General features: G+C 40.2%; 1 protein-coding gene, 1 long non-coding RNA gene and 1 pseudogene across 16 annotated transcripts; all 3 read left to right on the forward strand.

Moving 5' to 3' along the window:
• The first annotated feature begins 112,848 nt into the window (after window positions 1-112,848).
• On the forward strand, window positions 112,849-119,545 carry LOC118915127 (uncharacterized). The gene is made up of 3 exons (XR_005025969.2): window positions 112,849-113,083; window positions 116,821-116,925; window positions 119,070-119,545. It is a non-coding gene; the product is annotated as an uncharacterized LOC118915127 (long non-coding RNA).
• A 9,089-nt stretch (window positions 119,546-128,634) lies between these two features.
• Window positions 128,635-391,722, forward strand: LRATD2 (LRAT domain containing 2). 15 transcript variants are annotated; one of them, XR_005025881.2, is made up of 7 exons: window positions 128,636-129,722; window positions 130,251-131,475; window positions 153,750-153,828; window positions 154,959-155,084; window positions 246,158-246,342; window positions 328,782-328,850; window positions 391,564-391,722. XR_005025881.2 is itself a non-coding variant. In XM_036890508.2 (3 exons), exon 3 carries the CDS (start codon window positions 130,347-130,349, stop codon window positions 131,277-131,279), a length of 933 nt encoding a protein of 310 aa, XP_036746403.1. In that variant the 5' UTR covers window positions 128,635-129,796; window positions 129,976-130,043; window positions 130,251-130,346; the 3' UTR covers window positions 131,280-135,015. The 15 variants fall into 15 exon arrangements, 5 of the variants coding, with proteins under 5 accessions (XP_036746403.1, XP_036746407.1, XP_036746402.1 ...); XR_008996157.1 differs by lacking the exon at window positions 391,564-391,722 and having other exon boundaries at window positions 328,782-328,923; XR_005025883.2 differs by lacking the exons at window positions 328,782-328,850; window positions 391,564-391,722 and adding an exon at window positions 315,168-315,274.
• Window positions 391,723-478,702: 86,980 nt separating this feature from the next.
• LOC118915112 (protein C3orf33-like) lies at window positions 478,703-479,486 on the forward strand (annotated as a pseudogene).
• The last annotated feature ends 97,230 nt before the right edge of the window (window positions 479,487-576,716 follow it).

Raw genomic sequence — 576,716 nt, forward strand, 5'->3', positions numbered from 1 at the left:
TAAAAATACATTTAGTGATAAAAAAAAATGTGTGTGCATGTACCACTTACATGTTAGCTACATAGCTCTAAACTCAACAGTTATTTATAAAAAATTAAGTAAATATATATATGAGTATCATAAAATATTAAATACTATATAATTATAAATATGTATTAAATTTAAGTAATTTTCATATTTTTATATAGTGGTGTTAATGTGAATTTATGTTTACAAATGTGAACTATTTCTGGCTCATAATAAATGCTGCATATATATACTGTTGAATAAATGAGTGAATAAATGTATGAATGAAAATTACAGTGTAGTATAAAAAATTTGCATAGTATGTTTGTTTCTTCTGATCCTGTGCATACTTTTAAGTCCCTCATAGACTTGAAGGGCAGAGAGTGGCATACTGTTTTTTTATTTTGGATGCTAGCAATGATTAACTGTTGAGAAAGAAATATACACAGTTTATTCTTCTACTTAGGCTTATAAGTGCATGTCTCCTGTGTCCCCCTACAAAACCACTGACCTGGATTTTCTGAGTACAGCTTCATAACCTAGTCTAGATGCTTTGGTGTGTTTACTATAAAAGGAAAAAAATCACCAGGTGTATCTACATGAGTGCACGACTCTACAACAGAGAGCTAGTCTTGGGGGATCCCGTTACTCTGGGCAGCCCGAAGTGATGGAAAGGTCATTGTTCTTTATACCAAACAGACCCAGTTTCTAATTTCAGTGCTCCAGCTCTCACAAACATTTGCTGTTGATGCTGTACAACATGCATTCCCCTTCTTTTAACAAAAGAGCTGCAAAGTGGTCTTGGAGGAAATCTTTCCTTGCTGCCAATTTCAGCAGAAATTGAATGTGTCACTGACTATAGGGAGAGGTGTTTGAAGATCTCTATCTATTGAGTGGGTCTGGGGGCAGCAATACCCTGAAGCAATGAGCACACACAAAGCTTGCTTGTTAAATGAACTAGGGATGCCTGGACAAATATGGCTGGGGGGAGGATAAAGTACACGATGGGCCTGAAATACTTTGTACCAAAAAGTATGGAAGAACTCAGAGAATAATGGGGACATGTCAAAAGGAAGCCAGCTTAACAGAGCTCCCATTGGACAAATTAGATGCAACTGGAGCATCAAAACAAATGATAGTAACAGATTTGGTCCACTAAATAAAACAAGAATCATGAGTCTATACATACATAAATAAATACAAAACATAAATAAACAACTGAACACATAAATGAATAAAATCTGTTGAGCAATGGGATATGTACTTAGTTCAAACAACCTCCTCACAAAACAATTATGAACAACAAATAAAAACAGAGAACTCTACAGTGAGCAGCTTGGCAAATGATCAAAGTTAACATAAACAGTAATGGGACAAATCAATATTGGGTGCCTCCTAAGATTTCAATGAGAAAAATACATCACTTCTGCAATATTCCTGCCATAGATGCATAACCTGAATCTAATCATGAGGAAACATCAGACAGACCAAAACTGAAGGACACTCTACAAAGTTGCTGGCCTGTAATGTTTGGAAGTGTCAACTTATTAAATGTCAAGGAGGGGCTGAAGAACTGTTCCAGACTGAAGGACAGCAAACAGATATAACAACTGAACACGACACAGAATTATGGCCTGGATCCTTTGAATATGAAGATGTTATTGGGACAATTGGAGAAGTTAGAATGAAGTCTGAGATTTAGATGGCTGCTGTGTGTCAATATTAACTCTGATTTTGATGGTTGTAGGTTGGTTATGTAGAAGAATACCCTCTGGGTAAGAAATGCACATTAAAAATTTCAGGAATGATGGGGAACTGGATTGGAAACTCTTAGTTGGTTTAGGAAGAAAATCTGTGCTCTGTACTTGCGTATTTGCTATATGTTTGAGGTCGTTTCAAAATAAAAATGTGGATAATACACATGTGGAGCACACCAGAATTATCACTGTTTGTGGGAAGAGGATTGGTGTCCAACATGAAAGAGAGACTCATGTTACCCTGTTTTACCTTTCCGAATATTGAGATATTTTATGTTGTAAATTAAAAACTACGTTGCTAAAATGGTATATGGAAACACTTTTATGGAAATTAAAAAATAAAATGTATGTGTGATCATTTTAGAAATTTCTTAAATTAAAAAATTTTTAAGGTATTAACCAGATCTTTCAGGGGTAGTGTTTAGATGTTTTTTTTTTATGTGATACATCATTTTTTCCCCTTTAGTATTACAACATTGTGATTTGTGGTCCTAGGCTCTATATGATTTCCTATTTTTAAAATTAATATTTTCCATGCTACTTAAAACTCTTTGACATATCGCTAGTCATCAGAGAAATGCAAATTAAAACCACAATGAGATATCACCTCACCCCAGTAAGGATGGCTACCATCCAAAAGACAAACAACAACAAATGTTGGTGAGGTTGCAGAGAAAGGGGAACCCTCCTACACTGCTGGTGGGAATGTAAATTAGTTCAACCATTGTGGAAAGCAGTATGGAGGTTCCTCAAAAAGCTCAAAATAGAAATACCATTTGACCCAGGAATTCCACTTCTAGGAATTTACCCTAAGAATGCAGCAGCCCAGTTTGAAAAAGACAGATGCACCCCTATGTTTATCACAGCACTGTTTACAATAGCTATGAAATGGAAGCAACCTAAGTGTCCATCAGTAGATGAATGGATAAAGGAGATGTGGTACATATACACAATGGAATATTATTCAGCCTTAAGAATAAAACAAATCCTACCATTTGAACAACATGGATGGAGCTAGAGGGTATTATGCTCAGTGAAATAAGCCAGGCGGAGAAAGACAAGTATCAAACAATTTCACTCATCTGTGGAGTATAAGAACAAAGAAAAACTGAAGGAACAAAACAGCAGCAGAATCACAGAACCCAAGAATGGACTAACAGGTACCAAAGGGAAAGGGACTGTGTAGGATGGGTGGGAAGGGAGGGATAAGGGCAGGGAAAAAGAAAGGGGGCATTACGATTAGTATGTATAATGTGTGGTGGAGGCATGGGGAGGGCTGTACAATACAGAGAAGACAAGTAGTGATTCTACAGCATCTTACTACGCTGATGGACAGTGACTGTAATGGGGATTGCGGGGGGGACTTGGTGAAGGGGAGATCCTAGTAAACATAATGTTGTAGATTAATGATAAAAAAAAAACTAACATAAAAAAATGAATAAATAAAATGAACCCCATTCTTTAATCTATGCTGTTAGTCTACTTAACTATGATTGCTAGCACTTACCATTACACGAGGAAATATATGATTATGATTATTGTTACTGTTGCTGTTTACTTTTATGTTTCAGAACCTGTTACGTAGAAATTATTTTCTGGGCTGATATTGACTCCCAAGGTTTCTCTAGCCTCCCTCCAGTCTATTCTCTAAACTGTAGTTATAATGACATAAACAAAAATCTAAATCTGATGTTTTTAAAATGTAATTCCTTCCTTAAAACGCTTTCATGGATTTCCAAGACCCTTAATTCATCAGTTTCCAATGGCCCCTGTGGTCTGACGACAGCCGATCTCGCCATTTTCAGTGAGTGCATCTCCTCATCCATCTGTGGACCTCGGCTCTTCCAGGCACTTTCTCAAGAGCACCCATGCTCCTTTCTCGCTCCAGGGTGTGCCTGCACTTCACCTAGCAAAGTCTTCAGAACCTTCGAGGCTCAGCCTCAATACCACTTCCTGGGGAAGACTTCCCTCATCCTGCTGCCTCTCATGGAATAATATCAAATACTCAATCTCTATCATGGAAGTTAAGACCATTTAGTTTAATTTATTAAGTTCTGCAACAATTTGTTCAGTCTTTGTGGCCCCAGATAACCTCAATGGAGGAAGAAATAAAAGGGGAGTAAAGCAAAGAAAAGGAGTTAGATGGAGAGGCAGAAGATGCCACGTGGGCTTTTTTGGCCTCAAAGCCTCTTGGGGTCTGGGTTCCAAAGAAAAATAAAAAAGGCAAAAGTCGTGCATGATTTTTGTGGGTTTATCTGAGCTATTGTTAAGGGAAATAGGAATTTCAGAATTAAAACTAGATCATTTGATAAATGAGGATGATCACCTAGACCTCAAATAGAAATACCCTTCTCCACCCCATACACAGCTCTTTGGTCCCAGGCCCTTCCACTAAGAATATCTTAGGGGATTAATTCCTCTGCAAGATGTGATGGAAGAGGTCCTGAACTAAGTGTGTGCACTTGGCTTCTTGTCCTGTCTCTGCCACCTACAAATCAGTCATTAACTTCATTTCATTTATCAGTTTTTGAAGACCTACATTGTGCCAGGATCTCTTTGGAGGGTAAGGTTTCCAGTGTCATGGTCTCTTCCCTCAGCGTGGTCATAGTCTGATAAAGACCTACAGAAATTAAACATGCATGAGGTGTAAGCAGTCTCTGAGAGGTGGCCTATTTGCTCATGTCCCCACCACTGCACTGTCGTACCTCCATCTGCTCATACTTTATGACCAGCTGGAAGAGGAGGAAGAGGACTAAGCTTCGTTCAATGATGGGTTGGCTGGGAAAATGCTTTGAAGCTGAAAATGAGCTACTGCTGAGCTGAAGACACACAGAGGGTACCCCTGAAGAGAGTGGGGAAGTCCATTCCTAGGGAGCAGAACTTTGGTTAATATACCTAGTCACCCACTTTGTGTTAGAAGAGAGGTGGCCAAGGTCAGGAAATATATGGGCACATGGGCAGAATGTGTGAGATAAATGGAAGTTTGCACCCAGAATTTCCCATCCTATTTGCATATCAATAGAACAGGATAGGGCCGCAGCCTGGGCAAGGCATGGAGAGGAAACAGTCCATTCCTGGTACGTAATTGGTCTTGTGCCTGCCAGTCACCAGGTACCTCCCCATGAAGTTCCTCCTGGAAGGGGTGGGCTGGGGAGGGAAGCAATAAAAACCCTTTCTCCCAAACTGCCCTTTCCCTTGTCCTCCTTAGGTTTTAGCAGAGTCATAGAGAACTTGCCCCAGTGGGAAAGACCCTTTCCCCTGGTGCTACAAATGGCATGGCTGGTCTGTCAGGGGTCTGAAGGAGAAAGAACAGGAGATCAGGCCCAGAGAAGAGACATGAAGATGAGGCCTACACCAGCAGCCGGGAGGTGGGGCCATCTTTAATTGCAGGTGAATACCCATGAGAACACTCATCATGGAAGTCTGGCCCTTCAATAACCCAGCATTCAGAGTGACTTGACCAGTTGACATCACACAAAAGAAAATGAGAGTATAGTTAGTATCTAGATCCTCCTATATGAGCAAGTGGTTTTTCAACTTACATTGGACTCCTTATAGTGCCTTGTATCTAGACTCCATGTTATAATTCCCTAGGCCCTGCTCCCATTAATTCCTTACTCCAGACAGAAGAGGTCAACAAACTCCAGCCCTCATATTTAGAACATTTTTGGATCTTGTGAAAATATGCAAGTTCTGAAACTATACGGGCCTATCCTTTGTTCTGTTAATTAATAGCTAAAAGGCTTTAAAGGCATTGGTTTACCTCTCTGAAACTTATAATGCCTATTTGTAGGGTAGTTATAAAGACTAAATGGAACAGTATTTTAAAACACTTCCCACAGTGCCTGAACATGATAATCCTAAATACAGATGAGTGCTGTCCCCTGTGGTCAGAACTCTGCAGCCAGCCCTCTAGCCCTTGTTAACCACTAGACCTCTCTCTCATGCCTTCTACCAGACTCCCAGATACCATTTAAAGATGATTTTATATCCAGAATAGCAGAGAGACTTCATTGCCCTCTAATCCCCTTATAATCACTCTCAGAAGAGCTGTTTTGAGACATGTCCTAGGGATGCAACCAACAGCCAGCCTCCCCCCAATTTTGATTCTCTCCCAACTGCCATTTTAGTCTATGACTTTAAAGCACTTCTGAAGTTCCCTAGAGGAAAGGCAGTTTGAAATCTCCTGGCCTAGACCAACTGTAAGCAAGCAACAAAGGGAATTTACTTAATGAAGGGTCTAAAGACATATATCATTTAACAAAGCAATTAAACACATTACCCAAGACTACGCCACCTGGGGTCCTATGGAAGGCCTAAGAAACCTAACAACATTGTTTCAATTACACATCCACAGTTAGCCCCAAGATGTGGGTTAATAAAGAAATGCTAATGCAAAAATAGACAACAGCTCAATACAGACAATGAGAGAATTATAATGGCAGATTAACATATCCTGGCCAAGAAGCTGTACATTCTGAAAATTAATAAAACCAGCAATAGTTTATTGCTATAGCTGTGTCACAGCATTGAACTATTTTAAGAACCCACAGATGGTTCTTAAAAAAAAACAAAAGCAGACCAAAATTAGTGGTGGTGGTGGTGGGGGGGGGTTTGAGCTGGATTCTAGTTTTAACTCTGCTGCTAATTAGTGATGCTAAATGAAAATATTCTCACCTATAAGAAATGAAATATGGAAACTATCTTCTCATATGACTAGAAGTTCTTCTACTAGACCCTGGAAAAATCAACCTCTCTTTTCTAGTTTTCTATCTTATTTCAAAGATGGGAGAAAACCCAGAAGAGGCTTAGGAAGTAAAATTGTTCAGATCTAAAAGCCCATGCTAATACTGCAGCTCTCTAATCTGGTAAAAGTATTTATTTAGGCAAATGTAGAAACAAAGAGAAAACCAAAACAGAGTCAGTGAGCAGTTGGCAAATGGAGCAGGTTTCATATAAACTGTGAATCAACAAATATGATGAAGTATCTATTATTTGGTCCCAGAACTACACTATTTACTAAAAGGAATATAAATGAGTACTTGCTAAATTAATTGAACACTTACACTCAGCCACTTCTCACAAGGACCCTATGAGGTGGATACTTAGAGAATAGTGAGCTTAGTTTTATGGACACTTAAACATCCACTGGAATGACTTGGTTGCAACAGAAAAGCCTATTCAAACTTGACCATCAAGGAACTGTATTATGGCCTGAAACTGAGAGAGCAGCACAGGTGTTACCTGGAATCATGCAAGGACCTGAATTCTCTGTCATCAGTGTAAGCGTTGTCCTGTATCTGCACCATCTGAGCACCATCTGAGGTTCACACAAGATGGCCTCAGTGACAATTTGAGCTATACATTTCCTTCCTTCTGTCCAGCAGAAGGAACAACCTCCTCCTCCCTGGTATGGACTATCTATTCTTCCTCTCAAGCTGATGGAAACAACTTAGATCATATGATAACTCCCGAATAAGTACCTGTTGCTAAAGGATGGCATGTGCTGGAATGCTGAAACTAACAAGGACCATTCCTAGAGCTGGGAATGCAATCCCTTTCCTCTTGGTCATGAATGTGGGAAGTGCATATGTGAACAAAAATAGGGAGCCTTCGCCTACTTAAAGAAGAAAGGACAATCCCAAATGAATAGCCTAAAGTCACAATTATTGAAACTGGAGAAAAAAGAAAAAATGAGGCCCAAAGTCAGCAGAAGGAGGGACATATTAAAGATCAGAGAAGAAATACATAAAATTGAGAAGAATAAAACAATAGAAAAAAATCAATGAAACCAACAGCGGGTTTTTTGAGAAAATAAAGAAAATAGACAAACCCCTAGCCAAACTTATTAAGGGAAAAAGAGAATCTACACACATAAACAGAATCAGAAATGAGAAAGGAAAAATCATGATGGACACCGCAGAAATACAAAGAATTATTAGAGAATACTATGAAAATCTATATGCTAACAAGCTGGATAACCTAGAAGAAATGGATAACTTTCTAGAAAAATACAACCTTCTAAGACTGACCAAGGAAGAAACAGAAAATCTAAACAGACCAATTACCAGCAACAAAATTGAATCGGTAATCAAAAAACTACCCAAGAACAAGACTTCCAGGCCAGATGGATTCACCGCTGAATTTTATCAGACATTTAGAGAAGACATAATACCCATTCTCCTTAAAGTCTTCCAAATAATATGAGGGAATACTTCCAAACTCATTCTATGAAGCCAGTTTCACTCTAATACCAAAACCAGGCAAAGACACCACAAAAATAAAATTACAAACCAGTATCCTTGATGAACGTAGATGCAAAAATACTCAACAAAATATTAGCAAAACGAATTCAAAAATATATCAAGAGGATCATACACCATGATCAAGTGAGATTCATCTCAGGGATGCAAGGATGGTACAACATTCAAAAATCCATCAACATCATCCACCACATCAACAAAAAGAAAGACAAAAGCCACATGATCATCTCCATAGATGCTGAAAAAGCATTCGACAAAATTCAACATCCATTCATGATAAAAACTCTCAACAAAATTGGTATTGAGGGCAAGTACCTCAACATAACAAAGGCCATATATGACAAACCCACAGCCAACATCATACTTAACAGCGAGAAGCTGAAAGCTTTTCATCTAAGATTGGGAACAAGACAAGGAGGCCCACTCTCCCTACTTTTATTCAACATAGTATTGGAGGGTCCTAGCCATAGCAATCAGACAAAACAAAGAAATAAAAGGAATCCAGATTGGTAAGGAAAAAGTCAAACTGTCACTATTTGCAGATGACATGATATTGTACATAAAAAACCCTAAAGACTCCACTCCAAAACTACTAGAATTAATATCTGAATTCAGCAAAGTTGCACGATACAAAATTAATACACAGAAATCTGTTGTATTCCTATATACTAAAGATGAGCTAGCAGAAAGACAAATCAGAAAAACAATTCCATTCACAATGGCATCAAAAAGAATAAAATACCTAGGAATAAACATAACCAAGGAAGTGAAAGACCTATACCCTAAAAACTACAAGACACTCTTAAGAAAAATTAAAGAGGACACTAACAAATGTAAATTCATCCCATATTCTTGGGTAGGAAGAATTAATATAGTCAAAATGGCCATGCTGCCTAAAGCAATCTACAGATTCAATAAAATCCCTATCAAAATACCAACAACATTCTTCAACAAACTGAAACAAAGAGTTTTAAAATTCATATGAAACCACAAAAGACCCCGAATAGCCAAAGCAATCCTGAGAAGGAAGAATAAAGCAGGGGGGATCTTGCTTCCCAACTTCAAGCTCTACTACAAAGCCACAGTAATTAAGACAATTTGGTACTGGCACAAGAACAGACCCATAGACCAGTGGAACAGAATAGAGTCCAGATATTTACCCAAACATATATGGTCAATTAATATATGATAAAGGAGCCATGGATATACAATGCGGAAATAATAGCCTCTTCAACAGCTGGTGTTGGCAAAACTGGACAGCTACATTTAAGAAAATGAAACTGGATTACTGTCTAACTCCATACGCAAAAGTAAACTCAAAATGGATCAAAGACCTGAATGTAAGTCATGAAACAATAAAACTCTTAAAAGGAAACATAGGCAAAACTCTCTTGAATATAAACTCTCTTGAATAGTTGTTCATGAACAACTGCTTCATGAACATATCTCCCAGGGCAAGGGAAACAAAAGCAAAAATGAACAAGTGGGACTATATCAAGCTGAAAAGCTTCTGTACAGCAAAGGACACCATCAGTAGAACAAAAAGGTATCCTACAATATGGGAGAATATATTCATAAATAACATATCTGATAAAGTGTTGACATCAAAGATATATAGAGCTCATGCACCTCAACAAACAAAAAGCAAATTATCCAATTAAGAAATGGGCAGAGGAGCTGAACAGACACTTCTCCAAAGAAGAAATTCAGATGGCCAACAGACACATGAAAAGATGCTCCACATCGCTAATCATCAGAGAAATGCAAATTAAAACCACAATGAGATATCACCTCATACCAGTTAGGATGGCCACCATCCAAAAGACAAACAACAACAAATGTTGGTGAGGATGTGGAGAAAGGAGAACCCTCCTACACTGTTGGTGGGAATGTAAATTAGTTCAACCATTGTGGAAAGCAGTATGGAGGTTCCTCAAAAAACTCAAAATAAAAATACCATTTGACCCAGGAATTCCACTTCTAGGAATTTACCCTAAGAATGCAGCAGCCCACTTTGAAAAAGACATATGCACCCCTATGTTTATCGCAGCACTAGTTACAACAGCCAAGAAATGGAAGTAAAACAACCTAAGTGTCCATCAGTAGATGAATGGATAAAGAAGATGTGGTACATATATACAATGGAATATTATTCAGCCATAAGAAGAAGACAAATCCTACCATTTGAACAACATAGATGGAGCTAGAGGGTATTATGCTCAGTGAAATAAGCCAGGTGGAGAAAGACAAATACCAAATGATTTCACTCCTCTGTGGAGTATAAGAGCAAAGAAAAAAGTGAAGGAACTAATCAGTAGCAGACTCACAGAACCCAAGGATGGACTAACAGTTACCAAAAGGAAAGGGATTGGGGAGGATGGGTAGGAAGGGAGGTATAGGGAAGAAAAAGGGACATTATAATTAGCACACACAATGTGGGGGGAGCACGGGGAGGGCTGTACAACACAGAGAAGACAAGTAGTGACTCTATAGCATCTTACTATGCTAATGGACAGTGACTGTAAGGGGGTATGTGGTGGGGACTTGATAATGGGGGGAGTCTAATAACCATAATGTTACTCATGTAATTGTACATTAATGATACCAAAAATAAAAATAGGGAGCCTATGGGATAGGCAACCAGTGGATCCAATGAATCTGCCCAAAGTCCAATGCCTAGCAAAGTGGCAGAGCCAGCATTTAATTAGTTAAATATCTTAGAGAACCACAGACCAATTCCTGCAACTTCGAAAACCATGTCACCAGGCAATTTTTTTACCATCCAATAAATCCATTTTGACAACTACACCTCTAGAGATGCATGACGACCATAATTTCCCAACAGAAAGAGTCAGGTCACTTGATGTAAAGAATAGCAAACTTATCAAGACAACTGAATTCAACATTTGAAATCCAGAAGTCACAGAATATCCAAGACATATGAAAGCCACACTGGTAGAAGCCATTTGCTTTGAATGAGAGTCAACTGTGTCATAAATATATAATAACAATATCTGCACCATAATAAACATTCATGTGCCATTAGGCCATCTTATTATTATCGATATTTATTCATGGTAAAGCAACACTGTGTATTTAAAAACTGCAAAAGGTATAGAAAGCCTTCATGCAATTATGATTTTTTTTAATGACTAGTCATAAACAAAACACCTCGGCCTGATAAGCCTCCTCTAATTTCTTCTGGCTGCTACTGATAGTGGTCTGTAAATAATGCTGGGCCAGTGTCTGGTGTCTCTAAAATATTTAACACCAGAATAGAGATGAGCTGGCTACGTGCTGGCCTTTTTTTATTTGGGATCTGATCCCATAATATTCCCTCTTCATCTAGGGTTATGCCAGTGGCATAAATATCCTCCTTCACAAAGGGTTCTTGTCCCATTGGGAGAAAAGATGAGCAATCACAGCCCATGACACCACATCTGCTGAGAAGACTAGTTCCAATTTGCTGTGTAGATGGAAGTAAGACAGATAATCCTGCATCTGGAACATCTCCCACTCTCTCCCTATGCTTGGGGTCATCACTGTCTACCTGGTTCTCCCAGCTGTGTCCATGAGCCCATCAGGGTCCTGGGTAAACAGAACTCCTTTTTATTTTCTTCCTCTGAGTGGATGCTCAGTTAGGGGTGAATAAAAAATTCTTAATATAGTCTTTTTAATTGAACTGAAATGTCAAAATGAGACGCTTAGAAATAGGGAGGGATCAGACACATAGTTGTCTTTATTATTTCTCTGATATTTCCTTTCCTTTTTATTCTCCTGCTCCTACTCTTGGCCAGCCCTATCACCTTTGTCTGAAGTATCATGGGCTCTCTCCCTTCCCATCTCAAATTCATTTGCAAAATTAGTTTCATAAGCATGTCTTTGCTTCATACCTCACTGTTCAAAAACCTTCACTGTAGTCCCATTGTCTAGGGAAGACACACTCAACCAGAGTTTGTGGCACTTTCCCCATAACGAGTCAGATAATAAATATTCTTTGTTTGGGTGGGTCAGATGATCTCAGCTGCAACTTCTCAACCCTGTCCTGTGCCATGATAGGGCAGAATCAGCCACAGACCTTGTGTAAATAAATGGGCTAGACTATATTCTAATAAAACTTTATGAAGATTGAAATTTGATTTGGATATAAATCCTCATATTATAGTTTCAGGTTTTTTTCCCAACCATTTAAACATGTACAAACCATTCTTAGGACATGGGCCATATTAAAACAAGTGATTTGACCTGTGGGCTATAATTTCCTGCCTCCCTGGTTTTAGGCCCTTATGTCCAGCATCCACATGAATCCAGCCATCTTGTCCGCATTAGTTTTCACCATCAGCAGAGTACCACTCCTCCTGCATGAAGCAACATTTTATTCTCCAACTGTGCCCTTCCACCTCTGCTCTTTTGATGATGTCATTCCTTCCATCCAGCTCCCAAGACCCAAAGTGTCACTCTTTTCATGACACTTCTCTTCAAGATCCTAGCTTGAAATAACCTTTATATCCTGTATAATAGCAATTTCTGCCTAGTTCTGTGTAAGTAATTTGCATATGCCCTTTAACCCTTCGAGCTGTTATTGGAACTATTCTGCAAACAGGAACTTGAGACGCAGCATGATTATGTACCTGGTGTCAGGACAAATACCCAAGGCAGGATTCTAAGCCAGATATTTTGGACCCCAAAGCCCATGCCCTGCCTTTTGATCTCTAAGTACACCCCACACATGAACATTCTATTTATACTTCTTTCATGCTGCTGATTTTATTTCTAACCACTATTAGAGCTTTTTTGTGAATTCCTTCATCTCCTTTTCTAAAGTCTCAAATTCTGGAAGGCACAGTCCATGTCTTATTCTTATTTGTATCCTCAGGGGATTTGCATAGAATAAGTGCTTAATACATCTTTGTTGAGAGAATGAGCACCATTCAATACATACTGTGGCAATGAATTGCCATTATTAACTTTTGGATCTGATTTCCTGTAATCATCACTCTTGATAATAGAAAATTAATCTTTTTTTTTTTTTCCCCAGAAAGCAAGCCCAGAGATAAACAGGTTTGCTTTCTGAATCAAAAAACTGGTTTCCATCAGTAGGTATGGAAAGATGTTGTGCTCAAGTGAAAGCTCAGCAGATATAAACATGAAATGCATTTGGACATTTGTTTAGGATTTTAGCACTTTTTTTCAGGGGAAAAAAAAAGCTCAGAATTGGTGTAAGCCTTTGACATCAACAACCAGTGGCACTGTTGGTCAAGGGCACAGACCCTACTCCCAGCCTCATTCATGACAGCGTCATCCTCTATCTCTCCTGGACACTTGGGTCATAGAAGGTGACACTTCTGTCTAGCTGTGGTATTTGGCAACAATGAAGAGCAATCAACAACTGCCACCCCACTCACAATATGACTTGACAAAATCTAAAAAGTGACACGGTCATGTCTTCTGAGGTTAAGTTTCATAAATTCTTTCCTCCTCGGATGGGATGCCTGTTAGATTATTAAGTAAAGAACTTAATACACGGAGCAGCAGCATGATATAATGGCTCAAGGGCTGAGTTCCCCCAAGAACTACCATTCACTTGCCTGTGTTGCTTTCTATGTTTCACACGATCTTTCTGACTTCGGTTTTCATTGTTGCAAAATGGAGAAAAATAATATCCTCTTCCTAGCATTTTAAATGAGGGAGAGGGCATTTACATTATCCTTAGTACAGTGTCTGTCATATAAGATTTGCTTGGTTACTTCAATCACTGTTCCGTCCTCTCTTATAATATCATTTTTGGAAACAAGTACTAACCGTAATTTAGTTGCGTAACTAAAGAGTTGCATTGTTTTGTTTTGCATTGCTTAGTGGCTACCTCAGCAACATAACATTTGATGGTATTGAATCATGAATTATATCAGTTAGAACCTATTTTAAATAAGCAGAGAGCCTAAAAGCTAAGACCCCAGATTTAAAATGGATGTTTTCAAAGCATAGAGTAAGTCTTGCTGCTTACGAACCCAATATGTATACATGGAAAGTCTCAGGCTTACAAACCCAAGCAATAAAAACGGAGATTCGAGGGGAGAGCCTCAGCGCGTGTAGCTACCGAGGGCTCAGAGACCCGGACGTCCCTGTGTCTCCAGGTACTTGTGCTCTGCTGATGAGTGGAGATCGATTCCTTCTGCCACAATCCCTTCTTCCCTTTCCCCTTCAGGGTGAATCATCCAAGCCATGCTGTCCCTTGTTCCTCTCTGCCTTCTACCTCTAGTCATAGCTAAACTACTATCATCCCAAATCACTTTTTGATTCCAAAACTGTAGGTGTTCCCCTTACTGAATTTTTTTCTCTCCTCTTGGCTTCATAATTTATTCAATCATTTTAAGAACTTCTATCTTCTTTCCCACCTACTTACTGTGGTGAACATCCAAGGAGTCCTAACTTCCTGGGCTTTCTACAGGTGTAGGTATATCAAAGAAGAGGAAACTTCTAATTTGTGGAGTAAAAGAAGTATAATTTTTGGTGTCCTCAACATGTAAAACTTACAAATAAGCCCAGGACTCCCTTCAGAAATTGCATCCTCCATAGTTTTCTAAGTTCATTATTCAAATAAATGAAACTATACTTCTTCATCAAGACTGACATATTTGGGGATGATTTAGTTGCTAGAATAATTTACGGATTTTTAAATACTATTTGTCTTTGCAGCTACAGTATTTCTGTTAAATTATATTTAGGCAGGTTTATGGCCTAAATAGGATACCTAATCACCATTCACAATAATATTTATATGGATATTGATGATAAATTTCAAATGACTGCTCACAATTACATTTTTGGGACGTAATTCATTTTTATGATAGTTTCTACTTGGATGTAAACTATTAGTAGATTTTAGAATCCACAGCTCACTGGGTATAGTACATACCATATAATTTGTTATTTTGCTTATTTCTTTGAAAATGTGTGTGATTGCTCTCATATACTTAAAAATTCCAGAGTTTTTAACCTCCTGAAATCCTCAGTGAGCATGAAGGGCATACCTTCCTGGGCATCAGCCAACGTGGTGCTGACAAGCAGCAGGCTTTTCGTTAGGCATGAGTGGCTTCCATGGTTGAAGTTTGGTGTGATCCCTTGACAGTCTTTCTTCCAGTTGGCATGTTCCCACAAAAGCTAGTCTCGCAGGAAATTTGGTCAGGTATTCAGATGTTTATTAGTAAAGCTATGACAAAATAGTCATTTAACAAATATCTCCACTCTCTATCCTTTTATATACTCAGACAAACGCATTTGATGGAATGTTTTCTTAAGAGAAGTTCACAGTAGTCTAGCAGCTGACTTCAGCTAACCCTCCAGGAGGGATGACATAGCAGAATCCTGCATAAGGAGCTACACACAGACCTGGATGGAATCCCAGGGCCAAGGCTTTACTCTGGAGTAAATACATCAGGATGTTTTCATGGCATGTGCATGTGAGGGCAGGAGGCCATACATCCCCTCTGGCCAATCTATGTATCCTGAACCCAGTGATTTCATCAATTTCAAAATCACATCTACCATCCATTATACTAACAAACGCTCTGGTGTTGCTCAGTGACGAAGGAAGTTGAATCCTTCTAATAGCACTGCTAATCTGCAGGTTCCTCATTAGTCTTTCAAAGGCTACCTAAGAGTCTGTAGGGCCAGTTACGGTGCTTCACGTGTTAAACTATTCAAATGAGATTAAAATATATACAATACACACAACAATGGTAATTACAGATAACATAAAAAACTTGAAGATTCCAGAACCCAAAATATTAAAATTCTATAGATTCTTGTTTTTGTACACAAGGGGTTGTATGAAGATTCACATGTGAGAGATGGGAGTGAGGTAGGTACAGTGTAAGGAAGATGAAAAAAACTCACAAAAGATAGTTGTCATTTTATAGTAGGGAAATGCTGGAGGTTTAAAATTGGGAGAGATTCAAAAATGCTCATGACAGTATGTCTGGAAAGGCATAAAAGAAAGGGCGAAGAATTCGAGCCATAGCAAGCATAGGAAAAGAAGGCTTAATTTAAATGGTCTGAAATTAAGAAAAAGATATGATTAAATAACTTATTTTCTTGCCATATGATGCTCTTTTAAAACTGAATATGGCCTCCCCATTAAGAAAATCATATATATAAAAGAATGGCTATGTAGAACACACACAATCCAGGTTGATATATTTGTTTTTATTTTGCCAGTGGAATTTATATTTCTCATTTTCAAGATGCCAGTTTAACATTGGGCCACGCAATTAAGGCAAAAATGCCACCAGGAGTGAGTAGTGGCTACGTTAGCTCATATGACCCTAAAGACTGGGCTTAAGATGGTGCGAGTTATCTGAAGGCAAAGCAGCATGACTTAATTATTTAATTTTTAAAAAAGTATTTGATTAGTAAAATTATTTAGCCATTAAACAAAATTTAATAATTAACATGCATTGAAATAAATTATAAATATTTAACAATGGCTAATTATTTTTAAATCTAACCAATAGAGCAATTAGGTACCTTTCTGCTGGCAGCACAATTTGAGATCCGGACACAAAGAACATCACTCTTTTAAAATATGGTGCCAGGTACCCTTCATCCAGTTATAAACAAGGCACTGTGCTTCACAAGAACCAAGTACATTTAATTACCAACCATTTCTCAAATGCCCCCCACAGGATCACTGCCAAGGTTTGTCTGGCCCAAGCTGAAGCCCTCCAGTGATAGGGAGTTCTTACTTCAACCAACGCTTCCAATTCAATCTTTCAAGAGTTCATTTTCATGTGCTTTCATTCAAAAAATATGTACTGAGGGTCCCCTACTATTGGGTATTGTCATTGGCTCAGGGACCCAGCATTAAACAAACTACATGAATATCTTTGCCCCTTGACACTTACATTTTAGGAAGAAAAGACACACAATGGAGGTGTGTGAAGTAGCTAGTCCAGGCCGGAAGAGATGGGATCCATAGAGAGAAAACACACTGGAGTGGACAGTAAGGAGGCTTCTTCTATGGAGTAAGTTCCTAAAGTAAGTGGGCAAACAGATGACTGGGGACAGGGCACAAGGAACAGAAAGTGCCAAGAACCTAAGCAGGAAACGTTCCTGGAGTACGTAAGGAATAGCAACGTGCCCCATGTGGCCAGGGTAGTGGAAGTGAGGAATACAGAAAAGGCTGGAGAGGTTAGCAGGGTGGGATGGGGACAGTGCAGGGAGGGAGGGCCCTGGTAAGACCAGTCGCCCAAAACTGCTGCATGTGAGGAGGGCAAGTGGGGCCCAAACCCAGAAACCTTCAAATGATGGGCCTTTGGATAATGAAAATCTGTGTGTCCAGAACTTTTTTACCTGAAGTTCAACAATTCTCCCTAATTCATTCCCTCGCTCTTCCTGCCACCTGATTCCACTCCCCTTCACCATGCTTCTGACTCTCCATTGAATGTGTTTCAGGTTGACTAGTCCCTCTTTCTGTATGGGACCTACAGAAATTCATTAACAAAAAAGCAGTGTGTACGTTTGCCTAGTGATGTGTCCCGCACAGCCCTTAAGAAGGGGCCCTTGAGAGCACTGTTCAGCATCACAGGACCACCTACTCACTCGTGCATCTCCCCCAGTAAGAGGGGGACTCCCTGAGAACAAAGACTTTATTCCATTACAATTACACCCCAGACCTCTTTATCATTGATTCACATGTAGTTGAATGGCCTCACACATCGGTGTTCGTTGATAATAAATGATAAACCCAAAGCTGAGAAGTTAAGCAACTTGCCCAAAGTCACAAAACTAGAAAACAGAAGAGCTAAGATATGACCAAAGCAAGCTACCTAATGCCTGTTCTCCTGACTCTACTGCAGTATATCCCCCTGAAATTGTTACTGGATTCTCTTGTCTGTCTTCCCCACTAGACTCTGAATTTCCTCAGGCCCACAGCTATCCTGTGTTCATTACTACATCGCTCATCCCTAGCATACTGTCTAGCAAATGAGTTCAATTGTTAAATGAGTGGAAATTTGAAGAAGTTTCATTTGGATTTTGCTCCCGTTGAATTAATCTAGCTGAAGCCATCATTGATAGCTTTCAAGGAAAGATTAGATTTCATATCTGTTGATCAGCATTACAGTAGATGTGACAGAATTAGCCCCCACTCTATGTGTTTATGGTTAAAAACACACACAGGCTGCCACCAGGGCTTCTCTGGGTCTATAAGATCAAGAGTGCAAGCTCTATTCTCTTATGAGCCAGTTTGCTCCAACGTCATTACTTCAAGCAGGGAAGATGACCTGGCCCAAACAAAGCCCTAGATAGGATATATGTATCTTAAAGGACACATGTCTAATGAACATGGACAGAGAGTCCATAGAGCAATAAATTCATTTTATTTTTAGGTAACAGAGCTATCAATTTCTGGTTGATCCCATCACTTTACATTAAGCAACAAAGTCAATGAGGCAAAGTGGAAAAAGTACAAATCCTGGAGGCAGAGTCTAACCCCAATATTTAACTCAACCCTAATCACTGTAGAACTTGGGAAAGTCTCTTTAGCTCTTATCTACTTGGGTTTCCTGTTTGTAAAGCCCTTCCTATTTCCATGGGTACTATGAGAATTCAATAGAATAATGTGTGTGACATCAACATGCTGAATAAGCCTGCTTCATAGGATACAATCACAATGCAATTTTATTTTTGTTTTCCACTACCTCATTAAACTTGCTAATAGGGCTGGTTGTTCTATGAGCGCATGAGAACTTGACAGGCCTCATAGTATTTCTGCCTATTTTAAGCCAAACTACAGTGCCAGTTCAGTCACTCAAGTGCTTCATCTGGGTAATAATCAGAGTTTCTAGTTTCTTCGAAAAGTAAATTTCACTCTATCTCCACATCCAGGGCCTTGTGTAAGGATGTCCTCAAGACCACCTCTGGTTTGAAGCCTTCCTGGAAATACTCACAGGATTCGCATATAGTTGTGGCTCTGATTCATTATGCTGAGAACACAAAGCAAAATCAGCACAGGGAAAAAGCACACGGAGCCAAGTCTGAGGGACGTCGGATGTGAGCTTCCACAGTCGGCTCCCCATGGGATCACACAGGAGGAGCTCAATTCCACAGCAATGAGTTGTGATGACACACGTGAAAGGTTGTCAACCAAGAAAGCTCATTAGAGACACAGTGTGGATAAAACTGCAATATTTCCAGAATCTCTTGCCTGGCCTTAGTGCATCTCCATATCAATAGGTGTTTCCAAGGGGTGGAGAGAAGAGGTCCATCTCCATATCAATAGGTGATTACAAGGGGTGTGGGGAGCAAGGGTGCACAGGACTGGAGAGGTTTGGTGGGGTGCTTTTGCATCCAGGTCACAAGAGACACGGGTGAGCATTAGTAGACTGTTTGTAAGCAATGAATGGGTTTCTCCTACTTTATTTCTCCCTTTGACTGATTTTGGCTTCAAAGGTAACTTGCGCCTGGCTGGGAACATAGTTTCCCCTGAGAGTTACATACAGTCCCCAGGATTTTTACTGGGGGTTTATCACATAGGTACCGCCTAGTCCAGACTCCCAGAAGAAATGCAGGGGTTCAGCACAGAACATATGCATGAACAGCTTAGGCCAAGTGAGCTACTCTGATCAGTTAGAGGGATGGGAACCCTACCAAAATCCAAGTTCCCCAACACCAGAGCCACAGGCCAATCATGTAAGTGGGCCTTTTTAACATTAAGCAGTCAGGCTTGCTTATCAACCTGGAAGCTAGTTGCCTTCAGCATGGAAGGGAGCTTGTTCTTGTATTTCCTTACCTCCCCGCCAGCTGAGGTTGGCACAGTGTCTTATTGGCACACCTAGAGGTTCTTCACAGATTTCCCTGAAGGACGATTGGCCGGGCTTTCTGTGACACTCCAGCATGTTCTCCTTGGCTCTGGACAGCCCCTCAGTCCCTGGTCTTACAACAGACCACTCCACATGGACTGTCCCAGAGCCCATCACGCCTTGAGTGGACCCCACTGGGCAGGATTTAAGAGCGTTGCAGGCAGTCTCTTTCTGGCTCATTGGAAATATCCAGACAATTTTTGCCCTAGTAAATTCTGTGAGTGTAGATGGCCAGGTGCAGCCAGCCCTCCTTGGTGCTGGTGCCTGGACAGCAAGCCTGACTCTCTCTTTTAGGTTTCCAGCTAGTAGTCTGATTCCAGCCCTGCTGCCACTCCAGCTGCAGTAGGTGAACATCAGGCTTTCTGAGTGGCCCTGTCGAAGCACTTCTCTTTGTTAGATGGAAAAAGCAGACCATCCTTCTCCCTTACCTCAGTGACTGGCTGAGTGGGAGGGCGGGGGGCAGGACTCACAGCAGCTCTTTCCAGAATTACTTTCATAAATACTCTGTGGATTTCTATCTCACAACTCACTTTGGTATCTAAAATCAAGGTGAAAACCAGGTTGTAAGGGGCCTGAAGTTTATGTAATTTGAAGGAGATATACCTTTTTTACAAAAAAAATCAATAAAACTATGAATGCACAAGTAGGTGCTAAATGAATATTTATTTGGAATGAGGCAATAAATCACAACAAAATAAAAAATTTAAAAAGCTGACAAATACGACAAACATAAAACCTGAGGAAAAAAATCATTATTAATTAATTACCTGACCCTGTTCTATAATGCTTTTTCCTGTATTTTTGAGTTGTATTTTTAGCTACAGACTCTGATCCCCTCTATTTAAGGCAACTTTCTAATACTTTCAATAGTGTGGAAAAAAAAAGATAATCCAGTCTTTCTTCTAGCATGGTTGTTTGGAATTTATTTTTATTGTTGATAGGTTTAATAATTTTCTTTCAAAGTCACAATACATCATTGGTAAAGTCACATTCATTTGTAGGGTGGTTGTTGTCAGAATTGGGAATGTATCAAGTTTCTTTAATATGTGAGTTATAAGCTTTGTAAGATACTTCTAGACTTGCCTCTGGCTCCAACATTTCCACCTTCTCTTTCACTTCATCCATGTGCTGGCATGGTGAGATCTATGGTCCTGATCCTGCACCTTCATGGCATGGGGCTGGGTACACCAGCCTGAAAGGCAGGCTAAGTGTTTGTGGAGGCCATGCCCACTCTGGGACTGTGTGTGACAATGTAAACTGACACAAAGGTGACCTTAAGCCACATGATTATATTCCAACCCAAGCAAAATGTGTCCACAAATCAACTTCCCATTAGTTCAGTGGTTCTCAATAGATGGGAGTTGAATTTTCCCTGCTCAGGGGACTTTGTCACAGTGGTGGTGCCAAAACAGAGATGGCATGCAGAGTCCCAGGTTAACAGCCTGTTACATGTTGAACAGAAACAAACATCTTTTGAGTGTTTGTATAAAACAGACTAGTACGTTATCTCAATTTTGTAAAGTGTAAAACAGAGGAAGGCTGCAAACTGGCCATTGGCAGGCTGGGATCTGGCCAGCAGTAATCATATGTTGATTCTCATAGGATTCCCACACACAATTTGCCAGCCCTTAAAATGATATTTTTATATAGAACCCCAGATTTCAGGCTTTGATTGAAAACTCCAGCAGCACGGGACTCCCACTCCCACCTGGCAACAAGGAAGTTTATCTTAGCTTAGCAGTTGCTTTTTCAGTTTGCCAAAAACCCCACCCAGCCGGTGTCACTGCTCCCTGCCGAGCCCTCTGGGTGTTTGACTCTGCAAGCCTGCCCTGTGGCCTTCGGTCATTACAAAGAGCTGTGCAAATGTTCAGTAGGCTATTGGTGTTTACACTTTTTCTCTTCTAGCCACTTCTGAATGCTGGATGAACACTCCCTTATTTGTCATGGGTCATTTTTCTTTCCTTGGAGAGTCACGAGGTCCATTATTTTTAATTTTTTTATTGAAATGTAATTGACACACAATATCCTACTAGTTTCAGGTGATTGGATATTTTTATATAATATGATCCCAATCATAAATCTGGTTACCATCATAACTATACAAAGTTATTACTATATTATTGACCATATTCTGTTTGCTCTATGTTATACATCCCATCCCCATGACTTACTTATTTTATAACTGGAAGTTTGTACCTCTTAATCCCCTTCAACTATTTCTCTAGCACCCCCAACCTCCCCATCCTCGAGTAACCAAGTTTGTTCCCTGTATCTATGAGTCTGTTTCTGCTTGGTTTTGTTTGTTCATTTGTTTTGCTTTTAAGATTCCACATATAAACAAAATCATGTGATATTTGTGTTTGTCTATCTGACTTATTTCACTTAGCATAATACCCTCTTGGTCCATCCACGTTGTCACAAATGGCAAGATTTCATTCTTTTTATGGCTGAGTAATATTCCACTGTGTGTATATACTGCTTCTTCTTCATCCATTCATCTAGCAATGGGCACTTAGGTTGCCTGCATGGCTACTGTAAATAATGCTGCAACAAACACAGGAGTGTGTGTAGATCTCTTGGAATTGACCTTTTAATTTTCTCTAGATAAATACTCAAGAAATGGAATAGCTAGATCATATGGTATTTCTGTTTTTAATTTTCTGAGGAACCTCTATACAGTTTCCAGTTTAGTGGCTGCACCAATTTACCTTTACACTCCAAAGTCCACCTTTTAATAGAAGTCATATAGCCTCTACAATTTGCCCACATGCCGGACTCCTATGAAACTGCAAAGGGCCAAGGAAAAAGCATCCTCTGTGCCAAATGCAGCAGGGATGACCAAAAGATTGCAGCCCTAAGGGGGAGATCTGCAGTCAATTGCTCCAGGAAAACCACTTCTTGAAGAGGCCAAAGTACAGAAGGCTGAATTGGTTTCTAAGCCCAAAAGGCCTATTTAAATTATGTGAAAATTATGAGTAAAACAAAAGGCAAGAGGTAATAATGGCAATCAAAAAATTACAGTGTTTCCAAAATTAAAATTAGGATGCATTTCTCATTTGATACAGGAATATGTCCCCCACTGACATTTAGCAACAGACGTGAGTGGGATTCTTCTCAAGCCAGGCCTCGGGTCCCAACCACAGGCCATTAGTGATTCCCAGCTAGGAACCAGGTAGCATTTCAGAGGTCAGCATCAAAAGAGGTAGAAACATTTGAACATCTTTTTGTCCTTGAATCCTGGAGTCTGTTCTATTAGTTTTGTTCCTAAATACAGAATTCATTATTTTAGTTAAAAGACATAAAATCCCACTTTCTTATTTTTTCAGTGAAGGAACTGAGACCGAGGTTTACTTGGAGACTGCCTGTGATGGATAATTTTGTAAGTCAGCTTGGCTAGGCCATAGTGCTCAGATATATGGTCAAACATTAGTCTGGATGTTTCTGTGAGAGCGCTTTTAGATGAAATTAACATTTAAATCTGCAGAGCTTGAGAAAGTGATTGTCTTCTGTCATGTGGATGGGCCTCCCACCGGTTGAAGGTATGGAAAATAAAAAGGCTGACCAAGCAGCAGGAGGCCTTTGGACTTGAACTGCATCAGCTCATCCCTGGTTTCTGGCCTGCTGGCCTACACTGCAGATCTTAGACTTCCCAGCTTCCATAAGTGCATGAGCCAATTCCTTAGAAGAGTGCTTTCTGTATATGCACATGTCCCACTGGTTTGTTTCCCCAGAGAACCCTGATAAATATACTTTCAGACAAGGATTCAAGTCCTGGGCCTTCCTATCCAGTCTCCTTTCAACATCTAACAGGCTGACTGCAAATGCCACTAAAGGCAGTTGTTAAGTAGGCACATGGTCACCCACTTTGGGAAGATATCACTTGCATGTATTGTTCAGCTCCATCAGCATGAATATTTTCCAGATCTCCTACCTCAGGGAAAAATGGTTGACAATGAGACTTAGAGAAAAAGTCAAAAGATAGGATCAGATACCAATTATAGGAAAACAGGGAGTCCTCTCCCAAGATTATGGTAGATACGAAGCCCCTACAGACAGATGGAGTAAATGACAGGCAAGAGCACTGAGGCATAAACAGACAAGAAAGACAGAAAGATGAGAGTCAAATCATACAGATCCAGGGACAGGGGCTAAGGTTCACAGCCAAGAACTCAAACCAAACCAATGAAAGCAGGTACAAATATAAATGATCGACAGGAGATGCAACGATTCACCCAGAAAATATTTACTCTGCATCTGCCATGTGTCAGGCCCCATTCTAAACACCAAGAATGAAATAGTTAGCAAAGGCAGCATGACCCCTGCCCTTAAGGAGTCTGGAAGGCTTTAGCATCACCTGGAAGAGCGATTCTCAGCTGAGTAAAGGAGAGAGTGTACCTGCCATGAGTTTGCTTTTTTATCTCCAGGAAAGAGGTGTGTAGTTAAGTTATTTTTAACGGGCATATTCCAAATGATTCCACACATTCCTACCAGAAAACAATTTTAAAAATCTATTTTTTTTACAACATAAACTACAGAAAGTAAAGCTTGGGGAGTTCTTACAGGAAGGCAGTTTGAGAAATATTTGCCAAGAATATGAGCAAGCAATTGTCAGCTGCTTGCTTTTATGAACTGGCAGGATTGGGGTGAAGAAGTTTGTTGATTTGCATTAAAGGACCAGCATGGAGCAGATACATGTACATTCACATGCACACATCACCTATGCATTCGATTCCATGTTCCCATCTCCCACTCCAAATGAATACACACACCTTGACACATACATACATATGCATACACATGCTCTCTGAACAGGGTCTTTTATCCATTGCTTCATTTAGCAAAGTGTGCTGCCCACATGGCAGACTCAGTGTCAATGCCAGGTACTGGGAATGTGGCCCCTACCCTCACAGAACTTACTGTGCACTGGAAGAGAACAGCAATAGCAAATGCATGCACTGATAATGCACATTGCAAACTGGATGTGTAGCCAGAAAGGAGAGGCATGCAGCTTTATGAGAGTATAACTGAGCAAGACAGCCCAGCCTGGGTGACAGGAGGAAGGTGTGATCAAATGACTTGACATCTTTAGGTAAGAGACATATTCCTCTTTTCAGAACCATGGAAACATCTTATTATTCTTTCACATCCCATACTTTATCTACATATCAGACATGACAGTAGCAAGACGGGGTTGGAGGCCATTAAACTCGGTGTCAGAGTGATTGACTGAAGTTCCATAATCTTCTGAAAATGTTACCTGACTGTCACTCACACAATAAGTATGACACTTCCATAGTCCTGTAAGATTTTCATAAATCCTACTTGTAAGAAAGAGTGCTGCTAACACTCACAACCCAGAAGTTATTTGCGGCCTTTTGATTTTCACCAAGTGATGTGCAGACATTCCAAACAATCAAATAGCTCAGCTTCAATAAGTCATTGGTCCCAGCACTTTGGAACACAAAAACAAAAATGAAAGACAAAAAGTAAATCTTGGGCCTTGTCCATGACCCAAATTTTTGACACTTACTGATGCTACTTCACAAGTTTTTTTTTTTTTTTTACAGAACCAATATGTTAATTTTTTAACCTCCTCCTTTTCACTTAAATAAGAAAACAATTCAGTTCATCCTATAGCTCAGAAGCACTAATTTATCAATAAATATTTTGACTATCCACTAGGAAAAGGCCCCTGAGTTTCCAACAAGCTAGCAGGGAGGCAAATAAATAAAAACAATAAACCAGGGGAAGTGTGAAAACAGAGGCAGAGATTAAACATTTGAGAGAGGAGAAGGTGAGAGATTGTTCCATAGGCGAGGTGCTATTTTAGCTGCAATGAAAGATGGATAGGGTTTGTCAGGCCAGTAGGGAGGAGTAGGGTGGAAAGGAGGAAATATGGCTCAAGCAGAGGCAACTGCGTGTTCGGTGGTACAGAGGTGAGGGACAGCCTAGCTGATTAATAAGCAGAAAGCTGTTCAGTATGTCCTGCAAGCAAGAGAGATGAGGGGTGGGGCAATGACAATGGTGATGGGGGCCTTGTAGCTTTGAACACAAGGTTAAGAAGTTTGGGCTTTTCCTGGAGGCAAAAGCAATCCCTGAAGATTTTTTAGCAGACATGATGTAGTAATCATATTTGAGTTTTAGCAACATCACCCTGGTAACCGTAAGGGCTAAACTGGAATGGAGTGATCCATAGTGATGATCTACACCAGGAGGCACCAGTGACATGGCTCTGGGCTGAGAAAGGCGTTCAGTCTGGTTTTGTTACTCCCAAAGCCTGTTTCCTCTACCTCAGTGCCTGCTGCAGGGGCATGCTTTTAGCCTAAAATTGCATTTCTTTCAACCTTCTCTCCTGGGATCCTGTACCAGGCATATCAAGATGGGTGAGGGCTGGGAGGGAGGCTTGCAAAGCTTGAAAAAACCAAATAGTCCAGATTCCTTTTTGTGTCTCCTCCATACTCCCAGCCCTGGAGACTGTCATGCCTGAACACTGGTATCCCGGGTTCAGATTCTGATCTTTGCTCGACCTTATATACTCTTTCATATTTCATGCCCATGGGAACTTGCACTTGGAGACAGGTGGCATCTAATCTACACACGTCATTTTACAGAGCAAATAGAGGCCAGGTAGGTGAAGTGACTTGACCCAGGTTATCACATGTAAGTAGTGGCAGGGTCTTAACCATGATTGCCACGGCATAGTGGCTTATCTTGATCAGTTGTGGGATGCTTAAAAAGCAATGTGGCATGAATAATAGCAATTGTCTTATGTTCTAAAATGTGTCACTGGGTTGGTGAGAAATGGACAGAGATAGTTGGGAAAAGGGATCAAGCATAACCAGTCCTCAATGGGCAGCAATACATTTAGCAACTGCATTATCAGGACACTTGATGGCAAGTGACAGAAACCAAGGTCTACCTTAAACCCAAACAGGCAAATGCCTGGAAACTATTTAAATGGAAGAAAGGCTGAACTGCAGCAGGTCTCAGGAGCAGCCGGAGGCACCCAAGCATTCCAAGCTGCCTTCTAGTCCTGGTTTCCACTTCTCTCTCTCTCCCAGGAGAGCTATCTTCCGTCTTTCAAACTAGCTTCATTCTCTTGGCAGAGGTAACATGCATTATCTATGGTGGCTGGAGACTCTCAGACCTTACCTCTTACAACTTTTCTCAGGAAGAGCAACTGATTTTCCTCCCTTGGAAATTTAAAATACTCTCAGGGGAAAAATTTGATTGGTTTTGCCTACAATACCTTCCCCAAACCCATCAACTAACTCAGAAACCGTCACCAGATAGTGGCAGCTGGGGGCGATCCCAGGAAAATGACCCAGGAAAATGACCCAGGAGGTGGATGCTTTCTATTACAAACAGTTTCCTAAATGCAGCAAATGCAAATAACTGTAGAACTTTATTCTCTTGCAAATACTTTTTTAAAGTTTTACTATTATAAGGGTGGTAATACTTCTTCCTCCATAGGAATATCATCTATCGTATGCTTCTCTTTACTGCTTGTATTGATTTCTGTTTAATATATGCAAAGACTTTTCCCCAAATGAAAATTTTAAAGTTTAAGAAAATGCAAACTTTGAGGTACATCTTTCTTATTTCCCCACAGGGCCTAGCATTCATTCACAGCCTGAGCTGAGCACTTGAACTATGCTAATCCCAGCGTTAGGCGTGGTCATTCTAAGGTGGATAAGAACAGAACAGCTCACTGCGGACAGGAGAGAGCACGTGGGCTGGATGTGAAATCCGACCAATGGGAACTAGTCCATAATCATCAGCCAGGTTCCTTCAGGGGAGAGCATGCAGGAAAAGGGCCGCGGGCTGGGAACTGTGGGAGACTGCAATGCAGAGCAGCATTCTAATAGAAGCAAGATGGGATGGCTTACCCTGCTGAGGAGAGCTCTGCAGGACTGACATGGGAGCAGATTCTTCAAGGGTTTTCCAGGTGACAAAGGACAGACAGGAATCTCAAAGGGAACTGCCACATGCAATGATATACACACGGAAGTATGTGACAGGTCTGCTTGTAGACTACTGTAATTGTAAGGAAAATAAACCTACTTTACCCACTTAAAAGAAAAAGGAAGGAAGGAATGAAAGGGGGAAGGAGGAAAAGAAGGGAGAGGAGGAGAGAGGATGGGGGAGAAGGGGAGGGGAAGAAAAAGGCAGAGAGATTTTAAGTGTAGAGTTTAAGTCCTGGGCACCGAGCAGGCTATGCACTCATGGGAAATATTCTCTCTCTGTCCTGGACAAGGGGAAGCTCTCCCCAGTCTTCCCCTTTATGTCATCTCTGCCTTTCTACATATTCTGCTCTTTCCTAGTTTTGCTCAAAAGTATCGGTCCACTTGCTCATCAGCTACCCATGGCTTAAAATGACCAGCCCCAGCCCCAGGGCCCTTACTCCATATAACCTTTCTTGGCAAGTCTCTACTCTCTGGGGCAAATGAACAAACAAACAAAAAGTCTGTTTCATTCTGCAAGTTCTTAGACTGAGATGCATCCTTGGTCTGCTTAGTGGAGCTCCTGGAAAAGGCCTACCTGGCCCCCTTTCAAGTAGAAAGGATAGTAGCTGGTGGATGAAGGAAAGACAACACACTTGGTGAACGGTGACAAGCATGGGGAGCCTGAGCACAGAACACTACTCCCCTTGCCCCGTCGTGGAAGTGAGAGGAATCAAACCACAACAGAGCGACATTGATACCGGCACCCACAGGAGAGCAGTAGGCCGGTGCCCCATCCACGCAGCAGTGTTCCTACGGACAGTCAAGGTCCACATGACAGAATAAAGGAAGATGCCAGGACCCAAGCACAGGTGATGCCAAAGCCAGAGGACTAAGTGCCCCTGAGTTCAGCCAGCTTAGCAATGGCAACGTGACTGCAGGCTATTTATCCTGGATGCCGTCTCTCTCTTCCGGGGTCACACTGAATGTGCATGTGAGTCAGTTACTGCTCCACAGTGTTTTTCAGGTTCCAGGTGGAAATTCATTATCACAGCCTAAGTGCCATCACTGGTCATTCCGACACTTTGTGATGCCTATCCAAATGACCATAATTTCATGATGTAAGATAGTGCCCTCCCTTTCTGTGTTGTGTGAGAGTAAATTTTCTTTTAAAACATGGAGAGCCAGAAACAGGAATTTTATGGGAGAAAAATAAAATTGCCACATGACTATGTTATCCTAGGAACCAAAAAGCCCCCAGGAATCAGCTCACCTGGAAGCTGCAAAGCTCAAGCCCCTCATGTCTGTGGGCATTGCTCAAAGCGGATACACAGAGGACCAGAACAAAGTCAGAAATGGGAAGAGAATGAGGGAAGGAGAAAAGCCAGTTAGTCTCTCTTCAGTAGTTTTTCTAATGCAGGAGCTAAACATCAGCCCTGTTAGACTGGAGGTTACTAGCAGCACATTAACATTTAACAAGTTTAAATGCAGTCAATTTCTATCTATTCAAGAGTTAGAACCACCTTTTTCTAGCCAACTGTTGTAATTTGGGGGTCGTTTTTAAATTGTTTGGGCCATATTTAGTAATGGCCAAGTCTTAGGTTAGAGAAGATGGGCGTGTACCCTTTTATCCAAGGGTGAGAGGCACTCCTGCCATCATTAAAACCGTCTCTGACGGCAGCGCCGCCACCATCATCATTGCTACAGAGCCCTGGCTGTGAAGCCAGGCCCTCGTGCAGACTTCTCATGTGCATCACCGTATAAGAGATGAACCTACTCAGGAGGTAGTATACTATAACTATAAAGCTCCTATTTTGCAAATGAGTAAATTGAGGCTCTTAGAGGTCATATAAATTAACCAAAGTCACTGAGATTTTAAATGGTGGGTGGGGGGAGGTCGGACTGTAATCCAGGTTTTTCTGATTCCAAATTCTCTGTACTTAACTAAGATACTGCACATATCCTAAGAATCTGAGTTCTCGGACTTTTCAACTTCTGAATAGAAAATCAGCTCCCAGAGTGAGCAGTGGACTCAGAGACCTGAGGTCTCTGTCGCAGTCCAGCTCATCAATAAAATTGTTTGGCCTTGGCAAGGTTACTTATCAGTTGGTCCTCAGTTTCCTCACGTGTACCATGAGGAGTTTGTACAAGTTGATCTCATAGTTCCCTTCCAGTCCTGAAATTCTGGGACACAGTAATTTTAGGAATGACCCACCCATATTAGATTTCCTCAAGAAAAAGAGTAAGTGTTCTCAGTTTCCTCATCTGTAAGTGAAAAGATGGTAATGCCAAGTCTTTATTAAGAGAACTCAAAATTCTGTCTGGTAAAATTTGTAAAAATATACTACTCAGGCTAATGATCAGACCTTGTGTTTAATCTTCCCCCAAGTCCAGCAAGAACTGCTCTGCCCCCTCCCCTCAGCCTTAAGAGGACGCAAGGAAGCCCCTGAGGCTCTGCTGGCTCCAGGAGCCTTCGGCTGCAGAGGGATAAGCAATGCTTACTCTCATAATCACATTCTTTGCTTCATGAAAAGATCTACTAAATGGATCCTTTAAATAGCCATCTCTTTTAGAACATTTAAAAGTAATTCAATTTACTTCTTCAGAAAACACATTTACCATACCGAGCAAGGCCCATCTTTATCTCCAACCACAGTTTTGAATAGTTACCAGTTCTAATGGAAGCAAGGACATTTAATGCTCATAAGGGAAAATATACAGACCTACTGGTTGAAAGCATATTCATTGCCAGCCTATTTACCAGGTACTGAATGTTGAGCTACATCCTGGGAAAATAAGTGTGAACAGGATTTTTCCTTATAGATCTATGTGCCAGCTACAAAATTAGGGATATATGTTAGATGCCGAAGAGGTGGTCATTAAACAAATAATTATATAGTCAAATTTTGTGAAGGAAAATAAGGTTCAGATCAAGGATATCTACCACAAACCTACAGAAGGCATCATACTGCATGATAAAACACTAGGACTGTGTCAGCCAACTTCACCACTACCGTTCAATACCACATATAAATCCTGGCCAGCGAAATAAAATGAGAAAAAATAAAAAGTATAAAGATCAGAAAGGAAGAGAAAAAAACTGCTACTTTCAGTGGCCAAGAAGATAATCTAAGTATAAAAATCTCAGAACATTGCAAACCTTTGGAATTAGTAAGAAAGCTTATCGAAGTTGAAGGAAAATCATGTAAAAATAATCAATTATGATGTTATACAATTTTTACATCAGAAACTGAATGCTTAAAATGTACTTAAAATACCATTTCTGGTATAAAATCTGCAAGATCTATAAGGAAAAATTTATAAAACTTTTAAAGGATATTTTAAAAGATCTAAGTAAATTGATGATAACCAGATCGATGGCAGGAGCCCAATATTACAGCAATGTCAATCCTCCCCAAATTGATTTATAGATTAAATGCAACTCCAATCAAAATCACAGAAAGCTATTCGTGAAATGTAAGCTATATCTATCATTTATTTATTTGTAAAAGGAAAGTGTCAGGGATATACAAGATAAATATGACTTAGATATCAAAATTTATGATAAATCTATAGCAATTAGGACAGTGTGGCAACTGCCTAGTAATAAATAGAACTGACCAATAGAGAGTTCAGAAACAGATCCATGACTGCTGGACACTTGACTATGATCAATCAGTGGGGAAAGAATGGACTATAGATACACAGTGCTGGGGAAATGAGTCATCTATTTAAAAGCTGAAATTAGATCTCTACATCAGAACTTACTCCAAAAAACTAAACATGGAATAAAAGCCTAAATGTGAGCTATCAAACCAACACATTGTAGATCTTAAACTAACACAATGTTATATACCAATTATAGTTCAATCATGACAGGGAAAAAAACTACCTAAATGTGAAGAAGTAAAACTTATGTACACAAAAATGAATAACAATATTTTTCATGCTAAGAGTATATAATTCCTCAAACTGGACACAAAATGCCTAACCTGTAAGAGATTTTACATTTGCTTACATTAAATGTTTATATTTCTGCTGAATAAAAGACACCATAGTTTTAAAAAAACCAAATCTCAGACAAGCTATGCATTTAAGAAAATATTAGTATACAGAATATGTAAATAATTCTTATTAACCAATCCAAAAGATGCAAATGATCCAAAACAAAAATAGGCAAAATGTATAAACAAATCACAGGTTAAAAAAATGGAAGTTTCCAAGAAACACAAAATGAATGATTAAATAAAACTTTAAGTTACATCAGTTTCAAAGGAAGGAGGGAGGGAAGAGAAAAAAAAGGAAAGCAAGCCTTGTATTATAAAATGTTGGTGAGAATGTGAAGAAATGGGACTTTCTGTATCCATTAGATGTAAGCATAATTACAACCATTTTAGAGAATACTTTGATATTATTTAGAATATTAAAGATGAATAAGCACCCTAGAGAAATCTTATATAGACAGTTAAGGATTCATCCACAAGAATGATAAAACAGTAATATTAATAAGAATGAAAAGGTGGAAAACACCTAAATGCCCTCAAAGAAGAACTTATAAATAAATTATGACATGAATGCTCTAGTGCATGTGTTAACATAGATAAATCTAAACAACATAATGCTATGCTAACAAAAAACAGGCTCCAGAAAGGTATCATGATTACCTCTGGGGAGGTAAGAAGGAGAATGGATTAATGGAACACTTGAATTTCATACCAGAAATATTTTATAGTAACTTGTAAAAGAGATCAAAGGCATATTCTACTTCTGTGCTGCATGCTAGTAAGCTGAATATAAGTGAAATAAAGACTAAAAAGTGTCCATAGGATACTGCTGCTTTGTCATGGGGACAGTCAAGCAGGCCATGGAGAAGCCCACGTGGTTAGAAACTGAGGCCTCCCACCAACCATAAGAACTAATTTGCCAGTCATGTGAGTGGGCCACGCTGGAAGTAGTTCTTCCAGCCCAACTCAAAGTTTTCAGATGACAGCAGCCTGAGCTGTTACCTTGACTGCAACCCCATGAACAACCTTAAGACAGACCACCCAGCTAAGTGATTCCTGGATTCTTAGCCCTCAGGAATCACTGAGATTAAAAATGCTTGTTATTTTAAGATATTAAATACAGGGGTAATTTACTCCATAGTAATAGATTACTAATTCCCAAGACATATGCATACTTGCTCTACAAAGGAAGAAAACACTTCTTAGACCACCAATGGCATCCATCTTGCTAAATTCCAAGCAAGGAACAGCATCAATGAATGCTTGAGATCACAAAAAGTATGCATTCAAAGTATATATTATTTACCTTTATTACAGAAACTACAGCCTGTGTTAGAATAGTTGCTCACGGAGAGTCTGCAGGTAGACGGAAGTTCCTGTCTATCTTCAGAGCCTTTGCATTCCCTCAGGGCTAGGATTGTGTATTTTTCATTTCTGTGTTCTCAGGAGCTAATACAACACCTGACATAGGGTAACTTGTTCAAAATAGCTTGCTGAATAAAATATGTGTTGAAAAAATAGAATGAACAACTGAGAAATTGAGTGAGTGAATGAATGAAACCTCTGCTATACTAGTCCAGACTCCATGTTGTGAAAAGAAATATAATAAAAACACAGGAAAGGTAAAGCACTAAGATTTCATGGTCTATGCAAAGGGCAAAGCACAGTCAGAATGAATGCCAGCCTCCACTATCTTAGGGGGACTTCCCAGCACAGAGGGTCCAAAAGCCAAACAACTCCTAACCTCTGTCTCCAAGTAAATAGATAAGCAGACATATGAGCTGCTTTCCCTGTCCCCACATTACTCAGAAATTATAATCTTATCCTGTTCCTCAGTCTCCCAACTCCAACCACACATTGTTGTCAGCTTCTGAGCCAAACCTTCACTTTGCCCCCAGATCAGCACTGATAGAAGTGGGACCCACAAGATCACAGGATAAACCGAAAGTAATGGTGCAGGTCTGGTCTCTGCTTGAAGACACTGGAAAAGCACTATACACTTTACAGCCACTCGTCCTCAGAGATGTATAACGTATATTGGAAGCAATGAAAATTCTGCCAGTAAAAAACCTATTTAACATTTTTTAAAATTTTGCTGTCCAAACTTACTTGACCTTAGGATGATTTTTATTCTACGAACAATCACATCCATAATCATACTCATCATAATAATGGACCGACTGCTTTTTGTGTGAGGCCCTTTGCTAAGAACCTCATGCGCCTTACCTATTAACCTCTCAAACCTTTTGACGTGGGTGTTCTAACTATTCCCTTTTATAGATGAGAAAAACAAGGCACAGAGAGGTTAAATAAGTAACCCCAAGGACAAAAATTAGGAAATGGCCAAGACAGGATCTGAATCTAAGTGGGCTTGGTTCCAGAGTCTATGATTTGACACCAAATGAGCCATTCTATGCCAGAAAATATTTTCTGGAAATGTTGCCCTAGCTTCTCTTTGACTACCTCTTCCCTCCTCCCCACCTTGTCCCCTGTTGACGTGTACCCTCCTAGTCATCTTTAGTGATGACCTTCTAGTCACCTTTCCAAGTTTTCCCAGCTCATGGTAAGCTCTCAACAAATACTCCATGAATGGTGCACCCTTTCCAACTCTGACCTCACAACTGACAATTCTACCATGAGCAAAATCATACAAGCATATATGTGTATATCTTGCCAATTCGATACTTGTAGAGGGGTTGCTATTAAAGAATATTTTATATTTCTACATAAAAAAATTTAAAAGGCCCTGCTGAGCTTCCTGACTGCCTCCACTGTCTTCTTCAATGTTCTGCATTCCAGAAGGATCCCAGTAAAAGCTGTTGATTAATCCCCACTCTCAGCATAATCAAAAATAAGACACAGCCCCCTGACTGAGCAGCTCTCAACTGGATAGGAATTCACATACACATAAACACATACACGCAGGTATCATAATGTTGGAAGGACCATCAGGAAAACTTCAACACCCTCTCTTTCAGTTCACAATAAGCAAGTAAACATCAAATGAATCTGGGTTGGCATGCAGTACTGAAATGGCAGGTGCTCATAAGCACACTAATTATAATCTAGCCATCACTAGCTACTCATCATACCTGGCTACCTGCAAGACATCTTCTAATGCACCTTGGGAATCCCCAATGTCTATTCTCCAAATAAAGACTGTCAAACTGGTAACCTGAAAAATCTCTCCAAATGACCTCCCGGTGTGCAGACTAATAAAGGAATTAGATGTGAAACATTAATGTCCCTCCTTGGATGTGAACCTTTGACTGTGTCAAAGCCCTCACCAGCCTTCTCCACATGGTCCCAGCTTTCTCTGTTTTATTGCTATTGTTATTGATATTAGTCATCCACAATTTAGACTGCCCTCTCAAAGCACTGCTACTCCTCCCTGGAAAATCATTTGTGCGCCTCTTATGGTCTTGGAGATGATCAAAGGATGATTTCTATTCCCCTTTAGTCATTTGTCATTTTGCCCAGGGTCATAAAAGTCTAGGGTAAGTTTCCAGGGAGATTGAATCAAGTGATTAGAGTAGAATTTTACAAGAAGTCTCTTGAGAGATAAGGGAATGGAAAATGGATGAGACTGAGCTAGACCTGAGTCCCCACCAGTCCCCGGGTATGCAGTGACGTCCAGGCCCCTTACACCTCCGCATCTCGGTTCTCTCATCTGTCAAATGTTCTGATTAATGAGCTGTGTTTATAAACACCCATAGCAGGTGCTCCACAAGTGAGAGTTTCCTTCCTTCCTCACTTCTAAAGAGGGGCTCCAAGTATTGTCATTACAGGAGTGACTGAGTCTCAGGTGAAAGTCTGATACCTGCAGAAACATAGCCAAACAGACTAGGAAGCCTGTGGGGAGGACATATCACTGCTGACAGTGGAGCTTTCCAGCATCTCTTTGGGGGATGTTGGTTGCTGTGTATTGCAGGGGAGTTTATATCCAGATGGGGTACAGTGTTCTGTCTCTTGGAATTGCACACTCCCAAAAGTCCCCAAATCCTTAGAGCCATTGCAAGAGGAGAATGGTCAACCTAATTCAAACCACAGCCAGCTTCACTTTGGTTCATTGTTCTGAGACCAAAATGAGGCTTACGGGGCTGTCTACTGAAGGGAAAGATGTTTAGTGGTTTCAACAGTGCAAGGAGGGAACTAACATTGTGAGTAGCAGTCTTGTGCAAGGGGCTGGGGATTGGAGAGATAAATAAGACATAAGACCCAGTTCCTATATGTACACAGATTTTCTGTCACAGTATGAAAGCAGCTGCCCCAGGACTGGATATGGTACAGGGAGAGGGATTCCTTCTACCAGGAATGCAAGGTAGGGAAGGTCTACCAAAGATGTGAATCAGGGCACAGGATTTGAAAAATGTTCAAGAGTATGCTGGACAGAGAGGCCACCTAGCCTGAGGGAAGGGGCTGAGCAAGAAGCCAAAGGAATAAGGTGGGAGGAAGGGATGGGGTAATTCTGGAACAATAATTAAGGTGTCACATACAATGCTAGGGTGTCCTGCAAAAGGCTGCTGTTGAAGAGTTCCTGAAGGCCCACTTTTCTTTATAATCAGTAAGTTTATGCTCTCAGGAAAACTTCCGCTAAACATTTATATTTTTCTTTAGAGTTTGTGAAGTATTTTCCCTTACATTATTGTATTTATTATTTAATGTGAGTAATCATGTAACCATATAATAAAATGATGTATCAGCTAGTAACCTCTGAGTGGAAATTAAAGAAACCGATTCTGCCGAGAACTGAGGAGATACCTGAGAAACTAGCTACCAAAAAGCAGGGAATACAAGAATACACAGTCTTTGGAGGATACAAACACAGAGTGAGACAACCTCAACCATTTTCTTTTCCTTTCTTTCCCACACTTTAAAGCTTTTAAGACATAAAGACAATCAGATAAAACAATATAATAAACAACCATGCTCCTACCATCCAGCATTACCAAATCCTTACATATTGCCATGTTTGTTTTAATAAAATATTAAAGATGCAATTAAGGATGCTATGGACTCCTTCTCCAAGCTCATTCATTGTATGTCTCTGTCCTAAAGGTCATGGCTCTTTTCATCCTTTCCATGCTTGTTTTTATTATTTTATACTTGGATATAAAAATAATGCATAGTATTCTTTTGTGACTTGCCTTTTTCTTGCTCAGCATTTTGAGTTTGAGTTTGAGCCACATTGATTTAAGTAGTTTTAGTTCATCCATTTTCACAAAAGCATCATAGTCCACTATCTAAACATGCCCCTGTCTTTCTTGTCCTCTCTTTCTTGTTCTGTTTTTTCATTCTTTCTGATTTGGTTTCTGAGATTGGTTTCTCTGGGAGCAGACTGAACTGGAGAGCGGTAAGGCTTATGAGGAGGAATTCCTGGGTGATGCACAAAAGAAAATGAGGAAAGAAGGATGAGGCAGAGAGCAAAGCTGAACTGGGAAATGGCTGCAGCAGAGGCCTTAGCCTGTCCCACGGAAAGGTCTGGAACTGAGATGGCCTTCACTGTTGTCCCAGAAGGAGATCAGGTGGCCTGGCCTGGGATCCTCTGATTACCCAATCACTAGTGAGTCAGTTCTCAGTATGCAAAGGCATGTGGCACCCAGGGATCCAGTCAATGGGGAATGGGTATCAGCTTGAGGAGAGGATCGGGGCGGAGCACCTGAGCATCCACAGCTGACTGATGCAGTGGTTTGACATGAAACATTTACTCTAGACTTCTTCCAGAGTGACTTTTCAGGACTGAAAGCCCAGAAAGCCAGGATTAAATTCTCAGCCAGTAGTGCTATGCATGTGTCCAGGTGTGGCCAAACAGATGCACTTGCACAAGGTTGGAAAGGTTTGAGTGGGCTGGGAGCTGTGCTTCTGCTCTTTCTGCATTTTGCTGGCAATCAGAGGCTGGGAGGACTTTGGTGTTTCTGCATCAATGATGGAATTTTAGTGTCCAGGCACTGGCTTTGTGGCTATAAGGAAACAACCAGTGGGGTTGCCAATCTGCTGGGGCAGGTCATGGCAGGGGCACATTGTTTTGGAATCAGCAGCTGCAGCTTCTGATTCATAGCAGGGTGGTTCTAGAGCCTGAGGTTCCCGGATCTGAGAAGACACAGCAGTTCTTTGGAGGACCTGGTTCTGGGGTGTGACTCTGGAGCCTGTCCCTGTAATCTCTGATCTGTTTCTCCAGTGCTTTCCCCAAAGACTCTCTAAGCCACTTCATACCTTTAACCATTTTCCTTCCTGCTTACATCACCCTGGGGTGCTTAAAGGTCCTGCATCTGGAACTTGACTGATTCATATCAGTTATTTATAGTTTTATTTAGTAATTTATATAAGGTATTTAGAGTTTTTTTCCTATAAATAGATTTACCCATGCCTCCTGTTGAATTTATGCAAGAGCTTCTCTGGCTATAAAGGTATATGTGCCTTCATTACGAGATAGCACCAATTAGCTTTTTTATCACCTTATGCTCCCTTGTATAAGAGAGTATGATTTCTCCCCATCTTCACCAGCTCTTGGAATTGTTATACATTGTTATTTTTGCCAATCAGCATGGACTGGCAGCTCTTTGTTGTTTTACTTTATTTCCACTAAAAAAATAATCGAGATCAAGCACTTTTCATAAGCTTCCTTGTCATTCATGTTTCCTCTTTTATGGATTCCATGCTCATATCTTCTGTTTTTTTAAGATCATTTTACTTAGTTGTTCTTCTTTGCCTTATTGATTTGTAGAATTTATGTATTCTAGACTGTAATCCTTTGTTGGTTATGTGTGTTGTAAATATGGTCTCCCAATCTGTGGCTTGTCTTTTAACTTCCTCTGGCATTTTTCAGTTATACAGAAGTTTATAAAATTACGAGGTGACTTAGAATTATTGTCCCATGGTGATATTTCTGTGATAAATCACAGAAGTCATGGCGTCAAACTCTAAACTCTCAGCCACTAGTGTCCATGGTTTCATCCACTCTTATTCAAAAGGAATGTATATATTTTTGAGTCAGTTTGTGTAATTATGTTCATCTTTTCTCTTAACATTTAATCTAATTTGCCATTTGTTTGTACCCAGGGGATACATGAAAGTATAAATAACCATTTTCATTTCTTGTGTCACTCAAGATTCACATTTTAGGGAAAACACACTATCTAATTAGTCTAGTTTGAATTGTATGCTTAATTTTGGCCAGGGATGATAGGTCATCTTGATTGACAGTTCCAACAAGACTATGTCAACAGAAGAAGAGCAGGTCCCTAATCAGAGCCTCAGTGCAGCCTTCAGATACAGGCAGAATGGGCACTAGACAGGCAAAAATGATAGCTGTGCGCTACAAGTTTTTGGCAGGATATTGAATAAAGGAGACAGATTTCTCCACTATAGTAATAGAGCTTTGTTTTGCAAACTAGTAAAATAAACAAACAAAAATTCTTTATAACATATTTGCAGATACTACAATGGGAGCATAAAAAAATGAACCCTTAAGTAAATCTGGGGCATTAGAGGAGGATCCAGAGTAAGAAATGTTTCAACTAAAGAAAAGGTTCCATGCAGAGGAAACAGCAGCACAAAGAAAGGGAACTGCAATTAGCAAGTTGTGTTTGGAGGTCTTCCAGGAGTTTAGTATGGCAGGCATGTGGATGGTGATAGGAGAAATGCAAAAAGGATGGTTGCAGGTAAAGCCAGATGGGGAATAAAGCGTCTTATAACTGTTGACTACTATTAGATGTCTTCAGAAAGAAATTAAAGAGTGTAGAGAGGTATTTTTAATGATGAAAAACAAATAAGAAATAAGAAAAAAACAAAGTATTGAAATTTAGGTGTTAAAAATATCTCAGCCTTCATGGAAATGACTACCTGGTCTCACAGCCTCTTCCAGGGGCCACTGTCAGAGAAAAACACCAGCCAAGGTGGACTTGGGTCATATCTCATCTTCTGTTCTTAGACTGAATTTTGAGTTCCCCAGCTGCAGTGATATACCAACAAGCTCTAAAGTAGAAAAGCATATCAGAGTCACAGGCAGGATTTTTTTTTTAACTTATTTTTATTAAGGTGTGATTGATGTACACTCTTATGAAGGTTTCACATGAAAAACAATGTGGTTACTACATTTTACCCATATTATCAAGTCCCCACCCATACCCCAATGCAGTCACTGTCCATCAGTGTAGTAAGATGCCACAGATTCACTATGTGCCTTCTCTGTGCTACACTGTTTTCCCCGTGACCCCCCACACCATGTGTACTAAACATAATACCCCTCAATCCCCTTCTCCCTCCCTCCCCGCCCGCCCTCCCACACCCCTCCCCTTTGGTAACCACTAGTTCATTCTTGGAGTCTCCGAGTCTGTTGCTGTTTTGCTCCTTCGGTTTTGCTTCATCAGCCTGGATCTTTTTATACAGTCTTTATTTATTCAAATGTGTTTTGATTGTCCAAAACACATCCTGATTTTTGTTTCAGGACACATGACTATCTAGACCTAGGCATGCCTGCAGCATGGAAAAATAGGGTATAAAACACAGTGTCGATTGACCTTGGTTCCAAACCAGACTCTGCCGCTTGCTAGTTTTGTATAACTTTAGACTCCTCCAAACTTGAATTTTCATACCTGTGAGTGAAACAGTAATTAAAATAGCCACAGACTCCTCTCACCCCGCAAAAACAACCAAATGAACCAAAACCTAGCTCTAGACACCTATGTGGAGAAGCTGTTCATAAGCATCTTCATACATACCACTCTTCTAAAACAGCACATACAAATAAACTTCATATATTTGATCTTTGTTTTGAAGTTGTACAGTATTTCCAATCTGTAAGTTGAAAATCAGCTAAAGTGATTTTAACTAGCATTTTAAAAATAATAAAAGCAGTATAATGTAGGCTGAAGCACCATGGAATGGAGTAGACTCAAATAGAAGTAAAAAATACCAAAGTAATACATTGTTAGAAATATTATTATTTCAGATACATATATTTGTATGTCAGTGTGTGTGTATCACATCATGGTGTAAATAATTGGCTTAAATGAAAAAAAATTTAATAAGATAACATAGGATTTAAACTAAGACTTTGGGCTTCGAGTCCAATTCTCTTGCTGTAATAGAGACCTGTTCAATATAGGAGTGGGTCAGGAGTCCTGTGGGGCCTTAATGAATATTAATTGCTAGCCATAGAATGAGTGATGGAAATCACCTACTGGGTGCTAAGGCATTCCTAAGAGTCAATGTCCTGTTGAGAAGGATTACATCCTAGTAAATAACAAAGGGCTTTAGCACCAGCTCAGCTGCATTTCTGGGGAACACCTAAATCAGAAGTCAACATTAGATTCTCAAGAACTGCAAATGAAGATTCACAGGCCTATCAATTTCCTCTTTTCTGGACTCTGGACTTGCATGACTCAGTTCAAAGGCAGGTTTCATTAATAAATATCCTATTTAGTAAACCAAGAGGATAGGGGCAGAAATATTTATCATTATACAACATCCAGTCGAGAGTGCATCAACAGGAATATCCCTGAGGAAACTGGCTTTGAAGGAACCTGTTTGCTCATGTGGAATTGGACTATGTGATCTCTGAGTTTTCATTCAGTTTAACATACTACGAGCTGAGGTGAAATTTTTACTAACAGAGCCCATTTAGTGAATCTTGACGAGAGAATACATTGGTCTTGGAGCCACACTTTAATTCATCAATTTACACAATTATATTTTAAACAAAAGTATATTCTACTCCTACCATGTTTTTGGTACCAGCTAAACTGAGAAAATGGAGCAAACAGGAGAGACACATTGAGTACAAGGGTGTTGAGTTTGTGAAGTGAATGTGAAGTGCCACAGGAGAACAATGGAGATGCATGCGGTATATACCAGCTTATCGGTCTGAGGTTTCATGGAAGACCCTTTTAAGGAAGTAACATTTAAATTAAGAACTACTGGAAGGATGATTAGAAACTAGTTTGGCAAAATCTTGGAGTGGAGGGGTGTTTTAGGTAGATGGTTAGCATATTTGAAGCCCACAAGAAAGAGAGAAAGAAAGGGGGAAGTTGGGAAGGAGAGAGAGACTGAGAGAGTCATAAACAGAGACAGACACAGCCTGAGGTACTGAGACTAAGACTACATTACAAGTAAAAGCACGAAGGACTATGGCAAGAGGTGAAGCTGGAGAGGAAGTCATGCTGCAAGTAAGACCTTAAAAGTCATGTCCAGGAACTTGGAATTCATCCAAAGTGCAATAAAGAGCCAAGGGGAAGATCTCACATGGTGTTTTGATGGAGCTGGTGGCTGACACAGAGGAGTCAAACAGAAATGACTGCTGAAGGGTCAATTTTTAGTCTGTGATGGACAAAGCAGTGAGGGACATTTATGAGACCCTCGATGATCGTGATTAAGCATATCTGCACTAGAGGAGAACTGGCTGGCCATTGGCAAAATTACAAGGTCAAAAATATCGACCTTTTAAGGACTTTCTCTTCCACACCCCAACTCTTGCCCCAAAATATTGGTTTGTAACAACTACTCCAAATATCAGGGGCTTCAACAAAAATCATTAACCTCATGAAATCACGTGTGGATTGCCAGGAGTTGGCAGGGCTCATTTACATCAAACTGTGGATGCAGAGATCCTGCCTCTAGCTGAGGTTTTAATTCAGGCATGATCCACATGTGTTTATCCACTCTAGGGCTCAGTCTGAATGGGCATCAACTACCCTGGGGAGGGCCCTCCCATGGCCAGGGTAGTGGTTCAAGGATGAAGGTAGAAGCACAGAGGGTCTCTCAAAGCCTAGGCTGAGCCTTGGCTTATTATCACTTCTCTGGCTGGTCCTATCTCCTTTTGGTGATAAACTATACATAGCACAAAATTTACCTTTTGAAGTGTGCAGTTCTGTGGCTGGCTTATATCACCAGAGTATCTTCAAGGTTCATCCACATTGTAGCATGTGTCGGAATTTCTGCCTTTTGTAAGGCTGAATAATACACCATTTATACCACAGTTTGTTTATCCATTCATCCTTCAATAAACATTTGGGTTCCTTCCACATTTCGGCAATTTTAAATGATGCTACTGTGCACATAAGTGTATAAATATGGTTTTCAGTCCCTGATTTCAATTATTTGGGGTATACATCCAGAGGAAGAATTGTCGGACCGTATGGTGAGTCTCTTTTAATTTTTTGAGGAACTGTCATCCCTTTTTCAGAGTGGCTACACCATTTTACATTTCTACCAGCAAAGCACAAGGGTTCCACTTTTGCAATTTTGCCACATCCTCATCAACATTTGTTATTTTCTTTTTTTTTTATAATAGTGATCCTCATGGGTATGAAGTAGGACCTCATTATGGCTTTGATTTACATTTTCCTAATGATTCATGATTTTAAGCATCTTTTCATGTGCTTAATAGGTATTCCTTATATATTCTGTATGTTAATCCTTTATCAGATATGTGATTTGAAAATAATCTCCCTCATTTGAAAGGTTGCCTTTTCACTCTTTGGATAGTATCCTTTGATACACAAAAGATTTTAGTCTTGATGAAATCTTATCTATTTTGCTTTTATTGCCTGTACTTGTGGTGTCATATCCAAGAAATCATTGCCAAATCCAGTGTCATGAAGCTTTTCCCCCATCCTCATCCTTTTTAAGAAAAGAACTATTAAGTTATGTGGCAAAGGGTATGATACAAGAAACAGAGAAGTGTTGAGGCTAAAAATCAATCTGGATACCTCCCTTCCCTCTTTCAATAGCTCACTGTCCTAACACCCTCTCCTTCTTCTGCTCACATGCTTTCATTCTCAGTAAGAAACCCAGTCAACTCTAAGGTGACAGTGATGAAGACTCGTCTAAAAGAACTACAGCTCCCAGGGACACTGTCATTTCAACCATGGCCAACAAATCTTAGACCAAGGGAAACAAGACATGGATTTGACACCGTGGTAATTTCTAAGTGTGTGATTAAAAACCTTCTTACATGCAAATCAGAAAACTGATTCAGTGCCCCACTTGCCACCCTTTCTGGTATTCTAGCCTTTAGTATCCAACCGCCTTGCTACTAAAACTTATCTGGTTTCCACTACAAACAGTATATGGTGGAGGGGTAACCCATTAGCTGATCAGACACCATTAGCGGAATAAACAAACAAAATTCTTATCTCCCACATAAAGTTGATCCCATCCTCAAGGAAGTGTGGCCCACCCCCTGCAATGGTAGTTAACGACTTTTCCTTCCTTTTCTAAGTCATATTTACACTGTGTAATTTGTTTCATAAAACAAGATGTTTTCTAGGAGTCTTCCAGGATACTTCTCAAGTCTTTTTTACATTGAGTAATACAGATAATAAAACAAGGGTACTTTTCCCCCTATCTTCTAAATGTAAAATCACAATGCTGAAATGGTCTTTCAAGTTATAATTTCTCATTACAGATTCTGATTTCATTTCTCCACTATCATCCTAAGCTACCCACACACATATACATGTGCACACAAACATGCACACACGTACATTCAACCACAAATCAGTGGTTCAGAAGGCAGAGGGACTGGAAGGGGTTTTGTCGTCATTAACTGGTATTTTGTTTTGGTTTGGTTTTTGTCACAGAGAGTGGCAAAGGCTGATGTAAATCAAGGTATGTGTGTGATGGACGGAGGAAGGGATTAGAGAGGAGAGCAGTGGACCAAGCTGGCCGTGTGAGATCACTGGGGATCTAGACGGGATGGATGTGATAGGCATGGGTGCGTTTATTGCTGACACAACCTTAGGGAGAAGGTGGGTGAAAGGGACAGAGCTGCAAAATAAGTTCCATCTACCACTCAGTTGTGAGCCCTGGTAAGTCCATTTCAGCCACCCATTGAAGTCCACTGTGAACACACACATGGAGGAAAACAAGCTGAATGGCCCCTCCTGTGGCCTTTATAGTAACAGTCCCAGAGAGGTTTAGGGATAATGTAGAGCAGCAATAAATGAACAGACAAATAAATAAATAAGTGCAAGGCTGAGGTTAGAGAAAAAGCTTTCTATGCCTAATTTGTTGCAGAAATTATTCGAGAATAAGTCAACTGTGAAAATATGGCCACTGAGAGCCTGCCCAGGTTAATACGAGCCATTAGGGTCTGCGGAGCAAATGCTAGCTACATCATCAAAAGCTGCTTGGTTGAAGCTTTAACTTAAGTACCGATTGTTCTTACCCCCAGCTTTCATAAGGGAATGGTGTGGGGGACAAGCTGAGGTGACCGTGTTGCAGGTAATCGCACTGAGCCAGATAAAGTAGCTCCTGGTGTCTCTGTGAGAGAAATATATATTTTTTTCATTCCCTCTCCCTCAGGACCTGGATATTCACCTTAGATCCTACACAAAAATGACACAGACTCCGGTTCTGCTGAGGTTTTACCAGAGAGCTAGGAGTAGTCTCTTTTCCCTTCAAATTGGCCAATTCTTGGCTAGCTGCAGGGGCATAAATAAGAGCTAAACAAAGCCTGAAAAGCAGAAATAAGGAGGAGGGGGAGCTTAATGGTCTCACGTGGGCTATGAATTAATTGGTGTCACTGGAAGAAAACTGTTTGCTAACCCAGTGAATATTCTAGCAAGGGCATATTTCACATTGTCCCCAGATTTGTAATTATGCTCACTACACTCCAGTGGAAACCCCTCCCGAGGTTTTACTCTCTAACGGCCATGTAATAAAAGATAACATATACCCTTATACGAAGCGATAAATAGGGAGCACTCGGCAGCACTGTCTTCCTGAGGAGCTCTCAGGGCTTCTGGATGCATATTCATTCACACAACAAGGAGACACAAATCAACATGGTGGCCGAGCAGGCAGAGGGTGAGTGACGGCCTCGGCCACTAATGAAACCAAAACCGTGAAAGGCATTAGAAAGATTGATTGGCATTAGGTTAGCTGCCAGTGTTAGCCGGGGTACCCCGGGCTGTAATGAAACTGCCAGGGGTTATTTATGGAGACGGAGGGTTTGGGGTGTAAGTTATGTCCTGCAGGCTGGTCTTACAAGCAGACAGACACACACATGAGCATCCACAATGAATGGAGTAGACACAGGTCCCAGGGGGCTCCTCTCCCAGTGGCTGGGATGGCATACTCTCGCAAGCACTGGCACCGGGGTGTGTGATGGCAGGCTCCCAACCGGCAGGAAAATGGGCCAACATTAATGTATAGCTTGAAAATGTTGACTTTCGGTAAGACAAGAAAAGGTGTCAAACTCAACAGAATAATTGTGCTCAAACAAAACCAAACAAATGCATCTGCACATAAAAGCAATAGCGTTGTCTGAGGGAACAAGATACCTGCTTATTTTCAATGTTTGTTATCCCTGTTGCACATGGCTCCTTTTGTGAGAGGCAGAGAGGGAGAAGAGAGGAGGAAAACCAGCATGGATTCTGGGTAATCCCCTCGTGTGCTCGGGCTCTAGGGGCACAGAGCAGGCGGACAAGAGTGGAGGATGGATCTGGCTGGGGAAGCAGTATAATCAGGATGCTGGCACATTCTCCAAACCAGGTCTCTCTGCTGCATATTGTTCAGCTTTAAGGTGAATGTGGAGAAAGAGATGGAAGCAAGTTGAAATATAGGACTTGTAAAGAGCCACTAGGAGCGTGATTACATGAAATGTAGCATGGCCAAGAGGCTGGAAATGTCGCCCATTCAGAAAGACTCCTGCATTTCCTGCTTGCCTGGCTCCAGCAGAAGGCAAAGGGGAAATGGTGCGTGGATTTTGTGATCCAGGTATGATCCCTCAGAAGCCACATCTCTCTTAATTTATTGCCTCCAATTCTGCACATCTGTAAAATGATGTGGAGGGGCTGGGCCATCAGATGGACAGGCCACCAGGTGCAGCAACAGCCGGAATTGGGGCCACAGCAGCTCGTATCTCCAGAGAGAAGTCATAGGGGCCAAGGAAAGAATGAGGGGTGGACCCAGCAGAGTACAAGGCTGCATGTTCCTTTTGGGGCTCCCTCAAATGTAGACCCTGGGATGGGGAATGGGGGTGGGTAGCCTACTTGAAAGGCAATAACTAGAAGCATGAATGAGAAGTGGGGAATACAAAGAAGGGAATAAAGGAGAGCCCAAAATGTGAGAAACTATACTGTGTACATTTGAGAATTAACCCACTAGAAGACAAAGAGGTTGGGGCATTGACCACAACTCTTATTCTCCATTAGTTGAGAGTTGTTTCCACAAGACATTCTAGGTTGCTGCTACTTACAGCAGAACAAACTCTGAAATGCCACAGAAGCCAGCAGACAAGAAGAGCGGCAAAGGGCCTGGGGTGACAAGCTGTCTGCAGGCCAGGAACAGCCCACCAGAGCTGCAGGTGAATTCAGGTGGGCTGAGGGGTTGTGGGCCAAACATAGTATGACTCCTCATCCTGGCTCACCATCTGAGAAGGCTGGACCTGGTAAGTGGGGCCAAGGTGGCCTTCATATATATTCTGCACGAGGCTGGTGAGACCCAAAACCAGCCTTACAGATGCCAGATCAAAAATCAAAAGTCTTAATTAACGTGCCTTGACTTTTCCACTAACCGTTGCCCAGGGAGATGAAATTGATCTCAGGAATGTGATAAACTTGGAAATGGACTATGGTGTTAACTTTCTCCGGCTGCTATAACCAGTTACCACAAACTGGGTGGCTTACAAACCAGAAATTTATTTTTCATAGTTTCAGAGGCTAGAAGTCCAGAATTAAGGTGTCTGCAGGGCCCTGCTCTCCTCTTAGTTTCTATGCCTTTCTCTCAGTTCCTAGTTGTTGCAACAATGCTTGGCACTCCTTGGCATGTAGACATATCGCTCTGAACTCTGCCTCCACCATCACAGGTATGTTTCCCTGTCTTTGTTTCTCCTCTTGCAGGGACACCAATCTTTCGATTAGGGCCGCCCCAACCCAGTATGACCTCATCTTTATTAATTATATCTGCTAAAACCTTATTTCCAGACAAGGTCAATTTTTGAGGCTCCGGGCGGACATGAATTGGGGGATGTAGGTGACATTATTCAACCAATACGCTCCCCCCAAAAGATAGCCATGTCAAATTTCCTGAACATATCAAAATTACCCTGTATGGCAAAAAAATAGGTATTACCTTATATAGTAAAAGATGTGACTGAACAGAGATTATGAGGAGTGTATCCTGGATTGTGGTGGTGGACATAATTGCAATGACATGTATCTTTGTAAGAGAGAGGCAGAGAGAGCTTTGAGAGACACACTCAGAGAGGAGGTGGCCACCTGAGGACGGGGCAGAGGAAGATGCGGCCCCAGGCAGCGCCAACAGCCATCAGAAGCCAAAGAGGCAGGGAAAGGATTCTCCATCATGGCCTCTGGAAGGAGCACGCCCTTCTGAACAATGAAAGACTCCCAGGTTTCAGACTTCTGGCCTTCGGAACTGTGAGAGAATACATTTATATTGTTTTAAGCCACCCAGTTTATGGTAGTTTGTTACAACAGGCTTAAGAAACTAATATAAAGAACTTGCTGAAAACCTTCGGACTCTAGAGTATCCAGTTTCCTCTTATTAAAGAGCCCCTTCTTGGTGTAATAAATAACTTCAAGATTTACTTTGAGGCCACCAGCCCACCTAGCTCTGGCCACTAATCTTGAAAGATTCTGTCACCCATTTGACCAACCCCATAAAATCCCTGCATTAAACCAGACCCCAAAAATCACTTCCTATACCTTCTCTCCCCCAATAAATCTATTATTAAGATGCTATCAAAGGAGTAATCTCCCTCACTTCAGTATTTTCAGGAAGCCAGCGTTAAATACTGGTGACTGCAGTGTGGTTCTTGGGTGCACTAACAGGCCGCTAGTGGCTTGGGAGACTGCCTTAGCAGTTGACAGGGGCCAAGTCTCTTGGCTCCTGCCCAAAGATTGAGTCTCAGTAGAGGTGGAAAACTATGATTGTCATCCTCTGGAGCAGTGGTCTTTGAATGTTGTGACAGCACATCTTCATGGATGAATGACTTTTTAAATTACAAATATCTAATATGTGTATTTGTATTTATTTTTTTATAAATTATTTATATGTTCTGCCCTTTTGTATACATTTAAAAACACAGAGAAAATATAAAATGGAAAGGTTTGAAATAGAAACAAAATGAAAACAGCCTTAAAATAATTTATGAAAATTATGGAAGACTTTGAAATGTGCAAAAGAAAACTAAGTATCCCTTCAGTGGAATGCTGGGCAATATCTAGCAAACCCTTCAGGGTTATCTGATTCTACAGAGCTTGTACGTTTGACAGTCTTGGAAGAGGCTATTTTACAACTCTGTAAATTGTAAGAAACTGATGATAATGCAAAATATTTTTGTCTGTCAAAAATTAAATGAATTGTGGCCAGTAGAGATACAATTGATTTCTGCCCTGTAGAAAAATACAGTTTGCTGTGCTTAAAGATATTAAGCATTTTTGTAACTATTAGCAAAATCATTTTAGCATTCCTGCTGGCTTGTAAATGCCTGCTCTCCAGATTTTCCTTTGAACTGTATTAATTGATGGGTTCTCTCAGTAGTAAACTAGATAAAAATCTTTGACACATGTTCACTTCATATATGTATTACAGTCATGATTTTATCATTTTTGAAAAGTATCATTTAACAAATGAAAACAATAAGTTTTTTTGAAAACATCTTGGTTTAATCCTTTGTGATACAGTAATTTAAGTGTCTGGTTCTGCATTCAGTTAATTTTGATACTTAGGTTTAATGGATGCTATAGCTGCAAAAATAAACTTCACAGAGAGATGTTGGTCCAAATGTGAAATTAAAATGGTCATTTTTCAATCCCATTCCCATTACTCAATTATGAAAATGTCTTCAGAAAACATACACACACACACACACACACACACACACTGTCTGCCCTGATGTTAATGTTATTATTGTAAGCTAAAAAGAATGTGTCATGTTTTCAGGTATAAATGTGTATGTGTAATCAAATGGGTTCATATCTCACTGAAAGTTTTCATTTAAAAGATTTTTAAATGGATTAAAATTTCTGTTTTCCAGTTTTATAAATGCAGATGTGAGACTCACCCATAGTTCTCACATGTAATCATGTAATTCAATCTTGGAAAAATAATTTATATAATATTGAAAATGTGTGCAGACATCCATTTTCCACACTCTCTCCATAGTACAAGCTTTGTTTGAAACAGTGATTTTTGTACACTCACTGTTAAACCACCATCTTTTACCTTGAAGGAATAGGATAAGTGTATTAGGTTCTTTTTTCAACCATGCCAGGTAGTATAATTTTGATCACCACTCTTCATCACAAGAAGACCAGACATTTTGCAAAAATAAGAATGTTTTGGCTGAACTGTATTCCCCTGAAATTCCTATGTTGAAGATTTGAATCCCAGTACCTCAGAATGTGCCTATATTGAGAGATAGAGCCTTTAAACAGGTGATTAAGCTAAAATGAGGCTATTAGAGAGGCGTATTTATCCAGTACAACCAGTATCCTCATCAGAAGATGAAAAGACACCAGGGTTGTGCATACACAGAGGAAAAAACCATTAAGAACACAAGGGGAAGGCAGCCAGCAGAGGCCAAGGAGAGAGGCCTCCGGAGAGCGCTGACCCACCAGCACCTTGATCTCGGATTTACACCTTCTACAACCGTGAGAAAATTAATTTCTGTTGTTTAAGCTGACCAGTCTGTGGCATTTTGTTATGGCATTCTAGGCAAATGATTTCAATGTGTAACTCGTCTTTACATCTGACAATTCTTTTCAATAATTTGCTGAGCAAACCAGCAAACATCTTGTTTACAAAAGATGCTCATCTCTCTATATAATATCAGAGATCAATCATACTGTTCAGAGTCATTCATATAATTTATAAATCCCCTTAACAAGGGGATATAAACTATAGAACATCACACATAATGTGCTGAATGTAGTACAGCAGAAAAACAGAGAACAAGTAGGTCACTCCTGTGAAGACTTCTATGTTGTGGAATTCCAGTTATTTCATCCCTGATGTGGGTGCCTATCTGACCTGCTTTCTGGGTGAGGGCTCTGGATGTTCAGGGTCAAAGCCATAAATTAAGTAATGTGCCATTTCTTTTTCTTAAAAATAAAAACAAAGTACAAATAAAACTTCCAGTATTTTCCTCCCAAACCCCAAAGGATCATTTTTGGCATGCCTGGAATGACCATCCTCTGTCCTGGAGACCATTACTATTGGCAATGGGAGGCTTTGAAAAGTTTGAGTGAGGAGCATATGATTTAAAATGATTACATTGGTAGCTCTGCAGAGAATGAATTATGAGCGGATGTGGATAAGTGCAGCGATGCCAGTTAAGAAAGAGGCTGATGCAATTTTCTGAGTGAGAAATGATAAGAGTGTAAAATGAAGAGTTGTTATAAGGATAGAGAGGAGACAGATTCCCAACATACTAGAAGGCCAGGTTGACTGGAGAAGCAGATCAACTGTGAGACAGGGAGGAAAAATGATGAATGAAATGTGAAAGTGAGGATTAAGGATTTTTGGATTTGGGGAATAGGGCGGATAGTGAGACCATTGAGAAGAAAAGGAATGTGGTACAGGAAATATATTTTGGAGAAGTAGAAGATCACGATTTTCATTTTATTCATGTTGAGTTTAAGGTACTTTAGAACATCTCAGAGAAATTGTCCACCACAGAGTGGGATATTTGCGTCTGGAGCTCACAAAGGGGAGATACCATTAATTTTCTATTAATTTTTGGTAATGATGGGGTACAGAGGGAAGAGACTATCACATAAAACTTAAGATCGTTAAAAAAACTTGGAGTCAATTCTCAATATTCTAGTGTCCATTTTATCTTGTTCTTAATTATACCCTGTACACAGAGGCAGAATCCTGTTATTGCACAGGACCTGACTAGTCTGCAAAAGATCTTCCCTCTAAGCAAGAAATGAATGAACTAGGACTACAAGAAAAGGAGACAGGACTGCCTTTGAGAAGGGGGCTCAGGGTCTGAGTGGGTTCTGTGCCCCAGCACTGAATCAACCAGGGCACCTACGGGCAGTTTGTTGCACAGCCCCTCCTTCCAAGGGACTAGTCCCACCCTCCATCCCTAGGGTGCCTTAACCAGTGTTAACCTGCCCCTCAGTAAGAAAAAGTTGACTTTTTATATTTAGAGTCATCAGGATACTGGTGACAGCAAAAGCCAATGGAGTGGATAAACTAATGGAGGAAGAGTATAGTAGGAATTGTAAATAGTACTTATTCTGTCTCATGTCAGCTGAAATCCAGAGAAAAGAGACAGAAACTTTTTTCATATTCCAAAGCAAATGATAAGTCACAGAGGCAGCATTTGAAAAGAAGTTTCCAAAAGATGGCTTTCAACCCCTGATCTAATAATCCTCTTCAGGTAACAGGGTTGACATTAAAAAGCCTCTGAGAATTTCCTGGATGTAGTTGTTTGAGTGTATGACACCTGTCTACTACAAAAGAGGAATAAAGGAGGGTGAGCCCTCTCCCATTCAAATAGTGGAAGGATCTTCATGAAGCCATTCAGCAAGTTTTACTGGTGCCCTCTGGAGTCTGGGGGACATACTGGACTGGTGTCTGACAGAGACCCCAGGAATCTAAAGGTCAGAGACTGTGCAATTAGCCTGAGGCCCCAGGGCAGAGAGAGACCGAGCTCCTAGGGAGTCAATCAGCTATACTTCCCCCAAGTGAGAACAAGGGTGCCTGAGTGTTTCTTGTGAACCAAAACAGGGCCTCATGGCCAAAAGGCATCCCACTCTGTATCCATTTTAAACCCTCTCCCAGGTCACACCCAGAGGGGTGACGTTTTCATTCAGAGAGAAAGACCAGCGTACACCTCAGGGAGAAAGTGTAGGTGGCCATCCAGAAATTATCTTCCTGCTGCAGGAAGTGCAGTGCACAGTCCCAGTGGTGCAATCTATGAGGAACTCAAGAATATGCCCAGGAGAAAAATCAACACTGGACAGAGATCCAACTCGAAGAATGCTGATGCTAAGCTGTGCGTCAGTATTGCACAAGTTAGACTTATCCCATCTCTTGATTCCTTTCTCCCACAGCTCTGGAGGAGGGGGATGGGCAAATGAGTGGTGGGGAGAGAGATTTGAGTGAGAGCTTGATGAGGAGCAAAGTCTTCAGTAAGGACTCAGAGAATAGGGTAACTCTTTCCCAGGGTGGACTCCACTCTGAAGGAGGAGTTTGTGGAGGGATGGGAGAATTTTAGCTTCAAATGATCTATGGAGTTCTAATTATAAAATGCGACTGGCTGTGTTAATGATTCACATGGGACTGTTTTGTGACTAAAAATGACCAAAAGATTATCTGAGAGTGATCAAGAATCATGGGACTGGCCCTGGATTTCATTTAAGGACAGGAAGAACAAGTCCTACAGAGCAGGTATGAAAGGACAGTGGGGATAAAGAAAGTCCCCTTCTCTCGTACTGCGCAGAGGTCTACCCTTCCAAGGTAATGGCTGTATGAAGCTGGAATAAAAACAGAAAAGGGCCAAGAATGGGGTTGCCCAGAGGCGCAACATCTTAGGTGTGGGCAGGAAAAGAGAAGCATGAGACTGAGAAACAGAGGTCAGAAAGTAGGAAGAAAACCAGGAGATGGTGGTGCCATGGAAGTGGTTGCCTTTTTCTTTTAAATGCTACCCTGTTTTTCCTGTATCTTCACATACTTCGCCCCCCTGACCCACCCCCATCCCCTCCCCCCACCCCAGGACATACTGAGTGCAATCCTGGGACATCTGGCAGGCTACTGACAGCAAACTTGTGAACAGAACTGACAGAACAATTCTGCAAATAGTTTCCATCCAACTGCCTCAGCTTTAAAGATTGCAGGACTCTGTATTCCAAAGAGGCCCTTCTTTTACAGCCGTGGGAATGGTGAAATCACAGACCTGGTCTCATACTGCCAATAAAGAGCCAGAGCTGATGAGCCACATCAGAAGAATGCTTTCTGCTTTTTGTCACACTTCCACCCTCTGTCATGGGAGTTGTTGGGCACAGCCCATCATGCCCTAGGGAGGGGAGAGCAGGGGTGTCCTCGACATTGGACAGATGGAAGTGTGGGATCCAAAATGAAATGGAAGCTTTGCTAACTATGACTAGGTAGGACAAGACACCAGGACTCCTGAATCTTGGGGGCTTTTGGTAGACCCTTTTGCACTCTCCCTGAGACACTGTGTTATTTATGGTGCCCTTTATTTGCATGGCCCTATAGGTCTCACTTTACTCAAAGGTTCTCCATCCCTCTTAGCATGCCAACTCCTAGTTATCCTCCAAAATCCAGCCTTTGTCAGCAGGTCTTAAGTCTTTACTTAACCTCTCTGCTACAAACCATCTTAGGCTATTTTGGATGCCCTTAGCTCATTTAAATAGAAGAGGCATAATGCTATTTGTACTACATAGGAATTGTGACAGGATTAGGAAGATAGAGTGAATGCCAAGCACATAGAAGGGCATCTGTGAGTGATTATTAATTAAAGGACACAGTCATGAAAGTTCAATGGACAGTGAGTAGGGAAAAGGCATTGCAAGGAGTTCAGCTCATGCTTTGGGAATATTCTTGTTGTCTCCTTCCTATCATCTAATGGAAACTCTTGCTGTACCCAAGATCAGCAGGGAAACATAATGCTTGTGCTCAGTTCCTGCAACATAAAAACACGGTTCACAACAAGGCAATTCCTTGACCAAAGCCATTCCAGATGCCTCTCATTTAATTGCAGTAATAAAAGCCATGGCAGTGATAAATCCCATGCAAGGAGTTAAGGCTAAATGCCAAATGTATGAACCAGCTGGATCATACTAAAAACATGAGCTATTAGGCCCCTCTCTCTAATGCCCAGGGGAGCTTATCTGTTTCTTTTTTTCAACAGGCACCACAATTGGAGTACTGGTTGATGTGTTTCCTAAGTCAGCATAGCAACAGCAGGGATATATATATTTGAGGCATCCTGCATCCAAGCATCTCTCTGAGTACTTTTAATACCAGGCTGTACCATACAGACCAGCAGGAGTTGATATTTAGTAAGACAGCTAGTAAGAGGTACAGTGTCCCAGAAAGTCCCACCTATTTCCAGTGTTGACCAAGGGCAAGGCCCTGTACAAGGCATTTCCATGAACATCTGCTCCATGACCTCTAGAGCACCCAGGAAAAGTGGGTATTATAGTCCCATCATAGACACTGGGGAAAGCAAGGCCAAGAGATGCCAACAATGAGACTGGATAGTCAACAGCAAAGCAGCGCCTGGTCCCAATCCATGACCGTGGTGCTACGGCATGGCTGTCTCGGGCTCCTGCACAACTCCTGTGGGTCTCCCTGATTCAATCACTAGCATCCTGGGGACTCCAGTGGAGTGTGCTAAGCCTCCATGGGGACTCAGCCCCCACTCAGTACAGTGACTTTCATTTTTTAAAAGATCATCTACAAAATAAATTTCACTGAGAACCCCCCATTACCTAAAATATATTCAAGTGGGACTCAGCTTCCAGGATCATACGTCTTGAGAGGAGCAGCCTCTTACCTCTGCAGCAGCTGAGGTTCCTCCTCAGCTGGAGCCTGGTGTGGCCCCCTACCTGGAGCACAGTTTGAAACCCACTAATTGGAACCAATCCCAACATTTATAATTGAGGAAACTGGGTCCTAGAGAGAGGAAAGGGACCCACCAAAAGACAACTTTTAAAAAGTCTTCGTTCTCTCACATATAACTCTGTTTGCCAGGTGTTATGGTAACATCATAGTAAGAGGAAACACTCTCTGATTTCCCTAGCTTTAGCCAGACAGCAAGAATTGGAGCTAGGATTCTAAGCCAGGTCCTCGACTCCAGCCCACATCTTCCTACCATTCCATAGCTGTACCCTGGGCTTCGCATGAGAAAGTAATCATTGGGCCTCATCAAAACAAAAGTTCACAAAGATCCAGACTATTCTGTATGTGCTGAGCCCCTGATTCCAACACCTGCCAGATCTTAATATTTATTAAACAGGTATCACTTCATTCGTTCAGATTCCAGGTCACGTTCTCAGGGTTTAATGCAAACATGCCTTGTATTTGTCCCACCATATTTCACGTAGTCAATTTGTGCCTGCAACTGCTCAGCAAGCTTATCCTTTCCATGCAGCCTAGAGGAAGGGTGTTTGGGGGCTGGGGGCAGGGCACAGAAGGGAAAAGCGAGTTTCCGGTTAACCAGGGAGTTAGCAATGCCGCAAGAGAACAAAGTGAGTGCAAAGACCAGAGCGAGGAAGGATGAATCCAAGTGCCTCCTAGCCCAGTTCTTTGTAGACGTGGTCCCTGTGCAGTCTCCTGGCACTGCATCTGAGCACCTAAGTCACTGTCATCTTGGCTGAAACAGAGCAAAAAGAGGTGTGGTGCAAGCCCGGCCATCCTTTGGCAATTTATCACATAAACACTGACACGCTTAAATTTAAAGAGCAGTGACGTTTTTATAGAAATGTGAATTGAGTCTGTCAGGGAGCAAGTCAGCCTCTATCTATTTCTCCAGCCATTCTTTTTTTTTTTTCTTTTTGTAGATAATTATTTTTTATTGAAGGGTAATTGACACACAGTATTACATTAGTTTCAGGTGTACAACACAGTGATTCAACGTTTATATACATGATAATTCTAGCTACCAGCTATCACCATACAAAGTTGTTACAATATTTTGACTATATTCCTTATGCTATACATTACATCCCGGTTATTTATTTTACAATTGGAAGTGTGTACTTTTTTTTTTTGTGTGTGAGGGCATCTCTCATATTTATTGATCAAATGGTTGTTAACAACAATAAAATTCTGTATAGGGGAGTCAGTGCTCAATGCACAATCATTAATCCACCCCAAGCCTAATTTTCGTCAGTCTCCAATCTTCTGAGGCATAACAAACAAGTTCTTACACGGAGAACAAATTCTTACATAATGAATAAGTTACATAGTGAACAGTACAAGGGCAGTCATCACAGAAACTTTCGGTTTTGCTCATGCATTATGAACTCTAAACAGTCAGTTCAAATATGAATACTCATTTGGTTTTTATACTTGATTTATATGTGGATACCACATTTCTCTATTTCCAGCCATTCTTTAAATCACTCATTCACCCATCCATCCCTTGCTCCCTTTCAATATGTGCTCAGTGCTTCTGAACACATGCACTGTGCCAAGTGTTGCAAATCCCATAGTGATTTCAGCTAAACATGAGCGTTAATGCTGACTATTTATTACAGCACAAGCAATACACCGAGCATTGTGCATGGACTACTACACTTATACCCTGACCACCTATTAAATTATTATCCCCAGTTTACAGATTAGAAAACTGAGGTATGTTGTTCAAAGTCATGCAGCTAGTAAGTAGCAGAACCTGCATTGAGTCCCAGATCTCAAGTGGCTCATCATCCTGCTAATCAGATAGACCTTACAGCCAAATCCAGGAGCTGCAACAGCTGAGCCCAGTGCTGACCTTTCCACCCTGCATTCGTTTGATAGAGCTGTGTAACAGATTATCACAAAATGAGCTGCTTACAACTATACACATCTTGTATTTCACAGTTTCCATGGGTCAGGGGTCAGGTCATGGCTTGGTGGTTCCTCTGCTCAGGCTCTCACAAGGCTGACATCAAGGTGCTGGCCAGAGCTCACCCATCTCTGGGAGCACTACGAGCCTATGAAAAGTTCCACATCGTCTGCACTAATCACGTGATCACCCTTCGGGACCATGTCATTATTTCAGCAGAATTTTCCACTGTTCTGACCACGCTCTCTTTTCTAGGTTGAAAATAATATAAGCCTGGAATAGCCACTAACTATGCACTTTCTCCCCCGCCGTGTGAAGAAGCTTCTGCATCCCAGAACACAAGGACACCAGTGCCAAAGAGGACAAAGTTTCAGTTATCCAAGAAGAATCTAATGTACAGCCATGTGAATATATAACAACACTCTACTGTACACTTGAAATTTGCTAAGATGGCAGATCTTAAGTGTTCTCAGTGCACACACACAAAGGAATGAGACCAACATAAAAGAAAAAGAAAATCTAAGGAATGAGGAGATTGTTGAGTACTGAGGCCAGCAGACAAGTCCCTTGTCACATTCCTGTAGAAGGCGAGCTCTGTGGTAGCTTGTGTGTGCTTTGGTTTAGTAACATGGTATAAAGAGCTAAGACAGAGATTCTTTCCATTTTCCATGAATTATGATAGAACCAACAGCTGAAGAACCAGAGGGAAAACACATTAAGTTCCCCCACAGCCACCTGGAAGGACTGGGGTAGAACACCCCTCTTTTATAGTATCTTACACTTTTTTAAAGATGTCAGAGAGAAGCCAGTGATAGGAAAGAACTTTACCTTTAGAAAGAAGAGAGAGTTTGTGGAAAATCAACCATGCCTTATTTCTTTCCCCCAACCCCTCAGGCAATAGACAGAACCTTCAGCTTGGGTCAGACTCTGACTTTCTTCCTATAAGATGGAGTTACACAACACGTGATGGCCCCCCCACCACCAGCACTCAGGAGCTGGTAGCCACCTGTTTCATGAAAGTATCTGAACCGCTGAACTGGCAAAGAGAACCGTGCTCTGGGAGGTGAAGGAAGGAGAAAGTCCATGATGCCAAGAAAGGAAAGCCAAGGGGACCCCACACTACCTCCACTGGGCAGGGACAGATGACATGTCCACGGGTAGATGTATACAAGGGAATTGTCTGGGGCTTGCACCATCTTGACAGTGTCCCCTCAAAGGGCTGCACACCAGCCTAGAGAAGCCCAGCATCAAGGGCTGTGGGGGTGACACCCACGAAGTGGTGGAAGTGGGAAGAGGTCAAACGTCAACCACACCTCTCTCACGAAAGCTAAGCAGGCTAGGTAGGTGAAGGCCCCCTGGAATCTTTCCAAAAGTATAATCCAGATGTGTGCCCACAAGAGAGCTGGTGTTTGGATTCCTGTGACATATAGGGGACTTCAGGTAAAAATAATGGCAATAATCTAGAGAAAAGGGCCATAAAAGAACAGCCATTTAAGGAAAAAAAGGAAATATCCTTTTTCTCTTTTCTTCCCATTCCTAAAACCAGAGACACAGAAGCAGGGCAGAGGAATGAGCATTTGAAAGAGAAATGTGTGAACCTCATTCTCCTTCCTGTTCATGCCAATGGGGCCACGGACTCACCTGTGCTTCGAGGCTGGGGTGAAATAAAAGGCAAGCATTGTAGAATGGGGATGACTAAATCTTAGTTTTTGAAAGTCAAGAAGTTATTAAATCTGACTAGGGTATCATTAAGTAGGTGACTATATAATTCATTGCAAATTCCAGGGCACTAATGAGAGTCAGAGGGGACGCTATTTATAATTACTTGAGGACAAAAGGTGTAAACCAGAATAATCCTAAGCAAACCAGGACATATGTCACTGTGCTCATAAGGAAAGGGCTTCCATAGAGCATAATTGTTACTTTAGAAAAATAACAGTGCTTCAGGTTTAAATTTGAAAATGAATTATGGAACCAACTAATGTCTACTCTAAAAAATTTTAATTTGCACTGAAGCTACTTTGACAGCTTTTTGTCACAGCTGAAAGCCCCTCACTAAATAACATATATAAACTTAAAAATAGTCAGTGAAGGCATAAGTATTCAGACAGAGGTTAAGTACAGAGGGTACCAGAGCAGCATGGGTCAGAGCCCCTAACCCAGCCTGGAGGGTCAAGGAAGAATTTCCAGAGGAAGAAACCCTGAGCCGCTTCTTTTAGTACAAGCAAAACACACAGATGTGTGAGAAGGATGGACAGAATGGAGTGGGGAAAGCAGAGAAAGAAGCATGTGAAAATAAGTAAAGGCAAGGAGAATTACACAGAGATGAAAGTGGTTGGACTAAAACAGGAGCAGGCAAACTGTAGTCCATAGGTCAAATCTGGCCCCCTGCCTGTTTCAGTCAATAAAGTTTTACTAGTATATAACCACAGCCATTATTTTGGCTGTCTATAGCTTGTTTTGTTGTTGTTTATATCATCTATAGCTACTTTTCATAGTGTCAGAATTGAGTACTGCAACAAAGACAATCTGGCTGGCAGAACCTAAAATATTTACTAGCTGGTCCTTGATAGAAAGTGTTTGCTGATCCTCTTATCTAAAGCACTAAATGATCAACCTGTTGCTTCCTCCAGGTCACTGCCAGTTCTAAGATAGTACACGAAAGGGTGATGGACCTTATTACTACTTCTTTATTCCTTTATCAGTTTAGTAGCTTATTAAAACAACTAATATAGGTCTTCGATTTCATATTTCTATTTGGTGTCCTACCTAGTGAGCTTGGCTGGTTCCTGCAATAACAGAGAAGACCTATTTTGTGTATGTCAGAGGCAGGTCTACAGAGATGCCTCTAACATCCTAACCACTCCGGCCCATTTTTTTAAGTAGGATCCCTACAGAAGCAAGCCCTGAGAAAGTATCTGAGAACATGTAGCTTATTTTGGAGGTGCAGAGGTCCTGGCAGGCCTATAGGCAGGTGATGCAGGAAGATGAAGGCAAACAATAAGGAGTGTGTTACTCATTTAGCAACCACTGTGGACAAACAGAGCTTTATCCCTTTGGAGATATATGGGAAATGGTGTACACCACCTGCCTCAAAAGCAACCCAGTCAAGGGATGAGGGGGCTGGACTACTTATGCCCAATACCCAGCTGTCATTGTTGAGATCCGCCACCCCCAGATATCAATTCCCAGTCATGGGCTGGGCACAATGAGCTCCAACAGCCTGAGGACAGATGCAGATGCCTCATTACTGAGATGAATAAGAGTATCTTAATTTTATTTGAATAATGCCATCTCAATTACATATAGATGTACTTTGACAAAGTAAACACGTGTTAAATAAGAATTGTATATATTTCATAAAAATATATATTTATTAGAATTAACTTAATCTCAAAAACACCTTTGTGAGATATGTGTGTATATGCACATATATACATGTACATATATACATGCATGTGTATATGTACATCGTTCCCATTTCATAGTCAGAAAGAGAATGAAGTGCAGAGAGGTAGCATATAAAGAGCACAGGTTTCAGAATAGGGCAGGTGGAGACTTCAACCCTGACTTAGACTGAAACTAGCAGTGACCTTGGAGAAGTTACTTATCTGAGCCCATAAATTGAGGATTACAATGCCCCTTATTAAGGTTTTTAGGAGGACTAAGTAAAGTACTGTTGAGATAATAATAGCTACCATTTTGGGGAATATACCCTGCACCAGGCACTAAGTTAAATGTTTTACATACTTTATTTCATTGTCCCAATCTTAGGTGATATGTTTACTACTACAGCGCTATAGGACTGAGGAAATTGAGCATCTGATGTCAACTGTACAGAACACTATCAGCACGTGATGGAAAGACAGCAAAGAATGGCTGGTCTTATTGAAGAGGCTGAGCAAGAAACACTGCCCAGGAAAAGCAGGAAAAGGAAAAGAAGCAGCAGAGGGATGAATATGATGTGGTTTCTCCATCCCTACAGGAGAAGCTGCCCTGCCGGAGTGAGGGGCACAGCCAATTGCTTGACCGATTGCAGCTTTTAAGCAATGTTCTTGTCTGTTTCTATCGCTGCAATAAATCAGGCTGGTAACAGTAAAAAATTTATTTCCTGCAAGAAAAAAAATTCTGTTTACTTACAGGGCCAGAGTAACACCACTGTGGTCTAAATATACACTTATAATAGCAAAGGTGGAAAACCAACAGGAAAGCAAGCCAAGCAGGCCCTCACGCACGGGGCCATGTCAGTAAGCACCAGCGCATGGCTCTTCCCGGCCCCTGAAATACACAGTTATTTGGCAAGGCTACGCCTCAGAAGTGAACTCCAGTGGAAATGCCTGCAGGTGGAAAAGCTATACAGGCTTTGTTCCTGTTCCTTGAGCCCAGGGAACACAATCTTGGCATTTGCTCTCCGCCAACCTGGAATGGATTTCCCTCAGACGGCAATAACAACCTCCCCTCCTGAACTCTCTCTCCCCAACCGTTCTGTATCTGTTTTGGAGCATTTATCACTACCTGATCCTTCAAATGCTGCTTCCTCACTTTATTCTTGTAATCTTACAGATCCATGTAGTTATTTATTTTTTATTTATTCGCGTATTTATAATTTCATTTCTGTGCACTCTCTATATGAGAATGTAAACTGCACAGGCATTGAACTTTCTGTTCATTGAAGCACCTTAAAAATCTACAGTGGAGCCAGGCATACAGTAGGGGTCAATCAATCGTTTCCTAAATAAAAACGTATACTTATACTTGTTTGGAGGTTTGCTTTATTTCAATGAGTTACAAGCAAGGGGCAAAACTGATTAAATAGTCTTGCTGTCTGTCCCTTCCCTTGGGTCTCTTGGGTTGTCTAAATGTTCCACCGGCTGAGGAAAAGAAGCCAGAACACATATTAACAGTGTCTATTTTTAAACTAAGTTTCTATACAGTAATTTGAAACTGATTGCCCTATTGTGGTCTCACGCTACACTAGAAGGACTCAGTTGGTGTCACTGTTCCCATTGGAAAGACAGAGAAGCTCTGGTTCAGAGCAGTTAAAGGGCTTGCTTAATTAGTCACACAGCAACTTAGTCACTGGGAGAACAAGTGGCTGAGTTAGAACACAGAAGTCTGGATTTCAATCAAGTGAGTTTTTTCATTTGGCACAAAACAGGGAACTGATCATATGCACATCCCCACCACCTGCCACAGCACCTCCATGACCGTGGATGACGTTAATCATCTGCCATCATCCAATGCCACACCTTCCCCTGGACCCAGGCCTGGCTCCAGGGTCTTCAACACAGCATTCCAGCCAGCCTCCATCAAGCAATGGATGCTGAGAGAGGTTAACATGCCTACTTGCTGAAAACCTATTGACTCTTGCCCTCTTCCCGTCCCCTGTCAATGGAACGGAGCCAATGCATGACCCGGTCTCTACAAAGGGTCTTTCAGGGATTAGTTACTAGAAGACTTTACCAGTTGCTTAGCCCCATTTCATAAGATGTACAAATACACTACTGTTATTTTGATATACTGCACTGGAATGAACTTGTATTTTAAACATACACACACACATAGAGTCATAAAATAGTATTGTAAATTATGTGTAAGGACAGGAGTAGATGCTTTAAAATATTTATTTTTTCATTGCCATTATAGATATGTCTCATATTTATTCCTTACAAAAACTAGAAAGAATGAATCTAATCTTTTGGTACTAGATGATAACATGTTTCAAATGGTCCTAAATCTTACATGGCTGCAGTATCAGATTGAGGAAACTGGTTTTGATCAGGCATGTGTTTATTTATTTATTTTGAACAGGCCAAGACCAAAGAATGGTCTTCTTTTTAAGGAATATCCCCAAAGAATCTGGTTTATATATAAGCAATAATTGTAATGCAGAATTATTTTGCAACTAGGCAGTAGAGGCAAAATTTCTTTATTCCTGATTTCTCATAACCACCTGGGGTTCTAATTAAAATTCACTCTTGGTATATGTAATAGCACCAGATAATGTTATCCTTACCTCATTATGTAATAATTACATCTGTGGCTTTTGGTTTTGCTTCTAATTAACTTCCATAGTTCTCTACAAATGACATGGGGCAACTTACATAATTCATTTTGTGTGTGTGTGTGGTAGGAAAAAGTTTAGAGGACAAGGAAAGCATGCAAAGGTAATTTGGACATTATGACTAAAATGTCAATGATTTGAAATAAATGGATTTTATTTCATCCATCCTTTTCTCTTACTTATCAGTTCCTATGACAAGGCTGCACCCCCATGGAGGGGACCTCGCAGACAGTTTGTAAAGACAGCAGTGCAAGAAAAAGACTGAAAGTCACATACTTTGGGTTTAAAAAAAAATGAAAGTCATTTTACATTAAAAAGCTGGGGAAGCCAGATGACATCTGGGCTACAGCAATTTTATATTCAACATGAAAATTCAGCAGGCATATGTTGAGAACACGAGGCTCTATGCCAGGGGATTGTTCTTGAGTTGAATCTAATAATGCTTTAGTTGTAGATAATAACTATCTTGTTTCCTAACTAGTTTGCTAGTTAGGAAATTACTTAATTTCCTCCCATGCTTGAGACCCATCACTACCTCAAGAGCCTTCGATGGCTCCCACTACCTATAAGATCAGTTCTAAATGCCTGGACTGGCTTCAAAGCTTACAGTTAAGACCTCAAAGTAAGGTTCTGCTTTAGAGAACATTCTACTCCTGTCTTCCTGGCCCTAAAATTATGTCTTATACATTTTTACTTCTGCGCCATTCTCTCTCTCTCCCCTTTGTCCTTTACCTCCTTCCTTGCACAAACACAAAGCCTAAGCAAGGTGTTCCCCTCTCACTTCCCCTACCCAAGCCTGACATAACCCTGTGTTCCCACTTTAAGCCCCATGTGTCACTGTAGACGGTACAATGTCCCTGAGCACAAGAGAGACCTACTTCAGGACAATGGAGAACTGTCTGTGGGCTACAACTCTGATGAAACTAGTGCTCCCACTCTAGGACCATACTAGTTAGTAGGCTTGTTTTCAGCCCTAAGACACATTCTCACCCACTGTGGGTAAAATTGCAATATTTCTAGAATCTCTTGCCTGGCCTTAGTCCATCTCCATATCAATAGGTGTTTCCAAGTGGCTAAGAGAAGCTGTTCTCTCCTCAGTCCATCTCCACACACCCACATGCTGCAATCCCATCCACCATCATGATCCAGGTAGGCCTTCTAAGAGATGTACACAGCAAGCATTTCTGAGCCCTGGCTGAGTGAGGCACCTTGCTGGGGACTTCATACAGATCAGCTCACAGTGACCCTCACATCTCCTGGAAGGCGGGGCTAGGTATATCCTTAGGGAGACAGGTGACTCAGGCTCAGTGAGGTTCACCTGTCCGAGGTCACATAACTAGAGTGCCAGCAGGAAGGAACCTGGTGAGGGAAGCACACTGCTTCACACCTCTTGCTACTGCTGAAAGGGGACCGCTCTCCGAGTCGTGGCAGACCATCCCAACAGAGGGTCGGTTCTGAGAAAGCCCCCCAGAAGCTTGCATGGCTCCATCCCTGTAGTGGCTACCAGACCCACAGATCCAGAGAAATGAGGAGGCTTGTTTATTCCCAGGGCAGGTTGGACTGTGTGGCTTTATGTCAAAATTCCTGTTAGAATATTGAACAACAGTTTGTTCCACTCAGGGGGGCTACTGTTTTCCCCATATCCTATCTTCCCAGGACAGTGAAGGCTGTAATGATGACCTCAAGCAAGATGCCCTTGCAGGCCTCACACATCAATCAAACTGATGGTTGTTATCTCCCCCATTCACAGAGCTCTCTGTCACTTAACAAGCACAATAGTAGCATTTCCCATGACATCTGCACAAGTGCATTATGAAACGGGGGATCACAATGGCATTATGATTTTCAGTGTCCCCAGTTGACAGGTAAGGAAACAGAGGCCCTAAATGACAGAAAGCATACCTCAACTTTAGGTAAAAACATGTCACTCTGCCATTCTTTGTCATAGCTGTATAGTATCTCACCTTGTAGATTTATTTAACAATCTCCTCCTGATGGAGTTGTTGTTAATCTTTGGCATTGCATACTGCAAAAACCTTCTGTATACATACTTCTTGGCTTATATGTGCATGTGTATCAGTAAGATAAATTATTTAAAATGTATTTAAAATATTAGTCCTTGACCAAGCATGTTCATTAAAGCTTTGATAATTATTGCCAAACTGCCCTCCAAAACTTTGCACCAATCCTTGATGAACACTTATTTCTTCACATCTTGCCAATATGACAATCATCAAACTGATATTTGCCAATCCAACCTGAGCAAACCTCTTGGTGGTGTCATGTTCATTTCTCTAATTATAAGTGGTATTGAGCATTTTTTTCATTAACTCATAAGCCAATTTTATCTTTTTCATTAACCAGCCTAGTGATGTTTCTGCCTATTCATGTTCCTATTGGCCAAGTGGTCTCTTATTGATTTGTAAAAGCTCTTTATTGACAAATGAAGAGTTAATTTATTCATTCTTCACACTGTTTTTCTTGGTCAGATATGTTTCATTTTTATGTAGCCAAATTTGTCAGTCTTTATTCTTATACCTTCTGGGTTTTGTCTTGTTTAGAAGAGCCTTCTCCATTCCAAGATTACTTAAGGAAATATTTTCTCTAATGCAGCCTTCTTAAGGTTTTTCTCTCTTTGGACGACATAATATTGGCAACAATATGCAGGCAGAGTCTGTCCATGTTAGAGTCTGTTAATCCCTAAAGGATTCTTCAATGTGAAAGTCTACAAACATGATCAAAAGAAATACTGGAACAATACTAAAGTCACTGTATAGGTTGGCAAATAGGGTTTATTAGGCAATTAACTTAAGTTTTATGCACAGCAGACTGTAGATATTATTTGGTGGGCTTCTGCTATCCACCCACAATTCCTCATCATGAAGGAAATGATGAAAACGTGTAGCCAGATATAATCTAAGTCCTCTTCTTTTTGCCTTTACAAAGTTCATTTCATTTAATGCCACGCCTCCTGTTCCCATTTCTCCTTCAGGCTGGAATATTTCTTCATGTGTCAAAGATCTTTATTGCTTTGCGGGACTAGATCCTCAGCTTCTACTTGTCCAAAAGGATCGACATTCACTAAACTGTGAGAGGCTTTATCCATCGTATTCCAAGGAAGCATGCTCCCCTCTGCAGAGTCTGCAATCTCTCTGCTGCTAGTAACATAGCACCCTAAGATTTTTCCATTTGCTGTCGTTCCCCCAACATGCAGCTTTTGCTGTCTCTGGGGTGGGGAAGAGAAAGAGAGCAGGCTCTAACATTCAAACCACCGGCCACCGTTGTTAGGTCCTATACACAAACTACTTCCTCACTTACTACTACTTAAAATGACTTAAGAAAGAAGAAACAGAGGACCCCACAGGCAGCATAGCATGCCCAACATGGCACTGGCCAGAGAGAGATGCAGAAGGACTTTAAATCTAGGTCAAACTGCAAAGACTGAGCTCTTAAGCATCAGACAATATATCCATGTGAGAAATTAAAAGGTACAAAAAGACCTGGATATAGAGGCTAAGGCAACTTTGCCTGCAGAGGTCCATGAAAAGGACACCTTGGGAGGGGTCTCACTAATATCAGGCACCCCGGTTTAGCACAACAAAAGCCCTTTACAGAAAATATCCTATACCCACTAATTGGAACAAACAAGGCACTGGGGGGGCTTCCCTTGCCCTTGCTGGCTTGTTCTCTGATGGTTGCAGATGGCAGCGTGGCTGGCTGGCTTTTTGTCTAGACAGAACCTACTCCCCACCGCTCACGTAATTTCTCAGATGCTGCCAGGCCACCTCCACCTCCTCACTTCCCTCCTCCTCGCTATTATGTATTCTCCGCGCTGCTCCTGTCCTGTGGAAAGGAACACATCAAAGCCATATGGAGTCATTCTTTCTGGGCGCCTGTGTCCTTTCTCTCTTCTCCCTTTCCTGGAACATTAATATTAATAGCTTGTTGCTTCGCAGCTGCTTTCTTCTCCAACCTCAAGGGACCGGAACCTTTTCTTGGTCTTTGTGCCACACGCAGGCCTTGTTTGAAGGTGCGGGGAGGCGCTCTGGGAAGTGCAAGCGAGGAGGCTGTCTCTGATGTAATCCCGGGCCATGCAGTGCAAGCATGTGACGCTGCTCCCCTGCCAGCCCAGTCAAACCAAATAGTCTTTGTAATATGTGTCCTTTCGGAAGAGGCCAGAGATAGGAAACGACCTAGCAGACACCCAGTGAAATCATCCCTAATTAGTAATCACTGGGTTGACGCCAGGCTCTGCACTGATTTTGCATGCCTCATTTCATAATTACATTATCACAATTCTACTAGGTTAATATCGATATCCCCATTTTATAGATGTGGAAACTCAGGCTCAGAGAGAGTCAGCCACTTGCCTAATGACACACAGCTTGTAAGTCTGAAATGGAAATTCAAATCTTCTCACTAACTCCAAAACCCAAATTTTCAAACTTCACCATCAACTATTGCCTGTCGTATAATCTCTATTCAGGCTGATTTCCCAGAAAATGGAGACAGGAAGAAAGGCTTCTTTTGTGCTCAGTCAGCAGACCCCGGCAGCTTCAGAGCATGAGACCTGGCAGGACCCGACCTTTGTGGGGCTGTGTTCTCCGTTCTCCTCACTCATGCCCACTCCAAGCAGGCTTGGCACACTTCCGAGGCTGAGAGAAGCTCTGGCATGAGACAGCCAGGAAGCCAGAGGCCACCGGCCAGATCTGCACTGGCCAGCCCTCGAGGAGGTCCAATTCTTGCGCTGTGCCTTCCCACCATGGGCCAGAGAGCAGCAGGAACAACAGGGGAGGGGTGTCAGGCGGACGGGGTGAATCCCGAAGGGTCAGTGGTCATTCTGGAATGGGGAGAGGTGACTGAGCTCCAAGTTCATAAAGATAACAAGATGTGAAATGGTAAAGACACCACCCACTAGTTTTTTGTTTTAATTTTTAATTCATTCCCGGGACATTGAAAGTCTACAATGGTCAGAAATCTAGAAGCTTCGCCACAGTTTACAAGGCTTTGTGTGATAGGGCGTTGGTGGGCTTTTCAGTCTGGCCATGAACAACTGAACAAAAGAACATCTTTCCGACTTCTTCTTAGCTCTGATCAAGGCAGCCTCCTTCGGACAGGCTTTCCAGCCTCAGGGCTGCTCCCTCTGCCATTTGCCTAGCTCATTCCCACTCATCTGTTGAGCTCCACTGTTCCTGCCATGCCCCATTAGGTGAGTTTGCCAGACGGGGCAGCCCCCGGAGCTTGCATTTATCCAGAGCACTAGAATGGTGAGCACCTATTTTCCTGCGAAGGGCCATATTTTCAGCTCTGTGGGCCATACAATTTCTGTCACATCTACTCAACCCTGCTGTTAGTGTGAATGCTATCACAGATAACACATAAGTGAATTATATGGCTGTGTCCCAGTACAACATTATTTACAAAAACAGCTGGTGGGAGGGACTTGGCCATAGGCAATAGTTTGCTGACCTTTGCTCTAGAACATCATTGAAATAGGAGACTGGGGAAGCAGTTAACTCAGGTTTCTACAGTAAACTAACAAAACTGGCAATGTGCAAATTGGTTGTGATGCCAGAAATCACACCCTTGAGCGTAAACTGAAACAAATATTTCTTGCTGGGCTGAGCCCACTTGTAATGTGTGTTTTTTTTGAGATACATCTTGTTGTCAGTCAGCTGAGATCCAGAATCCATGGGGTAAAATGAGGGCAAATTATTTATTTTAATAAATACCTTTTGGGTCCCTTAACCTCCTAAGATGCTGCCTGGCTTGGGAAATTGTGAACAAAGCCTCAAGTGTGAACGAGAACTACAGAAACATAGAAGACATTTTGCCAGAAATATGCAGAATATCAATTCTGTTTCAGCCAGTGGAAGTGAATTTACGGGTGGAACTATTCTGGTCTACAATTTTAATTAATTCAAAGTAAGATTTTCGGAAGTCTGGCTATATGCAGGCTGTGGGCTCTGTGACTGTGAACCTCCGTTTGTACTAGCCACCTCTCCCAGCCCAATCCAGTCACAGGCTCCACTGGGATCGTGTCTTCTTTGGGGATAAAAAGACTTCCCACCAGCTTCCAGTGTCTGGAGCCCAGCAAGAGCCAGCCAGAGGAAGGTTTTTTTTTTATTCATCAACCATTTATTGGACACCTATTATGAGCCACAGGACATGTGAGGGAAACACAGACCTTATCTTCAGAGCTCCTTGATCAGGTGAGCAGGTAGTGGTCATACATGGAACACAATGCGAAGGATTGAAATGACGTGCAACATCAAAGGATGTACCGTATCTGAGCAGCTCAGCCACCTGCGCTGTGCGCCCCCCAGCCACACACACCCTTGTGCCCAGCTTGCTAAGCCAGAGCATTGGGCTGCCTAGGTTCAGACTGTTAGAAGACATCAAGGCTACAAAGTAACCGTGCTGCTAGAGAACATGGGTGTCCAAAGCCAGAAGAGGAGGTGCTTAGACTCCACATGAGTCCAGGCACCTCAGGACTCTTCCACAAATGCCCACCCACTGGTTAGCTGAGAATTTCACAACTCTCCCCCAGCTCATGAGTTATGGATGGGGAGACATTGCCAGTAACAGAATGCATTTCTTTAGTTCTTTCCTCTTCTCTCCTACCTCTGCTTCAGGGTGAACCAGCTCCAAATGTCTCACTCAGTTATTGCTAGGAGTCCTTGGCAATGCCATATGGGGCCACAAGGCCATGGAGACCCAGTGAGCACAGCAAGAAATGAAAGAGAAAAGCCATCGGGTTATGTGAGATGCCTGGGAGCATTCTAGAACCTTCCCGGCTCTGGCATAGGGAGAAACTGTGCACCCAGAATCCAAATGTTAGGACTGCATCACCATCTCAAACAAAGATGAAAGGTAGGTAGCCAGAAGGCCTGCACTCCTCTGACCCTTGGATCTGTCACTCCACACAGGCTGCTGAGACTACACCCCCGCCCAAAAAAAAGCATGTCCATAAAATAGACCTGTCCACGTCAAAATGTATTCTCACTCTCATAGGTGTCCTTCAAATAGTTTGCTGTTTCCTTAGTAAACAGGAGTGAGTTTTTTAAAATCTTCCTGCCTGCATTAAATAAAAAGTAAGCATAATTTTTCTTAAATCTGTTTGAAAACATACCAGATTATTAGTCTGTGTGGGGCACCCACGTTTTTGAGTTCCTGAGACATGCCTTCTCATTGCTTCTTATAATTGTCTTTCATAGCACTCTTCAAAATTATAATTAACTCATGTTTTGCTAATTATTTCTTTACTGTCTCTCTCTTTGGACTGTCCACCTAATGAGGACAGGGGCTGTGTCTGCTGTGCCATTTCAGGTCCCTTCAATACTCCAAGGGATGGAAGCAACTCTCCATGGCCCGTTTCATCACACCTCTTCTGGGAATGCCTACGTTTGGGCTGACTATCGCCAGCTCCAATTATAAGCCTCTCGGTATCAGCTGCTCCAGCTAGAAAGCCCCCTCCCTGTATGCGTGACGGAGGCATCCCCATGGATCCTTGTGGTTGGAAAACAAGATGAGAAGAAAAAAGAGAAAAGACTGGCTGGGAGGAAGGGCACTTGCCCCCCCACCCTCAGCAAGTCAGATTATTGACATTCTGTGGAAAATAAGAAACCTATTTAATATTCTATGGCAAATAGGAAACGCAACATGATAGCAAATAACTTTTTGCTGGACATTTCAAGTAATCCAGCCTCTAATTCTGCTGCATGAAAAACTGTGTGAGTCCTGCAGCCAGAGAGCCAAGGCTGAGTTACAGTTTACATGGTTTAAGGCCAACATATTTCTGAGATTGCTCCAGGAGACCTAATGGGAAAATTCAAATGAGGCCACCTGCTTTATTGCATGTCAAAAGGAGCTTCCCACCCCTCCTCCTGAATGCAATTTATTTTCTAACCTTACAGCATGGGAAATGGGATTTTTCAGTGGATTTTTTCCTTCAAAAGGCATCGTCCTTACCAAGCCACCAAGTTTTGCATTGAAAATGGATTTAGATAATTTGGGGTTTGGTGTGTCAAGCTTTTATTTATTCATTTTTCTTTTCAATTTTCTTTTTCTGTTCAGGAAGAGACCCATTCTGGTATAGTCATGCCCCATTGAACAGAGCCAAACCTGGATATAATTATTTCCTCTGAGATGAAAGCAGCCTAATAAGGAAGAAGCTATTGAAACTAAAATCGCAGAAAACCACCAACCCAAGGCAGGGGTATTTTTATCAATGATGCATTCTCCCAAGAGGCACGTTATTAAAATTTCAATTTTAAATATGTGTGTGTATATATACATATATATATGCACATACATATGTTCACACATATAGGCATGTGTGCATATAAATACATATAGCTTATATATATATATATATAAAATGTTCAGAAGGAAGATACATGGTAATTAGCAGCAGAGAGCAGAATCACTAACATCTAATTAGAATGGAAAGAGAAATCATTTTTAAAACCATCGTATATTTAATTAAGAAAAATTAGCATTTGGATGTATGTCTACCAGTTGGTAATGAGGTGATGAGGATCAGGTTTCAGGGAAACTAGGACAGCTTCTAAATGTACTTTCTGCCCCACCTCCCAATAACTACAAATGCCCCCTCCAACTGGAACGACCACGCGATAAGTTCAAACTCCCAGGCTATGGCATCTCTAATTTCATTCAAGAGCCATTGGAAGCACATCCGGCCCCACACCTTGGCTTTAAGAGGTTTCTGGTCTCTAGAAGTCTGCACAGGGATGTCAAGTGGGTATGGCACTGTACCCCACTTCCTTTCCAGAGATTAAGAGAGACCATTCGATTTTTAGGGTCTGAACAAAAAGTTCAAGCAGAAGCTTGTAGCTCCATGTGACCCTATCAGGCAGGATTCCCAAGAAATAACAGAGTGTTCCTTCTCCCAGCTATACATGGTTTGCTGCTGGTTGTTTCCATTTTATTTCTACCCTTTTTTTTAGCCCTGATTTTGGCTTTAACAGGAAATCCACCAGAACATTGTCTTAGTCCATTCAGGCTGCTATAACTGAAGTTCATAAACCGGTGGGCTGGTAGACAGCAGCTCTGTAGGCTGGCCAGTCCAAGGTCAGGGCACCAGAAGAGTCAGCGGTGGGTGAGAACCCTTCCTGGTTCATGGGCAGCCACCTTCTCACTGTAACCTCACACGGCAAAAGGGGTGAGGGAGCTCTCTGGAGTCCCTCTTAGAGGGGCACTAACTCCATACAAGGGCTCCTCCCCTGCCTCCAAATATCATTACACCAGGATTAGGTTTCAACATGTGCATTCAGAGGGAGACACAAACACAGTCTATAGCAACAGTAGACTCTAAAATCTATACCTGTGCTCTATGCTCTAAAATTTCTTGGTGTAGAAAAACGTCACACTTTATAGACCTCACAAGAAAAAGTGCTGCTGCCAGATGAAGGCAGAACTTTATCTCCTTATTGTGTTCCTCCTGCTCCTTTCATTGCTGGAATATTCTTTCCTATCTTGTAAACCTGGTTTTCTTCTATTCTTCTATCCAGAATCAGTTTTGGCCTCCTTCACCTTCCATACCCTTCTTGGCTGAAATACCTGTCTTTTCTGGGCTCCCATAAGACCTCCTGCTTTGTCTGCTTACTGACCTCATGGCATTCAATTGGTCTGGCCATGAGTTGTCTCCCCTGTGATCTCTAAGCTCTTGGTGAGCAGAGAACCTGTCTCTCTAGCCTTTATATCCACAGCACCTAACAGAATGGGAAAATTTTACATTATTATTAATTTGATTTAAAGTTTAGTTTTCAATTTTGTATCTGTCACAGTGGACCAGGTTATGATGCTCTAACAAATAACCCCCACATCTCAGTGAAGAACAAAAAATTACCTTAAAACAAAAAAAAAATTACTTATCACTCCTACTACATGCCACTCCTGTGCCAGTTGGGGCCTCTGTTCCATGCTGACCTCACTCTGAGCCCCAGGACATTGCAGCAGACACTGTATAGAACCCTGCTGGGTTGTCATGACCAAAGAAAGCTCTGGAGGATCTTATACTGGCAAGTAAATACTCTGACCTACAAGTGACACACATGCCTTCCATTCACAACTCACTGGCAGTAAATAGTAATAAAGCCCCACCCAACTACAAATGAACCAGGAATTTCACTTCTGGTCCTGGAAAGCAGAGTGCAGAATATTTTTAAATTAACACTAACGATTTTAGATTAAGCTGTTGAATAGCTTTGCTCTAAACTTCTCGTGTGAGGAGGTGGGGGGTGGCCTGTTACAAAGAAACAGGACTCACATCTCATTTGTCTTTAGAACTTTAACCTAGCACCATACCTAGCTCTGAGTGTCTATGTACCTTACTGGCCTCTAACTTACTATGCCCTGACTTCTGTGTTTCATCTAAGCTGTTCCTTGTATCTTGAGCTGTCTGCTTCCATCTGACGATGTCCCACTCATCTTTCAGAATATGTGACTTCCTCCAAGAAGCCCTCACTGCAAACCCCATTCACACACACACCACCTTATTGTGGTTAAGCACACTTTGTCTTTTTCTAGAATCTAGAACTTTATTTCAATTGGCTATTATCTCCCACTAGAGAGAATGTTCCATGAGAGTATGAATCCTTTCTTATCCAATAAAAAGCAACCAATCACCAACCACTGTATCCCCAATGCTAAATACATATGAGTTGCTCAAGAAATATCTTTGAAGGAGTAAGTCAATGAATGAACGTATGACCGAACAATGAAATCTCAACCACCTCTATATTGTTTCAAGGTGGTTTATTCCCGTGCTCTGACTCCTTGGCTGCCTCCTAAGAGAGGATGAAATCCATTTCCTTTCTCATCCTTGTACTCAATCCAGACTCTAGCCAGTTCATCTTCAGATATGCTTCTCTATGGCCAAAATTCTAACCTGCCATTTTGTTCTATTTCTACAGTGTAAATACCCCGTTTATTTAGTAGACCTTTTCAGTTTATAAACTCATCACACACACACTCAGGAATACTTGCTCTCCTACATTTAAAATGGAAGATATGACCAGGACCACTTCCAGAGTGGTTCTCACACCCTGATTTTATTGTCTGAAATTCCATTATTCATTGATTCTATTTTTTGACATCTGGGTACCAAATTCTGTGCTAGATTTTCTCCCACAGGTAAGTCATAAGTCAAAGGCAAACCTCTTCTCTTCCTCTCACACCCCACTTCCTAGGGATGTAATCTCTGCATAGGACATGACGCAGTCTCCTCCCCGCCCATGGAGTGTGTTTCACTCCAACTCATTCTCCTTTGGGGAGGCTTGCTGTGACCCTTAGACTAAGATATCCATCCTGGCAATCTGTTCCCCATAGCACACTGAACTCCCCAAAATAGAACCATCCTCACCACTTGTTTCAACTACTTATTATGGGTCTGTCTTCCCAGAACAGAGGAAACTTGACTGAGTGCGGTTTATAACTCTTGCTCAAAATCTACTTCCTGGTGCCCAGTATATTAGTCAAGTGCTTTCTTAACAGGCATGTAATAAATATTTACTGAATGAATGAAAGAGAACTTTCTGGTCTGGTAGATACTGAACCAGGAGTTAAATTCTACCATCAGGACTAGATTATCCAGTTCTCAGGCTAAGCATGTGCCAGGGCACTAGGTGGCAAAAAAATGAATGCTAAAAAGGATTATAAAAACTCCTTTCACAAACCTACCCAGAATTTTACTCTTAAACCATCCTATAAGTAGCTACTAAAATGCTAGGGTACATAAACCCTATGTATTATTTCAGAAAAGTAAAATTCTATTTCTAGTAATTATTTTCTCTAGAGTAAGAAGGCCACCATTATATTTATTAAAGATAAATTAATGGTCCCTAAGTGTTGATCTAGTCCATACATTCAAATGTCTTAAGATATCCTGACTTGGTCTTTTATTTGCACTCTATCTATAACTTCCCCACTAAACGACTTTCCGATGGCAAGCTAAATGTTGGAAGTAAAAATGGAAAACCATGAGTTGTGTGCCTGACAAACATAAGGAGAAAAGAAGAAACTGGATCTAGACTTAAGCAATCCTGGCTGGGTTCTGAAGCCGCTGGAGTGTCGTGTACAGTATTGCTGAGAAAATGTTCCCGTAAATCTCATCTGTTACTTCAGATTGTAAACCTCAGTGCATTTAGCAGTTCCCCATTTTCAAATGTGTTTAATTCCAAAAGTACATTTCTTTGTCAGAATCTTTTAAGAATTCAAAGCCATTTTCCCACACACACAAAAAAACAATATTGTAAGTAGTTGTAAGTTTTCCAGACTAGCTCACCAAAACCCATTTATTCCATAATTTAGCTGATATATATTTTTTATTACAAAAGGAGAAAACAACATTGGGAAGGGGCTGTTTTCTTTTAAATGCCATAAAACATACCTAAACATGGAATTAGAACAAAATACATGTGAAAGTCACAATAATTGCTCTCAAGGTCTGTGAGAATTCCAAACTTAAAGGAAAATGAGCAAGAACATGGTTTATGTCGCTTATTAGTATTTGCAAAAGCAGCATGGGACATGTGACTACCCATTTCCTAACATCCAGTCTCTCCTTCTTTTAGAAAAAGAAACACTAACTTGTAGCTGGATACAAAGCCAAGCAGAATGAAAAGCATATGCCATGGCTTCTGTGCAGCCAAGATGGCCATCTGATTAATTGTGCCAGTGGAATGCACCCAGAAGTGAGGTGTATGACTTCCAGGTTATAATGTTAAAGTTCTGTGGCCCTCATCACCCAGCTAGAACACAGAAATACTTGGGAGCCCTCTTAGTGCAGCTGAAGGCAATGCTCTGGGGAATAATGAAGCACAGGAGAGATTTCTCAGTCTTGTAGAGCAAGCTTCCCCATCAATCCTGAACCATCTACTTAGCTATTCTGATGTCAGAAAAATTAATCCCTGACTTGTTTTATTAGGAATCCCTCTGTAACAGTGAACAAATATATATCTTAACTGATACAAAAAACGAGGACATAACTCTGTGAGGATTATAAAGGAAAGATGTCAGAAATTCCAGGATGGGCTAGCTCAAACAAATTTCTGTTCAAAACTCATGACTTTTCTCTTCCTCAAAGAAAACACTATTTTTTGCCTCACAGATATCTGGCAAAATAGGTCATAGGAATATCTTCTTCGGAGCATATTCTACAAACCAAAAGACTAAACCAAAAAGCTCTGTTGATGACTGTTTTTCTTCCTACCCCTTCTTTCCTTCCTTTCTTTCTGCATTACTTGAACCCCAAGATATACCAGGCATTAGGCTGACAGTATAAAGTTCAATGAGTCACAGTGCTTTGTCCTCAAGGAAGTCTCAGATACATAGTAGAGACAGGAAAATAAATGAATAACAGCCCTGCTATGTGCTAAGTGCTATAATGTCGTTATTTCCCAAACTCTGGGGAAGCAAAGAAATAGAAACGTCTTTTGAAAATTATCAGAAATACTGCCTAAACCAAGAAAATGGGGCTTGGGGAGTTTCAGCTAAAGATATGGGCTTCTTTTTGAGTTGATAAAAAATGTTTTAGAATTCACTACGATAATAGTTGTATAACTGTGAATATAACTAAAAGCCATTGAATTACACACTTTAAATGGGTAAATTGTATGGCATATAAATTGTATCTCAATCAAGATGTTACCAAGAAAAAAAAACACTGAGGAAAGAGTCAGCTCTTCTTTGGAAAGATATTTCAGTTATCCTGACTTTTCCAAGGTAACTGGATACATGCACATAAATGCATTTTCATATATTTTATTACATCAAAATAAGGCTCAGAATATTTTTATTTTAGATCCAAATTAACTTGATGATAAGAGCCAGAGGCATCTCCCATAGAGATCCTGATTCACAATGCTATAGTTAACATATTTCACAGAAGACCTAGGCTAGAGCACATTGATGGCTGCAGGTCCAATCCCTTCCCTGTATCACTGCTCTTTGCATGCGGCATCAGTGGACATGATATGATCAAAGTTTGGAAAGTACTGTGTAACTTAGACTTATTCTTGGACTTTTGACACTAATGAAGAAAATGTGCCCTGGCTAACCACTGGCCCAGGAGAAGGATGAGACACACATGGACCAGCTGAGCCCAACTCAGAATTCACATATCAGCCCAGCTGAGAAAGAAAGCCAAAGACACTACCATCCATGTTCAGTCTAGAACAGCTGACCCATTCCAACTGACATAAGACACATGAGCTAAAAAATTTCATTGACATGTGTTGTTACATAATAAAATTATGGACATAGTTAAACTATGCAAGGCCCAAGTAGTGTTTATGATGAGGCCAGTAGACCCCCTTTTCTGGTCTTTACTCCTACCTTCTCTCTTTGCTCAAATGCCAGCAACTGATATTGACACTCTACATATACCTGTCACTTCTGAAAGGCTCACTGTTCAAGGTACTACCTGTACAATTGCTCTAAACTCTGAGGTTGGAGGAACAGAGATAAATCAAAGTCTTCCTGTTGGTAGACAGAGAAACTTCAAGTCATTTTCTCTCATTACCACAGCTGTTATCCTTGGCCTTTTACTGCTGGTCAACATCCACATCTCAAAGCCACGGCTCTTCCATGACATAGAGCAAAATCGATAGCTTCGATCTCAGGAAATAATAGAGGCTTTTGCCCACGGAAACAAACTCATTTTTCTCTCTAAAAGCCATGATTTATTTTCAAGTTCATGTGACTTACTCACTGAATAGTGATTACGCGCTCAGGAGAAGCAGATGCAGGTAGTTGCCGTCCCATTCATGATTTTCCTTTATATGTGTCTTATCTACACCCCCAATCCACAGTGATCTCCGTAAGGGCTGACATAGGATTTAAAAGCTCATGTTGCTCTACAGGGTCTCCCAGGATTAATAGAAGTTGGATTTATCTTTTACAGTGATCACAGGATTACAATTATTTAATTTGATTTTGTAATTGTTTCATTAGATTGCTGCCATATTCTCAATTTTAGGTCCTCGAGAATTTATATTAGAGATTCAAAATCAGATGTTCTCTAGTCCTGAAATCCAGATAATGAACAACTACTTCCAATACCATATATATATTTTGATCATATATATATAATCAAAACAGATAGTGTAGAGATTTTTGGTTTTTTATTTGTAGGCTTGAGAATTAGACAAACTTGAGTTTGAATCCTGATTCTGTTATTTGCTATGTGTCCTCTTGGCAAACTAGTCCAACTATCTGTGTCTCTATTTCCCCACTTATAAAAGGAGATAATAAAGACTTCACAGCATTATAAAATTAAAATCACTTAGGTAAAACACAGTATATTTCTCATGCACAGAAATGAAATAAATGGTAATAAACTGAATGATTTGTAAAGACCTTCCAGATTATTTTCAGTGTTTTATTAAAGAAATAGAAATAAGCATACCAATTTTAAAGAAAGAGCATATCAGTTAAGGGATATTATTCCATTAGGCTTGAGGAACTTACTTTTGATGAATTAGTCACTCTTTTCACATATTTATGGAAACAGCATTAATGTGGCTAGATTGGAAGCTCCCAGCCCCACTGTATGGGAGCAATGGAGACTGGATTAATAGCCAAGCATTAATAGCCGATAGCTATTCCTTGGAGAACAGGGGACCTGGAAGAAGGGTCTACTCCTAGGGCACCCTCACATTTAAGGAACACTTTGTAAACAATGGGGCTAGAGAATAGAATACAAACTCTAATAATGGCAGAGGAGCCTTAAACTTGAACGTATGTCTCCAACTAAATTCAAAGCTTCAGTGGTCCATACAGACCTTTATCAACTCTAAATCCCTATAATGAATTTAGTACAGTACCTGGAATGTAGTAGGTGCTAACTATTTGTTGATGGAATGAATGAATATCTTCTACAATAATCCGTCTACAGTAATGGTGGCAAAGAGTGTCCTTTTTAGGTGAACAATTACAGCCCTGAACATAGAGCAAAGAACTTCACCCTTCATGGTGCACTTCCTCTGTGTAATCCAAGGGGGGCCCAAGAGACCCCCTCACACTGGGACATATCAAATGTCACCAAGATTACCATGGCTCAAAAAATCAACTCTTTAGAAACAATTCCTGAAAACACTGTGTGAGCGAGCATGCTTACACACTTTCACACACACACACACACACACACACACACACACACACACACACACACTTTCCTCACAGGAATAGTGAGCATCTTAACTAAACATTAATCCTAGGATTGGAAACAGACATTTAATTTCCCAAAGAGAAACAGTCTTTAAAGTATTCTGACTTGGTTCCAGGAATCATAAATTTACATAAATTAAAATATTTAAACCATGACTTTTTCTACGGAATATTCCAGAAGTGATAACTATATTTAAAATAATGAACAGAATGATGGCATCTACCACAAGAGGCTTGACTGGCTCATACTTGCCCATGGACTTCCTTACATGGGCTTAGTGTCAATGTTTTAAAGTATGCAGATTACCAATCCTTATTTTTTTAGATTGTCCTAATTCTGTCTCAGTAAATCTGTGTTCTGAGTTTTTCTATTTTTACAGGCTTCCAGATGATTCCCGTTCCAAGTATGAGAACCACTAGCTTTAATCTACTCTTGGACCTTTCCATTACTAAGACTCAATGAATCCATTAAGTAAGAAGGCTACAACATCTTTCACCCCCCAAATCTTGAGGTGCCTGGCTCAGCTACTTAGTAAGGTGCATCTTACTTCCTTAGCCCTTTTTATATGTCGATCTGAAAGCTAGATATTACAGGATATCCATCCCCTTAAATATCAGCTCTTCAGTCAAGAGTGTCCTTTTACTGTGATCCTGCACGTGCTTCAAAGATTTTATAAGAATCTGATGAGCGTAGGTGTCAATTGCTCTCCATTCTCTGAGTTTCTCTGATCCCCAGGAGCTAAGCCAGTCACTCAGAGGCTTCTGGCCCACTGATCCCCCTCGGTTTCCTTGCTGCACTCCCCATCTCCATTTCATCTAGGTCTTGTGATCTGAACCTCCTCCTGCCCTAAGAATCCAGAATCAGGAAACAAGGCCGCAGCTCTGTCAAGTGGATGTAAGGTCTTATTACCTAACAAGTCTCCCCCAAGAGACCACATCACAGTGATAGAGACCCAGACTGTCACTCACTCACATCCACAGCACCTAGCACACAGCCTGGCATACAAAAAGTGCTCAGGAAATTGTCCCTCATTAATACAGGGTTATGGGTCTGCTTGTTGTTGCACAAGGATGTCAGTTTCCTGCCCTCTTTCAGAACCAGTCAATGCATGAAGATTTATTGCTAATATCAACCATGGGAATTCTGAGTCCCTCAGCTGGGATCTAAGAGGATTAAGTAACCATAAGATACATAAGAAAACTCAGAAAGCTCAGATAGTTAGCATGACATGTTTAAGCCACAAATCAACAATCAAGAGAGATGGACTGTCTGTACTAGTTGAGGAAAAACTGGATAGGCAAGTTTAAAAGACCCCTGATTCTGCTCCTCCGGTAACTACCTCATTCTGGACACTGCAGACAGTGCAAACTGAAAGTCCTGAGTCTGGCAGAAGAGAAGCGTCCAGAAAAATATCTGTACCCTGAAGGATATTGACTGGCACTTGAGGAGTCAGGGGAGGAAGGGAAATAGAGGAAAAAGGATCAAAGGAGAGAAAAATCTTAAGGGAAAAAGAAAAGTGAGTCCAAGAGTGTTTAACCAATCAATCAAGGTATATTTTTATCCTGACTTAAAAAGCACCCCCCTCAATAAGCTAAGGCATCCTTCTTAAATCCTCACCTAATATTTGAGCAGTAGAGTGGGGATGAGATCAATTTTTCATAATCCATAGAGCCAAAGAAGTTAACAAGAACTTGTAAGAATCCAGAATAATTCAAAACAAGAGGTTTTAGAGCTCGGATGGATTTTCCAGAAATCTTCTGGTTCAAATGCCTGACCTTGAGTAAATAATGTTTATTTTTACCCATTTTATAGATAACATAACACAACTGCTTCTTGGCCCTGTGCTTATGTTGGAAGGATGTGAAGGGGCTAACAGAGCATAACCTGGTTCACTAATCACAGTGCTTTGCAAAAATATGCTTATAACCTTAATAAGCCAGGACCTTATCCAAGTGACTTGGTGATTCTCAGACTGATGGGAATTTCTTTCAAAAATGTAATGAGGGGTTTCCACCCACCATTACACTCCCCTCAATAAGCTAAGGCATCCTTCTTAAATCCTCACCTAATATTTGAGCAGTTTAGTGGGGATGAGATCAAGTCTTTTGAAAGTCTTTTAATCCTTACAACAACTTTGGGAGATACATATTATCAGTATTTCCATTTTACTAGTGAAACAAACAAAAGCACAGAGAGGTCAAGTAACTTGCTTGAAATGACAGAGCTAATAAGTTTCTGAGTCAGAACCATGAACCCAAATATTCCACCCCATGAGACTAGACTCTAATCTCCATGCTACCATGCCTATCAATTTAGTATCCTACCAATACATTCCTTTTAAGAAAGAAACCACTTTCTAATAGTACCTTATTTTTTTCTCTCAAAGAAAACTGTGTATAGACTGTCCTGATAATCCCATTATGATACAAAGTCCCCCGAGGCGTGTGGAAATTGAGGGCTAAGAAGAAGGGACCCTGGACACCAGGTATTGCTCACTCCACTGCATTCTTCTCATGAGCATGGCAGTTGAGAGGGGAAAGCATGCCAGAGATGGATGAGAATTAAGCACTAGGAATCACTTTATTCTGCTCTGGTGCTCATTTTAACTCATTCTTCATTCCCCCATCTATGTGTGAGCTTGTGTTGCACTAGTTTTCTATCCCCAAATGGGGACGTTCATTTTCCCCACTTGCCTTGGGGGGTACAGGTCAAATCACAGCATTTATTAAGAGGTGACTGAGTCCATCAGGGCTTATATGTTCCCAGAATAACAGGTCCAGAGGATCCCCAACTCCTGCATGTGTCCGACAACACTTGTCCCAGTGTCTCCCAACAGTGAGAAGATGCCCCTTCCCCACAAGATTGAAGACCCACAAAGACAGGAGGACATTTACTCTTGCCCCCCTGTGTCCCTGGTGCACACCCCAGAGCCTTCCCAATCAGGTTCTCAATAAACACTCGGTGAATGTAAAAATGCTTCTAGCCAGTGGGTCTCAAGTGGGGGTGATTTTGACATCATTTGACAATGTCTGAAGACATTTCTGGTTGTCACAGCTAGGCATGGGCAGGGGAGGATGCTGCTGGCATCTGGTGGGCGGAAGGAAGCCAGGTGCTACACTGGAAGACGCACAGGACAGGCACCCCCCAGCAACACAGAATTCCCTGGGCCGAAGTGTCCATACCACTGAGGTAGAGAAACCCTGTTCTGACCCAATGTAGTCTTTTGATAAATGAAAACAACTGAAACGGAAGCAATGGAACTCCTGGCCCAATCTTGCCCACCAGACGCCCAGCCCCGGGTTTCTTGCCTCATGGATAGATACTCCCCAAATCAGGAGCAGTCTCTGCAGAGCATTCATATGGCTTCTCAGGCCAAACAGGCTCACTCTAAAAAGAGAATCATAGATTATAGTATGATTTCCTGCTGTCTATTTTTACTTAGAAAAAAAGCCCTGCATAGCTTGGCATATATATAAGACAAATGTTGCATACATACGTATCTTTAACTGTTTTTTCCCTTTCATTTCCCACATTTCCTTTGATCATTCAACTTTCTAAAGATGGGTTAATGGTTAGAGAGAAACTGGGGACATGAAGGTGACTCCTTAGGGTTTGCTTGCTCTCTCCCTCCTTTAAGGAGAATGAGCTGAAACAAGTATGGGGGAGTTAAAAGTTAAATCTGCTAACTTTGAGTCATAGTTACATTATTAATTTTTGTATTTTTTTTTTAACTCCAGGCAAGGTGACCTTGGCTTGGGCAAACCCCTGACCTTTCCCCAAGACAACGTGTTCCCACAATATTTGCAGGTGGCAGAGCGAAATATGAGGACAAGCAAAATCCAGTCTAGAGTCGACACGGTTCCTCTGTTTAGTTGGGTAAGTTAATTAACCTCTCTGGAATGAAATTTTCCTTTCAAAATGGCAATTTTGAAAAGGAAATGATTATAGGGATGTTAAAAAAAGTTAAGATGAATTAAGTTCCTTCTAAGAAGGCTGAGCATCCACTTGGCGAAGATAAAAGATGTCTGCTTTTTATTGTCGACGAAGCTTTCACTTCTTTCATTCTTTTATCCTTCATAAGAAGACTAAAAATACCTAGGTGAGAATTAACAGGTAAAATATATTCCTCCTTCTGCTCTTCCTTCCCAGTCGGTAACCCCCAAATCCTTCAGACACTACTACATGTTATACTGGTTTGCCCTGGGAGTTAAGTTGGTGACTCAGTTCTTTCCCAGCTCCACAGATCCCAGCAAGTACTTATCACCTGGTGTGCATTGGGTACCACCTTGGGCCCCTGAGGGGACACAGCTGGGGGCAGACAGGAGACTCTGATGCAGGTCCTCCTGCCCTCAGGAAGCCTACAATTTGGTGAGCAGACAAGACGGGCACACACAATCTCGAAACCCACACAGAGGGAGGTGCACGCTGTAAAGTGGATACAACATATTCATCCCACAGCTTCTAAGGACAGATTTCACTTCCAACTGGGCAACGGAGACAAGCCTGATGGGACAGGTGACATCAGAGGTGACCCTTCAAGGAGGGAAAGGATTTGAGTAGAGCTGTCAGGGAGGAGCACATTTCAGCAGGAGGGAACAGCCTGGTTATAGACAGCAGAGCCTTGGAACACAAAAAGAATGGTTTCCCAGGAGGGCAGGCTCTGTGACAGGACAAAGGCAGCTGAAAATAAAAGGAAGACAGCTTTGAACAGGGAAATGTACTGTGTAGGTATGCACGTATTCTGTAGACAAGTGGCGGCTGCTAAAGGTTTTGGAGCAGCGGGGGATATGGGCTGAGATGCTCTCCAGAAGGTTATTCTGCAGCACTGGGGAGAACAGATGTGCTGGCTGGTGCAGGGCAGGGAGGAGACTATGAGAATAACATGCAGCTCCTAAACTGCGACCTGTTGGAGTTGGCATCAGGGTCTCATATTTGGAAGGGGCCTTAGAGGTCATCTGGTGAATCCTGTGCCCAGTGCAGAAGTTTCTGGGGTTACCTAGTCTGCCCACATGCCTCCCCTGATGAGAGGGTCCCTGGGGCACAGAATGACACAGGGCATTTGTGGCCAGCTCAGCCCCACGAGTTCAGGAGACAGATGTGGGGAAAGACCACAGGCCTGGGCTTACACCCACCTCAACATCCAACCTTAGTCAGCTTACTCTCTGTGTTTTGGTTTCCTTAAATGTGAAAGATGAATGATAACTGCTAAACTACAGAGGTGTAGTGATAGAAAATGAGATACACTACCCACTGTAGCCAAGCACGGTAGACACATACTCTCCTTCTTGGTCTGAACCAAAATTTTCCTTCTTGTCTCACTATTCATAGGACCTATTTCACTTTCTAGAAGCACATAGAACACTTTTGCTACCAATTTCATTAGATAAATATTAGAAGAAAGAAACATGTGGCCACAGGTCTCTTTGCTAAGTTAAGCACCACCTTCCTCACATATCATATCTTCCAAAGCACTTCTTTTTGCAATCCTAATATATGCACTGTGATAATGTGTAAATTCTTGATCTTTAACATAAAACCGTATTTCTATGTAGGACAAGGGGTAGAAGGAGGCTTTCTCAAAAGCAGTCCTCATGATCTCACTCCTGCTAATGAGTGAGTTGGCTAGGCTAAGAGGGAGAGGGGGGCCGTGCTGGGGATCTCTAGAGACTTCTGACCCCTTTTCCTTCCGACCCCCTTTTTATTCCTCCAGGCTCTGGTCTGGCAACTTCTCAAATGTAGCCTAGGACAAGGAGAGGGGAAAAAAAATTGAGAACCACTGGTGTAAGACACATGGATCAGTGTTTGTCTGACTACCCAAAATAAACTAAGACTAACAAGACTAAAATAACTCCGACACTTCATGTTAAAGAGGCACCAATGAGCTCCCATTAAGGCAGCGCATAAAACAGCACTGCCGTTTTCAGTACAATTAGCCTGGCCTGGGGAACCAAGTACAGCCTTGCACATGAGGCAAGAAATAAAACCGATGGGAGACCCATTGCTCGTCCCACCAGTGCAGATAACAAGCTCTTCCTGCCTTTAGCAAACTGGAGCCTCTCTTTCACCTGACCAGAGGCCTAACAAACACACAACAAAGGCGCTTAGCAACCTGCGCTGACCCCTTCCTAGGGGCCAGGCTCTGTTTGAGGTCTTGGGGATAACAAGGTGATTAACACAGCATTGCTGATCTCAAGTGGCTGCAAGTCTAAGCGAGGAGACTAATAGAGACCAGGAAAATCATGGCAGCACAACTGCGAGAGGAACAAGGAAAATCGAAACCCAGATTTCTAACTTCATATCTAAGCAGGGGGCTGGCACAGAAGAGACAGGCACAGCCAAAGCTAAGTTTAATACAGTGTCCTAAGAGCTGGGATGGAGATTTAGTCAAAGTGCCTTTTGGGGTGGGAAGTGGTGTCAAGGAGGCTTTCTCAAAGTTGGAGGCAACACAGTTAAAATTTCACAGAGATTTCACCAGCCTGAAACATACAGAAGGAATTCCAGGCCAGTGGGATAACAGGCCCAAAGGAGTATGCAGAACAAAAAGGCAGAGGTGGGAGGTGTGAGAGGCTTTAAAACCCATAAGCAATGTAGAAGCATAGAAAGGGTTTTAAGCATGGAAATTACATGACACAGATTCCAGTTGTGGTGTAGAACATGAGTTGAAAGAGAGAGAGCAGAGGCAGGGCAGTGAGTTGGAAGAATGCCCCTAAACCCAGATAAGGGATGAGGCCCTGGATTAGAAGAGACAGTGAGTTTGATAACATTTGGACTCTGCTAAATTGAGATGTATCATATCCCCATCTAAGTATCCGAGCAATGGTGTTGTGCCATAATTGGAGGAACAATTAAAGGATGGTTCCTGATATCCCCCAGCATAGAACCACCATGAAAAAGGGCCACTTTCATATAGGCATTTGTATGCTGCAGAGATGCAAGGAGAAAATTACTTTATTTCACTAGGTATTTATTAAGCATTTAATTCATCCCACACTCTCACTCATTGCCAGGCACAATACTGTGCTCACTACATATGTCATCTCATTTACTACTAAAATAGTTTTTGAAGGGTAAGTTTTATTGTTTTATATATTTGTAAGTGACAGAACTAAATTTGAATGAGTTGAAGTACCTTGCCCAAGGTCACTGTTTATAAACTGCCTGCTTTTACATACAGGGGAACAAAGCAATAAAGCATTTTAACAAACAAGAAATTGAAGGAAAAAATGTCTGTGTCCTAGGAGCTCATGTGGCCCAGTCTCTGCCCATTAAATAAATCCCCAAAGGAACAGTTTCTCTCACACTTTGCTGATGGAAATACAAATTGGTATGACCCTTGTGGAAGGGAAATTGGCAATACGTAATAAAATTTCATACACACTTAACTTTCCACCCAGCAATTTCACTTTTAGGAATTTACCCAGGAGTTATACCACCAATAATATAAAAACACATATGCACATGTTTACTTATTACAGCATTGCTTGCATATGCAAAATATTGGAAACAACCTAAATGCCCATGCATTGAATAAACTGTAGTCCATCTGTAGATTGGATGTTATGAAGCCATAAAAAAAGGAATATTTCCCTGGATTGGATATGGAATGACTGGAAGGGTCTACTTCTAAGTTAAAAAATAAAAGTATAAAGTGTTTTCTATAGAGTGTGCTACCCTTTACTTAAGACAGAAGGGAATATAAGAAATAAAACATGTATCTGCACATTTGTGAAGGGAGAATACAGGAAGAAAACCCAGAAATACATGAGATTGGTTGCTTAGAGGGGTGGGCGGGAAACGGATGGGAAGAAATGGGGTGGGAGGGATTGGAGGGTGGCAGGAAGTGACACTTGTCTGAATATACTTTGCATTTGACTCTGACTCTTCAACCCTGGTAAAGTTTTCCTATACTCAGAAAGTCACTAAATAATTAAAGTCAACCAGGAGGTAGCAGGGAGGGAACCTAAATGGAATGCGAATAGATGAACCTAACTGCCTTACAAAGGAATAATATAACCACATTGAGGCACGTAGAGAAGAAAAGAACCAACCTATGTAACCTTGGAGAACAGCATTTTCACTCTACACAAAAGGCTACAGATCATTGTAACCATATACAGATACTATTTATACTCTATTAGTGACAAAATTTCTTTGCTCAGTGGAATTTTAGTCAGGCTCCTGAACCTTCTTGTGGGCCCATCGGTGCACTTCTGTGTAAAATCTAACTTTAACAAGCACCCTGCACAGTCAGTTTAACCAGAACCTCTGACCCTCAAAACCTGATCACGCTTGTATCTGAATCAGTTCCTCACCCCACACCATCCTCCCAAGTGATGTCTGGTCACCCTGGCCCATCTTCAGCAAGTATCCATTAGAATAGTTTAGCCAGACCCCCGTCCTAATATCTAACAATTTCTCTTAGTAATTTTCTATCCACTGGCCCCACTTTGCTTCTTGGCTATAAATTCCCACTGGCTCAGGCTGTATTCAGGGTTGAGCCCAATCTCTGTCCCCCACTGTCAGAGCCCATTGCAGTCATCCCTCTATCTACAGCAGTGGCTCTAAATAAAGTCTGCTTTACCATCTTTAACAGTGTCACTGATTTCTTTTTTCTTTAACATTAGTACATTTGTTTTTGACACAGGGATAGGAGTTAGAAATTCTGAAAGTTCTTTATAAGTATACTTGGATTGAGTAAAGAAGTGAATCTGTGGTAGATAACGAAGGCCAGATTTCTCCCTGTCAAAGAAAGGAATTACAAATCAGGAAAGAAGGACAATGAGAATAAGCCCTATGGTATTGGACTGGAATCAGAAGTGAACTCACAGCTTTTAATATGTGTGTGTTAATATGCATAAATATACTTACACACAGATATATGTCACACATACAGATATATACAGATATGTAGAGTGGACATGGATTTCCAAATATATACAGTTGACAGAGTTCTGTTCTATAGATTGGTAAATATACAAATAGCTACAGAAATAAAAATAAATGTATGTTTTGTATAGTAAGTAAATCTACATATACTCCATAGCTCTCTCTGCTGAGAAGTTTTTGGAGCAATAACATCTCAATGGCAACAAGCATACCTAGTGCCCATATTATGGTTTCTAAATACCATTCTTTGAAAAAAGGAAACAGAGATCCTTGAGAAATAGATGATGAAGGGCAGGAGCATGAAAAACTATAAGCCTGGAATATCTTATGATACAAAAAAATACAGAAATGTTCAGTAAATGATATGGACGTATTGAACAGACACAGGAGCCAACTTGAATAAGCTCCGCTGACTAAACCCAGGGCAATCTGAGTAACAAAATTAATAATTTGAGGAACAAAATAAATGATGGATTATAACCTCATAGACTTAAATAAAAATCCATGAGTCCATACTAACATAGATAAGTAATTGAATAAATAAATGGAGATGAAGGGACAGCTCCTCCCTACAATAGAATTAATAATTTTATAAGGAATGATGGAAATAAAAAATGACCATTAGTAAACACCCAAATAAGTATTGTTGCAGGGAAGAATCAGTGATGGGTGCTAAAACTAATGGGCAAAATTATGATGAGAAACAGGATATTTGCATAGTCTCAAAGAATCTCCCCTCAATATACTTATTAATTTAAAGAGGGAAATAACATGTTTATAGTAGAGGAACCTAGCTACAGCCTCTTAACCAAATGATCCAATTAACATTGTCAGGGTGGAGACAAACTGACCTCATGCCCCTTCTGATATGATGCACACAGAGAAAGCTAAAGCTCATGACCTCACTTCTGTGGTAATCTTGGCAAAAATGCTTAATTCATGTAATCAGACAAATCCAGATTAAGGGACAGTCTACAAAATAACTACTGGAAAGTATTCTTCAAAAGTGTCAGGACCATGAAACAAAAACAAAAAAAGAGACAAACCAAGGACCTGTCACTGATGAAAGACACTAAGGAGACACAGCAACTAAATTAGTGTGGGATACTGGGGTGGATACTGGAGAAAAAGGAATGGTCTGGCCTTTGTTTTTTTTAAACCAGTTTTTGAACTTTTTTTTACCAGTGAAAGAACTGGTAAAGTTGAAATATGGTTTGTAGATGAGTTAATAATACTGCATCAGTGTTGATTTTCTAACTTTAATAATTATGTTGTGTAAGATGTCAACATTAGAGGAAGCTGGCTGGAGAGCAAATGGGAATTTTGTGCTATTTTTCAAGTTTTCTGTAAATCCTAAATCATTTCAAAATAAAAAATTAAATACACACACATACATACATAAACTCCCAAATGGTACACAAGGTTATTAGGCTTTTTGGGGGGCAGGTGGGGAAGAGGCTTGCTACTTAAATCTTAGCTCTTTATTGTGTATATTGACAGTATCACTGACATCTTTTTTTCTTTCCTTCTCTACCAAGATTCTCCAGCAAAGGAGAGCCCAGGAACTGATCCAGTGCTCAGGGGTCCTTCCCCCTTCCTCCCATTCCCTCATCCCTTTCTCTCAATTTATTCCTACAATTCTGTATCCAAGAAAAGCCATGAGCCACCATAGTGAAAGCAGAACCCTCATTACAGAGTGGGAAAAGAAGTGGCAGGCCAACCATAGTTACTTTTAATGAATAGAACAAGGGGGAAACTTGAATGAATTCTGTCTCTGTAACACAAACATAAAGGCCAACAAACTACGGCCAGATGATAAACTCTCAGGGTGGTCAGGAAGCAGGAAAGCAAAATGAGGTGAGGAAATGGACTAGGCTCGTGGTTGTCCCAATCCTAATACTAAATTCTCAGAGAAAATGGCTCACGTGAAGGCTATCACAGATAACAGATTTTTGGGTTAGTCAATGATAAAATCACTTTCAGCCATTAATTTATCTGATACACGCTATTTCTATGCACATAGCTACATGTGTCCATATTCTATGTTTCCTGAACACCAACTCAACTCACTGATTTGCCTAACATCTGAGTATCTCCCTACAAGATGCTTATTTATTACAAAGGCAAAACTTAAATCTTTACTGTGCAGCAACCTGGCAGGCACCACCTTAACCAAATGAGCAAAGTTCACCTCACCAGAAACAAAATGTTTCAACACCACTGTACCTCCTGACAGGATGCTCTGAGAAGGGCATAATATCCTTATATGGAGAGATCCGACCATCTCATCCACACCACTGCAGTGGGCACTGGGACCATCTTTTCCATACAACTGACTTCTTGGAAAAATCTACTTGGATGCCCATGCTCCTTAGTCATAGCTGGGATTCCTGTAGCTCTGGAAACTGAAATACCTTTAATTTAGCTGACTTTATCAACAATCATCATAAAATAGAATTGTGTTCATGCAAAAGAATCTCTTATTCTACCTGGGGAAAAAATTCAATTAATAAAATCATGTAGAGCCACCCTGAGATTTAGTGACTCACTGCAATTGAAAATTGCCTGTAGTGGTGGTGGTGCTATTTCCTCTGTCTTCTAGCTTTGTCAGCCCCCAGCAGCATGCCTGGTTTCCACCCACCCCAAAACAAAGTAAAACAAAAATCACCGGGAGTTAAGAGACCTAAATTGGATTATAGTCACACCATTTAGAGAACAAAGTTATACCAGTAATTGCATTCAGCTGAATAAATATCCTGACATTAGCTTATGGCCCATTAACATTCTGATGGTGATTATTTTTACTCAAACGTGTCTGCCTCTGAATAGATGGGAAAAGGGAAGAATGACATGAGGTTTTGAGATGAAATGGATATTCTGTTCAGTAAACCAGTTTGGGGCATGAACCTAGGATTGTGGGAGAAATTGAAATTACACCAAGATTTATTTAACATTATTTCTTTGCAAGGGTATCTATGGAAGCCATACACTTATGCCTTTCAAACTTTGTTGTGTGCATCAGAACCAGGAGCCCAAAACACAGATGCTGAGGCTCTTCCCCAGACATTTGTGCACCAAAATCTCTAGGGGTGGGACTCAGGAATCTACATTTCTAATACAGTTCCTCAGTATTCCAAGTAAACAATCAGTTTGAGGAATACTGTTCTAAATGTATATCAGTCCTGTTGCAAATTATCAATGATGATCAAGCATAGATTGATCTACAAGGACAAAGTCCACCACTGTTGGTAGGAATGTAAACTGGTATAGCCACTATGGAGAACAGTATGGCAGCAGTTCCTCAAATAATTAAAAATAAAACTACCATATGATCCACCATACCCATATCTAGGTATATAGTCAAAACAGGTTTCCAGGATCTAGTGGGAAGGAGACATGGCAAGTTATTGTTTAATGGGTATATAGTTTCAGTTTTGCAAGATGAGAAAGTTCTGGAAATGGATTGCACAACAATGTGGGAATATTCTTAATGCTACTGAACCATACACTTAAAAATGGTCAAGGTGAACACCAAAGACCCCAAATAGCCAAGGCAATCCTGAGAAAGAAGAATAAAGTAGGGGGGATCTCACTCCCCAACTTCAAGCTCTACTACAAAGCCATAGTAATCAAGACAATTTGGTACTGGCACAAGAACAGAGCCACAGACCAGTGGAACAGATTAGAGACTCCAGACATTAACCCAAACATATATGGTCAATTAATATTTGATAAAGGAGCCATGGACATACAATGGCGAAATGACAGTCTCTTCAACAGATGGTGCTGGCAAAACTGGACAGCTACATGTAGGAGAATGAAACTGGACCATTGTCTAACCCCATATACAAAAGTAAACTCAAAATGGATCAAAGACCTGAATGTAAATCATGAAACCATTAAACTCTTGGAAAAAAACATAGGCAAAAACCTCTTAGACATAAACATGAGTGACCTCTTCTTGAACATATCTCCTCAGGCAAGGAAAACAACAGCAAAAATGAACAAGTGGGACTATATTAAGCTGAAAAGCTTCTGTACAGCAAAAGACACCATCAATAGGACAAAAAGGTACCCTACAGTATGGGACAATATATTTGTAAATGACAGATCCGATAAAGGCTTGACATCCAAAATATATAAAGAGCTCACCCACCTCGACAAACAAAAAACAAATAATCCAATTAAAAAATGGGCAGAGGAACTGAACAGACAGTTCTCCGAAAAAGAAATACAGATGGCCAACAGACACATGAAAAGATGCTCCACATTGCTAATTATCAGAGAAATGCAAATTAAAACCACAATGAGGTATCACCTCATACCAGTAAGGATGGCTACCATCCAAAAGACAAACAACAACAAATGTTGGCGAGGTTGTGGAGAAAGGGGAACCTTCCTACACTGCTGGTGGGAATGTAAATTAGTTCAACCATTGTGGAAAGCAGTATGGAGGTTCCTCAAAACGCTCAAAATAGACTTACCATTTGACCCAGGAATTGCACTCCTAGGAATTTACCCTAAGAACGCAGCACTCCAGTTTGAAAAAGACAGATGCACCCCTATGTTTATCGCAGCACTATTTACAATAGCCAAGAATTGGAAGCAACCTAAGTGTCCATCAGTAGATGAATGGATAAAAAAGATGTGGTACATATACACAATGAAATATTACTCAGCCATAAGAAGAAAACAAATTCTACCATTTGCAACAACATGGATGAAGCCAGAGGGTATTATGCTCAGTGAAATAAGCCAAGCAGAGAAAGAGAAATACCAAATGATTTCACTCATCTGTGGAGTATAAGAACAAAGGAAAAACTGAAGGAACAAAACAGCAGCAGAATCACAGAACCCAAGAATGGACTAACAGGTACCAAAGGGAAAGGGACTGGGGAGGATGGGTGGGTAGGTAGGGATAAGGGGGGTTAAGAAGAAAGGGGGTATTATGATTAACATGCATAATGGGGGGGTGGGAGAAAGGGGAGGGCGGTACAACACAGAGTAGACAAGTAGTGATTATACAACATTTTGCTATGCTGATGGACAGTGACTGTAAAGGGGTTTGTGGGGGGGGACCTGGTATAAGGGAGAGCCTAGTAAACATAATATTCTTCATGCAATTGTAGATTAATGATAACAAAAAAAAAAAAGAAAGAAAAGGGGGATTACTCCCTGATAGGATAAAACTAACTGTAAATCAACGATTAATGCATGCTTTAAATATCCTTAATTTTGATCATTTAAAGGATCAGCTATGGAAGTACATTTTTCTGATAATATTCCTTTCTCTTAAATAAAAAAAAAAGCAGTTCCTGTGTGGTGATCTCCAATAAGTTCTTCACAATGGTATAAAGGGCATATCAAAGTGTGGGCAAAGGGTTTGTTTGTGTTTATACAGAGGATCAAAGCATAATTTGGCTACCCAGAAAATGAATTAAGATACGATATGAAGAAGAACTTCCAACATCAACATTCTCTGGAAGAGTCATTCCAGAAGATGATCATTAAAAAACTTTCAACAAAGACCCTGGCGCTGTTGCAGTTGTAGCTGCATTCATCCCACCAGTTTTCTTCCGTCTGCTACTTCTATAGCTTTTCTTCTTCCTTCCTAATTACAACCCTTAAATAGAATTCGTGCCACATGTCGAATTTACCGAGTATCATAATTCTTCCAAGTGGTAAAGACACCTCAAGACAAATGCTGGGCATAGAAGCCACAGGGCATAAATATGCAAAGAAGTAAAAAGCTAACCTTTTCAAACAATAAGGCTTCCCTCTCACTTACCAACTTTACACTTCCCTGTATGGCCCTGGAAGATGACTGGTTAGCCAGAGATGGGTAAGATTCCTCAAGGGAGGAACAACCTAAGACAGGCACAGTCGCAGGGGGGCCATCAGGTGAGAAATTGGGGATCAACAGAGGTGAGGCTTAGAATCTCACCCCCCGTTTTGAGAGAAATCTTCTGCATCCGTGGATGTTTTGTTGCCCTTGTCTAGCTTGGATTAATACTTAGTCTACAGGCACACACCTGATCATCTACATTTGCCCTCTTATAGCACTCAACTGTTTTCTACCTTTATCTTGCATCTACCTACCACTTCAGCATTTTATTTAAAAAAATAACAATAATAATAAGGGAGAAATGTGGGATTCATATATAAATCAAGTATAAAAATCAAACAAATATTCATATTTGACCTGATTGTTTATAGTTCATAATGCATGATCAAAACCGAAAGTTTCTGTGATGACTGCCCTTGCACTGTTCACCATGTAAGAACCTATTCACTGTGTAAGAATTTGTTCACCATGTAAGAACTTGTTCGTTATGCTTCAGAAGATTGGAGACTGTTGAGAATTAGGCTTGGGGTTGATTAATGATTGTGCATTGAATCCCCTATACAGAATTTTATTGTTGTTAACAACCATTTGATCAATAAATATGAGAGATGCCCTCTCAAAAAAAAGGTGGTCAAGGTGGTAGATTTCACGTTATGTGTATTTTACCACAATTTAAAAAACAATTTTTTTTAAGTTCTGGGGAAACTATCATAAAAATCTAAAAGGATATTGCACTCTGATTATTTGTCAAATAAGTCTTTCAATTTTGACTCCACATTAAAAAGGCGAAGATTGTCTCCATTACTATATGTGAGAAAAACCAGACAAACTAACCAAAACGCCAATGATTTATTAAAAAAGAAAAGACTTCAGGATGACAAAAAGGACAGAAAATAAATATGCACTGATATTTTTTCAAGTAGAAGATTCTCATAACTGGTGTACAAATGTATTGGGTGTATGGCAACAATAGCAAAACAATTTGTTCATTCTAAGAATTAGTAGACAGTTAGACTTACAATATGAATTGTTTTTAAATACAAGACACAAATAATTGTTTGAAATGGTTTGTTTTTAAGTCCCAAGCTAAATAGTTTTTCACTGTTATTGTTAGGTTATTGTTAGAGAATACTCATCTTGCTCTCTATGGACTTACTTAATTGATCTTTTTCCAATATAAATCTTCTATGGATAATAGAGACCTCTTTCAATCTGTCCTGTATGTAGATAACTTCAGACTCTATCTTTGGACCTGCACAATCTAAGTTTTATGAATGCCCCAAGACATTTTTACTTAATATTTTTCCCATTAATTCAACTATAAACAGTCAAAGCTATCATTGCTCCTGTAAATATTACTTTCTGTTTCTCAATAACATCGCCTATGCCACACCAAGGCTACTCCACTTGCTCATCTGTCATTTAATCAGTCTCCAAGCCCTGCTGACTTTGCCTTAGGAAGATAGTTTCATCTGTCTTCCCTTTTCTATTCTCTTCGGTCTGGTCCTTCCCACTCATGTCTGAATGAGGACAATAAACTTCTCTTTGTCTCCTCACTTCTTGGGGGCTTTTCCTATTCTAATTCTACCCAAATGACATCACGAGGTTACTCTTTCCAAACTGTAGCTCTGCTGCAGACAAAACATTTTCCTCACTCACCCTGGAACATGCTTCTCCTGCCCCATGGCCTTTGCATCAGTCCCCCACCCTGGCATTCCCTCCTCAAGGTCTACTACCTCTTCAAAACCTACTCAAATCCCAGTGCCGTCTTTCTTGATGAGCTCTTCCTAAGTGCTCTCTCCCCAGGAGCATATTTTGCCTACATCCCTCAGCTGACAAATTCCCAAGCGTGTGAACTCTAGCTGTTCACTGCATGGAACCCAGATGTAGAAGACCTGGCTGCTTCTTCATTGCATGATCTTGAATAAAGTTCTCAATGGGTATAATGATTGCAAAGAGTTGTTATTTATTGAATGCCTATCATTTATTTATTTATTTTTTTAAATCATTTATCATTTATTTATTTATTTTTTCCTGGGTGCTGGGTCCTAAATATGTTATTACATGAATCAGTTCCACAGAAATAGTTCTATAAGGAAGGTAGTATTATAAGCCCCATTTTTCACATGGGAAATTAAAGTAGAGAGAAAATGTAAAAGAAAGCAGAAACTAAGTGGCAGAGCTAGATTCAAACCCAGATAGTCAAGCATCTTAACATATGTTCTTAAATATTAGCCTATATTATATTATAACATGCCATTTAATCCTATAATTACCCTAAAGGTATGTATTATTTTGCCCACTTTGAAAATGAGGGAAATGAAATTCAAAGAAGATAGACAATATCCTAAGATGTGGCGAGTGGTAATGCTAGACTTTATACACAGATCTGTCATACACATAAAACACTGTCTTTTATTATGCTTGTTGTTGAGATTAATACAATTACTTCAAAAGGTTATTGAGGGAATTAAATAGGATCATGCATGTGCTTTATCAATGCTGATACACTGTAATGAAGGCTGGGTTGAGCACCCTGTGAGCACATTATGTTGCACCATGCCTATTAGCTTTAGGCAAATAGTCTCCAAACTTTAATCCCATACATCTTTTGGTCTTTTTGGTTTAAAATGTAATCAAGTTATGGATAAATAAAATACATGCATTACTGTACTAATAAATCTTAATTCTGTCCTTTAGCTAATTGGTCTTAATGCTAGTTCCTTAACCTATCTGTGCTTCACCTTCCTGACCCTTTACATGGGGATACTAATACAGACATTGGCTGTTGTGAAAGTTAAAATAATTAATATATATAAAGCATTTAAAATAGTACCTGGTACACAGTAAGTTGAATCAAGTGTCAGATATAATTATTATGATGGTGTCTATTATAAAACAAAAATGAAATTTTAAAAAAAGAGAAATGAGTTAAATAAATGTTATCTGAGTTTATTGATTAATGATATAAACCTTTTTGCCTTACCTAAAAATATTACTAATATGATTAGCTTTAGCAAGAGAAAAATGATTGAATATGCTCCACTGCTTTTGAAAGTATGGATACAACATTTTGTGTTACAGTGATTTGATGATCTGGTTCTACATTTATTTTGATTCTTGATTTTAATGACTGCCTCAATAAAAAGTAAACTTCACAAGGAAACAGTGGTCCTTATGGAAAAAGAATATTCATGTAAGCAATCATATTAGCTTTAATTATTAAGTCCTTGTCTCTAGTTTTGGTCCCAATCACTAGCAATTCTAAGTTCTATATTGATATTTGATCAATGAATTTCTATCTTTCATAATGTCAATCCCTTTTTTTTGCAAACTAATGGAAGGTATTTCATATTTATATTTTCTACAAATGGCTTAAAACCTACCAAAAATCTTCATTTGGAAGATTTTTTAACAGATTAGAAAATTAGTTTCAAAGTCTTATTAATACTGAAATATGAGAGTTTTACAGGTGAAATACATCAGTCTTAGTCTCAGGAACAAAAATCACACATTGCTGGAAATATTTTCAAACATATTTTCAAAATTATTCCACCAAAACATAAGTTTCCTTCAAAAAGTTGTTATTTTCTCATTTGTTGACAAAAGCATTACTTTAAACTCAAAGGAATCGATTATGTGGATATATTTTCTCCAAAAATCACTGCTAGATACCTACCACCAATAACCATTGTTTTTACAAAAAAATGTCTGAAAGAGTCTAAACCAAGAGGAGGGGGTATGCTGTTCTATTTCCTTGTTGTTATTTTTGGCTTGAATTATTAATACCATTTTGACCTGCAGTTGCTTTGCAGGAAATATTTTAAGTCACTTGTACATTTTAGTAAAACCAGTAATATAGTGCATAAATGCATTTTGCCAAGAACATGTAAACTGTAGTATGTCAGCACATGTTCAGAGAGAATGAATGAATGGGGTAGCCACCACCAACTTCTGTGTTACAGAGTGCCCATTCTTCTTGCAGTATTCCTGCAGAATATGTCATGCAGATCATCTAACTTAGTAATTAAGGGACGGAGCCAATATCAACACATATATTAAACATTAGTAAAGCTTAGTATACTTCTATTTTCTTAAGATAGAAACCTAAATAGAAATTGAATATTTTCTTCAGCACCATAAGGGAAATTCTTGCACATCCCTAGAATGTGTGTGCCCTGTTTTGTCAGGATAGCCCTAAGCTGTAACATCCCCACAGTGCCACCAGGTGGTCACCAAAGACCAACGTGAGGCATGCTTTTTTCCTCAAACCTCCCTTCTTCCCATTGAGGGACCCACGCACTCACAGCCTTCCTTTCTTCTCTCCTTCACTGTCTTTAACTGTCAAACTCAAACATATTAATACACATGTATCATTTTAAACATTAAACTCTCTCATTTCATTCTTATATTCTCTGTAAATGTTTTTCTCCCCCTCCCCCTTTTCTCTGTCAACTGGAAAAACTACTCTAATCGTTGCTTATAAGCATAAGATAGTATTGTCAGCATTCAAGAAGACAGAAATTATCCATTTCCATCTAAAATTAAACATTAAGAACCAGTATTCTCAACCTCAAAAGCCTTCATAGATTTTTAGACATCCCCTTCAGAATTACTATTTTTCACTTCAACATCTTCCCATATCTTCGTCTTCTCCTAATTGTACATGTTCGTTCACCTTAAGCATTGGCATTCAAAAGACATTTCCATCTTTTTCTTACTCAATTTTAATATTGCTCTGTTGCAGGAGCTTCCAGTTCCTGGTAAGAAGGAGTAAGCACAATCTACTCTCCTACAAAACCTGGACAGAATGCAGGGAACAGCTATTCTGACACCCTTAGAAGTAAACAGTAGTAGGAATATTGGGAAAGAAGACCAAAATTCGAAGTATCACCAAACCAGTGTGATTTTTTTCATTTACCCCCCCACCTGGCATCCTTTAGCCTGAGCACAACACAGCCTGAACCCAGAAAACAAGTATCAGAACGGAGAGTTCCAGAAGAAGCCTTAAATCAGCCTCCACAGTGAAAAGACAAATACAACACTGATGTAAGAGAGTATCAATTTCCTTTGTTTCTTTCTTCCTTCTGTTTTGTCACACCCCAGTCCTCATGGGGAGTGGCCCCCTGGGGAACTGCTTGGGGAGAGGACCCCAGTGAAAGCCCAATGTATAGGAAGAGTACTGGGGGGCTCTTCCTCTCTGATCAGTGGAGCTGTAAATCCAAGAAGGTGGCATGACTCCCCCTTGGATTTTTCCCCCTCTCTGCCCTCCCAGCAGTTAGCCCAAGGACATTGACATCGTCACACACAGACACACACACACAAATGTGTGGCAGGGCAGGATTACTTAAAGCCACAGCTTTCTAGCTAAAGCAGAAAAGGGGGAGACCCAGGGAACAAGCACCAGCAGAGGAAGGAGATCAAGAACATGACCTCATAAGTTACTTATGAACTCCTAGGTGTCCACCCAACCTGTGCAGGGATAGATGTTAGCCTAATCAGCATATCAAAAAATTCAAGAACTGAACATACAGACAGGCCAGTACCCACGTCTTTGCAGTTCCAATTAGGTGTGTCACATGTGTGCACCACCCAGGAGTCAGCCTGCAGCACGGGGAATACAAACACTCAGTCCACAGTATGACCCCTTGGCATCCGGAGTTATAGGGGGTGCCAGAGCAAGATTAGATAAATTAGATAAATTCTAGAAATAACATTTTTAAAAAATCTTTAACCACTACAGATATATACAATAAGTGTGCCGGGTGGATGTGGATAAAGTGAAGGTTCCTGTGGCCAGGATTTTCACCTGGCCCTGGTTGGCTAGCTCACTACACATGTGTGGGCAATACGTTGCTATTGACTCTATATGAAGAGTTCTGCCCAGTGGTGCTCTGCGTGACAGGGTGGCTTGGCCGCACAGCTGCAGGAAAGGAGAGACTGGAGTGGTGGCAGCACGGAGGACAGAGACTGAGATGGCTGCAAGGGCAGAAAGGCCCAGAGGCAGAGACCAGCTTGCTGCATGCAGACTTGCTCTGAGTGGACAGGATTCTAGTGATTGACCTGCCACCGTGGAAATAAAGTTGGGTAAAACCCTTTCATCCCAAGAACGTTCCACTGTCGTTCCTCAGTCTCACTGAATTCACAGTGAACTTGCACGGGGCTGACAGTGGGTGAGGACTGCAAGAAGCCTGGCGCTAGCCACGAGCAGAAGCGTGAGGTGCAAGGAAGGCCTACCTGCAGTGGTGATCGCGGGGGCCCGCAGTGGTGGTCCGCACGGGAGAGGCCTGTGGCTGCGGCTGTTTCAGGTGTTTTACATCCACTAGATCAGAGCCAGGCTTGGGAAGAACCAGCTGATCTTTCTGGGAGAGAAGGTTCTCCTGGCATGCAGGGCCCTGAGGGCCTGCGTGGAGATCCTGCCAGAAGGCTGCTGTGTGCCAGGGGCTGTCCGTATCACAGAGGGAGGTGGCCAGAGCTTGGAGGACAGACCAAAATCCCCTGGCCGCAAGGAGGCTGAGCTTACAGACCCCCAGCTTCCCTCGGCACATAGTTGGAGGTACTCAGAGGGTGCAAGCTGGCTCTAGGTGGCCTTGTCCCCGCCTTCTCTGCTCCATACACTTTTCCTGCAATAGAAGTCACTTCAAGGATGCAGCCTCGAGAAAGTAAGGTGTTGCTGAGACCACCTGACTGCTTCATGGAACTGAACCCTGTCAGAACCTCCATACAGACTGTGAAGATTCTGGCGGGCCGGGCGGAGATCTACTCCGCTTGCGCCGCCCAAGATAAGACCTTGCCCGAAAGTTTCCCAATTTGTCGACACCGCCACCTACCGATCTGGAGTGGTCGGCCCTGCCTTTCTTGCGCTCTGTGTGTGGACGCCCGTCTCAAGTTTCATCCAGGAAATTCTCAAGGTTTCCATCCAACACAACCAACAACACACGTCATCGCTGCCTTAGAGACGGTGATCAGCCTGCCCTCCAGGCTGCACTGCTTTGCGTGGGAGTGAGTGAGCCCTGAGGGGGCCTACAAGGCGCCAGACAGTTTCCTCAGGCAGCTGCAGAAGCTGAAGGCCAGGAGCCAGGGACGGACCCATCCAGGCCCAGGCGGAGATCTGCTGAGCAGGCCCACACCCAGGGCCCCCAGAGCCCAGGCCACCTACAGCTGCCCAGACCAAGTCCAGTGTCACAGCCACCCCACTAGGACCCACAATGCATCACACCAAAGCAGGAAGGCAAGGACAGGAATGGGCACATGGCATATGACCATCTGTGTATATAAATAAAAACATTTTTAGTTAACAATAACAAATATATATATAGACTACTAAAATTATAATAAAAGTTGATATGTATTATGAGCCTGCCATGGTTTCAAAATATGTAAGTGCATTAACACTTCCATTCAAATAGCAGAGTCTAAATTTTTCATCTTGAATGTGGGGTGACTTAGTGACTTTACTGACTTATTTTCAACAAATGGGGTATAGGTGATAGGATGTGACTTCAGAGGTTAAGTCATAAAAAAAAATACATCTTTGTGCCTCTCTCTCTGCCTGCATTGCTCTGACTGGGGAAGACAGTCATCCTGCCCTGAGGCTAATCAAGCTGCCTTGCAGAGGCGTCTGCATGGAAAGGCACTGAGGCTTCCCATCAACTGCCAGCACCAGTATGAGAAGGCCAGCCTCAAAGGGGGGTTCTCCAGCCATGGCCAAGCCTTCAGATGACTTCAGGTGCACCCAACATCTCACTGCAACCTCATAAGAAACCCCAGGCCAAGCTGCTCCTGAAGCCCTGAGCCACAGAAACAGTGAGGGATCATGAGAGATGGCTGCAGCTCTAAGCCACTAAGCTATGCAACACTGGATAACAAATACACAGTGTATGTGTACTAGCAAAGCATCAGCCTTCACATACATTATCTTAATTAATTCTTATAAAGTAGAACACCTCATGTTACAGGTGAGCAACCTGATGCCTGGAATTATCAAGGAGTTTATCTCATGGGCATGGAGCTAATTCACAGCTGAGCTAGAATTCACACTCAGGACATGTCATAATATGACATGGCGTCAGGCCCTGGGGATGCAGTCATGGAAACTGGTGAGTAGAGTGTTAATCAGAGAGAGGCTACTGAACAGGAGAGGAAGCATCATCAAGTCTAGCTGGAAGAAATGAAAGAGCTAAAATAGCAAACTCGGGGAAGGAGTGAGATCTGGCAAAGAGAAAAGCAAAACATGGTAGAAAAGGCAGAAGTATGGAATGGTTTGTGTTCTTTTAATGGCAAATGAGAGGGTAGCTATGAACACAGCAGGAAATCCGTCAAAGTGGAGGAAGAGGCTCTGGCAGAGCTACATGCTCACTTTCTATTACTCGTTGCCCTGGCAATAGGCCCCCCACCTATGGTAATGAGATTTAAATGACAAAAGTATATGCAAATGAAGTAAGTTGTGATTTTATTGATGCTGATGTTCATATTTGTCTAGTTAAATTATCAAGAGGTCTGAGTATGGATTTGGGAGGGATTTTGTCCCAGAAAAAGGATACTATAAAAGGGATCTCAAAGAATATAATTCATGGGCTTCATCTTGGCCTCCCAGGAAGGTCTTCCAGAGACCACTGATCTGTTTCTTTCCCCCATAACCCTGGTAGTATTAAATCTTGCAATTTTTCTTGCTTGATGCATTCTGGCTTTAATGCCGAAGGAACTCCCGTAAATTAGGGCCCTAGCCTGGCTCTTCACTCACTCCGGTCCTGTGTAAGGGGTCAGAACCCTGTAGGTGTCCTGCTGCTGGGACAGTTGTGCCTGCTTTGGCCATTTCCACAGAGACTTAGGCTGCCCAGAAAGAGTGTATTCATTTCCTAGGGCGATCTTTACCAAATGCCACACACTGAGTGGCTTAAAGCAATAGAAATTATTGTCTCATAGTTCTAGAGTCTTGAAGTCTGAAATCAAGGTATCAGCAAGGCCATGCTCTCTCCGAAGGCTTTTCCTACCTTCTGGTGGTTTGCTGGTGATCTGGATGATCCTCGGCTACCAGCTGTAGCACTTCATCTCTGCCTCCACTGCGACATGGTCACTGTCACTGTATGGTCTGTGTGTCATCTTAAAGGACACCAGTCATTTTGGACTAGAGTCCACCCTAAAGACATCATCTTAACTTGATTACCTCTGCAAAGGTCCTTGAGCAGAGTAAGGCCACATTCTGAGGCACTGGTTTAGGACTCTACCAAAAGAATTTGTGGGGAGGGTGCAATTCAATCCCTAACAGAGAGGGAGCAGAAGCCAGAGTTGACAGAAATAGGCCAAAGGAGAAACGACCCAAAACAAATAGCCCAAGTTGACTCACACTTTATGCCTCCCTGCACTCCTGTGACGGTGCATCTTCCATTATCACATGTCACCTGTGGTCCCCACACCACCACAGTGAATCTAAGAGAGAAGGTGCCAGGCTAAGAGTGGGACGAGTTGGCTCAGCATACTCTGCCGCTGAGCACCAAGGAGTGTCCCTCAAACGTACAGCAGCTCGTGGGCCACTTAAGCTTTGGCGAGCCCTTCACACTGGGCAGGAGTTTCATCAGCACAGGGGACACCTACTCCCTACAGGCTATAGATCCATCCTGCATCCTCAAGCTCCCATCGTCACATCTGCAACCTTCTGGAAAGAACAGGTAAATAGAGTCCCCTTCCACAAGTACTTAGGGGACAATCTGGAAATGGCACTCATCACCCCTAGTCACATTTCATTGTCCAGACCTCAGCTACAAGATAACACTCAGAAGCCAGGGAGGCTAAGAAATGAGGTTTCCAAGTGGGGTAGCCATGTGCCAGCTAAAAAGCAGGAGTTCCGTTTTTGAAGGTAAAAGGGGAGAATGGCTAATGGTGGAAAATTGTCTGTCACATACTTTGTACATTATTTCATGTTGTGAGCATTTTATCTGCCCTAATCTTTAGAAATATTACTTTAAGATTTGCATAGTTTTCAACCACATAGTTGTATAATAATTTATATTTTTATTTTCCTTTGTTGGACATTTATAATGTTGACTTTTTCACATTATAAGCCATGCTGCAAAAACAAATTCACTAATCTTTGTGCAATTCTCTGATCATCGCCTGTGATAATATTCTCAAAGGCTTCCTTAAGGCTTCATGCCCCCAGGTATCTGTTACAGCCTGAAAAACTGCTGATCCAGGTTACCTTTGAGAGAAGTGAATATTCCATGATCTTGGCATCTTCTGCTCCTCCTCCACACCACCTTGCTTGGCCAGCTCTCCTTCCAGGCCCAGGACTGGTGATCAGCCGCAACTTACTTGGGAGATAATCTGTTTATAGCCAGATGTGCAATTGCTGGATGTTTACAGGAAGTTTGAGCAGTGTGCCTTAAAATTGTGTCCCATGCATCTCTAGGCCATATAATGTGCTATTTTTATTCATTAGCTGTGTTTGCATACTGCTTTACCATTTGCAAAATACTTAACCACACATGATCTCATTGGCTGGATCCAACACTGATTTTTCTGAAACAGAAATCTGATAGATACTACCACGTCCATGACTTAAACCCTTCCAAGTATCAGTGGCACACCCAAATTCAAGTCTAAATTCCTTAACGTGATTTATAAATCTCTATGATGGCCATATCAATTAGCTTTTACTGAAAAAAAAAAACCCCACTCAATAGTTAGTGGATTCAAGCAATGCCATTTATTTGCCTAGTGGTTCCGTGGGTCAGTAATCTGGGCTGTGCTCAGCAGGGCAGTTCTTCTGATGAGCTCAGTTGGGCTCACTCAGGTGCTGCTGGTCAACTGCAGGTCAGCTAGGCAGCTCTGCTTCTGGAATAGCAGACTGTAGGCTGGGGTGACCACGAAACTAGGGCAAGTGTCTCTCATCATCCAGGAGGCTACTGGGGACTTACAAAAACGTCAGTGTCAGTTGCCAACAGTAACAAGAAGCTTCCATGCCCAAGTATTTTTCAAGCCTCTTCTTGTATTATATTTGCTAATTTCTCATTGACCAAAGTAAGTCCCATAACCAACTGAGATTCAAGGGCTGAGATGGGAAAAGGGACTTCCTCTGTTGATAAAAGGAAAATAATCTGTGACCATTTTTACCATCTACCACAACTTCTTCCACTAGGTTCATCTCTTCTTGTCCTAACTTTCATCTCCATAGACCCTACTCCTGCCAGACGGAACTCCCCCACCCTGCCTTGTTCTTTTAAGTCCTCCAGGCTTTCTGCTCATGTCAATGCCTTGCCTGCTATGCAACGCCCACTCTTCACCTTGGCGCTCCATCTGGGTCCTATCTGAGATGTCCCTTCCTCAGGAAGCCTTCGTTCACCTCCAGACATGGGTGGGTGTTTCTTCTTGGTGCTCTCTGTGCTTCCTCTTATAGCCCTTACCATGCTCTGTTACAGATATCTCTTTTTTTTGTTCATTTATGCCACAAGACTATAAGGTACTCAAAAGCAAAGCTTGTTTACTTTTGCATACTTGGTACCTATTGCTACTCTTTGGTCAACTGATTAACTGCATATGAACAAGTGAAAGATGTAGGAAGGGCTTCTGCAAATTTATAGGCAGCAGACACATCACAGTGATGGAAGCTTTCAGTTGGAAGGGACCTTAGTGAGCTTCCTGTCTATGCATAAACCCTTGGAGTAACATGGTTAAAAATTCTTCTCAGTCCACTGGGCACAGCTGTGGGGATGAGAAATCTACCCTCTCATCAGAGTTCATTCTATTGTTGAACTGTTTTCATGCTTAAAACTGTATCTTTCCAGTTGAACCCAAATCTGTTTCCCAGTAACAGCCACTTTTGCTGAAGAACCTTTCACCTGAAGCTTCAAAGGTAGGGTTTAATCTATTTCCCACACATCATGCCTCTTCATCTGAGACAAGCAACCATCCCCACAGCGCTCACCATCCTGGTGACCCTCCTCTGATCGTGCCTCAGGCAGCTCTGTTTTTCCTGGAAAATGACATCGGAGCTAGACAGGATATCCCCTCCCCTGAGAGATGCACCTCTTCGTAAAGCCGTCATCAAGATCATGATGGTAGCAGGGAAGTTCAGTAGTGCTGGTAATTGGAGCTCCCACAGAAATGGAACTCAGCCACAAATCAAAACATTAGAATAGAATTTCTAAAAAGCATGTTTAATTTCTATACGGGGCTGGGCATAAGGAAAATGTGAGTCTTTTCTAACCTGTTTTTATTGTCAGTATCCACGTCCAGGTCCCCCAAAGCTCAAATTTGCCAGATTTCTAGTAGTTCTCATTAAGAAGTGGCAAGAGATATTGAGGCATGTTTCTTTGTGAATAGATCATAAGCTTTGGGATGAAACAAACACAGATCAGGCAGCCAGGTCCAAAATGCATTCCAAGTGTGAGCTGGCAAAGGGCATCAACGTTCCCGAGGTATGAATTTCCTCCTTATCCTCATGGTTACTGTTAAGGTCATAGGAGTGTAATTCGAGCTAACTAACATTTGTTTAGAGCTTGTCCTGTATCAAGCTGAGTACATATACACATTTTATTCATTTTAACACACATCTATCTCTATGATGAAGGTTCTCTTATGCTCTTTTTATAGAAGAGGAAATAGAGGCTCAGAATGTTAGAGTCATTTGCCTTATGTCACAGAGCTAGCAAGTGGAATTGTTCGCTTATAAATCCATGCCTCTGTAGCTCCCCATGCATCCGGGGAACACTCTAGCAGCCTTGACACCTGCATCACATCTTGAGAGTCAGAGAAGTGGGTGATGACTGTCACATTACACGGTGACTGGTGGGAGCTGCTGCAGCTCTGCAACCACAGAGCTCCCACAGCTGCCGCGCTCAGCCCTCGGTGGGAAAGGCCGGCTGGGGTCCCCCAGCCCAGCGTGAGGCTCTATCAGCCTCTTGGGATATGGCAGCAGTGACCAACACTGCTGCTCTATGGACACACTTCCCCAGAAATAGACTAGAAAGAGGGAAATTCTTTTAAAAAGAAGGAAAAGAAAGGGAAGAAGAAAACCCGCCCTGATGTGTTCTTTTGCTAACAGCCTTAACGTTATAATAAATAAAGATTGCAAATGGGAAGAAATTGCATAAAATGAAAATAAGCTGAGCGAATCATGGCATGCGGTATGTACAGTATATAGATATTCATGTTAAATTACCTTTTACTCCAACTCCATGGTTCTCCTGTGTGCACTTAGGGCTGAGTGTTTTCAGGAGGCCTTAGTTACCGACACAAATGTGTGTGACTTTCATGAGAGCATGAGGGGTAACCAGGGACTTTCAGCACCAGACTGAATAATGTCGACTCCCACTGTAATCCCCAGAGCTCAAGCACCCTGTCTCCATTTGGCAAGGGAACAGTAATCCATCTCTTGGTCTTTCCTAAGCAATGGAAACTGAGTGGAGGGAGAAAAATCCTTAATCTTAGCAACAGCAGGATTCAGTATTTTAGTTGCAGAGCTTAAAGAGGGGGAAAAAAAGCCTTGTTGGAAAGTTCAAATCTAGGTAACCGGTTTCTGAAAGAGTCTTTTGTATGAGTGGCAGCTGGGCTGTGTGGGCAAAGAGGAATGAATGCCAGGGAGGTGCCTGCCCTCTCCTTCCGGGAGGGGGATCAGTGCCCTTCCTTTGGGGAGACGCCAGGCTGTGCTGCTAGGAGCTGGTACGGACTGTCACAGCTCTAGAAGGAGAGGCCGGTCTAGGGAGGAGAGCACACGCAGTGGCTTAGGGGTCAACATTCCTTCCCTTATTCTACTCTGGCCTCTCAGTGACCTGGGGGTCAAACTGCAGTCAAGCCCAATGACCTTGATAACATTTATTTTAGCCTCTGTGCAACCATGAGCTGCCTCTCCCTAAAGGCAACATTCTAAATGTGAGTCGTAGGAATTTCCTTTCAAGGACACAGAGGAAGGTGTTGGAATCTTACTCCCCAAGCTATCCCTACTTTTTACCTGGGAAAAGGAAGTGTGTGGTGTGTGTAGTTTGCATGTGGTTGTGTGTGTTTATGGCATGGTAGGTCCTTGCATGCAAAAAGAATCCTATATAAAGTGTTGTTTACGTAAGAGCAGAAAGACTTTAAAGTGTTGAATGTGGCTTTCTACTATGCCTCTGGAAGCAAATTCATTACCTCAGCATTTCCTCCAATAAGGGTAGAGAGTCCATGAAGTTAACACTTTCTAAGTACAGCTGTGGGTGTTTATTCCAATTAATGCAATTAACAGTTCCAGAATGCATACAACGGGGCAGGTGTTATGTTCAGAGCTGGCAATGCCAACATAGCTCGTAGCGGAGAACAGTGGCCCTGGAGCCAGACCAAATTTGAATTCTGACTCTTCCACCTGGAACTTTGAGACCTTAGATAAAAATGCCTAAATGTTTGGTGCCTTGGTTTCTTCATCCATAGAGTCGGATAACAATGCTCCATAGGCAGATAAGGGGATTCAGTGAGACAGCAGATAGGAAGCATAGCAACACAGTGTCTAGAATCCAGGCGTTCCCTGTGAGTGTTTGCTGGAATTCAATTTCAAGTGCTACCTGCTACAGAGGGCCACCTGAACAGAGCCACTGGAGAGCAGACATCTCAGAGCATTCTGGAGTGTGTGCACAAATCTCGGGAGGGACAGACCCAGGGAAATTAGAAGGAGGAGTTGCTGTGACAGGGGTGTGAAAAGCGCCAGATGGAAGAACAGTTAGAGCAAGGGAAAGAGCAGTTGGCACCTGAAGGACATTTTCAGAGAAGTTGTGTCAACCCATTGCACTTGAATATAGGAGAACTGGGAAATTATTTTTTTATTGATACTGACTTAGTACTAAGTAAATTAGAGAATCTTTGTGAACTATCCCTTGTTCCCTATTACTGGTGCATTTGTGGATATTTAAAAATATAAAATAAGATAAAATTTAGTTTAATTTTTAAAATAATAAAATAGCTTTTGAGAGAGTCATTCATTGAGTACCCACAGTCTTTTGTATGCACAACTTCCTTTCTTTGATCCAAATAACCTCCTTCTCAAAAACGGGTTTTTCTCAGTCCCTCTTCCCCCTTCGGTTCCTGTCATTTGTCTCTCCCCTCTCTCCTAGTGGCTAAAGGGTAGTCACAGCTCTGTGCTGTTGGCTGGCTTACCTCACTATCTTGCGTGGTTTCCAAAACCATTTCCACACATTTATCATTTCTCCTTTTGTAAATAAGCCCTGTCGGGATGATACTTACCTGAGTGCCGAATCTGTTTCCTATTGCGATTGTGATACGCTGGTACCATTATCATACCCGTTTTACAGACAGGTTTTAGATCTCAGAGAGGTAAAGCCATGTGTCCAAAGCCCCACAGCTAGTCAGAGGCAGAAATGAATTTCAAAATGAATTTCAGATCTGGCTAAATCCAAAGTCCATGCTCCCAACTGCTGTACTGGAACAGGAATAAACAGCTCTGAACAATGCAGGCAAATGCAGAATCCTGGGAGGTGCGACCTTGAGCAACTGTCCCTCACCGGAGTGTGCAGTGGGCAGAACTCCACAGAGCAGGCCGTGTGCACACCTCTCAACCTCTTTATCAGGCAGAGAGCTTACACAGATGAAATTGGGATAAAAGACAGATATATACAATGAGCCTGCTGTCCTCTTATTCTGGAGTCACCCTATGTTACTGGGGCAGTAAATACCTGCTGATGCAGAGAGGGTGGGAAGGGCTGTCAGAGCTCACCCATTCAAACCCTGGTTGGGAATCACATTCCAGAGCCCCCTCAGCCTTTCTCCAATTGCTCTGGATGAACCAAGAAGGGCTCCCCATGGTGCAAAGCCTTATTTTAAACAACCAAACAGACTAGGACAGGCACTGGCTGATTCTTTAACGCAAAAAGAAAATCACGGCTACTTTTGGCCCCGAACTTCTAATTCATTCACTAGACCCCAGAATTCATGGCGGGAACTAAGGATGCCGCTTGCATCTGAACAGGACTGACCGCCACATGCTGGTTTCTGTCATTCACATCAAGAAGCTAAATCATCTTTATTTAGTCTAAGATTTTCAACACTGAGGTTCCTTCTGCAGAATGAGGAATTTATCATCTCAGGTCTCAGATTAATCGGAGAGAATTTTTTAGCTAAAATATTTACATATATATGTTCCCATAAATGATTTTACTATAAAATTAGGAAGAAGTCTACTTCCTCTGCCTAAAGCAAAACAAAAAAATTAAGCAAGAACCCTCAACAGTGCCTTCTTCCAAGTTGTTCCGTTACCTCTTGTCTCTGTCTTGGCACCCACTTTACTGAATTGCATGTACAGGTCATCCCCTGCACTGGGCAGTGTGGTCCTGGTGGGTAGGTCATGCTCCTATTTCATTCCCACACCCCTGGCACTGCGCAATGCCCGGCACACAGCAAGCCTCAGTATATACTGCAGGATGAACAGATACTCGGTGCCCTCAGAACACCCCGCAAGCGCTGCTGTCAGAGTGTGTTATGCAATTATACGTTGAGTCATCAGCCTCATCCACAAAAGCAGACACCATATTTCACTTAATTTTATACCTCCTATGCTTGGAACATCATGTCCACTCAAAACATGTGTTGTAGGAAAAATGAAGGATGCAGGAAGGAAGAAATAAAGCTTCATTATCCCTTGCCTGCCTGCATGACTTGGAGCTACCTGGTTAAGTCCCTGGGTTACTGTCAGAGGGTTATGCCCACAATCATTCCAAAAGAGCTGCCTTTCTGTCACGGAGATGCCCTGAGGAAAGGACAATGGAATCCAAGGGCCTGGGAAGAAAGATCTGGTTCAGCTGGTCACAAGAGCAGCAGCATCTTCCCTCATTCCAGTCAACTCCTAGTTGTCCCTGAGATCTCAGGTCAAGCGCCCTCCCCCGTGGGAATCTTTCCCTGACCCTCAATAGCATTCATGTTGTCTTGATTCAGAGCACTTCACTCGTTTGTGTATTTATTAGGGTGGCTTCTTTGAAATGTGCCTGACTCTCCTGCAATTTCCATCAGTTGGAATTGCATCTATTTTGTTCATTATTCTATTCCCAGTGCCAAGCATGATGTCTTCCAATTAAGTGTTCAGTAAATTAGTGCCGAATGCGTGAGTCAATGGATAAGCAGATCTTCACCCTGTGCTCAACTCACATTGGACCACATCTTCTCATTCCTGGTCCGAATGCTCTTCCCCTAGTTCCCACCATTTTAAATGCCATCTTGTGTGTACATCGAGGAATTGGGTTTTTCTGTGAACCAATCACTCTCACCCACCCTCCAATTGTTTTCATGGATACTATCCCTGCAGGTGACCTAGCCAGCATCATAAAAGAAAGCTGTAGATTCTAAACCAGTGTTTTTTAAACAGGCTTTCTATAGAAGACATCTTTTAAAAATGTATGTCCAATAAATGGTGGTGCATCCATATAATGGAGTATCATTCAATGGTAAAAAGAAATGAACTATCAAGCCGTTAAAAGCCATAAAAAGACAAAAAGAATATTGCTGAGTAAAAGAAGCCAGTCTGAAAGGTCTACACGTTGTCTTATTGCAACTATATGACATTCTGGAAAAGGCAAAACTATGGACACACCAAAGAGCTCAGTGGCTTCCAGTTCAGGGGAGGGATGAACAGGTGGAGCACAGCGCATTTTTAAGACAGTGAAACTATTTTGTACGACACTGTAATGGTGGATACATCACATTATGAGTTTGTCAAAACCTATAGAATGTACAACAAAAAGTGAACCCTAACATAAACTATAGTCTTTAAGTAATAATAATATATCAATATTGGTTCATCAACTGTAACAAATGTAGCACACTAATGCAAGATGTTAATAATAGAAGAAATAAGCTGGGGGGCTGGATAATAGGGGTATAATGGGAACTCTAATTTCTGCTCAATGTTTCTGTAAATCTAAAATAGTCCTAAAAAGTGAAATCCACTAATTAAAAAGAAATCAGTATTCTAGCTGATCATTCAATATATAAAATATAAGAATAGTGGACTCTGGCTGAAGAGGGGGTGGGGGCCTCCTCCACTGTACACACACAAACACCCCACATAGCTCACTTTTCTTCTCCTGGGTCCCAGGGACACCACTGTGGAAAAATCCACACTGCTCTAGGCAGTTACTTGAAACCTTCCCTTGCCGTGCTCACCCCCCAGGCCTCACCCCCACCCCATCCCCTACCAGAAGTGTGCCCTCAAGACTCTGAACTGGCTCCTGACTCTGTAAAGCCTAACCCTGAAACCCCCCTCAGGCCCGCAGTGCCGTGTTAGAAAGGCAGGTGGGCTCCATGTGGCTCCTCCCAGACCTTAGGACAATGGGCCTGATTCAAACTTTGCTCTTCTCACTTTGGTCTTTCCATGGCATTGGCTGAGTTTGGGCCCAATCCTGTCCCATTAAGCCCCGTCCAGGAGCAGAGAGTGTGTGGGGAAGGCAAAGAGTAGTGGGAGAAGGGAACATGGACTTTGAACTGGGGATATATGAGGCCAGACTGTTTTCATATTCCAAAGTCACAGCCAAGACTCCTCAGCGTGCTGCTTGTGAACGCACCCGAGTGCCAGTGAAGAATCCAGGAGAGAACGCAATCCCTTGTCGGCAAACCAGAACCTGTTAACTGAGTGTGGCGACACCACGATTACTGGCAAATGCTGGGCCGAAGGAGAACCTGTGAAATCTGCAGGGCACCGAGACAGCTCGGAGCCCTTCCACCCACGGACAGTGCGCTTCGGAGCTGTGCCTGTGTGGAGGGAGAGCTTCTGAAACACGCTGGAGCTGCACCAGGTGAGGCCCCTGGGAAAGGGGACAGACTCTCTCCAGCAGCAGGCAGGCTGACAAACGGCATCGCCATGGCTGCCCAGCAGCACCTGCGCCAAAGCCTTTCAGGAATCTCGGCTGTTTGTGGGAACTGGATAGCATTCCCCAAAGGCCAGCATTCCTACACTCAGAGGCACATTCAGTGGCTGCCTCTCCACTTTCCCTCACTCTAACTAAGAAAAACGAGAGTGGGCCCTTACACCCGGCTGAGGCTGGGGACCCTCATTAGAGGCCATGCATCACAGACGCAATCCCTGCAATCTCCGTCTGCCACAGATCCCATCTATTTGCAGATCACAATGTGGAACGTCCTTAGTATCTCTTAAATTCCTAATGGGACTGAGGGAAAAATAGCCCCTCATTGATGTAACTGATGTGCCAATTAAGGACTCAGGTCTCTCTCTTTTGCCTTCCTGTGTTGTTTCCCCAGCAAATCTCAGGGGTAAATGAGTGACAAGATAATGTAATTACTATTGTATATTTGCCACAAAGAACACCCCGTTAAAAACCTTCCCTTTGGGCCAGCAGTAGATGCTAGTCTGCATTTTTTCAAAGAAAATAAGGGAAATGTGTGAAGATTGGTCTAATAAGGTAATGTTTTGGAAAACAATAGAAACTGAATTTAAACTTAGCTTAAATTTTTATAGAAACCAGATCCCCTCAACCAACTAGCAAAACAAATAAATAAGAAACATCCCCCAAAAAAGGAGTTCTGTGAGGTTTTCTGTTTAAATGGTCTCTAAAGCTGTCTGTTTAGATACATGTGTTTGTCTTTTCTGGCCAATATATCTCCATTATTGCAGAAGAGATACAACTTCATTTTTAGGGTGGTGTTTTTCAAAATTCCTCCTTCTGCAACCCCTGTTCAAATTTGAATTTCTAGTCAGAATTGGCAGTAATAGTGTCCCAGTCACTTAGGTCAGGTAAGAATCTCATTCACTGCAAACCAGAGTTCTTCCCAGTGGCATTCAGAATAGAACTAAAGGGGAAAAGACTCTTTCCCTTTGGTGGGAAACTGAGAAAGTGATTCCTGGAGCTGAGTCAGCTGTGATTCCAGCCTCAGGGGAAGCCACTTATCTAAAGGATGAAGGTGACACGCAGAGAAAGGCAAAGACATGATAGGGAGAACTATATAGATGTTCAGGTTCTTGGTTTAAGGTATATATGGTGGATTATTACAGTAATGGGTCCCAGAACTCATGTCTTCTTGTATACACACCATGGCACAGTCCCTCCCACTCTGATTCAGGTCTTGGCCACATGATTTGCTTTGGCTGGTGGGACACCAGCAAATGTGATGCAAGCAGAGCTTGAAAAGCAGTCATGTGGTGGGACCTTCCCTTTCTCTTGGTGCTGTTAGAACTTAGTCACCATGTGAAGAAGCCCAGGCTAGCTTGCTGGAGACAAGTAGCCTAGCCAATAGCCAGCACCATTTGCCAGACACGAGAAGATCATCACAGATCATTCAGCCCTGTTATGCCTCATGAGAGACACCAGAGATCAGTAGAAGAACCATCTAGCTGAGCCCAGTTCTAAAATGATAGTTCACAGAGTTATGAGCAAATTAAATGTTTTAGAGCGGTCTGTTGCTCAACAATAAATAACTTGCAGCCTTCTGAGACCTTTCTGCCACTATGTGAAGGTGACAGTCGGACCAGAAACCAAGTAGAAAGAAAAGCCCAGGTGTTTCAACCAGCCCAGCTACCCTGGCCATTTGCCTAAGGTCACAGACTAACACTAAGCCCAGCTGAAACTGCATGGCACAGAATGACTCTCCCAGATGAGTTGACAATCTACAGATTTATAAACAAATAGATGTTTGTTTAAAACTTAAATAGTCACTAAGTTTTGGAGTGGCTTGTTATGTAGCAAAAGCTAACTTGCAACATTCTTGAAGTCACCCCATTCTTGGCCTTTCTCAGAGAGATACTATCTTCCCCATTTTGCCCAATCTGCTCTGCAAGATTGTTAATATGTTTCTAATATCATCACTCCTCCCTTAACTACAAAATCCTGATTTTATGTAGGAAGGCAATGTGCTTCCCCTAAATACTCTATCCATTTCTTTTGCAGCTACATGTAGTTATATGACATAGTTGAAGCCTTAAAGAAGAATATAACAATTGGTGAAGTGGGCCATACCCCTTCCGCTTTCCATCTTCCTACTAGAACACAGATGTGATGACTGGAGCCACAGCAGCTTTTTTGAGACTATGAGTAGAAACAACAACAAAAGAACCTCAGAAATGCCAGATGTGATATTACTGAGCTACTCAAGTTCTAGTGACAATCAAACTCCAGAATCAGAAGTGTTGTTGTAGTACAAGAAAAACAGAAACTTGGTTCCAAGACACCTGTTTAAAGTGGGCTTCTGTTACACACAGCCAAACATAATCTTAAGAGAAATGACTCAAATTAGATTTCTGTCACTTGTAACCAGAAAAGCAATCTAGCCTTTCCCTTGGGGAGCCCTGTGGTGCCTCTGCCTTCCATGACTTAAGGAGCACTTCTCTTTTCTCTCTGGATCATGTGTACACACATAATCATTTCCCATTTTCACCTTAAAATACAGGAGATAGGTGGATATTTTCAAAATATATTTTATTAAATAAAAATACAAAGGAGGAAAGTACAAGAAATATAAACAGCTCAGAGTTGCCCTGTTCCCATCACATTTGACCCTAAAATTACCAAATAGGCTTTATGAGTCCCCATTCTAATCTCTTTACTCTATTACAGTGGTTCTTACAGCAGACTCCCCAGACCAGAAGCATTAGCCCCACCTGAGAACTTGTTAGAAATGCAAATTCCCAGGCCCTAGCCCAAACAGACTCAGAAATTCTGGGGGTAAGGCCAGCAGTAAGTGGTGATTCTGAGGCAGCCAGTGTTTGACAGCCACTACTTTAAGATAATTAATTGCCGGTTTCTGGTGGACAGTCAAGCTCTAGCTCCTTCTAAGCAGTGTTGGATTGAGTCTAGGGTTTGGAATCAAAGGGAACGTGGTATCATATTGTGACTGCCATATTAGCAGTCATCTTAGGCCAGCTGATTAACCTGTAACTCCTTGGGGTCTAAATTTATTTGCAAGTAAATGGGATATTACTTGATGGGATTAAGGATTACATGAGCTAAAACCTACTACTAATTGACAGTGGTAGGGTACAACAGAGTCAGGTCCAGGGTGGGTATGATTGCTGGACCAAGACCAAACATGGGCTGAAATAGGAGTGCAGGTTTCCTGGCCCATTTCTGCAGTCATGCCCAGGGACTGCAGTTATTTGATGCTCCCCCAGTTTCTCTCCAGGATTTTGTATAGTCCTACAGCCGGTGCCATAGTCATTCTCCTTTCTGAGCTTCCAGGTGTACAGGAACACACTAGTTTCCCTCCTCTGCACCCAGGCATGTCCTTCCACCTGTAGTACTTGGCCCCTCTAGATGAAGGTCATTTCTCTGACAAATAAGCCTTGAGGATAATCTGTCAAGCATGTGATTCCACAACAGAGCAGGGTTTCTTTCCTGACTTCTGCAGATAGGAGCTTACATCACAGCCTGAAATGTGTTTCCCCTTATCTTAGCGCCCAAGAACACATTAGCCCATCCTGGTTAGTGATCCAGCAGCCCTGTGTCTGTGGGTAGGATTCCATGTCAACCTCCAGCAAAGTCTACTTGGCTGACTGTTCACTTTTGTTTGCTGCCTTTTCCAGGCTCCAGGCTCATGGACTCATCAGACATCAGTTAAAATTCAGATTCTGATTGAGAAGCTCATAGGTGCACCCTGAGATCTGCATTTTTGACACACTCAGATCCAGGTAAGGCCCATGCAGCCATTGCTGGTTTAAAGACCACACTTGGAGAAACAGGAGCCAGTGTGACCCAGCCCCACAAAGTGGAATGTGGGCCCCTCTGTGATCCAGCAACTGTTGGAAGACTAGACATTGGGAGCGAGCTGCTAGAAATGTTACAACTATTGGACAGTTATTTTATGTCCGCTAAATCTAATAACAATAATTTAAGAAATGGGGCTTGTATGTCATTTAATTATTTTTACTTCACTCTTTTAATAATTTATATCTGTGTTATTTCACCAAAGTATCAGTTCACAAAAAGTTGGAGATTATAAACAAAACAAACAACCTGGTTCTTCCCCACAGTTTGAAAATAATTTCTCTGAACTTCTATACTCTACTGGTTCCTTAACAGAGGGGAGTATAGGACCATGGTGTGTGTGTGTGTGTGTGTGTGTGTGTGTGTGTGTGTGTGTGTGTGTGTGTGTGTGTGTGTGTGTGTGTGTGTAGGTTCCATTTTCATTATGGTTTTAGGGGAATTCCTGCATATCCAGCCCCACATGCATATGGAATGAGCCTGCCATCCATGAAACCCCTCAAGTAATAGGAGTTCTGTTTTGTCCTTTCCTAGTTTGGAAACCTCTGCCAAGTCACTCAGCCTCGCTGAGGCCCCCTTTTGTCATCTGTAGAACAAAGCCCATCCACTGTGTGTGTGACAACATGGGATGACATGATATAGAGCATACCAAGGGTTTAGTACAACACCTGGAACAATCACTAGCAATCAATAAAGAGCAGATACAACTATTATTAGCAAGAGGAAAAAAAATAGCTACAGGGAATATAGGCATTCACTGACTCTATCAGCAATTTTGAGAAAATGCTCCTGACACTGACACAAGGAAAGCAGGATGCTGTGTTCCTCACAACAAAATTAAATTAATTTATTCTTCAACTTAGACCAGTTGGAGCCCAATTTCTCACAAAAATCTACAACTGTAGTAAAATGTTAATCCTAACCACCAGGCATAATGGTGCCTCAAGGCACTGCAAGATGCCTGATCATCAGCAAAAATGTATTTATTTTCATTCTGCTCCAGAAACTTAAGGCCAGTGAATGAATTAATGCAGTTTAGAAAGATTTCCTGTAATAAGGGTGAAGCAAGGCAGGTTTTACTTAACCTTCAGTTAAGCAGAAACCCGGTCAACTAGAGACTTTCAAAGTGGAGTGTTCCTACTTAATGGCTGGTAGATTCTGCCTGTAGGTCACTTTCATAATGACTCAGGCAGCAAAGACCCCTGAGGCTTGCAGACAACAAAAGGAGAGGGGTGAGGACTGTATTAGTAAATGTTGATCTAGTCCCCGGACAATTTGGGCAGGAATTTGTCAGTCACTAGGTGAGGGAAATCTGCCTGGCGGGCATGGAAATCTTCGTTGACCTTGCCAGAATGTCAGACTTCCTGTGCAGGTTGGTGGTGTGCTTAGGTGCCTGCAAGGAGATAGTGATTTGGTACAGCACACTGAAATCCAATTTATTTATTTTAGTTGGCATGTTCCCAAAGTCTAATGACCCAGACCCTCCCACAGTAATACGTGCATTTGTCAAATTACTAAGGGTTCCCAGGTTGCCTCTCCCCGCATGCCAGCTATTCTTATATAGGAAGTTCCGGTTCATTTTCCCAGTGGGTATCTCCCATCAGTTCTGTTTCTGAAATCAGTACAGATGGGCTGAATTTTAAGAAACCTTTCTGAAACTCTTCGGCTAGCTCTTCTGGGTGAAGCATGCTCCACTTAGAGGAGGAAGAAGAAAAAGAAACGTTTACTGGCTGAATTTGCCTCACCAAGATGTTCCTTCCTGTTTTTGTTGGTGACATGAGTGGCACAAATGGTGGTTGGAGTGCCAAGATGCCATGTCCAGTGAGGCTTGGATTCAGACCTGCTTGGATCCATATTCTGTTGGTTGGTTGGCTGGCCAGCTCTGTGATGGAGACAAATCACTTCTGATGTTTTGATTTTCCCATCTATAAAATGGGTATTAGGATAAATAAAGAACCTGCCCTGTGAGGTTGTGAGGAGGGTTAACCAGGTAATGATTGCAAATAGTACAGTACCTGGCACAGATTAAATCCTCCTGCTATCTCAGAGACAAGACCTCATCTTTTTGCAGGTTCATAGTGAAGAGTAGCAATAATATGCTACCCCAAAAGATATCACATTTGGCACAAGGATTATTTTGAGTTGAAATCAACTGAGAAGAAGCAGATGTAAGAAAAGCTCCTTGCCCTCCTCCTATATATCTGAAAACAGAACATAAATTTCATTTGCTAAGTGTCTTCTTCCCTACTTCCTGTATCTGGAAAGAGATAACAACCTTATCTCCAAAGGCATGGAGAAAGGGGCTACATTAAAAAATACCTTACTAACTAGCCCTTATCTGCCACTAGTTTCCCTATGTCTTTGCCTTCCCACAATCTGCCAACCCTAGAAGATCAAAGTCCTTTTCCTTTGTCTTGTCTCTTCTCTACAAAATTCTTATTCTTTGCTATGATGCTATATAAGCCCAAGTTCTAACCGCCCCTTTGATCTACTGCTCACAGAACACTCCTGTTATTCAGGCAATGCACATGTTAATAAACATTCATTTGGTTTTCTCTTGTCAATTTGTCTTTCTTCAGTCTAATTTGAGGGTCCCAGCCAATGAACCTGAGATGTGTAGGCAAAAATGTTTTTTTCCTTCCCTATCAAAGCTAAGCACAGAGTAGTTATAGCCACCCCTGTTAGGTAAAAAGATAGATGTGAGCAGCCAGGGAAGGGGAAGATAAGTTTCAAGAAAAAAAAAAACCACTCAATTAAGGGGTCCCACTTGAAGACAACAACGGATTAGTAGGGAGATTATTTCCTTACCTTTCAGGGCCAGGCCAAACCAGTCATAACCAGATCACAATGCAGGTACAACTGAATAAAACTAAGAACCACCCAAACCACACCTCATCATAATCTCATTAAAATAAAATTGCAGTTTTGCTCCCCGACCTCTCCCCATGGGCTTTCTATGTGCATGTCTTGCCAATGGGTTTCAGCCCCGGAAGTCCGCTATGGAATCAGTGTAACCAAAGAAAATGACAGCAAAACGTTCTTGGGGTGAAAGGGTTATACCCAACTTTATTTCCAGGTGGCAGGTCAGTCACTAAAATCCCATTCACTCAGAGCAAGTCTGCATGCAGCAAGCCGGTCTCTGCCTCTGGGCCCCTCTGTCCACACAGCTGTCCCACACAGTCGTCCCGGGGCACAGCTGTCCTCCGGGCCTCTCTGCACAGTCGTCCTGCACAGCTGTCCTCTGGGCCACTGTCCTCAGCAGGCGCTGCCACCACTCCACCCTCTACTCTGCTCTCCTGCAGCCTTGCAGCCCTGCCACCATGTTGCACACAGAGCACTGGGCGGAGCTCTTTTTATAGAGTCAACAGCCATGTATTGCCCACAGGTGTGCAGTGAGCTAGTCAACCAGGGCCAGGTGAGAATCCTGGCCACAGGAACTCTCATTTTATCCACACTCCACCCCTCCAGGATTCTCTCCTCTCAAGAGGACAAGAGCCGAGGAGAACAAACTCGACCTGTGACACTCTAACTGGCAAAAGCTAGGCAACCATAGGTTATACACCTATTCTTTTGGCCCAGTCTCTAAATAACCCCTGTCTGGCATCCCTAACTACTTTTAGGACTCTTAAGACAAAGGCTTAATTCTATGAGCTTATTAATCCATTATTTCAACAATGCTTACAAATACCTACTAAGTTATTTGGTATATGCTAGTTGGTGTGACAGAGCTGGGAGCCTCCAGGAGGCAAAGATAAAGTTTTAGTGTCTTTGTATACCAAGTGAGAATGATGGATGGCATTAAGTAGGTGCTGTAGAAGGACTCCTGGAACTGACCTGCCAGGCACAGCAGCCGACTGCCATGTGCAGTGGCACATTCAGCCCTGGCAACAAGACCAAGGGCAGGGCTAGACTACAGGGAAGTCCTCACCAGTTAGAGAAAGCGAGAACTCCCTTCCCATCCCATCCTTTGCTCATGCAGTCCAGTCAAAAAACTCTTAACAAACTGACATTCAACCCTCCATGCCATGAACGTTAACAAAATCCTCTCTTGATATTTGTTCTCCACTGGCCCTTATTATTTTCCTTTTCTTCTTCTTTTCTATTTCTCCTCCTTCACCCATTATTACCTCATCAGCTTCCTCCTGGTTCCATTTAATACCTTGAACCTGAGCACATACTTGAAACTCAAAATCACTTTTAGAAGGAATGTTTCTCTTAATCCTCAAAATGAGAATATCAGGCTAATCCAAAGATGATTTCATTTACTCCTATATTTACAAATATCTGATAGATATGATCAATATCTATCATTATAGATTATAATTATAAATATCAATAGATATTTGTTCAGCATCTGTTGTGTGCAGGGCACCACACTGGACAATGGGGGGGTACAACAGTGACACATGGAGGTCTGAGCTCCTGGCAAGACAGACAATGATGAGCAAATAAGCAAATTCAATCACTATTGTAATAAGTGTTAGGCAGGATACAAACATGGGCCGAGGAAGAGTGAGGTGGGTAACAAGCTAGTTAGCAAAGCCCTCACTAAGGACTTGATTGGAGACATAAGGAATGGAAAGGATCTAGCTTTGTGAAGACTGGGATGAAGAATATCCTCATGTCTCATCTAATCCTAATTACCTCTCCAAAAGTCCCACCTCCAAATAGCATCGCATTTGAAGTTAGGGCTTCAGCATATGAATTTTGGGGGCACAAAGAGTACATAACAGGTGTGTTAATACTTTTGAGACTTCATTGGTGCATTCTGCTTATCTTTGCTATTAAACTCACAGGAAAGACAAGGTTGCTGTACTCTAGCTCTCAAGAGCCCAGGAGATAATATACTTGAAGATAGAGGCCACCCCAAGATGTACCATTGTGACATTATTTTGAACTGAAAACCAGGGCCCAAAAGACTCAGAAATTTTATCTCCCATCCCCCAAAAAGCATAAAAAGACTTTAGATGGAGGAACTGCTCCAGGAGCATAGCTATCACCATGGACAGCTATATTCTAACATACACTTGGTGTGGTAGCAGGAAGGGATGCAGCTAAGTCTGTTAAAATTCCTCTCTGTGCTCCCCCCTCCCCATTGTTTCTGGGTGGCCCAGCAACTGTTTATCAAACATTTACTCTTTTCATATCCCTGCAAATTTCTTCCCTTTTTCTTTGAAGTCTCTGACCCCTGCCCTCTTCTTCTTGGTTCAGGATGACATATACCTCATTCTCTCTGTCTTTGGAACCCATATCTATGGCTTCCTTGCATGTAATTAAACTTTGGTGTTTCTCCTGTTAATCAGTCTCATGTCAATTTGATTCTTAGACCAGATAGAAGAACCTTGAAGGGTAGAGGAAATTTCTTTCTCCCCAGCAATGTGCAAAGTATGATGGAAACAGCCGAATGAAAGCCATGCATGCAATTTCAATTTGTATAGTGGTCACATTTAAAAAAGCAACAAGAAACAGAAAAGATAGTAACTTTAATAACACATTTTGTTTAACCTGATAGATCTACATTACAATTTCAACATGTAATCAGTATGAAAAATTAGTAAGACACTTCACTTTTTTTGTGCTGTCTTATAAAATTGGCATGCATTGTACATTTACACCATATTTCAGTTGACACTACATTTCAGATGGTCATAGCCACGTGTGACCAGCGGCTGCCATGGTGGACAGTGCAGAGCTATAATTTTTTTGATGAATTTGACTGTTACATGCGTCCAACTTCTTAATGCCCTCTGAAACTCAACTGCCTAGTACAGTGCCTGGAGAAAGCAGTCATAGGCCTTTTGTACATTTTATAATTAATTTTATCATCTGTAAATTGAGAACAAACCTATACCATTAACAGCTGTTGTGAGCATGAATAGAGAGGTCCCTTCCTTTATTCATGTAGCTATAATTCAGTGAGTCTAGCATGTGTCAAGCAGTGTTCGGGCAGCTGAATGCCTCAGTGAAGTCATCCCTGGACTCAAAAACAAGGATTTCTGACTTCATAGAGCTTGTCGTCTACTTGGGAGAGAGAATAAACACAAATAAATGAATAAATCAATGGAATATTAAACTGCGATAAGTGAGTCGAAGGAAAGAAGCTAAGGGGCATGTATGGGAGAACATTTGGAATGTTATCAGAGAAGGCCCATTATGAGCTAACATCAGAGTTATGACTTAAAGTATGATTTAAGTATGTACCATGAAGATATCTGGGTGAAAAGTGCTGCAGGCAGAAGGAACAGCAAATGTTGAGGTCATGAGGGAAAAGCATGCCAGCCATGGGGAAGGAAGTGCAAGGGGCCAGTATATCTGGAGGTATGAGTGAGAGGGTGTCAGAGAGGTAATGGGGGAGGCAGGCTGGGGCTTTGGGGACTCCTTTAGGGACTTTGGCTCTTTTGTAAGGGAGATGCAGAGCCATGGGAGGGTTTTGAGCAGAGGAGTGACCTGGCTTGGCTTACAGGGTATTGCTGGTGGGAGGGGGTGGGGGGGCTGCTGTGTTAGGAAGTGGGGTGAGTGCTCATGGCAATCCCTAGAAGTGGCCTGGAGAAAGCAGTCATAAATTATGCCCCTCATCGTGGGTGGTGGTTCCCCTAATCTGTCCTGCGGAAAGCTGAGCTGAACAAATGCCATCTTTCTGTGTCACGTGGGAGCTCTTCTTCCCTGGAAGCGTGAAGAATGCCCACGGAAAGGAAAGGAGGGTGGGTTCGCTCTGCCGAAGCTTTTCTCACCATTGACAGCCCTGTGTCCTCTCTGAATAACTCATCCTCCACCTCATGCACAAGAAGTGCAAAATAAGATTCTTAGAATTTCGATTATTTTTTTTAAATCCCTACATTTGGATTTGCAGATATGCCAATATTTGGATTTGTAGAGCTGTAATTTAAGCCAGTCTCTCCCCTGGAACTGCCTAGTGAAATGCATCTTTCATGAGGTTTCTGCAGGAGCCCGGCTACAAAGCTCAGACTCCAGACCACAAATCAAACTCCAGTTCAACAACAGTATGATGTCAGGGGCCTTCCAAAACAAGTCAGCCTCTGGGAGGGATAAGCCCCAGTGTTTTCCCACCGCTGAGTCCTCTGCGAGGAGATGATTGAAAGCTTCTAACTATATAGCCACAGGATTAATGCAGGGAGAGCTGATGGTTTGGGATGAACAATAGCTCCAGACCCCTTCTTGGGGCAGCACCTCTTCACCCTTATCCACAGGGCAGACCAGCTCTGGACCAGCCTGCTTGTGGGATCTTTTCTGGTGATCTAGAGGAAAGTGAAAATAAAACACAGAAGCCAAGGGAAAGGACGCCATGCAGCAGCCTTTGTGCTCCTTTCCTTAACCTGAAGGTCACGAGATAACTCAGCTGAAGTGCCGAAGTCTTTATGCAGGTTTTAAAGCCCAAGACAGACAGGCTGGGAGGATGAAGTGAGCAGCTGCAGGCCAGTACCTCTCAAAGGGCCTGGCCCTCACCTGTGAAGAGTCTGGTTAAATAAAGCATGAATACCAAAGGTAGGTTACAAGACTTATTGTCTCTTTTATTGGGTGGCCCTACTTATGCAGCTGCTCTGTATGTATAACTTTGTGTGGAAATGGGGGCCCTTTGTTAGAGTGAGGTCTGGACTGAACCCCCTGACCCTCCCTGCTCCCCTCTGCCTCTGCTGCCCTGCCTGCTAGAACATCCCTATCACCATGTCCATGAAAGCCCTTGGTTCAGGGAAGGCAATGACCAGGACAGGGAGGCATCCAGCTAGGATGGCCAACTCTCCCTGTTTGCCTAGGACATGGGACTTCCTGTGCCTAAACCACGATGGTTCCAGTCAAACCAGGACAGGTTGATCATTCTCCATCCACACCCTGGTCCTTAGACTGGTCAGCACCTTGATGAATACATATTCTGGTGCCCTGGGGCAGCCTGACAGTGTGAAAAGTAGAGGTGGAGCCAGCCAGATAAGATTTAGATTTGAACCCTGCTTCTCCCACTTAGAATAAGCAAGATTCATATCGCTGGGCCTTTGTATTCTTATTTGGTATATGTAAAAAAACAGCACTGGTATGGAGATTTTACAATACCTGCCCACAACAAATGGTTATCCCTTTGTTCCCCATATTAAAATCATCATGTTTGTTACACAGTGTGTAAATAATGCCTGGCATCTACACAGCCTGTAGGATTTGCAAGGTGCTTCCACATACACTGTCTCATTTGAGGGTTCACAAATGAGGCAAGTAGTATCATGAGCCCCACTTTAGAGATTAGGAAAGAAGGCCGAGTGGAGAAGAAATGGCCCCAAGGTCATACCCTTGGCAAACAGAACTCCACCCGGGGTCACCTCTTTCCATTCTGCTAAGGCTCACCTCCTAAGGTCTCAGTAACACCCCAGAGAGAGTAACAGGTACAGGTAAGCCTGGAAGTTTCCCAGTATAAGGGAGGTGTGGAGAAACCTGTTTTCCAGCAAACTCACTCAGCTGTCGGCTGCTGCCATGAGCCTGGGGCCCAGCCCAGGGAACAGGCCGAGTTCCAGACTGCCTAATCAGATAATTCTGCCCTCGTGCTCCTGTTCTGTACATTCTTGGAGCAAGCCATTTAAACTGAGCTCTGTACAACACCTGCAGAGCCAGGGCAGATGCCTTGTCAGGTAGAAACGTCAATTCTCCATTTTTCCCTGCTGCTCTGGACAGGAATACTGCGAGAAGGACTAACTGGCATTCAACACAACCTGTTTTTATCGAGTGCCTCCTCTGCAGAGGTGTGTGGGATGTGACACTTGGGTCTGTGCTGCGGGGTTGTGGGGCGACAAAGCTACAGTAATGGCTGAGATTTCAAATCCAACTAACACTGCTTTGCAGAGCGGCTTCTCCTGGGGAAGGTGCCTTCGTGGGCTTTATCCTTTTCTCACCAGGCTCCACCTGTGTGCAATGCCTCACCTCCCCACAGTCTGGCCCTCCGTGGGACCCGCTGCGTCTCTCGTCCTTGCATTTCATTTCCCACAGGGCAGCTGGTGATAACCTTAAACCCCAAAGCCTCCCCACCTCCCTGACTGCACCTCCTAGCCAAGCCCCTCTGGAGCTGCAACCGTATTTTTTCCTTTTTCCTGAATGCCCCAACTCTCTCCCACCTCAGGCCTTTGCTCCCTGTTTCCCTGCTGAGGGAGCCAGGAAACATCCTTCCCGCCTCAGCTCAAGGTCCTATTCCTCAGGAGTCCATCTATGACCTCATCCAAAGTAGACCACTTCCCCAATACCCTCTTTGTAGTGACAGTCACTCAGTCCCATTATCCTATATTTTTGTCTTCATGGCCCTTATCACTCAGAAATTTGTACTCATTTACTTCCTTGTCTCCTCCCATCAACATATAAATGCCATATGAGAAAGGACTTTGTCTACTGTGTCTGAGGCTTTATCTCTGGAGCTCAGTAACACTGGACACTCAAATATTTGTCGAATCATGAAGACTCTTTATCTCTGTTCAAAACAAAGTGATGACGAGCACAGGTTTTGAAGTCAAGCAGACCCGTGAGACTGTCCTACTTACCAGCTGAGAGAAATCACTTAGCTTCTCTAAGCGTAATTCTCCTTAATAACAGAATCATGGCTCACTCAGTGGTAGTTGTCATTATCCACGTTAGAATCATGTCACCCCCAGAAGTCCAAGACCATGATGGACTTTGACTTTTGCCTTTGGGTACACATGCCTTGAAACTTCTCCTTGCATCTTCTATTTTCCCTTCCTGCAGGATATCATATTCTCCTAAGGAGTCTACTTATTTCTCTGTCTTCCCTACTATACTGAGCTCCATGGGGACATAACTATCTGCAGACCCTAGTGCTTGTTGTACTGATAGAATGAATGTGTGGTAATGAATGTGCGTGTATAAGACTAGCAGATATAGTCGGTCTTCAAGAAATAGGCTTTGAATCAAGCTCTCTCTAGAAGTGTTAAATATATGAATTAAAGAATATACCACATGATATATAATCAAGAGCTGAATTACATGTAGTCAAGTGATACAATGTGTAATGTGGAAACTGGCTGGCAGAGGTGGCCAACGTGGAGGCTCCCAGGGCCAGCCAAGGAACTAGGCAGTGCAGTGGGTAGGACAGGGACTGGGTCCAAGTGGAGACTACATCTCATCTCCAAGGCACCCACTGCTCAGCTCTAGCTATTGGTTACCATCCTGGAATGTGGACTTGATGGTTTCATATAGTTAGTCTTCTCAAATCTGTGAGATTTCCCAAGTCTCCAAATTGATGGCAGCTAATATAAATTTATTAAGCCATTATTTGAGATGAACACATCATGTTTGGGAGCCATTCTATAACTTCTGACCCAGAACTCTAGGTGATCAGATGGAGGTTAGGCCCTAAACAGGCATTAATACAAGAAGATACATAGGAGGCAGCCATCAAAATGGCCAAGAATTCCCCTAAAGCATCCATTAACTATTTATCGAGGATTTACTAAGGGCCAGGCTAGGGCTATAAAGATGACTCAGCCTGTTTACTGTGAGACTTTATAGTTGGTCAGTTCAAGAATCACTGAGCCCCGTTGCTTACCTGAACAGAGCACATCAAGACAATAAGACAAATACCTAGACAACTAGGTGTCATTTCCTTACTCAACAGATCTTTGCCCCAAAGTCATACTACTGTGTCCTTGTACAGATTCTCCCATTGCCAGTCATACTACTAGTTACCACTTCGGGGCAAAGTGGCCTACTGTGGCTTGCAGTAGCAGAGGTTTTCAGTTTAACAGACATGGGATGACTAGCCATTGACCCTCTAAGCCTCATTCCTCCCCATAAAATAGGAACCTACATGAGCTACATAGTAGTGACAAATACCATTCAGCCCCCAGAGCATGTTACCAAAAAGTCCCAGGGGAGACTCATGTGGTCACAAGCGCCTGAGGCTGATCAGAAAATACTTACATTTAATCTGCACAGCAGGTACACAGAAGTCTCTTTTTGGTCTAACTTACTGTGATCTTAGGCTTGCTGAAGGACTAACTTCCATCTTAGCCCTGCCAATATTGATTGTTTGGGCTCAAAGGTACCTAAGTAGATTGATTTTCTTTTTTTTTCAAACTAAAAGGGATCACAGTAGTGTTAGTATATTTCTGTCTCTGCTGGTTGGAATGCACATTGAATAAGTAATAGTGTTACCTGGAAAAATTTAGTCTAAAGAAACAGTGATGGAAAACAGGGTAGAGCAGATCTTGGGTTGCATTCTTAATTCCACCAGGAATTAGTTTGGGTCTTCAGTGAATGAGGAAATATGTCCATTGTTAATGCTCCACCCCCACTACGAGCCACTGTATTTTTTTAAAAAACAAAGGAGACACTTTGGTAGCCTACATCTTAGGCACAGAAAACCGAAACTAGCAGAGGGGAGGAAGTGTCCCTTTGGGGTGGAGGTTAATAGGCAATAGTCACTTCCTTCTATTAATCAGCAGGAAGGAAATATATCCACCAGGGGCCTCTACTAATTTGTTCTTAATTTAAGGACAATTAGGCAATTCCTACATCCCCTACCCACCCCACCCCGCAAAACAACAACCAGAACTGAATGCTTTCTCTCACTACCTGAAGGACTGGTAACTCTCAAAACAACAGTGGAGCTTATGAGGTCAACTTTGTGCTAACTCCTAGGATATTTAACAAATAGTGCGCCGGTCTTGGAAGGAAGCCAGCAACTAAGTCTTCGTTCTGTTTTATACTATTTCCTTTCCGTGAAAAAAAATTTTTTTTTTCTACACTAAAGTTTCACAGTACTCATTCTGGAAATATCTGTAAAACTGAAGCACTTCTAAAGCTGTCCCACTAAAAAACCTTTTTTATGACCTCTGGCAAGAAATGCGATCTAGGACAGAAAAATGACTGTTTCTGCCTCTCCAGGTAGAAAGCAGCAGCGAAGGGAAACGGAACAAATACAAACTATTCTTTCCTCTCTCATCTCTACACTGGTAGGTGGCGTTTGCCTTCCAACTTCTTTTTAAAGCCCACAGCTCGGAAAAATACGAAATGGCCAAGCAGCGACGAGCCCACAGCCAGCCCGCACTCTAAGAAGACAAGCAATGGCTCCAGCGGCCAGCGTACAATCCCGCGCCGGGAGTGACAACCCTGCCTGCGGGTAAACTATTTACCACGGAATTTAAATCCGCTCCGGGGCGGGGGCGTGGCCTGGGCGGAGCCCCACGGCCCGGATGGGCGGGGAGAGGGCGGGGATCCCGGAGGCTCTGCGCGGGGCGGGTAAGACCCGGGCTCCGGGAGCACGCGCCTGTCTCTTTAAATGCCAGGGGCTGCGCTCCCGCCCGGGGCGCCTGGAGCCGGATCTACAATCCCCTCCCTCCCGCTCCGGCGCTTGTTGCTCGCCGAGTCCGAGCTGGAGCTGCCGCCGCCGGGTAGCGAAGCTGCCTCCTGCACCCCGTTCTCTCACCCCACCTCCCCCGAGGGCAGGTTGAGGGGGAGCAGCAGCCCCAGCAGGAGGTGGGGGGTGCTGTGTGAACAGGCATTGCACCCCACCGTCAACTCTTGAGGCTGAGGCGCTACGTAACCGCGGGGGCAAGACATGCGTGGCCGCCCCCTGCCCAGCCTGGCTGCCGCCCGCGCCGGGAGAAGAGGGACTGCGGATCCCACACCGGCAAACTCGCCCTAGAAGTCTCAAGGGGCGGCGGGGGTGTCCCTCGCGATTCCCCACGGCCTCCACCTCCCGGCGGCTGAGTTTTCGCAGGTAACCCGAGCTAGAGGGCGCGCGCGGGGGAAGGGCGGGCGAGGCCGGAGGAGACGGTGCTGCAGGTGAGCCAGGTAGGGTGGCTCACCTTCCTCGGTGCCGTTTGGGGTTCCTCGCGGGTTCCCCAGAGGATAGAGGCGTGGGGGGCGCCCCAGGGGCTAAGTTAGGGCCTTGGGGTGAAAGGGGAGTTGGGATGGGGGTGAAGTAAAGTTTCTCTTACTTCCCCCGCCCCCCCCCCCCCCCCCCCGCCTAGTCTAGGCAGGTAAGGCGCTGGCGGAAGCAGAAGGAGCTGCTGATGCAATGGGCTTTTGCCTGAGTGAGGTAAAAGCCTGGAAGGAGGGTAGCGGCGGGGAGAGCCTGTCTTCTGTGACCGCGGCCCTGGAGGTGGAGAAATAAGGGAAGGGTTGTATGTCCCAGATGCCCTGTGAGGTGGCCCTAGGTGCCCGGCCTCCCACCTTTCTTCCTCCTAACAATTGTCCTTTCACGGAGGGATTCCTACATGGCTTCCTTGCTTTCCACTCCCAACAGGTGGTCTCAGCCCCTGTCCGGGGTCCCGCGCCAATGACCCTAGTAGTGGTTTCACTTTCTCCCCTCTCGGCGGTGTGACCGCGTGTCCGCAGCGTGATGGGTAACCAGGTGGAGAAACTGACCCACCTAAGTTACAAGGAAGTTCCCACAGCCGACCCTACCGGCGTGGACCGGGACGACGGGCCTCGCATCGGCGTCTCCTACATCTTCTCCAACGACGACGAGGACGTGGAGGCGCCGCCACCCCAGGGACCCGATGGCGGCGGCGGTTTGCCCGACAGCGGGGACGGGCCGCCGCTGCCCACGCCGCAGCCCTACGACCCGCGGCTGCACGAGGTGGAGTGCTCCGTGTTCTACCGCGACGAGTGCATCTACCAGAAGAGCTTCGCGCCGGGCTCCGCGGCGCTGAGCACCTACACGCCCGAGAACCTGCTCAACAAGTGCAGGCCTGGCGACCTGGTGGAGTTTGTGTCGCAGGCGCAGTACCCGCACTGGGCTGTATATGTGGGCAACTTCCAAGTGGTGCACTTGCACCGGCTGGAGGTGAGCAACAGCTTCCTGACGGACGCGAGTCAGGGCCGACGTGGCCGCGTGGTAAACGATCTGTATCGCTACAAGCCGCTGAGCCCCAGCACCGTGGTGCGTAACGCGCTGGCACACGTGGGCGCCAAGGAGCGCGAGCTGAGCTGGCGCAACTCCGAGAGCTTCGCCGCCTGGTGCCGCTACGGCAAGCGCGAGTTCAAGATCGGCGGCGAGCTGCGCATCGGCAAGCAGCCTTACCGGCTGCAGATCCAGCTCTCCGCACAGCGCAGCCACACGCTCGAGTTCCAGAGCTTGGAGGACCTGATCATGGAGAAGCGGCGCAATGACCAGATCGGGCGTGCAGCTGTGTTGCAGGAGCTCGCCACGCACCTGCACCCCGCCGAGCCGGACGAGGGCGGCAGCGACGCCGCGCGGACTACGCCGCCTCCCGGGCGCCACCCTGCGGCCGGCCGAGAGGAGGAGGGCCGAGAGGCGGTGGTGCACTGACAGGGAAGCCGAGGTGCAGAGCTGTGAAAGGGCGCTCTTTGAAGCAGCCGCTGCCCCCTCCCTCTGACGCCCTCCTCCACCACCTTCTGGGCCCCATCTGGGTTCCTGGGCCATTTGGAAAAAGGAATGTTGGCGAAGTGTGCTTCCAGCTGTGACTTGAGCTTGTTATCCTGGACGGAGGAGGAAGAGGGAGCAGGTAGGAACTTCGATTGGAGGCACTTCCTGCCTTCCCGCCCAATCTGTGTGTTTCCCAGATGGGGCAAACTGTGGACTGGCCTGACACTTTATCCCTGCTGGACCTGGGTCCAAAATGGACCCTTCTTTATGCACGTGGGGGTGGAGAAAGTTTGGAGTACCAACCGCCTGCCATTGCCTCTCCTGCGCTCCGGCCATGGGCTTGGAGGATGCCCTGGCTAAGGCCAGAGTGGGTTTGTGACAGCAAGTGGATTTGTGGCAGCGTCTGGCCAGCACAGAGAGTCCTTATCTGCTACCCCCGCGGAGCTGTGTGTGGGATGCAGGAGGCAGAATGATTTATGAGATTCCTGGGGTGAAAAGCTGGGGAAACCAGGACTAGGTCTGGGAGCAGCAGACCGAAACCAAGCAGCCCCCCATGAAGTGTAACGAATAGTTGAGTAAACTTGTGCTACAAAACAAAGACTTGCTACCTCCCTCCTTCCCATCTCCGAGTAATTCATCCTCAGGAGCTGGTGTCTAGCTGGGTCTCCTGCTCCACCCGCCACTTCCCAGGTTACAAGTAAATCATTGTCTCGGGCTGGCTAGGGGAAGGATTCAATTATGGTTCCTGTTTCGCTTCCTTTGTTTCTCGCCTGCTAGTGTAGGCACTTAAAGCTGCATAGTTTGTTATCAAATGAGGGAATAGCCCTTTGTGTCTGTGATCTAATTAAACCTGCTGGGCTGTGCTCATCTGCAGGTCACACGTGGGGTTGTCTGGTGCCGCCCCGTAAAGCATCCACTACAGAAGCAGCTAAACAGGGTTGCCCTGGAAGGAGGTAGTCAGTCTCCTCCCTCTCCTCACCTAACGCCCTTCCTTGTGAGTAAAGGTAACCTTTTTAAAGTGTAAGGCTTTGGTGGTGGGCCTGGGAATTTTTTTCCCCTTACTCGCACTTGTTTTCTGCTCCTGGTAAAAATCTTAGGCCTGAGACATTTCAATGACAACGTATTTACTTTGCTAGCCACAACTGATGGAATTTAATTCGAGATGCAAAGCCTTGTTCTGTTGCAGCAGGCTCCCTGTTGCCTGTAGAACATCCCTTAAGAATGCTTTCTTAATTAAGGGGGATGCAGCAGCCACAAAGGCCACTTTGTGTAGTCAGCAACAAGTCTCGTACAGTCCTAAAGCACAGGTTGGTGATAGTGGGATCTGTGGGTAGCAGGCTGGCTGATTCTACCTGGATCTGCTGCTGAACTACTGTTGGCTTTATTCTGAGGCTTTGAAAAATTTTAGTTTGTCCCGTGTTCATGTGAACTCTAATGACGCATGCCCTCAATTTTGGAATGCTTCTCTGCTGCCCCAAGGCACTGGTAATGGTGTTTCAAAAGTTGAGTCAAGTTTTTGTTGGGAGTCATTGTAGATTACACTGTCGTTTTGTGACAATTCTTACAGCTGGAGTAGAATCACACTTTGAGTGTTCTACAGCCTTGGTCCTCCTCGGGCCTTCTCTACGTCAAGGCAACAGGACTTAAAGCATTTCCTTGTGTACTTTCTTTCAGATTTGGGAAGTTGAGGCCATAAGTTTTAAAAGCCTACCCCGTCATAGCACCTCAGCATGAAATAATTTAGTTACAAGGTCCTTAGTTATGTTCCCAGCTTTTACAGGGAACAACAAACAAGTCCTATCACTTTGACTATTTAAGTGTGGTTCATCTTTATCTTAGTCTGGGATTTGGGAGAGATGTCAATCTATTGTTGGAAATGTAGATCTAGTTTCCATGTTTAATAATCTCACAGTTTTTGTGTTTATATTTTCTTGCTTGTGGAAAAGTGGAGCCAGATACGGGTAATTAAGAGATCCTGCTATACCTACCAGATTGGGATTTTCTTTTATGCTTAATGCATAGTGAAAGTTGAAAGTAATGACCAGTGAGGAGATGGCAGGAGGGAAGAACAGAAACAGAAAAATGCTCTGGCAGCTGTGGGCTGGCCAGCCAGCTTTTTTCCACTCCCTCTTCTCTGTCTTCCTTCTTTGCCCTCAAATGGAAAGTGAGTGTCATTGATCACACTGAGATATGACAGTGACTGTCAGTTGTTACAGAAGAACTGCTTTTTGTGGGAAGTCTCAACCTGAAGAAGAGCTCCTGTAAAATCCACACTAATAGTAGCATTCTGCCTCTAGAGAAGAGGTTTTTGATAACAGAAGAGGAACTAGATCTACTCCAGATACTGCTTTCCCATGGAATGCCAGTGTTTTACCAGGTGACCAGAGATGAGAAATCTGTAATACTTGGGCACAGTGATTCCATTGGAAGCTTTCTTAGGGTTAAAACACTTAGAGGAACAGTCAACCAGTGGAAGCTTCAAGGGGAATTCACTCAACTCTTGGCTCTTTCCTCAAAACAGCAGTGTTGTGGATAAGCGAGTTTTTAATGCCCAAGCAATGGCTACATCTGGCACTTAAAAAGAAAAATAAACACGTTTAATAATTTTTGTTTCTCTCTAGGAATAAGACTTTAGAACTATTTTGTACTGTGAATTACAGATGTTCTTTGAAGGAAAGAAATACTGGTTCTAACGTTCTTCAGAATCTGTGGCAGGGATAAAAAGCAGGATACCTGACTGGAACATAGGCTAAATGTAATCAAATTCTATTTTCTTACTCAAGCAAATATTTTCTTGAGACTGCTTATGTATGTCAAAGGAGCCCACAACTTCAGCTACATGACTTTTTGTATTGAGAGAACTCATACTTTTTGTAGCTTTTCGTCTACGTTTAATTTGAAGTGACTTTATAGCACTAAAATGCCTAGCAGAAGACTTTACTCCAGACCTTTAAGGAAATTTTTAGTTTTTATGAAAAATGACACTTTAGTGGTTAAACTTCTCATGTCTTTGGTGCGTGTGGCCCTAAAAGCACCATTGGACAGCTCCACAACCACATGGAAACATATTTTTGGAAGCAAAACTTTAATTTTATATGACATGTTATAAAGAGTGAAGAAAATTTAAGGACTACTTGTTTTCTATTTTTTTCTTAAAATGGAATCCACTGTGTTGAAGACTCTTGATATTAATGTGATTGTCTAACTGTTTTTTATACATTAATATAAAATCTCGTGTAATCATGGTCATTGAATGGATTTGTTTGGAAAGTTACACTTTATTTGAGAGGTATTTTTTTTTTAAATCAGGGTGACTGTAAACCTGACTAGTTTATTCAACTTTTCATTATATTGTTTCATTCTTAGTTATAATAGTCATGACCCATGGAGAATTACGTTGACTAATATAAGTCCCACGTGTATTTTGTTTCCCAGTGAGTTGTGTGAACTTTATTTTTGTTGAAGATTGTATGTTAAACCAATGTTTTGTCCTAATACCACTTCTTGAGAAGGAGGTTCTCATTTGAAATTGTATCATTTCCTTCAAAATGAAGGGCAATGCTTAGTTAAATAAAAGATTGATGACATCTTCTAAGCCATTTTCTCTTTACTCACTCTTGTTAAAATCTGTCAAATCCTTTTGAAAACTCTATAAAGTTCCAATAAACCATCTATGAGAGTGAACTGAATTTATATATTTTTTCCACTTGTATCCCTTTTCTGCCATTTTGGTCCAAATCTCAGCTACTCAGCTTAGATTCTGAGAATATTTGTGTGTCATATTTACATTGCTCAGTAAACATTGTGGTGAATTCATTTAGTGACTGAAAGCCCTGTGCATTGGCTGTGTGAGCAGTAATCACCCGTTGCTTCTAGGCTATCAGTGTTCATGAAAAATGGCTCATGAACATAAATATTCAATTTCACATTGATTTTCAGAATCGGTGCAGACATTGCTGGAAACCACGCTCACATTTTGAAATCTACCCTGGGAAGTTTTGGTATTAATGATTCAGTAAGCCCTGGTCCATTTTAGATGGTTTCAGAGTCCCAAAGTGAATGGGATCACTGAGTAATTACAAAAAACGGGCAAACATGATCACATGGCACAGTTGGCAAAATAAGGGATGCAGGTGCCATCAGTTGGTGAAAGAGCAGGTGTAGCAACTGGGATGGGTGTGTGGGAGGCTACCAGCCCTCCTCCAGCTGACACCTGAAGCCACAGTCCTATGGGGTTCAAAATCCTGGGCTTTTTCAACAGGCTCCCATGAGAATTTTAAATAGGAAGAATGTTGCATGCTGAAGGTTATAGGGAGATCAAAACAGCAGCGGAACCATTTATCCCTAGAGTGGGAATCCTTAATTTATCATCGTTCTCATTGTACAAGAAAGGGGGAAGGGAGCTTAAACAGAATGTGCATTTATTCTGGGGTGATTTTGGTGTAGGCTGCTGTTCTCATTTCTTCTAAGTGGACTGAGCTTGCTTAATGTAGGAAAATAACATGTTTGGAAGCATTTAAAAGGACGTCTGAAATGAACAAGACCAGAATATATGCAGAAAGTCTTTTATTTCCCTTTACTGAATTTACTGGAGAAACTGCTTATTGAACAAATACAGCAATTTCATCTGTAGAGCAAATGCAAGAAGTATTAGTGTCTTTATTTGCAATCACAAGATCCTAAGGATTTATAAAGGGCTAGAGGGTGTTGAGCACAAGCCTAGGTACCAGAACATAGAGATTACCTTGAGAGAGTCCTTGTCCCGGAGCTTGTGTCTAAAGGGAAACCAGTTTTACTCCTACATATAGGACAGGTGATAATGAAAGGTGACCCTGTAAAGTGCTGATGGTTGGTAGGTTGGTGGATATTCAAATAAAGCAGATGTGTGTAGGTTTGATTGGAATACCCACATTGGAAAAATCAGACCAAACCTGGAAGGTACAAATGATGGTGAAAAGGATGTTGACTAATATATACCAAGTACTTAACTAATACATACAAAGTACTTAACGGAGAGACTCCTTAAATTCCCAGTATCTAACATACAAAGATAAACCAGATTCATAGTTTCTGTTCTTACATAATTTACCTTCTAACAGGTAAGACAGATAACTACTGAAAAATTAACAAGAAGGAATTTAAATGCAGTTCTAATCGGTGCAATGAAGGAAATGTACAGGGTAAATAGGGGAGGATTTCTCCATGAAGGCTTCCCCAAGGACACATTTATGCTCAGTGGGAGGAGGTAGAATAGAAAGCCAGGTGCTTCAGAGTGGGCCCTGATTTCATTACATCAGGGAAGAAGGCTAGGGAGTGAATGAATGAACATGCAGGGCTCTCAAAATTTTTGCATCATGCTCCAGTAGTCACTCATTTCTCTTTAGGGGCTCCCTTCCACAATATGCTATTCCATTCATGTATCTCTGCTGCTTAACACAGCACCAGGCAAAGAGACCCTCCCTCCAAGTTTGCATGAGTTAATGAATTTGGGGCATGGGGTTTGCTAGACTAGAAAGCCCTCATATTATCTCAAGGTGATGTCTTGACTGTGGTTTGAAGAAGGTGAAGTAGCAGTGGTGTTTAGAATGAATTGAACAGGAAAAACAAATCAGTGGCTGCCCTCCCCTCTCCCAGAACTAGAGGTTGTCCTGCTCTTGATGACTTAAACAGCCAGCCGGGTTATGAGGTGGAGTGTGAACTTGGGCCTTTGCCCATTGCAAGTGAAAGGAGAATGTGGGCACAGGCCAGGCTGGATGGGAGCAGAGGCAGAACAGAGCAAGAGGTTGTACAGCCTGCGTGTACAGGAATCTCACCTGGTGAGAGATAACTCAAAAGATAGCTCTCTGTTACTTTCTTCGGGAAACTTGTGCAACAACATAGTTAACTCCCAAAGTGATTATCTTGATATTGATGCATTCTTTTTAACTTTATAACCGTAAGGATTCTCAGTTGTTAGGCTAAACTGGAAGCGGGTATCCTGATCTAGGCACGCAGAACCAAATACTGGTTAAGGCCTGACAGTCAAACTACCTGGGTTTCCCTACCCTGGGCTCTGTTTATTATTAAGCTGGTAACCTTCGGAAAAACTTACCTACTTGATTGGAGGCTTTGTTTCTTCTTTTGTACAATTGTGGCTTGTGACTTTGGCCAATTTACTTAACTGTCTGAATTTCAGTTGTATTAATTAATATGTAATGTACACAATAATGTAATTGGGCTAAAAGAACAATATCTACTTAAGATGGTGGTTGTGACCACAAAATGAAACAATGTACACAAAGCCCAGGTCAACAGCTATTTTGATTGACCAGAGAAAATCTGGGATATAGTATGGGTTGAAAAGCCTTATTCAGCCTAAAGTTACCATCTGGGGGAGGGAGGTCTTCCCTGTAGTCCTGGAGAATTTCATGGCTAGTTGCAGGAAATGGGTAAGATAAGAAAGAGGTAACTCTGGTTAATACTTGAGCTTTTTAGCCACTGCTATAGTGTTTGTCATGTTTCCTGAGCTTTGATCTTTAGTAGATGAACCATTTCACTTGTTTATACATTTTATTATGTTTATGCATTAATTCAACAGATATTTCTTGAGAACTTTCAAGGTACAATTTGTTGGAGAGCCATGGGGAATAAGGGAGGTTACAGTATAATATTAACACTGATGAGGCCACCTTGCCTGCATGGTCCTATTTTTATCATCACAACAACCTTTGTGGACAATTGCTAATAACTTCATTTTATAGTTAAGGAAATGGGTTTAGAGAATGAGGTGATTTTGTCCAATCTCATAGCTAATAAATAGCAGCTTCTGGCCTGAAATAGGAATGCTGGTCTCTCAAGCCCCAGCTAACCATTCTTCTAAAGAAAGTTCATCTGGCCACTCCCACCCCTTGGGCCACCCCTTCCTTTTGCTTTCCCAAGGAGAGCACACAGAACCGTGTTCTGCTGCAACACTGGGCAGGCAGCCTCTTCTGAATAGCAATCTGAAGAGTGTATTTTTACTGAGATGGCAACTTCAGGTAGTAACTCTAGGAAGCAAGAAGAGACAGGGAGAAGAGGAGAAGCAACTCCCAGCCACAGGGGATTGTACATCCTTATCAGGAGTAACAATAACAAGCCCTGGGTGAAAGGTGCCCATCCCACAGTTCCACCCCTGCACCCTGAGGCTGAGCTCTGTGACAGTCCCTCCTCAAACTGCCCTCTTCTGTTTGCCCTTCGTGACTCTGTTTCCCCCCTCAGGCTGGGCTCAGGTCACAGAGACCTGCCTTCAATCATGGCTCCAACCCCTCAAGTGCTCTGCAACCTTGGGTAAGTTAGTAACTTCTTTAAGCCACCTTGACTTATCTGAAAATTGAAACTATTATGAGTACCTACTCTGTAGGGCTGTTTATTGGCTTCCATGAGATGATGTAAATCAAGTGCCTCATAGGGCACCTAGGTGTGGTATAGAGGCCGTATTAGTTGCTCTGCCACAGATGGCTCCACTATAAACAGGATGTATGACCTTGAGCAAGTCCCTTTACCATGCTGAAACCCTGAGTCCGTGTTTGTGTGGGACACTCAACTCCACAATCCTTATGACGGGATTTCACGTGCAACTTCATCCTTTGGTATGGTTACAGAAGTTGCTACTGGCTGTATATAACTCATTATAATTAATTAATACTAATTCCCTGGCTATAGCCCTAAACCACATTTATGTAAAATATAAATAGTAAATGTAAAAGTTAATAGTAATAACATGACTGAATTTCAGGGAGTGCTTTCATTGTGAAAAGTAGGGACTATATACAAAACTTATTTATTTGGGAACTGGCAAATTTTGTTATGATCTTTAATATTAGAAATCCAATCTGGACCATGAATGAGGAAAAAGGGGATGATAGTAAATTCATCTGTGCCTCCTTTTTTTGGAAAAGTGTTTAAAATTTTGTTTTTAATGTTGCTTTCTGAACATTGATTTTTTTTTTCCATGCTAGTGTACATTTCTCTTTGCTGCTTTGCTCTACTCCTGGCCAAAACATCAGAACCTGTGGAACAGAATTCTCTTGTATCTCAATGGATATGCATGATTTATTCTACTGTATTCTGATGGGATCTATTTCTTTTTATACTTCAGTAAGAGCAAGGTTGTTCATAAACTTATAAAGCATCAAATGGTAGAGGTTATTTGTGCCATCTATTTAATACTTTAAACAATTTAATAGACTTCAGTGTTCAGAGTAGTTTTAGGTTCACAGCACAGCTGCGTGGAAAGCACAGCGAGTTCCCACACACACCCTTCCCAGCCCACAGCCCCCACCATCAACATGGGCATCATTGTGATGTGCTTGTTATAGTGGGTGAATCAAGCTTGACACACCATCGTGAACCATAGTGTGCATTCAGTTCACTCTTTGTTGTATGTTCTTTGGTTTTGACAAATTTATCCACCATTAGAGTATCATATGGAATAGTTTTACACACATGTTCTCCTTCCTTATTTCTTTTACCCCCAAGCTAAGAATCAAACTGTTTTCAGCTGCTCTTTATAAGCCTTAAGAGACACTTCTGTGCAGGGCCTTTCTGCACATCACCCTTGATGTTCCTGATTAGAACTGTGTTCATTCATTCTTTTAAGTATTTATTGATGCCTACCAGGTAAGGATTTTGCTTTTTAACAGGGCCAAAAGAAAAGGAAGGAAGGGAGAAAGGAAGGTAGGAAGGAAGGAAGGAAGGAAGGAAGGGAGGGAGGGAGGAAAACAAATGCGATGCCCTGTGATAGTGTGTAATGGAGGACAGGCAGGCACAGGGCATTATGGGGGCACTGATGAGGGACTGGGGTGCAGGCAGCCCAGCCCGTGGGGTGGGAGTAGGAAGGGGCCCAGGATCCTGGAGAGAGTTAAGCAGGTAGTGGGATGTCTTATCAGAGAAACATTCTGACATCCAGATTCCATCTCATCTACGCTTTAGTTCAGGATTAAAACACACATCTGTCTTTGAATGTGGCTTGGAAAGAGAAGGGCATGAGAACAAGTACGATAAATTGCTTAGTAGTTCCTTTTTTCTTTTTTGTGTGGTGATACAGATTTCAGCCAAATAGGGTACCTTTTCGAGAACTCTGAAAGGATATTACTTTTGCTGCAGGAACTCCTCCTCGGTACCATCATACAGCCGATTTTAGATAGAACCAAGCAGTTCCAGCGTGGCCAGGTTTGAAGCTGCTCTGTCCTTTGAGGGAGCTGAGGGGCATTGTAGAAAGTATTGGAGGCAGCCTGGGCTGTCGCCCCAGCACTTGCCCTTACTGTGCCACCTGGGCAAACGACCCTGCCTGGCTTGGGAGGCTGCAGTGTAAAATCACTTGCAAAGTGGGAATAATTTGTCACCTTCCATGGGAGGGTTATGGAGTTACTGATGATATACACAAATCATCCAGAAGTAGTCCTGGCACGCAGTTATTTGCTCAGGGATTGGTTGATGTCACTACCCATTTTCCCTTTTTTAGTTTTTCCCAGTTCATGACCTAATACCAAAATCTCACAGGTGAATTTCAGATTGGAGCAGGTCAAGGCAAACAGACTAAACTGGAGTCAAGATGGTCAAAGACGGTACAGCATTCGGTTTTGTAATGTTTAAAATATCTGGCCCAGGTGTTTGGAAGAAAATCATAAATATGTGTGTACACACACACACACATGCACACCAAGAAGCCAAGTACATTTCATTTAAATCTTGGGTTTCTACCCTACCTAATAACCTAAGAGGTAAAGCTCAGGTGCTGATATCATCACAAAGCTGTAATTGTTTTATTACCTCCCTGGTTAATGCCTCTTTCCACCTGCCCTTTAAGCCTATGAATATTTTTTATTAATATAATTTTATTACTTTTCTTTTTACATTTTAAAAATAACATGTGCTTAGTATAAAAGCAGTTCAAATACCAAAGTGTATAAAGTAAAAGTAAAGGACATCCTCCATTCATTCTCTCACCCTTTACACCTCTAACCAGGGGGAAAATATTAATTATCTAATACTAGGTTTGTTGTGTGTTCCTTCTAGACATTTTTCCTATGAACTTTCAAAGATGCTTATCTACATCTGACTTCCTGGTTTTTAAAAACTTTAGATCATGCTACCCATATTACTCTGCCATTTTTAAAAATGACCAAATCAAACCTTTTTTTTACATTAGTACATAAAGTATCTAGAGGATTATTTTTAAACTGCTGCTTAGTATTTCATAGTAAAAAGCTTCTGTGTCATATTTATGAATTCTCTCATTGATGCCCATTTAAACTATATGCATCCAATTTTTCCTAATGACAAATAATACTGTAAACATTTGCTACACCTGTTATTGGCATATGCGTGAATGTTTCTGAAGGATATAATCATTGAAGTAAAATTTCTGGATTAAAGGTCATGCAAAATTTTAATTTTAATAGGTGCAACCATATTGCCCTCTATAAAAGATCGTGCCACGTTACAGAAATACTAATAACATTCTCAAGTGTTTGAAAATACTTGCTTATACATAGGTTAAAATAGTATATTGTTGTTTGAATTTTTCTGAGAGTTTTATTTCTTACCACCTGTGCTGGTCTCATTGGTATCTCTAGGAATTTGAAGCAGTGGTTTTATTCTATTACAAACATTTTAATTCTCTCCAAAGCATTTGATTACTGGATTAGCCTGGAGAATTCTAGAGCCCAATCTATGAACTTCAGCGAACAGTAGGTGGAAGGTATCCAAAAGTATCCCTCTTTTAAAAGTGTAAATCAGAGTGTACACCATATTGGTGTATACACTTTAGTAGCTTCCAGTAGTGCTTAGAATGAAATCTAAGGTCTCTACCATGCCTTGTTGATTGACCTGTACAATCCTACCTACAATACTTATGTTGCCAGTATTACTTCTTAGCACTCCCCCTTATAGGATATATTCCAGCCTCACAATTTCAAGCCTCATAATATTTATTATCCTAAACACACCAAGGTATTTCTTTCTTGATTTAGAGCAGTATTTTTCAGACTTTCTGCCTATCAGCCTGCAATAAGAAATGCACTGTGTCTCATAACAAAATGCCCATATGTGTATGTGTGTGTATGTGCGTGCACACATATTCTGAAACTACAGTTTTACCAAACAATTCCTAACTGTTCTGTGATGCCAGGTAGTTAAGATGATGTGGTAGGCAGAATAATGGCCCCCCACAAGATGTCTGCACCCTAATCTCCAGGCCTGTGAATATGTTTTCTAACCAGTCAAAATCTCAAAATAAAACATTCAGTTGGAAGGGGAGCAAATACCCAGAACCTCATGTTTTCACCAGTTAAGAGCATCACTTTGGCCAAATCTTTAATTTTAAATGCCTGTCACATCCTTACCCTTTGCTTAGAAAATGCAAATGTTTACCAGGGTTTGGTGTGTCCACAGCCCTGGGTTAGGCACGTTAGGGAGACGTGAATTACGTTCAGAGGTATAAATAATGCTTCAGTACTGTGATTGATGGGACAATCAAATGAAAGCATCAGAAGAAACTTGAAAGTAATAAAGACAGAATAAGACATTCAACTTCCTGAGATGTAGTCAGGGGCACGAGGGCAGCGGGTCCCCTTGGTCATCGCCAGCAATGATAACTCCAATTTGTAACTTAGGCATTTCCAAAGCATATTTCACAGATGATCACATTTGATTTCTTACATTTGAGTAAGGTGTTGTTACTGTTCTCCTTGAATAGGTGTAGACATTATGCCTCAGAGCAAGGGAAATAAAATGTTTATTGAGCACATGCTACATGCAGGACCCCATGGTTGGAACATTACAAATGATACTTCATTTAATCGCTAGCATAAGCTGTGGGGTTGCCTCTGTGATTCTGATTTTACAGATGAATTTGTGACTTGTCCAAGATTGCTCAGCTGTGAAACAGACCGAACAAGATCCAGTCCACGGTTACCTGCCTCCTGGACCAGTGCCCTTCCTACTATGTTGCCCTCATTTCTGGCAGTTATACTTGTTCTCATTTGCCTGCATTCCCAAATCACATGATCACATCACATACCCTCAATGCTGACGGAGGTTGAGGAGGTGGGACATTAGACTTAGATCATCTTCAGCTGACCCTGTTACTCTGAAAAATGAGTTGATGAAAGGCAAAATCTGAACTATCCCACTGAGAGATGACAGAGAGCTAAGGAAGACGGGAGCCCCGTGTGCCAGTTTTTCACTTTAACTTTTTATTAGGGCATAATTTCAAAATTGCTTAAATAAGCACAGTGCAAAAGAACCTCTGTCTACCCTTTATGCAGATTCACCTTTTGTTAACATTTTATTCCATTTGTAAAGTCTAAGCAGGAAAAATGTTTTTAATGTCACTCTTGCCCAAGGACTCCACGTGTCTAGCTCCATTTTTATTCCTCATTTGAATTGTTCTACAGCCCAGCTCTTTTATTCCTCCTTTCCTACCCACATTCTCAACTTCAGTTTTGCATTATTGCCCAGGATTTCCTTCTCTCCCATTGTGGCTATGAGTCTGGCTCTGCCGCTGGCCCGCAGGAGTTCAGATCACTGCTCTATCACTTACTAGCATTATAACTTGTAAAGGGGAAGTTTCCTCCTCTGAATAAAAGGGCCTAGAGTTGCACCTTTCAGAGTGTTTGTGAAGATTACCTGGAATAATGTGAGAATAAAGTTGAGCCATGGTACCAAGCACAGAGTAAATTCCCCTAGAAATGCAAACTAACATTGCAGAGGACCTATATTCATCCTGTAGCCCATTCATACAGCTGTACCAGTTGTTCAAACATTGACGCTCTCCTGTATCATTGATAGATAGCTCCTTCCCTGAAACCCACCCCTCACCACCAGAGCATTGCTATCTTCCAGGCCACCTGGCTACTGCCCTAGGCCCCCATGGATATTCCCACAATCCAGCTAACAGTTGCATGCCTGCAGAGCTGGGGCCTCCAGGACCCTGCTTCCTCTCCAGGTGCAGGATTTTCATTGGTGGATGACTGCTGAACAATGTCAATGTCACTGCAGAACATTAACTTAGTGCCTATCAATACTATTGCCCTCATTCACAAATGATGAATGAAGCCGAGGGAGAGAATGAGTAACTTTTCCCAAGGTCATGCAGCTGATAATGACTTAAACCTCGGACTATTTAATTTCCAAAACCATGTCCAGTCTTGGCAGAGTAGAGGTCTAGTCTCCAAGCCTGGTTCAGCCCTGTGACCTTGGGCAGGGGACTTCATCTCTCAGAGGGGGAACAGAGTAAGAATGCTTCTTCTGGTTTCCCTATTTCTCCAGACATTGAAAAATACTGATACAGGGAAGCTTTCCTTGTCTTTTTTGTTCAGGGCAAATAATGAAGTTTAGTGGTCAGCTCCAGGCCAGAGATCAAACTCAACTCGTTAATTATTCACAGAGTTGATTAACTCTGCTCTTCTCTTGAAACTGCTGAACCAGATGAGACAAGCCAGAACTACAAAGCTGGTAATACTTTTTGAAAACAACTTGTTGAGGCAGAGCATATGAGTATTTTTAGAGAGGGAATGTGAGCTAATGAAAGCAAAGACACAATGAAAGGAGCATTGCCTTAGGGGCCAGAGACTTCACTTATGAGCTGTGTGTTATTGGGCAAGTCCCAGAATGAGTAACCTGAGTTTCATCATTTGGAAAATGAGAATAAATACCTTGAAGAGCTATTTAGAGTCAGATACAATGGGGGCACAGCCCCAACAACTTCAGTGCCGGGCACCAAGAATGAAAGTCAAAATATTTACTAACCTGGACTATGGGACCCTGAAGAAACCAGAGTTGCTGTGAATCAGCATCTCCGAGGCTTCTGCAGGCCCCCAGCAGGCCAGGAGCCAATCCTTACCTTGCAAGGTCAAGGCTGGGGGTGGGGTGGGGGGCAGGGACGTGGCCATTTACCAGCCACAAGGGAAATTGTGATGCTGCTGGACTCATATGCTAGCAGAAGGCAGCCCTGGCTAACAGTAGTAGAAAGGGCTTAGCCACCATCAGGTCTGCGCCTTATTATGTGGGAAAGAGGGGAGCACAAACTGTGGAAAGCAGGATGGAGAGTCCTCAAAAAACCAAGGAATACCATTTGACCCAATAATTATACTTATAGGAATTTATCTGAAGAAACAAATTTTTTATTCAAAAAGATAGGTGCACCTCTATGTTTATCATCACATTATTTATGATAGCCAAGATGTGGAAGCAAATAGTGTTCATCAGTAAATAGATGAGTGTATAAAGAAGAGGTAGTACACATACACAATGGAATGTTATTCAGCCACAAAAAAGAATGAAATCCTGACATTTGAGACATCATGGATGGACCTAGAGGCTATTCATAAGTGAAATAAGCCAGGTGGAGAAAGGCAAATACCACATGATTCCACTTATTTGTGGAATCTAAGAAAACAAAACAAAACAAAACAAAATGAACAAAAGAGTAGTAGACTCATAGACACAGGTGGATACCATGGGGGAGGGGTTAGGGTAAGGGTGGAAGGTGAGGGGTGTAAAAGGGCACAAAATTTCTGAATCATAATGTAAGTGAGTCACGGGGATGGTAGTACAGCAGGGAGAATATAGCCAATGATTCTGTAACATCTTCCTATGTTGACACATAGTAAAAACACTAGTTGGGGTGAGGATTTAATAATATGGGTAACTGGTGAACCACCACTGTGTTGTGTACTTGAAACCACTATAAGAATGTATATCAATGGTACTTAAAACAATGAAAAAATAGAGGGAAGGACAAGAGACAGCTAGTAATTTGGGGGTTGGTTTGTTTCCAATGGTACAGAAGGGATAAAAGGGAAGTTGAAACCCTTCTCTCCTACATCCCATCCTCACTCTCCAGAAATAAGTTAGTTGTCAGTTATTACATCTTTCCCCGGAAATTAGCCAATCAGGTTTCCTTCCTTCTGTATAAATGGAATCATAATTTAATAATGACTATTATTATTAATCATGTACTTGCTCTGTGTCTAGGAATATTTATGAACTGTAGCTGATATTTTGTAGGCTACAGCCTGTATGGGCTATATGTTATTTAGCCCTCATGACAACTCTGTGAAATTGGTACTGCTTTTATTTTCATTTTTAAGCTTGGAAAACAGGCCCAGAGAGGTGGAATTATTTGCCTAAAGTCACAATAGTTAGAGACAAGAAAATAATCTAGGAGGTCAACATGCATCTATCTTATTCTTTTTTTGTGTTGGCATAGCATCTCTTAATATAAATGAATAATAGTTTATTAAACTAGTTGGATTTTAAAGTTGTTCAAATACTGTTCTAACAATCAGAGTTGCCCTGAACCATGTTTATGTATTTATTTTTTCAAGTTCTAAGATTCATTTGATGTCTACTCTGTACCAGGCACTCTAAGATACTCTTTACATGTATTTTGTCATTTAATGCTCAAAACCACTCCATGAGATTAGGAATCATCCATTTTTCAGATAAGGATATTAAGACTCCAGACAGTTAAGTAACTTGCCCAATGTCCCAGTTAGTGAATGGCAGAAGGTGGAATCGAACACAGGGTGTCTGATTCCAGAATGTTTAACACTAATGCTCTGGAACATGCATGACCGTATGTGAAAAATGCCCATGAGGAATTCACATGTCTACAAGAATCTTCTCCTTTTAATAACATTACCCTTTCATATTTTTTCTTGTGTATTAATTTTTCTGAGACTCTGTTTTCATACCTGTAAAACAGTTAATAATACCTACTGCTAAGGACTGAATTGTGTCCCCCTATTCCAAATTCACAGGTAGAGGCCCTAACCCCCAATGTGATGGTATTTGGAGGTGGGGCCTTTGAGAGTTGATTAGTTTTAGATGAACTCATGAGGATGGGATTAGTGCCCTTATAAGAAGAGACACCAGAGAGCCTCCTTCCTCTCTGTCCACCATCTGAGCACACAGGAGAAGGTAGCCATCTTCAAACCAGGAAGAGGGTCCTCACCAGAACCCGACTGTACCATACTGGAACCCTTACCTTGGACTTCTACCTTCCAGAACTGTGAGAAATAATTTCTGTTAAGCCACCCAATCTGTGGTATTTTGATATGACAGCCCAAGCAGACTAATATACGTACCTTATGAAATTATTTTAGAGATTAACAGAAACAAGGTAAAAAAAAATCTAGAATAATTTCTAACATGAATTAACGGAGTTATTACATGTCAGGTACTGTTCTAAGAGCTCCATATGTATATTAGTTTCCTAGGGCCGCCATAACAAAATACCACAAACTGGTGACTTAAAACAATAGAGATTTATTCTTTCACAGTTTTGGCAGTTAGAAGTCCAAAATCAAGGTACAGGGCCAAACCCTCTGAACAGCCGCTGTGGGGGTAATCCTTCCTGCCTCTTTCAGCTTCTGTGGCCCCAGGCATTCCTCAGCTGATCCCAACATCACTCCAGTCTCTGCCTCTATTGTCACATGGCCTTCTCCCTGTGTGTCTGTGTGTTCACATGGCCATTTCTTACACCAGCCATATTGGAGGAAGCACCTATCTTACTCCAGTATGACCTCATCTTAACTAATTGCTTCTACAATAACCCTATTTCCAAATGAAGTCTCATTCTGAGATATTGAGGGTTAGGGCTTCAGCATCTTTCCTGAAAGGACAATTCAACCCATCATAATATATACCACCTCATTCAATCTCCACAGCAACCCATTGGAGCAGATCTCATTATTATTTCCATTTTAGAGCTGAGGACTGAGGCTCAGAGAGTTTGCATAACTTGTCCAAGGTTACATGGTGACTAAGCAAATGTATGTTCTACTAGTTCTTGGCTAGCAGGGTTTGGCAGGATCATGACACTCAGAGAAAAAAAAAAGAGCTTGTTATTCTTTTTTGTTAATTTTGAAATGCTTCACAAGTGACATATACCCTAGATCAGGAGTAAGCAAACTTTTTTGGAAAAGGGTCAGATAATAAATATTTTAGGCTTTGCAGGTAATATGGACAGTCTCTGTTGTGACTAGTGAATTCTGTAATTGTAGTATGAAGGTAGGTAAAGGTAATATGTAAGCAAAGGAGCATGACTGTGCTCCAATAAAGTATTATTTGCAAAAATAGACACTGTTTATCTATTCATCAGTTGATGGACACTAGTTGCTTCCACCTTTTAGACATTATGAATAATGCTGTTATTTGATATTGTCCATTGAAGCACACAATTTAAAAATTTTGATGAAGTCCAATTTATCTGTCTTGTTTTTTCTTTTATCTCATGCTTTTGCTGTCATATTTAAGAGTTGCTTAATCTGAGGCCATGAAGACTTACCCCAAGTGTTTTCTCTTAAGAGTTGTATAGTTTTAGTTCTTCTTATATTTAGGTTTCTTAAACATTTTGAATTAACTTTTGTATGTGGGGTTAGGCAGGGGACCAACATAATTCTTTTGCATGCTTATATCCAGTTGTCCCAGTACCATTTGTTGAAAACACTATTCTTTCCCCTATTGAATGGTTTTGGCACTGTTTTCAAAAATCAACTGACCATGCATGTAAGAGTTTATCTCTGGACTCTCAATTCTTTTACACTGATTTATATGCCTATCCTTATGCCTATTTATATGCCTATCCTTATATGCCGATCTTGATTATTATTGCTGTCTGTGCTGTAAGTTTTGAAATCCGGAAGTGTGAGTCTTTTGACTGTGTTCTTTCTTTCCAAGATAGTTTTGGCCAGTCTGGAATCCTGGCCCATATTTCCATAAATTTTATAATCAGCTTGTCAATCTACAAAAAAGAGCCAGCTAGGGTTTTGACAGGGATGGCACTGAGTCTGCAGATCAAACTGGGGTGTATTACCACCTTAACAATACTGGATCCCAATCCATGAATTTGTTTCTCCTTTTTTTTTTTTTTGGTCAACTCCTTACTATTGTCTTACAACAAGATAAACTTTTCTTCAAAGAAAGATAGTTTTGCTTCTTCACTTTCAATCTGTACGCCTTTTATTTTCTTTCCTTGTTTAAATGTGCTGACAAGAATCTCCAGCACAATATTGGATGGAAATGACAAGAGTGGATATCTTGTTTTGTTCCTGATCCCAGGGGAAAATTTTCCAGTCTTTCACCATTATGCAAGGTGTTTGCTGTGGGTTTTCATAGATGCCCTTTATTAGTTGAGGAAATTCCTTTATATTCTTAGTTTATTGAGTGTTTTTATCATGAGTATTAGACTTTGTCAACTATTTTTCTGCTATTGAGATAGTTATGTTTGAACTTTATTCTATTCTTTTTATTCTATTAATAACTTTATTAATTGATTTTATTTGAACTTTATTCTACTAATTCTATACTATCAATATGAACTTTATTCTATTAATATGGTTTATTATATTAGTTACTTTTTGTATGTTGAACCAATCTTGCATTCTGGGATAAATCTCACTCAGTCATGGTGTCTGATTCTTTTTATATGTTAATGGATTCAGTTTGCTAATATTTTTATATTTTTTTTGTCTATATTTATATGATCTGTAGTTTTCTTTTATTATGATGTCTTATCTGGTTTTGGTATTGGGATAATGTAAGCCTCATACAATGGTGTCCCACAGGTCTCTGTGGCTCTAGTTTCTTTGGTTATTTTTAATTTTGTTCTTTATATAGATGACTCTCAACCAACCTGTCTTCAGATTTACTAATTCTTTCTTCTGTCTAATCAAATCTTCAGTTACATTTTTTATTTCAATTATTGTACTTTTCAACCTCAGAATTTGTATTGTTTTTTAAAAATAATTTCTGTCATTTGATTGATGGTTTGTATTTGGTGACACATTTTTCTTACCTTCCTTTAATTCTTAGACATGGTTTCCTTTATTTCTTGGAATATATTTATAATACCTATTTTAAGCCTTTGCGAGGTAAGTCCAAAGTCTGGCCTTTCTTAGGGACAGTTTTTGTAAACTACTTTTTCCCTTTGTATGGGCCATACTTTCCTACTTCTTCACATGTCTTGTTTTTTTTCTGCAATTGTTATTGAAAACTAGACATTTTAAATGATACACTGTCAACTCTGGAAATCAGATTCTCTCTCTTCTCCAGGCTTTTTTGTTGTTGCTGTTTGTTTGAAGACTTTCTTGGACTAATTCTGTGAAATCTGTATTCTTTGATATGTGTGGTCACTGTAGTCTATTCAGTTAGTTAGGTTGATGGTTAGCTAATGACTGGACAAAGATTTCCTTCACATTCCTCAAAATAATAAACTTTCAGGCTTTTTAAGGACTCTGTATGTGTGTGTATGTGTGTGTATGTAGTTATGTTTTCAGTGCTCTGGCAGGCACTTTACAACTCCATCTTATCCTTAACTTCCTGCTTATGCAGGGACACAAGATAACCAGACACAAAAGAAGAGGATGTTTTCAGGGCTCTCCTGGGCATATACCCAGTCCTAAAATGCACATAGGCTACTAGATTCCCACAAATTGTTGGAGCTTTTCAGAGAAGCCTATGAACATCTCATTATCCAGTTTTTCTTTTTAAGATATTTCATTAGCTGCTTGTTAGCTCCAACTGTTAACACATCTTCAGGCAGCTGTGACATTAAACAATTGCCACTGATTGTATTTGTCAAATCTCTGTGGGTAGGGCTCTGATTAGGTCAAATAAAGAAATTCGTTGAAAGTGGAGCTTTTTAGTGAACTGCCAGTCAGGTCAAATGGTGACAGTTTTCTGGGAATGGGACTTCTGAGGTACTCCAAACTCATTTGCTTCCTTTGGAAGCTGCTAAGCCGCTGCTTTTCACAGATACTGTGAAGGCTATAGGCTTTCAGGGCTCTTGGAGAGCTGGGGTACGGGTGATGGGCATAAGTCAAATTAAAATGCCACAAGATTCACTGTGCTTATTGAGATTCAGCCATTTTCCTTAAATAAATGCTGCTTGGATTGTTGCAAGCCTCTGGTGATTTTTCAGAGTTCTGTAAAAGTTAATTTTGACAGTTTTCCCTAGTGCTCTTTTTACTTTTATGGAGATGGATTTTAGAGGACTGCAATCAACCATTTCAGAATAGCCAATTGTATATTCATTTTCTATAGCTGTGTAACAAATTATAGTAAGCTAAGTGGCTAAAACAATACGCATTTACTAAGTCATAGTTTTTGTTGGTCAGGTCCTGCACAGAGTAACTGGGTTTTCTGCTCAGGGTCTTACAAGGCTGAAATCAGCATGTTGGTTGGACTGAGTTCTCTTCTGAAGCCCAGGGTCTTCTTTCACATTTGTTCACGTTGTTAGCAGAATTTACGTTGTAGTTGTAGGACCGAGGTCCCTATTTTTTTTGCTGGCTGATGGCTGGCAGTCCATCTCGGATGCACTTGGGTTCTAACCATTACAGGGAAGATCACTGCTTCAAAGCCAGCAGGAAAAATCTCTCTCCAGATTGTGAAGGTGGAGGCTTACGTTACATCACCTAATCATGGGAGTAACTATCCTATCTGCAGGACCTGCTCACCCTCAAGGAGTGATGATTATGTACAGTATATATGTTTATAAGGGGGTGGGATTCTTGGGGCTGTCTTAGAATTCTTCCTACCATGAGTTTAATGGTGTTTTTTCAAGCACTTGGCTGCAAGAGACATTTCCAGCTGTATTCAATTTGTGTACTGTTTTATATATTAGTACTTTCATATAAATTAACCTAATGGAATCTTCACAACAGCTGTTGGAGATAGGCAGGGCAGGTGTCCCTAAACCCATTTTAGAGATGTGAACCAAAAGGCTCAGAAGATTATATGACTTGCTCATGAGTACACGGCAAATGAATTTCTATAAGTATTATATGTGTCTTCTGCCCTACCACACACCTGCCTGCCATGTTAAAGGTCAGTCATTTCTGAGTTTTGCATGTGACATAGCATTGAGGATATTACTACTAGAGTTCTCTTTAAGAAATTTTATCTCTGGAACAGTCTTCCGTGGGCATCCTACATCTCTCATGTGTGTACTTGGGGGGAATACCTGACCATGGAAAATAGTATTAACCAGGAGTTTTGATAAAATGGAGTTTTCAGAGGTGAATTGCAGTTTAAATAGATGAAAAATCCCATTTACTTCCAGCAATGTATTCTGAATGTTTCCTCTGGCCCAACTTAAAGGGAGCAGACAGTCATCTCCCACAGAAAGTAAATGGAATTTTTATTTTTGTCTTTGAACTGCCTTGCAATCAGCAGTCTCAGAGCTGGCAAGGGGCCCTTGGTGAAGATATCATCAGAAAGAATAGCAGAAGTTTCTGAAGGTAGTCGGACATCAACCAAACCCACTCTCACTTTCACTTGATGGTTTTGCAAGTGCTGAAGGAATTAACCATTTAAGACCAGCCTTCTTACCTCCTTATACTTAATCTCCTGGTTCGATGTGTCTGACCCTCTAAAAGGTGGTGGGTTTTCTTTAGTCCCATTTTAAGCCTTTGAATTATTCTCTGTCTTTGTATGGTTGTGTGAATGGCTACTTGTGGTCCTCATCAATCAATCCTTCAGTGTCTAAGCTGGGGTACTGGCATCCCCTCCCAGATCCCCTTCACTTGGCCCCATACGGACTTCCCAACTGCTGTGAGAAGGTGATTCTCACCTTCTACAAAGGCCATCCCCCTTGCCTCACAGTGGCAATAATTTGCCAGGTGTATTTCATGCTCTAGAGCTCCCTGTGTGATGGGGCTGCATCTGGGTCCTGCTGAGACCATCTCTTTTCTTAGCCCCTCCTCTGCCCATTCTGCCTCTTGCATTTCCTCTTTCCTGAGAGCCCTCCCCAGTCAGTGAATCTGCATTCTCGCAAATCACAGTCTCAGGTGCTAGTTCAATGGGATGGACCTAAGACAGATAGTAAAGTTTTCTGTACCCTTCCTCTAAGTGAAAAAAAAAATTACATCCAGGAATTAAGGGTCTTGTTATAAAGAAACATCCATCTGAATAAGGTGGTCCCACTTTTCCCACCAATGTGGAGGTCATTTACCTCTCAACCTCGGTGATCTGCAGTATAGCCACAGGTATAAGAAGGACTATGGATAACCAATCTAGATACTGTAAAATGAATGACAGTCTGTACATTCAGTATTTAAAACAAAGTACAGGTTTTGGCACCTGACAGATACACGTGTGTACCTGGGTATGAGACCAATACATAAGGGGTGCTCTGACATGATCTTCACAGAGAGGCTGGGAAGACAAATGATGCCATACATTAAATGGGTTAGAACATATCAGGGCTTCAAAACCCTGAGATTTTTATTATTAAAGTCTTCATGTGACAGGGAGCATGGTATTTTAGTCTGGTTATGGACCAATTTCTGTTTCAAAGCTGAGGCTGAGAGCAGATCCTTTTCTTATACAAAGAACAAAAACTCACCAACTCCAAGTGAAACAAAAATGAATTTTGATGTCCCTCAGCACACTGAGTCCCATCTGACGAGGAATGAGATGGATTGCTAAACCAGAAGAGAATGTGGCTTACGGTTCTCCAGGCGAGGTGAGGTGGGCATGGACAGTAAAGGTGGGGTAAACATTGTCCTGGTCTTTTGGAAGTCTGCCGAGCCCAGGGAGCTGGGTCAGCCTCATCTGAACAGAAGTGGGGTGGCCCGTGTGGATGTGGCATATGTCAGCATTAGTTAAATCTGGGAAGTGGGTGCTGTACGGATGTTTGTATTACTCTGTAATCTTATGTAAATTTGAAATATTTAAAAATAAAAAGTGAAATAAAAGTAAAGGCAAAAGACTAAATGAGACTGACTAAACCCACTTTGTGAAATGAATTAAGATGGTATACTTTATAATTATCCTTAACTCAAATTAATGTATGTCTACCATGTGTATGTGTGAGTGAATTTTTTATAAATACATGCAAGTATCTATATATTTTTTCATGTAACACATATAATTATACATATGTGTGTGTATACACACATACACATAATCTTATATAATCTTAACTGAATTTTCTTACCAGCTTACAATTACAAGGCATCTGCCCCAGGTTAGTAAATGCTTGGATTCTGTGTCTCCTCTGTAGATGCCTGTTTCTGCCAGATTTCAGTTAGCCTTGTGACCTCAATTCTTTGATGGGTTCAAGAAAAATTGTTAATTTGTAGTTTGTCCAGGTTTTTCTTGTTGTAAAGGAGGGAGCAATGTTATTTCCAGCTCTCTTCATCTCTGAGCTGAAATTGGAAGTCTTTCCATTAAAATCATGAATCTAACAAGAAGCCCTGGTTTAGAAAGCATTCCTCCTTTGTTTAAAATTATCATTATTGTTTAATTTCCTTCCCTGTGCATAGTGCAGGTGAACATCTGTTCTGCTCTTCATCAGTAATTGCTAGCCCCCGGAGCTCCAGAGCCAGGGTGGTCCCTGATCTGCTCTCAGAAGTCCGGGGTGGGGGAATCTAGGGGCACTGGCCAGGGAGGGAGCTGTGGTAGGGTGGTTTCAGGAGGTAAGAGAATTGATGTGCATGGTTCCTAGTTCCAGTTACCAGGTCTTTCCGTAGGGTTTATTCATCTCCAGGGTTAAAATCTCTTTGGAACACAGCTCCTTATTCCTCCAGGATCTGTCCTCACCAGGATAATTTATTTTAAGTAGTATTTCATTCTCAATCATCCTACCAACAGAGACTCAAACCAGAAGACAAAGAACTTTGGAATTGGACTGTGGCTTTTTCTCAGGGGAAGCAGCATCAAGGCCAAGTGGAGAAGGTGCTTCTCAGTCAGGATCCTGGGAGAAGACCTCACCTTCAGGTTAGTCACGTACAAGGGGCGTTAATCAAGACAGTATGATGTCATGAACAGGTAAAGGAAAGCCCGAGGGAAGAATCAGTACCAGGCTGATGAAAACAAAGTTCCTTTATCACCCCTAGGTTGGAGGGAAAGAGGGGAGAGCCGTATGTGGATCAGAAAGAGAGGGACTGCCCTGCGTGGAAAGAGCTGCCTGACGTGAGCAAGACCCAAGGAGCAGGGGGGTGGCCAGCTCCAGGTGTGACTGGGAGAATAAAGGCCCACCTCACTCTCTTCCCTCTTCTGCTGGCATTTATAATTGGCCAAAGCCAACTAGAAGCTAGATGGCAGGGGAACCCACTGACGGATTCATTTAAGTGACCTTCTGAGGCAAAGAGGAGGGTGGAGAGTGGATCTGGGTGGGTCAGCTGAACACCCCCAGTGTAAAGGCCATAGGCCCAGTCTCATTAGATATTCATACAGCTATCTAATATGTATAGATTTGAGTTCCAAAATACTGTATAATGGTAATTATCTTTCTCTGATAATTCAGTCACTACTTTGAGTCACCATCTAAGAAGTGTACTATCATTACCTCCCACAAAACCTAGGCAGAGAGGGATTCATTATTTGCCGCAAGTCAAAAGCTAGAAAGACTGGTGACAAAAAGTTGTCTAAGACTCCAAAATGCTTGTTGAGAACCACTACACTCTACAAATTTATTCTATCCTCACCTTGGGCAACCCCTCAGAACTGGACTCTTCTTCCTTAACATTCTAAGGAGCCTTTTTGACCTAGTTCCTTGCTTTTTCTTCCTTTCCAAAAGTGCACTGAGTCGCTGGTCACAACATTCAGAAATTGGGTCCAGGCATCAACAGGCAAGACCAGCCCAGGTTTAAGGGCAGGACCTGGAATCCTGGCAGCTGAGCAGGGCTTATGTGGACAGAGTGAGCCAGGGAACCGTGAACAGGGAACCAGCAGAAAGGAGCTCAGAGATCACATCAGACACTTCACCTGTAGCCTGGAGGTCAGTCCAAGGGGAAAAGAGAAGGGTTACAAAGGTTTTGTGTGAGGTTGGCACAGCTGTGTAGGAAATGGAGCAAGATGGGAGTGACATTGCTTTAGCTCAACAAAAGCAGCCAATATTTGTACAGTGCTTTCATGGTTAAAGCAAATTCCCAAACATTTCATCAGACAATAGTTAACTTCACTAGACTGTGGGTTTCCTGAGGGCAATGCCTTTTCATTTTGGTGTCCTCATCACCTAGTATGGTGTCTGGCACGTAGTAGCCATTATTTGCAATAACTTGTTAAATCAATAATTGGAAATAGAGTAGATAATGGAGCCATGAAGGGTTTGGGAGCCCGGAACATCAGGGTCCTAATTCTGGTTTTGTTAATCATTCAGTGAGTGTCCTTGGGGAGAGCCTCTAGCCTTTGTAAGCCTTGGTGTGTTTGCATATGAAATGAAAATGAAAAACTCCTACATTTGCAGGGTTGTTGGGAAGTTATACACATGTACACACACTATATACACACATACATAGACTAACATACTGTGTGTGTGTATATACACACACGCACACACTACAAATACATGTATATACACACACATAAGACAACACCTTTGCATCAGGAAAGGTAACCATAATGATATGATGGCAGTGGCCATGATAATAAAGGAGCAATTTTCTCTGGGGGGCAGAGAGGGTAGTTTCTGTATTTTTTTTTTTTTTGCTACCTCCATTATTTGAACAACTTCATTTCCAGACAGTTCTGTCTAAACAGATCTTAAGCTTCACACCTGGTGAACAGATCTTAAGCTTTACACCTGAGAACAGAGCAGAAGAGAAGGCTGTGCAGGTAGGAACATGACCTCTGTTATTAAATCAACACGACAGTGCAAGCTCTCTCACCCCAACTTTTAATGGTTATAAGGGAGATTTCAAAGCCACCCCACCACGTCCTCTCAGAGGGAAAAGCTCTCACTGCAGGGGTTTGCTGAGCCTTCCTAAGCCGGAGGAACACTGGGCCATGAGCTGGGTGCTTAAATAGTTCATCTCCAGGTCAGTTGTGATCTGTTTCCTATCATTTGTTTTATTTTTCCTTTTTCCAGTCAACTTTTCTCAGTCTGTAAAAGTAAGCATCTTTTTGCCTTCATTCATCTCATTGTCAGAGAGCCCTGTCTTTACTTTCTTGCCCACCATGACTCCCACCCCTCCTTCCACCAAAATCTGTTCAGTGGCAAAGTCGCTTAAGGTGACATTTACTCGAAGGGACAGGATGGCGCCCGATTCCTCTCGCTCTCAGGCCTGGCTCCCTCACTGATACCCACCTAAGGTCTGACAAGGAGGCTGCAGCCAGGGACTCCCCTGAACCTGTGTTTACTGTGTTCCCAACACGTGCCTGTCACTGTCCCATGCAACCTGGACAGTAGAGGATGAGAGGTTGCTGGAATCATGGGCCATGAAACAAGGCATAGAGTAGCTTTCTTTCAAGGCATTAGTGAAACATTCAGAAAAAAAAAGGTTTTATAGAATTCATCAGCTGACAAATGTACTTGTTCATGTGCATTGATGATGAGCCATGTTAATGTAAATCACAATCATGAACCCAACACAGACTTCAAGCAAACTCTCTGAAATGTTCAGTGTTAGTAGGCATTGCTCTCTGCAGCAGGAAAATGCCTGGGGAGTTCTCGGATGAGAATTTCCCACATGGCACCCTTCAGTGACACTCGCCTGAGCCATCTCATTCCTGCCCCCTCTTCCTTGGCAGGGGAACTTTGGATTCATTGCTCCTCTGGTTCTTCCTGATGTTCTGAGGGTGCTCAAGAAGGAGGTGCTGTTTCACTTCCATGAGGACAGAAATCTCAGCCTGGAGTTCACTGATCTCTGCCAGGTTGTGTGGATAGTGTTCACGAGCCTTCCGATATTTCTGCAAGATTTGTGTCTCTGTCTTCTGTGGGCTTCTTTTTTGGGGAAGAGTTTTCACATCTTTCAGGAGATTCCCATGGTTGTACACATACTCCAAAATGTTAAGAGCCACTAACCTGGAGGGTTTGTTGAAACATTCTGAAAACGTTATACACTATGTTTTAGGCAAAAATCAGGGAATATTTTAAAAACTTCCTTTCTCCTTGGCTTTTGGGATTCTCACTCATGGCACAGAGATCATCGACAGAACTGCATGGAGAGGGGTGTGACACAGCCAAGGATTAGTGGTGGGTGAAGCTGTGATGTAGTCAACACTCTGATGCCAGTTAGCTTTCTGAGTCTCCAGATTACTAGCCATGAAGTGGTTAAAGGAGAATATTTCCCCTACACCCCTGCCACACAGAGAGCCAGAAAGGGACGTGTTGATTACACAGAGAGTTTGATGGCTTCTGTGTACTCTCACAAATAGGCTCACAAAAGTCCCCCAAGACATTTATTGCATGTGCTCAGAGACTGAGTCTTCTTACAGAATGAAGCACCAGCAAGGTTCTGTGTTCTAGTTGTGAGTTTTGACAAGCATCTTAATGCACCAGCCTTCATTTCCTCTCCTGTTCGGTCCAAGTCAGTTTACTCACCTGACCTGTCTTTAAAGGATGCAATAATTAAATAGGGGGAAAAAATGAAGTCTAAAATAACATAGAAATCTAGGTATGCTAGTCTTAATGGAAAGACTTTGATTGTTCTGAAAGGGCAGCTGTTCCCAGGAAGAAGAAACTAACAGGTGAGGTGGAGTTTATGGAAAGTGTGTTTGCAAGGGGACCAACTGGTGATGTGGATTTGGACCAGACAGTTCAGTGGTCGTTGTGAAAGGCCCTATGGACCTTTTGTGTTTTGCTCTTAGGCTTCTGGACACCAGCCTGGCCACTCAGGGGCCTGGGGACCCCTGGCAACAGATCCTGGCTTGAAGCTCACCGGGGACCACCCCTCTTCTACATCAACCTTGTCAGAATGTGACTACTTTGTGTGTTATCAACTTGCACTTGCAACATATATATTAACATTTTTAATAATAATAACTAATAACAAGGATATACTATGCTAGGTGCTACTTTATGATCTTTCTGTTATTCTTCACAAATATACTGCAAAGTAAATTTAATAGGCTTGTTGGAAATTGGTCAGACCTGGTTGATACAATCAAGAAATCACTGTATTTTTCTCCCTACTGACTTCAAATTCACAAACTCATTTGCCTTTTCCTTCCCCTGGTGGCATATTGGGGAGATTTTATAGCTTCCTGGTCACTTTAAAGGATTAAAACATCTAGTCCAGTTCAATCCATCAAAATTTAATCTCATACCCAGTTTAAAGCTTCTCCCCTCTGCCCAGGTGAGGCTTGTCCAGATGCTAGGATACCAGCAAAGGCATAGGGCACTTGGTCTCTTCTCCAACAGTCCTTGCTCTGCCTCCCACCTGACTCACCTCACTGCTGATGAAGATTCCCAGGGGTGGTGAGAAGAGTGAGAAATCAGGTGGCAGACACTGTTTGTGGTGCTATCTTGGCTGTTGAAGGCCCTCCAAATGGTAGGATCCAAAAGTTGGTTCTTTCAGGTGGCACCTTTCATACGGGTCCTCAGAGACCCTGACTTGGTGACGTGCTAGGCTAACCTCTTGTGACTTCTCTCATTTCCTGCCCGTCATGGTACCCTTCCCTTCCACTTGAGCATATATGTTAAACTTGCTGCCTTCCGTGGTATTCACCTGGCCCTGGTAAAACACACACACTCATGCTCTGCCATCATGGATGGACAACTGCGATGAGCGTCACCCTCAGTCTTCCCCAGGCAAGCTCTAGGCAATAGTCTCTATGCCCTCAATGCCATACTTTAAGATCTCCCAAGAATACTATGCTCCAAGACTGGACAGCTTGGGACCAGTCTCTGTATCTCCACATCTCAGCAAGTGTCCAGCTTGGGAGTGAGATGCCAGCCTGCCTTCTGGCAACAAATCCTTTCTCCAAGACTGTTTCCCTAAGCTACCTTATTTTGCTGAGGGGAAGCAAACCCATACCCAGTTCTACAAGGCTCAATATTCCACAGGATTCTCCTCAACTAGAGTTGCTTCAGACCAGGAAAAAGCAATTACACATCATCCCATTTAACAGAGGAGAAAACAAAAACCCAAAACATTTAAGAGACTTGCCCAAGATCACCCATGGACTAGTGAGGGTACCGTCAGGAAACAGGTGGCTCACTCAGAGGAGAGTCCTTCAAAACAATTTTATAAAGGATTATTTAAAAGGTGTGGCAGTACTAGGAAGCCACAAGCACAGTGCCACAGGGCTAGTTAGCAGCAGGGTTACTACTCCCAGGACTAAAGCAGGGAGGAAGGAAGGACTCATGCCTGGAGGACCAGCGGGAGAGGAGCAGGGCGCTGGGTTGTAGGAGACAGCAGTCCTAGTCACGGCTCTGGGAGGAAGCTGTCCTGCCTTCTCCCCTCTACCTCCAACTTCCTCTGGGGGCCAAACCCGCTTCAGTCCAGAGGGCACAGTAGCCTGTTGAAGACAAGGGGTCTCCCAGAGCAGAGAGTAAGGGTTAAAGGGTGGAGAATAGCCCACTCAGCTAATAATGGCAGAGCTGAGGTTTGAGACCATGTCTGCCAGCCCTTGTGCCACATTTTGTGGCCTCTGCCCTTATTTCATCATGTGGTTTTGACACTTTGACTGCATTATGAAGACTCTCAGGGCATGGGATTTTTGTTATGTCTTTGTAAGTGCTTCCATGTGAGCACGTATAGACATGCAATACATGTCTGATGACTGAATGGATGAATGGATGGAGGGACAGGCTACAGATTGGCTTGAAACACATGGGGACATTATGAGCAAAGGGAGAGAGATGGCATGCATTGCAGCAACTCTCTGTACAGGTATTTAACTGAGACAATGTCTATAAAATTTTGTATTATATAAACACATAAAATTTTATATTACAAATTTCATAAACAGTGTCTCATTTGGACCTCACATCAGCTCTTGAGTTATCAGCCCTGGATGAGTCACCCCATTTTATTTGTGTAATGACTGTGGCTGAAACAAGATAGGAGCTCAGGTCATTTGGTTCTAACACCAGTATTCTTTCAAGTACCTTTCTGTTGAGTGTAATATCGTAAGATCATGGGATAACCACAGTTTGTTCTCATCTCCCTCTCTCTCTCTCTTCCTCCTGCCATTGACTCATCGCAGAAATCAAGCCACCTGTCTTTTAGTATGTCCCACATTCTGGATGTGTCTGTTTGTTTCCTTAGTTTCATTTAACCTGTTCCTCTATCCCATGTCCTATTCCTATCAGAAAGCCCGAGAGGATTGATGTAGTTCAGATTCAGGGTTTTTTTTTCTTTTGGCAAGAACACTTCACGTGTGCTACAGCACATCAGGACAGGACAGACTCACAGCCCCACTATCCCACCTTTCATGAGGGGAGGATTAATTGGTGGATTTAGATGGCTTACCCACATTTTAATTCTCCCTGTAAATAACTGGTATTATAAAGTTAAGGATCAGCAATGCAGCCGGTATTATGCGTGACATCACCCACATAGTTAAATCCACACAAAACATTCATGGAAAAGATATTCTCATCTTCATTTATTAGATGAGAAAACGGGGGCTCAGAGAAGTTCAGCAGGTTACCTAAAGTTATACAAACGAGTGACAGAGGCAGGACGTGGACTCAGATACGGTGGGCTCTGGAGTCTATGTGCTGAACAGCTATGTGACACTGTGCGCAGCGTCATTTCCCTTCATTGCATTCTCACAGACCCACTCCCAGAGCTTTTCATTCTTGCTCCTTCAACAGACTGTGTCCGCCAGAGACATTTAGGCATTTAACTCCCACACCAACCAGGCCGTGGGAGAAGGAAGAAAATGACAGCAAGTTATGAAGCAAGGCCCCTAGAACAGAGGGCAGGAGGCGCCCGAATCCACAAGACAGGCTGTAGATCCTTTTCATGGCACTCTACAAAGTCACAATCTGAAGTAGCTTAAGGAAGAAAGGCTGTTGGTTTGCTCAGGTCAGCAAACTACGGAAAGGCCGGAGGAGGACTGACCTGAGGAACTGCTGGGCCCAGCGCCGCAGTTCCACTGGCTGCCCCCTCGGTCTCTCAGCCCTGCTGCTTGTATGCTGGCTTCCTGCTCTCAGGCCAGCTGTCTTCGCGTGGCAGGGAACACGGCCGTAAGCAGTTTATCCTCACAACTGTGTAACCAGAAAGGAACAAAAACTTTCTCTTAACTCCAGTGGGAAAAATCCCAGGGAAGGACTCTCATTGTTGGGGCTATGAAAAATCACCTAAGCCAGAGAAGAGGGGTCCTATTATTGGTCCATGGGGGTCACACGTCTCACCTATGACCAAGAAGACAGGGCCCATTACTACAGGAAAGGAACAATCACGTAGGTGAGGCTACCGAGGGGAGTGTGTGCTGGGTAGTCACCCTGTTGTCCATTTTCCATATACTCTTGTCAGGGACAAATGACAACATGCTATGCAGAGGCAGGTGGCTCTGGGGTTACTAAAAAGAACAAATGGAGGAGGTAAGGAATTAATGTTCATTAAATACCCATAGATGCTACATATATTCCAAGTGCTACACGCTAGCTCATTTAGCTTTACAACAGCACCATGAACTCAGCATTTTATTCTCATTTTTTTTTTAAAGACTAAACTGTGGATCACAGAAGTGAAGTGATTTACCCAAGACCAAAGTTGGTAAATATGAAGTCAAGATTTGAATCCAGGTTTTTATGGCTCTCAGCTGACGCTCTTTCCTCCAGACCAGATATATTTTGGTGTTACCATGGAGATAAAACCAACTACAGAAATTCTGTGTATAAAGTAGATGATTCTTTACAAACGTGAGGCAGGACCCTGTACATATTATGGGCCACCCAGCCAGAGCAGAATCAAAATCCTGGCTGATGTGTTATAGTATAAAAAGCTGCCTTCTTCATCAGACAAACCCAAATTGAGGGACAGTCTACAAAATATCTGATTCAAAGCCACCAAGGTCATCAAAAATTAAGAAGGTCTGGGATACTGCCACTGTCCAGAGGGGACTAAAGAGACCTGCCAACTAAATTCTATGTCCTGTCCTAGATCAGGTCTTGGAACACAAAAAAGAGGACCAACAGAAAAAGTGGTGAAATCCAAATGAAGTCTAGAGCTTAGGTAAAAACAATGTACCAATGTTGGTTTCTTAGCTTTGATAAGGTAGTGTAAGATGTTAATCATAGTGGACACTGGGTGAGGGTGTATAGGTATTCTCTGCACTATTTTTACAGTTGTTCTATAAATTTAAAATTATTACAACATAAAAGTTTATTAAAACAAAGTCCCATAATGGGATTAGGATCCTTATACAAAGAGGAAATGTCCCCAGAGTTTGCTCACTCTCCAGTATGTGAGGACACAGAGAGAAGATGGCCCTCTACAAGGCCCGAAGAGGGCTCTTCCCAGGTACTGAACCCACCAGCACCGTAACCTTGAACTTCCCAGCCTCCAGAACTGTGAGAACATCTGGTTGTTTAAGCCACCCAGTCTGTGGTGTTTTGTTATGGCTGCTCAGGCTAACTATGACAAGGGCTGACATACTTTGTTCTGGGTGGCCAGCTAAAGGAATGATACCCTAAAATGAAACTGCAGTAATGTGAGGGAATTGGTCATGCTTATTTTTGCTCAAATCTCAGATTTTACCCAGGCGGATGTTTCCTTTACAGGAAAGCCCTGATAACATTCCTCACTTCAGACTATGGAATCTGCAAAGCTCATTTGCTTCTGTGTTACATTTGAGTCGCCAATCTAGGTTATACCTCAGTTTTGAAAGATGCGCAGCCCTTGAGAAAGTTGTGTCAGCTCTCTGAGTTGCTTCTTATCTCGGCTTTTGTCCATGGCTTCTCTTACTTCTCTTGGTCTGGAAACAGCACAGGTCAGAGAGAGACTTGCTACTTTCTAATGGTGGCTGGTGTCAGAGGAACCACTTAGATGACTTACTAAACATGAGGAATGTCTCCCCATTACAGTCTTCACAGATAATAAAACTGCACAACCCACTGAGTATATTATGACTTCTCACTCCCGCAAATAGTATCTAATTTTTCACGTTTTCCTTAACTAGCTATAAGAGGTAGATTAAGAAGAGAATATAGTGTAGGTGACTTAGCTCTAATTGAGAGAAGAGGTGGGATTCTGAGGGTGTGTCCAATTGACCCTCCTCTTTCCAGGTTAGAACAGAGGGTCTTGCATAAAGTTTAAAAATGCACTGATTTCAGAGTTGGAAGTAGGGGGACCAACTGTCCTGGTTTGTCCAAGACTGAGGAGTTTTCTGGCATGTGAGACCTTCAGAGCTAAAACTGGGATGGTTCCCAGGCAGATAGGGATGGTAGGTCACCCAGATGGAAGGGACCTTAAAGCAGTCTTTTCAGGTATAAGGCTCCAATGTATATTCTCTCCTCTGGGGAAAATATTCTGACTAGATAAATATTCAGAGAGGTTTGTGGATGGCAAATGTGTTGTCAGGAAGCAGTGGGTGTAATAGACAGAGATGGATTTGAGCTGGACAGTAGGGAAAGGGGGAGAGTGGAGGCTAGTCCAGCAGACTCAGTCAGAACACTCTGGTGCAAATACCAGCCCTAATGCATAACAGCTGTGAAAAGTCGGATAAATGATTTGTCTTTTCTCCTTCAGTTTCTCCATCAACAAAATGAGAATAGTATTTAGGACCTCGCTCATATTTTGTCTTGAGATTAAAATTCAATAACTCAGGTCAAGTTCTTAATTTTCTGCTTAGTGCATAGGATGTGCTAAATAAATACTACCTTTTATTATTGCTGCTACTACTGTTAGCAGTACTGTTAAGATACTTCTTCCTAGTTCTACCAGTTGCCAGCTCTCTGGCCCTGGAAATTGAAGCTTCCTCATCTGTGAATGGAGATAATGACGCTATCATACTGAAGGGTTAGGTGAATTTTGTGAGATAAAGCAAATGCATAACGTGGCTTATGGACGCTGCCTTCTCAGTTTCTGAGTGGTCCAGGGCTCCCATTTTCTTGTCTCATATTTAACCTCACTAGAGGAGAACTACACGGTTGATAGACAGGGTCTTAATCTTGGGTACACCATTACTAGAGCCTTCATTTTGTGGCTTTTCCTTTTTTTTAAAAAAAGGCTGTGATTTTCTTGAAATGCTGGAAATTGGCTCTGCAGATAGTTATCTAAAAGGAGTGTCAGTCATGTTTTGACAAATGGAATCATCATTGGAAGAAGCATGTAATCTTTAAAATTATTCATTCTGTAACCCACGTGTTAGCTTTGTCCTCATTCTTCAGTTCTAGTCCTTTTCCAAATATATCCACTCATGCACAATCATTACTGAATAATGGAGTTCACTGAAGATTTTTTTAGAGACAGTGGAGTTAGGCTGTAATACACGATTCACCACAAACTCCCTCAAACTCTCCTTTGCTGTTCACTTCTGTTTCCTTCTTCTGTGCCACCCTTCACCCCTTCCTCATCCTTCTGTCTTGCCAGTGCTCTTCCTCATTTTTGACACTCCCAATCTCTCAGCCCTTGCAGCAGATACTGCCATGTGTACCTAAGAGGTAGTGTTCTCTTGTTCTTGGACACATAGTTAGACTACGTTTCCCAGGCTCCTTTGCATTTAGGTGTAGCCATGTGACTGAGTGTCCAATGGACTATTGGTAGAAGTGATGTGTTCTACTTCCTGATGACCTGGCCCATTAAAAACTGCCCATGGGCAATTGTCTATTTCTAGCCCTGCTGGCTTGATGTTGAAGTCCAGGAACTGTTGATGGTATTGAAGCCTCCACCAACCCAGCTCTAGGTGGGGCAGAACAAAATCTAATTCTGATCTAACTCTACCTGTTAGCATCAAGATAATCTTTTAGTGACTTAGACCAGCGAGAAACTTTATGTACATGAGAATAAACTCTATATGAATGAGAATTAAACTTCCATTGTAGTGAGTCAATAATATTTCACAGGTTTATCCATTATAGTCACTGGCCTTACATAAACTAATATAACCTTTTCCCTGAGGACTCCTCTTCCACTGTTTCTGATCTTGTTTCTTATGCAAAATTTCAAATGTATTCAAAAATAGACAGAATGACATAGTGAGCCACCACTACCAAACACAGTTTCCATGATTATTAGTCCATGGCCAATTTTGTTTCACCTCTATCTAATATCTCTATAGTCTCCATCTTCTTTCCTAACTTGTATTATTTTGTAGGAAATGTCATGTATCCTGTCTTTTCATCTATAAATCATGCTATATATGTATCCCTGAAAGATAAGGATTAAAAATAAATAACCATAATACAATTATCATTTTCCCCTGCAGAAGCAAACAATGGTTGTAGGAGGCAGAATAATAGCTTCCCAAAGATGCCTGTGTCCTGAGTTTCTGAACCTGTGAATTTGTTACATGGTAGAAGAGAATTAAGATTGCATGTGGAATTATGGCTGCTAATTGGCTGGTCTTAAAATAGGGTGATTATCCTGGATTACCAGGTGGACCCAACATAACAAGAAGAATCCTTCAAGGAGAAGAGGGAAGCTAGGAGGAAGACCCAGAGAGAAGGCAGCACAAGGACTGGGCCCGGTGCTGCTGGCCTTGAAGATGGAGGAAGGGGATCATGAGCCAAGGAATGGTTTAAAATATAAAAACTGGAAAATGCAAGGAAACAGATTTTCCTCCAGAACCCTCCAGAAAGAATGAAATCCTGTTGATACTTTTATATTAGCCCAGTGAGACCCACTTCAAATTCCAGAGCAGCAAGATAATAACTTTGTGTTGTTTTAAGCCACTATGTTTGTAGTAATGTGTTACAGCAGCCATAGGAAACCAATACAACAGTAATTACTTCATATCATCAAATATTCAGTCAAATTAACCAGTATCTGAACTCATAGCTTAGAATTCTAGTTGTTGTTCTTCTCTGTTTGGATTAAATGTCTAAAATACTGCTCTCATGAGAATATTTCAGAAGGTTTTAAGTCTGTTTCTGTTTGACAAGACAACTCAAATGAAGTGTGTTGCTTCTAAAATGGAGAAGATAATTTTCAATGAGTAATGTTTTATTTTATTCATTTTCTCATTCTGTTAGTCATGCACCCTTTCTTTAGATAGCACATAGATGCAAGGGTCTAGTATGAGTTATTTATTGTGCTAGCCCTTGGGAGGGTAGATATACTAAGTATATGTATATATATATATATATATATATATATATATACTAAGACCCACTCTTTCTCCTTTGAGATAGTTCCAAAAATTAAACAGTCATAGAAATTAAAAGCACAAATTCTGAGGCCATACTTTCTGAGTTAATTTTAGTTCTGCCACCTACCAGCTGCATGATCTAAGGCAAGTTAAGTAACCTCTCTGACCTTCAATTTCTTCATATATGAAATGGGGTTAATAGTGGTACCTACTTCATAGGAGTGCTATGCAGCTCGAATGATTAATTTGATTAAATGATTAAATGCCAGAAGAGTATTGTGACATTGTAATATCAAATGATGTCTTTCCAGTGGACTCACAGGTTTCCTGAAAAATGCTTCTATTCTTAGATCTGAAAGAGCAGAGACACTCTTTGCCATATAACATAACCTAATCAAGGGAGTGGCATCTGATCACCTTTGCCATATTCTGTTGTGTAGAAGCAAGTCGTGGCTTCTACCCATACTAAAAAGAGGAGATTATAAAAGGAATAATTTGTGTTTCAGAATTTAGAATATAATTTTAGAAGCTGACTTCCATTTTGGAAATGATTAAATGATTAATTAATATATGTAGAACCCACAGAACAATGCCTGGGACCTATTAAGCATTCCACGGTTTTTTACTTATTACTTTTAATGTAATAATGCTCTTGAGTCAGATAGATCTTGCTCAGTTGTCTTGATCTGAATCCTCACTTTCTAATCTACAAAATGAGATTAATAATAGGAACCTACTTTATTTCTGAAATAACTGAAGTATTTAGTACATTTCATAGAACACAGTAAATACTCAATAACTCTAAGTGGTAATCATTTTTATTGTTTGTTCAGTTGCTTACTTAAGAAACTCCCAATTTGGTGGTGTTATGTAAACTATTGAACTCAAAGAAGAAAAGCCAAGCAATGCTCATACATCTCTTCCTCCAGTCCTCCAGGTCGGTGAACCACATTTGCTGCTGTGCTATGGAGGGAGGAAGCAGAAGAACAGGACTGGGAAGGGGTTCAAAGTCACTGAAGAATCATAGTGTAGTCAACACATCCTAAGGTAATTCCCTATGAGTTACCCTGGAGCCGTGACTTTCTTCTACCCAAAAGAATATGGCAAAGGTAATGGGATGTCACTCCCTTGATCAGGTTATGGTAGATGGCAAAGAGTGTGACCCTCCTGTCTAAGGTCTAAGAATAGAAACATTTTTCAGGAGCTTTCTAAGTTCACTGAAAAGTCATCATTTGCTCTTACAATGTCACAGTAGTCTTCTGGCATTACCTGACTCTTCAGTGGCAAACTTCTCGTAGTTTTGCATTCTGCTGGATTCAACCAATGGGGCTGATCAAGAAGGGGGCCAGAAGAGAGATAAGTCAAGTCTACACAATTTCTCTACAGTGAGGAATTTCTCTACAGTGAGGACCAGTCACAACAGAGAGACTCTCAACTCCTAGGGCTGTAGAGAAGATCCAAGTACTGTGTGACACCAACTTATACTCTCACCAAAAATAGAAATTAAGAGGCAGCCCTGAGAATGGAGAATAGGAAGGATTCCTAAAGCACCTTCTTTTCAAGGCTTAATTATCCCAGAGAAAGACTAAGAATCTGCTTGAGATAACGGGAAACTGAGGCACCTGCATATGTTACATAGGCGCGCGCACACACACACACACACACACACATACAGTCATGCCTGCAATCAAAGACGCTTCAATAAACAATCCAAACTTTTGCAGTCAGAAAATCATTATCTTTTAGCATACATGTATCTTTTGTATTTTGTCATTTGTAAAAGAGGATGAGGAGCAGGCACTGCAAACTTTCCTTTGTTTAGGTCTATAGAGACACTGCTCCATCTAACACCTATCAACACTTGGAGATGCTCATTTTCCATGACTCTCCAAGACCCCTCCGGGCTCTGACGATGCAAAGATATAGATAAAGACTCAGTTTCTGAATAGCCATCTGTTGTTGATCTGTATTTAGCTCCATCTAGTCTCTAGAGATAAATAGACCTGTAGATAGTTTGAGCTGGAGGAAGCTTAAAGAACACCCAGGTCACCTCCATCACTCGACAGTGGATGGAACAGAGCCTCAGAAGAGTGAAGCTATGCGATCAAGGTCACATGAACACTCCTGTGCAGGGACAGGACCAGCCACCGTAGCCTGATCCTCTTTCCAGCATGCCATGTCTGGTCCTTCCCTATCCTGATTCTGAATATGCTGGAGGAAGGAGGTGGGTGGACGTTCAGGGAATGCAAACTCATGCTAATGTTTGAATATTAAAATTTAATATTGTAATTTTAGCCTAAAACAAAACCAAATTAAAAAGGTACATCTGCTGCAAAAATTAAATAATGCATTTCTGGCCCCAGTACACATGATCCTGAATAATTTGCCTTGTGGACTTATTCCCAGTAGCAGGGCTGGCATAGGCAATGTGGATAGGAAGGCAGCAGAGCTTTGTGGAGCCTCTTTCCTCCTGGGCATATTTTTCCTCTCCCCCATTCCACTCCTCAAAATCTTGGCCTCCATGTAATGGCCCCAACTTCCCTGTGTTCTTCAGGGTATCCTTTCTTCCATCAAATTGACATTCTGTATGTCCATGAGGCAACCTTTTTGCTAGAGCTGCTGTAACATTGTATCACAGCTCGGGTGGCTTAAACAACATAAATTAATTGTCTCATCCCTCTAAAGTCTGGAAGTCCAAAATTAAGGTGTTGTCAGGATTGGCTCCTTTGGAGGTCTGGGACACAAGGATCTGGCCTAGGCCTCCTCCTCCTTGGCCTGTAGGTGGTCATCTTCACACCCACATGGTGTTTTCTCTGTGTCTTCTCCTCGTCTTCCCTCTGTACATGTCTGTGTCCAAATTTCCCCTTCTTATAAGGGTGCCAGTCATGTTGGATTAGAGCCCACCAGAATGACCTTATTTTATTTTGATCACCCCTGTAAAGACCCTATCCCCAGATAAGGCTACATCCTGAGGGACTGAGAGGTTAGGACTTGAACATATGACTTTGGGGAGGAGAAGGTGGCATAGTACAACCCAGAACACCAGCCAAACTGGTAGACCACACTGGGGGTGCTGGCAAGAAGACAGGACATAGCTCTGGGCTCCTTTCTCAGCCCCACCACTGTCTCCCTGCAAGAACACCGACGGGTCACGGAACCTTTCTGAGCCTCAACTCCTGCATTTTAAAATGAGTGGAAATCACCTGCTTCTCAGACCTGGATGGCAAATAAACAAGACAGAATTTGTACAAAGTCCTAAGACAACCTCTGATACATCAAAGCCTCTCAGTAATTGTTGATGTTCCTACTTTTGTCCACACAAAGAAAATATTTTCAGATGAGGACCCATTCCAGTCATTAGAAAAAAGGAAAGTGAGCAGAACAGGCACGTATCTGCCCTTGGGAACTTTTGTTCAAGGAGAACCTCATATGTGAAAACAAACAAAACCAATTTGTAAAATAAAGGCAGTGCTGTAGTGGGAGCAAGGACCACCTGGCCCCTCCTTCTCCCCAGAAGTCACATATTCACTGCAGACACTCACATGGAATTTCTCACATTGTTTCTCTAATTATGCCAGGCAACTTCTTGGGTAGCTTTTCTTTATATTTATAAAAAATAACAGCAATAACATTGTGTTTTTTTCTTATCCAAAGGAATACATGTATGATATTATAAAATGTGACACAGAAGTTGGTACTACCATTAGGTATTTTTTTCAGTAAAAATCCATTGTTGTTTGTTTTTGTTTTTATAAAAAGTAGAATCATCATAAATGCTATTTGACTAATCGTCACATTCCCCGTATTAATTAAAATGCACCTTAAACATCTTTCTGTCAGTACATATTTTTCCCTCAATCATTTTAAATGACTAAATAGCTTTTTGTTGTATGAACTATGACTATTCATTATTGATGGAATTTAACTTAGAGTCAGCTTTTAAATTATTGTTATTATTAGAAATCAGTGCTTTAATGAGATCCTTAATCTTTCTACATCTCTCTGCTCTTTCTATTGATACTATTAAGCTTTGGCTAGATAGACCCAGACTGATAATAGCTGGAATGGTGGAAAGGGACAAGCTATTCCAGAGCTCTATTCACAATATTTTAAAAAATCCTATACAAGGATTTGTAAATATATCTGAAGACTTATTATGTCTGTGCCTCAAATAAATTAGTTACCAAACTGTTGCTGAAAAAAAATTATTCTGACATGACATTCTAAAATAATATACAGAGAAAACATGATGATTAGAATTCAGAATAAGGTGCAAGTGAGTGATGGCGGAATCTGGTGAGGGTTTTTGAATGGAAAGAAAATGCCCTGAGGAAACATGTAGAAGGTGGAGGCTGCAAAGGAAGCAGACCTTCTCCATAATTTAGCATAAAGAGGGCTCTTACCCAGAGAGTGTTGCATAAAATCAAAGACTGCCTGAAGTAAGGATCTGCTTTATATTATTGGTGATTTTGTCTTTACTGAGCTTTGCAGAAGGTGGCTGGGAGGCACATGGCCAGGGGAATTTTGGTCCTGGAGTTTCAGGTGATTTTGTTGTACAGACTTAAGTCAGTTTTTGTCACTGTGCTGAGCTTTCTCCATCTGTGAAATAAGGACACTGTGTTAGAAAATAGAATAAGGTCCCTTTTAGAGTCTATTAAAAAAAAAATCCCAGGTCTTCTAAGATTTCACAGATAGAAAGTGAATAATTTAATGAATAAAGAAGCTAAGAGGTTAAAAGTGCAGGAGTCAGAGCTTCACCAAACTTTATTAAGCATCCGCTCCCACCTCTACTATAATCCTATCACTCCCGCTCTCCCTTCTGGGTTTTGTCAATTTACTATTCAGAGCAACTGAGTAATTTTGTCTGAAAGGGGAATGGAAAATCTCCCTGTCACTGGCCACACTTTCACTTTGATGGATGAGGCTTAAGTTCCGAAGAGAGTGTTAGGCAGGAAAATCCGACTCTTTCAAGCTAATTACTGCGTATCTGATTTATTTCCCTCCTTAATGCTGTTTATTTTGTTTTTATTCAAAATGTAAAATTGCTCCCTGAGTTGGGAGATTAATGGCTTTCTTCTTCTTTAGCAACAGATAATTTGTGGACCCAGGTTATAAAGAGGTTATAAACAGGTTAGAATCCATGACTCACTGTTTTTTTTCCCTTTTTCATACAGGATATCCCCTGAGATTAACTGTGGTTTTTCTTTCTTTTTCTTTTTTTTCTTTGTTAGAGATATTAACGTCCAATTATCTGGAGGCTGCTCTAGAGGTTTTTGTTTTTAGGAAAATGCAGTGGTTTTCTTTTGTGCTGTACTCCTGGAAAATTTTGTATTTTGATAAACTAGCATTTTAAACATCAGAGTCATGGCTAGATTGATCACATTTTTACTTGTTTGATTCATTCATTTAACAAATGTGTATGCATTGTACGCTGACTCTGTGTAAGGATTATGAACGTTCGGTGTCTTGCATGCAGCAGCCTCTGATACTCAGGCTGGAAAGAATATAGAGGTAGGGAATTGCTTCTCAGGTTGATTTGTTGTGTGCTTGCAGTTTATTCATTAGTTTATTATGTATTCCCTCACTGATCCATCCAACACTTGCTATAGGCGCAGATCCTGCTGGAGTTTTATACAAATACGGTGCATTTGGCATTCATTCTTTCATTTGGCAACAAAGACAACAGTGTGCAATCCCCTACTAGGTGTCACTCTACAACCAGACAGTGAGATGTGGCTGGAGACAGGAGAACAAATACAAAGGGCTTTGTATGACGTGCTTAAGGAGCTTTGATTTAATTTAGTATCTGGAATTTATTCCCCCTTTATCTGTGCTTTCAAGTACTCCTTAGCTGTTTAACTTGAGATAAGTTACTTAGCTTCTCTGTGCCTCAGTGGTTCACATATTAAATGGTATATCCATCATCATGCAGTCAAGAAAACAGAATGTATTGCAGGTATTTCCAGCAGAGAAAGTTTAATGCAGCTAATGAGTTACAGTCTTTTGGAGTGAGTAGAAGAGTACAAGGGAGAAGAGCATAACAAAGAGGGGGGTGCGGAAACCTGCCAGTGCCTGGCAGGAGCCCAGCCGGCATGCCCTGGAGGTGCCATTGCTGCTACTGCTCTCAGGTGGTCCCTGCAGCTGAGGAGGTCAGGAGCTGCATGCCCACTAATACTGCTGCCACTGGCGGATGCAGAGATAAAAATGCACAAAAATAAAAAATGAACTTCTCCCTTTTTCTGGCTTTCCAGCCTCTCCCCAGCACCTTCCTTTGGCAGAGCCCAACCTGAAGGCAGTCTGGGAGTCTGGGAAATGTAGTCTGCAGGCTTCCACACCCTGCAGATTAAAGGAGAACCTTGGAGTGCAGGGATGGAGCTGACAGGGAACAGTGATAAGCAGCACAGGTGGGGACAATAATGGAACCTACTTATGTGGTTGCTGTGAGTTAATAAGTTAGAGTATGCAAGGCTTTAGAACAATACCTGGTACATAGTAAGCAATTGATCTTAAGGATTACTGCTATTGTCTAGTGACTCAAGGGAGTCAGGGAGGGCATGTAAACAGTAGTTATTGAATCAGACAGACATTTGAGATAGCTCAGGTGAGGGCCAGGGAAGAGTAAGAACCCTTAGCGGTCATACAAGAGGCAGGGACCACTTAGGAGATGGTTGAGCTATCTGTGCATAACAGGAATGGAGAAGAGAGAATTGACCATAGGTTTATTGAGGCAATTGAATAATCTAGACATAATGATTGATAGGAGTATGCAGAAGCAGGACAGTGCCAAGAGGCTTCCAAACTTCGTATATAGGTGATTGTGTGGAGAGTAGGTGGTCTCATTATTCATCATTATGTCCTCAGGATGGGGACAGAGTGTGCCTTTGAGACCACTGGCTCCCTGCAACCAGGAGAGTGCATAGCAGTCTGTGTGTAGTCTTTGAGCCTCCAATGGGCTGCATCATACCCATGGCCTGCTCCCCTCCTGCAAAAAAAATAAGCTATGTTCGATTATTATTTATTGAGTGAATGAACCAATGAGTAAGTTATCTAATTGCCCCACTTTATTAAAGAAGTAATTGAAGTAATGGACCCAATAGGTCACTTCCCCAGGATTCTATAATTAATAACTAGCAACGTCACACACCTGAGTTTTCTTATGTCCATTGCACTTTGTGGTGACCACACAGACCCCACACAGGCAACAAACACATGAAATCATGGGTCTCTGTGCCAACTGTAACCCTGGAATAGCTAGGGACTGATTAAAGAGGGAAAGTAGAGCAGGGAGTCACCTAGGCAGGTTATAACCAACCATACAAATCACCATTATGGCATCTAACATTTGCACAGGACATTTTTCAGAAAAGAAATGGCATCAGTTCCATTAATTAAACAAGCATGTGTGCTCTGCCTGAACAGTGCTAGGAGCTGGGATATGCGTTCAGATTAGATGTGTTCCTTCCCTCAAGGCACAGAATCTTTGGAAATTTATCTTTCAGGAGCTTTTCTAGACTTAAAAAGGTGGCATGCTGGAAGAAGATAAGAAAACTTCACCTGCATCACCATGCCCCTCACACAACAGGTGCTGTCCCTTCTGGGATTTCCTTGCAAACAGAACAGGCCAGAGTCAGAGTGAACGCGTGAGGTCAGCCTGGGCCCTAGGACCTCCCACGCCACCCACAGAGAAGACTGTGGGTGTCCCGAATCGGTGAAGCCTGCTTGCTAGACATGTAGGTTCTGGGGCCCCAACCCAGACCTACTGAATCAATCTCACGGGGGCAGGAGCTTCCTGAAAGTTCATGCCTGAGAAATGCTTCCTCTGACCTCAAGTTAGGTCCTTGACCTGTAAGTCCGGCACTGACCTGACCAGGGCTTCTCTCACCAGCCCTCCCCACACCTCTCAGACTCCCACAGGTTCTTTGTGTCCCATAACTGAGTGCTTCTCTTTGTATGGTAGCTGTCTCCCTGTCCACCTCTTTTGTGTCTCACATTTGAGGCTGCCCTCCCGTGAAGGGAGGGAACTGGGTTGGGCTCTTGGCACCCCCCGATTCTGGTCTGTAAGAGTCAGTCTCCACTGAGTTACAGGGCAGCCAAGCTGACCAGCTAACGACACATGTGACCTATGGCACATGGGCTTGAACCTGTGTTCTGGGGAAAGACGGATAAATTTTTATCTCCAGACCATGCTACCAGCTTTACAATATCTGCCGCTTCTGGGCAATGTGTCCTAGGGTGGGTGGGCCTTGTTGTTTCTTTGTACCCTTGGGTGATTATTCCTGCTTGACGTGAGTCTTGGGCATAGAGAGTAAGTCCCCACTGGGTAAGGGGCTGGTGGGTAAGTGCCCTCTTTGCACCCTGGGTAACTTGGCCCTAGGAAGTGGTAATGCAGCTTTTTCCTTCCCCCACTCATTACAGAGGACATGCTTCTCTGCCCTCCTATCTCAGAAACAGAAGCTTGTCTCCAACACACCCAGTCATTTGTTTTCCAGGATATGGAGCAGAATTAATTAGCTTGGAAAAGCATGGGGATGATGCTAAGTATTATTAATGACACAATTAACAGTTCCTTCCTGCAGGGGTTGGGGGTTCCTGGCTCCCGTGGCAGCTCTTAAAGATGGTGCTCTTCTTCCCATAATCAGCTCTGCCCAGTGCCCTGGACTCTGCTCCCAGCCACTCCCCTGGCCAGCTTGTTGCCAGGAGCTCACCTGTGCCACAATGGGGCTGGCTGCCAGGCTTCTGCCCACTCTGTGGCAGAGAAACTGAAAGGGGCCAGGCAGATATTTTCAGCAAAGGAGGGAAAACCTAAGGGATGCAGAGGGGAAGCAGAAATAGTGTGAATTTATATTTAGCACATGTTGTATCCCTGGAACCAGGCTGGCTGGTTTACACAGTTATTCTCATTTAATTTAATCCTCATCACAGCCCCCTAAGGCAGACATTGCCATCCCCGTTGCACAGATACAGACGTGAAGACTCCCTAAGGATAAACGCATGGTCCTAGAACACACTTCTAAAAACTATCAGAGACAGGATGTATAACCTAGCTTGGTTTGACTTTGAAATGACTAGTGCTCAGTCAACAGGTAGATTGTGACAGATTCTCTACAAGGACTTAACACTTGACTGCGAGTCCTGCACCCCAGGGTTGGTTCCCACACCCACCCCGCCACCAGCCCGGGTCCTTTCTGGGCTTAGTACTTGGCTTGACCGTGGATCTCACAGCCATGTCTGTCCCGTTCAGTTTATTCCCCCTGTTTGTCAAGTCTGCACTGGGTCACCTCCTTGTCTGGATTCCTATGGCAAATAGAGGAGGATTCGAGTTAATGATTAAGAGAACTGCCTTGGAGTTAGGGTGCATTGAGATCAAATATCAGCTCTGTTAATTGGTAACTTTGCACCTTGGGAAATGTATTTAGCTGTTCCATGCCTTAGTTTCTTCATCTATATATTGGGAATAATGGTGTTTTAACTCCATTATTGCTGTTTTTTGAATCCCCTGCTCTCTACCTCTCCAGCTGTGTCAAGCATCCGCTCCTCCAAAGAGCTTATGTGGCACATTACACTAGTTATGGGCTCCCCCTTGGTGCTCTGGTAATACTCTGAATGTTTGCTTGGATATTATACTCACCACATTATAAGCGCCTATTGCACTTGACCAGATTGTAAACTGTTCAAGAAAAGGGACCATGTGTTGGTCATCCAGTAACCTGCACAGGTCCTGGCATTTGGTGAATCTTCAATTACAGTTTGTTGAAAAAGCAAATGAACAAATGAATGAAGTGATCCTTAGGTTGAATTTTGGAAGATGAAGAAGTTCTTGCCAAGCACATAAGGAGGCAAGGGTAGTCAGAAGGGCAATCTAGACAGAGGGGGTTGTATGAGCAGAGGCTTGGAAGCGCGAAGCATTTGGGGATCTTGGAGGGATGGACATGAGAGTACCTGGAAATGGCAGGAATACAGGGCACAAGTCAGGGAGGCAGAGCAGCATGGAGTCGAGGGTCCTTCTGCTTCTAGGATCGACTCTTCAGAAACCTTCAGTCTCAGGATCCAGTGAGGCTTGACGGGACCAAAATGGTGATGCAGCTAGAAGGATATTTTGTTGTTTTGGTTTGTTCCAGTTGAGTCACCAGATAATACACTGATTTGGTCACACTTTGAAACCACCCAGGAAGCATATTTGTAGAAAAAAACAAACAAAAAATACTTATGATTCAAGTCACAGTTCAAGAAAAACAGCAACAACCATGTTTCTTTAATGAAAAGAAGCACATTTTGGTTTTCCTGAAATTGTCACGCATCATTCAGACTACCATGTCTGTGTGGCTGGGGACAGGGCCATGGTATCCTTCCTCCACGCATCTCAGGGGCCCCGGGAGTGTGAGTTTCACACGTTGTGAGGTGTCAGGAGGCGATGTCTGCTCTGCCCTCCACTCCCCTTGCTTAGGCCTCCAGAAGGAGGGAAGGATCACGGTCTGACTGATGGGGCAGGAGTGTGACTTCCATTAATTCAGAGTTTTTCAAACTGGGTTGTGATTACTTGAGAGGTCATGAAATCAATAAGGGTTGAGATTTACATTACATAAATATAGAGAACACAGTATATATCATTTCTGAAGACTTATTTTGGGGTGTGTGTGTGTGTGTGTGTGTGTGTGTGTGTGTTGGGTCACAACATAAAACATCCCCCTTTGTGGGTCATGGCCGAACTTTTTAAATCTCTGTGTTACTTGGCATTTCTTGATGCCATGGATGGTTACAGGCCACTGCTCCTGTGTGGTCTGTCCTCGCTTTACAGTCCATTTGGCCTGCTTACCTAGTGTGACATTTACTCTGCCTGCTTCATCTTCAATGTAGTAAGACATCCGGGCCTTCCAGAGGCAGGGCTAGTGGCCCATCGCTTCCCTGGCCCTCTGGGAAGACCACAGGTTAGAGCCAGGCTGTGGTCCTCCATACAGTGGACTGAGGAAAGAGTCCTTACCCGACAGAACAGCTGCAAGGACTGAGTGGTTAAGCACACTGGTGCGGGCATCTGGTCAGCCATGAGGACCCATGGGGGCTGAAATGCCAAGCCGTGCCAGCTTTGTGCCGAGCTGTGTACCCACAGGCTGCTCGCCCTGGAAAGGGCACCTTTTTCTATTGTATCTACAGTTGCCCCTAAGGGCCCTGCTGCTTTGCAGATCCACCCAAGGTGGGGTGGTGGTCTTGACTTGGGGAAAAATGTAAAACACTTCAGTTTTGGCACCAGATTCAAACTGTAGTTCTTCTGTCCAGCTTCATCCTGATGAAGCTGAGGTTTTATTTCCTAGATGACACTGGTATCTATTCTCAATGGGCTGCAAACTCTGAGGGTGAAAGCTTGTAATTATAACCTCTGAGAAACCACAACATCTATGTGCACACTTAATGAAGGGTTACTTCCTAGCTTCTCAGTTCTTAAACTCTGTTATTAAATCAAAGTGTGCCTTACAGTCAGATGTGTAAGACATGGCCAGTCCCACACATGGCTACAGGGCTTTCTAGCTCGGACTTGCTTCTCCTGCTCTTCTCAACTGCTGCCTTGACTCAGAGCTGGAGTTTCCTATTTCTTTTCCTTTAAACCTGTTCATTTCTTCTTCCTCTCCCTCTCCTTCCCTTAACTCCCACAGGCCCCCTTTTCCTTGCTCTAGTATTTACTGAGTATCAACTTGGGTTAATCCATGTCATTATCCCTGTGATATACACACAGAAGCAACAAAAATTGAATGTAAAGCAGAGCATTTAAGTGACCTGGTCTTTTGATTCCAGTCTATGCTCCTTTTCTATATAGGGAGCTGATTATGGTTATGGAAAGAGGACACACTTCGAATCAGATACACACACCTTAAAACTTATTTTCTACTACTTTTCTACATTGGTTTACCTTTCTAAGCCTCAGTGCTTTAGTCTTTGAATTGGGAATAAGTTAGAAAGACTCACTGGAGATTGGTTTATTTTTCCTCTTCCAAATGAAGCTGCCCCCCAAAATGTGGCCTGATACTTTACAAGCAGATAAAGGTAAAATGTAACCTTTGGGCTGATCTTTAGTGCCCCTGTCAGGCACGCAGGGAGATGTCAGATGTCAGAGGAAAAGGTGAATCCCAAATTATATTTCTACTTAATTCTGTTCCATGGGCACCGCTGCCAGCTGCTCCCTGTGGGGACAGAGCTCTGGGGAGGGGCCAAGCTGCTCAAGAGGCCCAGGTGATATGCTGAGGAAGAAAGGCCTGATGTGCCTCCCACCCTGCACCCCACAATCCACTCTCCAAAGATTCCAAGTTAGAAAGAGATACTCAGTGGGCAGAGGGAACACAACCTGCTCTCAGGCAGACAACCACCAAGGGGCAATCGATACAAAGTTCATTTCATTTTTGTGTGGTTTCCCTAGGGCTCCTGTAACAACTTAGCACCAACTTGGTGGCTTCGGGCAACAGAAATTTATTCCTTCACCTCTGGAGCTAGACATTTGCAATCAAGGGGTGAGCAAGCCCATGCTTTCTCTCGATGGTCTCGAGAAAAATCCTTCCCCGCCTCTCCTTGGCTTCTGGTAGCAGTTGGCGATCTTTGGTGTCCTTGGTTTGCAGACACGTCGCTCTGTTCTCTGCCTCTGTCATCATGTGGCCTTGTCCCTAAGTGTCTCTCCTCTGTAACTGAGTCCAGATTTCCCTCCTATATGAACACAGTCATGAGATTAGGGTCTACCTAATCCACTATGACTTCATTTTAACTTGATGACATCTATGAAGACTATTTCTCTAAGGTCACATTCACAGGTGCTAGGGATTAGGACTTCAACATCTAAGACACAGTTCAACCCACATGAGTTTTCAAGAGGATAAGAGAGCTCAGACTAGTGGACCGGTCCTGACAACTGAGTCAGAAGATGAGAAGGGGCGCAATGCTTGTAGGCCTAAAGGGTCATGAATGCTAGAACCAGTTCCTGTTAAATCTGTCTTGGCCCCAACAGCAACTTTTTTTCTGAGCTTGAGCTGGAAGAACTGGCAGAGAAGCAGTCATGCCTGAGGTTTGAGCCTGTTGGAGTGCGGGGTCCTTGTGACAAGGTACAACTCTGAAAAGTGGACCAGCTCACCCTCAAAGAGTCATTGTCCATCATGCGATAACTGTGGCTTCTCTGGGAACCAGGGACTCTGACCCAGCTCTGCATTTAGGACTTGACCTGCCCCCAAGCCATCCTCTGTTTAGTAACTGATGCTCTTACCTCCCTTCCTCCCTGTTTGCCATTACAGACATCCTGCTCAGAAACACATTGAAGTGCTGGCTTTGGACTCTACTCCAACTTCATCTATTAGATAAAAGTAACAACTGTAATATTAGTAACTAACACACCAAGGAAACTTACTATGTGCCAGGCATTGTCCAAAGTGCTTTCTGTGTGTTAACTCATTTAACCCTCACAAAATCCCTTTGAGGTGGGTGCTAGTGACATCACCACTTCTCAGTTAAAGGAACCGAGAGAAAGATGAAAACTGTGCCATTTCACCCATGCTATGACGAGGAAGGGAGGTCTGGCCATCCAAGCTGCAGTCTCTGCCCAGTGCTTCTGCTTTTCAGTGCCAAGCCCCATCCTCCACCCCAGCACCAGGCAGGAGGCCCGTGGTGTGGCAGGGGAAGCACTGTGGATCCACAAACATTTAGTTTGTTATTTAGTTAAATTGGTACTTAGTTCATTACAAGGTGCCGTGCTCTGCAGTACCTCTGTGCCACACTCAGTTCTTGCACTCCCAAACGCCTCCCAGACCTTCCCGCAGGGGGAGCTGGCTAAATCATACGTACACATGTTTTTTTCTCATTACAACACGGTGATCCTCAAGAAGCGATTACTGAAGTAACCAGGAATGGTGGGCACAGTCTTTATGGAGACTTCAGCTCTACTTAATCGGATTTCGTGTTCTTGGCTTACTCCATTTTTATGATAGCGAGAACACAATATTTTATTCTTATGTAGTTTCCTTCTCCCTGTTTTGTATCTTTCTCACAGTGTTGTATTGGCTTTCAAACTTTTCCAGAATTTACTAACTCAAAGCTTCCTAACCTTCAGTGAAATAGGTAATCCTTTTGAGCCAAGCTTCCCTCGACTTTAAGCACCTGGGGATTCCTGCACACAGGAAATGGGGAAGAATTCAAGAGACCATGTACTGAGAAGGGGAGAGACCAGACACTTGGGCTCCCTCTTTTATCACTGTATTCTCAAAGAAATGACATGAGGACATTATCGACAATGCAAATAGCAAAAAGGGATGTTAAGAAAGATGATAACCACTTCTCACTTTCTGATAATAAAAAGAGATGTTTTCATCTCCCTGAGTTCTTCCATCTTCTATCACGTCATCCTTTCCTTGAATATCTGCATAAACTAATTCAAGTCTGCTTTCTATAGAAATGAGAGAAGTCCAATATCCTCCCCCAGATTTCTGAAGATTCTTCCTGTTCTCCAAGTACTCTGTTATAAAGCTGTTCTTGTCTTTAATGACTTCATTTTTTTTAATAATGGCAGGTGATTACCATAAAGAACAGAAGACATCCATTAAAGTATCTGGTACCACTCTTCCTAAAGTTCCTTAGCCATCAGCAAGGGTAGAATATTCCTAATTCTCCTTAGGTCCCTGTGTAGCACCATTTCCTGGGAATTGGTCTCCCCTTACAGCGGTCCTCTCCTAGCTCTTCTTTTCCCCACTTCCAAGGACTCAGTCCTCTAGTCTCTAGGGCTCTGGACTACGGAGTTGGGGTGGGATGAAAACCCCCTTTACTTTATTTTTCAGAGCACTTTATCTCCCCTTTGTTTCAACTTCCTCCTTCCAGATCAAAGCTGAGACTTGTCTTTCCTACCCAAAAAAAGGTTTTGGAGTGAGTGTTTTCCTGAGTTACTGAGCCATTCATTATATATATTCACTTTCAGCAAGGTGAAAACTTTGAAAAATCTTTTAAAAATTCCCCACCGTCCATTCTTAAAGAGGATCCAAGATACTCTCTCCCTACTAGCAGCACCTGTTCGAAGGGGACAAGGCCATGAAAAGAATTCATTCTCTGCCGTCCAGAGCAAACCCTAGTGGCTTTGGGCTTTTAGGTTTTTTTTCTTTCTTTCCTTCTGTTGCCGGTACAGCCTATGGTGGATGATTTCACTGAGTCAATCAATGTTGGCTCCCCCCAGGTCCTCACCCTGCTCACCAATCCCCCTGGTTGCCAGGGCTCTGTCCAATCATTATGCTTACCAAAAGTAGTGCACTCCTAAGAATGGAGCCTGGCTGTCCTGCCAGAAAGTTTCAGGGAAACTTGGATGCTTTTTGCAGTTGTCTGTATTATCTGGCATCACACTGACACTTACTGCAAACATCTCACCCACAACCGTTAGCGTCAGCATTTCTGTGAAGCTCATGGTGAGGAAATTTATGCTTCTTCCTGACTCCTCTGCCTTCTAAATCCCCAGTGCACCTTCTCCATTTTTGAGACCATTCATATCACTGGAGGAGTCTGGGCCATCTATCACCATCTTCCAGATTCAGCAGGTTTTAAGGAGACCACGAGCTCAGTGTGCAGCTGAGGAAGTGGGAAGCCAAACCTAATTCATCTTCAGATGGGTGGTCACAGAGAGAGAGAGGTCTAGTTGGCTCTGTTCTTCCAGAGAATAAACTTCCAAGCTTTCTGCAACAGTGGTAGAGGGACTGAACCTTAGCTGTGATTGATAGAGAAATACATGTGGATGTTAACAGCTACTTAAATCTATTTTTAAAAAGACCTCTCCTGTAAGCCCCCATCATCCCATTTCCAGATGTACATAGCACTACCAATTTCTGATTCTCTGGGGACATGTGAGGCATTAACCAGCTTGTACAAGTGTCTTCCCAGCTGTAGCTTTGGGGTCAGCACTTTGCAGTTACTGTGTCATATCAATCATCCATCTGCTTGGCAGGTTCTAAGATTTTCCTACTATTATGTCCTCTCCTGGTCTCTTTGTCCTTGAGAGTTTGTACTTAAAACAATCACTTTACTCTCTTTTGACTGAGCTTGGATAGTGAAGAGCTAAACGAATATGTGTTGCTGTCCTTAACTTGATTTTGTTTTTCAAGAAACACGGTATGTAATTTTTCTCCCCAGCTAATTGTAGAAATTCCTCAGCTCAAATTAGAGAAGTAGCATGGAATTGTGCAATTAGAAGGGCTGAGAGAGCAGAAGTACTTTTACCTGCTAAACACCACCTGTACCCTTCCTAGCCTCATTTAATGTCAAATGGGAATCTGAGTAGCTTCCTGAAAGTTACATGAGGTCAAATCTATAAATTACCTGGCTTGCAGTAAATACATACTTAATTTTGTTCTCAGTTCTCTTTGAACCAAAAAAAAAAAAAAGGTTGTTTATAATTAAAACATGAAGAGGTCTAATAAAACACTTGAAAGGGGATTGTGGGTGGTCTTACTTATTCTCTCCATTTGTGGCTGGCAGCCTCTTCTTTCTCTGACTACAGCAGAGTGGTCAGCTGCCAGAACATTCCTGAAGCAAAAGATGGCGGAGCCCCAGTGGAGCCAGTGCCAGTGGAGCCCTGGTTTCTTGGCATTTCCTGTTTCGTTTTGTCTCACAGCTAATTTGTTTTTATTCCCATTCTTGCCCTCAGTTTCAGGCTAATAAGAGACATAGCACGTACATAAATTCACTATTGTCATAAACCCTCGTAGTTTCGCTTCTGTGATTTAACAGTGACTGTAAGACGTGAAGAATAAATTACAGTTGGTTGGCTAAGTGGTATGCTTTACTCATTTATGACTTCACATTTAAGTTTGAGGCTGTGACATTCCTTGCTCTCGGCTTAACAAACTTTCTTGGGAAGACCTGCATACTAGGCCTTGTTGACTAGGTCAACAAGGTTCATTATCATGCACTGTTGCTCCCCAGCATTTCATTTCATCCCCATTTCCTCTACATTGGCCACACACACACACACACACATACACACACAGATAGACAAATACTAACATGCAAACACACACTAAGCCTGACACACACACACACACTTATGTATAAACACATAGCCTGTCTCAGGGTCTCTCAAAGTTTGGTCCCTAGACCAGTAGTATCAGAAATATCAGGTTTGTATATTAAAAATGGGGACTCCAGGAACTTATTCTATAAGAAATAATTTAAATTTTTGTGCTACAGACCACTTTGGCCTTTGAACTTCTCACAGGAACACATGCAATTAAATACATATGACCCAAAGGAAATGAATTATACAGTTGATCTCCATAACTGGATATCAATATTCTGATGTAGTAACAGATAGGATTATTCATTAATGCATAAAATAACAAGATTTAGCATTAAGTTTAATCATTTCTGTTATTTCAGCATAAATATCATTTTGAGATACCTGCGAGGTAGTAGTGTGACATCAAAATATTTGTGGTTTCTGTTGGCCACATCATAGACACTACTAATACTACCCTTGTTTGTTGCCTGCTTTCAAAATGCTAAAGTTCAGTTAGAGGTTAGTGAAAATATAGATGTAAAAGGTTTCTCATCCAAGTTCAGGGATGTGCTGAATTCTAATTATGTTTACCAAGTTAAAAAAGAAAAAAGAGAAGAAACCTCCTCTAAACCTATTGAAGTAGAGTCTCTGGGAGAAAGGCTAAGAATCTGCATTCCAGTAAATTCCAGAATAGGAGAACCACTGCCTAAGCAGTTTTCTAAACAGGGCACTTGTTCAAGGCTCCTTCTACTGGCATATAATGGGCAAAACAGATATTTTTTGCCCAGTGTTGGCAAACTGTCCCTGCTAATTTTCTTTATCCCCTAGACCCTATCATCAGGCAAATTTAAATTCTCTTGTATCTGGGCTCCATAGCACTTCTGGAATGTACTCAGCTCCCTGCTGCACCCCATCATGGAGGAGAAATGTAGAACAGTGTGTTATAAAATGTTAATATCAGCAGGAAAAATTCAAAGAGCACTTAAGGTCCTGGGTGATATATTTCACTTTCCTACTGACATACCCAACCAAGAGGGAACCCACAAAATGCTGGGCATTTTGGAGTGGTTTTTTGAGATAATCTGTCTTGTCCCTGAACTCCATTTTATGAGTTTGGGGGTTTCATCCTAGCATTTCCAAGCACATTCCTGCCAACTTCATCATTTGTGTAGATAGTGTGATCCTTTGGCCCTGCCGTATCTTCTTTCTTCCCAAATCAAAACCCTTGGCCTTTTTACCCTATCATTGCCCCCATCCTACCCTAAAGCAAAGTCCACTCTTCACTGCTACTTATTCTTTTATGTGTTTGTTTCTGCACTGATAGAAGTCTTGTAGGGCCTTCGGGTCTGGGAAATGGAGGCAGAACACAAAGCAGTGGGCTTCACAGTGCTCTGGGCTGCAAGCAGATTGTAGTAAGAAAAAAATCCACAAAAACTTCATTTCACAAAGACTAGCTCCAGGAGACTCATCTTCTGTACCTTGTTGTGCTGAGGAGCGTCTACCTTCTTCCCCAGTTTGGCTACCTTATCAAAGACAGGTAGAGGGTGAGTGGACAGTTGGGAGAGAAAACCCCATCAAATCATGGGGTTATGTCTCTTAGTGCCTGTCTGATCGCTGCTGTTTAAAAGCCAGTGCTTTTTTTTTTTTTTTTTGTCTGTTGGGCAAGTTAACTTCTTTAAGTTGAAAGTCTCAGATTCAAGTATAATACTACTTATGTGACAGGGGTATGTTATATATAGCACTTCATTCAGTGTCACACCCATAGTAGGTGTTCAATAAAGAAGAGCATATTATTATTTGTTTTCTATTTCTGATACTCAGAAGAGTATTGGCACATGATAAGTGCTCAGTAAACTCTGAAGGACTTGAAGTGCAAGAAAGAGATAAGCTGAGAATCTGGACTAGGTCCGAGTCCTACCTCTGCCGCTAAACTTGCTTTTGACCTGGGACAAGTCTCTTTTCATTTCTAATCAGTGACCTAAATCCATCAACTGAAAGGATTGGATTATCCAATTTCAAAAGCAGGGGTTCCAATGTTTCAGAATCAACTGCGGATCTTAATGTTAATAAAAGTAACGTAAAGCAATAGTATTGTAGGTCTCCATCTGTGAATTATATAAGGAAGTCTATACTTTACTTTTTGAGTGTGATTTTGATCATCAGTCAGATTGAGCCCTGCAATTCCAAGGTCCTCTTATCTGATCCTTCAAATATTATATTTAGAACAGTTCAAGGAATTAGGCAAACAATCTTAACAGGAAAATAGAACATGAAATCTTTCCAGTACACTAAATTTTTATATTATGAGAGTATATTTTATTCCTATGGGCCTACCCCCCTCATTTATTCAATAAATATCTGCTTTGCCCATTATATGCCAGGAGCTGTGGAAAAGCCAGGAATTCCAGAGGGAACAGCCCATGGTCCTTTCTTTGGAGAAGCTTAGGAGCTGTGGGAGGAAGAAAGCCCAGAAAACCTGTCATCTCAATACAACTGTCCCTGTAGGATATGGGGCAAGAAGACGAGATGTAATGGCCATGGAGGAGCTTGGAACTCTCCTTGAGTGTTCAGAGGTGACCTCTTGAAGTCACAGTTAGCTGTCTTCTCTCTTCCTTTTCCAAACACAAATGGAAGTCTTCCTTGAAGTATCACGGCTTCTTAATGGCAAGCACACCAAGCTGAACCACGACCTGCAGATTGATTAAACATCCAAAACTCCCCTTTGTGAAATGGCAGAACATAATTAAGCTTCAACGCTATTAAATTGGAGGGGGAATAAAAAGGCTGCTTTTTTTTCTCTAAATAGCAGCTGAATTGAATTCTTAAGCATCCACCAAGTGCTCATTATATACTCAAGCCAAGCTGCTTTTTGGCTTCTAGAGGAGTGGGAGTGTGCTCAGGACTTACCAGTTCCATCACTGGGCAGCTTGGGATGGCTGAGGGTGGGGGTCTTTTTCCTAACTGCATCATTAAAATTTCCCTAGCTGGACAGAAAAATTATCAAATCGCCAATGAAAAATACTTAAATGTCATTAAAAAGTTTCAACTCTCTCATAATTCTCCTTAATGGTGCAAAAATCAGCTCCAGACTCCAGTTCTGAGATTGCATTTTCAAAGAACCCTGCTCTGGAAGTCTCAAATTACCTAATTACCATATTTATTACCAGATTCTGTTTTCTAATCCCCTTTGACTTTGTCAGATATATTTATGTGCTGATTCTTTTCTTCCTTGGCCAGAGATACTGAGCCGGGCTTGTTGCAACCTGAATTGGAGTGCCTTTTGGTTCTGGACAATAGAAGGAAGCCTGGGTGGGTATGGATCTAAAAGGCACACCCACCAGAGCCAGACAGAGAGGGGAAACTGTGGCTGGCTTCCAAGGGATCATTACCGGCATCAGACACACCATATTGTAATTGTAATGGACATAAATGATTCTACACAAATAGTCTGGCTCCTCTCCTGCTTAGAAGACCCAGGCCAGCAGCCCCCTGGAGTTTTGCTTGGATCCAGGGGGGGGAGTGGTTTCTATTGATTCTTCCCTAATTGAAGCTTAGCCACACAGAAAGTTTGTCATCATGAAGGAGAAAATTAATCAAATGGGAATCATACTTAGCTGTCCTGTAGTTTATCCAAGAGAAAGAATGGCCATGAGTCAAGATTTTAAAAGAACTGTGGCTTGGCTATGGATGCCAAATTTCAGTTTTACACAGTTCAGTGGGCAGAGCAATTCTGTTTTTGTTTTCGAGGCGACTGGGGACAAATAAGAAAAACAAAATCCCATTTAATTTATTGCAAGCATTCTTTAGGTCACCTGATCCTCTGAAAAAAAGCTCTGATAGGCTAGAATGAGCATGACTTGACTTCCCAATTCCTAGTCTATTTTCTTTTGTTTTCATGAAGTAAAGATAAAAGAAGGCACATATACACACATAACTAAACAGAATAAAATAGAAAATCAAGTTTTGAAAATGCTTTCTCTTTTAATGATCCAAATAATATCTGGAAAGATTTTGTGTTTATGTAGTGGTTATAGCTGGGTAGTTTTAGTGTCTGCTTTTGAATGAGGATATTCTTAGCAACTTTTTGTCTAAACTATTGCAATATTTTCCTATATCTCCTTCACCCCCTTATTAGATTGAAAAATGTCTTCCTTCAATGGGTGGGTATTTTCATATATCATTTTAAATTAAAGTATTCTTAGCTACTTTCTCCCTAAATTCTTACCAAATGCTGGTATATTTACTCCCCTCCACCCCACTGCCATTTCTACTTTAAAGACTATCTTCTTCTATATACATGCTTTCTTTTCTCAAGAGACCCAGTTGTTTTAATTCCTAATAGAGGCAGCACTTAACACTTCACCAGCTTGGCAAGGAGATTCTGTTATAAGCAATAGGGGTTTGCTCCCTGGAATTTGCTGCAACACTGTGATAAAATGTAACACTCATAACAGCTAAAAGCACAGACAAAAACGCAGCTGAGGACTTCTTATATGTGTCCAACTATTACAGTAAACCAACATACAAATGATAATGATGTCACAAACCAAAGAAGCAAAATTTGAACTTTTGTATTTAGAAACTGCATGGAGGAAACTCAGCATTTTCTGAATGACCAGATGAAGGCTGAGAACTGTGCTCAGTGTTTCCCAGTTTTCTTCCTTAGGCGCAAGAATCCTACAAAAATAGTCCTTATTATCCCAATTAGCTATTTGTGCATTTTTTGCTTCATTTCTTATTTACACACACAGACCACACACATTCGCAATGGGCTGGACACTCTGCTAGGCTCCATTGTGTCAGGTGAGTCAACCCTGTGTTTGAGGTACATACAGTTTAGTGGGGTGTGTGGAGGTGAGGGTGGAAAGTAGTGAAAAAAGAAATCCTGAAATGCCTGGTGCCACTGCAGAGATATGGATCCAATATCGGTGAGGCTGAGAGCGAAACCTGGAGTCACTGAGGGATCAAGGAACTTTCTCTCCCTTTCTTTCCCTAGGTAGAAACTACAGAGAACAAGGGCCTTTGGCTAAAAACTTAATTGAATCCTCACTAGGACAGCGATTGCATTGACTCTCTTCCCATAATGAAGGAAGCAACCCTTGCCATGGGCTGTTTTTTTTCTCTGCAAGCTCCAAGGGCCTAATTTGGAAGCAAGGGGGAGACTGAATAAAGGGACTAAACTCTACTCTCCAGGATAATGTAATTTACAGATGCTATGGGTAGAGATGAACATTTTTAATTCTGAAGCACTTCCAAATTAGTTTCTTACTACTTAGGGTTGAGACTATTCTTTCCCCGAATTTGCCCTGGGGAGGTTGCATAGAGGAAGTGTTTTACAGTAAATGTGTCTGCACTCCGCTAGGGGGGAGGTGTGAAGGGGTGGGATTTAGAGGGCCTGAGAATGCTTGGCTGGGAATCTTTCCCCTTTTCTGTGAACTGTCAGTGGCAGTCAGTGAAGGGGGTTGTGCGGTGTTTCCGACACCACAGGTGTGTCCTTTTTCCATGCCAGTTCTCCCACCCTCCAGCCCCCACTGGGTGTCCAACAACTCAGTGCAATTCTGACACTAACCACCCAGAGCTAGCACAGACCCAACGAGACTGCCCCCACTTCAGCTACCAGGGGCTACCCACACTTCTGCCCAGCTGACTACAAATTTGGAGGTCCCATCACTCCCCTGTCTCAAGTTCCATAATTTCCTAAAATGACTCATAGAACTCAAAAAAATGCTTATTATGTTTACCAGTTTATGGTAAAGGAGAGAACTCATAAAGAGCCAAATGGGAGAGATGCAGAAGGTGAGGCTGTGGGGGCAGGCGTGGGGCGGCACTCGGCACCCTCTCCCAGCACGCCGCCCTTCCTCTCACGCTGATGTGCATTCCAGCCAGGAAGCTCTCTGCCGTTCACTGTCCAAGAGGGTCTATAACCCGATCTCCAGTCCCTCTTCCCTCTCCTGAGGTCAAGGGTGGGGCTGGTGCATAGAGGAGCTGTAAATCCTCACCTTCTAATCCCAGCTTTGGTTTTCCTGATGCTCAGCCCCCATCCTCAAGCTATCTAGGGACCCCACCCTGTGACACCTCATTAAAATAAAGTTAGGTGTGGTTAAAAGGGGCTTGTTATGAGTGGTAAAAGTCACCCCCTTCACTTAGGAAATCTCCAGTGTTTTAGGAGCTCTGTGCCAGGAACTGGGGACAAAGACCACATATGTTACACTGTACCTTAGCTCTACCACAGTCATTACAAGAAAAGGATTTTCACCAGGGTGTCTGACTCCTGCGCCCTGCTTGTGATTCCACATTATTTCCCTTGTTTGTCCTATTACTACAATTATGCACCTTACAGAAGACCCAAAACTCAGTTAGTAGGGTAAAATGATCGGTGAAGTGGCACCCGGAGGGTCCACAGCTGGCATCTGGTGACTCCTAGTTCAGGCTCCAGGCTGGAGATGTGGAGAGCAGATATGCATATGGCCAGGGCCACCGGTACAGGGCTTTCCACTGTTCAATGCACAAGGCCATCCAACAAGGGCAAGTCCAGATCAGTGGAGACTGAAACCCCATCTGTGCTCTGCTTGCCCAACAGTGTACCTGGTCGTGGGATTGTGTTGGCTTGGGAAAAGGACAGTGTTTCTCTAACTCTTTCGATGTTGCCATTTGGGTTAGCTGTGTCCTGCATAGAGCTAACCAAGGATTATGAAGACTATACAATAAGATAGAAAGATGCTTTCACCAGCTAAGTGGAAATTGCAGTGTGTGAAATTGTTGAACAATGTAACTATATAATGATCACAACTCTACACAGGCATGTGCTCAGGAAAAAATGAGGTCTGAGGTGAGATACCAGCTCTTTTCTCTTTTATTTCCTTCTTTCCCACATTTTCAGTAATATAGTTATATTGCATTTATAATGCAAAAAGTATTTAAAAACAAAATAATGCAATGCTATTTTTATATATTTGGCTTTCTCAAAGACAAATTAAAGCATGTGTGTATATAATGTAAATGCGTGCTGAGCAGGAGGAGACAGAGGCCAGGGTATTGAATAATCTCAAATGGGAGTAGCAAGAAGTATGTGAGCAGGAAATGGCAAGGATAAGGGAGGCTGCCTCATGTGCAAAAAGATTATTGTTTTTCTACCATCACTGACCGATTTCCCTCCTCCGTTGTGTTCTTATTTCAACAACTGAAGATTTCTTTGGGGCAAAAAATAGCTGTTTATATGAAAATGCCTCCTCTATGAGGGTTAAGCCTTGTAGACTCCATGAGGTGCATTAATTTAATTAGATCGACATCTAATTAAATTAGCCACTGAGCAGTTGCCTTGTTATCAGAACTTCTTCAGACTATGGAACCTGGACAGGGGTTTTGCACACCTTCCTGCCATCAGCCTTCTCTGGGTAATCACCATTTCTGTTGAGGACCCACTTCAGAGAGATTTCAGAGAAATTGTTCTAAGAATAACAACGATAACAGGGTTGATGATGTATAACTAGTAATAACCTGCACTTACCAAGTGTTTGTTCCATGTCAGACACATGCTAAAGTGCCGCACATGCTAAAGTGCCTTACATGCGTCATCTCATTTCATCCTCCCAACATTTTTGCAAAGCAGGTGCCATTTTCCCTGTTTCTTAGATGAGCAACCTTGTGAATGTAGGTAACTTATGTAACTTGCCCAAAGTCCCCCAGCTATGAAGCATCACAGCTGGGAATGCCATCCAAGTCTGCTTGATTCTAAGACCTGAACTGTTAACTGTGACATTGCAGTCTTTGTGTATAATGGAGGAGGCAAGCATTTTAAGAGCCAGACAGTAAATATTTTAAGCTCTGTGGATCAAGAGGCCAAATTGAGGCTATTACAAAGGTACGTATGTCAAAAGAGAGAAAACAAATTTCTTTATTTGTGAGCATTAAAATTTGAATTTTATCTGTCAAGAAATATTATCTTTTTAATTTAGTTTCATCCATTAAGGATGCATTAAGAGTGCAAAAAAAAAAAGTATAGCATAGAGAATGAAAAAAAAAAAGAATGCAAAACTGTTCCTAGCTTGGAGGCCATCCAAAAGAAAGCAGAGTAGGGGAGTGTGCACAGAAGTCCTTGGCTGGACAGTTGTGGATGTGAGTGGATAGGATGCTGAACCAATAATTAAAGGGGAGTCGGTAACCTGGGACTTTGGATGAGGAAACCAAAATGATGCAGAATGCCAGGAAGGCAAACTCAGTCCACGTTGCCCTTCAGCGGAAGCTTCTCTGACACAAGGAGAAGTATTGCCTACCTCTGCAGTGAATGCGAAGGTTCCCGTTTTGAATTTAGCATTGTGAGAAATTCTTCAGGGAGAGTGAACAAAATACTTGAAAACTCATCTAGAAAATCTCGCATATGTTTGTTTAGCCGTAGGTTAAGTTTAGATGTTATAAATGGTTTGAAACTCTGCCGCTTCTCTCTCTCTCTCTTACTATATTCCACTTGCCTAAGTAGAGGGAAGAGGAGGGAAAATGAAAGAGCAAAAAGCAGGCAAAGAAGTGATGGGAGAAGAGAATGTTTTTGGCCTGTGCATCCTTCATATTACCGTCCTTGAGCACATTTCACAACCTTGCCATTAACTGGGAGGAATCTCCAAATCTTTTCCCAACAGAAGCTATGCAGAGAAAAATGGATATTTCTGAGGTTAGCTTGCATTAAGCCTTAATTGAAGTGTAGGAATTCAAAGAGAAGCAGATCAAGATAAGAAGGGGTCCTTGGATTGAAGATTCCCTAGAGCTCATTTCATCTGACACTTAATTTGATGTGAGTGTGTTTCCATCTTTCTCCCTACATCATGGAATCTGGGAGAAGGCCAATAGAGTTCAGCACACTTTTTAGTTATCTTCATAAATCCCAATCCTATAATTTAGAGGAAGGTACTCTCACATGATTGAAGAAGAAAAATAATCTGCAGTGGGCATGCTAAAGGCAGTGGGGTGGGCTGCAGGGCCCCTGACATGAGAGGCAACAGGTCTGAGTCCTGGGCACACGGTGGGTGAGCCATGCTCTGCCTCTGTATCTATATTATTCAAGGAGGACTTTGGAGCAGTTCATTTTCTCATAATTCTAATATTCTAGGATTCATTTTCTAGACAGTTGAAAATATCAGGATCATGGCATCTCTTTTCCCAAGACCGAATATTTTCAGAGCCAAGAGGAATTTCTAAATACTGATTTAATACAACTGTATTTTAAAAGGCAATTTACTTTCCAAACAAATGAGTTCAGTTGGTTCAGCCTAATGTGGCTTTTTTTTTTTTTTCCCACGGAATTAACCCATCTACTCACCTCTTTCTTTTCGTTTTGCTTGTATCAACTGGGTAAATTCTAGGGAAAGTTTGTTTCTGCTCCCCCTTTCTGTAGTCTCCCTTGCAGAGTGTAGATTTCTTGGAGCCTTCGGTCGCCTGAATGCGAGCCACAGACAGCCAGGTCTGCTCGCTTCTCCCTTCCCTTCAGGATGTGACTACAGGAGACACCGAATGGAAATACCACCTGTCTAGGTCTGGACCTCTCAAAAGACCTGGAGTTTAGTCCCGACACTCCCACTAATTTCCAGTGACAGCCTTGGCAGTGACTTTTCTTTATCAATTTCCTTGTCTATATAGTCAAAGATGGACCCGGATTTGGCTACCTGCCTCATTCTGCCTCATGCATGGGAAAAGCATCTCATTTATTCAGTCTGTCAATCATTGCCTCAATCACTTATGATTTCTTCACACACTAAAATATGTAGAGGATTTGGTTGGTTCCTAGATGCCATCAAGAAGTTCATTTAATTTAAGTAGTGAAAACAATGCAAAAAAAATTATAATTCAGTCAAATGAAAGTATATATAGGAGGAGCCAAAGAATATAAACAGAATAACTATCCTAGCCTGGTCAACAGGGAAACCAAGCCTAGTTCTTGCACTGGGTCTTTGCAGTTGCTGTTCCCTTGCTCTGGAATCCTCTTCCCCAAGACATGCTCATGGCTTGCTCTGCAGACTAGGTGTTTTCTGCTTATAATTCCCTCATCAATGGATTCAAGACCTAAATGTAAGCCATAAAACCATAAAACTCCTAGAAGAAAACAGGCAAAAATCTCTTGAACATAAGCATGAGCAATTTTTTTCTGAACACATCTCCCAGGACAAGAGAAACAAAGTAAAAAATGAACAAGTGGGACTACATCAAACTCAAAAGCTTCTGTACAGCAAAGGACACCACGAGCAGAAAAAAAGGCAACCTGTAGTATGGGAGAATAGATTTGTAAATAATTTATCCAATAAGGGGTTAGCATCCAAAATATATAAAGAATTCATACAACTCAACACCAAAAAAACAAATATCATGATTAAAAAATGGGTGGAGGACTTGAGAAGACATTTTCCAAAGAAGAAATACAGATGGCCAATAGGCATATGAAAAGATGCTCTGCATTGCTAATCATCAGGTAAGTGCAAATCAAAACCACAATGAGATATCACCTCACACCAGTCAGAATGGCCACTATCCAAAAGATAAGAAATAACAAGTGTTGGTGAGGTTGTGGAGAAAAGGGAGCCCTCCTACACTGTTGGTGGGAATGTCAGTTGGTGTAACCATTGTGAAAAGCAGTATGGAGGTTCCTCAAAAAACTAAAAATAGAAATACCATATGACCTAGCAATTCCACTTCTAGGAATTCACCTGAAGAAAACAAAATTCCAAAAGATATATGTCACCCTATGTTTATTGCCACATTATTTGCAATAGCCAAGATACGGAGGTAACCAAAGTGTCCATCAGTAGATGAATGGATACAGAAGATGTGGTACATATACACAATGAAGTATTATTCAGCCATAAAAAAAAGAAAGAAATCCTGCCATTTGAGACAAATGGATGGACCTAGAGGGTACTATGCTAAGTGATATAAGCCAGTCAGAGAAAGACAAATACCATATGATTTTACTTATTTGTGGAATGTAAAATCAAAACAAAATAAAATGAATAAAATAGCAGTCAACTGATAGATGCTAAGAAGTGACTGGTGGTTGCCATGAGGGAGGGTTTGGGGTGAGTGTGCAAGAAGGGTGAAGGGTATAAAGAGGTACAAAAATTCTCAATCATAATATAAGTTGGTCACAGGGATGGTAGTACAACAAGGAGAATCTAGCCAGTGATTTTATAACATCTTCCCATGTTGACAAATAGTAACTGCAGTAGTGGGGGGTGAGATTTAATAATGTGGGTAACTGGTGAACCACTGTGTTGTATACTTGAAACTAATCTTCAATGAAAATATAATAATAATTCCTGAAGTCTTCCTCTATTACCTGATATCTCCCTGACTGTGCTTCATGTTTCTTCAATGACATCATGTTACATATATAGTTGTTTATTTGTCAGCTGTCATTTTGCATGTAAACTCCAGGAGGGCAGGAGCTTCTGTTCTGCAAACCACAGTATCTCCAGTACCTAGGCCTAAATTTTGTGAATATTTGTAAAATGCTGAATAAATGAATGAATGTGGAGTGATACATGGATGCTTCCTGGTGGAGGTATATGGCAATCTAGCTTAACAATTAAAAGCATCGAATGGCAGTTACTAGGGCTAAGGCACAGTGAGAACAGGAATGCAAGTAGAAGAAAATTATGAGCAGAAACCTGTAGGGATGAGGGAGCTTGCACTGTTACCAAAAGAGTAAATAGACTGGTGTTGCTGCAGCTTAGGTGAGATGGCGATGGGAGTTGTTAAAAGGTAAACTGAGGCACGTTCACATTTTTTTTTCAAGTTTATTTGCACATACATTGATTCATGTTGGGTGGTGCCAAGCAAAGGTGGTTGGAAGCCCTCCACAAACAGGAACTTGGAAGAGGTTTTTCTAGAGAAGACGTGGAAGCAAAGCAGGAAATTATTCGATTAGCTATAGCTTAAGCAGTTACCTTATATGGGAAAGCTTAGTTGGCTGTTTGTGATGGTTGTCCTCAAGTTTTATTTTCTTGGACTTGAGTGCATTGAGCTGGGCTTAGGTTTTGGTTTGCTTACGAAGCTACCCAGACATTACAGCCACCTTAGCCTAGTGGCCTCCTGTTTAATTACTGTAACAGAGCTGGCAGCCATGAGCTGGCAGCTGGTTCGATGCAACATGATCGCATATCCCAAGCAAGGAAGGGGGCTGCTGGGGAAAGATCATGAGGAGCATTTGAAAGAACCCAGTCAAAGGAAGAATAGAATTCACTCATCTTCTCAAACCTTCTTATGGCTTTTTCTGCAAATCCCCACTAGCTGCAACCCCCTCAGTTAGCATTCCTCTAGACTGTGGTCTTTCAAACATTTCTGACTATGACCCACAGTAGGAAGTAAATTATATATGATGTCCCAGTTCATAGATAGACTGACAGACGATAGATAGATAATAGATAGGTAGACAGGTACTTAATCCTTGCTACATGCACTGTACTCTATTTTTTGTTTTCTTCTACTCTTTCATTCCATTCCATTCTATTCAAATTAATTTTTAAAAGTGGTAATTGTTCTCACTAAACTCATTTCTCTACTCACTGTTTCGAACACACCTGTAACTGGGCTGCGATGTAAGTATCTTTTTTTTACTGGGGATTGCATTTTAAAGCGTCTGAGTTATGTTTTTTTATAGTCTAAGGCCCAAGCCCAGACATTTCTGCATTAGCAAGCACACTGCAGGCAAATGGCCTTTGACCCTGAGATCACTCAGATCCCACGCTGGGGGAATTCTGTGATGAAAAGCTGGGAGGCCAGTTAATGGATCTTGCCTTCAGCAGCCAAGGCTCAAGGAGCGGGCTGCCTTCTGATAGAGCACATCTGAACCAATAGGAGTTGCCTTTCAAAGCACAGTTGTAGTAAATGAGTTCTTAAAATGACCTGATTCCAAGCAGGAGGCCCCAGGGGATGTGTATGAATTTCTTGTGAAGGTCATCATTGTTGGTATCAGTCGTCCTAGCAAAAGGCATTTAGCTGACTTGCATTTGTCTGGCTTGTCTGGAGTCTACTTGGTTTATGGTTGTTGATTTTAACTCGCAGGAGGGAAGACAGATTTTTGAAATAAATCTTTGCCTAAAGCAACAAGAGGCCTTCCAGATCACCCTTAGTGAGGGAGCAAGCAGTGCACCGATGGGAAAGAGCATAGTGTTATGAATCTGAAAACCTGGAATTGCGTCTAAAACGGTCTTCCTGTGGGGCCATGGACAAGTCATATAGCCTCCTTAGATTCAATTCCTTACAAATAAGATAGGTATAACAATACTGTCCCTTGACTTCACAGAGACATTTTAAGGATAAAAGCGATAATATATGTAAAAGTGCTTTACAATGTCTCAAATTCTTGCATAAACAGTAATAGTTTCTATTGAACATGTATGATGATAATAAATGTCTTCGAAACAATAATGAAGCTACCACTTCAGGGGAGAAAACTAAGGCTCCAGAGAGATGAAAAACTAGACAAATGGAACAGAACAATAAGTAGTAATGCCAGAATTCAAAGCAGAGCCTTTCTAATTTTATAGTCATTTTTGTGAACCAGCACGTTGTCAAGTAAGCATTTCAGAGAGCATATGAGCTCCAAGCCTGTGCGCGCCCTGATGGAGGGGTATTGTCGCCAGTCTCCTAGTACTCACAATGGCTGGCATAGAGAACACTCTTAGGTGTGTCAGTTGAAAATTAATATCCTTCTTTGTCCTCCTCTTCCTCTTTCTTTTTGAGTTTCTTAAATTGGCCTTGTGATTTTTTTTTATACAAAATTGCTCCATCACCCCACATAGCTCACTGTCTGGAGTAGCAGTAAACAAACTGGGCTGGATTCAGAAATAAAATTTGTTCAGGTTGAAAAATATATAATTAACCAAATGCCAGTTTTGTTTATTTTTCAAATATGGGCACCTATGAGGCTCAGATGCCATCAGGAAGTAGTATAGAAAAGGCTCCCATTACAGTTGCCCCAGTGCTACTGAAATGACCTTGAAGACTGAGATGGGTGTCCAGCTTGGCTGAGTCACATCTGGCTCAATTTGGGACAAGAGCTGATGTGGAGATTTTTGCCTTTGCTGTGAAGGCCTTGCCTTGGCCCCAGCAAGACAGAGATCACAGCTTCTTAGTCTAGAGCTTTGCCTGGATTTATTGTGCATACTTTACAGGGAAAATCACTGTTTCAGTTTGCTAGGGCTGCCATAATGAAGTACCACAGTCCGAGAGGCTCAAAACAACAGAAATTTATTTTCTCTTGATTCTAGACTAAGGTCAAGGTGTCTGCAGGTTGGTTTTGTAATGTCTTTTTCCTTGGTTTGAGGATGGCTATTTTCTCTCTTTGTCTTCACGTAATTTGCTCTCTGGGTGTCTGTGTCCTAGTCTCTTCTTAGAAGGACACAGGTCAGATTGGACTGGGTCCATGCTAGTGACCTCATTTAAACCTCATTATCTCTTTAAAGACTTATATCCAAATAGTTACATTCTGAGGTATTGGAGGTTAGGATTTTACTTATGTATTTGTTGTGGGGGAACCACAATTCAGTCCTGATAGTCACAAAGTGGGACAACATAAAATAAAAATGATGACAATTAAATCTACAAAGGACACTTCTAATCTTTTATAAAATCTTGGGACCTGGACATGAGAGACAAGCAAAATTCTTTAGTTTTGTGTATTTTTACTTTCAGCTAAGAAATTTATTTTAATTCCCTTTCATATTTCTGTTGTTAAACTAAAAAGTGTTTCTTTCATATATGGGAACAGCAGGTTATTTCCTAGGGAAAGTGTCTATTTGATGATATCGAGGTGTTCTCTTCAGTCTGTAAGAACCACTCATCATGCATCTATGTGCACGTTTGCAAAGGAGCCGTGGAGGAGGAAGAGGAATATGTCACCATCGAAGGAAAAATGACTAGGTTCTGATTGAATCTGTGTTCTCCTAGACCCTGTCAGGTATAGAGTTGAAGGTGGGACCTTGGGGGCCTCCAGATGGAAACTGTGCCCATGGGTAAGGCTTCTACCCAAACTCACCACTCTGTCTAAACTTGATGGCCAGAGAACATGCTTCAGATTGTCATCTGCGCCCTTTCTCTGCTGGGTTTTGCTATTTCTGACTTTGCCTGGATTCTTGGCTCCCAAATAGTTAACCCCTTTTTCCTTTCTTTCTTGTCTTTCTTTATTCAGGTTTCCTGATGTAAAATTTACACATAGCAAAACTTACCCCTTATTTTAGGTGTATAATTTAAAGAGTTCTGAAAAAAATGTACATTATGTGATTTGCATCAATGAAATAGAGATTATTTCTGCCCACCCCCCAAAAAATTTCTCTACCAGCCCTTTGTATTCTTTCTTAAATGTTTATAGATTTTAAAAGTGAAACCATTTGGGCCTATTGGTAAGGTTGTAACTTAGAATTCAATTTCTTTAATAAATATAAGACTATTCTAATTATCAAATTTTTTTTTTAGTCAGCTTTGGTAGTTTGTGTCTTTCAAGGAATTTGTCTATTTTTCATCAAATTTATTGGCATAGAGCTATTTAAAATATACCCTTACAATCCTTTGCATGTCTATGGGAGTTGCAATGATGTTCTCTCTTTCATTTCTGGTGTTGGTCTTCTGTCTTTTTTACTTGAACAATCTGGTCGGAGGTTGTCTTAGTTTTATTCTTGAGCAATAAGATAATACCTGTGTGACAGTTTTTAACTGTTTGCCTTGTAATCCCAGGGTGCTCTTCAAATAAACTGTCACCGAAGTGTGAAGAACACTAGTAAGAAATTTGGTTTCAAAGATGACCTTCCAGCCATGACAATGGTGATGATTATAATTATTATAATAGCAAATAAGACTTTGTGTTTAGTGTATTCAGTTCTTGTGCTAAGTGGTTTAAGGGATTATATCACAACTATTTTAATTTGATATTATAAATATAATAATAAAACAATGAATACCCCAAACTTATATTAAGCACAAAAATTATCTAAATGCTTTATGCTTTTACTCTTGACAGGAGGGAAACAGGCAGGGAGTGTGTAGTAAGTGGGGTGCAGGGCAATGGTATTGCTATTCCATTAGGTTAACATCTTACACAAGCTTCAGAGTAAAAAGCATCAAGTGAGTTGAAAACCAGTTACTGATCCACAATCTGTCTGAAATTGTGTGGTCAGATGTGTTTTCAGAAATTGCATATTTCATAAAAGTAATAAGGTGTGTGGGTTCTCTCTTAGCTAACATGTTGCCAGTAGGTCTGGGGCAGCATCTTATAATGAAACACGCTGGGAAAACAATGATCATAAATTACCTCCCGGAGTTAGTTCAAAATGCTATTTCATGAGGACTTTCTGGATTTTGAAACTGTAGATAAGAAAAAACTATAAACATACATGGTCAAAATTGCCCATGAAAAATATCCTAAATCCCCCATAAAATATGGTATATCGGTTTTGTGTATAGTGTCTCATCTTTCTGCCAAGTCTAATAGAGCCAATTGCTCCTCCAGGGTAGAACAGATTGCTCTTGCTTTAGTTGAGCACCAGATGAAGTAATTGGCTTGCATTTAGGGGCCCATGTTCAATGAAAATTATGCTTTCTCCATTTTTTGGACAAGCTTGTATAGTTGAATTTGAGCAGATTAAATCACTGTATGTTTGATACAGCTCTACCGTAGAATACTTGCTTGAACAGTTTTACATGAGCCGAATAGGAATAGACAGGAATAAAAATAAACAGCAGTGCCAAACTATAGCCTTCCGAATCAGCGAACGCTTTTATAAGAAATTAAAATATATGCACAGAGATGGCGGCAGATGATATATTCTGAGGTCTGCACAGAAACAAGTTAACGTGGCAAGTTAATGAATTGGTGGTAGCCCATGTGTTAACATGTCTCAGCATGAGGTTTGGTATTGAGGTCTTTTAAAATAATTCAAATATATTTCAAAGTTGCAATCTGTAGGAAATCCTAGGGCTCCACATAATACAGTTCGGTTTTCTCTCCATGGTTTATTCTAGGCATAGACAACAACACAGAAAGAAGAATGAAAACTCTGCATTCATCAAAATTAACGTTTCTTGAGAACTTACTATGTGCCAAACACTGGTCTATAGTGCTTAAGGCATTAACTCATTTAACACTCATCTATTCTTTCAGTAAATACTTACAGAGGATTTGCTGTGTAACAGGCATTGTTTTAGGTCTGTTAGACTCATCTGGGAGGAATTTTGCCTTCCAGGGGACATCTGACAATGTTTGCAGGCATTCTGCTCATTATAACTGGGGAGGTGTCGTGCATCTGATGGACAGAGGCCAGGGACTCTGCTAAACATTCCACAATACGCAGGACGGCCTCCACAACAAAAGCTTTGCCCGCCCAGACTTTCAAGAGTGCTGAAGTTGAGCAACCCTGATTTGGGCAACAGAGATACAACGGTAAACAAAATAGACAAAATGCCACCTTCACGGAACTTGCCTTTTAGTGAGGAGAAACAAACCACTGAAAAAAAAAATACCGAGTGTATTAGAAGGTAATGAAGGTTTTATACTATAAAGGAAAAAACACATTTGGGAAAGGACAGGAAGAGTGTATGTGCGGCTGCGTGGAGGGGTGGAGGCTGGAATTTTAAATAGAGTGTTTAGGGAAGGTTTTGCCTGAGAGGTGGTTTTGGGGGTAGCCTGAAAGGAATGAGGGCCCCTGTACATAAATATGCGGATATGGGAAGGAAGACTTACTTCCAGGCAGAGGAAACAGCAAAAGGAAAGGACCCAGGTAAGAACATATATGGCTTTTTCAAGGAATAGTGAGGTGACCATGGTGGCCTGAAGAGAGTAGCAGAAGGGACACAGGGATAGAGGGAGGGGTGAGGGGCATTGCACAGGTTTATAGACCAAAGTCAGGATTTGAGTTTACTCTGAGGGAGAAGGGAAGCCCTTGCAGGGTTTTGAGCTAAGGAGTGTCATAAGAAAATTTGTGTTTTTCAAGAATCATTCTGGCTGCTGAGTTGAGAATTGACCATAGAGGGCCAAAGATGGAAACAATTAAGTAGTTATAACAACAGTTCAGTGACTTAGTCTAGGATGTGGTGACTTAAACAACGGTCCCAGAAGTTAAAGATGAGAGGTGGTTGAATTCTGGACATAGTTTTCAAGACTGAGGTGACAGAATTTTGTGAATGCATATGGGGCATGGGAGAAGAATCAAGAAAGCTAATTATTTTGTTTGCTTGTTTTTGGACTGAGCCCCTTTAAGAATGGAATTGTCATTTGTAGAAAGGGAGAAGGCTAAGATAGGAGTAGTTTGGGGATAAAAATCAGGGTCATCATATTTAATTTGGACATTTTGGATACGTTTAATTTGAGATGTCTATTCAAACATTCAAGTGAAGATGCCCAAACTCTTCTAACATCTCTGTGAAACAGGCACTACTATTAGATACATTTTGCAGATGAGGAATCAGGAACAAAGAGGTTCTTTTTTTAACTTGTGTAAGATCACCCAGATATTAAGTGGTGCAGCCTGGATTCCAATGAAACAAACTGATATCTTGCTAAAAAATCTCATCAGCTCTTCTCTCCTGGGGTGGCATCTCTTGATATCCATTTCTACAGATGGCCGTGAACAGCTCTTGGACAGAGCAATTCTCTTTGCTAAAGTGAGATCTCTTATGCAGTTGGTACCTAGAAGTTAAGCTGCTATCTTTGGGCAATTATGTTAAAGCCAGCCACCGTGTAAAACCTAAGGAAAAGGTGAAAATTCTTCAGATGCAGGCAGCTTAGAAAATGATCACTCATTGAGCATTTCCATTAGAAAGACCACTAACTCTCCCACAGACCTTCATTAAACACAGCCTCCCTCATTCACTGGATGTGCTATACTGGGCCCCAAACTTAACTTCTCTGCCTGTGTTTAGCAAGTAGATAATACACGTGGGTGTGTATCTCTGTGACATGTCCACATGACCCAGTGGCTTTTCATCCCAAGGATTGGGCTTACACCTGATCAGCCCAGTGAAGGCGTCCACTCCCCACTGCTTACACTACAGTGGCTGTAGAGTCGGGATAGTGTTGCTACTAGAAGCTACTCTAGAAGGTATGCTTCCAGAGGCAAGGGTTTATCTGTTCTGTTTGCCATTCAGGGTAGTACTTGGCCTAGAGTAAGTGCTTACTGAGTATCTTTAGAATGGAGAAATGAATAATCTTCACTGTAACTATCTCTAGGAACTTGGCTCTATTTTTATCCCTATTTTACAGACGTGAAAACTGAGGCTTAGAGAAATGCAACAAGGTACTCAGAGTCACCCAGTAGCAGGAGGCAGTCCCTAGTCACATGATAGTAAAATAACCGTTTTGTCCAGTTTGGAAAGCCCACCACTGAATATACTCGCAGAGTCTACTAATTAAGTCTTCCCAAGTTCAATGCCCGGCTCTGCTGTTTGACCTCTGCATCACAGTTCATCTGTAAGTGGGAGATGATAACAATATACCCACATCAGAGTTTCTGTGAGTGTTAAAAGAATTAATACATTAATACAAACACAGTGCTTAGAATCGTGTAGCAAATGCTATCATAAATATTAGATATGAATATATTTTGTTCTTTCATTTGTAACACATATATACATTGCTGCTATCTCCTGCCACCACTACAGTCTAGGTGTTTTACATTTTCTAAGTGTGTCCAAAATTTAGCAAAATATTTGTTTACACATATATTTAGATAATTTGTGTGTGTGTGTGCATGTGCTAAATTACTCATTATGTAAATGGCTTTAGTTTGGTAAGCAGAATATACTAGGATATGGTTAATGGGAAATTGTTTTGTGTAACTTGGAGAACCAAAGAATCATAAAAGAATTCTCCAGAGAAAGTCTGATGAAGGTGTGACCAATACATTTTCAGGTTTTTATCTTTAAATAATACCCAGCCACTAACACAGTAGTGGCTCAGAGTAGAACACTGATTAACCCACGGCACGGTGGGTTCTGTTTTTGTGCCACATTGTCAGCTGTCATCTTTGATATTAAGCTGCCTTGCTTCCATCTAATGTCTGTCAATCTGGCTTTCAAGGAGGCAGCTTCAAAACAGTGTGGGGGCTTTGCCATTTTCGTGGATGGGTGATGGAAGATTGTTTTGTGTTTTGTTTGGTAGGAGCCATTTACTTTGCAGCTGGGCTAGAATCTAGCCTGTTAGGACGCCCTGTGCAGTCAGATGCCTTAGCAGAAGGGTGAGGCTCTTACATTCTTTCAAAGGGAAGGCTCTTGGCATTGGCCCTTCCTTAGGTGCCCTCCAGTACTTCAGGCAGAACTCCCCTTTGAGCTCTGCAAATCTCCCTCTAGTCTGGAAGTACTGACCTCTCTCTGCTGAGAACAGCAGTATTCAGTGTAAGTCAATCATAGTGTTGAACAAATCTCTAAGGAAACTTTTAAAAAGTGCCTAAAAGATAAAATCGAAACCAAAATCTTGCTATTGAGCTTTCCCTGACACCTTCTTTTCAAAAACAAAAACTTAGCTTGATATGCAAGTATCAGAGGAGATTATTAGTTAAGCCTAAGTGAAAAATTCTTCAGTTCATTGATTCATTCACTTATTCATTCAACATTATTTACCATAGGCCCCCCCATATGTTGGGAATTTTACAGGTGGCAGAGGGGCAAAGTGGGTACACAATTATTAATGAGATGAAAGACACTTTCTGCCTTTATTTTCTTTATGAAAGCTAAACTTTCAAAGCAGATGTCCTCAAAGAAACATCATGTCTCTATTTAACCTACATTAAGCTTGCTGTATACAAGGAATTGCATTGGGTAAAAAGTGTATAAATGTGATCTTCAGATTTTAGTGAGGAGAAAGAGTGTGCATATTCAAAACTATACTCCTATGGGTTTGTATTCTGTGTTAGGCAGAATCCCAAGAAGTCCCCTTTCCCAGATGTTCAGCCCTCATGCCCGGGAATGTGAATATGATGAGACATCACCCACATGATTATATCACATTTCATGGCAAAAGGGATTTTAAAAGTAGAATTAAGATTACTAATCCACTGACTTTGAGTTTATCAAGAGAGAGATTGTCCTGGTTGGATTTAAAGCACTTTAAAAGCAGTTTTCTTTAGCTAGTAGTAGAAGAGGACATCGGAAAGCAAGCGATATAAGGGAGATTGCTGACATGGAAGGGGCTGTCAGGCAAGGACTTGACAGCAACCTTGAGATGCTGAGAGTGGTACCTTGCTGACGGCCCACAAGAAAATGGAGACCTCAGTCCCACAACCCATGGGATTGAATTCAGTCAACAATACGAATAAGTTTTGGAAGAAACAGTCCCCAGTTGACCTTTTGACTTCAGCCTTGTGAGACCCTAAGCAAATAATCCAGTTGAGCCTGCCTGGACTTCTGACCTTCAGAAATGTGAATTATAAGTGGGAGTTGTTTTAAACAGCTGAATTTGTGATCATCTGTCACACAGCAATAAAAAAAAGAAAAGAATATACCATTTTTGGTCAGTCTGCATTTTTATAGGTAATTTGTAGTTAAGATGTCTAAACATTTGAGAGGATGCTGAGTGAATTATGTAGTTCTTCATGATTAATAATAATATTACATCCTTTTATTTGTACAAACCCACTGACAAAGTGCTTTCACATACATTTTTCTTACTTGATTTTCATAGCTTTTGAGGAATCATTATCTCTGTGTTAAAGATGAAGAAAGTGAGGATGGAGCATCATGTGACTTGCTATCTAATCATTGTAAGTGATAGAGTGGGATTTGAATTCAGGCCCTGGCAGTCCCATTTTACTTAGGTATACTTATCGAATATTGGTAGGGTACCCCACATAGGCTATTTCTCTGTCTTGTTTTCTCTTCATTACTCCTATCTTCACTGTTGTCACCAGAATTGAGAACATTCTCCTCCTCCTGCTTGCTTACTAAATGTTCATTAACTAAAAAATGGCAGTTAAGGCAAACTTTTTAAAAATCCAAAACATTTACTGATACCTACTATGTACCATGGCACTTGCTGTCCAACATGGCAAACAAATGATGAGTTCCTTTTGGTTCTATACATGGTATTGGGTCTGGGTAATAGAGTCACTAAGGGAATACATAGGAAAATGCATGTGAAATACATAAAAAGTAGAAATAGACTCCTTTTTCTGGTGCTAGTTCACAAAATAAGACAATCCAGCAGTCTTTTCTGTTTCTCTGTAAATGTTTATCAAGTTTCATTGAGATATAATTGATACATCAACTGCTATTGTATTAGTTTACCATCTACAAAATAATGTTATGTGTATCTATTGGGATATGATTACCATAATAAGTTCAGTTAACATCTATAAATATATATAACATAACAATTATAACATAGTTAAAAATTTTTCCTTGTGATGAACAATTATAATGTTTCTTGTGATGAGAAATTGTAACATTTACTTGTACTGAGAAGTCATATATAGTTACAATTTTTTTCTTTTGATGAGACCCTTTAAGATCTCCTCTTATAGCAACTTTCAAATATACAATGCAGTATTGTTAAATATACAAATATGCAATGTCAAATATACAATGCAGTATAGTTATTCTCTACATTATATCCCCAGAACTTATCATATAACAGGAAGTTTGTACCTAATGATCACCTTCACCCATTTCCCCACTTCTGCCAACCACTAATCTGTTCTCTGTTTCTATGAGTTCAGGTTTTTTTAGATTCCACATACAAGTGAGATCATGCAATATTTGTCTTTTTCTGCCTAACTTATTTCACCCTGCATAATGCCCTTAAATTCCATCCATCTCGTCAGAAATGGCAGAATTGCCTTCTTTTCATAGATGAATAATATTCCATTGTGAGGATATATAGATACAGATGTATAGATACCACATTTTCTTTATCCATTCATCCACTTTTAGACACTTAGGCTGTTTCCATGTCTTGGCTGTTGTGAATAATGCTGCAATGAACTCAGGGTGCAGAGAGCTCTTTAAGAGTTATTTTGTTCCTTTTGGATATGTAAACATTTTTTATTTCTGTATGACCTTGTCCTTTTTTCTACAAAAATGTTTTTTGGGAAAGCATTTTTATTTCCAGATTTTTCTTTCAGAAAAATAGTTAGGGAAATTTTAACTCATGCTGGGAAGACTGGTATCTGGGAAAGCATAAGATTCCAGGTTGGAATCCTGCAAGTTTCGTGAGCTAGTACACCTCCCCCAGCCCTCCTCCTGCCCCACCAACCCCTTGAGAATGGTGGGACAATGAGCAGGACTTGAGGAGGCCAACAGAGCCTGCACTCACTCTCTCACACAAGACTACCTTTTATTCCTTTGAATCAATCTGACTGCCTGGGTTGCCTGTCCACTTGAGACCGAAGGCCAGACCACTCTCAACACAGGGCAGAATCCTCACCATCGTAACCCACAGTGCCTTGTTGTGTTTTTCCTCTCTCTTTAAAATTCTTCGTTTCCTTTTTGGGTAGGAGGAAATAAAGTCCAAGAGTAAATAAAATTTGAAATTTGACTTGAGCAGCCATCTAACTGCACCTATTATCATCTAATCAGTTCCGGGTGAATGTAGCAGGGCATGGCCCTTTGCACAATGTGTGCTGGAGTCAGCCGCTGTGACAACTGTTGTCATGGGAATGGAATCGTGGGAGTGGACATCCCCCAACCAAAGAACATTCTGTGCATAGACCATGCTCAAAGGATCTCTGCTGGCAGTTCCTGGGAGGGCATATTGTGACCAGGGGTGGCTCTGGAAGGCCTGTTTAGGAAGGACTGATGGGCTGCATTTGGTTGGGATTTGTCTTGAAGTCAGTTTTGCATGGCACACCCACTGTTTTCACTTGGATTATAGCAATGTCTGGGGTAGTTGAGGCTAACTGCCTCTCTAGTTCCCTGGCCAGCCCATATTTGTTGACAAGCCACTATTTCATTGGCCATAAGTCTGAGGACTCTCTTTTGCTGTGCAGCTCCCACAGGTGCTCTCTTGCACCAGATGGAGGGGACGTAGGGGCAGTGCCCTTCATCCTATCTGGTTACTAAGCAAGGCCCAGTCTCCCAAGTATGGAGACTCCCAGGTATGGAGGGTTCAATGACAAACAAGGAGACAGAACTGAAGGGCTCTTGGAGTTTGGAATGCATTTGAAGAGCAGGGTGGGAAACAAGCCCAAATCCAAAAAAATCCATTATGTCTATTTTTCTTCTATCGAGAACAGATTAAAAAAATCAAAGTCCCATCTGTTCTGTGTCAACATCAGAAATCGTACATTATGTTTCATCAAAGGCAGGTTTGCCGTGGTGGTGGGGGTTATACTTTGGAACGTGCTTTGAAACCCAGAGGAACTGAAAACAGAACTTGGCCCTCCAGGCCCTCTCCCGCTGCCTGTGTTTATGTTCCTCCAGCACTGGATGTTTTTAATTGATTTATTTGACCAGGAGAACCCTGGAGAAAGACCAACAGGAGAAGGCAGTGGAAATAAACACAGGTAAGGGCCCGTGATTCTCAGCGCAACAGGGCAGTTTTCCTGCACAAATCTGTACTTTGAGTTCACAGCAGCAGCCTGCCCAGCCCTGCAGTCTCACAGGGGTTGCTGGCTAAATTCAGTCCCAAGTTAGGCTGGGGCAGAGGCTGAGTCCTGGAGCCTCCCTTCAAGTCAGCCCCATCCCCTCCCTGGGGTTGCCCTCCTCCAGTCAGCTGTCAACCAGGTAGGCTTGCTCCTAATCGCTTGGTCTCTGGGCCAGCAGACTAAACGGTGGACAAAGCCATCTGCTATCCCTCTGCTGTTGCTGCTTTCCCTCCCGCCCAACAAACTTGTCCAGCGGTGATCCACGCCACCCTAGTTACTCTGAGGATGTAGCACATCGCTATGTTATGAGAAAAGGAAATGCTGTCATCCCACATACACACCCTTCAGCATTTGGGGCTTTCTGTGTGTTCACTGCTGCTCTCAGGGTGGAACTGTTAGGAGAGATACTACAGAATAACGCCAGCCTCTTCTTGAACTGGAGATACTGACTAGGTTCTGAAGGAGGTCTCTGTTCCAAAGACAGTCACTAAATGACTCCTCAGTTTGCATAAATTTAGAAGGAACAGGCTTCCTTGAGGAGTAGCAGGGAATGAGGAAGGTACAAACTTGATCAAGGTGTTCATCGCTGAGATTCCTGGTCTGCAAAACTGACTCCTCAGGAGGAAAAGGAAGACCAGTTCGCATTAATCATCCAAGGACAACATGAAGCCAGGAAAATTTGAGGCTAGGAAGATGGGCCAGGATGGGCCAGGTGGTGCAATTGAAGCCCAGTGATGCAAAAGATCAAAAAGATCTGCAGAGGAGGTGCCTAGGTGGGTGGAAACACTGATAGAGGAGAGGCATAGGGGAGAGCTGGTTGGGGTACAGTAGTGGCTGAAACTGGATGTAAGTGCACTGGTTAAGCTTTGGGAGTAAGTGGTCAAGTTTGTCACCCAACATGGAGATTCTCTGTGCTCTGGTCAATGACTTAGACCATCAAGGCCGTCTTTGTAGCAGTGGACATGCATCAGGTGTCAAGTTACATAGGGCCAGTCTGATAGCAGCCCAATGCAGCAGCAAGAAGAAATGAGAGTTGGCAGATTAGGCATGAGTTCTCTCCTCTTGTTTTTAAAAGTAGAGTAAAGCCGCAGCCCTCCCTTTTAGGTGGGATGACTGTGGTGACACACTTCTACTGGTGACACACTTCTATTGGTGACACACCAGTTGTTGGAGAGGACTCAAGTCTTAGCCTTTCTGCTAATTGGCTAGGTGGGCATGCTGGTGATTATTTGGGCAAATGTAAGAACTTTTGGCCCTATTTGGAAGTCATGCTGTTGAAGCAGGCATATTTTATAGTTTTACCTCACATGCTCTGGGCTTGATAGTGAAATTTATAGCTGGATTTTTAGTTATTTTAGGAATAAAATTTCATCTTTAGCTCTTTCTAATTGCAATCTCATCCCTCCCTACCCTCAAAACTTGGGGGAAAGTGTATTCTGAGATAATTCTGACTCCAAAAGGAGTAAGTGTGGAAAGTCTGACCACATCCTTCAAAGACATTTTTCTGAGGATTAGTTCAAAAACTCTAGCTGTCATGTTAAAAATGTACTAACAGTTGCCGCATTCCTGGAGCTCTGGGGGACTCAGACCCTCCACCAGAGTTCTCATGGCAAAGCCAGCACCAGTTTATTGAAAATAAATCTCCATGGGGATTAAAGAGACCACAATTAAGTTTGCATTAGTGAAATCGATTGATCTCGGGGTTACATGAAGTCAGGCCCCCAGTGCTAATTCGAGTGGAATGGCATGCTCCTCGGCGCCTCTTCATGAGGGCAGGTGGTTGGGGGAGGATGCGGTGGGGCATCCGAGAGCTACATAGTCCTCCCTTCAGTTTGTGACTGAAGGATTCTCAGTGTGTTCATGTTGGAACAAAGTCTGTTGTCCTGAAGTGGTTTGGAAAATGTTTTCTCTGTAATGTAATTACTGGTTCTTTAGGAGAACAATATCTTTTTATTATTATTATTTACAATTCCAACACTTAGTATTAAGTGTGGTTCGGATGAAGTGAAGAGTGAATGAATATGGATTACACAGTCAGGAGGTCTGGGATTTAATCTGAGTGCCACCTTACTGATTTTAGTCACCCCAAGTCATTGCTCTAACAGTATATCTTACACTTCTTTATCTTCCTGAATTGTGGTGATCTAATTTACATGTCAATTTCCTCAAATTAGTCTGTGAGCTCTTTAAGGAGAGGGGTGTATCTGTATCTTACTCAGCCCCAAACCTCATTGTTTAGTAAAAGGTTACGTCTGTTACAGTTCAGTAAGAAAATGGGCTCTGGAGCTGGGTTCCTTGGGCTCACCTTCTGACAACATTTCCTAGCTGTGTGACTTCAGGCAACTTGCTTAACCTTTCTGTGGATTAGAATAAAACTGGGTAACAGTATCTCCAACCTTACAGAGTTGTATGAGAATTAAATGATAGATATATTTAAAATGCTTGCAACAATGATGCATGCTCAGCAAAGATTAGCAACTGCTACTTTCCTTATGTTCATTGCTGATGATAGATATCTGTCAATAAAACACCACCACTCTATCTCACTGAACCCATTTTCTTATCCATTTTATAGCAATAACAATCATAACCTGAAGATTCGTTGTGAGGCTCAAACGAGACAATGTCTAGGAGTCAGAATGTCTCTTTGAAGACTGTAAAGTGTTTTTAAACTCTCTGGTACCATTATTTCTAGTATTAACTGTTGCACAGATTGGAAAAGTGATTTGCTCACAGTTCCACAGTATGAATGAGACAGACAGAGCTGGGCTGGAATATGCTGGGAATAGGCTCCCTCCTGACCTGTCCCTGAGTGTCCAAAGTACTGCCTAGCTGTGATGCAAGCTGCCAAAACCTCTGGGATTCCTGAGACTTTTTCAGTATTTACATCAAGATACAGCCCCAGGTCTTTCAGCAAAGCACTGCATTTTAGTCAAAGCTGCCGTGGCTTTACTGTCCTCATTCTCACTGCCCTTGCTCAAAGGTCTAACAGCCCTCAGAACTGTGTTTGGCCTCTGAGATGCTACATATCAACGTGCAGCTCTTTAAGGGCAACTGGATGCTTCATGCATAGATTTTACCAGGTGCCACTTAAAAACAAGACAAGGTAGAAAAAAGCCTAGACTAGGAGCTGGATCACACAGATGGAGGCATGATATTTGCCACTAACAAATCATGGTGCCCTAGACAAACCCTGTTGATTATTTGATATTCAGCTTCCATATCTATGAAATAAAAGCAATGAGAGTATTCCTGAGCTCTCTGCAGAATAAGTGCCCTTGGAGTCACAAGTCCTGTTTCCCACTGGTCTTCCTGCTGTTCTCTTGGGATGTGAACTTGCTCAAGTCAATCTCTTTTCAATCCATAATGTCCTCATTTATAAAGGGTTTCTTTCATGAAACAGACAATTTTTTGTGCTCCTGATATGTCAGCCACTACAGTAGGCAAGGAAAACATGCACTCACACGGTATATACACACACTAGTAAGTGCCAATGCTAATTGGGTACAAAGAACCCTGGCTTAGCTTTTTGTGTGCATTGTTTAATGTAACCTTCATAACAACTTTATGAGGAAGGGACTTTTGTCCTTCTTTTACAGATTTGGGAACTGAGTCTAAGAGAGTCACCAACTTGCCCAATGGCACACTTCGAGTAAGCGGTGTGGCTAGGGTTTGAACCCGGTGAAGCAGACTCCGCCTCCCATGATGGTACATGGTCACCTGTAAGAGATAAGGAAAGCATCATGTCTGCCCTAGACTGGCCCCGTTTCTATTTTATTAAGGTTATTCAACTAGTGGACCGTGGGGGGATGTTGATTCATAGGATGCCTAGACTTTAGTCCCAGAAGTAACACAGGAGTTAGCTGGATTCATGACGTCGAAAGACCACCCCGGTTCAGTGCAGACACTGACACTGAGCCCAGCAGCAGCCTCTCCTTTCTGAAAATGTTAAACGATAGCATCGATGAGGGCCTGGACTGGGCAAATTCACTGTGGCATGAATTTGGAAGGACTGACAAATCGATCAAGTGACAACCAATATGAGGAGAGATGTGACCTGCTAAGTACTTTATATATACATTATCACATTTTAAATACAACCCTCAGTGGGGCTATTATTATCTCCATGTTACTGATGAGGAGATCCAAGCTTAGGGAGGTGACCATCCAAAGATGACACGGCCTGTGAGCTGACTTTTTTTTGTCCAAAATAACCTTCATATTTTAGAATAATTATATATTTACAGAAAACTTGAAAAGACAGCACACAGCCTTCTGCTATAATCCTCATCCAGCTCACCCCATTGTCAACATTTTATATTAGTGTGGCACACTTGTCAAACTAAGAAACCAACATCAGTACGTTGCTATTAAACTCCAGCCTTTATCTCAATGTCACCACTTCTTTTTATGTCCTTCCTTTATGTTCTTTATTCCTATATTAATGTCTTTATATTAGTTTTCTAGGGCTGCCATAGCAAAATACCATAAACTGGATGTCTTAAAACAATAGGAATTTATTCTCTCACAGTTTTAGAGATTGGAAGTCCAAATCAAAGTGCCCAGAAGGCTGTTTTCTCCAAGGCTCTAGGGAAGAAGATTTCTTTGCCACTTCTAGCTTCTGGTGGTTGCTGGAAATTCTCAGAGTCCCTTGGTGCTGTGGACTGAGTGTTTGTGTCCCTTATAAATTCATAAGTTGAAATCCTAATGTAAAATGTGGTGGTATTAGGAGTTGGGTATCAGGAGATTATTAGATCATTGGGTTACTTGGCCAAGCCCTCATGCACAAAATTAATGTCCTTACAAAAGAGACCCTAGGGAGCTCCCTCACCCCTTTCTGCTATGTGAGGACACAAGAAGTCTGTGACCTGGAAGAGAGCCCTCACCCAGCCATGCTGGTGCCCTGATCTTGGACTTCCAGCCCCAGAACTATGCGAAATAAGTATCTGTAAGCCACCCAGCTTGTGGTCTTTTGTTACAGCCTTCCTAAGGGACTAAGGCACTTGGCTCACAGACATATCACTTCAATTTCTGCCTCCTTCTTCACATGGTCTTCTCCCCTTTGGTTTGTGTCTCTGTGCACACATTTTCCTCTTTTTTATAAGGACACCAGTCATACTGGTTTTATGGCCCACCCCAGTCCTATATGACCTTATCTTAATGTGATTACATCTGCAATGAACCTATTCTCAAATAAGGTCAAATTCACAGGTGCAGGGTGAACATAAAGTTTGGAGGAGGGATCGCTTATCAGTCCAGTGCAGTTCTCTTTCTATGTCAGCCTCCAACCAGGATTCTGCATCCATTCAGCTGTACATCCCCTCACTCATCTCTGGTCAATTACAGTTTCTTAGCCTTTCCTTGTATTTCAAGACCTTGACAGTGATCTTGAGGCCTGCTGGCCAGGTATCCTGTGGAATGTCTGGGTTTGTTAATGTTTGTCTCATTTAGTTTGAGCTTATAGGTGTTTGGAAAGAATATCATAGAAGCGATGTGCCCTTGTGAGTTGGCCTTTAAGCGCAGACTCCAGAGCTCAAGTTTTAGTTATAAAACCAGTAACTATAAAGACAAAACATTCCTGAGAATCAGCTGTTGGCTTACTCTTTTAGTTGTCTTTTGGGGGCTTAGGAAGCACTGGACATATAATCGGAGGCTCTAAATACCAAAACAAACAAACACAAAATGACTAATGCAGGATCTGCTGCCTCCCTGACCCCATTTGAATAACCTTTCCCCAAACAGGGAACTGCAGCCGTTCCCTCTCATGTACATGACACCATATCCACTTGGCTAATGTTAACTTATTTTTTCTGAGATCCACCAATACATTAACTGCTATTGCAAACAGAGTTAGACATGACCCCTTCCTGGTGGGCTCCACAGTCCGAAAGGCAGGAAAAGCAGAGGTCACCTGCAGTAGCTCAGCTGCTCATGGAGATTCCCCAGCTTGTCGGGGCCCAGATGAGCTGACAGGGAGGAAAACTAGAACTTGCTCTTCTCTTGCAAAAGGTGGATTATGTGGATTCAAGTCCTCTCTTGAATATTAATGATAACCAAACAGAGAAAGCTCTCTTATTAAGCATACCTCAACCTTCACTTCAATTTAGTAGTGAAGGGAGAGTATATATAAATTGGTGAATTAAAATTCTGGAATTCTTGGCTTGTTATGTACTTGTTTGCTTGCTTATTCATTTAAATATTTATGGATATATTAATTTATTCACCCTGAAATAGAGCAGGCTGATGCACTACGGGGTAGCTAGAAAGAATACATCATTTGGATTAGGAGAACTTCTAATAAGCCCCAGGTCACTTATGTTACGAGCTGTTCCCAAAGCTGTCTCAGTTTCCCCAGCTGTAATATCAGTAGGAGGCATGCCACCGTAACACTGTTTTTGCCTACTCAGCAATCATTCTGTATCTCGGTGACAGCCCCTGGGTCTCCCTTCAGGGCACGTACCCGCCACTACTGGGTGCAGCCTTGTTCCAAGTGTCCTGGACTCCCCAAGCCAGAGTGGACATGTGCCTCAAGCCAGGCCCACTGTACTCCCTGCCCCGGGAATCTGAATCTCTAGAGGAGTACTATAAGGGCAGAAGTGATGGAGTGGATTCACTCTGGAAGATGTAACCAGGGGAGGTTTTTCTATTGGTTCCTGCTACCCAGACCTGTTGGAAAGATTTCTGTGTATTTTTTTGTCTTATATTTTTTCATAAACCAGTTTCTTCATCTTTTCTGTGTGCTCTGTGAGTCTCCTATTTCCCTTCTATATGTATATATACATTCATGTATATATGCTTATAGAAGCCAGAGTTGGTCTCTGCTGCCTGTGGCCAAGACCCTGATGGACATTCCTTTAGCTTCTTTACAGCCCTGCCCTGTTCCAGGAGCTTGAGATAATTCCTTTCTCCTTTCAACTCCCACATTAATTTGTTTTCCATTCCCAAAGGCTTACATAGCTTCTTTCACATTCCTGTTATATTTGTACCAATCTTGTCTAGCCATTTAAGAGACAGCCCAGCACAGTGGTTCCTCTGACAGCATTGTGACCCCCTTACCCATAATTCCTATGCTTGACATCCTAATCCCACCACCTCAGAGTATGATTGTGTTTGGGGAAAGGGTATTTCAAGAGGTAATTAAGGTTAGAAGATGTCACTGGGGTGGGCCCGAACCTAATGTGTCTGGTGTCCTTATCAGAAGGGGTGATTAGGACACAGCCATGTCGAGGGAAGACCTTGTGGACACACAGGGGAAGAGTGCCATCTACGAGCCAAGGAGAGTGGCCTCAGAATGAAACCAATCCTCAGACACCTTGATCCTGGGCTTCTAGCCTCCCTGGCTGTGGGGAAGTACATTTCTATTGTTTAAGCCCCCCAGCCCGTGGCACTTTGTACGGTAGCACCAGCAAATGAGTGATACAGTAGTCAAGGACAGAAACTCTGGGCTGAGCCTATCTGGCCTCGGATCTCCACGTAACCACAGTCAGCTGACTTACCCATCAGGGCCAGCATTTTTGGGTGGTGATGGGGGCACAGGGCATGGACGAAGACAACAGCTGTGCTTTGAGACTTGTTCAAGTCTCAAGAGAAGTAAGGGAAAGGGACTCGTGTGCAGTTCCTCCTTCCACATTGCTGGTCACCTCCAGTCACTGCCCCATGTCTGGAGGGAGTGGGGGGCTGTTCATGCTTTGCTAGCAGAGTTCCCACCATGCAATAGGAGAATCAGGAATGGGAAAGGGGCGCCCCCCTAACAAGCAAGTGGTGAAGAATGACAGACAAGAAGCTAAGAACAAAAAGAAATTCCATTTGTGTGATTCGGGCAAGTCATGTAACCTCCCGAAACCTGTTTCCTAAAGAGGCGATGCCACCTGCGCCTTATGGCGTTGTTAGGAGCAGCACAGGGGAGAAAACGCATCTAGTCTATAAAAAGTTCTCTGCCAGTCTATGGGGTCCTTGGAGGCAGGCATGCTGGTTACATTTGTCACCTTTCTATGCCCACCTTACAATTCAGGCCGGATGTGCTGTAGGCATGCTGCTTATGGTTGGGTGACTCAGTGGCAGCTGCTTGCTGTTCGGGAGAGCAGACAGACGGACAACTGCTCAGAGCCAGGCCTGCTGTCTGCGGGTTTTGTGAGCTAGCCCCAGGCGAGTGTGGGGGAATCAGAGAATGACTGAAAGGTCAGGAGGGAGCCTACACCTAAGGTGATGGTAAGTAAAAAATATGCAGTTTTCTAAATCTAGAACATTCCTGCTTGAACGTTCATCTCTGCAGAGTGAGAATTTGTAAACTCATTACAATGAATTAGTTGTAAGTGGTGGAGTGTGTCTGTGGGATTGGAATTTGGGGAGCACTTGTGAAGCCCCCTCCCTACGCAGTCTCCCCCACCAATCCCCACCCCGCATACACACAGCAGCCCATCTACCACATCCCAGCACAGGAAGACAGACACTGCCCTGAAATGGACTCACTGTCTCCCTGTTTCCTTGGGGGCAAAACTCAAAGTTCTTAGCCTCATACACAAACGGTTTGCATCAGGCCAGCCTGAGGTTAGTCCATAAAACACACCACAACCTCCTCTCTGAGGAAGAAGAGACAGGCCAGACTAATAAGCCACTCATTTATCTCTTTGCCTCCCTCCGTCTCCCTGCCCCAGAACCAGAGTACTATTTGCTCGGCCTCCACATATGTGCACGATTTGCCTTCTTGCTTTCTCTTTCTCCATTTGTCTGCCTGGCAAACACCTGCTCCCCTTGCCACATTCAGCTCCTACCTCGCCTGCTTGGGTGCAGAGAAGAGCCATTCCAGACCACACTGGTCCCCTCCGTCACTGCCCCAGTGCACAGAGCTTAGTGAGTTGTTTCTACACAGATCTCCCATTCTGAGCCTCGAACCCCTCCAGAGAAGAATCTGTAGTCTTCTTGCATCCATAGGTTATGGTAAATTTGATAAAGGGGTGGATGAGTGTTTTTTAGCTTCCATTATTTGAAGGCTTACTATGTGCCAGGCACCCTGCAGAACAATTTACACTCGTATCTCATTTAGCCTAAGTAACTGGCCCCAAAGCCTCCCAGTGACTAAATGGAAAGAGAGGGGAATGGGACTCAGGACTCTGTAACTCATGTGTCATATGTCCGTTAATGAGCATTTAGTGTTTTCAGGATTAGTCGTTGTAGGATTTGCTGATTCTAGCATAGAATGTTTTTAAACATCTTTTTAAATAGCAAGGCCCATGGAGGAGCAGTGATATCTTTTATTCAGTAAAGTTAGAAACCCAAGTCAAAGGTATCAGAGAGGAGGGAGAGGCCAGACTGATAAGCACTCCCGATAAGGAGGCAGTTTCTCGGCCCTCATGCCCATAGATGGGAAAGAAGTGGGCTCAGCATTCCCAGAAGGGCCATGAGTAATAAAGAAGGAAGCACTCTGACTCCCCAGGTCTGGAATGTGTCAGCGAGGTGAGCTGGTGTTCTGTCCTTGATGTTGATTGCCCACTCTTCCATCCCCCAGGGCCAAAACTCTGTTAAGTTAATGGAAATTTTGCTCTGAACACGCTTGCACCTGTAAACACATTTTGACCCTAGAGATAAATGTGCAGTACTGCACAGGGGCCCTGAATTCACTCCCATCCCACCCTCTGCGCAGGCTGCTGCCTTTGTCTGGAAGCCCCTCCCCGTCCCATCTGCCTGGCTACCTACTCACATCTCTCAGAGCTAATGCTCGCCCGTTGTTTAGGCAGCATCTTTTGCACACGTCTTTGCATCTTTGGTATCTAGTGCTTCTTTTGGAAGCATGTTTTTCGTAGTAATGAATGATGTGTCTTACAGTCCAAGGACTCAGATCTGCCAGGTTCAGTGTGTGCTCAGCCCAGTGCACACCCAGATCCTGTAGGGAAGATGAGGAAGCATCTGGAAGTCATTTCACTGGAAGCTGTGGAAATAGAAGTTGGTGTAACAGGCTAGCAAGAAGCAAGAACCCAAGCCACCACCTGGTCATTTATTAAAGATGAAATGTCCCTCTCAGACCCTTCACTAAACTGTTCTGTATAAATTTAGGCAGCCAATTAGGAATAGCTCCTGGGTACCCTGAGGAAAGATTACCAACAGCAAAAGGCTGATCCCCAGTCACCAAGAAAAGGTCACATCATGTTTTGTATTCTCAGTTGAAAATCAAAGGGAAGTGTGTGTTCTGTTTTTGAAAAGTATCTTTAAAATTAGCATTTCAAAAAAAAAATAGCCGTCAGTAAACTTGCAAGTTTTCCTTCACTTATGGAGGTGGTCCTATACTTCAAGCAATGCTGACTAGGAGTTAATCGTGGTGTGTGGTTTCTCCCTCCAAGGAATTCCTTAAGTCTTTTGAGGAAAATATATGGGACAGTTGCCTCCTCTGAAACCTCTCATTCCTAACAGACCCAGAAGAGCTGATCACTTCTGCCATTGGGAGGGAGGAACATGTGGTGTGTGTGTGTGTGTGTGTGTGTGTGTGTGTGTGTGTGTGTGTGTGTGTGTGTGTATACCACTTGTACAGGGCTATTTGTCAATGTGTAAATGCTTACATACATAAATGCATTTAATTCTCACAGCAGCACTTTGATGTGTTATTGTGTCCCAAATTCACAAAGGAGACAGTGGGGCTTGGACACTTGCTTCCTAAGAACTTGCAAGTTTACTGACAGACCAATTTTCTGCTTTCCTTGAGTGAGCCTCTAGCTCAGCACTTCTCTGTCCAGAGTGACACCGTCTGCTGACCAGCCGGGAAATGCGAGCTCGCTAGGTTAGCTGCAGCCTCCTAGCTTTGTATCTCTGGGGGGATTTGCCTAGTGGGTTGAGGAGAGAAGGTTCAGCCGAGGCCTGGGCCTTGGGGCCAGTTCCTTCAGAGATTTGTCATTGTTCCTGAGCAGAGGGTTGAAGGGACCCTCCCAGTCCTTGTATACATATGAATAAGGAACCATGCGAGGTACTGAGTCTCCCTTTTTACATCTGTAAAATCTGGAGATACCATGTGCCCTTTCCAATCCAGGGCAATTGCCAGGAGTAAATGTAGAAACCTTTTGAAGAGGATCAAGTATGCAAGGCATTTTAATAATGAACAAACCTTTAAGCACTCTTAGTAAGGCTATATTACAACACCAAAACCAGAACAATGCTGCACAACTAATTAATGATGCTGGGCCAGTTCAGACATGTAATGCAATTATCTTCCCCCTCCAGTTTCTCCATTAAGCTATTGTTAGAATAGTCTCGCTTTTAAGGTATGAACCTGTAGGGAACTGTATCCATCTGAGTCAGGTCTGACAATGACAAATTCTGCACCTAATCTTTAATGGGAACCTACTGTGTACCTGGCTCTGACTCTCTGCTGGTTACCTTGGCTCAATGCACAGTGGTGCCTCTTGGTATAATCTCAACCAGGTTACTTCTATCAGCGTCAGTTTCCTCGTCTGTAAAATGGGATAGAAGTCATACCTACAGGCCTGCTGCATGCAGGTATGTAAGTTGTAGAATACACAAAAGGCACCAGATCTAAGGGAGCATCATTCACATCATCAACGTGAGAGATTGGTCTACTGATCACCAGAGTTGCCCAGCATGTGCCAATAGAGTGTCTTATTCTAACAGAAACAGCATATTGTGACAATTTCCCAACAGGTGGAAATAAAGTGTCTTGAAGAAAGGGAACTTTACTGCTTCACACAGGGGCTCCAAATAGGCAAGGAGCAACCGCAAGGACCTAATTCTAGGGTTGTTATGAGGATTGATTGTGTAAATATAGAAAGCTCATAGAGGAGTGCTGGAACAGACGTAAGAGGAATCCATAAGGGGCACTATTTATAATTTATCTGCTTCTTCTGGAGTAATCACCTTTATTCCTTATTACAACCTTAAAATGAAATACATTTTTAATTCCTGTTTTAAAAGTAAAATCAGTGAGGGTTGGAGAGATTAAGTAGTATCTTAAATTTCACCTAGGTGGTGAGTGGCTGAGTTTGGGATCTGAAGTGAGGCCTGGTCTGTCTGAGTCTGAGCCATTACCCACTATGCTGCGCCGAATCTGCATGTACCGGGGGGAATCCTGCCCCAGCCGACTGCCTGGGCTTCGGTTACTCCCGTGGTGTCCTCGTGCTGTAAATATCACATGAAAAGACAGTGCACCCAAGTTCCTCCTTTATTGCTCACGGGAGCTTCAGCCAGATGTATCCTCCCACCACAGTGACCCAGCCTGGGTGTACTTCCAACTTGATAGGTTAAGGCAGATCAGGTCCCTGCTCTGCTCAAAACGCTGCAATAGGTCCCTTCTTCACAGAGTTAATTCAAAGTTTTATCATAGTCTTCAAGTCCTTACACGGTCTGACATCTCACAACCTTGTTAATCAAATCCCTTGTCTGTTTCTTCTCCTTGCTGCTTGTCCTGTCTTTATGCTCATTAGGCTGTGGCGTGTATGTGTTTGTTTATTGTTTGTCTCCTCCCTACCGGCATGGGAGCTCTGTGAGTGTGGAGACCTCCTCTGTTTGCTCACTGCCCTGTTGGTCATGCTTAGAATCGTGTGGCTGTCTGTATTAGTCAGCAAGAGTTTCCATGATACAATGTCACAGACCGAGAGGCTTCAACAATAGAAACTTATTTTCTCACAGCCCTGTAGGCTGTGGAAATGCAAGACCAAGGCGCCATCAGGGTGGATGTCTGGAGGAACCATTCTTCCTGGTAGACAGTTCCTTTTTTGCTGTGTCCCTACATGGCCTTTCCCTGTGTGTGTGGGCAGAGAGAGAGATTGAGAGACATCTCTGCTGTCTCCTCCTCTTCCTGCAAGGACACCAGCCCTACTGGGTTAAAGCCCACCTTTATGACCTCACTGCATTATCTCTTTATAGGCCCTATTTCCAAATACATGTTGAGGGTTAGAGCTTCAGTCTACGAGTTTTGAAGGGGATACAATTCAGTCTATGACAATGGCACATGGTGGTTTTCAATACTTGTGGAGCTGAGTTGTATTCCCTTTATCCTCCTCCATGCTGTTTCTTTCGTACTTGTTTTAATCACTTTGCTATCATTCAGAAACCTCTACAGATTGATATAGGGGGTTTTCCTATCCTAGAGTGAAATGGAATTATTGACATGAGGGGATTTTACTCCACACATCCTTTTATTAACTGGCTAAGTCTGCTGGAGCAATGGAGGAGCAAGATACATCTTTTCAGAGTTTATGCTGAGATGTTGAAGTCTAACTTACTACCAGAAATGTGTAGTGTCATCAGAAATGTTGAGTATGAGGGAGATGAGAATACCATGCAATTCATCCACATAATAATTAGTACAAGGGGTACTTGGGGGTTTGTGTTGAGTGAAAGAGAATGTGCATTTGGGAACGAGTGTGTATTTATGGGTAGAAGTGGGAGAGTACATAGGTTGAGAATACATGATGTGAAATTACTTCTTTATAGATCAAAAAAGTGCAACATTGGCAATTTCATATGCTTCCATTTGATACGTATGGTCAGGTATATGTGCAGGGGCATTAAGTGTGGGTGTGTGGATTTCTGTGTATGTGTGTGTGCATGTTGTGTAGTTTGGATAGAGGCAATGTATACTTACTTGTGTGTGGGGAAGAGGAAATGCATATTGATGGCAGGATACAGTATATGTAGATAGGGGTATCAAGGAAGGCTTCCTGGAGAAGTTGATGATGAAGCTTGAAGTGGAAGGGCAAGTGAGTTTAGCCAGGTGCAAAGGCAAAAAAGGTGGAAAGGATTGGGCCCCACTAAAGGCCAGAGATAGACGAATAGGAGCAACATCACAACTAGATTGTAAGTGGGTAGGGGACTAGGAGAGGGAGAGGGAGAGGAGAGACTTCAGAGGAGAAAAGTGGCAGACTGGGGAGGGTCCTGTGAGCCATGGCAAGGAACTTGGTCTTTGCCCAAAAGGAGAGAACAGGGACCAGTCACAGATTTTGCAGGGAGTCTACTGAGCAGGTTTAATTGGTGTGGAACAAAGTCTACAAAGTGGGAGCAGGAAGAGGTGGTGAAACTGTATCAGGCTGCAAGGAAAGGTTTGCCTTGGGCTAACAGCAGCCTTCGCCTTACCTTGGTAGTGTCCTCCTGCCCTTGATGGAAAGCAGGAGACAAGCAGGGGTCAGCAGACTGCTGTGGCATCTCACAATCCAGGCAGGGTTCTTTTGGGCTGCTGAGGCACAGTACCCACTGAGGGGTCTCCAGGATCCCCAAAGAGGGTCTGTGGGTTCTGTGCTTGTGGCTCCCCTTCCCCACCGGCCCACTGTGTGCAGTCCAAGCCCTGCGCTTACAGAGTGAGTGGAATGAGAGCCCCCTGCTCTGTTTCTGGTCATTGCCAAAATTTGTTGCTTGTTAATAACAGAATAATCCATTCAAACTCCCAGCCATTGGAGCACAACAAAATGATCGGGCGGCAGAACAAGATCAGGGAAGGAAGGGAGAAAAACATGGGCAGGGCTGAGAGGAGAGAAGACGAGAAAGACAAAAGGAAGCAGCAACACAAGGAGCAGAGATGCATCGAGGGCCAGAGGGAGAGGGAGGGCAGAGGAGCTGGGGGCCGGGAGACAGAGCAAAGGTTCCCCGTACAGTGGGAGAACAGTGTGACACCTGGGGGAAAGGCAAGAGGGAGCGTCTGTCTGAGAGAACTAATGCCGCCTGAGTTTGTCTACACAAATCTGTCCGGACATTCTCTGAGAAATTTCAAACACCAATTTGAAAGGGCTTTAGTGTCCCTCCATCACCCTGCTAATTTCCCTTCCATTTATCCTGAGTTAAAACCCTAGGACACCGACCCGCCCCGTCTGAAAGCAGCCGGGTTTCACAGCCCCTGGGCCTGAAATGAGGCTGCTCTGGCATTTTTTTTCATGGGTTTTCCATCTGCTCCAACCATCACAAATCCAATTTCATATTTGGCATAAAGTAAATCGGTTTCAAGAAATATCTTGTCATTATCCAAATCAAAATGCCACATTCAAAAATGCTCAATGCCAGCTATAAATTGTCAGAAAGGGTTGAAGAAAGAGGAAAAGACTTTTGCTCCAGACAGGAGGAGAGAAAAACATGCATTTGAATGCAACACAGTGGCTCTGTGGTGTCTAAATCATTCAAATGAAGCCGGAAATTTTTTTTAAAAAGCTTGGCCGATCTGTTCTGTTGTTAACACTGTCTCTCCCCAGCACCCTGCCTCCCTCTATTCTGGAAGCTTCTAACAGTAAGGACCACTTCTGTGTGTGAGCAAGTCCATTTCTTCTGAGTATTTGAGAAAATGAATTTTTCCCTATTTGTCCACAATTACTTGGACTGTTCCTGAAGCTCTATGAGGGTCTAGGGAGGCAAGATGCCCTCTCTACAGCCTTGGAAATGAAGTTTAGATGGAGTATTTCTGCAGTTATTTATTTCAGCCCTGCTGTTGTATAGACGTAAGTGCTGTTTGCCAAAAGTCATGCCGGTGATGCAGTGAGGAGAAGACCTCTAGGCTTCCAGCTCTTTCTGTAATACTTTCTTCTTCTCCTTCACCTACTTCTGAAGTGCACCAGCATCAATCACTAAGGGAAGCTGTTGGAGAGCGTGATGTGATGGGCAGATAGGTTGCAAATTTCGATGGCACTTTAGAAGGACATAGAACTGGACAGAAATGGTTTCACCAAAGTCTACTGTGAGAATAATAATAAAAAATATACGATCTCTCCACATTTCACGGTCAACAAAGCATTCTCAAAGCTCACTTATCTTGCTGATTCCCAGTGCTCCCATCCATGAAGAGGAACGTGATTGCCTGAGGTCATATGGTGGGAGGTGGCCGAGCTGGGTCTCAAAGCCTGGTCCTCTCTGTCCAAGTGCAGTGCTGGTCTCTGAGGTCAAAGATGATGATTCAGAATCTTAAAGAAGAGGTGTCATCGGCAGTCTTCCTCCTCGTCATCAGCATCCCAGGACATCAGCAAGTCACCGCCAGGCCGAGCTGTGGGACACAGTCACCAGGTGCCCACCACACATTAGGGGACACAATAGAGAAGTGAAACCCTCCTGCAAGGACTTTCTCAGGGTGTGGAGTTTTGCCTGGATCAGGCCCTCCATTTGATTTTCTTTTGAACACTGAATAATACAGTGGTAGATCTGAAAATATCAGAGACTCATCCTTCCAGCATGTACTCTTGAGTGCCTGCTGAGTCTAGAGTATTAAAAAAAAAACAAACTCTTTGCAGTCAATAAAATCCATTGTGTTTTTCAAAAACATAATTTTTTCCCTCTCTTCCTCTCTCTCTGTTCCTTTCTGCTCCTCCCAGTCTCTCCGTCTCCCTCTCTCCCTTCCTTCTTCTTTCCCAGAGGATAAAACTTCATACAGGTGACCAGGAACACCACTGGGCCTTTCCTAAAGAAAAACAACACAAGGATTTTCATGAAATCTGCTTTTCTCTACTGGGTTTAAAAGGATGTCAGGAGAGATCTTGCATCTGCCTTGATAAATCCTGTCGTAATATATCTGTGGTGACCTCTTGCACCTCCCTCCTGCTGTGGCTTTATTCTTGGGTCTCTGTCCTGAACTCATTTCTTAGTTTGGAAACATAATCCTTCTACTTTATCATCAGCATGTGAATTCCCTTAAGGACCATCATCAAGTTTTCTAATATGTCATTTCTAAGGTACCCCCTACTTTTATTGAAAATCAGAGTGAAATTTACTCATCTCATATGTGGCCTCTCTCGTAAAGATGTTTTATGAAAGGCTATTAACAAGGCTTTGTTATCCATCCATGTGGTGTCCAGCACACTGGCCTGTATGTAATCCATGGGCCTGAAGACTGAGCTCATTTGAGTCCTGTAATGTCCTGCAAACATCTCTGCTTCTTTGGACTTCAATTTCAATGAAATATTTTTAAAAATCAGATCCATTTCAAAATCAAATTCCTCAATGGCAGAAATAGAAGTAAGGTATTTGCCAATCCCAAGATGTTCTAAAGGCAATTCCGGACATAGGAAACTCTGAGACCATCTTGCTTAGCTTCTCCAACTCTAATTTTTCATCTCAAGAATGAGGTGGTTCGCTTCTCCCATCTAAGATGTTTTTCCCACCATTTTTATTCCCCTCAGTCTGTTCTGGTGTATCTGATTGATCTTTCAAGTGTAGTCTCCATTTAATGGTTCTCCGTGACGCTTTGCACGAAATAGGAACTCTTCAGTGGTAACACAGAACACCCTCTGTGCTTTAGTCCTGAGATCAGTAAGCCATGGCAAAATTTGAATTTCAGCATCCATAAGTAGTTTTATTGAAACACAGCTGTTCTTATTCATTTAAGTACGGTCACTGTGTGTTTTCATGCTATAACCCCAAAACTGAGTTGATGAAACACATACTGCATGGTTCTCGAAGCCGAAAATATTTACCCTCTGACCCTTTATAGCAAACTTTGCCAACGCCTATGTTAACAAAGTTCCAGGTAGCATATCAATTTTTCATTTTCTTCTTAGTTAATTTTTACTCAATAAAAACATGTTTAATACTGTTATCTTTGTAGTGCTACTCAATGATGGTCATTTGGATCCAGAATGCAGTGAGAGGGAGGTAAGAATGTATTTTTCCAACCTCGTGGCAGATTGAAATATGCCAAGCATTTAGTCTAGCTGCTCCTTATCTCTGCAGGAGGGAGGGGAGGATGGCAAGGCCTTTCTTAAGCAGAGATCCCTTAGCACATTTCTTACCATTTCTTGCTCTCCATTTCCACTGCTTGGCCTTAGTAGGACCAGGGTTCTTCTCACTTAGCCATACAAATAGTTTCACTCATCAGCTCTGGCCTCTCTCTTTCATGGTCAGGCTGATGCCAGAAAAATCTATCTAAAACACAAATCTGATTGTGACGGTCCCTTGCTTGAAAACATGAATGCGTACTGATAGGCCTGAGAACCCAGGTCCAGTTTTTCGTGAGCACACAGGGTTTTCACACTTAGTCCCTGTTTCCCTTTGCAATCTCCTCTTCTGCCCCCTTCCCTTTTTCATTCCTTTTATTTATTTTGTATTGGATTGTTATCAGCCCATCATACTTATTTCTTCTATAGAAAAGGAAGATATTTTTCCCTGCCTTATCTGACAGGCTAACTCTCAGAGGTATACTTCATGTTTATATGTTAAATTAGTGATAATGACAGTAGTAAAAAATATAAGCATTTATTGAAGGTTTTTGACACAATATACCTGGAGAAATACCTAGCACATATTAGATTGTCAATATCTCAAAATAAAACAAAATTATCTTGAGAGACAGATATTATTCCCATTTTATAGATGAGAAATGTGAGGTTCAAAGATGTTATGTAACTTGCTCAAAGTCACCAAGTTGGTAAATAACAGAACCAGAATGAAAATTCAAGTTTTTCTGACTTTGAAATCCAAACTCTTGCTGTAAAAACCTGCCCCTACAACCTAAGAATACATCCTCGTGTACAGTGGTATACTAGCAAATATTTAATGAATGGCTGTCCCTTTAACTGGGTAGACCATGGGTGTGGGAGAGAGGGAAAACCCCTGATTTATAGTGTTTTTCCAATTTCAGTGAAGTAAATAGTACAATGGTGAATTTCAAGCTACAATTATTACATCACTGAACGCAAAGTTGGGAAGAGATGTGCAGTAGTGCACCATTATATAGATCTCTATCGCATGGATGCCATAGATGCAAATAAACTCAAGAACACAGATAATAACAAAATACAGTAAAATAATTAGGAAATGATGAGTCTGGAATATTTATTAAACCCTTGTTTTTTTAAATACAATTTATTACATTTTAAGCTTATGTGATTTAAAATGGCTGCATTTAACATTTGCCTCATGAAATTCCTAAACATTTAACAACCAGCTCTCCTGAGTTGATACAAGCCATCTCCAGCTTCTCTGAGAGGTAAAATTGCAGACTGCAAAATGACTTCTGTTATTAGAATTACAAAATGAAATGTGAACATCTTGTGACAAGTTTGGAGATTAGGAACAAAAGAATAAGACTGAGTTAAATTTTCAATAGCTTCTTCCCATAGGAAATGAGTTTAGGGTCAGTTAAACAATGGGGTTACCTGCCATTTTTAAAAGGGTTTTAAAAAAATCTATACATCTTTTTTTAAAGATATAATTGACATATAGCACTCTATAAGTTTAAGGTGTGCAGCAAAATGTTTTGACTTATATATATTGTGAAATGATTACCATCATCAGTTTGGTTAACATCCATCATCTCATATAGATAAAGAAAAAGAAATTTTCTTTTCTTGTGATGAGAACTCTTAGGGTTCACTTTCTTAACAATTTTCAAATAAACCATACAGTAGTGTTAACTATTATTGTCATGTTTTACTTTACATCCCTAGTCCTTATTTATCTGATAACTACAGGTTTATACTTTTTGACCACTTCATGCGATTCCTCGCCCACACTCTGAATCTTATTGTTACTGGTGGTACACGTTGTTTCCCCGATTCTTATCTTCTTGAAGGAAAGAATTCAATCAAGAGACAGACTTAGGACAGTTTTAAGCAGCAGGAGTTTATTAAGTAAAGCATAAGTACAGTCTCAAGAAGGGTGGTGAGCGGGCTGTCTGGAAACCAGAAGCAGCGTTGCCATTAGGGTTAGGTTGGCTTTTATTTTTTCTTAAAATGGCAGGAAGTCCTGTCCTTCATCTATGTCATTTGATTGACAGCTCTGAGTTACATAACTTTTTTCTCAGTGCTCAGGCGCCTTACCCATAAATACCTAAGCGAAGCCTACAATGGGGCCAAAACCTCAATATTAATTAGATTTAGATGTTATTTTAATGAGGTAGGGTTACTTACAGACAAGGTCTTCAGACCTTGCATGCCCTGTAATTAGAGAAGCCCCATGGGCCTGGGCGCCTTGCCAATCTAGGTGTACTTGACTGCCGGGGCCTCCTGATAAGCTCGGCATCCTTCACTGTGGAACTGGGAAATAAGGAAGGCTTAGGGGTTGGCCAGGGAGGAGTCTTCCTTGGTGATGGGCTGGCCCTTTGCTCCTGCTTATGTCTAATTACCTGCCTGCTCTAACATCACCACAACATTAAATAAGTCACTAGATTTCCCATTGCCGCTATTCTCTCTCTTGGAAACTCAAGAATAGTGTTTCTGGTCTAGACCTTGGAGTATAAAGACTTCCCTTTCCAGCAGGAAAGAAGCTGCTCAGACACTGGAAGGGCTTAGTGAGTGAGCATTATGGGTAACAAGACTTATACGAGGCAGCAGCACCATTGCATCGCCTGTCTTAATGTTTTCAACACCAAGAGAAAACCCAGTTCTTTTAGGCTAGGCCCTCTTTTAATTCCATTAGAATTCTACCTAGAGAAATGGTAGAAATGAAACTTTCCATTTCTTAAAACCACATTACCAACGCTCTTTATCATTAAACTCTTTTCAAATCTACCATAGCAATGCCTAATTGAAACCAGGTACTAACAATGAAATTTAAGTACTTACAGAAAGACATTGTAATGATTTTCTTTCAGTTACAGTGTTCACTTCAATATTATTTATTTGTTCTTCTCCAATGAGATCTGGAACCACTCAACTTTGGTTCTTAGTTTGGGGAGAATTGGAAAAACTCTGTGATACTAATACTATCTGAACAGCACTGATCATTGACTTACATGGTGAGGCTTTTTTTTAAAATCCCAAGACACTAGATAGCAGAAGACACTGCCTTAGGTTAAAAAAAATACACACGAGACCTTCACCCAGTGAAACAAAATGTATTGCTTACTTATTTGCCTTGTACCAAATAGAATCACATGTGAAAAAAGTTCAACCTTACTAGTCTTCAAAAATGCAAACAAATAGGAGTTATCATTTTTTCACGATTAAATGGCAAACACTGAAACAACAATGGCAGCAATGCAAGGAAAGCTGCCACGCCAGGGAAGCTTTGTACCAGAGAAGGAAGAGCAAATTGCAAAATCACATGTGGAACTAGTTTGTTCATTTGTGTCAAGAATCTAAAACACACAGATATTTATCCCAAGGCTATTTATATTAGCAAGCAATAAAAACATCGCTCATGTGCAATGATAGAGGTGTATATAATTATAATATTTCATAAATTTATATATTTTTACATATTTTATATAAAAGGGAATATCATGCAGCTTTTAAAATGATATTTTAACAGAACTTTAAAAATATAAGTCACTGCTTTCCATGTAATGGAAGTGAAGGTTCAAAATTGTGTGTCCTGCATAATGTGAATTATGTTATGTCAAATCTGAAAAGAAATAAACCAAAGTATTAGGAGGATTTATCTCAGGATGGTAGAATTATAAATGACTTTTCTTTCTTTTCCTTTTTTTCTTCTCTATTTTTCCTCAAGAATTCTATTAAGAACACATATTATTTTTATAATAGAAGCATAAGTAGTGCAACCCCTGCTACTGGGCCTCTAGAATCCCTAAGGCAATCAGTTAACTGGAAAGAGAAAATATCCCACCAATTCATACATTAACAACTAAAAAAATGCAGTAAAATAAACAATGTGGTCATTCAAGTGGGTCCCGGTGCTGGGGTGGCTCAAAGACGTGGATTGGATGGAAGGAGGGGAGACTGGATTGAATAGTTTGGGGCTTGGGGAGGTTGCCTGCTGAAGGGGAAGGTAGGTGATGGTAGGACCCCAGGCAAAGTGGGAGAGAGGGCAAGTTACACCCAGCAGAAAAATGAGCACATTCAAGGAACTGACACTTACCTAATTAGTTCCAAGAAAGGAAGAAGTGAAGATTCCCCTGGGGCTGGGGTAGGGAGGAAGTCAGGTTTCGGAAATGGAGCTAGTTGTTGAGTGAGGGCCCTTCAGAAGATGTGACATCTGTGCCGTTTCTGCCTTTCTGGGTACTGAGGGTCTTTCTCCTCTGGCTTTTTCTACACACCTTCTCCATTCTCCCCTTTCAGGTAACTACCTTTCTCCGTACATCATGGTTTCTGTTCTTTCATCACTTCTGCTTGCATTTGGCTATAGTCTGCTCTGGTCTGGTTTTTCAGCTCAGATTCAGCAGATCAGACTCATTTTTCTCCATGTTTGAGATCCTGGGAGAGAATCTTGAGTGGTCCTGCTTAGTTCGGGTGTCTAATCTTAGTCCTGCCTCCTGTGGCCAGGAGTAAGGTAAGATGGGACAAACATGACTGTCTAGGACCAAGACCTCAACAAAGCACGTGTCAGCAGGGGTGGTTGGGAATGCCTGAAAATATTTCTGGAAAAAGGCAGAATGTTTCTTGGAGAGACTGGTTCAAAATGATGGGTGTTGGGGTAAATTGTGTGACTCTAGTGTCAACTACTGATTGGTGATGGCAAAGCAGAGCTGACAAACCACACCAAAGTTGATAATGATCTCTGTGTAAATTGCAATTTCCTCTTCATTTTTACACTTCAAAATGCTTGCAAATGACATTCACAGTTGGGCCACCTACCTGTGCTTCCTAGGTTACTGGTAATCCTTAGTCTTGCAAACATCACTTTCTCCCCTCACTCTCATCCCTATATGCTCTCCCCCATCACAACTATTTTTCTCTTACTCAAGAGATGTTATCTCATTAAAATAACATTGAATCAGCATAAATTCATTTTTTCCCAAATATTAATTTTGAAGTTTCAAACCATAGAATAGTGGGAAGAATAGTACAGAGAACACCCATGTTTATTCACAAATTGTTAACATATTGCCACATCTGATTATCTTACCCCTCCCTTTTCTCTGAACCATGTATGTGGCAAGTGCATATATAGATGATTCCTAAACCCTAAACCCTTTAGCACGCATGTCCTAAGAATAAAGACTTTTGTAACTCCAGGGGGAATATATGTTCCCAGTTTGGGGCAAATAACCTCTGAAGCCAAAAATCAGTCAGAGGAGAAAAAAGTGGGATAAACCCATTTATTGCTTACAAGTAGTTTACTTCTGCTCACCCTTGTCTCTCACAGCCTGGCTGGGTAGACCCCACCACACCTCTCTGGTCCCACTGCATGCTTGCTCCCCACCCACCTTGTAATCACCGATTGATATGGAGATGGACTACTTCTCTCCACCCCTTGGAAATGCCTATTGATAGGGAGATGCTGTAAGGACAGGTGAGAGATTCTGTAAATATTGCAGTTTTACCCATAACTCATTGTTCTGTACAATCACAACACAATAGGCATACTCAATTAATTTAGCAACAATACAATTCTATTATTTAATATGCAGACAAACCACATGCAGATAGCCCTAGTCATCCCAATAACCACTTTTAAAGTTATCCCCACCACAATTTATCCCTTCAGTAGTCAAAGTTTGTTCACTACTACATTAGGTTTAGAATGTCTGTTTAGTCTCCTCTAATCTATAATAGTTTCTCTGAGTTTTCAGTCTTCTGAATTGATCTGGGATAAACATCTTTTGGTGAGCATGTACTACAGGTGACATTGTGTCTGTGCCAGTGTATCATAATAAAAGGCAAATTATGTCCACTTGTCCCATTATTATCAACACTGCTTGATCACTGTGCTTAATTTACTTTTTAATTAATCCACAAACATTGTAATTTAATTAGTAATAAATTAGTTTCTGCAGACCTGGCAACTGATGGGAGATTTGCACTGGTGTACAGTAAGGTATTGTTGAAAATGTAGCTCTAACTTCCTTGAAACACAAAGCTCCATTTAACTCTCCTGGGTGTTTTCTTTCTTGGGTTGGAGAGGCAGCATAGTATGCTAATCAATTTGAAGTGTAAGTACTCTATCACCCTCTCTGGGTTCAAATCCCTGAACCTCCACTTACCAGCTAAGTGACTTTGAACATAACATGTTCATTGATCTCTATAAACTTCAGTTCCTACTCTACAAAGTGAGGGTAATGACTGGCTGTCTTCTAGAGTTGTTCTATGACTTAAATAAAATAATAAACGTAAAGTGCTTAGTATTGTGCCTGAGATAGGTACAGTTAGTGTTCAATAAATGATATTTTATTATTATGTACTGTGTTCCTTATAAGAGCAAAGGATTTTAATATCATCATAAATCACAACACCCTAGAAGCCCAGCTTTGTGGGTGCCCATGGCATTGCAAACAATCCATATTATTCTCACTTTGGTGCCCTAAATCAGTACTTCTCAAACTTTTAATATAAATAAGAGTCCCTCCTGGATGTTGTTGAAAGGTGGATTCTGACCCAGGAGCCCAAGGGCAGAGCCTGAAAGCCTCCCAAGCTTCCAGGTGATGTCAATACTACTGATCCATGGCCCGTTACCAAGACCCTACGTTACTCCTGGAGAGAAACGGCACGCCGGACTTCACACCTCACACTCTGAGCTGTCATGCTGCCCAGTATATTGAATCATGATGGAAAATTGCTGCAAGGCTTCCTTTCCTTTTGGGCGTATTTCTAGCAACCAGTGACCAGACAATACACTGATTAAAGCATTATGGCTATGACCATTTACCACTTTATGTTTCTACTAGTGTGCCGATATCCAGTGCATGCCCTCGGAGGATGAGATGGTGGAAATTCTTTGGAGCCAGCCTGAAGTTTTAAAGGCTGATTCTTCCATTTGTTAGCTAGTCAAGTCAAGTTATATTTAAATCTCTTTGAACCTTAATTACCTCATCTAAAAATGGTTATAATAATGCTAACCTCATGGATCCTTTGTTTGAAATTATATCTACCTTTTTCTATCTATATAGACAGAGATAGGAAGAACAGAGAGAGAGAAAGAGAGCTTAGATGATTATTTCCTGGCATATGGTAGGTGCTTACTAATGGGCAGCTTGGGTGACTTCTATTACTATTATTTGTGAACCTGTCAGGGTGTATTTCTGTTTTCATCAAATAATTTTTAAGGTTCACAGGGTCACAGACCCATAGAGCCACATCATTTTAAAGTTGGAAGCGGGTTCTCCATGTTCCTCAAGGACCAATCCAGCCCTGAAGATGAATGCATCATTCTCTCTCTCTTTTCCGTATTTGGCAATAGGAGACACAGATTCCAAGAAGCTCACGTGCACTCATTTGCCTGCATGTAGGCTTCAATTTAGATTAGCCACCTTCAGTCCTTGTGGTCAAGATTCCAATTTGCTTCAAACTCAGTAAGTTCAGATTTGTGCTTAAAATTCATTTCTACACGCACTCCAAATGGGGAAAAGTCTCTGAAAAGTGAAGTTGGTTCTACTCTTATTTCCCCATGGGCTTCTGGGAGCCCTTGGTGAGCAATTCAAGTCAGTGTAATCAGGCAGGTGAACCATCTGGTAGGGGGAGAATGCTGTTCTGAGATGCATATGTTGTCTTCTGGTTAAAACTGGTATCTTTTCAGGATACTTTGTTCCATGTAGGGAAGACCTATCTGTAAGCCCCTTTGTTTAGAAGACAAGAAGGTGCCAAATTACGTGACAAAAAGAGGTGGATTCCTTGAATGCTTTGGGTTACTTGCTATGTTTGGTGTAGGGAGATTTCGTCCGCTGCCTGTTGACTCAGGTGTGTCACACGGACCTCCAGCCCAGGTTCCCCAAACCTCACATAGAAGAGCCATAGAATTACTACCGAATTCAACAATGTCATCTAACAGATGAGGATTCCACAACAAACTCAACCCTGGTTTTGGGATGAGCATCAAATCGGCGAAGGCTTGTTCAGGATCCACAGGGTCACACGTAGGGCATTGCTGGGTCTAGGAGCTGGGCTCCTGGTTCCTGCTCAGGTGCTCTCTGACAGAATTCTGTCTTTCCAATGAGCCCAATGTTGCATATTTGCCTGTTTGCTGCAGAGATGAGTAGTTTGTAAATCCAAGTGCAGCCATTGTTTCTCATGGTACAGCAGCTGGAAATATCAAAGGGCCACAACAGATGAGCAACAATTTCTAAATTGATCCTAAATAATAAAATCTCTGGGGCCTCTCTCCTTCCTAATCCTCCCTTTCTCGTCCGTCTCTTCGATTGTCTTTTGTGAACTCACAGAGGGCCTTGACTCTCCTCCCGAGTATGTGAACATTTCTGATGCCACTATCATTTCGGCTTGTGGTTCTTTGATCCTTTGTGCCTGGGAGCAGCTGCATTTTAAGATCACATCCTTACTCAAGTTCTCTTCCCTCTAGCCTTACACAGTGGCACCATGACCTTGAGTGGAGAAAGAAAGACTCTTCTCTCATTGGTATTCAACTCCGACTTGGGGCAAAACAATCGCCTTGGCCTCAGCATCTTCCAGACTCTAGTTTTAATAGCATTTTTATTTACTGGGGTCCTTCCACTGAACACAACCCTCCTCTCTAGGAGTTTGTCACACATCCTTGTTGGAACTGAGCCAGAAGTTAATACTTTGTGAAATAAGAATATGCCATGCATGTTTTCAGACTTGATCACTGAGGCTTACAAGAAGGTCAGCGTTCCACACCTATTAAATGGAAGATGCAGTATTTGATTCCATGTGCACCTGCCTTCATTATCCATGGCCTGCCCACTCATCCACACCACTTTTGTAACCTACCCCGGAATTCAGGTTGGAGTGGAAAGGATATTTGTTGACATGTGGGTCTTTAGTGTCCATGAAATCACAGCCCATATGCTCTTCACAGAAAAGAAAGGCAGAGACTCATACATTCAATTTGCACAACCCCCTCATAGCCTTCTGGACCTTTGCACTAAGCCTTTGTGAAAGCTACCATCCACTCAGTCATGGAAAGTCTGCAAGGATCCAGATCTCTGAGGAATTTTTCACTTTTCTCTAGAAATAAGAAGCCTGGGGAAAAATCCTTCCCCCACCCCCAACATCCCATGGAAAGAATAACTGGAGTCCTCTTTGCCACAAATGGAGAAGAAACCAACACAAAGCCAGCATTCACCTCTCTAAGGAGTGGTGCCAACCAGAAGCTGGTGATGGCAGCAGTGATGGCGAGGAGGAGGCGGGGAGTGGCGGCCAGGGTGCTGAGGAGGAGGGGTGCCTCCCTACACCGGGCATGATGTTGGGCACTTGTCATGGGAGATTTTTAAAGCTTTAGGTGACCTTATGAAGGAAATATTGTTTTCATTTTAAATATGAGGAAACTGAATCTCAGAGGAGTTCACAGCACATGTGAGAGGGAGGATTGGGATCATTTCAAGGGAGGGGTCACTCTCTGCTCCCTGTACTTCCTCCCATACCCATTTAGCACACAAATGTTTGACTGCAATGGACTCATGGCTGCCTTGTGACAGTGGAAGCTCATGTCATCTTTTGCATGTGAGTCTGAGCAATTGCTCAAGTGTGGACTGGGATCAGAGGGTTCAATTATTAATGAGCCAACCAGAGGCAGGGATTCTGGATCATGCCACTCACCCCAGGAGGAGATGCATCTCTTCTGTACCCCTTCCTCGAGGACACCTAAAATTGTGATTGCAGTAATTCTGTAACTGTTATTCAGTAAGCTTAATACAGGAGGAAAATGTCAGTCAGACTTGTTCTCTGCACATTACATGCCTGTCCTAGTTAACTCAACCTAGTCCATCCATCTTCCATTCTCCAGGGGCATTAAGGGGACAGCCATCTAAGAGAGAGGGGTGCTTGGCTGATTGACATGGGGCTTGTGTGCAGAAACGACTGAGGCTTTGTGTCCAAGTATTGAGGTCTGTCTGCTTCACTGATGAAGAATCTGAATGAAAATTGCCTTTAAAGGATTCTACAAAGGGAGGAATAACAATAGATCAAAGCCAATCCAAAAGAGAGAGAACATTTTATTTATAGCTTCCACATTAATTCGAAACAATCCGAGCAGAGTTGCCCATGCACGCACTTTCCACAAAAAACAAACACCTCTCAGGTTGCTTTTATTCTAATGTAACGTCAGTGCCCAAGGCAAAAAGCATTCTGCCCTTCACTCAACAGAGCGGTCCACATTCACAACGAAATGGAACTGACACAGCTGATCATACTGAAGCTCATTTCCTTTTCAGCCGGGGCCTTTCTTTGGAAGCCTGACTATCATGCTGGCTGCGTCCCACACCAGTGGAGCTTTCTGTACCGTTTTCATCACAGGTACTGGGACACCATGTGCACTTAGAGCAGCGGGTCTCCCCCAGGGGAGAGTTTGTCCCCCAGGGGACATCTGGCAATGTGTGAAAACATTTTTGATTGTCATTGCTTGGGAGGGCTGGGTGCTACTGGCATCTAGGGGAGAGAGGTCAGAGATGCTGCTACATATCCTACAGGGCACACAGTAACTCCCTGGAAAGAATCATCTGGCCCAAAAGGTCAATAATGCTGAGGCTGAGTGACCCTGAAGTAGAGGACAGCCAGGGATGGGGCCTTCCGTGGCCGGGGAGATTGTGGGACATGCAGTCTTCAGGCATTTCTGCTTAAAAGTCCATGTGAGAAGGAAGTGCAGTGAGTCCAGGAGGGAAACCAGTGTGGAACACAGAAACCAAAGGACGGTAAGCAGGTATTTGACTGCAGATTGTGCAGCCAAGTTTGTAGCACCATAGAGACGCAGGAAGACAAGCAGGGTGAGTAGGGTTGGAGCAGTGCTGGGCAGTAGGTCTTGTTGTCTCTGTGTTTTCTTGTCCACTGCAATGTGGCCTGTGGATGACATGGTGTCTTCCAGAGGTCTGGTAAAGAGGCAGATGCTTTTGTAATATTCTCACTAGTTTTTTTTTTTTTCAGATGTATCAGAATGTCTCAATAGGAGTCTCAAACAGGTGACTCACAGGTGAATTAAGCATATGAATTAATCTTTCATTCTGCCAACATTATTTTGAAGAAAGAGAGAGAGAGAGAAAGGAGGGAAGGAAGGAAGCAAGCAGGGAGGGAAACAAGGAGGGAGGGAGGGAGGGAGGGAGGGTGCAAGAGCCTGTCTGAACACCTGTAGGCAGGGCACACGTTTTCAGTACTACTAACCCCACTTCTTATGGTTACTTGGCCTCAGTCATGTATTTACATTACTTGCCAGACCCTGTAAGCATTTGAATTTTTGGCTTTCTGGCCTTAGACGTCATCATTGCCACCCAGGTGTTGAGCATTAGGAAGTTCCTATAACCATACCATGACTCTGTCTGTCCACTAGGTTGGCCCAGTTTTCATCTATAACCCAAAGAGAAGACTTAGCATTGACACAGCTTTTCATGAGAGGTATGAGAAGCCATCTCATTGCTTTATAGTTCCCTTTTTAAAAAATTAGGAGAAAAGGAATATTAGAGGTGGAAATAACCACGAGTGTCATCTAGCCCAATGACACATTCCTACTAGAATTATCTGGGGAGATTTTGAACAACACCCATACTTTGGTCCAGAATTCCAGTTTAATTGATCAGAAGATGACCTGGGTAACTGTACTTCTTAAAAGCTCCTGGATGATCCTAGATACAGCCCAGGTTGAGAACCACTGATCTGGTCTGTCTTCCTCATCTCAGAAGAGGAGAATGAAGGCCAAAGAGGCATAAAGTGTGCTCAAAACATATTTGCTAAATGTGCCCGATTCTATTTCTTTTGCTTTCTCTCTAGTCTCCTGACTAAATATGTGGTGGAAAAGATAAGAGGGAAGCCCACGAACTGTGTGTTCGGAGTGTTTCCAACTCTTGTTGGCAGAGAGACCAGCTGGCAGTTTATGGAGGGAGCCAGGGTCCCCTGCGCTTCGCATGTGAGCGGGGGCTTGTGGGCCCTCCAGGTCCCAGGAACTGCCATGGCCGTGGTGGGGGGCTTGCAGTGCTGCCTTTACTTGAGAGACACCGTCTTTTACTTGCTTTCTTAAATCCAGTTTTTTCCCTGCTTTGAATTTCAGGCATGTCTCCGTTATCTAAGGCATGGATGGGGATGTACTTTGGATGCATGTCTGTTCTTACTGAAAATCTGTCACCATATTGATGTGAATGGGGATGGATACACAAGCCACATTCCTTTTGAGCCAAACAGTGGCCTGGTGACGTGTGCTGGGAGACACAGTGACCGATGTTCATGTTCATAGTTAGGATGGAGGCAGCATCCGCTTGACTCAGTTGCAAAAGGCAGTAGAGGGATGTGACTTTCTGGGTCCAAATCTCAGCTTCATTAAGTATGCATTCTACAGACTTGGGCAAATACTCATGCCCACAAACAAAATCAACACTACAAAAATATACAACCCCATAAAAACACTTATTTTCCAAATATTTCATAGAGGTCTGAAGAAGATGAAATAGGATGGGTGGCGGCCAGTAGGGGTAGGGAGTGAGTTATGCCGGGGACCCCGAATGTGCCAGGGACCCCAAAGGTGCCAGGACTTGATGTGTCTTCTCTCATTCATTCTCAGTGACCCATGTGTGAGGTTGATATGCATGTCCACGTTTTATGAAAGCATAAATTGAGGGTCCGAGAGATTAAGAAACTCCCCTAAATATCACATGACTAGAAATTAGCAGAGCTAGAATTCCACCCAGTTTTCCTTTAACTATAGATGAACAAGTTTTATTAAACACTTGCTTGTGTTTAGAAATTGAGTTTTGGTGCTGTTGAATGGTCTGGACTTGGTAGGATTCAATCATGAAGTAGATTCCTTCTGCTTCTGTACTGTCCTTAAACACACTCTCTGGATCTTCATTCCCATCCCTGACCACATTTCAGGCAGATCACATGCCTTTTGTAACCTCTTTCTAGTTACTTTCAATTATTAGGACAGTCTCACTTTCACATATTAAAAACATCAAAATTTAATCTCCGATTCAGCTCAATACTTTTCCCTACCCCATCCCTTCCTCCCCACCCCGCCACCAACTGCAGCTCAGGGCAGACTCACATTTTTATGACCTGCAAAGAGGAAGTGGGTGCTCACTTTTCACCCTGCTTGCTTATTCACTTCCTCTTTTTCATTTGCTCTTTCTTCCCCCTCCTCCCTCACACCTCGCTGCTTCTGCTTTCCCCAGAATCAGCTCAAGGAGAAAACTGAGAAATTAAAATCAAAAAGTGGTTTTACATGACCGAGGCCGTCATATCTGACATCTGCACCCTCTGAGGCAGACCCCCGAGTGCTGGCATTGCATCTCTTGAGGGGCCATGGAGGGTTCTCTGCAGGCACCCCTAGTGTGGGGAAATCATAGGAAGACTCCCAAGACTTGGCAACCAACAGTACTCAGAGCTATACTTTATTGCAGCTGGAGGCTTTGGAGCAAGATCCCCAAAGGGAAAAGACGCATGGGGCCAGGGAAACCAGGCGCAAGCTTCCAAAGATCCTTCCCCGTGGAGTCACCCAGGACACACCTCATTCTCCAGCAAAGAGTTATGACAACATGTGTGTCAACCAGAGAAGCTCATTAGAATCACAGCACCCAGAGTTTCTATTGGGGGCTGATATATAGCAGCCTCTTCCTGGCACATAATAAAATTCCAAGCTCCCAGAAGGAAAGCAGGCAGACAGCATAAACCATGTTTGTACAGTTTAGCACAGGGAGCTGGAACTGTGATCAATTCTGGGAATGGTGAGAACATTCTGAGTTCCCGGACACCTGCTGAGGCCAGTCAAGGGCCAACCTCGTAGGCAGGCCTTACACGGGACCCTCAGCCTGCTGCTATATGAGCACCACCATCTCTTCCAGGAGGCTCTCGTCGGCCTTGCTCACCAGTCCTCTTGCTCTAACGTGCTGGACCCTGACTCTCAGTATGTGCTGTCAGCCGCCAGCTGTTCAAGTCTAGTTTCTTCCTGATGGCACAGGGTAGGGTGCATCTTAGCCTGTGGGGACATTTGGTGTCTTTGCCTGTGAACTCTGAAGTTCCAGGCCTCTCTGGCTGCTGCATTCCCACCCCACTGGCAGTCCAGACAACCCTCTGTTGTGCTCACAGACATGCACTCTGTCCCACCGGACTCTAAGAAACAGCTTCATGTCCTCCTAAGAATTTTCCCACTTCCCTGGGCCTTGTTGACTCTGGGGACCACTGAGTCAGTCCCCTTCCTTGGCTCAGGAGGGGAGAGCACATGACCTTTACATTACCAACGACATCCTGCAAAGTTCTCTGCTGGACAGTCTCCGGCCCACTCTTCTACAGACTGCAGGTGGAGGAATGGGTCAAGTCCTCAGGAAGGAGACCGGCCACTCCTTAGGTTCTTTGTCGATGTGCTCTGCACCTCTTTTCAGAATTCACAACATTGCTCTTTATTGTTCACAGCTCTGGGCTTCTGCCAAAATTCTGAGGCATAGAAGTCCCAGTTAGCATGCTGTCATGTGAGTCCTATGTCCAACTCTCATTCCATTCCTCTTTCCACTGCTCTGGCTTAGGCTCGGCCACCTCCCTGGTTACCTGGACATGTGTAGGCCTCCTATTCCTCCCACTTAACATTCTATGTTCAACATAGTTTCCAGAATTATCTTTCTAATATACTTTGATCTCATCATTCACCTGCTTCATCTGTGCTGGCTGTCCAGATGTCCACAGTGATGTCCACACTCCCCAGCATGACTTACAAAAGCCCTTATAACCTGGCTTCACCTACCTGTTCAATTCCATTTCGAGCCATTCTTGGTTTGCCTCCAAAACTCTTGCTTCCCATGCGTTATATTCTTTCTTTTTTGGGACCTTTTCTTATGGACCTTTTTTTCTATTCTGTCTGCTTATCTACATGGGGAACTTCTACTCACTCCTCAATGCCCAAGAGAGAATGGCCTACTTCCATTATTGTGCCTTCTTAGCACTTTGTACACCTCAGTTCCACCAGTTACTAACTGTGTGATGCCAGGCAAAAACACTTACCCTCTGTGCACCTCAGCCTGCTCTTCAGTAAAGTGGGGATGATAGAATTACCTTCTCACTGGGGAGTTAGGAGGACAACATTAAATAAGTTGGTATTATAAAATTACACTGAGAATTGTGCCTGACACAGGTCGTACTCTATAATATTTATTACACAAGGCCTAAACTTCACATGCTTCAGAAGGAATATTCCCTATTTGTGTTGGCTGAGTGATAAGCCTACACAGAAGATACTCAGTAAAGAGGGTGGGTAAAATATTATGAATTAAATTACCTGGTGTCTGAGATTTTCCTTAATACAAAGAGGAAGGGAAGCAAGTGTAGATAGAACAAGATTTGGTAATTGTTGAAAGTGGTTGATGAATGCATGGGAATTCATTGGGTTATTCTATTTTTATACACGGCAGAAATTTTCCATAATACAAAGTTAATTAGCAAAAGCAAGGCAATCTGCTTTAGTGAGTTAAAGCTAATGCTCTCGATTTCTTTGGCTCTATTTATGAACTTCCTTTTTAGAATATAGCTTAAAGTCCTGGTTTTTGGAGAGAAGGTGGGAGGTGGGAGGATAGGGTAGTCAGGAATCTTGCTTTTCTGTGTACGGAAGGCTAATTTTCCCTCCACCTTAGAGCCAAATATGGTATTGCAATGTGTGTTTGAAAATGTTCTTTCTTTATGCAACAGGTTGCTGTCTTACTCAAAATGAGATAGCTATCACTCTTGAGTCCTTTCTGGAACTTTTGTTGGAATTTGTGGGGCTTTCCTTTCTTCCTGTTTGCTCAGAGTCACCCAGCCATCTTGGAGCATCCTAGTCTGACAATTGATAAAGTCATTTCAAAAGCAACACATCTGATTTGCATTTGTTGCTGTCTGCTAAAGATGTGGCCTCTGGAGGGGTTAGTTCTGTCAGATGCAATCTGTCCCCAGTGTTGGCAGCAGGCTGACAGGTCTGTTTGTCGGAGACCCCCATACTTACTGCCATCCATCAAGCATGGGGAAGGACCACTCACGTGTCCAGACGGGGCTGGGTGTTGTCAAATTCCTTGTTAGCTGTGTAAGTGTGTGTGTGTGTTCGTTCTTCTTCTCTCCTGGAAAATAACAATGAACTACTGTGCACCTAGGCATGTCTAGCAGAGCTGGAGGCGAATTCAAGAGCCTAGGAAAGATTCAGTAACTTTCCATTCTTCCAAGTAAAGAATCTGGAATTAGAATCCAGGTCTGATTTCAGTAGTTGAGTCTCTTCTATGGTGAGTCCCAGTGCTTTTCACAGATTTCTAATATCTGAAGGGAGCACAGGGGCTCTCTCCTGTGCTGAGGGAAAAAGGAGAAATGTAGAACACATGGGCCACTGGATCTCCCAGCTTGATTCAACCACACGGGCTTCATTTTAATCACTTTTTCTTTCAGAGTGGTAATTGCCAATATTTAGTGTGTGCCTTTAAGTGCTCGGCACTGTGCTTAGCAATTTATACAGATTCTGTCACTTAATGCTCATGACAGCCCCAAGAAATGGATGGTGTCACAATCCCTCATTCATCCACAAGGAGACTGAGGCACAGAAAGGATAAGAGACTTGCTGAAGATCACACAGCTAGTTTAGCCAGGAACTGACACCGTGCTGTCTGACTTGAGAGCCCAGTGCACCTGGTCCCCCCTGACTTGATTTAAAGAAACAGTTGCACGATTCCGTATGGCTCCACTCAGCAGTCTTTCCCTTCTTTTGTTCCATTCATTCTTTATCAAGCAGGCCTTGGGGAAAAGACATTGAAACTGAGTGAAATAAAGTTCTTTCCTAAGGAGGATTTCAAGGTCTGGAAGAAAGAATTGTACGGGTAAAGAAAAACGTGCAGGAAGAGAAGAACCCTGTTATGCAGGCCCAGAAGAGAGAGCATGAGAGAGCTTTACAATCAGCAAACAAGGGGAGAGCTGTGGAAAGACTTGCTGAGGTCACTCTGAAGGGCAGATCTGAGATGCCCCCTCAGTTATCTGCCTGGGAGTGCCCTGCAGCGGCAGCGCGGAGTTCTCAGGGTGACCCTGACAGAAGGAAATTGCAGGTGCTGCAAGACACTTTTATTTATTTTTCTGTGGGCCACATTTATTCACCCACTCATATCCCCACCCAGCACTCTAATCCTGTTTTGGATTTTCACTTGGTTTATGCAGGAACGGATGCATTTTCTCACCTGTGTCTTTAATGACATGTCCTCAGAATGCCAGGCCAGTGCTTCCATCTCCCATTCTTCTGCATAAATGTCACCAACTGTCATCAGGTGTTACTTTGTTTAGGGCAGTTTTGCAGCTCATGGAGGGTCTGTCGTTGTTTAACTGACTTGTTTTGTTTTTCATCAGAGCTTCTGGATATTTCCTCTGTCTCTCTCTGTCTCATATTATCCATCTCTCATGCCCATGTTTGAACCCAGATGACTTTCCTAACAATGGAAAAATTATGAGAAATTGAAAAGCAGCAAGCTGCACTGGGCCTTCTAATCTGTAACTCACTTTGGAAACAAGCCCACGGGATTGCATTGCGGCCGAATTGCAGCTTATTTAGCACCAGGGGCAGCTGCCCCTCAGTTCCCTGGCGGCAGGTGGAGTCCCCTGGTAGAAGAAAGTCCCCAGGGATTCCCCAGCCCTAGCAATGCCCCTGGCATGGGTTTGGAAAGCAGTCCCTTTGCACCACAACCAGGTGTCTGCTCTGCTGCCTGGGGATTTGCTTTGCTGTATTAACCATGTGCCCTCAGTACTCCCCCTGATCTTCCAGGTCTGTCGCCTGCAGGGCCCAGGGTTTCCTGAGCCAATTCTGATGAACCTGGCAGTGTAGTGGGAGTCCCCTACAGCAAGAGGGGATCTACAAGATTTCTGCTGACCTGAGCCTCATGTCAGGGAGGAACTTACTAGATCAGAGTCACCCCTCAGACCCTCAGGGGTCTGCCTGACCTTTTGCATTCAAAGTCCCTGCCAGGACCGGCTCCTCCCTGGGCTCTCGGTTCCCACGCCTGGCCCTGTCCTGGCCCTGCCAACCCTTCCTCCACCCCAGCCTTCTGGGTGTCTCCGGAAGTCCTGCACACTAGAGGGATAGCCATTCTCCAGCACATCTCCTTTCTTCGGAAAAAATTTAATTGTGTCTCCCCAAACTGAACTCTTCCTGAGGGAGGCATGGCTAAGTCAGAAGGAACTCATGTATTTCCTCTAATTTTGTTATTAGAAAGCTGCACCTATTAGGGAGAAGGGTTTCATCACAATCATTCTTCAGCCAGTTGCCAGCCCTGCTAACTCTCCGCTGGGATTCCTGTTGGGTGGGGCAGAGCTTTCACTGAAATGGGAAGTAAATATAAGGAAGGCAGGGACAGGGCATCTTTTAGATTGTGCTATAACTGTTGTTGGTTCTATGTGGACTCCCACTGAGGCGTGTCTTGCTGAAAATAGCTTTGTCTTGTTTACTTTCTGGCTATCTCCTTTTTTCAGCCAGACAGGCCTCCTAACAGATTCCAGTTACCAAAGGCAGTCCCTGACTGTTTAACTTGCCTTCTGGAGGAGGGAACAAGGGGAAAGGGAGCTTATGTTCCAGCATCAAAGACTGGAGCTTTGTTTACTGATATAATAAGCTGCTCTCAGGCAGGGATGGAGTCATTTATTTACCTGAATCTCTCCTTCTGAATCCCTACTAAATGTAGAGTAGCGCTAGTGCTTAGCAGATGCTTGAAAATGTCTTCTAAGTGAATTAATGCATAAACATCTGGTACTTCTAATACTATTGGTCCTAATAAACACCATTGAGTGGTGTCCTGTGAGGATTAACTGAAAGAACCTAACAGTGTTCTTAGCCAGTTAATTTTGTTACCATTTTATTTATGAGGAATCTGCAAGAAGTTGAATAACTTGCTCAGGAGCACAACACCTGTAAATGGCAGAGTCAGGCTTTGAACCTACATCTGCTCATTTGCACAGGACGGTGTGTGTGGTGCATGTCACTCTGTAGTGCTTCTGCGTTGACATATGCAAATAGCTGTGGAAACTCAAAGAGAGTCACTGCTTACTCTGCCTGGTAGAATTAGAACAAGCTTCACAGAGGACATACTGTGTGACTTGAATATTGAGATCCATTCTGCATGATGGAAGAGGACAGGGTGGCATTCAAGCCCGACAAGGCTACGTGCGCAAAGGCAGAGCATGACTGGGATCCAGCGAGGCTGTTGGCCGGGCTGTGGGGAAAGGTTCCAAGTTGAGCAAGTAAGAGGGTGGCTGAAGATGTGCTCAGGGAGGTTACCTGGAGCAAGGCAGTAGGTGAGGCTGGATTCCATCTGACTAGGTCAGCTTCCAGAGAATTCTATGGTAAGCAGGCTGTATGGCTGGAACATGTATTTATCTCCCCAGAGTTTGGCAGTGGAGAAAACCTTCATGGGAATAGTTTTACTGAAAGGAAGACCTCCCTTCTTTGCTTCTACCATGGTACACATGTGACTTCCAGCAGTGTACATTCTAGAAGGAAGTATTAGTTTAATTTCCTTAAGGAATTTATGCAACTAATTGGTCCCTTAAGGTCTTTGGGTTCCAAAAAAAAAGCTACTTTTTGCTTTGATTCTCTCGTTGTTAGCAGCTGCTGGATGGTTTGTGTAATTTAACGCCCTTCTCTTATCTTTGCAGATTGAGGCCACACCGCAAGGGAACTCTCTGGGCTGTGAAGCCATAAACTTCATAGGGAGACAATGACTTGGCTACAGGGCCTGTCCCCTGCACCTACTCCCTCGTCATCTGAATGGACAATATCTGCCTCACTGGGATCAACCACCTCTACTGCTTGTCCTCACACCAGCTGGCCAGAGTGAGAGGTAGGGTCCCTTGCTACCAAGGAGAGCTTTTCTTTGCTGATATTATATGAGTCTGTGGTATATTTAAGGTAACTTAGAGATCCTTTAGCCTAACCCACATGTTACAGAGGAAAAACCAAGGCTCAGAGAGGTGAAGTGACATGCCCGGGTCACACACAGTAGACCTTCCCTGTCCTACAAAGTAGCCACTCGCCACATGTGCCTATTTCATGTGGCATACAAAGCACCTGGAATGGAGCCAGTCTGACTGGAGTGTATAAAATACACAGAGGATTTCACTGACTTAGCATGACTAGAAATATCTCATTGATATTTTTTTATATTGGTTACATGTTGAAATGATATTATTTTAGATAGATTGGGTTGAATTAACTGTATTATCAAAAATAACATCACCTATTTCTTTTTTTGCTTTTTTCCATGTGGCTATTAAGAAATGTGGAATGACCTGTGGGCTTGTATTATGTCTCTGTTGGACAGCGTTCAAGAGCTTGGAGTAGAACCCAGGCCTCTTGACTGGGATGTTAACATGGAACAGGGTTGATGGGGGTGGGGGCAGGTAGCGGTTGGATCAGAAGAAGCCAGACGCAAGGAGACCTGTTAGGAGGTGACTGCAGCAGGCACACCTGGTGGTGGCTGTGGGTGCTCTGTGCCATCAGTCATTGGCACAAGCTCCTGTAACCCCTGGGGTGTCCCTGTCATACTGTCCCTCCCACCCCGGCTTCCCTGTCCGGTGCCTTGAAGCTTGTTTCTCTTCCTGTGCCACTCCAGATGTCCCACATGGGAAGGTGCCTTCCAGACTGGTTCAATTTGTGACTGATCCCTTGCACCCTCTCTGCTGCTTTTTTTCAACTGCCTTAAAATGACCTTTTATCCCACTTCCTCACAAGCTTTTCCTTAGAAAACATGTCAAAACAGCACTTGACTTTGAAAAATTCTAGGATGACCACTTACTAAAGGAATGAGTGCTTATTCTTCACTCCTTTTCTTGCAATACCTTAGCCCCAGCTGCCCAAATCTGGCTTCTGCAAAAAATGCAGAGGAGTTAGTAGAATGAAAGGTCAGGCTGGCTGGTATGGAAAACAGTTTTGAGTATTTGGTGTTGAGTATTATGCAATCTGTCCCACTGTGGCTCCAGTTCCCTTCTGCAGCTCTTCTAGGCTCAACTTGTATGGATGTGAGATAGGAGTTTTTCATTCATTCACTCATTCAATCAATGAGGGTTTAGCAAGCATCTGAAGCCTTCCAGGCATTGTGCTGGGCTCTGGAGAAACAGTGGTGTTCATAGTAGATACAGTCTTATAGCGAAGAGAAGAGAAAAATGCAAACCGATGAGTCACAGATGGCTGTCAAATCCCATGCACCGTGGTGGCTCTGCATGGGCTGGCAGCTCACTTCTCTGACCAGGGTGAAGTTGCTTTAGAATTGGGACCCAGCAGAAACCTGGAGCACTGCGCCAGTTTGGACACTGAATAACCATTCCTGAGTTCCAGTCAGAGTTTTGGGGTCTGTTGCTTAGACCCAACTCCCTCAGTACCATCCTTTCTAATATCCCAAACAAAACTCATTCAGCCACTGGCTTCTGGGACTAAGGTCACCTCCTCAGGCTTCATCACTGCAGAAGTGCACACTTCTCCATATTCCCTTAATTCACAGAATGCCCACCTGCTCTTCTATGGGATGCTGTTGACTCTGTCACTTTGCAGCCCTCTGCGAGAGGGGCAGCTCCTCTCCCTTTACCTCCTGTGCTGTATCTCAGGATTAGGTTGAGTCTAATCCTGTGCGGGGAGTGAGGGAACCTTCCTCCTTCCGTGATGTTGCTCATAAATTTTTGCCTTTTTTTCCTTTAAACTTTGTTTTAAGTTTAAGAGCTATATACTAAGAAAGACACACACAAAAAAACATGTGGAGTTTAAATATACAGTGAATGCTTAGGAAAATGCCACAGGCTAAGAACAAGATCACTGCCAGAGCCCAGGAGGACCCTCTGCACCCCTGGCTGATCACAGACCCTCTCCCTCTCCCACAGAGAGAACCCAGCATTCTGACATTTGGTATACTTTCATCCCTCGCTTTTCTTTATCTTTTACCATTTATATGCATTCTAAAAGCATGAAGATCAATTTTTCCCTTTTTTGAGCTCTGTATAAATGAAACCATACTGTGCGTATCCTTTGGTGTCTGGCCCCTTTTGGTGTTTGTGAGGGTCATTCATGTTATTACTGGTTCTGGTAGCTTCCTCATTTTTATTACTGTACGGAATGATCATTCGTTGTCGACTGTCTTGAAAATCTGCTCTCCTGCTTTGAGCCCAATAATCTTGGGCTGCTTCTGCCTCATAGTCCTCATGCCCACCACAGGCACCGCCTCATCCTGGATGAGACTCTACACTTTTCTATTATGAACATTTTCAAACAGACACAAATCGAGGGGAGCTGTTTACTAGAGCCGCGTATACCTGGCACCCAACTCCACCACTATCAATTTATGGTCCCTATTGTACCTGTATCCCCATGCAGTCCTCTCCCAGTTATATTGAGAAAATCCCAATTATCATATATTCCATTCATAAATATTTCTATACTGTCCTCAAAAAATTTAAGGGTCCTTTTGAAAAAACATAATCCCGTATCATTATCATTTATAGAATGAAAGCAATGGTATTTTGTTAATGCAAAAAAAATTAAGCTGATGATGAAAATTTATTGTTATCTTAAATTTTTTAAAATACTCCTTTGAATCGGGATTAAAATAAGATTCATAAATCACACCACCATGGTTTGTATTTCTCTTAAAAAGCTTCAATCTATAAATTCCCCATCCTGCTTGCTCACTTGCTCTCTCTTTCTCTCTCTCTCTCTCCATCTCTCTCTCTCTTTTTCTTAATCTTGATCTTCTTATCCTTACCATTTATTTATTTATTAAATAAACCAGATCATTAGTCTCTGGAGTTCCTCACAGTTGGGGTTTTTCTGTTGTTTATCATGTTCTTCTGTCCCCTCTATTTCTTTTAAATTGGTGGATTGTTCTAAGCTTTGTTCCAGATTTAGTTTGAATTTTGGCAAGAATTCCCCAGAAGCTGCACCTTGCCCTTTCTTCCATCAGCAAGTTGCCTGAGATGTCAGCAGCCAGTACTACTCATCACGTAGGTGATCCATCCCCCATCCCCGCAGTCTTTCTCCGCGGGTTGCAGAATGACAACATTCTAATCCTACCATTCCTTCATTTGTCAGTGACAATGCTTTTATAAAGAAACTTTCCCTTGTCAACTGTTTGATTTCCCTGAGAAAAATTCTTGCAGGAAAAGAAGAATAAATGTTTCCTTTTCCTTTATTGTTTTTTATTTTTCAAAATAAATGAGATGATTCTGTAACATAATCCAAAGGAGAATGAGGGCAATTTTTTTTTCTTTTACTAACTTTATGAATTTATGGATACATCTACATTTAGAATGTTTTAATCCATTGTGATTATCCTTACGATGCCTATATTAGCCCAAGGAGTCTTTTAAATTGACTCCTGAGTTCTTAAGACCTTTTAGTACAACCTCAGTAGATATCACACCTTCTTTGCTTTCTGATATAGCATAGTATCATCATATAACATCATTCATGGATATTTTAGAGATCCTGAGTTCTTTTGAGAGTGGAAGACCATAATCTAGATGCTAAGGGTGTTCTTTGCTACAGGGATGGCTATTATTTCCAAACATTTTCAGTGGACAGAGCCAGGAGATGAAGATAATTGTCATGAGTTCATGTAGATACTATATATCAAATTAGGTCTACATAGTTTTTACTTAATATTTTTGATTGTGTATCTTTATTTCCTTTCTCTTATGCCAAACATTGAATTTCTCAACATCACTGATATGATTATTCATTTTCTTTCTCACACAGTTCACACACAACAGACTCAGAATAACAATATAAACACTACCATCAGCAATACAACTATTAAAATCAATTTAATATTTTTGGTAGTTTCTTTGTCTTCCAGGTGTATTCCATGAAAGATATACAGTAAATTACTATGTTATAAAGTTATTTGAAATATTTCTTTTCATGTGGTTATGCCACAAACTCAGTATACTATTAAAGTCAATTGTTCCATTCTACTTTTTATTTTTACTTTTATTTACTTTATAATTATGCAAAATACTAATGTGTTCCAAAGTCATATCATAATATAGAGTATATCCAGGGAAATGCAACTTCTATCCTTATTCCCCAACCCTGTTTTTTTCTTCCCCATGGGGGCCATTTGTTTTTAAGTTTTTGTTCTTCCTTTTATTAAAAATTTTTTTAAAAATACATGTATGCATTCTCACCTCCTCTGTTTGATAAATGGCAGTATACTTTTCTCCAACTTGCTTTATTTCATTTAATAATATATCACTTCAAGAATATTATATAAATGGGATCATACAGCATACAACCTTATGGAACTGGCTTTTCTCAGCATATTTCTCTGGAGACTAACCCAGAGTATAATAATTTTTGACCATATTAATAGTTCTTATCGATTGCTGTGCACAATTCTATAGTGGGGATATACCAGTTTGTTTAGCCATTCACCTGTTCAAGTACCTCTTGGTACTTGTTAGGCTGTTGCAAATAAAAGTGCTACACATTTGTGTACAGGCATATGTATGAGAAAGCTCCCTATTTGGCCTCCTCTGAGACCATCCCTGCAGTGGGGAGGGACACTGGCACATCTTGTTGCAGACTCGTGAGGGTAGAAGTCTAGGCTTCCCCCTTGGCCTCTGCTGGCGTGGGTGGGGTGGAGGTGGGGCCAATGTTCTTTTCTGTGGTGTTTGGCTGGAGTAGAGCTGCTATTTCTAAAACTTTCCTGTCTTCCTAGGTTGCCCTTTTCCTGGTCCTTTGTTGGAGCTTTTCCCTCCGCTCATGGCTGGCATTTCTGGGGTGCCACCATCTCCAGCACTCAGCCCAGGAGATAGCAGGCAAAAAGAAACCCAGAGAACTTAACACCATGTCATTCTTTTGCATCTTAGATTCTTAGCTAGTCTGCGTCTTCTCTCCACCTTCCAGAGTCTCACAATAGTTGTTTTGCATAAACTTCCAGGAGGTTTTAGTTTGCTTAGCAGGAAAAAATAGAGAAAAGTACCTCTACTCCATCTTCCAGAAACTGAAGTCCTCTCCTGTCCCTTTTGGGTTTGTTTGCACGGCCCTCTGCTTTTTGAAAGCTTTTCACTTTAGCCAGAGGCAAATAGGGGCCCACTGCACATACCGGACTTTAATTCCTGTTATGGGTGCATATAATTAGACATGTCAAGATATCTAATGGTTTCTATCAGGAAGAAAAAATACTGATGAGTCAAGAGTTCCTGGTTCCTGTCATCTATTGGGATTGGAATGGACATTTCTTGGTATGACACCTGGGGAACTCCCCACTTCTTCCAATTCTTCCCATTCTCCAAGAGAATCATCCACTTTGTAATTACGGTAAAATTAATGGATTTGATCAACACTAAAGAAAACAACTTCAGGCATCTTAACAGGTAACGAATCACTGACCAAAATTACCTTTGCTCACTTGAAGTCAGAGGCAGATTCTTCTGGTCCAAACCAGACAGAAGCAAATGAGCCCATGGGTGATGTTTGCCCAGGCAATCTAAGGATAATACATGTAAAGTAACTCAAGATTTCTAGCACAGAGCAAGGACTCAAGAAATGTCAGTTCCATCTGCCATTCTTCCATCACTTCTTCCTTAGTGCTACATCTAGAATATGTCCAAATTTGAGAAGTGGTGAGACCCTCTGACTAGTCCACACAAACCTGCTTTACCCAGTATAGCTCTTAATAATACTGTTTATGGGTATAGCCACAATTATTCCTAATCACTACTGGTGTGTTGTTCCTAAGAGACTTAGAAAGAAACTAGCCAAGCAATCTCAGAGCTGTATTTCAAAGACTGAGGAAAAAAGCCAAGGGTGTGACAGTTGACATCCTTTCTTCCACTTCAAACTCTTAAAATCATTGTCTTACTTTTAAGGATGAATACAGCCTTCTGACTACCTCAGGTGAGGGCCTCATTGATGGGAGTCAACCCTTCCTATTGAGTGTCTTCCTAAAATAGGGACTAGTGTTAAATACATTACTTTAATTGCTGGAATATGGATCAAATATTTTTGTTGTTCTTATTGTTGTTTTAACATCAGAAATCCCTCCCCTCCTTCCCCTACCAAAAAAATGATTTTGTCATGTAACTTCTTCAATTAGACATTTAGGATAGTGGGAGAGACCCTGAGAAGTACTCTAACTAACAGTAGAAGGTTGTTAATCTCATCCTAAGGAAAGTAGGTATGGTTAATCCCAGGAGATTGCACAGGGCCGCTACGTGCCTAGCCTGGGGACACACGGGTACTGGAAGCTAGCCTGGCTGCTTTCCAGCTAGCTAAAGAGCTGTGATTCTCCAGAGGTGGTGCCACTGTCTAACTTGCTCAAGGCCATTTGGACTCGTAGTTGCCCTAGTTATAGATGCTTAGAGTAAGAACAGAAGTGCTGGGAGCATGGCATCAGGTGTGGACCTAGTTATCAGAGAGGAGCATTGTGGGGAAAGAACCAACATGTCAACTTTTGTTTTGAATTATTACCAATTTTTCTCATAGTTCTGGAGTTGGCTGAGGCAAGAAGGGTACATAGATACAATAAAGTATTGAATCTTGCTGCAAAGTGTACTGGAGCCAGGATGGGAGACTGCCCACTTGGGTGGAGTGGGTGGCAATCACAGGTAGAGACACAATTAGCAGATCCTGGATTTTTTTCAGACCTTTTTCATTCAATAAAATGAACGTTCAAAGATTCAACTCAAGGCAGCCCTTGTGTCTTGTTCTAAATTCCTTTAGTAACATATTTAAATCTCTAGATAGTAGAGGATGTCAATAGCTAAGAAAGGTTTATCAACCTCTTCATACATGTGCAAAATACTTGTGCCAAAGTAGGTTTACTAGAGGTCAATTTTATATTAACACTGAATCTTAATAAAGACTGTCACTTGAGTCTCTTGATTAAATTCCTGCTGTTCCTTATTCCTTAAAGTTCCAAGTTAGCTGATACTTGGCAAAATATAAAACTACCATTGGGGTTGAAAGAAAAATTTATTTTTCTCTACTTGTTTCTGAAAACACTGTAGACATAAGTCACCTATGTTATGCAAACTGGTGTCCAGTGAAAATGAAGATTTAGCAATCGTGAAAATCTCTTCTCTTTAAATTCTATCTTTGTTTAAGATAAGGCCAACTTAATCTTCCAAATAGAAATATCCCCACAAACCTACAGAGCATGTTAGGGAAAGACTTCTGTACAAAGAAACAACATCCTATCTTAATTTTCCTATTAGACTGGATGAGGGAGAAAACCCGAATCTTGAGCAAACTTAATATTCTGACTCTGCAGAAATGAATATTATTCTAGGTTTCCTGATCTTTTCTTTAATCATGAAATTGTTTGTAATCAACTCAAGAATTGAAATATAAAATTAAAACTCTACTCATAGTTGTACATTCTCTTTTCTTTTAACGTTTTGTAAGAACCGAAAGAATTGAGATGCTAAATGGAAAAATGAAGAAATAATTAATAGGGTACTATTTACTTTTGAAAAACATTTTGTATCTGAGGTATATGGAAAAAATATTGCTATGCAATCAGAAAGATAAGGAGTCAAATCTTAGTTCTTCTACTACCTGGCCGGGACAGTGGCTGCATTTTGAACTTTATTTGTGCTTCAGCTTCATCATTATATTGTCTGAAAACAAGGCTAAGAAGTTATTTTTGTAAACCTCTACAACTGCTTCACACTGCCCCCATGTGTCTAAGAAAAGAGCGGTTTTCTCGCCTCAGTTTGCATGTTAAAATAGTCAGAAGAGATGAAAAAAGTAATAGACTGTTAGTTCCCTCCCTCCCTCCCTCCCTTCCATCCTTCCTTCCTTCCCTCCTTCCGTCCTTCCTTCCTTCCCTCCTTCCGTCCTTCCCTTCCTCCCTTCCTTCCTTTCCTACCCAGGCAATTCTAACTAATCAGCCAAGTTAGAGAAGCACATTAATGGACTGCAAACTCCATAAGGGTGGTGGTTTTGGTGGTGCAATTTGTGATGGTATTGTTTGTGTCTAGAAAAAGCATCTGGCTGATAATCATGGTCAGTTAATATTATTGAGTGGATAAATTAATAAATGAATAAGTACTTGGTTTTATTTAAAAAATGATACAATTAACCTTTAAGTCATATCCTGCTATAATCATCATCAACTGAGCCCTAACAGTGTCCCTGGAGCAGATCTTAAAATCTTGGCTTCAGACCTTCTGATGGCGTTCCACTGAGTTAGAATATCATCTGAAGTGTTTACCGTAGCACCTAAAGTATCACACATCTTGTGAAGATGTTCTACATTTCTTTTTTTCCTAAATTATTTTAGCTTCTACATTTGGTTTGGTTTATCACAGATTAATTCTTTTTCATTTGATTCAATGTAGGGGCCCAAATTTTTTCAACATGTTTATGTAGTGGTTCAGAATCTTATAAAAAATGTCTACTATGGCCTATTGATAATAGGAAACAAGGAAATGATGCAAATATCCATCAATAGAAGAATGGAAGAGCAGATTGTGATTATTGTAATAATGGCTTACTAATCAGCAATATGAGAGTAACAACAGACATATGCAACAGCATAGATGAATTTTAAAAAATGTTATGTTGAGTGAAAAAAGCCAGACATAAAAGACTACATACTATTGATTCTATTTGTATGAAATTCAAGAACAGGCAAAGTTAATTTGTGGAATGAAAATGAGCACAGTGGCTGCCTATGGAAGGAATAAGGATTTACTAGAAGGAGACAAGAGGGACCTCTCTGTCACGTTGGAAACGTCCTGTGTCCTGATTGGGGTGGTGCTAACCCAGGTATAACATTTATCAGACTCACTGAATTATGCACCTAAGATTTATGCATCTCACTGTATGTAAGTTTTATCTTCATGATATTGAATAGCTGATAGTGACAGATTATAAACACAGACTGGACCATTGCATGGATGGGCAAATATCTCTGAATATTTCATTAACCCAAGTTCATCCCATAGCCTCCTACGTTCATAATAATGAACTTAAGAAATGGTTAATTTTTCCTCAGAATCTTCTTTTAGTAATTTAGGGAATCTACTTAAAAAGTTTTAAAGTGTAATGCCTTTAATAATTAAGGAGTTTTGATATTTAAAGAGGCACACTTAGGACAATTTATGAATAAGAAATCTCTAATAACTGACAGTATGTGACATGCTTGTGTAAATATATAAATTCACAGAACACATACATACATACACATATATGTATGTACATATCCACTGTAGAGTCATAGAACAAGCCACAAAAGACTATATAATTAAACTATGAAAGATTTATGTGCTTCTTGGGCTTTATAGTCTTTTTTTCAAATTGAATTGCAATACTCAGTTCTAAAACCCCAGCTAGAATTGCACATCAACAGCAGAATACTTGCGACCATAAATTTATAACTGCTTTGGATTTACCAGAACAATCACTGTGAGCTTTTCAGACTCTGACAAAAGTATACAATCAGCCAGTCCCATTTTTACACCAGACCAGTCAGCAGAATCCTAAGGAGCCTTATTTCATGCTCCTTGATTCTTTTTGTGCCTTGCCATTGAAGTACAATAAATACTTAGGTATTTGTTACCCATGACTGTCTTTGCATTTCTGTCAGCACTCCCTGGGGCTAACCAGGAGGGGAAATATGGCTGATCCTTGGGGTCAGAGGGGTGCATATCTCCCACAGAATCCATCACAGGGAGCCTTCTTATAGATGATGAACAAGATGCAGAGTACTAGTACTTTATTGATGGGGAATGTTTATTTACTTACCACTTTTTCTATTTCTATGTGAGAAGTTTATAACTCTGTTGGGCTCCTCAGCCTATCACTGTGCCCCCAGCAAGAGTGTCTTTTCTGATGGGTGACCTGAGGAATAAAATGAGCATAGTTCAACTCCTCATCATCTCCTTGCCATGCCACAGGCATGACTGAGCTGGCTCTGTCCTTGTGGGGAGGCCTGAAGCTCGGGGAACATTTTCAATTCAGGAGTTATTAGCAAGCCAGTTCACCCAAGGATGTAAGTCATAGTTTTACCTGATTTTTTGCGCTTATCTTTCAACTGGATCTTAACAGGAATGAGAGGGCTGGTACTTTCAGAAATGAGCAATCCTGTCTAGAGTCAGCAACTGCCACCTTCAGTCTTATCTCTCTTGTTTGGTAAAAATGTGGGTCTTTGTGAATTTCAGCACGTGACTACAGCTGACTGTTCAGCATCTAGGAAAAGGGGGGGTTTTCATACTCCTGATGGCCTGAGCTTTTAGTATTGCTATTGTACCTGTATTCAGAAAGCTTTCCAATTTTCATGTAATTTAAGTGTTCATTCAACTAGCTTCTTACTTAAATCTTGTATGATCCTCAGTATAATTGACTTTTTATTACATAGCTGGATAGTCGTTAGTAGTTCCTATTAAGTAGAAGTTATCTCACATCCCATCAATACTTCCAAATTGTTTTCTTCATTACTTTTTTAATGTTTATATCTATATTGTTTCCTTATTATTGGCCATATTCTGTAGACCAGAGACTGTGACTGATTAATAAGGTCTGTGAGGAACTCCTCAAATGCTAGAGGGAATATATTCAAATGCTGCTCTCTTACTGATGGCAGAATATGTGAAGTATCAAAAACAAGGTATAAACAAAGTTGCTCAGTAACATAGACTGAAGAAATAATAACCTTTATGACCATGGAACTAGTCCCCTGGAGACAGAGTATCAACTTTAGATGGTCAAAAATATCTTAACCTTGATCTTGGATGTATGTCCTGAAATAGCAAAGAAATCTGTCTGGAAATAAACAGATAATAAGTGAGCACCTGTAAGGTCTGATGAAAGCACCACATGCTCCCAGACCTTCCCTACCAAGCTTGCTGTGGGACCATCCATTGCACTGAGGTATTGAAAGGCAGTTACCTTCACCAGGAAAAGAAATCCAGATGGTAAAATGGTGCAGATTACCTTGGATTAGTTAGCCCTGTCCTGGCAAAAAGTAGGTTCTCAGAGAGTGCATAGGGAACGGTCAGGCTCACTGAGGGCCTAGAACACTCTTCACCCAGCTCTAGTAGGGGCTGGATGATCACTTGTTTAGACCCATCCTGGGTAAGATTGCATGCCTCTGCAGATGGATCCCACTCAGAAACTGTCTGGTTCTTTGATAAGAAGGTGTATGTAAGGACATATAGCACTGGTTAGTCAAAGAGTAGCATGAGAGAACTGGGTGTTTGGACTCTCCTTCCCTCTCCCATAGTTACTGGTACTCATTTCTATCCTTTCCAGAATCAATTTTGATTCAAAAGACAACCCAGTGCACATGGGGATCAGCCCCATAAAACTGTATAGTTCTGAACTGCAAAATCCCTCTTCCTTTTCCAGATTGTACACTAGAATTCTGATTAACTTCTCCTGAATATTCCATACAAAAGAATTGTTTTAACTCCAGTCACCTTGATTAGAGCCCTTAGGTTTTATCTAATTACTTTAGTAAACTTTTTACTGTATTATTACATATTTCAGAAAAAAGCACAAATATTTAAAGAAAAAGATAATAAAAACTTGCATGCATTCCACAGACTTTAAGAAATAAAACAACAGGGCAGATGAACTTTCCATTTCTTCTCCCCAAAATTTTTTACTCCCCGACCGGCTTCTGGAATAACCAAAATGACATCTACTTATTATTATTATTATTATTATTAAGGTAGTATTGATATACACTCTTATGAAGGTTTCACATGAAAAAACAATGTGATTTCTACATTCACCTATGTTATCATGTCCCCCCATGCCCCATTACAGTCACTGCCCATCAGTGTAGTAAGATGCCACAGAGTCACTATGTCCCTTTTCTGTGCTACACTGTCTTCCCCATGATCCCCCCACATCATGTGTGCCAATCATATTACCCCTGAATCCCCTTCTCCCTCCCTCCCCACCCACCCCCTCCCACCCCTCCCCTTTGGTAACGCATAGTCCCTTCTTGGAGTCTGTGAATCTGTTGCTGTTTGGTTCCTTCAGTTTTGCTCCGTTATTATACTCCACAAATGAGTGAAATCATGGGTAATTGTCCTTCTCCACCTGGTTTATTTCACTGAGTATAATATCCTCCAACTCGATCCATATTGTTGCAAATTATAGGATTTGTTTCTTTCTTATGGCTGAATAATATTCCGTTGTGTATATGTACCACATCTTCTTTATCCATTCATCTACTGATGGACGCTTAAGTTGCTTCCATATCTTAGCTATTGCAAATAGTGCTGTGATAAACATAGGGGTGCATATGTCTTTTTGAATCTGAGAAATTTTATTCTTTGGGTAAATTCCTAGAAGTGGGATTCCTGGGTCAAATGGTACTTCTATTTTGAGTTTTTTGAGGAACCTCCATATTGCTTTCCACAATGGTTGAACTAGTTTACATACCCACCAACAATGTAGGAGGGTTACCCTTTCTTCACATCCTCACCAGCATCTGTTGTTCTTAGTCTTTGATACCGGCTATCCTAAGTTGTGTGAGGTGATATCTCATTGTGGTTTTTATTTGCATTTCCTGATAATTAGTGATGTGGAGCATCTTTTCATGTGCCTGTTGGCCATTTGAATTTCTTCTTTGGAGAAGTATCTGTTCATGTCCTCTGCCCATTTTTTAATAGAGTTATTTGACTTTTAGGTATTGAGGTATGTAAGTTCTTTATGTATATTGGATGTTAATCCCTTGTCAGATATGTCATTTACAAATATATTCTCCCATACTGTAGGATGCCTTTTTGTTCCATTGATGGTGTCCTTTCCTGAACAGAAGCTTTTTAGTTTGATGCAGTCCCATGAATTCATTTTTTTATTCAAAAGGATTTATTATAATGCATATATTACAAATATTATAAATATTGTTTGTTGTAGAACTGTGCATATACACTGGTCATATAAGAAAAAGTCCATGCTTTCTAGAGTCTAACCATCTATATTGATCAAAACACCTATTACATTGCATGATTGATTTGTCAGTTTCTTCACTAAACCAAGAATTCCATAAGGGGAGAATCCTGTTCATTGATTTTTTTTTTTTTTAGGTTGAGTAATTTTTTTATTGATGTATAGTTGATATACAATATTGATTTTGGGCATTCAACATAGTGATTCAACAATTATATGTATTACAAAATATGCTGAGCATCTTTTTGTGCACTTTTTGGCCATTTGTGTATATTCTTTGGGAAATATCTATTCATTATTTACCTATTTTTAATTGGGTTGTGTTTTTATTGAGTTGTAAGAGTTCCTTATATATTCTGGATAATGTACTTATCAGACATATGATTTTAAAATATTTTCTACATGAATTCATTTTTGCTGTTGTTTCCCTTGCTTGAGGAGATGCATTCAGAAAGAATTTGCTCATGTTTATATTCAGGAGATTTTTGCCTATCTTGTCTTCTAAGAGTTTTATGGTTTCATGACTTACATTCAGATCTTTGATCCATTTCAAGTTTACTTTTGTTTATGGGGTTAGACAATAATCCAGTTTCATTCTCTTGCATGTAGCTGTCCAGTTTTGCCAACAGCAGTTGTTGAAGAGGCTGTCATTTCTCCATTGTATGTCCATGACTTCTTTATCGTATATTAATTGACCATATATGGTTGGGTTTATATCAGGGCTCTCTAGTCTGTTCCATTGGTCTATGGGTTTGTTCTTGTGCCAGCACCAAATTGTCTTGATTACTATGGCTTTGTAGTAGAGCTTGAAGTCGGGGAGTGTAATCCCCCTGCTTTATTCTTCCTTCTCAGGATTGCTTTGGCTATTCAGGGTCTTTTGTGGTTCCATATGAATTTTAGAATTATTTGCTCTAGTTCATTGAAGAATGCTGTTGGTATTTTGATAGAGATTGCATTGAATCTGTAGATTGCTTTAGGCAGGATGGCCATTTTGACAATATACAATATTAATTCATCCTATCCATGAGCTTGAGATGTGTTTCCATTTATTGGTATCTTCTTTAATTTCTCTCATAAGTGTCTTGTAGTTTTCAGTGTATAGGTCCTCCACTTCTTTTGTTAGGTTTATTCCTAGGTATTTTATTCTTTTTGATGCAATTGTGAATGGAATTGTTTCCCTGATTTCTCTTTCTGCTAGTTCATCATTAGTGTATAGGAATGCCACAGATTTCTGTGTATTAATTTTGTATCCTGCAACTTTGCTGAATTCAGATATTAGATCTAGAAGTTTTGGAGTGGGTTTTTTATGTACAATATCATGTCATCTGCAAACAGAGACAGTTTAACTTCTTCCTTACCAATCTGGATGCCTTTTATATATTTGTGTTGTCTGATTGCTGTGGCGAGGACCTCTGGAACTATGTTGAATAAAATTGGAGAGAGTGGGCATCTTTGTCTTATTCCCAGTCTTAAAGAAAAGGCTTTCAGCCTCTCGTTGTTCAGTATGATGTTAGCTGTGGGTTTATCATATATGGCCTTTATTATATTGAGGTACTTTCCCTCTATACTCATTCTGTTGAGAGTTTTTATCATGAATGGATGTTGAATCTTGTCAAATGCTTTTTCAGCATCTATGGTGATGATCATGTGGTTTTTGTCCTTCTTTTTGTTGATGTACTGGATGATGTTGATGGATTTTCTAATATTCTACCATCCTTGCATCCCTGGAATAAATTCTCCTTGTTCATGGTGTATTAATTTTTTGATGTATTTTTTAATTCACTTTGCTAATATTTTGTTGACTATTTTTGCTTCTATGTTCATCAGGGCTATTGGTCTGTAATTTTCTTTTTTTGTGGGATCTTTGCCTGGTTTTGGTATTAGAGTGATGCTGGCCTTGTAGAATGAGTTTGGGAGTATTCCCTCCTCTTCTACTTTTTGAAAAATTTTAAGGAGATTGGTATTAAGTCTTCCCTAAGTGTTTGATAAAATTCAGTGTTGAAGCCATCTGATCCAGGAGTTCTGTTCTTAGGTAGTTTTTTGATTACCAGTTCAATTTTGTTGCTGGTAATTGGTGTGTTCAGATTTTCTGTTTCTTTCTGGGTCATCCTTGGAAGGTTATATTTTTCTAGAAAGTTATCCATTTTTCCAGGTTACCCAGTTTGTTAGCATATAATTTTTCATAGTATTCTCTACTAATTCTTTGTATTTCTGTGGTGTCCATAGTGATTTTTCCTTTCTCATTTCAGATTCTGTTTATGTGTATAGACTCTCTTTTTCTCTTGATAAGTCTGGCTAGGGGTTTATCTATTTTGCTTATTTTCTCAAAGAACCCACTCCTGCTCTCATTGATTCTTTCTAGTGTTTTATTCTTCTAGATTTTATTTATTTATGCTCTAATCTTTAGTATGTCCCTCCTTCTACTGACATTGGGCCTCATTTGTTCTTCCTTTTCTAATTTCGTTAATTGTGAGTTTAGATTGTTCATTTAGGATTGTTCTTCTTTCCTGAGGTAGGTCTGTATTGCAATATACTTCCCTCTTAGCACAGCCTTCACTGTGTCCCACAGATTTTGCAGTGTTGAATTACTGTTGTCATTTGTCTCCATATATTGCTTGATCTCTGTTTTTATTTGGTCATTGATCCATTGGTTATTTAGGAGCATGTTGTTAAGCCTCCCTGTGTTTGTGGGCTTTTTCATTTTCTTTGCATAATTTATTTCTAGTTTCATATCTTTGTGGTCTGAGAAGCTGGTTGGTACAATTTCAATCTTACTGAATTTACTGAGGCTCTTTTTGTGACCTAGAATATGATCTATTCTTGAAAATGTTCCATGTACACTTGAGAAGAATGTGTATCCTACTGCTTTTGCGTGGAGAGTTCTGTAGATGTCTGTTAGGGCCATCTGTTCTAATGTGTTGTTCAGTGCCTCAGTGTCTTTACTTATTCTCTGTCTGGTTGATCTGTCCTTTGGAGTGAGTGGAGTGTTGAAGTCTCCTAGAATGAATGCATTGCATTCTATTTCCCCTTTTAATTCTGTTAGTATTTGTTTCACATATGATGGTGCTGCTGTGTTGGGTGCATAGATATTTATAATGGTTATATCCTCTTGTTGGATTGACCCCTTTATCATTATGTAATGTCCTTCTTTGTCTCTTGTTACTTTCTTTATTTAAAGTATATTTTGTCTGATACAAGTACTGCAACACCTGTTTTTTCTCCCTATTAGTTGCATGAAATATCTTTTTCCATCCCTTCACTTTTAGTCTGTGTATGTATTTGGGTTTGAAGTGAGTCTCTTATAGACAGCATATAGATGGGTCTTGTTTTTTTATCCATTCAGTGACTCTATGTCTTTTGATTGGTGCATTCAGACCATTTACATTTAGGGTGATTATCGATACGTATGTGCTTATTATCATTGCAGACTTTCGATTCATAGTTACCAAAGGTTCAAAGTTAACTTCCTTACTATCTAAGAGTCTAACTTAAATCACTTAGTATACTGCTACAAACACAATCTAAAGGTTCCTCTTTTTTATTTCTACCTCCTTTTCTTCCTCCTCCTTTCTTTATATATTAGGTATCATATTCTGTACTCTTTATCTATCCCTTTTTATAACCTCTGGTGACAGCTATTTAACCTTAGAAACACTTCCATCTATAGCAGTCCCTCCAAAATACACTGTAGAGATGGTTTGTGGGAGGTAAATTCTCTCAGCTTTTGCTTATCTGGAAATTGTTTAATCCCTCCTTCAAATTTAAATGATAATCTTGCTGGATAAAGTATTTTTGTTTTGAGGCCCTTCTGTTTCATTGCATTAAATATATCATGCCACTCCCTTCTGGCCTATAAGGTTTCTGCTGATAGTCTGATGGGTTTTCCTTTGTATGTGATCTTATTTCTCTCTCTGGCTGCTTTTAGTACTCTGTCCTTATCCTTGTTCTTTGACATTTTAATTATTATATGTCTTGATGTTGTCTTACTTGGGTCCCTTGTGTTGGGAGATCTGTGCACCTCCATGGCCTGAGAGACTATCTCCTTCTGCAGATTGGGGAAGTTTGCAGTAATTACTTCCTCAAAGACACTTTCTATCCCTTTTTCTCTCTCTCTCTTCTTCATCTGATACCCCTATAATATGAATATTGTTCCATTTGGATTGGTCACACATTTCTCTCAATATTCTTTCATTCCTAGAGATCCTTTTTTTCTCTCTGTGCCTCAGCTTCTTTGTATTCCTCTTCCCTAATTTCTATTTCATTTATCATTTCCTCCACCATATCTAATCTGCTTTTAATACCCTCTATTCCTCAATGATTGGATCTCCATCCTAAATTTGTTCCTGAGTTTTTGAATATTTTTCTGTACCTCCAGGAGCATGTTTATGATTTTTATTTTTAAATCCCTTTTTGGAAGATTTATTAATTCCGTCTCACTCGATCCTTTCTCTGGTGTTGAGGTTTTGCTTTGAACTAGGTTCCTTTGACATTTCATATTTGTATGTGGCGCCCTCTAATGCCTAGAAGCTCTATTCTCTGGAGCTGCTCAGCTCCTGGAGTGATGTGGGGGATCGCAGGGGAGTGGTGCTGGTGCCTGAGGGGAGGAAAGAGTGGTTTCCTGCTTCCCAGTCGCTATGCCTGTCTCCACTGCCAGAACCAGTGGTCCGAACATACAGGTGTAAGCCTGTGTGCTTTGTGTTTGTAGCTGCCATAGGAGGGGCATCCCTCTGGCTGGTCTGATGCCAGCACAGGAGCTGCTGGTTTGTGAGCCATGTGCAAGCTAGCCGGCAGGAAGGCGCAGCAGGCTGTGTATCATGGTGGGAGGCCTTGGAGCTGCGTAACCTGCCAGGGGGATGGAACTCCTGAAGATCATTTAAATTCCCAACCTGTTGGGCAGAGTGTACCTGGACAATTTTGTCTACCTGTCCTTTCTCCTGAGCAGTAAGCTCTGTGCAATCCTTGCCCCTTTAGCAGCACTCTCACTTTTAGGAAGTCTCTCAGACTGCCCGCCCAGATAAGCTGGATATGAATCCCTGTTTTCCACAAGCAGCTGGATTCTCAGTCTCTCCAGGTATTCTACCTGTCTTAGCTTTCCAACCCCACTAATCACCAGAGCACCATGCTATATAGGTTCATGCTCCCAGAGCAGATCTCCAGAGCTAGGTGTTCAGCAGTCCCAGGCCTCCACTCCCTCCCCGCTCTGTTTCTCTTCCTCCTGCCAGTGAGCTGCAGTGGGGGAAGGGCTTGAGTCCTACCGGATCAAGCCTTTGGTACATTACCCTGTTCCATGAGGTCTGCTCTTTTCTCCAGGTGTATGTGGTCTGGTGCAGCCTTCTTGCCTGTTGCTCTTTCAGGATGAGTTGTATTAATTATATGTTCATATTATATGTGGTTTTAGGAGGAGATTTCTGTCTCACCTCTCACTCTGCCATCTTTTGACGTCTACTCTTAAGAGCTGCTATTTTTTCTACTTTGACCTACAGCTATAGTTTGTTTGTCTACTTTCCTTGCACTAGTTCAGAACACATGACAGAATCCTGGCCAACAGAATGCGAATGAAATGACGTATGGCATTTCCAGATCCAGCCCAGAGGAATTCTTCAAGCTTTCCCCTTAGCTGACTGCATAGAGGAGCTTCTGAAGTTCTCAAGGAGGGGGAACTACAAGGAGCATTGCTGGGTCTTTGAATGACTGTGCCGAGCAATTTTTCACCACCAGCCTCACTGGACTGTACCATGAGTGAGGAGTGAACCTGTTCCTGACTTAGCCTATTCTAATAGAGGGATTATTATTCCCACACAGTTTTTTATTTTATCACATATAAGGATGAGTCCCCAGTCAGTACATAATTTGCATGTTTTCCCACTTAATATAAATGATATCAAATTGCACGTGTTCTTCAGCATCTTGGGTTTCTTCCACTTCCATCGCTTGTGAGATCCATTCACGTTAGTCATGTTCCCTCCCTCAGGAGGAGCAGACTGGCTTGTTAAATAAGCCTGGCTATTTAAATAGTTTCAGACTTCTGGTTATTATAAACAATTATGCTATGAATGTTCTTATACCTATTTCCTTATTTACATATATATATATAAAAGGGTGTGTGTGTGTATATATACACACACACACACACACACACACACATATATATATATACCAACTGTGTGTGTAATGTGCACATATATATATATGTATAAACACACGCATATGCAGGTATATATATATATATCTCTCTAAGATAGTTAATGAATTGGCTTGGCTGCATGAAATCCCTTCAAAAATTAGTGACAACACAACAGCCATTTATTTGGCTCACAATTCTGTGCGTTGGGACTTGGGGTTGATCCAGGTTCTGCTGATTTAAGCTAGGCTTTTCATGCATCTAGGACAAACTTGCAGGCATCTGGGGGCTGGTTGGTCTCAAAGGGCTAAGCTAGGATGGTTCATCTCTGCTCTGCGTGGTCCGTCTCTCTCATCCTCCAGCAGTCTAGCCCAAGCTTATGCAACAAGAGCAGTAAGAACAGGAATTGTAAGGTGCCTTGGGGCCCAGGCTCACAACTGGTACAGCATCACTTCTAACTTACTTACTTGGTCAAAACCAATCACAAGACCAGCCTAGAATCACAGAGTGAAAAAATAAACTCCACCTCTTGATGGAAAGATGTGCAAAGTATTGCATTGATCTTTGCAATCTGTTACACCTAGGAGTGCAATTTCTGAGTTGTAAGTATGCGTATGTTCAGCCATACTTGATTTTTGCAGAAACTCTCCAGAAGTGTCTATATAACTTGTTGCAAAAAAAGCAAGTTAAAAGCATGGACTCTGAAGCCCTGTAGTTTTGCTTGAAGCACAACAGTGCTGCCTACAACTGATAGCTGCCAAGTTCTTTTTAACATCTCTTATCTCTTAGTTTTCTCATCGGTGAATACTCTTGGTTGCAAGAGTCTGACTGACTTAAGCACACAGGACTTTATTGGAAGGTTGTTGGCTGGCTCTCATAATCAATTGGAAGCCTGCACAACCAGGCTTAGCATATGGACAGGAACCAAGGCAGGAGCTGGGGGAGGTTGGCAGTTAAGAACTTTATCAAGGCCAGCTCTTGTTAGAGAGATGAGAAACCCTGGCAGTGATCAATATGCATCATTATGTATGAATTTGTTTGCCTAATGAATTATGCATGAGTTTGTTTCATCCCTGGAAGTAGCCTTCTCAGAAACAACCTCTATAATTAGGTCACTTCTCCACTTCAGTCTTTCCTACTTAGAGCCATCCCACCCCCAACCCTGAATTCTCTGTTTTCTAGGGAGACTCACACACCATTGTGAAGTTAGTTTACAGGGATCCGTGCCAGTCTGTGTCTTAAGTTTTAATTGGTACTTTACCTCCTGTCTTTACCTTTCCCTTGGCTGTTCTGGGTCTCTTTCCACTAGGTAAAATATCAGAGCAGGAAGGATCCCCAGAAACAAATATAAACCACAAGAAAACTTACAGCAGAAAGGGAAAGCTATATGCCAATGGATAGACAGCTCACAAGTGTGACAAATTGAGAGATAAAGGAGGTATAGAAACAATCAATCAAACAACTTAGGTAAAAAATAGTGAGAATGCCAAAGTCTAAATGACTGACTTTTCCTATTCCCAGTTTATGAGATGGCCATCGTGTGTGTGTGTGTATTATATATATATATATATACATATATATATATATGTATATATATATATGTATACATATGTATATATATATATGTATGTATGTATAAATCTGTTGGTTGACTAGGTTGCCCTGTTTTTGTGAGAGAAGTTGTTAAGAAATTATTAGAAGTAATGTGTAAAGATAGGTGGAGATCATTTGGGAAAATCAGTGCATCCTACAAGCATTTACTGAGATCAGTTCTGTGTCAGGTTCCAGGGACCCAGAGCTTTACAGGAGCTCACTAAGTTGAGTATGTGGTGGAGTATTCAAGGGGCTCATAGTCCGGGGAGGAGCTGATGGGTGGTAGTGAAGTAAACAAATGAAATATACTTAATGGGTACAAAGATTGGCCTTAAAGGTGTAAACATAACTCACTATTGAGATTTTTAAAGCTATAAAAGACTACTGACAATACCTAACTGATCACATACATTGCGATATATTGTTTATTACCTTACATACCAGCGACTCATTTGCATGGGAATATCTGTGTGAAATATGGAGTCTGAAGTGAGGATGAGCCTGTATGTTCAAGCATGAAGCACAATTCACCCCAGAATGGTCCCGTGAGATAATTGGCATTACTCTACCTACATGCCTCTTACTAAAGTCAGGCAGCATTGATGTCGGCCCTTGGCAGATGCCAGCAGTCATCCCTCTGTCCATCTGAAAGAGCCAATCTGAAGCAGTCCAGTCACTTGCTCTAAATGGTTCCTACAATTACCCCTTCCAAGAGCTGTTCACTTTCTCCTCTGATGGTTCTTCAACCACTGCTGGGTATTTGGAAGAAACTGAATGACATTAATTGTGTTTCTCACAAACAAATGCCTTCTCAGAGAACCACAAAATAGCAGGTGCAGCCCCCCTGGAGCGATTCCTTAAGATGGCCATTTTCATTTCTAAAGAAACAGGGCAAGTTTGGAGTTTCAGATTAGTAACAAAACCAGGCAAATTGCACTAGAGTCCACTCATAAAACTATTTTTTAAACCCTAAGGGAAAATAACTGTGGAAAGTGTTCTCTTCTAGAGCCATCAAAATCCAGGGTTATCAGCAGGTATTTGTTACCAACATGTTAGAAGGTGTGTGGGTTGGGGGGAAGCCTTCATGTGCCCTTGGATATTATAAGCACAGCTGTGGACACGAATGACGAGAGCTATGCTGCAAAAATGGCCACAGACACAGCAGTGAAACTTTGCTGGAGAAGTAGGCATGAGACCAGAATCCCTAGTCCTCCAAAAAGAGCTCTTTTGTTACTCCACCCACTGGAGCAGGCTATCAAAACTAGCTCTTTTGGTGACCGGAGAGTTAAAACTACTCCCCCTTACAACTTAGCTGATGGACAGAAACACTAAAACTTTAGGGAACATAAAGGTCAAATAGTCAATCAAAATCACATTAACTTTTTGCAGAATTGTGGGGGTTAGCTGTCTTTAAAGTCAGAGAGACCTCATTTCAACAAAGATCCCTCAACCACAGAGGAATAGTGTGAGCTTGAGAAACTCACTGACTTGTGCTCAGTCTTAGTTTATTTATCTACACAGTGGGAATAACAATACCTTCTCATTTGTTGTGAGCATTCAGTAAGACATCAACTGTAAAGTGTCCAATATTTGGCAAATGCTTGAAATACATTTACATACTCATTTGCGTGTGAATATGTACATCAACAATGGAGTCTCAAGAGGGTCCCTTTCTACCCACTTCCTTCCTCTACTTCCTGCTGTTCATTACTTCTACATTTTTCTCGGTGTTTGAATATTCCATCCCTGCTCACCTCTGCTTAATCATGCACACCTCACTATGAATAAAATAAAATCAAGTGCTTTCTCCCGAGGATGTATGATATGTATGTTGTCAAAGAATAAAACAAAACCAGAAATGTTTTTGTTGGGAGTTTTGTTTTAAGGAGCTCAGTCAATATAGTTGCCAAATAAGGGCTGACAAATGCAGTCCAATGCAGAAGCTCCCCACGTTGTTCTAGGAAGCCTTGTGGTGATGGTGGTGCTCATGATGTGCTAGAAAGTCAGAGTGGGGGTGAGAGGAGGCTCATGGTGTTTAGGCTAATTCAAAACTGAATGCTTGAACTCTGGATAGAGCAGTATGATTCATATATATATCAGTCCATGGCTGGTTAAAATGAGTCCCATAAATTCATAGGTCAGGAAATATCTTCAGCTGGGTCCAAGAAGGGTCCTGTTTCTTGAACCTATTCAAAATTCCAGGTTATTTAGCAGCATTAGCTACTTAGAACAAGCTGTGGTGAACACAGAATTTAGTGTCCATACATCCTAGGCAAAGACTGATGTAAACAGAACATAATAGGGCTGATTTAAGTTGGTCAAGCTTGGTGTAAAATTTAAGGAGGTAGTTACTCTTAGGGTTGTGCTCGTGCAGGGCCAGCATCTGAGAGGCTGTGCCTCCTTATATGTTCTCTCCTAGGCACCCATTTGCCTCATCCAGGCTAGGCCCTACTCTGAGAAGTCATAGGGATTTTAGACTTTACTGAATTGGAGGAGAGTACTTGCAGGAAATGAGGTGTAGAGTATTTTAGAGTTGAAAGAGCTTAGATGCCATCTCTATACTATTCCTTTCATTTGAGAAAGAAGAAAACTGAGGTCCAGAGGTCTCAGAAATTTTTTTTCAAGTTACAAAGATGCCCCAAGTGTTCTCCATTTGTAGTGTGGGGCCAGCTGGGACCCCCCCACCCATCCTCAACATGGAATCTGGTGTTGAACATGGGGCACTGGAACATCAGGGTTTCCCCTGATTTTATCAATTATGGGAACACAGCCAATGTGCAAAAACTCACCTTTACTGGGCTCACGATGTGTGCTCAAGAAAGGACCACGGGAGGTGCAAAGAGATCAGTGGGAAGGAAGGAGTTAGGTTTGTAGATTCCTACATTTGCAGCAGATACTGTGCAGAGAGACTTGCACACATCATGTCATCTCATCTCCACAATATCCCTGCCAGGGGGATATTTTATCTCCCTTTGAAAGGGGAGAAAAGTGAACTTTAAAACCAGAGCTAGCAAGAGGCAGAACTGGGATTGAAAGCCAGGTTTCTCAGGTTCTCTATCATTAGAGATCTTTGGTTGCAAATGACAGAAAATCCAACCAAGGTTCCATAAACCAAAAGAGATTTGTTATCTTACATGACTGTTAAGGCCAGAAAGACCTCTGGCTTCAAAGTTGGCTGGACTGGTCATCTAGAATTAGTCTCCACCTGTCTCTCTCAGTTCTGTCCTCCTCCTCGTTATCTTTGTTCCAGGCTCAGGTTTGACAACAGGATGGCTGCCAGCAGTTCAAGGCCAAGATCCTCCCAGAAAAAGAGAAGATGTTCTAAAAAGATCCAGCAAACATCATATTGTATTTCATTGGCTCTAAATGGGTCACATGCCCACACAGAACCAATTACAGTGGCCAATTACAATGCTCTGACTGGCCATGCCTGAGCCACAGGTTGTGGTAGAGTCACAGGCGGCACTATCCCACGTAGGCAGATGGTCTGAGAATGGAGGGGTTAGTTCTCCCTTTTAGCAGAGATGGGTGAATGGCTAAGAAGCAAAAACTGCAGCCGACAGCGCAGGCTCCTACAACTGATGTCATTAATAAGATCCATAAAGAACATTAAAAGAAAACCACTGGGGAAGTAGAGTTCAGGCTTAGGAATTGTAGTAAAACCTCCCTAATATTTGTAGGACTGTGCACAATTGGGACAGAGAAGAGGCAGTGTAATATAACCCCCTAAGCGTGGCATAATGTTAGTATTGAATCAGAACATATAGGCTTAAAGACAAGAAAATAATTTGCTTTTACAAGTTTCATCAGTCACCAGAGAGCTAGGATGTAATATAAATGTTGATCTACAGATAAAATATGTGCCTGATGTAAACTCATCTCAGTTTCATTTCAGGATCATGTTAAAATGACTTCACCAGGTGGCCCATTGGATTTGAGTCATCAGATAGAACTGAATGAATATGTCATGAGTACTTTAGTGTGCACTGTACTGGGTAGCAGGTGGAGAACTGAAAAACAGGAGACTGAATCAACAAAATCCAGATGCTGGAAGATTGGGCTGGAGGTGATGCTGGGAGCAGGCAAAGAGAAAGGAGGCTTGGCAGATGCTTACAGCACTCCGATAGGCCCCCAACTGCACCAGCCCATCACAGACCCACCCAGCTGCTAGGTAGGGCTTGCATTTCTTTGCCTGAGGGCTTTGTTTTGCTGTGGGAGACTCTTGCACACATGCAGACCAGAAGAACCAGGGAAGTAACCCCTGTGCCACCCCTCATCAATGACTGAGGGGAGTGAGTATCTAAACACCCCAGCCCCTGCCCTCTAGTGTTGTGACTCAGACACGTATTTCACATTGGCTCCCAGGGTTTCTCTGGGGATGAAGCTCCTGTTGCCCCCAGCAGAGATTGTTTGCTAATGCACCCTATGTCGATTGTCCTCACTTCCTTCTCCTTCTCTCACTTTTCTACTCCCCTACTAGGCTTTGCATCCCACATAAACTACTTGTACCAGGTCGCTTGCTGCAGAATCTGCTTCTGGAAATGGAAATTGCTGTTACTGAAGATGCGGTATGCGAGTTACGGGTTAGACCACGCCCAAGGACCGGGCACGTGACCTCAACGTTCTGTCAGCTCAGGGCTTTGGTGTAAGCTTTAGGAGACTAGATGGGGTTAACCAGAATTCCGAATGCGACTTTGTCAAGGGAAGGGATGATAAAGGATGTCCTGGCCTGGAGCTCTTGAGAAGATGCCAGAGAATCTCAGCAGCGCAAGACTTCAGCTTCCACGCTCGACACTCAGCCTGTGACAGCACCTCGTGGCTTTCCCTCGCCCCCACATACAGTGCCGTTTCTTCCTGCCTCGCCATGCTGCTGCTTGTGATTTTTTTTTTTTCTGGTGAATATTCACGCCCTTTTTCTGTCTGGAGAATATTCATTCCCTTCTTGGCCTTGTAAAATCCTCATTTAAAAGTCAGCTCTCTGTCCTTCCAGAGCAGTTTGTGCCTCTCTCTAGGAGTGTCTCCAGATTGCATTGACTGAAGGGGTTGCATCCTTACTCTCTCCAAATGCTCCCACCCCCATATTGCGAAAGTCAAGAGGGCAAGAACTCCATGCATCTCTGAATCCCCACCCTCAGCACAGACATTTAGTAGATCTCACTAAATATTTAGGCAAAAGAAAGAGAGGACCAACCAAGAAAGGAAGGAAAGAGTTAAAGTGCTCTTTGCACCTGGGCATGTTTAGCCTTGAGGCATGGACCATGGACCAGGCAGCAGAATTCAGGCAAGAAATGCAGAATTCAGACCCAGGTACACAGAATCTGCATTGTAATAAGGTTCCCAGATGCCACAAATCACTTTGAAATTTGGGAAGCACTAGGGAGTCATCGCAGATTTTGGACCCGGGATGGGCTCTAACAGAGTAAACAAGGTTTTCTGTATCATCTGGGCAAAGCCGCACACTTGAAATTACCAACATCCTTAAGCGTCCGTTTTCCATTTCTCTTCCTACTGAAGCCAGAGGTGAACTTTGCTACCTATTGTCAACAACTTGCTTTGCCACCTCCTTCCCTTTACTGATGGCTTTTACGTGGGACGCTGTTTGACAGACGGGAATGGCATTGCCCAGCAGAGTGGCTTTTAAGTGTAAGGGGAGTGTGCCTGTTCTCATTATTCCCTCCCTCTCCCCCTCCTCCCTCCACTTCCCCCTTCTCTCTTTCCTAGTGAAATGCATGGGGAAGATGCCTTGCACTCCAAGGAACTGGAGAGGCTAAGGGGCAGATGAAATTAACAAATGTCTATTAGATGCAAAGACCCAAACTTACATCACTTCACACTTAAAAGGTTTAAAATTTACATTCTTGTTTTTAGACACTAGGCTAACACAATAAAAACTCTTAACATTTTATTTTAATGCAAATGATTTCAAAATGTTTTAAAATTTACTCTTGTCCAAAATCTAAATCTATCCTGGGTTGCCCCTTCTTCCTGGGAAACTGTCACCTTTCCACAGCTGTTTTATACAAAGGCAGGTAAATACCTCAGAAAATCTGCCAGAAGCGAAGTGTCACAGACAATATTACGACAATATCTTGACATCCTCTTTTATACTATTGTAGTAATCAGCAGGTTCATTAGCATCTCTGTGACCAAATAGCAATGATATGTTGGTTGTTTTGGTGACTATACCTGCATATTGTCAACCATAACTGCACAGATTTTTTTTAGCAGTGTTAAAAAACACCATCACTTCATGCTGTATTTGTCAAAATAGCTTTGGGCTAGATCTGTAGGATGCCAGCTATAAATCAATTACCCAGCTACCAGGAAACAGGCATACACTCTTGGATATGAGTAACAGTTTGCATCCAGATATTTCTGTGTGGAAATTGATTTTGACCAGGAAATATGCACAATGCAGATCAATAACTCTACAGGATGGAATTATTTTAAACACATGGTTTCCTATGTCTTGAGTTAAGAGTGAAATGCATTGTTTAAAATCTTGCACATAGTAGGTGCTCTGTGAGCATTATTGGAATGTTGAGCATGAATGGGGCAGGCTTGAAAATGTTGCATCTATCATCCACTCTTTGTATCTATTCATTGCTTTTGTTTGAATAGCCTGCATTGATTTGAGTACATATAACCAGTGTGACTTGATTTTAAGTGCCTTTAAACTTAAATAATGATCCTCTACAGGAATATGCAAATGAGATTCTGTTGAAGAGCATGAATGCTGATAATAAGGGAATTAATTAAGTCATGGAAACTATCTTTGCCACTAATTCAAAGTGATAGACTTGGGCTGATTACCTTAGTTGAACATATTGCTGGAATTTCTCTTTTAATGCAGTGAGAGTTGTGTAATCTGAAATAAAGGAACCCTTTCCAATTCAAATTAGACAAGGGTAGTTTGTATTTGCAAAGAGGAGTAGACTCATGGAGATGCTGGATGAGTCCTCCCAAGAGGGAGGATTTCTGGACGTAACTCGGGGTGTCTCAATAGATGTCAATGTCTGGCCAAGCAAAGGGGAGAAGATGCTGAGAGACCAGTAAATTACAGTACAAAGAAATGGAAGTTCATTAGATTCCTTTTTAGTGGGTTTGAGTTTGTGGATCTGCAAATGAGGCCACTTTTTCTGAGTACTATCAATGCATCAAAACCCTTAATTAAGCCTTCATTTCTAGGAGGGAAAAAATTCACACAAGCTTTGAGGAAGATAGGACAGGGTTCTAAACACACCCATGCAACGCACAAGATCTCTCTGAGACTTTTTTTGTTTGTTTTCTTGTTTGTGAAGTGGGATTGTTTAATCTTTATTAAATGAGATAATTTTTGCAAACATTTGTCATTGCAAATGCCTGGCAGATGGTTATAGCCATGCTGATATTTGTTCCCATAAAGGAAACTTGTAGTATTTAAGCTGGGACTATGTAAATCTTTAATACTTTTCTGGGCAAGCTATGTGGTGTAGCTCTCTGCTTTTCTTTCCCATAAAATGTGGAAAATAGCAGTACTATTTTACAGAGTTATTTTTAGAAATAGCTGAGAGAATACATGTAAGGCAATAACTGTCCAGTACATGACTGATGGTACTGGGTGTTTTAATTAGTTTTACATATTTTTGACACCTCAGCCATATGAAAATCGATATGAATACATAGAAATCTTAATAGCAATAGTTCCCACCAATTGAGTGTCTGCTATGTTCAAGGGCACTCTTTTAAGTGCTGTAAGAAAATTTCAGTTTAATCTTCACAACCACACAGCAAGAGAAGTGCTATTATTCCCACTTTAGATGAGAGGAATCTGGAGCTCAGACTAATTATGCAATTCATCTGAAACTACAGAGCTAGTTAAAGTGACAAAGTTGAGGAGTCAGACATCTTGGATATTTTTAGATGACTGCAATCCTCCTTGAACAATACGACCCACCCTCAATTCTTCTGATAACCCAAACCAAACTGGCTTTAAGCAAAAATATGAATTGACTCACTAAATTGAAGAGTCCAAGGATGGTCTGGCTTCAGGCCTGGTAGGATTCCAGAGCAGATTCCAGAAATCTCATCAGAGCCCTGCTTCTTTCCATTCTGCTCATGGCTTCTCTTCTTCATTGGATCCTCAGAGGGCTCCTTCCTCCTCCTTGAGATGTCGTGATGACACCCAGTGTCTGCTTGACTCAGAGCTCCATGTTAGCTGTTCCATCCTAGGAGTCAGGGGTAGGAGTTCAGTCAAAATCCATGGACTGATCCCTAAAAGGGAATAAGAGTTCTGCTGTTAAAGAAGAATGATGGTCTCTTGACTACTACACCTAACAAAATAGATGGAAATATCTAGAACTAGGTTATACATAGAGTGTCTGGGAGAAAGGAGAGTCTGTCTTTGGAGGAGCCCTGATTCCTCAGGCAGTATACCCATTGTGTTGCAAAATGACAAATGCTTATCCCCTTTGATAAGTCACTTTCCTTCAGTGTCCTTCCTATCTGACCTATTTTCTCATTCTAATGACTACCATCTTTGACTATACTGCCTATTTCTTGTATCCATGGTTCTCAAAATAACCTGCGGTGATTTTGTCCCCCAGGCATTATTTGGCAATTTCTGGAGATATTTTTGATTGTCACACTGTAGGAGAGGTGCTACTGGCACCCAGCAGGTAGGGATGCCACTGAACATCTACCATGCACAGAACAGCCACTCACCGTAGAGAGTTACCAGATCCAAATGTTAATAGTGCCAAGGTTGAGAAATTATGAACTAGATGCTTATAGCAGCTTCAATCTTTCCATTCCTGGACCACTATAGTGATTTTTAAAGTAAAGTACAAATCTAATCACTATCTTCCTGCTTAAGAAATCTGTAGTTCCTCTTGATGATAGTAAGTGCAGATTCTTCACTGACTCAAGGCCTTTGAAAACTTGGCTCTAACTGGCCTTTCAAACGTCTCTCTTATGTAGCCCCATATCCATGTACACTTGACCACACTAGACAGTCCTTTCTTCTAGGTCTCTGTGGTGTGTCTTCATGACTGGATTCCTGTTCCCATTTTTACCCCTCATTTTTCTATTATTCACCTGCTCATTCATTGGCTATTTGTTGGATGGCTTCTTTGTGTGCAAATATAGTAGGGGGTAAGGCAGCTTTAGTTACTTTCCCTGTGGACCTTGGAGTTTAGCAAGGTAAACAAATAAGCGATGTGATAATCATCAGGGAGTATGTAACTTGCTGGGGAATGGCTTTAGAAAAGGCTTCTAGGACTAAGTGACTCTTAAGCTGAATTGCAAAGGTGGTTAGTTATCCAGGAGTTGGCCGGGTGAATAGCGTGCAAGTATCTTTACCAACCTACCTGTTCTTCAAGGTGTAATGCAAATGTTAACTTCTTCCTTGAGCCTTCCCTTATTTCCCCAATGGAGATAAATTTCCTTCTACTTAGCTCTCATGGCACGATTGAATTCTATTATAATATTAACTACCATCTGCTTTGTATTATGTATTCATGATAAATATGATAATTGAACTCATGGTAAATATTTAAATTAAAAATTGCCAAAATTTGCAAAATATTCTCAAACAATCTTTTCCTTTCTCAAAAATGCATGTTGAATGCTATGGAGTACCTTTTCCTCCCTTGCCAGCAAAAGAGCTCCACTGTAAACCTTAAACATATCTTTAGAAGGAAGTCATTCTGGTTTGTGGTGTTGAAACTGGACAGAGGGAGGTAGAGAAAGCAGCATGAACCACCAAGTTCAGGCTTCGTTGTACTTGGGGTAAAGCCACAATTCAGATACTCATTCATTCACTCGATGGATGTTTGTTGAGCAACTACTACATACCAATTGCCAATATTTGATGCTGAGAATATGTTGCTGAGCCAAAGTTACAGAATTATTATCCTGTGTCTAGCAGAAGCCAGACATTAAGCAAACAATCATGGAATAGATATATACTTACTCGCTGTAATGGGTCCAATGAAGGACCTGTCCCGTTACAAACTATGATGGGTTCAATGAAGGATTCTATGACTCAGAGACTGACCTGGTGTGGGGGGTGCAGAAGGAAGTCACCTTGGAAATGAGGTCTGAACTTTAGCAAATTGGGTAGTGAGGGGAAGGGAAACTCAAGGAGTGAGTCATGAGATGAGGCTGGGAAGACGGAGGAGGGCAATATTCAGGGCTTTTTATGCCATTTGAAAATTGTTGGGTTTTATTCTAGGAGCAATGGGAACCTGCTGGATAATTTAAAGCAGAGCAACATGATCAGATTTGCATTTTAAAAGATCATTCTGGCAACAATTTGTGGAGAACCAGAAATTGTACTTGTAATGGTCCCTGAAAACTTGCTTCATTAGCGACCTTGTAGGTGACAAACATCAGAGCATGACATGTTTGATAAATTAGCTGAGGGTTGTTTAATATGGCTGTGGTAGTAGCAAATCCTACCCCTTTCTGAGGAAGAGGGAAGGAGTCTGGAAGGAAGGGGGGAAATTAAAAGGCAAACTGGATAATTGTTCAACTCTCTGTCTCACTGTTCTCTAGTAGGAGTGGTAGACTCAGTAAGAAAGTCTAAGCCCATATCCTGCAAGCAAAAGAAAGGACTCAAATAGCAAACTGTGGTTTTAGTCCATCCTACATCCTTAGGGAGTCCCCAGTGGCCATGCATTTTAAGAGTGTTGTCAACACAGGTATGTGTGTGCCTCAGGATAACACAGTCTCTGAGCTCAAAGGCCCCTCAAGAGCCTCCAACTACATTAACAGAGAAATCCTTATAACAGCTGGAAATTTGTCACTTAAAAGAGTCCATCAGAAGGAAATAAAGAAGACCTCTCAGGGAGAAAAGGAGGAGAACTTCTCTGGACTTTGACTGTTATAGCAGGAAACCAAAAGATTGTACTTGCCAAATGGTTTTTGCTGTACCCTTTGTCAAGGAATGAGGCTGGGGTCCAAAAAACAAAGGTAAAGTCACAACAAAGGGTAATGGAAAGAGCCCCAAACTCATGGCCTGGGGAGCAGGAAGGGATGAATTAATGGACTGCATTTGTGGCCAGCTGGGAATGGAGATGCAATCAGCAGTCATCCTGCCCTGATCTCATGTTCAATTTCAATTCATTTACATTAACACCAAATGGAGGAACACGGGATGTCCAAGGAAACCAAAGTCTCTTGACTATCTGTGGCTCTCTCTTGACACTCGGCCAAAAGTGAGGCTGCACATAAGATCTTAGTGGCAGATTGGTCACATCTCACATGCACACCTACACTATATAATCTATATAGTTAAATGTATAATAGCTGGGAAATGATGAGCACGTATATATGTATAAACATGCATTTACTTGCACATAGCAAAATACATACTCATATATGCTGTCATATACCTATCCCTGCTTGTTCATAGACCTCATACACATGTATAGTCATGTGCACGTGAATAAATACACATACATGTAGCAATAAATATGCAGAAGAGCACACATTGGAACACACTAAATTTATACCTATATATACATATATATACACATAGACGTATAGTAGACTCACATGTTCACATTTGACATGTCATTGTATTAAAGCTGTAGAACTCATGGTATCTTGCTTCATCAAACACATAAGGAGAATCTCTCTTACTTTTCCATCTCTGATCTCTAGACCCTCTATTAAAGGGCTCACTTGGTTAAGTAGGGCCCACTCCTGACAATCTCCCTTTAGATTAATTTAAAGTCAATTGATTAGGAACCTTAGTTACATCTGCAAAGGCCCTTTGTCTTTGCCACACAGCGTAACACATCCATGGCAGTGAATTCCCATCACCTTCTGTTGTTTAGAAGAAGTCACAGGTTTCACCCACACTCAAATAGAAGGGAATTACACAAAGATGTGGATCACTGGGGACCATCTTAGAATTTTGCCTACCACACAGGCGGATGGACAAGTTCATTGCAGTGATTTAACCATGGAAGTCTGAGCTGGTAGCAAATCAATAACTCACCACTGAGGGTCAGCGGTTGCCTGTAGAGCATTTCCCCTTGCATTTTGAATAAATTCTAGCTGTCTCATTTTACTACCTTTGTGTTATTCATATCCACCACAATTTCCACCATGTCTTCAAGTACTTAAATTAATTAATTTTCATATTAATAAGGTAATTAATCCATAAAAGTACAAATACCACCAAGATCTTGCTAGCCAAATTGCTTCGCGAAAGACAATTCTACTTCCTGAGCTGGTTTCTGAAGGTTTGGTCCTATTGATACATGTTTCGTCAAATACCTAAAACATTAGAATTCATGCCATCTTAAGCTGCAAATTTCTCAGCTTTGTTTTGCAAGCTTTGGCGATCTGTGTTGCCATATTTCAAATCCATTATTATTTTTGGAGGAGGAAAAGGAACATGATTGAAATGTGGTGGTCAAGGTCGGCAGAGGTGGTGGGCACACTCATGTGCCACCCAGATCCCCCCCCCACACACAGATTCCCCCTCCAGGAAGGAGGCACTTGTTACCTCAGCTGTTGGGAGTTACGGGAAGATGATCCTTATCTGTCGGCCCTCTCTGATGATTATCTTTGGCTGAACAAAATTGCCTTGCCCAGTGTCACATCTCTTTCCGGGGACAGCCCACTTCCAATGATGGATAAAGGCACAGCGGTATGAGGGGTCCTCCTAGCTCCAGAGCTAACTGTGCAGCAGTCCAATCCAGCTGCTGGGACCACATGCATATTCAGCAACTCCCTCTTCCCAGTCCTGCTTGCTTTTCCTCTCTTCCACAGGTACTGAGCCCAGGAGCATTCCCTAAGAAACCGCCCGCACGCAAATCTCTTAATCAGTCTGCGTCCCAGGGAAACCAACCTGCCTCAGCCGACAGGGAGGATTTGGGAAGCACAAGAATTTGGGTCCCCTCCTCCACCTGTCCACTCCATATACTCAGTGTTCTCTCAGCACGTAGCTCCACGTTTCCTGGGCTGCCCCCTCTGCCTCCACTTCTCCACTCTAGGACTGAACTTGTACTCATTTTTTGAGACCTATACGGAATGTGAACTTTGTGTATCCTTTCCTTGTCAGCTGGGAGAAATTAATTCTCCTTCTGTGGTTTCACAGCTTTGTGTACATACCTGTGCTACGTATATAGTACCGTTGCATTTTATCCTGGTTATTTGTTATTCTTCCCTGCTTGATTGCATATTCCTTGAAGATCTAGGTTTTGTAAGGAGATCTAGTTATGAGGTATCACAAAGCTTTCCAGAAAATATTGGATTTAAAAGGGACCTTGCTGGGTTGTAAGTTCAGAAAGGTGAAGGGATTCATCATTCCCATTTGTAGGAAGGGCATGTCCGAAGTTCAGCAGTAAGAATAAATACAGTCCCCACAGCAGGAGTAGTAAAATGGGTAATCTAGCTGTAACAGAGGTACAGACAATGGGAGATGAAGGAAAACCAGGAAGTTAAGATGAGCTTGTGAAAATATTTTAAGGTCATGGTAAGGCATCAGCCGAAAGTCGCAAATTCCTATGCCTCAGGAATCAAGTAGGTAATGTGAATGAATAAAAATGTTTTGGTATAAAAAATTTTTGACACTGGAAATTAGATGCAAGTATCATTTCACTTTTTCTTTGCCACTAGAAAAACAATAATGTCATTGTAATGATAAATGATGCCCACCACTCATCCTTAGTGTTAGGAAATAGAATCAGTAAGATTTATTAGAGTGCTATTTTTATTCCCATTTTACACATGAAGAAACTGAGGCTCAGAGAGGTTTTTATTGGTTTTCTTTACTATCCTCAGTTTTCTGTTGCATTGACTTCCACTCTAATCTTTATTATTTCCTTTTTTCTGCTTAGTTTGTCTATAATTTCCTCTCTATTTTATTAAAGGTGAAACTGAGGTCTTTTTTTCTGGCTGATTTTAAGATGTTTCTTTCAGTTGTTTTAAGAAATTTATTATGATGTGGCTTAATGTAATTTTCTTCATGTATCCTTTGACAGTCATTCATATTATTGGATCTGTGGTTTTATAGTTTCTTTTTTAAATTTGGAAAATTTGTAGCCATTGTGTCTTGAAATATTTCTATGCCCTCCTCTGAGGACCAGTTTCACACATCTGAGGCTCCCTGAGTTTGTCCCATGAACTCACTGATGCTCTGGTCTCTTCTTCAGTCTTTTTCCCCACTGCAGTTTATTTTGTGCAGTTTCTTTGCTATGTCTAAATTTCACTAATCTTCTCGTCTGCATTGTCTAGTTCACTGTTAATCCCATTTAGTGTATTCATCTGGCATTGTAATTTTTAGTGCTTGAAGTTCAATTCTGTCATTTTTGTACCTAAGAAAGACATTTTATATGTCTTTCCTTAATAGAGTTAATCTTTCTTCTACCTTCTTGTGAATTATTCCAGTGTAATAGCAGTTTTAGTATACTTGTCTATTATTGTTATTGTCTCTGCCAATTTTGGGTCATTTTTCATTCACGTTCTTATTATGTGTAGTATTTGTCTGCTTCTTTGCATGTCTGATAATTTTTTTACTGGATGCCAGGCAATTTATATTTCACTTTGTTGCATGCTGTTTGTTTATTTCTATAAATTTTGCTGAGCTTTGTCTTGGAATGTGGTTAAGTTTCTTGGAAACAGTTTTATCCTTTACAACATTGTTTGGTGGGACCAGAAAAGTATTTAGTTTCAGGCTAGTTTTTCTACAGTTCTAAGACAAAACTTTTCTCTCTGCTAATTCACTTATGCTGCCCTATGAATTACATGATTCTTGATTCTTGTCTCTAGCTAGTGAATACAGCTTGTGTGAGCTTTGCAAATGTTCCTTTAAATCTCTTTGGGTAGTTCTTTCACTGGTCTGGAGGAACTTACTCACAAGAATATACTGATTAAGTGCTTAACTGAATAATTGAATGAATGGCACCCTCTCTAGATCTCCAAATTTCTCTCTCTGCACAGATCTCTTATTTCCAGAACCTACTCACATGAATATACTGATTAAGTGCTTAACTGAATAATTGAATGAATGGCACCCTCTCTAGATCTCCAAATTTCTCTCTCTGCACAGATCTCTTATCTCCAGTTCCCTGCCATGTAAACTCTTGGTTGTCTAGGTCTCTGCACACTTCCAGCTCTGTCTCCTCAACGCAGGAAGTCCACTGGGCTCTGCCTGGGTCCCCAGTCCCTGTGCCACAGCCTGGAGACCTTCTGCAATACTTTGCTGTTTCTCAGGGACCACTACCCTCTTTGTCAGAAGTCCAGTGATTTGAGAATGATTGTTTCACATACTTTGTCTGGTGTTTTAGCTGTTCTGGGCAGCTGCGTAAATGCAGTCTCTCTTGGTCCGTATTGGCAGAAAGTGGAAATTTTTCTACCCAAGAATTTCTCCATACTAAAAATTAATTTTTAAAAAGCAATTTCAGTTAAGAGAGCTAACTGGCTGGGTCCATTTCACAGATTTTAATTACTTTTGTTCATTTCTTTGATTACTTATGTCATTTTGGTTCCTTTCCTCCAGTGGCCACCTTTCCTCTTGTTCCCGCACCTGCAGGATAATGATGTCTGTAACGCTGTAACTCATCTCCCTCTGCTTCTCTAGCCCTGGGGCTGGTGGCGGTTTCCACTTGCTGCTGAGCTCTGGGCCTCCTCACTATGGCCACTGTGGAGGAGTGCTGCTTGGATGTTTCCTTCCACTACAAGGGGAGCACAGTTGACTGACAGGCTAAGCTGCCTCACCACACAATGGATCCATGTGGTGCTGGACAATACCATACTTTCTCAAGACTTCTTCCAGCCAAAGACTGCAAAATGGCAACAATCTGCATCTCATTCATTCTTGTCCAATGCAGGACTCCTCTGATAATCAGCTATTGCTTGGAGACCCCCATGCACCTGTCTGAGACCTTGTCAGACTCACGGCTGCAGTCCGAGGCTCTTGCTACCCGGTCCCCCCTTCCCTTCCTCATTTCACAGGTGTCAAGTCTGTCTGACTCCCTGAAGCCTCTCCCTGCCTACTTGTGTCCTGCTGCATTATATTTCACAGGTGCTTTTCCCAGTAAGTCTTTACTATCCCTAATCCCAGCTTGGCACCTGATTTTTCTGTGGGTACAGAGTGATAAACCGACCTTTTCTTGTTTGAGTTCTCAGTTATTCCAGTACCTCATAGCTGGGTCCCCACATTAAACTCCCTCTGTTGAATCACCTGCCATGACCTCTTTTGCTGACTAGTCCTTGATTAATATGAAGTCCTATCTGTCTCTAGAAGGTACTTTAGGGGTATTGCATGGGCATTTATCACACAGGGCTTATGCCACTCACCTCTGCCACGTAGTGAGAGAAGAGCCATATTTGAGTTTTGTTTCTGGGTTACAGCAGTGAAGTTCTGGGTATAAGCAGACAGTTTTCCTGCTCATACATTCCTTATGTGCACCAGGACTCCTCACATCCCCCACTTGCAGCCAGGGTCTGCCATTTGTCCAGAAGGCCCTAACGAATTCTAATGCCACCAGTTAGAAAGCTTGAGGATAATACTCAATGAATTTTTGGAAATTCCAAGTACAAACTTTGGGCTTGAAGCTTGTTCTGCTTCACCTCAAAGAGTATATAAATAGCAGAGGGTTTATTTGGCATCCTGGGGTCTAGAACTATTTGTAAATGGCACATACTGAGTTTGAGACATGAATAATGTGTCCCACTGGCTGGACAGGGGTAGGGGGTTGACTTGATTGTCTTGTTATTCCTCTTTCTTTCTGGAAATCGAATCGATTGGGACTAATTTGCAAGCTGCCTGTTTTAGGCAGGTGCATGTTCTCAGACACTGCTGTTAATGGAGTTCTTTATTCTATTCTGAACTCACATCTCCTTGGGAAATAAAATGCTTTGCCAAGAAAAGCAAGTCGTGTCTATGGTAGTGAGCCTGTTTAAACATATGACCACAGTTCCTGACACCACCACCCTTGAGTTTCAAGACAGCATCTTCCCAAAGAGGGCTGGGTGAGGGCCCCACACACTCTCTCAAGCTTTGGGGAGTGGGAGAAAGATTAGAGTAAAACTTTTGACCTTGTCCATATATGCTTTCTTCTCCCCAAACCACACCTTCCGGCCACAGTATTTGTGACTTAGTTGTGTCACATATTTGCTATATGCCTCTATTCAAAGTGCTAATGTTAAGAATTATGATGGTATCTGTCCATCTTAATTTCACAAGACTATTGTAAGGGTCAGATTCAGAACAAACTAACATAAATAAATGTATTGTTAGTGTAAAATGCCGTCAAAGTTAAAAAAGCTTTAGACATCAAGCAATATAGTAGAAAAATAGATGAAATGTGAGCTGTGGAATCAGGCAGACTTATACTCGAATTGCATCCATATTCGTTTACCGGTTGTGTGATTTGGGGCAAGATCCCTGACTTGTCAGAAGTTTCGAACCCATCTGAACATAAAGGTAATTCAGTCTATCATGAAGGATTGGCTGACATAACAGTCTCTCATTCTGCCTCACTGTATCATCTTTGTTAATTTACATGAATTTGTTTTCTTCTTCATCTGTACCATAGAAATAATATCTAATCTGCCATCTAACTGAAATTGTAAGATTAAGTGAGAAAGAAATCTCAATCTAAGATTTCTGAAGAGTGCAACTGTAAGGTATTATTATGTTATAAACAATAAATACACTCTTATCAATTAGTAGCCAGTGATAGCAATAATGATGCATGAGAACAAGAGGAGCAGTAGTCTTGATAAAAATAGGTTTTTAAAACCAATTGCAGAAACATTTACCTAACTGCATAAGCATCAAAATTAATGAATGTGTAAGGATTGTGTGTGTGTCTACAATATATATCAATTTTATGATTGGTCATTTAATTCTTCAGGAAGTTTTTACCATTCCTAAAAACCAGCTACTCACAAGACCTGAAATTTCCAGCACTTAAAAATTCTTTCTTTTTAAAGAAGGAAAGTGGGGGAAATAAGTAATGGAATGTCTCTAATGTGGTAGTTACTTCCTAAGTGTTGTGCAATTTAATCTAGAAAAATGTTTTATGATACAAGTCTTATTATTATCACCAATTTATAGATGAGGAAATGGAGATAGTAGTTAGTAGTCATTTGCCCAGCAACAGTCAAAGCCATTAAGTGATAGATTCTTGTACTTAAGGCCAGATTGAGGATAATACTCAATGAATTTTTGGAAATTCCAAGTACAAACTTTGGGCTTGAAGCTTGTTCTGCTTCACCTCAAAGAGTATATAAATAGCAGAGGGTTTATTTGGCATCCTGGGGTCTAGAAGTATCTATAAATGACACATACTGAGTTTGAGACATGAATAATGTGTCCCACTGGCTGGACAGGGGTAGGGGGTTGACTTGATTGTCTTTTTATTCCTCTTTCTTTCTGGAAATCCAATCTTTTGGGACTAATTTGCAAGTGATAGCAATGTTCATCATCCTTTTTTGACAGCCCTCTGCTAGAGGTCTAGATTGCAGTATCAAGAATCCTTTGTTAGAATGGAAAGATAAGAATTTATAGACTTATTAACATCCATTTTATAATCACATACTCCATGTGAATCCCTGGAAGCCCACAGTCCTCCCAGGGGCCCCAAAGTCATTTCTTTCAGTCTATGGATGATGATATCACCTTGGCAGACAGGGCAAGATACTAGTAAAACCAGTTCTCTCTCTTCCTCACCTTTCCAGACTCCCTTAGTGTTTTGTTCTCTCCCTAGCTTGGCTTTCATTGATTATAGTGCAGTTGGCTTCCACCAAGCAACCTTTCATACAGTTGAGGAATATTAGACTGCTGTAAATGAGGAGGGTATTTTAAAAATGGATTGACAATGACAAAACGAAAAGAAAGTTGGGTTCTAAGGGTCAGTGGAAGCCTTTAAGGAGAGAAGGATTTTCCCTGGATCCCCCCTTCAACTTCCTTAAGTCTAAAGGCAGGCGTTTTACGTTAAGTCATTAAGTGGTATGAGGAACTGTCTTGGTCCATTCAAGCTGCTCTAATAAAATACCACAAACTGGGTGGTTCATAAATTAACTGAAATTTATTTCTCACAGTTTTGAAGTCTGGGAAGTTTAAGACCAAGGTGCCAGTATGGCCATATTCTGATGAAGCCCTATTACTCGTTCATAGCTGGCACCTGCTGACTGGGTTCTCACATGGTGGAAGGGGTGAGGGAGCTCTGTGGGGTCCGTTTATAAAGGCGTTGATCCCATTCATGAGGGCTCCACCTTCAGGACATTAGCAGCACCTCAAAGAACAGCAGTACCATGTTCTTTGCGAGTTAAGACTGCGACGTGTAAATGGGGTGACGGCACAAGCATTCAGACCATGGCAGAAGAGGACTGTGAGCTGAACTTGTTAGATCAGTGGTCCAGCTATCAGATGAGATGAAAGCAAAGAGGGTTTCTTTGTTAGAAAGAACTGTATTTATGATAATGAATAAGCAAGAGAACATTTATTAGCTATTGATGGGAAGTTAGTCAATGGCACATAAATGGTACTTAGAAGATAGAAGTGAAGATGATTACTATTGTTATCATCAGTGTCTAATCAGAATCTATGATGAGTAGGTCATTACTCTTAGAGCACAAGAACAGGATGCAGCACTTCATGACGACCAGGGTTTTTTCACGGCACAAATGCAGATTTGTATCTGTTACTTAAGGAAGCACGTGGTCAAGAGGCTAGTCTAGGGCCTTGGAACTCAAATTGTGGTCATACACCTAGAGCATCAGCATCATCTAGGAGCTTTCAAAATGCAGAATCTGGGTCCTGTCCCAGAGTTACTCAAACAGAGTCTTTATTTTAACAGGCTCCTCAGGTGTTTTTATGTACATTCAATGTAAGAAAAATTGGTTTGGAAGGAATGATCTCTCACTCTTCCTCTCTCTCTCTCTCTCCTCCCCCTCCCCCAACTCAGTGGGCAGGTCTTTGGGGGAAATATCTGCACAGAAGAAAACGACTCTCTCCAGAATGTGACTCACCATGTACTTTACAGAAACTTTATGTCTAGTAGCAATTAAGTCCCCTGGGGAAACTCTTTCCTGCCAGATCCCAGAAAGGGATTATTCTAATTCTGGATTCCAGGAGAGAGAACTTTTCTGATACCGGATTATTCCTGTTAACTTGATTCTCATCACAAAGCACATACCATTTACCACCAGTTTTCTTCTTCAATTCATTCTTAAATTCCTCCTAGACTTGTCCTTTTTTCCTTTTTTTCCTCTCCTCTCTCGGTTTTCCAGTGAAGTCCTAGAGTTGGCTTATAAGGCTCCTGTAGATTGCACGAGCTGATTAGATGCTTCTCTTTCCAAGTCTACATTCAGGGTGTCATAATAGTAGCTCGAAATCAGCCATAACAACACTGTTTACCTTGTGGAAACCGGCAAACAATGTCAATCAACAATCTCCCTCACCTCAGCCAGCCTGCTCCTTCCTACTTCTTTCTCAGAACTTTTCTTCTCTTCCTTCTTTCTGTATTATTAACCTTCTCTCCTTCTTCTCTCCTATTTTTGCTTTTTTTCCTCCTCTTTTCTTTTTTCCCTTCTGGGAAACCACCACCACCACCACCACCATGACAATAACAAATTAAAGAACGACAAACATTCTTTTACCCCAAACAACATTTAATGCCACAGAAAGCAACCTTAAGAAATGCTGGTGAAATTGTGCTAAAGGTAATGAAATGCCCCTGTTAAGGAAAAGTAAAGTGATGAATTTTTTAAATGAAATTAGATGTAGTCAAATACCAGGTCTCTCTAACTAGACACAGGTCAAAGTACTCAGAAATATTCTTTAATTCATCTGATTTATCCTTCTGCTATATTAAAGACCTCTTCCTTCCTTAATTCTTATATTCAAAATGTTGGAAAAGTAATATTTTAGTCAATTAAATTATTTTCTTTAAATTATAAGTATTGGAAAGGCTATACCAAGTGTCCAGTCACTATGCTAGGGACTCTTAGATCTGAGATCTTCTTTTCTGCTACTTTCTTGCATTTAGATGTATTCTCAAATATGTCATGGGATGAAGAGACTTTGGTGGGCTGGGCTTGGAAACTAAACACCTTGCATGACATTGTTATTGTGGGAAACTATGCCTGAAGTTCTAAACAAGCAACTTACAAATTAACTTTAAGACCAAAATATATTTATGAGTTTTAGTTTTGTGTTTATTCTTGGTCATAATGTTAGCTTTTTTCTTTGGTGCTGACTGCCCGTTTTTATGCTGACATGCACAAATATATGTGCATTTATTAATGTTCAGCTCCCCATATAGAGGGTTTGTCACAATGCACTAACTGATTGAAGTGAGTATACAGATAATTAAGAATATGATAATGCTGATGAGATTTTAATTGTTAACATTCAGTCATTCAATTATTCATCCATTTCATCAACATGTGATGAGGATTGACTATGGACCAGATTCTGACCAAGTGATGAGCATGCAAAAATGAGTAAGACATGCCCTCCAGGAGCTTATTGTTTCTAGTGAACCAAAGAGACACACAAGCAATAATCGTAATACAATGTGACAAGGTGCTGGGGAAGCACAGAGGGAGGGAAATTAAGTTTGACCTAGAGCAATTAGGGAGATATTCACAGAAGTAATTTCTTTAAAATGAGTCTTAATAAATGAGCAAAAAATTAACATATGAAGAAGTAGAAATAGTTTGTATGGCATACAAGTCAAACAGAATAAAGGATGACAATGAGACAGGGAAATACATGATGTGCTCAGTGAATATGCATCTATTCAGAGGGGTTGGAGGATTGAGTGTATGTGTGTGCAGGTGAAAGTGTGGTAGATGGAAGATGTTATGGTCTGAATGTTTGTGTGTCTCCAGATTTACATGTTGAAATTCTAATGCCCATCTGATAGTCTTAGGCGGTGGGGCATTTGAAAGGTGATTAGGTCATGAGGATGGAGCCCTTGTGAATGGGACTAGTGCTCTGATGACAGAGACCCTGCAAAGCTCCTACCCTGTCTACCATGTGAGGACCCAGTAAGAAGGAACCATGTACGAACTGAAAGCAAGCTCTCACCAGAACTCAACCATGCTGGTACCGTGATCTTGGAGTTCAAGCCTCCAGAATCACAAGAAATAAATTTCTGCTGTTTGTAAACCACCCAGTCGGTGATGTTGTGTTATAGCAGCCTGAATGTAGTAAGCCAGAGGATATTAGGAAATGAGGGGATATTGATAGATGTTGAGGCTGACTTGTTGCCTGCTTTTGAAGTATCTTGAAAGTTGTTAAAACCTTTTTTTTTAAGTATACTTGTGACTTTCATACAAAGAAACACATGCCAAAAATTTTATTGAACTCTTTAATTGAGGGAACTAGTAAGATGTTTATAACTAGTTGAAAAGGAGAACCACACATATGGGCAGTAAATAATGCAGAAATGAACTTCCAAATATATGCAAGCTGGCTTATGTCAGGGAATGGGGCTATAAGGGTGAGTTTGAAGGAACGGGAAATGGGAGGGTGGGAGAATCAATTGTATTTACCCTAGACAAAATTCATTTTCATGTCTGGACAAGAATCGTTTACTTGCTATCAGTTATCTACAAATAATGGACTTGTAAAATGGTTCAAAGACAATGAAATGCTCGATAGACTCCATAGGATTCTAATCTAGGAAAGGATGCTTAGATATGCCTAGCTTTCCAACAAAGACTACCAAAACTCTTTTTCTCTATTTCAAAGCATTTCACAAATTAAACATAAACTTAATACTGAAAATGATATAGGTGTTAAGTTAAAGCAGTAACATAAATTGAAGAATATTTTGTAAGATTCTATACTTCCCACAAATTCTTGTACCTGAGAGCCCAGCATAGTGCTGAGCACAAAGAGGGCTCTAACTAAACGCTGACTCAGTGAATGAGGCTGGAGAATGGTAATTTGGAGATGGGAGCAGACCCAGGTACAAGGTAATGATATTAAAAGTGGTCATTATGCTGATAATGTGATATTGCAAGTGAAAACATTTGAACATACGAAACTATATGCAATAATTATTTAATAATATGAATAACTCTAAACACCCTATATAAGTAATACCATAAACTATAAGCAACCAAAAATTCATTCTAACGTGCAATAAAACAGGAAGGAGTACACTTCAATCTGACACAGGAATGGCCAAAAAAAGTAGCAGCAACTTGGTTTTTGCAAATATAAAATTCTGATTCATGTACATCAAACTGTCAAATGTGTTTGACCTTTATTTTCCCTCTGGTGTTCCCTTTTATTCTTGCCCCTCGTTGGTCTCTTGAGTAGAACTGATTGACAGGTGTGGCAAATCCCACTGTACAGCTCTTTTTAAGGAGGATTGATGACCATGCAAGGACAGGCATTAACCTTAAACATGGCTTATTAACTTGGATGCCTTGGGGCTTTTTGCTGTGCTGCCCACGCTTCCCTTCTGCTCAGTGGGTTGGGTCCCTGGGCATTAGCATTTTCACTGGAGACTTGAGTCTAAGAAAAAAAGAAAATTTCTAAGAAAATGCAGAAATGAACTTCCAAATGTATGCAAAGCTGGCTTATGAAAACACTGAGGAAAAACAAAACTTCTTTCCCCTGAAAATGAAATTGTTGTTACTGAGTTTGAAAAGGAAGGAGCAATAACAAATAATGCTCTTATCCAGATACATTGTTTTTAGCAAAATATTTGAGGAAACCATCAACGCCTTTTATCAAGTAAAACCTTAAAAAATGTGTGCAAAAGCAGAGGCAGAATTACAAATTTTAAAGTGGTTTGGGATTGATATTAAAGTGTTGGGATTTACTATCTAAACACTTCTGCTTTTTTGAAATACCGAAACCCACTTTGTCCCTGCCAAATAGTTTACTATCCTTATTAGAGTTATCTAGCCTGCTAGTATTTATGTGGAATTATCAAATGTCCTATTTAGAAGCCACAGGCATCTTGAAATGCCACTTAAGAAATGTAAATGGAATATAGTTTTCAGACAATTAGGATTCTTCTAATGAGAAATATTTCATTTATTATATATAATGTCAGCAATATACATAACTGCAATAAATGTATATTATATATAGTATATTTGTATGCCATATGTTTTATAATATAATATATACTGTTAGATATTATACTTATATATTTTATTTAATTTTATAAATATTGGATATAATTGCAAAAATTCTAAATACTATATTATATAAATACTATAATATAAGTAAGCCAACAGTAAAACAGAGATGGAGAATGAAAGAAGCCAGGCCTTTGCTTCTTCTAAATGGCCATGGTGAGAACAAAGAAAGAGGGCATCTGAATTACCTACCTGAAAGAAGGTAATAGGAATTCCACATTTACATAAAGAAATGACTTTCAAACAGCTTTAGGAGAGCTGGAGTAAACACAGCGGAGGGCGCCAGATGTATAATGCTGGTCCAAAGTGATCCCCAGGGGTCAGTTTTCTGGTGAAATTGTATGAATGTGCTTTTAAATTGGACATACTGTTTAATGTGATAGACAGATAAAGTCAAGGCTGGGAGATTATTCAAATGAAGAACATAACACTGACCTCTGACAAATCTGTAGTGAAAATTCCAATGGGAAAAATAACAAAACGAAGCAAACCCATTTCCACAATTACCTTATGTATATACACCCTTTTCACTGGTGAGGATGGCCGCTGGCCTGACATGACTAAGGAGGGCCAGGGTAATAATTTTTTCTCCAAATAAATCCGGGGAAAATTTGAATACCATTAGGGATCATTGTTCTTCAGCTGTTAAGGAAAGTCCTATGCTCTAGGTATGATGTCATAAATCATATGTTTTAAAAGTCTGAGATGGTTGCGTTACATGCCTGACTCCAAAGTGTCCCACTGACAAAGACGGCAGCTTGAGTGCTGTTTGCTTAGGGTAACGATGGTAAGTCTCCTCTGGAGGACATATGGAGGCAAGAGAAGCATGGGCTAGAAGAAAAGTTGAAGAAAAATTGTCTGATATAAATTCCTGGGAAACTACAGGCTATCTGGGTGCCACTACCTGGGGTGCGGGCGACCTGACTTGCAGGAAAGTGTTTACCTGTTTCTCCTTAAGTTGGCTCAGAGGCAACAGTTGATCCTGTCTTCTCCAGGGGCATGCAGGCCACTGAAGTCAGTGGATGTGATGTTAGGACAGGGTAGGATACTGAGGGGGTGAGAATTTGGGTCCTTTCTTGTCTATCCTCTCCCTCTCCAAACTCCTAAGACTAGTGGACTGAAATGTTGGAGATCTCCTCATTCCAGTGCAGCTTCATTCTAAGAATTTGCAGGTGCATCCAGAAAAGATGAGTTGTAGAGTAGCAGCAAATGGGAGGGGTCAATTCTGGATGACCTGGGGCTCACTCTGGGCCCTCTTCCTGCTTATTAAATTCAGACGGAGGACGTAAGCCAGGACCTAGCTTTGTGGTCTCCCCCAGCCCACTCTGTAAGACAGAGTAGCTGACTCATGCCTCCAGGGGACATGAGCTCACAGGCCAAAAGAACCAGACCTTCGATCAATAGAGCCACTACAAAACACACACACGTGCACTGAAAAGCAAATACAACTGAAGAATTATTGGAACAGAAGGCTCAAGAATTTAAAAGAAGTAAACTAAATATAGAGGTAAGGGATGTCATAAAATCATAACTAAAGGCTATGAAAAGGTACAATGTGGAAACATTAGGTATGAAAATTGTAAGTTGATATAGAAGACACAATACATGGAATAAATAGCTGAAGAATGAAATAATGACTTGGAAATTAAATGGAAGAACTTCCTCAAAAGGCAGCAGGAAAGAGGCACATTATATGCTGGCAAAAGAAACAGTAGAACAAGAACCTATAAGTACCATAACAAGTATGTGCTCAATCATATAAAACAACTAAACTGACAGAAACTGAGGGAGGAAAAGGGATGTTAATAGCTACATTTGGAGATACTAAAACTCTCCTCTCAGAAACTGAGAGATCAACAAACAAAACAAAACAGGAAAACAAACAAAACCAGAGATACCACATATATCTGAATGCACTTGAGTTTTGTATATATCTCTATATACGGACATATATTTATCTCTATTTCAAAATCTGTATCATCTATATTTATATAAAGTCTTTACTCAACAATTAGAGGACATATTTTGTTATTGAGCAAATATGTAATATTTTTAAAAAAATCAAGTTATATTTTAGGTCAGAAAGGAAATCTCACTAATCAATATCAAAGAATCAGTTTCATACAGACCTATAAAGAATGTGCAATGAATTTAAGGATGTACAACAAAAATAGCTAAAATTTCCACAGGTTTGGAACTGAAATAACATGAAGTAAATAATCTTAATGCTTACAAAGGAAATTATGAAATGCTTAACACTGAGAGGTAATGAGATGTGGTATGTTGATATTTACATGTTGATATTTGTGACATGTTGACATACCTGCTAAAGCGGTATTTAGAGAAAAAGGTTTATCAGATGCAGCACCTATCAAGGCCCATGTAAGGTTTAAAACAAACAAGCAAAACATTCAACTCAGGAAAGCAGAAAAAGTAAAACAGAACAAACTCAAAGAAACGAGAAGGAAGGAAATAGAAAAGAGAGAAAAATCAAGAAATTTTAAAAAATAGAGATTGATGAAACTGAAAGCTGTTTCTTTTAAAGATGAATAAGATAACCTTGAGCCAATGCTGATCAAGGAAAAAAGTGAGATGCCAATATATGAAGTACTGACTATCCAAGGAAAACAGGGAGAAATAAAATGGATTTTAAAATACTATAAAATATTTTAAATAAATATATACTTCCAAATTTGGAAACCTAGATGGAAGGGATATACATTCCAGGAAATGTGTAAAGGCCAAACCTGGTACAAGAAAGAAGAGAAAACCTGAATGCAAAAGCCAGCAGGAAATGATTCAAGGCAGTAGTCCAAGATCTCTCTCAGTAAATTCCAATCCCACATGGTTTTCCAAGCACTGTTACAGTTAATGCCTCTCTTAGGTAAACTGTTCCAGAGATAGAAAAAGTGAAAGCTGCCCGGCTCATTTCCTGAAGTGAGTGTCCTGCAGTTTCCAAACCAGAAAACAAAATGAAAAAAAAAGCCTATTTCATCATAATATGCAAAGATATGGAATAAAGCATTAGCTAATTGAAACCAAAAGTATATTTAAAAATAATACATGACCAAATAATGGCTCAACATTAGAAACTTCTATCAATGTGATAAGCTACAAAAATATACTGAAGGAAAAGGAAAAATAGGTGATTTTTCTCATTAGATGCCAAACAATTTGATAAACTTCAATATTGACTTATGGTTTTAAAAAACCAAAAAATTAAATTGATAAATGCTATAAAAAACAACAAAAACCTGCAACCAACATTGTATCTAATGGAGAAATTTTAGCTGCATTCTTTTAAGTTTAGTAGCAAGACAGTTTGAAGTGACTTCTGATTTTTAACATAGAATTGGAGGCTTTGTACCACACTCCAATAAAAGAAAAACAAATAAGGCTAAAGAATTGGAAGAGAGAAAACCATAATTACCAAAAAAATGATAAGATTACATGTAGAAATCATTGGCAATAGACAAACTATTGAACTAAATAGAAAGTTAAGAAAATCCACTAGACGAAAGGTTATTATACTTAGCTCCCCCTTTTCACTTGAAGCACATAAGTATATGAATGAATGAACGAACATGTATATACATGTAACATATTTATTACATACATTATATGGATTATGTACACTACACATATATTATAAAAACTAGATATATTATCTTGCAGTACACATATTGCACTATATATGTGTTAGTGTATGTAGCACCTTTTCATATTCTTTTGCTCCATGCCTGCAAAATAAATGCAAACATTTTCTGATGCTCCCTTCTTTTATTCTCCTCCTTTGGAAATCAGTCATATGGTTTAGCTATTCTATCAATGATGAAAGATCTTGAAATCAGTAACTTTAGTCTTGAATTCTCTTCTGAATTCTCAATTTCTTAATTTCTTCATTCACTCATATAAAAAAAATTATTGATCACCATTATGTACCTGACGCTATTCTAGTCACTGAGAATTCAGCAGTGACTACAACTGACACACTTACCATATTGTGGAACTTACATTCTAGTAGAGGGAGGCAGACAATAAATAATGACAATATCTGAGAAAGTGATAATGTCTATGGAGAAAAGCACAAACATCAAAACAGAAGGGGATTAAGCAGTGGCTGAGTTGTTGAAGCCTCGCAGGAACTATCCAGGAAGGCTTTTCTGAAAAAAGTGGACCAAGATCTAAAGGAAGTGAAGGGGAGAACCATGCAGTTTTCAGGGAAAGGAACTTTCTAAATAAAAGTTACGGCAAATAGGAAGGCCCTAAATCGTGATTATGGTCAGTGCATTCCAGGAAGAGCAAAGGAGGCCAATGCGGTTGGAATGCAGGATGGAAGGGGCAAGACTGCATTCTTATAAGCTGTAATGGACTCTGACTTTTACTCTGCATCAAACTGTAGTGATTTGAGTGGGAAAAAAAATTAAGGGTATCTTTGACAGCTGTGTTGAGACTGCAGGAAAAGAAAGAAGCAGACAAGTTAAAAAAGGCTATTACAATAATCCAGGTCAAAGATGATGTGGGCTATGGCCACAGGTTAGCATGCAGATGTGACAGAGGAGAGGCATTAAGGATAGCTGCAGTTTCGACCTCAGCATTTGGAAGAATAACCCAATGAGCAGTATAACCAATGTGCCCAAAACCTTGCTTGCCATCTCTTTCAAATCACTCCTTGGCTTTCTTAATTATATTTTATAGCACCAGCATTTCCCATAACTCTGAAGCTTCAGAGGCATCTTTAAGTCTTCCTTAACTTTTTTGTTCCTGACTTGCCCCACTGTGAACATTATTGATGTTATTCGCCACTCTGAATAATCATTTCTGATGCCATCTTTACTTACGGAAGCCTACCCATTCTTCAAGCTTTCTCTGTTGCTAGTACCTTGATCTTGTCAACTGGATTTCACTTCTCTCTTCTTTTCTTGTCATAAAATAGGAACAAAAATATTTTCGAATCATTTATTTTCTCATGTAGGATTTTGGTAAAAGATGGGTAGTTGAATGGATAATTCATCTTGAACTTTGTTATGTTCAAGAACTGTACAGTCCTGGGGAAAAATATGGGACCCTCATCAAGCCCAGATTTGCAGTGCAGTAGATTATAGTCAGTACCTATATCCAAGTAACAGGTGTTTTGAGAGTGGTGGTTGAGGAAGGACTGAGAGTAAGCCTGTGAAAGGAGGGAATGTGCTTACTGGGCTGTAGCAGTGGTGGCACTGAATAGTTGAGACATCGTGGACTTCGGTAGCATGAGGATCCGTGTCCAAATGTGGCCCTGCTACTTGTGTCTGTCACCTTGAGAGCATTTTGCCATCCCTCTATCCATCATTTTCATATTGTAAGTGAGGATATGAACATCTATTTCTAGACTGTAGTGAAAATTTAAAAAGACTGTGCGTATAAAGGTGTATTTCATATGCTGGAATCATAGTAGGTGCTCAGTACCTATGAATTCCACCCTCTTTCTGTTGAGTCACAGGTCAGTTTCTCCCAGTAGTAAATTGAGCTCTCAGGAAGATGAATGAACTCACCCATGCCTCTGTACGGTACTTTAGTGCTTGGCAACAATGACACATTTTTCTGATGGGCTGAAAGTATCAGTGATGCTTGCTGCAACAACACTCAGAAATGATTTGAGTTGTAATCTTGTTTCCTTCAATGAGATCATCGTACCATACTTTCTGATAGCAACTATTCATACTTGCCAAATTGCATGATTTAAAAGTTTCTCCTTAAAGAGAACTGAGTTTTCCATGCAGTTGACATTGCTATTCCAGCTATAGAATTTAGCAAAAACCATTTCCAGTTCTTTTGACATTCTAAGGATGCAAGATCAGCAGTTACTTTCTTTAATCAAAAGCCTACACCTCATTGACTGTCTTATAGGTCACTGACTTTTGAATGATGGAATGAAATATACATGCAATCTGATTGAACCATTATGGATAATATCTGGGAGATATTCATAAATTAAACCATCCTGACACACCAGGGAGCCTGTAATATAAAACCTTCTCCCAGAGAGAAAAGAAATTGAGAATGATTCTTTTTCTTTACTTGTATTTGCAAAGCCATCTTCCTTTCTGTAACACAGAGGCTGACAACATTTCATGATGGATAAGTTATATTCATCATGCACTGAATTTTCAAATGAGAGATGAGTGTATTGAAAATCATAAAATCATAATAATATAATAGTATCTTAAAATGTTCTGGTGTATATTCCCATAGGAATTCAGAAGTTTTTCACATAAAATCTCCCCTTTATCACTTTTGTCCATTTAAAAGTCTTGTTGGTAAAAAATGCAAACAAAAAGTTTGAAGCATCTTATGGGGATCTTATTGACATAATGTATGACTTCCAAGCATCCAACATTTTTCTAAGTTCAACATAGTACAATTTTAGAAATATAATTTAAAAGATAATGTGGGCAAGCAACTTTACCTGGCCTATTTCCTTTCTTAGCTTTATTGACAGAGTAACTACTACTTACATGTGTATTCACTGTAGTATTTGCAAAGACATTTTACAACTATAGTATTTCATTTGATCATTATAGTCAGGGCAGATATTTTCTTAGAATTATACGTGAAATTTTGAAGGCAAGATAAAATTCAATGATCTTTTCAAGATCACAGAAACAGGTCATCTTACTCCTAAATCCTAAGATTTTAATGAATTTTATCCCCATTTTACAAGTGGTACCAAGGCACTGAAATAAAGTTTAATGTTCAAGATTACAGAGTTATCAAATGCTAAAGTTTAAAACAGGAACTGGGGACAGGAGGAATGAAACCAAAGTTGTGGTACATATAATATGTGTAGCTACATTCCATGAATTATTCCTTTTAATCCCTGTGATATCAACATGTTGCCTCAAATTCTTTCACAAGTATGGTAAGATAAAACACATGCATAAATAAAAAGGAATGAAGAAAAACACAATTACCCCCAGAGAGGTTGTTATTATTATCTTTTGTTGCCATTATTTCATCTTAGATAATGAAACCATGGTTTGGAAAAGCCGAACAATTTTTTCCCAAGGTCCAGCATGTAGAAATGATAACATAAAGTCAAAACTTATCCCACATCAGACTGACTCCAGGACCCTAGGTTCTGGCCTTGGTAAACCCCTACTTGTCTTAAGGACAAGTGAACCAAATTTTAATCTTCTTGTCCAAGAGGATGTTTGGTGACAGAAAAAAAGTAAGCTCTTCTTTATCACCGTATAGTTTTTCCATTTTGAATTCATTTCATTGTGTCTACAGAATGACAAAAAAATAAATAAATCTATACTCTTTCTACATTCTATATAGTCTCTAAACTATATAAACAAATACAATACCTTATCCACATATGAATTCCCATTTCACACGTTTATATAGTCTTATGTTTAATGACATAGAAATTCATTTTAAAGTGTTTCTTGAGTTCATGGATACATTTGTCATTATGTACTTTATTTTTAAATCAATGGATACTAAAAACCAATAATCATAATATTGGCAACTTTTTTCACATTAAAAATATTTTTTTTCACTGAAAAAGATTGGGACTCTTTAGTATAGGGAAAGTCTGACATGGAAGCCGAACAGATTATTCTTGAATATTGACATGACTTGCAACTCAAGCATTAAATCAATCTTTTCCTCTCCCTTTCTCTCTCTCTCTTTCATATCTCTTTCTGTGTATTATATCACTGTTATCTTCTATGTATATTTAAATATTTTATAGCTAAATATTTAATGTATATCATTTCCTTTAAACTAATTTTTATAAGCATTATTTTGTTCTAAGAGCCATTTTTGGCTTTTTTATATTAAAAGTTTCAACACTATTTAAAAAATTATAGAATAGTTAAATGAACATCTGTGTCACTTTCACCTAGGTTCACCAGTTGTTAAACTTTTGACCAATTTGTTTTCTTTGCGTGTATTATTATCTTTTCTTTCTGAAACATTTGAAGTATGCAGACATGATTAAATGTCAACTCTAAGTACTTCAGCATGCATTACTTAAGAATAGAGTGCTACATACATAACCACAGACCATTATAGCTAAGAAAATTAATATTGATTCAATAATATCAACTAGTATGAAGTTCATATATTAATTTTCCTGACCTCCATCCCAAATAGCTTTTACATCTTTTGTTAAACCCAAGATCCAGTCAAGATTTGTCCACTATATTTATGCTTCTTATTCTATTGAAATCAGGAATACTTTCCTCACTTTTTTAGTTTTTTTATGACATCAACTGTTTCAAGAGGTCCAGACTATGTTACAGTACATGCTATATTCTAGTTTTATCATAATTAAATTCAGATTAAAATTTTTTGTCAAAAATATTCCACTATTAATATTGTGTATTTCTTATTAAAAAGTTGAGCTTCAGTAGAAACTATGCATTGTCTGGAAGAATCCCTCTGGATTATCTGACTCTGATGCTAAAGAAGGTCTTATCACTCTGTGAGTTGTACATAACTGATACCAATGTAACCTAATTTTTGTCTATGGATATTCAAATTGTGTCCTGTGCCCTAGAGCTTCAGTTGACTTCCGTTCTTTACCTGTCCCAGTCTCCAAGTAGGAAAAACAGCTTTGCTTCTATTAACACGTTAATTTCAATAATCCTGATCTATAAATATGTCTGTTCCTCAAATTCTCTTTTGAATCAGTTATAACTTCTGTCTGGCTCTTTTACTGATTAATAACTAAAAATTTTTGAAAGAATTTATTATATCTGTGTAAGAGTCATAACTTGGTCTTTTCTGAAAATTATCTTTTAACAGTCACATCAAGAGACACATGAAGTCAGTCTCTTTTCTATTTTTTTCAGTATTAGTGATGCTGCATTTGATCATTCAATTACGCTGCTCTGTCATTATGAAGAGATGTGTACCCCTTGTGATTAATAACTAACCAGTAGGATGACCCTTTGAGTATCATATGAATATTCTGTTCTTCAAAATCTTTCACTCAGCGGTCACCTCTGATGATGCTTTCCAGAATCACTTGTTACACTGAGGGGATTGCAATTTTTTAAATACCATAATTGTTTCTACTTTAATTTGACATGCTCCTTAAAAAAGGATTAGGTTTCTTTCTTCCTTCCTTTACCCCTCCCTCCTGGGATTAAGGACGTCCGCTAGTGTTAAATTAATTAAACAAGGAAGCCATTAGATTGAGGAGGGTGTAATGTCATGGCAGCCAACATAGGCAAACCAAAATATAAGACTGTAAATGCCTCCAGGTTATGAAACTGAAACCTAAAGACAATCAGTCACAAACAGCCAACTAGGCTACAAGCTATAGCCAATCAGTAGCCTCCTTACTTTGCTTCTACCTTTTCTCTCTACAAGTCTCTCCCAAGCTGCCATCAGTGAAGTGTTCCTAACCACTTCTGGTTTGATACCGCCCAACCTGAATGGATTTTTGCTCAAATAAACTCTTAAAATTTTTAATATGCCTCAGTTTATCTTTTCACACTAAAAACTTAAGAAAAATATTCATTGTGCTATCTTTTCTTTTTTAATGTTCAGATTGTCAAACATTGGCCAATCAGTGTCCCTTGAAGCAGAACCCCTGTCTTTCAACATGACACTCTTATTCTTTGAGAAAGTCCTTGCTGCCAGGCACAAAAGGATGTTCCAGGCTCATGTTGTATTTTCCATCTTTTACACCTGGAATAGACCATCTCTCTTCGAATCTGTGATTCCTTTTAGTGGGAACAATGAGATAATACATGTTTTGTGGAAAATGTGTAGGTTATCATAAATATAAACTTGTTTGAAATATAAATCTAAGAATAATAAATTTTGGTTATTTTGGTGGAAAGGGAGTGTGTACATAGTTCTCCTCTTTCTAGTGGCTTCTGGTGGCAGTTATAATGAAATATGAGCTCCTCACCATGACCTACCAAGCCCTACCAGAGCTGACCCCTGCCTATTTTCCATTTCATACGTGACTTTTGCTCACCATGCTGTAGCCACACTGGTCTTCTTTCTGTTCTTGAACACTTCTAACCGATCCATTTCTACTCTGTTTGCAGCTGCTCTTCCCTCTACCTGGATGCCTTGTCCCCAGATTTTCTCACAGATGGCCCCTTCTCCCCGTTCCTGTGTCAGTTCAAATGCAACCTTCTCAGAGAAATTTCCTTGAACAATGTTGTTAAAGCACTTTCCCTCCTCTGACCCTGGTTCCTCTCCATCATATCACTTTGTATCCCTTCCAGGTCACTTTTGGAAATTACTCATATTTTTGTCTGATTTTGCCTGCCTCCCAGCTAAGATACAAGATCTGTGAGAGTGAGTGAGGGCCATTGATTTATCCACCGCAGTTATTGCTGAATGCCCAGCACTTAGAACATTGCTTGGCTCCACGGAAGTATTTTACAAATATGTGTTGAATGAACGGATGGAATGCCCTCCCACAGACAGGAAACTGGGACAGGATTGGACAGCACTCTTTTGCTTAGCTTTGGCTTGAAGGGGATTAAATGAATAAAAGCTTTCAAGGGGCATAACACAGGCCCATACTAGGGAATTCAAGAGCAATAAGCAACTTACCTATTAACATCTTTTGGGGAGTAAAACATAGTGATCTTAACAAAGGGATTGAGTCAGTGTTTAGAGACCTTTACCATGTTTATGCTTATTGTGATATATTAACATTTTCTTTATGCTTTCGCTACTATTTAGCAATACTGTTTTTGGTATTTAATACTTCTCACCAGGATTAAGGGAGATCAAAGCAGTTCTCCCCACCCCCAAATGAAGCCAGAACATTAATGGTAAAGAAATTGACCTTGAGACCAAGAAGGCAGCAGAAATAATCAGAACATGAGAAATTCAAAGGAAACATGAAACTTGGGAGGAAAAATGTCAGGTCTGCTGTCTAAAGATTCTCCTTCTGTTTGAAATACTGGATGTTCTACTTTGTCTATGGCAGTAATTCCATAGCTTTCAACACACAGGAAACTTTTGAAGTACATTTCTATTTTTTCTTTTCCCCAAACTGCCTTGTTTACATGACCAAAGATTCTACCCTGAGGTAATAAATAAAATTGGTCTTACATTTTTCAAAATTATATTTGATATGCAAAATTTTTGATCACATAGTAGATCAAATCCCAAGAGAAATATCTATGCTCTTATTTGAATTAAAATTAGAAGATTTATTAAGACCAATGCATGGAGTGCCTTGAAAATGGAAATATAAGAAGCACACTTGATGGGCTCCATTTCCTCCCTGGCAACAGACATGAGACATCAGTTAATTTTTATCTAAACACATATATGGTAAATGTGCATGAAAGCTATTCATGATTACGGATCCTAGAAAATAGGGAAGAATGACAAATTGTACAATTACTTAATTATTTAATTAAATGTTTAAATGTTTTAGTTAAAATTATTTTTGCAGAAAAGTTAGGTTAGGAAAAAAACTTTTTTTTCTTTTGAAACTAAACATAAAATGACAAGAAATTTGTGAAACAACACCCATCTCCTCAGTTCTAATAAATTTGCTTCCATATCTCTGTATTTGCCCCAGAAAACAATTTTTTTCCAGTTCTATCACCAGTATTACTCCAGTGTTTTAGTACATTAGAAAAATTCCCTAATTTAAAAGGAAAATGACAAATGACACAAAGCAATACTCCTCAAAGCTTTCTAAAACAGTGGAACACACACTGTGGGGTTTGGCCTCCCTCTCTTCACCCCATATGCCTACCCACAAACTTGCTTTATATGAAAAGAAACAAAGGGACATTATTCTGGCTTTGTATTTCTGGCCAATTCCTAACAAGTTGGTACTTTGGTGTTTGATTCAGTCACCAAGGATTCTTTTCAGAAAAGACCCAATGGACACATAAAAAGAGAGAGAGAAACATCCTTCTGAATGCCAGACCTTTTGATAACATTTGTTCAATAATGTTTTTAAAGTCAATGAAATTACTTTTAGAAGCTCCCTGTACCCCATGTCTCCAAAAGCCTAAGGCCCACAGCCTAGTATCTCCCTTTGAATGCTAAATAATTATTAGAACATCTTCTTTAAAGTGATAATAAAAAGTCCTGAATGACTTCCCTAGAGAGAATTCTAGTAAAAGAGAGATTTTGTATTCTCACAGAGACTGACTATCATTAGTGACACAAAAGAAAGTTTGTGCAAGAGTTCTGCAAGGGTTCCTTTTTATCTTTTAATTATAGACAATGAAAGAATTTAGACACTTTAAATATCTATCCCCATCAGCATTCTATAATGTTAGTTTGAAAGTAAATGTAGATTTTTGAGTATGAGAAGGCAAATGGGAAAGTAGTAAGGAATCTGACTATGGATCCTAATCTCTCTCTATTTGTATAGCAATTTACAACTCTCTAAATCAGAAGGGAAATGCATAGAGTTCCCCAGGAATGTGATTCAGTGGTGTCTAGGCATCAAGAGGTCGCCACCCTCAGAAGGTCATGGTTTCTGATAGGGGCAGAGGCTCTCATTTTTTGATTTTATCATAAGTTAGCAAGAACTGAAAATATTAGACCTCAATTTATATTTCATTAACCAAATAGAAGAAGCTATAAAAATCAGTACATGATCCCCTGGAGTCTATTTGGATAACCAGATGTGACATCTCTCTTAGTTCAGTTGACCTGTTCAAACATTTCTTTCCCTACCCCTTTAACAACTTAGCTTCATTTGTGTCTTAAGATCTTCAGAGTCATCCATCCTATAAAAAATATGAAGATATCTGAGCTGACAAGGACAGTTGTAAGTAGGGGAGGTGAAGAGATGATCACCCAAGGAAATAACAATAAGGTATGACTACACACCTATTAGAATGGCAAAAACCCAAAACACTAACAATAACAAATACCAATGGTATATGGAGCAACAGGAACTCTCATTCATTGCTGGTGGAAATGCAAAATGGTACAGCCATTTTGGAAGACAGTCTGTCCCTTTTTAGTAAACAAAACATACCCAACAATATGACTCAGCAATTACACTCCTTAGTATATACCCAAATGAACTGAAAAAAAAAAAAACCCACACACAGATGTTTATAGGAGCTGTATTCATAATTGCCAAAACTTAAAAGCAACCAAAATGTTCTTCAGTGGGTGAATGGATAAATAAAATGTGGTATGTCCAGACAATGGAATAATATTCAGTCTTAAAAAGAAATTAGCTGTCAACCCATGGAAAAACATTGAGGGACATTAAATACATATTCCTAAGAAAAAAGCCAATCTAAAAAGAAAAAAACCCATCCTGAAAATGCTACACACTGTGATTCCAACTCTTATCACATTCTGGAAAAGGCAAAACTATGGAGATAGTAAAAATATCAGTTGTTGTCAAGAATTAGAGAGGAGACAGGGGTGAATAGGCACAGAGGAATTTTAGGTTAGTGAAACTATTCTGAATGTCATGCTTGTGGATACATGTTATACATTTGTCAAAACTCATAGAATGTACAATACCAAGAATGAATGCCAAGGTAAATCGTGGACTTTGGGTGATTATGATGTGTCAGTGTAGGTATGTTAATTGTAGATGTACTGCTCTGGTGTGTGTCATTGATAGTAGGAGAGGCTGTGCATGTGTGGGGCAGGGGATATATGGAAACTCTACGTACTTCCTTCTCGATTTTTCTGTAAACCTAAAATTGTTCTACAAAATAAAGTCTGTTAAGAAATGTAAAACATAAAAAAAAGAAATCTCCAGCTGTGACAGAGAATAGGTTTAAGGGGTAAGTTCAAAGCGATTAGCTAGGAGGCTTCACAATAACCCAAGTAAGAAATCCTGAAGTCTTGAATGAATGATAGTTGTGGGGTGGTACAAGTGGTCTAAGTCTTGATATGTTTGAAGGCATATCAAATAGGATTTCTGATAGAATGGGTATGGGTTATTAGAGAAAATGTAATTATAGATGAATCCAGGGTTTACATCTGAGCACCAGGAAGAGCATAATTGATATTTAATGAAAATGATGAAGGCAGAAAAAGAAGGTTTATTAGGGTGTTGGATAGGGAAGATCAGGATTATGATTTAGGATATATTAAGTGTCTATTAAATAGTAAAATGTAAATATGGAGTAGGCAATTGCATACATGTATTTACAGTTCAGGGGAAAAGTCTAAAGTAGAGACATAAATTTGGAAATCTTCAGTGATCAGATGGCACTTTAAGTCATGAGAATGGCTGAGATTACCTAGGGAGTAAGTTCATATAGAAGAGAGGTCAGAAGACATAGCCTTGGTGAACTTTAGTGCTGAAGATTTGGAAAATAAGGAGAAATCAGAGAAGAAGGCTGAGAAGGAATAACTTTTTTTCTCTTTCTTTACTGAAGTATCATTGATATACAATCTTATATTGGTTTCAAGTATACAACATAGTGGTTCAGCGGTTACCCATATTATTAAATCCTCATCCCCACTAGTGCTGTTACTATCTGTCAACATAGAAAGATGTTACAAAATCATTGGCTATATTAGCATACTGTAGTACCATCCCTGTGACTAACTTATATTATGATTAAGAACTTCTGTGCCCCTTTATCCTCCTCACCTTCCCACCTTTCCACCTACACCAACCCCTCTCCACCCCCTCATGGTGACCACGTCACTTCAGTATCCATGAGTCTACTGCTATTTTATTCATTTTGTTTTGTTTAATATTCCACAAACAAGTGAATGCATATAGTATTTGTCTTTCCCTGCCTGGCTTATTTCCTTTAGCATAATACCCTCTAGATCCATCCATGTTGCTGCAAATAGCAGAATTTCTTTTTTATGGCTAAATAATATTTCATTGTGTATGTGTACTACTTCTTCTTTATCCATTCATCTATTGATAGACACAGGTGGCTTCCATAACTTGGCTATTATAAATCATGTGTCAATAAACATAGGGGTGCATATATCTTTTTGAATCAGGGATTTTGTTTCATTTGGGTAAATTCCTAGGTGTGGAATTACTGGGTCATGTGCTATCTCTATTTTTAGTTTTTTGAGGAACCTCCATACAGCTTTTGACAGTGGCTGCACCAATTTACATTCCCACCAACAATGTAGAAGGGTTCCCTTTTCTCCACATCCTCACTAACACTTGTTATTTCTTGTCTTTTGGATAGTGCCCATTCTAACTGGTGTGAGGTGATATCTCATTGTGGTTTTGATTTGCATTTCCCTGATGATTAGCAATGTGGGACATCTTTTCATGAGCCTTTTGGCCATCTGTTTTTCTCTTTGGAAAATGTCTGTTAGGTCCTCTGCCCATTTATTTGTTTTTCTTTTTTGGTATTGAGGCATAAACATTTTGGATGTTAACCCATTAATGGATAAATCATTTACAAATATATTCTCCCAGAGGTTGCCTTTTTGTTCTGCTGATGGTGTTCTTTGCTGTGCAGAAGCTTTTTAGTTTAAGGTAGTTCCACTTGTTCATGTTTGATTTTGTTTCCCTTGCCCAAGGAGATGTGTCCAGGAAAAAGTTGCTTATGCTTAATTTCAAGAGATGTCAGCCTATGTTTCCTTCTAAGAGTTTCATGCTTTCATAGCTTACATTCTAGTCTTTGATCCATTTCAAGTTTACTTTTGTGTATGGAATTAGATATAATCCAGTTTCATTCTCTTACATGTAGCTGTCCAGTTTTCCCAACACTAGTTATTGAAGAGGCTGTCTTTTCCCCACTGTATATTCATGACTCCTTTATCATATATTAATTGACCATATATGTGTGGGTTTGTATCTGGGCTCTCTATTCTGTTCCATTGATTTATGGGTCTGTTCTTGTGCCAATACTATACCATTTTGATTACTGTAGCTTTGTAGTATAGCTTGAAGTCAGGTTGCATAATATCCCCAGCTTTGTTCTTTTTATCTCAGGATTGCTTTGGATATTCAGGGTCTTTTGTGGTTTCATATGGATTTTAGAATTATTTGTTCTGTTTCATTGAAAAATGCTATTGGTATTTTGATAAGGAATGTATTGAATCTGTAAACAGCTTTGGACAGGGTGGCTATTTTGACAATATTTTTTCCTATCTATACAAAATAGACTTCCATTTATTTGTGTCTTCTTTAATTTCTTTCATAAGTGTCTTACAGTTTTCAGTGTACAGGTCTTTCACCCCCTTGATTAGGTTTATTCCTAGGTATACTACTCTTTTTGAGGCAATTGGAATTGGAATTGCTTTCCTGATTTCTCTTTCTGCTGGTTCATTGTTAGTATATAGGAATGCAACATATTTCTTTGTATTAATTATATGTCCTGCAACTTTGCTGAATCTAGTTATTGGTTCTAAGAGTTTTTTTGATGGAATCTTTAGGGTTTTCTATGTATAAATCATGTCATCTCCAAATAGTGACAATTTCACTTCTTCCTTACAAATTTGGGTGCCTATTATATCTATCTTGTCTGATTGCTGTGGCTAGGACCTCTAGTACTATGTTGAATAAAAGTGGTGAGAGTGAACATCCTTGCCTTGTTCCTGATCTTACAGGAAAAGCTTTCAGCTTTTCACCATTGAGTATGATGTTGACTGTGGGTTTGTCATATATGGCCTTTATTATGTTGAAGAATATTCCCTCTAAATCCATTTGTTGAGCATTTTTATCATGAATAGATGTTGAATTTTTTCAAATGCTTTTTTAACATCTATAGAGATGATTGTATGGTTTTCATCCTTCTTTTTGATAATGTGGTATATGTTGTTGATTGATTTACAAATATTGTACCATCCTTGCATCTCCAGAATAAAACCCATTTGATCATGATGAATGATCCTTTTGATGTATTTTTTAATTTGCTAATATTTTGTTGAGGATTTTTACATCTATGTTCATCAGGGATATTGGTCTATAGTTTTCTTTTTTTTTGGAGTGTCTTTGTCTAGTTTTGGTAATAGAGTGATGCTGGCCTCATAGAATGAGTTTGGAAGTTTCCTCATCTTCTACTTTTTGGAATACTTTAAGAAGGATATGTATTAGCTCTTCTTTGAATGCTTGGTAGAATTCGGCTGTAGAGCCACTTGGTATTGGACTTATGTTTGCTGGGAGTTTTTTTTATTACTAATTCAATTTCATTGCTAGTAAATTGTCTTTTCAGATTTTCTGTTTCTTCCTGGGTCCATCTTGGAAGGTTGTATTTTTCTAGGAATTTATCCATTTCCTCTAGGTTGTCCAATTTATTGGCATATAATTTTTCATAGACTTCTTTAATAATTCTTTGTAGTTCTGTGGTACCCATTGTGACTATTCCTTTTCTCATTCTGATTTTGTTTATTTGTATGCTCACATTTTTCTTGATAAGCTTAGCTAAAGATTTGTCTATCTTGTTTATTTTCTCAAGGAACCAGCTCTTGGCTTCATTGATTTTTTTCTATTGTTTTATTATTCTCTGTTTTATTTATTTCTGCTCTGATCTCTCATTTTTATTATGTCCCTCATTCTACTAATTTTGGTTTCCATTTTGTCTTCATTTTCTGCTTTCTTTAACTGTGAGTTTAGATTTTTTATTTAAGATAGTTCTTGTTTCTTGAGGTCGGACTGTACTGCTATGTACTTTCCTCTTAGAATCACTTTTATAGCATCCCACAAATTTTGGATTGCTGTAATTTTGTTTTGTCTCCATATATTGCCTTATTTCTGTTTTGATTTGTTCATGGATCCATTTATTATTTGGAAGCATGTTATTTAGCCTGAGAACCAATAACTCTTGAGGTAGGAGGAGAATCAAGAGAAAGTGTTATCTTTTAAGGAAAAGAAAATGGAAGAATTAATGATGTTGTATGCTGCCAAATTGCATTATGATGATCTCATATTCTTTTAAAAATATTCTTGTTAAGTTATTGAATTTCATCACCTAATATTTTATTTAAGATTTCATGTTATGATCATTTATAAATGAAACAGACTCATGATTTTCTTTCATTGCTCAATCATTATTTGAAGATTAATGATACAATAGCCTCTTGAAGTCAGTGGGGAAAAATTATTTAGGTGAGTGGGGCATATAAAGGATTTTGGTGAAATGTTCTTCCACAAGTTGAAAATTTGCAAAGCAAGGTTATGGATATAAGGGAGCTTCACCTACTGTTCTGTACTTTTGTCCATGTTTAAACTCTCCTATAATACAAAATTAAAAAGAATATGGTTATTCCACACTCTATTCCCTGAATGTGGTATTGGCAATTATCTACCTCAAAGTGCAAGTTTCCATCCATGTTAAGTCATGAAACATCTTTTGTCTTCTAAGGTTTTTCTCACAATTTTTTGTTTGTTTGTTCTGTGGTTGCAGTTATAAGATCCTCAGAGTTCATCCAGGTTGAAGCCTGGAGGAAGGACCCAGCATCCAGGACTAGCGAAATTTAAAGAAAAATTTTGGAGATAATTGACATTTTTACAATGTTAAGTTAAACCCTCCAAGGATATAGGGATCTCTCCATTTATTCAGGTCTATTTTTTTACTTTTATGGGGTGTTATGATTTTCTCTTGTCAAAGGTTCAAAATAGCCAAAGTAAACCAATGAATCTCTGGAGTAGTAATTAGTAAAAATTTATCGTGTACACACCAAAATGACAGTTTGCGAATGGGAACACTCAGACTAGAGCATGGAATAAGGCTCGGGGGTGTATTGTTACACAGTGGCTTATATAGTGAGAAAGCAGTGACTGCTCATTCTTCACAGTGACTAGTCACAATTTTCAGTGAATTATCTCATATCAGCCTTGGGCAACAATTCAAGTTGTGTTTATCATTTTCCGGAGGCACAAGCAAGAAGTAATCCAAGTCCAGTTAGGTTTGCAAAATAAGCTAAATTAAGCTTTGTTTGTGTGACTAAACTGGTTTTGCCTGTCAGGAAATTTTCAGGGTTGGTCTCTGTTTCTGATTTTAACAGTCTCCACTTTTTGGTCTTACTCCAGCAGGCTGAGAATATGATCAGCCATGACAGTGTTATTATCCTTTACCTCCACTGATGAAGTCAGGCTGAAGAATTACACATTTGCTGTTGCCATTAGTTGAGTCATCAGCCCAAAGGGCCACAGAGTCACTATCTTCATCACTCATGTGATTATTGTCAGTTTCATCCAGGTGTCTGATCCTGATGGATAGTATTTAGCATGTGAGTGACTGGTGACAGGCATTTAAACCTCTGAGAGTATAAGAGGCATTAGAGAGGTTGGTATGATGAACATACAGAGAGCAATAGCCAAGGATGGAAAATTTCCCCAGAGCAGAAATTCCCAGAGGCCAAGATTTAACCAACTAAATAAATCAAATGGGTTATAATCAGAATCAGGTTTTACATTTCTAATTTTACAATAGTTTTAAAGTTATTTACATAGGCACAACATGATACATTAGTACAAACATAGCCTCATGTTTCCTCAGGACAGGGTGAACTTGAGGATGTTGTATTTCAGGAGGAGGTGTTACAGGTAGACTTTCACCTAAATTAGGCCTCTATAGGATCTGAGCAACCAGGTAATGTAATGAGGGGTATTTCTATGGAAACAAAAGAAAAACAAAGGTTAATAGTTCCAGAAAACTATAAATTCAGTTTTCTGGCTTTGGAGAGCAACCAGCTGAGAAGATATCTAGATGTTGGGTCCTAAGCATCTCTAGATGAAGTAAAGGAAGGAAGGCAGAGGCAATCAGATTTTTTTGGTTTGCACTGTGAATGTGTCTGGTGGTCTTTCTGAGGGTTGACGGCAACAAGCATGAAGATTGTTGTCACATGAGCTGTTGTGGTGATTTCTCTGAAGTTTATATCCAGTTGTCCAATTTGAGCTTGTGTGGATTCCAGAAAGGAACAGTTTTAATTTCACATTGATTCCAAGTCCAAATACTGGGAGAAAATTGTAAATGCTAGTTTGGGGAGTTTTACAAAATATTGGAGGAAACTAGAATTCAGAATTCAGCCCAGCTTAGAGGTAGAAAACAGAACCTCAGACACAATCAGCAGCACTAGAATCTGATATCCACAAAGGTGTATTACTGAAATATAATTTTCTGCACATATTCATTTCCATCAAAGACAACCATAGTGAGACTAATTTGTTTGCAAACTAAGTCTAGTTTAAATGAACTTGGTCTGACTATATAAATGCAGCAAGAATAGTGATTGACTGAATAGACTCTTGTAAATCTGCTTTGCTGGAAGTTTTCATGAGGAATAATCTCAGATTGAACTTTTCAGGTCCCTAGGAAGCCAAGCTGTGGACTTGGTTAACTGTGTCCTGGTACAAGGAGAGCAGATGGTTATTGAATTTATGTAAATACACATATTGTTAACTTTTGTTAACAGTTTCTAAATTACTGTTACTAAGTCACTGTAAGTTATTGGACAGCTTAAAAGAGAAGAGAAAAAGAGGTCCTCTAAATCTAGAAAACAAAAGATTAAAGAACCAGCAGTGTTTTAAATGAAGTCATAAAAGTCATAATCATCTTCCTTAGTTCATTTAGTCTTTTGTAAGTAATTCTTGTTGATATTGATCTTTTGTTAGCAGTTTTGCGAGTTCATCAGTTTTCCATTAGAGCTTTAGAAATTCTTACGCAGTTCAGTGTTATGATCATAAAGTTCTCAGCAACCTGTATACTACGGTGTTTGTCAGGGTCATCTCCATGAATCTCCTCAAAGATGAAGCACTTTTGCAGGAATATTTTTGCAAAAGCATTGAAGTAAAACAATAACTCTCTGTAAATAATAAAAGACTTAAAAATTGACAATTGTTAAATATTAGATGAAACTCAATATGATTCATTCGACAAGGAATTTAGTTTTTTCTGTGATTTACCATACTTTAAGGCAATAGCTGGAATTATGACTGATAACACTATATCAGGACACATCAACTTCCCAGGAACTTCCTATAATTTCTGAACATTTATGTTAATAATTTCTATAGAAATATTTCCTAAAAAAGTTTAGCATCACTTCTTACTTGATAGTGGTTCCCATAAAATTTAACTTAAACAAAAAATGACATAGTTATAAAAGAAAACTTAGCTTTTTTAATAGAGAAGACTCACTTTTCTTAAGTAATCAAAGACCTGATAAAAACAAAGCAGAATCTTTATTTTCTAATCAGATAACATTAAGGAAGAAAAACATTTGTTTACAATTTCTTATTAAGAGCAACAAATAATCTAAGAAAACTTTCCTCTTAATGGAGAGAAACCTAGTTCAAATTTTGCACTAGTATACTTTGGTATTAAAAGTCTTCCTTTTTATTCTTTTTAACTTAAATAAATCCATTCTAATCTTAGTCAGCTTGACCTCACATAAAATTCTTTTCCTAAATTTCCTTTTCCACAAACCTCCTATGACTTTCTATTCCATTTAGGTTTTGTCCTGGATTTTCCCTTTCTTGTTCTGGAACAATCATTTTACTTTAGGACCAACTGCTTTCTTTTTTCTCCCTTACCAAAATCACTATTCCTAATACTTCCTTTTACCAAAAACACACATCCTACATTTCATGTATAGCCATTTTTTGCTTTCCTCTTTATTATTTCTAGTAGTTTTGTTAAAAACCAAAACCAAGAACAACCTTTTTATTTTTTTGCTGACAATTTCATCTCTATTAGTTCAAAGGTTATTTTCTCAGTTTCATAAAGTTGCAAAGCTTATCTAGAAAAGAAATGATTCAAGACAGTTGTTATAGAATAGATTTACTCTTAAAAGATAATTGCTTATACATTATTAAATGAATATGAGCTCCTTCTATATAATATCATAAAAACAAACCATTCACCTTAGGAAGTTACAGCATGAGATTCAGTCACGTCTATAGGTTCATCCTGACTTTGCTCTGCTAGGCTGGGAATGACAGAACAGGCAGGAGCAACAGGGTCCCAGCATTATTGCTGAAGAGGGTTGCTCTAAATCGAGTAGGCAGAATAAAGATTTGAGTGATAGGACATCTTCTAAACTGATGGCAGAGCTATAAATATCTGAGAAGCTGCCACCAGAATTCCCAGCCTTGCAAGTAGTTATAAAAAATGGGGAAGTTGTTTGAAACAAAGATTGCTGCCTGGCTGCAAATCTGAAAAGACAAAGTAACAAAGTATGGGCCTATCAGCGAATGATTACAGCCTGGCCTCGAGGAATTATCAGCGTGTGTACAGGACAAAACGGGTGGTTATTCTTGGATTGGCCTTTTCAGCTGATTGCACAGACCCTTTGTTACACAATTTGTTGTAGTATTTGAGCAGTACACAGTAAGAAATATAGTGTATGTTATGGCCCAACATATACTTACATATGTAAAACCATGTAACTGAAATAAAAGTTTGATAAACCAACAGATATTTCCTAGTTACAGTATATACCATGCATGTACTCTCTTTAGCACTTTATGAAATCATTCTTTTTTATTTATATATAGATAACAAAGAAATCCATAATAAATCCATCTATAAATTTTAGATCAAATTGAAGATACAAATGGGTAATAACCCTTTTATCTATATAGATCAGTATAGATAATTTGTATATTTTCTATTTAAATAAATGTTAATCATAACTTGACAATGGCCTGTGGCCACAGTTTGAAAAGCAGGAAGTTAAAGTGCGTCCATCCACAGTGGGTGAAAGTGCTCATGAGGCTCCTCGGCCTCTCACCTTCCCAAGGGATGCCTGCTGCCTCGCTGAATTCTCAGCACCAGTGCACACAGTCTGCTCAGAGTTAACTTCCACTTATGACTCTAAGAGTTCTGACACTTCTCTTTGGTTTGTTTTGTATTCTCAGCAATTCTTCCAGTTTTTTAAACTATTTGTAATCGTTGCTTTCCAGTAAAAGCTAGGAAGCAGGCAATTGTGAGCTGTCATAGACTAGCATCCTGTAATAGATGGACAAACTTGTAAATACATTTCAAAAATTTTAGAAGTATATTCTTCCTCATAATACTTTTTTTTCCATTGGCATAAAACATTTCATTAATAGACTCAAATATTTTTTGTGTCTGTAAAAAAAATGACAAAAGTAGTTAAACTTATGTTTAGCATTTAATGTTTATATTAATGATTTAGCTATTCAATGACTATCCATTACTTCGTATAACTTTGTATAAACTTTTATCTTATTTGCATTTATTTAAATTACTTATTTTTAACAAATGTGCTAGGATTAGACATTAAATAATTTAACCATCATCTTATTTTTCTTGCTGACAAATTTTGAAGACAGACTTGCTTTCATTAAACCAACAACTTTAAACTAGTTTTTATTTTCCAAAGAGTATCCTAGATCATGTGAACTTGAAAAACATTTGGGTTAGTTTCCACATTTATGAGAGCATACCTGATTTATATAAACACAATTTTCTTTAAGCCAATTAAATAGAGCTCTTTATAAATTAATTTTGGCAATAACATTAGAGATGTAGAAAAATATCACGTATCTATTACATATATACATAGACTCGAACAAAGATTGTATTGTACTGTTTTTGTTTAAAAAATTTAGCCATGTCTCAGGTATAGGAATTAAGAGAATAATTGGATTCAAATTGTGTTTCTGGCAGATGGACTAGCTAAGGTTACTGGCTCAGACGGCCAAAGTTTTGCAGAAGATTTTTTATTTGCATGCTGTAAGGATCGTATTAGAACTGTTTTTAGGTCATTTTGGTTTTTAGAATTTTCTGTATACCAATCAAAAAATGCACTCCATTGTCTCTAAGAGGTTTGGGATCCTTTGTTTTAGGGGTGCCCCTTAAGGCCAACTTATCTAAAACAGAGCTTCCCCAGAATGACCAATACAAGTTCATATTATTTTTAAAGTTCGCCAAATTTTTCCAGAAAGGCATAAGATCCTGGTTCAAGGACCAGATTGCTTTGAGAGTCCCTAAAATTTCTATGACTTGCCCTGTTTTTCTCTATCTTGTCTAAAACACTGGGAGTTACGTGTTTTCTCTCCGTTTGAACAGGATGGTCACTTATCAAAAAGCTTCAACAAATAGAAACCAAAACCAGAAATCAAAACAGAAACAGGGAAACAAGTGTGCACAGTGAAGTTGGAGAGCTCAGATCCAGGAGCGACTTACCCTCAAACTGCAGGGTCAGCAAGAAGGCAGTGAGCTCGATGGGCTCTCTGGGTACCAAGCACCTGGTTGCTTTTCTTGGGGGTCTTCTTTGGAGCCCATTTCTGGTCCCATAAAACACCAAAGATTCAAAATAGCCGAAATAAAACCAATGAATCACTGATGTAGTAATCAATAAAAATTTGTTATCCATATACCAAAAAGACAGTTTGTAAACCGGGAGCACTCAAACCCGAATATGGAATGAGGCTCAAGAGTGTATTGTTATAAAATAGCTTATATAGTGAGAAAGCAATGAGTGTTTATTCTTCACAGTGATTGGTTACATTATAATAGTTTTCAGTGGTTACCTCATGTCAACCTTGGGAAATGGTCCAAATCTAGTTTATCATTTCCAGAGAGCAAAACATGATCCAGGTCAAGTCAGCCTTACAAAATAAGCTAATGTAAGCTTTGTGTGACTAAACTGGTCTTCTGCTCAGGGAATTTTCAAAGTTGGTTTCCGTTTGTTTCTGATTTTAATGCTCTGTTAAGATGTTGTGTGTTTTATTAGGTTAATTTGTATATATTAATGGTTTTTAAAATGGTATCTTATTTTCTACTACCTGTTCTAATTGCCTATTGCTGAAATTAAGAAATTCTATTGATTTTTCTGTTAAGACTTGATGAACTCTCATTGTAATGTTTTGTTGAGTACAATGTAAATTATTATATCCTGTCTATATAGAGTTTTACATTTCTTCATTTTTCAATGTTCTCCATTAAGTATTGATGTTTACTTTATGACTTCAGGATATAGTCTTTATTATGTTAAGAGAGCCCCTTTCTAATTTGGTTTGTATTAGCTGTTGTCATAAATCGGTGCTACGTTTCGTCTATGTGTTTCTGAGGTCATCTTTCCTCTTGTCCATTCATATGTTAAATTATACTACATATTTTATTATGATTCATCATATTCTTCTAATTGAGTACAACGTTATTTATATTAGCTTCAGGCATACAATATAGTGATTTGACATTTGTATATATTGCAAATGATCATTGCAATCCAGTCTAGTTACCATCTGTCACCATACAAAGTTAATATAATGTTATTGACTATATTCCCCATGTTGTACATTACATCCCCATAACTTATTTATTTTATGATTGGAAGTTTTACTCCTTGATCCCCTTCACCCATTTCACCCTCTCCAATCCCCCTCCCTTCTGGTACCACCATTATGTTTTCTGTTTCTGTGAATCTAAATTTTGTTTTGTTTTTGTTTTTTTATTAGATTCCACATTTAATGAAATTATGCAGTATTTGTCCTTGACTTGTTTCACTTAGCATAATACTCTCAAGGTCAATACATGTTGTCACAAATGGCAAGATCTCATTCTTTTTTGGCTAAGTAGTATTCCATTATACACAAACACACACATATCTCACATTTTCTTTATCCACTTACTTATTGAAAGACACTCACATTGTTTCCATATTTAGTATATTGTAAGTAATTTTGCAGTGAACATAGGGGTGCATATATCTTTTCAAATTAGTGTTTTCATTTTCTCTAGATAGATACCCCTGTAGTAGAATTGCTAGATTATATGGTGGTTCTATTTTAAATTTTTTGAGGAACCATTATATTGTTTTCCATAGTGGCTGTGCCAATTTATATTTCCACTAATAGTGCATGAGGGTTTCCCTTGCTCCAAATCTTTGTTATTTCTTGTCCTTTTAATAATAGCAATTCTGACAGGTGTGAGGTGAGATTTCATTGTGGTTTTGATTTGCATTTCTCTGTTGATTAGTGATGTTGAGCATCTTTTCATGTGCCTTTGGCCATCTGTATGTCTTCTTGGGAAAAATGTCTATTCATATCTTCTGCCCAGCTTTTAATTGGATCATTTGTTTTGTTTTTTTGCTGCTGAACTGTAGGAGTTTTATATATTTTGGATATTAACCCCTTATGGAATATATGATTTATAAATACTTTTCCCTTTCAGTACGTTAACTTTTCATTTTGTTGATGGTTTCCTTTACTGTGCAGAAGCTTTTTAGTTTGATATAATCCTATTTGTTTATTTTTGCTTTTATTCCCATTGGCTTTGGAGTCAGATCCAAAAAGAACAATGTCAGATGGAGCCAATATCAATGACCAACAGAAATCGCTAAGACCAGTGTCAAGGAGCTTACTGCCTATGTTTTCTTCTACGGGTTTTATGTTTCAGATCTTACATTCAAGTCTTTATCCATTTTGAGTTGATTTTGTACATGGTGTAAGACAGTGGTCCAGTGTCATTCTTTTTTTTTTTTTTTTGTAGATAATTACTTTTTATTGAAGGGTAGTTGACACACAGTATTACATTAGTTTCAGGTGTACAACACAGTGATTCAACATTTATATACATGATAATTCTAGCTACCAGCTATCACCATACAAAGTTGTTACAATATTTTGACTATATTCCTTATGCTATACATTACATCCCGGTTACTTATTTATTTTACAATTGGAAGTGTGTACTTTTTTTTTTTTTGAGAGGGCATCCCTCATATTTATTGATCAAATGGTTGTTAACAACAATAAAATTCTGTATAGGGGAGTCAATGCTCAATGCACAATCATTAATCCACCCCAAGCCTAATTTTCGTCAGTCTCCAATCTTCTGAAACATAACGAACAAGTTCTTACATGGAGAACAAATTCTTACATAGTGAATAAGTTACATAGTGAACAGTACAAGGGCAGTCATCACAGAAACTTTCGGTTTTGCTCATGCATTATGAACTATAAACAGTCAGTTCAAATATGAATACTCATTTGATTTTTATACTTGATATATATGTGGAAACCACATTTCTCTCTTTATTATTATTATTTTTAATAAAATGCTGAAGTGGTAGATAGATACAAGATAAAGGTAGAAAACATAGTTTAGTGTTGTAAGAGAGCAAATGTAGATGATCAGGTGTGTGCCTGTAGACTATGTGTTAATCCAAGCTAGACCAGGGCAACAAAACATTCACGGATGCAGAAGACTTCTCTCAGAACAGGGGGGGGTGAGGTTCTAAGCCTCACCTCTGTTGATCCCCAATTTCTCACCTGATGGCTCCCCTGTGACTATGCCTGTCTTAGGTTGTTCCTCCCTTGAGGAATCTTACCCGTCTCTGGCTAACCAGTCATCTTCTGGGGCCATACAGGGAAATGTAAAGTTGGTAAGTGAGAGAAAAGCCTTATTGTTTGAAAGGTTAGCTTTTTACTTCTTTGCAGATTTATGCCCTGTGGCTTCTATGCCCAGCATTTGTCTTGAGGTATCTTTACCACTTGAAAGAATTATGATACTCGGTAAATTCAATATGTGGCACTAATTCTATTTAAGGGTTGTAATTGGGAAGGAAGAAGAAAAGCTATAGAAGTAGCAGGCGGAAGAAAACTTGGGAAGATTGATTATTTCTTTGACATATCTTCTTGTAGAGTAACATAAGCATGTATAGGTTTTAAACTACTAATTAAATTGCACACACACATTAACATAATAGGAGTACAGTTACATAACCAAAGCAGACCTATAATTACCAGCCATCTCCAGTGAAACCAAGAAAACCAGTTAGGCACCTTAGGCATTTGTGAAAACTTATCTATGATACAGTGGATACTGTCCAGCTGAACTTGAACAGTCTGAGAGAAATCAGACAAATTAAAACAACCCATTCCTGGGGACTGTTCACATCCCTTATGTTCTTTTAACAGTAAATAGTCTGTAGTTGTAAGATTTTGGAGCGCTACAATTTGCACTTCTCCTAATTCTTGGTTGAGTTCCAACAGTATAGATTCAGTCAAATTTGTTGTTTTACTGTATGCACAGTATGAGGGTTTCCCTTGCTCCAAATCTTTATTTGCCAGCTTAGATATCTCCTTCCTCATTCCCATGGCAAGTTCAGGAACTAATGGGATGAGTGCATCTACAGCTGTAGCAGTGCGTGGATCTTTGTTGGGGTTTTTTGATGATCATCTGCTGGCATGAGTCTTCCAGAGAGTGCTGATGTTGGAAGTCCTTTTTCATATCGTATCTTAGTTCATTTTCGGGGTAGCCCAATTAGGCTTTGATCTTCTGTATAAACGCAAACAGACCCTTTGCCTACACTTTTATATGCCCTTTGTACCCTTGTGTAGAACTCATTGGAGGTCACCACACAGGAACTGCTTTTTTTTTTTTTATCATTAATCTACATTTACATGATGAATATTATGTTTACTAGGCTCTCTCCTATACCAGGTCCCCCCTATAAACCCCTTTACAGTCACTGTCCATCAGCATAGCAAAAAGATGTAGAATCACTACTTGTTTTCTGTGTTGTACAGCCCTCCACTTTCTCCCACCCCCCCATGCATGCTAATCTTAATACCCCCCTTCTTCTTCCCCCACCTTATCGCTTCCTACCCACCCATCCTCCCCAGTCCCTTTCCCTTTGGTACCTGTTAGTCCATTCTTGAGTTCTGTGATTCTGCTGCTGTTTTGTTCCTTCAGTTTTTCCTTTGTTCTTATATTCCACAGATGAGTGAAATCATTTGGTATTTCTCTTTCTCCACTTGGCTTATTTCACTGAGCATAATACCCTCCAGCTCCATCCATGTTGCTGCAAATGGTAGGATTTGCCCTTTTCTTATGGCTGAGTAGTATTCCATTGTGTATATGTACCACATCTTCTTTATCCATTCATCTATCGATGGGCATTTAGGTTGCTTCCAATTCTTGGCTATTGTAAATGGTGCTGCGATAAACATAGGGGTGCATCTGTCTTTCTCAAACTTGATTGCTGCGTCCGTGGGGTAAATTCCTAGGAGTGGAGTTCCTGGGTCAAATGGTAAGTCTGTTTTGAGCATTTTGTTGTACCGCCATACTGCTTTCCACAATGGTTGAACTAATTTACATTCCCACCAGCAGTGTAGGAGGGTTCCCCTTTCTCCACAGCCTCGCCAACATTTGTTGTTGTTTGTCTTTTGGATGGCAGCCATCCTTACTGGTGTGAGGTGATACCTCAGTGTAGTTTTAATTTGCATTTCTCTGATAATTAGCGATGTGGAGCATCTTTTCATGTGTCTGTTGGCCATCTGTATTTCTTTTATGGAGAACTGTCTGTTCAGTTCCTCTGTCCATTTGTTAGTTGGGTTATTTGTTTTTTGTTTGTTGAGGCGTGTGAGCTCTTTATATATTCTGGACGTCAAGCCTTTATCGGATGTGTCATTTTCAAATATATTCTCCCATACTGTAGGGTTCCTTTTTGTTCTATTGATGGTGTCTTTTGCTGTACAGAAGCTTTTCAGCTTGATATAGTCCCACTTGTTCATTTTTGCTGTTGTTTTCCTTGCCCGGGGAGATATGTTCAAGAAGAGGTCACTCATGTTTATGTCTAAGAGGTTTTTGCCTATGTTTTTTTCCAGGAGTTTAATGGTTTCATGACTTACATTCAGGTCTTTGATCCATTTTGAGTTTACTTTTGTATATGGGGTTAGACAATGGTCCAGTTTCATTCTCCTACATGTAGCTGTCCAGTTTTGCCAGCACCATCTGTTGAAGAGACTGCCATTTCGCCACTGTATGTCCATGGCTCATTTATCAAATATTAATTGACCATATATGTCTGGGTTAATGTCTGGATTCTCTAGTCTGTTCTATTGGTCTGTGGCTCTGTTCTTGTGCCAGTACCAAATTGTCTTGATTACTATGGCTTTATAGTAGAGCTTGAAGTTGGGGAGTGAGATCCCCCCTATTTTATTCTTCTTTCTCAGGATTGCTTTGGCTATTCGGGGTCTTTGGTGTTTCCATATGAATTTTTGAATTATTTGTTCCAGTTCATTGAAGAGTGTTGTGGGTAGTTTCATAGGGATTGCATCAAATGTGTATATTGCTTTGGGCAGGATGGCCATTTTGATGATATTAATTCTTCCTAGCCACGAGCATGGGATGAGTTTCCATCTGTTAGTGTCCCCTTTAATTTCTCTTAAGAGTGACTTGTAGTTTGCAGAGTATAAGTCTTTCACTTCTTTGGTTAGGTTTATTCCTAGGTATTTTATTTTTTTTGATGCAATTGTGAATGGAGTTGTTTTCCTGATTTCTCTTTCTGTTGGTTCATTGTTAGTGTATAGGAAAGCCACAGATTTCTGTGTGTTGATTTTGTATCCTGCAACTTTGCTGTATTCCGATATCAGTTCTAGTAGTTTTGGGGTGGAGTCTTTAGGGTTTTTTATGTACAGTATCATGTCATCTGCAAATAGTGACAGTTTAACTTCTTCTTTACCAATCTGGATTCCTTGTATTTCTTTGTTTTGTCTGATTGCCGTGGCTAGGACCTCCAGTACTATGTTAAATAACAGTGGGGAGAGTGGGCATCCCTGTCTAGTTCCCGATCTCAGAGGTAATGACTTCAGCTTCTCGCTGTTCAGTATAATGTTGGCTGTGGGTTTATCATAGATGGCTTTTATTATGTTGAGGTACTTGCCCTCTATTCCCATTTTGCTGAGAGTTTTTATCATGAATGGATGTTGAACTTTGTCAAATGCTTTTTCAGCATCTATGGAGATGATCATGTGGTTTTTGTCTTTCTTTTTGTTGATGTGGTGGATGATGTTGATGGACTTTCGAATGTTGTACCATCCTTGCATCCCTGGGATGAATCCCACTTGGTCATGGTGTATGATCCTTTTGATGTATTTTTGAATTCGGTTTGCTAATATTTTGTTGAGTATTTTTGCATCTACGTTCATCAGGGATATTGGTCTGTAGTTTTCTTTTTTGGTGGGGTCTTTGCCTGGTTTTGGTATTAGGGTGATGTTAGCTTCATAGAATGAGTTTGGGAGTATCCCCTCCTCCTCTATTTTTTGGAAAACTTTAAGGAGAATGGGTATTATGTCTTCCCTGTATGTCTGATAAAATTCCGAGGTAAATCCATCTGGCCCGGGGGTTTTGTTCTTTGGTAGTTTTTTGATTACCACTTCAATTTCGTTGCTGGTAATTGGTCTGTTTAGATTTTCTTTTCCTTTCTGGGTCAGTCTTGGAAGGTTGTATTTTTCAAGGAAGTTGTCCATTTGTCCTAGGTTTCCCAGCTTGTTAGCATATAGGTTTTCACAGTAGTCTCTAATAATTCTTTGTATTTCTGTGGGGTCTGTCGTGATTTTTCCTTTCTTGTTTCTGATACTGTTGATTTGTGTTGACTCTCTTTTCCTCTTAATAAGTCTGGCTAGAGGCTTATCTATTTTGTTTATTTTCTCAAAGAATCAGCTGTTAGTTTCATTGATTTTTGCTATTGTTTTATTCTTCTCAATTTTATTTATTTCCTCTCTGATCTTTATTATGTCCCTCCTTCTGCTGACCTTAGGCCTCATTTGTTTTTCTTTTTCCAATTTCGATAATTGTGATATTAGACCATTCATTTGAGATTGTTCTTCCTTTTTTAAATATGCTTGGATTGCTATATACTTTCCTTTTAAGACTGCTTTTGCTGTGTCCCACATAGCTGGGGCTTAGTGTTGTTGTTGTCATTTGTTTCCATGTATTGCTGGATCTCCATTTTGATTTAGTCATTGATCCATTGATTATTTAGGAGTGTGTTGTTAAGCCTCCATGTTTTGTGAGCCTTTTTGCTTTCTTTGTACAGTTTATTTCTAGTTTTATGCCTTTGTGGTCTGAAAGGTTGGTTGGTAGGATTTCAATCTTTTGGAATTTACTGAGGCTCTTTTTGTGGCCTAGTATGTGGTCTATTCTGGAGAATGTTCCATGTGCACTTGAGAAGCATGTATATTCTGTTGCTTTTGGATGTCGAGTTCTATAGATGTCTATTATGTCCATCTGCTCTACTGTGTTGTTCAGTGCTTCCGTGTCCTTACTTATTTTCTGCCCAGTGGATCTATCCTTTGGGGTGATTGGTGTGTTGAAGTCTCCTAGAATGAATGCATTGCAGTCTATTTCCCCCTTTAGTTCTGTTAGTATTTGTTTCACATATGCTGGTGCTCCTGTGTTGGGTTCATATATATTTAGAATGGTTATATCCTCTTGTTGGACTGAGCCCTTTATCATTATGTAGTGTCCTTCTTTATCTCTTGTTACTTTCTTTGTTTTGAAGTCTATTTTGTCTGATATTAGTACTGCAACCCCTGCTTTTGTCTCACTGTTGTTTGCCTGAAATATGTCTTTCCATCCCTTGACGTTTAGTCTGTACATGTCTTTGGGTTTGAGGTGAGTTTCTTGTAAGCAGCATATAGATGGGTCTTGCTTTTTTATCCATTCTCTTACTCTGTGTCTTTTGATTGGTGCATTCTGTCCATTAACATTTAGGGTGACTAGTGAAAGATATGTACTTATTGCCATTGAAGGCTTTAAATTCGTGGTTACCAAAGTTTCAAGGTTAGCCTCTTTAGTCTCTTACTGCCTAACTTAGCTCGCTTATTGAGCTGTTATATACACTGTCTGGAGATTCTTTTCTTCTCTCCCTTCTTATTCCTCCTCCTCTATTCTTCATATGTTGGGTGTTTTGTGCTGTGCTCTTTCCAGGAGTGCTCCCATCTAGAGCAGTTCCTGTAAGATGTCCTGTAGAGGTGGTTTGTGGGAAGCAAATTCCCTCAGCTTTTGTTTGTCTGAGAATTGTTTAATCCCACCATCATACTTGAATGATAGTTGTGCTGGATAAAGTATCCTTGGTTCAAGGCCCTTCTGTTTCATTGTATTAAATATATCATGCCATTCTCTTCTGGCCTGTAGGGTTTCTGTTGAGAAATCTGATGTTAGCCTGATGGGTTTTCCTTTATAGGTGACCTTTTTCTCTCTAGCTGCCTTTAAAACTCTTTCCTTGTCCTTGAGCTTTGCCATTTTAATTATTATGTGTCTTGGTGTTGTCCTCCTTGGATCCTTTCTGTTGGGGGTTCTGTGTTTTCCCGTGGTCTGTTCGATTATTTCCTCCCCCAGTTTGGGGTAGTTTTCAGCAATTATTTCTTCTAAGATACTTTCCATCTCTTTTCCTCTCTCTTCTTCTTCTGGGACCCCTATAATACGGATATTGTTCCTTTTGGATTGGTCACACAGTTCTCTTAATATTGTTTCATTCCTGGAGATACTTTTGTCTCTCTCTATGTCAGCTTCTATGCGTTCCTGTTCTCTGGTTTCAATTCCATCAATGGCCTCTTGCATCCTATCCATTCTGCTTATAAACCCTTCCAGAGTTTGTTTCATTTCTGCGATCTCCTTTCTGGCATCTGTGATCTCCCTCCGGACTTCATCCCATCTCTCTTGTGTATTTCTCTGCATCTCTGTCAGCATGTTTATGATTCTTATTTTGAATTCTTTGTCAGGAAGACTGGTTAGGTCTGTCTCCTTCTCTGGTGTCTCTGTGATCTTGGTTTGCCTGTAATTTTGTCTTTTCATGGTGACAGAAATAGTTTGCAGAGCTGGGACGAGTGACGGCTGGAAGAACTTCCCTTCTTGTTGGTTTGTGGCCCTCCTCTCCTGGGAGAACAGCGACCTCTAGTGGCTTGTGCTGCGCAGCTGCGCACAGACAGGGTTTCTGCTTCCTGCCCGGCTGCTATGGAGTTAATCTCCGCTGTTGCTGTGGGCGTGGCCTGGCTCGGGCAGCTGCTCCAAAATGGTGGAGTCGCGTTGGAGGGGGAGCGGCCTGGAGGCTATTTATCTCCGTAAGGGGCCTCCCTGCTCCCTGCAGCCCAGGGGTTAGGGTGCCCAGAGATCCCGGATTCCCTACCTCTGGATTAAGTGTCCCATCCTGCCCCTTTAAGACTTCCAAAAAGCACCCGTCAATACAAAACAACAACCACAAAAAAAAAAAAAAAAAAATTTTAAATTAGAAACAAAAAAAAAAAATGGCCACTTGTTTATCTTTGTTCTCCAGCGCCAGCCTCAGGCATCTGCTCGCCGGTCTTGCTGCCCTGTTTCCCTAGTATTGGGGTCCCTATCCCTTTAAGACTTCCAAGAAGCGCTCGCCAAAACAAAACAGAAAAAAAAAATGGCCGCTCTCTTTTCTTATGTCCTCCAGTGCCAGGCCTCCAGTACCCGCTCACTGTTCTTGCTGCCCTGTTTCCCTAGTATCCAGGGTCTCCCGCGCATGCACTGTGTCTGCGCTCTGGCCCGGATGGCTGGGGCTGGGTCTTCGGCAGTCCTGGGCTCCGTCTCCCTCCCGCTCTGCCTGCTCTTCTCCCGCCGGGAGCTGGGGGGAGGGATGCTTGGGTCCTGCGGGGCCGGGGCTTGTATCTTACCCTCTTTACGAGGCACTGGGTTCTTGCAGGTGTGGATGTGGTCTGGATGTTGTCCTGTGTCCTCTGGTCTTTTTTCTAGGAAGAGTTGTCTTTGTTATATTTTCATAGATATATGTGGTTTTGGGAGGAGATTTCCACTGCTCTACTCACGCCACCATCTTGGCTCCAAGCCCCATATTGATTTTATATCCTGTAATGTTAATGAATTCATTTATTAGTTCTAACAGTTTTTTTTGTGGAGTTGTTGGAGTTTTCTGTATATAGTGTTGTGTCATCTTAAAGTAATAATAGTTTTACTTTCTTCTTTCCAATGTGGATGCCTTTATTTTTCTTGCCTACTTGCTGTGGATAGGAAATACAATACTATGTTGAATAAAATAGGAATAATGGGAATCTTGTCTTTTTACTTACCTTAGAGAAAAAGTCTTCAGCTTTTCACCTTTGAGTATGTATTAGCTGTGGGTTTGCCATATATAGCCTTTATTATGATGAGGTATATTCTCTCTTTTCCTGCATTGTTGAGAATTTTTATCTTAAATGGATTTTGAATTTTGTGAAATGCTCTTCTGTGTCTCTTAAGATTGTATGATTTTTATCTTTCACTTTGTTAATTAGGTATATCACATTGATTGGGTCTTGCAGGTGTTGAACCATCCTTGCATTCCTGGAAAAAATTCCATTTGAACCATGAGATTCACATACATCATACTATGTATAAAACAGCCTATTTTAAGTTGATAACTTAAATTTGAACACATTTCAAAACTCTACATTTATATTCCCCCTCTGTTTTATGCTTCTGACCTCATATTTTACATCTTTTTATTTAAGTATCCCTCAACTAAGGATTATAGTTTTAGTTAATTTTACTACTTTTGTCTTTTAGCTTTCATAGTAGCTTTATAGGTGATTAATCCAGTTACTTTACTATATATTTATCTTTTCCAGTGAGATTTTTGCTTTTGTATGTTTTCTTTTTATGAAGTAGTATCATTTCTTGCCTGCTTAAAGGAGTTCCTTTAACATTTCTTATAAGACCAGTTTAATAGTTATAAACTCCTTTAGCTTTTGTTTCACTGGAAAACTTTTCTTTCTCCTTCAATTCTGAATGACAACCTTGCTAGGTAGAGTATTCTTGGTTGTAAGTTTCTTCCTTTCAGCACTTTGAATATTCATGCCACTCCCTTCTGGATTGCAAAATTTCTGCTGAGAAATCTGGTAATAGCCTTATAGAGTTTTCCTTGTATGTAACCATTTGCTTTTCTCTTCCTGCTTTAAGATTCTCTATATTTAACTTTTGATATTTTAATTACAATGTGTCTTGGTGTGGAGCTCTTTGGACACATCTTTTTTGGGATTTTCTGGGCTTCCTGGTTCTGGATGCCTGTTTCCTTCCCCATGTAGGGAAGTCTTCAGCCATTATATCTTCAAGTAAGCTTTAAGTCTCTTTCTCCCTGTATCAGTCAATATCCAGTCAGAAGATAGAAATCAGAGTAATCTTAATAGAAAATAGGATAAAAAGAGTTATTAAATAGTAATGAGGACTCTAAGAAATACAGATGTAGCATGTATATAGAAAACATACTTCTTTCTAGGACTGAGTATCCAAGGCAGAGTACCCAAGGAAGGAACAAATTGGAAAGAGATTCTCCTAATTCCACTTAAGGCTGAGATTAAGATTTTGCTAGAGAGGGTATGTTTCTCTAGACAGTGGAAAAGTTCTTGAGGTGCCATAGGCCTAAGTAGATAATGAGAAAACTGCCTACTGGGCTGTCAACAAACCTTGCAGGAATGTGCCCTCTGGGGTGCTGAAGATGGAACAGGATGGGATGTTTTCCCCTGGAGTTCTGCTGAAACCCAACAAGATGCCACCTACTGAGTTTCCTGGAAAACTCTATAGAAAGGGGACAGGCAGCTAGCTGTACATAGGGGTATTCTCAAAATTGCTAGGGGCTGGATGAGCTGCCAGCAGAACTCACCAGGAGTTCCTACTAGATCACCTGTGAGATTTATTGGAAAGTCAGCTGGTGGGCCTTCAGAAATTGTCAACAACCCCCTGGGGAGGTAACTGAACTCCCTTGGAAGCTGCTTGGGAGGGTGGTGGAACTCACTGTAATGCCACCACGCAGGCTCCATTGAAATTTGGTGGGGGAGCTGCATGAGTCAGGACCCAGAACAGAAGAATAAACACAAAACAAGGGAGAGAGGTCCCTTCTTTCTGCAGTGTTTCTCCATAGCACTCACTGGCAAAGCTTAATGTTATGGCGAAGGAGAAGTATTTATGGAGTCCAGTTCAGTATCACAAAGCAGGACGATGAAGGGAGGATTTAAGCTGACAAACAATAAATTTCTAGCAGATAGAAGGGCTTTATTTTTTTTGTGAAGGAAAATAAGGGTAGAGAGAGATTTTTGATTACCATTTCCATTTTTGTTAATGTTTGGCTATTGGCCATATTTAATTTAGTTTGTTACAACATTGGCATTTAATCTTTTCCTAGAAATTTGTCTGTTACAGCTAGGCTGTGAACTTTATTGTTGAACAGTTTTCCAAATATTCCCTTCAAAGTAGTATTTTTTAAATGATGTATTAAAAATTCTGTTTGTATCTTTTATTTTTTGTATAGTCTGTATTTACTATTTCTCGTATGTATTGCTACTGGTTTTCAAACTGGCCCCTATACACAGAAGGCAAGGAGAGACTGATGAAAGAGGCAGACCACTCCGGATGGGCAGATGGAAGGTTTAATAAGAAGGGAACTTACACATGAGGCTTGTTTTGGGTGGCTCCAAGACCAGTAGATTTCTGCACCCACCTGCCAGAATTTAAGATTTTAACAGTTTAATAAAGGCCTTAACTGGGTTCAGCCATGTACAGCAGTCAGATCATCTTAATACCTTATTCTCTCAAGTCGGCATCCTTGGGGATGCAGCTCCACTGTAAGAATGGTGGGAAGAGTGTACATTCCAAGGATAAGGGAGGGAGTGAGGAACCTGTAATTGCCTGGGCCCAGCTCACGTGGGTCAGCCAGTGGTCACATCCTCGTGGTGCCCATCTTCCAACAGCTGCAGAGGTTATTAGTGATCACCAGAACAATGCATGTGCTTTCCCATGTTCCCAGCCTCATTACCATTTAGGATGAGGCCATGTGACTATCGTTGGTCCAAACCAAAAAAAAGTGAACAGAGAATGTTACTTTCAGATCAAGGAAGTTAAGAGCCTGTGTTCCTCATTCTTCTCTTTCTTCTGCCACAGCTTCCATGGATCCCTGATCGCTGCTTAAGGAAAGTTACTCCATGGATTCAACTGACCAACAGTTGTGAAGTAAGCAAGAAATCAACATTTATGATATTATGCTGGTGAGATCTAGGGCTTTGTTGTGTCAGCTATCCTTATATTATCCTGACTGAAATACCAATGTTTCCTCTTTCTCTCTCTCTTTCTCTCTCTCTCTCTTTTTCTCATTCTCCTTCATCAGTCTTTCTGCAGGCTTATCTACTTACAGAGTCTTTTCAAAAGAAAAATCAGCTTTTGGATTAGTATAGCACAGTTGATAAAAGCACAGATTATAAATCAAGCTCTGCTCCTTATTAGCTTTGTGATCCTGGGAAAGCTGTATAATCTTTCTGTGCACTGCTTTACTCAACTATAATATTAGAATGAATAATTTTACCTATCTCTAAGGGTTGTCATGAGGATTGAATGAGTCAATATATGTAAAGTACTTAGAACAGCCCTTAGCATACAGTATATGCTGTAAACATGTTAGCTGTTATTGTTATCTGTATTTTTTCTCTACTTTATTAATTTCTGTTTTTATCTTCATTGCTTCTTTCTCTCTTCTTCAGATTTATTCTCTTGTGTTTTTTTTTCCCTTAGCACTTCGGGGAATATTTAGCTCATGTATTTATAACCTTTCTTGTCTTATGATAAATAATTTTAGAATATAAGCTCCTCACAGTACTGCCTTTACTGGTTCCCAGAAATTTTTACATAGAGTACTTTTATTCACACTCAGCTATAAATTTGGTATTTCACTTATAAATTTTAATCCAAGTGCTTCACAGTTGTATGTTTTTTTGGTTTATGGCTCTTTTGAATTTCTATAAGACTATATTTGGTTTTGGTTTCTAATTTTATTGAGTAATACTTAGAAAACTCTCTAAGATAATGTTTCTTTACAACTTATTGAGGGCTTTTTGTGATTCTGTACTTGATTGAATTGTGTGAATATTTCATGTGTACTTTGGAAGAAAAAGTGTGCTCACTGGGTATAAAGTAGCTTATATGTCTTTTGGTACATAGTTATTAATTATCATGTATATTAATTTTTAATTTGTTTCCTTGAGCTATCTGTTTCTGACATACAGGTTTTTAAATCTCTAACAACAATTACTAATTTGGCTATTTCTTCTCATAGTTAATCAATTGCTTTCAGAGATTATGTGTATATATTCTATGTGCTAATATATTATGATATATTATATACTTATTATCATCTCTTTTGGGTCTTTTCTTTTTGTCAGCTCACATACAAAGTAAATACAAAGTAAACTTATATTTGTAATGATTTTTTGCTTTAAATTCTATTTAGTCTGAAACTAATGGTCCTGCACCATGTTTCTTTTAGCCACATTTGCCTGGTTATTTTTCACTCTTTTTTTTTCCATTTTAAATGCATTAAGTGTTGCATATAAGATTATGATTTGATGGAAAGAGAACACGTACATACCTTCTAAAAAAATGTGATTTATAAATTCCTTATGTAATGAGAGTATCGGAACTTAATGGAAGGAAGGTGGTAAATAAACCAGGAACAGAAGCATATCTTTGAATGACTGTTTTCCTGCTTTGTTTCTATGTAGTGTACTGCTGCAAGCGACACTTTCCATGAAGCCTATGTCCGTCCAGGGTTCAGTAAAATGCCATATTTTTATTGCATATCTGTCTTTTTATTTCAGGCTTACAATGCAACTCCAGAACAGCTTATGCTAGAAATCATTTTACTTTATGAGAAAGCATAGAAACATACAGTTTTCTTGATTCTTGAACTAAATTTAGCACCAGAGAGACCAGATTTTTATCAATGCAGGGGTGGGATGGTGTCCTTGAAAAACACTTTTACTTTCAGATTTCTAGTGTTCTGAAGAATCCCGTCTTATTCAAACTATTCCTTGGAAATAATTTATGGCCACAGCTCTTTCTCAGTATTAGTCAGGATGAGGCTATTTCAGTATGTGATTACAAATAAAAACCCAAAGAATGTAACAATGATTTATCATTTTTCACTCACATCATAGTTTGATGTGGGAAACATGGATCTTTGTGATTCTGCTCCAAAAGATGATTCAGGGAAATAGGCTGCTATAAAAGCTGTAACACATGGCTCTTCAGTTGATCTAGCAGAGGAAAGGTGAATTAGAGCATCATATTTTTAAGGGCAAGGCTTGAAAGTAACTTACATCACTTCTGGCCAGTTAGCACAGTCCAGAACTCATACATCCCCAAAGCAGCAGTCAGGGAGACTGGGCAATGCCTTCTTTCTGTCTGCCCAAGAAGAGGAAATGGTGGTGAACACTTAGCATTGCTCCTGTCAAATGATCTAATTGAAATCTTTCTCTTTTGATTGGTATATTTAACCCAGTTAAATTTATTATAAATTTCAGCTATTTCTGAAATTTTATTTCATGTGGTCTATTTATTATACTTTCTATTGCCTTTTATCTTTCTCTTTTACTAACTTCCATAGATAAACTAAATTTATCCTGGTAATTTCAAGGTCTAATGTTCTGCTTTAATTTTGTTAGTTACCCCTAACTGATTAAACCTTGTAGTTATTTTTTTTTTCTTAAGTTTGTCAATTTTTGTCTTCCCTTCACGTAAAGCTCTTTTTTATTGCCTTTTGGCTTTTTCCTTGGTTCTTCTAACCACCACACAACTATCTCTTCGAAATGGACCTTAATAAACATTATTCACCTTAATAATTTGGAGAGAATATGTCATTGGTTATTCCCTCCAAATTATTAAGGTGTATAATGTTCATTAAGGTCTTTTTTACTTCTGAAATGTTACTGCTTTCATTGTCTCACTGTTGTAGTACTTACTTAAGACTTCTTTCAGAAAGTTAAATTTCTGAGAAACTCATTAATTAGAATATTTGTATTTCACCCTCCTATTTAAGTAATAATTCAGCTAGTTATAATATCCTATATTTTTAATTCCTTTCTTTTGCGACTTTGTTATTATTATTCCTTTATTTTTCATCTCAGGCATACATAGTTATTGTCATTTCCTTTCAGGTGATCTGCTTTCACTCATGGAATTTTTTCCTCTCTCATTTGATTATATTTGCATTTAATAACTAGTTATAGCTTTTACTTGACTAATATCTGTGAATTTACTTAATCTGATTCTTACATATTTCTTTAATTTGGGGATATTCCTAATCATTTATTTACAGATTTCCTCCCCTTTAATTCTTTTCCCAGATTTTATAATGCTTATTATAAGAATGTGAACAAATCTTTTCCTGTCCTTTATATTGCTTAACTTTAAAAATGAGTCTTTTTCACCTAATACTGTATTTTTGTCTTCCAAGAGAGTCCTAGACATTATAATTTCAGCTCAGTTTTTCATTTTTGAATGGGATGTATTTTTTTATTATTCAGCCTATCTATTCAGCTTTTTATTTCAACAATCCTATTTTTATACCACTTATTTCCAATTAGTTCTTTTCTATAATCACTTATTTCTCCTTGGCATTTCCAATATCCTTACTTCTCTCTTTAAGCACTGTAGTGTGAATATTTAAAATTCCTATTTCTTTCACCTGCATCTATTCTGCCTCAACCAGAAAGATTGCTTTGTATATTAGTTTTTTTTTTAATAGTTGTGATCTTTATTTCTGTTTTTCCTCTCTCTTTTTCATATTCTACTGGGAATACCTGTTTTTGTGGTTGATGATGTGAGCTTGGGGGATGTAGTTAATCATAAGCCTTACTTCAAGGTGTGTTGAGGAAATGGGAACAAGGGATAGTGTTTATGAGTGAAGAACCTTTGGAGTTACCATCTCGGCCCAGGTAATCTTCATTTAACTACACTATCCCATACTCTGAGGAACATTCCTTGTTCCTTTTGAATGTTGTTTTGTCCATCCCACATGTTGATTCTCCACACTGTCAAATCATGGGGTGTTTGTGGAAATAAAAGAAATAAGAAACTTTTGAGTCAGATCCAAATCACACTGACCAAAAACAATAGGTATTTATTTAGGTCATGAATCTGTGGGCCAGCAATCTAGTCTGTACAGCACTCTGGTCTGAAAGGAAATAGCTCCCATGTGTGGGTATGGGCTGTCTGTCAGTGGGTGACTGTCGCATCTGTGGGCTGCTGGCTGGAGGGACTTGACTTTGCCCCTTCCCCCTGAGTCTCCTATATCCTTCCAGCAGGCTAGCCTAGTCATGTTCTCACAGAACAGGAAGAAATGCAAGAGCTAGGCCAATCCCTGGACCCATACACTCTTCAAGTTTCTGTGCATGTCTCATTTGTTAATATTCCTTTGTCTAAAGCAAGTCACATGGTCAAGCCTGCTGTCAAAGTGTGTGGGCACTGCAAAGTCACACACATGAATATAGGGGAAGGTTAGAATACGGCCTCTGCATGTTTATAATAAAACTATTAAAAAGTGAGTAAAAGCTTTGGTGAAAAAAGATAGATATTTATTTATAGTCCTTATGGTAATATGCCAAGCACTTTCTAGTATAATATGTGTTATTATCCTTTACCTTTACCAGCCTTCCAGAACATTCTTGACTCTAGAAACTCTTATATTTGGAAGCATTCAGATATTACTCAACCTTCCTGGAATCATAAAAGTTTCTCTGCACCTTAGAATTCCCTAGTTGTAGACTGAAAGTACTCAGGATTTCAAAATTTTCTCCATGTATTTGGGAGTTTAAAATGCTTACCGTGGTTGAATTCAGTTTGACTAGCAGATGCCATAATCTAATGCTTGTTATGCTCCAAATCGAGAAATTCTTCAATGTTGCAGTTCTTGTAAAATAAATCCATTTTTTATACCCTTCACCTATTTTGCCCCCCTGTCTTTTTGCTATTGAATAGTCTAAGTTTAAATTTATGCATAAAAAGTTTAGTTTTGGTATTGCTTTTTATATTAGTAAACTTTGGTGCTGTAATAGCTCCTAAATCATGATCACACTCAATACTGAGAAAAACTGATGGTGCATGGAGGGGAGATTCCTTTGTCTAGAAGAAAGCAGAGCATCACTGAATTATAAAAAATTGTACTCTCTTTATCCAGTTAAGTCACTTATTTCACTACTGGATCAGCATATCACTGATAGGCAATAATATTGATATTAAAATTGTTAGAGGTAGTAAGTCCACTATCACTGGAGATATTCAAGCAAAAACTTTAGTTCTTGCCTGGGATCTTGGAGTAGGGATGTAGGAATTAGACTAGACTAGAAAATTTTGAAATTTTTACCCCAGCTCTGAGACTACAATTAACTCAAATTAGAGTTTGTATTTCAAAGATATGAACATTATTATGTCCTGTTAATGTCCCCAATACTTCACAGTTAAGCTCTGCAGTGGCTCACCTGTGTGCTCACACATTGCAATCTCAGCAGAATTAAGGCACACACACTTGCTAAGAGTCAGAAACCAATTTAAAGACTGTGTATTCTCACTTCCACGACCTGCATATGACTTCGATAAATAAGAATTTTTGCCTTAGTAAATAAAAGTTGCAGATAAAATACTGATTTTTTCCCTTTGTATTTTCTTAAAATAGAGTAGAAAATTTGCCTTTCCTTCCACTAAGTTCAGTGTGGCAGATTGGCATTATTTCTAGGGTGTAATGAAAATTATTTGCAGAGAAGAGGAGAGTTGGGCAGGCAAGCTTTTTAAAAAATAGTCTCATTCGGTTATTTAGTTCAATATTAGTTACTAAGAGCCTATGTGGTGGATAAAACTGGGAACAGGAAAAACAAAGATGAATAAAATCTGCTTCTTGTCCTTGAGGAATTTAAAAACTTATTGGAGAGGTAAATAAGGGATTAGATACTACAATATTGAAAAAAACTGTGTTTAATTATATATGCAGTGCAATGGGAACACAAAGGGGGACAATCAGCATGGAGGTTAGGAACAGGTTTTTGGAGCAAATGAAATCGAGCTGACTAATGAATGATGAGGAGGATGAGAGGTTGTAAGCTTTTGTGTATAGAACACTGAACCCAATGATCAAACACCTGTTCTTTAGAAGCATATTTGATGTTATATGAAAATTGGTGACCTATTAGGCCATAAAGCAAGTCTCAACCAATTTTAAAGAATTAATACCCTATAGATCATGTAATACAATTAGGTTAGCCTCAATACAAAAAGAAAAAAAAACCCTAGGAAACTCATGGTTTTTGGAAATTAAGAAACACATGGGAAAATTATTCATGGATCAAAGAAGAAATCAAAAAGCGAATTTAACTTATTTTGAATCAGATGATAATGAAAGTTCTATATGTATCACAACTTGTGGGATGCACCTAGAGCAGTATTTGGAAGAAAATGTGTAGCTTTCAATTTTAATATTAGAAATGTAGAAAATGCTGAATATAATATAATAGCATCCCACTAAAGAAGTTAAAAAGTAAATAAGGAATCAGTATCACACAAAAGGAGGCAATAATAAAATAGAAAGTATCAATAAACTCAAAAGATGTTTCTTTACTGTGATAGGCTGCAAAATGCTACCCTCCCCCCACCAGGATATCCTCATCCTTGTCCCTGGAATCTGTGAATATTACCTCACATGGCAGAAGGCTTTGCAGGTGTGATTAAGTTAAGAATCTTGAGACTGTAAGATTATCCTGAATTATCTGGTCGTGCCCTAAATATAATAATCATAGGGTCCTAAGGAAGACAAAGTCAAAGGAGAAAAGTAATGTGACAGCAGCAGCAGGGACGGCATGATGTAGCCAAGGGCGATGCTTAATTTCATGCATCAGCTCGCTGGGCCGTGGAGTGCCCAGATGTTTGGTCAAGCATTATTCTAGGTGGGTCTGTGATGTTTCTGGATAAGATCGATGTTTGAATCCACAGATTCAGTAAAACATTTCGTGCCCTACTCTATGTAGGCCTCAACTAATCAATTGAAGACCTCAAAAAAAAAAAAAAAAGGCCAAGAGGGAACTCTTCCTGCCTGACCTGTTAAGCTAGGACATTATCTTCTCCTGCCTTTGGATTTGAACAGAGACATCGGCTTTTCTGTATCTTAAGACTGCCGGCTCTCAGACTGGAACGTATACTACTGGCTCTCCTTGTTCTTAGGCCTTCAGGCTCAGACTCAAACTCAGACTGGAACTACACCAGCTACCTTCCAGGTGGTCCCCAGCTTGCCAATTGCAGATCTTGCAACTTTTTTGCCTCCATAACTGCATGAGCGAATTCCTTATCATATTACATATGTAAGGAATAATGATATTAAATCATACAATAATATTAATAATTTAGTATATATTATGTGTATATAGTATTAATATATGCAATATTAAATACATGATATTACATATACATGCGTGTGTATTATGTCAAGGAATGCCAATAGTCCCTAGCAGCCAGAGGGGACAAAGAGAAGATTCCCCTCTGGAAGCTCCAGAAGCAAAGCCTTGCTGGCATCTTGCTTTTAACACTATGAGATTCACCTCATACCACTGACTCCAAGAACTGTAAGACAATAAATTTGTGTTGTTTTAAGAACCAGATTTATGGTAATTTGTTATAACAGCTATAGGAAACTAATACAACTAATAAAACAGGCAAACTTCTGTCAAACTGATCATGGAAAAAAGGATGAAATAGCCAAAAATATGAATGACAAAAAATAGGAAATAAGTGCAAATGCCACAGATATTAACATATCGTAGGAGGATATTATGAACAACTTTCTAAAAATATATTTGAAAATCTGTGATGAAATGGAAAAACTCATGGAAAAATTTTTTATTACTAACACTGATTCATAAGGAAATGAAAAACTTGAATAATGAGATAACCATTAAAATAACTGAACAAATAACTAAGATTTTCCCACAAAGATCTGAATGTTCAAGGAACATTTTCAATCTTATATAAGCTATTCCTAAGCATAGCAGAAGAATAAATATTATTCCATGCATTTAGTGAGATTATCAAAACTTTGGTACAAAAACGTCACAAAGGCAATATGATAAAGGAAAATTATAGGCCATTTTAACTCTTAGACATAAATATAAAATTATAAATAAAATACTAGTAACTGAATCCAGAAATCCATTAAAAAGAAAGTACATCATGAACAAAATGGGCTAATGCCAAGGAATAAGCATTGAATTAACATTAGAAAATCAGTATAAAATTTACAAGAGAAAAATAATAAATCATAAAAGCATTTCACTAGCTATAGTAAAAGATTAGATATAATTCAATACTTATTTATTTTAAAAACTACTAATAGACCTTCCAAGAAGCTGATACAGGGTATTTAAAAGAATACAGAAAATATCATATATAAGGGTGAATAGTTAAAATCATTTCCTTTAAATCAGGAATATGAAGTGTATAGCTATAATCACTACTCTATTCAACACTTTCCTAGAAATCCTGTCCAATATAATAAGGCTAGATAACTTATAAATTATAAACCTTTTGTTATTCTCTAACGATAAGATTGACTCTGTAGAAAATGCAAAAGAATATATAGACAAATTATTGCAATCATAACAGAAATTAGCAAGTTTGCCAGATATAAAATTAATATAAAGTCAATTACAATTTATACAACAGTACCACTTAGAGAATAAAATTTAAAAATAGTATTTACAATAGTATCAAAAATATATAAGTAGGAATAAATTTAATAAAAGATACAAAACACTTTAAGGAGAAAATTATGAAACTTTATTAAGAACATTAAAGAAAACCTGAGTAGAGTAATAGACTACATTCATGGATTGGAAGATTCAGTGTCCTGAAGCTGACAACTCTTTTCAATTCCTTTCATCAGTTGAGGACAATTCCAATCACTGATATGTGGAACTTTTTATAAGTATTTGTAGAAGTGTCATATCCCTTTACTCAAAAAACTGAAATTTAAACAAAGTGTTTTTACCCTACTTTGTCAAATTATGAGCATATTGTTCTTCAGAAATAGCATAAACTTATTTATGTGAAACTTGTTTTTGAACGTGTTATTGAGGAGGGTTTTTTAAAAATGAAAACATGTTTATACCTGAAAGTAAAGTGCTATATACAAGTTATTTGTATTTGAGAGAAAAATGGAAGAATGTACACTTGTTTTCCTGGCTGGGGTAGCCTAGTATCTTAGTAAAAGTTTTGATATAAAGTACAGCCTGCTGAATATGTCTAAGCATAGAATACCCATCTCCCTATATGTCTCTGGAGAGCATTACACACAGACTACAAAATGACTCCAGTCTCCCTACGAAGGCTGGAAGAGACAAATCTTGCTAGAAGAGGCCACTGGACAATCCTGCTGGCAGTCAGCAGCAGCTGAGGCAAAGGGGGACTGGCTAATCCTATTATATAGTGCCTGCCTGAAGCCTTCCCCATCCCCACGAGTCCACTCCCTGGTTAGCTTCTTGAGGGAAGTAAATAAGTTTTGCACTGTGTGTTATGTGCGTTCAGTAATTTCTAAGTATCACCTATCCTTTGACTTTCTAAAACTTGAGTTAATACTCAGAACAAAACACAATTAAAACCCCAAATATGATTAGTTGATTCCAAAATTGTGGAAGCACAAAGGGCAAAGAAGATTAGGATCATCTTTTAAAGAATAAGAATTTGTCTTATCAGACAAAAATAATTATTAAAGTATAACAATTGTAATAAATAATGCAGTGCAATGATAGACAATTTGACACATGAAACAGAATCAAGAACCTAGAAAGAGAAACATACATAATTGTCAACCTTATTTATGAAAGAGTTGGCATTTTGACTCCAATAGAAATAGGGGACTATGTAATTAATGAATTAATAATGCTCTAATAATCAATTAATTGTAGGGAAATAATGGAATTTAATTTTTGTCTCATACCATATATCAGATTATATTCCACAAGATTAAAATTTGAATAAGAAAGTCAAAATTTTAAAGCTTTTAAAAGACAATACAAAAGAAAAGCTTTCTGACCTTGAGTAGGGGAGCATTTCTCAAAGAAGCTGCAAAAGACAGGTCATAATTGAAGATAAATCAAATTGAAGATATTAAAAAAAGAGCATCTGTTTATCAAAATATACCATAAAGAGAATGAAAGACAAACCACAAAACATAACTTGTTCAAAATATATAAAGAACTCCTACAAATTGAAAAGATGACCATGAGGAAAATGAGCAAGACTGGGATAGCACTTAATAGAAAAGTTAACCTGATTGGTGAATAATCACGTGGGAAGAGGTTGCACTCATCAGAAATTAGGCCACTAATCATATCCACTAGGCTAGCAAAAATTAGAAAGTCTGGCAATATGAAGTGATGATAATAGAGAGCTGTAAGAGCATTCATATGTTGCCAGAGGGAATGTATATTAGTATAAACATGTTGGAAAACTCTTTAGCAGTATCTAATAAGTTGGAATATCACATATCAGCAAATTCATTCTTAGGTATATACCTCAGAGAAACATTTTCACATGAATATCAGTGGACACTGACAATAATTTTGTAGTAGGAGTACCATTAATCTGGGCAGTAGATCAGATCCATCAACAGTAGACAAATAAATTGAGATGTATTCACAAAACTAATTATTATAAGATGGTGAGAAGAATGCATTTCAGCTACAAGGAACAATATGGGTGAAATTCAGGAAAATATCAGTGCATGATTCCATCAACATGCAGAACTAAACATTAGTTAGGAATATAAGCATATGTCTTACAACTTTAGATAAGAACAAGATAATTATAAAAACAATATTTAGAATTTGATTACCTTTGTGAGGAAGAGAAAGGGATGAAACACAGGAGCAACACAGAGTTAAAGGTGATGTTCTTTGCTTAATCTAATTGGTAGGTTCATGGCTGTTTTATTGTTCTTTATACTTTACACTTTTTTTTTTTTTACAAACATATAGACGTATAAACATTCCTTTGAATTTGTTCAATAATTGGTAAACTTTTAAAAAGAGTAGCTACAATAACGAAGATATGGAAGCAACCTTAGAGTCCATCAATAGATGAATAGACAAAGAAGACGCAGCACATATTCACAATGGAATATTATTCAGCCATAAGGAAAAAAGAAATCTTACCATTTGCAACAACATGGATGGAGCTAGAGGGTATTATGCTCAGTGAAGTAAGCCAGGTGGACAAAGACAAATACCATATGAATTCATGTGTTTGTGGAGTATAAAAACAAAGCAAAGCAGAATGAACAAAACAGCAGTAGACTCATCGACACTCATTGAGTAGACTCATTGAGTAGGGAAGCATTTCTCAAAGAAGCTGCAAAAGACAGGTCATAATTGAAGATATTAAAAAAAGAGCATCTGTTTATCAAAATATACCATAAAGAGAATGAAAGACAAACCACAAAACATAACTGTGTTCAAAATATATAAAGAACTCCTACATGGTGGCTACCATGGGGGAAGAGCTGGGGTGGGTGAGTGGAGAGCATGAGGGGGATAAAAAGACACAAAAATTCTCAATCATAAAAAAAGTTGGTCAGGAGGATGGTAGTACAGCATGGAGAATACAGTCAATGATTCTACAACATTTTTGTATGTTGACAGAGAGTAACTGCACTGGCTGGGTTGAGTATTTAATAATGTGGGTAACTGTTGAACCCCCCCCCACCCCATGTTGTATACTTGAAACTGATATAAGGTTGTATATCAGTGATACTTCAGAAAAAGAAGAGAGTAGGTGTGTTTTAGGGGTTTCTTGGGATAGGTGGGAGGAGAGAACAGTCTCTGCCAAGGCCCAGAAGTGGCAATAGCCTAGTGCTTGGGGAAGATGTAAGCTGTGAGATATTAAAGAACTATGTATTGAGAGTGAGGTGAGAAAGGGTGAAGGCAAATTAGGAGTAGATGTGAGTCAGAGAGGGACTTAAAGCAAATACAGAGCTTCTACTTTCTGCTGCAAATCATCAAAAATATTGTGAAGGGACTTTACGTAGAGCCTGACAGTCGGAGTGCATTGATGTAAATCACTGTTGTAGTGACAAAGTGCAGAGCTGTGGCTCTCAATGCTGATGCATAATGCAGTCACAGAGGGAGCCTTTTAAAGATACAGGGCCTGGGTCCACACCCCAGATATTCTGATATAATTAGTGGAAATGATCCTGAGCTCAAATGTGACCAGGTGAAGAGGTCAGATTTGACAGGAACACTTATGATGGTGGTTGCAGTAGGCAGACTTTCAAGGTGGCTTCCAGTGATTTTTTGGCCACCTGATATTCACGGTCATGTGAAGATCCCGACTTGCTTCAAATGAATAAAATATGGCAAATGTGATGGAAGATCATTTCAGAAATTTTATTACAAAAGATTGTGACTTCTGTCTCGTTAGCTCATTCTCTCTTTCCTTTGGACTGCTCACTCTGGTGAAGCCAGCTGGTATGCTGTGAGCTGCCCCCATGGACAGGTCCCTGTGGCAAGGAACTGAGGGGAGCCTCTGGCCAATGGCCCATGAGGGACTGAATCCCCCTCATGTCAGTGCGCTTGGTTTGGAGCCTCCCGTAGTCAAGCACTGAGATGACTGCAGCCCCGGTGGACACCTTGGTTGCCACCTGTAAGTGACCCTGAATCAGAGGACCCAGTTAAGTCACAGCCCAGTTCCTGACCCAGAGACACTGTGAGATGATAAATGTTACTTTGAGCTACTGCCCTTTGGGATAATGTGTTGTGCAGCAGCAGATGACTGACAGAGTGACAATGATTACGGCAGGCAGAGTAATGGCCTCCCAAAGATATCTGCGTATTCATTTCTGGAATCTCTGAATATGCTAGGTTACATGGCAAGGGGGCATTTAGTTTGCTAATCTTGGGGAGATAAGCCCACGAGGCTCAGTGTAAGCACAGGTGTCCTCATAAGGGAAAGAGGGAGGCAGTGTCATCCTGGGCAATGTCAGAGGGATGGAGCGAAGCATTGCTGGCTTTGAGGGTGGAAAGACCATGAGCCAAGGAAAGCAGATGGCCTCTGGCAGCTGGAAAAGGCAGGGACACAGACTTTCCCCTAGAGCTTTCAGAGGATACACAGTCCAGCCGACACCTTCATTTTAGCCCATTTGGGACTTCTGACCTCCACAACTGTGAAAGAGTACATCTGTGCTGTTTTAAGCTGACAAGTTTGTGATCATGTATTACAATAACAAATTATTGCAATTATGCTAATGCTAGTAATAATAATGATAAAATTAACATTACCACTTATTCAGTGCTTACTATGTGCCTGGAAATGGGTTACAGAGTTTGCCATGTATTATAACGTGGAATGCCTGAATAACCCTATGAGGTAGGCACGTTTACCATCCTTATTCTACAAAGGAAACAAGGGTTAAAAAGATCGATTGACTTGCCCAAGTTACATAATTAGTAAGTGAAATTCATGCTTTAAAAAAAGATGCTTTTTTTCCCCCAACATTTTCCCCCTACCATAAGACTTTCAAAATGATTGGACCTGAGAGGTGAGAGAGAGAGAGAGCAGAAAACAGATAAAAAGTTTCTATCTAATTTACCTACAGTGCAGAGGTATAGGTAGTGACCACACCAGAAGGCTTTTTGCAATAAGTCTTGTTGCTTTCCTAATAGGCATGTGGGAGGTCATGTCCTTGTTTTGATAATGTTGCTATTGCCAAAAGTACTTTTGAAAATGCCTGTCTCAGTAATCATCATCGGACCTGTAGCACATTGTTGGAAACCTCTTCGTGTGAGAAATTGTTAATCCTTTAAGAGTATTTTAATTTTCAGAAATATTTGATCTTTCAGAGCTAAACTGAGGAAGGTGGTTACGTATCATGAATGCCTTAGAAAATAGTAATAGCTACAATGTATTGATTCCTGGCAGTGCTAAGTATTTAACAGCTTTTTTTTTTTTTTTTTAATTTAAGCCTCAGGGTAAGCCTACATAGTAGGTGTCATTATCTCTACTTCAAAGGTGAGGAAACCCATACTTGGGGAGATTAAGCAACTTGCCCATGATATGAGAGCTAATAAGTGGCCAAGCAAGAATAAAACTGAGGCTGGCTGGCTCCAGGTCCTGCACTCCATTGTGGGTAATGTTTTCTGGGAATTTTATTCTGAGCACCCCGTGTTTAATGCTGTTAGGATACAGGGTGCTTATTTTACAGAAGATTGGTTCTCTTTAGCTATAACCCAACTTTGATCAACCAGGCTAGACCAGCCTTCTCAAAGGTTCCCAAAAACCTAGTTCCATGGGATCCATGAACAGGGAGCCTTGTGGGCATGTGATGTTTTTCATTGATTCTATAACACGCTATTTTTTCCTCTCAAATTTTATCATCTCTAAGATTAAAATGCACCTTACCAGCACTGTCAGGTGGCAATTTTGATGTGCTTGTGTTTCCTAGACAACATATATCAGCATTTACAGAATAAATGTCAGTGGCTTGGTTGAAAATCATGGAGACAGTAATGAAGCAGGCTTCAAACAGCATACTCTTGGTAGTACAGATAATGATATTGTGTGAAAAACATGGGTATCATGTAACTCAGATAAAAAATGACTCAGAAGAATTTGGTCTGTTTTAGAAATTTTAGGAATTCCTTAAATGACTGATTTCACATATATATCCAAGAGTAATGTCTAATAAAATATTTGTCTAAATAATTCTAAAAGAATTATTTCAATTAGTATAAAATAAAATTTCTTCTAAGTATTAAGAAAGTATCCAGTCTCAGTTTAACTGGCACATTTGTTTCTATATCTACATAAATTAATAGTGCATCTTACAATAGATAGGGTCTTCAATTTGATGAAATAGAGTAAATTGAGGAAGCACTGGTCTACAAAGTCACTACATAAGCTTATTTCAGGACATCTGTTGTTAGGGTCCAGGACTCCGGGGTTTCCCCAGAGAGCAAACCACACGGACACGGAGATGTAAATCCAAGCAAAGTCTTTATTCAGCCAGCCAGCTGGGGCCGACAGCACCTCCCCTGACACGCAGGCCGAGTCCGAGCTGCCGACCCCCAGGCAACTTTAGGTAGGGATTATATAGGGTTTTCACAGCCGTTGCACCGAAGCCCGCGCATTTCTACAACTAATAATTTTAAAACATATTCTATATATTCTATATTTTAACCAATGGAGTTGAAACGAGAACGCCCCGGTTACCTAACCGCTCCCCGTAATCTCTAGCTCACACAAGCGTGTCTACGTGACTTATCACGGGTTATGTCCCCAGGCTACTGCCCACCTCTGGTTGTCTAACTTAGGGCAGGCGTGTTAGCTTAGCTTCGGGCAGTTTCTACGAAAACTGGGTGGCTCTTGCTCTAGGGTTTAGCTAGGTTTTATTAGTTCTTTTTCTTGACTTTTGCTGCTCTTTGCACTTCTTTACACTGTAAGTCCGGGGAGAGGAAATCCCGGGGCAAAATACCTCTAAAAGCTAAAATCAGTCAAAGGGAGAAATAGAGTTTAAAACCCGTTTATTGCTCACAAACTGCAGTCCCAAGCCGTCTTTCTTCTCCTGCTCAAGCAGGAACCACCCGGCCCTCCCCCTCACCTCTCAGGTACAGATAAGCCCTCTGTTGCCCAGGTAATCACCCATTGATATGGAGATGAACTTCCCCACCCCTGAGGAAAGATGCAAATGCACTAAAGCCATACTTCTTTCCACCTCTGAAGGCCTATTGATATGCAGATATACTAAAGCCAGGCGAGATATTCTGGAAATGTTACAGTTTTACCCACAGCATCTCAGAGATTTGGATCTGCTAATGAACATCCAATAAGGAAAGAGCATTAAGTAGATTTTCCTTAAATATATTTGATTACCAAAGCATGGGTCATCTGTATTGACAACTATTCAAGGAAATACATTTTGGAAAGTACTGAACTAGTTAATATAATCTGATAAAAATGAAAGATAGTCATCAAAATTTTTTTGCAACTTGCAACTATTTTCTGAAGATAACTCCACAAGGAAAGTCTAAAATATTTTAAGTGATTAGAATATAATTAAGACATGCATTCTTTTTCTCGCAGAGATTTTTTTTGAAGAACAATGTTTATTTTTGAATGGGTAAATTCTATAATTCCAGTCCAAGTTCTACAATTTGAGTCCAATGACACTCCTTCTTTCCCTCTTTTTCCTGCCTCCCCCTCTTAGTTTAGTACTGATCACTTTGCATGAGCAAACGTTTGCTGTGGCCATTTTCCCATTAGGCTGCAACTCCTCTAAGAGAGGATGCTTGTCTTTGTCTCCAAAATACCCGGCACATGATGGAAGAGTTCCGTGCTAGGTGAGTAGGGCTACATCAGGGCTTGTAGTGGGGAGGCAGGGAGAAGGAAGGCCATGATACCATGATATGGACTTGATTAAGATTGCCTTCATTATTCTTCTTAAAACAATCACTGCTGTATTAACTTGTTTGTGATATAATGATCCCTTTTCTGTTTCTGAAAGATGGAAAAGGGAATTGGGTATTAGATAGTTCTCTTCATTCCTAACAAGTATTTAAATGCCTTCACATTGAATTTCCCTTAACTGTCCCCATACCTGAGGCTGACATATCAGGTTTATTAAGTTGCCTCAGACAGATGATAACAAATTACATTTCATTTTAATTGTCCCATGCAATTAGCACATGGTATTTGGAATTCCAGTGATGGGTAGGCATTGAGAAAGCTCCTCAAGCATTTGGACCAAGGAAGGGCTGCAGTAACTCAGCTCACGATGTGTGGAGGATCTCAGTTTATACAAGTTATCCTCTCTGGATTCTATTAAATTGGTCATAAAACCTATTGCCCTTGCTGAAATAAAGACTAAAGAAATCAGTCCTATTAAAGAGATATAGCTCCAAACTGAAGCTCTGATGTTTTCATTCATTCTCACTCATTCATTCATTTACCAATTTGTCAGTCATATACTACTGATCTGCTGAGGTTCTCTATCATACTTGTGCAAAGTCTTTGCAGTGAACTGACCACCTGTTCTCCAAGCACAACACTCATCCATATGCTCTCTATGTGTCTGCTTTGCTGACAGCTTTACTATTTTCTTGACTCTTTTATCACCTTCCTCCTGGTTGTCTAGATTACAAATATGGACGCAATTTTTTAATCTGCCCTCTTTTTCACACCATAATCCAGCATGCTTAAGTGCATGAATATGCATCCACGCACCTACATTCACAATCTGTCAGGAAATCCTCTTAAACCCTAAACTTCTCAAATATATCTCTGTCTTTTCGTCCCCATGCCATGCTGTGTTTGGGACTTGCTCATTTGCTTAGGTATTTTGCACAGATTGTTCCAACAGCCTCCTAACTTGCTCCTGGAATCCCATTTCCTCTAATCCATTTGGTATCATGCAGCCAGAATAACTTGTATTTTTCTAAAAAAATAGATCTGATCTTTCACTCCCCAGCTCAAACATCTTTAATGGCTCTCTATACTTGAAATAAAACTAAAAATTTCCATCTTCCATTTAGAATGTAAAAAGTTAGGAAGAGCATAGATCTTGCTGTTACAACTAAAAAAAAAAACAAAATAATTTTGTAAAACACAAATTTCCTTGAGTCTACCAAAAAGATGAAGTTGCAGGACAACTAACTAGTCACTTGAAATCTCAAGAAAGATGAATCTCTCCCTGGAGAAGTGTGATATAAGTACTCAGCTGATGCCATCTGCCATGCAAACCAGAAATAATTTAGCTAAAAATTTCAACAAATTCAACAAATTGCCAAGGCTGAGTAGGGGACACCATTGTATTCAGTGTCCTGGAAGCCTCTGGAACAAAGGGAATCTGCATCCATTTCAGGCTCCTCTCCACAGGGCTCCTTTGAGTGCTCACAAGAAAGTCTGGGATTAGGGTGAGAGTGTAGATTCAACAACCTTTGTGATACAACCTTGCAAAAGGGGAACAGCAGCTGTGGAGGGGAAGGCACAGAGCCCTGTCTGGATCTTTCTCCTCCACTTCCCCTTTTGGAACAAAAGCTTTAAGGCATTGAGGGAAAAGGGTCAAAGTTTATTGCCTCTAGGACATAGGTCCAGACCTTCTGCAAATTGAGTAAGGGAACCAGAAAAAAAATGGGAATGGGATGAAATACGTTCTGAGGCTAGACCATTAAAGATCCCTGGCCACTGGGGAGAATAGATTCAGTACCTATCCCTCCCAAGTGGTAGATAAGGATAAAGAGAAGGTGCCACCCCTGAGACCTAGGGTCAGAACACCTGACTAAAAATGAGTCTAAACAAGTGAAAAGCACACCTACACCCCCCACCGGCCCCACATACACAACACACACAGACTGGGCTGGTACTGGGGAAGGTCAAGAGCATGAGAAGGATGTTATGTACAGAGAAACAGAAGAAAATGAAGGGGAAGACCTACAGTTGAAGGTGAAGCAATCACAGAAAAGTCTTCTGATAAACCAGCCCCCATCCTGAACACCTCTTATTGCTGGAGGAATTTGAAGCTTTTGCTGGATATAACCATAGCAACACCAAGCCCCAAATCCAACTCAATTTTTGGCTAAAGTGACTCAATATCGCCTTGCTAAAACCTAGCAAACTGTTTGCCTATTTCCAATCATAAAATTGTATATCTCACTTGGTACTATACTATAGAAGATGTTTTTTTCCAAATACAAATTACAACATAAGAAGAAGAAAAATAAACATTTTTTAAGAAACAAATTAATCAACAAATGTATATAGAATGAGATGATGAAAATGCAGGAGAAAGCTCTGTGTAACCTTTGTTTTGTTAATGAGTTTTTAGATGAGACCCCAAATGGGCAAGTTATAAATGAATAAAAAGGATCAGTTAGACTTCATTAGACTTTAAACATTTGCTCTGCAAAAGACAGTGTTAAGAGAATAAAAAGACAAGCCACAGACTGGGAGAAAATATTTTCAAATCACATAGTTGATAAAAGACATGTGTTCAGAATGTGTAAAGAACTCTTCAAACTCAACAATAAGAAGACAGTCAACTCAATAAAAAATGGACAAACATGTACTTCTCCAAAGAAGGTATTGAATAGCAAATAGGCAAATTAAGACACTCAATATCAGTAGTCATTAAAGAATGCAGATGAAAACCACATTGAGTTACCACTGCCCATACAAACCCACTAAAACAGCTAGAGGGAAAGAACTGGCAATACCAAGTACTGGTGAGAAGGAAGAGCAGCAGGAACTCTCGTTCATTAATCCTGGAAATGAAAAATGGTTCAGCCACTTTAGAAAACAATCCATTTCTTATATAATTCAACAGACATTTATCATAGGATCCAGTGATCTCTCTCTTAGGTATTTACCCAAGTGGATTGAAAACTTACATTCATGCCATAACCTATAAACAAATGTTCATAGCAGCTACTTATTATTAACAAAAACTAGGAACAACTAAGATGTTCTTCAATAGCTGAATGGATAAAATACGGATTAAAAACTCTGGTACATTGATGCACTTGAATATATTCAGCAGTAAAAAGGAGAGAGCTATTGATTCACAGAACCCTGCCAAGGACCCTGTTAACAATCATTCATCCAGTTCAATTTGTTTATTTTATTTTTATATGTTAAATATAATACTGTGTTTTGAATATCATCTTGAAAACAGGGAGGAGATAAAAAAAAAACCTACATTGCCTCCAAGGTAGCCCATCTGTAGATAGTGTTCAAGTGAACTTCTCTCTGACAATTTTTTTCTTCCATTTGCGCAGTGTTGGTGTCTATACACAGCCAGAATTAGAGTCTCCAGGTCGTCCCCTCTGTTCTCAAGTCTGCCATGGCTTCAGATCAGTGGGGCACATATGCATAGAGGATGAGAGCCTTGCTAACTGTAACATAATTATTAAAAGCACATACTTTGAAGTCAGCACAGGAGCCAAATCATGACTTTGCCATTTATTGGCTATGTAACTTTAGGCAAATTATTTAACATTTCGAAGCCTCTCATTCTTTAGTAACATGTCTGTAATAAAATCAATCTTGTAATCTTTAGTTTGCAAATGGGCTCCTGTATAAGGAGGACAAGGAGCAACCTAAGAGAGAGGCAGGCCACTTCAAATAGGCAGGAGGCACAAAACCATGAAAAATAGTAAATGTTGTTTTAAGCCTCTAAATTTGGGGATGGTTTATGCCATAGCAACTGATAACTGAAGCAGCCAGGAAAAGTAATTAAATTCCCGTTTCTGGGAAACAAACGATTGATATGTATACCTTAAATGGAATAGATTCTAGACTGTCCAAACCTACCAGGGGGCTTGTGACTTTCTGGAACAGGAACAGTGAAGATTTGGAAAGACAAATAAAAAGAAATGTAGAACTAAGCTAGTCAAATACTTCCAATGGAGAGCAGAGATGAGAGTTTTATCTGGCTTCTTTCTTGAATCAGCTCATGCAGTGATGTCCTGGGAATCTGGAAGGAGATGCTTAGAAGCCAGTTTACCCTAGGGTCACTATGTCTACCAAAGGCCCCTTCTTTTATACAGACATACCTTGTTTTATCATGCTTCACTTTATTTTTTACAAATTGAAGGTTTATGACAACTTTGTGTCAAGCAAGTCTATCAGCACCATTTTTCCAATAGCATTCACTCACTTTGTGTCTCTGTGTCACATTTTGGTAATTTGCACAATATTTTAAGCCTTTTCATTATTACTGTATTTGTTATAGTTACCTGTGATAAGTAATTACAACTCACTGAAAGATCAAATAATTAGTTAACATTTTTTAACAATAAAGTTTTCTAAATTAAGCTATATACCTTGCTTTTTTAGACAGAATGCTATCACACACTTCATAGACCATAGTACTATGTAAACATAACTTTTATATACACTGGGAACCAAAATACTCATTTGACTTGCTTTATTGCAATATTCACTTTATTGTGGTGGTCTGGAACCTAATTCAAAACATCTCTGCAGTGTGCCAGTATATGCCTTGCAGACAGAATGAACAATAGACTTCTAAGTATAAGAGGAAGTTTCCTTACAGAGAACAAAATCTATTATAAAACAGCAGATAATGATTCCTGTGGGTGCTTTACCTCTAGGTTGCAAATCACACAGACCTGTTCTGCAGCTAGGGTACAAAGATGGAAATGAATGTATGAAAAGTGGTTTAGCAGAGTTGATGCATAAAGGAGAAAGTGCATCGTAAACAAAGCTGGATATTGAGAAGTCAAGTCTGTCTTTTATTCATTCTATTTCTTTTGTTTAGATTTTTGGTCCTTTTTCTGCTGTCCTCTTTATGGTTTTGTTGTTTGTTTGAAAGCTTTTTTAAATTTACATAAGCCTTTTATGTACTTAACGTAGGTTTCATTTGCTGTCATATTTAACTATAGATCCTTTTTACTATTTCTTTAATTGGCTTTATTTTTTGGACACACTAAAATAATATTTTAAAGCCAACCTCTTTGTTGTAATGCATTCTTCTGTTGCTTTTAAAATTAAAAATTCCTCCTATATTTTCTTCCTTTTTTTTGAGATTTTAAGATATTTAATTAAGCCCAAATTATTTTATTAATTTTGCTGCTTTTGACAGAGCTAAAGCAAGTTTTTTATTACTAAGGAAAGGATAAATTGAGTATACCCAATTGTCTTAAGATTGTTGGAATATGTTACTTAAACCATCTGAAGGAATGAATTTGACTGAAGACATATGGATTTTATGACTGCATGTAAATCCATAGGAAATGAGAAAATTTTCTAATCTATTTATTTCTTGTTCTGACTGGTTTACAAGTTCTTCACAAGATACTGAATTGTGTAGTACAGTCCTTGGCAAAGCATGAACCATCAGAGTACTAATTCTGCAGAATGTTAATTGATATTGATGATAAAAGGGGTTGGTTGTAAAACACATTTGGGAAATATCATGTTGAACAAAATTAAATTGGATTTTTACTCAAGGTCTTCTCAGAGTATTTAATGTATATTGTGTATTTCCAAGAGTGTGCTGTAACAGGAAAAAGCACTGCCGAAGCTTACTTAGCCATGGCCTCCTCCTGTCCCCGCCCTCCCCTCCACCAGAGCATCGTACAGGACTAGTGTTCTGTGGAACATACTTTGGGCAATGCTAATGTGTTTAAAAGAAGCCTAAACTGGACATTAGGAAATCTTGAGTGAGGCCCTTAGCCAATAGAGAGCAATTTCCTCATCTGTATAATAAGCCCTGGACTTTCACAATAATTAGAAATCTGTAAAATTTTTAGTCTTTTAGTCCTTTTAAATTAAAAAATTTTTAACTTTAAAAGGTCTCTAAAAGTTCTGTCCAGTTCTGGCTGGGGGTCCTTTGTGTGGGTGTTGCTGTCTGAAATCACAGGCCATCTATCAGCACTTACAGTTGGTGAAGTCCCTTCTAAAACTGAGTATGTGGAAGGAATATTTGGTAACTTCTAAGATCTCTTCCACCTTTAACATTCTTGGTCCAAAACTCAACACCTTGGATTGTATTGCAGAAATAATTTACAATATCTCAGCCTGCATAGTGCTATTCGATCATGACATTTTGTCTATAATACACCTGGGAAATTTAAATAAACAAGGAAAATTTTGGAGTAAGGTTTCCTGTATTTAGATTCATATCTTCTTATCTTGAATAGTTCCTCATTTATACTTGGTGCCCTGGCATAATCATTAATAGCATCCCCTTTCATTTCAAAGGTTAAATGATTTAAATGATAAATTACATGGTTACTCTATCCATACTCCAAGTCCAACTACCTCCCTAACCACCTGACCTGTTTTTAAAAAACAGATAACAGGTATTTTTAAAATGGCAATTAAGTATAAGTACTACTCTACTAAAGACTTTTCACATACTATGATACTGAATTTTCACAAAGCTCTTTGAGATTAGTACTAGTATTATCTCCATTTACAGACATAGAAAGTATCGTGTAACTTGTTCAGTAAGGTGTGGAGATTTGAGCTCCAGCAATCCGATTTCAGAGCTGCCTCTCTTAAATATCCACTGCAGTATTCATTCTAACCTCTAATACTAAGTATTGTAGCCCCAGAACGTATGGCCCACTCCAGGCCTTTGCTCAGACTATTGCTCCATTGGAAGAGCCCCACGCCTCCCCCTCCTCCTTTGTCCATAAATCTGTTAATTCAATAGGTTTTTGCTTATAGTGGCCATCACCATAAAATCTTCTGCTTATATTCTAGCTTGCAGTGGCATGTATTTAGTTGAAATTTCACTGGAATTATTGTCTCTACCCTCATTTCAACATATATTCAAATATCCCCTTTGAGAATCATAAATGATCCAATGAGTGCATATCTCTTCCCAATCCAGATTAAAGTTCTTGCAGCCCTGCAGCCATGACTGAATCTATGCTTTCCAAGGTGCCTACTAAAGTAAATGCCATCCCAATGAATACCATCTTAACCCTCCATTCCCACAGGGAAAGAAAATGTGAAGGATAATGAAAACAATCCACATCTTTGAAATACCTATGTATTCTTGGCTGTTGGTTCAAAATCAGAGGTATTAGGAGGGTCAGAATATCTAGTTTTGACTTTGTTCTTCTGTGACGTTAGACAATTATTTTCTTCAAGCCTCAGTTTCCCCATCTGATAGACAATTACTGTGTGATAGCACCTGCCCTGCCTAGGAAGGATTTTATGTGGCTCTAAAGAGAACTGTGGAGAAGTGCTTGGCCAATTGTAATAAGCTGTACAAGTATATAGCATTGATTACTTGCAATGACAGATAAAGGATCTTGGATTTACAGGTGGTTCTTTCTGATTTGGGGGAAGAGAAATTTGTAAGCAACATTTTCTTGAAGTTTAACCTAGTTTGAAATCTGATTGTATGTGGTTAATTCTAGTAAACCTATAGGAGAGGCAGGATGTAGGAAAGTTACTCCATAAATCAACAAGCAGCTTGCAGGGCAACCCCAGCCTTTCTGCAGAAGGGGCTGTACTAGGGGCAGATGGCTGCCTCTCCCATTAAATGTAAATAGGCTTTCTAGAGGAGCTGATTCATTTGAGGCTTCTTGTTAGCAGACAACAAAATCTTGTGCATTATAGAAACAGGTTACCAAGGCATCCAGGGGTCACTAACATGATTGGTCTGAGTTTGTTCTCCTTGGTTCTTATCCCTGGTGTAACAAAGAATTGAAAGGCAGAGTCACAAGAGCAAAGCAGAGTGAATGTTATGTTTCAATACATTCCAAGGGAGGAGTGGGACAGAGTTAAGGTAGACGAAGTCTCTGTCCATTAGACCATTAGACGGAGGCCTTTATATTATGTTCTAGCTAAGAGGCGCCTCTCTGACAAGGTGGGGTTATTTGGTTTACAGGTCATTTCTACAGCCATCCCTCTCAGTGGGCACGCCCCTTCCCATGGTGAAGTGTGACTTGGGCAGTTCTTAGTTTTGTTCGACTGGGACCTGGTTGGGACTGGTTTGGCCTGGTCCCAATAGGCAAGGACGTTATCTCCCTGCAAAGCCTTTCTTGTCTTTACATGGGACCCCCCAACCTGGGCAGAGTTTGCGTGGTTTTTTTCTTTGAACCTTTTCTTCCCCTTCCCTGGTTGCTCATGTCTTTCTCCTTCACATTCCTAACACTAAGACCTTTGCCTGTTCAGACATATTTCTATTACTCACCATCTGCTGTTTCCATCCACTCAGCTCACCCATGTCCCATGATGAGCTCCTCACCTGTCCCAGGTGGACTGCCAAGCTACATACAATCCAGTAACACTTGGATCCAGGAAATTAATTTTCTAGTGTTCCTCCTTTGACCTTCTTTTATTGCACCTTACGTTTCTCGTATATTTTCCCTTACCACCCCTGACTCCCAATATATATTTCCTTCAATATCCTCCCATCCTAGGGAAGGCTATAGGTCAAAAAAGGTCAGTGTACCAGTACTTGAAACATTATGTCAGGGCCAGGGGGGCAGAAGGAAGAACCTGCAAGAAGCGCCTGGGAGCGGACGGTCCTCCACCCCCAACCCGCCCTTAGTGGCTTGTAATCAGGACAACAAATAAACTCGATGTAGTAAACACATAACAGGTCACACTGACCGTCACTTTATCAGGGCCTCTGTTTCATGTTTCCCTGCCCAGGGAAAGCTTTCCCTGTAGAAACCATTTCTCAGACTCTTTGACCTCTGCTGGGAGGATTACTTTTTATCCTGGTAACTCATCTTAATTTTCATTTCCCAAGGCAATTTGTATTGCAGGCATATCCTGCCAATCTTCTCCTTCTTATATATGGTTTTTATGTGCAAAATAAAGTAAGAGTTCCCATTACTCAGAATAGGAAAGAGATAGGAACTCACATTTGTTGAGCCCATATAATTTACTAGGCAATGTTCTCTGGTCTTGCAATTTTTAAAAAAGAAAGTCATTTGTTCTGACAATCGCCCCTACTGAAATATCTATTTTTGTACTTATATGACAGCAATATTATTAAAAGCACACATAGACACAGACATACCATTATACAAAAATACACATAGCTTCATGAGCTATAGTAGGATTCTTTTTTGCATGTGAGCATTTTGGAATTAGTGTTTTTATTATAATAGCCTACCTAAGACACAATATAGGTGAATGCTTGCATGTCTTAACTTTGCAGATCTCCTATCAACTCGGTGAAATAGGTTTTATTATCCCTACTTGAAGAACAAGATATCCAATTATCAGAAACCAGCTCCAAAACAGATTTGGGGATTTGACCCTAGATGTGCCTTGACACAAAGATCCTTTATTTGTTACATTAACTGAGAGTAATAGGGAAATCTGGCTTCTTAAACTTTTGAATTAAAAGAGAACCAGAAAAATATTTTCATAGTATTTTTAAAAAGAAACAGTTACTTGGTAATTTATGAATGCTTCTTGATTTAAAAAAAACTCTACTTTGAGATCATTATAGATTCATATGCAATTGTAAGAAATAGTACAAAGAGATACTGTTTTCCATTTATCCTTTCCCCTTAATGGTAACATCGTTCAAAACTGTAGTACAATAACAAAACGGCATTGACACTGATACAATCAAGATATAGAATATTTCCATCATCATAAATCTCCCTAATGTTTTCCTTTTATAGTCACATTTATTTTTCTTTACCCACTACCCCTGACTTAATGACTAGCAACTGCTAATCGGTTCTCCATTTCTATAATTTTGTTGTTTCAAGAATGTTATATAAATGAAATCATACAGTATGTAAACTTATGGGATTGGCTCCGTTTCACTCAGCATAACTCTCCAGAGATTCATCCAGGTTTTTGCATGTATCAATAGTTGATTGCTTTATATTGCTGAGTGGTATTCCAAGGTATGGATAGAACCACAGATGGTTCAACCACGCACACATTGATGGACATCTGGGTTGTTTCTAGTTTTTGGCTACTTTGAATAAAGCTGCTATGAACATTTGTGTACAGGTTTTGTTTTTTTGTGCTTTTCTGTGGGATAAATGCAATTGCTAGATCATATGGTAGTTGCATATTTAGTTTTTAAGAAACTGTCAAACTGTTTTCCAGAGGGGCTATACCACTCTACATTCCAACCAGCAATGTATGAGTGGCTCAATTTTTCTGTATCCTTGTCAGCATTTTAGTGCTGTCATTGTTTTTTTAAATTTTAGTCAGTCTGGTAGGTATGTAGTAATATCTCATTGTGGTTTTAATATGAATTTTTCTAATGGCTAATAATATTGAACAATTTTTTCATGTATTGATTTTGTACCTGTACTGTGTATTTTGTTCATTAAAATGTCCTATTCTTTTGCCCATATTTTAATTGGATGATTGATCTTTTCTTTTTTTTTTTTTTTACTGTTGAGATTTGATATATTCTTGATGTTAGTCATTTGTCAGATCTGTGGTTGGCAAATATTTTCTCTTTTGAGCTAATCTTTTTATCCTCTTGGCAGTTTGTTGTACAGAAAAAAGATTTTATTTTTCATGAAGTCCAGTTTATTAGTTTTTCCTTTTATGCAGCATGTGTTTGGTGTCAAGTCTGAGAACTCTTTATCTAGTCTTAGATTCTTCAGATTTTTCCCCCACTGGATTTCTTTTTCACCTTTTTAAAAAATCATATTTATCTCCGTGGGTCTATTTCCAGTTCTGTACAGGTCTTTTCTGTCCTGTTGATCTGTATGTCCATCCCTCCACCAATACCTGGTCTTAATGGCTATAGTTCTGAAATCAGGTAGACAGATCCCTCCCACCATGTACTTTTTTTCTTAAAATTGTTTTAACTCTTCTAGTTTCTTTGCTTTTCCATATATTTTTCTCCCATAACATCTCTGTTATCATGTTTTTCTGGTAGTTTCTTCTTTACATTTAAAAAAAGATTAAATTAATTTTTCTTTTTAGGATTATTATAAGAAACCACCATATTCCCCTCACTTAGGTTTTCCACTAACAACCTGTTAAGAATATTTGTTTTTCTTTATTCTCCACAGCCAATTTTTTTTCAACTCTGTTGTATAGGTGCTTCTATCAATCTTTATGTTTTGGCAGTAGAGTGTCCTAAACTGCTTACCAGTACTCCATTCAGGACAATATATATTTGGGATCTGGGGTGAATGTTGTATTTCACTAAGTTGAGTCAAGTTATTGTATTTCACTAAGTTGAATCAAGTTAATAAATAGTTTTTCAGTACCGTGTTATGAACTGTTGGCTATGAATGATGTTTAGTATAGTATTGTGTGTGTGTGTGTGTATGATTCTCCTTGAAGTTTTTTTATTTACAAAGGTAGTACTTTTAGTTCAACTGTGATCAGTATGATTTTGTCCTATATTTGTCTTTGAATTAGTTGTTGAATACAAAGTGTGGAGAGTGACCACATAGAAGTACTTAATACTTGAGAAAACAGACATCAAAAAACTGTTAGACAAGCAAGTTTAACTGTACATTTATGAGAAGGAACTTAAAGGTACCCTGGAACCACAATTTAAGATTTACAGGATTTTTTTCAAGAAACAAGTCCTGAACTCTGTGATTCTACTTTTGGTGGTTCTAAGGTAGAAGTACATAAACTGAAGCCAGTGAATAGGTAGAAATGATTAAAAAAAAAAAAAAAGAATAAAGCACAATGAACAAATAGTAGGTAGAGAGTGACCATGAGTGATTTCAGCCATTTAGGATGTTCTTTTTCACTTACTGTTTAGATGATGTCATCGGTTTGTTCCAATAAACTTGGCTTTAGCTATTGGACTTCCCTGGACCAACTGTTTCTGGTGGTTCTCCAGAGAACCTTAGTTTTAAGTCTCTAATTATTATAAATTTACAAACCTGAGAGAAGACCTTTTCCATGTTTTCAGAAGTTTGGAGCTGATAATGACAGTAGCATTTCAAAATAAGCAGCAAAGCCAGGTAGAATTCACAAGTATCTGTAAAATGTTGCTCCATCCCTGTCTATATAAATTGTTAGGCTACACGTAAGTAACACGAAATTTAATTGTTTGCTGTTACTGCTTGTTTTCTAGGCACTGGGTGATATGACTTTTGACAATAGAGTACTTCTTCCCACTCAGAAAATAACCATTGCTATGAACCGTATTCATGAAGGAATGAAGCTCTAGCAGGACACTACTGTGTGCAGTCCATCCGGAGATGCTCAGAGTTTCTTTGAGATCATAGTTCCATCCCATGTCCAACCTTTACAGCTTTTAGTTACAGGTAGAGCATGGATTAGCCACATTTTCTAGAAAAGTTTCCACATCAGTGTTTTATATCGTGAATAATTTTCCTCTACTGTGGGAAATCTCCTAGAACATTTTGGCCAGTGTCCATTCAAGGTTTTATTCAGTGTTAGAAAGCAGCTATTTTGGCTTTGATAGATATTATTCTCATGGACCTTAAAACCCATTTGTTTCCAGTATTTCTTTTAGAATTTGGGTCAAAATTTGTATCTCTAGTGATTCCTTTAACTTTTCCATGGAATTGTCTCTATATTTTTAGAGGCTTGCAGGCAAGGCCTGTATTTAGGGAAATATCCTTGCATGATGGCACGTGTGCTAACGCACAGTAGCTTCACCTTTAAGATAACGATTTGCAGGACAGGGTGCATGGTAAGGAAACGTTTCAGTTTGAACATCATCCTAAGATAATTAAACTATTTCAAAATTACATAGCTACAGAATATATATTTATGCTTTTGTTTTTAACTATTTGATGTGTCCAAAAGGACCATTATTCAACTATTTGAATCAATTTTGTTTCTACTAAGGGATTTGATTCTACGGACAGCCTGAACTAGTTACTGCATATCCAACCTGGTATTATTCCTTTTCATGTTTCAGATATGATGTAGCAATGAAAATATATTAAATAAAAATGTAAGGGAGCATTGAAAGATCTGTTCTGGACATAGGTACTTCTTAAACCATGGAATTACAATCAAGAAATTTCCTTTCATTAGGTAAGTGTAAGAGTTTTTAGACTGAGAGACAGTAACAATATTTCATAATTAAGTAGTTGGCAAGCAGAAAAATGTTCATTGTTTTAAATTAGGAATAGAGATTATGCTACACATGATATCAGATTAAAAGTTGATACTGGTATCAAATCTCAGGATACTTTGAACTATCAGCTGAGACTGAAATTGCTCTGAGGCAAAGAGGATAAGCTTTGGCTACTGGATTGATGCACAATCTAAAGCAAGCAGTGGGTCTTTGAAGTGTACCATGTGGTTGAGTCCGAAGCTCTAGAATATAGCCTAACATACTAGTAAATACAAAAAAAGAAATTTATGATAATCTGAGAAAAATTGATCTGGATTCTTATATGCTCTGCACTAATTATTCTAACTCCATACGTGATGTTTTTGTCCTTTAGAATTCTGGAATTATAGCTAATTATTTACTTCTTTATCACATATAATGTAGAAATATTAGTCATATCCAGGATGTTTTCCTGGGACTTCTAATGGTAATTATTTTATAGAGCATTTTATCTGGAAGTTCTATTTGTAAAGTAAATTCTACCTATGAAATGGAAGTTTGTTTTCATTTCTAGGTTGTTGAACTTCTAACAGTCTGGAAATGTTCAGTTACATGTTGGAAATATTCTGAATTGCAAATAACACATTTTTTTTTCCTGATAAAACACTCTAATTAGGTCTGAGCTTATCTATGAAAAGAGAAGACAAGTTTTTCTTTTCTTAAGCCATCCTGTCTACACAAAATACTCTTTGGGAGTTTTAAAGACTGTATTTTAAAGACTATTATTGATTAATATATAAATTGACCTTTATTTGGCTTATGGTTTTTAATCCTTGTGCAATCTAATTCTAATAGAAAGTCTTCTTAAATTGCTTTTATGTAATACATTTCCTCTTTATATTTATTTTTGCCTTGTCAGGGACATTTAAAAAATATGTATAGCAGGACTATGTGAATTCTTTCCCGGTCTTTCCCTCCTTGCTAACAATTTTCCCTGTCTCTAGGGCCAACCATTTAGTAAACAATCAGGACAGCCATGCCCATCCAGAATGATAACTATCTGCAAAAACCTGATTTCTATAGCAGATTCTGATATAACTTCTAGAGGCTTAGGAGAATTTTTAACCAAAGTCCTCAACTTTCTCTAGACCTGGGTTTTATGCAGCTTTCATATATCACCTTCTGATGTAAGAACTTAAAATAGAGATTGTGAGCAATGTGATTGTTCCTTTCCAGAAGGGGCCCCCACTACCACCACCAACAAAAAAGGATGCTCAGTTAGGAGATGGAAAAAAAGAGCAGAAGAAATTGGAGGATAAGATGAGATAGGTAAAGAGAGATGCACGAAGGGTAGATTTCTCAAAGTTGTACAGAAGTGAACAAGAGAGCCTTTGTGCAAGATTTTCTTGAAGTCAGCATTCTGTTCATTTGAAGTTAGCAGACAAGTGGAAAAAGCTGACAATTGAATGATTGATTTTTTACTTCCTATTTTATCCTGAAGCTCCTCTAAAGTGTAGCATTTTAAAAAGTGCCACATGATAGCTATCGTTATTCAAAGTAAAAATAGTTTTGCCATTCACCAAGATAAGCACAAAACTTAGTATTGTGGTGAGAATTTCTAGGAAAAAGCAGCTATTCCGCCTGGAGCAGGTTATGGCTTTGCTGTAGACTCTTGATGACCAAGAAAAAGACCACGATAGCTGGTCAAGAATGTGTGCTTATGAATAATATTTGGGTTCTCTAAGCATGCAGAGGCTAAGAATGGACTATATGATTAAAAAAATACAAGTGTGGACCTTGGAATATGAGCTAAACAAAGTGACCTGCCTTCATGAATTGGCAAGGGGGGTTGGAGATTTATCAAGCCTATTCCTTCATCTGTTGCTTATGTAACACACTCTTCTTGTATATGCCACAGAAATAAAACGATCTGGGACCAAAGAACCCCAGCCATCATCCACTCACAAAGCGGAGACTACACACACACACACACACACACACACACACACACAACATTATATTAAGAGACGAACCAATAAAATACGCATATGATAAATAAAATACAAAGTAACCAGTAAAGAATAAGCATATTAATGGGCAAAAAGCCAATTACCAGAGAGCGTACTTTCAAATAAAGAGGTCTCCAAACTAAACTGAAAAGTACTATTCAATGTACGTAGTATAACAGAAGGAAGTCATTAGTGAGAGCCCAAATGTAACAATTTACAGTTCAAATTACTGTTGAAGTGAAAATAGTATTTTGGTACAAGAAAACCAGAGTATTTCTGCTGCGGAATTCTGTGCAAAGCTTACAGTGACTGGTGGCACGTCCAGAATTGTCTAAATGTAGTATCACAACTCAACATCTGACATAAAAATAGAAAGCTCCATTTCCTGCTTATTAAGGGAGAGTGCTGTTCATTATACAATCTCACCAAACAAACCAGAACTTCTGAGCTTACGTAGTGTTTTAGGAAGAATGGTGTTCAGGGATTGGTGGACTTTTCAGCAGGACTGGGTGGGTTAAAGTCACTTGTAGAAACGTGATTACCTAGATGACACTGTAGTTCACTGGACATATATAGGAAATTTGGGTGTCCACTTGGATGACTTTTAGAAGACTCCATTCCTGATTAGTCGGTTTTAGGAAGCTTGTTCACTGAAGTGAATCATAGATATAAAATCAGTTTAATTACTTCTTTTACTGTGACGAGAGAACTGTAATTAATTAACTAAATAAGTACAAAATCTGTTTGACGGCTGCTATTTCACCAGGTCTACAGAACATTCAGGCTTTTCCCAAAAGTGTTCAAGTTAATTTTTTTCAAACATTTTCATGACAGTTAATGTTAGGGAGTAGTTATAAAGAATGGGCAACTAGGATGAGAAGCAATCACTCAAGGGGCACCTGGGAAGATCAGAACCTGGAGTCAAAGACTCATCAGAAGCCCTCCCCTCTAGGAGACCCCATCCATATAAGTGATGATGCAATCACACCACTATTGAGCCTGGATACCTGTATTACTTAAAGGTTTCTTATTACTTATGTGATTCTGAATGAAAACCTTAGTCTTTGGATTTGCGAAGACAGATGCTTTTAAAACTATCTAGCCCTGTACTGCTGTTTGAAAGGTAAGACCAGAGGAATCAAGACAGTCATCCAATCTAGCTAGTTTTTGATTCAAATGAGACTAAAACCATACCTCCTTACTTCAAGTCTTGTAACCTTAGTTTTGGTTTCTGAATGCAAGCGTGGCTATTTAAATGTAGGCTTTGGTAAGAATCGCTTTAAGACTTTGAGGGTTTGATTCCTGATTAAGCTTCTGGATTGTTTGGATGAAACTATTTCTCAAGGATAAGAACATTTATTTACTTATTTATTGCTCACTTCCTAATGTCTGGAATGGTGACTGGCACATAGTGATTATATATTCTGAATGACTAAAGGAAAAAATTAGTTCATGAATTACTAGTCGTCCATTTATTACTATCACTCTCATGTGGCTCCTACACTTGGACCTCAGTGTTCTGTCCCTTAGTTTCCTCATCTATAAAATAAAGGTGTGATAGTGGTCAATCTTTAGGATCTTTCCAAATGTGGCATTCTAATTAAGATATGACCTGTGAAACTAAGTATGGTGCATTTGGAAGCATTCATGAGAATGGGAAATTTCTACATTAGAGGAGAGAATTGTGTCAGATTGAGGAAGTAGAAATAAAATGTGTTGAAATATTAATCATTAAAGTTGTAAAATTGAAAGCCACAATTGGATAAAGTAGGTGATCTTATAAATAAATATGAGGGCTTGTAAAGCTTTGAATTTTGTATTGAGATACTGAAAATAAATAGATACACTACTGGAAATTATAGTGAATATGGCCTAAAGATAAGATATCCCTTGTCTATTGACAGAGAGAAAGGAGACTTCACTAGTGTCCTTAGGAGTGAATTGAGAGACTTTGAGAGTCCCCTCCAAGCACAGACAAGCCCCAGCAAAGATGAGCCAGGACTGACATTATACCTGGTCACCTAGGTAACAGAGCCCCCTGTTGCTATATTATAACAGGAAAAGCCATGTACAAATGAGGAAAACAATAATCAAGAGAACAAGAGATGTGATTTGGATAAAATCTACTTGTGAGGAAAGTTTGAAGCGGCATTTGGGAGGGGTTTGTGCCACAAAGGATGAGATCAGAGCAGGAGTAAACTGAACCCTGCTTTAAAGAGCACTGATTTGCTTGTTGAAAAGCATCTAATATAAGATGTCCCACACCTTTTTCCTGCTGGTGTGGTCATAGACAGGTGCCAATACATTGAGTTCATTAACTCGGGTTGTTCCACCTGTTGTATCTGCAGATGGCATTTGCTGTTATTCTCAGAATCTTTTGCAACTTGTATCTCCAAAGAGGCACTTCAAGTGACTGGAGTGAGCATGTGAAAGGAAACTATGTTATTCTTGTCCTCCCTTGCTGCTGTTTGGGGACCACATGTTAGGGACAGATGTTCCTCTTCAGTGCAGTGTAAAGGACCATTTCTTAATTTGTGGGAAAATAGATTGAAGCAACGATGGGGCAGAATTTCAGCCATTCTTTTGTTTTTCTTTCTAAGTTTTTTTTTTAACTGAAGTATGATTGATATACAATCTTCAATTTGTTTCAAGTATAAAATGCCATGATTCAACAGTTATCCACATTATTAAACCCTGACCCCCACTAGTGTGGTTACTATCTGTCAGCATGGGAAGATGTTACAGCATCAACATTGCTTTATACTCCAGGGAAATTCACTTTTCAGCTTCCTGTTTTGGCCTCTCTTGGCCCAGGAAGAGCAGCTGATCAGCTTGAGGAAATGGGATGCATACATGATCTCTGGAGAAGTAGGCAACAAAATGGATGTTGTCCAAATGGTGACTACTTTTCAGTCTTTGCTGTTACCTCACTGCCAAGGCAGAAAATAGCTGTTTGTAACACCAGCATCCTGGGTTTTTTAAGAAGCAGCTATAAGCTTATAATAAAGGCAGAGCTGGGCTCAAGTCCTGACTTTGCTGCTTGCTAACTCGTTCAGCTTCTGCATATTTCTTAAACATTTTGAACTTCAGTTTTTTCATCTGTAAGTTGAGGGTGCTAATACCCACCTTAAGTATTTCTTTTTTTTTTCTTTTGGTATCATTAATATACAATCACATGAGCAACATTTTGGTTGTTAGATTCCCCCCATTATCAAGTCCCCACCACATACCCCATTACAGTCACTGACCATCAGCGTAGTAAGATGCTACAGAGTCACTACTTGTTAGACATTGTATTTTTAATCCCTTCAAAGTCTGATTTGGGTCTTTTATAGTTGTCTTTTCTTTTCTTTCTTTCTTTCTTTATATTTATTTATTTATTTATTTTTATTTTGGTATCAATGTACAATTACATGAGCAACATTATGGTTACTAGACTCCTCCCATTATCAAGTCCCCATCACGTACCCCATTACAGTCACTGTCCATCAGTGTAGTAAGATGCTATAGAATCACTACTTGTCTTCTCTGTGTTGTACTGCCTTCCCGTGATCCCCCTCACATTATATGTGCTAACCATAATGCCCCTATTTCCCCTTATCACTCCCTTCCCACCCATCCTCCCCAATTCCTTTCCCTTTGATAACTGTTAGTCCATTCTTGGGTTCTGTCAGTCTGCTGCTGTTTTGTTCCTTCAATTTTTGCTTTGTTCTTATACTCCACAGATGAGTGAAATAATTTGGTACTTGTCTTTCTCCGCCTGGCTTATTTCACTGAGCATAATACCCTCTAGCTCCATCCATGCTGTTGCAAATGGTAGGATTTGTTTCCTTCTTATGGCTGAATAATATTCCATTGGATATATGTACCACCTTTTCTTTATCCATTCATCTACTGATGGACCCTTAGGTTGCTTCCATTTCTTGGCTATTGTAAATAGTGCTGTGATAAACAGTGGGGTGCATCTGTCTTTTTCAAACTGGGCTGCTGCATTCTTAGGGTAAATTCCTAGGAGTGGAATTCCTGGGTCAACTGGTATTTCTATTTTGAGTATTTTGAGGAACCTCCATAATGCTTTCCACAATGGTTGAACTAGTTTACATTCCCACCAGCAGTGTAGGTGGGTTCCCCTTTCTCCACATCCTCACCATCATTTGTTGTTGTTTGTCTTTTGGATGGTGGCCATCCTTACTGGTGTGAGGTGATATCTCATTGTGGTTTTTATTTGAATTTCTCTGAATGCTTAGCGATGTGGAGTATCTTTTCATGTGCCTGTTGACCATCTGAATTTCTTCTTTGGAGAAGTACCTGTTCAGATCCTCTGCTCATTTTTTAATTGGATTATTTGCTTTTTGTTTGTTGATGTGTGTGAGCTCTTTATATATTTTGGATGTCAACCCTTTATCGGATCTGTCATTTATGAGTATGTTCTGCCATACTGGAGGATGCCTTTTTGTTCTGTTGATGGTATCCTTTGCTGTACAGAAGCTTTTCAGCTTGATATAGTGCCACTTGTTCATTTTTGCTTTTGTTTCCCTTGCCCAGGGAGATATGTTTATGAAGAAGTTGTCATGTTTATGTCCAAGAGATTTTTCCTTTGTTTTTTTCTAAGACCTTTATGGTTTCATGCTTTACATTCATGTCTTTGATGCATTTTGAGTTTACTTTTGTGTATGGGGTTAGACAGTGATCCAGTTTCATCCTCTTACATGTAGCTGCCCAGTTTTGCCAGCACCAGTTGTTGAAGAAGCTGTCATTTCCCCATTTTATATCCATGGCTCCTTTATCGTATATTAATTGACCATGTATGTTTGAGTTAATATCTGGACTCTCTATTCTGTTCCACTGGTCTATGGGTCTGTTCTTATGCCAGTACCAAATTGTCCTGATTACCGTGGCTTTGCAGTAGAGCTTGAAGTTGGGAAGCGAGATCCCCCCTGCTTTATTCTTCCTTCTCAGAATTGTTTTGGCTATTTGGGGTCTTTTGTAGTTCCATATGAATTTTAGAACTATTTGTTCCAATTTGTTGAAGAATGCTGTTGGTATTTTGATAAGGATTGCATTGAATCTGTTGATTGATTTAGGCAGGATGGTCATTTTGACAATATTAATTCTTCCTACCCAAGAGCATGGGATGAATTTCCATTTGTTAGTGTCCTCTTTAATTTCTCTTAAGTGCTTCTTGTAGTTTTCAGAGTATAGGTCTTTCACTTCCTTGGTTAGGTTTATTCATAGGTATTTTATTCTTTTTGATGCAATTGTGAATGGAATTGTTTTCCTGATTTCTCTTTCTGCTAGCTCATCCTTAGTGTATAGGAATGCAACAGATTTCTGTGTATTACTTTCATATGCTGCAACTTTGATGAATTCAGATATCAGTTCTAGCAGTTTTGGAGTGGATTCTTAGGGTTTTTTATGTACAATATCATCTCATCTGCAAATAGTGACAGTTTGACTTCTTACTTACCAATCTGGATGCCTTGTATTTCTTTGTTTTGTCTAACTGCCATGGCTAGGACCTCCAGTACCATGTTGAATAACAGTGGGGAGAGTGGGCTTCCCTGCCTTGTTCCCAATCTTAGGTGAAAATCTTTCAGCTTCTTGCTGTTCAGTATGATGTTGGTTGTGGGTTTGTCATATATGGCCTTTATTTTCTTGAGGTACTTGCCCTCTATACCCATTTTGTTGAGAGTTTTTATCATGAATGGATATTGAATTTTGTTGAATGCTTTTTCAGCCTCTATGGAGATGATCATGTGGTGTTTGTCTTTCTTTTTGTTGATCTGGTGGATGATGTTGATGGATTTCGAATGCTGTACCATCCTTGCAACCCTGAGATGAATCCCACTTGATCATGGTGTATGATTGATGTATTTTTGAATCCGGTTTGCTAACATTTTTTTGAGTATTTTTGCCTCTATGTTCATCAGGGATATTGGTCTGTAATTTTCTTTTTTTGTAGGGTCTTTACCAGGTTTTGGTATTAGAGTAATGTAGGCTTCACAGAATGAGTTTGGAAGTATTCCCTCTACTTCTATTTTTTGGAAAACTTTTATCAGAATGGGTATTATGTCTTCTCTAAATGTCTGATAAAATTCAGTAGTGAATCCATCTGGCCTGGGGATTTTGTTCCTTGGGTAGTTTTTTGATTACCGTTTCAATTTCATTGCTGGTAATTGGTCTGTTTAGGTTTTCTGTTTCTTCCTTGGTCAGTCTTGGAAGCTTGTATTTTTCTAGAAAGTTGTCCATTTCTCCTAGGTTATCCGATTTGTTAACATATAGATTTTCATAGTATTCTCTAATAATTCTTTGTATTTTTGTGATGTCCATCATGATTTTTCCATCCTCATTTCTGATTCTGTTTATGTATGTAGATTATATTTTTCTCTTCATAAGTCTGACTAGGGGTTTATCTATTTTGTTTATTTTCTCAAAGAACCAGTTCTTGGTTTCATTAATTTTTACTATTGTTCATCCTTCTCAATTTTATTTATTTATTCTCTCATCTTTATTATGTCCTTCCTTCTGCTGACTTTGGGCCTCATTTATTCTTCTTTTTCCAGTTTCAATAATTGTGACTTTAGACTTTTCATTTGGGAATGTTCTTCCTTCTTTAGATAGGCCTGGATTGCTATATATACTTTCCTCTTAGAACTGCCTTCACTGAGTCCCAAAGACATTGGGGCTTTATGCTCTCAGTGTCATTTGTCTCCATATATGCTTGATCTCTGTTTTAATTTGGTCATTTATCCATTGATTATTTAGAAGCATGTTATTAAGCATGTTAGAAGCCATGTGTTTGTGAGCCTTTTTGTTTTCTTTGTACAATTTATTTCTAGTTTTATACCTTTGTGATCTGAGAAGTTGGTTGGTACAATTTCAATCTTTTTGAATTTACTGAGGCTCTTTTTGTGGCCTAGTATGTGGTCTATTCTGAAAATGTTCCATGTACACTTGAGAAGAATGTGTATCCTGCTGCTTTTGGGTGTAAAGTTCTGTAGATGTCTGTTAGGTCCATCTGCTCTAGTATGTTGTTCAGTGCCTCTGTGTCCTTACTTATTTTCTGTCTGGTTGATCTGCCCTTTGGAGCGAGTGGCGTGTTGAGGTCTCCTGAAATGAATGCATTGCATTCTATTTCCTCCTTAATTCTGTTAGTATTTGTTTCACATATGTAGGTGCTCCTGTGTTGGGTGCATAGATATTTATAATGGTTATATCCTCTTGTTGGACTGAGCCCTTTATCATTATATAATGTCCTCTTTATCTCTTGTTGCTTTCTTTGTTTTGAAGTCTATTTTGTCTGAAACAAGTACTGAAACACCTGCTTTTTTCTCCCGTTAGTTGCATGAAATATCTTTTTCCATCCCTTCACTTTTTGTCTGTGTATGTCTTTGGGCTTGAGGTCAGTCTCTTGTAAGCAGCATATGGATGGGTCTTGCTTTTTTTTATCCATTCTATTACTCTGTATCTTTTGACTGGTGCATTCAGTCCATTTACATTTAGGGTGATTATCGATAGATATGTACTTATTGCCATTGCAGGCTTTGGATTTGTGGTTACCAAAGGTTCAAGGGTAGCTTCTTTTCTATCTGTCTAATTTTAACTCACTTTTATGCTATTATAAATGCAGTCTGATGATTCTTTATTTCTCTCCCTTCTTTTTCTTCCTTCTCCACTCTTTATATGTTAGGTGTTTTATTCTGTACTTTTTTTGTGTTTCCCTTGACTGCTTTTGTGGATAACTGATTTTATGTTTTGCCTTTAGTTTGTATTTCGTTGGTCTGCTTTCTTTGCTGTGGTTTTATTTTCTCTGGTGACATCTGTTTAGCCTTAGGAGTACTTCCGTCTAGAGCAGTCCCTTTAACATACCCTGTAGAAGTGGTTTGTGGGAGGCAAATTCCCTCAACTTTTGCTTATCTGGAAATTGTTTAGTCCCTCCTTCAAATTTAAATGATAATCTTGCTGGTTACAGTATTTCTGGTTCAAGGCCCTTTTGTTTCATTGCATTAAATATATCATGCCATTCTCCTCTGGCCTGAAGATTTCTGTTGAGAAGTCTGATGATAGCCTGATGGGTTTTCCTTTGTAGGTGATCTTTTTTCTCTCTCTGACTGCCTTTAATATCCTGTCCTTGTCTTTTATCTTTGCCATTTTAATTATTATATGTCTTGGTGTTATACTCCTTGGGTCCCTTGTGTTGGGACATCTGTGGGCTTCCATGGTTTGGGAAATTATTTCCTTCCCCATCTTGGGAAAGTTTTCAGCAATTATTTCTTCAAAGACACATTCTATCCCTTTTTCTCTCCCTTCTTCTTCTGGTACCCCTATTATGTGAATATTGTTGCATTTGGATTGGTCACACAGTTCTCTTAATATTTTTTCATTCCTGGAGATCCTTTTTTCTCTCTCTTCCTTAGCTTCCCTGTATTGCTGCTCTGATTTCTATTCCATTAACAGTCTCTTGCACCTCGTCCAGTCTGCTCTTAAGTCCTTCCATTGTTTGTTTCATTTCTGTTATCTCCCTCCAGACTTCATCCCTTAGCTCTTGCATATTTCTCTGCAAGTCCATCAGCATGGTTATGACTTTTATTTTGAATTTTTTTTCAGGAATATTTGTTATATCTATCTCGCCAGGCCTTCTCTCTGATGTTTGAGTCATTTCAGACTGGACCAGGTTCTTAAGAAGTGATTGCTTAAGAGTGGCATGTGTGTCAGCTGGGAGAACAAGTCTCTTCCTGCTTGCTTATCACCTTGCCCTTCTCCACTTCCTGGGCCTGTTAACCATACACAGGGAGAAGTCTCTGGGTTAATCCCTGAGCTGCAGTGGGTGGGGTGGCCTAAGGCACTAGCAGGGGTCCCAGACAAGCAGTGTGTGTTCTCCTCTATGAACAGTGCTCCTTCATGCCTTTCAGACCTTGTTCCAGCTACCTCTGCCTGTGCTGGGCCACTGCATGCTGGTGACACCCTTTGGGTCTGGCCCAGTTAGCTGCATGCTGGGAGAAGACTCTGTGTGGTTGTTGTGGGTGGGGCTTCTCCCCAACTGGTCTTCAGCAATGGCAGGTCAGCCAGTTTGCTTGCAGTGCCGGCAGGGGGGAATGAACGTCAGGCTACTTATTGCAGTGAGGGGCTTCGGAGCTGGGTTGCTGCCTAGGGAGTTAGGGTGCCTGACATTCCTTAACATTCCCAGCCTGCTCAACTGAGTGTGCCAGGATGATTTTGTCCACCTGTTAAACGCTTGTCCCTTTAAGACTTTTAAAGTGCCCACTTTTCTTTTGTCCCAGGGGAGCCAGCTGTGGGGACCTGTTCACAGTCTCAGTCTCAGATTTTACTTTCCCATTTCTCTAATATCCAGTACACCATGCAATGTGTGTCTGTGCTCCTGGGGCAGATTACTAGGGCTGGTTATTTAGCAGTCCTGTGCTTCCACTCCCTCCCCACTCTGATTCTTTTCCTCCTGCTGGTGAGCTGGGGTGGGAGGAATACTCAGGTCCTGCTGGGTCATGGCTTTGTATCTTACCCTTTTCATGGGATGCTGAGTTCTTGCAGATGTAGATGTAGCCTGGCTCTTGTACTGTACCTTCTGGTCTCTCTTTTAGGAATAGTTGTATTTGATGTATTTTCATAATAAATATGGCTTTGGGAGGAGATTTCCACAGCCCTACTCATGCCACCGTCTTGAGAAATCCCTCTCCCACCTTAAATATTTCTTGCAAACTATTAAATATATTATAAACACCTAAGTATATTAATACATGAAAAAAGGTTAGCACAGTGTTTAACATTTAAAGCAGTTATTAAATGTCAGTTATCACTGATATTCTTGGTACAATTCTGTAACAACCTATAACTAGGTGACCTTTTTCCTTTTCTGCTGTCTTACATTGCTTACTGAGTGAGCTGAACACCCTACTAAAAAACACCCTTGCCACCATCAATAAACTGAGTTGCTTCTTTATTTTTTCTCCACTCCTCTTGAGACTTTGGTTATTCTTTGCAAATCTGAGTTCCAAAAAAATGCCAGACACATTCCCACCTCAGAACCCCTTTACCTCTGGGTTTCATTCCCTAATACTCATGACTCCCCAGGGATTCCAATGATTCTCTTTTACCCTTGCTCTCCCTCACCAAGTTCAGCCAAATATCAGTTTAAATGTCCTAAAAAAGAGGCCTCACAGATTGACCAATAAACCTAAAATGTGTCCCTCTCCAACTTAGGAAGCTTCTAGATCTCAAGTCTTCTTAATTATGCTTCACAGCACTTTTCCTTTCTAAAATTATATATTAGTTTTCTAATGTATTGCTTGTTGCCACCAAAATACAAATGAAGACAAGGTACTTTTTTTAGTCTTGTTCACTGCTACATGCCCTGTACCTAGAACTGTGCCTGGTACATATACACATACATGCAAGCACATACACACATGGATGGATGGATGGATGGATGGATGGATAAATCAGTAAGTGAATGGTCATAGATTTGTTCCAATTTTAAAACCAACTTCAACCACTATAAAGAGCACTGCAATGAACGGTCCTATAAACGCCACCTTAAGCACATACGTAGACATTTTTGCAGGGAAAACATTTAAGAAAGACATTGCTAGGTCATAGGGTATGTTCATCTTCAACTGCATTAAATATTGTTGAATTGTTCTCCAAAATAGTCATATCTATTCACACTCCCACCAGCAGTATATAACAATTCCTATTTATTCTTATTCTTGGCAACATTTGGTAGTATCAAATTTAAAAATTTGCCAACCTAATGGCATATGTGTGTGAAATGGCATATCATTATTAACTTAAAGATGTGTTTCCATGATTACTACCAAGGCTAAGAAAACACCCTAATGTAATCTCGAGTATGCTGTGCAATTGTTTATAGCATTACTGCAGTGGTATTTAAGGGACTGGAAACCTTTTTTCTTTACCCAGAGTCAGGATTTTTGATAAAATGCTTGCTCCTCACTTTTAGTTAAATATCCATTTGCAATCTCTGTCGTATGCCTAAATTATAAAGGGAAAAATAGAACAAGCATGAGGCACTTTTGAAATCTGGGTCTAGCAGTTCTTGGCTTGTGCAAGGTATTAGCTTCTCCGGAAGTGCAATTAACCAACACCCTGTCTTTCCTCCTTTGCAGGAATGGTTATGCAAATGTACTGGGATAATTGATGCAATATCTAAAGAGCTATGTATATCTTAGTTATTACACATTATTCCACCTCTTCTGATGACTATTGGGTGGCTCTCCTGAAGTCTTCCTCCTTGTAGCTGAAAGTCACCCAGAAAGAACACTGTTAAAGGCTTACTTAGTGCAGGATTGAAGCTAACACTCATCTTTCTCATGAATTTTTTCATTTTTTAGTTAGTGAGTGAATGGCACAACTATACATGGCCTAAAAGGCAATCCTAATAGTCAATAAGGAATTTATTCCTCCAATAATGAACACCCTTCAAGCATTTTTCAAGTTGCTTCCCATGCTTAAAGAATGTATAAAAGCTTTGGTTCCCATGTGACACTGCCTGCTGCCTCCCAGGATTTCCCAAGAAGCTGGAGCAAAGAGCCCTCAGTTAGGTGTCCAGGCTCAATGAAGGCCAATTTTAAGTGAGATTTCCAAGTGAGGGAAGTTTACCTTTATGCTCTGGATCCTCTCTTCCCTTTCTCATATGCCAGGGCACCCCTCTGTTCTTACTGCATTCACGCACATGATCCCCACCCAGGTAGTGCTAAATTAAACTTCTCTGGGCTCTTCCATCCTGCCAGAACTCCTGGAGATTTCCTTTCCTGCAGAGACCAAAGCTTTAATCTCTATGGATTAAATCCCAGGGATATAAAGTCTTTGCGTATGGAAAGTGTCCCTGGGGCACAAGAGGGCCTGGTGGTGGCCCAGACCAGGAAGGGATCTTGATCAGATGTAGCAGGTGAGGGTCTGCTCAATGCATGGTCTCAAAAAGAGGCAATTAAGTCACAGGGAAACATGCTATTTGGGAGCTTGGAGCTGCTGAGGTGACCAGGGATTTGCAGTCATGCATACTTTGAACTGGAAAGCAATTTGAATGAATGAGGTATTTTTTTCTTCTTTAAAAAGATCTTTGAAGGAATAAAAAGCTGTGCTACAGAGCCCACTTTATGAAAAGGGACCATAATAACATTGAATTGTAATGCAATCCATGCATTTAGAGGGATTTCCTGGTGTGTTCACACTGCCTTTCTCTGTCAGAAGAACATTGTGAAACAAATCAAGAAAATATCTCCAGTGGCATCTCCTTTCTGGAACAATTTCTTAAAAGCCCAGTGTAAAAGTATACTATATTTACATGTCCTGAAATGTTTATCACCACATAAACTTACCAACTGAGTGCCTTCCAGGCTTTACCCCACTCAGTTATCTGTATAACACTGTGAGGCAGTACGAAGGTGTCTGTCCTACTATGGGGAGGACTGAGAGGCTCAGGAACAGGAGCTGGTCAGTCTGGCCTCACAGCAGGAGAACAAAGGTGGTGTTTGCTTTACCCAATGGCTTGGCTGGCTCTTCAGTCAAACAGCATCTGGCTGTTTTTGTGAGGGTATTATTGGATGTGATTAACATTTTAATTGGTGGACTTTAGGTAAAACAGATTACTCTCCATAATGTGGGTGGGCCTCATGTAATCAGCTGAAGACCTGAATAGACAAAAAGACTGAGCAAGAGGAGATTCTGTCAGCAGAATTCTTTGGAATTGAACTGCAATATCGGCTCTTCCCTGGGTCTTTGGCCTGCAGGCCTGCTCTGCAGATTTTGGACTTGCCAGCTTCTTTATTTGCCTGAACCAGTTCTTTAAAATAAACCTCTCTCTCCTATATATATACATATATGTATACATATAATGGAGAATTTCAAGTCAACTTGGGAAAAGATGTGCACCATCAGCTCTCATGGGCCAGTGCATGCACAGCACTAAAGAAGGTGAAACAAATACCGGTTGCTTGGAAAGTGAAGGTGCTAAAGGCAAAACTTATGAGAAAAGACATATTTATGAAATTTGACTGATCCTAAACTAACTAGTCTTGAGACTAAATGGTAAACATTTTGCCTCCCTACATGGCAGAAAATAAGATGAGACTTACCTTGTGTTCTGTTTGAAGCAGGACAGTTCCTCAGCAGAAAATAAAATAAGCAACAAAAAATGAAAGAAAATGAGACAAGCAACTTGCCTTTTGTGCCTTCCCACCTTCTTTTGGGGTCCCCGCCAAGAAATATGCTCCTGAAATTTTTCCTTTCCCAGCTGAGGTGGCCTCTCTGAATCTAGAGTTCAGGTCTTTCCACTCCTGCCAAAAATGAAATACTCTTTATCAGTGGTAATGACTTTATTAAGATTCCAGGGTATTAGGCAGACCTAAATTTATTGATGAATTTCTCCAAAATGCATTTGTTGGTCATTTGTAATTCAGTTGCTTGGAACTTAGTTCCCATTAGCTCACATAAATTACAATATAAACAGTCCTTACACAGAAGTCTTCATATCAAGATCAATGAACCCTCACAGATTTCCGCTAACAGGCAGAGAATAATAACTATTGTAAAAATCAATAAACTGAATAGACAACAAAATTGAATAAAATAGTCTTAAATTATTATTTTTTTAATTCTACAGGTAAATTGGGTTTTCATAAGTGGAAATTGTGAGTGTCACTAGATGTTTTTGTCAAGATGGGAAATTTCTTGGCACTTTAACAATTCTATGGGTAAATGGTTGTAGTATTGGGCATCACCATTTTCAATTAAGTGTATTTTTTGCACTAAGATTCATGCATCCTATTCCTTACTAGTATTGTGCTAGGGGAGATCACAAGTTAAACAAGGAATTTTGAGATAGGGACATGGAAAGACGTGAAAGAGGAGATATGACCTTGGTGAACTATTTCTGGTATTTTCTGTACTGTACTAGACCCATGATCAGTTAATTTGGGAAACTGAATACTAGATCTCCTATTTGGATAGTCACAGTGACTTACCATATAAGTCATTTAAAAGTAAAAGGGGATCTCATAATAAACAAACTTATATAGCTGTAATTTCTTAAACTTATTAGACAACAGATTCCTTTGCTTAAATGATATTTATTAACGGACAACAAAACTGGTAAATTCTAGAGCAATGTTTTCCCAGCTATATACCATGATCCAGTAAGTGGATCATGAAATAATTTGAATGGGCAGGGTAAACATTAAAGACTAGAACAGAATAAAAAATTTCAGAACACATTACAAAATATGTATTGCTTAACACAAAGACGTAAAATAAATTTTGTTTTAGGAATTTGTGCATACGTGTGTGTGTATGCATTAGGTCTCATTGAAAAGTGTATTTCTTACTGTGAGTTGAAAGCTCTTTTTAGCAGATAATTTGGGAGAAATTTTCTTGATGAAATTGATGAATTAGAACAAAGGATATCAGTTTATTTATTATTACTTTTATTGGGATATGAGCCCAAAAGAACACAAAATATTTAACATATATGTGAGTTATAAAATATAACAATGCAATGTACACTTAGGATTCTAGCATGCAATTTCAGAACTTTACTGGCACCATTTTATCTATCTGTGTGCAACCCTTACTCTTTTATTCCATTTTTGGCTTCCCCATAAGAGAAAACCGCTATCCTGAAATTTGCATTGAATCCATTTGATTTCACAATGATTTTCAGCAAATATGTAAGTATTCCTATGTTTTGTTTTATTTTGTGCACTGAAGAAGTATCATACTGAATGTAGTCTTCTAAGACTGGCTTTTAAAAAACTGAACTTTCTGATTCTCAAATTCATTTATGTCAGTGCTTGTAGCTATGGTGCATTTATTCACTATGGTATTTTCTTTATTGCAAATATTTCTGCAAACATATTCTGGTGAGCATATTAAAGAGTTTCTCTGGGTTTTACAGCAGGAATTTCTTTATGCTGTATTCCTAGAATTGGAATATTTGGCTCATAAAGTATTTTAATTTTCAACTTTACAATATAATGTGAATTTATCTTTTTGAAAGATTTTTTCAATATTCACTCTCATCAGTATTTAAATTGTGCCACATCGTCAACATTTGGTATTGTCAGACTTGTTAATTTTTACCAATCTATTGGGCATAAAATGATATTTTTGTTAACTATTATTAACTATTATTGTTAATGTCCATTTCAGTCATTACTATTAAACAGTATAATCAGTATATTTTCACATATTTATTTTCTATGGACATTTGTTGGCTGAATTGCTTTTTTATGTCTTTGCATTTTTTTTGCTTGGGCTATTTCTTATTGATTTGAGAATTGTTAAATACTTAATGATTATTAATCTGTTGTTGAGCATATGTGATTTAAAATTTTATCCTTGTCTTTTCATTTTCTTTGTAGCATCTTTTGTTGAACAGAAATTCTTACTTTTAATGTAGTTAAATTTATCAATATTTTCTTTTGGATTATCCTCTTCTATGCCTTTTCTAAAGAAACCTATACCTATACAGAAGGCATAAAGTATTCTCTTACATTGTTTTACAAAAATTTTATGTTTTATTTTCAAATTTCATCAATTAGGAATTAAGTTTGTCTATAGTGTGAGATAGTGCTCAAATTCCATTTTATTTGCCTAAGAATAATCTTTTAGCATAACTATTAAATTGTCCTCCTGTCCCAGTGATTTTCAGTAACCCTTCTATCATATATAAAATATCCATATAAGTAGGGACCTGTGTATCAGCAAGGATTAGAGTTATCAATGAATCATGCTATATTTTGGACATACTCATACTAAAAAAAATTACTATTCATTTTAAATGAAGATTCATCCGGGCATCCTATATTTTTATTTACTAAATTTGACAACCCAAATCTGGATCCATTCAAGAAAGTGAAACCATATCAGTATTTTCCAAAAGCTTCAAAAAGGTACCTTTGCACCAGGGGTGTACATATTTATGATGTGAGGAGATTTTTATAGATACAGACACCCAAGGAGCTCTACCTCACAGGTCTTGGAACAAATTCTCTGAAGAGAGGCCTCAGGCACCTTTCATTTTTTAAGGCAGTTCTTTAAATTGAATCCCATGTGTTCTTCTTGTTAAGAACCACCAGCTCAGGAGCATTTCAAGAAATCCTTCAGAATGAATTTTATTTAAGTTTACTCAAGCTAACAAGTTTTCTGTGGGAAATGAATTGATCCCTAGGTCAAACATCTGAGGTAGGATTTCAGTTCATGGAACAATCAGTGAAAGATGATCATTTGATACACTTTCTAGCATTAGATTCTACAGTGCAAGGTCTAAAAAGGAAAGATCATGTACTTAGATTTGCCGGGAAAGACTGTCTGGAAGACACATGGTTTATACTGGCCCTTGAAAGACATCTAAGACTAAAACTTTAACTTTCCTAATTAATTTAGGAAATGGAAAGAAATTAGGCCAAAGAGGGCCCAAATCTCAGTAATTTTCAACTTTTAAACTAACAAAAGGGTCACAAAGGTACTGGGAGATCTTTTATAAAGAAAGTTTAAGATTGGTTTCCTTATCCTAGAGTTTTTAGGACCTAGAACTTAAGGTGGGTTTATATGGATAGGGACAAGGCATTGGAAGTTGGGGGTAAATAGCCTGAGGAATGAATGGATTAATAAAATCAATAATTTCTTTGTTCATCATTTTATCACCTGCCAAGAATGAATGCACATTCCTGTTTTACCAAACAGAAAGCAAGCAGGGATCAAGACAGATACCACATTCCCAAAATACTGTGAGACAAGAAATCCTCAGTCTTAGGAACATTTATTTGCCTTCCTACAGTTCCAACCTGAACATGGACACAGAGCTAATATCTTGTTTGGGTGAGTCGTTCCGTGTGTGTGGGCTCTATGTTTGTCCCACCTATTTGACCTCTCTGTTCCCAATACTATCCTTAATAAAAATCAGTTGTACCTGACTGGAAAAGCATACCCACGTGAAGCCATACACTGAGTCCCTCATCGTAAACCAGCAACAGTATAGACCCTTTTTTGTCTTCCCTAGACTTCAGCCATCGTTATTTCTTCCCACCTTTTCTCCAGCCCACGTGAGATATTTGATATAATGGCAAAAGAGAGTTTTAGACATGACCAGTGTGTTGGAGCCTATTTACTTTTTTGAAAAAGAAGAAAAGGTAATTATATGTCAAAACTCACAAATAAGGTTTTTTCAAAGAAGGACATGGAGAAAGCAGAAGAAAAGAGGGAGCTTATATTTAGGGTCCATTTGATTCCATCTTTGCTGCAATTATGACCAATAAAAAGCTTTATGAATGGAAACTATAGAGAAACCTAATAGATTGATGTTGTAAGATTGTTATAAGGATAAAGCATTAAATTACAAGGTAGTTACCAAAAAGACCATAGCCTATCTCTGGATAAGGGGGCATGAAATTCAAAACAAAAGCGAATTGCATGAAAAACACCTATTTGTACATAACATTGAACTATTCCTCAGGGGGCTGTTCCCAAATTTCACTTGTTTAAATTGTAATTGGAGAGAAAACTAGCCAGTGTGCAGATAATACTAACAATACTGGTGATGTGATTAGCCATTGGTGTAACCAGCCAAAGGTTGCTCCTCTTAATAATAATGAGTCTTCATATCCACAAACATCAACCATCTCTCTATTTATTCAAATCTTCTTTGATATTTCTTATTAGAATTTTGTAGTTATCTTCATATATATGCATACATATATATATATATATAATATATAGTAGATATTTTGTCAGATTTAGACTTAAACATTTCATTTTCAGGGGTGCCAATGTAAATGATATTGTTTTTAATTCCAAATTCTAATTGTTCATTGTTGGTATTTGGAAAAGCAATTGGCTTTGGGAGTTAACCCTTTATCCTGCAATCTTGCTAGAACAGCTTATTAGTTCCAGAAGATTTTTTTGTCAGTTCTTTCAGATTTTCTACATAGATGATCATATCATTTATAAAAACAGTTTTATTTCTTCCTTTCCAATCCATATATTTTATTTCCTTTTCTTGTTATTTTGCAGTAGTAGGACTTTCAATACAATGATGAATAGGGTGGCTAAGAAGGACCATTCTTGCCTTGTTCTTGATCTTAGGGGAAATTATCTAGCTTCTTACCAGTAGGTATGATGTTAGCTGCAGGCTTTTTGTCATTGTTCTTTACCAAATTGAGGGAGTTTCCCTCTATTTGCAATTTGCTGAGAGGTTTTTGTTTTAATCATAAACAGGTGTTGAATTTCGTCAAATGACTTCTCTGGATCTATTCATATGATCACCGGACTTTTCTTGAATTGCTTATTGATGTGATGGGTTACATTGATTTTCAAATGCTGAACCCATCTTGCATTCCTGGAATAAATCCCATTTGGTCATGGCATATGATTCTTTTTCTACATTGTTAGATTTGACTTGCTAATATTTTGTTGAGGATTTTTGCATATGTATTCATAAAATATGTTATCTGAAGTTTTCTTCCACTAACCTCTTCTACTCCCTATCATTACTATCTTGTTCTGAAATAATTTCTGTATCCGAATGAACTCCTAAATTATTACATTTTAAGAAGATCAGTTCCCAGGTTTGTCCCGGAAAACCAGTGATTATATTTTTGTCTCCCTTTTATTGAAATTCTTCTCTATGCCCAACATTTTTCTAAGCATCATACATAGGTTCATTACTTAGTTATTACTGTAGCACAGCTCTCTGAAATAGATATTATTATTGTTTTTAACTTTATTTTTCTTGTTTCATAATTATAAAACTAACTTAAAAATATAAAATACATTCCTAAGGTCACTGAGGTATATCTTGTAATCACAGTTCAGTAGCAAAACCACATTGGAAGCCATTTTTTATTCATTTTAAAACCTTAGCACTTTATAAGCAAGGCTTCACTGCCTGTCAGAAAATGCTTTTGAAAAGCTAAACGCCATTTGCCAGCTTCTCTACTAACACATTTCTCCCAGAGCATGGATTTCATTGTTCTGATAGTTCATTTTATCAAGAATTCTGGTAACTGCATACCCCCATTCACTGAATTCCAAATGCTCCATCACTTTTTTAAAAATGGGACATTAACAGTTTTCTACATTTAGACAAGGGTTTTTGACCATTTGCAAAAGAGCATTACTCCAGCTGTAATCCTGTAACAATATAGATAGACAGACGGAGAGATAGAGAGATATTATAATATATATGTTTTGTTGTCTTGGTTTTAAATTTAGACTCCTTTATATCTCCCCAAGCCTTAATATAAGTAGCTCTGAAATCATTCTTCCATGCATATGTTCCTAAAAATGAGACATTGGAACATAAGCCAATTAAAATTCTGGATTAAAATGACCTATCACACAAAATCAGTTTAGATGTGGTTTAGATTCAATCAGATGTGGTTAAGATGAATCAGTTTAGATTCATCATCTTTGTATTTACAAAGAATACACACTTCTCCAATATGTTTTTGTGAAGTGCTCTAGTTAAAATTCCCAATGGGTGAAGTATGCTGTCTAAATGAAAGCCATTACTAGAATCCTCTTTGTTATTTTGGAAAAGCTTATTTATGTGCCCAAATTCAATATTCTATCTGCTCTTATCAACTGTTGGCATGGGATTTTAAATGTAAATTACTTTGGAATAAAAATATTTCTATTTGTCAAGCTGAGAAGAAAAAGTTGTTAAAACAGTATGGTAAGGTGCTTGTTCATAAATGACATCATCTTTGTATTCCCATGCAGCTATCAGCTTGGATTAATGTAGTCACATTTAGGATCAGTGAAGGCAGATGGATTTTGCAACACTTATGGTTTTGATGGAGAACAAAATAATCTTAACAAAAAGACTAGAATAAAAGTTCAGAATTTCATCTGGGGTTTTTAATAGGCATAGTAAACAACACAATGTTGAAACACAATTGAATTCCCTTTCAATTTTTTTTAAAGCTGTAACAGCAAATGTTTGCTATTATAATCTTTTTCTCTTGTATACACATAAGTAAAGGATACTGCATTTTGTTTTTGAGCACAAAATTTTTCTCCGATGATGACAATCTGCTCTGTTGGATATCTTCATAAGGTCAGTACATAGTATAGTAACAGATTCATTTGCAATGACTGTGGGAATAGAATGTCACTTCAAACTTTCTTCATTATAATCATTTGTCAAGTGTTTCTCCTAGTGTTCAACTCTACAGGGATTATCTCACTATGTCTTCTAGGCAGTTCTCCAGTGATTGGATTTGAGATTCCATACAGAGTAAAATATTGTTTTAGATGGCTACTTCTCATTGGTTTTATTGTTCCCAGATATATATATATATATATATATATATATATATAAATGGAAAGAAAGGCTGGTTTTTTAATTCAATTATTGAGAGTTTATTTAGAAATACATTGTTATGTGGTCAGCACTAAACATCACATACTGAAATGTATCAGTGCCTATTAACCTCCTTCAGTGAATTCAGAGTCTTGGAAAAATAATGCTGCAGTGGCTTATTTATCTGTGGCAATTATTTTTGAATGTTTCTGTGCATTCTAACTTTGCAGGGAGCTTTAATAACAGCCTATTTCCCATCCCTACCTCCAGAATTCAGATTCAGTAGCTCAGAGGTTGAGTCCAGGCACCTGCGTTTTAAAGAGCACATCGCCTTTTGAACCACACTTTGAGGTTTAGCCTCTGATTTGCTGACAAGGCTACTCACAGGCTCTTCTTGGTCTCCAATCTCTATAAAATTCTTTTCTTCAGCCAGAGAAAATGACCATCACTCTCTCTTACAACTAGAACATTTCTCAAGAGATGGCTGAGGGGCCACCTACACTGTGATTATTTAAGGTCCTTACTGAAATGTATATTCTGGGTCCCCATTACAGACCTACTAAATCAGATCATTTGGATGTGGAGCCTTAGAATCTTCATTTGAACCCCGCTTTACTTCTAGGAACTTTCTTCGTGCAGGAATTTAAAATGGAGCATTTTTAGAATAATTCTTCCTTGATCTTGTGTTACATTCATCATTGCTACAAACCAGGCTGATCTATTTCACACCCCAAGGCAGCCACCCCAGTAAAGTTAAACTTGAGAACTTCAATAAATTTGCTAAAATAATACCAAATTCTCAGGTTTCTCCCCTTGCTTTTGTTCTTTTATTTCCTGATTCATTTCACAGTCTGACTTTTAGCTTCCTTTCTTTCCCTTCTCTGACTTTATCAACAGTCCTGCATCTTGAGAATCTGGAATAGATGAGAATTCCCAAGGGAAAAAAGACCTCAGGTAAAACAAATCTTATTTTAGACATGTTGACTAGAATACAATCTGATTAGACTGGAATTCTGATGGCTATAGAGACCTACCAAGAGAGCAAAAGGCATTATCCCCAAATCAAAATGATGTAGTGTTACCATCCTCGGGAATTTAAAAGAAACATCATTGCAGAATAAATAAAAGAATCTCATAGTTTAAACAGATCACAGATGTTACCTAGGCATGGCATGCTAAGCTGCTTTGGGAAACAAGATTATTTCCCTTTTACTTCTCTACTTGTCATCTCTTTTGCCCAGGTCTTAAGAACTGTCCCTCCAGTGGGTATGGTAGCTTGGTGCTCACCATCCATTCCACCGTCTTTCTGGTGTGTACCCCTATACAGTGGATCTGGAAAGCCAGAAACCTATACTTCCTAGGTTCCCCTAGAGCAAGAGTTTGGTTGTGATCGAGCTTCAGCCAATCTGGAAGGTTTGGAAGGCAGACGTGAGGTGGAAAAAATTACTGCTCCTTCCAAAGTATCTGCCAGCAATGTGACCGTGGAGACTTTGGGATCATCTGTGGATAATCAGCAAGTGTCCCATGTCCAGGCATTCTCTGTGAGAGCAGCTACAAGGTGCAGATCCTTTAGACAAGTGTGGTTTTGGAGTTACCAGTTCTGGCAGCATCATCAGCTCCTGGAAAGGTGAGATAAGGGTTCTGGAGCAGCAGCTGGAAGGACTGCTTTCTGACATCAGAGCTAGTGATTAACGCAGATACGCCCTGAATCTTCGTCAGTTTCCCTGGTAAGCTGATTCTCTAGTATTTTTCTGGAAGTCATTATAGCTCTACCCTAGCACCTGCTCCACCAGCCTTTCCAACGATTTTGTAAATACCTTGCCCCTAGTTAAAACCACTTACGTTTAGGACAACTGAATCCTGATTGTTACAGACCTCCAGATGATGATTCTGGACTTTATACTGTCGATGATGAGGGACAAGTAAAGACATGACATAAGTGAATGCATATAATATAAATACCCATGAAACAGCTTTCTAAATCAGGGAATTTTGGCTGTGCATTTACATCACTGCGTTCAAGAGAAAGTCTATTGAGGAATTAAGAAAATCTGATTACTCAAAATCTTAATACAATTCTGAGATGACATCTAGGCTATACAATTTTTCCAGATGGAGAATCAGAAATTCTATAACATTTTTCCAAAATGTGTGCCCTAAAATACCAAAAAGTTGTTATCTTTGCAATTAATACATATAACATGATTCTGTAATTAAACAAAACTGAATTGGCACTGCTGAATTTTTTACATTCTTCAGCTGCTATTATGCATGTGGCTCTCCAAAAGAGAAATTTAATAAGTAGCTGTTCCTTCCAAAGGAGTCTTTTTGTGGTTGTTGTTTAGTTATCATAGTATCCAGAGGGACTGGGGACACAAGGTCTAGTGAGTGATTGCACAATAATCTATGGTTACTCTGCATGATGTCAACTTCCTCTTCCTCCCTATTTTATTAGAAATCGTTCTGGGAGCGAGGCCTTCCCCCTCCACCTAATCAGGAGTAGACTCCCCTTCTCCCTCCTACCACATCACCCCCTTTAATGTGAGTCACAGTGCATATCTCTACTGCTTTGTTTATTTGTTGGCCTATTATGGGACTTCATTTAATGTCAGCCTTGGGGAACAGGTGTCTTGGGGATCCTTCTCTCAACAGAATATATTTCATATTGATTCTTATTGCTGCGTGCAGCTGTGCTATGTAACTTCATTTTCATTGCAATTTAATATTTTATTGTGTGAGTATCCACCATTTATTTATTCATATATTCTACTGTAGATGGACATTTAGATTCACATGTTTTTTTTTCTCCTAAGATCATTCCTGTGCCTGTCTTAGGTGCACATGTGCACATTACACTGTAGGATAGAGTTACTGGGCTGTAGAGAGAGTGCCTTATGATCAGCTTTCCTAGAAATTCAAAGCTGTTTTCCAAAGTAGTTTTACCAAATTATATTCTCAGCACCAATGAATGAGCCTTTCCATTTCTCCATATCCTCATCATTCCTTTCTACTCCTAGATATTTTTTAGTTTTCCTTTCAGGTAGGAGTGGTTTTACTCCTTGGGTGTAGCTCTAGTGGTTATTTCCTAATGACTAAGGCTACCATGAGAAAAATGGCCACTCTATCACGCACTCAATAAATGCTACTGAGCTAGAAACTGGGAAGGCTGCGCGGAGCAAGGCAGAAAAGACACCTGTTCCCCAAGGCTGGCGTTTTAAATGAAGTCCCATAATAGGTAACAGGCCAACAAATAAACAAAGCAGTAGAGACGTGCACTATGACTCACATTAAAGGGGGTGATGTGGTAGGAGGGAGAACGGGAGTCTACTCCTGATTAGGTGCAGAGGGAAAGCCTCGCTCCCAGAATGACTTCTAATAAAATAGGTAGGAAGAGGAAGTTGACATCACACAGAGTAACTACAGATTATCATGCAAACCAGGGCAGTTTTGAGAGTAACAAAGGCCAGGACCACAGGAGTGGACGGGGACTGTCCAGCACAAACAGTTCCAGATGGTCCCCTAACATGGCTAGTTTTACTCATATCTGGTTTTCCTCTCCTCCTGGGCTCGGACAGGACTTACTTCCTAGATTCCCATGCAATTTGACAGAGCCAGTTGACTGGCCCTGGCCAGTGAAAAGTGAATTGTAACTGGGCTGGAGCTGTGAAAACCTCATGCCCGATCCTTGATCCTTGTTTTTCTCCCATTCCCTGGCCCTGTGTTCCAGATGGGGTGGCTGCAAAACACAGGATGGTGGTGCCTTGATCATTCCAGGATCTTGAGTAAATACACAGAGCAGAGCCCCCTGAAAAGCCTTGCTGGGAATGTGGAATACGGGGGAAATAAACATTTCATTGTTGTTGTTTTCAGGCACCACGAGTTGGGAGTTGTTTCTGTCACATAGCCTATTTATCTTGACTCTCACAGGAACATTTTGAGAGTACAGAACCCTCTGCATTCCTGTGGAAATTCTCATGAGCTGCAATTCTCGGTTTTCCTTAGGATTCAGTATCTCTGTTATAAATCACTTACTGATGAATATCAAGCATTATGTGGTGCAATAATGCAATAGTAATAAAAGCTCACATTTTCAATCTCATAGGCTAGTCATATAGTATTTAATGTACATTGCCTCATTTTATCCTCATGGCAATTCTGAGGTAGGTATTCTCATTATTGTAAGATTAACAACTAAGATTTGTAATAAGATGTAAATTGAAATTGCAGAGGCACAGAAAAGAAAAGTTGCTTTCCCTGTTTTATTTGTGCAGAGGACAGAGAACAAAGAAGTGATTGAGAACATGGGCTCTGAAGATACACATAGCTGAGGACAAAGCTTTGGTCTCTGCCACTTACAAGCCATTTGCTACTGATTAGGGCTTGTGACCTCTCTGAGTCTCAACTTCCGCATCAGCCAAAATGAAGATAATAAGTCTATGCAGACTATAAAGTTGTTACAAATATCAAATGAGATAATTAAGTTTTTTCCATGTTTAGCACACAGAAACCATACAATAAGTAGTAGTGCTTATGATTTTTATCATCAACATCGTAATCACAACTAGTCACGTCACATCTGAAGCTATGTGTTCAGTTCTGGATATCGCATTTTAATATGGACGTTTACAAATTAGAGTGCCATTAGGATTTGGCCAGGGCAAGTTCTGGGGATTTTATCATTTACATGAGGATCACTGAAAGATTTGAGAAAAATTGGTCTGGAAAATATAAGCTTCAGATAATGATCTTTTAGTATTTGAGAGGCCATCACCAGAGATATATATTGGATTGTTATGTAACTGCAGAACAATGGCAGTGGATACGAGTTTTAGAGAAAACTTTCTAATAGGCAACGTTATTTAAAAATGCAGTGGACTGCCTTGTGAGGATGGCAGCTTGCCCAGTGATTGATGGCTCAAAAGCAGGTCATGCCATTGTCAAAGTGGATCTTGTATGGAGCAGAGGTTGGACTAATTGAATTTGACAAGTAAAATGAGTCTTCGAGGTAGAGTCTCTTCAGTGCACAATTGATGCAGATTCCAAGCAATTTGTATAGACAAGGAGTCATCTATTTGGAAAGAATTCCAGGGTATTGGTGCCTATGTTCTTCTGTAGAAATAAGAATTAAGGGCCATTTTCAGCAAATTTTCTAGGAGCAAGGATATACCAGAGGCTGGGTCAGTTCTAGCCCATGTACTATGGAGTGTGAATTGCAAATGACTTTTTGTGTGTACTTTTTGGTTTAATTTTAATTACATCCCTCCCTAATGTACTCTAAGCTTCATTTGGGCAGGGATTGTGTTTGTCTTGCTCCACTTACAGAACCTAGTGCATAGCATGCACAGAAAAAATATTTGCTAAATGAATAAATGAATGAATGGAAGGACAGGATTTTGCAACCTTTTAGATGGGGGAGGGACCAGGGGAAGGAAAAATCAAGGATAGCTCCCAGGTTCTGAGCTTAGCTCACTGGTTACATGGTAGTACTCCCCACCTAAGTAGGATGTGTAGAAGAGATAGATATTTGGGGTGGCTTGAGGACTGACAATGAGTTAGAGTTTGGATATACTGTGTGGGTGCTGCTTGTGGGTCATCCAGGTGGAGGTCCTTAAGTAACAGTTTTATGAGTGCGTGAGGAACTTTGCTCAGGGACATGTCAGGCAGTCATCAGTGTCTCTGATGCAGGTAGAGCCATGATAGTAGATACAATCACAAAGAGAATAGGGACTGATAGGGAAAGGAGGCTGCAGAGAGAACTCTGGGAACCAACCATTCATGTAATCGGCAGAGGAATACAGCATCTTGAAAGAAATCCAGAAAAAAGCTGGAGAAAGGTTGTAAAGAACAAGCAAACCAGGAGTGAAGTAAAAAACATCATAGTAGGAGAGATTCTTGTATCGGGACAAAGTCTAAGAAATTGAGTCAAGCTTCCATATAGTCTATCATCACATCAAACCCATTTAAGTGCCAAGAACGTAGAGCCAAAATTCCTACCTCAAATACTTAATACTTTACCTCACACCTTTGCTTGGATAATTCTAGTGATAAGCACCTCACTATCTTATAAGGCAAGCCATGCATGGCCCTGCCAAAATGTATGTACGGAAAATCCAATGAAGTTGATTAATTTTTTTCCAGTGTTTATTTGGACTTCCATACATGAACTCTAAACAGTAATTTATTAAATGATGCCCCATCCAAGTAGAAGAAATACAGGAAATACATCTCTTATTCGAAGCAAATGTTCCACCAGGGAAAACTTCCAAATTGCAGGATTCTGACTTAATAAAGGACGGAGATCAGACCATCAATCGTGAGTTAAACCTACCCCAAGAGGATTCAATGGATGAAACTGCATTTATAAGAAGGAGAAAGAAGTAGTGGTTGGGGCTGAGAAGACAACCTGCTAAATGAAATTAATGATGACTCTAAATGGGCTTTTCTCCTGAGTTCATTTTAGCATCTGCCTTGAACAAAGTAAAATAAATAAAAGAGCAATCTAGATAACTGGAAAATAATAAAGATATATTTAAAAATGGATAGCAATAACAACCTGATGCATACCTAGGCACAAAAACTTTGGAATTGTGTAGTCATATAGAAATGGATAAGCTGAAGAAATAGGCAGAGTGGATACAATTTCCAGGAGTTAAGCAGTGCTAGAAAATTGCCCATTCACATAAATATTTATTCCACAAACCTGTCACAATGTCTGAAATGTTATCATTTAAGACTGTGCTATCCACTATAGTAGCCCTATCCATATGTGTCTAGTGAGATTTAAATTTAAAATAATGTTAAACTAAATGTAAACATTTAATTTCTTAGTTGGAATAGCCACATATCAAGTGCTCAGCTGACACGTGGCCCATGGACACTGGCTGGACAGTACAGAGAGAACATTTCTGTCATTGTAGAAAAGTGTATTGGAAATCTCTTGACTACAACAGAGTCCTCTACATTGGAGCTTTCTAGACTTTCAGTTACATGGTAAATAGTGTTAAGTTATGGAAAAAATTTAACACCTGGTAGAGATTGGCATATGTATTTGCTTCTAAGTAACAGGGATGGGGTGGTAGTGAGAGGTAAGCTGAGTGAACCCAGACATCTAGTACATAATGGACTCGAACACAGACTTGGGTTTATTCCTCAAAAGCCAGCACAAAATAGAGCTGGCAGTCAAATTCTGGGCTACCTGACTCCAAAATCCACACTCAGTCTGCCTCCCCACTCCTGTATAGAAAGAGTGAAGCACCTGGGGGGGAAGAGTCAAGTCTCTCAGCATGTGGCAGAATTGGGGACAGAATAACAAAGGCTATGCTGTGCAATCCTGTGCAAATGGCTGGCGGTATTAAGTTTAATATCACGAGAGAGAGAGAGAAAATAAGAGGCACAAGTCAATGACGAAAGAGAAAGCAAAAGCAAAAAAACCTGCCACACAAACACCTAAAGATCAAATTGACTCACCTCACAATTCTGTTTAGTCTAAGAGCTCTTGAAATAACCTGCCCGGATATTCTGGTGAACACCTAGGACTGAGTTCAAGCTTTGACTTTGCATTCTGCTAGCTGTCAATCTTGGACTTACAGCACTGTGCCTTCTTGATCACGGAGTTGGAGCATTCATGATGAGCTGACATTCTTAATCCAGTAGCAGCAAAGATAAAAGCCAGGGAGGGCTTTGGGTACATTTAGAAAGAACATTTGTGTGAGGAATGGGAGGCAACATATAGAAGCAGAGCCTGGGTCTTCAGCAAGGTCAAGGTCAAAAGTTAAGTCAAAAGTAAGAAAAGGACAAAGTGAGTCAAGGTAATTCTCTTTTCTGCCCCTGCTACGAGGAGGTCACAAAGTTATCAGTAACATGAAAGGAAAGCAGGGTCAGATTTTCTGAACATACTTTTTTCTGCTAAGCATGTGGACTATTCATTGTAAAACACTTAGCATTCACCAAGAAAAGATTCAATTTTCTGTAAGTCAAAACTCATGGGTAATGGGGCAAAATTACTGTGAGAATGCCCTAGAATATACAGAGACCTTCTCTGTGCATTATAGGAGAATCCTGGACGAGCTCATAAAATATCTTCCCCTCTCCTGCTTTCCAAGCTTCCAAGAGTTTGCAACTTCACAGTCTCATATTCTGGACTTCAATGCAGAACCCAGACAAAATGGGAAGAGAAAGAAAGTCCCAGGCAAAGACACCCTGGGCTGGGTAGGTGTGCAGTCGGGAAAAGCATGAGATATCAAGTGTGGGAGTAGCTGTGATTGTGAAAGAATCTGATGAGAGGAAAAAAGAGAGATTAAGAAGTTTATAACCTGTTCACAAAATTTAGGGAAAATAATGACTTTATCTTTTCATTATTGACTATGTTCTTTTGACCCTGGCACTATTCTGCGGTGGTGAAAAGACAGCTAAAGGGGCTTTTTAAGTATCACTATAGCCTGTCATTTCCCAACAACAAAGAACCATTACTTTCTGGATACTTTCTCTTTACTTACTCACCAGCATTTTGCTTATATTTCCTTTTGATAAAGAAAACAAGGCTGTCACAGCATGAACATGTTAAATGGTTTTTGAGGCTTACTGACTAGTTACATGACTGAAACATGAGTTTCAAGATCTCCTCTCAGCAAAATTATGAATGACAAAGTTTTGTACTGTCTGAGTCACTGGTGCATTGATAAAATGCTTAGTTGAAACAAGGACAGTCAGGGATCTGTTGTATTGATAACCACATCATAACCAGGTCATAGGACCTTTACAAGGTCTCAATGTGCTGTGCTAAGTACAAGGCAAGCTGTAAATTGCCTATACAAATGGAGCTTTTTATGGTTAAATAGAGCATAATTGCAACTTTACCTTAATGAAAAAATCAGCAAATATGCGTTGAGTACCTAATTAGCATATTTGTCATAAAAATAAATGATGTAATAACTGCCTACCTGGGCACAGCTATATTCTTGCTGTTGAGCAAAGGTTCCTTCTGGCTTACCCCTTCCAGATGAATCATGGACTTGCATAAAATACTGGCAGTATGAGCATAGTGGGTATTGTGGAAATAATGTGGGCTTTAGATCCAGACTTTCATTTGTGCATCCATTCATCTAACAAATATTTACTGAGACTCCAGAGTCTCTTTCATTGAGCAAATGTTTTTGAGACCCCAGGAAAGTGAGGAAGGGGTAACACAAAGCAGTGATTGGGCTGAGATAGGAAAAGTAGAAATACTTAGGGAAATGCAAGGGGATTTTTTTCCAGGAAGAGAGAATGCCATGTGCGGTGCACCTGTAGCCAGCCAAGCACCAAAGAGAGTGAATGTGCCTGTAGACCAAAGAAGAGAGGTGGGGCTGCATGCCAAGGCTGGGGAGATGTGAGCCCATCCATCAGCATCCTGCAGGCCATGCCAACGGCTGGGGAGGCACTGAGATAGGGGTGTAACCTGGTCAAACTGACTATTGCCACATTAAGGAAAGGGTAGATGCATGCCCATCAGTTCAGTGGTGGATGAGGTAGTCCTGGGAAGGGCAAAGCGTAACTGGTTACAAGAAGGTGGTGGTGAAGGTGGTAGACATTGCTCCAGTAAAATGTTCCTAGATAAGAATTGCATCTTGATCTTCCATACCTTGGCAGATAATGAGGCGGTTACTTCACATCTCCCAGGCTCAGTTTCTTCATTTTAAAACTGAAAAAACTTAAGGATTTGGGAGAATTAAACGAATGAATACATGCAAAAACATATTATCAACTCCAAAGTGGAATGTAACTTTAATCATGGAGCTCATTAGCCCTGGTTACTTTAGAACTGGTTTTGAAAGACAGCAAATTGTTAGAGACTGTCTATATTCCATGAGGAATACAGCCACTCTGAATAGAAAAGCCAATGACCTCACAAAGGTCCCCATGGCCTTACAGGGTCTGGCTACTGCCTTCTGTAACTCTTTTTCCAACTCCCTCCACTCCAGCCACACTGGTCTCCTTGTATATACCTCTCACCGTACAATCTTTTCTCTGTAAAGTGCTTCTCACCCAATAAAGCCAGCCAATTCCTTTACACATGGCTTGACACTTGTCTTTTTTTTTCATAACATGCATCACTTTTTATGCATGCCTTGTAACATATATGTCTTATGTTTTTGTCTGTCTCCCCCTCTAAGAATATAAGTTCATAAAAAGAGGGAAACCTGAGCATTTGTTTGCTGATGTATCAGGTAGAAAGATGTGTGGCTCATAGGAGACATTCAGCAAACACTTATTGACTAGATTTCAGAGGAATACATTTCAGATGTCATGTGTCCTGGAGCTGATATATGACAATCCTCACTCTTCTGCGGCCTTTCAATGATATCCATCAAATTTGTAGATGGCCTATAAACCTTACAATGAGACTTTATAGAGGAAGGGAGAATGGATATGATTGAGCAAAGGAAAATCTAATTCTCAATGCTTCTGTGGAAAAAAATAACCTGGAAGTTAACATCAATGAAATCTCATTTCAGATATTAGTGGGTAATTGAATAAGTAATCGAAGAATAGGTTCAGAGACTAGTGAAATAACTGGTAATAGATGCTAAGGGTCTATAAAGAAAAAAATACCCCCCATGAATCTGATCTCCCTTTGAAGGACTTGTTAAATGATCTTATGACCAGGTTCAATAATTGGTTGAGAAAGTCTTGGCATGTCCTAACTGCCCATCTTCATGTGACTTCATTCTTCACAATACATGCCTCTTAGATCATAGAGCCCCTGCACAGGGCTGCCTTTGCTGAGCACTGTATTGAAAATCACTTCCCACATTGCTACCCCAGCATTCTGAGACCCTCATCCAACTTTATTTTTCTTCACAGCACTTATCATTCCTTGAAGCATATTACTTTGTATTTGTTTATTCATTGCTTATGTCTCCTTCAATGAAGGATAAGCTCTGTCAAAATGAGAACTTTGTCTCAGTCTTTGTTGTATCCTCAGCACTCAACAGGGACTGGCATACAGCAGGCACTTGATAAAGAATGAATGAACGAATAAATCAGAATGTTTCTCTCTTTTCCGAGGAGGGAAAAGGAAAGGGAGGACCAGAGGGGCAGTGCCTCACATTGTCCATTCCAACAAAGGCAAATTCTGGGTGAGAAAAATAAGGTCTTTCCTCATTTCATTCCACAACTCACTGATGTGCAGACATAGGCTGGAGATAATGAGATGCAGTTTCAGCTTCCAGGAAGCGTATAATTTCCTGGGGAGGAAAGGCAAAGTTAATAACAGCTCTAGGTAGGTCAAGCAAACGCTCAAGATTGAGCTACAGAACTGAACCAAGTAGGGCCATTTCCGAGGGCTGAAGTGGCCAGGGAAGGCTGCCTGGGGAAAGGGAAGGATTGGATCAGTTGCACTCACTTTCTTTAATTTCTCCTGTTCTCCTTAAACTGCACCCAGCTTATTTGCTTTCCCATGAAAACATGTTTGCTCGGTCTCATCCTCAGAGCACTGGCTGTGGCATCCATACCAACGAATACAACTGTCCTTTCCTCCTTTCTTAAAGCACATATTCCTCACCTTACAAATTTAACATTCACTTTTTGGGAAGACATACCTTCTTTGGGAAGCTCACCTTAATGAATTTCTCCTTACTCTAACTAACCAGTTAAGAGGTATTCATTATATGTGGTACATCAGGCTCTGCACTTTGAATGTATGTTGAATTGGCCAGGGAAACTGGCATATGAAAAGAAAATCATAACACAGGGCAGCAGTCAGAATGATAACAAAGCACCCAGGGAACAGAGGAGAAGGAATGACCCATTTTCCAAAGATGCAAGAGTGGGCTCAAGATTTGAAGGATGAATAAGGTTGCACCTGGCCAAGAAGACAAAGATGGACAGAGTGAACAATAAGGAACAGAGAGAGGGAAGTGTGAGCAGTTCCGTGAAGCTGACTGCAGTGCGGAGGGCTAGGAGATTGGATTCAAAGCATGTTTTGGAGCTGGATTAGGCGGACCTTCGGATGTCTTGCTAAAGAGTTTAAACTTTGTGCTGTAGGCATGTGGGATCTATGTTTAAGAATGGGAAGTAATATAGTCAATTCTGGTTTGGACAAATAACTCTGCAGGCGAGGAGCAGGGTAGGGAGAGATTGGAAACACATCCATCACCTCAGGGATGGTAACTTTTACAACATTTTTAAACGATTGTCCAAAATGCTCTGATGTAAAAATCAAAAAGCCATTTTAAGGGGTGGAACTTTGGAGGACTGTAATCTTGAGATTGGTTTCCTTAATCTCTTTTAAGACCAGCATTATTTTACTTTTGCTATCATTTGGAAGGATTGTTTTTTAACACTTTTAAGTTTATTAATATATTTGTCAGTAATGTCCAACATTGAATTTTATGCTTACTGGGCAATGAATTCCTAGAATTATTATAGTAATAAGGATGCAACAGTAATAAAGAAGAAAGGAAAGAACACAACACTATTTGAAAGTTTTCCACATACCAAGTGTTTTAAAAAAAAACCCTCTTATTTTTTACAAAGACCCTGTGATGAAGGCATTATTATTTCCATCTTATAGCTGTGGAAATTGAAACAAAGAATTTCAGAAAATAGCCCAGTGTCTCACGGCTGTAAAGCAACAGAGATGGGGTTCTGCTTAGCTGATGGCAAAACCCATTCATTTCCATCAAGCCCTTTTCCATTAAATGAGGGTGAGTTGAGGGCCTACTGTGTGTCCTTCATGGGTAACTAGGCATTGAGAACATAACCACAAGTAAGCTGGTTGTTCCCTAATTTTCAACACCTCCCTCTCCAAACAAAAAATTGTTCTCCCTTCTTTTCAAGTATACTAGTGTCTCAGGAAGCTGAACCATACAGGTTACGGCTCCTTTGCTCTCTGGTTACTGAGCAGAATCTGCCAGGGGGGGCCAAGGGTGGGAGGTCAGAGAGAGCGGGAAACTGTCTTTCCCACACCTAACCCCTCTGCTCTGTGGTGGTGTTTCCGTCTGGCTGTGAATCTCTGCAGCCATAGTCTCGGCTCCTCTGAGGCTCAGCTCTGTCTCCGGGCTGATAACACCACTCCTCCTGCCTCTTCCGTCCTAGACATGGTGTCAGCTCCTCACCATGGTGAGTGCAGCATGCTCCCCTCCTCCTTCCAGGTCCTTCCATCCTGCTCTTAACTCAGTAAAAAATGATAAACTCTCTCGTAGACCCTTCGATAGCCCTGTGGCTTTCTTTCTGGGACCACTCCAGTAACCCCCCACTGGACTATAAGCTCCATGAAAACAGGGGCCACGCCATAGCCATCTGGTTCATTGATTCATTCTCAAAGACAACTCGTTCTTGAAAGGACTGTGGACGCGCAGAGCCTGACAACCTGATAAAAACCTGTCCGTTGCTTAGACTCCCATGTTCAGGTACAGACTATTCGCCTACTTTGCCCCCATCTCTAGGCTTTTTCCAAGATATTTTGTCCAGCTGTATTTGTGCCCAGATTTATTCTTACACCATCTATTCACAGGCTGTTCGATATGACATATATAGTAAAATTCAACTTCCCTGGAGTGGTTGGAAAATGGGACATTCTAATTAAGTAAATGAAAACGTAAAAAGCTCTCTTGTGACACAATACTTGTAAACTAGTTCAGTTTCTGCCACTTTATCCCAGTCTCAATTGAGGCACTTTCTTCAAACTCTCTGAGCCTTGCTTCTTGCATTTGTAGGGAACGATAGTGTAATACTGCCATATAATCACTTCCACTTGTTCTTGTGAAAATGGGAAGGTTCTCCTTCCCCTGCAAGGACTTTAGGTCATTTCCCCATGAGCCTCAGGCTTGCAAATAGACCAAGTGTCTTTGAGCCAACATACCTCCCACACCAAATGTGTGTTCTCAAGTATTCGTCAGCTTCCGCTCTCCAAGATGAGAAGTCCCAGCCATATGTTCCGATCCATTTGGCCTCTCCTGAGCAGCGTAAACAGATGGGTTTGCTGGAACGATGCCGAGACGCTGGCAGAACCAGCTCCTGGAACCTGGGTGTTCTCTTTGAGAAATGAGAATTTTCTGGATGATAGTAACAGTGATAGCAGCGAGGACGGTGTCGAGGAGAACCAGCCTTGTGAAAAGCTGGCTCTCACCATGTATCAGCTGCGCAGAAGACGACAGCCTGCCAAGCACTCTCAAACCTAAATCTTCATGGAAAGGGGTGGCAAGCATTTGAGATGACAGGCATTTGTGGTGGTAGAAGGAAGTTGGGCAAAATCAAATCTATTAGTTTTTTCATGTGTCTATTTTTTAAAGCAGGACTTGTTTATACAAATATAATCTATAAGCAAGTCCAATATAATTTCTTTATTATGACCTTGACTTTAGAAAACTGGTATTGGACATTAATGTAGAAATTTTTCCTATTGGCTAATTATCAAACAAAAAAAATCTGGAAAAGTATGGTGGTCAGATAATAAAAATAATTATAACAACAGTTAATATCTATGAATCATTTACAGTGTGTCCAGTAATATTCTAAGCTATGGGTCCATAAACTAAAGCTGGAGATCAAATCTGGCCCACCATCTGTTTGTATAGAGAAAGTTTTATTGGAACACAGCCACACACATTTGCTTATGTATTATCGATGGCTGTTTTCCCTAGTACAAGGACAGGGCTGAGTGGTTGTGACAGAGATAGTGTGCACTGCAAAGCTGATGATATTTACTATTTTGCCTTTTTACAGACACTGTTTGCTGACTCCTAAGCACTAATCTAAGCACCTCAAATATTTTATCTTATTTATGCCTTTCATCAACTTTAGAAGCATGTAGTATTTTTTCATAGTATCATTTCACTTGCAACTGTCTTTTTTTTTTTTTTTCAGGTACCATTGATATACAATCTTATGAAGGTTTCACATGAGCAACATTGTGGTTACTACATTCACCTATGTTATCAAGTCTCCCTCCACACCCACTGCAGTCACTGTCCATGTGTAGGAAGATGATACAGAGTCACTAATTATCTTCTCTGTGCTATACTGCCTTCCCTGTGACCCCCACTACATTATGTATGCTAATCATAATGCCCTTAATCCCCTTCTCCCTCCCTCCTCACCCCCCTCCACACCCCCTTCCCTTTGGTAACCACTAGCCCCTTCTTGGAGCCAGTGAGTCTGCTACTGTTTTGTTCCTTCAGTTTTGCATTGTTGATACACACCACAAATGAGTGAAATCATTTGTTTCTTGTCTTTCTCCACCGGGCTTATTCCACCCAACTTATTTCACTGAGCATAATACCTTCTAGCTCCATCCATGTTGTTGCAAATGGTAGGATTTGTTTTCTTCTTACGGCTGAATAATATTCCATTGTGTATATGTACCACATATTCTTTATCTTTATGGACACTTAGGTTGCTTCCATATCTTGGTCATTGTAAATAGTGCTGCGATAAACATAGGGGTGCATATGTCTTTTTGAATCTTGGATCTTGTTTTCTTTGGGTAAATTCCTAGGAATGAAATTCCTTGGTCAAATAATATTTCTATTTTTAGTTTTTTGAGGAACCTCCATGTTGCTTTCCACAATGGCTGAACTAACTTACATTCCCACCAACAGTGTAAGAGGGTTGCCCTTTCTCCACATCCTCACCAGCATCTGTGTTCCTCATTTTTTGGATGTTGGCCACCCTAAAGGGTGTGAAATGATATCTCATTGTGGTTTGAATTTGCATTTCCCTGATAATTGGCGATATAGAGCATCTGATGGGTTTTCCTTTGTATGTGGTCTTTTTTCTCTCTCTGGCTGCTTTTAATACTCTGACTTTATCCTTGATCTTTGCCATTTTAATTATTATATGCCTTGGTGTTGTCTTCCTTGAGTCCCTTGTGTTGGGAGATCTGTGCACTTCCATAGCCTGAGAGACTATCTCCATTCCCAGATTGGGGAAGTTTTCAGCAATTACTCTTCAAAAACACTTTCTATCCCTTTTTCTCTCTTCTTCTTCTGGTACCCCTATAATGCAGATATTGTTCTGTTTGGCTTGGTCACACAGTTCTTGTATTATTCTTTCATTCCTAGAGATCCTCTTTTCTCTCTGTGCCTCAGTGTCTTCGTATTCCTGTTCTCTAATTTCTACTTCATTTACCACCTCCTCTACCTCTTCTAATCTACTTTTAAATCCCTCCATTGTATGTTTCATTTCAGATAGTGTATTTTTCAAAGTTTCTGTCTCTTTCTTGAAGTCCTCCCTGAGATCTTGAATATTTTTCTGTAGCTCCATGAGCATGTTTATGATTTTTATTTTGAAATCTTTATAACAAAGATTGATGATTTCAGTTTCACTTATCCCTCTTTCTGGTGTTTGAGGGATTTTTGTTTGTACAAGATTCTTTTGCCATTTCATATTTCTAATGATTACAATGGAATAATAACTTTGTGTAAGCAGCACCCTCCAGTGCCCAGAAGCTCTACTCTCTGGAGCTGCCTAGCACCTGGAGCAATGGCAAGGGTCACAGGTGAGTGGTGCCTGTGCCTGCTGAGAGGAAAGCACTCTTTCCTGCTTCCTGGCTGCAGTGCCTGCCTCCACTGCCATGTCCAGTGGGACTAGTGCACAGGGAGGAGCCTCTATGTTACACCCCTCTAGCTGTCATAGGCAGGGCCATCCTCCTGCTGGCCTGGTGCAATGGTGGGGGTAGCAGGTGTTAGGACCGGTGCCTGCCAGGAGGAAGAAGCAGTAGGCTGAATTTTGTAGTGGGGGCCTCAGGGCTGCATTGCCAGCTAGGGGTATGAAGCACCTGAGGCTCCTGAAAGTTCCCAACCTGCTGGACTGAGTGTGCCGGGATGATTTAGTACACCTGTCCTTTCTCCTGAGCAGCAAGTTCTATGTAATCACTGCCCCTTTAGCTCCCCTCTCACTGTTGGGAAGCCTTTCAAAGCACCTGCCTTTCTTTTGTCCCAGAGCAGCTGGTTGTGGGTACCTGTTCTCCACAGATACTTGGAATCTCACTCTCTCCAAACATTTTGCCTGTCTTTACTTTCCAACCCTACTAATCTCCAGAGCACCACATAATGTGAGTTTGTGGTCCCAGAGCAGATCTCCAGGGCCTGGTGTTTAGCAGTCCTGGGCTTCTACTCCCTCTCCATTCTGTTTCTCTTCCTCCCAGTTGTGAGCTGGGGGTGGGGGAGGGCTTGGGTCTCGCCAGATCATGTCTTTGCTACTTTACCGTTTTCCATGAGGTCTTCTCTTTTCCCCAGATGTAGCTCATCTGTTTCAGTCTTCTTTCCTGTTGCTCTGTCAGATTAGTTGTATTTGCTGTATTTCCATGTTATATGTGGTTTTTCAGAGGAGGTTTCTTGCTCATTTCTCATGCTGCCATCTTTTTCCTCCTTGCCAGAAGTATGTAGTATTTTTATCTTCATATTACAGTTAAGAAAACTGAGAAATGGGAAAGTTAATCAGCCTAAAATCTCACACCTTCTAAGGATTCAGCCTCTATGAGTCTGAAGCTGGCACCTTTGTGGCTCTACCCTTTCTTCAGGCCTACTTTACCTGTTATAATCCACACAGAGTCTGGGAATTAGTGGGGAATTGGAAATGGTTCTCTTTTATTCTACCTGTGATACACTCTTCCAGCCCTTCAGAGAACATAAGGAGTCTTTCACATTAACTGGGGTGGCCAAATGCACCCATCTCTGAGTCCCCCTCCCTTCCAAGGCCCTGACTCCCAAACCCTTCTCCCATCTTTCCCTTATTCCAAGATGCTCTGCCACATTTCTTGTCCTGGTCTCAGGAGTCTTTCCATTCCATTAGATCAATTCCCTGAGGATAGCTTATAGGGTCTGAATGCATGTAGGTGGAAAAGAAAGATGTAGAGAATACTTTTGCAAAGTCAGATTTCCATAAGGCAATCAGAATCTTACAGAACTTTTGCCCTGATCCTCTTTGGTGTCATTAAACTAAAGAAATTTCCTTTCCTTTCTATTCTTTGAATTGTAGTACAAAGGGCCCCTTTCCTTTGTCTTAATTTACCATGTGCCTGGCTAACAAAGGAAGTTGAAAGGGGAGGTTTTAGAATCCAGGTAAGAGGTAGAAGTAGAGAAATTCCATATATTATGACAAAATAAAATAAATAGATGGGGAACAGTTGCTTTAAAGTTGGGGAATGGAGCAGCAGGAACAGCCTGACGTGCTCAGCTCCTAGCTCATGACTGAGACAACTCTCCAGAATGCTGGCAGCCAAGAATATGCTTTTCAAAGCAACTGCTTGGGGTTCTTGTGATACACTATACAGAAAGCTCCTAGTTCTGGTGACAGGAATGGAGAATTTGTTCAAGATTCAGAGTTACTGAAATGAGGATTACTACAGTGTTGAAGATGATTTTTCTTAGCACTCTCAGGTCATTAAAGTTTCCATGAGAGCACACCAACAATTCCTCAGGGGTGTGTTCTCTAGGGGGGGAAGTTTCTAGAGAAGGTAGAACTGGTTGTTGTGGTAGACTTTTAACTGATTGCCTATCGTGAGGCATTTCTTTGTGCAACTGGATGTTGATGATGGAGTGATCTTTCTAACAGGTAATGTGATCAAGACACCTCCCTGCTTCAGCCCACATCTCAAGACTCCGCACTGACACCAGGGCAGAATAGAGTGGCCCTTCTGGTGCATGAACTGAAAAACCTTCTACTGGAGTCTTGCTTCTGTCTTTGCAGTATTATCTGCTTCTATGAACTACCCACCTCTTAAACTTTATAATCTGCTGAGCCCTCATTTATTTGTACTTTTAAGTGTGTACTCTTTGGTTTCACTCCTATATGCCTTCTAGGTGCTGTTTTCTGAATCTCACTCATTTCTGTCACTGCAACCTACCATTGTCTCCATGGAAAATTATGATTAAACTTTAAAACTTTTTCTGGAGTCATCTTTTCTGAGAAGTTTTTCTTGATTTCCCCTGCAGAAAGAACATGTCTGCTCAGTACTATTTTAATACTTTGTATATAATTGTATTATTAAATATAGCATAATATATACTTGTGTTAATGCCTGCATCACCTAAAATTAATGAATTTATTAGGGTAGGATACAGTTTTGTCAAGCACAAAATTAGAAATAGTTGCTTGAACTGAACTTCAGAGCCTCTGTCCATCAGGTGTTCCTGTAGTCTTAGTACTAGTATCCAAGTCTATTATAGCTGGATACTATTTCCTGCTTCCATGTTGAGTTGTCTGAACTTGTGTAGGATAAAGATTAGACATATATATATAACATCGTCAGAAGACTGACTGTGTCTCTGCTTGGTAGAATTATATAATGTTTTGTTTTTTTCTTTGTGATTTTATGAGGGTTTGGGGGTTTTGGGAGGGTCACGTTTTCTGCAGTGGATATCTGTTTCTTTTATTAGAGGGAAAAAATGCAGTTTTAAGCTATCACCTCTAGAAATTATTCCTGTAGGGAAAATATTCTTATTTTATATTACAGTTAATCACACACACTGTTGATTGACCAGCCTAACACCTATTGCCAACTCCTTTCTCTCTTGTTCTCATCCTATATGGAAGTTAGAAGACCTAAATATTTTATTTCCCAGGCTTCTTTGCATCTAGAGTGGACACATGGATATCACACTGTTGCAGTGTGGCTGAAATCCTTCCCTCCCACTTCTTCTTCCCTTGAGTACAGGTATGACCCTATGGTTGCCATATTGTAACAGTGAGCTCCAAGAGCATAAAAATAACAAGCAAATACTCAGGCTATTTCTATCTCTTCTCAAGGGAGAGAAAATAAAGAAAGAGCTTAAGTCTTTGGTGTCATTGAACCACTGTACCAGTGCTGGTTTTCAAACTCCAGATGGCTTGGTATGTTGGGAAAATATTTATATCAATTAAGAGACTATTACTTGGGTTTTTAGAAATTTCAACCAAAAATATTCCTCACAGAAACAGGTATGTACAAAACCTTTGTTTACAATGATATCTTATGAGTGTTATTGTGAAAGCTGAAAAGTTAGAAAAAACCTAGTATCCAAAGAAAGATAAGTTTCTAAAATTATAGTCAGATAATCAACTTTTAAAAATAAAGTCTTAGCAGACTATTAGTGACTTCAGTAAGTATTTGTGGTATATTATTAAGTTTAAAAAATCAGGTTATAAGTTGATATAGAAAATATCTCAATTTTGTTAAAAATAAGTGCACATGCCTAATAAAAGTCATATGTCATACGCTGTTAATTATCTTTGTTTCTGAGTAGCTGGACCACAGTGATCTGTATTTTATTCATTGATGAATTTCCTTGTTTCCCAAATGCTCTTCTGCACACATATGTTATCTTTCAATTAAGTGAATAATATTAAATGTTATGGATAAAATATGAAATACCAGAGAACTAACAACTGGAATGTGGACTAGTGTACCACGTGGCAATGTATCAGCTGAGTTATATGGTAACTGGGAAAATAATGTAAATTGTATTAAAATAGGCTGCATTTTTATTAGAATCATATTCTTGCCCACACTGATTAAAACAGATAGCCAATGAAACTTCAGAGGAATAATAGGATGTTAGATCTGCAAAGAACAACGGATGCTTCCATTTGCTGTTGAACTAAAAGTGAGTTAAAATCCATTAACAGTGAAATGGAATCTTACTATGCTTTTCTCTTCCTCATGGCCCACTCTGAGTGACTCAAAGAATGGGCAAAAAGCCAGATAAATGCAATGTTTTTATTTTATCTCTGAGTTTAACCTCAGCTCTTTGGTCTTCTAAAATGCTATCTCAATGGCTGATGATTTCAAATAAGAATCACTTTGATTGACAGTCTGGAAACCCTATTTCAGGATCCAAAGCAGTTCTTAGAGGCAAATGGTCACCTCAGCCTTAAAACAATGAAACAGTAATGGTGGAAAGTAAAGAGAATGTTCTAATATTAAAATGTATGATTTTGTTCTACTGTGTCACTTAGAAATTGTGTAAACTGGAGCAAATCTTTTTACTTCTCTGAGCTCCAGTTTCTTCATCTGTGAAATGGGTTTGCTACTTGTTCCCTCGCAGTGTTTTTGAGAGAATACTGAGTAGAGGAATGTCTGCATGTAATATGCACATTATGATGTCAGTAATCATGGGAACCAAATACTTTAATGACCCATGAGAAACTGAAACACTTCACTTTGAGATTTTATTAAAACCTCAATTAACAAGGGTCACTAAAGGAGGCATACAGAAATGTTATCCCTGTAGCACAGGGTCCCGGGAATAAAGTCAATGGAATTACATTAGGTTTTCCTGGATAAAGGGTCAGTATGTTTAACTATAACCACAAATGTCCCAAGGGGTTGGGTTCCCTCTGGATTATTTTGTCACCTAAAAGAGGATCTATGTCCTAAGCAGTATTCCTCTTCTTGGGATACCCAGAGCTAGCCCACTCAAAGTTATAACTTGTACCCTCTTCATCCTCAAAAAAAATTATATTCCATTTAAACTTTCCTATACAAATTTATGAACCTAGAAAGCAGTACTGGAAGGCTCCATGTCCGAACACCACAGCAATCGGTTAGCATAGTGCGGAGCGGGATAGCGCAGTCCCAGTGGTGTTTTCTCTGTTTACAAATGGTTAGAATTTTTAAATAAGAAGGCAAAAAATATATATATTTTAAAAGCTATGCCATGGATGGAAAGAGAAAATAAGGGCTTTCGTTCATGTGATGTTTGTTTTTCATTTTTTGTTCTGTTTTGCCTTCAGTGTATGATTATTCCTTTAAGTAAGAGTTTCTGTTCTGCACAAAGCAATAGAGCCATTTCCAACATGTTCTGAATATAAAGAATGGGAGGTGTGGATCTTTCTCTCTCTTTCCACTCTTTTTATAGAACTTTGCTTATACCTTAGGCATTTTCCTCCTTTCCTGAAGAAAAACATCCAGTAGAATGTGTTTCTTGGATATCATGGATGTCTGAGATGTCAGATCCTAATCAATAAGGTAATAAGTGGTGACCTTACTGGTAGTGGTAATAGTAGTAGTAATAAAAATATTATCAATAATCCTCTATTGTGAGGGATGCATAGGTGTCCATCTGTTTGTACATGTATTATCTAATTTAACCCTGACACATGATAAGTCTATGAGGTTGGTACGATGAAAAAGTGTATAAAGAAGTATAAATTGCAAAGGTGACAAGTAAGTGGTTGACTCAGGCTTCCACCAGAACATCTTGCTGTAGAGTCCACAGTCAGAAGCCAGTAGACAGTGCTGCTTCCCAAGCCGACAACTTTCTTATACCCAGAGCATCTAAATACATGGTGGGAGGAGACTGTGTTATGTGTTGGGCTTCTCTTGTCATCCTCACAAGGCGTATTAGGCAATGGTTTGGCTGTGGACAGTATATTCATGGAGTAAGTCAGGAGGTCAGAAGCCCCATCCATTTGGTGTTCCCAAAATCATATTACCAGGGCTCCAGAACCAGAGGGCTGGAAGGTGTTCACAGGTTACATGGGTGGTACTGGGTTTTGCTTATCTGGTACCTATTATACTTTATTTTGGATATTTCACCCTCATTTCCTCTTGAGATATTCCCTCTTCTGTACTTAGAGTCTGGTTTGCCAATTAATCAAGTAATCTAGTCAAAGGCTAGGTATATGACCTAAGAGGTAAGGCCCATCAGATGCTCCCCATTTGGAATTTGTATTATGAGTTAGTATGATGAAAATACCAAAAAGAGCTGGAGTTCTCATTCTTCCCAGAGATGGTACCTGGGGCCTCTGGAACTTCTTGAATCCCATTCCAAACAACCTTTCAGCCTGTCTTTATCCCTATATGTCCACTCCCTTACATTAGCCTTCCAGTACAATTCTCTTTTGGACTAAAAATTCTAATGCTAGTTTGTGACTTACATGCAAAAAATCCCAGCCATCATGGGATTAAAAAAACCTTTAAAAACTTAAGAAACACAGGATTCATTACTCAGTATTTTAGATATTCCAACTTTTGTTTTATTGAAGAAATGCTGAAATAGTATTCTTATGTGCCAAAGCTCTACTCTAGGTACTTTATACAAATGAATGTGCTGAATATCCCCAGGGTTGGAGGACCTTACCACTTACAGAGCTGCTCTTTCACTGCTGGGTATAAGCTCATGTGGTCAAACAACCATTTCTTATATTTGGCTAAAGTATGATTCTTTGTTCTGGTGTCCTCTTAACTCTTGTCTTGCCATCCACCAGACGGAATACATTGGATATGCTCTCCTTTTGACTCCTTATTTTATCCATAACCAGTTGTAGGTTTAGATATGGACAAACCTCTCACAAAGGCTAGAGTATAACTCCTGCAATTCTAACTTAAGTGTCATCTAAGTTCAAGAACTCTCCCTCAACCTCTACCTTTGTCCAGCATGAAGTGATTGAGAATATTGCATTAAGAAATTCATCAAATCTAAATGCAGAAAAATGAGAGATTGCAATTTCTTTAAATTCCATCACTGTCAATGTAAAAGGGTCTCAGGACTTTATATATTCAACTCCTTTTGATATAATGTCATCAGTTACACACATCCATACATTATCTTCATTCATGCATTTATTCATTTAATAAATATTTATCAGGCATATATGCCAGGTGCAAGACAGAGTGCTAGGTACTTTGGTGTATAAAACAATAAATCAAACATAGGTATCTAACATCTAGATTAAAAAATAAAAAATCAAACATCCACTTACTTAGTGTTTGCAACCAGTACCCAGACAATTGACTTCTGCTGTTGTTGTGTAGATTTGTTGTTCATTTGTCTTATGCCTCCATCTAACTCCCTGATGCTCTGTAAGCACAGCTAGGAAAGGTGCAATTCTTGGAAGTGTCTTCTCTAAGACAAAGCCCAAGGAAGATGGATGAGCCACTAGCTAAAGACAAAAAGAAAAAGCTCTTTCTTACTCTTGAGTGATCTCCTGTGATTGTTCATTAGAAATTAGTGGTTCTTCTCCAGAACGGACTTTAATCTTTGTTCCTGCTCTAAAATAAGCTTTGAGAATACAAGTGAAACACTTCTATAGAAACCTCCAAGCACAGCAAAAACTACTGAAGCACAGCAAGATGAGGTGGGGTGGAGAGGAGTAAGAGGTAGTAGGAAGAGGAATTTTGTCTATATTAATATTGCAAGAGATACCCATGCTTTATGCCTATTTACTGCAAGATACATGAAGATGGCAGATTCTTAAAAACCCACTGGTGGCAAGGTTGATACGAGAATACTCATCTTGAAAGGTGCTCATGGAGATAGCTCATCTATTTTTAAATGTCAGGGACAGCCTTGATAATACCTGGTGGCGGACAATTTGACAGGTCAACGTACATGAGGGCACACCCCCACTTTCCTATCCTCCAGCCCATTCTAAAGAGAGATCAGTACTCCCCCAAAGCTGATATGCTGGGGGACATTCCCTTCATTGCCTTCTAAGCCCCACTTACTTTTCTTTTCTTTACAGAGCTCTCAGCCAGTTACATTTACGCTTTTTCCTAACAAAGGATTGCATCCCCAGCCCTGACTATATTCACCCTTCCTCTAGGCCCACATATCAGTTAAACAATATGGATCCCCAAGGTTAGAGGTGTGATCGGTTACACAATACTGATCCTCAAAGGTTAGAGCTGCCATGGAATGGAAAAGGCAGTGTACAAACCATTAAGTCCACTGCAAGAAAACCCACAATATTCATGAAATGTAGGTGAATTTATTTTTATGTAGGAAGAATAGTCATTCTTTTCAAGTTATCTGATGACTTCAGCCCATGCTTGTTTCAAAGATGAGGACTGGGAATTAGAGGAGGGTGTTTTAGTGCAGGAGAGAGGTTTACTTGTTTGGTCCCCAGCCTCTCTTTTCCTCATGGACTTAGGCCAGGCCCCAAGGGTAGAAGAGACTGTACCATAAGACATTATAAGTATAAGCAAGTGTAAGTGTTGCCATGAGACATTTCTGTAAGGGCCCCAAGGCAGGACTTCATTGCACCACATGCACATGGACACCAGAAATACATTGCAGAGAATCCCTGCCAGCACCTCCTGAATTTGTGGGTTGGTGGTGTGCGTAGCAGTAGAAACATCACCTCTGAATTCAACCAGAACTGGGTCTGGATTAAAGCTCCTGCTTTTCTCTTTATGGCTGTGTCACTAGAGCACGTTACTCCTTGCTGTACCTTGTTTTCCTCATCTGAGAACTGGGATCATAGTCACAAGTCACAGGTGGCTGTGAGGATTACCTCTACGAGATGGAGCTGACTTTCTTTTCTTCTTTATCCTTTTTCTCATCCTCATATCCATAATGACAATAATGTCTTCAAGTCTTCAGCTTTTTAAAAAATAATTATTTTGCAACTTTTAGTTTGGAACCCAGTTGCAGACTTGTATGAAGAAAAGCAGGTGATTTATAGTACCCTTAGTTCCCACATTATGAATGGGTAATAGCCCAAAGGTTCATTGGTATGGAAGCTGTTTACCACCTTCCCAGCACTGAACAGATGCTAATTGCTGGGTGCCTCTCAGTTTAAAACGGCATTTGGCATTTTAGCCATTGCTAGTGCAGCTCTGTCCATCCTCCTGCTGCCCATGAAGACGGTAAACAAGGTAAAAGCTCACCCCTCTGGAAATTAAGACTTGAATTTTGGAAGGATTTTCTTAATAATTTTAAATCCAATGGAATATATTGCAGTAAAAATTCAAAAAAATAAAAATCTACACACGCTCTAGTAGGTAGTTTTATTCATGCTCAAAATATGCTTCAAAGAAGATTGGAAGAAAATTCTACCATCTAAGATTGTCCTAATGAAGGCATTTAGGGCTCTTTCACATTAAGTCCAGGCAGCTACACCTCGAATTCATGGGCACTGATTTCTTTTCCTAATAAACAATTATCATTCTCTTCTCTTCCATCTATGTCTTCTCTCACCAAAAAATACAGCAGAAAATGTCAGGAATCGGGGAGGAGGATTTGGAGTGTCTGATCCTCAATGGTAAGCAATGAAAGCAAATACAAAAATTACGCAGAAGCGGTGCATGCTGGGAGGGCAGTCAGAACACGCCATGTATTCAATGAAGACAGCAAGGTCCTGGAGCAATACCTAGATATCTTACAAACCTTAGAACCGTGTTACCTAGATATTGTCTAGAAACCAGGAACTAGGCTGACAGCCTTGTCCATCTCTCCAGTTGGAGACTGGAGATGGGAGTCCAGCATTAGGTAAGTAGGTAGCAGAGACAGGGAAACCTAACTATATTAATGGTGAATGCCTGGTCTGGGGACACTTTACTTCATTCAAGGCTAAGTAAAGAGAATTAAGAAGATATTGGGGATATAAAAATTGCAGAAAAGGAGGGGAAATAAAAGAAGAATGTGCTTTCGAAGATGATATATTGCAACCCAAAAGAAAAGTTTAAAATAGAATGTTCCATCACATAAATCAAGAAAAAGAAAATTATCTATTAAACAGTAGCAAAAATCACAAAGGGAAAGTATGCTGAAAGAAAGAACAGCAGAATGGAATGAAAACAAAGTTGCATGAGCTAAAAGAAAAAAATGCAAAAATGCCAAAATTATATTAGCAGAATTATAGACCATAGTGAAGGCAGATGGAGGCAGCAAAGAAAAGATTGGAAAATCCAACGCCAGAAGCCAGGACTCCACAGAGAGTGCGGCATGTCTCACTGGCTCTGGTACCGCGCTGTCCATTCTCTGAGCAGGCAAAGACATGAAAATATAAAGAGGACAACAAAGGAGATGATGCCACATAACTAGGAAAGAGAGAATAACCTGTCAATATTTGGATAATTGCTGAACCTATAAAGGAAATTGATAAGGGCAACAAAAGCAGAGAGAGAATATTTAAGAGATCGTCTCTGAGCCGAGCACCTAAGGATGCAGATGGAAAGAAGTCACTGAACGATGAGCAAAATACATACGAAGAGTCATACAGGGTATGTAGACATATCCTGGCAGAAACACGAATTTCAAGTTTGAAGAAAAACATTCTACAAACATCTAGAGAGAAAAAAAAGATTTTTCCCACAGGCACGTAAAGCAGACAAGCTTGTTTTTATAATATAATAATTCTGTCACAACAGGACACTGATCTCTAAGGTGTAAGCCAAACGCTGCTGAGGGAATTCCGCCGTGATGAAGAGCTCAGGTTCTGGGAACTTAGTGAAATTAAATGCCACCACAAAAAGAAGTTTGTGCATCGAATGCTTAGCATACCTTAAGGGTAAAAAATATTTATTTTTCCTGTTTTGATGTTATGACATATGCACATTTTAAAAGAGCTTCTGTGGCCTCTCCTGCTGCTAAGCTGTACCCAACTTGACTTTAGTTAAAATTTCCTCTTTCTTCCTCCTTCATCTGTATTTCAAAGACGACTTAGTTACATCTTTTAATGAAGCCCATATAATCTTGGCCAACTGCATGTAGAAACAGAAAGCAAATGCCTTCCCTAAGAGTTCCCTAGCGACTCTTTTGCCAAGGGGTTTCAATAAATTTGGAGGTCATGAATGTCACGAAGACATTTATTAAGTCTTTCCTTATGTTCATGATCTTTATGGCAAGCATACTGAATCCTGCCTACTCTTTGTTCTCAGCTCCCAACCTTCCCCAAATTGGACACATGTACACCCTTTCGTTCATCTTCAAACTATGCCATTTCAATTTATTGTTTATTTTCTCCACCCCTAGTTTATCAGTGGACAACACTTTAACTGAGCCCCATCAAGCACATAATTGCTCAGAGAATGGACAGCACGGTACAAGGGCCAGTGAGAGACGCCGCGCTCTCTGTGGAGTCCTGGCTTCTGGCGTCTTCTCATCCAGTTAGGAAGACTGTTTTCTTCGGACAGAATGCTGTGTGCAGTCTAGCTCCCCTACACTGTGTCTGGAGCAGAAGATGGCCTTCGCTTGGATTAATGCACTGCAGTAGGAGAAAAAAAATTAATTAGCTGCACGGCATATGTCCTTAATGGTTTGATAAAGGACCACAAGGGGCATCATGAAGAAGATGAGTGTGGAAAGGAGTCCTTTTTATTACTCTTAGCAGGGAAGCAGGTTTAAGATACTCATTTCCATAGATAAACAAACAAGCCATCAGAATGAAACATCTGCAGGGAAGAGCTCTCCCAACATGTAGCAGATGTGTTTCAACAACAAAGCATATCCTAGAAGCATTTTAGGATTTAATTATTTAGCTGTTTCAGTGAGCTGAGGAGCAAGGGGCTGGGGATGGATTGAGGAAGCATATTGTCAATTTACTGAGCCTGGAAATTCAATTCCAAATGTAGTTGAAGCCTCCACATGCTGATGTTTCTCTCAGAACACATGCTAACTGCTTTTTGATACCCAGACCCCAACTGCATTCATCCCTTCATACGTGCGTGGAGGAGGCTAGCCTCCGAATCCTCCTCTCCTCTCCATCTTCCACCAGTATGCTCTTCTCTCTGCTTCTCTCTGCTGCATTTCCGTAACAGCTTTCCATCTCTCACTGCCTTCAGTTGTACCCTGTTGGAAACTGTTGTCTGTTTAACAGTCTTTTGAAAATGCGAAGGGATCTGTAAAACGAAAAGGGAGGTATGACATGAGAGATTAAGGAAAGATCAGTCCGAAGCAAAAGAAAACTATCAGGGACGGGAGGAAAGACTGAAAGAAAACAATGAAGCAGAAGCTGTCTATACATTAGCCAAAGGGTTCAGACTGAAGAGAAGAGTTCTGAATCATGTGCAACACACAGTCTGCAGCTCTCCCAGGCAGAGATTTCTCCTGGGGCATGTCAGTAAGAAGGCTCTGCAACTCTGTGTGCAGTTTCTTGGAAGGCCAGTCAAGCGGAGAACAAAGCAGTCTTGGTACAGTGGCCTGAGAGAAGCCAAAACAACAGATCTGGATCCCTTTTCATGGTCTTTCACTGCCCACAGTAGAGAAGCCCAAGGATTTTTAGTGTGTGTTTTAGAATTCCACTTCCCTCTCTCTGGATTCTTCCTCCAAACACCTCCGGTGTTATTTGCACTCTAGCAAATATTTGTATTCCCCAAATATCTGTCATCCCTATGATCTTTGCATGTCTGCTCTCTTCATAGGATTCCCCCTAATTTCTTGACTGGAGAGTAAATTCCTGCCAATGTTTCAAAAGTTAATGTTGACCTGTTTTCCTCTCTGAGGCTTTCTCTGCTCACCACCACACCAAAGCTTTGTCAGTAAGAATCCCTACAGTCAGCTGTCAGAAGGCCTGGAATTCCACTGTTTAGCAGCTACCATTTAGTCTTTTAACCCTTTCCTCAAATAGAATGTGAACTTTTTGAGGTCATCTGAGCTCAGTTTCCGTCTATTGAATGAATGAATGGCCTGTTGAGCATGACAAAGTGCAGTGCAACTGAGATACATAGTCTGAGATGAGGAGGGGGAGGTGAGGACATGCAGGGACATACCTTCCCTGCTAACTTACCAGAGTAACAACCGTGACCCAGGAAGTGTTGGCTGAGGACGAGGACAATGGCATGAGCATCCTACCCCTTTTCTTTCTTTTATGCTCTTCAGTCAGTATTAAACTATGATGCTTTTAATTGCAGGTGCCAGAAAACTCATGTGATTTAAGCAAAAACATCCAGAGTTAGTGCAGCTTCCGAGAAGGCTTGACCCAGGACGTGTGACAAGTGACCGGGGCCCAGGCTCTCCTACCTCGTGGTTGTGTTTCTTTCATGTTGGCTTCGTGCTCAAGCTTCCCGGAGAAGCCTGAGGCAGCCCCAGGCACCCAGCATCATCGCTGTCGGCGGGTCCATGAGAAGAAAGCCTGCTGCTCATTGGCACTGCCAGCATAAGGGGTGTAGCTCTGATGGCACCATGAACTTGAACCCATCCCCCAAGCAGCCACCGTTGCCATGGGAATGGGATGTTCAGTCACCAGGCCCAGCTTACAGGCCCATCTCTGCAGCCCACTTCATTCCAGATGTGTGAACAGAAAGTAGAGGACAAAGGTGATCCCTTCCCCAAAGGGAAACAAGATGATTTATATAATTTATTGAACAAACTAGGATACTTTTAAGAGTGAAGGGAGGACTGTTAATAAGTAAGCCAAGACACAAACAAAAACTGACTGTCCCAGGCAACCACAGTGTATCTCCACCCTTCCCCTGAGAAAGGCAGGACACTATTATCATATGCCGATATGTGTGTATAATAGCTATACATACATATTGCCATGTGTGTATGTATGTATACTTACATATACACATATATACATATGCATGTATGCATGTGTAGTTATAAAGTATTTTTAAACTTTCATTTTAAATAAGGTCACCAAAAGGACCCTGGATTGCTTTAATCTTTAGCATCCTCTCTGGCTCTCTTGTTCTCAGGATGATCTGATTCCAGGGCAAAGGTGCGACTACACCCAGGTGGACTGGGCCATCCCCGACTCTTGAAGCATAGTGTGTCACAAGCTTATCATGTTTTAGACTCCATGTAGCAGATCTGATATTTTTGAAGCCATACAACAAAATCAGTAACAGCAACAATCATGCATCAGGGCTTATTATCTGCCGGCAACAGAGCACAGTTCTTTATATGTTATCCTCACCCAAACTGTGCGAGAAGCATCCTTACTTCCATTCTGAGAGGATCACTGGTGAGGGAGCCAGCACTGTCATTAGCCATCAGCTAAAGCCTACTGAATGCCTACAGAGCACCACACCCTGTTCCAGGAACCGGGGGAATAGTGACAAGCAAGACAGTCGAGGTCACAGAATTCACGGAATTTACATTCTTTGGAAATAAAGCCATTAGGGGTTTGCCTAGCTCCGTTCATTCACCACTGAAGGCAAATCCAGCTTCCAGGGTGACAGACGTCTGTGGAAGGGGTCGGCTCTTCGTGGCTCCCCCTCTGAGTTCACAGAGCAGGTCCTGGTGGCAGACCTGTGGTCATTGTCGGTCAACAGGACTGGAAGTCAGAAAGGAGACTTGGACGTGGCATGGGGAAAAGTGAGGGAAAGTGGAACCTCCTGACGTTTCTGTATCTGTCACCACCGCTAACCGATGACGACCTTCAGAGAACGAGATGGCAGCTTCACTCTCCCTTCTCCAATCTCGAGCAAAATGTTCTGACGGCCCCGGCCCCAATCTGTTCCCATAAAAAAAGGGGAATTCTGAGAAATCCAGCTCCAGCTTAGCTAAATTTACACAGCACCAAATCACCACAGAGAGGATGGGGAGGTTTTGGGGTGGTGAGTTAAGAGAGACAGACAATAAACAAATAAATCAAAAACCAATATGTAAATAATTACAAAGATACTGTGTTATAGAGTCCCTTCAGATGGGGCTCAAGAAACTTTTCAGAGCCAATAAAGTGGAGAAACCCAGGCACTGTGGCTCTGGAGTCAATTATTTTATCTTCTCCACAATTCTGTGCAACCTTGGGGGTAGAGAGTATGTCCTAAAAAGGCAAATTCTCAAACCCCAGAACAATAGGATCAGAATCTCAAGGTCTTGGAACTTCGGGTTTTAACAGGTACCTGGGGTGGGATTTAGCAGACTATTTTAGAGAACACTACCCCAGTGCTTCACAAAAGAGTAGTACATTCCTGAAATGGACTACTCAAATATTCCTGAAAAGAAGACCAAATTATCCCTGGGTGAGTTTGAACCACCAACCTTTCAGTTAGCAACCAAACGTGCTAACCAGGTGCACCACAGAGACAACTGTGCAGCCTTGGTGTGCCTTTAGCTTCACCAGAGAGGTCTCTTCTATGTGCCTTTTGTCTGAAATAACATGCAAACATGCAGCAATCTGTACATACACACCATCAACTTCTCTGATTTATCACAAATACTGTGTGTGTGTGTGTATCCAGGAAGCAGAACCAGCAAAGCTTTTTCAGTCCTCTAAGGTACTTAAAAAGCCCTGTGTTTAGACATCTGGGCAACTCCCTCTTGCACCTGGGAGAGACTTGGGAATGAAAATGCGCTTCATTTATATGGAAAGGCGGTCAGGCTTCAGAAGCACGGGCTGAAAGGCACAAGTTCACCCACAGCAATAAACATTCGTCACCATTAATGGAAATGTTCACTTCCCCCACTGGTGAGGGGCTTCCGGGGGATTAATTGTTTAATATTCACAAAGGACTTTGAAGATAAAAAGACCCACATAAAGGCTGAAAATGAACACTCACTTTGTTTGCTTTTCTCATCCTGGAGTTGAAACTGCAGAGCCACCGTGCCTTTGAAGCAGCTCCCAGTTGATAATAATGATGACCACCCTTGGAGCTGGGAGAACAGAGTGAGCAAGGAGGAATAATTTCGCCTCAGCTATAGTTTTAGTGACTGCAAAAGCAGGGACTTTGGTATCAGAGTCCTGGCTCACTACCACCTGCCAACTGTGTGACCTTGGGCAAGTTACTTACCCTCTCTGAGATTCTATTTCCTTAGCTAAAAAATGGGATAACTATGAAGGGGATTCCTCTTTCGGGAGCAAAGTTAATAATAAATAGCTCACCCAAAGACTACCTGGTGAATATCAAGTTAGAGGTATTTTAAAGGACTTAGGTAGTGACTGGCACATTACAAATCTAAGTATCATTGTTATGGCCGATGCCTGAAGACTACTAATAAATAAGGGTTTCAAGCCTGTTGCTGCAGAAGCCAACACTGATTCTAATTAAAAAAACAAAACAAAACACTAAAGAGCAAGAATGAACTAGGCTGACAGATTCATTCAAAGGAATCTTTTGAATCATTTGTGGGCATGTGTGTGTGTCTAAGAGACAACTATGCTATTATTTCTTAAGATTAAATAAACTTCAAATAGTCCTTTATTTCATAATTGCTTATTTTTTTCCTTGTAATATACCAACTTATTTATTTAATACAGCTTGCTATCAATTCCTGCTCACACCTTCGCTGCCATCTTAAAGTTATTGCAATGTTTGTCAAAGTGGAGAACTTAGGGACTTCTGTGAACCGTGTGAGCACTTCTGCATTAAATGGAGACGCTTGAATATAATGATCCTGAGCTATAAAATGCTGTGGAAAGAAATACTTAGGTTTTAGGCCCAAATCTGTCTCCATCTCATTCAGACACTGGGGATTCTCTCCCTACTTTTTCCAAATCGGATCTCTCCAGGGAGTGAGGCTGGAGTTGGCAGGAAGGAATAGGAGTACAGCAGTGTTTACTCTGCTTTGAATTCTACCTGGGTTCAATCCAGGTGGGGACTCACGGAGCATCGCTGCCCTGCTCTGCCCTATTATCCTTGGGTTGGAGACAGCTTCTTTAATAATCTCAGGGAAGTAATGTCCCTGGCTTGGATTTTCCTTCCCTCTATCCATCACACCAACTCTGGGGACGCCGTATTTATGTATAGATGGATCCTAAACTGTATTGCTGTGGAGAGAAAAAGGGAAAGCAAGGATCCCCAGTAGGTCCATCTTCTCTCATCTGGCAAACGGTGTTCTGCAGGGCAGTGGTTTACAGTATAAGTCACCTAGCTTCTCTCCTATGTACAAATTAGGTACCTTGGGATCCTAAATACTGCAGTGCCAGAAAGTGATGCCTGAAAGTTTGTGGCAGTATTACAGCTCTTCAGAAATCAGAAAGGAGTTAAGATAAAGAATAGAAGTCAAGAACTTCTCTGTGGCTCCCTTGGAGATTTTCATGTTACAGGGGGCAATGGAATTAGAGAGGTTTGTGAATATAACTTATAAAATCTTTTAAAAAATTTTCCCTGATTTAGGGTATAATTACAGGGCCACAGTAATTAGGTTTGGATGGAGGAGGGGCATTCCTCATTCAGGAACAGTATTAATAGTAAATAGCTCACCAAAAGAACAACCTAAGTGTTTGTGATCCAGCAGGAAATAAGTTTCAGTTAGGGTGCAGGAGGCCTGAGTCTGAGTGCTACCTTTAACACTAATTAGCTCTGTGATGTGGAGAAATTCAGCTGAACTTTGCCAGCCTTGTTTTTGTTTGTTTTGTGACTTATAAATTGAGACAGCAAAAGAAGCTATAACAGGACACTTACTAAATTTTGATGGGTATTTTTCTGCACATGAATATTTTCCGCCAGAGACAAAACAAATGGCTGTTACTATTTAGCTTCTCAGTGTCCTTAGTTGGAACTTCAAAGTGTGCTAGAGCCTCACAATCACATGTCAGGCAGGGCAGTGGGGTCCAGATCATTATGTAGGCAAACCTCAGATAGCACAGGTTTGGAGCCAGACAACTGAAAGAAAGCAAATATTGCAATAAAGCAAGTCAGATGAATTTTTTTGGTTTCCCAATGCATATAAAAGTTAGGTTTACAGTATACTGTAGTCCCTTGAGTTTGCAATAGCATTATGTCTAAAAAATCAATGTACAAACCTTAATGAAGAAATACGTCATTGCTAAAAAATGCTAACGATCATCTGAGCTTTCAGCAGTCGTAATGATTGATCACAAATCACCATAAGAAACATAATTATAAAGCAAAAGTAGGAAATACTGTGAGAATTACCAAAAGGTGACAGAGACATGAAGTGAGCATATGCTGTTGGAAAAATGGTGCTGATAGACTTGCTTGATACAATGTGGCCACAAACCTTCAATTTGCAAAAAAGGCAAAATCTGTGAAGTACAATAAAATGAGGTGTGCCTGTAATAAACCTTATTTTGGTTTGGTAAGAATTGATACCCATAGATGTTCAAAAAGGGGTACATAAGTAGTATCCAGGACTACTCAATCCAGAAATAATATGCTGTATAGGGAGCACCACAAGCAGCATGAGGCAATAACCAAGCCTCTGCTAACAGCCCGATACAAATACTGAACACAGGCATTATGTGCAAGGTGGGGCCGGGCTGGAAAAAGTAGGAATTTGTCTCAATGGCTTAACAAGAGGCTTCCACTAGGAATGTCAATGTGAAGAGAGGGAAACTAAAGCAGAAATCCAAGCAAAGAGGGCAAAATAGTGCAGAAAGTTGCCATCTGACAGGTACTTCAGCTCATCTATATCTGAAAAAGCACTGGCTAAGTCTTGACCCGTCTCACTGGTGAACCAAGGTCACAAATGTCCAAGCTGACAGCATCATGATAAACGCGCTGCCAGGCTTCTGCTTCCAGCCAAGATGGAGGGCCACAGAGCGGAGTCACATCTCCACTACAAACACAAATGAAACAAACACAAAACCAGACAGAATAGATAAAACAATGATTTTAAGACAGCGGAGATAGGTAATAAAAGGCAGTGATTTCTAGGGCTCAGGAGACAATTTGGTGGACCACTGCTCCACTGAGAAAAATTTCAGGCTCTGGTATAAGGGGGTGAAACCGAGGCAAAGCTTTGTGGTATCCTTGAGTTGGAGAATCAGTCTGGGAAGTGGCTATGTGTTCAAGTATTGGAGAGGAGAAAGCTGCCCAGAGAACTTTACCACCTGTAGAGAAACTTTGCTGGGCACCAAGCAGATCGGGGAATGTTTATGAGGCTGGGAGAGATCCATCCACAATGATTAGAGGCAACAGGACATGATACTTGCACAAGACTGTCAACACTGCCTGCTGTTAATAATCCTGCACATAAAAGAGAACCAATCAGGAGCCCGAAGCAGACGAGTGGTGTGGTCAGACTAACCCTTCAGAAATGGAGTGTGGGTACAATGTCGAGAACTGATTGACAGGAAAGAAACCCAAATCAAGATAAATGTACAAAAATAATGAGACATTATCAACCTTTATTTTTATTTCTATGTATTTATTAATTTATTTTACAAATAGAGGCACTTAACTGTGCTCCAAGGACTGTGCTGGATTTATTACATGCAAAATCTTACCTTAATCCAATCACTACCTGAGGTCAGAGAAGGCAAATAAGTTGCCAGAGGTCACATAGCTAAATAAATAGATGAACCGAGATTCAAATGCAAGTATTTGGTTCCAAAATCTGTACCTGGTCCTTAAATGATGCTGCTTCCTTTCCTTGTGTTGGCTAATTTAGTGCTGAAACTACAAACTGAAGTCCTATCATTGTCCTAGAAGTAGAACTTTGAGAGCAAAGCCCGTGACTTGACACTTGACAGTACATAAAGATAATATGACAATAATAACAACTAGCATTTGTTTAATATTTGTTGTGTGTCAAATCTATCCACTGCACCTGCATCCAAGCATTTAATACTCCCAACAAGCAAGAAAGGAGCCCATTTATTTTTCCCTCTGAAGAGTGGCTGCCAGAGCCAGTATATTACCCACCCAGGCATTTCACAGTTCACTACCCCTGCATCAGCTGGGCCTCCTGACTTCAATGCAGAAAAGACATTAGTGGTGCACCAAAGATTAATGTGGTGAGAGAAGGCAGTGCTAACAGGAGAAGAGCATCACAACTAATAAACCAGCTTCTCTTTAACTACTTCAAGATCCTTCTGTAATGTACAAAATGCAGAGACCCAGAATGGTTCCTTAATACCAGGGGACAGTTGAAGCCTTAACTAGGATAACATGAACTTTTATCCTCTTTTCTGAAGAATTGCAGAATTTAAATATCATGTGCTGAGACTTGTCTTCCTGTTTTGTTTTGTTTTGTTTTTTTCTTAAGCCCATTGTTTACCAAAATCTACTAATCTTATTGGGTGCTGCTTCTCAGGTATGAGCCTTTGGGTATCCTATGAATCCATGACTTTCTAGCATATCTTTTCTGTCCACAGCTATACAACCCCTTCTCTTTTCTATTGTCTAAAGACAAAGCAGTAATGAATCTGGATGTGCCAACTATTATGAGCTCCCCACTTTCCAGTTAAAAGAGGGGACAGTGAACATTAAATTTTCCCATTAACTCAAAAAAGATACAACAAAATAAGTTTCCAGGTAGTACAGCCAACAAGAGGACTGAGTTTTGACTGAAGAAATGATAGTCTCCCTGTTATGCCTCTCATTTTATAACTGTGTGTGCATGTGCGTGTGTGTGCGTGTGTGTATGATGGGTAAGAGAGAAGCAGGGATGTAGAAGGATAGATAGAGAGCATTGCTGTATATTTTGTTCAGTCCTAAGAAAGCTCTTGACACACACTGATAATCTATTGAATAATTTTTTCTCCCTATCCTACACAGAATCTCAGATTCATTCTCAACTCATTCTTAACTCTAAAAACTCCACCAACTTATCTACTGGCATTTAAAATGTATCCTATTAGCTTTCCATGGAACTGCTTCTCAACCTGAACATTTTCAATGACAGAGAATCCTGTATTTCTAAAGCCAGAATGCCACATTTTCAGAGTATTCTAATTGTTTGAAGTTCTTCTGTATTAAGTGAAAATTTATTTTCAATCCACTTCTACCCATTGGCAGCAATGAAAAATCAGTGTCTATTGCTTGGTACCCTGGAAATGGCCTTCACACTCTTATCTGCAAATACCCTGACTCTATTCAGATTCCCCCATCTGTCATTCAAGAATGAAGTCTTTCAAGGTGCACTTATCCATTGAGTACTGCATTTGGTAGTGGAGGTAAAATAGTGAGAAAACGAACTTTGTCCTTGTTCTCAAATAACTTTCTATTAGTAAAAAAAAAAAATTATCGTTGATATGTGCTAAGGCAGGGGCAAGCTCACTGGTGCTATGGAAGCCTGATGGAGGAGCCCACAAACTGAAATCTAGAGCAAGAGCTGTCAAGGAAGGCTTTCAAGATCAAGTGAAGCCTGAGGTCACTCCGAGAAGAAGGAGCAGAAATTAGCAGGCAGGAATGGGTACAGGGAAAGTATTGCAGGTAGAGGAAGTCAGATGTAGGGAAGTGACCTGCTAAAGTAAGTCTCATGCCCAAAGGATAGGAGGCAAGAATCTGCAAGATCCTGCTGTGTGTGTGTGTGTGTGTGTGTGACTAAATGGGTACAAGAACTTGAGGACTTGAAGGTGATTTTAATATCACTCCAAGGCTTTGGGATACTGCGGCCAGGTATGCCATGAGCACAGTAGTGTTGGAAAGAGCACCTTGCTGCAGGGTAGACGATGCATGGGGAGGCCACACTGAGGCAAGGAGAGGAGGCAGGGAGCCCAGGCAGGAGGCTATTAACTCTAACGAGGAAGTGAGATGCCATGGATGGAAATCAGGATGGTGGCAGAGCTTTCTCATCCCTTCATCACTCCTGTTTCATTAAGTTCATCTGATGCTATAATACTCCAAACTGAATAAAAATTCCAACTGTGACCTGACCATTGTAGATAGAGATGAGTTACCACTTTGCTTTCTCTGGACCCTGTAGAAAATGGTCACATTTATTTTTTGGTAGTGGAACCACATTGTTTATTAAAATATGCTTGCAATAGGCTAGAACACATTAACCCTTTTTTTATGCTATATAGGCACATATATTCTTCCTAATAACTGTGCCCTTTTTTTTTTAGTTCAGGTGCAAAATGTTGCATTTATGCTTGATATAACAACATGTTTTTGTAGATTTTGCCAGTATTCTAGAATGCTAGGAATGTTTTTGGTTTTAGTGCTGATATTCAGATGGTAGGTCAGATTGAAAAGATTAGTTTTTAAAGTCAGACAGACCTTGGTCAAAATCCTGGTTTTTTTGTCCTGTACTCACCCTTCTTGTGGTGATGTGAGATGATAAAATGCCTATGTGGGGAGATGAAATGAGGTGAAACATAGGCACTGTGACATAGCATTAAGCTTCAGTTGTCCTTGTGACCATATGTCAGAAGGAGGATTGTCTGCTTGTGGAAGATGGTTGATAGCAGGTCACTGAAACCCTGGAAAGTGAGGCCACAGGTAAGGGAGATGACACCAATACCATTGTGAGGATTCATAGAAATAACATGTGTAAGATTCTTGCCACATAGTTATAAGTGCTGATTCTTAAGCTGTGGGCTCCTGGCTCCAAGCACTTGCTGTTTGTAGCTTTGGGATACTGCAGTGGGTCTTTGCAAACCACTTTTATCCTTTCCCAGCTGGCTTCCTATTAGGTCCCATCCATAGAGGGCACCAGGAGCCTGGAAGCCTTCAGGGGGATGAGGTTGTTGCTGCTTCCTGTCTGCTGTCACCCCAGCAATGGTCCTTCATTCCAGGAATGACAGCTGGGTTTAGTAGCAGAAGTTGGGAGCAGTTTCTAGTTTTTTCCACCCTCTCAGAGCCAGCCTCATCATCCACTGGCCAGAAAGCACAAGAGGAACAGTGCCCCTTCCTCAAGGCCTAACCCCAATTCGGGGGTCTTTCTCCAAGCTCTAGAGACACTAGCACCATCTGGGCCGAACGTGTCCTCAGGGCTTTGGTCCCAACTCCACAGGGCCCCTCCTCTAAGCTCCCAAGTCCCCAGCCCCTTCCCTCTGTCCCCTTAACTGGGAGGGAGAGCTGTTTCCTATGTTACCCCACTGCTTCCTTTTCATCTTTGCAATCCTCCCTGATTGGCCCATTCCCTATATTAAATTATCTATATTAAAACCCAGTGTGGTTCTGATTTCCTTCACAGACATCCCTTTCATCCCCAGTGTCCTGTCACTGGCTAAATAAAAGACAACCTGCCAGACTGTTGGCATCTCCACCACGAAAACTCTCTTAGTACTAAGGCAAAAGAGCCACAGAAATGTGGCAGAGTACCTGTGCTTTGCCGTGTGCGTATTTCCCGTCTTCATGAGCAAGAGTTTATTAGCTCTTTCGCTTTCTTGTCCTGGGTTATGTTAATGGGGCTTTGAATTGACCCAAGAGCAAAAATTAATAGTTACTGAGAAGTTGACTCCTCATTATAGCAAACACTGTTTAGCAAAGAGTGTTTATGATTTACCAGGATCTCTTTAAGTGCTCGACATGTATAAGCTCATTTTATCCTCAGTAAATATATGGGGGAATTTACTATTATTATTATTATTATCATCCCTCTTATTCAGTGGACTAGAGAGGGCATTATACAGTTAAAAAATTGCTTAAGTTTGTTGTAGTGGATCAAATGGTGGTCCTCCAAAAGGTAAGTCCAGCCGGAACTTTTCCTTTGGAAAAACGGTCTTTGCAGATGTAATTAAATCATAAATTTTGAGATGAGACTATCCCAGATTTAACTGAATGACTATATCAAATGAAAAGTATGCTTATAAAAGAAGAAAAAGGAAGAGAAAGTGATGGAAGGTTGAGGCAGAGATTAGAATGATATAACTACGTGCCAAGGAAAGACAAGGATTGCTGGCTACTACCAGAAGCTAGGAAACAGTCAAGGAACAGGTTCCCCCTTAGACCTTCCAGAAGAAACTAACCCTGATGACACGTTGCATTTGGACTTCTGGCCTCCAGAACCATGAGATAATAAATTTCTGTTGTCCTCAGTCACCAAGTTTGTGGTAATTTGTTATAGCAGCCCTAGGAAACTTTGTTCAATCCTAGATTATAAGTATCAATGGTTAAATTTAGAAATCAGATGTTTGCAGGCTGGTAATATCATTCTTCCAATTAGATAAATAACACAGCTCAGAATATGAATTCAGGATGTCTTATCACATACTTATAAAAACATCATACTTATTTTTTTATCCCCCAGGATATTATAAGCATTACTTCCATGCTGAGACTGAAGTCTGTGGGCCATACTGACGATAGACAGAGCTCAGAAGTCAGACCTTCTGTAGAAAAGGGGAGAACATGGGTGACACACAGGAGTCTCAAGTTAAAACTTCAAGTAGATGTGTAGATAGATGGGGGTGATAAGTTTGGCAGCAAGTAGTGGGCACTGGTTAAAAAGAGGGTTCAGGGACAAGATTTTCATCTCAGGTAGGATGGGGGAAGTAAAGGCAGACTGGGAAAGATTCCAATTCCAGTCTATTCAGTTAAACATAAAATTCTTGAGACTTTGTAGGCTCCATATTGAATGCTTGACACTGGAGATACAAAGATAAATAAGACCCTCTCTGTCCTTGTTAAGCTCATATTCTGGAGAGAGAGAGCACTATGAACAATTAATTCTAGTTCAATTGATAAGAGCTGCCATTGAAGTATAAACAAAGTACATATAATAGAAAAGTATTACACCTACAGAAATTGAAGAAGGACTTTTGGAGGGAGTATATTAGTTAGGGACATGCTAGGTGCTATAATAAGTAGACCCCAGTTGTATTATAGCTTAAAATAAGTTTATTTTGGCTCATGTAGCAGTCCTCAGTGGGTGAATGGGTATTTCAGAGACCTGGGCCGACAGAGACTACCATCTTCAACACATAGCTCCCCAATCATCATGTGTTTCTCCTTGTCAGCAGTCCAAAGGGGAAATGAGCATGGATAAAGCAACTCAAGAGATGCTTATGAGTCATGCCCAGAAATGGCGATATCACTGTTATTTAACTTCCATGGCTACAAGTAAGACACATGAGAACACCTACCAACACAGGAGGTTGAGAAATGTAGAGCAGCTGGGTGACCAAGAAGAGAATGTGATTTTTTTGTGAACAAGGAGCAGGATCTGTCCCAGGTAATAATATCTGAGCAGAATTTTGTAGTAGAACAAGAAAGAGTTCACTAATTACAAGGACTGAGGGTGCGCTTGGATTATAAGCAGAAACATTCCGAACTCCCAAGCAAACTGGATGTTCTGTACATCTCTTCTCTCTGACCTACCTACCACCCGTGCCACCTCGGAAAATCTTGTTTTCACAACTATCTCTAAACACACTACAGAAAGGAGAAAAGTAAAGACTTACTCATGTGCCCGAGTGTTACATGCGCTTATACCAGGGCAAATAATTGTGTGGCTGTAAATTTCCAATGCTATAGTGTATATTAAGGGCAATCTATCTTTTCCGAGGCTAGAGAGTCAGAAAAATTTGGAAACATTTATGGCTTCTTCCATACAGAGACAAAATTATTTAACTTACTGATTTAATAAGAGTCCATCCAGGAAAACAAAATCCATGCCAAGTAAATTAAATAGAGATATTAATACAGGGAATTAGTTACAAAGATCCTAGAGGAGATGTGAGAACAAAGCGAGAGGTGAAAAATGAAGTTAGGAACCCCAAGAGGGCTAGAGGAAAAATGGCAGGGGAATGGGTGACCAGAGCAGGAACCAGAACCATCCTGGAAGCTAGACCCCCAGGGCTTCTGGGAGACATGAACTGAGTCCCAGGCGGGAGGTACAGGAAGGTGAGAGGGATGGTGCTGGAGCCACAGAGGAAACGCTGACTTGGCTCCACACACTGCCCATGCAAAGAGAGAGGGGGAGAAATACCGGGGCCCACCTCGCCACCGTCTCTTCAGTCAGTCGCCAGGGATTCCTTCTGGCTCTGGAACCCCTCTGTGGTTTCAGGATCTGCCTGTGTTACAGATCAAGGAAAGAGCCGGGGATGGATTTGAGAGCAAATAAGCAAATGACTGGCCCTTTGCCTTCCCTGTATTCAAAACAACTAATTCTTCCATTGGAATCAATGATGAAGGGTGATTTTTACCTTCTTTGAGGGATACAATGACAAGCTTTTGTTTTGCTGTTGTTTTTCTTATTTTCCCGAAGTGGTGGAATCTTTTAACAAGCTAGGTGAATTGAACAATAGAAGATGGAATTTTTCCTCTATAAGCTCTGCATTTAGGTTAGGAAAAGGATGGAAACTTAAACTTTGGATGCAAAATAGCCATTTGATTCCCTCACCCCATTTTTGAAGATTCTAGCTTGCAAAATTGAAAAATAAAAATAACTAGATGGGTTTATATTTCCATAGTTCCCTATGACAATGGACTGAATAGTTCTAGACTTCCCAAAACATTTCCACGATCATTTCGTTATCAGATCCTCACTGCCCCTTTGAAAGTTAGTAAGTCTGGATGAGGCAGGAATTACTGGGACAAAGGCAGCCCTAGAATTTATGGCCCCAGTAAGGGGGAGGCAGGATGGAAACAGGATTAAGGCCTCACAGTAAACAAGGGGCCACATCCTGAACATCTGGAGAATTCAGCCTGAAACTCAAAGGGGTCCTCCTAGCAACAAGCCCGTCAATCCTGTAAACTTCCTTTCTTTTGGCTTAAAAACTCTAGACACTGGGGCTCTGATGGCCTCTACTCTTGGAGCCCCTCCTGTTTATAGGGAGTCTTTTATTCTTTCCTTTTTACTTCTAATTAAAAACTTTGCCGGTTGCTCCATACGCTTGTGTGCTGGTTTCATTCCTTGTTGCCTCCAAAACATGATCCTGGGAAAAACAGCATCTCAGTCCAGTAACATAGAGAAAGTGATATCCTTTTTTAGAGGAGAAGAAATAGGCTTGGAGAGAGTACGCGCCTTGCACAGGGTTTCAATTTTGGATGGTGACATTCAAGAATGAGATTCTAGCTCTATTTGTGAATCCTGTACTCTTTGTGCCAAACTTGAGCCCTGTGGAGAACTCTCCCATTATTTCCTAGGTCATCCTTATCCACATTTGTTAAGCACTTTCCTCCACTAATACTCTAGGGAAATTCTCACTAATGCCTCTCAGATTCTGAACCAATCTCACTCCAGGAAACACTGAGCTGAGTACAGAACCAGATACTCTCTCTAAACAGACCCTGTGTTCGTTTCATAAAGAGCCACAAGCTAGGTGGCTTAAAATACCAGAAATATATTGGCTCACACTTTTAGATGCTGAAAGTCTGAAATCAAGACGGCAGCAGGGTTAGGCTCCCTCTGAAGCTTGTAGGTGGAATTCTTTCCTGCCCCTTCTAGCTTCTCGTGGTTGAGGAAATCCTTGGTTTGCAGGTGCATCACCCAGACTCTGCTCTGTCTTCTCTGGGGCCTCTCCCCCATGCATCAGTGTCTGTATGTCCAAATGTCTAAGAAGAGACTTTTTAAAATTGAAACACCATACAATAAAACACCAGTAACTATTGAACTTGGAACCCACCTATGGGGACAAGCACTGCCTGCTTGTAACCTTTGGTCCCAGAATAACCACGCATCCCCATGGCCCCTTCCTTTGGTGGTACACTAGGTGCATGGTATGTTGAAGGCCTGGGGCTGACCAAACCCAGCTACTAGGAGCCAGACCTTTCTGACCAAGGTTTTGTTCCTTACAGCTCTGGTTGAATAAGAATGATCTCTTCTAGCAAAGCCTGAAGTCTTTGTCCCCTCTCCCCTGGTACACATGGAGTCTTAGTCTCCTTACCCCATGTAAGCATTTCTTACATGTCTACAATGGTGGTGGGCAACACCCTACAGCTGGCTCCTCCTGGACTCCCTGTACATAGTCCCAATAAACCCTCAGGTCTCCTAATGCATCTCTGGGTCTTCCCTTTGGTCTCTCAAGTGTTTTCCCATCATAACTCATCCAGTTGGGTGTGCGAAGAGACTTGTGATCACACACCACCCTATTCAGTATAACTTTATCTTAACTTGACTACATCTGCAAAACTCCTATTTCTAAATAAGGCTCTATTCACAAGTTCTGAGCAGACATGAATTTGGAGGAGACACTATTTAACCCAGTGCAAAACCTAAGTAGTGGGAAACCATATTCAAAAACTCTGTAAGGCCAATGTAGGCATTAGCCAGTTTTAAATACCAGCGTTCTATTTTTCAGGCCCTATTCCTAAGCCTCCTGAACATTTCATTTCCAGTATTTTAGAATAAAATATACCAAGCGCTAGAGAGAGAGCTGCAGATACCAAGAATGCTGAATCTGGGGTAGACCTGAGTTTTATCCTTAGCTCAGTTAGTGTCTGGTTGGAGTGTAACTTCTCTCTTTCAGTCTTTGACTTGAAAAACGGGGATCTTATTAATTGTACTGCCAACATCACAGGAATGTTTGCATCATAAGAGTTACATGCACTGCAAGTTCTATGGTACAAAATTATAGGTTCTACTGGCTTTATGGAAGTCCACCATCACCCACTACTTTCAAAAACAATATAACTGTAATTAAAGCAAAAAAGAGATAATTTTTCTGTCCAGGTACCTTCAAACTTCAGGAAATTTTGAAATTAAAAAAATTATTTCAGTGTAATTTTGATATGCCTACCAAAACCTTGTGGAGAGACACAATAAGCAATGTAGATGAACTGGAGCTATTCTGGTCGAAGAGGTCGTGGTGAGACAGAGCCATCAGGACCTACTTCCTCCCCACCCACCCTCCCTCCTTACCACTCTAGACAGCTTCCAAGGCAGCTCCTCAAAAGCTCTGTGGTTCCACTTAGCACATCTTGAATGTTATTAGATACAAAGATGTAGATATTATAGTTTCATCCATTGTTAAAATTTTGATTAAAGATTTTGATACTGTGCCTTGGGAAAGCAGAAATCATGGGGTCCACACATACACTCAACTGGCACTGACCTTTAGTAATAATAAAGAAGCTATTTCTGGACACTGAGTTCTATTTCATCAGTCAGTATGTCCACCTTGCTGCCAATATCACACTTCTTTTTGCAATTATAAATGGAATTGTTTTCTTAATTTCATTTTTTGATTGTTCATTGTTAGTGCCTAGAAATAAAACTGATCTTGTGTGCTACAACTTTGCTGAATTAATTTATTAACTGTAATAGAGTTATTGAGGGTTCTTTGGGATTTTCTATGTAAAAGACCATACTAAATGGGGATAAATGCAGTTTTACTTCTTTCTTTCCAATTTGATTGCCTTTTTTTTTTTGTCTTGCCCAATTTCTCTAAACTCTACACAACATTGTATAGATATCACAAAAGCAGCTGAGCAGCCATTCTTGTTTTGTTCCAGATCTTAAGGGGAAGCAAAGCTTTCAATCTTTTACAACTGAGTATGGTGTTACTTGTGGGTTTTCCATAAATGCCCTTTATCATGTTGAGTAAGTTGCATTCTGTCTTTAGTTTGTTCAGCGATTTTACAGTGAAAGGGTGCTGTATTTTGTTAAATGCTTTTTCTGCATGAATTGAGACGATTTTTCCCCCTTCATTCTGTTTAGGTAGTATATTACATTGAATGATTTCTTATTATAACTGTTGTATTCCTAGACTAAATCCCACTTAGTTATGATGAATAATCCTCTTAATCTGCTGGCAGATTCCTTTAGGTAGTATTTCGTTGAAGATTTTAAGGTCTTTTCTTTTTAAGTGGAATGAAGTTATAATTATATTGTGATGCAACTAATGTTTATTGAATGATATTGTCTTGGGTAGAGAATCCTAGTCACAACCTCTCATTTAGAAAAATTCCAGTTTCTATCTGAACTTTAAGGTAATGCCTCTATATTGCTTTGAAAGGTACTATAAATTGTTTGTCACCCACACTGCACTTTCCCCAAGTTTGTCTTTTGCAGTCTGCCTTGCCCAGATGCAGATGATTTAATAGAAAATGTACTATTTGCATTTGATATTAAAATTCCTGCTTCGCCCCTTTAAAAATCCTCAGGATTGTCAATTGCTGTGTGTTTTTTCTTTTCTTACAACAACAGTGATAATATTAATACAGCAGTTATAGTATTACACAAAGCAGTAATAGTAGTTTAACTCCTCTCTGGTTCCTTGACCTGATTCTAATGTGCATACTGGGTGGGAGGGGGTTGTCTTCCCACACAGAACACTAAGCGATTCTCAAACACCAGCAAGGTGTCCAAGAACTCAATTCCGATGCCATCTGCTTCTGACCTACCGGCTACAGATTGAAGGTTCCCACTACCTTCCCCTTAAGTTCTATTAATTTGCAAGAGCAGCTCACAGAACTCAGGAAAACACTTACATTTAATCAGTTTAATAAATGATACTGTAAAGGATACAGATTAACAGCCAGATGAAGAGATGCATAGGGCAAGGTCCCAAATTAAGGCGCTTCTATCCTCGTGGAGCTTGGGGCCTGGCTCCGTGGCACGTGAGAGTGTTCTGCCTCCCCAAGCATGGAAGCTCTCTCTGATGGAGAAGAGGATCCAAGAGAGCGACAAGCTCTTCTCAGGGGTTTTTGCGAGGCTTCATTCATTTAGTCATGACTGACTGAATCATTGGCCATTGGCTGTTCAGCCTCCAGCGCCTGCCCTTCGGTGAGTCCAAAAGTCTCTCATTAACATGACAAGACACCCATTCCACCTTTAAGGCTCTGCAGTGTTTTCAGGAACTGTGGATGAAGACCAAATATACCTGGGAAATATACATTTGGTCATCTGAATGACCAAATATGTTTTTCTTATAACTCATTATATCACAATGAAATTAGATTGTTTGAAGATCATCTTCTTGAATTAGTGTTACAGACTTAGGTTCCAGAGTCAGACAGATCTGAATCTGAATCAAGACTCAAACACAGTACTTGAGAGTTCCTAGACAAGGCATTTAACATCTTTGTGCACCTATTTCCTCATTGTTATTCACATTATTAACAATGGTATCTGTTTAATAGCATTCTCAGAAGCATTAAATGAGAAAATGCATGTAAGCCATTTAGAATCATGACTGTGATACACCACTCAATTAATGAGGGCTTTTATGATAATTATCCTATTGGATTCCAGACAATCAACTTCTCTGTTCCCACTCAGGTTTAAATCTATTTAGGGAAAATTGGTTACTTACTGAACTACATATGTTTGTAAATTTTCTGTGCATATTCCTAAGTAAATATTAAATCACAGAAGAAGTGGAATAAAAAGGATGGCAAAACAGTGATATAGGAAAAAATACCACCACTTTCCTCAGAAATATGTGTGACACTAAGCTATGAAGTCAAAATAGACCAAAGGTTTCTTTACTGGGCCAAAGAGGTGTAAGTTTAAGGAGGAATAAAGGCATAGCTCCACAAGCAAAATGAGTGGGCTACCTTAAATTTTTCCTTGAAAAATTTATTCAACACTAAATGAATCCTGTCAGTTCACAAATTGACAGACCATTCTGAAAGTGGTCATTGAAAGACCTGTTTAGCATCTGTAATAGATTTTATTTTGTTATAGGTAATTATATCCCCTTTTCTCCGGTACCCTCTCTCTGGGAGAATTTTTCTTCCCATTGACATCAGTTTTGTTCATGTGTCTGCGTTTAGCCAATGAAATGTGAATGTATATGACATGTGACCTTGTAGCAAAAATTTCAGAAACTGGGCTGAATTCCAACATCTCTCTTCCTTGCTGTTATGACTTGCACTGTCCCAAAGAGACACTATTCCTTCAGCCCAGGTCTGAAAATGTAAACAATATGCAGGAGAACTGCAATCAACTTGTAACAGACAAATAGCCAAGAAAGAAATAAGCCTTTGTTATCGTAAGCCACACAGATTTAGGAGTTAATTATTGTTGCAATGTAATTTTGCCTAAGGAAAAATATGTCCTTCAAAATGGCTAAAAAGTCATCCCCAGCAAAAGGACATTTTAGTGATGCAAATGTGGAATTTTTAAGGAATAGAACATACCAGTATATGTACCTTTACATGTGCTATAAGACATCCTCTTGATTGTTTTTTAATTACAGAAAGCTGATTCTAAAATTCATATAGAAAATCGAAGGACAGAGAATACCCAAAATAACCTTGATAAAGAAGAACAAGTCTGAGGATTTAAACTTCCAGATTTTAATACTTGACATAAAGCTAAAGTAATTGGGGTAGTCTGGTTTTTGCTTAAGATAGACAAATGAGTGGAACAAAATAGAGCATCCATAACAGACCTACATATACTGAGTCATTTGATTTTTGAGTAAAGTGCAAAGAAAATGCAGTGGAGGAAAGATAGTCTAATCAACAAGTCATGTTGCAATAACTGGGTCGTCACTTGTTAATATATGAACTTCAATCCATGCTTCGAACCATATGTAAAAATAAGTCAATATTGATCATCGACCAAAACGTAAAACTTTAACATTTCTAAAAGAAAACACTGGAGAAAAGTTTTTATGACTTTGGATTAACCAAAAGATTTCTTAAATATTTATGACTCCAATAGTACAATGTGGGTAAAACTGCAATATTTCTAGAATCTCTCTCCTGGCCTTAGTTCATCTCCATATTAATAGGTGTTTCCAAGGGCTGGAGACAAGTAATGCATCTCTATATCAATAGGTAATTACAAGGGGGAGCAAAGGTATATCTGGACTGAGAGGTTGGGTGAGGCCTCTTTTTTTGCAGCCGGGTCACAACAGACACAGGTGAGTGGATGTGGACGGCTGCTTGTAGGCAATAAACAGGTTGCTCCCACTTTATTTCTCTTTTTGACTGATTTTGCTTCAAAGGTATTTTTCCCTGGGCTTGGAAAAAATTTCCCCTCAGAATTACATGCAATCTATTTTTTTTTAATCAAGAAAATTTGAATTTCACCAGAAGTTAAGAACTTTCTCTTCAAAAATGAAAAGACAAATCACACACTGGTGAAAGTTATTTCCATATCAAATATTAGACAAAGGATTTATAAGTAGAATATACAAAGAACTTATAAACCTAATTATAAGAAAATAAACAATGCTTTGGAAAAAAAGGTGAAATATTTGAACAGACACTTCACCATGGAAGATATATAATAAGATTCTCAACATCATTAACCATAAAGGAAATGAAAACAATCATTTAAAGAAATTAAACCATGAGATTCCACTGGACACCTTCAAAATGCCTAAAATTAAAAGGGTGACCATGTAAAATCTTGGCAAGGACATGGAGCACCTACAATTTTCATATATTGTCGGTAAGAAGTAAAATGGTTCAACCACTTTGGAAACCAGTTTGGAAGTTTCTTAAGAAGTTAAGCATACACTTAACATATAATCCAGCCATTCTACTTCCATACATTTAACCAAGGAAAAATTAAAACAGATGTCTATCCAAACACTTGAACACACAAGTTCAGTGATGTATTATTTGTAATAGTCATAAAATGGAAGGCTACTCAGCAATAAGAATCAACACACTATTGATGCACATGAAGACATGGATGGATATCAAAATAATTATGCTGAATGAAAGAAGCCAACCAAAAAGGAGTATATACTGTATGATTTAATTTGTATAAAATACTGGAAAATGCAAACTAATCTATAGTGACAGAATCTGGGGTGGGGACAGATGTATGGAAGAGAGATGAGGAAACTCTGGGGCTGATTGGATATACTCATCTTAATTGTGGTGGTATACATATACACATATATATATACCATATACATGTGTATATATATACCATATATATATACATATTTTAAAATATTTTTGGAATAATGGATATGCCTAATTATTTGTATTTAATTTATTGGTATTTTATTTATTTATATACACACATATATATATGGTTCACAGGTATATACATATTTCAAAATATCACATTGTACACTTTTAATAATGCAGTTTATTGTACATAACATACTTCAATAAAGCTGTTAAAAAATCTCCAATTGCCAGTTAATTTTAAACCAGTAAGATGAAACATAAAAATCCTCATTTGAGGCCTAAAGAGTCGTTCACCACCTAGTTCTAATACATAACCTGTATTTAACAATTTTCAATTTTTCATTATACCCTGTATCATGGTAGGCATTCCTCGGAAATTGGCAGCTGATTTATAACAGAAACTCTGGGGAGGATGAGTAAGCTGTAGTTTTCTTTGTTGACCTCCAGGTTCAGCCATCCTTTCCTCCCTCCCTGCTTCTATCTACCCACATTCACCCATAAACACTTAATAACTACCAACCATAAACTATTTATTCTGCTAATTCTTTAGCTATGGACTTGGGCATAAAGCAAAACAAAGTAAACAAACAAGAAAATGTTTGCTCTCTCCAGGAACTTGCAACATAGTAGAAAAATGAAAAGTTATATTCATAATTATACTTGTATATGAAAGATTCACCCAATAAGTACACTCTTCAAGAAGGTTTTACTGAGGAGGTAACTTATTTTTTCCTAGGAAATCACTTGGGTAAATTTTTTCCATATAGTTGAAAATGACCAGTTTGAGCCTGACCAACAAATAAATAAAATACAAGTAACTAGGCACACCCATTATTCCAAAAATCTTTTAAAATTTAACCTCAGTATCCTAAGTTTGGGAGAAAGTATCGTTATACTCCAATATGCAGTGGAATGAAAGCAAAGCCTGGTTCCTGATCGCTGTCCCCTGCCTTTTACTAACTCCTATGTTGCTGGTCGGTGCTCCCGGCCTCAGATGGTTTCTAGCATTTGACAGTTTAGGAAGTGGAACAAAGAAGAAGGCCACACAAGTGACCTCTCCACTGGTACCGAGAATCACAGTGCAGCCTGACAACACCAGTGGGATGGGGGTCTGGGGATTGGCAGGATAGCCCTCAGAAATGACCCAGATCCCTGTTATTGTCTGAAACAACACCTCCATATTGGGAGAAACATTTCCTGCACAAGTATGTGCTGAGATCCCGCTGTATGCAAGGCATTGTGCAAGGTTTTCAAGATGAAGAACGACGGCATTCTTTCTTCTTTCGGAAAAACCAGCAAGTAGTGCCGCATGACAAACTGGTAAGTTTGGCCCCATGTGTATGAGGCACAGAGAAGGAGGACATCCTTCGGCAACGCAGAGGAGGAATTGCTTCAGCTGAGTCCTGCAGACTTTCTGGAAGCTAATGAGGTAGGAGAACAGGAGGAAAAGCCCAGGGAAGAGATTCTACCAATTTATGGTGTTATGAAAAAGCAGTATCAAGACTTGTCATCAGGTAGTCTCGTGTGCCTTGAGCCTGGACAGGAGAAGAACTGTGCCAAAGATAAGGTTGGAGAGGCAGGCTGAGGCCAGGCCATGTGGAGACTTGGGGTCCTTTTAAGGATCATGGTCTTGATCTTGAAGCTAATGGCAATCCATTGAGTGATGACGTTCTCTTTATAGAACACTGAGACTTCCAGCAACCTCACGCAAGTATATTGTACACTTACTAACGGTTAGGAAAAATTTACATTTGAAATATCAGATTTTATTCTTGATTCAGAACTATTGTTAATTCACCTGATTGGTCAATCATTCATTTATCACAGTTACTGACAGCCATGGGTAACAGAAAATTTAATACCTGACTGCTCTCAGAGATCGGAATGGAATGTAGATACCACTTTATCCTGAACTCAAAGTCATCACATGCCTCTAAGCTAGACTCATAACCACTTATGTCTCCTGTCTTTCTGTCACCTGGCATCTAGCAGTTGTCAGCTGACTTAATCTGTTATAATACACAGATTAAATACAAGAAGGAGGGAAGGTATTTAAAGATAATAATAAATAAATCATGGGGATGAAAGGTACAGCATAAGGAATATAGTCAATAATATTGAAATGACTTTGTATGGTGACAGATGGCAACCACACTTACTGTGATGAGCATTTAGTAATGAATATAATTGTTGGATCACAATGTCATACACCTGAAACCAACATAATATTATGTCAATTAGGCTTCAATAAAAATAATTAATTTTTAAAAATAAGAATCAGGCACACCTTTTCCCTATTTACATGAGGAGGGTCTTTATCCTAGTAGAAAATAAAAGAAAACATGTCCTTCAAGTAGTCACTTTTTGCATGTGTGGATAATTCTTTCTCCACTCTCCTTCCCTTTATAGTTCTCCCCTTCCACCCTTTCCCCTCTCATCTCCCCACTCCTGGCTTCATTATGTGGGAGCAAAATCATGTACTAATACCTCCGGGTCACCTAACAAGATGATCTTTGGGCAGTTATGGATGGTTGTACTTCCAGAAAGCAACCCACTTTCCTAAAAGGAAATTTAGCTCTTCCCAACTCTGGGAGATAAGACCTGCTTTGGTCAGCGATATGACTGCTAACTGAAGGGCAGTTCAGATCCCTTCTTCTCCCAGGGACCTCTCTACCTGATGTTTACGACCCTTTGGATTCACAAGCCTGGGGACCCATAATCCCTTCTGCTAGCAAAAGGGGTCATGCTTTGGGGTCGCTGGGTGATGAGAAACAATATTTAATTACTCTGTTTGAATCATTTTATATGAGGTTATCATTAATCATGATAGAAATTAGAACAAGTTCTTTTTCACAGACTGGGTTTACAGATGACTCAAATAGAAAATCCTGTATGAAATCAGCCAAAAAACACTGGGGAAGAGTAAGCGATTGGAGACAAGGGTAGGGTTTTGACATCTGTCAGAGAAAGCAGGAAAATTACAAAAATTCCTAGAGAACCAAGTCATGTGCCCTTTTGAAAGCAGAAGCCCAGGAGTGGCATTCATCTGTGGAAATAAAGGCCGAGGAATGCACACAGTCTGACAGTCAAACAGCTGGAGAGAAATAGGATTCTTATTCTCACAGCGGAGGGAGTGGTTTTCTCCTGGAAAACTGCTTTACCTCTGTCTTTGTCAAAACCGTACCAGCCATTGTCTCAGAGTTCTAGAGAGCCGTATCCCTCTGCGTTTATTTACTCTCTCCTCCTCTGCCGCCCCGTGGCATTTTCCTTTACTTACAGGAATCCTAAAGACCCGAAACAGCAGCAAGCTGATTAAAAATTAATAAGAGCCTCAGAGGGAAAGTACGAAGGAGCGGTTGGCTCTGTGATCAGCAATTTTTTGAGGTTCCTTAAATACCCAATTATTTCCAGGACACCTACAGAACAGAAACCACAGGATATGGGAAATAGGTTTTTAGGCCAGGGGGGAATGTATTTTTAAGCAAAATTCTTTTAACTTGGAGAAGAGAAGAGAAGAATTATGTTTACAGTCCTATTCTCCATACTGCCTCCACCACCGCCACCCCCTCCCCAAACTCCACATAATTTTTTCTCTTTTATAGTTTCAGGTGACTTGCCAGCAGGAGTGAGAAGAATTTATCTTCAGTATAAACTTCATTATTCTACAGTGGCTCTTAATTTGCCCAGGAGGTAATGATACCATGTAGGGAAAAAAAAAAAAGTCAGCAAGTGAAGAAAAATCAGGCCTGGGAACATGTGATGATATATTATATCCCAGCTCAAGCAGGCAAACCTCATAAGTCAAGGAATTGAGAAGCACAGGTTTATATTACTATGTTTCTTTGGATAAGAAACATTTTCGTAAACTATCTTAGAGAAGCTAATGAATGCACCAAACCATAAATAGCCTCTAAACTCTGTAAAAATGAATCTGCAGGAAATCTTTTCTCTACCACTTTCATTCTGCCATTTCCTAAACTTTATCATGTGGTTTGTAAAATATTTATGTGTTGCACTCTAGAAACGTATTACTTATGATGCTCCAGCAGGAAGGATTGCATCTGACGACCACATTTTCATTTAGCCATAGGAAGGAACGAATTGCAGTTGAATTCAAACATGGAAACTAATCAGGCAGGGTGTAAATGATTTGTTTAGCCAGACACAAGGTTGTCAGGAAGCTGCGCTATAATATGGCTCAGAGGAAAATCTGTGTTATCATTACCTTCCAACACGTTGTCAAAAATCAACAAGCTAGGAGGAAGTTTTCAACAAAAGCAGGAAAGATAAAAATAAAGGCTTTTTTTGTTAATATAGTGTTAATGGGAAGCTGAATTATAAACATTGAGGGGAAAAAAATGTAAATTTTGGTATCTAGCAGAGTCAATTGGACTGTGACTTTTTATAACGTGTATTACTTTTCAATCAGATTGAACATTCCTTCCCACCTCTGTTAACTTTAAAAAAACCAGAAAGCTCTGGAGATCTGAATTATGTTTTCAGAATTGTCTAGTAGGTCTTACTGTAAATCACTTAGCTGTCTGAAATGAGGTCTTTGCACTCTATTCTCCAGCTGTATGAAAAAATGATTATGTATATATTCTGACATTCTACAATTATAAATTGGATGGTGAAATAACTTAGAGGAGCAAAACTGGAAAATAAGGGGAATTAACTACAGAATATCCCACTTAACATTTATTGACCATTTATCAAGAGCTTTTATAAGGAAAAATTACTTGGAACTCTGGTTGGCTATGATTTATATGACTCATGCTTCTAGTTTCTCTGGTTATTATTTATTTATTTTACTAAAAACACATTTATGTATTTATTTGTTTCTTTGCTTTTTAAAAATACATTTATTTTCTTCCTCTTTCTAAAAAAAGGACTTGAGAAGACTAACCACAGTATAGTTCTCCTCATGAGACAAAACAAACCAAATTTATTAACTGAAGAGAGGTTACCAGAATATGATAGTATTATCAGCCTATTGCTCAAAAAAAATGCCAGTGATTCTCTGTTGCCTGCTGAATAAAGTCAAAGTGCTTTCAGCATAGCATTCAAAGACCTCCACAGTCTCCTCCCAACCAGCATGATAGAAAACACAGGAAGTTTCGGAAATCTGAAAGCCGATTCCTCTACTGATGAACTGGAGCAGATTTGGCAATATACTTAGCCTTTCTGCATCTGGGAAGGAGAGCACAGAGTTTCTGGAAAGAATATGAATCAGGTGACCCCATTTATCTCTGATTGTGACATCCAACTCCAAAGTGATAATCTGATCTTCTAGGTGTTTTTGCTCTTGTGATTGATCCTTGTTTGTCTGATTTCTATCTTTCCCGATTATAAGAGAGGCCTAATTTTCCTTCCTTGGGGTTCCAAGCTTCTAGCATGCTTCCTAGAAGGCAATAAAAATTTGTGAAATACACTGTTAAATCTTGCTTCATTCCTGTATTCTCCCACTGCTCATCCCAAGTTCACAGACCCTGCTTTCACTTCTTCCAGCATCTATCCTTTCCAATATGCTGGAGGCAGGCTGGGAACTTAGCTCTTCTGGGTGCAGACTCGTCCTTCCTCCCAAATTGAGATCTAGCTCCACATTCAGGACTTACACAGTGGCATTTTGAAATCACTAGGTATCAAAGGGAAGTCACTGGCTGGTTAGAGGTTTAAGTATCTGTATTCATTCTATTACTCAAAAAAAGTACATTATAACAAACTTGCTCAAATAAATGGGACCTGATATAGGCTAGCACTTGTATCATGATGTGGAAGACACTAAGACCAGCCTGAAATAGAAAATATAAAGAAACGTGTGTTTATAAATGCATGACTAAGTGTACATATGTGCATGTATGTGAATATGTTGGGAAAATTATAGGCAATGAGCCATTTCCTTAGTAGTCTTCTGGATTTACGATGTGTGTGTGTGTGTGTGTGTGTGTGTGTGTGTGTGTGTGTGTGTGTGTGCATGTTTTCTGTGACTTTAAGTTTGGTTATTACTAATTCCTAGCAGCAGAACTTCCCAATTTCAAGCTTAAATGTGAAAACACATTGGGACAAATGAAAAATGCTTTGAGGGTTATGTTATTTCTATTTATTGTACACCTGTCACTGCCCACTTTTGTGGTATAAGTTCTGTCACACTAGTTTTAAACAAGAACAGGCTGGAAATGAAATAAAAGTTGGCTCATCATTTTCAAGAAAAATTCATCTTAATCTAAACTAGCTCAGATAGTATTGATCAAGTTATTCATGTGACTACTTTAGGGTCTGAGCTGACTATTGTTAGGTGACTCTGGCCCCCCTGGGAATCAAATATTAGATTTTAAGGAGAACTCTAAATTTGGATGGCTCAGAATTGCTTCAGACATTCATTTTATGTGTAAAGTTTCCCCAGCCTCAGACAGAAGAAATGCAAAGAAGAGTCATTTCTGAGAAAGGATGGGTGTGACGTTGGCAGTGTTAGGTAGACAGGAGTAAAACTGGAGTGTAAGAAAGGATGCTTTAGCCCAGGACAAGGAAAGGACAGAGAGCAAACGCAAGTTAAGCAACTGATCAATGACAATATTGTAGATGCTCCTCAAAGAGCTAGTGGAGGAGGCCTGGGGACCAAGAGTGACTAAGGGTGGAGATACCTGTAGACATCAAGAGGGTCAAGAGGGAGAGACAAAGCAGCTTCGAGCTCTCTGCCTTAATACCCATCAATCAGCACCTGGTGTGGGAAGACCATAATAAAAGATTCAGCTGTTGGTTAGGAAATTCTGATTTCTCTTACCCCATCAAGGAGACTGCACTCTAGAGGGAAAATGGTCAGAGGGGTATTTACTTGCTAGTAAAACCACCAACCAAGTTGTCACAAGTGGTGGGACCAACCATATGGCTGTTATACTGAATGAGACAAAGTAACTGGACACAGAAAGTAAAAGGTAGAGGGGATCTCAGATAAAATGCTGGAGACCTAAAAAGGGAAAATGATTTGCCCAAGGTCGGACAGCATATGATTCACCACAATGATACTGAGTTACAGGCTCCAACTTCCCTGTTCTCGCTAGTATAGTGCAGCTTCTTTTATTCCCTTGTGTTTATTTCCCAGGAGAGGATGTAAGACCTGGAAATGAGATATTTCGTATCACAGAAGAAACTGATTTTTAGGATTTTCCTTCTTTCCTTATTTTTTATTTTTGGTCTGCTTTTCCATTTGATAGTGGCGATTTTAGTGATTTCTTAAAGTCTTTGAAATGCTTTGGCTTTTTGTGACTGTGTGTGTGTGTGTGTGTGTGTGTGTGTGTGTGTGTGTGTGTGTGTGTGTATGTTAAGACAAAAGGAGAATTTATAACTCATTAGTGATAAGAAAACAAAAGCACAGGCAACAAAAGTAATAGATAAGCTAGGCTACATCAAAATTAAAAAATGTTTCTGTATCAAAGCTCATAATCAACAGAGTGAAAAGGTAACCTATTGGGTGGAAGAAAATATTTGCAAACCATATATCTGATAAGGGCTTAATATCTAGAATATATAAAGAATGCCTAAAACACACACCAAGAAAACAAATAACCCCCAAAGAAGATACAAGTGGCCAACAGCATATGAAAAGACAGTCAGTAGCCATTAAGGAAATGCAAATCAAATTCACAGTGAGATGTCACCTTATACCCATAAGGATAGCTAATTATCAAAAACAAACAAACCAAAAAAAGAAAGAAAAACCCCAAATAACAAGCACTGGTGAGGACATGGAGAAATTGGAACCCCTGTGCATTGTTGATAGGAATATAAAATGGTGCAGCCACTATAGAAAACAGTATTAAAGTTCCTCAGAAAATTAAAAAAGAACTACCATGAGATCCAGCAATTCCAGTTTTGGGTACATATCCAAAAGAACTGAAAGCAAGTTCTCAAAAAGATATTTGAACATCCATTTTCATAGCAGAACTTCACAATAGCCAAAAGTTGAAAGCAGCCAATGGCCATGGATGAATGAATGGGTCAACAATATGTAGTTTACACATGCAATGAAATACTATTTGGCCATACAAAGGCTGTGTCAGAAGGAAATTGGATGAATGTGGATGAACCTTGTGGACATAATGCTGAGTGAAATATGGCAATCACAGGCAAATACAGAGTGAATTCACTTATAGGAGGTATCTGGAGTAGTCAGACTCACAAAAACAGGACATAGAAGGGTGGCTGTCAGCTGCTGGGAGGAGGGAGAAATGGGGAGTTGGTGTTTAATGGGTTCAGAGTCAGTTTCACAAGATGAAAATGTTCTGGAGATCTGTTGAACAACAATGTGCATATACTCAACACTACTGAACACTACACTTTAAAATGGGAATTTTACCACAATTAAAAGCAAAAGCAAAAAAACCCCCTCTCATTAGTCCCAGCAGAGGACAGGGGCTAGATTGGGATTAAAAGAGGAAGAAAGAAAAAAGCTGGCAAGGGAATAAATACTGAACAATTGCCATGCATACCTCTGTGCCAGATACATCTACTATACCATCTTCTTTGATATTCCCAAAAATCTTGGGCAGCTGACGCATTATCATCATTTCCCAAATAAGAAAACTGAGGCTTACATATGTTAAGACTTTCCAAAGATTATCACATTTAAAATGACAAAACTAAGATTTAAACCCACGTCAGGTTGACTCCTTCATCCCTGTATTCCATGACGCCACCATCCCTGGCACATCTCACCTTTATTACTGCATTCATGTCTTCAATACATTGGCAAGATCGGGAGGGTGGAACTGGGTTGGAATTTTAAATTTCAAATTTAAGTTTTTTAAAGAGTGGTCATGATAGACCTCGTTGAGAAGGTATCTGTGGTAGGCGGAATAATCTCCCTCCAAAGATGTCCACAGTCTACTCCCCAGGGACTTGTGAACAGGCTATATTGTACAGCCAAGGGGAATTAGGTTCAGATGGAATTAAGGATGCTAATCCACTGACCTTAAAATAAGGAGAATATCCTGGTTTTCCCAGGCAGGCCCAAAGTGATCAGAAGGGTCCTGTGGTACAAGGGACAGGGGAGGCAGAATGAAAGTCAATGTCAGATTGATGGGATGTGAAAAAGACTGGGCTGGCTTTGACGATGGCGGGGGGAGATAAAGGAAGACATGCAGGCAGCATCTAAAAACAGGGAAAGATAAGGAAGTGGATTCTTCCTAGCACCTCCAGACAAGAATGCGGCCCTGCTACATTTGGATTTTAGCCCATTAAAACCCACATCAGACTTCTGACTTTGAGAAACTGTATGATGGTAAACTCGTATTCTTTGAGGCTGCTAAATTTGTAGAAATTTGTCATAGCAGGCATAGAAAATCAGTGTAGTCACATTTTAATTTACTTTGCTTAACCTGCTTTTTCTGTGAAATCCAGATTATTTTCAGTTACTTTTTTAAGTATCAAGTCCACCCCAAATCTGGCAAGATTTAGGAGGTTGTTTAGTTGATGCTTTTCCTAATTGGTCTTCTGCCAGGAGAAATCTAAATTGGGACAGAAAGAGCCACCTGGGCTTGGAGAGAATTTACACATCATTTGCATGAAGGTGAGAACTGAGTCTCACAAAGGCCAGAACTGTGCCTCCCGGCTACCTTCACAATTGCTGCTTGGGGCTGGAAACATTTAGGAAAGATCATTGAGACCCTGGAAAAGGATGCAGATGAAGACAAAACCACTCACCTTGATCAAGATGGAGAGCATCCTGTCTGCCTACAGGCTTCCAGAAGGATCAAGAAGGGACCTGTGCTTACCTGCTCTATATGCTCGGCAGTATTCTGGATGCTGGGTGTGATTTATCTCATTTGGTTCTCACAATAACCCTATGGAATTTTTCTCTATTTAACACATCAGGTAAATTAAAGCTGTTAATGACTTATTAAAGCTCAATTTTCTGCTGGGTAATAGAGTCACAATTTAGACCATAGGTTGTTGTATCTCAAATACTAGGCTATTTTTCCTATATTGTGCTTTAACTGTTTTTTATAGAACCTTGGACCATTCTGAGAAATGAATTAAAACAGTAGTGTCTCTTCTCAGAAAATACACATCTTACCACAAACCCCTCTCCACACAAACATACACACACATAACTGTATATGATTCTCAGGGACCTTGTTGGCCCCAGGAAAGTTAAATACAGGTCAGAAATCTTGTGTATATGGCATTTCCCATTAGTTGGCGGCAGCACATTCTAGGGTTCAGGAAGTTGCCTATAAGCAAATGCCCACAATCCCTTGCTCTGCCATTTACTCTATGTGAGAGCTGAGGAAATTGCATAATCTTCCTGTGCCTCACTTTCTACATTTATAAAGCAGGGATAGTAATAGAACTGACCTAGGGTTTTGTGTGGGGATTGAAAAAGTTTTTACACCACAATCTCTTAGAAGAGTAAGTGCTCAGCATTTAATACATGCTCTCTATTAGCATGTTGGCTTATGAGCTCTAACTTTTTCAAGGCTAATTTTAGTGTGATGGATGCAGCTGGAAAAGTCCAAAGCATCAATAATAATGATAATTGGAGAAGAGAAATCCATGTTTTGGATGTTGCACCTGCCATCCTCACAGATACTGACTCTTTGAATAACAGGGTCAGTGGAGATGGAGCAATGAATGCATGTGTATCTATCCAAAAGCATTTCCATGACACTTGTCTCCAGAGAACCAGGATGCTGAGAGCAAGAGATTAGACAAAATATCAGAAACTTGTGACTTACGACTTTGGGGGAGAAAACATTTCAGAACACCCAGCAATTAATGATGAAAGAGCATTACCGTGAAGCTCCTTCGGGATGGATCAGGAAGCCTTCAGAAGGCACTTGATGTGTTTCCCTTTGAGAAGGAGAGAGAAGGGAAAACTGGTGACACTTTGATCAGCTGGGAAAAAAAAGTCTAGCAGTCATCGTACAGTATAAACATATCTAGTGTCTTCAATATGAGCACACTGCTAAGTGTCCATCAATCTCAATAAATTTAAATAAGAGTAACCATGGTAACAAAAGGAGACATGTGTAAGCACAGAAAAGTCTGTGTACTACCTGTTCCCTAGATTTAAATAGTTTATCCACAAAGTCTAGAGATGTTGCAACATGGAAAGAATATTTTCAGGCTTCTTGGACCTTTTGATCAGTTATTTCAACCAAGGAATTATTGAAATAGATTTTTTTCTTAAAGAATTGCCTTAAATTGTTATGTTATTTCCTTTCTCTGTTCCTTCCTGTGTCCTTCTCTCTGCTTCCCCTTTATTTCATGTATTCAACCAAACTCAAAGCACATATCCTTATTGAAGGCAGCATTCCCACATGTGTGGATATGCAGCTCTTCACCTGTTATGACCACTTAAGGAAGATGCATACCTGGCAAAGTTATAGGTAATTTGATTTTCAAGAACTGCTTCATAATGATAACAGAAGGACTCTTAATCCAGGACTTTACGAAGGAGACTAAAGGATTTCCCAGGAACAGCATAAGTGTGTTTACTAATGTGCCCCAGGAGGCCAATTGCTAAAACTCTGGCAATATAAAAAGATAATAATGCATCTTTCCTGCCTTCAAGAGGTTCACAGTTTGGTTGCACAATTAGCAAAGGAAAGCTGGGACACCAACCGAAGATTTCTGAGAATAAATGCAGGACTATTTAGAATGGAAATAATGTCAATGGAACATTATTTTTAGAGAATTTTGGGGGAGACCACCAGACATCTGCTCAGAGATTATTGTTTTACTATCTCAATATCAGGGCATCATGAGCATTCAGAATGATGCTTCTTGACCAGAAACGCTGATAGCATGCCTGGTAAATGGAAGAATTCAAGCGGCCTCTGTAACACAACTGTTTTACAACTTGTGCTATACAAAGTCACATAAAAACAAATATCAGCTAAAAATAATTAAAACAATAAAAATATTCAGTTAGCATGTCTCAAAAACCACAATGGAAACAGAAGTTTCAAAAGTGGTGGCTGTGTTCTTGGAAGCCAGCAGAGTCCTTAAAAACCCATTTTCCGGTATCACTTCCTTTTAATTTCTCTTTCACTGTCCACGGTTGTCTCAAATCTCTAATTTCCCCCACTACATGCACCTCAAAAACATCCATTCTCCCCAGTCTGAAACAGCCTTCATCTCTCTCCTGAATACTGGCCTCTCTGGCTCGGGTCTCTGATTTTGTTTTGTGTTATCCTTTGCCTTTTCTCCTGATTCTTATATGAATAAAGAGGACCCAAAATTGACCCAGCTAGTAATATATCTCTCTCCTTTGGGAGGAGTGGGAGAGAGGAGACAGTAAATGCTTACAATCTTAGGTCATTCCTTTTATCCCCTTCACACTTCGATTTTTAAGAATTAATGTTGCAAGCCATATCTTCAGAAAGGTGCTAAAAGGCCCAGTCAGCTTTTTGACTCACATAAGAAACAGCTGTTCTGTGTAAGAAATGGCTGTTAGGCCTGGATGTACAACAGATTCACTGGGATTTTATATCTTCTTTAGGAGCAGCTGAAATTCCCACCAAAACTCTGAGTGTATGCATCTCACAGTATAGGTCTCACTGGGGTGCTGGGAAGGGCAGGGCCCATGAGAGGAGATGGCACTGCCTTCTCGCCTCTCAAGAGGCCCTAGAGTCGCAGGGTGGATCTACACTGAAGGGCCGGTGGAAGGTGAAAATTTGAGGCTAAAGCTTTAGAATGATCCAGACTGGAAATAGATTGTTTAAATGATCATAATGTTGAAAACTGCTGCTAACCAGTGGGAAAGGAAGATTCCATGGAGCGTTAACAGTAACACACCTGTAGCACACAGTTGTGATTACTGTGTGTGTGTGTGGGGGGGTGTACACTTGGCAAGACAAATGCTTTTTCTCTTCTTAAAATGCAAAGGCTATTATTTTCTTCTGGCTGATATTTAAATAATTTTTCAAGTTCAAAAAATATGTATCCGTTTGTTTTTTGAGTGGAAATGCTATAAATTCATAGATGGTTAGAGAATCTGTCATCATTACAATGTTAGCTCTTTCCAATGAGAAATATGTTGGGCCTTTCTTTTTATGCAAACCTTTTTTCTATCTCAACACAATTTCATTTTTTCTGGCCATGTTCTGCACATTGGAAGATTTATTTACTCATTCATTAAATATTTACTGCACATTTACCATGTGCTATGTGCTGTTGTAGATACTGGAGATACAGATAGAAGTGAAGAAACCAGACACAATCCTTGCTCCCACAGAGCTTAAATCCTACTGAAAGTAGACAAATAATGAAAGAAAACCAATAGAGTTGCCTCTAATGGTCACACCTAGGAATTTTACATATCTTTGTATTGAAAAATTTGTGTGTACACATTTTGGATTATTTCCTTTGGATGGAATTCCAGAAGTTACATTCCTATTCCTAAGATTTTAGACATGTACAAAGCCCAATCGCTTTCTGGAAACATTTTGATTTATTAATATTCCTTAGAGAAGTAATCAGTTGTGACCTGATGGCATTGCAGGTCATATGACGTCTAAGCCTTAAGGAACCTGCAGGATTTTCAGGGTTGAAGATGAGAGAAAACTTAGAATGGAAGTTGTAAGCCACATCTGAAGAACATTTTCAGTAATGACCGCAGTGCGAGGACGTGGCCAGAGATGTAGACCTGATGACATCATCTAAGTTCCAAAACCCTAAGATGGCTATTCTGTCCTTCACATCCAACACCCCTAAGAAATGCAATACCCTGCCGTGTGAGCTCCGTGCCCAGAAGAATTTCAGGAACATTATGTTGCTGCCATGGTACCTGGAGGGCAACCCTGTGGTCACTGATTCAATCCCATAAGGGATCCTCTGGGGTCTGGATAGACATAAACAAATTCGGAAGAATAAGCTTCTTAAATACCATTTGTTTAGCTATGATCATGACTTTTCCACATGGCTCTGAGCATTCAAGGCCCTGGAGATAAAGTACTGTTAATTCACATGCTCTTCAGACCTGGATGTCTGCCTAGACCACTGAGCCTCTGACAACAGCTAAGTTGCTCCTTGGAAATCGATGAAATATTTCCATCTGATGCTTCTGAAAGTACTCCTGATATTATTGTGTCCTGATATATTCACTAATACTACAGTAAATATTAGACCAATCATTAGAACCCTCTCAGAAATACGGAGATGAACTGGAGCTGGCTTCCACAACAAAGATGAAAACTTTACCCCATCTTCCGATTCAGGCTTCCTGGGAACTAGACTCTGAGGTGTTGATTTGCATGCAGGAAATATACCAAGTAGCACTGTTGGTGTGAATACCCGTAGCCAGGTGAAGGCAGATGGGCAAGTTGAAAGAGACATAGTCAGAACAAAGGCCTCAGCTGATTTCATGGAGGAGGGAAGTTCTGGAAGCGGGCAGCCCTACAACACTGCCCCACATCAACACAAGGGGAGTATTCCTTTATATCTCAGTATTGACCAGTCTTTGGAGGGGGGCTCTGCCCAGGAATGAGACTGATCTTTGACAAATGGACTCTGTTCAGCTCCTGGTAGTGCTCAGAGGGGGCATGCAGCTGCATGCTATCAGCAGTCAACCCTCCCACAGCTGGGGGAACATGTACTTTGGTCCTGAAGGGAGGATCTCGGTAGCATGTCACAGCATTCACTACATCTCTTTAAAAAGAACAGGCCAGTTTGGGGCACTTTACTCTTCCTTGTGTTTCACTCATGTCTATAACATTGAGACTACTTGTTCCCTCTTCTGCAGCCTCTGCTCCCAGGACTAGACGTGAACCTATGGGCTTTCAGATCCTGCTCTTTACTGAAAACCAAGAGCTGTGATAGCCCACTACAGGCACTGGTGTGATGTGACTTCTGCCCAGCATTCTTTCAAGTTTATTTTCTGTCACCCTTGATGATTAATTTTGTGGTTGTTCTGACACTAACTTTTTTTCTCTGGGTTTTATAAATGCTCTCTCTGATCCAAAGTAGTGAAGTGCAGTAAAAAAGTATCAGAACCAGGTAAGGGTTAAAGCCCATCTTGGCCACTTACTAGCTCTAGTAACATTTGGCTGCTCTGAATCTTAGTTTTCTCACTTATGAAATGGAGTAATAATCATAAGTTTAGTAGTTAGCCTAGGATTTTATGAGCTAATATATCTGTGGCCCAGATCAAAGTCCTCTGACCCTTAAAAAGTAATAATAAAAATGCAAATAATAATTATAAAAGCAACCAGTATTTGAGTATTTTCCACGTACCTTGTACAGTACTAAGGGCTTTACATCGGTTACCCATTTAATTGTCATACAAAAACTGTAAGAAATGGTTATTTACGGTTATATGGCTAGGGTGATATCTAAGATATTTAACAATTGATACAGCTTGGTTATAGATCAAAAGGAATGGAAAAATTTGAAATAGTTGTGGGGAAAGGCGTTTTATCATACCCATTTTATAAATGGGGATATTGAAACAGAAACCATAAATAACTTGCCTAAGGACATAAGACCAATAGGTGGCAGAGATGGGTTTAAATAGACAGTCGGACTTAGACTAAAATTAAAGGGTTTCTCTGTACTACCTCCCAAACTCAAGATCTAGCTGGGGTTGCTTTAAATCCTTAATTTTATTACTTTAGGAAGCCCTAAACCTTCCTGACTTCTCAATATAGCTCTGAACCTCCAGACCCAGCCGTCACAACTATTTTCTTACGACATCCTAGACCTTCTGCCAAATACAATTGCCAAGGTTTATTGGATTGAAGGCCAATGTTGTGAGTCACTCTGAGCCAATGTGATTATTGTAATTATAAGGGATAATAGCAGTTATTAAGAGTGGTTTTGGTAAAAGCAAACTCAAAATTGAGTTTCCTTAAATAGGCCAATCAGGAGCAACATCGAATCCAGACTTGGGAGGTATGACTCCAGGAAGGTCTGCACAAGAGGGAGGGTGACATTAATGCTAAAGAAACCCCCAGTAATGAAATGACATAAAATACCAGACACATGTCAACTGCACTTCATACAGGCTCTTTGACAATGGCGGAACCAGGAAAAACACAGAAGGCTGTTTCCTAAGGCAAAATAGGTTGATTCCGATGCAGAAAGCAAGACAGATCATCATGATGGAGACAATGCGTGAGCATAAAAACAGGTGTAAATCTCTTTGATTTTGTCAGAAAGAAACAGGAAACAGTATTCCTCAGGGAGCATTCAATGGAAACCACGTAGGCTGTGTGTGTGTCTGTGTGGTGTGTGTGCATGTGTGTGGCATGGTATGTGTGTGTGCATGTATGTATAACTGTATATATATCTGTGATGGTGGTGGTGGTGATCAAAGATGTGTAAGTACCTGTTGAAGTTACTCAGACTCACACATACATACATGTACATCTCACCAAGTCACACATGAGAACACAGACACAGGATAATAACATCCATGAAGCCTTCCTTAGAAAACCCCAGTCTAGATCTAAACTTTCACCCACCTCCTCCTTCTCTGTGTCTAAATCCAAGCATTTCCTGGACTTTCTTTGCCTTGACCTTGGTTGTCTGTTCCTCTGACCTCCCTCACACACAGCACTTTATTTCTTGTTCATGTCTTATCTCCTCCTGACTATTAGCTCAGTAAATTCAATCTAAACTCTAGCACGGACCTCTGGCTGACTTCAGGACCCTAATGAAAGTTCCTTATCCTTAGCCCAGGTTAATGCCCTCCCTAATCCATCTTACACTGTGTTCATTCAAGCCATTTGTACTCAAACACTACAAATCTGGAACACTCCAATACTATTCATGGCAATCACACATATCTTTGGTCCCTATTTTTATCATCCATACAATAGTTGGCTCTTTAAAACATATACTGATTACCTACCTACAGTCAGTGTCCAATAGGAAAGAGAAATTTAAAGAGAATTTAATAAAGGTGGGGCCACTGGTAGTGGAAACCAATAGAGAATATTGCGATGCCCTGAGGCTAGAAAGAGGAGCCCTGCCACTCTTGGGTCTGAAGAGTCAGGGGACGGGACTGTTACCTGTAACCCTAAGAGGGTATATGTGGCCTTAAGTAGAGAGACAGAGCCAGTCCATCGTGGGTTGGCAGGAAAGAGCCAAGGGAATAAACATCCCAATTTCACCGTCTCCCCTTTTATCTCCTCCTTGTGCTTCCCACTAGCCAAACCTGAGTGGGAACCATGAGGCGATAAATCCCCTTGATGACTTCCATGTGGGCCAGTTCTCATGCTTCAGGAAGTACAAAGAGAGGATTGGGGTGGGTGTAACTAAAAGGTATTCGCACATCTACCACATGCCAGACCTGTGATATGTGCTAAAAATGCAGAGCTGTGTGAGTCATCCTTGCCTTCAAGGAGCTTACAGTCTGGTGGGAGGGAATCATATCACCATGTGCCATATGTCATGAGAGAGGTAAGAGGTGGTTGTCATGGACACACAGGGATCCCACTGGGGGAAACAGGGTCAGGCATTGGCATCCATGCCAGATGGTGAAAGGCACTGATGCCAGAGTTCAGCCTTAGAGGCTGAGGAGGAGTTTGCCAAGCAAAGGGATCATGCAGCAGGGAAGAGTACACAGCTTTACCGGAGAGAAGGTTATAAGCAAAGGCCTTGAAGTGGTCTGTTCTGTGTTTTATCAGTAAAATCACAAACTGTGGGTCTCTATCCTAGAGTGTTGATATATGAAAAAAAATGACTTCTGGGCCACCAAAGCGAATTTAAAAATTATGTAAGTCATCTGCTTATATTTCTTAAACCCTGTGAGGAAACCCCATGCTAGAATACCATAGTTTCCAGAAATATTTCCCAACATGTTTCTTTTCCTCTCATCTTTGACTCACACACTGCAGGTGTTCCCAAACCTGTCCTAAACAAACAAAAACAGTGAGACAAAGAAAAACAATCCCATCTTTGTCAAACAGGACTCTCCACTACAAATGGCCCAACTCAACTCTCCCTTCCTCAAATAAAAAGAATTAATTAGCTCATGTAACTACATTCTTTTGGGGTGCATGGTGGATCCATGGGGCTGAACTGCGTCCTCCTGCCCTTTGCTTTGGGTCTGTGCTATCCTCAGACGGCCTCTCACCTTAGAAGGTGAGATGCAACAGCGCTCCCAGGCTTCAGCTTCTCAGATTTGGGTCCAAAAGAGGGAGATCATTTCCTTAAGTCCCCCAAAGATCCTGGGTTTCTCTGTTCCATCTGACTTATACCGCATGCTTATCTCCAAATCACTGTAGCTAACCAGGTGTGCTAAACCTCACAAGGTTTTGACCCTAACTGGACCATATTAAATGGGAACCAGGCATGATACAGCTGCCAAACAGCACTGGGGTATTTTTTTCTGAAAAAATGAGAGACAATACGACTAATTCTACCACAACAGCCAAGCCTCTACTGTCCATTATTTTCAATTTTCTCCTCACTTTATTTTCAATTAATTATCATTAAAATCCAACATTTTGCTTGGAAAGCTAGAACACTTCTGTTCAGAGGGGTACAGAGGCAGACACAGTCATATGATAGCTTTGATCTTATCACATGCAGTATATATTTCATTATCACAGGCACATTTTTATGTAGCAATATTTCCTCAGTTTTATAGACAATAGAATTGTTTTAGAGAGTAAAGCAAGAGGTTTAGTGTCCATGAGATTACAGAGAGGGAGCCCCAAGATTAGCTTTATAGCTCCAAAAGAGATGCTCTTTCTACCACGGCACACTGGTGGAAGATTTCCTCTCTATCTCTCTCTGCCTGTTTCTCTATCTCCACCTGCCTTGGCTTACAGTAAACTAAGAACTAATTTTTTCCCCTGCTCTTTAAATATAAAATGTTAAGTTGATTTCACTATACATTTACATATGCTTGTTTTCAAAATCAAAATACAGCAATAAAAAAAAATCAAGAAATTCACCTAAAAAACACCACCTAGAAATACAAATAAGTAGTATTCAAGATATTTCTCTATACAGATATAGCTGTGAGAATGAAAACCATGTTATTGTCTTATACACTGCATGCTTTTAAATATTTCTGTCTTGGACTACTTTGCATGCTATTTTGAATAAATTATTACTTTTAATTTCCTCTTAATGTAGCAAAAAGCAAAGGAAATTGCACTGACTCTAAAGTATTTCTACATTTCAAAGACTTATTTACTACCTACTTGTTCTCTTACCGTGGCTTTTGGTGGACAAGATTTCATCAATGTCTTTTGCTAAGAAGGGTTCATGTTTGAGAATATCTTACTGTTGTTTTGCATTTGGTGTACTATTTGATGGTGTTTAATCTTCTTTTAGAATTGTGTGAACTTAGCTCCATTGTCTTCTGGTGCTAATTGGTACCATAGAGAACATTTAAATAACTCTGATTTTCCTCCTTATAAGCAAATTTCTCTTTATGCCTGGGTGCCTACCAGGTCTGTCTCATATAAGTCATTCTTTTCTGGGAACGTACTATTTTGTTCTGAATATTCAGTTCTTCCTTTATTTCAAGTGCAAATTATTCTGAGACTTCATGTCTTTGTCCACCCTATTGTTGAGTCTTTAAGAATCTCTTCCTTTTCATAGACAATCATTATATTACCAAACTTTCTTTTGTCATTAATTTCAATTCTCTAATTTAGCTTATGTGTTTCTTTTTGTTCCAAATTTATATATTTATATAATGGTATTGTCTTATTGTCTATCCCCTTTTTCATGTATTTCTCTTCAGTTATTTTAGAACTCTTAATTATTGCATATACACACATTTACATACACACAGATTTGGGGGAAATAGTCTTCTTTCCTTGGGGTGTGTTTCTTTCCAGACTGGATTCATCTGTCTTTTTCATGCCATACTCATTTCTTGGTTGCATATTTGAGTGTGTGTAGAGCTATCATTATTTTGTATTAAAAATCATGCCTTGTTCATTATTTTTCTCCAATCTGTCGTGATCAGCTCCGGACTTCCATTGAATTCCTAAGTTAGCTGGGATCTTTTTGTCTTCTCATAGATATATTCTGAGGTGAGAGCGTTTCAGTAGGAGGGACAGGGCCATGTCCACAAGTCTCTGTAGTTCATTCTATTTCGGTATTATTTTCTTTTCTTAAATATGTTTTTTAATTCTCTGTATCAACATTTATATCCCCTAGTTGGAAGTATGTATCTCATTTCCATGAGTGGATATGCTTAAATTGGAAAAATACTGGGATTCCTAGCAGCAGGGAGAGAGGGGTGTGTGTGTGTGTGTGTGTGTGTGTGTGTGTGTGTGTGTGTGTGTGTGTGTGTGTGTGTGTAGACAGAGAAAGGAGAGGAGAGCACGTCTGCTAAGATCTTAAATGTTCAAGAATATAATTTTTAATCCTAGGGATTTAAAAAATGGTTTCCTTGGTCTGTCTGTCAATTAACCTTAGATTAGGGGTTATTGATAAGACTTCCCAGAATTTTATTTACTTCCCTATTTTTCTAAGCACCAGGATTGGGAGCAGAAATTGTCAAAAACATCCAGTGTCTTTTGGCAGCTACTTCTATTCTGTGGGCCTAATATCACAACTAGTTTTTGCTTATTTGCTGCTGGGGGAATTTTTACTGACACTATTTTGTTGTTGTTATTGTTCGTTGTTAGTAATAGGGAGGAAGATTGTGTGACCCAGATTTTACTCTGCCTTTTTACCTACAAGTGTTCAGAGCTAAAATTTCATGTTCACCTGTAAGAGTTGTCTTAGTTCTGATTCTCAGCAAAAGTATTTCTCTGCTTCATCTACGTGGTACTGAGTCTCTTACATTATCATCACAGCCATTATCATAACTATTATCATCATCACATGAAATTGCTTACATACGTTAAATCAAACTTGCCTCAAATATAGGAATGTGGAAACACAGAAGGTAAGAGGAAAGCAGGTGTTATATAGTTAGATCTCTCCAGTTTGCATTTGAAGTGGACCTACAGAATTCAGTGGAAGGCACATTCATACATAATTCATATGTAATTATTTTCCAAGGGAGATTGTGAATGAAGCCAACTTGGTATTAAGGCCTAGGTAACCCTCAAATTATCTCTGTGACCTTGGTCAAGTTATTTAATTGTTACAAAAATCATTTTCCTCATCTGGAAAATGAATAGCCACTTGCCCTGCAACACTGAGAGACTCAGGAATAATTTAGTATATTGTCTGTCATGTGATATTGAGTAGTGGGTAGCTATTATTGGTATTACCTCTTACTTTTAGTCCAGGGCCCTCTCCTTCAAAAAACATGTGGACACAGTTATTATTTTAAACATTTTTAAAAGAAACATTTCCCCCTCCATGTTAAACCAATTTTTATTTATTTTCATCTTAAACAAGAGGAAAAATAATGGCTAATGTTTATCATCCCTGTTTTCCTCTACTAAATTAATGTTAGTAATACTAACATGAATTAAAGCATGTTTAATAGAAATTTGTTTGATTTATTTGCTAATTAGTATGAATTAGGTTTTGAAAGGACAGGTGAGTTGATTTTGCTTACGATTTTCAGGGGCATAAGCAAGAAAGGACTCAGGCCAAGTTAGCCTCGCAAAATAAGCTAACTTAGGCTTTGTATGACTAAACTGCTTTTGTCTGCTCAGAATTCTCAAGGTTGGTCTTTGTTTTTTATTTGAACAATATGTTTATTTTTTCCCCAAAGTTTCCTAATCATGAATATCATCCCTTAAGCCACTCAATTAAAAAAATACATATATTCCTAGGTACCTCCCCTTGAGGATTCTGAAAAATATTTCTAGAATGGTCACTTGTGAATGACCCTAGACATGAACTCGCAAGGTCTGAGTTCATCAAGTCTATGCCTCCGATTAGACCCATTACATTGGTCAGGCCAGTTGGCTTCTCATCCTTATGGACATAAACAAGGTTGATACATGAATAAAATGAGAGCATACACCTGAAGTGCCAACATGCAGCCCAGCACGTTTTGGGCAGCATTGAGCCAAACTTGAGATCTTAATATCTGGGGCTTAGGTCAGCACAGTGAAGCCATCCTTTTTTTTCTTAGGAGACATCAAATAACCAAGGATCTGAATCTCTTTCCCCAAATAGGTGCTGGATGAGACAGAGTTTTGAGGACATATAGACAGCATTCCGGCTGTAACTGAGGGGTCTTCTCTGTACTTGATTTCTCTACTGGAATTCTTAAGCTAGAAAGGTTTCAGACATTGACTTTACTGCTTCTCTGCTGAGACCAACACCACTCCCATTATGCCAAACAGGAAGAAAGACTATCGAGAAAAAGAGTAAGGATTTCTTTCCAGTCCTGATATTGGGCATTTTGAAGAGACAATCTCTCCAGTACTTCAAGGTAGACATACCTAATGAAAAGGAAAGGGATACAGGTACTGAGTTCCAGACACCAGTATGGCACCATTTAATACACAGCCACCTAACATTACAGATAAAAATAGAGACTTTGCAAGATTAAATAAGTAGATCTTCTAATGTGATATGGACACAGATGGAAAGCACAGAGTTGGGGCTAGAACCCTGGTTTCTGTCATTCCTCAGTCTCACATGCTTTCCACTCTGATAGGATGGATGAATATAGCACTGTTATTTTAAGTGTTGAAATATAACCCATGCCCTTATTAATATACCAATCTGGAAAATGTAGACCAAAATCCTATGATGTAGGCCTATTATTCACTGATAAAATATGTGGAGAAACAAAGAATCGAGTTAGAATTCCTGATACAAACTCTAAGCGACATCCCTAGCTGCTGAGCCTTTGTCAAACAACATTTGATCCACAGGACAGCTTGACGTCTGCTAGCTGACGTTAATGACATGGGGAACTTCATAAAAAGGGAGGAGAAAAGTGTGTGTGGTATAAATAACATGCATGAATTACCAGGTGCTCAATAGCTCATAAAGAACAAGCCTTTGTGATATATGGTGCCCCTCATCTGGGACCAAAGAGTAGTCATAAATGCCATCGAGTGATAAATGACTGCAAAATTTCCAAGCCACGCTCCCAACGCCTGACTTCAGCAATTGGGGGTCAAGCTGGAGAATGACAGAGGGCAGCCCATGCCCGCGGCGTGAACTCATCCGTTTGCTTCATCACACTTCATTCTCCAGCATCCCCAGTGGAACTGCTTTCTCACAGATGCCCACCATTTATTTCATCCTTTGTTTCTGCCGTCCCCTTTCCCTAGAATATTCTTCCCTTCCTGTCACTGTGGCCAGAGCCTTCTCATGCCTTAATTTCAGGCCAAACATCACCTTTCCCAGTGAGCTTTTCCTGCTCTGCCCAGGTTACTTGCCTTCCTCTTCACTTTCCAAACCTCCCATGCGTATCTTCTCACTGCGCTTGTTATGCACTAATATGATTGTTATCGTCTTTATATGCTTGTCTCCTGTGCTAGACCCTGAATTTCCTGAGGTCAGGGAATCTTTTCTTTTTCTTTTTAAATCCTTAGAACCTAGCATGCAACCTGCATACTAGTGCTTCCCAAACCTTAGTGTCCCTCTGAATCCCTAGAGGCCTCCTGGGCCCCACTCCCAAAGTTTCTGATTCAGTGGGTCTGTGGCAGAGCCCGAAAGTTTGCATTTCTAACAAGTTCCCAGGCTGTGCTAGTGCCGCTGGTCTGAGGACAAATTTTGAGACCCACTCCTGCATACCATAGTTAGTTTTTACCATGGGCATTTGCTATATGGCCCAGTTGGTTACAAGCATGGGCTATGGAGTTGTATGGAACCTGGATTTAAATCACAGTTGTCCAAGCTAGAAGACCTTGAACCAGTGACATAAGCTCTCTGAGCTTCAGTTTCCTTATCTAAAAAAATGGGTGCCATAAGGAAAGACTAAAGCACTTACCACAAGGCTCCACATAGCATAAAGCTCCTGCTGACTTTGAACTGGACATAGAAGCACCAGGAGGAGGGGAAATGAGAGAGAAGGCAAGACACAACAGTCCGATAATCCACAAATGAGAACCCGTGTCTTGCCAATGGGTTCCAGTCCTGGGCAAGCTCACTATGGATTCAATGTGACCAAAGAAATGACAGTAGAATGTTCTTGGAGCGAAGGGGTTTATTACCCAGCTTGCTCTCCCCGCAGCAGGTCAAGCACTAGCATCCGGCTAAGCTCTCTACATAGCGCAATAATAGCTTCTTGCCTACAGGTGTGGAAGCGGTAGCCTAGCAACAGGCCAGTTACATCATCAAGTGGTTTAAGTTCAGTGAGGACCCTGGCCATAGGAACCCCAACTTCCCTCAACCCGCCTCACACATGGAGCCCAGCAGAGAATTTAATTAAGTACTGCATGTGTTTACTGGCTAAAGGATCCTATTTCCTTAACATAAATAGATAAGGGAGCAGTGGTGCATGACAGACCCCAGGGTGCTGGGAAGAATCTGTTCTGAACTTTTTTACATCAATCAAGCAATTCATCTACGCCACCTCTTCAGCAGATGGCTTGCAGAATTGAGTCCGGTGGGTTTTCCACCAGGGCTCACCACTAAAACTCCCTCATTGATAGATAATCAACTTCTGCTGATCTCCTTCTATCCGAGCAGCTATCTCCCCCTGTGCTGTGATTCAAGCTCTGTTAACAGCGAAGAAAACAAATTTGTGTTGCTTCTCTTCTCATTAACCTTTATGCAGAGCTTTGCTCCCAAGATACACTCTCCTAAAAAAATATATCTTACTAATAAAAGGGCGAATACTTTCCTTTTTAACCAAACTTGGCTTGATACTTCTCAGTATCTGGATGAAGAGTAAATGATTTGATCAATCCTCAAAATATGGGTTCTGTAGGAGGTGATGGATTGTCCATAGTTCAGACTGATTTTTCTGAGTGAAAAGACAGAAATTTCAGAAAATAACATATAACAACAGTTGAACTTTCACTTTATAAAGTCAGGAGCAATGATTTGCATCCAAAATAGATTTTTTTTTCATTTGAGCCTCACAATCCTAGCAGGCAATATCTATTACTATTCCCATTTCACAGATTAAAAACAGGGAGGCTCAAAATCTAAATGTTTCATCTAAGGCTGCACAGCTAGTAAGTCAGACTTGGACCTTAATTCCAAGGTTGCAAAGCTTGTGCTCTGCTTAATGTGCTCAGGAGTCACTTGGAAAGCACTTAAAATGAAGATTGAGATTCAGAGTCTAGGGTTCTGCATTTCCCATAGCTTCCAGGTGAAGCCTCTAATTCTGTCCAAAGGTACCTGGGGATACCGACTACCACACTTCACAGAAAATCGGCTTTTCTCTTGCATCAGATCAAGCCAGTTAGCTCTGTCTTGTTTCTTGGTCATCAAAGCTTCCAAATGCTCTTTTGACTTTTGTTTATTTGTTTGTTTTGTTGTTGTTGTGTTTTTTTTGTAGATAATTATTTTTTATTGAACGGTAGTTGACACACAGTATTACATTACATTAGTTTCAGGTGTACAACACAGTGATTCAACATTTATATACATGATCATCCTAGGTACCAGCTATCACCATACCAAGTTGTTACCATATTTTGACTATATTCCTTATGCTATACATTACATCCCGGTTACTTATTTATTTTACAATTGGAAGTGTGTACTTTTTTTTGTTTGTTTGTTTGTGATTGCATCTCTCATATTTATTGATCAAATGGTTGTTAACAACAATAAAATTCTGTATAGGGGAGTCAATGCTCAATGCACAATCATTAATCCACCCCAAGCCTAATTTTCGTCAGTCTCCAATCTTCTGAAGCATAATGAACAAGTTCTTACATGGAGAACAAATTCTTACATAGTGAATAAGTTACATGGTGAGAGTACAAGGGCAGTCATCACAGAAACTTTCGGTTTTGCTCATGCATTATGAACTCTAAACAGTCAGTTCAAATATGAATACTCATTTGATTTTTATACTTGATTTATATGTGGATACCACATTTCTCTCTTTATTATTTTTAATAAGATGCTGAAGTGGTAGGTAGATACAACATAAAGGTAGAAAACATAGTTTAGTGTTGTAAGAGAGCAAATGTAGATGATCAGGTGTGTGCCTGTAGACTATGTGTTAATCCAAGCTAGACAAGGGCAATAAAACATCCACATATGCAGAAGATTTCTCTCAGAACAGGGGGGGTGAGGTTCTAAGCCTCACCTCTGTTGATCCCCAATTTCTCACCTGATGGCCCCCCTGCGACTGTGCCTGTCTTAGGTTGTTCCTCCCTTGAGGAATCTTACCTGTCTCTGGCTAACCAGTCATCTTCTGGGGCCATACAGGGAAATGTAAAGTTGGTAAGTGAGAGAGAAGCCTTATTGTTTGAAATGGTTAGCTTTTTATTTCTTTGCATATGTATGCCCTGTAGCTTCTATGCCCAGCATTTGTCTTGAGGTATCTTTACCACTTGGAAGAATTATGATACTCGGTAAATTTGATATGAGGCACGAATTCTATTTAAGGGTTGTAATTAGGAAGGAAGAAGAAAAGCTATACAAGTAGCAGGCGGAAGAAAGCATGGGAAGATTGATTATTTCTTTGACTTATCTTCTTGTAGAGTAACTTCAGCATGTATAGGTTTTAAACTACTAATTAAATTGCGCACACACATTAACATAATAGGAGTACAGTTATGTAACCAAAGCATACCTGTAATTACCAGCCATCTCCAGTGAAACCAAGAAAACCAGTTAGGCACCTTAGGCATTTGTGAAAACTTATCTATGATATGGTGGATATTGTCCAACTGAACTTGAACAGTCTGAGAGAAATCAGACAAATTAAAACAACCCATTCCTGGGGACTGTTCACATCCCATATGTTCTTTTAACAGTAAATAGTCTGTAGTTGTAAGATTTTGGAGCACTACAATTTGCACTTCTCCTAATTCTTGGTTGAGTTCCAAAAGTATAGATTCAGTCAAATTTGTTGTTTTACTGAATGCACAGGCCAGCTTAGATATCTCCTTCTTCATTCCCATGGCAAGTCCAGGAACTGCTGGGATGAGTGCATCTACACCTGAAGCAGTATGTGGATCTTTGTTGGGGTTTTTTGATGATCATCTTCTGGCATGAGTCTTCCAGAGAGTGCTGATGTTGGAAGTTCTTTTTCATATCGTATCTTAGTTCATTTTTGGGGTAGCCCAATTAGGCTTAGATCCTCTGTATAAACACAAACAGACCCTTTGCCTACACTTTTATATGCCCTTTATACCCTTGTGTAGAACTCATTGGAGGTTACCACACAGGAACTGCCTTTTTTTTTTTTTGGTATCACTAATCTACACTTACATGACGAATATTATGTTTACTAGGCTCTCCCCTATACCAGGTCCCCCCATAAACCCCTTTACAGTCACTGTCCATCAGCATAGCAAAATGTTGTAGAATCACTACTTGCCTTCTCTGTGTGGTACAGCCCTCCCTTTTCTCCTACCCCCCCATGCATGCTAATCTTAATACCCCCCTACTTCTCCCCCCCTTATCCCTCCCTACCCACCCATCCTCCCCAGTCCCTTTCCCTTTGGTACCTGTTAGTCCATTCTTGAGTTCTGTGATTCTGCTGCTGTTTTGTTCCTTCAGTTTTTCCTTTGTTCTTATATTCCACAGATAAGTGAAATCATTTGGTATTTCTCTTTCTCCGCTTGGCTTGTTTCACTGAGCATAATACCCTCCAGCTCCATCCATGTTGCTGCAAATGGTTGGATTTGCCCTTTTCTTATGGCTGAGTAGTATTCCATTGTGTATATGTACCACTTCTTCTTTATCCATTCATCTATCGATGGATATTTAGGTTGCTTCCAATTCTTGGCTATTATAAATAGTGCTGCGATAAACATAGGGGTGCACTGATCTTTCTCATACTTGATTGCTGCATTCTTAGGGTAAATTCCTAGGAGTGGAATTCCTGGGTCAAATGGTAAGTCTGTTTTGAGCATTTTGATGTACCTCCATACTGCTTTCCACAATGGTTGAACTAACTTACATTCCCACCAGCAGTGTAGGAGGGTTCCCCTTTTTCCACAGCCTCGCCAACATTTGTTGTTGTTTGTCTTTTGGTTGGCAACCATCCTTACTGGTGTGAGGTGATACCTCATTGTAGTTTTAATTTGCATTTCTCTGATAATTAGCGATGTGGAGCATCTTTTCATGTGTCTGTTGGCCATCTGTATTTCTTTTTTGGAGAACTGTCTGTTCAGTTCCTCTGCCCATTTTTTAATTGGGTTATTTGTTTTTTGTTTGTTGAGGCATGTGAGCTCTTTATATATTCTGGATGTCAAGCCTTTATCGGATGTGTCATTTTCGAATATATTCTCCCATACTGTAGGGTTCCTTTTTGTTCTATTGATGGTGTCTTTTGCTGTACAGAAGCTTTTCAGCTTAATATAGTCCCACTTGTTCATTTTTGCTGTTGTTTTCCTTTCCCGGGGAGATATGTTCAAGAAGAGGTCACTCATGTTTATGTCTAAGAGGTTTTTGCCTATGTTTTCTTCCAAGAGTTTAATGGTTTCATGACTTACATTCAGGTCTTTGATCCATTTTGAGTTTACTTTTGTATATGGGGTTAGACAATGGTCCAGTTTCATTCTCCTACATGTAGCTCTCCAGTTTTGCCAGCACCATCTGTTGAAGAGACTGCCATTTCGCCACTGTATGTCCATGGCTCCTTTATCAAATATTAATTGACCATATATGTCTGGGTTAATGTCTGGATTCTCTAGTCTGTTCCATTGGTCTGTGGCTCTGCTCTTGTGCCAGTACCAAGTTGTCTTGATTACTATGGCTTTATAGTAGAGCTTGAAGTTGGGGAGTGAGATCCTCCCTACTTTATTCTTCTTTCTCAGGATTGCTTTGGCTATTCGGGGTCTTTGGTGTTTCCATATGAATTTTTGAATTATTTGTTCCAGTTCATTGAAGAATGTTGCTGGTAGTTTCATAGGGATTGCATCAAATCTGTATATCGCTTTGGGCAGGATGACCATTTTGATGATATTAATTCTTCCTAGCCATGAGCATGGGATGAGTTTCCATCTGTTAGTGTCCCCTTTAATTTCTCTTAAGAGTGACTTGTAGTTTTCAGAGTATAAGTCTTTCACTTCTTTGGTTAGGTTTATTCCTAGGTATTTTTTTTTTTTATGCAGTTGTGAATGGAGTTCTTTTCCTGATTTCTCTTTCTGTTGGTTCATTGTTAGTGTATAGGAAAGCCACAGATTTCTGTGTGTTGATTTTGTATCCTGCAACTTTGCTGTATTCCGATATCAGTTCTAGTAGTTTTGGGGTGGAGTCTTTAGGGTTTTTTATATACAGTATCATGTCATCTGCAAATAGTGACAGTTTAACTTCTTCTTTACCGATCTGGATTCCTTGTATTTTTTTGTTTTTTCTGATTGCCATGGCTAGGACCTCCAGTACTATGCTGAATAACAGTGGGGAGAGTGGGCATTCCTGTCTTGTTCCCAATCGCAGAGGAAATGCTTTCAGCTTCTCGCTGTTCAATATAATGTTGGCTGTGGGTTTATCATAGATGGCCTTTATTATGTTGAGGTACTTGCCCTCTATTCCCGTTTTGCTGAGAGTTTTTATCATGAATGGATGTTGAACTTTGTCAAATGCTTTTTCAGCATCTATGGAGATGATCATGTGGTTTTTGTCTTTCTTTTTGTTGATGTGGTGGATGATGTTGATGGACTTTCGAATGTTGTACCATCCTTGCATCCCTGGGATGAATCCCACTTGGTCATGGTGTATGATCCTTTTGATGTCTTTTTGAATTCGGTTTGCTAATATTTTGTTGAGTATTTTTGCATCTACGTTCATCAGGGATATTGGTCTGTAGCTTTCTTTTTTTGGTGGGGTCTTTGCCTGGTTTTGGTATTAGGGTGATGTTAGCTTCATAGAATGAGTTTGGGAGTATCCCCTCCTCCTCTATTTTTTGGAAAACTTTAAGGAGAATGGGTATTATGTCTTCCCTGTATGTCTGATAAAATTCTGAGGTAAATCCAACTGGACTGGGGGTTTTGTTCTTGGGTAGTTTTTTGATTATCGCTTCAATTTCGTTGCTGGTAATTGGTCTGTTTAGATTTTCTGTTTCTTTCTGGGTCAGTCTTGGAAGGTTGTATTTTTCTAGGAAGTTGTCCATTTCTCCTAGGTTTCCCAGCTTGTTAGCATATAGGTTTTCATAGTATTCTCTAATAATTCTTTGTATTTCTGTGGGGTCCGTCGTGATTTTTCCTTTCTCATTTCTGATACTATTGATTTGTGTTGACTCTCTTTTCCTCTTAATAAATCTGGCTAGAGGCTTATCTATTTTGTTTATTTTCTCAAAGAACCAGCTCTTGGTTTCATTGATTTTTGCTATTGTTTTATTCTTCTCAATTTTATTTATTTCTTCTCTGATCTTTATTATGTCCCTCCTTCTGCTGACCTTAGGCCTCATTTGTTCTTCTTTTTCCAATTTCGATAATTGTGACATTAGACCATTCATTAGGGATTGTTCTTCCTTTTTAAAATATGCTTGGATTGCTATATACTTTCCTCTTAAGACTGCTTTTGCTGTGTCCCACAGAAGTTGGGGCTTAGTGTTGTTGTTGTCATTTGTTTCCATATATTGCTGGATCTCCATTTTGATTTGGTCATTGATCCATTGATTATTTAGGAGCATGTTGTTAAGCCTCCATGTGTTTGTGAGTCTCTTTGCTTTCTTTGTGCAGTTTATTTCTCGTTTTATGCCTTTGTGGTCTGAAAAGTTGGTTGGTAGGATTTCAATCTTTTGGAATTTTCTGAGGCTCTTTTTGTGGCCTAGTATGTGGTCTATTCTGGAGAATGTTCCATGTGCACTTGAGAAGCATGTATATACTGTTGCTTTTGGATGTAGAGTTCTATAGATGTCTATTAGGTCCATCTACTCTCCTGTGTTGTTCAGTGCTTCCGTGTCCTTACTTATTTTCTGCCCGGTGGATCTATCCTTTGGGGTGAGTGGTGTGTTGAAGTCTCCTAGAATGAATGCATTGCAGTCTATTTCCCCCTTTAGTTCTGTTAGTATTTGTTTCACATATGCTGGTGCTCCTGTGTTGGTTGCATATATATTTAGAATGGTTATATCCTCTTGTTGGACTGAGCCCTTTATCATTATGTAGTGTCCTTCTTTATGTCTTGTTATTTTCTTTGTTTTGAAGTGTATTTTGTCTGATACTAGTACTGCAACCCCTGCTTTCTTCTCGCTGTTGTTGGCCTGAAATATGTTTTTCCATCCCTTGACTTTTAGTCTGTACATGTCTTTGGGTTTGAGATGAATTTCTTGTAAGCAGCATATAGATGGGTCTTGCTTTTTTATCCATTCTATTACTCTGTGTCTTTTGATTGGTACATTCAGTCCATTAACATTTAGGGTGACTATTGAAAGATATGTACTTATTGCCATTGCAGGCTTTAAATTCGTGGTTACCAAAGGTTCAAGGTTAGCCTCTTTAGTATCTTACTGCCTAACTTAGCTCACTTATTGAGCTGTTATATACACTGTCTGGAGATTCTTTTCTTCTCTCCCTTCTTATTCCTCCTCCTCCATTCTTCATATGTTGGGTGTTTTGTTCTGTGCTCTTTCTAGGAGTGCTCCCATCTAGAGCAGTCCCTGTAAGATGTCCTGTAGAGGTTTGTGGGAAGCAAATTCCCTCAGCTTTTGTTTGTCTGGGAATTGTTTAATCCCACCATCATATTTGAATGATAGTCGTGCTGGATACAGTATCCTTGGTTCAAGGCCCTTCTGTTTCATTGCATTGAATATATCATGCCATTCTCTTCTGGCCTGTAGGGTTTCTGTCGAGAAGTCTGATGTTAGCCTGATGGGTTTTCCTTTATAGGTGACCTTTTTCTCTCTAGCTGCCTTTAACACTCTTTCCTTGTCCTTGATCTTTGCCATTTTAATTATTATGTGTCTTGGTGTTGTCCTCCTTGGATCCTTTCTGTTGGGGGTTCTGTGTATTTCCGTGGTCTGTTCGATTATTTCCTCCCCCAGTTTGGGGAAGTTTTCAGCAATTATTTCTTCTAAGATACTTTCCATCCCTTTTCCTCTCTCTTCTTCTTCTGGTACCCCTATAATACGGATATTGTTCCTTTTGGATTGGTCACACAGTTCTCTTAATATTGTTTCATCCCTGTAGATCCTTTTATCTCTCTCTATGTCAGCTTCTATGCATTCCTGTTCTCTGGTTTCAATTCCATCAATGGCCTCTTGCATTCTATCCATTCTGCTTATAAACCCTTCCAGAGTTTGTTTCATTTCTGTAATCTCCTTTCTGGCATCTGTGATCTCCCTCCGGACTTCATCCCATTTCTCTTGCGTATTTCTCTGCATCTCTGTCAGCATGTTTATGATTTTTATTTTGAATTCTTTGCCAGGAAGACTGGCTAGGTCTGTCTCCTTCTCTGGTGTTGTCTCTGTGATCTTTGTCTGCCTGTAGCTTTGCCTTTTCATGGTGATAGGAATAGTCTGCAGAGCTGGGACGAGTGACGGCTGGAAGAACTTCCCTTCTTGTTGGTTTGTGGCCCTCCTCTCCTGGGAGAACAGCGACCTCTAGTGGCTTGTGCTGCACAGCTGCGCGCAGACAGGGTTTCTGCTTCCTGCCCGGCTGCTATGGAGTTAATCTCCGCTGTTGCTGTGGGCGTGGCCTGGCTCGGGCAGCTGCTCCAAAATGGTGGAGTCGCGTTGGAGCAGGAGCTGCTGGGAGGCTATTTATCTCCGTAAGGGGCCTCCCTGCTCCCTGCAGCCCAGGGGTTAGGGTGCCCAGAGATCCCCGGATTCCCTACCTCTGGATTAAGTGTCCCGCCCTGCCCCTTTAAGTCTTCCAAAAAGCATGCACCAAAACAAAACAACTACCCCCCCAAAAAAAAAATTTTTTTTATAATTAAAAAAATAAATAAATACATAAATGGCCTCTCGTTTTTCTTTATTCTCCGGCGCCAGCCTCAGGCATCTGCTCACTGGTCTAGCTGCCCTGTTTCTCTCGTATTGTGGTCCCTATCCCTTTAAGACTTCCAAAAAGCGCTCACCAAAACAAAATGGCCGCTCGCTTTTCTTATGTCCTCCAGCGCCAGGCCTCCAGTACCGTCTCACCGTTCTTGCTGCCCTGTTTCCCTAGTATCCAGGGCCCCGTGCATGCACTGTGTCTGCGCTCTGGCCCGGATGGCGGGGGCTGGGTGTTCGGCAGTCCTGGGCTCCCTCTCCCTCCCGGCTTCGACTCCTCTCCTCCCTCTGGGAGCAGGGTTGAGGGGCGCTCGGGTCCCGTGGGGCCGGGGCTTGTATCTTACCCCCTTCGTGAGGCGCTGGGTTCTCGCAGGTGTGGATGTGGTCTGGATGTTGTCCTGTGTCCTCTGGTCTCTATTCTAGGAAGGGTTGTCTTTGTTATATTTTCATAGATATATGTGGTTTTGGGATGAGATTTCCGCTGCTCTACTCACGCCGCCATCTTGGCTCCCTCCCTCTTTTGACTTTTAACTCTGATTTGATAAGCATCATTGACTTGCCTATCCTGTGCAAAGCTCCATTCTTGACCCTGGATAGGAGAAATACAAAGATCATTAATAATAATTTAAAAAATACTAGCTGCTTGTCTTGCCAATGGGTTTCAGCCCCAAGCAATTTCTCTATGGATTCAATGTGACCAAAGAAATTGACAGCAAAATGTTCTTTGGGGTGAAAGGGTTTATTACCCAGCTTTTTCTCCCGACAGTAGGTGGAGCACTAGTATCTCTGCCTCCGCCCAGAGCGCTGGGACAAGCCCTCTATATAGTGCAATAATAACTTATTGCCTAAAGGTGTGGAAGTGGTAGCCTAGCAACAGGCCAGTTACATCATCAGGTGGTTTAAGTTCAGTGAGGATCCTGGCCATAGGAACCCCATCTTCCCCACACTGTTAGTTTACTTGGGGCTTAGAATCTAGAAGAGACCCACACATACACTCAGGCACAGACTGAATATGAAATAAGCCTATCTTTGGATTCTCCACTAGATTTGTATTACAGTGAGAAGATTTTTAGATAGTGAATTATGGCTGTGAAGCTGCATCAAGAGAGATCACAGGTCACTTGGAAAAGTCACACAGGGAAGTGTGAAACTCAGCTGAAGCTCTCTATGGGTCTTCACTGAGACCATACCCCACAAGCACCAACTGCTATGGGCACTGCAGGCACTACGATTCTGCTCAGTCAAGGTCTTGCCAATGTTGCAGAAGGGATTCCTCTAGACTAAAGCAGTAGTTCTCAGCCTGTGGTAAATTTTGCTCCCCAGGGACTATTTCACAGTGTCTGGAGACAGTTTTGGTTTTCACAGCCTGGTTGACCCTGAGCAGTGGGAAGAGGCCAGGGATGCTGTGCACCTCCTCTAACGCATAGGACAGGCTCCCCTTCTCCACCCCTCCCTGCCCTTTTACTCCTACCAAAATATTAATAGTGCTTAGAAAAAACCTTCAATGAGAGCCTTAACTCTTGATTGGTAAATTTAAAGGCTTTGGAGCTGCAGTACAGTCATCAGCAGTGTAGCCATCCATGCTCCTGTGAAGCTATCCCTACAGACCACAGTGGGTCCCATGCAGACTATGGATAAAATGAGAGTTCCTGTGGCCAGGATTCTCACCTGGCCCTTGTTGACTAGCTCACTGCACACCTGTGAGAAATACATGGCTGTTGACTCTATAAAAAGTGCTCCACAGTGCTCTGGGCACAACATTGTGGCAGGGCTAAAAGGCTGCAGGAGAGCAGAGCAGAGGACAGAGACCCAGAGGATGGCTGTGTGGGATGGCTGTGCTGAGAAACCCAGAAGAGGGCTGTGCGGACAGAGGGGCCCAGAGGCAGAGACCGGCTTGCTGCATGCAGATTCGCTCTGAGTGAATGGGATTCTAGTGACTGACCTGCCACCTGGAAATAAAGTTGGGTATAACCCTTTCACCCCAAGAACGTTTTGCTGTCGATTCCTTTGGTCACACTGAATCCATAGCAAACTTGTCCAGGGCTGAAACCCATTGGCAAGACAATTGGTGAAAGTCAGCAGAGTTCACTGTTGACCAAGGGAAAAGACAGGCTGCCCTTATGGGAGGGGTGCTTCAGTGGGCTGCCCCTGTGAGTGGGGAAACAGTGGATTGTCCCCCAATGGGTATGTGGTCTGAGGTGGCTTGCCTCCTAGAGAACTGGGCCCCACCCCAGGACTGTAGGCAAGTAGAGGTGACACCTGAGGCAGTAGGGGTGGCTCTTAATATAGTAAGCAGAGCCTTTGAGAAGCAGAGTGCCCGTGAGGCAGCAGGGACTGTGGGTTGACTGCTTCTCACAGTCTTAAAAAGGTCTACAGAAGAGACCGAAGAAATAGTGGCACAAGAACGTGAGCTGCAGTAGATTCCCTGAGGAGGGAAGTGGCATTGTTGCAAGAAGCAGCATGAGAAAGCGAGCTGCAGACTTCTGTGGATGCCCCAAGGAGGGAAATGGTATTGATGCTTGAGGAGGCGGCCCTAGAGCGAGAGGCCCAAGAGCGCCGGCAGCAAGGTGCCATTGGAGATGAGACAGCAGCGCTGCCGGGTGTTCTGAAGGGAGGAAGAGGCCATCAAGGAAAAGGACGCACTCCTGAGGGAAGCACAGGCGGAGGTGGCACGAGAACATCAGCTGCGAAGCATTGAGCTGAAGGTAAGAGACCTTCTGAAGACTGAGCTAGCATTGCTGCGAGGCCCAGTAGAAAAGGTAAAGATTGTAGCAGAGGAGGCCCTCGGGGGAGGGGAGAGAAAGGTGCCATCAGCCCCAGAAATGGAGGAGCTGGGGAAGGATAAAGGTGTGGTGCCGGAGGCACTGGCCCCTCCTGTATTGAAAGCATGCCCAGTGGTTGTAAAGAAAATAAAGACCCAGCAGCTGAAAGTTCCCCAAGGAGAGGAGCAGCCCCCTCCCCAGGTCATGGAGCACTCTGTGGTCCACCCCTATACTCAGGCTGAGCTGGTGGATTTGGGCTCCCGGTTTAGGCAGAAGCCCTCAGAGTCAATATCAGCTTGGGTCCTGTGTCTGTGGGACTTAGGGGTGGATGGAATTGTTCTGTCGGTGTCAGAGATGGGAAAGCTGGCTTCCCTGACAGTGCAGCCTGCCTTGAGGCAGCAATTACAAAACGCACATCAGACCCCAGGGAATCACTCCCTCCTCGATTGGCTTATGACTGTACTTCGTACTGTGTGGCCCAATCCAGGTGATCTACCATCCTCTCCTATTATATGGCAGACATATGCTGAGCTCCAACAGGTGCTATGAGAGCTAGGCATAAGAAATGCCATCTAAGGTCCAGAGAATTATAACCCAGATGAAGAGATTCTCACTACTGGGATGAGAAATATTGTACTTCAAACAGCTCCTACATCCCTCTTTGGGTCTCTAGTGGCCATTCTTTCCCCTCATTTAGGGCAGCCCATAAGTGAGGTGACATGTACAGTAGCAGACTTAGGAGAGGCTGAAGCAACGAGAATCCAGAAATAAATAAGACCTGTTACTCACAGGAGGAATTTGAGGTGCCCCGTGAGGTTCACAAGGATCCAGATGTGGGTTGATTTAATACGGGCAGGAGTAGATGGAAGGAAATTAGATGGGAAGCCAAATAGGATGTTATTGGAGCTATGGCAACAACTGAAACCAGAGCAGCAGTTCCAGCCATTAAGACCAAAGAGGCAGAGATCAGAGACAGAGCCATGAGTCCAGCCTGTGTGTCTGCAGAACTTCCTGCTGGAGAGGCTGGAGAACAATGTTCGAGCTTCCTTGCACAGGGGCCATTGCAGAGGACTAAGGGCACATAGATTGAGAGGAGAGAATCCTGGAGGGGTGGAGTGTGGATAAAAATGAGAGTTCCTGTGGCCAGGATTCTCACTTGGCCCTGGTTGACTAGCTCACTGCACACCTGTGAGCAATACATGGCTGTTGACTCTATAAGAAGAGCTCCACCCAGTGCTCTGGGCATGACATGGTGGCAGGGCTGCAAGGCTGCAGGAGAGCAGAGCAGAGGATGGAGTAGTGGCAGCGCCGAGGACAGAGGCCCAGAGGATGGCTGTGCGGGACGGCTGTGCAGAGAAGCCCAGAGGACAGCTGTGCAGATGGAGGGGCCCAGAGGCAGAGACTGGCTTGCTGCATGCAGACTTGCTCTGAGTGAATGGGATTTTAGTGACTGACCTGCCACTGTGAGAATAAAGTTGGGTATACCCCTTTCACCCCAAGAACGTTTTACTGTCATTTTCTTTGGTCACATTGAATCCATAGCTAACTTGCCCAGGGCTGAAACCCATTGGCAAGACACAGACTCAGCAGGTAAGTCTGACCTTGTGGGGCATTGTCTTGGCTGCCTGGAATTTCTCTAGCCAAGACAGGGATGTAATCTCCTGTGTTCTGCTCAGAAGAGAAGTTGTGACCCACCTAAGAAGTCAGGGAATGGTCGGGGTAGGAGGGGAGGGGACATCTGAGCTCAGTCCTAACGGGCGGTGGAAGTTAATATGAGTGGAAGATTGACATCAGGAAGAGAATTGACCACATATGAAGGCCTGGGAGAAAGAGTATGTTTGAGGAACCCCCATGATTTGATAATAATCAGTGGGAGGAAAATGCAATAAGAAAAGACCTTAAGACAGGTGGGAGAGCTCTTCATTTCCAAATAAGGATCTTAAGTTTTATCCTCTGGCCAGAAGGAAGACAAACTTCTGCTCTTTCTCTGCAAACCGAACTGGAAACTCAATGCCTTCACTGCAGAAATGTGTCCCTACCTGTCATCACCAGTTCCTTCTTCAAGGATTAAAGTCCTTCCCTAGAGCCTCAGCCTGATAATGAATCCCTCAGGCCCACTTGGATAAAGTGAAGGCTCCTGTGGCCAGGATTCTCACCTGGCCCTAGTCGGCTAGCTCAATACAAACGTGTGGGCAATATGCTGCTATTGACTCTATATAAAGAGCTCCGTCCAGTGCTCTGTGTGACATAGTGGCATGGCTGTATGGCTGCAGGACAGCAGAGACTGGAAGGTGGCAGCACCAAGGACAGAGACTGAGACAGCTGCAAGGGCAGAAAGGCCCAGAGGCAGAGAGCGGCTTGCTGCATGCAGACTCGCTCTGAGTGGATGGTATTCTAGTGATTGACCTGCCACTGTGCGAATAAAGTTGGGTATAAAGTTCCACTGTTATTCCTCGGTCTCACTGATTCCATAGTAAACTTGCCCACGGCTGAAGCCCATTGGCAAGACACCACCTCACCCAAGACTGCAGGTTACCTGCTTGGACCTGCAAGCACCATTTGTTCTGGATCCTTGAGGCTTGAAGCCAGTTCCCTTTTTCTTCAAATCTCTCTCTCTGCTTATTTTGGTCCCTTCTAGGGCACTGTGCCTTCAATCTAGGCTGACCCTCACATTACTATGCCATCTCCTGAGGCAGCCCTCACTGCCACCAAACCAATGGCCTGCCTCACCTGGCTTATTGAATCATGGCCAGCTATATCGCCCTCTTTCCCTGCAAACCGATGGGGACCAACCCTTCTGTTTGTCATGGACAGGAAGCACACTGAAAGTGGCATTTTTCATTTTCAAACCAGAAATGCCCACACCAGACCAGGATGAGTTGATCACTCTATTAAACGCATCCTGCAATTTGCAAATAGCCAAGTCTACCAGGCCTGAGGCCAGGACTATTTCCAACTCATCCTTGCCTTTCCTGCAACATTTAGCTCAAGCAATTTTGAGTTTTCAAACAGCTTTTAATCATCATCTCCTCCCACTGTCTCAGCTTCCCAAATGAGTGACACTACCAGGCAAAGGTATAATTAATTAACCATAGAAGCAGGGAGAAGATAATCATAAGCAGCTTTAAACTGAGCCTGGAGAAATCAGTTGTCAGGGGTTCAGAAAGATACACAGCAGTGTGGGGATCCTGATCATCTTTCCCCTAATGCATTTCTAAAGTGCTGGGGTTTTTTTCTCTGTTTTGTCTTTTATTTTTTAGTCAGAATAATGGATATGTCCCAGCATCACTTTCAGCATTGTTATAGTGTTCCAATGCCTACAGCTGTTCGTACTCCAACTGCTCCACTGCAGCTAAACTTTGTTTACATATTTCAATTTTGAGGTGAGTTAGCCTCAGGCAGATTTGTTCTCTTACCTGATTTCCCAGCCTGACGTTCTGCTTCCATTTCTGGGGCTACACAGAGTCAGACCCAGCAGTCGGCAAGGTAACACCCAGGTGCAGAAATTCAGAGGATGAAAGAAGCTCATTGTACTTTGTAACAGCTTGAAGATATTTTACTGAAGCCTGAAATGTGCTCGGGTAACAAATTTGCAAACATCCACCCGCGTTCCTACCTTCTTCAGCTCCCAGGAAGCATCTCACTGGGCTGTGTACCCTCTGAAGCAAGAGGATTCCAGGCATACGTAGAAAGGGAGCCCCATAATAAAGAATGTGTGAAAATGGTTGCAGCCTTGGCCAGCACATGGGAAGCAGATGTTTTCCGAGAGAATTGATGGCTTCCTAGGCTCATCACAATCTGGCCACAATCTGTCTTTCCAGACGTATCACCCCCACCCCCATACATGTTCTGCTCAGCCATACGAAAGGATTCTCCAACCCCTTTATGCCTTTTTATGCCTCCATTCCTCTGTGCACTTGCTATTTTCACAACCCAGAATCCCCTCTACATGCCCCTTCCCCCTTTCTTGCCTGCTAAATGCTTTCCAATTTTTTAGGACCCAGTTCAAATGGCATCTCTAAAGCCTTTCTGGACTCCAGCAAGCAATTATTTCCTCACGCCTCTTTGGTCCCTTATCATGTTGAACATGTCTCTGTGTATCAGGCCCCAACAGAACCTTCAGCTCTGGATCTGGTGGCAATAAAGGTCTGGTGCCAATCCGGGTATGTCTGGGTGCCCCCTTTATTGCCACATGGTATGTGGCAATTTGACTTTGTATAAAAGGGGAAGTATAGCTGCTTTGAGACTGAAAGTTTACTCAATATCTAAGACTCCTCAGAAGTTAAAAATTATTTTCCCCCGTTCACCTTATAGTGGACTGTGGCTGTTTATATGTTGTCTCTCCTGCACCCTTTCCTATGTACGTCTCTCCTCCCAGTAACAGGAAGCTGCTGCTCCTGACCGTAGTGGTGGACACGGGCAGAGGGCCTGCCAGTCATAGAAGCACTCCTCTCTGCGGGTAGTGATTGGCCCAGAGGATGGGCACATGGCCCAAGCGGTTGATCAGAATCCTTCCCTGGGATTGTTATTGTAACTCCAGGGAAAAATCCCAGAGAAAATTACCTCTCCAACTGAAATCAGTCAAAGGGAGAAATAAAGTGGGAGACACCTGTTTATTGCTCACAAGCAGAAGTCCACTTCTGCTCTCCCGTGTGTCTCGCAACCCAGCTGCAGGAAAAAGGGACCAACCCAGCCTCTCTGGTCCAGATATGCCCTTGTAATTATCTACTGATATGGAGATGGGCTACTTCTCTCCACCCCTTGGAAACACCTATTGATATGGATGCACCAAGGCCAGGCGAGAGATTCTGGAAATATTGCAATTTTTCTCACAGCTATGTGGGTAAAAGAGCCACTGAGGAGGCTGGCTCAGGGTGTCAAAAAATAGTTGGAAGCTAATACCAACTAATGCTTCAGGGGTTAAGGTCCATTGCCATGCTAACAGTGACAGGCTGGGCAAGCTTACAAGAAAGAGCAAGTTCCTTGTCCCCAAACTTCTGCCTTTCCGTCGCTCTCTAGTGCCCCCTGCTGGCAGAACCTAACAGGAAGCCAGTTGGCAAAGGGGCATTTAGTTTACAGTTCCAGCTCCTGTCTCAGAGCAGAGCACAGAAGGATGATTTGGAGCCAAGGAGACAACAGGCATATATATACGAGCATTTTGCCATGGGCTTATTTGGTTTCTCAGATGTCTGTGGAAATGTGCAGGCGTTCTGAGGGCCTCTCGGCACACAGATACAAAAGAAATGGTCAATACAGTGATCTGGGAACCAGCATGTCACGAAAGACTATGCTAATAGACTAGAAGGAAAACCACCCCTGTATTCTGTTCTAAATACCACTCCACCTTTTCTTTTTTAAACAGCAGATCAGTGATCTGATTACTAGAAGCAAATGAAGGAATATCAGTATAGCAGCATAATTTTGGAAATGTCTCCTGCTATATTACTTAATCCCCATACATGGAAAACACCTTTTGTTTCTTATAGCCCTTTTTCATACTGTGTTGTGAGTGTTTCTATTTCTATTTCCCAAACCAGACTATGAACACTTTGAAGAGATGCTCTGTCATATTCATCTTGTGCTGGTTTAATGCCCAGGACTTGCTGAACATTTACTCATTTATGTGCATTCAACAAATATTTACTGAGCACATTTTATGTGCCATATCCTGAACTCCAAGTCAGGTATATGAGTGTTAATTGTTGCCCTCAGTTTGTGCATCATCTAATGGAGGAAACAAATGTTAAAGAGAATATTAATGCAGTCTGTAAAAATGACCCAACACGAGACATTCTGGGTATAATGAAATATAGCACTGGGGCCCCTCCCCAGGCTGAGTCATGGAGACCAGTAGGGGCCAGTAGGGGATTGGTGAAGTAATCTACATTAGAGATTAGAGAGGCTTTCACCAAAGGTGGCCAATGGAATGAAACTGGTAGATAGAACTGAGACCTCTTGGATCTCAAACTTGACTGCACTTGAGAATCATCTAGAAGTTTATAAAAACCCCAGTGGCCAGGTCTTTTAGAAGACCAATTACCATACTCTCTTGAGATGGGATGCAGACATCAGCATTTTTTAAAGTATCCCCAGTGATTCCAATGTGAAGTCAGTTGTCTTAAAATATGTCAACAGAGCTTGATGACTAATTGCATATACAGAGAGGAAGTGGGAGGCGTTCAGGATGACGCCCTAGCTTTTAGCCTAGGCAACCATGTAGATGGTAAGTGCTAAACTGTATTTTTCTGGTATGATTATGTAGTATTGCTTTGTCATTTCCAACACGCCTATAAATGCTCTGTAAATAGCAACTACTTGATACATCTTTTTTGGATAAACAAGTACATGGAATGTGATGTCTGCTCAGGGGGGAAACTAATAAGCAGAATTTTCAGTAAGTTCAGTTTCTACCAGCAAGTACAGATTCTGTTAGCAAGTGCTTAGTAAAGGTTTGAAAGAAAATCAGCAGTGATGGCTGTAAGCAAGTAATCTCATGCGTATAGGTAACAGACTTAAGTGATAAACATACATGCACGCAAAAATTCACACACAACCCTATCAGTAGGGCACTTTTCAACCAAAATTAATATTTAGAAAATATAGTATTTAAAAAATATTAATTTGTAAAAATCACCAAAGATAAGTTACGTTGGACTCTAGGAATCACATGGTGTTATTACTGCCATTCACCAAATATTTTCAGATCTCCCTCTTCTGGCATACAGTAGATTTATGCTTCTTGGCCCCATTGTGTTTGCAAGGGTCACATGACTAGTTCTGTCCAGTAACTTGAAAATGGAAGTGACTCTGGGCCATAACATTCAATCCAAACATTTAATTAATTAAGTTAATCATAAGACTCTCCAGAGCTTTTATCTCTTTGCCACAGTAACCAACAATATCAAAGATGATGGCTTCTATATAAGCCTGGTTTCCTAAGCAGCTCTCATGTGTCTAACCTGTGAGGGCCATGAGCTAAAAACAAATCTGTCTTGTTTTAACCACTAAAATGTGTGAGTTAATTGTTACTATAGCTGAAGGCAACCTCTTTTGATTGATTGCTCCTTCTAAATCCCTGGTCCTTGTCATCTGCTTTTATTCAGGGCATTTTTAGAATTAAGATAGTCATACATAGAGTATCAAAGAGAAAGCTTAAGGCAAAAGAAGCAATAAAAAATTATGATTTTATTCCCTTCCGTTCATCTCTGTAATCCCCACAAAATTTAGAACATTGCTAGCTCAAAAGGTATATATTGAATACCTACTGTGTACCAAGCCCTAATAGACATTATTTTAATCCTTATTAAAATTTATTGTCTCCATTTTACAGGTGAAAATATCGAGGTTTAAAGAGATTAAATATGGTAAATAACTTGATCAAATAGTAAGATAGAAGCCAATATTCGAATCTAGCCTAACTCCAAAACCTGTCTTTGTTCTCTGCTAAAGTACACTGCTTCTTTTGTTGATTTAATCACAGATTTAGCTTTATTAGTTATATCAGAATAAATGTAGTTTGAGTCGATAAGAAAAGTGATATGATATCTTTAATCTCTCTACCTACTTATCTATCTCTATAATATTCCTCATTTCTAAAAAGCTATTAAATGCAAGATGTACTATCAATTAAATATGTTTTTGGAACGAAAACACTAATATATCAAAAGTAAATATGGGTTTTAAGTTTAAGTCTTGATTTCAAAAATTCAAAATAAAGGAAAAAAGGAGATAGGTAAAGATTATCTTAATTTAAGTAGAATTAGTGATAGGCACTATACCAAGATGGTACTTTGCTTATATATTAATGCCTTACATCCTCAAAATAATCCTGAGAAAAGGTATCATTGTCCCCACTTAGAGTGGAAAAAATAGAATAACTTGAGTTACTTCCCAAGTCACAAAACTAGTGAGAAGAGGCCCCACTGGGCATATCAATGCCACCTGTATGTGTTAGGCAGAGTTGGTACCTATTTGTGCAGAGTGATTTGAGATTTCAAAGTCACTGGTCAGTCTCAAAAAAGTCATCTGTCTTTAGATGAAACCGACTAGGAGACAGCTCTGAGCCTGTGTGATTTGGTGTGCTGACTCCACCAGCATGTAAGGTCCCCAGGGAAGTGCCATGCAGAGCAAAGGAAGGAACAATCTGTGCCCAAGACTTCCTTCCCGGGGCTCCCAACACTCCACCCGGACCTGGGGTTATCACTGTGCTGTGTGTCTAGAACCTAATGAGATAAGGTAAGGTCAGCTTGGAGAGAGCCAGAGATAGCATCTTCCTCAGCCTCACAAGATGAGAAACGTTGAGCTATGTAAGGGAAAAGTTAAAGCTGCAGACTGGCACCAGGGAACTAAAAGACCAAAGCTCCTTGGACACCAAGAAATTGATGATATCAAGGGGCTTGTGCAAATGGTTCAACACTGAACAGGGACCTTTATGAGTGAGGGGTGTACCATTTGCCCCATTACTACCAAGACCTCTTATAATGTCAATTGTGCTATAAATGTCTATTCTCCCCCTAAACAGGGACAGTTCTGGGACTGACACAGGACAAACTTGCCTGAAAAAAAGGTGTTTAAGCAAGGGTATTATTTAATTCCACTTTGTTCAACGTTCCCAGAAATTACCTAGCAAGGCTCATGTCAGCCAACCCCAAACTCAGTTGCCTGCCCATCATGTGTGTCTGTTTTAGCTGGCTACGTGGAACAAAACTGCCCTCCAGGTGTTCGCTGGCCAGTGTAATCTGGAACTCATTGCTGACTAATATTTATCAAAAGCTCCTCTGAGGGATACAGCCAAGAACAGCCTGAGGGATATGCCAGCCCCTCCATTCCACCAGGCAGACTGAAATATAACTCTAGATTAGGTTCAATCAATTTAAGCCTATACCTGACTGTAACCAATCAGTTCCTTAGGGAATTGTTTTTACTGCCTCACACTTTTACGGCACTGTGTCTTGTTGGAAGACTATTAAACTGGATGGAGGGTTACTAAAAGGAACAACTGACCACACTCATGGCTGAGTCTACTGGGAGGATGTTGTTGAGCACATCAGTCATTTTATCACTTGCTACATTCTTCTTGAAGATCCTGGGAGGAAAGTCCTGTCTGCTCCCAGCAATAAGAACAGAACTAATCTATTTATAGCTTATAAGCACTGTGAACTATGTAACAGGCAGGGTTTTAAAAATTCCTCTTGGTTGCCAACTCGTATAAAATAATTTTTAGAACATAGCATTTATAATATGCATATTTAGCCTCAGCCTTGTTATTCCTGGGCCTCTTGCCTTGTTTATCTTTCACCCTTAATTATAACCTATTCCATCTTGCTCTCTATTAGGCAAGTTACCTCAAATCCCTTTTGCAACAAAACTGGGGCTCCTAAATAAACTTATATTATGTTGATGGTAGTATTTGAACAAGATCTATTCCTTTATCTATAAAGTGTTGTTTTTACAAATTTGTACTATTTAAATGAAGATTCTGGACTGAAAAATATATACTATATATATTCATACAATATATTTATATATAATATAATATTTATGTATATATAAAAATATATATAGTTGATTTTTAAGTGAGGTAACATTACACTGTCATCAATCACTTATACCTTATTTTCTATTATTTGAATAAAGAAATAGCTGGTTGGGGCTCATATTTGCTGTTGACATAAAACTGGATGAATGGGAGAAAATAGAAAAAAATGGCTTTATAAGAAAACAGAATAACCATTTTTAAGTTTTCAAGTTCATTTTCTAAGTTCATAGTTCAGAATACTAGGATGACTCCAAGAAACTGAAAATTAACTGAATCTTATGTCATGTCTTGCATTTTAGTTCAAATAACCAGTTGTACAAATAGAGAAGGAGAAAGCCTCAATTAGCCAGAGTTGAAATGGAAAAAAGATCCAAAGAACTTGACTAATTCTTAATTTACTATTTAAGTAAAAATGTGCTCATCACTGATTTTAAGGTTAATAAATCTTAAACAGAAGTCACAGAAGACCTATACTCAGTTCATGTTAAGGTAATGATATCAGGGTCTATTTAGCCCTGGCTAGTCCACAGCTAAAATAAGGAACTAGTTCAAGATAATTTTTTTAATTGAAACTTAATTTTTTAAGAACAGTTTAGGATTCATGGCAAAATTGAGAGGAATGTACAAATATCCCACATACTTTTGTCCCCACACATGCTTAGCCTCCTTTCTTACCAACATCCCTACCGGAGGGGTATACTGATGAACCCACACTGACACATCATTACCATTCAAAGTCAATAGTTTCCCTTAGCATTCATTCTTGGTGTTGCCTATTCTATGTGTTTGGGCAAATGTGTAATGCCACATATACATTGTAGTATCATAGGATATTTTTACTCCCCCAGTTGTCCACACTGAGGCTCCAGCAATTCATAAGTAACAGTTCACATTTTCTGCCCCGTTCCCCCTCTCTGCCTCCCGGGCTGGTTCCTGCTGCAGTTTCCGTTCCTGCTCACATAAGCCAACACTCCCTGTAGTTGCCTGTCTGTAACTCCAGTCTTGAGAGCAGTTTTCCCTGTGTCCCCTCCTCTCTTATGGATCCTAAAAGACTTACTGATTTTTCAGTCTATTCTGCTTTTTACTTATTGTTATGACCGAGCATCAACTTCTAAGTTCCTTACATGAGGCACCAAAAACTGCAGGCCTTCCAGAATAATATTTTACAAGGAACATGAATTATCTGAAATATGAGGTAATTATAATAAGTTTATTAATAATACTGAAAACCATATCATTTGGGAAATTGTTGAAAACACTATGTTGCGCTACAGTGAGATAGAGCATTGAATTTATACCTACCAGGAATCAAATATTTGTTACCACCCACTAACCACTTGAATTAATTCTCTTCTAAATATCTGGCTCTTTATTTTGAGTGTGAATTTCTTTAACAGACTGCTTTTCTCCCTAGGGAGAAAGAGCAAAACATAGACACTGTTGGACAGTAAAGATTTTCTTCTACCTTTCAAGGTTCTTCTGGTTGGTCTAAGAATTAAACTGACATGAGACAGATTAACAGGAGAAAATCAAATGTAATTATATAGGTATGGGAGCTCCATAAGAATATGAGGCCCACAGTTAGTCAGGGCAATTGATGCTTATACGCCATTTCTGAGCTAAAGACAACCGGACAGGGTCTGGGACTTCCAAGAAAAGGAAGACAATTCACAAGATGAAAAGGAGTAAATGTTTGGTAAAGAAATTCTTACTGAGCCTCACAGAATCAATGGGATACAGAGAGGCATGTTAACAAATAGACTTTGCTAGGTTCCCCCTGTCTACCACACCTAGTTCAGATTATACTGCAGTTACCTATGATAGCTCTCTTATTGGGACAGGTCACCTATTGAAGTTCTTTTAGGCAGTTGGGGAGGCTGGGGAGGCAAAAAAGAAAAAAATTTGTTGAGTCTTCCAAGTTTCTTAAAAATAATCCGCATGCCAAAGAAACACATTTTGGAGTGGCAAATTTTGCACCCTACAACAATGTGGAGATCCAAATGGGATCATCAGAAGGTAAAGAAGAAGACAATTTTTCACAACTGCACAGAGCCTTAAAGGAGAGAAAGGTTAAAAATTACATCAGAAAGGTAGTAGGAAATAGAATCTGCATGAAATTGAATTAACAGTAAATACACCAAGTGAGATCATTGTGTTTTAGAAAACAGATTATGGTGTTCAATACATTAGATATATTCCAAATTTTTATCTACTTGAACAAAAACTGGACTATCAAATTCAAAATACAGTCAAAGCACAGAAATTGATTATTATGGAAATAGATGATGATTATAGAAATTGATTATTAAAGCAGAATTAATATTGCAGAATTAACCATGATGGGTATGGTAAAAAGGAAAGACAATGAGTTCAAATTCCACACACTCACTAGTTAGATGACTTCAGGCAGGATTAACTCTATTCACCTTTAAGTTCTTCAAATGCAAAATAAGAAGTACAAAAGCTATAGTAGTTTACAATTAACACATGATTTAAAAATAAGATTACATTTTGTAAAGTATTTTGCAAACTATATTACACTAGAAGACTACTATGTTCATTGTGACTATTATGATGAAATAAGAGATTTCATAAAGACTAAAGAGTAAGGGTTGAGCTCAGGAGGAGTACTCGCATTTGCTGCTCTCAGGAAAGAGCCCTTGGCTTCAAGAAGCATATATATTAATAAAGTTAGTATGACAAGGAGAGAGGGATAGAATTGCTAAGATGATTCAGTTTGTATTCTCTTGGCAGTTACCATAATAATTACACTTAGAATATCATATTTAGTTGGAAATACATACACTGACAGTCCTTTGTGGTGAGAGGACTACAACAGGTAAATTCAACTAATTAAAAATAGGCTCTCCCCGGGCTCCTGGGAAGCCAGGAACATGGCTCGCCACCGCCGGACCGGGACCGTGCGGGGACCAACGTGGTGGCGCGGATCTTGCAGTGGGCCGACGACCACCTGTGTCTTGTCCGGGTACCGCCGACCCGCCGGCCGGGCGATGAACATCAGCCCCATTATGACCATAGCTGGAATAATGTTACTTCTAAAAAGTGTTCGAATGGCATAAAAATTTACGAGTTCTTCAGATATTCCACTAGAATTTGTAAGGAGGAATGTTAAACTACATGGATGAGTATGCCGAATAACTGAGAATGGTTTAGAAATTGAACATATTCCCATTACTTTACCTATTATATCTTCTTGGAGAAAAGAGCTATGTGGTGTTTTGCTGGTTAAATTGGCTGGAGTAGAACTCACTGAATCTGGGAAGGTGTGGTTGCAAAAAGAGCTAAAACCTTCCCAACTACTATGGCTCCAACTTCTTGGAAAGGAGAATTCAGCACTGTTTTGCTGTCTTTTAGTGAATAAGGGTATTTTCATGTGAATCTGAATGAAGAAATTTTGAGAAGAGGCCTTAGCAAAACTGTTCTTGTTAAAGGGCTAAATTATGATTCTAAAATCTATTGGAAAATTCACAGAAACTTACTTAAAGCTGAATTAACAGCCTTGAAAAAAGGAGAAGGAATATGGAAGGAAGAATCTGAAAAGGAAACTTACTTGGAAAAATTCAAAGATTCCTGGAGAGAAAGATGCAAAAAAGACAGTTATTTAAAAAAAATTGGATCAGATTTCAACTTGAAAAAGAAAGTTATTATGACAAACTTAAACGGACTTATGAAACATGGAAAGACAACATGAGTAACTACTCTTTAATACTGAAGTTCAGAGAACTTATAAGTCACATACACTTTCGTAGAAAAGGGTGAGATATTCCAAGATGGCTGGAGGTGAGCTACTCTGAAAGGAGCAAAATACGTAAATATACAGATATGTTTCATTGAGTTGAAATGGAAATTTCATCAGTGATCAAAGGTGCATTCTAATGGTATATAAATATTCCAGAGATGCTTATTATAAATATTATATCAGAATAATTTAAACAAATTGTGATTCATGTAATATGCTTTTAGGAAAAATGAAACATTCTATAATCGTTAACAGGTTGAAGGATATACATGTCATGCTAATATTTGAAGAGAGAGTTTAACTATTGGCCAAATAGTGTTCTTTTAGTTATTTTGGGAAGCCATATTTAATTTTGTTTAAAAGGAATGTTTTTTTTAAATTTTATCAGCTTTGCTTGCTTATAATAAAGGACTCTCTTTATAAAAAAATAAAATAAAAATAGTCTTGCCCCAACCTTCCAAGAAATGTGGATCCTATTAACTAGAAATCTTTTGTTGTCATTAATAGCAGAATGGAGTAAGTTTTAAAAGCTTGGGAGTACATGTTATAGTAAAACATTTTGTATAAAGGGAATAAGAAATTTGGATATTCATGGTAAAAAAAAAAAAAGTAGGGGAGAGGGTGATAAAAGAGAATCCTAAGTGGTTGCAGAGTCAAAAAGGAACTTTCAACAAATGTTTGATATAGTCTCTATTAGGCAAAATAATGGTCTCCTGGAGATGTCCAAAACAAGATCCCAGAACCTGTGAATATGTTGTTTTATGGCAAAAGGGAATCAAGGTTATTAATCAGCTGACCTGAAAACAGGGATATTACCCTGGCTTATCAGGGTGGGACTGATTTAGTCGTAAGAGTCCTACTCTGTGAGAAGCATAAGGATCCGACAGAGAGAAAAGCAATATGAGAAAGGCTTGACCTCATTACTGGTTTTGTAGATGGAAAAAGCAAGCCATAAGTCAAGGAAATACAGGTAGCTCCCAGAAGCTGGGAACTGGCCTCAAATTACAGCTGGTAAGAGAATGGGGGCTTCTGTTCCCCCACTGCAAGGAACTGAAGTCTGCCCACAACCCACTGAATGAGCTAGAAAAATGGGTTCTCCCTACAGCACCCGGGAAGGAAAGCAGCTTGCCGATGACACTTTGATGTAAGCCTGGTGAGACCCCTTAACAGATTTCTGACCCACAGAGCTGTAAGGTAATAAATTTGTGTTGTTTTACGTCATTCAGTTTGGTGGTAATTTGTTACAGCAGCAATAGAAAATTATGCATAGTCTGTATCATGAGATGATAAGGGGCCCTGTATAATAAGAGGCTTTCATACATAGCTTAAAAAACAACTGTTAAAAAATAAAATGTTTAGCAGGACTTGATTTTCCTAGTAATAGGAGTGATTTCCCATCCAGCATCCAGGTGTTCCTAAGGCCAAATCACAAAAGGTCAAGTGGCCAAGAGAATAGCAGAAGCCTGGGAAACATATATCCAGAACGGCACAGAACAGCTCAGCCAGGCATCTCAGGAGAAGCATTGGAGAAAATAGCTCAAGGAGATGCTTTATTTGCCACCAAGGAGTGAATGTGAGGGGAAGAATTTGGCCAAAGCAGGGATAAACAGTATTTCTGGCAGGGCCAATGATACAGGCAAAGATAAAGCAAGTTGTTGCATGGATGTTATCTTTTTTGTCATTATTAGTTTGCTAGAAGTATCTAAAGTCAGGAAAAATATGAAACTGAAAGAGTGTTAAAACCAAGACAGATGCTTATCTTTCTGAGATAGGTAGATATCTGTCCTGCCCAGAGAGAAGCTGCCCACTCAAGGTCCCTTTTAATTTCATGACTTAGTTCTTTTAATAGTACAATGTAGTGGAAAGAATTAAAAAACAAAATACATGACCTAGGTTCAAATTCCAACTCTATTATTAAATTCTAGCTCTAGAAACATAGAGATTCAGAGACATTAAATTCTTATCCAATACCACACAGCCTGCAAATGACTGAGTTAGGCAGCCTTGGAGAACTCAGGTTTTTCTTTAGAGCTGAAGATCTTATTTATTTCCTGGGGAAGTAGGTGTGCCATCTCGAGGCAGGAAAATAGGCGTAGGGAACGTCATGAGCCTTGCCCAGCTTCCCTCTGATCCCACTTACCAGCTCTCTGCATGCGTGCACCCGTGTCTGTGTGCTTTGTTTCCACTGAGTGCATCTACCTGAGAGCTGCCTGTGAACTACTAGAGCCACTTGGATTTTTGCACAGAAAGCTGGAGCTGTCTAAAAGTTTTTTCCCCACCCACCCCACCCACTGCACAACCCAGCGACTGACTCTGGTGGGATATAGGAGCTGAGCTCCCTTGCCTGGAGGCTGGAGAAATATTGATGCGTAATTTACGCTGCAGAGCTCCCTGCAGGATTAGGCTGAGGCTGGTGCTTTGGTTCCAAAGCTGGTACTTTTTCCCATACATTAAGGTCAGCCTACTTCCTACAACCCACAGCTGATAGAGAAGCAGTCTACATTTCTAAATTCTGAGATTCTTGTATAATACTTTCATTGAGAAGGCAAGTAATGTATAATCCAACTAATGGCGACTTGAATAATATTGACAAGCATTATAGCATAAGGAGGCTGGAGGTCAGCAGATCCAAGGCTAGTTCAACAACCCGACAATCTCATTAGGAATCCAGAATCCGCCCATCTTTCTGCTTTAGGATTCTGAGCTTGTTGGTAAAGCCTCTCTTCTTGATTGCAGGACAGCATTACAACTTCCAAGGTCAAAACAGGAAGGGAGTAAAGGCAGGCAGGGGCACTTCTTTTGTGAGTGTCACCCTTTCGTATTTCATAAAAGGAAATTATTTTAAGAAATTCTCTCTTAAGTCCTTGCCTTATGATGTCTGCCCCTCATTGCAAAAGCATCTGGGAAAGTAAATATCTGACAAAAGGAAATGAGACAACTATGATTTGTTTCTAGCAATAATGATTGATCTCATAGGGTTGCGGACATGGCCTATAAATCAGGGTTTTACAAACTGAGGAAGAGGTATATCACAGTCGGTAGGAAAAAGTGTTTATTATACGGTGAGAAATGGATCTGACAACTCGGCTTTCTGTTCACTTTCTCCCAATTCAGGTAAGTTCCTGATGTCTCTGGAGACACAGGGCATTGCTCCTTCCCAAAGCTGTGCGTTAAGAGTATTTCAGAGGTTAAGAGTTTGCAGGGGGCCCTGAAACAGTAACACCTGATGCCTATTTCACTCATTCCTTTACAACACTGGGGATGACAGTGAAAAAGAGTGGTAAGAAATGAGAGAATTTTCTTTGTTTTCATTCTGGTATACTGACCAGCCTCAGCAACATATGCCCAGATGGACAAAGTTCAGCCCCACTGAAGCCAGTATACTAAGTAAGTGCAATAGTTTTAGGAAGAGCAGTAGCCAACTAACAATGACCAATCTTTCTTTTTTTTTTTTAATGACAACCCCGGTCCCAAGAAACTCATGTCTCTTTACTGCCATCTGGTATCACCTACCGTGAAGTTGTCCCTGGTACAGATGAGAGAAGGGAATCTTTCATATTCAGAGTCCTATGTGTTAGAAAGGAGGAAGATACAGGAAAGGAGAGAGTCTGAGAGTTTGGTAAAAACCAGTTCTGGAAAGTGGACAAATGAGAGTTGATGCAAAAAGTTTGATACACTAAGACTTTGAACAGTGATAAGGGTCGAGAGTAGCTTCAAATGCAAGGAGGCAGGCCTTGACCCCCTGTCTGAAATCGGAATTTTCTACACGATGGCATTCTGATCAAATGGCAGAGTTACATCCTGAAGTACCAAAATGGCTCAGTTTTCACCTTAAGGCTCTTAAATTTTATATAGACTTATACAGATTACAGTAGTAATAGAAAATATGTGTTAAGCATAATCATATCCTAGGTTTTGTTTCAAGTCATTTCACTTTATTAATTCATTTAATAATATAAAAACAACCCTATAGAAATGACACAATTGCTATCTCCATAGTGCCATAGTGCATATGAGGAAACAGGCACAGAAAACTGACATAACAGCTGACAGAGGCAGAATTTGAATTAAAGGAGAGCCTGTGTTCTTACCTATTAGGCTCGATCTTTCTAGAGGTGAGGTTCCTTTACTATATTCACCCAGCTGGATGTTAGCAAGTACACCCCCTCCCCACACATCCACACAGAATGGTTTATGGTCAAATAAGTTTGGGAAATGGTCGGTTAGGCAATGTTAAGCACTTTCCAGATTTATTTATTCTGTAGTCTTTTATTTTCCAGAGACTATTCGGAGATCGATAGTCCATGCAATCTACTTAGGGAAGCACAGCTTTAAAGATAAGCTGTGATGCACTGAGATAGGAATAAGCCTCCTGAAGGCGACAGCCAGAAATGCTCTTTATTTCTAGTCTTGATACTATTTCAAGAAGATAATAACAATAAATAAAATAATAGTAAATAAGAACATCAATATTTATGCTTAAGTGTTTTCATTGTGCCAAACATTATTCTAAATGATTTCCATTTAATATCTTCATTATTCCTCATAACAATTTGATGACATAGGGACTCTCATTATTCCCATTTTATGAATAAGGAAACAAAGAAACAAAGAGCTTAAATAACTTGGCCAAGGTCTCAATAATAAAAGATTTTAGTTTATTTTAAAATATATTTCACTCAGGTTGATTTAGTTTAAATTAAGTCAGATTTTTAAAACCAACCTAATTACCTGGAAAGTTTTCATTGGAGCCTTTAGAGATTGAAAGGATTAGCTGGGAATGACTAAGCCCATATAGTGAGATAGAATGTTCTGTATTTTATGAATGAACACATTTTAAGGAAAGACACATGGAAGATAAATTATTGACACTATGGAATATTGTTCTGGCATAAGTTTCTGAATTCCTTAACCAGGTATAGCTACAGGGAATCCTTCCTCTTCTTATGTTTTCTGGGTGATTGTTTTTGTTTTATGATCATTGCTGCCATTCATGTTTTACATGCTTGGACCCAAGAACACAGAATCGAGTTCATTGTTCTGTTAAGTTCATGGCATGTTATCATCATTGTTTATGCCAGGGCTCACTTTGAATTTATTTTATTTGACTATTATTTCCACTTATCTGTCACTTCCAATTCCACTCTCTTTCCCTCGTAAAATTCACTCTAGTGTATAATGTATTTTTCTTTTGTTTGGTTTTAGAGAAATGCATCTCTTTGGCTGCTGTTGCCTTTCCCTGGCGAATGCCTGTCTCTCCCTTGTGAGTGCTGGCTTTTGGCTCCATGCCACCCCCTCTCTCTACATTACTCAGTATCTGGCTTCTGAGAACTTTATGATCTGAGCTACTCTGGCTTTTGTTGAAAAGGATGAGGCGTTTTATTTATTTTTCCTTGTCTTGTTTCATTTGTGTTGGAGCTTGTGTTGAGTTAGGCAAGCAAACGTCTCTCCCATTTTGCTGGGTAACAAACTATGATACGTGCAGATAACACTGCTAAATGTTCCTCTGGTCTACATCTGCTCACAGTTTACATCTTTTAATGATTTTATGCCATTTTTTTGTAAGTTACATATTTCCTGTCTTTTTTTCCTGAAATAAACGTTACCTACAGTTCCCTGAAGGACCTATGTTCTCTTCCAACTTAAGCCTCAGTATCACTGCCCCAACTAACCTGGAACACATCCCAGCCCTCCCCACTCCGCAGTCACATTTGTCAACTCTGCCCATAATTCATTCTGACCTGCAGGACGAATGAATGAACAAAGGAATGAATGAAACAGTGAATGAATGGATGACAAGGAACATCAGCAAAGGAGCTCTCTGTGCCATTCAGTCAGGTGGTCCCTGCCAAGCTCACTGGCAAACAGCCTTGCCTGCCCTGTATTTTGCTCCCAACCTCACTCCCTGACCCTGGTTGAACTACTTTATAGTGATACCCATGTGCTGTTTGTCAACACATGTCTTCATGAGTATCCCTGCAAAGCCCACCAGTTTACTAAGAAGTAGTTTTCAATCCCAGATGGCTTTTTCAAGCTTAGAGCAGAATTACAATTGTGAAAAAAAGTACAATCAAGATTAATCACACTTTTAGAATTAGGAAGATGCGGCAACTACTTGAGATTTGGTATCTGATATCTGGAAATAACACACTCTTCATGGGAGAACCCCTAATTGGATAACAATTTGATATTTAATGATGCAGCTCATCCTGCCATTAATCCTCTCTTCCGCAGTCCCTGCTCTAAGAGGTGAGCACTGAATCGGTAGGCTGCTCCCCAGGGCTCTTGAGAATCAACCAGTGGTCTTCATTATTAAGACTCTCCTCAAGTTACAGAGGAAATCTTCCCTGAATATTTGATTGGAATACAAATAAAACAACCAGAACAAACCAACATTCACTGGAAATGGGACCTTTGCAGATTTGAGCAGTTCATGGTCTCCATACGCTGATAGTTTGTTGCTGAGGACAAGGCTCCCTGCCCATCTGTAAGGTTAAAACAGTCTAAACTGGACCAAGGACCTCCCACAAACTCTGCACCCAATGGGCTATTCCTGCAGGTATTATTTAATTTAGAACAAGAGTTGGGGAACCCTATGCTTAAAGGTATTGTCAAAAACAGTAGAGATGTCGGTGGAGAACAACAAGAGGAGGCTGGTAGCTCAATGACGTAGGCAGAATGCCAGAGCAGTCTGCAGTTTAATAGAGAGAACCAGGAAAAGAGACAGGCGGGAAGAGCTCTCCTGAGATCACAGCCAACTCTCGGGTGCAAAAGGCTATGCGCATGCTCTAGGCTGCACTCGCACAGAACAATCAGAGCAGGAAGCGAGAGGCCTACTTCAGAGCATCCCACAAGCCACACAAACTCATCAGTGCAGGATAGAAATCTCATTGGCATAAGCACTGATCAAAAAAATCTCACTGACCAAACACTGAACAATAAGCTACTCCTTGACCCAGGGGGATCTCCTAGGAAGTGAGGCTTGAAATTAAAATCACATTCTCCTCTGGAAGCCTTGACAATGATGTGCATACCTGAGGCTGCACCTCTCAAAGGCAATCGGAGAAGGGTCTTCAAGTTCCTCGTCCTTGCCTGCATGCATGGCAAAATACATAAATGCCCTGAACCATGATGCAGCCTTCAAGCCACAAGTGCATCTTATGGGAAAGGGCAAAAAATGTAACTGGCTAATGGAGCCTAAGCCCAGTCTTCGGCCAATAAGTGGCTTATATAACCAGAGGTGAACACCAAGAAGCCAAACTAAAAGATAAGATCAAGGGGAAAAAGTCTGAACATAGATATCAGAGGCAGCAAACTTAGTTAAGCTTAAACTTAGTAAACTTAAACTTAGCGAGATTAGTTCAGCCAAGCCATTAAGCAAATAAATATATGGCCAGATAGAACAATAATCCAAGGGATAGCAGAAGGTATCCAGAGTTGACAACCTATTATCTAAAATGTAGAGTTTTCAACCAAAAATTAACAAGAAGTGTAAAAAACAAGAAAATGTGATGTATACATAGGCCCAAAAAAATCAGACAATAGATATTGCCTTTGAAGGGACCACAATGAAATATACGTCACACCTATTAGGATGACATAATCAGAAAAGTAAAAAGGAACAAGAGTTAGCGAAGATGTGGAGAAACTGGAACCGCTATACATAGCTGGTGGGGATGTAAAATGGCTGAGCTGCTTTGACAACTTAGTGCCTCCCCAACAAGCAAAACAGAATTACCAAATAACCTAGCAATTCCACTCCAAGGCGTAAACCCCAATGTGTTCAAGCATACGCTTGTGCACAAGTGCTCATAAAAGTGCTATTTTACAATAGCCAAAAGATGGACATAACTCAAATGTCATCAATGGATAAACGAAACATAGTATATCTATACAATGGCACGTTATTCCATCATAAAAAGAAATAAAAGAAATGAAATAAATAAAAAGAAATGAACACCTTGAAAACATTATACTAAATGAAAGATGCCAGACACAGATCCCATATATTATGATTCCATTTAAATGAAATATTCAGAATAGCTAAATTATTCCCTTCCTTGGGTCCAAGGATGGAGATAAGACTTGGGGTAGAGGACAGTACCCAGTGGGAAGTTTGTACTAGGTAGAATGAAACAATGCAGAATAAATGCACTTTGATTAAGTTAACACAAAGGCAAGCAATACAGCCATCAACAGACTGCAAGGAAAAAGTTTCCCCGACTAGGGAAAGAATAGAAAGATTCTCAGGACAAACTTCAAGCTTCACATTTGCACTGGGGATTAATCTTCACTCAAGGAGTAGAAAGTTATGCTTTTAGTACACTTTCCTTTGTTTTATATATACATATATATATCCAAGCATGTTGCATTTTCCCTTGATAGCATTTTATTATGGCTTTGCATAATTGTGCAATTACTTGGTTAATGTCCATGTTCCATTATAAACATGGGTTTGTATAGGGCCAAAGATAGTGTCTGGATTGTTAATTTCTATATCCCCAGAGGTAGCACAGAGCCTGGAAAATTGGAAATCAGATAATAACTTTTTTTTAAATATAGTTGAATGAAACTAGTGTCCTGATTTCAAAATCAGGGCAAAATTGGAATCAGTGACCTTCCCAACTTCCTTCCCCTTCTCTGCATTCTAAGCAAACTCTTCAAAAACCAAACTCAGGATTAAACAAAACCACATTTTCCCCCACCCCCCAAATAATCAGAAGCTCAAGGATAAATATCTGGAAAGTCCTATGCTTGCTGTCACACCCATGTTCCCTAACTACCCTTTATATGCATTTGCTATGTATCTGAAACCCAGATGTCGGCTTTAAATACATTCATTATTCAGTTTAACTTTTATCACTACCTCCTTAAACTGTCTTCTAAGATAGGTACCACCATTTTACAGGTGAAGAGATTAAGTCCCAGAGAGTTTAAATAACTTTTTAGAAATTGACAGGCCCTTTTAATTCCAAAGTTGGAGTTCAGGTTGCCTGGGCATTCATTTCCCAGAATGATTTAGGCTCAAGATCTTTCTCCCATTGATTTAACTACAGAGAAGCTGGTGTAAGTTCTATTTCATCACTGGCTCTAACACTTTTGAAATGTGATTTCTGGCAGTGCAATAATTGTCCCTAAATCCCATTACAACCAAACAGTTTGGCAAACAAGAAATTTGTTCCAATGGGATATTATGTGACCAAGGAAAACCCAACAGCTCTCCCTGGAAGACAAGACAGATGGTACGCACTTGGGTTGTGGGTCCTACATCTCCGTTTCGGGAAGAGGTGTTTTATTTTTACTCTACATCTTTAAAAGCTCCTTAGTAAAGTCATAGCAAACATTCTTGAGTTTGTTTAGTTTTCAGAGTGGAATGGTAGCCTGCACTCTTAAATTATGAGCTCTCAGAGGATCCCCATCCCTTTGTTCCACAACACAGTAAGAACAGGAATGTTTTATTTTTAATTTTCTAATGACAATGACAGTCTAAACAACTCAGATGAACTATCCCTTTGAATTACTAAGTAGTTCCACAGGAGGTGGAGACATATTATGTGTTGACACAGACATGCTCTTTAAAAGCAAGATGCAGCAATCCCATTTTTTAAACTCCTGGTGAGAAAGCAGAATAGAATTTTAACTTTTAGGGCATTATAATTAAAAGTGAAGACCACAGTCAAAGAATTTTATTTTTGCAGTATAAGCTTTGCAAAGCTTTCTAACTTCCAAGGCTCATGGGGTAGAATTCCCAGAGCTCTGTCAATAATGTGGCTCACTAGCAAACCTGATGCATTTTCTCAGCTGTAACAGAGCCTATTAGCATTAACATTGGCACAAAGCTCCCAAGGGATCAAAAGGAGTCCAGAGGTTTACATTAGCATTTTGAAGATTGTGATTATTTAAAGTTTTTTTTAAGATAGTAGAGAGCACTTACTAAGAATCATCTGAAGCTCAAATAAGATTCCACCTAACAATAGACCCAAACATGACAGCGTGAGTAGGGTGGTGGAAATCTCCTCCCAAAACCATATATATTTTGAAAATACATCAAATACAACTATTCCTAAAAGAGCAACTAGAAGCTACAGTACATGAGCCAGGCTACATCTGCAAGAACCCAAACATCTCATGGAAAGGGTAAGATACAAAGCTGTGAACCGGCGGGACCCGAGCACTCCCCTGACCCCAGCTCACTGGTGGGAGGAAAAGAATCAGAGTGGGGAGGGAGTGGAAGCACGGGAATTCTAAATAACCAGCCCTAGTAATCTGCCCCAGGAGAACAGAGACACATTGCATGGTGCTCTGGATATTAGAGGAGTGGAAAAGCAAAATCTGCGACTAAGACTGTGAACAGGTTTCCACAGCCAGCTGCCCTGGGACAAAAGAAAAGCAAAGCAGTCACTTTAAAAGTCTTAGAGGGATGAGGGTTTAACAGGTGGACCAAACCGTCCTGCCATACTCAGCCCAGAAGGCTGGGAACTTTAAGGAACTTCTGGCCCCCTATCCCCCTGGGTAGCAACGTGGCTCTGAGGCCCCTCACAATGATAAGCAGCCTGCAGTTCCTTCTTCCCTGTTGGCACCTGCAAGCAAGCCAGCTATCCCTGCCATTGCTGCAGACCAGCCAGAGAGCAGCCCCACCTACAGCAACCACACAGCTTACCATAGAGGCTTCTCCCTATGGGTGGCTAACTGGCCCAGACCCAGAGGCTACTCCCTGCACATGGTTGACTGGCACAGATAGTGGATATGGATGCAGAGTCTGGAAAGCACAAAGGAGCTTTGTTCTCATGGCAGAGCATGCGCCACTCACCAGCGACCCCTGCCAGAGCCCTAGACCATCCCAAGGGCCACTCCACCCACAGCAGCTTAGGGGATTAACCCAGAGGCTGCTCCCTCTGTGAAGTAGACCAGCACAGACAGAGGAGATGGGTGCAGAATCCAGGAAGCATGAAGGGGCTCTGTTCTCATGGCAGAACTCATGCCACTTGCCTTTAACCACCACCAATGCCCTGGGCCATCCCAAGGGACACCCCACCCATGGCAGCCTAGGGGATTAGCCCAGAGGCTCCGTCCTGTGCATGGTTAACTGGCACAAATAGCGGAGACAGGCAAGGCGACAAGCAAGCGGGAAGGGACTTTGTTCTCCCAGGTGACACACATGCAACTTGCCAGCAACCACTCCCATCACCATGAAGAGGCAGAAGAAACCTTGTTCAATCTAAAATCCCTCAAACACCAGAAAGAGGGCTTGGTGAGACTGAAATCACCAACCTTCTTGAAAAAGAACTCAAAATAAAAGTCATAAGCATGCTGATGGAGCTACAGAGAAATATTCAAGAGCTAAGGGATGAATTCATGAGGGAGATAATAGAAATGAAACAAACAATGGAAGGATTTAAGAGCAGACAGAATGAGGTGGAAGAGACTGTTAATGGCATAGAAATCAGAGAACAGGAATACAGAGAAGCTGAGGGAGAGAGAGAAAAAAGGATCTCTGTGAATGAAAGAACATTAAGAGAATTGTGTGACCAATCCAAATGGAACAATATTCACATTAATCTCTCAGGCCATGGACATACACAGATCTCTCAACACAAGGGACCCAAGGAGGACAACACCAAGACACATAATAATTAAAATGGCAAAGATCAAAGACAAGGACAGAGTATTAAAAGCAGCCAGAGAGAGAAAAAAGATCACCTACAAAGGAAAATCAATGAGGCTATCATCAGACTTACAGGCAGAAACCTTACAGGGCAGAAAGGAATGGCATGATGTATTCAACACAATGAAACAGAAGGGCCTCGAACCAAGAATACTCTATCCAGCAAGCCTATCATTTAAATTTGAAGGAGAGATTAGACAATTCCCAGAAAAGCAAAAATTGAGGGAATTTACCTCCCATAAACCATCTCTACAGTGTATTTAAAAGGGACTGCTCTAGATGGAAGTATGCCTTAGGCTAAATAGCCATCACCAAAGAAAATAAAACCACAGCAAAGGAAGTAGATGAACTAAATACTAATTGCAAAATAAAATCAGCTATCCACAAACTCAGTCAAGGGAAACACAAAGAGTACAGAATAAAACACCTAACATATTAAGAGTGGAGGAGGAAGAAAAAGAAGGGAGAATCATCAGACTCTGTTTATAATAGCATAATAATTGAGTTAAGGAGAACGGTTAGATAGTAAAGAAGCTAACCTTGAACCTTTGGTAACCACAAATCCAAAGCCTGCAATGTCAATAAGTACATATCTATCGATAATCACCCTAAATGTAAATGGTCTGAATGCACCAATCAAAAGACACAGAGTTAGAGAATGGATAAAAAGCAAGACCCATCTATATGCTGCTTACAAGAGACTCACATCAAACCCAAAGACATACACAGACTAAAAGTGAATGGATGGAAAAAGATATTTCATGCAAACAATAGGGAGAAAAAAGCAGGTGTTACAGTACTTGTATCACACAAAATAGACTTCAAAACAAAAAAAGTAACAAGAGACAAAGAAGGACATTACATAATGATAAAGGGGTCAGTCCAGCAAGAGGATATAACCATTATAAATATCTATGCTCCCAACACAGGAGGACCTACATATGTGAAACAAATACTAACAGAATTACAGGAGGAAATAGAATGCAATTCATTCATTCTAGGAGACTTCAACACACCACTCACTCCAAAGGACAGATCTACCAGACAGAAAATAAGTAAGGACACAGAGGCACTGAACAACACACTAGAACAGATGGACCTAACAGACATCTATAGAACATTCCACCCAAAAGCATCAGGATACACATTCTTCTCAAGTGCACATGGAACATTTTCTAGAATAGACCACTTAGTAGGCCATAAAAAGAGCCTCAGTAAATTCAAAAAGATTGAAATTCTACCAACCAACTTCTCAGATCATAAAGGTATAAAACTAGAAATAAATTGTACAAAGAAAACAAAAAGGCTCATAAACACATGGAGGCTTAACAACATGCTCCTAAATAATCAATGGATCAAGGACCAAATTAAAACAGAAATGAAGCAACATATGGAGACAAATGAAAACAACAGCACAACGCCGCAACTTCTGTGGGATGCAGTGAGTGCAGTTCTAAGAGCAAAGTATATAGCAATGCAGGCCTACTTACAGAAGGAAGAAAAATCCCAAATAAATAGTCTAAATTCACAATTATTGAAACTGGAAAAAGAAGAACAAATGAGGCCCAAAGTCAGCAGAAGGAGGGATATAATAAAGATCAGAGAAGAAATAAATAAAACTGAGAAGAATAAAATAATAGAAAAAGATCAATAGAACCAAGAGCTGGTTCATTGTGAAAATAAACAAAATAGATAAACCCCTAGCCAGACTTATTAAGAAAAAAAAAAGAATCTACACACATAAAAGAATCAGAAATGAGAAAGGAAAAATCACTACGGACACCACAGAAATACAAAGAATTATAAGAGAATACTATGAAAAACTATATGATAAAAAACTGGATAACCTAGAAGAAATGGACAACTTTCTAGAAAAATACATCCTTTGAAGACTGACCCAGGAAGAAACAGAAAATCTAAACAGACTAATTACCAGCAATGAAATTGAATCGGTAATCAAAAAACTACCCAAGAACAAAACTCCTGGACTAGACGGATTCACTGCTGAATTTTATCAGACATACAGAGAAGACATAATACCCATTCTCCTTAAAGTTTTACAAAAAAAAGAAGAGGGGGGAATACTATCAAAATCATTCTATAAAGTCAGCATCACTCTAATAAGGAAACCAGGCAAAGACACCACAAAAAAAGAAAACTACAATATCCCTGATGAACATAGATGCAAAAACATTCAACAAAATACTAGCAAACCGAATTCAAAAATACATCAAGAGGATCATACACCATGATCAAGTGGGATTCATCTCAGGGATGCAAAGATGGTACAACATTCGAAAATCCATCAACATCATCCACCACATCAACAAAAAGAAGGATAAAAACCACATGATTATCTCCATGGATGCTGAAAAGCATTTGACAAAATTCTACATCCATTCAAATGGGTATAGAGGGCAAGTTTCTCAACATAATAAAGGCCATATATGACAAACCCACAGCCAACATCATACTTAAAAGTGAGAAGCTGAAAGCCTTTCCTTTAAGATTGGGAACAACACAAGGATGCCAACTCTCCCCACTTTTATTCAACATAGTTCTGGAGGTCCTTGCCACAGCAATTAGACAACACAAAGAAATAAAGGGCATCCAGATTGGTAAGGAAGAAGTAAAACTGTCACTGTTTGCAGATGACATGATATTGTACATAAAATACCCTAAAGAACCCTCTCCAAAACTACTAGAACTAATATCTGAATTCAGCAAAGTTGCAGGATACAAAATTAATACACTGTTGTGATCCTATACACTAATGATGAACTAGCAAAAAGAGAAATCAGGAAAACAATTCCATTCACATTGCATCAAAAAGAATAAAATACCTAGGAATAAACCTAACCAAGGAAGTGAAAGACCTATATTCTGAAAACTATAAGACACTCATGAGAGAAATGAAATAAGACACTAATAAATGGAAATTCATCCCATGCTCTTGGGTAGGAAGAATTAATATTGTCAAAATGACCATCCTGCCTAAAGCAATCTACAGATTCAATGCAATCCCTATCAAAATACTGACAGCATTCTTCAACGAACTGGAACAAATAGTTCTAAAATTCATATGGAACCACAAAAGACCCCAAATAGCCAAAGCAATCCTGAGAAGGAAGAATAAAGTGGGGGGGATCTCACTTCCCAGCTTCAAGCTCTACTACAAAGCCACAATAATCAAGACAATTTGGTACTGGCACAAGAACAGAGCCACAGACCAGTGGAACAGAATACAGAGTCCAGATATTAACCCAAGCATATATGGTCAATTAATATACGATAAAGGAGCCATGGACATACAATGGGGAAATGACAGTCTCTTCAACAGCTGGTGTTGGCAAAACTGGACAGCTACATGCAAGAGAATGAAACTGAATTACTGTCTAACCCCATACACAAAAGTAAACTTGAAATGGACCAAAGACCTGAATTTAAGTCATGAAACCATAAAACTCTTAGAAGAAATAAACAAAATAGATAAACCCCTAGCCAGACTTATTAACATAGTAAACATAATAACATAATAACCAGACTTATGAACATAATAAACTTCTTCATGAACATATCTCCCCGTGCAAGGGAAACAGAAGCAAAAATGAACAAGTGGGACTGTATCAAACTAAAAAGCTTCTGTACAGGAAAGGATACCATCAGTAGAACAAAAAGGCATCCTACAGGATGAGAAAATATATTCATAAATGACATATCTGATAAGGGGTTGACATCCAAAATATATAAAGAGCTCATGCACCTTAACAAACAAAAAGCAAATAATCCAATTAAAAAATGGGCAGAGGGGGAGGATTCATGATGGTGGTGTAAGAGGTGAATGTTCTCTAACTGCTGCTGCAAAGCTGCTGGCTTCTAATTATGATATACTGCCTATTAAAGAGAAAAAAATTACATATATCCCTAATATTCACACAGAGACCTTGGGCCATAAACAAAAACAAAATTATTTTTAAATGATCTAAATCAAAACAATACTTAAGACTTGTGCTGCAGACATTTTTTATTATTTTTTGAATAATAGTATTCACACCCAAGGGCTGGAAGATTCAGGATTAAATGACCTAAATTATTCAAGCTAAGCTTTTCCAGTTTTGCCTGTCTATGGTTTAAGTAATCCTATATCCACTGAATGGAAAATCTTCTCTTATGCTTGAGCTATGTAAATGACACCCTAATTAAAATTTGATTTCCTTATTTCACTTAATTCTTTCAAAGACATGTACAATGGTTTTATGTCCCTACTAACAAAATTTTTCCAAGAAGCATTTTTCAAAAGTACCTTCATCTACCAACTTCCTAGGTAATTTATAATAAAAAATTATTAGAAACTTGAAAAAAAATGGGCAGAGGATCTGAACAGACACTTCTCCAGAGAAGAAATTCAGATGTCCAAGAGGCACATGAAAAGATGCTCAACATCTCTAATAATCAGAGAAATGCAAATTAAAACCACAATGAGATATCACCTCAGCCCGGTCAGGATGGCCACCATCCAAAAGACAAACAACAACAAATGTTGGCAAGGATGTGGAGAAAGGGGAGCCCTCCTACACTGCTGGTGGGAATGTAAACTAGTTGACCACCCATATATTAGTGGGCTGTAGGCTTTGGGATCATGTATGCTCTTAACATGGTTTCCCTTAATGATCTCATCTGAAAACACATAGCCTATTACCATCTTTTTACTAATGACTCTTAAATCTTATTTTCAGCTCTGATCTCTCCCTAGACCTTCTCACTCATGCCTCCATCTTCCTCCTCAGTATTTTGACTACTCTTTAAGTACTACAAATGCAATGTAATCCATCTGACCCACCGTACCAGCTTAAGATACAGATGAAACCACATTTCTTTTTATTTTCAATTAATTGTTTGAGTTCTGATATGCCTCTGTTAACATACACATTGTTGAAAAAACTTAGATGTCGACTCAGCCCAAATAATCTAATCCTTCTTCTCAAACTCCAGATGGACAAGAAGAATTTTAAAGCCCTTCTACTGCACTGTTAGCACTGTCGTTTCATTGTGCTACATGGATCCCTTTTGAACACTGGTCTTGCCCAATCTTCTGGACACTTGTTCAACACTGCTATTATGTCTTTGCTAGTTAAAATACTTGCCAATTCCCAAATTTCAAGTTTGCAGCTGTTTGATCCACATTCACATACTTAGAAATCGTTTCCTAGGTAGGTTGATTATGTCAGAACCAGCCGTTCCCCATGAATTCAGGATATTTGGTTAAGCCTGGAAGAAGAGTCAGCCATCAAATGACTCTCCCTCCCCTCCTACTGAGCTCCCTTTGGGGTCCTGCTGTTTACTTCCCAGTGGTTTTTTGGTTGGTACCATATCAGTCCAGACAATGGGTTTCTTGAAACTGGATCTCAGACAGCAGAGGTTGGGGATGTCTGACCCTTGACTGTGTTGTACTCTACTTGAGTCTCTAAAGGCACAGGTACACCCACTCCCCAATATAATGGATGACTACTCTCCTTACATATACATAACTAAGAAGGTATACTCCAGTGACCCCTAGCAGAAAAAAAGAAGGCTTTATCTCTACTCATATGAACATGATGACAGTCTCTCATCAAAGAAGCAAATTAAATCCTACGTTCTGCTTTAGTAGGCTTCCTGTTACACCCACATGCCCAAATGAACTTACAATCTTGTCTCCCAACCTGCTCCTTTCACTATACCCCTCATCTTGATGTCTATATCTACAGTCCCAACCTCAAATGTGGGAAACCTTCTAGACTTCTCCCACTCATGCCCCATCCAAATCTAATTCTACTTCATCTTCTTGAATCAGACCCTTTGTTTCTATTGCCAAAGCCTTATTCATTAATTCTTAAAGGGATTGTAAAATAACTCTCTCTTCTGCCTTTCTCCTCTATCATCCATACTGCTTGTGGTTAAGCACTACAATACAAAATGGTCATGATAGTTCTGAGATTAATATTAATCAGTAGCTCCCTATAACTCTCAAAATGAAGAATACATTCATGACTTCTAAGACTTCCATGTTCTACAACTTGGACCATGCCCAGCTCTATAGCCTCATCTCCAGTCACCCCTCCAGGTAATTTGTACATTTTCCAAACTGTAAATGGCTCACCAGCTATATCACACTGTTTTGCCCCTCTGCATCTTCATGCATGCTGGTCTTGACACCACCAACATCCAGTTTTCCCGTCAGCTGAATTTGACCCCTTTCTCCACTTGCCAAACTTAGTTCAAGTACTTTTAGATTGGGTAACCAGTTTTGTCCTTTCTGTCTGATTCTGATAATCTCCTCTGAGCAATAGAACTATTTATCACATCCCAACATGAGTGCTGACCTATTTATCCATCTCTCCCTCCAGGCTGTAATTCCTTTAAGGTAAATACCATGTTTTATTTCTATTGACAGTCACATCAGAGAGTACACTGCCTGTCACCTATTAGATGTTTCATAATGTCAACTCGAAAAAATGAGTAACATGTAAATTATGTAGTACAATGTCTAGAACATTACCAATACTCAACAAGTGTTAGTTCCATTTCACACTTCTCCTTTGTCTCCTAACTTTGTGTTGTTTTACTAAGCTGTATAATTAATTCTCACTTATAGTATAGGAGCCATACACCCAAAGGAAAAAAAACTGGAGATTTTGTAGTTATTCAGATTTGCTAATGTGAATTATCCAGTTCAACTCTCTAATAAAATGTAACCAGCTATTTGCCAAATACTTCTCTTATTGCTGTCCAGGTAAAGTTCCTGGCAGTAACTTTCCACAAAGAGAGAGAATGCAAATAAGACACTTAACACAGGTGGCACTTAACACTTCTTACAGATGAGGCTTCTGCCATTTATGGCTGTTAGAAGCGAGATCTCACACACTTTAAAAAACTACCAATTCAAGAAACAGTTCCGGAATTTGGAAAACAGGACACCTGGGCATCATCCATCACAGTAAATCAAGCCAGGCTTTTATTGATTTTTATTAATCCCCCTTCTGTTGTGCATTATATATGAATAAGATGATATGTGGAGTCATCCTGATACCGTATAGAAAATTATTATGAATTCAAAACCAACATACAGAAGAGGGCAATCTCCTGACTAAACCGTGTTTCTTTATCTCTGAGTGTTTTTCAGTTACAAGTGAAAATTATTACTTACTATTGTTGTTATAGTTGACAATCTGGGCCTATGTTTTTGATCAAAAAAAATTATACTTATCTATAAAATGGGGATACCTGCTGCAGGGACCCCCTCTACTGAGATCAATTAGTGTGATTTATACTAATAGTAGATTTGGAAATATAAAAGTCAATCTCTGATCTTAAAGACCATCTTGTTCTGGGAATAAAATTTAGTATATAAAATAATAGAAAAAGTTGAGAATTTTGCTGAGTCTTAAGCGGTATTAAAATGATATCATGGCCAGATACCTAGGAATACTGGGGTATTGCCCAACCAACCATTCCTACCTCCAGCCCCCAAGCTGATATAGGGGATATACCCAAGGAACATTAACGAACAAGAATCTTCATACCCTTCATTAATAGCTGGACCCTGGCCCAGTAGCCCCAAATCAGAACTCTGGTAAATCTGCCCTTGAGTATATGGTTTAGGCTCAGACATTGAATGGGATCTCTGTCTACCAGATCCTTCAAGCCAAATCCAAATCCAAATGCTAGAGTGTTATCACATTTTGCCTGGACACCTAGAATAGGGGCCTTTTCAGCATATTTAGATGAAAAGAGGTAGGAGAGAGGCCTAGGTAAGGATATGTGACATTCTGTCCCACAAAGATCTTGCCTTCTAACAAATGTGAACTAATCAGTGCCCAGCAAGCTGACCTGTTAGATTAGTGACTCCTCTTGGAAAGAAGCAATAAAGAAAGAGAGCAGAGAGGCATACAGTGAACAGGATACATCTCTCTAGCCCTACCAACAACAAAAATTAATATGAAGCTGCAATCTCCAATTCTCTCTGAATCAAATTCCAATGAGAATGGGGAAGTGAGCAAAGAACAAACACATCTATCTGAGATGCTCTTCAACCCTTCCTTTCCCTTCCACATACACTCTCCTGAACTACATCCCACCTGTAGAGGGTCAGAGACAATGTCCTATGAAGACAGAGGATAGTAACTTAAGTCTCCATTTCTGAGCTGTTGAAAACAGAGAAAGAAACACAGAATAGCATGAAAAGTATGGGTTTAGAATCCTACAAACCTGAGTTCAGATCTTGGCTCTACTGTTCACTAACTCAAGAACAAACCTTTGGCAAACTCTTAGATTCTGTAAGCCTCAGTTTCTTATTCTGTAAAATAAAGATGATAACTTCAATAGTTAAGGCATTCTCCAGATTAAGTGAAATTATGCATGGTACTTCACTGACACTCTATAAATGTTAGTGGTCTTCCTTGCCCTTATCTCTCCATGTCTTCAGTTTATTGTAATCCTCCTATTCAACTGAAGCCACTGTTCATTACCATCACCATATGTCTATACAAGCTTTCCTCTAACAAATGAAAGCTGTGGGTGAGAGAGAATTCTAGCAGGATTGCTTTACTCAGGCCCCTAATTTCTACTTAATAATAGCCTATGCATAAACAGCTGAGGTCTGGAAGAGCATATGTGATATAGAGCTCTTTGAGCACCAAACTGGTTAGCTCCATCTGCCTGAAATTTTCTCCATTACTAGGACACCTCAGGCATTTGGTAAAACCCCCTTTCTGCTCGAGTAGACCCTGATGACACCAGTTCCTAATAGATATGCAAGACAGTTTCCCAATAACTATCATTCACATAGCATAGCTTTGAGAATAAATTAAGGTTGATTTTTGACAGCCAGGTATATATTAAACTCCATTCACTGCATCCAAGAGTCCCTTGTGGGCTTTGAAGATTGGATAGGAGCTTGACAGATGTAAGATGGGGAATTCCCTATGAAGAAGCAACAAAGTGAGTCCAACTACTTAGAAAATTCAAAAGTACTGGGAATATGAGGGAAACAGAAAAAATCCAATTATCTGGGGATCACTAACAAAGCCATTTTATCTTGAGGGTTTGCTAAGCACTGTTATTCTCATATATTAGGTAATTTAATCCTAACAAACTCCTGAGATAAGTGTAATTATTTTTATTTCTCAGAACTTCAGTCTTGGAGAGATTAAATAATTTACCCAGAGTCACCCTAACTTTTCTTATTTTATATAGGCCTTGGGTGTGGCTAACAAGCATATTTAAGAAAAATGTGAAAAGAGACATGGATGTCAGTTGGAAGTCCCAATTCAAAGCTAGCTAATGAGTTTCTTGAGTTCTGGTCTTAGTTATCTAGGAATACTAAAGATCTGGCTCATAGTAGGGATCCCATAGTTATATAAAGTTACTTCAGGTAAACCTGGAACACAATTTTGGGTAGGGGTACATTGTGAACATCTATCCATTAAGGGGGTTCTTATTTCCTTCCTAGGGCAGAAGCCATGTCATGTTCAGTTTCATATCCCTCCTCTAACATCTGACACAGACTTCCACTCCCATAGCACTCTCTTCAAACCTCCGTTCCAAACTTTCACTTAATCTTCTATATGTTCAAGTCATGAATGCTTCTTAAATGCAAAGCATTGTCCATTTGTATAGGTATGTAACCCAGTACATAGTTCTTTAGGTGTTCACTGAATGTGTGTTATGCAAATCAAGGAATAATCTCAGGGTTGGATTCAGTATATAAATATATTCATAACAAAATGGAGTTGAACAGAAGCAAGTTCATTGCAGAATGATCTTGTTAGTGAAGGTGGACTTACTCTGTTCACCAGTACCTAGCACAGTGCAGAACACTTAGTACATGCTTAGATACTTGCATTTTAAGATGGGATCCGAAGGAGTGGAGCCTAAACAGAGGACTAGAAAACAGTTGGGTCACCGAAGCAGAAGTTCTGCAGTTTGTGGTTGATTTTTAAGGAAGGGAGGAAGGGAAGGAGGGAGTGTAAGGGGAGGACAGGGAGGGAGGAAGGAGAGAGAGAATTGGTATCTTCTGCTTGAAGGCAATGAACGATGAACTCAAAGAGGAATGTGCATAAGGCCATCCTCAGTCTTACCTAGAATAGGTTACTAAGCCTCATTTTCCACATCAGCAAGATAGAGATAAATATCAGCTAAGCACTTCAAAACTGCTTAAACAATAAAAGGATTCAGAGAAATCTCAGGTGGAAAAAAACACTCAGAATTAGTTAATTAAGCTAGTCAATGGACCAGAGTCTTTCTAACTCACAGCTCGACAGCTAAGCTCTCCTGTGGCCGTAACACGGCTCTAGGTGCCCGACCTCATGCACAAACATCCAGAGGAGGTGAGTCCTCCGATGTGGCTCTTTTTAAGATTGTTGCCCAGAATCTCCCCACAGCCAAAATTCTCCCGCATTTCATTGCCCAAAACAGGTCACAAGCCCCCTTCTAGGCCAATAATGTGTGAATACAACTTCCACTGTCGGCCTAAACCCCCCCTCTCACCCCCGCCTCCTTTCCCCTCCCTCCCTCCCTCCCTCCCTTGCATGGAAGAATCTGCACAGTGTGAAAGCAGAGCTCCGATCAGAAGGACCTGACTGATCTGTGGCCTCCACACTTCACCAGCTCTGTGATCTTAGGCCCGTGAATCAGCCAGGCTGAGCTCCTATACAATATATATGATAATGTAGATACATTAGAACAGATACAATATATAATATAATACAATATAGATATCTTAGAATATAAGATAATACAACTTACCTCCTGTGGTTATGGGGAATAAAGGAAAAAATTATGTAAATTTTTACTTAATTAGCACAAGGACTGACCTATATCAGTCCTTCGGTATCAAGTAACTCTCATTATTCTCTTGTCATTTACTTCTAGATTTCCACTGACTTCAGAATGTTTCTGAAAGGCCATGCTACCACCTCTTTAGAGTAAATGTGAATGAAACAGCACTTCCTGTCTCTATCCAGGAACTTTCTGGTTGAGCAATATGCATAGGTGCTTCCTGTCCTTGGCTAATTATATGCACCACTTTGTCCTTCTCCTCCCAGGTTCAATACGCATGCGTATTGCAATTGTTCTATTTTTGGCAAGAGCATAGACCCACTCTGTCCAAGACTATGGCTCCATTCTTATTTTGAGTTTTCCTTGCTCTAAAACTTTACGTCTATGTCTTGTTGGTTTGCAGTCTTGATTCTTACCCTTCACTCTCAGCCAATCACCATAATCTCCATCTTGTACCAAAGTCATTCCTTAAACCATTACATTGTCTGCTGCACTCTTTTCAGTTTTCCAGTGACTACAAATATTTTTTTTTACAATAAATCTAACATTTGTCTTCAAAACACAATGCTAGCTAGCTAGCTAACTTCATTTTACAGTAAAAAAAACACAAAAAAACATATCTTTGGTGACCCCTCTCCCCACTAAAAAGCTGCAACCTAATGTCTTGGCATCCTTATCTAATGTACTTATCATCTAAAAGTGGCCTGTGTCAAGCTGCACACATCTTATATGCTCAATTTTCTCATCTATAAAATGCTTACCTCACAGAATTTGGGAGAAGAGCAAGAGGTGAACCCGTTATGAGACCAGGAGTAGGATGGATTATTCACTTTATTTCTGAACTGTGGTGATGAGATAAAGAGCCAAATGTATTCAAAAGAGGTTTCAAGTTTTATGTCTTGATGTTTGCATTATTTGCATTCCTTGCCCATCCATAATATTTGGTGAACAGAAGCTAAATATCTGGCAATCTATTATGCACTGTGGAGTACAAGGATAAAAAAAGACATGGAACTTGCCTTTTAGAAAATTGTGGCATTTGATCTTTGGACAATAAGGCTGTACACTATATAACTGTACCAGTTTCCTAACAGAAAACATGTCAGAGTACATTCAATCATATATACAGATCAGGAAAGAAGCGGTATAGAGTTGAGGTTAAAACCACAGCTCTTAAATCGACAGACCCCCAATTTAATCCTAGCTTTTCTGCTTATTACCATGTGACATGGGACTTATTTCTTAACCTTGCCACCCCTCAGTGACCACATTTATAATATGAGGGCTTTAATATTATCAATCTCATGGGACTGTGTCAGAATCAATTGATACAACAACACATGCAAGGTGTTTAGCTGATTTCTCTTTAATATCTGATAACTACTGTTGTCCTCACTTAAAAGGTCAAGATCTATGTTGCCAATCGAAAAGAGATTTTGCCTACATTCAGAATGACTGGCAATTTTCCAAGCCCATCATTAGTTTTTCTATGCTGAATTAATTTCAGGTATGACTACTTCCAAGAGAAAGTTACATGCATCTATTGCCATTCACTTTAACAATTACCCAAATTAAACACAACATCAGATTTAAATGGATCAGGAACATTCATACCCATTCCCACAAATACAGATTGGAAAGAGCCAATTAAGATTACTTTCTCCTATGCCCTTGCAAGCATTCTGCTCAAGAGGATATTTTTAATTTCTTGGGGGATCAGGAAGAGAGAAAATAGGAAAAATATCCTTTTTGTTCTCTGGCAGAAATTAAAAAAGGGAAAACCTTTTCATATGTTGATGTCCTCTGGATTTTTCTTGATTTTTTAAAAGGGACTCCTGTTCTGATTTTGTGTTTTTTCACCCACTGGGGAGCCAGTAAACAAGTACAGATACAAACTTCAAGCTATGTATTTTAATTATCCAGAGAAGAATTATAATGAAAATAAAAACTGTGCACAGACGCTCTCAGCTCTATACTCTCCATGGCTTTCCGGCTCCAGCCCCTACACGCTCTGCCTGCAATCCCTACAACTCCACAGCCCGTGCTCACTTATCTTTGTTCCTCCAGCCTACAGTGTCTTTCCTTTCCTTACTCAGCTTTCTTGGTCCAAATCGAATCTCACATCCCCTGTTAAGCTGTTCCTCTGCCCACCGCTCCCCCAAAGCAGAATCAATCACTCCTGGTGCCATGGTTCTACTGTGGGTTGGTCATGCAGTTTTAACAATGTTCACATTGTTTTCTAATTAGTTACCTACATTTCTGTTTTTTTAGTGTTACAAGCTATAGTTTTTCCTCCCATCAAAATAGCTGTCATCTCTCACTGACCTGGGGATCTCTATGAAGTTATGGTTATTTGACCCAGCCCTCTTTGGGGAAAGAACAGTAACTAGAACCCTGGGATATCAACCAGGGTGATTTTACATACTCCCCAACCCCCACCCAGGAGACATTTGATAATATTTGGAGATATTTTTGAGTGTCAGGACTGGGGTGCTACTACTGATACCTCTACTGGGTAGAGGCCCAGATGACACTAAATATCCTATAATGCACAGGACAGGCCCCACAACAAAGAATTATGTAAATAATACCAACAGACTGAGAGATCGTGATGTAGAGGAAAGACTTGCCTGGGGCTTTGTTCAAATAAATTGTTCTCAGGTGAAGGCACTAGTGTGTGTAACTGCTCCAGCTGTCCTCTAGGTGATACCACACACGGGCAATCAGAAGCATTTTACATAATCCTGGCCAAGATTCCCTTATAAGGTTGAAGCTTATGTGATTAACCAATAAACTTGTTCATTCTGTCGCTAGAATTGGGCTGGGATCCGTAGAAACCAACTCAAACTTCAGAAGTTTCTTCCTCACATCCCCCTTGCTGATTCATGAAAAGAGCCGGCTTTCTGTGCTCATTTTTTGCTTCTTCATGATAATTCCATTCATGGCCTATTGCTCCTCGGAAACTTCTGGTGAGGGATCACTGGTTTCTCTGTGAGAACGGTCTGGGAACTTAGTCCTTCTGTTGCTGGGGACTCTTTGAGAAAATTGGCCCACTCCCTTTCCAGGTCTCTGCATTCCCAAGGGAGTCAGAAGGTACAGTTTTGCTAAGGAAGACAATCCTCAGGTTGTATGATTCCTTAATGAGCAAAGAGATCATTAAGTTATTCTTCCCATAGTAAACAGTTTTCTCTAACATCCTCCTATAGTCATAGGGGCAATTAGCATAATTTCTAAGTGTGTGCCTCACAAGACACTCCATTTACAGAAACTTATAAAACAAAAAGGTTTTAAGAAAGTTGCCTTCCAGGCTAGGAGTAACTTGAATTTCCAGTTTTGTCCCAGACGTCCTAGGCTACAGTACACTGGACATATCCATAGTAGATGCATCCAAGCACTGGCTCTTTTCTACTCAGGGTTTGCAAACCTGAAAGCTGGACTTCATGTCTGACTCAGTCTCTTCTCCCCATCTTCTCTGCCGCCCCTTAGACTAAGCCACTATCAATATTCTTTTGCACAAGGCATAACTCTCCTATCGGTCTTGAGTATCCACTCTTGCTAAGCATTCCCATAACCCGTATCTACACAGTACACTCAGTGAAAGTTTTGAGTCAAAATTTAATTTGTCATGCTTGATTAAAAGTAACTAACAAATCACTAGGTTACATACTTGAAACCAATACAATATTGTATACCAACTATATTTCAAAATAAAGAGAACCATTTATAAAACCTTAAAAAAATGGTAATCCAATAGATATTAAAGCTTTTAGCATAAGTTCCATCATTCTTAATATGTACTTGAGGTTCTGAATAGTACTGACAACCTAAACTTTATCTCCACCTGAGCTCTCTTAAGTGTTAATGTAAATAGATCCTCTCTCAGGAACTACAAAAAAAAAATTAATAAAGTGGTAATAAGTACATACTTATCAATTACCTTAAATGTAAACAGATGAAATACACCAATTAAAACACATAGGATGGCAGAATGGATATAGTAACAAGACCCATCTATATGCTGCATACGAGAGATTCATTTCAGACCTAAAGACATACATAGACTGAAAGTGAAGGGATTGGAAAAAAATATTTCATGAAAATAAATGGGATACAAAGCAGGACTAGTAATATTTATATCACACAAAATACTTCAAAACTAAGAAATTCACAAGAGACAAAGAAAGACATTACATAACAATAAAGGGATTAGTTCAACAAGAGAATATAACAGTTGTAAATATCTATCTATTCACCCAACACAGGAGCACCTAACTATATAAACCAAATACTAACAGATCTAAAGGGAGAAATAGCAACACAATCATATTAGGGCATTTTAACACCTCACTTACCTCACCTTGATCTTTAGACAGATCAACTGGACAGACAATAAATAAGGTAACAGAGGCATTGAAAATACATTAGACCAGATGGACTTAACAGATTTCTACAGACCCTTCCACCCAAAAGCAGTAGGATACACATTTTTCTCAAATGGACATGGAATGTTCTCCAGAATAGATCACATATTAGGAAACAACAAGATCCTCAGTAAATTCAAAAATATTGAAATTGTTTCAAGCATCTTTTCAGACCACAATGGTATGAAACTAGAAATGAATTATATAAAGAAAACCAAAGAAGAAAACCACAACAGGAAGGCTAAACAACATGCTTCTAAATAATCAATGGATCACTGAACAAATCAAGGAGGAAATCAAACCATACATGGAGACAAATGAAAACAGAAACATAATCGTTAAAACTATGTGGGATGAAGCAAAAGTGGTTCTAAGAGGGAAGTACATGGCAGTACAGGCCTACCTCAAGAAACAAGAACAATCCGAAATAAACCATCTAAACTCATAACTAAGGGCACTAGAAAAAGAAGAACAAACAAAGCCAAAGTTTGTAAAGGGAGGGGCATAATAAAGATCAGAGCAGTAATGAATAAAATAGAGAATAAGAAAACAATAGAAAAAAACTCAGTGAAACCAAGAGCTGGTTATTCAAGAAAATAAATAAAATAGACAAACCCTTAGCCAGACTTATAAAAAAGAAAAAGAGTGAGGACACAAATAAGCAAAATCAGAAATGAAAAAGAAGTTACAATTGACACCACAGGAATTCAAAGAATTATAAGATAATTCTATGAAGAATTATATGCCAATAAATAGGACAACCTAGAAGAAATGGAAAAATTCCTAGAAAGCTACAATCTTCCAAGATTGACCCAGGAAGAAACAGAAAATATGAACAGACAAATAACAAGTAATGAAATTGAATTAATAATCAAAAATTGATAACTGATCATTATCAAACAATCATCACACAAAATAGATTTCAAAACAAAGAAAGTAATAAAAGATAAGGAAGGACATTACATAACGATAAAGGAATCAGTCCAACAAGATAATATAAAAATTGTAAATATTTATGTACCCAACATAGGAGCACCAAAAAAAAGAAAGAAAAACAGATTTAAAGGCAGAAAGCACAGCAACACAATTATATTAGGGGATTTTAACACCTCAATTACATCAATGGATAGATCATCCAGGCAGAAGATAAATAAGGAAACAGAGGCATTAAATGACATGTTAAACCAGATAAACTTAACTTGGATTATTTTTGTTCATTGGATTATTGATAACCAACCAACCAACAAAAGTCCAGGACCAGGTGAGTTCTACCAAACACTTAAGAGAAGCTAATACCCTTCTATCTTAAAGTAGTCTGAAAAAATAGAAGAGGAAGCAATACATCCAAATTCATTCTATGAGGCCAATATTACTCTGATACAAAAACCTGACAAAGACAACACGAAAAAAGAAAATTATAGACCAGTATCCCTGATGGACATAGATGTAAAATTCCTCAACAAAATATTAGCAAACTGAATTAAAAAAGACATCAAAATGATCATCTATCATGACCAAGTGGGATTTATTCCAGGAATGCACAGATAATACAATATTCATAAATCAATCAATGTGATACACCACATTAAAAAAAGGAAGGATAAAAACCATATGATCATCTCAATAGATGCTGAAAAAGCATTTGACAAAATTCAGCATCCATTCATGATAAAAACTCTCAAAAAAATGGGTATAGAGACAATATACCTCAACACAGTAAAGTTTATATATGACAAACCTATAGCTAACATCATACTCAATGGAAAAAAACTGAAAGTTTTTCCTCTAAGATGAGGAACAAGACAAGGATGTTCACTGTCACCACTTTTATTCAACATAGCACGCAAGGTGCTAGCCACAGTAATCAGCAAGTAAAAGAGATGAAAGGCATCCACATTGGTTAGGAAGAAGCAAAATTGTCACTATTTGCAGATAACACAATCCCAGGTATAGAAAACCCTAGGATTCCACCAAAAAACTACTGGAACTAATAATTGGATTCAGCAAAATCACCGGATACAAAATCAATGTACAAACTCTCTTGCATTTTAATATACTAACAATGAACTAGCAGAAAGAGAAATCAAGAAAACAATCATTTACAATTGTATCAAAAAATAAAATACCTAAGAATTAAACCTAACCAAGGAGATGAAAGACCTGTACTCTGAAAACCATAAGACACTGATAAAACAAATTAAGGAGACACAAATGGAAATCTATCCCATGATTATGGATAAGAAAAATGAATATTGTCAAAATGGCCTTCCTATCCAAAGCAATTTACAGATTCAACACAATCCCTATCAAAATACCAACGGCATAATTCAGTGAACTAAAACAAATACTACTAAAATTTACATGGAACCACAAAAGACTCTTAATAGCCAAAGAAATCTTAAGAAAGAAGAACAAAGCTGCAGGTATCATGCTCCTTGACTTCAAGCTATACTATAAAGCTATAGTAATGTAAACAGTATGGTACTGGCACAGGATCAGACACATATATTAATGGAACAGAATAGAGAGGACAGAAATAAACTCACACATATGTGCACAATTAATATATGAAAAAGGAGGCAAGAATATACAATGGGGAAAAGATAGTCTCTTCAATAAGTGGTGTTGGGAAAACTGGACAGTTACATGTAAGAGAATGAAGTTGGATTACTATCTAACACCATATACCAAAGTAAAATTGAAATGCATTAAAGATCTAAATATAATACATGAAACCATAAAACTCTTAGAAGAAAACATAGGCAAAAATCTCTTGAACAAAACATGAGTGATTTTTTTTCAGACACATCTCTCTGGGCAAGGGAAACAGAACCAAAAATAAACAAGTGGGAATACATCAAACTAAAAAGCTTATGTACCACAAAGGAAAATATATACCATCAACAAAACAAAAAGGCAACCTACAGTATAGAAGAATGTATTTGTAAATGATATATCTGATGAGCAGTTAACATCTGAAATATATAAAGAACTCATATGACTCAACACCATAAAAACAAATGAGACAGAGGAGCTGAATAGACATTTTTCCCAAGACATACAGATGGCCAAGAGGCACATGAAAAGATGCTCCATATCACTAATCACCAGGGAAATGCAAATCAAAACCACAATGAGTTATCACCTCACACCAACCAAAATGGCCACTCTCCAAAAGACAAGAAATAACAAGTGTTGGCAAGGATGAGGAGAAAAGGGAACCCTCCTACACTGTTGGTGGGAATGTAAATTGTGCAGCCACTAAGGAAAGCAGTATGGAGGTTCCTCAAAAAACTAATAATGGAAATACCAAAAGACCCAGTAATTCCACTTCTAGGAATTTATCTGAAGAAAACAAAATCTCTAATTCAAAAATATATATACCCCTAAGTTTATTGCCACATTATTTATACTACTCAAGATAAGGAAGCAACCAAAGTATGTTGCCAATAGATGAATGGATAAAGAAGAGGAGGTACATATATACAATGGAATACTACTCAACCATAAAAAAGAAAGAAATCTTGCCATGTGTTACAATATGAATGGACTTAGAGGGTATTATGCTAAATAAAATAATCCGGGTAGAAAAGACCAATACCATATGATTTCACTTATATGTGAAATCTAAAAATAAAACAAAACAAATGAAACAGCAATAAACTCACAGACACTGAGAAGTGACTGGTGGTTAGCATGGGGGAGGGGTTAAGGTGGCTGAATGAAAGAGGTGAAGGGGATAAAGAGGCATAAAATCTCAACTATGATATAAATTATAGGGATAAAAGAACAGCATAGAGAATATAGTCAATAGTTCTGTCATACCTTTTTACTGACAGATAGTAACCACTAGCTGGGGTGAGCATTTAATAATGTAGATAGCTGTCAAATCACTATATTGTATATTTGAAACCAATATAATATTATGTATCAATTCTACTTCAATAAAAAATCAAAAAATAAAGAAATCTTTAAAAAAAAGATTCTCTCTCAGCACAGCTGAAGCCTTCAGTTCTTACAATGCATACTGCTCCAATCTACCTCAGTCTTTGTCTATGTTCTCCTTCCCATTTGAAATGCTCTTCCATTTACCCAAGTATCACTTCTTCAGAGAAGAATACCTTGACTTCACAGGTAACAGAGCAGTTAACTTTCTATTCTGTGCTGTCCAATATGGTAGCCATTATCCACAATATGCCAGTTAAATTCAAATTAATTAATGTAATTTGATTAATTTAGTTCCTCTGTCCCACTAGCCACATCTCGAGTGCTTATTGGTCTCATGTGGCTATCACCAGAGTGATGGAGAGCAGAGATATAGGACATTTCCATCATTTCAGAAAGTTCTATTAGCAGTGCTACTTATATATTTTCACAGCATCAGTTATCTTTCTCAGTATTTATCACAATAGTCAATTTACTTTTTATCAATTACATAAAGTTGTGAGAAGGTGGTAGAATTTGCTTTATAACATCATTTTAAGACCTATTTTAGATGACTATATAGAAAACTACACATATTTGGTATTCAGTATGGAGTATCTCCCCTCCCTCCCTCCCTGCCTTCTTTATATTTTGACAAGAAAATCCCACTGTGAGGACTCTGTATGATGCCTTAAAATCATTCATGCCTTAGGATAAGTTAATACAACACCCATGTCAATTAGCCCTTCCTTCAATGTCAAGAGTCCTATTGGGATCAAGGATGAGGAGAAATCGCCCACTTGACCTTGGGTGAAACGTCACCAGTGAATGTGAGTTAATTAGACAAAGAGGGGAAGGACAAGCTACTTCATATAGATGAAGATGCGGACACTTGGGGCTACAGAGGAGAAAATGTGAAAGACTGAGGCATGCCTAGGACCCAAGGAAAAGGACAGGAAATGGAGAGAACAATTAGGATAGATTCCTCTCATACATGACTTCTGCTCATGCCTCTTATTCTAGGATTTGCTTTCCATAGCATACATTCAACTCTTTAAATGGTTCTCCATTTTCTAGCTCAACCAGAAAGGGGGAGAAAAAAAAAAACTATTTTAAGCCAAAAATCCATCCCATTAAATTTTCTAAAGCAAGGCTTATTCTGGGGAGCATGATTAAGTATTTGCTAGGAATACTTTGGGGGCCTCTACAGGGCAGCCAAGTTGTCAGAATTCTAAAGACACTGCATCATTCTTAGACTGTGACCTTCAAGGAAATTAATTGTCACTCCTGTTCGTCCTTCCTTCACAACATTCCAAGCCTTCAGGTATTGTAGTGGTTTTGGCAGCATCTACCTGAATTTTTAGACTGTTAAATCTTAGTTGAAGAATGTCAATGTGAAAAGAGATTTATGCCAGCTCGTCTAAGAGGCCCAACAAGCAATTCAAATATTATCCCAACCTTGATGCTCTCACATCCACCAAGCTGAAAATTAGGTCCTACATGGGCTCAAGATGATTTCCAAGGCAAGGTCTTCTCAACTCCCATTCTACCTTTCTGTGTTTGCCATGATTGAATAATAAGCATTCTGCTGAGAGAGAACATTTAAAATTCTAAATAATGGTGCGCAAAATGCAAAAACAAAGGGGGAATAATCAAATATGTCATATCGGTCATTTTAATATTCTTAAATGCTTCTTTCTGTACTGCTGTTTCCTCAAGGCTGCAGCAGCAATCCCTTAAAACAGAAATTCATGCAGCACCTTCTATGCGCCAGTTCCTTTGCTCAGTGTTGATGGGCGACACAGGGTAAAAGCAGATAGGATTCCTGCCTTTAAAATGGTGTGAATAACAGTTTAAGATAACAATGGAAGACAGTTGTGAGGGCGATATAGGAGTTATTACCAAATGAAAGCAACAACAATAAATGCTAAAAAACAGTCTTAGGACTGAGTGGCTGTAGCATTCCTGGTTGTTCAGGAGGGTTATTTGAAAAGAAGGTGAGCTTGTTCTTGGGAAGCAGAAGGCAAGACTCGGCTTGTTTTCTGTGTGACTGCTATGCTTTTTGTTGAATAGGTTTATATTTATAAGAATGGGATTACACAGATTGCTATTATTATTAGCTTTAAAAAAGTCTTCCCCATTGTTAAGCTAGTCATGTAACTCTGGACAAATCACCGTTCATTTATAAAGTGGTAAGAATAATGCCAACTGTTTACAGTTATTATGAGACTATTTTAAATGAAATAAGTTCTGGAAAGCTTTTTGCACAGTGATTGACACAGAGTGAGGGCTCAGCTGCCTCTAGCTGCCTTGACTGTGTGGCCTTGATTTTGCATTTATGGTCTTAATCACCAAGTTGTTCTAAGAGGGCCAAACATGTGAATCATTTAAATATTCCTCTTAAAAGATCTCTCCATTCAGCTAAACAAGTACAACTCTAGTAGATCAACCATTCTTCCTTTCAACTTTTGGGCATGGCTGTGTAAATAAAAATGATGCCGGCACTTCTAGGTGGAAAACGTTCCATTGCTGATACTTGATGTAATTGTGGAAGTGCGGTTTCATTTGGACATTCTGTGCTGAACCATAATACGGAAAGCAGCTATCCTGGAGAGAGGCCCAATCCCGTAACTGACTTTGCACAAGTGAGAAATAAACCTTTGTTGTTTTAATTAAGACACTGAGATTATGAGAGTAAGCCTCCAAAAATATTGCTGGTAGCTTCACATTAGTAATCAGTTTCAGACAAGATTAATAAGATTAATGCCATATTATTAATAAAGGATTTCATGTTCAAGCTAAATAAAGGGAAAATACCTGGGTGCTATCCCGAGACTAATATATCACTCTCCCAAGCATGCAAGTATCTGACTGAAATCTCAAATAGTGAACATCGATCATCTGAATTCTATAATGAAATGCAAGCTCCTTCTCTGATTTCAAAATTTGGATTATGCTCCCTGTGTAGACAAGGATACAAAGTCTACAGAAGAAAACAAAAGTTTTAGATTATAACACTCTGTTCTTGCCAACAATGCCACCTGCCTTGGTAAAATTAATTCTTGGGTGAGACACTTATGGAATTTCCAAGATAAACTTCTTGAAAATTTTGGCAACCAGGAAGTATCCTTGGGCAGAGCTCAGAGATCTGAGAGACTGCTCTGACAGACAGAAAAGCTTTCAAAGTCAATGCCAAGGATTAGCTTTGTGCATTGGCCAAGTTGCTTTCCAGTTCTCTGGGATTCAGTTTCCCAGCCACAATACAAGGTCTAAGTATCGGGTTAATGACATCCAAGTTCTCTTCTAACATGTTATTACTCTATGGCCCGTAGTTCCAAATGAGAACTTAAAATATAAACCTCTACCCTCATAAACTAGAACTTGTTACTCTGGAGGAATTAAAGCACCTGAAGAAATCTGAGATTTCTCAACAACACTAACCAATCACAAAGGAGTACTATAAATTACCATTATTGCATATCAACTAAAAGTGTGAAAATACCCCTTACACAAGACCATCTTGAGGGCAAGTCCTATCTCTTCCTCATCTGTGTATATCCATGCAACATGGTGTTTGGCATATATATCAGGTGCTCAAAAATAATATATTGAATTGATGGATAGATTGGTAGACTTGTGGATGGTCAAATGGAATGGATGAATAGGGAAGAAATTTCCTCAGCATTTTTTTTCTTTTAAGTATGTGCAATGTACTGTATAAAATTCTCTTTGTGGGGAAAAATGTGAGTATAAGTTTTAAAATACTTGAATAAGTGATATGCAAAACTGAAAGAAGAATCAAGAGACCTTAGTGGCAGAACTGGTGTCATCGTTAATTAGTGGTTTAACTTTGAAAACACTGCTTCACCTGCCCAACCTCAACCTTTCTCATCTATAAAATGACTAGTAAACATTTATCACTAATTTATCCTAAGTGAGATAAAAATTTATCCTAAGTGGGTAAAAATGTATCCTAAGTGACAGTTACTGTGAAATAAAATGGGTTGAGATGAAGAAGTTTTGAAAAAACAACATGCCATTGTAACTGGTAACTAGCCAATGAAGAGCCTTATTTTTACAACAGTATGAGGGTATGAAGGTCATTCTCAGACACAATGACTCCAGGTGCCTTTTGTAGGAGCTGGAAATCTTCCTTTTGTTCCTGTAAGACTAAAACTTGCTTTTTATTATAAATCCTAGGCTTTCTATTCTTCCATTAGCAAAATACCTTGCAGAATATCCTTGTCCTCAAAGCAGAGATTGGTGTTACTTTTTCTACTAAAAACATATTTTTTTCTATCTTGAAATTCTGTTAGATTTCCCTTCCCTTCTCAAACTCTAGATGTCAGTGTGTCCCAGGCCCAATCTATGGGCTTTTTTTCTAGTATTCCCAGTCTCTTTCTATGTGATATCACCCAGGCCTATTACTTCAGTAAACTGATTACTCCCAAACTTATGCCCATCTTTTACCTTGCCCTGAAATCTAGATTCTCATTTCCATCTGCTTGTTTGGTGGCATTTCCAGTTGCATCTCTAATAGGCATTTCAAACTCAAACTCTCAGCCCCACCTGCCACCCCCATATCTTTTCACATTTCTGCAAAAGGCACCAAGCATCCAATGTCTAGGGCCCAAAACTTTGAAATCACCTTTGACTTTTGTGTCTCCCTCACACTCCACATCCAACCCAGCCCTAAAATTTATCTAATTGCTCACCTCCTCTATTATCTCTCTCCTTGACGACTGCAAGAGCCACCTCACTGGTCTCCCTGCTCACACTCTTCTCTACTGCCAGAATATATTCCACACAATGACTAGACTGATCTTATAAGTATGGGAGCCATATCAAAGCACAATGCCATTTAGGACCCTCCAAATACCTCTCATCTCATCAGACTAGGCCAAAATCTAAGATCCTCGAGGTAAGCTGATGTTCCTTCCTATTGCCACCTTGCTCACTGCCCCACAGCCTCCATGGCCTCTGGGTTGATAATTCAACATGCCAAGTCTCATCTCACTTGGGGATTTTGCACACACTGTCCCTTCTGTCTGGAATGCTATTTTTCCAGCATCAGGGTTCACCTCCTCACTTCTCTCGGGAGCTTCTCGAAAGTCATTGTTGGAGAATCCTTCCCTGACTATCACCTTTGAAATAGCTCTCCTTGTTTTCTTAATTTTCCTACCCTGCTTTATTTTTTGTTTGCTGCATTAGCACTACTGACTTTTCTTTTCACTTTGGTTTTCAGATTTTTTTCTCAATATGTATAATATACAAATTTGCTTTTGCATAAAGAAATAGAAGAAAGCTTTAAGAAAGCAAAGTAATTGTAATCTAGGTTACTGACTTCGAAGTTCATTTACGAAGAGAAGAAGCTTCGAGAATGAGCAAAAAGAATAAGAACTACAGGCTCATAGTTAGTTCTTAATGAATTAGAAATCTGAGACATAGCATAGAAGAGTTAAGAGTTTCAGAAGCAGGAGAAGCCCTAGTTAAGAGCGTGTGTGGACTGAGAAAGCAAATGAGCTCAGTCTTGACTCTTTGCAAAGGAAGAGTCTTAGAAGTGGAGGAGAGGGAAAGGGTCTTATTCAGTGTCATTCAGTAAGTCACAGCCTGTGGTGGTGGTGGTGTGTCTCCTCATGTCCCATTGCTTTTTTTTTCTTTTTGGCTACACAGTTAAGTTTCAAACAACAATGGAAGCACTCTGTGTTTCTGGAAGAAAGAGAAAAGAGATGTTAAAACAAGAATACTTTTCAACAAATACTTTTTTGCTAATTCTAAAACTACAGTTCTGAAATTACAATATCTCATTGTAAATTCTAAATTCAATATCTCATTGGAAAAACGAAATTCTAAAATTATACTATCTCCAAATGCCATCTAAATTCTGAGATTGCTGCTATTTCATAACTGGAGTAAACTTCATAGAATGAATGACATCATTCTAGAATTGTTGAAAAGTTAAAACAAATCTAGACTTGATTTCATTTATAGTTTCCTTTCTGAGATCCTTGCTCAGTTTAATTGAAATGGCAACAAAGTCATTGATGATGTAGAATTTTCTAAGCAACATTTTCTAAGCAACATTTCATAGGCTTTTCTTTTCCTTTTTTTAGCACTGGTAGCAAAGAGTCTGATTGAACGCTGACAGCTTTTAGGCCCCTCCTCTTTTCCTTCTGCCCCAGATCTGGGCAAACTGATAAGAAAGCCCAGTTCTCCCTCCTTTTGCATGAGTGGGAAATTAAGCCACACAAGCCCCGGCCTGTGCATGGGAACCCTAGACCCCAGCCCCGCATCCCCAACTGCCAACTATCAGAAAAACCCCAAGCCAGCCTCCTTCTCACACTATCTCAAGCCCTTTGGGGTCCAGCTTGGGAAAGCAGCCCTGCTCTCCCCAGAAAGCCTCATTACATGAGAAATAAGCCTTTTCCTACCCCTTAGTGCATATATGGTGTCATTATTCTCAATATCTAGCCAAATTTGGTGTCAGGGTCTCTTTTCATTAAACAGGGTGGCTACAACACTCCACTCTGGCAATCTACAGATTACTTGACTATTATGTAAAGAACTTATGTAAAGTGTAGAGGAAAAAATCTCAATCATATAACATTATTTATTAAAAACAATACTATGCCTCATGGTAGATGTAAATTGTGTACAGCAACCTTCTAATTTTATTTGCAATTACAAGCAAAGAAATTAGATCAGGTGATCCAATTAGATCAGGTAATTAGATCAGGTGATCCAATTTTTTTCTTCCTGAATATATGGAGGGCTCAAATAATTTACAGCAATAAGCATGATTGGCACAACTATTTAAAGCTTAAATAATCAGATTTTAATAAACGCAAATACATTCTGAAACATAAGAAATGGTGTGTATTTAAGGTTTTATTCTGATAGAGTAAATAACCTTTGATTTAATATTTAGCAAATGTGCTCAAGAAGAACTTTGTGGTGAGTAGCTTAAAGTGGAATATGACTATCTCAGAAGCTGCTCGTTTCTTCTAATCAAATAAAACCAGAGACAAATATATTTTCTTCACATTTTAAAGTACTTAACATAATTATTTTCTCCCAAGATTTTACAAGATACCTTTTCGACCTGTAATTTATATTCTAAAATAATTTACCTAAAATCATGTAGTTTGATTATTTATTCATTGATTTATTTATTTTTAATTCCCATGTCAGAAATGAGTTGGCAGTAGTTCTAAGACATATCACATAATAATTTTGGTCTGTACACAGACCTTCCTTCCTTCCTCCCTTCCTTCCTTCTTATTGTAATTATTGTTTCTCTCCATATTAAGGTTGCCAGACAAAATAGAGGATGCCTACTTAAATTCAAATTTTAGATAAATAACAAATTATTTTCAGCATACATATTTAGTATAAGTGTGCCCCATGCAATATTTGGGACTAAAACAAAACAAACTCCTGCTGTTGTTTTTCTATGTACATCACCCAGACTGACCAAGAGTGGAATGGTAGCTCTCTCAAAGATCTTTTTAATCCAATATTACTTGGATTTAATACTTAGCTATTATTTGCTTTTTATCTGAAATTCAAATGTAACCAGATGCCCTGCGCTTTTATTTGTAAATCTGGGAACCTTACTGTCTAGCCCCTATCCAATTCATATCTTCAAAATCACAGTTTTGTATATCTAACAGGTATCTTTTCCATCTCTCTGTGTGGATATATACATATAAATATATATGTATATATACACACATATACAGTTTCTTAACAATCATATATAATTATATATATAATATATAGTCATAGCCATAAATTCTAAAGAATATATATATATTCATAAAGTACTGTGCATGCAAGTGCATGTTTAAAAATAAGTAAATATAACTGGGCTTTAAATCACATTCTGCTTTCCCTTTAACTATCTTTACTTTATTACTCTATCCATGTAGACATACATATTTCATCTGGCCAACACACAGTATCTCACCTAACCACTAACATACATTTTCCCTTAATGATAATACCTAGGACATCTTACCTTTTTGCAAAAAGCAATGCTGAAATTAAATTCTGTGCATGCATCCTTCTGTTCCTGTGTTGGAATTTCTCCAAGGTACGTATGTTTGTGTGTGTGTGTATATATATATATATATACACACACATATATACATACGTATATATATGTGCATATGTGTGTGTATATGCACATTAAAATATATATATATACACATATTCACATATAAAAATATATATGTACTGAGGAGTGAAATCCTGCATGGGCTATATATTTGTTCTTTATTTTATTATTAATTTTCAGGTGGTTCTCCTAACAGTAGGGGGCAACATCTTCCACTTACATTCTTATACATTCTCAAAATAAGAGCAGGAGATTTTCTTTCATCTCCAACATTTGATATTATTAAACTTTACTTTTTGTCAATATAATGAGTATAAAGTATTTAAGTATTTAATTTTCACTTCTCTGATTACTAAAGAGATTGAGAACCTTTTCATTGCTTTTTGCCAGTAAGTTACATTTTTCTACTTCATTCTGTGATTTTTAAGTTATATCCTTTACAGTCTGAATATTATGTTGTAGGGGTCTTTGGGATTAAGGAGTGTTTGCTACTTGGTTAAATAAACTCTCCTAAGCATGCATTTGATCATATCTCTGCAATTGATGGCATTTTTTTTTAACTTAGCTAGACTGCTTGCTCTCTGTCCTATACATGTGTAATTCAGTGATCAAAGATTGGATAAAGTAACACGTACAACCTAACCGTGATCCATCTTTCCTGTCCCTTTTCTTTCAGATTGCAGGGGTATCTGGAGTACCTGCCGGTTGCTCCTGGGAAGCCCACTGTTGGTAGGGCCATCTGACCAGGTGGCAAGGTAGATGTTATTAATAGCAGCATTGTCGGCATGGACAAAGATTCAAGCAATATAGGATGCTATGGCATCTAAATGGACACTTGGCTGTGACAAACACCAGGCACCAAGTCACCTTCTGGTTGCAGTAAAGCCTTAGAAACCAAGGACCTAATGATAATCAATTTAGTGGGACTGTTGTGAAATGTTGATGCAATTCCTATGCCAAATCATGGCTTGATAGGAGTCTCATTTAACCAGTGACAGCTAAGTCAAACAAAAGATCATAATAACTATTTCTGAAAATGGACAAATGATTTGTGAATTAATACAATTATTTGATAAGGAATTTATCTTTGTAACATGTTATTTAGTAAACACTTTGTTATATACTGTATGTTTATAGAAAATAAAATGGACTATATTTGAATGCATATATTACTTAAATAGTAATTTAAGTTAATTTGCTAGTGAATTAGTATTTTGAATATTGCATCTGCACTTTGATTTTATTCTCTGTTTAACAGATGAGCAACTAGGCACAGAATACATGAGTAGTTTGCCAAGGTTATAAACTAGTAAATATCAGAGGTGAGATTCAAACACAGCCAGACCAGTTCTGGAATTTTTTTTTTCATGATCTTAACCACTATGTTTTACTGCCTGTCAAACTGTCATTATGATGTTATTTTTCCACCACTTTTTATTTAGCATGTCATTTTAATATTATTGCATGACTAAATTACCTAAGAGAATTAGTGCACATTTATAGTTCTGTTATTTCATCATAAATACTAATAAGAAACTACATTTATGTACTTTCACTACTAAAATTGTGTTGGCATTTTCACCTATATGTAGATCAACCCAGAAGCAAAGCAATAACAGATACTTAACATATTCTTCAACTGACCAGCAAGCTACATTAAGGTAAAATACAAATTTTTCTAAAACAAATGTTCTTCTTTTTTTTCTTTTTCTTTTGATATCATTAATATACAATTACATAAGCAACATTGTGGTTACTAGATTCCCCGCATTATCAAGTCCTGACCACAAACCCCATTACAGTCACTGACCATCAGTGTAGTAAGATGCTAGAAAGTCACTACTTGTCTTCTCTGTGCTATACTTCCTTCCCCATGTGCCCCCCTATATTATGTGTGCTAATCATAATGCCCCTTGTTCCTCTTCTCCCTCCCTTCCCACTCATCCCCACCAGTCCCTTTCCCTTTGGCAACTGTTAGTCCATTCTTGGGTTCTGTGAGTCTGCTGCTGTTCTGTTCCTTCAGTTTTTGCTTTGTTCTTATGCTCCACAGATGAGTGAAAATAATTTCGTACTTGTCTTTCTCTGCCTGGCTTATTTCACTGAGCATAATACCCTCTAGCTCCATCCATGTTGTTGCAAATGGTATGATTTGTGTTCTTCTTATAGCTAAATAATATTCCATTGTGTATATGTATCACATTTTCTTTATCCATTCATCTACTGATGGACACTTAGGTTGCTTCCATATCTTGGCTATTGTAAATAGTGCTGTGATAAACATAGGGGTGCATATGTCTTTTTGAAACTGGGCTGCTGCATTCTTAGGGTAAATTCCTAGGAGTGGACTTCCTGGGTCAAATGGTATTTCTATTTTTAGTTTTTTGAGGAACCTCCATACTGCTTTCCACAATGGCTGAACTAGTTTACATTCCCAGCAGCAGTGTAGGAAGGTTCCCCTTTCTCCGCATCATTGCCAGCATTTGTTTTCCTAGTCTGACTTTGAGCCTCATTTGTTCTTCTTTTTCTAGTTTCATTAATTGTGAGTCTAGACTGTTCATATTGGATTGTTCTTCTTTCCTGAGGTAGACCTGTATTGCAATATACTTCCCTCTTAGCACAGCCTTTGCTGCATCCCACAGATTTTGTGGTGTTGAATTATTATTGTCATTTGTCTCCATATATTGCTTGATCTCTGTTTTTATTTAGTCATTGATCCATTGATTATTTAGGAGCATGTTATTAAGCCTCCATGTGTTTGTGGGCTTTTTCATTTTCTTTGCATAATTAATTTCTAGTTTCATACCTTTGTGGTCTGAGAAGCTGGGTGGTATAATTTCAATATTTTTTAATTTACCGAGGCTCTTTTTGTGGCCTAATAAGTGGTCTATTCTTGAGAATGTTCCATGTGCACTTGAGAAGAATGTGTATTCTGTTGCTTTTGGATGGAGTGTTCTGTAGATGTCCATTACGTCCATCTGTTCTAATATGTTGTTCAGTGCCTCTGTGTCCTTACTTATTTTCTGTCTGGTGAATCTGTCCTTTGGAGTGAGTGGTGTGTTGAAGTCTCCTAAAATGAACGCATTGCATTCTATTTCCTCCTTTAATTCTGTTAGTATTTGTTTCACATATGTAGGTGCTCCTGTGTTGGGTGCATAGATATTTATAATAGTTATGTCCTCTTGTTGGACTGACCCCTGTATCATTATGTAATGTCCTTCTTTGTCCATTGTTACTTTCTTTGTTTTGAAGTTTATTTTGTCTGAAACAAGTACTGCAACTCCTGCTTTTTTCTATTAGTTGCATAAAATATCTTTTTCCATCCCTTTACCTTCAGTCTGTGTATGTCTTTGGATTTGAAGTGAGTCTCTTGTAGGCAGTGTATAGACGGGTCTTGTTTTTTTATCCATCCAGTGTCTCTATGTCTTTTGATTGGTGCATTCAGACCATTTACATTTAGGGTGATTATCGATAGGTATGTACTTATTGCCATTGCAGGCTTTAGATTCATGGTTACCAAAGGTTCAAGGGTAATTCCCTTACTATCTAACAGTTTAATTCAACCCAGTATGCTATTACAAACACAACCTAATGGGTTTTTTTTCCTCCTTTTTCTTCCTCCTATTTTTTTTTATATTCTGTATCATATTCTGTACTCTCTGTCTATCCCTTGAGTGACTTTGGGGGAAGTTGATTTGATTTTGCATGTGCTTAGTAAGTAATTGTTCTACTTTGCTATAGTTTTATTTCCCCTGGTGACAGCTATTTAGCCTTAGGAATACTTCCATCTATGGCAGTCCCTCAAAAATGGACTGTAGAGGTGGTTTATGGAAGGTAAATTCTCTCATCTCTTGCTTATCTGAAAATTGTTTAATCCCTCCTTCAAATTTAAATGATAACCTTTGCAAGCAGAGTATTTTTGGTTAGAGGCCCTTCTGTTTCATTGTTAAATATATCATGCCACTCCCTCTGGCCTGTAAGGTTTCTGTTGAGAAATCTGATGATAGCCTGATGGGTTTTCCTTTGTTTGTGATCTTTTTTCTCTCTCTAGCTGCTTTTAAAAGTCTGTCCTTACCTGTGACCTTTGCCATTTTAATTATTATTTTTTGGTGTTGTCTTCCTTGGGCCCCTTGTGTTGGGAGATCTGTGCACCTTTATGGCCTGAGAGACTATCTCCTTCCCCAGATTGGGGAAGTTTTCAGCAATTACATCTTCAATGACACTTTCTATCCTCTTTTCTCTCTCTTCTTCTTCTGGTACCCCTATAATGCGAATATTTTTCCGTTTGGATTGGTCACACAGTTCTGTCAATATTCTTTCATTCTTAGAGATCTTTTTTTCTCTCTGTGCCTCAGCTTTTTGTATTCCTCTTCTCTAACTTCTATTCCATTTACTGTCTCTTCTACTACATCTAATCTGCTTTTAAATTCCTCCTTTGTATGTTGCATTTCAGACATTGAATTTCTTAATTATTGAATCTCCATCCTAAATTTATCCTATGTTCTTGAATATTTTTCTGTATCTCCATGAGCTTGTTTATGATTTTTATTTTGAACCCTCTTTCAGGAAGATTGGTGAGTTCAGTTTCATTTGGCCCCTTTTCTGGAATTTGTGAGGTTTTGGTCTGAACCAGGTTACTTTGATGTTTCATATTTCTATGTGGCGCCCTCTAGTGACCAGAGCTCAGCCCCTGGAGTGAGGTTGGGGGTCAGGGAACCAGCGCTTATACCTGGGGGGAAGAAGGAGCTGTTTCCTGCTTCCCAGCTGCAGTGCCTGTGTCCACTATCAGAGCCAGTGGGCCAAGCACACAGGTGTAAGCATCTGTGCTTTGCATCTGTAGCTGTCATAGGCAGGGCCTCCTTCTGGCTGGCCTGACACCAGAGCAGTGACTGCCAGTTTGTGAGCTGGTGCTGGCAGGCCAGGAGGAAAGTGCAGCAGGCTGTGTATCACAGTGGGGGGCCTCAGAGCTGAGTAGCCAGGGGGATGGAGTGCCTGAAGCTTCTGAAAGTTCCCAACCTGCTGGGAAGAACATGCCCAGACAACTTTGTCCACCTATCCTTTCTCCCGTGCAGCAAGCTCTGTGCAAATCCCTCCCCTTCAGCAGCCCTCTCTCTGCTAGGAAGCCCCTCAGACTGCCCACCTTTCCTTTGCCCCAGAGCGGCCAGATGTGGATCCCTGTCCTCCGCAAATGGCTGGAATCTCAGTCTCTCAAGTATTCTGCCTGTCTTAGCTTTCCAACCCCACTAATCTCCAGAGCACCATGCAATGTAGGTTTGTACTCCCAAAGCAGTACATTTTCCGGGCTGGGTGTTCAGCAGTCCTAGGCTTCTACCCCCTTTCCCTCCATTTCTCTTCCTCCTGCTGGTGAGCTGGGGTGGGGGGAGGGCTTGGATCCTACTGGATCAAGATTTTGGTATGTTACCCTGTTTCATGAGGTTTGCCCTGTTCTCCAGGTATATGCGGTCTGGTGCAGCCTTCTTTCCTGTTGCTCTTTTAGGATTAGTTGTATTAACTATATTTTCATATTATTTGTGGTTTTGGGAGGAGTTCTCTGTCTCACCTCTCACACCATCATCTTGAATTGATATTGACAAATGTTCTTCTTATTTTTCTTTTTAAATCCTAAATTATACTATGCCATATGCACTACAACATATAAAACATACTTTGAGGTTAAGGTGTCTATACCCCAGAAAAAAATTCTTAATTCCAACAGGCCAAGTATTGGATATTCCAATTAAATGACGTCCTATTCACCTGCTGTGGGTGATAGTTCTTTTATTCCTCCCCTTTTGTATTGTCTTGTTTTTCTGCTTCATTGTTCTTTTATGTCATTTTCTAAAAGAACAAAGTTTCATTTGTTTTTATCTTCCCAGTGTTTTGGAGAGTTCATATGTCTTATTTTTGTAATTCAACATGTAATACTAAGTTTCAAAAAAAAATCTCTTCAGTTCAATTTCTCTAATTATCAGTAGCAAATAAAATGCTATAATTTATTTCTAAAGTATTAGACAAATCAGCACATTTCATTCCCTTTCACCATTATCCCATCTCCTAACAATATGCAATTTCTAATGTTTGCAAAAGTAATCGGGAGTTGTAAATTGGTATTATTGTTATAGTCATGTATTACATATTAAATATCTTGTGCTTGCAAATGGTATAAACAATCATAAAAATACCAATGTGCCCTTCTCTCAGCTTACAAAATAAAGCTTCATGAAGACAAATGAAGGTTTCTGTATGACCGCCAGAATTAACTGCATTTTATCTTTCCCTACACTGAAACATTTTTAGTACATATACACTTTACTATATATATGCATATAAATATGTGTATATGTACATACATATGCATGAACTATACATATATTATAGTGTTTTGCATGTTTTTAAGCCTTATGAAAGTGGTATACTCTCCAGATTATTTTGCAACTTCCTTATTTTACTCCACATTATGTTTTTGAGACAATTTATATTGATAGATGTATTTTCATTTGAATAATTTAGAAGTGGTATTGAATAGACTGCAACTAACCTGCTCGGTCTCCTCTAAATATGTATTTTCATTCTTTCCAGCTTCTTGCTACTACAAACATGAAGATTCTTCTACAAATATTCTTGTGAAAAGATACAAGGGTCCAAACCTCAGAGTAGAGTTACTGTGCCATAGAATTGACTTTACATAGCCTTTGACTTTACCAGATAGTGCCAAATTCTTCCCAAAATGACAGCAACAATTTACACTTCCACAGCAACTGGAGTTTTCAACTTCATTCACATCCCTGCAAACACTTGGTTTTTGTCAGATTGTTTCATTTTTTTCTAGTGTAGGTTTTATTTTTACTTCTCTGATTGCTAGTAAGGTTGGACATCTTTTCTAACTTATTTATTGGCCATTAAGGTTTTTGTATTACCTATTCATATATATATATATATATATATATGAATATATATATATATTGGGGGGGTTGCCTTCTTTTTTTAATAGATTAATAGGAGTTATTCCACCTTTTATTCTGGATACAAAAATTTTATCAACTTATTTATGTTACTAAAATCAAGTCTACCGCTTGTCATTTTTTATAATGTCTTTTTCTGCAAAGAAGTATAAGATTTGAAAATTGCCAATATATCTTTTTTTCTTAAATGATTTGGTTTTTTCAGGGTGTGGTTTAATATATTTATTCTTTTCTAAAGTCATAATATTTTCTTTCAACGTTTTCAAGGTTTACTTCACACATTAAGCCTTTAATTCACCTAGAATGTGTTTTTATATATTATGAAAAGTAGAATTATATCATTTTTATATGTGTATAACAAATTATTGAAACAACATTATTGAATAGTCCAACTTTTCCCTTTTGGTTTTAATGTCCCCCTCCTTTATATATCACATTTCTGTGTATTCATGGGTCTTTGCTGGGTTATTATATTCTATTGCTCTAAGTCTGTGTATCAATTTCTGGGGCAGTATTATGTTTGCTTAATTATTATATGTCATAATGCATCTTGATGTCTGATTATTAAGCTTACATTATATAACTTTGTCATTCATAAGATCAAAAGTGTCCCTTTGCATCAGTCTTGGTCAGACCCTTTTCAATCTGAATATCAGGAAAAAGAAAATTCAGCTCAGGAGAATATTCTTAAATTTTTATTATTAATGTCTCAGCATAGGTACCAAACTGGGTTTCCAATCCTAGTCCTTAATTGCTAGTTTTATTTTTTTATCTATTTGTCTTTTTCTTCAAAGTTTGTCGATTGTGTCCTTTATTTATCTGATATGACATTTTATACTTTAAATTTTGCTTTCACTTTCTCCTTGATAGAGTCAAACTTCATTTCACTCACATTTCCTGGGATCCTTCCTTACCTCCTCTAACTTCCCTTTGCGGCTTATTCTCTTACAGTTCCCAGTCAGCCTGTTCTGTCCTCATGGCCTTCTGCACCCGTCTCACAGAGCTCTCGCTCTGCACCTAGACTGAGGATTCCAAACAGAAGCCAAAATTTTAATGGAGTCCTGTAATAGATAATTCTAAGACATATCTTTCTCTTAGACTTCAGGATTTTCTTTTCATTCTTATTCTATATTATTTTTTCATAAGCTCTGTGTATAGGCTGCTTTCTGCACTCAAATGAGAAGAGGGTCTGTGAATTGCCAGGCTCTGGCTGGATACCCTTCTCACATCCACACCCTATGGGCAGACTCTTATTTCTAGTTTTCAGTGCAGGCAAAGCAGATACTCTATACACTTAGGAAGACAACCTGGTCATAACTTCCTGGCTCTATCATTTGTTTCTGCTTTATGCTTTTGCATTTTAAATGAATGGAATTTATTAAAATCTGTCATCCTCAGCATAGCCTGTCTCCAATCCAGCTGCCTGTACCTCTCTGATCTCTATCCTAGCAGCCTTACATTTGATCATCATCTCCAGCCACACTGGCCTCATCATTGTTATTTTCTGAGCATACCAACCAAGCTCCCACTTCGAGGATCTTTGATTTACTGCACTATCTTCCAGAAACATCTTTTACTAGAGATCCCGAGGTTCACATTCTCAGGAATCCCCTGCTTTCTGTAAATAAAAAGACGAACTCCCAGCATTTCCTTTCCCTTTCCCTTCTTTACTGTTCTCCACGGCACTGATGCTATCTCATTTGTGTGTTGTCTTATCCCATAATTAGAATGTAACTTCCATGAAGGCATGATTGACTTTTTTGTCACGTTACTTGCTTTATCTGTACCACCTAGAATATGGAGCACACACTTGATGCTTCATAAATAATGAGGAATTAATAAATGTATTAGAGAGGTAGTTGTTCACAATTCTGGTTGGCACATACCCTGAAATAAGGAATTAGCCCCCTACTTTTTTAAGCTCCTGTAAGAAGAGCTCAGTGGAAGGCCCATGAGGTGAGGTGAACTGGAATGGCAATTGTTCATCCACCCAGCTCACCTAATGTTGGCTTTCTCATCTTTTTCCTATCTTTTCATAATTCTTTTAGTGGAAAGTTGGGGCCTGCTTCATGAGGGGCTGTTAGCCATTTGAAATTTTAAAGTTAAAATTGAAAAAAAAAATTAACAGAGAGGATATGCTGCTTTGTGCTGGGCCTTGGCTTTGAGCAGGGTAGTAAAGCTGGAGAGGGGTCAAGGTCATACTTTGAGTCTAGTCTGCAGAAGGAGGAGTCAGAGAAGCACACAGCCAACAGTAAGGCAAGGAAACTGAAAAGTTTCCGGGCACCAGGTTCAGTTTGTGAAGGCCACTGTTCGTGAAAAGGCAGGGTTCTCTGACTCTGATACAGAAAATGAATGATTTGGATGCTAGCACCATAAAATGTGAGCAAAATGACTCATTCATCTTTTGAAATGGTATTAAATGAAGGTAGAGTTCTGCATTATCTTTTGAATAAGAGAAAAACAACAGTGTAAACTAACCAAGAAGAACTTTAGTGTCATTTTCCTTTGTAACATAAGTAGTGTCTCATTACTGCAGTCCCATTTCAGTATTTCACAAATTACTGAAGATAGAAGCCTCTGCATCTTCCCTGGAAGCTGGCTTTGTGGAAAAGTGCTCAAAAGATTTAGAAGGTGGATTACAATTCTTTCCAACCCACCTAAGGTATGTATACAGCTACAGAGTGAGGCAATCCAAACAAATATCTACGACAGTCCAGAACAGACACTGGGAGACATGAAGAAGACAAAAGCAATATGTAACAAACATGTTTTGATGGAAAACGAAACAAAACTCGTAGCTCTTCCTATCTTTAAAGGCATGTGATGTGCCTGTTCAGTTCATTGTCCCTCTAGCTATTCTGAACATATCCCCAAATGAAATGACAAGCGGTGGTGAATTTTGATAGTTCAGGAACATTCCTGCATAGAAGGACAGTGTGCAGCTATTGATTTTGAAACATATCCCACAGCATTCTTCTTTCAAATATGTCCTCTCACACAACCCAGCGAGCCCTGGGAGGCAGACATTCCTCCTTGTAAATTACATCCTGGCATAGACTAGCTATCCCCACGGTATTCAAAATGTCTGTTGTATATAGGAATTAATGAATGTGGATATTAAAAAATGTGAATGTTCAAAAGCTATTGGATGAATGAAAGAACTAATTTTACATTTATTGCACATTAAGTATTTGCATCTCTACCTTTTTCTACCTGCAGGCTATAGTCCACATCCATTTCCAGAATCAATCACTATCTGACATAACACATTTTCCTTCTTATTTGTCCTCTATCATGCTCCTAAAATATAAGCTATATTAGAAATGGATGAATGTAGTCCATCATATTAATAGAGCTATGTAGAAAAATCATGCAACCTCATTGATAAGAAATAAACTGGACAAAATTCAATACTCATTCATGTTAAAAGATTAAATAAAATATAAATTGATGATACACCGTAACATAATAATATTTCTGTATGCCCCCAAGCCAACATCTTATTTAGTGGGAAACACCATACAAAATATCATCTTTCCCACTGAAGTGAGAAAAAAAGACAAGGATGCCCTCCAACCCCCCTATTATTTAATGTGACGTTGAAAGCATTAGTAGCCAATACAATGAGACAAAAGAAAGCAATTCGGGGCACAAGATTTGGAAAATAAGATGTGAATCATTCATTATATACTCATGATATAAAGCAGGAAAATTCTGCTTTTCCCTTTAGTCCTCTTTGGCTCCTGCCCACAGCTGCCAGCACAGCCACGCCATCTCTGCTGGGCTCGGCAGTGGCCGTATCCCCTTCGCTGTGCAGCCCTGACTGCCCGCTGAAGCTGAATTTGCTTCCCCTCAGTTGAAAGCTATCAGGCATATCCCTGATCGCACCATAGGGTAGCGGGCCCTTGGGAGTAGATGCAGCCAGTCAGCGAAAGGAAATGTATGGGGAAAAGTTGGATGCCTGGGTCTTCACCCAGTAAACTATTAGGGGCACCACAACTGGCTCTCCAAGGGCTCTGTCTCACTGCTGTAACAAATTACCACAATGGCTTAAAACAATGTAGATGTACATCTTACAGTGCTGGAGGGTGGGAGCTGGCAATGAGAAGCCTGGGCTAACATCCCGGAGTCAGCAGAGCTGTGTCCTTTCAGCGGCTCCTGGGGGAATCCACTTGCTTGCCTTTTCCAGCCTCTACAGGCTGCCTGTTCACCTTGTGGCCCTTTCCTCTACCTTCAGAGCCGGCAAGGCTGCGCAGAGTCATTCTCACACTGCCGTCTCTCTGGTTCTCTCTTTCTCTCTCTTTTGCCTCCTTCTTCCTTTTATAAGGACTCCTGTGATTACATTGGGCCCACCCGGATAATCCAGGCTGCTCTCCCCATCTCGAGGTCAGTGGATCAGCAATCTTAATCCCACCTGCAGCCGTAGTCCCCCTTTCTATGCAACCTAACATATTCACAGATTCCAGGGACCAGTCATAGCAAAGCATCTTTGGAGGACCATTATTCTGCCTACCACAGTGTGGATAAAATGAGAATTCCTGTGGCCAGGATTTTCACCTGGCCCTGGTTGACTACCTCACTGCACACCTGTGGGCAATACATGGCTGTTGACTCTATAAAAAGAGCTCCGCCCAGTGCTCTGCACGCGACGTGGTGGCAGGGCTGCAAGGCTGCAGGAGAGCAGAGCAGAGGCTGGAGTGGTGGCAGCACCGAGGACAGAGGCCTAGAGGACGGCTGTGCGGGATGGCTGTGCAGAGAAGCCCAGCGGACAGCTTCGTAGATGGAGGGGCCCAGAGGCAGAGACTGGCTTGCTGTATATGCAGACTCGCTCTGAGTGAATGGGATTCTAGAGACTGACCTGCCACCTGGAAATAAAGTTGGGTATAACCCTTTCACCCCAAAAACATGTTGCTATCATTTTCTTTGGTCACACTGAATCCATAGCTAACTTGCTCAGGGCTGAAACCCATTGGCAAGACACACAGGCTCTGAAATGAGAGCGCCCTAATTTTACAGTGTGGGAATCTGAGATCAGTAAGGGCAAAATGGTCTGCCTCCAGCCACACAGTGACCTCTAATTCCGGTTGGTTGAGCTGGATGAGAATCAAATACTCCTCTCTCTCTCAGACCAGAGTGATCTTCACAGAGCAGGCCCAACACACATTACATACTTTAGTCCTCCCCCAATAAAAAAGAACATATTACTCCACTTATAGTATACAGACCATTTTTAAAGTTTAATACACAATATAGAGATTTAACATGTATTTTCCTTTGAAATTCAAAACACAATGCCCAGAAATATTTTTAGTATACCAGGTGGCAATGCAGATGACAGCAAAAACAAATTATGGGATTGAGATCTTAATGAATATTTCTGCCAGTGAAACTTGAAAATCCAAGCACTGATATAAAAGGGAGTTGTTCTTCTATGAAACATACATTGAACTAGCACACATCTAAAGGGACTTCCTGTCACAGCACTGAAATTCAGTGTTTGATCTTCAGGTTCAAATTTGAGCTGACACTGCAGTTACCCACCTTTTCTTAAATTAATAAGTGTCCGGTCTTCTTTTGCTTGTAAAGGTCAGCACTCAGTAATATCATTATGAGACACCTCTGTCTTTTTCAGGGAGGCAGCAGGGACTGTTAGCTCTCAGAACTGTAGAAATTACAGGAACTGATGAGGTCAACACATTCATCAGCCTGACACTCAGGGACTGCCTTCCACAGAGACTCTTCAGCAATTTGTTCTCTTCTATTTTGACTCCAGAAAAAAAGGTGCTGATTAACCTCATTTAGAAGGTGACACCACATTTCTACTTATTAGGTGATCTTTTCATTCAAATTCTTTTCTAGTATAATCCAGTGCTCTTGCTTACTCTCTTTCACTTCCATTGCATCATGAACTTGTCCAGACAATTTTGATCTGTAGAAAGAACTGATTAGCTTCTGTGTTATCTAAAGAAGTCTTTAGCCTCTTTGGAGAAAGATGGGGCAGGCAGAGGAGGGAATTAAAATACTGATTCCATGGCTGAGTTTGGGGCCTGAGGTTAAGAAGAAATAGGACTGTTCTCTCAAGAATAATCTGTCCATTCCTGCTCTGGTGTTGACTGGAATTCAATGCCCGTGAAGCCTCAAAAATCTCAGGCTCTCTGAGTTCTGGACATATTCAGGGAGGAAAACACCTGTGGACAAGAAGGACTGAAAAGAATGCTAATGGCTACAGGAAAGTCATTTCAACACGATCGTACTACAAACCACTAGGTTCTTTTCTAGGTACTGAAGAAATCTGCAATAATAATACATGGCCCCTGTAGTTCAAAACCTTCAAGTGTAAACATGAAATAAATCAGATAATTATCTTTAAGAAAATACATCTGTGACTATGTGTAGTGATGTATGTTAACCAGACTTACTGTGATCATTTGGCAATATATACAAATATCAAACCTTATGTTATATATTTGAAATTGATATATGTGTCCATAATGTTAAGAGAAACAAATGAAAGAAGACCTCAGATCCAACATGAGCAAGAAGAAGGGACAAGGAGCTGGGACAGTTTTATAAAAAAGAAAATTCCTTTGAAGGTGGTGATTGTTTCTCTTCCCTGTAGTCTTAGTACCTCCTGATGTGCAGAGACTTGAGTGTAACATTAAGAAGTTTGATTATTTAAAAATTCTTCCTGGAGACAAAATATGGTTTAGTAGAAGAAGGACTTGTAGTCATACAAGCATTGGATTGAAAACCACTGTAAAACTCAATAGCTGGGGAAGGTTTCAAAAGGTATTTAACCATCCTTAGTCTCAATTCCCTCATTAGAAAAGGTAGTGGGCAAGAGTGTCCAGATTATAGGCTTGTTTTGTCAATAAACTGAGAAAATACCCAGGCCTTGGAATCATCCTGTGTGAATCATGCAAATTTTAGGATTTCAATAAATAATATCAATGTCGTTTCTTGCCGTCTTTCTGTTTCCCTTGCTTCCTCCTCTTCCCCTTCATAATAGGACAACACTAAAGGTAAAGAGTAAACAGAAATGTGGGGGTGGAGCCAAGATGGCGGCGTGAGTAGAGCAGCGGAAATCTCCTCCCAAAACCACATATATCTATGAAAATATAACAAAGACAACTCTTCCTAGAATAAAGACCAGAGGACACAGGACAACATCCAGACCACATCCGCACCTGAGAGAACCCAGCGCCTCGTCCAGGGGGTAAGATACAAGCCCCGGCCCCGCGGGAGCCGAGCGCCCCTCCCCCCAGCTCCCGGCGGGAGAAGAGCAGGCAGAGCGGGAGGGAGACGGAGCCCAGGGCTGCCGAACACCCAGCCCCAGCCATCCGGGCCAGAGTGCAGACACAGTGCGTGCCCAGGGGGCCCTGGATGCTAGGGAAACGGGGCAGCAAGAACAGTGAGCGGCTACCGGAGGCCTGGCGCCGGAGGACAAAAGAAAAGCGAGCGGACATTTTTTTTTTTTTGCTGTTTTGTTTTGGCGGGCACTTTTTGGAAGTCTTAAAGGGATAGGGACCCCAATACTAGGGAAACAGGGCAGCAAGACCGGTGAGCAGATGCCTGAGGCTGGCGCCAGAGAATAAAGAAAAATGAGCGGCCATTATTTATTTATTTATTTTACTTAAAAAAAATTTTTTTGTGTGTGTGGTCGTTGTTTTGTTTTGGCGGGTGCTTTTTGGAAGTCTTAAAGGGGCAGGGCAGGACACTTAATCCAGAGGTAGGGAATCCGGGGATCTCTGGGCACCCTAATCCCCTGGGCTGCAGGGAGCAGGGAGGCCCCTTACGGAGATAAATAGCCTCCCAGCCGCTCCCCCTCCAACGCGACTCCACCATCTTGGAGCAGCTGCCCGAGCCAGGCCACGCCCACAGCAACAGCGGAGATTAACTCCATAGCAGCCGGGCAGGAAGCAGAAGCCCTGTATGCGCGCAGCTGCGCAGCACAAGCCACTAGAGGCCGCTGTTCTCCCAGGAGAGGAGGGCCACAAACCAACAAGAAAGGAAGTCCTTCCAGCCGTCACTCGTCCCAGTTCTGCAGAATATTCCTATCACCATGAAAAGGCAAAGCTACAGGCAGACAAAGATCACAGAGACAACACCAGAGAAGGAGACAGACCTAACCAGTCTTCCTGACAAAGAATTCAAAATAAGAATCATAAACATGCTGACAGAGATGCAGAGAAATATGCAAGAGATATGGGATGAAGTCCAGAGGGAGATCACAGATGCCAGAAAGGAGATCGCAGAAATGAAACAAAGTCTGGAAGGGTTTATAAGCAGAATGGATAGGATGCAAGAGGCCATTGATGGAATTGAAACCAGAGAACAGGAACGCATAGAAGCTGACACAGAGAGAGATAAAAGGATCTCCAGGAATGAAACAATATTAAGAGAACTGTGTGAACAATCCAAAAGGAACAATATCCGTATTATAGGGGTTCCAGAAGAAGAAGAGAGAGGAAAAGGGATGGAAAGTATCTTGGAAGAAATAATTGCTGAAAACTTCCATAACTGGGGGAGGAAATAATCGAACAGACCACGGAAATACACAGAACCCCCAACAGAAAGGATCCAAGGAGGACAACACCAAGACACATAATAATTAAAATGGCAAAGATCAAGGACAAGGAAAGAATTTTAAAGGCAGCTAGAGAGAAAAAGGTCACCTATAAAGGAAAACCCATCAGGCTAACATAAGACTTCTCAACAGAAACCCTACAGGCCAGAGAATGGCATGATATATTTAATGCAATGAAACAGAAGGGCCTTGAACCAAGGATACTGTATCCAGCACGACTACCATTTAAATATGATGGCGGGATTAAACAATTCCCAGACAAGCAAAAGCTGAGGGAATTTGTTTCCCACAAACCACCTCTACAGGACATCTTACAGGGACTGCTCTAGATGGGAGCACTCCTAGAAAGAGCACAGAACAAAACACCCAACATATGAAGAATGGAGGAGGAGGAATAAGAAGGGAGAGAAGAAAAGAATCTCCAGACAGTGTATATAACAGCTCAATAAGCGAGCTAAGTTAGGCAGTAAGATACTAAAGAGGCTAACCTTGACCCTTTGGTAACCACGAATTTAAAGCCTGCAATGGCAATAAGTACATATCTTTCAATAGTCACCCTAAATGTTAAAGGACTGAATGCACCAATCAAAAGACACAGAGTAATAGAATGGATAAAAAAGCAAGACCCATCTATATGCTGCTTACAAGAAACACACATCAAACCCAAAGACATGTACAGACTAAAAGTCAAGGGATGGAAAAACATATTTCAGGCAAACAACAGCGAGAAGAAGGCAGGGGTTGCAGTACTAATATCAGACAAAATAGACTTCAAAACAAAGAAAGTAACAAGACATAAAGAAGGACACTACATAATGATAAAGGGCTCAGTCCAACAAGAGGATATAACCATTCTAAATATATATGCACCCAACACAGGAGCACCAGCATATGTGAAACAAATACTAACAGAACTAAAGGGGGAAATAGACTGCAATGCATTCATTCTAGGACACTTCAACACACCACTCACCCCAAAGGATAGATCCACCGGGCAGAAAATAAGTAAGGACATGGAAGCACTGAACAACACAGTAGAGCAGATGGACCTAACAGACATCTATAGAACTCTACATCCAAAAGCAACAGGATACACATTCTTCTCAAGTGCACATGGAACATTCTCCAGAATAGACCACATACTAGGACACAAAAAGAGCCTCAGTAAATTCCAAAAGATTGAAATCCTACCAACCAACTTTTCAGACCACAAAGGCATTAAACTAGAAATAAACTGTACAAAGAAAGCAAAAAGGCTCACAAACACATGGAGGCTTAACAACACGCTCCTAAATAATCAATGGATCAATGACCAAATCAAAATGGAGATCCAGCAATATATGGAAACAAATGACAACAGCAACACTAAGCCCCAGCTTCTGTGGGACACAGCAAAAGCAGTCTTAAGAGGAAAGTATATAGCAATCCAAGCATATTTAAAAAAGGAAGAACAATCCCAAATGAATGGTCTAATATCACAATTATCGAAATTGGAAAAAGAAGAACAAATGAGGCCTAAGGTCAGCAGAAGGAGGGACATAATAAAGATCAGAGAAGAAATAAATAAAATTAAGAAGAATAAAACAATAGCAAAAATCAATGAAATGAAGAGCTGGTTCTTCAAGAAAATAAACAAAATAGATAAGCCTCTAGCCAGACTTATTAAGAGGAAAAGAGAGTCAACACAAATCAACAGTATCAGAAATGAGAAAGGAAAAATCACGACGGACCCCACAGAAATACAAAGAATTATTAGAGAATACTATGAAAACCTAAATGCTAACAAGCTGTGAAACCTAGGAGAAATGGGCAACTTCCTAGAAAAATACAACCTTCCAAGACTGACCCAGAAAGAAACAGAAAATCTAAACAGACCAATCACCAGCAACGAAATTGAAGCAATAATCAAAAAACTATCAAAGAACAAAACCCCTGGGCCAGGTGGATTTACCTTGGAATTTTATCAGACATACAGGGAAGACATGATACCCATTCTCCTTAAAGTTCTCCCAAAAACAGAGGAGGAGGGGATACTCCCAAACTCATTCTATGAAGCTAACATCACCCTAATACCAAAACCAGGCAAAGACCGCACCAAAAAAGAAAACTACAGACCAATATCCCTGATGAACGTAGATGCAAAAATACTCAACAAAATATTAGCAAACCAAATTCAAAAATACATCAAAAGGATCATACACCATGACCAAGTGGGATTCATCCCAGGGATGCAAGGATGGTACAACATTCGAAAGTCCATCAACATCATCCACCACATCAACAAGAAGAAAGACAAAAACCACATGATCATCTCCATAGATGCTGAAAAAGCATCTGACAAAGTTCAACATCCATTCATGTTAAAAACTCTCAGCAAAATGGGAATAGAGGGCAAGTACCTCAACATAATAAAGGCCATCTATGATAAACCCACAGCCAACATTATATTGAACAGCGAGAAGCTGAAAGCATTTCCTCTGAGATCAGGAACTAGACAGGGATGCCCACTCTCTCCACTGTTATTTAACATAGTACTGGAGGTCCTAGCCACGGCAATCAGACAAAATAAAAAAATACAAGGAATCCAGATTGGTAAAGAAGAAGTCAAACTGTCACTATTTGCAGATGACATGATACTGTACATAAAAAACCCTAAAGGCTCCACTCCAAAACTACTAGAACTGATATTGGAATACAGCAAAGTTGCAGGATACAAAATCAACACACAGAAATCTGTGGCTTTCCTATACACTAACAATGAACCAACAGAAAGAGAAATCAGGAAAACAACTCCATTCACAATTGCATCAAAAAAAAATAAAATACCTAGGAATAAACCTAACCAAGGAAGTGAAAGACTCATACTCTGAAAACTACAAGTCACTCTTAAGAGAAATTAAAGGGGACACTAACAGATGGAAACTCATCCCATGCTCATGGCTAGGAAGAATTAATATCATCAAAATGGCCATCCTGCCCAAAGCAATATACAGATTTGATGCAATCCCTATGAAACTACTATGAAGCAACATTCTTCAATGAACTGGAACAAATAATTCAAAAATTCATATGGAAACACCAAAGACCACGAATAGCCAAAGCAATCCTGAGAAAGAAGAGTAAAGTAGGGAGGATCTCACTCCCCAACTTCAAGCTCTGCTATAAAGCCATAGTAATCAAGACAATTTGGTACTGGCACAAGAACAGAGCCACAGACCAATGGAACAGACTAGACAATCCAGACATTAACCCAAACATATATGGTCAATTAATATTTGATAAAGTAGCCATGGACATACAATGGCGAAATGACAGTCTCTTCAACAGATGGTGCTGGCAAAACTGGACAGCTACATGTAGGAGAATGAAACTGGACCATTGTCTAACCCCATATACAAAAGTAAACTCAAAATGGATCAAAGACCTGAATGTAAGTCACGAAACCATTAAACTCTTGGAAGAAAACATAGGCACAAACCTCTTAGACATAAACATGAGTGACCTCTTCTTGAACATATCTCCCCGGGAAAGGAAAACAACAGCAAAAATGAACAAGTGGGACTATATTAAGCTGAAAAGCTTCTGTACAGCAAAAGACACCATCAATAGAACAAAACGGAACCCTACAGTATGGGAGAATATATTTGAAAATGACAGATCTGATAAAGGCTTGACGTCCAGAATATATAAAGAGTTCACACACCTCAACAAACAAAAAACAAATAACCCAATTAAAAAATGGGCAGAGGAACTGAACAGACAGTTCTCCAAAAAAGAAATACAGATGGCCAACAGACACATGAAAAGATGATCCACATCGCTAATTATCGGAGAAATGCAAATTGAAACTACAATGAGGTATCACCTCACACCAGTAAGGATGGCTGCCATCCAAAAGACAAACAACAACAAATGTTGGCGAGGCTGTGGAGAAAGGGGAACCCTCCTACACTGCTGGTGGGAATGTAAATTAGTTCAACCATTGTGGAAAGCAATATGGAGGTATATCAAAATGCTCAAAACAGACTTTCCATTTGACCCAGGAATTGCACTCCTAGGAATTTACCCTAAGAATGCAGCAATCAAGTTTGAGAAAGACAGATGCACCCCTTTGTTTATCGCAGCACTATTTACAATAGCCAAGAATTGGAAGCAACCTAAATGTCCATCGATAGATGAATGGATAAAGAAGAAGTGGTACATATACACAATGGAATACTACTCAGCCATAAGAAAAGGGCAAATCCTACCATTTGCAGCAACATGGATGGAGCTGGAGGGTGTTATGCTCAGTGAAACAAGCCAAGCAGAGAAAGAGAAATACCAAATGATTTCACTCATCTGTGGAATATAAGAACAAAGGAAAAACTGAAGGAACAAAACAGCAGCAGAATCACAGAACTCAAGAATGGACTAACAGGTACCAAAGGGAAAGGGACTGAGGAAGTTGGGTGGGTAGGGAGGGATAAGGGGGGGAGAAGTAGGGGGGTATTAAGATTAACATGCATGGGAGGGTGGGAGAAAGGGGAGGGCTGTACAACACAGAGAAGGCAAGTAGTGATTCTACAACATTTTGCTATGCTGATGGACAGTGACTGTAAAGGGGTTTATAGGGGGGACCTGGTATAGGGGAGAGCCTAGTAAACATAATATTCGTCATGTAAGTGTAGATTAATGATACCAAAAAAAAAAAAAAAAGAAAAAAAAAAGGCAGTTCCTGTGTGGAGACCTCCAATGAGTCCTACAGAAGGGTATAAAGGGCACATAAAAGTGTAGGCAAAGGGTCTGTTTGTGTTTATACAGAGGATCAAAGCCTAATTGGGCTACCCCAAAAATGAACTAAGATAGGATATGAAAAAGAACTTCCAACATCAGCACTCTCTGGAAGACTCATGCCAGAAGATGATCATCAAAAAACCCCAACAAAGATCCACGCACTGCTACAGGTGTAGATGCACTCATCCCATTAGTTCCTGGACTTGCCATGGGAATGAAGAAGAAGATATCTAAGCTGGCCTGTGCATACAGTAAAACAACAAATTTGACTGGATCTATACTGTTGGAACTCAACCAAGAATTAGGAGAAGTGCAAATTGTAGCGCTCCAAAATCTTACAACTACAGACTATTTACTGTTAAAAGAACATAAGGGATGTGAACAGTCCCCAGGAATGGGTTGTTTTAATTTGTCTGATTTCTCTCAGACTGTTCAAGTTCAGTTGGACAATATCCACCATATCATAGATAAGTTTTCACAAATGCCTAAGGTGCCTAACTGGTTTTCTTGGTTTCACTGGAGATGGCTGGGAATTACAGGTATGCTTTGGTTATGTAACTATACTCCTATTATGTTAATGTGTGTGCGCAATTTAAGTAGTAGTTTAAAACCTATACATGCTGAAGTTACTCTACAAGAAGATATGTCAAAGAAATAATCAATCTTCCCATGTTTTCTTCCGCCTGCTACTTCTATAGCTTTTCTTTTTCCTTCCTAATTACAACCCTTAAATAGAATTCGTGCCTCATATCAAATTTACCGAGTATCATAATTCTTCCAAGTGGTAAAGATACCTCAAGACAAATGCTGGGCATAGAAGCCACAGGGCATAAATATGCAAAGAAATAAAAAGCTAACCTTTTCAAACAATAAGGCTTCTCTCTCACTTACCAACTTTACATTTCCCTGTATGGCCCCGGAAGATGACTGGTTAGCCAGAGACGGGTAAGATTCCTCAAGGGAGGAACAACCTAAGACAGGCACAGTCGCAGGGGTGCCATCAGGTGAGAAATTGGGGATCAACAGAGGAGGCTTAGAACCTCACCCCCCCTGTTCTGAGAGAAATCTTCTGCATACATGGATGTTTTATTGCCCTTGTCTAGCTTGGATTAACACATAGTCTACAGGCACACACCTGATCATCTACATTTGCTCTCTTACAATACTAAACTATGTTTTCTACCTTTATCTTGTATCTACCTACCACTTCAGCATTTTATTAAAAATAATAATAATAAAGAGAGAAATGTGGTATCCACATATAAATCAAGTATAAAAATCAAATGAGTATTCACATTTGAACTGACTGTTTATAGTTCATAATGCATGAGCAAAACTGAAAGTTTCTGTGATGACTGCCCTTGTACTGTTCACCATGTAACTTATTCACTATGTAAGAATTTGTTCTCCATGTAAGAACTTGTTCATTATGCTTCAGAAGATTGGAGACTGACGAAAATTAGGCTTGGGGTGGATTAATGATTGTGCATTGAGCATTGACTCCCCTATACAGAATTTTATTGTTGTCAACAGCCATTTGATCAATAAATATGAGAGATGCCCTTGCCCTCACAAAAAAAAAAAAAAGTACACACTTCCAATTGTAAAATAAATAAGTAACCGGGATGTAATGTATAGCATAAGGAATATAGTCAAAATATTGTAACAACTTGGTATGGTGATAGCTGGTACCTAGAATTATCATGTATATAAATGTTGAATCACTGTGTTGTACACCTGAAACTAATGTAATACTGTGTCAACTACCCTTCAATAAAAAATAATTATCTACAAAAAAAAAGAAAAGAAAATCATTAATGTTGCAGGTGTGGGTGTTACATGATGAAGTGTGGTTGTTTGTTGCCTGTGCAAAAGATCAGGAAAGCGTAGCCTGCCATGTATGACTCAGACATATCTCCTGTCCCCTCTGTACCTTAGTTTTCTCATTGGAAAAAAAATGGATCTTACAAATTTTTCAGAGCTCATACTGAGCTTACCCCCAGCTAACTAGTAACTGCATCATGTTTTTACACATATTCATCGTCTATTCAACTTACATTGTGTGTAAGAACTGCATTCCATGCCAGGCCTGAAATGTTCCAAAGCTCAGTTCTGCAATTAGATTGCAGCCAAGATTTCTACAAGAAAAAGAAGGAAAAAATTATTTCAGAACATTTATCCTTTGGCAGGGATTCTAACCTGTATATGATGAAACATAACCTCAATACTTCCTCATACACTAAAGAAATCTCACTATGGAAGATATTTGTTTTGCTTTTTTAATATTTGTATGAAAAAATAGATTGTGTATCAAGTATGCTTGTTTTATAAGAAAGAGAAAGATGGATTAGAAAAAAAAAAAACCAGAAATGTGGATAAGAAGATATCCTTCTGCCTATTGCAGAACCCACCTAATCTGCTTCACCAGCTCTGTTCATTCAGTTTCCATTAAGGTCTCCCACCCCTACTTCCAACACTCTACGCCACAGACCACAATTACCATGTCGGATTTGATAACATTTCTCAGCTCAAAGTAAGCGCTCTTCAGCATGGGATTCAGATCCATCCACAGCCTGGTTCCTGTCCACTTCTCCAGCTAAGAGATATAAGACTATTAAATTATTAATTCATTCAGCAAATATTTATAGAATATCTAGTAGGAGCAAGGCACTGCAATAAGTGTTAGATGAATAAACTAGGTGATTTTTAATAGGAAAAGATAGTGCGGATGTGACTTCATAGATTGAACTGTTCATTATGCCAGCTTATTTTCTAAAATAAATATGTATTACTTTGTAATTATTTTTTTAAAACCTTATTGGGTCCATATGATCACAATCTTACTAGTGAAGACAGAAAGGATCAGGAAAATTAAGTACATTTCTCAAGGTAAAATGAGATAAGGAAAAGCCAGGAAGAATTTAATTTATAAAACATCTACAATTTTTGCCTTTGTTTCTTCTTGGCCTGTAGGTTAAAGAAAATGTCACCTATATTCTCCCTGATGAGTTTTGATCAAGGTTTTTATGTTTTCAGAAATATTTTCATTTACATGACATTTAACCAAACATTTAAAGACTTTTTTTCCTACCCTCTATCCTCCAATAAAGGAATTTCCTGCCCTAGCTAGAAACACCGAATGATACAGGGAAGCCATGTAGATCCTGTATCTTTATAATTATTTTTCTGGCCTAGAGCTTTTCTCCTTAGGAGGTTCAGAAGCATTATTTATACATGACATTTTGAGGTTAGTTACCCTCTTCACAAATTTTCTTTCCTTCCAATGTCAAGGGAAAGAAAATCTCTGCATGCATATTTTTTTCTTTATCTCAAGAACTCACAGACATGTAATCAATTTTGACCCATTTGGGGACCAGTCCTTACACTGAAAAAACATGATCTTGGGACTTTGGTAACAACTGCCCCAATTTTCCTACTAGAACCAAGGAAGGTCTTAATAACTTAAAACACTGGTCCAATGTTGCTACTTATTATGTTGGCCAGGCTGGGCAAGGGCCTAATTGTTACCGAGTTTTGTTTTGTTTTGCCTTCTCTGTCTCCTTGGGCTCCAGCATAGAGTGATAATGTCATACTTCTGCCAGCCAAGGGCATAAATGACAAATCAAAGACGAAGAATGTGCCCTGAGTCATTTTAAGGAAACTGTTCCTTTCTGCTCTACAATTCTCTCCTAAATTGGAGTCTTTCTCCTAATTTCAGTTCTGAGGGACCACAGCTAATACCCAATGCAGCTGATCTGAGTGCAGGTTCCTCTTCTCTCTTCTCTCAGATGTTTAGTGATTTCAGATCATGTGCTTACATTTGTCTCTGATATTTCCTGTCAAACTGATGCATCTCTGCAGCATCAGCTCAAAGGTAACTGTAGAATGTGCTGAGGAGGCTGGTTTCACTGAGAACATAAGTGTCTGCAAGTCACTGCCCACTGTTTGCTCCTCTTCTTGCACCCCACCCCTCTTGCACCTGGATGCAGACATCTAGGTGAAGATCAGTGGCTGTATGACCAAGTATCAAGCTTCAAGCTATTCCTGTGGGCACAGAGAAGTGGAATCACTTCTTCGGCTGCCACTGAATTGCTTCCTCCTCTGAGTATAGGTCACTCCCAGATGTGCAAGCTTTTTGCTGCCAACTTCTATTTTGTTATCAGGCCTCTTATGGTGGTTTCAGCTGTGGTTTCTATCTTCAATTCTACGTTGGCAATTTTAGGTCTTTCAGAGACTTCTCACAGTTTCTGGTGCATGCAATGGCTCTTTTGTGTGACATCATGTTTATGGATTTACTTATTTGCATGCCATTTTTGTCATTTTACATTTGGAGAAAGAGTGAAAGGGGTGGCATATTTCAGACTGCCGTCTTCAACAAATAATTCAACATATGCTCAAGAATCCATAAACATCACCAACAACCCTTGACAGTTACCCACTATTTGCCCTTGCCCTCAATAAACTGACAGTTGAAACAATGTCTTTCTTTGGATCTCCTCCAGGCTGATCCCTGATCTGCTACCAGGAGAAGAGAAACAAAAATGATGCCAGACACAGTGTCTCATTGCCACAAGAATTCTCCCCCCTTAGAAATATGAAGTAAAAAATTTAAAGGAGATTATGGATTCTCTGTAGTAAGAGCTAAAACAACCCAAAAGATCAGACTGTCTAGTGAGATTCCCAGGAATCACATTTTATTCTCTACCAAGCTTAACTAATGTCTTCAAGGATCCAAGGAATCACAAAACACCGGCAAAGCAGGGAGAGGCCCAGGTCCCGATCCTGCTTCCCAGGCCCCTCTCCTCTCCCATCATATGAACCTGGCCCAGGTCCACAACACAATAAGGGACAGCGTGATGTGGCTGCCCCACAGATATGAGATTCAGTTAGGCCAGAAACCCAGGGTCCAAAGTAATCAGGGATGGCTCACCTAGAGTGAGAGGGGTTCTAAATGAAAGCCACACACGGAAGAACTGCTTTCCTCTGGCATCTGCTTGCTTTGTTTTCTGCACAGCCTAATTCAAATGTGCTGTTCTTGTCATATTCTCTGCTACTTATAGACAATGTTGTGATAGGTTTACCTTATTTTCATAGTCACTGATCTCTTGGTTCCTTGTTTTTCAATCAGTTTATGTTGCTGATAAATTATCTATCATCTTGTACTGGAGTTGAGTCTGAGTTTTCCTGCCTTTCATAAGGAAACCACGCTAAGTGTGTGTCTCCTACATGAGTAAGGTCTGGCTGAATTCTGGTTGGATGAAATCATTTGAGGTATGATAGGTCTAAACATATGGACGCGGCATGTTGTGTAAGGCATACAACAACATTCGTGTGTTCCACATTAATACCTGGAAGTGGGTTGCTCTATAGATTCTGCAAGTGCAAAACTCCCATATGCAGTGTCTTCCCTTAAAAATGGCCAAAGCAGTAGCCGAAAAGTGAAGGCTGAGACCCTTGAGAAAGGTTGCTTGGTTTTGAATTTCTACTCCACTACTTGCTATTAGCCTTATACAAGTCACTGATGTTTCTATATCTCAGTTGCCTTATCTGAGGATAGAAATTTTTCCCAGGGAATTTTTTTGAAGATCAAATTTGATAATGCATGTAAAATACTTGATATAGTCCCTGGCTTATTTAAGCACTTCACAAACATTGGCTATTATCATCATCATTATTATAAGTAGTCAAAGTCCATATACATTTAGAGCATGAAAAAATCCATATACATTAGATTATGAGTAGTGTGCACTTATAGAGATGAAATAGTAACATAAAACTTTACAATGATGGAATGTCCCAAATTTCCAAGTAAGCTGGGGGGTGTAGTCTGGTATGCAAATGTGCACATGTAGTGGCTGTCTCTCTCATGGTGTCAAATCTGCTCCATCATAGAAGGTGAGGGGCCTAACTATTTTCCTGGCCAGGATCGAAGTAAATAAAGAGACAAAGCCCACTTAATGGCCAGGTCTTGGTTTCTAGTGCCATTCTCCAGTGAAAGAGACCAGGGATCCTTGGAGAAATGGCTTATTCTAGGATTAGGGCAGAAATATACAGGAAGAGCATGGAGCATCTTGTGCCAGAAAGTAAGGAAGTACGCAAAACACCAATGATCATAACGTAAGGTAGAAAGTCCCGATGACACAGTGCCATTCCAGGCATCCCCTCTGAGCAGACTTGCTGTCACCAGGTGTATCTGTTAGAACACTCATGTGTGCAGATGCCCCTTCTCAGGCTCTGCCACATCCTGTGAGAAATCCATGCTACTTGAAAAGGCCATGTACAGGTGCTCAGGGTGACAACCCAGTGGAGCTCCCAATCAACATCCAACATCAACTGCCACCCATAGGAGGGGTCATCTTCAATGTCCAGCCCAGTTGAGCCTTCAGATGATACCACCTTCAGCCAACAATCAGACGAAAGATCACAAGGGAGAACCACCTGGTTGAGCTTGGTTAACACAATCATGAGAGAGAGTAATAATCCTGTTGTAATCCACTAAGTTTAGGGTAGTATGTGCCACAGGAATAGACAACAAAAGCAATTATTAATGGTGCCTCTTTTGTCTCTCAAACATGTTCTGCTGTGGGCAGTATATTGCATGGTTAACCTAGGTTTAGGAAGCACAAATCACTGGCATGTGAACTCAAACCCAGATATGTCTGTTATTTAATAAAATAAGATGTTGTATTAATCTTGTCACACCCCAGATTACCAGGAACCCTATGAGAATTGAATAAAAAGTGTTTGTTAGATGAATAATTAAACAAATGAATGGGTCACAGGATGGATAAGAGTAATTGCCTTTAGCTGGTAAGACAGGTGGGGAGACCATTCTCCATTTTCCCTGGTAACATGCTTTTCAGAAAACTAAGCCAGTGGATGTATTTAGCAGCTCATAACGTGGCCCCACTGCCTATTCTTCGTTCTAATCTTTAACCATGGTGGGGAGGAAAGAGTGAAAAAGTACGTAAGAAGTATAAGATAAACCTATTACAAGGCTCCAGTAAACTCTAGAGTAGATTCTCTTTAGAAAAATGATCTAATTTTTTTCTAAAATAGAAATTATGCCTACTTTTTATAATGCTCAGGCCTTCCTCAAGCATTTTTTCCATAAATTTGAACATTAGCATCCTCGGTGCTGCTTAACTGCAGGTAATGTGGTTTTTAAACCACATTTTTCTTCTAGAGCTCATTAAAAGCTCTCACTCCTCTAATGATTTCTGAGCCTCAAGTTAGACTTATTAGTGCACAAAGCGCAATAGATGCTTAAATGTCAGGTCTATTTACTGGCTGAAAGGGCTGGTACTGGAAGGGCATTTGTCTTCTGTGGGACATGCTGATGGTGGCTAGTTAGTTCCATTTGTCCAAATGGGAAACAGTCCTGAATCCAAAGCTCTTTAGTCCAGCCGAACACTAGCAAGGAGAACACACTCCAGGCCATGCAGCCTCCCAGGCTGCTTTTAACTGGAGTGATTATCGGCGCTGCCTCACAGTCCTCCCCACAGACCAGAGGTGCCTCCTGGGCAGGCATGAAGCCTAAGGTTAGTATTTGCCTCCACACTGACTGCAGCACCAAGAAGCAACATGCTCTTTGCAAGACTGATGGGGCATACAGCAGACAGCACTGCCAAAAGGCCTAATGAAATATTTCAGATATCTGAAAACATATAAAATAACAGAGTAAACATCTGTGCACTCAACACCCAGCTTCAGCGGTAAATGATTACATAGATCTAAAATAGATTTTTTAAAGGGTCAAAAGAATCTAGGCATTCAAAATGCAGACTGCTTGTTAAAATTTTAATTGAAAAGCATAAGACAGAGCTTAACATAGTAAATGTCCATTCCCTTCTGTCCCCTTTTTGCAAAATGTGTAAACATGCTCGCTGGCAGTGGGATTTCCAGATAGAACCGTGTGTTTGTGGGTAAGTTTGGGGCTGGTGAAATTGTTACAAGTGAATAAAACAATTACTGCTGTTTTCCTTCCCAAATGAAGTAATGTATTCTTCTGGGAGACTTATTTTCTCCTTTTATAAGTAAAGATTTTGTAATGAAAATGCTTTGGAAAACTCCCAAGGATAATTCCACTATTCAAGTACAGCATTTCAGATTCTGCAGGTGGAGAATGAATGATAATTAACTCTGCTCATTGTGGAGGATTTTGTAATTTCATCTTTCGGTTCAAGCATGGGGAGAAAAAGATGTCCATTTGAACCTATAGAGAAATTAGGTAAATGTATAAAATTGACTGAATAGGACAAGATAAAAAAAAAGAATATAAAATAATGTAACAATGATAATCATTACTTTTACTGACCAGTATTCAAGTGATAGTCTTTGTGCTAAGTATTTTGCAGCTTTTAATTTGTTTAATCTTTATAATGACAGGCTGGTAAGTATTGTGACCCACTTTTTCCAGCTAAGGAAATCAATCATAAGAGAGCTTGACAATTTGTCCAGGATCACAGAGTTGGGGAAGGGCAGTACTGGAGTTCAAAGCCACGTTTTTGACCACTGGCCGTAACCACTCAGAGTATATCGCCAAAGACGGGGGACTCCCTAGTCATCCAAGGAGCAGCTGAGAAAGAAGTTGTTTATTTATATAGTTCAATCTCTTCATTTTATCGGAGATGGTCCTAAGGCTAAAATGGGAGTGGCACTTCTCCAAGGTCACAGAACTCAGGTGAGAATTCAGGATTCCAGCATCTCCCCTCAGGACACTGTCATCTCCTCTTCTGCATACATCCAAAATGGAATGGATCGTCTTTACTTCTGAAACTTGTGTGCCCAGCCATGTTCCAGACCCCATGAGCAGCCCCGTACGCTGCTCCAGCATTCTCTACCCCGCACTGCAGGGTCATGTGGCAAAGTTTAAAAAAAAAGAAATACCCAAACCAGAATAGCACTCCAGAGAAGTTGATATTTTTTGTTCTGGGGCGAGAGCAGAACCGCACACTGCCCCTATGTGAATGCATCACGGGGCTCGCAGAATTTGCACAGACACACATCTTTCTTCATTTCTAGCTCCTCAGTCAGTAAATGGCCTTACCAACTGCTCACGTCCGAAACCTCACATTGATCCTTGGTTCTCCTCTTTCCCCTTCATCTACATCCAACCCGCTGGCTTGTGTGAGGTGTTGGGTAAATGTCTGTGAAATGAAGAAATGCAGACATTTGTGTGAGTCCCAGTGCGGGTCTTCACTGGAAAGGGTAATATTTTTTGAATTACGTACACTTTTGTGTATACACACACCCACACCCTTTTCTGGACTCTCTCTCCTGCCATTCCTGCATGTCTTTGAGGCACACAGTTCCCCTCTAAAAGGCTCAAACTTCAGGCTCTTTAAAGAGGGACCCATGGCTCTGAGTGGCACCCTGACACCTGACATTATGAGAAGGTTTGGGTCACTTCTGAGCTCTCATATTTTTAAGTTTTATTCTTCCCATGCATCCTACCTGTCTTTTCATCATCAGCATACATACATGAGTAATTTGTGTGACCCTGATGAGAATTCCCTGTTCTGGAAAGAGCTGACCGAGAAAGGTGCTTTAAAGCAATCATCTCCACCACGTTTTAGTCAAGCCAGCAGCAAATGGCTGCCAAGATTGATTAAACAGACAAGGCAAGCAGAGGCCCCTAATCAGTCATGAGTGCCATCTCTCTCAGTGATTCTGCCGCAGAGAAACAGCACCTTTCTGGCTTCCCACACCACGGCCATGCCATGGTGTGACTAGACCCTGCAGACCCCAGGCTGTGACCACCCATAGTAGGAACAGTCAAGGTGGCTAACAACTTAAAAGTCAGAAAGCCATAGACGGAGATTTTTTTCTCTTCATGATCATGAGGTCACATGAAGGTACAGTGTTTCAAACTTTGTACTTTTGCCTGAGAAATAAAAAAAGATCCTAGGAGAACTGATGTAAAATAGAAGTAAAGTGTGAGCAATATAGGGAATGTTTAATTTTCTAGCTATCATAAAAATAGTAAGAATAGGTGAAATTAGTTTTAATAAAACATTTCACTTGTTCTAAGATATAAAAAATATAATTTTCACATGTAATAGATACAAAAAATTATTCATGAAATATTTTACATTCTTTCTTCATGCTAAGTCTTCAAAATCTAGTGTGTATCTTATGCTTATAGCACATCCCAATTTGGGTGCTAAATTCTCAACACTTTCAATGAAATGTAGTCCTACCAACACAATAGTTATATTTAATGGAAAAAATATTTTGTATCTTGACTAAAAGACAGTTAGAAATTTAGTTCCTTGATTACATTAGCTACAGTTCAAGTGCTTAAAGCCATGGGTGGCTTGTAACCATCTTCTATAGTATTCACAGGACCTTGTAAAGTATTCAGTCATTAAATGTTATTGACTAGTCATTAGCTATTAAAATTATAGAAAATAACTAAAAAAAGAGAGAAATTTATACAATTCAAAATAAGAAAAAAGAACAAGTTTGTTTTATGTCTTATAAACTCAATTTCCTCATTTCTGAACAGAAATGGTAAGTACCTGTGGACAAATGATTCCAAAGCAAGCAGGTTGGGAAATGCTGCATGCTGTCTATATTACCGGAGATTCACAAAGCAGATTAGCATTATCTTTTTCGTTCATGGATTAGATATAAAGAACAATCCTTGTTTCATACTATGCACTCATCTTAGGTTACAACTATGTATCTTCCTTTCTCTTTCTCTTTTTTTAACAGTATGATAAGCAAGTATGAGCCTACCACCCAATCAAAAACCCAAGATTTTTATAGTAGTTTACATTCCCATATAAGATAGTCATCATTCTAAATTCTAGGTTCATTATTCCCTTGCTTTCACTTGATAGAGCTTTATGTCACATATATGTATTGTTAAAATATTATATATAATTTATTATACCTACATAGTTATGGTATAGTGAGATATCATGCTATTTCAAATCTTGAAACTTGCTAGATACTAAGTCAGATGAAAGGCCCATAAGCTATCTCCTCATTCAAATCTTTGTTCAATCCCTTATCACCTCCAAATAAACTATTTCATTATTCTTCTAAATAGCATTCACAGGACTTTGTAAAGTACTCAATCATTAAATGTTATTGACTGGTCACTAGCTATTAAAATTATAGTAAATCACTAAAAAACAAACAAGAGAAATATATAAAATTCAAAATAAGAAAAAAGAGGCAAAAACATTTTGCCTAACGACGGCCCTCTTTTCAGTTCATCTCCCACCCTGCCCTCTCTTTCTAAACACAAAGTGATGGAGTAATTCCCCTGCTATTAATCATACTTTTCAGAGATGCCCCAAGCACTGAAGAATAAGGACTGGGGTAGACTGTTTTATGCCCATAACTCCTCCTCTCTCAGTCAGACACAGCTGTATTCCAGTGTGACTTTGCCGTTCCCCAATCCAACTGTGGAGTCTGTTTCTCCCTCTGGAATCCAGGCTAGCCTATGACTTTCTTTGATCAGTAAAATATGACAGAAATGGCATAATGCAACTTCTGGGGTTAGGCATCAGAAGGCCTTGCATCTTCTGCTCTCGTTCTCAGAAAACTTCCCTGAGACTGCCATGACAGGCAGCTGAGATCACTTACTGGAAGATGAGAGGCCTTGTAGAAAAAACAAAACAAAAGGAATCTAAGCCAAAGGCCAGCACCAATGGCCAAACATGTGACTGAGCCATTTTACACCTTCCCATCTAGCCAAATCTCTAGCTGAAACAACACATGGGTGAATCCGGGCAAAATCAGCATGGGAATATCCCAGCTGACTCACAAAGCAATCAGAAAATTTTTAAATCATGATTAACTCACTGTTTTGGCATGGCTTGTTATACAGCAATGGATCACTGTAAGACCTTCATTAAGACCTCAGAAATATTGAAGGTGGTGCCTAGGAGACCCTTTCAATAGATAAAAGGGCTTATAATGACCCTCTGTATTCTTATAGGCAGCCAGAATTAGATGAAGGTCTGACTCAAAAATAATCATGGATGTGTCATTTGGAGCATGAGCGAATGACTCATGAAATTCATATAAAACCCACAAAACATTTAAGAGAATCATATTTGTGAAAATGTTGCCAGTTTGAGTTAAAAAGGAAAAAGTTCAGAATGGGCCCCCAGTTCCCTAGGTTCAAGAAGCAGGCTACCGAAGAGCTCAACATTGGCAAACACGGGCCATTTGTTTTCTCTTGTTTTTAACAGCTTTATTGAGATATGACTCATACACCACACAGTTCAGTCATTTAAAATATACAATAGTTTTTAGTATAGTCACAAATTTGAAACCATCACCACAATCAATATTAGAACATCCTTATCACCTCAAGGAAAACAATTTGTGATGTAGCTATCATCTTTCATCCCCTCCTTCCCACCATCCTTCCCAGCCCTAAGAAACACTAACCCATTTTCTGTCTCTATAGGTTTGATTATTTTCGACATTTAACATAAATGGATCATATAATACATGGTCTTTGTGACTGGTATCTTTCAATAAGCATAATGTGCTCAAGATTCCTCCATGTTGTAGCATGTATCAGTACTCCATTCCTTTTTATGGCCAAGGAATATTACATTGTATAAATATATTGCATTTTGTTTATCCATCTTCAGTTGATGGGCATTTGAGTTGATTCCACATTTTGCTTATTAGAATAACTGCCATAGACATTTGTATACAAGTTTTTATGTCGACCTATGTTTTCATTTTGTTGGCTGTATATCTAGGAATGGCAAATATATGTTTAATCATCTGAGGAATCATATGGCAAATATATGTTTAATCATTTGAGGAAACTACCAGATTGTTTTCCAAAGCAGTTTGATTATTTTGTTTCCCACCAGTATGAGGGTTCAGATTTCTCCACATCCTTGTCAACACTTGTTATTATCTTATGCTTTGATTCTAGTCATCCTAATAGGTATGAAGTGGATCTCACTGTATCTTTTACTTGCTTTAACTTTATGACTAATATATAAAACACATTTCAATATGCTTATAAGCCATTTGTATATCTTCCTTGGAGAAATGTCTCTTCAGATCCTTTGCCATTTTTGAATTAGGTTATTTGTCTTTTTTATTATTGAGTTGTAAGATTCTTTTTATATTCTATAAAAGTCCCTTATCATATATATGATTTTCACACATATTTACAGTCTTTGAGTTGTCCTTTCATTTTCTTGATAGTATCCTCTGAAGCACAAAATTTTTAATTTGATGAAGTTCAATTTAATTGTTTTTTCCTTCTGTTGCTTTTGGTGCCATATCTAAATATCTATTGCTACATCTGAGGTCATGAAGATTTACTCCTATGTTTCTTTATAATAATTTTACATTTTTGCTCTTACAATTAGGTTTTTGATCCATTTTGACTTAGTTTTGTATATAGTGTGAGGATCCAACTTCATTCTTCTGCGTGTGATTATGTCCAGTTGTCCAGAACCACTTGTTGGAAAGACCATTTCTTTCCCCACTGAATGGTCTTGGCTTCCCTGTCAGAATCAATTTTCCATAGAGACCTGGAAACACAAGTCTTACTGGAGTCATGAGAAAGAATAGACTGGGAGTCTTATATAAATTGTATAGAGAAGAGTGGTTCTTATCAGTAAGTTCTTTCCTGGAATACAGAGGATGGGGGGATCTCTTGACCATCACTGTATTCCAGGAATGTAGAGCTCAATTAAAGTTCAACATTGTCATCTCTTCCTTTTGTTCAGCATGAATGAATGTAATAGTTTCCTGAACAACTAAGAAACAAGCATAAACCTCCTTAGTGGGTCAAAGCCGGATCTCTCTAGGACTCTTATTGGTGTTTTTCTGGTCAAATAAGTTAGACCATCTGTTGACTGGTTATAGCTAAGGTCGGTTGTTCTAGAATCTGGAAGTCCAGCTATCTTAAACAGGGACACCTGAAATGAAAAGGAGAAATATTGATATAAAAGGCTGGATTAAAGCAGATAACTGGGAGTCACATCCTATGGGTCACAAGTTAATGGATTCCAAGAGGCTGGTGGAAGAAAAATCTTTTGATTAAGTAACACTGCTGTGGAAATAAATGAAGGCCACCCAAATGAGGATGAGCAAAGATTATTTATTCAGAGCTTTCTATAGCATGGGAGTCAGCCACCACCACTTACATTTAGCACAGACTCAAAGGCACGGAGAGGAGCGGGCAAGCTGCATAGTCAGAAAGAAAGGGGAGACGCTAGGTATGCCTGGATCTGGGACAGATTAGCGACAATTAGAATGAGACTAACTAGAAGTAGCATGTCATGTGACTGATTAGGGAGCAGTTTTGGCTTTTTATGATTGGCCTTAAGTTAGAAGTGGGGGCAAAGATTAGGGAAGTAGGCTTAATCAAAACCTGACCATTTGGGCGAATTGTTTCAGAGATAATGGTTTGGCTTACCAGGCTGATTTCTACAAAGGTTGTGGGTCAGAATTCTATTTTCATATTTAGTCTTGTCATTGCCTGTTTGTATATTCAGTCTTTCAGGCCCTCATTTTGGTCATTAACTCACTAATGAAAAATTGATCAATTCAGGGAAAGCTAGTTATCCAGATCTTCACTATTCAAAGACTGTTAAGTGGCCTCCATAATCAACCGCTCAACTCCACTGCAAGATCTTTCTGACCTTTTAGTTTGTTTTCTCATCATAGTGTTCATCTGATGAAAGAAAAGCCATGCAGAAACATTTAAGACTCTGGATAGAATGCAAAAGGCCAGCGTAATGGCCACTGGGACAAAAACAAGAACAGTTCATAGTCTCTATGCTTCAGAACAAACCAAAACAAAAAATCCCAAATTGCCCAACCCAAGCCAAGAGAACAAATATCATAGGCCATGAGGATCAACCTTAGAAAGCAAAATAGATTTTTCTTAAAGCAATGGATAGCCTGGTCCATTTTGACTGCTTCATTAATCCAAGTGCAGCAAGAAGTATGAGCAATAGCGCAAATGCCACCATGACTAGCCAAAGAGAAATGTACAGCAATGCAGTTGTCCATCACAATGCCAATGAGTTGAAATTTATCTATATTCCTTCTAGGCAAGAGGTGGTATCATTAATAAATTCTTCAAGAGCTAATGAGAGGTTTCTTATACCTTTTTCTATTTGTATGATTCCCACTGATGGAATGTTCTTATAAACAATGTATCAGTAATTTCCATTGGTGGTAGCCTGAATAATCAAGAGTGGCGTAATTTTGGAGTTTGTGTCTGAGTTGGAATTTCCAGCCATGGTGACTTAGAGAATCAGCGTATCTGTTTAAAAACAAGTATTTGAATATAGGTCTTAAAGTGTATGAAGTTTAGTTTAGTTTAGTTTGAAACAAACAGAACCAGGCATCCTGGTCACAAAGGAAATAGTGGAGACACATGGAGATCTAGGAAAAGAGTTATTCATGTTCTATGGTCAGAACTAAGGCCGTACATCAGTTGGGTTGCATATTTGCATCTCTGTTAGTCTCTTCCTGATGGCAAGTATTTGGTCTATTGCCCTGAGAAGGTTAAGGGAAATAAAATTTAGAATTACATACCATCTGGTCAATAAATAGTAATAACTGGTTCTTTTATACACATGGACATTGGTAAAATCACAGGTCCTAGATTAATGGTTGGCCACTGGCAAGTGGAATAACAGAGAGAATGTTCTCTCTGAATCAAAATAAATAAATAAAACAAAAGCCCTCAAGACAAAAGCTTGAGTTGGAAGGACGACCTCATCCAATTTCATTGGTAACTTCTAGAAAAGTTTGTCCAAATGGGCAATTCTGGTGAGAACTGAAAATACTCATTGGTCTGTGAGATGCCATGAACATCAGACCCATAAAGCATATGCCTGTGTTCTACCCTGTGATTCTCCTTCTTGTGGTAAATAACACATTAGGACAATACATCACAAAGCAGTAATGCAAATGTAGTATAAAGGAATGAAAAGAACGGCTGAATCCCACCAGTGATGCCAAACAACTGGGCACTGACAGCAAAACCTGGGTATCAAATGGGATAAAGAACCAAGGAACTCAACACAAAGAGTGGAGTTCAGACCTGCTGCTGACTCACTGCATCATTGTGGACTTGACCAGCTGTGAGCAGCAAGGCACAAGGGATTCTGCACCTGGATGAATACTGGGGTCCGTGGTGATGGTCAGTGCAAACTGTAACCTGGTGGAACCTCCAAGAAAACTGTGGAAATAAATGTGGATCACTCAAATGAAAACAAGTAAATGCTATTACTCAGAGCTTGTTATAGCAAGACAGTTACCGCCAACACTTGAGATTGGCAGAAACTCAAATGCAGGTAGAGTAGAAGGAAAGCTCTAGAATGAAAAAAAAAAAAGGAAAGGCTTCAGATATGCCTTACTTGGAGGCTGCAGGCATGTGGAAGCTGGAGGTGGCTAACTAGAAGTGAGCCATCCTATCTCATTAGTTGGGAGTGCGTAACTGGCTTTGTATCATTGGTCCTAAGTTACAAGTGGGGCAAATATTAGGGAAGCTGGCAATTATTAACCAGGTCCTGATTTGAGACCAATGCTGTTGTGTTTGGCTTCTTAGACTGCTCGCTATAGGGGTTGTGAGTCGGAGTTGATTTTTATATAGTACATGGCCATTGCCTCTTTGTATATCCAGTTTTGCACCACTCACTGAGGTTTCTGAAGCTGTCAGTTGTATTGGTGATGTTCACAGCATTGGTTACTCCTCCAATAAAGGCATGGATGACCTGAGAATTTCACCAGACTTGCATAGCAGTCCAAACAACAGCTTATCCAGAGGAAGAGCTGTACATGAATGGCCAACTGCGATGATGAGTCCTTCCAGGCTTATAAAAAGTCCTCAGGCCTGAGCTTGCAGTGACTCCTTGACATGGAGGCAAAGACCACTACAAGGAAACCTTACAGTCATAGTAAGGACCAGGCAATCAGGTTTTAGTTCTTAGTGACTCCAAATGACGAAGGAGGGAGAAAAATTGGAAAGCTTGTTTGGAAACGAAGGTTAGCTAGAAGCCAGATATTGGAGGAAACTGGAGAATCAAAACTTGGTAAGGGTTAGCAATCTGTGTGAAGTAGCAGATCCAAAACCAGTTTATAAGTAGGTATCAAGCCTGGTTTATCCACAGTGGGAAAGAAAGCCAAGTAAGTCTCTACCAGGTAAGACTGAGTTTACACAGTGATCACTTACCTGCAGTTTGCAAAGAGGTGCCAAATAGCTCAAGGACAATGAAAAGAATGAGAATCTGATAACTCAGAAATGTGTGCATTGTTACCCATTAAAACACAAAATTTCTCTCTACAGTCCCTCTTTCCCTTTTGATCAAAGACAGTCTCAAAGAAATATTATTCTTGATCATAAACTAAGGCTGGTCTCATTAGATGTGGCCTGGTTATTTACATAGGTGCAACAAGAATGACAATTTACCATGCAGGTCTCCCATTTGCTTTGATGGAAGTTTTCATAAAAAATCTCAGACTGGACTTTTCAAAGCCTCTTGAGGATAGGAAGCCAAGCCAAAACTTCACCATTATTTTCAACCTGCAGTACCTCATGATTTGGTGGGAATTCCTCTCTTCCTGAGGTTCCCCAAATATCCTAAGATTCCTGAGCGTGCCAGGAGCAACCTTCCTCAAGCACCTATAAGGCTGGGACCCCTATAAAGCCCATTGCCAGGCCAGTTTTCCCAAGAGTGGCTTTGTAAGCACTGGCCCCACAGAGTCATCCTCAACTCCTTAAGTGCATCTGGTCATATCTGATTAAATGAGCATCATTCTCAAATAGGACCTTATAGGCAAAGCCTTGTTTGCATAGCCAATATTTCCAATTATGTCCTTTTAACAAGGTAGGAAGATTCTTATTGACTCTATGTAGATGACCTATAATGCCCTAAAAATAAGAATAGTCCTTAGAGTTTCTGAATTGTGGAAGGGTGAGTCATGGTAGGAGAGAGAAATGTTTCATTTCTGTTCATAGGAGCACAGTCTACTAGATTGTTATGAGTGATAGACAGCTTAAGTGAAAAGGGAAAGTGATTCCTTATAACCAGAACACAGAACATGAAGGCATCAGCACTATTCCAAACAAAAGCCCATAATTGCCTCTCATTAGTTCATTCAGTCCTATGTAATTAATTCTTGTTCCACTGGATCTTGGGTTAGTAGTCTCATGAACACATCTGCTTCTTGACTAGAGGTCTGGAATTCCTAATGTAATTGATCATACTGATCTCATAGCTGTTTAAGCAATGCCATCAGAAGCCCGTACCAAAGGGCACCTGGCACAGTCTCCTGTCCACCAGGCTCTAAGACAGGGTTCCCTGTTGAAGATGGAACACTCTGCCCTAGAGCTGATTCCAAGTGATCTTATGTAAGCAGGAGTAAAACAGGAGTTCCAACAGGAGTAAAACAAAACACACAAACAAGCTATCTGTAGATGACCAAAGACTGAAAATGGCTTTTGTTTACTTATTATTGCAATTTTTTGAAAGGAACTCATCTGAAGAGAGTTCATTACAAGAGTAATACAATTGAGCTAGAGGGTATTATGCTCAGTGAAATAAGCCAGGCAGAGAAAGACAAGTATCAAACGATTTCACTCATCTGTAGAGTATAAGAACAAAGAAAAAAACTGAAGGAACAAAACAGCAGCAGACTCACAGAACCCAAGAATGGACTAACATTTACCAAAGGAAAAGGGACTTTGCAGGGTGGGTGAGAAGGGAGGGATAAGGGGAATAAGGGGCATTATGATTAGCACACATAATGTAGGGGGTGGGGCATGGGGAAGGCAGAACAACACAAAGAAGACAAATAGTGATTCTACAGCATCTTACTACTGATGGACAGTGACTGTAATGGGGTATGTGGTGGGGACTTGATAATGGGGGGAGTCTAGTAACCATATGTTGCTCATGTAATTGTACATTAATGATCCTTAAAAAAAAAAGGAGTAATGTAATTGAGAAGCAAGTATGGTTGTCTCCACAGCATGAAAAACAAAATCAAAACATGAAAATTTTAAACAAAATACAAACACAAGTATTTATACCAATTTTCAAAGAATTGTTATTACATTTAATTTATAAAAATAGGTAAATATAATCTTTATCAAGAAACATTATCAGATATAACATAAAAATACTGAAACATATCTATCTAGTATATCATTAGATTATACCAAGAATATATCAAGGTTATCAGTAAATAGATTCAGTAAATCTGGAGTAGGTTAGATTAGATTAATTTGATCTGAAGGTCAGTAGATGAATAAAACTTTATAGATAAATGTAAATCTCCAATAGAAAACTATTAGCCTGAAGTATACTAGATTCAAATTAAAGAAGTAAAGTTACAATGAAGTTAATATTTTTAAAAAATAACTGAAATCATGACTTTTAACACCATATAGCTTTGTCTTGTAAGCAAAGCAACATCAGGACACTGACAAGTAGAAATATATCAAGGACAGCAAAAACATTGGCAATTTTCTAGAACCTTCTCATACCAAATACAATTGTTTAAATATTTGTATTAAAAATATTTCACCCTCACAAATTTAACCTGGAGAAATCTAAGCATTTCTTTTGATTTAACAATATTTCCCATGCAACTCATCATCAGTAACGTAGCAAATAACTCTTTTTAATTATTTCTAACATTTCTCTTTTTACAGGGTGAAAGAACAACTCTTTGTGATTTTCCAGGGACCATTTAGGAAATCTCAAAGACAGTTAAAGGTGCTGACTGGGCTACTCAAACTTTGAACTTGGTGCAATGTTAGAACCACAAGATCCTCAACAGTATATGATCTCTCTGCCCTTCAAAATGTTTACTGTCTCTAGTGCAGACCCTGCCCCCATACTTAACCACAAACCAGCATTTCCTGCCTTGACTCCTTTTAGTACAATGTTTGATGAAGATTGTTAAGTTTCAAGACCCTCTTCCCGTCACCAGCTTTCTCCATCCCCCACCCCCTACTCTCAACCCCTACTTAACTCAGTACTTATAAACACATATCCCAGGTATCTCTGAGTTTAAAAGCTTTGCAGTTCCACCCCTTCCCTCAAACATTCTGACTTAGTCTTTGAGTATCTTCCTGTTATAATACTCCCCACATTCTATTGCAAATCTTCCTTAATGAAGTCTTTCATACTTACATCCAGATGGCATTTTTTTTCTTTGACAGTAATGATGCCGTGACTCTGATGGAGTGTTGATTACCCCTTGGAGCCTGCTTTCTTCACCCAAGTATTAATGCTGTCTTCTCAGACTCTTCATGTCTTTTCTTGGCCAGGGAACTCAGGATCCACAGTGGTGAGTCGTAACTCCTAATTCAGTTTTCCAAACACTTTGTTGTAGCATGGTAAAGATTTGGCTTTATTTTTGTCTTTTTCCTCCTATTTCTGTCTTCTCCTGGTCCTGCTGTGTGTGAGTAAACCCCCTGACTCTCTCATGGGATATCATGTCCAGAGCGGAAGTCCCACGACATCAACACCCACAGGCTGAGTGAATCTAAATTAAACTGCTCATCATCCTATCCTCAAGAATCTACCCACAAGGTAAACTGCTAATCTATGTGTTGTCCCACAGACCTCTTCCCTGTGAGGTATATGTGCTCTGTCGTAATTATGGTACTAATTCCACCCAATTTCTTAAGAAATGGCAAAATTTTACAAAAAAAAAGAAAACCTTAGAATTTCAATGGTCTTTTTGGGGGGACTTAAGATCTTTCTAAATTGGCTCATTCTGAGCAGGGCTTCTGAATCCTGTGACTCCAAGATCTCATCCAAACACTGGACTGCTTTTATTGTTTGGTACAAAGAGACAAAGTTATATCTCTCCTACAGAAGCTTCTCAGAGACTATTGCTTCCATCGAGGCCATCTTTCTTCCCCACTGCCTTCTAAGACCCTTCTCTTCCCATCACCACCCACCAACTTCTTCCTCTATTCTTCCACCCTTAGCCTTACCTTCTGTTTCTTTGAATCCTTTGTTCTTCCCCCTTCAACACCTCTGCCTCCTCCTCTCCTTTATCCACCTTTGCCAGACCTTTCCTTTCTCACTTGGGCCCCTCAACTCCCTGCAGATTTAAGTTCCCCTCATTGTTGGGGCTCTGACGGTGCTCAGGGACACTAAGAGCAATAGCCTGAGGCTGAAAAAGCTAATTGGAAACAGGCTGGATGTTTCCTCCACTCAGACAGACTTTGGAGCTCCCAAATGGCTACTTGCTTTCTCCTCCATCCCGCTCCCAAAATTTAGTCCACAGCCTGCATAGGATCACACATCAAGGCAAAGGATGTCCTCAGGGTGTCCTTCACAAATAATGGTGATTTTTCAGCTTTCACATTGAACATCATTTGCCCCATCTTCCTGAAATACAGTCTTTTTAAAACTGTAAAAGTGAAGCAAGGATGAGAGACAACTCTTTTATATGAACCAGTGAGTTTTAAGTTTTGATAGTAGAAATATAATTTTCTTAAGCTTTGAGACTTTCAGGAATATTTACAATCATTCCCAGAACGTAAGAAAGTTAAACTTCTAATATGTTCAATATGGGGGGTGAAAAGCATTCTTATAGAAATTTACCAAAATGTTTTTAAAATTCAAGCTTACATGATTTGGTAAATCTTTGGTAAATGAGACTAGTTTGATGTTATTGGTTTAATAAATATAGCTATGCCTTTTAAGTTATCAGCCTTGCAAAACCCCATTTTTATTCTACTCAAATATATTATTAAACTTACACAGGTTTAGTGAAACTCTTTGCTTGATAATCTAGATTATTTCACTGGTATATTCTAACTATGCACTTGATATAATCGTGGCATATTATCTCAGGACTATTATATCAAATCTTTTTCTCTGTTAAAGATTATACTCATCCATTTCCATAAATTAGGGGTAATATTCACTCTTTGAAAATTGTATTGATCATTACATTTATGCCTATTTTGCAAAAAACTTTTCAAATCGACTTTTTAAGTGTAACATAATCACATTTCCTTATTAATTATATTATTTTTATAGTAAATGCTCATCAGACCTTTTCCTTTTGAAAATTATAAAAAATATTAAAATACTATAATTATATAATGTATATGTATATATTTAAAATGTTATATTAAAATTATTTAAAAATACATTAACCATGGCCATTTCAAGTTTTTTTATCACCTACAGATGCTTTTATTACTCTGATGCTTCCCAAAGAGCACCTGCAGATCAGCTGCCGGCCAAGTGCTTTGTCTTCAACAAAGCAGGACCATCTCAGAGACCCATGGAAAAGGACTATGTCAGATACTCTTGGCTAAAGGCTTCTGATGGCATTGCTTAAATAACTTTTAGACGATACTAGTGGACAAAATAAGCATTTCTGGAAATCTAGTTGGAAGCTGGATTCATGAGACTACTAATCAAAGATTCAGTGGAACAAGAATTAATTGCATAGGACTGAATGAACTAATGAGAGGCAATTATGGGCTTTGTCTGGAATAGTGCTGATGCCTTCATGTTCTGTGTTCTGGATATAAGGAATCACTTTCTCTTTTCACTTAAGCTGTCTATCACTCAAAACTATCTAGTAGACTGTGCTCCTATGGACAGAAATGAAACATTTCTCTCTCCTACCATGACTCACCCTTCCAAAATTCAGAAACTCTTAAGGACTATTCTTATTTTCAGGGCATTAGGGGTTGTTTACATAGATTCAGTAAGAATCTGCCCACCTTGGTCAGAGGACATAATTGGAAACATTGACTATGCGAACAAGGCTTTGCCTATAAGGTCCTATTTGAGAATGATGCTCGTTTAATCAGATATGACCAGATGCACTAAGGAGTTGAGGTTGATTTTGTGGGGCCAGTGCCTATAAGCCACTCTTGGGAAAACTGGCCTGGCAATGGACTTTATAGGGGTCCCAGCCTTATAGGTGCTTGGTTGCTCCTGGCAGGCTCAAGAATCATAGGATATTTGGGGGACCTCAGGAAGAGAGGAATTCCCACCAAATCACGAGGTACTGCTGGTGAAAAATAATGGTGAGTTTTTGGCATGGTTTCCTATCCTCAAGAGGCTTTGAAAAGTCCAGTCTGAGATTCTTTATGAAAACTTCCATCAAAGTAAATGGAAGACCTGTGTGGTAAACTGTCATTCTTGCTGCACCTGTGTAAATAACCAGGCCACATCTAATGAGACCACCCTTAGTTTATGATAAAGAATAATATTTCTTTGAGATTGTCTTTGATCAAAAGTGGAAGAGGAAATTATAGAGAGAAATTTTGTGTTTCAATGGGAAACAATGCACACATTTCTGAGTTATCAGATTCTCATCCTATTCATTGTCCTTGAGCTATTTGGCACTTCCGTGCAAACTGCAGGTAACTGATCACTGTGTAAACTCAGTCTTATCTGATAGAGACTTACTTGGCTTTCTTTCCCACTGTGGATAAACCAGGCCTGATACTACTTATAAACTGGTTTTGGGTCTGCTACTTCACGCACATTGTCAACACTTACCATATTTTTTATTCTTTCAGTTTCCTTAGATATTTGGCTATGGCCTTCCAACTAACCTGTCCAGCTTCTCTCCGTTTTTGATTTCATGGACCCTATTTCTCCTTGGACAAGCTACTGTCTGGGTCACTAAGAAAGTCTGGTGAAATGCTCAGGCAACGCAACCCCTCATAAGAGAGGCAACTCAGACTATAATCCAATATGACTGTAATCAGATATGACCAGTGCTCTTAATATAATTAAGAGCACTTTGCAACTCAAAGAAAAGTGGGGAATAATCAAATGGTTTCATTCACCAACAGCTTGAAACTCACCAGACTAGATACCGTCAGAATTCAATTTTTGGCTCTTGAATACATCCCTTTGTGTTAACATTTCTTCTTTTTATTTTAGGCATCCCATTTTTAAGATGACTGATCAGAAGGCCACTGAAACAGCAGACTTTTGCCAGTACACCAAACAGCTGGTTCAACTAGTCATCTAGAGCACCACTGAGAAAACGCTGACCCCCAGTAAGTGTTTGACTCAGCCAGCACATTTGAGATATTCCACATCGTGTATGGTTCAAGGGCCGTCCTCTGAGCCTGCCTTGAACACGAAGAGGAACTAACAAGGCTTATCAAACTGTGCCTAACTCAAGTTTAGGTTGCTTTGCTGAGGACCAGGAGCCCTTCAGCACTATATGAACTTCCTGTACTTTAATGTGCCTGCTCCATCTCAGACCCAGAATCCCAACCCCATGGGCCTAACCACACACCAAATTCCCTGTGTCATCTTTTTGATTAGTACCATGTTTAATGTAGTTCATTAAGTTTCAGGGTCCCTCCCTCACACCAGTTTTTAGCACTGTATCTCTTTCCTGCTTTCACAGGCAACTATCCCAGGGTGTCTGCATAAGAAAGCTTTGCTTGTCCGCCCCTTGCCTGAAACTCTTCTGGCTTAAGCTTTGAGCATTCCCCTATGGTAATAGTCTCACTTATTAATGTCTTTCCTTAGTCAAGTTCAGACTCACATTTATTTTCCTTGACTGTGCAAAAGATATTATTTAGGATTTTATTTTTGGAAGCCAAAATACAAAAAGTAGTCAGGAAGTTTAAACACTTGATAAATAGGATCATCAGTTACTGAGAAACAATACTTGGTTACCTATTTAACCAAAATGACAATCAAAAAATTTTTAAGTAGACATAAGGGGCAACATAATTGTAAAGAACTTCAGATTTTTTAAGTGAAAAAACTTTGTTCTCTTAAGTAATCAAGGACATGATCAAATCAACATAAAGCTTGGTGCTTGAGGTGCTAGGAAATAATTCTGATAAGAACCTGAATAGTTGTCTTCTAGGCAGATTACTCATAAGGTGAAGAAAAATCTTTCATAAGCCCTTATTAAGGGAAGATCAATAATCCAAGAAAAATGTGTCATTTTAATAGCGAGAAACCAAATTGTAGTTTTGAAACAGTATATTTGGTTCTAACATTCATAAAAATCCTATATACAAACTTCTTAAACCTTAACCAGCTTTGACTACAAGAAATAGAATTCCCATTCCAGGAACCATCTCTAACTTTCTCTACCCAGGCAAGTTTTGTCATATACTTTTCTTTCTCATTGTGAAATAACTAGTAATTCTACTTTGGAATAAAACTACTCTCATTTTCAACAATATACACCCTTTACACTTTGAATGCAAACTGGTTCCTCTTGGCCACTACTGCACCTAATAGAGTCTCATTTGCATATTTTAATTATAATGTTTAACCACAGTAGCTTCTATAGCATAGAGATAACTAGGAGATGGTATTGAACAAAAGTTACTCACTGGAAATGTGCTAAAATGGCAAGACAGATCTTATTAGAGCTACTGCAGTAGGGAGAGAGAGGCTTTAGTATAGAACTGAGCTCAATTCCCAGTACAATAAAGACAGCTGGAGATTTATAGCCAAGGAACAGAATGAGGGGTGAGTGGATGGAACTACTAAAAGGAACTTGATAAGCTATCAAGGGTAGGGGGTTCTTGCTAAACTGGATTAACAGGATTCTTACTAAACACAAACCAAGGATTTAGATATCCAGGGCACAGAGGAAGAACTTGATCAGATAGCAAGGATGATCAGACATCAAGGGAAGGGGAATTCTCAATTAATTGGTTTAGAAAGATTCTTTGCTAAAATTGGGCTCAGTTGGCCAAGGCCAAAGTATAATCTAGAAGAGGGGCTCATAGGAGCCTGACTAAAGTTTGGTCAAGGAGGGAGGATCTGTCCATAAATAATTGTAAGCTATCTTTCATACACCAACATTTTCTAGCAGACTAGATGAGCTTTAAATATCATCTAGTAACTTTTTATAGTCATAAAAATCCCTTATGTGACAAAGATGAACATATCCACTAACAGACCCAATTATATAGCCTCTCTGTATTATATAAAAATAAGAGACACAAAGTACATAAAAATGACATTTAGTAATTAATGCTTCAGTATTTTATCTTATTTAGATATAATCTAGGTATCTAATGAATATTCATTAATTCAATTTAGCATCAATTCGAAGTTTTCAGTTACCAGATGATCTTGGAAACTATCTTCAAGTGGACTGACATACTACAAAACATAATTACTTTTGAAGTAACGCTTGTCAGGAAAATGATTTAATTTGATGAAATACAAATTTATATTTTTTATAGTCTTAAAATTTATAACTGAGATGATACTTTATTAAATCAGCAAATCTTTATAAGCTGAGGAATAACATGCCCAAGTAGAAAAAAAAATGTTTGTTTTATACCTAATGCTGATAACTCAGAAGATGAAACTGTTTTTATTAAACCAATAACGTTAGTCTCATTTGCCGAAATTTACCTAAATTATGTAAGCTTGAATTCTTAGAACATTTGAGTTAGTTGCTTATAAGAATATATTTTTTAGCATGTTGAAAGTATTGGAAGTTTAATTTTTCAAAATCTGGGAATTTTAGGAATATTCCTTTTGTATAAGACCTTTTTTTTTTTTACTCTAAATCAATCAAAAGAGTCCTTTTTAAAAAATTATAATCTAATTTAGTAATGTCATCTGGAGATATGAAAACATTACATACCCACAGATACATATACACATAGATACATAGGACCTATAGCTTCAATTCTAAAATTCCAGCCCACAGGTCAGGCATAAACCCAGAAATAACAAAATTCACTTGTTTTATAGTAAGAGCTCATGTCTTTGCAGTGGGTAAAAATTCTTAAATGATTTGAATCTAAAATAGGGAAAAAAGGATAAACAGAAAAAAAATTTTTTTTAAAGCCTGTATTTTCTGTCATCTTGTACTTAACAGAGACAAGATATGAAATGAATGAAGTACTCAAAAAAGAATCAAAATCAAATTCTTACCATGCTACCAACAGACAAGAGTCTGGAGCATAGGACCAGAATCAGGACTCACCTACGAACCCTGCACTGCCGGTAGGGAAGCGAGCACAAGGGCTCCAAGGGGCCGTATTACCTGGCCGGAGCAGAAGCGGAAGCTGAAGGCAAGGTGCCATCCAGAGCCATGGCACCAAACCGTCAAAGACAGAACCAGACAAGTTAGGAGACTGTTATCTTTGAGACTAGTGCAATAAGGAGCTCGCCCCAGCCTGAACATCTCCAGTTGCGTCTCAGCTTTTATAGGGTGGGATAAACAATGCAAATGGGGTGGTTTATGCTGTGGTTCCCTCAGCTGTGAAAGTACTGACTCATCAAAACAGGAAATGGGTTTGTGAGTTTCCTTTCTTTTTCAAAATAGCTGCTCTGGGAGAGCAGAGTTATCTCAGCTAATCAACAATGAGACAAAGAACAGAAGGCTCCACTGTCCGTGTTTTGCCTTGTCAGCAGATTGAGACAAAAAGGGGAAGTCCGCTGGGTCTTGTGACACGTGAATACAACCCTGAGGCTGGAGCTGAGGTAGCAACAGACGGCGTGAACCGTCTATTCACCCTTGAAGCGGGCTAAGTCGTGTCTCCTTCCTTGACCCAGCTGGCTCTTCTACACAGAAATGGGAAATGGAAATGCACTTACTTTCTATTCCCCCACCTCCTTACATGCGGTCCCCCTTTCCCCCTTACACCTTTACCCACATCTCCATGTCCACTGATGCTGGCCCAATCCCTGTATCACCTTCTCTCTTCAAGGTCACTGCCTTACTTCCTGAACAGTCTTCTTTCCAAACTTCTTCTCACAATTCAGTTTCCACAGAGGGGTCAGGGTGAACTAAAGTGAAAATCTGATTTCATTACTAATCTCTCCTGATGACCCTTCAAAACCAGTCTATACTATATAACGTAACATCCAAGCCCTCTGCATTCTGGATCACCTTTCTTTCACCGCCCTTAGCAGGCTCTGTACTCCAGCTGTATCGAACCACGTGCAGTTCCCCGTGCCCCAGGCTCATTTCCATGTCTAGATATTTGTCTTATGTTTTTCCATGTGCCTCCAATGCCCTCTCCATCTAGCTAAGTCCTTAATTTATGTCATTAAACCATCTGGATTCGTCCCTGGTCCCACTTCTCCTCTCAGACTCCCCAGGTGTGAAGGGGCTGAAATTCCTTTAGTCCATACCCTTCTTTCATAGCACTTACCACACCATTTGGAAAATTTTTTTCTTATCCTGTCTCTGCCTCTAAACCAGAAACTCCCTGTGAGCTGGGACCATGTGTTCTTCATTGCTTTTTCATGGCAAGGGGAGCCTAGAAGCTACAGTAGTGAGTGGGTATCAGTTCCCAGAAGGCAGTGCCTGGCATGTACAGTTCACTACACTCAGTGAACACTTGCAAAATTAGTACATGGATGAACTTACCATGTGTCTTTAAAATTAATTATATAATATGCTGGGATGATACGACACATCTCATAATTGTGTTGTGGAAATAAAACAAACTCACATTAAAGCATTTAGAAAACGCTGAAGACTATAAGAGATAGAATATGATATACAATGATTTCTTTTTAAACAAATGTGCTACATCTCATAAAGCCTAATGAATGTTAGAATCTACTAACCAGCCATCTAGGGGATCTGGATAAGTACTTATTTCAGAATCACCTTTCTTCACTCAAAAACAGGAAGGAATTCCTCCTTAGAACCTGATTCCTGAGACAGCATCGGAGCATGCTGCACACTGAAATCAGTTTCATTCGTTTTTGGTTAACCAACATGAATAACCCCCCGGCTTTCATGATAGGGGATGCATTTCCCAAACTGGAATCCACATTTGCAACCACCTTGGCTGCACACAGTGCCCCGTGCTTAAACAAGATTTGATAAATAACTGGCTGAATCAGTGACTCATGGAATAGCTTCCCACCACTTTGGGGATGTTGGTGATTTCCTTAATTTGATTTCCTTAACACTTTTCTTGATTTTCCCCACTCAAACATATTCCACTTGCAATTCCACTCATGATTATTTAGATCATAGTCAAAAGGCAAAAGAAAAGCTTTATCCTTACTAGCCATATTTTTGTTCATAAACGTGTTACAGAGCCTGAAATATTTTCCAAAGGAGTGTGCTCTGAACCTGCCAAACAGTGCCACAGATAAATTGCCTTTTCAAAGACACTGCATCTCAGGAAAGGACACATAAGAATATGAAAATTCTGAGGTTGAAAGTGTCTTGATTTTGCTTCCCCCAGAAGCAGAGCCTGACACTAGGGTTTGTGCTTGTGTCAGGTAGATTTGGAAGAAGATGCCAGGAAACATCAGTAGTGGGTAGAGAATAGAGACAGGCAAGGAAAAGAAGCCAAAAGAAGATGCCATTGTGGGAGATGAGGTCTCAGCCTCCAGGAGACAGTGCAGAACATACGTCAGAGATTACTCACCTGAGCAGTGAGAAATCTGGGATATGCACTAACTCCCATTAGTTAAAAACTGCTCTGAGGATATTAATTCCCTGGCATTTACAGCCAACCTGACATCAGGACAACATGTTACCTTATCGGAGGAAACCCTTAGATAAGAAGTCACAGGTTCTTGGAGCACGAAGCAGTTTCCTGAACCACTGAGCCCTCAGAAGACATGGGTAAGGAACATGGGCAGTGTCTCTAACCAATGCTTTGTATATAGTCGAGTTCCAAATAGCAAGGTTCATCATAACTTAGAATCTGTCACATTTCAGCTGAACCCGACAGATGCACTTGTAAGAGGCAGTCTCAGGGGATATACAGCCAAAAAGAACTGCGAATTCCTTAGCTTCACTGAATTTCCGCCAAATGCCATCCAATAACTGGATTTCTAGGCTTCTCTCTAGGATTTTCATTCACTCCTTTTGTACCCAAATGAGCCTAATTACCTCAGGCGAATTAAACATGCTTATTCACTCCTTTACACCATGATTCAATCCACCTTCACTGCCTTTTAGTTTTAGGTCCAGTTTTCTCAGAAACAGACCCTGAGGTGAGGAATCTAGTGCAAGGGATGTGCTGAGGACCGGCTCCTACAAGAAACCAGGAAGGGAGGAAAGGAAGCAGAGGAGGGAAGAGGAAGAAGCCAGGCTAGGGTGTGATTTTCATGAAGCGGGGCTGCAGCCTCATCCTGCAGGGAGCACTGGAGCGTAAGTTACACTCTGGAGGTGGTCCTGTCTGAAGACAATAGAGGCAGGGAGTTACTGTATTCCCATAGTCAAGTGGCCACTAGCAACAGGCTGCCCTGAGGGGGTGGAAGGGATTTCTGGCTCTCTTTAAAGCAAGAGGCCCCGCTGCCCAGGCACAGTCCTCTAGTGCCAACCTGAAGAGATTGGGGGATGGCTGCAAGGAGCTGTAAAAGGGAACTGAGGTGCTCTGGGTGGGCACAGGGAGCTCACTCTATGTGGTACAGTTTCTTCCATTTTCTGGATGGCCTCAATTTCTAGGGGACAGCAGGTGAGGAAAGTTCATGGAATAAGCTAATCTCCTACTGCTGTTTTTGGTCCTAAGACCATACGTGCTACTCAGCATCTCCCTTCTCTGTCACGCTACATTCCCCCTTAAGCTCTGGTGGGTGCTTCTGCCCGTGTACATGACTTGTCTTCATCCTGAGGGGTCTGGGTCCCTGGTTATCAGGCTTTCTCAGGTCATAGCATGGGACTACTGAGATTGCCCCAGTGGGTTTCCTGAGTGCCAAACATGCTCCTGCTTGTTCCCATTATATTGCAGCAACCCCTGGGTATGCCCCTGGTAACTCACCTCTTCCACTCCTCTTCTGATGCTATGCTGGCGTTGAGTGCGAGTTCAAGAACTCACCTCTTCCGTGGAGCCTTCCAGATGCTTGCAGAACTCCGAGCTTTCTTCCTGTAATTCATGGAATTTACTGTGTATGCCTCTCCTCTAGCTTGAGTCGCATTCTGCACTGTGATTCCTTAGCATAAGATTTTTACTGACTTTGGACAGTGTCACTTGGTTGACTCATGAGCATATGTCTTGTCTTTCCAGGGGGAACCTGAACAGGGTTTCCTGGTTGCCTCCAGTGTGCAGCAGACTGCTGTGCATCGCAGGGCAGAGGATGCATGTCGGATCAGCAACTGAACAGCTTACAGAATAGCACATCAGAAGCATGGACTGGGTCATAATTTTTCTCATCAAAATGTTTGCTTCCCAGCGTCCCTCCCTAAATTGTGTTGATTTTCAGAAACATTCACCATAATGCAGGCCACAATCATGTTTCAAACAACAAAACTATCTATAGCTTTGAGAAATTTAACCATTTCACATTTTGAAACCAGACCAAACCTTTATGAGCTTATATTTTTAGATAGCTCAGTACCAATCACTTGCAGATGAAGACCATATATTTCCCCCACACAGATAAATTTTCCCATTTTTTGGCATTGCTAAGGCCTTGAAGTTGACAAACCTACTTTTTTTGGAGATAGTGGGTATTTATGGAAAGGTTATAGAAGACATTTCCAATCATCACATAAAGAAGCAATATGACTTTCATTTAATACCGTTTAGTGCCAGGAATTGCCCTACATACTTTGTACAGACCGGATTGTCCAGGGATTTTTGTTTCTCCTTTTCTCTGAAGCTCACATGCTGGAGTACTTTGAAGTATGTCATAGCCTTTTATAGATGCTTAAAGAGAAAAGGAAAAAACTCAAGTCACTTCATTTTGTAATTAATTCCTTCTGGTAAGGCCTTGTAATTATAGTATTTATCACCATATATTTATTATTTCTTATTGTTTCTTTCTTGTATACTCTGTCCAGAGGCAAGAATTTAATACAAAAATAGAACTAATCTTGACTATATGACTCCAAGTATGTAATCTACTTGCCACAAGCAGTACTGGAGTGAAATTTATAAGACTATTAATAAAGGTTAAGATATACGGAATGCTTGCTGTGCGCCAGGAACTCTGTAAAGCACTTCACACACATCATCTCATTCACTACTCCGAGCAATTTCCAGAAACAGGTAGTACCATTAGCTCCATCTTACAGATACAGAAATGAAGGCTCAGAGAGACTGAGTCGCTTCTCCAAAGACCCTTCAGCTAGTAAGGGGAGAAGCTAAGATTATGCTGCATAGGAAAGAGCCCCACTTCTCTACGTGGAGATGGCCAACTCAGTTGTGTTATCAGCCCTGGTCTTCTTAGCCAAGAGATCAAAGTAAGTCACAAACTCTTTAGTCTTCTGTTCCTTCATTTATTGAACAGCATCCCTGACACCTGCACTGTTTTCTCCCATCTATCCACCTGTCCAGTTGTCCATCCATCTTGGAACATTTAACTTGCACTGTATTATATTTTATTTATTAAGAGGTACTGGTAGCTCTGAAAGAGCAGAAAGCATATCACATTCATTCATATCCATAATTCCCAGGCTACTATTCTATATGCTTTAAATGTATTAATTCATTTGATCCTCACAATACCAACAGGAAGGGTTTATTTTTATCTCCACTTGTTTCACACGTAAGGAGGTTACTGGACCCCAAACACAATTACATTAACGATCTCAGATGGATCTGAATCTAGATAGTCTGCTCCAGAATCCATTCTCCTGATTGCTATGCTATACAAGAAAGTAATTTACTTTTCTTCTTAAATCCAGGTCTAGTTTCAGAATGAATTTTTATAAATATATTTTTATCTTCCCTTTCTCTTGACTTTTTAACTTATACTTTTATTCACTGATCTGTATTTGTTTTGGGGTAATTGGGGATGTGAGTTTCACTGCACTGTATTTTTAAAATCCCAGATATTAAATCTCCTCTGTATATTAATTTTTCATTAATATTTCTTAGGAGCAACATTGAAAGAGGAAAGCCTTCTCTAACTTTCAAGTTTTACAAACTTAACTGTGAAGCGTAGCAGAAATGGCCCACTCCAAAATATGCCACTTGGGCATAAGGATTATTTGGAACTGAAGGCAATTAAGCAAACACAAAAATGCTCTCTGCCCTTCCCCTGCTTGCCTAAAAGCAAGAAAGAATTTCACAAAGGTGTCTCTCTCCCGTCTTTACCAGGAAGGAAGAAAGTTAATCACCAGGGACAACTTTAGTCCCTTTCAGCAAGGAAGTGGCAACAGAGAAGTCTACATAACAAACTTACTAACTTTCATCTACCATTAGCTTCGCACAATTTGCTGCAGCTGGAGATGCAACGTCCTTTTCCTTTGTCTTGTCACTTCTCTGAAAATCTGTTTCCTTGCTAAACCCAAAATATAATGAAACCTTTAAGTTACTCATCCCTGAGTTTCCCCTTGTATAAGATATGCATGTTAATAAATTTCTACTAACTTGTTCATCTGTCCTTTGTTACAAGCCATATCTGAAAACCTAGAAGAAGAGAAAAAAATTTTTCCCACTTACAAAGGCAAGTACATAACCTTACAAAGATCCAGGAGGAACGTAAATAATATTAAAGATACAAGAACACAACAGCTGTAGATTTGGGCCCTTAGACTTTAGTAAATTGAGGGTTTAGATAAAAATCAACATAAATCTAAGATAAGCAAAACAATCACGATGAGCATTAGGTCTCAGATATGCTAATTTTGGCCTAGCAGGACACAGAAAACAGATATAACGTGTAAGAACTGAAAAAGATTGTTTGTTAACTCTCTCGCCTTAAAAAAAAAAACAATAAATGGTTCAATGATAAAATTGTGAAACATCATTTTAAAAAATAAACAGTATAATTTTTTTTAAACAAGGAGGCAGTGAAGTATTTGAAGAAAACTGGTCAACTAGGCATTTCTTTGTAAAAACCTTATTAGCTATAACCAAAGAATAACCAAAAGAATTTCTGACAATCAAAACAGGACCCTCCAAAGATTTATATCAAGAAACAAAGGAGAGCAAGCCTAAAATATAAATGGATTCACTTTTTCATGTGATTTTTGTCATTTACTTTAAAATCTGCCATCAGGAAATGTAAATTGAACATTCACCAGCAGGACCAAGTGGCTGCTTCTCCACAAGTTCTTAACACTGCAGCTCATAGTTACAGGCATAATCAAGATCTCATGCACACAAAGCATTCCCAGCTTTCCAGCAACTGTTTTGGGATCCACTCGTGAGAGATGCTCTCGTAGCCACAAGTGAAACAAATGCAGGATGGAATGGAATGGGATTTAAGTACACAGTTTGAAACTAGAAGAGCAATAATATATAAGGTAGAGGTAGATAGATAGATACAGATCCATATAGATAGACGATAGGTAGGTAGGAATAGAGATATGTACAGAGATTTCAATAAACGTGTTTAAAAAGAAAGTCAGTCACAATACTCCTTCAAAACATTTAACTTTGGGCGGAGCCAACATGGCGGCGTGAGTAGGACAGTGGGAATCTCCTCCCAAAAACATATATACTTTTGAAAATACAACAAACACAACTAGCCCTAAAAGAGAGACCAGAAGACGCAGGACAGTGGCCAGACTGCAGCTACACCAGCGAGAACCCAGCGACTGGTGAAAGGGGTAAGATACAAGCCCCGGCCCTGCGGGACCCGAGCGCCCCTCCCCCCAGCTCCCGGCGGGAGAACAATAGGCAGAGCGGGAGGGAGACGGAGCCCAGGACTGCCGAACACCCAGCCCCAGCCATCCGGGCCAGAGCGCAGACACAGTATATGCCCAGGGGGCCCTGGATACTGGGAGAACAGGGGGTAAGACCTCAGAGCGGGTGCTGAAGCTGATGCCCCTGTGACAAAGAAAAGCGGGGGCTTTTTGAAAGTCTTAAAGGGACAGGGACTTAACAGCTTGACGGAAACAACCCAGGTCACAGTACAGCAGCTGGAAATTACAGGGAAAACCGGGTGCACTAACCCCCTGGGCAACAGCTCTGAGACCCCTCACGGAGGCAAACAGTCAAGCAGCCCCCCCATCCATTACCCCACCGGGCGCTGCGAAAGCAGAGAAGCAGCCTGAGACAAATTCCGCCCACAGAAAGGGAAATTTCTCCCTCCCGGCCAGGCAAGACACAAAGACCCACTCTACACGCAATTACCCAACACAAGCCACTAGGGGTCGCAGTTGCCCCAGTAAAGAAAGGCCAGTAGTAAGTGAAAATTTTGGCCCTCCCAGCTGACAGTCAATAGCACCTGTCAACATGAAAAGGCAAAAAAATATGATTCAGACAAGACTAACCCAGACAGCTTCGGCATCTGCTACATCTTCCCCTGAGAAGGAATCTGGGGAGATAGATTTAGCCAGTCTACCTGAAAAAGAATTCAAAACAAAAGTCATAACCATGCTGATGGACTTGCAGAGAAATATGCAAGAACTAAGGAAGGAGAATTCAGAAATAAAACAAGCTCTGGAAGGACTTCAAAACAGAATGGACGAGATGCAAGAGACCATTAATGGACTAGAAAACAGAGAACAGGAACGCAGAGAAGCTGATGCAGAGAGAGATAAAAGGATCTCCAGGAATGAAAGAATTTTAAGAGAGCTGAGTGATCAATATAAAAGAAATAATATAAGAATCATAGGCATTCCAGAAGAAGTAGAGAGAGAAAAGGGGATAGAAAATGTCTTTGAAGAAATAATTGCTGAAAATTTCCCCAAACTAGGGGAAGAAATGGCCTCTCAGACCACAGAGGTACACAGAACTCCCATGACAAGGGATCCAAGGAGGGCAACACCAAGACACATAATAATTAAAATGGCAAAGATCAAAGACAAGGACAAAGTATTACAAGCAGCCAGAGAGAAAAAAAAGGTTACCTACAAAGGAAAACCCATCAGGCTATCATCAGACTTCTCAACAGAAACCCTACAGGCCAAAAGAGAATGGCATGATATACTTAATGCAATGAAACAGAAGGGCCTCGAACCAAGACTACTGTATCCAGCACGAATATCATTTAAATATGATGGAGGGATTAAACAATTCCCAGACAAGCAAAAGTTGAGGGAATTTGCCTCCCACAAACCACCTCTACAGGGCATCCTACAGGGACTGCTCTAGATGGGAGCACTCCTAAAAAGAGCACACAACAAAACACCCAACATATGAAGAAGGGAGGAGGAGGAATAAGAAGGGAGAGAAATAAAGAATCATCAGATTGTGTTTATAATAGCTCAACAAGCGAGTTAAGTTAGACAGTAAGACAGTAAAGAAGCTAACCCTAAACCTTTGGTAACCACAAACTTAAAGCCTGCAATGGCAATAAATTCATACCTTTCAATAATCACCCTAAATGTAAATGGACTGAATGCACCAATCAAAAGACACAGAGTAATAGAATGGATAAAAAAGCAAGATCCATCCATATGCTGCTTACAAGAGACTCACCTCAAACCCAAAGACGCGCACAGACTTAAAGTCAAGGGATGGAAAAAGATATTTCAAGCAAACAACAGAGAGAAGAAAGCAGGTGTTGCAATTCTGGTATCAGACAAAACAGACTTCAAAATAAAGAAAGTAACAAAAGACAAAGAAGGACATTACATAATGATAAAGGGCTCAGTCCATCAAGAGGATATAACCATTATAAATATATATGCACCCAATACAGGAGCACCAACATACCTGAAACAAATATTAACAGAACTAAAGGAGGAAATAGAATGCAATGCATTCATTCTAGGAGACTTCAACACACCACTCACTCCAAAGGACAGATCCACCAGACAGAAAATAAGTAAGGACACAGAGGCACTGAACAACACACTAGAACAGATGGACCTAATAGACATCTACAGAACTCTACATCCAAAAGCAACAGGATACACGTTCTTCTCAAGTGCACATGGAACATTCTCCAGAATAGACCACATACTAGGACACAAAAAGAGCCTCAGTAAATTCCAAAAGATTGAAATCCTACCAACTAACTTTTCAGACCACAAAGGCATTAAACTAGAAATAAACTGTTCAAAGAAAGCAAAAAGGCTCACAAACACATGGAGGCTAAACAACACGCTCCTAAATAATCAATGGATCAATGACCAAATCAAAATGGAGATCCAGCAATATATGGAAACAAATGACAACAACAACACTAAGCCCCAACTTCTGTGGGACGCAGCAAAAGCAGTCTTAAGAGGAAAGTATATAGCACTCCAAGCATATTTAAAAAAGGAAGAGCAATCCCAAATGAACGGTCTAATGTCACAACTATCAAAATTGGAAAAAGAAGAACAAATGAGGCCTAAGGTCAGCAGAAGGAGGGACATAATAAAGATCAGAGAAGAAATAAATAAAATTGAGAAGAATAAAACAATAGCAAAAATCAATGAAACCAAGAGCTGGTTCTTTGAGAAAATAAACAAAATAGATAAGCCTCTAGCCAGACTTATTAAGAGGAAAAGAGAGTCAACACAAATCAACAGTATCAGAAATGAGAAAGGAAAAATCACAACAGATCCCGCAGAAATACAAAGAATTATTAGAGACTACTATGAAAACCTATATGCTAACAAGCTGGGAAACCTAGGAGAAATGGACAACTTCCTAGAAAAATACAACCTTCCAAGACTGACCCAAAAAGAAACAGAAAATCTAAACAGACCAATTACCAGCAACGAAATTGAAGCGGTAATCAAAAAACTACCAAAGAACAAAACCCCCGGGCCAGATGGATTTACCTCGGAATTTTATCAGACATACAGGGAAGACATAATACCCATTCTCCTTAAAGTTTTCCAAGAAATAGAAGAGGAGGGGATACTCCCAAACTCATTCTATGAAGCTAACATCACCCTAATACCAAAACCAGGCAAAGACACCACCAAAAAAGAAAACTATAGACCAATATCCCTGATGAACGTAGACGCAAAAATACTCAACAAAATTTTAGCAAACCGAATTCAAAAATACATCAAAAGGATCATACACCATGACCAAGTGGGATTCATCCCAGGGATGCAAGGATGGCACAACATTCGAAAGTCCATCAATATCATCCACCACATCAACAAAAAGAAAGACAAAAACCACATGATCATCTCCATAGATGCTGAAAAAGCATTTGACAAAGTTCAACATCCATTCATGATAAAAACTCTCAGCAAA

Source organism: Manis pentadactyla, chromosome 3 (genome assembly GCF_030020395.1).
Source record: "Manis pentadactyla isolate mManPen7 chromosome 3, mManPen7.hap1, whole genome shotgun sequence".
Classification (NCBI taxonomy): Eukaryota; Metazoa; Chordata; class Mammalia; order Pholidota; family Manidae; genus Manis; species Manis pentadactyla.

What these genes read in the sequence shown, in the direction of transcription:
- LRATD2 (XM_036890508.2), top strand. Translation starts at nt 130,347, where the DNA reads ATGGGTAACCAGGTGGAGAAACTGACCCACCTAAGTTACAAGGAAGTT.